The following is a 576,716-nucleotide window of genomic DNA, read 5'->3' as shown; positions in this document are numbered from 1 at the left end:
TGTATTGCCACCTATAGCACTGTATATCTGCCCAGTACCAGAAGGTTCTGATACATTACAAAAGTATATTTTACTATATTTTATCCTGGCCATGAGATATATTCCCTATCACCCCTTCGGGGCTGGACGTCTGGGGCTCTACATCCTCCAGGACATAATACTGTCTGGCAGATCACTTTTATCAGGTGGTGTGGAGAGGAGAGGATCTGTCTGAAACAGCGCTCTCACTACTGGTGTCCCCCCTGGCCTTCTCCTTTACTCTCTAAACCCCAAGTCACACCGCACTGTCATATCCTCCCATGGTCTCTACTATCATTGCAATGTAAATGACACTCAACTACTTTCTCTTCCTCTCCTTCTGACACCCAGGTGGTGACACGCATCTCTGGCAGACATCTCAGCTTGGATGTGGGCCCACCACCTCAAGCTCAACCTTGACATAACAGAGAGGCTCTTCCATGCAGGAAAGGCCGGCATGCTCCACGCCCTTTTACAACCTTTTACCCTAGACAACACCATTTTTTTTGTCATCAAAGCGGTGACTCCATAAAGCACACAGAGTACAACCTTTGCCTCACACAGGAGTCAGCGCATATCCTAATGCAGGCACTTTTCATCTCCCGTCTGGACTAGTATAACTCCTAAAGCTTCTGTTTGTCCCCTGCCCCCAATGGGTGGACACAATTCCCTATAAATTCAGGACAGCAGGTTCCACGCCAATCTTAGTATAACATTTAAAACCCTACCTCTTTGAACAGTTTCTTAAATGACTTTAATAGCGCCAATTACAGGCCACTTTTCTTAATTGTACTGACTTTACTGACAAATATATGTTGAAAGAAAATCAGAAGCTTAATTTCAACCAAACTTTTAAATATTTAAGCAGTATATCTTTTTCCCCCGGTCAAATTTACTGACCGGTCTACTAGAGTGATTCTCTCGTATGACTTAACTTTTCAGTTGCTTTTCAGTGATTGACCACCTAAGCACATGCTGTCCAGTGGGGGCTAGATCGTATCCACTGAAGGAACTGCATAACTTTGTCCTGGGGTAGTCCTGGGGTCTAAGCACCTGTGCCACCAAAAGCTCTTTTATCAGGTCATCTCCAATCTATCTTTCGTCACGTTCCTGCTTGTGCTCTTGAGCTGGTCTGTTAAAAAAACGTGGTTAGGGAGGTGTTATGTATAGCACTATTGTTAACATTCGGTGCTAGGTAGCTGGCTGGCTTTGTGTTAGGGGGTGTGCAAACAAGACCGCCTCTTCCACACCATTCAGCTCCAGGAAATGTCATAATTTAGTCTGGCAGAATAGAGAAGCACCTAGGTAGCCCTATCTTTGCAAAAGTTATGGATCATTATTACTTTTTGACCACAATGATGGATGCTAATCTCCAGAAAAGAAGAAAATGCGGAGAGAAGGGTTTAATTAGCTTGTTGTTGAGAGGACAGCAGTGACATACCACAGGCTTATAAAGCCTCTGTTCAATTCTCTAGGATGGATGCCTGTTGTTGTTAGTATTCTCAGAGAAGCACTGTGAATGTATCCTCTGTCTGTAACCTTCACTGCATCACAAATGGCATGCTATTCTTTATTAAATGCACTACTTTGATTAGAGTTTTTATTAAAAACTTTGTGCACTTTATAGGCAATATGGTGCTATTTGCAATGCAGTCCATTTGTAATAGCAGATGTAAGGCCGGACATAATGCCCTTTATAAGATGGAACATTGCTTAGTGATTGGATGGAGAACATGAGAAGGCTGAGAGCTGAAATACATAAGGCCTTTTTTTACTGTAGGAGCTGCATCCCAAATTAAATCCAACAAAGTGTGCTACATTTGACAAGGGCTCATGTATAATGCACAGGCTGTGCCATTTGTTCGGAATATCGTGCCATTTTGGCCAACATCAAGCTATAATTAGCAACTCTTAGTAACAGAAGATTCCCCTTTGTTGATTGTTTTGCCTCATTGCTAATGGGGATCCAGAGTCTTATTGGAGGCCCCTTCACATTGCCTGCCACACTAAGTTCATTTTCTGTCATCTATCATGCTTGAATGGCTGAAAATAATCCAGTGTAGCTGAGTTATTTTTCGTTGTCAGATTTCCTAGCACTGTCAGCACAGCCTTGTCTGCTGCTGGGGAAATGATACATGAGGCGGTTTATTCATATATTCATACAAATATTTGTATTGTCCAATATAAAAAAATATGTAAAATGGTAAAAAATACAAAAGTTTACTCAACATATGGATGAATATGTTTTGCTATTAGTCATGTATAAGAAAAATGTTTTACATTTAATCAGATGAACAATATTATAGTTTAACTCACTGTAATATGAATGATAGTCTTACAGCCCTCTGTACAGTCTGTGAAAGTATCAATGGGAGGTCCATGAGCAAATCTGTCATCTAGTCACAAGCTGGCAGGTACATCATTGGCGGCTTTGCACCCTATAACTCATACATGTCGGTCTCTTTACAGTAATCTAGTCTCTCCTTCTCTCTCCTTCTCTATCTCTCTCTCTCTCTGCTTTACAAGTCTGACCATAAGTAATTTTCTCTGAGAATGACCACTGGAGGACACTAGTGCACTACAAGTCGAGCTACTTTAGTTGCTTCCCACATGGACCCCTATTCCCTTCATTGTGTACTACTTTTGAAAAGTGTCCATAACCTGGACTTTGTAGGGAACATGATTCCATTTGGGAAACCATGGATAAAGTTAGATACAAGGGAAACCAGACCTGTGTGTAGTGGAAGCCTACTAGGGTATATATATATATATATATATATATATATGTAGTAAGTGATCCCATTCCTCTGGAAGGCCGTGCAAGCTGTTACTGAGGAAACACAACATGAACTGAAGAGGGACATTATAGATGTGATGAGTGTATTGACACTCATTCAATATGTAATACCTAGTGGTATTGGTGATATGACATCATTCCAAGTCCTCTTTCAGGGAAGAAAAACATGAGATGTTTGTGAGATGTTTGTCACTGGCCTGTTTTGGAGTGGCTCTGAAACAAGGACTTTGGAAGTCGTTTTTGACCATCCTGACATCTACCTACAAGTCATGTGAAGTGAACCCTTTATACAAAAGGGGCATCCTCTGAGTTTCCATCCATCTCCCTCTCTGCTCGTACTCTCCTTTTCTTTCGTATCTCTGCCTCTCTCTAACCCACTCATTCTTTTATGATTTGCCATAGCAAGTTTGTATTACTTGCACCAGCCTGTTCAGCTGGTCAGACATGTTTGTCTTTTCATTATTTTGGGGAACTGACACCTTACCATAACTCAGAAATCCATGTTCCCAATCGCCTAGTGATAAGCCTACCGTTATCCAAACCGTTACCATATTCTCAATAACCTAACCTTTTAGCTTAAACTAAAACAGGCCCAAATGCAATACCCTAACACTGAAGTAATCATAACTCTAATATCTACAACATGTTGCCCAATTGTAAGCTTTACTCTAAACTTTCTGTGAAGCTGGAAATCCCATTCTTCTTAGTGGAGACCTGCCTGCCAAAAAGATGTTGTAAGGACCAATTTTTCAGGTTTGTCTCTTTGGAGATTGATTGATCCACAAATACGTGGATCGCATACACAGACCCAGCAGACTGGCAAGTACAGGCAAGAGTGGAGACTCCTCCTCTTATTCTGCTTCAGGGCACTGTTCAGACGTTTCTCCCCACTGTGAGACAGGAGCAGGCAGTAGTGAAATAATTACAGGCTGATGGAAAAAAGATTTAACACACAAACAATTATTTTCCCCTTTTTGTTGTTACAATCTGGTTATAAAATGTAATTGGAATTTAACACTGGACACACAAAACATTTTATCCCCATAGTTTCCTAGCCACAGATTGAGACCAATCCTGGACAAAACATCAAGCTCAGTAGAGACTCTGTAAGGGAATACATTTATAGTCCTGTATTAGGCTTGATCTGTCTGAGAAACTGCCCCCTAGAGACAGAGATAGTTAAAATGATAAGAGGTCTATCTGTGGTGACGCACTGGTCTGCTTTCTAGACTATCCAGTCAACATGAAAAGTCTTACAGGTCTTTGTTTTCTCAGAGGTCAAGCACTGTCCAGCTGTGGGCTCAGGTGTGTCGGAGAAGGACATGGGCAAATTGGAGTCGGTAGAGCAGCACATATGACACCTAGATGCAAACAGAGGGTGAATGTCAATGACGCATGTCAGTCTTTCCTGGCTGAGAGTGGAGGAGAGATTGGGTGCATCACAGTTAGTCTTTGTGCGGGGTGTAGATGTGTTGAGGATTCCTGGTTGTCCATTCACACAGGCGGTCAGACACAGCGCTACACCGGGGCTAGGGGGGCTATAGCCACTTCACATATCTGTGTAGCCCCAGTTCAGCTCCCTCAAGCATTTTAGTATTTTAAAAATGAGGTCATGAAAATCAATTTTCGTAGCCCCCCAACGTATTGGTCAAAATCCCCCTTTGCACTTGGAGAGAAAAAATCCTGTTGAATGCATGTAGAACAAAAAAACTGAATTATTTTTACACATATCCAACCAGCAATAATTTTATTTTGCCACATATTTGCTGTCTACCACATCTAAACTGTTCCATATAGCCTAGTTTATTGGGCCACGTTAATAACTGACATATGGACAGTTTCTTCCATTTGTCGAAATCTGTATTGCTTTCAGAATTACCATTCTCTGAACACAAACCTCTTTATCAGGTGCAGAGGATGTTCTAAGTTTTGGATTTTTTTGTATAGTTTGGTATTATTTTACTAGAACATCCTCCAGGGCTTATTTATTCTTTGGTCTACAGGGCTGTTGGTTGGATATGCTATTTGTCATACTCTGGAGTCTTCCAGAAACACACACTGTATTTATATATTTCTGAACTGAGATCATGTGACATTTTAAATTCACAGAGGGAAACTCTATTCAATAAATTATTATGTGGCTGCACCACATCTTACTCGAGATTGTCATAGCTAAGTGGGTAAATACTTTTACAAATAATAATATAAATACATTTCAGTTTTTATTGGTACTGCAGTTCATTTAAAAACAACAACAACGCAATCCACTTTATCTGCATTATCAGATTGTGATTCCCCACTGAGACAAACCAACCTGAAATTCATTCACATAAAAGAAATAGTACCATATCAGATCTAACTAAATAAAGCTACATTTTGCCTTTGACACAGGTATGTACAGTATCTCACAAAAGTGAGTACACCCCTCACATTTCAATATCTTTTCATGTGACAACACTGAAGAAATGACACTTTGCTACAATGTAATGTATTGAGTGTACAGCTTGTATAACAGTGTAAATTTACTGTCCCCTCAAAATAACAACACACAGCCATTAATGTCTAAACCGCTGGCAAAAAAAGTGAGTACACCCCTAAGTGAAAATTTCCAAATTGGGCCCAATTAGCCATTTTCCCTCCCCAGTGTCATGTGACTCATTAGTGTTACGAGGTCTCAGGTGTGAATGGGGAGCAGGTGTTTTAAATTGGGTGTTATCGCTCTTACACTCCCTCATACTGGTCACTGGAAGTTGAACATGGCACCTCATGGCAAAGAACTCTCTGAGGATTTGAAAAAAATAATTGTTGCTCTACATAAAGATGGCCTAGGCTATAAGTAGATTGCCAAAACCCTGAAACTGAGCTGCAGCACGGTGGCCAAGACCATACAGCGGTTTAACAGGACAGGCCTCGCCATGGTCGACCAAAGAAGTTGAGTGCACGGGCTCAGCGTCATATCCAGAGGTTGTCTTTGGAAAATGGATGTATGAGTGCTGCCAGCATTGCTGCTGAGGTTGAAGGGGTGGGGGGTCAGCCTGTCAGTGGTCAGACCATACGCCGCACACTGCATCAAATGGACTGCATGGCTGTCATCCCAGAAGGAAGCCTCTTCTAAAGATGATGCACAAGAAAGCCCGCAAACAGTTTGCTGAAGACAAGCAGACTAAGGACATGGATTACTGGGACCATGGCCTGTGGTCTTATAAGACCAAGATAAACGTATTTGGCTCAGATGGTGTTGGGCATGTGTGGCAGCAACCAGGTGAGGAGTACAAAGACAAGTGTGTCTTGCCTACAGTCAAGCATGGTGGTGGGAGTGTCATGGTCTGGGGCTGCATGAGTGCTGTCGGCACTGGGGAGCTACAGTTCATACAGTGCAAAGCATGATCCCCTCCCTCTGGAGACTGGGCCGCAGGGCAGTATTCCAACATGATAACGACCCCAAACACACCTCCAAGACAATCACTGCCTTGCTAAAGAAGCTGAGAGTAAAGGTGATTGACTGGCCAAGCATGTCTCCAGACCCAAACCCTATTGAGCATCTGAGGGGCATCCTCAAACGGAAGGTGGACGAGCACAAGGTCTCTTACAGCCACCAGTTTAGTAGCTTCATGATGTCATCATGGAGGAGTGGAAGAGGACTTCAGTGGCAACCTGTGAAGCTCTGGTGAACTCCATGCACCAAGAGGGTTAAGGCAGTGCTGGAAAATGATAGTGCCCACACAACCTATTGACATTTTGGGCCCAATTTGAACATTTTCACTTAGGGGTGTACTCACTTTTGTTGCCAGCAGTTTAGACCTTAATGGCTGTGTGTTGTGTTATTTTGAGGGGACAGCAAATGTACACTTTTATTCAAGCTGTACACTCACTACTTTACATTGTAGCAAAGTGTAATTTCTTCTGTGTTGTCACATGAAAAGATATAATCAAATATTTGCAAAAATTTGAGGGGTCTACTCACTTTTGTGAGATACTGTTTTTACTACAAGGATAAAAGAATTCACTTTGCATGATTTATATTTTGTATTAGACTAGTTTGGGCCAATACATATCAGTTTAATGTGGTTCTCATTATAATATGTATTTATTGTTTATTATTTATAGTGTTTGCATTTGTTTAACATATTTGTTATATCTACTAGGGATGGCAAAAAGCTTAGACTTAATTAGCTCTTTTTTTTTTTCATAGCAGGGACGTCACTAAAAATTCATGGATAGGAGGGCTAAGCCTCAGTTTGGGTGGTCTGGGCATGCTCCCCTAAACATATTTTCATCAAGTATTCTGAGAATAGCAACAGATGTAAAATGTATCAAAATAAAGTAATTTTTGCTCAAGGTTGGCTAAAAATACAACTGTCTCATAGTTTGTGTTAGGCACTCATCTAATGAATTACATTCAATCAAAGTAAAGAAATTAAATTCCACTCCACCCAACACCAACAAAATGCAAAAAAATGCCAAAATAACAAAATACATTTGTCAACTAGGCCTATGGTTCATAGTAAATAAACCATAGGCCTAGTTGACAAAAGCCCCCCTAAAATAGGCCTAGCGATGTCCCTGCTTTATAGGAATTTCCGTTCCAAAGAGAACAGGGTACAGTTTCAATATGAAAAATCATATGCAAAATATGGTGACTTGCAATGTCAATTCCTAGCTATCAGTCTACTATTTTTTTTAAACTTAGCAGGTTATTAATCTTTCCAGGAACATTTATATTGTTTTTATTCAAATCAGTTTTTCATACTTTACAAATGTATTGTCACGTTCTACGAAGTAGATAAAAGGTTTGTTATACTATCGAAAACTGAGGTAGGAGAAGCCGACCCGGCTAAGAAAGGTTTCTATCCTTCTGCCTCACTATGAGCTGAAACCAGGGTTGCCAGACTTCATTGACTGAAAAACTTTAATCGACGGTAAAACTGCACCGGCGGACTCCAAAAGCAAACTGCCTGAAAGCTATTATTCTATACAACCCCATCTGAATCGGCACACCCAAGCCAATTTTTTGTTGCTTATTGTCATAAAAAATAGCCCAATAAAATGGGTACCCACCACATCTGGCAACACTGGTTGAAACATATCACGCTGCGTGTTCCAGAATCTACTCAGATCCGTTTAACGCTGAAAACGTGGCGCGCTCGCCATGCACTCAGTTCATTGGTCAGACAAAGCTATGCGGTGCAAATCAGTGTATCTCCGCTTGCAAAAGCTGCAATACGTACCACCGCAGACAGTGAATTACAAGTACAAATAATTTTGTCACAAGTCTAGCGGAATTTTATTGGCAAGTCAGTGCGTGCATTTTTTACACTGGCAAGTGTCATTTATGAGTTGCATGATTGCAAATGTCAACTTAGTTACCAGTATTAAATTATTTTTAACAACTACAAAATGAATGTCAAGTTTGCAAACTAAAAAATATATATATATGTTTGCAAAACATTTAAAAAATATATTGCAAGTCTTTCTTACAACTACACAACTAATTACACGTTTGCAAATATTTTTTTTACAAGTTTGCAAATATTTTTTATGCTTACAAAACGTATGCCGGTTTTTAACATCCTAATTTACCCTCATAATATGCATTATGGAATAAACGTTGTATCGAACAGATGTCACGGTGTTCACGTGTAAAGAAACGCGCAGAGAAAAACAACACGGCAGCCAATCACAGAGTCATGTTGTAGTTATATGCAATTACATGGATCGCTTTCTAGTGGATCTTCCCAGACGCGACACGCGGTTCATTCATTCACACTTTTCGACAGTGGGGCATGTGTTTTCAATAGCAAAACATTTACAACATCTGCACGGAATAATTTTGCTTGCACAGAGCAACCACGAATATATTCACAATAAGTACTGACTTAAAGTCTGAACATGACAAAAATCCTGTCAGCCTGCAACGTCGTCAAATCACTGAGGCAAGCATGGCTCTCTGCCAGAAGAAGCAGCCACCCCTCCTGTATGAAGAGGTCTTCACGGCTTTTATCTGTAAAGGTACTGTAAAAAATATAGTAGGCTACTGGTGTGCTCGCTTGTTTGGAAGTTTTTGTTCAAGAGTAAAAAACAACCCCCTTGCGCTTGTTTTAGTTTGCCAATGATTGATCAATGCCATCGTCAAAACATATGCATGAAGAGAAAGGGAGTGTTTTGTTAGTTGTAAAAGAAAATGAGTTATCAATACAGTTTACTGTAGTTGAAGTTACTGTAGCGTGGTTGGCCGGCAGTGAAGGCTAGGTAACGTTAGCTAGATTGCTACTTATCTACTGAAGCTAATTGAGCGTACTGATGGTAAGTTTGTTTGACGCAGCATGCAGTTGACAGTGACACCAGGCCAGCTTGTTATTGACTTTGCATCTGGGAAAGAAACACATGCCATTGCAGTGAAAACAGGCTCGTTTAGTTGCAACGCTGCTGAAAACATGGAAATGGTGTGGCCAATCCCGGGGAGGTGTTGCATCATGTCGATTACTGAAACTTCTGGCTGCAGTTACTGTAGGCACATTAGCAAAGAGAAAGTTCTGATCAATATTTTATATATATATATATATATATATATACCCACAAACACACTCAAAAAGTTGGACACACCTACTCAGTGTATTTTGTTTGTTTTACAATTTTTCACGTAGTATAATAATGATGAAGACATCGAAACTATGAAATAACACCAACAACCCAAAAAAATTATTTTTCGAAGTTCCCACACTATTGCCTTGTAATTAACAACAGATTTGCACACTCTGTGGAGGTCAGGTCATCTGATGCAGCACTATCACTCTCCGCCTGGAGGTTTCTTTTGGGTCATTGTCCTGTTGGGGGAAAAAAGTCCCACTAAGTGCGAACCAGATGTGATGTTGTATTGCAGCACGATGCTGTATTAGCCATGCAGGTTGAGTGTGCCTTTATATTGTAAATAAATCACAGTCTGTGTCACCAGCATTGAGTACCAAAACACCTCATGGTGGTTGGTACCAACAATCTCAAATTTTGACTCATCAGACCAAAGGACCAATCTTTCTAATGTCCAGTTCTCATTTTTTGGCCCATGCAAGTCTCTTTTATTGGTGTCCTTCAGTAGTGGTTTCTTTACAGCAAATCAACCATGAACCTTGAAACAATTGATGTCAGTATGTGTCTGTTACTAAACTCTGAAGAATTTATTTGGGCTACAATCTGAGGTGCAGTTAATTGCCAATTTCTGAGTTTGGAAACTGTATTGAAATTATCCTCTACAACAGTAAAGTTGAATCTAATCTAATCGACCTCATGAAGCTGGTTGAGAGAATGCAAAGAGTGTGCAAAGATGTCATTAAGGCAAATGTTTAACATTTTTTGGTTACTGCATGATTCCATGTGTTATTGCCCAGTTTCTTTCATCACTACTATTCCAAAATGTTGAAAATCACATAACCAATAGAAATATACTTAAATTAGTAGATGCGTCCAAACTTTTCACTGGTACCGTTTATATACACATATATACAATATATACATCAGCATAAGCATTAAATTAAAGGTAATTTTGTTACACACACACGCCCACGCGCGCACACATACACACACACACAAACACACACCGATAGACTAGCATCCTCAGTGGATAAGCCTAGGCTGTATAAAAGAGAACAAGAGAATTGTCTAGTTCAGCATTCATCCAGGATATGGCCCCTCATTGAGTGTGTCACTCACAGGATTCTGGTACTGTAGCTACCTCTTTAGTTTACAGATGTATTAATTTCAATTAGACCAAGACTTCTCTCCCGACCCATGAAAATAAGAGCACATTATTGTTTGTTTTTACAAAAGAGCCTCTTGCATTTTAATACCGCCATTAACAGGTCATAAACAGAGAATGACCTGGACTACGGTTCTGGACCAGTATTATAAAAAGTTGCCACTGCCTTATTATATGTGTATTACCTTTTCATAATAATTTTACGATTTTGGACTTCATTCAGGCCTATGTAATTACCGGCTCCACTCATGGATGTGTCCAGTACTTTGTGTGTAATGTGAGAGTCATTTAACAAACTCTTCATCTTAGTGGCAACTCTCCTCCTATCTCGTAGGCCCGAACGGCCAACGTGGTCCTTGAAGATGGTACCCGGATGAAGGGCTTCTCCTTTGGGTATGAACACTCAGCAGGTGGGGAGCTGGTCTTCAATACCGGTCTGGTGGGGTAAGCAGTTACTGTCTTCTCTATGTCTCCATTCAGAGGCCCTCATAGTCATCGCTAATGTGCATGTATGAAAACAAATTGCCTGTAACTGCTTGAGTAAGAGATGACAACCTTGTCGAATCCTAGGGACAGTCTTGTCTTGACAAACCTGAAACCGACCAAATGGGTTGGCTACAGCATAAACAGCCTACATCTGTATGTATTAACTCAACTTCTACAGTTACCCAGAGGCCCTGACTGACCCCAGCTATAGAGGTCAGATCCTGACTCTTACCTATCCCATTGTGGGGAACTATGGCGTTCCAAACACACAAGAGCTGGACGAGCTGGGCCTGAGGAGAAACATTGAGTCAGAACGCATACAGGTGGGTCTGGTGTGTGTGTCTGTGTGTGTGTGTGTGTGTGTGTGCGCGCGCGTACTATGTATGGGAGCGTTGGATTGACTGGGCTTAAGGAGGAAACGCAGGTGTGTCAGCTTTGTGTTCAAATTCACGTTTGTTTCTTTTCTATATACACATGACATACATGAAGTACATGGTGCTGTGAAATGCTTATTGTCTGGTTTGTGCCTCAACAACACAAAAACTATTGAAAAGTATTAGGTGAGGAAACATTTGAATACAAATTAAATGTTCAAATGATAAAATATGGAACAAATGTTGTTAAACACTGTTAGAGCATTAAAATGTCATTTCATTTTCATACATGTGGTATAAGTTCCCATATACTATAGATTTCAGGAGCAGCCATGGTGAAAAAAAATGCATGGCTTATTATTAAATACCATAACTGTCCACCAGGCATTTGTAAGGGTAGGTGCTAATAATCTTGACAAAATAAATGTATAATTTGAGTATGCAAAATTTGGTAATGATTCCAGAATGAACCAAGTGCAAAATGTACCACATGTTGGAACAAACCAACACCTGTAACCTGTTCATTAGCTGTGCTGTTTATTTTATACAGACCTTTTTCCCTCATCATAATCAAGGGAGACAGTAATTTTAGATGGGAAGGTAGCTTATTTCCTGTGCTGTTTATTTGATACAGCCATTTTTGTTCATCTTAGTATGGTGCCAATCATTTCTGAGGTGACTACTTTACATGCATATTAAAAGGTATGTAATGTCCAGAGGAAATAAAGTATAACATTATTATGTGATAACTAAGATGTCAGGTTTGTGATGTGTTCTGTGCAGGTGTCTGGTCTGCTTGTACAGGACTACAGTCACGAATACAGCCACTGGAACTCTGTCAAGTCTCTGGGAAAGTGGCTACAGGAGGAGAAGGTAGAAGGACTGTATTTTAGTTCACATAAGTAGGAGGTCTGCACTAAAAACATTTCCCTGTAATGGCTTTTATATTAACTGATGCATATGAATAACTTTTTTCTAATGTTACTTTTGAATGAAAACCCACTATTAATCAACAATTTTTTTATTTTAGCCATTTCACCAGTTCTGAGCGCTGTGGTTTTAAGAACCACATCGTCTTAAATGTTTGGCTGTAATTTGAAGGAATATTTTCTCCTATTGTTTCAAAGGTCCCTGCATTGTTTGGTGTGGACACCAGAATGCTGACCAAGATCATCAGAGACAAGGTAAAAGGGTTACTGTAAGCAACTTGACAAACTAAATGTATTCAATCAATATTGTATCTTTTCACTGTTATGATAAGTTCAATGGGATCTTCATTGACCACAGTGAGTCAGAACATCCCATCTAAAAGACGTCCTGTTCACAGCCCTGCATTATGGTGAATTGATCTGTGGACCAGAGGGAAAAGTAGGCCAAAATCTGTGATGTACAGCTCTGGAAAAAAACATTCTTTTTGTAGGTCACTTGATGTCATCCTACGGTTGTTGAGTGACATTCGAATGAGTTGATGGTCATCTCGGTCAGTGGACAGTCGCTTTCGCCTTCTGCCAGTCTGTAGCTTTGTTGTCCCCAATGTCTGTTGCTTGACCTTGTTCTTATGAACCACAGGCTTTGAAATGTTCAGGATGGAAACAACCTGATGCTCACTGTATCCCTCTGCCAGTAAAGCCTCACTCAAAGCCTCACTTTTCCTCACTCAAAGCTTTTCTTTTTAACTCTTTTGTCGTGCTGAAAATAATTTTTTTCATTCAAATTACCTTTGAGGTACCACTAGCACTGTTTTTGTCATCCAGCTGGTCCTGTTGCAAAAGGATTGTTATGACCACATCAGTGGTTTTTATACTTTCCCTTGTTAAATTAGATTTGGTTCAGGTAATCACCTAATCTATACCTCATTAAGTAAAATGAGGTGTGCCCGTGTTGGAATTTAACAGACACTGGAATGGAATGGCTGCCATAAATGTAGAGATGCTGATTTAAGAATAATTAGGAGTGGTCTCTTAATTTTTTCCAGAGCTGTATATATTTCACTGAACCTTTTATAGTTTTGTTGTTATTAGTTTTTTACTAGCAATAAGACATCTCAAGGCTTTGTGGTATATGTCTAATATAGCGCGGCCAAGTGCTGTCTCCAGGCAATCCGTGAGACAACGTGACTAAGAAAAGCACTGAGTGCCTTATTGCTTTTATATAATATTTTTGTAATATATTTATTATTGTTAATTATATTATATATGTACATACTGTATATGTTTTTCTACTATAGGGTACAGTGTTGGGGAAGATTGAGTTTGAGGGCCAGCCGGTGGAAATATCAGACCCCAACCGGCTAAACATTGTAGCAGAAGTATCCACAAAGGTACTATGTTCTGACTGATGTACAATAAATCCAGGTCTCCACAAAGGTACTATGTTCTGACTGATGTACAATAAATCCAGGTCTCCACAAAGGTACTTTGTTCTGACTGATGTACGATCAAATCTAATTATAGTAATGTAGATGACTCTCCTATCCAAAGTGAGTTAGTCACTAGTTACTACTAGATGTACGAATACTACCAGAACAACTACTACTACTACTGCTACTACTACCAATGTTAATACCACTGTTACTACTAGATCTGCTACTGCTACCATTACAACTACTACAGCAGACCGAATTATGTTAATGACAGTGATGCTGTCGATGTTTCTGGTGATTCTGATATCCTTTCTTTTTACTGTTTTTTTCCAGGAGACCAAAGTGTTTGGGAAAGGCAACCCTATCAAAGTCGTGGCTGTTGACTGTGGCATCAAACACAATATCATCCGACTGTTGGTTAAGGTGAGAGGAAGAGACTGAATAAGATAGTTTAGCACAGATCACTGACTTCATGTCTCCTGTGATAGATGATACAGACGTAGACTACAGTATGTTCCTGTGGGTTTGTGTGTAGAATAAAGACTAAAACATAATACCCGCTTCTGGTAGTCATATAGAAATTCAATGAAGTTACTGTAATATCCTAGAATATATCTTGCACTTGTAAATTTTTTTGAGAAATAAAAACTGTGTCTACAAAAGACAACTCTTTCTGAGCGAAGGGGAGAGGGAGCAGAATTTGGAAGCAATAAAAAACATTACTTGAAATGTCGAAGGGCTGCGAAATTGGACCTAATGATCATAGTTTGAAACCATGACCCTAAATATTGGCCATGATCTGGCTCTTTCTTGGTTTCTCTCTTTTTTCTCTCTGTGTCTATAGCGTGGAGCTGAAGTCCATCTGGTGCCTTGGAACCAGGACTTAATGAACCTGGAGTATGACGGCCTATTCATCTCCAACGGCCCTGGCGACCCATCTTTGGCTGTAGAACTCATACAAAATGTCCGCAAGGTAAGACTGTCAGCTGCCCATTGCAATATGGAGGAGACATAATTTACTACGGAGAACAGTTGACTTAGAACAATTTCATTTTTAATGGTTATTGTGCTGAAAGATTAGCAATCCCACATGAAATATCATCTGATCTACTGATGGACGGATCTGATGGATGTGTTTCACAATGGAAACTTGTACTGACCTCAATGTAAAGGGATGAAGATGTTTCATTTTCTGGGGAATCTCTTGCATTATGAAAATACATTCGCAAAGCCAGTTCAGACAGTATACCGGCGTGGTCATAGGCCAAGTGATGCGTCATCTTGAATTGGGATCCCTCCAATCAGATTTCACACTGACTGTTTAATCGTCAGGTTATTAAGTCAGTCTGATGTTCGTAGGTCCTCGTAGCATGCGGGTGCTTCCCACCCACCACACCAGCCTCCACCTGTCTGGTTCTGTGTTTCCTTTATGGGGGAAAAGCCTTGCTCGTTGCCTATGGGTATTGCTCTTAATTATGTTATGGTATTGATATCGTTATTAGTAGTATCATTTACATGTGATGGGAATGTGTAACATCAGACCTGTTTGTGTATTGTTGTGCATTGTTCTCCAACTAATGATTAAGCTAATATGTGGCTTATTGTTTTCCCTCTCAACCATTCTCTGTCATCCTACCATCTCCTTGGCCCCAGGTGCTGGAGAGTGACCGGTCACAGCCAGTCTTTGGTATCTGTATGGGCAACCAGATCACAGCGCTGGCTGCTGGGGCCAAGTCATACAAACTGCCAATGGGCAACAGGTAACAACACATGCATGGCAGGACACATCATGATGTCCTTCTAGCCAGCTGATTCTTTCATCATTTGGGCCTAGCTAACCTGGTCCCCAGGATATCCAATTGTGGGCTTACAGCCTAGTAACAGTGTGGGACTGTTGGCGCTTTAGATGGAATGGATCCTAAATCAAGTAGGGAGAGGGAGACTCGTTGCAAGCTTTCGTAGCCACCAAGTCACGCACCAATAGTTCAGATAAGTCCATTCGGTGGGTACTAAGATAGAACTTGATTAAACGTGTGTGTATATTTTTTCTGCAGAGGTCAGAACCAGCCTGTGTTGAACGTAATGACGGGACAGGCCTTCATCACAGCCCAGAACCATGGTTATGGAATCGACAGTAGTTCTCTACCACCCGGATGGAGCCCACTTTTCGTTAACGCCAATGATGGAACCAATGAGGTCTTTTTTATTAAATTTTTTTCAATGGGATATTTACAATGATCCTATCAAATTTCCGCTAGAAACCACGGTTAATAATTCCACTGGTGACAGAAAATGCAGTGATAGCATTGTCTTAAAATCATTACTGGTTTCCATGGTTACAGTCAGCTTCAGTACTTCCCTCACAGTAAAGCAGCCATACTACCTTCTCTGTTGAGTGAAATAGTTGGCTGTATGACGGTGGTACCAAACAATCAAAGGAAACTCATTATTACACTATTGGTCTTGTTGTGCAGTACAAAAGCAGTTAGCTACTATAATGTTAGCTATTATATTAATGTCACATCCAGATGGTCCAATATTACAAGCTATTTCCCCCTTGTCCATCATAGTACAAATTATTTTACTAAGCAAACATCCAGGCAGTCGGCTTGCAGTGGCTGTATTCTTGACACAACCCACTTCACTCAGTTTGAGATAAACCTTGGGAATGGTAGGATTTGTCTCAGAAAGAAATGTTAAAACGCAATCTGTCTATATGGTTTACTGAAAGCATACAAGCTGCTGGATAAAAACAGAATTGTACTTGAAATTAATTAGGCAATCACCACTCAGGGAGCACAGTTAACAAATGACACAAAACACACATTTTGTTTAATTTAGCATGTTTCAATGATCAGGTTCAGTTGTCTTTGTCTTTGCTCCATACTTTTAAGAAGAAATATTTTGTTTCCAAATGGACTACACCGGGTAAAAATCAATAGAGAATTTACTTTCAATTGACTACATTTGTTGTGTCTACTTGCCTACATTTGTTGTGTCTACTTGTCTACATTTGTTGTGTCTACTGTCTCAGGGCATCATGCATGACACCAAGCCAGTCTTCACAGCTCAGTTCCATCCTGAGGCCAAAGGAGGACCAACAGACACTGAGGTAAAACTGATCTACTAACAGTTAATGCAATTCACTGTATAATGGATGTCCCTTTGTATTTTCCTTGCATTTTTCAAATGTAATGATTGCCTTTCAAATGCGGTAGTTGTTTGCTTCAGTTGTGGGTCTTAAATCATGGAAACCAAAGTGAAGAGAGCTTAAGAATGAAAAATAAACGGTACTATCTAGAGAAGAAAGAGCAAGAAAATTGAATATGTAAATTTAAAATACTAAGCTGAAGAGAAGCTGTAAGAAATTCATATTGTAATATATATTATATATAGCAAAATCAACAGATTTCCTAAATGTAACATTATTTCTGAAGGTTTAGTAATTCAGTATACTAAGAATAGGTCTGAATATGTTATTAGGTTGCTCTATATTTAAGCACATCAAATAAAACATGAAAATGGTACATCCATGCTTCTAAAGAAAGTGTACTTTGATTAAAACTGACACCAGTAAAGTGGATTAGGGGGGTGTGCGGACTGGGACTTGGGACTCACATACTGTCGCAGTACTCGCTAAATGAGCCAGTTTTCAGCAAGTCCGGTAAACCCATTTTCCTAAAGCCCCAGGTGTTTTTCTTTCACTCCAGTGGCCCAGCATCTGTTCCTTTCACCACACTTTGATGTAATACAACATTTTCAAATCTCTTGAGATGAGGTTGCTATGTGGTACACATTAAGTATTATTTTAAGGGGTGCAACATGTATTTTCTTATTAAGAAAATGGTTGCTTGTCTCGCATAAAAATAATATACAGGGCCCTTAGGAAAGTATTTAGACTCCTCCTCTTTATCCACCTTTTGTTGTGTTGTAGACTTAATTCATAATGTATTATCTATTTTTGACATCTATGTACCCTATACTGATAACGCAATAACATGTTATTAGAAATATGGGCCGATTTATTGAAAACAACCTTAAATATTTCATGTTCGTAAGTATTCAGAACCTTTACCATTATACACCAAATTGAGCTCAGATTCAACCTGTATCCTTTGATCGTGCTTGAGGTAGAACTTTGTGTGCACCTGTGGCAAATTCAGTTGATTAGGCATTATTTACAAAGGCACACACCTGTGTATGGTCCCACACAGTGACTAGACAGATGTCAGTCCTATGTAGAAGGCATATGACATGTCATCTGAAGGAAAATATTCTGTGGTCTGATTACACATGGGACCTCAGACTGGGAGAAAATATTTATGTCTTAGCCCCCCAAAAAAAAACTAAACACAGGGACTAGAATGTGCTGGAGTGACTTGGGTACAGGTCTGTGAATGAGCCCAGTGACCTGAAGACCACAGTTCACCGATGCTCCCCATCCAATCTGACAGTTTGAAATGATTTACTGTACAAGGAAGAATGTGACAAACTGCCCAAATCCAGTTCTGCAAAGCTGGCTGTGATCACCGCCGAAGGAACTTATTCAAACCGCTGATTAAAGGGCCTGAACACTTATGCACTTACATACTTTTAATATATTGGCACACGTTTCTAGCAGTCATATTGGGGTTGTGTTTCTAGAATAAAAAACAATACATTTAATCCAATTATAAATTCAGTCTTTCATACAACAACATATTGGCAAAGTGAATGAAAAAGGCACTTTACATCCATTACACAGTTAAAATAATGTGTGCAACCTACATTGGGGCAAAAAAGTATTTATCCCACTTAAAAATATGAGAGAGGCCTGTAATTTTCATCATAGGTACACTTCAACTATGAGAGACACATTGTAGGATTTTTATTGAATTTATTGGTAAATTATTGTGGAAAATAAGTATTTGGTCAATAACAAAAGTTAATCTCAATACTTTGTTATATACCCATTGTTGGCAATGACAGAGGTCAAGCATTTTCTGTAAGCCTTCACAAGGTTTTCACACACTGTTGCTGGTATTTTGGCCCATTCCTCCATGCAGATCTCCTCTAGAGCAGTGATGTTTTGGGGCTTTCGCTGGGCAACACGGACTTTCAACTCCCTCCATAGATTTTCTATGGGGTTGAGATCTGGTGACTGGCTATGCCACTCCAGGACCTTGAAATGCTTCTTACCTTCGTTGCCCGGGCGGTGTGTTTGGGATCATTGTCATGCTGAAAGACCCAGCCACGTTTCATCTTCAATGCCCTTGCTGATGGAAGGAGGTTTTCCTTCAAAATCTCACGATACATGGCCCCATTCATTCTTTCCTTTACACGGATCAGTTGTCCTGGTCCCTTTGCAGAAAAACAGCCCCAAAGCATGATGTTTCCACCCCCATGCTTCACAGTAGGTATGGTGTTCTTTGGATGCAACTCAGCATTCTTTCTCCTCCAGACACGACGAGTTGAGTTTTTACCAAAATGTTCTATTTTGGTTTCATCTGACCATATGACATTCTTGGACGGTTTGCAGCCGAGTGTGAAGCGGTGGGGATGAAAATCAGTACCTCCAAATCCGAGGCCATGGTCCTCAGTCGGAAAAGGGTGGCTTGCCCACTTCAGGTTGGTGGAGAGTGCCTGCCTCAAGTGGAGGAGTTTAAGTATCTAGGGGTCCTGTTCACGAGTGAGGGAAGGATGGAACGGGAGATTGAAAGACGGATCGGTGCAGCTTCTGCAGTAATGCGGTCGATGTATCGGTCTGTCGTGGTGAAGAAAGAGCTGAGCCGCAAGGCGAAGCTCTCGATTTACCGGTCAATCTACGTTCCTACTCTCACCTATGGTCATGAGCTTTGGGTCATGACCGAAAGGACAAGATCCCGGATACAGGCGGCCGAAATGAGCTTTCTCCGCAGGGTGGCTGGGCGATCCCTTAGAGATAGGGTGAGAAGCTCGGTCACCCGGGAGGAGCTCAGAGTAGAGCCGCTGCTCCTCCACATCGAGAGGGGTCAGCTGAGGTGGCTTGGGCATCTGTTTCGGATGCCTCCGGAACGCCTTCCTGGGAAGGTGTTCCGGTCCCGTCCCACCGGGAAGAGACCCCGGGGAAGACCTAGGACACGCTGGAGGGACTATGTCTCCCGGCTGGCCTGGGAACGCCTCGGTGTCCCCCCGGAAGAGCTGGAGGAAGTGTCTGGGGAGAGGGAAGTCTGGGCATCCCTGCTTAGACTGCTGCCCCCGCGACCCGGCCCCGGATAAGCGGAAGATGATGCAATGCAATGCAATGCATATGACATTCTCCCAATCCTCTTCTGGACCATCCAAATGCTCTCTAGCAAACCTCAGACGGGCCTGGACATGTACTGGCTTAAGCAAGGGGACACGTCTGGCACTGCAGGATTTGAGTCCCTGGCGACGTAGTGTGTTACTGATTGTAGCCTTTGTTACTTTGGTCCCAGCTCTCTGCAGGTCATTCACTAGGTCCCCCGGTGTGGTTTTGGGATTTTTGCTCACCCTTCTTGTGATCATTTTAACCCCACGGGGTGAGATCTTGCGTGGAGCCCTGGATCGAGGGAGATTATCAGTGGTCTTGTATGTCTTCCATTTTCTTATAAATGCTCCCACAGTTGATTTCTTCACACCAAGCTGCTTACCTATTGCAGATTCAGTCTTCCCAGCCTGGTGCAGGTCTACAATTTTGTTTCTGGTGTTATTTGACAGCTCTTTTGTCTTGGCCATAGTGGAGTTTGGAGTGTGACTGTTTGAGGTTGTGGACAGGTGTCTTTTATACTGATGACAAGTTCAAACAGGTGCCATTAATACAGGTAATGAGTGGAGGACCGAAGAGCCTCTTAAAGAAGAAGTTACAGGTCTGTGAGAGGCAGAAATCTTGCTTGTTTGTAGGTTACCAAATACTTATTTTACCGAGGAATTTACCAATGAATTCATAAAAAAAAAAATAATCCCTCATTTTGTCTCTCATAGTTGAAGTGTACCTATGATGAAAATTACAGGCCTCTCTCATCTTTTTAAGTGGGAGAACTTGCACAATTGGTGGCTGACTAGATACTTTTTTGCCCCACTGTATGATCAAAACACCAGTGTATACATTATATGGCCCTATTGTGATGTAGTTAAGTACACCGTAGAGGCTTTGCTTAAAGGGATCAACCCACATCTAACAGCACAAGCCTGAACATACTGTCTGTTCTGTCAGTCATAGTTAGAATTCACTGTTTGATTTTTGCAGTTCCTGTTTGATGCGTTCATATCCTTGATAAAGAATGGGAAGGATGGCAACATTGTGTCGGTCATGCCCAAGAAACCTGTCATCCCACCCAGAACTCAGGTGAGTTTCCTGTGAAATGTAGAACAGCCCCACACTGAATAAAATCTGGATGCATTTTATGTGCATGATTGTATTTTGTTTTAGAGTTGGTTTGAGCATGCGGCTGAAAGTATTCTAGGTTCACGTTTTAATACAGTTTTGCTAATGTCTTCTGGTTTTTCTTAACACAGGTGACCAAGGTGCTGGTTTTGGGGTCCGGAGGCCTGTCCATTGGTCAGGCTGGGGAGTTTGACTACTCCGGATCTCAGGCTGTCAAAGCCATGAAGGTGAGGGGGCCTGAGAGAGGCTGAGCCAGATCAGATCCTGACATGGTCCAAAGTCACTAGAAAGAACAATGTGGATTCACCTTTTTTCAGCCTGGTCCCTGATCTGTTTCTGCTCTTCCCTAGTCAACAGCATGATTGCCGGGAATCTGAGACCATGTGTGAATGTCATCATGGCTGTTATGTGTCTGATTGCGTGCGTGTGCTCCCTGCATATGCGTGTTCCAGGAGGAGAATGTGAGGACGGTGCTGATGAATCCGAACATCGCATCGGTGCAGACCAACGAGGTGGGCACCAAACAGGCTGACTCGGTCTACTTCCTGCCAGTCACCCCTCAGTTTGTCACTGAGGTCATCAAGACGGAAAGACCTGATGGAATCCTGTTGTCCATGGGTGGACAGACGGCGCTTAACTGTGGTTAGTTGCTATCTGTCCCCCTGGAAGCTCTGTGCATGTGTGTGTGCGTGTGTGCGTGCTATTTTTCCTGGGTACTACAGCCATCAGCCAAGGTTCTACGGCCATCAAGCAAAATAACCAATTAGATATCTTCAGACCTGTGGGTGTGGGTGTGGGTGGATGGGTGTGTGGGTGTGGGTGGGTGGGTGTGAATTTGAAGAGCAGTAGCAGCACCACTGTGTAATAACTACAGCAGATATTTTTTGGTCTGACAGCGACTGTGGTAGATAAATAAAAACATCTACCAGCCACAAGAAATGTTAGTTGGCCAAAATACTTTCCCCTTAAATCACATCATAAACACAAATAACAGATTGGTCTGCTGTAGGGCTGGGTGATATAGCTAAAAACAAATTGTGTTGAGTTGCATTGCACTGCAGACATTTATCTGCCTGAAAACATTGACATGTGTTATTGAATTGCTTTACACACAACAAACAAAGGTAAACAGAGAACTTCCAGAATCAAATCGGGCACTTTGACACTGTAACAGAAAACTGATCTGGTTCATATACCAAGGGGATGAACAGGAACAGGTTGGAGGGGGCTGGCATGGACTACGCAGTTCAAATGACGTCACCCTTATACATCATTACAACATGGCTGCGGTCCACACATATCAGGCGTTTTATAAACATATGTTTATGTCTTTATGTTTAATAAACTTATGTTCATTTTCTCTAGTAACTTTCCCTTTTTCCGTGTGTTTGCATATTTTCAGAATAACATCACAACATGATATTACAGTTGTTTGGTTATTGGGTTTCTGTTCCACTTCAAGGCAACACATTCACAGAAACCCCCGTATTTTGTGTGTCCAGGCGTGGAGCTGTTCCGGAGTGGGGTGCTACAGGAGTATGGGGTCAAGGTGTTGGGGACCCCGGTAGAGTCCATCATGGCTACCGAGGACAGACAGCTGTTTGCTGACAAACTCAACGAGATCAAGGAGAAGATCGCCCCCAGCTTTGCGGTCGAGACGGTGAGGCAGCTGGACCGAGTTTTGGACATGCTGTTTTGGGGTCACTCCGCGTAATGACATAATGTGCCCCGTAGGTGGCAGATGCCCTGAAGGCAGCGGATCAGATCGGCTACCCCGTCATGCTTCGCTCTGCCTATGCCCTGGGGGGACTGGGCTCGGGGCTGTGTGCCAACCAGGACAGGCTGGAAGAGACCGCTCAGAAGGTGTGTCCGCCATCAGCAGGGTGACCGTTCAGTCGGACCGCTCAGACCTCTTGGACATTTTGTCTTTGTGACTAGTGGGTTAGGCCATGCCTTAAGGTGGTAAACTGTCTGCTCAGTCCACTTAGCAGCTAAAGGATCCATTGGTTATCATTGTCATGTCTTCATCATGACTGATTGGTCGTGTTTAGTGGGTTACACCAGAGTAAGTAGTTTCAATAACACCAAAGAGAACGAACGTAACACAGAAGTGAAATAAAGGTCTTGAAGAATGTGAAGTGGAGGTTTTAGATCTTTCGGAAGTACTTTTCTAATTCGCTTTGTTTCAAATGGTTTTCTGTCTCTTTTTTCCAAGTCTAAATTGCCCCTGGTCCTAAGCAATGTGTGTGTATGCCTGTGTGTCTGTGTGTTCTCCATAGGCTCTGGCGATGAGCAGTCAGATCCTGGTGGAAAAGTCTCTGATGGGTTGGAAGGAGGTGGAATATGAGGTGGTTAGGGACGTCGCTGACAATTGTGTCACTGTCTGTAACATGGAGAACTTTGACCCCCTCGGCATACACACAGGTACACCCCCTTTCCCGTGACACACATACAAACACACGCACACAAAACTATCCTGTCGACTCGTGTCCTCTGATTGGTCTGTCCGTTCTATCCCTCCAGGGGACTCTATCGTGGTAGCTCCCAGTCAGACGTTGTCCAATGAGGAGTACCACATGCTGCGTGAGACGGCCATCAAGGTGGTGCGTCATTTGGGCATCGTGGGAGAGTGCAACATCCAGTACGCCCTGCACCCTGCCTCTCTTGAATACTGCATTATAGAGGTCAACGCCCGGCTCTCGCGCAGCTCCGCCCTCGCATCCAAGGCCACTGGGTAAGACACTTGGCCTGCCTCAGAAATGGCCCCCTATTCCCTCGGAAGGGCATGACTTTTGACTGAGCCCCCACCCCCCATCTGTTTTCCCTCAAGGTACCCACTGGCATTTGTGGCAGCCAAGCTAGCTTTGGGCATTCCTCTCCCGGAGATCAAGAACGCTGTGTCGGAGAAAACCACGGCCTGTTTCGAGCCCAGCATGGATTACATTGTTACTAAGATCCCTCGCTGGGACCTCGATCGCTTCCAAGGAATGTCCCGAGAGATAGGCAGCTCCATGAAGAGCGTTGGAGAGGTACAGGACACGCACGCTGCATCAAAGGGTGCAAGGTTCTGCCACCACCGTTCTTTTCTGATACATATCTTATTCTGTCAGATGTGAAGGTGCCTAGTAGGTCAGGAGCTAGGGGTTGGTTTGGGAATTAGGGGTGACCTACTTGTTCTTTACATCCTTCTGGTCAGTTTACCAGATGGACTAGTTTGGCGGATGTATAGAGTGATTGAGACCAGTCTCTGTGTGTTTCACCACCCGTCCATGTTTAAACCTCTCTTTCTGCGTCCTCCCAGGTGATGGCAGTGGGTCGTACGTTTGAGGAGAGCATGCAGAAGGCCCTGAGGATGTGCCACCCGTCTGTGGACGGCTTTGTTCCTCGCCTGCCCCTGAACAGGGCCTGGTCTGAACAGCAGGACTTGCAACAGGAGCTGGCAGTGCCTTCCAGCACTCGGGTCTTCTCATTGGCCAAGGTAGACCACCTGTCCATCCCATCATGCCTTAGGATTCATGTCTTAAGCAAAATGGCTTTGAATGCAAAATGGATTTATAATGCAGCGTTTTGCTTAGTCGGGCTCTAAACTCTCGGTTGAAATAGTAGAATTACGCTTCGATATTGGGTAGCGTATCAGCGTCTTTCCTTTTAACACGAAAGTAATTGCTGACCTTTTTGAGTCCCTCAGAACGTGTGTCATGTGTTGTAGAGATACTGATTGCATGGGCATTCTGTTCATTGTGTGGTGCTGTTCATCATTCCCAGGTAAGTTTTAAACATGCAGTAGCCTTCGACATGCTGTTATTATATGTCCCTTGCGGACGTTGGTCCCAGGGCACACATCTTTTCTTCCTAATCCATGGAAGGGGCATGAGCCGCAAACATTAGAGGGAAAAAATTATAAAATAATTGTAAACAATGTTGTGTGAAAGACGACCTATCGCCTAGCCCTAATTGATCTCACCGTATTTTAGTTGCAAGCCTATGTAACCCTCTAACCACACACTAAACATCCTAGGAAGAAATCACTTTCACCAATAATATATATTTTTTACCTGGATTAGGAGATGCCTTTAAAAACAATTCAAGTAAACCTTACATTGAGAACACAACATCCTGGTGTTATTTTGATATAAATATGAGTCAATTCACTGGTTTTAAATGTCCAAATGAATATCAACGTGCTGACAAAAGTTGTGACATTGCACATCACCATGTACTAGGTGGTCAGTGCCTACTAAAATGAATGTAACCCTGTGCAACATTATCATGAGAGGCTCTGAGATGTTTGTATCCACAGGACTCAGTCATGTGTTCAGTGGAATATTTCTCGTTTCCCCCAGAATGGAAACATGAATTCATTGTAATTCAAGCTTGAAAACTGCAAAGTTCTCTTTCTGACTCTGGCAAAACGTGTGGTATTGCGGGAAATGGGCTTTTAAAATGGAACCTATCAGGACCCAAGACTTGGTTTGTTCAATCTTGAACTGCAGAAATCAAACGCAGTAAAGGATTCTCTGGCTCCAAAAGGTGTGACAGAGAGACAGTGCTCTAGCCCAGAGTGTCTCTAAGGTTTGTACAGCAGGCTGATGTTTAGCATGCTTACCAAGTCTTCCCAACCCGGTCCCACAGCCCGGACACATTCACCTCATCACGCGGTGTCACAGCGTTCTCTGCCCAGACACCGAACGGAGGGAGGGACTGGAATCCTTCATTGAACGCCGGATGAAATTATTAATGTTAATCGGATGTATTAAGAAGTAATGGGCCAAATCATATCATGCTATGAGTCATCAATAACACTCAAGGTTAGCCTGGCGGCCGAGCAGAGTCGCACTGTTTAAAGAGCTCTGGGTGTCAGCGTGTTATTGTTTTGACATTTTTTGCCTAATTTAATTCATAGCTGGATATTTCTTATATTACAGGCGGACAGCCAGACAGGCTATACCTGTGTGTCACGCATGGTTGATAGGCACCAGTGCCCCACACATACTGTAGCCTAATAGCAGCTCTGGAGGGTGCTGTGTGTGTGCGCGTGCGTGCGCGTGTGTGTGTGTGTGTGTGTGTTGGAGCTGGGCCCGTCACGGCTCATTGGGCCCTGCTTTATATTCAGACGACACAGCACCAGACACACTGCTCACAATTACACTGCACTATTCTCTGTATGAGAACAACTCCACCCAACACTGTCTGATCAGTCCATCACACAACCAATATCAACCGGTTTCCTTATCGTCTCCTTTGTGCTTATCATCGTGCTTTCTGAAAATTCACTTTCCGTTTTCAAACTTTGTCTAATCATAAATGATTGACCGGCTCTCAAGAGCAGGTGGTAGCTAATTGTTCACGTGAACGCACAGATGTTAGTACAAAGTCACATCGGTTTTTATCTTGAAAGTGCTTTGACTGATGTTGTGAGTATTTGTTGGGGTGGGTTGGTGGGTGTGTGTGCGTGCGTGTTTGTGTGCATGGGTGCATGCGTGGGTGTGTGCGAGCATTTAATTGAACCTTAATTTAAACAGGTTGAGTGCATGTTATCATATGTGAGAGGGTTGAGAGGAGTGAAGGTGTGTGGTTTGGTTTCCCTCCAGGCACTTCACAGCGGCGTTACGGTAGACCAGATCCACCATCTCACTGCCATAGACAAGTGGTTCCTACACAAGCTACGCCGAATCACAGAGCTGGAGAAGCACCTCAACCAGTTCACCAGGTAGGGACACACACACACACGCACGCTCGCGCACACACACACACGTGTGCGCGTACACACCCACACGCAGGCACCACCACATCAGTAATGAAACAAGAAACCAGGCAAGCCTAGTTCAGACGGCCGTCAATAAAATGTGTTAACCGTTGGCTGCCCCCTCGAAAATCGAACCTAGGTCGCCCACGTGAAAGGTGTTGTCATTAACCAGTACGCCACTGAACTGCACAAATGCTGAGCCTTAGTATAGCTTCTTCACATTATATTCACATTATCATTAACATCACGTCAAGTTTTACTATTTTTTCCGACACCGTTAACTAGCGTTAAACTGAGTAACGTTTCTTATTAAGTTTACCTCCACCACAAATAGTGTCTATGAACTGTATTTATTTTGCCACCGGCAATTTTAACAGCTTATTAGCCATTTGTGAATGTCATTGATACAATAATCAATGAAATGTATTTATAAAGCCCTTTTTACGTCAGCAATTGTCACAAAGTGTTTTTACAAAACACCCGGCCTTAAACTCCAAGGAGCAAACAACAGTAGTGTTGAATTTCAGTGGCTAGGAAAAACTCCTTAAGAAGACTGAAATTTAGGAAGAAACCTAGAGAGGACCCAGGCTCAGAGGGGTGACCCAGTCCTCTTCTGTCTGTGCCGGGTGAACATATTAAGAGTACAAATTGTACTAATTGATAAATGCAAGGAGAACTGGCCCTACTCCCCCAGCACAATAATATAGCAGGGGGGATCCGGTGACACTGTGGCCCTATCTGGGGGAGGCCCCGGACAGGGCCTAACAGGCAGGAAATCAATCCACCCACATTGCCAAGCATCAACCAGAAGGACACCCACCAAATGCAACCACCCTGAATGAGGGCTGAATATTGCAAGCAGAGTACAGCCCAATTGCATAAGTGTGCAACAGAGAGACAACAAGAAGCCAGTGACTCCGCCCCCGAATGGCATTGGAGGGATGGCATCCCAGTGGCGATGAGAGCCCACCTGGCATGACCGCAAGGGTGGACAGTATCAAGCCTACTGGTCACCTTCACGCCCCCGGGCCAGGCTACACCTAATCATAGACCGTGCTGTAAAGATGAGTCTTTAGTAGACACTTGAAATTTTGCACTGAGTTTGCATTTCTAACCTTAATTGGCAAATCATTCCACAGTAGTGGAGCTCTATGAGAGAAGGCCCTGCCTCCGGCTGTTTGTTTAGAAATTCTTGGTACAATTAAAAGGCCTGCATCTTGCGATCTAAGGTTATGTGTAGGTATGTATGGCTGGATCATTTCAGTGAGGTAAGTAGTAATAAAACTTTGAAATCAGCCCTAACCCTAACAGTTTTATTGTGGGCTTCCTATTACGTAGCTACGTAAAGTTGTAGCCAGCAAAGTGTTTTCTGTCCTGAACCTGACTGTTACAAGAAGCGAACGCGGGACCTGTTGTTCCCGAGCCTGCGTCTCTAACCACTACGCTATTTAACAAGAGTCAGTCAGTCAGTCAGTCAGTCAGTCAGTCAGTCAGTCAGTCAGTCAGTCAGTCAGTCAGTCAGTCAGTCAGTCAGTCAGTCAGTCAGTCAGTCAGTCAGTCAGTCAGTCAGTCAGTCAGTCAGTCAGTCACTCACTCACTCACTCACTCACTCACTCACTCACTCACTCACTCACTCACTCACTCACTCACTCACTCACTCACTCACTCACTCACTCACTCACTCACTCACTCACTCACTCACTCACTCACTCACTCACTCACTCACTCACTCACTCACTCACTCACTCACTCACTCACTCACTCACTCACTCACTCGACAGTCGCTCTTCTTAGCCGGCTCTGCTTAACGCGGTCTGGCAAAAATGTATAGATGCAGTGAACACCTTCCCCACGAGGTGGTGCTATAAGGACATCGTTGAACCAAGACCACAGTTTGCCATGGATCCTGACGGCCTCCCTGATCTAAGAATATAAAGCAGCTGGTCTTCATATCCACTCCAGGAAGAGAACAGGAGGCAGTGGAGGCCCATGGAGCAAGTTAGAACTGTACCAACATTCCGCTGATTTTCTCATTAATTACATTCATTATTACACCAGCTCACTTCTCATTTTAGGCTCTTCTTAATAGAAACAAGCTAGAACACACCAAATTTCAGCCCACCCTCTGTGCTGAGCCCTGCCCACTTGGCTTGACTAGTCTCTCAGTCAAAACAACAGCTTGTGGATGTCGTGGAAAATCCACTGATTGAGATGAATCCAGGTACCAAGGAGTAGAATTTTCCATTTTACAACCAGTTGCATGGTAGCCTACCTTCTATCTGTGCAGATCGCCACCTTAACAAAATAGAGTCACAGACTTTAGGCAAGGGAGTGGAAATGCACAAGTTAAAACTGATAATGAAATCTTAATCCACATGGACTATCATGGTTTTCCAGGGACTGTCTGTCCAATGTAGATGTCTTCCTGATGCTCTTTAGTAGCTCTATATAAGTTACTCCTTTCAGTCGAATTTCAATCAAATGTATTTTATAAAGATTTCTGTCATCATTTGTTACAAAGTGGCAGATACCCAGCCTAAAATCTCAAAGTGCCAGCAATAACAAGGAATGATGCCCAGAGGCTGGGACAAAAATCTTTTGCATCAAAATCAAGGGAAAATACTATGGAGGAGCCAGACTCCTCTGAGGAGTTCCCAGTAATCTTCTGGCTGTGCCAGGGGAAGATTATAATTTTTTTTGGGCCACAGCACTATTTTTTGCTTATTCAGATGACCAGCGGGTCAATACATTTAGGTGGGCTGTCTCTGGGGTATTCAGGCAGAATCCAGATCAGCTGTACAACCAGGTGGACAAGGACAGGGAGGACCAGCTGGGCTGTGGACAGTGTGGGCCAGGGGACATCAGGTCAGGTAGTTCTAAGGCGTGGTCCACAAACTCCTAATATACACTACGGCCGAGTCAGAAGATATTCCTGGACATTGTACATTCTTAAGCGTGACTTGCGATTTGCTCAGTCTTTTCTATTTTGACCTTTCTAAGTAAGATACACAGCAGTGGAGTTTAAAACATCGTTGATATTTTCTATTTGGTTGTATTTCCCACATGGTTATATTTTCCATTTGTTTAAATTTTACACATGGTTATATTTTACATATGGTTATATTTTAGCCATGGTTATATTTTATACATGGTTACATCTTTTGCATGGTTATATTTTCCATGTGGTTATATTTTCCATATGGTTACGCTGTGAGCTTTTCCAATAATTTAGCCGTGAGCTTAAGGAAAGGCATGCATTTTTTTGCTGTCTGATTGGGGTGACACTCACAGCCTTCTCACAGAAATGTATTGATTAAAATATGTTCTTTAACAGTTCCACTCACTGACCTGTGCAGTGAGAGGGGCTCTGGGATCGTTTATGGATGTCTTATTGAGTAGCTCTCTTGCTCACGCCTGAAAAAGCCAGCTATGTCTGACCTCTCTAGTTTGACCTCCGTTGGTTACTCAGTAAGACACACTGAAACACAAATACACACACACACACACAGACAATTTCTCTCACACACTCACACTAAATCTATGACCGTTGGTTTCCCTCTGCAGTTCCACAGTTCCCCAAGGCCTGCTGCTAAAGGCTAAACAGGATGGCTTTTCAGACCGCCAGGTGGGCCAGGCCTTGGGTTTCAGTGAGGGGGAGGCCAGGGCACTGCGGCTGGGTCAAAACATTAAACCCTGGGTCAAACAGGTGAGCATCCTCTTCTGGGGTCATTTGTCAATATCTCTGCCAAACAGTACCCTATTCCTTTTATATTTGCTGTGTGTTGTGTAGGATGCATATGGCCATTTGGTGAACCCCCAGTACCTCTTAGTGTAGCTGACGTGAACTTAGTAACGGTAATATTGTCCAACGTCTTCATGTTGCGTGATGTCCAGGAACTAACCCAGAGGCAGCTCTAACAGTCCCTTTTTGGTACCACAAATAGATTTTTTGGCAGAGCATTAATGCATTTCCACCATACCACTGTGATCAGAAAACACCCTCTGACAGACATATCACGGCGCAGCCTACTACTTTCCCTGCACTAATGTGCCAAACTTAAATGGTCATCATCTTCCAGTGAATGTTCTTCAGCTCTGTGGATTTAGGTTTTGCTTCAGTTTTTTTCCATGGCACCTCATAGCAACCTGTCTCTTTTAGACTAAGCTCTGAGATGGTAGGAGAGGTGAGTGAGTGAGTAAGTGTGTGTTCTCTCTGTTCAGATTGACACCCTGGCTGCAGAGTACCCCGCTGTCACTAACTACCTGTACTGCACCTACCACGGACATGTGAGTGCTTCTTCTGCTTTCCTGTCAAGCTTTTTCAATTTCAAGTCTAAGGGCTGGGAAGTCTCAATCCATCTTCTTCTTCAAAACAATTATTGAGCTTGATTCATTAGTCCCGTAATTGGCTTAATTTGTTTTCCGCGAAACCGTCCCTACATTGAGCTTGCCTTAGTCCAGGACTAGGCTTAATTTTTCTGGGAAACCAACCTGTCATGCTGCTTTTTTAGTTTTCCTCGTAAAGTGAACACATTCTTATTTAGATCATTAACCTAGGAAGCAATTAAAGTTAACTCTCTAGCTTTGGGGAGGAACAAAATATTTGTAACCTTGCGGTCTCCGGGATTCAATCAAGCCATCTTCTGCACTGTAAAGAATATGCTTTGTCAAGTATATTTATCTTGTTTTCAGGTTAAAAATCGAATCCTTAAAATAAGGTAAAATAAGTTTTTTCTAAACATGCTGAAGCTGTACTAGATGGTACCTCTTGGTTTTAGAAAATATGCCTTGAATATCAAGTCATTTGTCTTGTTCCATTGGCAGATTATTTCACTTATTTCAAGTAAATATCTCCTCAAATATTGTTAATTTTTTTGCAGTACAGTTACTGGTCAAATGTTCTAAACTGGATCAAGTCCCACAGATAGCAAAGGGAAAATCTATTGTTCTGTCCCTGAGCAAGGCATGTAACCCCTAATTGGATAAACCAAATGTTGACAAGGTTGTAGTGAGGACCTCAGTGTGGTTTTCCAAGCATTGTGTTGATCTGTGCGGTTATTCTACAATACACTTTTCATTATGTATATTTCCTGACCCTAAAATACCCCCATGACATTGCACCCTTTCACAAGGAGCACGACCTGGAGTTCAAGGACCAGGGTGTCATGGTGCTTGGATGCGGTCCCTATCACATCGGGAGTAGTGTGGAGTTTGACTGGTGTGCCGTATCCAGTATCCGAGCCCTGCGTCAGATGGGCCGGCGCACGGTGGTGGTCAACCACAACCCAGAGACGGTCAGCACGGATTTTGATGAGTGTGACCGCCTGTACTTCGAGGAGCTGACCCTGGAACGCATCCTGGATATCACACGACAAGAGGTGAAGGGTCAACGCACATGTACTGTTGAGAGGTCAACACTCAGACCCTGTTCCAAACATTTCAATATTTCATTGATTGAACGATGACAAACGTTGACAATGGGGTAAGAAATTGCATCCACAATTGCGCCCTATTACCTCCACACATGCAACCTGAAATGCGAAACTTTAATTAATATTAACAAGGCCTAATAAACACCGGTATCTTACTTTGTATGTGTGTTCATGTTTAATATTACAGAACCAAATGAATAAGCTTTGGCTGTGTTTTAATGAGATTATGATGCCTAACAAATGAGATTATTAACAAGTGAGTTTTCATGGAGGTATTGTACACCCTGTTATATTTTCTCCAGCCCAGGGAAGTGAATTCTGTTCTCATACTGATGCGCACCCACACACAGACAAACATACACACACACATTTGTTTTTCTTTGCTTGTGGGGACCGAAACCCTAGCCAAGAAATACAAGTTTCCTAGCCTTTAAACTGACACCGACCTTAACTTCAATATCCTAATCGGATGCTAGCCCTAGTGCCTAACTGTTATTGCCTAAACCTAAAAGTAGCCCAAATACCAACGGGAACCTGCCAAAATATTTTGGTGACCACTTTTTTGCTTTGCTATCATTCTGGGGACATTGTGTCCCCACATGTACACACAGATGTGGAATAAACACACACACACACACACACACACACACACAAGTTGATTGCAGGGCATTGAAATGAATTCACATCTCACATTGACTCCACTCTTCCACGAAGGAAACATTTTCAGACTTCCGTGCTATTCAATTAATCTGTTTACCATTTATTCCCTGAAACTGGTTACGCAAGCATTCCTGCTTCACTTCTCAAATGCCTGCTGTTATAAGACGCCAAGAGCTTCCCCCCATCCCCCTCTATCTCTTTCTGCCTTTCCGTCTCTCTCTCTCTGTCTCCCTCCCTCTCTCTCCTTCGCTCTCTGTCTCCCTCCAAGCAGTGAGATAAAAGAAGGAATTGTCAAGTTCTCTTAATGATGGCACTGTTATGTTGACGCAGTAGAAAGTTCTTCTTTTTGGTCTCTTTTTTTTCCTCCAAAGCCTCATTATAGTGAAGAAGTTTTAGATGTATTTTAAAGTGCTATCAAAACAAACAGTGGCTTCTTCTCCAAGATGACCAGAGTCCATGGGGAATAGGTGTCCATTTGGGACACAAACTGTCTGTCGGTCTTTATTGGTGGCGACGCCGGCTCAGTTCATAGCCCAACTGTACTGGAGCCCTGAGAAGAACGTGCTCTGAGCGTTAATCCAAAGCGTAGCCTGTTTCTGTGAGTGGCTGTACCCACCGGTCGCATCCAGAGTGACTCCCTATTCTCTATATAGTGCACTGATTTTGACCCGTGCCAAATGGGCCTTGTTCAAAAGTAGTGTGCATATTACTGCACTAAATAAAACTGGTGTTGTTTGGGACGCACACATTGACTTTGGCCTCCAGAGGAATATAATCCAGTTAAAGTGAAGATGGGATCAGCCTGGTTGTTGATTCAGGGAGATAACGCTGTCGTCAGCTCTCTTCTCTCTCCGGGCGAATTGCCATGTTGAAATTCGCCATGAAACCTCTCTGGACCTTTCCGGTTGTTTCTTGCAAAAGTGAACGTGTTCTCAATAATTGACCTGGTTCAATTAAGATTTAATGAAATATATAAACACTTTTTACGGGCAAATAATTTCTTAACAAGAACCCAATAGCCAATAAACGACCAATAGTTTGCATTCAAATTTTTAAGTGCGATTAAAGAATTACGTGAAATAGAAACCGTCTATGGATACAAGTGATGTTGTAAACTGAATAACCTTTATCTCCTGCGTGTCCAGGGCTGTACAGGCAGCATCGTGTCTGTGGGGGGACAGATCCCCAATAACCTGGCCATGCCTCTGCACCTGAACGGGGTCAACATCTTAGGAACCAGCCCCCTGCAGATCGACAGAGCCGAGGAGAGATCCGTGTTCTCCACCATTCTGGATGAACTGGGGGTTGACCAGGCTCCATGGAAGGCTCTTAGCTCACTGGTGAGACAAACACACTAACTGGCCCGTTAGGATACGAGGTTCTGAGTCATGTGGGCAGAGAGTGAAGTGCAAAAACTTGTCTGACTATCTGCTCCATTAGTGTTGCTCTGTTCCTGTCTCCTGGGCCTACTGGGAGATGGAGGGATTGGCTGCCTGGCCGTAGACATGGCTGTGCCCCGTAGGGTTACTAAAGACATGGCCATGTTAGAATGAACAACATTGACAGACAGGCTGACAGGGAAAGAGACATACTTTTACATAAACTGAACAAAATTATAAACGCAACATTTTTTTTTGCCCCCATTTATCATGAGCTGAACTCAAAGATCTAAGACTTTCTCTACGTACACAAAAGGCCTATTTCTCTAAAATATTGCTCACAAATTTGTCTAAATCTGTGTTAGTGAGCACTTCTCCTTTGCCGAGATAATCCTTCCACCACACAGGTGTGGCATATCTAATCAGCATGATTATTGCACAGGTGTGCCTTAGGCTGACCACAATAAAAGGCCGCTCTAAAAATTGGTTAGTTTAGGTCTGAATTGGGAACCAATTTATTGGAAAAAACGAAATCCTGCAGAACCTCGGCCCTCCGTGGAACCGGTTTGACACCCCTGGTTTAGATGATTTGGGGCATCAACATTCTGCAAGTGGGCCAGAGGGTCTGTGACTTCCTTGGATCTGAGCTGGTTTCTGTTCTCATTGTCACAGCAGGGACAGTGTTAGTTAGAGAGATGGACAGCGACATAGAGAAAGAAAAACTTACTGGATTAAGACATTAAGATCAGACAGAGTGACCGATGATAGGCTGGAAGGTATCAGCTGATGCTTAACACATACATTGCATTTTAATAGGACCCCAAGTTTGGTCCCACATCTTCTCTGATTTTGTGTGTTTTAGGAAGATGCCTATGCGTTTGCCAATAAAGTGGGCTACCCCTGCCTCCTGCGCCCCTCGTATGTTCTCAGGTAGGTGTTGGGGAGAGGACAATCATAACCACATACTGAGGTCAGTTACATTTCAAACCAGTCATTAGAAAACAACAGAGGTCATTAATTAACAGTGTTGAGGTTGGACCGCTCTCAACAGCATGTCCACAGTAACACAGTGTATTGTGTAGTATCATGACTTTTGAAAATACATTTTACGGTAATTGAGACCCTCAGAAGAATAAGTAAATATGACAGTAAGTATGAAGAAACGCTAAATAAAATCTGAAAGAGATTGTTCGTGTAAGAAGCAGCTAGAGACTGATTAGCCGAGGAAAAAAAGATGATGCTTAATTACCAGAATGAAAAGATACATCCTCGGAAAAACACAGCGTATTATGGTAGCAGTGTGTGTTAACACACAATAGTATTGAATTAGGCTTGGATTGCTCAATTGCACATAATTCAGCAACAGCAGGCGTTGGTTTTAAGAGTATTGCAAACATTGGGTAGTATATTTCTGTATTTGAGTCTACGCTTCGTAGCACGTGCATACACGCGCGGACAGTAGGTTGCATTTTCAGGAGAAGAGCAGCATCAGACAGCTGTGTTAGACCATTGGGCTGTTAGACTGCTGCTTCTTGTTTTTGTTGGCTAGCAGCCCTCTATGCACTGGGATGTTCCCTTCAGATCTAAATGTATTTACTGCCTTGGTTTGTAGACATGGGGGTGGAGCCTCTTCTCTCTCAAATGGCCTGACTGAGTAGTCTTTCCTCCAATATGTGTCCGGCTGATTGGCCATATGTGGACCTTGTTGCACCCGGGCCAGCAGGTAGGAGGTGTGGCCAGTCAGGGTGGGAATTACGTTTTTGGTAACCAGGCACAGTGACTGATGGATCCTCACATGTCACAGTGCCCGAACACACGAGAACACCAACATTAAATAAGCTAAATTAAATAAGTTTATGTTTACAACTGCTGAGACATTCTACCAGCCAATGCCCAAATCTACCAGCGTTTGGCTGATGGCCAGCGTTAATTTCCCACACTGGTTGTGACTTTGACCCTACCTTGTCCCTGTAGTGTAGAATCATGTCCCAAATTGCACCCTATTTCCTTTATACAACATTTATTTTGAGGAGAGCTCTTCTCTGGCTGTAAATAGTGTATTATGTAGGAAGTAGACTGCCATTTGGGACTTGGGCTATCCCCTATCCCCCTGGCTGTCTCCAGGAGCAGGTGCATGGCCAACTAGCTGGCCAAAAGAAGGAAAACATAAATACCCCATATATGCATTTTTTAATGACTGAGCTCTGAAAGCGAACTCATTGTGAAGAGCCTGGAGTGTTCGCTGACCTAAATCTCTCTTTCTCAACTTTCGTTGGCTGTTTTTCCACCTTACTTCCTTTCTATAATGATAACAATGCATCTGGGGGATATCACCAACCCAGCAGAGAATCTTATAACGTTTCAAATGAGTGTCCGATTATTCCTGTTCCGTTTCCCTCCCTCTGCCAGTGGCTCCGCGATGAATGTGGCGTATGGTGATGATGAGATGAGGGGGTTCTTGGAGGAGGCCACTCAGGTGTCACAGGTGAGGCCAGGAACTTTATTTTGCTGTCCCTAACTCTCTATATACTGGACAATTGTGTCCCTAACCCCCTATATACTGGACTACTGTATCCCTAACTCTCTATATACTGGACTACTGTATCCCTAACTCCCAATATAGTGGACTACTGTGTCCCTAACCCCCTATATATTGGACTACTGTATCCCTAACTCTCTATATACTGGACAATTGTGTCCCTAACCCCCTATATACTGGACTACTGTATCCCTAACTCCCTATATACTGGACTACTGTATCCCTAACTCCCTCTATACTGGACTACTGTGTTCCTAACTCCCAATATAGTGGACTACTGTGTTCCTAACTCCCTATATACTGGACTACTGTGTTCCTAACTCCCTATATACTGGACTACTGTATCCCTAACTCCCAATATAGTGGACTACTGTATCCCTAACTCCCAATATACTGGACTACTGTGTTCCTAACTCCCTATATACTGGACTACTGTATCTCTAACTCTCTATATAATGGACAATTGTGTCCCTAACCCCCTATATACTGGACTACTGTGTCCCGAACTCCCAATATACTGGACTACCGTATCCCGAACTCCCAATATAGTGGACTACTGTGTTCCTAACCCCCTATATACTGGACTACTGTGTCCCTTAACCCCTATATACTGGACTACTGTATTCCTAACTCCCTATATAGTGGACTATTGTGTCCCTAACGCCCTATATACTCGACTACTGTATCCCTAACTCCCAATATAGTGGACTACTGTATCCCTAACTCCCTATATACTGGACTACTGTGTTCCTAACTCCCTATATACTGGACTACTGTGTTCCTAACTCCCTATATACTGGACTACTGTGTTCCTAACTCCCTATATAGTGGACTACTGTGTTCCTAACTCCCAATATAGTGGACTACTGTGTTCCTAACTCCCTATATACTGGACTACTGTGTTCCTAACTCCCTATATACTGGACTACTGTATCCCTAACTCCCAATATAGTGGACTACTGTATCCCTAACTCCCAATATACTGGACTACTGTGTTCCTAACTCCCTATATACTGGACTACTGTATCCCTAACTCTCTATATAATGGACAATTGTGTCCCTAACCCCCTATATACTGGACTACTGTGTCCCGAACTCCCAATATACTGGACTACCGTATCCCGAACTCCCAATATAGTGGACTACTGTGTTCCTAACCCCCTATATACTGGTCTACTGTGTCCCTTAACCCCTATATACTGGACTACTGTATTCCTAACTCCCTATATAGTGGACTATTGTGTCCCTAACCCCCTATATACTCGACTACTGTATCCCTAACTCCCAATATAGTGGACTACTGTATCCCTAACTCCCTATATACTGGACTACTGTGTTCCTAACTCCCTATATACTGGACTACTGTGTTCCTAACTCCCTATATACTGGACTACTGTGTTCCTAACTCCCTATATACTGGACTACTGTGTTCCTAACTCCCTATATAGTGGACTACTGTGTTCCTAACTCCCTATATAGTGGACTACTGTGTTCCTAACTCCCAATATAGTGGACTACTGTGTTCCTAACCCCCTATATACTGGACTACTGTGTCCCTTAACCCCTATATATTGGACTACTGTATCCCTAACTCCCTATATACTGGACTATTGTGTCCCTAACTCCCTATATACTGGACTATTGTGTCCCTAACTCCCTATATACTGGACTACTGTATCCCTAACCCCCTATATACTGGACTACTGTATCCCTAACTCCCTATATACTGGACTACTGTATCCCTAACTCCCTACATACTGGACTATTGTGTCCCTAACTCCCTATATACTGGACTATTGTGTCCCTAACTCCCTATATACTGGACTACTGTATCCCTAACTCCCTATATACTGGACTACTGTGTTCCTAACTCCCTATATACTGGACTACTGTGTTCCTAACTCCCAATATACTGGACTACTGTGTTCCTAACCCCCTATATACTGGACTACTGTGTTCCTAACCCCCTATATACTGGACTACTGTGTTCCTAACTCCCAATATAGTGGACTACTGTGTTCCTAAACCCCTATATATTGGACTACTGTATCCCTAACTCCCTATATATTGGACTACTATGTCCCTAACTCCCTATTTCGTGGACTACTGTGTTCCGAACTCCCTATTTAGTGGACTACTGTATCCCTAACTCCCGATATACTGGACTACTGTATCCCTAATTCCCAATATAGTGGACTACTGTATCCCTAAACCCCTATATATTGGACTACTATGTCCTTAACTCCCTATTTAGTGGACTACTGTGTTCCGAACTCCCTATTTAGTGGACTACTGTGTCCCGAACTCCCAATATAGTGGACTACTGTGTTCCTAACTCCCTATATACTGGACTACTGTGTCCCGAACTCCCAATATAGTGGACTACTGTGTTCCTAACTCCCTATATACTGGACTACTGTATCCCTAACTCCCTACATACTGGACTATTGTGTCCCTAACTCCCTATATACTGGACTATTGTGTCCCTAACTCCCTATATACTGGACTACTGTATCCCTAACTCCCTATATACTGGACTACTGTGTTCCTAACTCCCTATATACTGGACTACTGTGTTCCTAACTCCCAATATACTGGACTACTGTGTTCCTAACCCCCTATATACTGGACTACTGTGTTCCTAACCCCCTATATACTGGACTACTGTGTTCCTAACTCCCAATATAGTGGACTACTGTGTTCCTAAACCCCTATATATTGGACTACTGTATCCCTAACTCCCTATATATTGGACTACTATGTCCCTAACTCCCTATTTCGTGGACTACTGTGTTCCGAACTCCCTATTTAGTGGACTACTGTATCCCTAACTCCCGATATACTGGACTACTGTATCCCTAATTCCCAATATAGTGGACTACTGTATCCCTAAACCCCTATATATTGGACTACTATGTCCTTAACTCCCTATTTAGTGGACTACTGTGTTCCGAACTCCCTATTTAGTGGACTACTGTGTCCCGAACTCCCAATATAGTGGACTACTGTGTTCCTAACTCCCTATATACTGGACTACTGTGTCCCGAACTCCCAATATAGTGGACTACTGTGTTCCTAACTCCCTATATACTGGACTACTGTGTTCCTAACTCCCAATATAGTGGACTACTGTGTTCCTAACTCCCTATATACTGGACTACTGTGTTCCTAACCCCCTATATATTGGACTACTGTGTCCCTAACTCCCTATATACTGGACTACTGTGTTCCGAACTCCCTATTTAGTGGACTACTGTGTTCGTAACTCCCTATTTAGTGGACTACTGTGTTTGTAATTCCCTATTTAGTGGACTACTGTGTTCCTAACTCCCTATATAGTGGACTACTGTGTTCGTAACTCCCTATATACTGGACTACTGTGTTCGTAACTCCCTATATAGTGGACTACTCATGACCTGGGCACCTCAGTCGCACCTAACACTGCATCTGAACATCTTGCTTGATTAGACGCTAGAAAGGTGCAGTAGCACCTCCTTTATAATGTGGCAACAATTTGTTAAAATCAAAGCCTAACTGCCTTTCTGGGACATTCATTTGGTTAATTTTGCATACCACTCCAGCCCCAGAGTCGTAGTCCATGGTATCAGATTGGGACAAGATCAGGTTTCCTTTGTAGGATATGATATGGATATAAAGGATATGAAGCTCTGTCTCAACTAACTTCACAGTGTAATGCAAAAATTAGTGAATTGTCATTGTAGCCTAACAAATCGCATCATTACATACCAGGTAGGGAGGCTGTTTGGAGATTTTCTGCAGATAAATTATTTAAAATGACATCAGGAACCAGGATAGTTGGGAAGGTTAACTGCAAAATTCCAATGAAAATCACGAATTAAAAGATCTGAATTCCAAAACAGTGCGCTTCTTTTGACCAGGGCACTGAAGCATGTGGAATAGGGGACCATTGGGGAATAGGGGACCATTTGGGAATAGGGGACGATTATTTGAATCTAAAATGGCCTGCTGCTGTGTTTTTGTTTTTACAGGAGCATCCAGTAGTCATCACCAAGTTTATCAGTGGAGCCAGAGAGGTGGAGGTTGATGCAGTGGCCAAGATGGGAAAAGTAAGCTGCTTATACTAGTGACTTGGAGTACATACAGCGCATATATGCACAGTATTGACAGTAGGTGTATATTATCACTGCACAAACCCACAGTCTAGGACCTGTGTGATCTCTCTGCCTCACATGAGGGACCAAGTGAAAACCGGGGAGATTTTGTAAGGCCTCACTGCCCCTATTTTCACCGTTGTTGTCTAAATGAGGAGTTATGTGAAGGTGACGGGTATGCTTTTTAGTGATTTTAAAAATGTATTGCAGTGAATCAACTTGTTTATTGAGATTAATTCATATGTTTAAGTATCCAATAATGTTTTCCACCAGATCTGATCACTCACTCTTACTGCCTTGGGTTCATTTGAACAGAATAACTCTGATAGTAATATAATAAGTACTACTATTGCATAAATTGATGAATTTATTAGGTCATTACAATTATTTGTGCCCCAAATCCTAATATAGCTGTCAGAGAAATCGTTGTAGTAGCCTAGTTCCTCCTGTAATGGATATCTTATCCTCTCCATTTCATATACGTCTCTTCACTGTTTCAGTCTCTCTTCGTTCCTTCCTTCCTTCTACATTACCAATCCATTCAATGACGAAGAGCCCTCATTCTTTTGTTTGTGTGTGTGTGTGTGTGTGTGTGTGTGTGTGTGTGTGTGTGTGTGTGTGTGTGTGTGTGTGTGTGTGTGTGTGTGTGTGTGTGTGTGTGTGTGTGTGTGTGTGTGTGTGTGTGTGTGTGTGTGTGTGTGTGTGTGTGTGTGTGTGTGTGTGTGTGTGTGTGTGTGTGTGTGTGTGTGTGCGCGCATGTGTGAGGCTGTGTGCAGAACTGGCAAAAAGCTTTGCATATGCCTTCCCCCATATTAATTACAATATTAATTGAATCCTTTTGACTAATTTGATTTATGGATTTAAATAAAATTAAATTTGTGTGTGTGTGTGTCTATACGTGTATATTCATCGGGAGTGTATGTTTTTCAGAAATGTGTTGGTAATGAGTGCTGCAGTTAGCAGGTGTTTAATTTGTACTAATGACAGCATAGTTCATTGAAACACTACTACTCCCTTTTGATTGGTGCAAAAGGGATGGAAGAAATAATCTGTTAGCTAATTGTGTGAGTGGATATTTGGCAAAACAGACACTTTATCTGTGTATGAATTGGCTCCCTATATTATACACTACAAAGAAAATAGTTTTTACAGCCATTTTACATTTTAGACTTCTGTATGGTCCTGCAGTCAAATATATTGTTTAATGTAATAATATGTTAATGTTGGTAATAAACAGTGATGTACTATTGTACATAAACCCTTATAGGGGCTGTTGTACTGAAACCACCTGACATTCACATTTTGTCGGGTCACGTTCCGAACATGTTTATTCTGTATGCATTGCCTCTGCTTATCATAGGGAACAGTGAATTTAATAGATCAAAGCTGAATCACTCAATGCAAGATCACAAATGATCTCAATACAGTCTAACAGAATCAAGCATTAAAGCGTAGTGACTGTAAGTCAACACCACTTCATTCAACACTGCATGAATGGTAATTCTTCACTGGATTTACCAAAACTACGACTTCGTTCCCCTGGACATTAGATCCCAAAAAAGTCTGAAAATATTTTAAGAAAAACAAATGTATAATTTTTTTTGTCAAATTAAAATAAATAATAAAACCATTTTAAAATGATTAATAATCACATGCCATATAGGCTTTTTGAGTTTAGTTTTAGTAAGATTTCCCATTGACAGGTGTTCAGACACCAGCTTTGGTCCGGAGTAACCCACACATGACCATTTGTCAGACTGTAATGGTGGCTGGGACCTTCACTTAACCTCAGCACTGTGAACAGGAACTAAGTTCATTTTCATAGAGCTGCATTCAATAGATCGACCATTTAAAGAAATTGCAGCCGCATAAAAGATTTAGGATCTTTTATGATTGCCCAGCCCTGGCAATTTCCCGGGCTGCATTAAAATAAGCAAATTATCTTGAACACCATCAGCTAACATGCAGTAATGTTACGTAATGGTGTGATTGCCAATAGCTTTCATGGTATTTTGTTTTCATTACTGTGAAAGGTTCATGTTTTAATGGTACGCTACCCAGACTGTTAATTTTGCCCACACGCCATACTGGCTTACTTTCAGATTATGTTTTCACTTTTCAGCTGTAACAATTTGCTATTACAGAGTTTTAACTGTGAATGTATTTCACTATATTGCAAAGACATATTTCAGTGTCTCATGCTGTAACATTTTATAACCTTTTCTTAGGTCCTGGCTGGGGTGTAACGTGTTATAACCTTTTCTCAGGTGCTGGGCCATGCAGTAACATGTTTTTAACTTTTTCTCAGGTGCTGGGCCATGCAGTAACATGTTTTTAACTTTTTCTCAGGTGCTGGGCCATGCAGTAACATGTTTTATAACCTTTTCTCAGGTGCTGGCCCATGCAGTAACGTTTTATAACCTTTGCTCAGGTGCTGGCCTATGCAGTAACGTTTTATAACCTTTGCTCAGGTGCTGGCCTATGCAGTAACGTTTTATAACCTTTTCTCAGGTGCTGGCCCATGCAGTAACGTTTTATAACCTTTGCTCAGGTGCTGGCCTATGCAGTAACGTTTTATAACCTTTGCTCAGGTGCTGGCCCATGCAGTAACGTTTTATAACCTTTGCTCAGGTGCTGGCCCATGCAGTAACGTTTTATAACCTTTGCTCAGGTGCTGGCCCATGCTATAACAGAACATGTGGAGGATGCTGGGGTACACTCTGGAGATGCCACGCTGATGTTGCCGACCCAAAGCATTAGCCAGGGAGCAATAGAGAAGGTAGGTGTGCGCGAGAGCATGTGTGCGCGAGAGCATGTGTGCGCGAGAGCATGTGTGCGCGAGAGCATGTGTGCGCGAGAGCATGTGTGCGCGAGAGCGTGTGTGTGTGCGGGCTTACATACATGCACATATGTGCATGTTTTTGTTATGCTGCTTCCTCACCTGCCTCACATTAATCAGAAAGTGGACATGGTGATGAAAAGTTTCAGCATTTTATTTATAAGGTGTTAGATTGCTGGCCAGCCTACAATATTTAGGAGCACATTGACATCCTGACAGGGAATCCATTATTTGGCTGTGGTTTATATTTATATACCACTAATGTAATCCATTGCCCAGGCTGTGTATATGCAGAGAATTCATACTGAGTTAAAGGTTTATCTTTAATGCAAGATTCATATTCAGGTTGTGTCCCACGTGGTTCCCTAATGCCTATGACACACTACTTTTTGGGGCTCTACAGGGCAGGAAACCGTAGTGGGAATAGGGTGTCATTTTGGACACAACCTTGGTTAGTATTTCTTCCTCATCCCTCTTAGGTGAAGACTGCCACACGGAAAATTGCCAAGGCGTTTGAGATCTCTGGGCCATTCAACACTCAGTTCCTAGTGAAAGGCAACGACGTCATGGTAAGAAATGGTTCCTTATTTGGTTTGTGTTGCATGACGGAAAGTATTGACGGAATCTATCACAGTTATGGATTGACATTCTTTTGTAACCATAGACTGCAGATTACATCAAAGTGCCAAGTTTTCATTTGTACTAATCGAGCGAAGTCACGGGATTGTAAAACAAATCAGTCTAAACATTCAGGAACAAGTTCAAATCATTCAGAAGATGTTTTGCTCTCTGTCAGAATGGAATCCTCGGGTTGTAATGTGTGTATATTCATTTTCTCCTCTCCAGGTGATAGAGTGTAACCTACGAGCATCTCGTTCCTTCCCATTCGTGTCTAAGACCATTGGAGTGGACTTCATTAGTGTGGCTACGCGGGTTATGGTGGGTGAACCCCAGGACGAGGCCGCTTTGCCCTCTCTGGAGAACCCCATCATCCCTGTGGACTATGTTGGAATCAAGGTAAGGCCGTGATTAAAGGGCCATGTCCTTACATCCAAAGTACTTCACTACTCAGATGCACTCAATATTGTAGCCGGTCAACTTTTTCCAGACTCAGCATATGTGTGTGTTGGCTTGACTCGGGGTTCCCTGATGAGGACCTGTTTTAGTATAGGGCTAAGTGCTATTTGGGAACAGGCTCATTTTTCGACATAGCAGAAACTTAGTCCTGCCATTTTGTGCTTAATCTGTCTCTGGGGAGCCCTGAAAGTTATTACTGTCTTACTTGTAGTCATCTTAAAGCAGAAGGTAGTATATTCAAGTGGTAATAGCACCAATCTCTTCAATTGCCAATTTCACCCAATAATTGTTGTAATTACCATGTTTGCTCTGAATTTGCCTGCAGTCAACTGCTTCAGTCAATTGTAATGCTTTCAGTATGGTATAAAGCATCTTCAGTCTATTGTAATGCTTTAAGTATGGTATAAAGCATCTTCAGTCTATTGTAATGCTTTAAGTATGGTATAAAGCATCCTCAGGCTATTGTAATATTTAAGTATGGTATAAAGCATCTTCAGTCTATTGTAATGCTTTAAGTATGGTATAAAGCATCCTCAGACTATTGTAATATTTAAGCATGGTATCAAGCGGTCACTGGCGCTGTCACTGATGATTATTTTGATAATTTTATTGATTATTGAGATGATTAATCACAGGTTAAAAACACTGCTTTTTATTAATGCAACATAGGCTATAGCCTTTGCAACTTAATACTGATGACTTACACTTAGAAACAAGAATGTATTTTATTTTCTCTTCAAAATAAAAGAACACTTCATAACCTTTTGAAACCTCTTATCCCTAGCATTGAAATTGTGCACAGGTCTGTGATGATAACAGGTCTGTGATGATAACAGGTCTGTGATGATAACAGGTCTGTGATGATAACAGGTCTGTGATGATAACACTATCTGCAGAATCTTTACTGGCCAAGGTAAACACTGTCTAGCTTTATGTATGACCATGACACTGTGGTTTATTTAGTTATTAGAATCTTATTGTATTTATTATATTCTTATAGAAAAAAATGTCTTATCATTACATAAATAACTGTTCAGTTCACATTGCATTTGTTTGGAATCAGTTCCCTTTCTTTAAATATATTGCTTTTTATGTAAACAAAATAATGTCGTTTTTTATTTAAAATATCAGTTTGTTGTAAAAACACGTTGTTGTAAAAACATTATCACTTATTTTATATATAGTATTTGCAGACTTTATTTTCCAATTAAACATTGACACCAACATTATTTGTGACATGTACAACCCTGTTTTCAAAAAAGTGGGACACTCGGTAAAATGTGAAGAAAAACAGAATGCAAAGATGGAAAAATAGTTCAAAGACAACATCAAATGTTGTTACTGAGAAATGTTCTTGTTTCTTGAAAAATATATGTCACCTTTAAATTTGTTGCAAGCAACATGTTTATAAAAAAAGCTGGGACAGGGGCAACAAATCAATGGAAAAGTTGTGTAATGCTAAAAAGAAACCTGGTGGAACGTCTCACAATTAATTAGGTTAATTGGCAACAGGTCAGTAACATGATTGGGTATAAAAAAAGCATCTTAGCGAGGATGAATCTTTCAGAAGTAAAGATGGGGAGGGGTTCACCACTCTGTGAAAGACTGTGCAAGCTAATAATAGAACAATTTATGAATAACGTTTCTCAATGTAGAATTGCAAATAGTTTGGGGTTCTCATCATCTACTGTACATAATGTCTTTAAAAGATTCAGATATTGAATGGCCGTGATCTTCGGGCCCTCAGACGGCACTGCATTAAAAACAGACACGATTCTGTCACTGCATGGGCTCAGGAACACAACCAGAATCTGTGAACACAATACATCGCTGAATCCACAAATGCAAGTTAAAACTCTACAACGAAGAAACCATATATAAATAAGATCCAGATCCAGATGCTGCTGTCTTCTCTGGGCCCAAGCTCATTTAAGGACTGAGGTGAGGTAGAAAACTGTCCAGTGGACTGATAACCCTAACCCTTCTTTTTGAGAAGGATTAGGGTTAGGGGTAGGGTTATGAAATGAAAAATATGACCAAGTAGACCCCGAACTGTTGAGCAACTGAAATCCTATATCAACCAAGGAAATATATTTCATTTCAATACTACAAAAACTGGTCTCCTCAGTTCCAAAAATGTACAGAGTATTGTTAAAAGGAATGTTGCCACACAGTGGTAAACATGCCTCTGTCCCAACTTTTTTGAAACGTGTTGCTGGAATCAAATAAAAAATGGGCATGTATTCTTCCAAAAACAATACAATTTCTCAGTTTTATTATTTGCAATGTTGTCTATTGTACTATTTTGAATTAAATATAGAGATAAATGATTTGCACATCACTGAAGTCTGTTTTTATTTGCATTTTATGTAGTGTCCCAACTTTTGGAAACAGGGTTGTAATAAAAAAAAGAAACATTATCTAGTACTTTAGCTGGTCACCCCTGTGAGTTATATTACATCCCTTTTTGGTTGCAGTCTGCATTATCAGGGCTGATGAACTCAAAGGATGCAAACTCACAGGTCTAACGTAAACCGAAACCTCACTAGCCCATGACGGACTCGAATGCCTCCAACAATGGATGTTCAATCAGTTGTTTTTGCATTGATGATGTGCTACTGTATAATGCAAGCATATTGCGGTAGACATCCGAGTTAGTGATTGTAGCATGAAATGCTTCCAAACTAAACAGTTTTGGCATTTTTCTCCAAGTCCACCAGGACTGTCCTCAATGTTCCTGGCTTCAGTGCAATGATGTATAGAACTAAGCCTTGAGGCAGTACATTTTAATCACAGATATTTTGTAATCAAATTGTTCCGGGTACTCAATGAATAGTTACAACCCTAATAATCACCCAAACCTTTTGAACACAGTGTTGCTTTAATGTATGTGAACCTCTAGATTTTCTGTGTTCCCCATGAATCTTTATTTAATCCAGACTGATGTCCTCTCAGTACCACTGCCTGATGTCCCCTGACCTCTCCCTTCCTCTCAGCATGATGGGATTTATATTCACTAGTAGGGTAACCTCTCCCTCTCAGCATGATGGGATTTATATTCACTAGTAGGGTAACCTCTCCCTCTCAGCATGGTGGGTTTTGTATTCACTAGTAGGGTAACCTCTCCCTCTCAGCATGATGGGTTTTATATTCACTAGTAGGGTAACCTCTCCCTCTCAGCATGGTGGGTTTTGTATTCACTAGTAGGGTAACCTCTCCCTTCCTCTCAGCATGGTGGGTTTTGTATTCACTATTAGGGTAACCTCTCCCTCTCAGCATGGTGGGTTTTGTATTCACTAGTAGGGTAACCTCTCCCTCTCAGCATGGTGGGTTTTGTATTCACTATTAGGGTAACCTCTCCCTCTCAGCATGGTGGGTTTTGTATTCACTAGTAGGGTAACCTCTCCCTTCCTCTCAGCATGGTGGGTTTTGTATTCACTAGTAGGGTAACCTCTCCCTTCCTCTCAGCATGGTGGGTTTTATATTCACTATTAGGGTAACCTCTCCCTTCCTCTCAGCATGATGGGTTTTGTATTCACTAGTAGGGTAACCTCTCCCTCTCAGCATGGTGGGTTTTGTATTCACTATTAGGGTAACCTCTCCCTTCCTCTCAGCATGATGGGTTTTGTATTCACTAGTAGGGTAACCTCTCCCTCTCAGCATGGTGGGTTTTATATTCACTAGTAGGGTAACCACTCCCTTCTTCTCAGCATTGTGGGTTTTGTATTCACTAGTAGGGTAACATCTCCCTTCCTCTCAGCGTGGTGGGTTTTGTATTCACTAGTAGGGTAACATCTCCCTTCCTCTCAGCGTGGTGGGTTTTGTATTCACTAGTAGGGTAACACATCTCACAAGGTTTCAGTCTATTGTGTTGCTTTAATAATAGTAGAAAGCTGCATCACACTGTTGTAATGTTTTAGTTTAGTAGAAAGGTCTAAGACACTATACACTATTAGCTATATGTAGCCTATTTTTTGGTCACTGTGACTTCTGGTGGGTATGTGGTTTAGTGCTGAATTGCCTGGCCCCAAATGGCACCGGCCTATTGCTTTTACTGCCCACAATAAGGTCTGGTCAAAAAGAAGTCCATTGTATGGAGTAGGATGGAGGATAGGGACTTGAAATAGGGTTTCATTTGAGACGCTAGGCGTTATGGCAGTGTTATGGCAGTGTTATGGCAGTGACATTAACTGTTTCAGTAACTAAATTGTTACTGGTAGATTGGAATGTCTGAGTATGAAGCCAGCCAGCTGGTGCTTGAACGCTGTTTTCTCCCAAAGTAATTTCCTGTTGTAATTACAAAGAAGCGGCAACACAATAGCTGTGATGAGGAGGCAGAGAGAGGGATGGAGGGAGGCAATGGGCCAGGTATAATCCCTGTCTCCTCTCTTCACGCTAACTTCTCAATATCCAAGCAGGGGTAGAGTGGAATATTAAACAGCACTACTAGTGAATGCTTTAGCCTGTAGTCTGCATGTGAGCCAGGCTGGAACTTCCTACATTTACTTCTCAGATAGACATGCAGTCAGACAGACAGACATGCAGTCAGACAGAGAGACATGCAGTCAGACAGACAGACATGCAGTCAGACAGACCGACATGCAGTCAGACAGACCGACATGCAGTCAGACAGACATACAGACAGACATGCAGTCAGGCAGGCAGACATACAGACAGACATACAGACAGACATGCAGTCAGGCAGGCAGACATACAGACAGACATACAGAGGGACATGCAGTCAGGCAGGCAGACATACAGAGAGACATGCAGTCAGGCAGGCAGACATACAGAGAGACAGACATGCAGGCAGGCAGGCAGACATGCAGACAGACATGCAGTCAGGTAGGCAGACATACAGACCGACATGCAGAGAGACATGCAGTCAGGTAGGCAGACATACAGACCGACATGCAGAGAGACATGCAGTCAGGCAGACAGACATACAGAGATACAGAGAGACATGCAGTCAGGCAGGCAGACATACAGACAGACATGCAGTCAGGCAGGCAGACATACAGACAGACATACAGAGAGACATGCAGTCAGGCAGGCAGACATACTGACAGACATGCATTCAGGCAGGCAGACATACAGACAGACATGCAGTCAGGCAGGCAGACATACAGAGAGACATGCAGTCAGGCAGGCAGACATACAGACAGACATATAGAGAGACATGCAGTCAGGCAGGCAGACTAAACGGTGTGTCTGTTAACATATGCTCCCATCTCAGCTGTAGACAGAAACAGTAAACATATTGAAATGCATGAATAAATGACACATCCTTCTCCCACTGTCTCATCTCCCATCCAAGAGAGTTTCCTTCCTCTGTCTTTCTCAGCTTCACTGCTAATACAGAGAAGCAACAGCTTCAAAACTCCCTCCGCCCTGAGAGACCAGCAAGGCTGTGTTTTATGTTTCTCCTCCCTCCCTCCTGTCTTCCTCCCCTTCTCCTCCCCTCTCTCTTCTCCCAAACTCCTGGAATATGTTAGAACTTAGAAGCTGGCTATTTTCTTCAGCCTAACAAGTCCCTGTTGTGTTATTTTCTATTTTTCGTGTTGCTGAAATTACAAACTTTTTTTGTTGTTGTTTTCTGCCCCGGTTGTTTTCTCTCTCCCCCCACGTCCAATTTGTGCTTATGGACTTTCCACTTTTCAACCACTCCCAGGAGGCTTGGGATAGTTCAGGATCCAGGCGTGTCTTCTATATGTCTCCTTCAACATGTCCTGTCACTAAGCCGTTCTGTTTCCTATCACACCGCTCAACCAGGAAGTTCTCAGCAACACCGAGGGGTTTGTAGAAGAACACATTCACTGGACTACAACCAGAGTTAAGCTAGCACACGCCTTACGTATCACAAGGGGTCACTAGAGCGTGACGATTCAAGGCAACTCTCATCCAACACTAATCCCAGATGGTGCTTGGTGATTTAGAATTTTGGCCAGAACTCCTCGCTGCAATAACAATTTGGGACCCTGGAGAACGACTTACTACTCTATTCATTGTTCCGGATGTATGTATATATATCCAAGACAACCCAGGGGCCTTATTTTTCAAAGTCTGTGTGCACAAACTAGGCTTAACTGGTTGATGTTTGTGTTTAACTTGATGGGTAGCTGTGTGTATCTCCATTCAGACTTCACATCATGCATGAGCACAAACTAGTGGTTAAATCGTCGTGTTATTTTTAGGGGAATTAAGATTAAATGAACTATCTTGTGTTCATGGATTGTAAAGACACTGCATATCAGCTTAGTGTGTTTGGAAAGTATTAATTGCCACTTGTTCCACAATCTAAAATAGCTTCAAATGAAAATTTTCTTAATATTTACACAACATACCTCATAATAAGCCCAAACCGGATTTTGTGTCTTTTTCAAAGTTATAAAAGCAGAACTATCAAATTTACGTTCAGACCCCTTTATTCAGCACTTTGTGGAAGAACCTTCTGGCAGTGATGACATCCTGGGGTCTTGGGTATGACGTTACAAAAGCACACCTGCATTTGGGGAGTTGCTCCCATCCCTCCATGCAGATCCTCTCAAGCTCTGACCGGTTGAAAAGAGGATAAAACTGCACAGCCATTTTCAAGCCTCCAGGAAAACCTGAAATTGCAGGAAATGCTGAAATCAACATGACTAGTTTATTCCTGCTACTCTAGGCCTAGGACAAATATCACCATTATACCTCTGCATAAAGATCAATGAAATGCATTTTCAAAGTGGGATTGTAACACTCGTTTGTGTGTGCAGAAATATTGTACAGTTTTGATTAATCAGTAGAAAGCATGACTATACGTTTTGTTCGCCGATTCGCTAACTCCTGTTGGCTTTGATGGGTACCAAATCCCCAAATCTCTATGTGCGCAAGAATTTGGTGATAAATATAAACCCCTTTGATAGATATTTTGGAGAACCTACTCCAGTAAAGGGGCGCGGCCACTGTAATACGATGCCATTGATGTCTGGGAATGGAAGGAATAGGACCAGACCAGTGAAACGGTCTGAGCCTCAGAGGGCTTCATGAGACCTTCCTGTCCCTGCGTCCCTCGCTCCTCTTCTGTGTCTCTCCGTCCCTCTCTCCTCCTCTGTGTGTCTCCGTCCCTCGCTCTTCCTCTGTGTTTCTCCGTCCCTCTCTCCTCCTCTGTGTGTCTCCGTCCCTCGCTCTTCCTCTGTGTTTCTCCGTCCCTCGCTCCTCCTCTGTGTGTCTCCGTCCCTCGCTCCTCCTCTGTGTGTCTCCGTCCCTCGCTCCTCCTCTGTGTTTCTCCGTCCCTCACTCCTCCTCTGTGTGTCTCCGTCCCTCGCTCCTCCTCTGTGTTTCACCGTCCCTCACTCCTCTGTGTGTCTCCGTCCCTCACTCCTCCTCTGTGTTTCTCCGTCCCTCGCTCCTCCTCTGTGTGTCTTCGTCCCTCGCTCCTCCTCTGTGTGTCTCCGTCCCTCTCCTCCTCTGTCTCTCACTCAAGGAAGCATCAATAAGCAGATGAATCAGAGTAATGCTGCTGTGCTCCCCCTGGTATTCCCCCCGGTATTCCCCCTCTTTCTACATTAGCATGCAGACGCACAGCGTAGCGTGGCATATTCAGGGCTGATTAGATAGCTGGCCTGCTTCAAGGATGAATCCTCCCCTATGGACTATCATGCACAGAAACAGACAAGTGTGTGTGTGTGTGTGTGTGTGTGCGCGCGCGTGCCTGCGTGCGTGCTTTCGTGCGCGCGCGCACGTGTGTTCAGGTCTTTCTGTCTGTTGGTCCATTCAATAGTAGAGATATTGCTAATTAAAAGTTACAATCATGTGCGATAAATGTCCAGGGGAGTGTGTGCGTGTGTGTGTGTGCGTGTGTGTGTGTGCGCTTGTGTGTGTGTGTGTGTGTGTGTGTGTGTGTTATCCAGGTCAGTTTGTACATGCGGGCACCCAAAATCCCCCTTCTGCAGGCCACTAAGGACATTTGCTCCAGCTCAGGACTTTGGTTTAGGGAAAACGTACGAAAGGGCGTAGAACTGCAGTTACATTAAGGTTTACAGTTTAAGGTTCGGTTATCAATGTTAGGGGTTCTGTTTAGAACAAGGCACCATATTGTCATAGTCCATAAATCTGTGGTCAAAATATTGCCTTAAATGAGCAGTAGGATCCGTTCAGAGTGCAGCCCTCCCCCTCCCTCCTGATAACTCACATTGGTACAAGCCTGTCAGGACCACTAGAAAGTATTAAACGGTCTTCCCTGTACTGCAGTGTGATCTCACTTTTACCTCTCACGCTTTCTGTCCGTCCTTTCAATCTATCTCTCACACTGCCTCATTGATTCCGTCACAAAGGACTGAGTAGCCCCAACTTTTCAGGGTTAAGGTTAGGTAATGGGTTCTAAAAACACAGGGTTGAAATAGAAAAAAGCCCAGCCCCCTCCCAGCCCACCCTGGACTCCAGTACTTTACCAGTCAGTGGTACCCTCTGACCTGGCCTAACCGGTGAAGACCTTGGTTTTCTCAGGCCGGAGACCCGCGTGTTCAGATCTCAGTCGTGCTAAATCCAGGGGTTTGGAATATTTCCCACCTCTAGATGGCAACCTTGTCACAAAACCTGTTTGCTTAACAGGACAAGTCCTGATGCTTCATCTCCTCTTTGTTGTTTACTGTAGCAAATTAGTGTGATTGAATTTCCAACCAAAGTAGGAAGTGTTTTACTCGCAGGTGATCCCTCCCGGAACTTTCTGTCAATATCTTTGTGTAGACACAGCGTTTCACACCATTAAAACCTGCATGGTCAGGAAAATGGATTATGATGCTGATACATGGATTTAGATCACTGCCCTGCTCTATTGCAGTAATGTCTGATTTAGGTTATTTGAAACACAATTTACGCCTTACATTCCATTACCTTACCTGTCCTTCTGTCTCCACCACCAGCCCCAATGTAGGGTTAAGTTGCCTGTAGAAGCTGATCTTGAGTCAGTTCATAATTTCCCCACAAATTGTTAAGGACATCCTCTAATAGTAGTGTTAGGTTTTTACATAACGAAGACCGGTCTGTCAGTTAATTTGAGCATTGGGAAAAAGATTTACTGCATAAGTTGTGCTTTGCGGGTTTGATTGAATTGAGCCCCTGGAGTGCAGTCATTAACAGTCCAAATAGTTTGATCCGTCTTCCTGTATGTTTTCTGTGAAAGGCTCCTATGTTCTCCTGGCCCCGCCTGCGTGATGCAGACCCTGTCCTGCGCTGTGAGATGGCTTCCACAGGAGAGGTAGTTGATGCACGCACATGCCCAAACACACACACACACACACACGCAGAGCTTGTTTGCCGTCACACATGCACATACTGTACATTACACACAGAGACACACATAGACACCCCCATTACACATGTACCCTCAGATTATGTACACACACACACACTAGAGCAGACACATAACAGTTTTTTTCATCTTTGCAGGTGGCTTGTTTTGGACCAAACATCTACTCCGCCTTCCTCAAGGCTATGCTCTCTACTGGCTTCAAGTTGCCTACCAAAGGCATCCTCATTGGAATCCAGGTGTGTATCTTGTGTGTCTGTGTGTGTCTGTGTGTGTGTGTGTGTGTGTGTTAGGGATTAAAAGGTTCAGTACAAAGACCTCTGTTCAGTCTGCGCTGTGAGCCAAATATGTTAAATAAAGAAATAAAAACATTAGGCCTATAGGTTATCGCTACCACTGTGTTGTGTGCCTATTGAGTAAATCGAATGTGTCGAAACCAACATGTCAGGCTGTTATTTTATAACCACCCGAGCCTAAGCACACGTTGTAGCCCTAATCAAAAGCGCGGGTCAATAAAGCAGATTGAGGGCATCCACAATAATCCAGTTCTGAGAAACGTTGGTTTTATTGTAGATTACTACAGCAGTGATGATGGACAGATAGTTCAAAGATAGCCCAAGCAGCTGTCGACACCTGAGATCTACATTCGTTCCACCGGAGCCAGATGTGAACGACGCCAGCGTTGTTTCTGCAGTCAAGCAGACCTTGGCGTGATTCTGTTGTGCCATCGAGATTAAAAGAGCAATAGGTTCAATCGAAAGCTGCGGATAATGTGAAAGTGCTGGAGCCATTATAAAAATGTCCTTCTCTCCCCCGTTTCAGTCATTGTACAGGTAGTACCCGTGGTTTATTAGCAAATCTGAGCCAGTGTTGTAATTTCATTTGCCTATGCAGCCTGTGTTGCCCATTCTTCTGATTGACAGACCTCCAGGGTTACACAGTATAACAGTGACAGTTACATGTACCCTGGACCAGGAAATGACAAGTTGTCTGACATGCTGTAGGCCCCTCCCCCATGAAGGGGCACACACGAGCACATCTGGGGTGTATTCATTACACACAAAAGAGGCGAGGAGAAAGATGGAGGGAAGGACCTACCTGAGTTTGTCCAATGAAACATCTGTTGGATGAAACATAAACAGCAACAAAAGAATGTTGTCAGAAAAAATGCCCCCCTGTCAGAAACACTTTTCATACTTAATTTGCATTAAAAGAAATTCTGAGTACTCTTGCTGGTACTTCTGATAGCATTTTCATGATCTATTCCAGGGTTACTTTGGCATAATTTGCCAAATCTTTTATTTCGTTTAAGAAGCAGTTGTCATATGAAAACTGGTCCGAAACCTGACCCCAGAGTTGAAGGTTATCAATGGACTGAACACGGGGCTATGGACAATACAATCAAAATAACTGTGACATGAGACACGCTTTGTCAGACACTGTCTCTGCATCTGAGAGTAAGGTAGTATGCTGCCAATATCACAGCTCTCTGCGTCCTCATCCAAATGGATGGGTAACCTATTCTTATCAGAGATCGTTCAAGTATTTTTAAAATAGCTTAAAATGTACCGAAATTACGCCGTTTCATACTTTTGACATTTTGTCAGGAAATGTATCTCTGTCTCTGGTTTGCTGTGGTTCAGCGAATGCACAGCTTTTCCTCTACAGGGAGCCAGGTTCTCTTCTGTCTCCCCGTCTCAGTGGAAAAGCTGTGCGCTCGCCCTTTCAGGCGGCGGGCACATACATGTCTACAGAAGGATTGAAAGAACGGTGCTGAAGCATGAAGTCGCAGTGTGTGGTACGCAGCCCTAGACAATTTGGCCGGTTACAATTTTATTTATTGGCTTTCAGTTAATTTCACTGGCCTAAAGCCAACTGGCTAACGGAAGCACTGATATGTCTGTGTGCGTGGGAGGCGTTCGACAATGTAGACCTCCGGGTTAACAAGCCCCATTCCAATGACACTTCCATATTCCAAATGGTCTCAGAAATGCCCTCTTGCTTTTAAAACAAAGATCAATCCATCTCACAATTGTCAGAAAATACTTTTTTCTTCACATCTCTTTCCAAAGTGCTTTGCTCCGTAAAGAGCCATTTTCAGGTACATGTCAGATACCACAACAGAGTAGACGAAAGCAGTTAAAAAGATGGGTGTCCTAAATGACACCCTATTCTCCATATCCTATGAGCCTGGTTAGAAGAAGGGCACTTCATTTAAAAGGGGATGCCATTTGGGACACAGTTTAAAACGGTAGCTATTCCTCAAGTGTGTCAGAAATAGCTATTTGTGTGAAGCTAGTAAGATTAATGTAGTGTTCACATTTGTAATATGTTGCTAGCGCTCCTCAAGGAGCCAGTCTGTGGGGTTATGGGTTAGTGCTCCACACACACACACACACACACACACACACACACACACCAAGTGCCTCAGATCTGCTTCCAGCCAGCTACACTTAAGCTGAAAAGGCAGGGTCTGTAAAAGGCTGATGCATTCATATCATAAATGATCATCGATCCAAGAACTGGCCTCCCGTGGCTGTCACAGCACTTTTGATGGAAAGTTAAAAGTGTGTGTGTATACAGATAGGGAATGTGTTGAGAGAGGAAGGACTTACAGTATGTCTGAGGTCTTCCCTTTGTGTCTATGCTTTTCAAATGCATAGAGAGATGTGGATGAAAGAGCTCTGTATCTCCTCGTCTTCCCTGTCTCATCCCGTCGTCCTCCTTCCTCTCTCTCCCACCTCTCTCTGTTCGCTGCTCCTGTTTCCTCTGTCCTCTTTTCTTCTTCCCCATCTCCCACTTCTGTGTTTTCTTTACCTTCCCCCTCACTCATTCACCCATCCTTCTTTCATTTTCCCGGTCTTCCTCTCGGCCCCCCCTCGCTCCGCTGAGACTTTGCCCCAGACTAAGCTGTCGGTATGGGAGTCCTTTGAGGGCCAGATGAGAGCTGACAAAGATTATTTCTCATCATGGCGTCCAGTTCCACATGTCAGTGCGGTCCTGATTGGAGAATATGTTTAGCATTATGAAGGTCCAGTACCACCCTGGAGGTCTTGGTGCTGCTCAAACATCTAGAAAATACCTGATCTGGGAACCTGCCTGTTCTGTCACTTCCCATCGTCCTGCTTCAACATTATGGGACTAGTGGGAGTTGAAGAGGAAAAAGGCCTGACAGAGGAGATACCGTGGATAGACGAGAGAGGGAGGAACTGTGTTTATTTAATGTATCTCAAATTTAAATTATATTATGAGCTGAACCGGGAAGTTTCTAAAATGTTAGCATGTCTTTATTACTTTGTCTGCTTGGTTGGTTCTGGCTAGCTTATAATAATAATTTTAATTCAGTTCCAAAAGCTAATATTTAATTTGTTGGAGTGGATCTGTAATAGTAATATGGTCTAAAGGTCATTGTTCCCGATATTACTGCTGTTCTCTTCTCCAGTCAGGTTGCAGGTTGGGATGATTGCTGGTGTGAATTCAGAATCGCTCTATGTATGTGTGTGGGTGTGTGTGTGTTTGTACACCTGCATGAATGTGTATGTATGTGTGTGTGTGTGTGTGTGTGTGTGTGTTTGTACACCTGCATGAATGTGCATGTGTGGGGGTGTGTGTGTGTGTGTGTGTGTGTTTGTACACCTGCATGAATGTGTATGTGTGGGGGTCTGTTTGTGTCTGCAGGTCCTAGAGACGCAGTGGAAGGTAGTGTGAAATCAGCATTAGAGACCGAGGCTGTTTCTCATTTACTTTGCCCTCCTAATGATCAGCGACATGGGTGTGAATCTGACACGCCTTTAAAAACCTGATTACTTGGTCCTGGTTAACACGGTGTGACCACACAACTCTACGGTTGATCTGGCTACGTCTCACTGGGCAGAGGAGAAATACAAAGAAATGTTCCTTCGGGGTTCCAGGCTAACTTTTTCAGCTGATTGCACCAGCACATGATTTGGTGACATCCATCTTTTTGTCAGTGCATTGATATCAACCTGGCGTGTTGATATCAATGCACCTGCATCTGTACAGAAGAGGACTAATGATGATGAGCCACCTTTTATATTAACATGTCTACCCAGAGTTCAAAGTTAACTTTCTTCGTGTTGGCGCCATCTGGCAGGCTTTCATCTCGTGATCAATGTCAAGGCCAGGAAGGGTGAGCATCACTCACTGGAGTAAGAAAGATTGAAGATGGCAGCATGTTAAAATGGATGCACAAAAGTGGTGTTGCTAAATGTTTTTAGGAAAAAGAGCAGGAAGCAGTTATGAAGCTGAGATGCTCACGTTATTATACGACATCCACTGGTAGCGTTATGTGCATTGCTTGCCCATCAAATTAGTGTGTTCATGTTGTTGTTTACTTATTGCTGATTTCCTTATCCCAGATGGCCAACATGCCTGATCTATCATTTCTACTGCCCTATTCAAGACCCATAAATTGTGCTAAATATGTGTCTCATGCTTTGTTAGCATACGGTGTTGCCCTAACATTGAGATGTGTGCATATACTATAGTCAGTCCTAAAGGGCTAGTAACAGTCTAACCTATGACGTGGGTGGTTTGGGTCATGGGCTAACCTCTGACACTGCCTGGTGAAGAAGTCTTGGATGACTGGAGGCTTGGCCCGGGGTTGAACTCTTCCATTCCCAACACCCTCTGAAGCGCCTTGCAATTGAGGCCAGTGCCTTTGCCAAACCAAGTGTTGATGCCGGCTGTCTGGATGCTCTCGGTGATGCAGCTTTAGAAATTATTGAGGACGTGAGGGCCAATGCCAGATCATTTCAGCCTCTCAAGGGATAAGAGGCTCTGACAGGCTTCCCCCCCCCCAAATGCCTGGGTGTGTGGTCCACGTTGGTTTGTCCCTGATGTAGTCACCAAGGAACTTAAAGCTCTTTACCTGCTCCACTTAAGTCCAGTCGATTTGCATTCCCGGCCATTACCTTCACTGTAGTTCAGCTCCTTTTGTCTTGATGTTGCTGAAGAGGCTGTTTTCATTAAAACCACACTCCCTTGTTTCTGACCTCTATTGGCTCATTGTAAGCAGTGATCTGGTCCACCAAAAGGTGTTGTCAGCAGTTGTGGGTGAACAGGGACTAGAGGAGGTGACCAAGCACCTGGTCTGCCCATGCCCATGTGGTGGGGTATGGGTTGGAGAACATGGATAGGGATTGGTAGCAAAAATGTGATGCCAAACCAACCCATCTGCTCATGCCAGTCATTTGTTTATTGGAGAATGTTAATCTATGATAATCAAGAAGCATTTTGTTTATTGCAGGGGCTCATTTGGGTCAGACATCTCATCTCTCACTGGTTTGGAATTGTAATTTCATTTTTTATTTTTTTCTCCCATAGCATTCGTTCCGGCCCAACTTCCTGGCTACAGCACACCAGCTAAATGAAGAAGGCTTTAAGGTAATTCTCTCTCTCTCTTTCTTTTTTTTCTTTTTTTAGTGGAAGTTCAGTCACGATTTCTTATAGTTAGAAGGCTGTTTGGCCTGATAGTCAAAGCCCCAAGCAACACGACGCAGAAGAACTGAAGAGACATCATACCCTAACATTTGCTTTTCTCTCTCTCTCTCTCTGTCTGTGTCTGTTCGGCCTCGTTTCCAGCTCTTTGCCACAGAGGCCACCTCTGCCTGGCTCTCTGCCAACGATGTCCCCGCCACCCCTGTAGCATGGCCCAGCCACGATGGAGGAGATGCCAATCTGCCCAGTATTATCAGGTGTGAGGGTTAGAGAGGGAGGGTGAAAAAGAAAAGGGTGATGAAGGAACAAATGAGAAGAATAAAGGGCAACTGTGTGTTTTAGCTCCGTAGTAAAGTTTATTACAAGAGAGGATCACAGGGTGGGGGGGTCAGCCGGCCCGCCTGTTGCGCGGGACGTGTGTGTGTGTGTGATTGTCGACGGAGCACTTTGTGTCACCTTCGTTGTTGTGTGTTTGCTGGTGCTGAGGCCCATCCTTGTTCAGTCCAGCATTTGATCCTGATGCAGAACTGGCAAACGGGCTACAGATGCATAGTTAGCTTCAGACATGCTAGCACTCCAGAAATTTTTATTATTATTATACAAATCTCTGATGTGGTTCTCCTCTTCTACACTCACGTCCTCCACTTCTCTCCCCTCACATCCTCCTCTCATTTTTGTGTTCTATTTACTCGTGTGTGTTGTGTGTGTGTGTGTAGGCTGATCAATGAGGGTCACATTGACCTGGTGGTGAACCTTCCCAACAACAACAGTAAGTTCCTCCGGGACAACTTCCTGATCCGCAGGATGGCTGTGGACCACGGTGTTCCCCTCATCACCAACTATCAGGTACACAGGACACACAAACAGCACCGTCAATAGTTCAAGGGTTTTTCTTTCATTGTAGAAATATAGTGACAGCTATATATATACATGTGTGTGTATATGTGTATATATATATGTGTGTTTTTGCAAATATTTGAGTATATCTTTTCATATGATAACACTGAAGAAATGACACTTTTCCACAATGTTAAGTAGTGAGTGTACAGCTTGTATAACAGTGTAAATTAACAAAATAACACAACAAACAGCCATTAATATCTGTACCGCTGGCAACAAAGGTGAGTACACCCCTAAGTGTAAATGTCCAAATTGGGCCCAATTAGCCATTTTCCCTCCCCGGCGTCATGTGACTCGTTAGTGTTACAAGGTCTCAGGTGTGAATGGGGATCAGGTGTATTAAATTTGGTGTCATCGCTCTCACACTCCCTCATACTGGTCACTGGAAGTTCAACATGGCAAAGAACACTCTGAGGATCTGTAAAAAATGATTGTTGCTCTACACTTGGCCTATGCTAAATGGCCTATGCTATTAGAAGATTGCCAAGTCCCTGAAACTGAGCTGCAGCACGGTTGCCAAGACCATACAGCAGTTTAACAGGACAGGTTCCACTCAGAACAGGCCTCGCCATAGTCAACCAAAGAAGTTGAGTGCACGTGCTCAGCATCATTTCCAGAGGTTGTCTTTGGGAAATAGACGTATGAGTGCTGCCAGCATTGCTGCTGAGGTTGAAGGGGTGGGGGGTCAGCCTGTCAGTGCTCAGACCATACACTGTACATTGCATCAAATTGGTCTGCATGGCTGTCGTCCCAGAAGGAAGCCTCTTGTAAAGATGACTGGCCAAGCATGTCCCCAGACCTAAACCCTATTGAGCATCTGTGGGCCATCCTCAAACAGAAGGTGGAGGAGGGCATGGTCTCTAACATCCACCAGCTCCGTGATGTTGTCATGTGAAAGAGGACTCCAGTGGCAACCTGTGAAGCTCTGGTGAACTCCATGCCCAAGAGGGTTAAGGCAGTGCTGGAAAATAATGATGGCCACACAAAATATTGACACTCTGGGCCCAATGTGGACATTTTCACTTAGGGGTGTACTCACTTTTGTTGCCAGCGGTTTACACATTAATGGCTGTGTGTTATTTTGAGGGGACAGCAAATTTACACTTTTATACAAGCTGTAAATTCGCTACTTTTCATTGTAGCAAAGTGTCATTTCTTCAGTGTTGTCACATGAAAAGATATAATCAAATATTTACAAAAATGTGAGGGGTGTACTCACTTTTGTGAGATACTGTGTATATATATATGTATGTATATTTGAGTACAAATATATTGTGTCTCTCACTTTATACACTTCTGTTCAAAGTTTGTGGTCACTTAGAAATGTCCTAGTTGTCAAAATAAATGTTCCAATAAAATATCATGAAACTGATCAGAAATACACTGTAGGCATGTTAATGTTGTAAATTACTATTATAGCTGGAAACAACAGATTTTCAATGGAATATCTACATTGGTGTACAGAGGCCCATTATCAGGAACCATCACTCCTGTGTTCCAATGGCACGTTGTTTGCTAATCCAAGTTTAAAATTTTAAAAGGCTAATTGATCATTAGAAAACCCTTTTGCGATTATGTTAGCATCGCTGAATATCTTTACTGTACATTGTGTAATACATTGAAAACAAAATGACACAACGTTCAGTGGAAACCAAAATCACCAACCAATTGAGGGCTGGACTCAAACTCACACCGAAAATCTAAATAAACAACTGAAATCACAGGCTGTTCCAACGTGCATGAATTTCATCACAGCAACTCATAATGTGACTCGGTAGTGTGTATGGCCCCCACATGCCTATATGCTCTCCCTACAATGTCTGAGCATGGTCCTGATGAGATGGTGGATGGTGTACTGGGGGATCTCCTCCCCAACCTGGATCAGGGCATCAGTGAGCTCCTGGACAGTCTGTGGTGCTACTTGGTGGCGTCGGATGCAATGATACATAATGTCCCAGAGGTTCTCAATTGGATTCATGTCTGGGGAAGGGCCAGGGCCAGTGACTGGTGAGGGCCAGTCTGTGGCATCAGTGCCTTCGTCATCTAGGAACTGCCTATACACTCTGGCCACATGAGGCCAGGCATTGTCCTGCACCAGGAGGAACCCAGGGCCCACTGCACCAGCATAAGATCTGACAATGGGCTTGAGGATTTCATCCCGGTACCTAACAGCAGTCAGGGTACCGTTGGCTAGCCCCGTGGAGGTCTGAGCGACCCTCCAAGGATATGCCTTCCCAGACCATCACTGACCCACCGCCAAACCGGTCATGCTGGATGATGTTACAGGCGGCATTACATTCACCATGGCGTCTCCAGAGTTCATGCCTGCCACGTGCTCAGTGTGAACCTGCTCTCATTTGTGAAGAGAATGGGGCACCACTGGCAGTCCTGCCAATTATGGTGTTTTCTGGTGAATGCCAATCAAGCTGCACGGTGCTGGGCTGTGAGCACAGGTCCCACTAGAGGATGTCGGGCCACGCCCAACATCCTCTAGTGGATGACATGCCACCCTCATGGAGTCTGTTTCTGACAGTTTGGTCTGAAACATGCTCACCAGTTGCCTGCTGAAGGTTATTTTGTAGGACTCTGGCAGTTCTCCTCCTGTTCCTCCTTACACAAAGGAGCAGATACTGGTCCTGCTTCTGGTTTGATGCCCTTCTACGACCCTGTCCAGCTCTCCTGGTATCTCCTCCATACTCTTGATACTGTACTGGGAGACACAGCAAACCTTCTTGCTACGGCACGTATGGATGTGCCATCCTGAAGTAGCTGGACTACCTGTGCAACCTGAATGGGCTGCAGGTACGGCCTCATGCTACCAGTAGTGCCAAAGATCCTAGCTAATCTAGAGAAGAATCAGTTAGGAAGGATAAGGAGAGAGCAATTGTCTGCCAGCACCCCCAAAACCATTTCCTTTTTGTGGGTTGTCTTGCTGTTGTCTCTCTGGTGCACCTGTTGTCACTTTCATTTTCACCAAAACAGGTCACATTGATTCACAATCGCTTATTCTTCCTAAATGGACAGATTGATATCCCTGAAGTTTAATTGACTTGGTGTTATACTGTGATGATTATGTGTTCCCTTTATTTCTTTGAGCAGTGTATTTCTCCACTTACTCAGCTGTGCATTGGCCTCCTACTTTCTATTTTGGCTAGAGCCTGTTAGCACTGTTCTGTAAAGGGAGTAGTACACAACGTTGTACGAGATCTTCAGGTTCTTGGCAGTTTTTCCCATGGAATAGCCTTTATTTTTCAGAACAAGAATAGACTGACGAGTTTCAGAAGAAAGTTTGAAAATGTTAGCTATGTCTTGACTACAAGTTACAGTTCAACACTGGCTTATCTTCATGAACCTGACGCCAAGTTTGATGGGATAAAGTAAACATTGTTTTACAATTGCTTGAGCGAGGCTGTTTTTTTCCAGTATTAGTGAGCTAGCAGTAGCCATCATCATAAGCTGTATCCCTTAGTCATGACACCACCCTCTCTACTTAGAGAAAGGGTCACCTTGGGAGTTGTAGGAAATGACAACAGGTAATGGGAGCAGTCAGAGCTAGATATCTAGACATTTTTTTCCTGAATGTGTCTGTTATGAACTTGAGAACACAACAAAGCTATTGGCTAAAATAAGTGAAATGTTTTTCATGAATTTAATGAATTGAAATTCATCCCAACCCTGCACTTTTCCTGTCAGGTGGTCAAACTGTTTGCTGAGGCCATAAAGTACGCTAGTGAGCTGGACACAACCAGCTTGTTCCATTACCGCCAGAGAGATGCTGACCGCATTAAGGCTGCTGCAGCTGGACTGCTTGTCTAGAGCTGACCCCTCACCTCTCCTCATCTCTCCCGCCCTTGCCCATCCATTCTCCTCTCTTCCTCTTTCACCTCATCCCTTCTCTACTCCTTTTACCCTCTTTCCCCTCATCGTCAGAGCCCAGAAATCTGCAAAAAGGTGTCCTGCGTTATGCCCTAAAGAGTTTTATACAAAAGAGTTATTCTTGGTTGTGTCCCAAAAAACATTCCCACGGTAAGGGTCAGGCACCTAGATTCAGATACAACTAAGCCCAAAATGAGATTATTGGAAAATTATATTTTTCTACCCTGAATACACTGACACACAGTCACTAATATTCATTATTTTATTTGTAGGAGTACATGGATTAAAGAATTCCAAAAATAAACTAGCCTAATTCTAAAAAACTAGCCTTAACTGGATTCCTGATGATTTTAGTCAAATTATCATTGTTTACCTTAAACATTCGAGGCAAACCAGATTGAGACCATACCGAGAAAGAGCCCTTCTTTGTTTCTTCTTTGATTCTTTAATGTGGCGGGTACTGTAAAAAAGAAAGTTAATGAACCAAAACATATTTATTGGGGAAAACCACTGCTGTAAATTTAGCTTATAATTACTGTATTACGGCACACTTTATAGACATGTTTTAAAGGCTCAACATTTCACCTCTAGGAAATAGTGTTGGTTTGTGATCTCACAAAATCACATCCAAGGGCACTTCAGAAATGTTTCTTTCTGTTAGCATGGTTGTCGTTTCTCTTACTGTATATTGATATAAGGTCCCTTTTTACTGAAAACACTGAAAAAACTTTGAAACTGTTTGCCAGTTCTGAAGCCTTCAAAATGATTCTGCCTAGAAAATGTGACACTGACCTGGTAAAAGCAGCAGGTGGCCTCCTTTTGTCTCCGTCTAGGCATTTTATTCCATTACAATGAATCTACATGTTGAATGACCAACGTTTGTGTGTATTTATACTCCACAGCGATCTGCTGCTTTCAGCTGTTAGTCAGCATGATGTGTTTTACAAGTGTAGTAATGAATGATACTGGAAGTGACTGGAGAACCGCTACTAGTTTGGCTAACCAATATCATACCCACACTGCAGTCCAGTTCACTTGTGCTTTTTGAATATGGACTCTAGATGGTTCTATGGACCCAAACAGGAGTTTAGCTTTAGTGTTAGATTTAGAGTAAATACAATTTTGGTTAGGTTATAGATTAGGGTTAGGATTTAGTTCAAATAATGATGTTGAAGGGGAATACATTTGGAAATCCCAATTTCTAACTTAGTAAGCCTTATGAGGCAAATATCAAGAGACTAATTCTTCAAAATGTCTTTTAAAGTTGCCAGTCAACCTTACTGAAAGGTTTAGTTATTACCAGTTCTAACAGCTGATTAGTTGTATTTTATTTGCTTTTCCATATTTTGAAATCATGTAAGCTCAAACCGCTTTCCCTTTCTGCATTCTATGTACATACCAATCAAATAAAAATTGTATTCCCCATGTTTTAGTGGATGTCTATTTCTTTCTCAGGCACGTGCACAAGTAAAGCTCAACCTTTGCATGTGTCCCCTTTGCTACATAGTGCCTTTTTTTGGTTGACATGTCCGGCCATTTGAACTCTGCCATTTTCTCCAGTTTTAGCACATGCCTCTGGAATGGTCTGTGCACGGCCCGGTTCTTTCTAACATGTATTTTTACTTTGACTCGGCTGTCTATAGAAAATCAGACATTGTAGCACTCTGGTAATTGTATACATTTTATTTATTTTTCCCCCATGTTTTTTCCATGTTGAGCCAATTAATTATCCATTGACAAGGGATGGTGTGGGAGATGCGAAGGGCAAGGCTACACAGTAGAAGGAAGAGGGAAAGGGGAACCTATTTGGAGCCACGCTGGCGACAGTCACAGGAAGTTCAGAAAGGATTCAACACCACTACCTTCTCCACATTGTTGTGTTACAGCCTGCTTTCAAAGTGAATTCTCAAGAGTTGTATACATACCAGAGGTGTTCTTGGTTGTGTCCCAAACAGCATTCTCTATGTAAGGGTCAGGTAACTAGAATCGGATACAACTAAGACCAAAATAAGATTATTTGAAAATAATAATATTGTAGGAGTACAAAAAAGTAAAAAAAAAAAAAGAACTAGCCTAATTCTTAGCTGGATTCATGATGATTTTAGTCAGCATATCATTGAAATTAAGATTTAGTGTCACTAATTAATGCTCACTATCCTATAATGTCACCATGGAAAATTACAAATGTTTTGATTCAATATGTATTCAGTCCCATTGTTATGGCATGAATACTTAATTTCAAGAGTAACACATTTGCTGAAGTTATATTCTTCACTAATCTAAAGAACTCATTTGAACTGCTTTTTTTTGCCAAGCTACAATAGTGGAAATGAGAGCCATTGCTGAAAGCTCATTTATGCTATCCATACAGCCTTTTGTGGATTGTTTTGTGAAGTCTTAGGCCTACTTACGCAGATCCATATAAAATATCCCCCTAATTCACTATCCTGGGTCCAAAACAACAGCCTATTCCCTAAACAGTGCTGTACTTTGAACAGGACTCAATTAAAAAACATTGCAATATTCTAGGGAATAGGGCGCCATTTGGAATGCTGCATGCTATGTTCACATTAGTGTAATTACCTCAGAATCACATCAAGTACTGGTCCTAGCTACCTCCTTTAGCTCGCTTGATGTGAACACTTAAACGACTTGCAGTTTAAAATTATAGTCTTTGTGTTGATGCTCCATTCTAATTAGTTGTGCTTTGTGGGAAAGAAAAGGAGAAGGACATGTGTTCAGCAATTTCTCTTTGTTAAGTTCCGTCCCTTCATGCAGGGTTTATATATATATATATATATATATAAACACACATATATAGTCATTTAACAAAATTGTTGGGGTTTGATTGACTCCCTTGTTAAGCTGGAAAATGTGCAATTAGACATAATAAAGAATGTGTGTATTAGTATTTAGGTAGCTATCGAGAGAGAAGACCTTTCTCAGACAGCTGGGTTGAAGTTTTTCTGCATTTAATCAACTACAGCAGGGGCTGTTTAAAACAGTTTTGTTTTAGTGAAGTACTAGCACTAGTGATTTTGATGAAACTCCTTTAAGATGCAGTCTTAAACTTCTTACTTTGGACTGGATGTGTACTCTTTTTTTTTTTCTTCATATGAGCACAATGTATAAGTAGAAGACATTATGCACAGTTGAAATTGCAAGTTTGACAATGAGTGCTTTTGATAGTATGGGGCAAAAAGTCTCATGACATAGCACCACGTTTACAGCCAGTGGCCAGAAATCGCAGAAAGCATAATTAAAAGCCGAAATGACATTATGCTTCATAATGTGTGGTGGCACCGTAAGTCAACTTAGGACTGGTCTGGACATCACAATGATAACCTGGTCTTTTGGAGAATGTTGGCGATAAGCTCATAAAGTATATTTTGTGTGTCAGTGCCTGTGGTGAGTTCAGAACAACAGTAGATCGTATTAAATATTTAACAGGATCCCACTTATGTAATTCGAAAAATAGTCATTTCTTTTTATTTTTACATATCAGATATGAATCCAGGCCAAGTAAATATTTCACCAGCCATACTGTAGGATGCTTGTGTCTGATCGGTCCATCCATTCCTCCATTTCTCCCACTGTTGTTCCTTCTTACAGGGTTACTCAGGTAACATTTGAGCTCTGGTCACAATTCTGTTCCGAATGTATTTTGTAATGTGGTGGTAAGCACTATCTCACAACCATTGTTGTGAGATACTGTTGGAAGAGAGAAAATGTTTGCATAAATGCACATTACCTGCAATTCTCCACATTTTGCCATTTATAATGTGTCAAAGCTGATGGAAATAACCCAACATTTTGGGATAGAGTACAGGGAAATACCAGTCCTGTCATAATACCTCCAACACAGAAAATACAAATCTTGTGTAATGGAGTCCGTCTCACAGGCTCTGCCCCTTGGGAGATTGTTCCAGTCATCCTGGCACAACAACATCACATCAGAGGTTATAAGTATATTCAAGTGTGAGTAGGACTGTTGAACTACATAGGATAAGGTCTTCCCTGTCCATCTCGTCTTAGTGACCGTGATCTACTGGGTAAAACGGATCATTAATCAGCTCTGGGACGCTCTTTTATATGAAACCTTATAAAGAATTAAAGAGGGAGACGAGGCGGCATCATCCATTTCCATCCCAAGCAGATAATCATTTGAGTGTAATACTCCCTTGCTATGAGGAACAATAACATTTAGAACACCTCCCACCACCCAGGCAGGCACTGGATGACAAGGTGGCACAGCGAGACGGTGGATGGGTAATGCTGAGCCTGAAGAGATGTAACGGTTGCTTGAAGACAGAAATGAGAAGCTTAATGGGATGAAAGGGCTCATTGATTAGTGTGGTTAAGATACATATAATAGTGTTCACACTCAGCATTACTCAGCATTACCTCTCTTCTGCCCTCATCACTCCTCATCACTCCTCATCACTCCTCATCACTCCTCATCCCTCACCTCTTCTGCCCTCTCACCTCCGCCCTGCCCTCTCGCCTCTCCTCTGACTTCGCTTCTCCTCTGCCCGCACCTCTCCTCTGTCCACACCTCTCCTCAACCTCACTTCTCTCCTCTCTCCTCCCCTCTGTTCTTCTCCCTTTCTGTCTCCTCAACCCAGTACATAGAGTGACGCCACTAAACTACAAAAGACAGATCTGCATAGATTTGGCAGTAGTGAATATCAAAAATACAAAGACAACGGGACATGACAGACCGACAATAAACAGGCAGATCAAATTAAGCAGTTACAGAAGTACAGTTAGTACATGTTTTTGTGATTCTGTATTTAAAATGTTAATGGTGACAAAAGTAGAATTTTATATTGCTTTAGTTGATTCCGGTCCCCAAGGTGTCTTCCTGCTTTTTTCTCATAAAATAAATTAATAAAATGTACTGTCCTTTAACCACCTCCTTTCTCCCCTCTTTCATTGTGTGTGGCTGCTGATATATTGTGTCAGATAATTGACCATACAGCAGGTAATCAATACCTGGGCAACAACACTATCAAGAACACTGTTGGGCCCGTCATTCCTTCACACACATCCATGGCCACGGTGGGTGTTTCTGGAGACAGCACACAATTATTCACGCTTGCACACACACACACAAACGCACAAACACATTCACGCACACTCTTGCTCTGCATTTTCTGCAAATTAACATTTCATATCTTCAGGGAGCAGCCCTGTGCCAACAACAGTAATGATGTGATTTGTTGACTCAGTGATGAGGGCCCGGCTTATGCCTCAGGTCTGATGTGCGGCTTGTTCATGTTGACATTTGCTAGGGTTAGGTAAGGATTACGGTCCGAGTTAAAGTCAGGATGAGTGTATGGGCAGCCTTAGTCCCGTTGTTAGAGACCGGATGCATCTTTTCAACCTTTCCCATGGAAAAGCTGATGTAAAATCTGCTCAGCGATGTATTTTTTGTCTACTACATTAAGTTAAAGGCAGGGACCTCCCAAGGGATCCTTGATATCACTAACCCTTGTCAGTCTTCTCAGAGAATGTAAGCACCGTCCAGTTTGTTATTTGAATCAATCACCCATTTTTTACTTTGGGTCACATCTGACTAATGCTAATCTGCACAATTTCTTCCCATCTGTTGAGGATATGTGTTCTGGGGGGTAATTTAAATATGATTCAATTATTCTAATTTGTGTTCTTGCAGAAAATAGTAGCTTATGGCATGTTTGAGAACATAGGCCAGGGTGAGTTTTCTAGGTGTAGGTGTCTTCTTATATTGCTTTGATGTTTTGGTTCAAAACATCAATATGGTTTTGTTCTTCGGTCCGCCTGGAGTGCCAGTCTGTAGGGGTTTGCTCTTTTGGGGGTCGACTGCATTTGGTAAGCTAATTCAAGCACGTCTAAGGACCACTATTCTACTTTTGCAACAGGAAGACATAGTCCAGTCCCATCACTGGCAAACAGTTGACCTGTGACCTCAGTGTTGGGTGAGAGCAGGGTTGAGTAGTGGGGACAGGGAATGTGGATAGAAGGGGAAGAGAAAGGCAGACAGAGAGAGGGGTGGGCCCTGGTAGTTGCAAGCCAGTATGGTCAAAGACCCGTTTGGTGCGTGATCCACTGACCGGGACACATGCAGGCTAGGTTTGACACACATGCACCGTGGAGAAGAAGGCTACATGCAGGCACAGTCCTGCTGGATCACCGCTACATTAGCTAGAGCATGTGTTTTATCACCATCGTTTTGGAGAGCGGGTAAAAAGTAGCATTCACGTGTCTTACTGTTTCATGTGTACTATGTTTTATTTCCTGTAAGATAAGTTCTGTGTAATTTGAAACTATATTTAGGGCACACCTATATTTAGGTGTGGGAAGGTACTGCCGTTGGCTGCGTCCAAAAAATAAATGATACCATATTTCCCACGTGTAGTGCCCTGCTTCCCATCAGAGCCCATAAAAAGCAGTGCACCACATACAGATACTGTCTTAGGGTGCCCATTTCAAAAGGTGTCCTTAAGCAGGGGTTGTTGTGCATGGTCTTGTATATCCCTCTAAAAGCTACTGAAGCACAGCTTAAGGTGGGCTCATACTGAATATTTATGAAATTGGCTCCCACTGTGTGAAATTGGTTTTTGCCTAATGGATCTATGCATGGGTGCACTCCCCTGATACTGCTACTGAGCCTTGTCAGCATGGGCTTAAAGACATTGGAGTCACAGCTAAAGAGAATATGAAAAAATATATATGATTGAAAGAAAGAGTAATTGAAAATAATTACTGAAAATTAAATAAATGAAGAGAGAATGGCCGCATAAAAGGAAGAGTTCAGAAAAGTATGGTATGTGTTTGTTATGTTACAAATTACTTATATTCTCCCAATGTCAGTGAAATTTTAAAGGTCCACTGCCAATGCTGTAGCCTGCTAGTTGACAACCTGCCTTTGATTGAACCAAGGTCCAGATCTGTAATGGAATTGATAAGATTGCCTTCTGCATGTTCTCATGTCCAACACTGGAAATAAATAGCATTATGTGTAAAGGTTTGGATTTTTCTCCTACATGATCTCCCTGAAATTAAAGGTTTATTCAAACATTATCACACTTCTTATGGGAACATTTACCGCTCCGGAAAAAAATTAAGAGACTACTGCACCCTTTTCTTTCCAAAAAAATCAAGAAGGAAGGTTCTGAGTGAGGAATAGAAGGGTTAAAATTAAGAGACTACTGCACCCTTTTCTTTCCAAAAAAATCAAGAAGGAAGGTTCTGAGTGAGGAATAGAAGGGTTAAAATTAAGAGACCACTGCAAATTGAACGTTCCTCTCCCAAAACGTTCCTTTTCAACTTTTTGGGAAAGGAAAAAGGTGCAGTGTATGTATGGAAGACAGAACTGCTTAAAATCTTTCTCAGTTTTTTATGAGAAAACCCTAGTGTCTCATTCACAACATATTAAAAATGATCACTTTTAAAATAAAACATTTAACATTAAAATTCCAACATTACAATTTGAACATCTATTTAATCAATCAACAAACATTGTCACTGGACACATCTAAACTGCCCAAGCAGCACCAGGGAATCAAGATGCAAGGAGTTTTAAGTAAAGGGGTGGTGTCTGCTGCATTCTGAGAAATGCCATCTCCATAGTCCAAAACTGTCAGGAAGGTTAATTGGTCCTAATATCACTAAAGCCCTGACCCTCATGTGGGGGTCCTCATATCCTACAGCCCTGACCCTCATGTGGGGGTCCTAATATCACTAAAGCACGGACCCTCATGTGGGGGTCCTAATATCACTAAAGCACGGACCCTCATGTGGGGGTCCTCATATCCTACAGCCCGGACCCTCATGTGGGGGTCCTAATATCAGTAAAGCACTGACCCTCATGTGGGGGTCCTAATATCAGTAAAGCACTGACCCTCATGTGGGGGTCCTCATATCACTAAAGCCCTGACCTTCATATGGGGGTCCTCATATCTCTAAAGCCCTGACCCTCATGTGGGGGTCCTCATATCACTAAAGCCCTGACCCTCATTTGGGGGTCCTCCTATCTCTAAAGCCCTGACCCTCATTTGGGGGTCCTCATATCCTAAAGCCCTGATCCTGAAATGGGGATCCTCACATAACTAAAGCCTCACACAATCCACTTTCTCCTTCTCATAGAGCATACACACAGAGGGACCTCATTGGATTAATGCCCTAACCCTCATTCTCTACTGTCTGAACTAATCAGCTGGCTAACGATGCTGAGGGTGGGGTCGGTCTTGGGCAGCCCAGCGCAGTGTGACGGGCAGGCAGGCGTTTAAAACCATCCTGGGTCTCTGTTGTTGCTGCTGCTGCTTGAGAGAATGGAGCTCCACGACGCCCTGCTACATTAAGCAATAATTGAAGCACCTTGCAATTATGAAGACGACATCCGACGCACAAAGCCAGCCATGGTATGAACAATTCAGCCCTCCTTTCACAGATGGTTAACGTACATGACGTAGTCAGGGAGTGAGGATACGTGCACCTCTCAGCCAGTCAGATTAGTTCAAGTTCAAATTGTAGCAGATGTTGCGGCTGTAACAAAATGCTTATGTACCGGCTCATAAACAATGCAGGCGAACATACAAAGTAAGCAGGAGTCGTCAGGCAGAATGTGGACTTTGGATAGGGACGGTTAGGAGTCGTCAGGCAGAATGTGGACTTTGGGTAGGGACGGTTAGGAGTCGTCAGGCAGAATGTGGACTTTGTATAGGGACGGTTAGGAGTCGTCAGGCAGAATGTGGACTTTGTATAGGGACGGTTAGGAGTCGTCAGGCAGAATGTGGACTTTGGATAGGGACGGTTAGGAGTCGTCAGGCAGAATGTGGACTTTGGGTAAGGACGGTTAGGAGTCGTCAGGCAGAATGTGGACTTTGGGTAAGGACGGTTAGGAGTCGTCAGGCAGAATGTGGACTTTGGATAGGGACGGTTAGGAGTCGTCAGGCAGAATGTGGACTTTGGATAGGGACGGTTAGGAGTCGTCAGGCAGAATGTGGACTTTGGATAGGGACGGTTAGGAGTCGTCAGGCAGAATGTGGACTTTGGATAGGGACGGTTAGGAGTCGTCAGGCAGAATGTGGACTTTGTATAGGGACGGTTAGGAGTCGTCAGGCAGAATGTGGACTTTGTATAGGGACGGTTAGGAGTCGTCAGGCAGAATGTGGACTTTGGATAGGGACGGTTAGGAGTCGTCAGGCAGAATGTGGACTTTGGGTAAGGACGGTTAGGAGTCGTCAGGCAGAATGTGGACTTTGGGTAAGGACGGTTAGGAGTCGTCAGGCAGAATGTGGACTTTGGATAGGGACGGTTAGGAGTCGTCAGGCAGAATGTGGACTTTGGATAGGGACGGTTAGGAGTCGTCAGGCAGAATGTGGACTTTGGATAGGGACGGTTAGGAGTCGTCAGGCAGAATGTGGACTTTGGATAGGGACGGTTAGGAGTCGTCAGGCAGAATGTGGACTTTGGATAGGGACGGTTAGGAGTCGTCAGGCAGAATGTGGACTTTGGATAAGGACGGTTAGGAGTCGTCAGGCAGAATGTGGACTTTGGGTAAGGACGGTTAGGAGTCGTCAGGCAGAATGTGGACTTTGGATAGGGACGGTTAGGAGTCGTCAGGCAGAATGTGGACTTTGGATAGGGACGGTTAGGAGTCGTCAGGCAGAATGTGGACTTTGGATAGGGACGGTTAGGAGTCGTCAGGCAGAATGTGGACTTTGGATAGGGACGGTTAGGAGTCGTCAGGCAGAATGTGGACTTTGGGTAAGGACGGTTAGGAGTCGTCAGGCAGAATGTGGACTTTGGATAGGGACGGTTAGGAGTCGTCAGGCAGAATGTGGACTTTGGATAGGGACGGTTAGGAGTCGTCAGGCAGAATGTGGACTTTGGATAGGGACGGTTAGGAGTCGTCAGGCAGAATGTGGACTTTGGATAGGGACGGTTAGGAGTCGTCAGGCAGAATGTGGACTTTGGATAGGGACGGTTAGGAGTCGTCAGGCAGAATGTGGACTTTGGATAGGGACGGTTAGGAGTCGTCAGGCAGAATGTGGACTTTGGATAGGGACGGTTAGGAGTCGTCAGGCAGAATGTGGACTTTGGATAGGGACGGTTAGGAGTCGTCAGGCAGAATGTGGACTTTGGATAGGGACGGTTAGGAGTCGTCAGGCAGAATGTGGACTTTGGGTAAGGACGGTTAGGAGTCGTCAGGCAGAATGTGGACTTTGGATAGGGACGGTTAGGAGTCGTCAGGCAGAATGTGGACTTTGGATAGGGACGGTTAGGAGTCGTCAGGCAGAATGTGGACTTTGGATAGGGACGGTTAGGAGTCGTCAGGCAGAATGTGGACTTTGGATAGGGACGGTTAGGAGTCGTCAGGCAGAATGTGGACTTTGGATAGGGACGGTTAGGAGTCGTCAGGCAGAATGTGGACTTTGGATAGGGACGGTTAGGAGTCGTCAGGCAGAATGTGGACTTTGGATAGGGACGGTTAGGAGTCGTCAGGCAGAATGTGGACTTTGGATAGGGACGGTTAGGAGTCGTCAGGCAGAATGTGGACTTTGGATAGGGACGGTTAAGAGTCGTCAGGCAGAATGTGGACTTTGGATAGGGACGTTTAGGAGTCGTCAGGCAGAATGTGGACTTTGGGTAAGGACGGTTAGAAGTTGTCAGGCAGAATGTGGACTTTGGGTAAGGACGGTTAGAAGTTGTCAGGCAGAATGTGGACTTTGGATAAGGACGGTTAGGAGTCGTCAGGCAGAATGTGGACTTTGGATAGGGACGGTTAGGAGTCGTCAGGCAGAATGTGGACACGGTGGATAGGAACAGCTAGCAGTTGTCAGGTCTAGGGCATTTGAGTGATTTAATCTTCTGTGTAACCTATGATCCAACAGACAATATTTAGTTTAGATAAGACTTGATAAATGACACCAGATAGGAAAAACTAAGTGTAGCATTTCAGCACATGGACTGATACTGAGAACTTTCGAGGGGGGCACCAACAGACCACCACTCACCAAAAGTGAGTACACACCTCACATTTTTGCAAATATTTGATTCTATTTTTTTATGTGACAACACTGAAGAAATGACACTTTGCTACAATGTAAAGTAGCGAGTGTACAGCTTGTATAACAGTGTAAATTTGCTGTCCCCTCAAAATAATTCAACACAGCCATTAATCTCTAAACCGCTGGGAACAAAAGTGAGTGCACCCCTAAGTAAAAATGTCCAAATTGGACCCAATTAGCCAATTGGTGTTATTGCTCTCACACTCGCTCATACTAGTCACTGGAAGTTCAACATGGCACCTCATGGCAAAGAACTGTTGTTGCTCTACATAAAGATGGCCTAGCCTATAAGAAGATTGCCAAACATACAGCGGTTGAGCAGGACAGGTTCCACTCAGAATAAGCTTCGCCATGGTGGACCAAAGAAGTTGAGGGCACGTGCTCAGCATCATATCCAGAGGTTGTCTTTGGGAAATAGACGTATGAGTGCTGCCAGCATTGCTGAAGAGGTTGAAGGGGTGGGGGGTCAGCCTGTCAGTGCTTAGACCATATGCCGCACACTGCATCAAATTGGTCTGCATGGCTGTCGTCCAAAAAGGAAGGCTCTTCTAAAGATGATGCACATGAAAGCCCGCAGACAGTTTGCTGAAGACAAGCAGGCTAAGGACATGGATTACTGGAACCATGTCCTGTGGTCTGATGAGACCAAGATAAACTGATTTGGTTCAGATGGTGTCAAGCGTGTGTGGCAGCAACCAGGTGAGGAGTACAAAGTTCATGCCCAAGAGGGTTAAGGCAGTACTGGAAAATAATGGTGGCCTCACAAAATATTGACATTTTTGTTGCCAGCGATTTACACATTAATGGCTGTGTGTTGTGTTATTTTGAGGGGACAGCAAATTTACACTGTTATACAAGCTGTACACGCACTACTTTACATTGTAGCAAAGTATAATTTCTTCAGTGTTGTCACATGAAAAGATATAATCAAATATTTACAAAAATGTGAGGGGCGTACTCACTTTTGTGAGATACTGTATAAGGCTTTGGTGTCTAGTTAATATTAGGGTGGAGTATTTAATATAAGGGTGGGGTGGTTCATGTAAGGATGGGGTAGTTAATGTATGTATGGGGTATTTAATGTATGGAAGAGGTAGTTAATATTGGGCTGGATGTACTGGTAGTACTGAACAGTATTCTCAGAACCTGTTGACATGCTTGCTTTGACATTTATTTCCAGAACCTCAATTAGGAAGGTTTGGTGGTGTCACAAAGGGCATGCTTGGTGTTGTTGAGGGATAGTATCTCATAAGGCATGTTTCCTTCTCTTCTTTAAAGTTATTTAATGTCAACGTCCAATCAGATCTAATTTTTAATGTCTTTCATTTGATCCCTTTTGAAGATATTATGGGTTGTGGTCTACTTTTCAAATTGTGCTCTATTCCTTAATGGTGTGAGGAATATTCATCCTGGTCAGCAACAGTGCACTATAGGTAATGTAAGTACTGTAGTGTGCAATTTGGGACAGGTTGCAGTGTTATCAGTGGTGCTTACACCTCCATTGCTCTGCAGTGCAGCTTCTGAGCGCAAAAGTGGACATCTCTCCTTAACATGAGGGGTGCCAAACTCAATCAATTAACACTAATCCCAAACATAATGGCCCTCATTCATGAAACATGCGTACGATAGATTGATCTAAAAATTATCGTACGATCATTTCACCGACAGAGCTGGTATTCATCAATATTATCTTTTTGTCGTATCCTTACGATCAAACTCACGTCTTGTCAAAGACCGTGTAAACCAACGTCAAAAAATAAGATAATGCTTTAAGACCATGTTATCATGAAAAACCACAATAGTAACAGCCTCAGTAACAACAACCACAATTATTATAATAATAGGTATTATAAAATAGGTTTACGATGAATATAACAAACGTATTACAATATTGTCACTACCATAAGCTATTATTAGTTTCACTTTATTCTGCATTTTCTCTATTATTTCTGTTGTTCATGTAAGGTTTGAAATGTCTTGGTGTATGTAATGCACTAGACAAACTTGCTTTCCCTTGCTTTTCTTAAGTCATCAGGACGTATCGAAATATTTGGAGATCATAAATGATTGTTAATTTCGGTGGCTGGCATCTTGATTAGCTAATATGTCTTAAATTGAGTAGTGAGAAGATAAATAAACCAGTGGCTCTGGGTCGAGCAATAACCCTAATGATGCCAGAGCTCGCTCTTTTAAAGGATCGGCTCTGGGTTGAGAAAGCGTTCCGTAACTGCACTGATTTCGTCATGGAGACTTACGAACGGTTAATTAGCTGTTTCAGGCTATAATTTATTTTATCTGTCAATTTATAGGTTGCTGATCCCCAAACCCGCATACATTACTGATGTGTCATATGTAAATAAGGACAGGTGCAGGCCGTTCTCACGTCCACGGCTTTATCCAATGTATTAATCGGCGAAGACTTCTACGCTCATTTCGACCACGTGCGACATTTTGGTGAATCACACTTAGAGATTATCGTCTCTCCCAGCGTTGGAATCTGAGATATTTTCGGAGAACTTTTCTCCGAAAATGGCCAATGTTTGTTTATATTTCAAGGTGAACTCATGGTAGGTAGACCCTTAGAGAACAGGATTCCCGAAAGCATCTATTGGCTGTCCCAGTGGGAGAACCCTATATAGCTCTTAGAGGAGTTCCAAGTTGAACCCAGTTGAGTCAACATGCAATGTCATGTTAAGAAGGCCTGTGGTGTATTATGCCTATTCATGAGATCACAGCCTTCCAAAGCAGTGTCCTTTGTTTTCTGCAGTAGGCAAAAACTGTGCTGTAATGCAAAGTTGCGAACACACTCAGACCTCATGGTCTGATCATGTTCCACCAGCATCCACAGTTCCCTGTATCTCCCCCGCCCCCCCATCCTTCAAATTAATAATGTTATATGACTCCTGCTCCATTCAAGACCTGTTGTTGAATACCTTCCTCACACATAACAGCTTTGTCATACTGTTTTAATATAGAAAGGGACACATTTTCAGGAAATGTGTGCATACTACTTTAGGGACAGCCAAAGAGGATACAGAAGGCTGAGGGTGCTGCCAGTCTCATCATTCTCTCTGTCTCTTCTCATCCATCCTTCCTCAGCTGACAGGAGTCGACTGAGCAGAACGGTGCCTGTCCGTCTGTTCTTCTGTCTGTCTGTCTGCTAGCCTGTCAGATAATTCATATTCCCAAACTGTCCTGCCACTAAGAGAGAGACACACCACACACACAGAGGGGGGGCGGAGAGCTTGGGGAGATGAGAGACAGAGGGAGAGATATTTAGGAAGAAAGAAAAAGGGAGGGGAAAAAGGATGGGACATGTAAACAGATAAGCTAGTGAGATTTAAAAAAATACTTGACGGAAATGAGGCTCTATAAAATAGTCTATGACTTGTTGGTTTAAACCTAGTTAATTGCCAAACTTGTTTCTCCTGTTTCCCTTTGTACAGATCGTAGTTGAGTCTGATTTGGTTCTTTGTATTGGTCAAGAGATGTTCTTTTCCCAAGCTTGATTCAGCACTACTGTTATCATTTGTTTTGACCATTGCAAAAAAGATGATAATGTATAATTATCCTCACTGAAAAGTTGTAAAAAGATCAAATCTGTAGTCATATTTAATCAACACGAATGAATAAAAAGTACAAAATAAGAAGGGGTATTTACCGAGAAGATTGTCACATTACTGGTTTATAAATGTATGGATTTGTTTAGACATTTGTTTGCCTTTTCAAAAGATCAACATAATAGGTGACGTCTGCATGCAATGTCAGTGACTGAAACTTGACACGGTTGGGATAAGAAAACTAGCACCATAACATCCCCCCATCCTGTCTCTCCTATGCCTTTTGATTTGGGAGGTCAATTCTTTGTCCTTTAGATTCAGGATGAGGTAATTATTTGCCCTTTAGATTCAAGAGGCAAGGCATATTCTTCGTCCTTTAGATTCAGGAGGAGTTATATTCCAATGATATCTGATCAAGATGGAGGGCCCTGTGTTCTGTACCGTAACCAATAGGTGATTGTGTTGACAATAATTCTCTTAAAGGACTGGTTCAAGGTGGTAATGACAACACCATGCTATTTGCACTGAGACAGGAAGGATACGTCTCCTACTTAGTGCACTACGTTGGACCTTATATACAGTGGGGGGAACAAGTGTTTGATACACTGCCGATTTTGCAGGTTTTACCGCTTACAAAGCATGTAGAGGTCTGTCATTTTTATCATAGGTACTCTTCAACTGTGAGTGATGGAATCAAAAACAAAAATCCAGAAAATCACATTGTATTTGATCAGTATTTGATCACCTACCAACCAGTAAGAGGTTCGTCTCTCACAGACATGTTAGTTTTTCTTTAAGAAGCCCTCCTGTTCTCCACTCATTACCTGTATTAACTGCACCTGTTTGAACTCATTACCTGTATAAAAGACACCTGTCCGCACACTCAGTCAAACAGACTCCAACCTCTCTACAATGGCCATGACCAGAGAGGTGTGTAAGGACATCAGGGATAAAATTGTAGACCTGCACAAGGCTGGGATGGGCTACAAGGACAATAGGCAACAGCTTGGTGAGAAGGCAACAACTGTAGGCGCAATTATTAGAAAATGGAGGAAGTTCAAGATGACAGTCAATCTCCCTTGGTCTGGGGCTCCATGCAAGATCTCACCACGTGGGGCATCAATGACCATGAGGAAGGTGAGGGATCAGCCCAGAACTACATGGCAGGACCTGGTTAATGACCTGAAGAATCCTGCAGCGCACGCAAGGTCCCCCTGCTCAAGCCAGCGCATGTCCAGGCCCGTCTGAAGTTTGCCAATGACCTTCTGGATGATCCAGAGGAGGAATGGGAGAAGGTCATGTGGTCTTCTGCAGAGGGGACAGGACGACTGCACCGTATTGAGGAGAGGATGGATGGGGCCATGTATCGCAAGATCTACAACCTCCTTCCCTCAGTAAGAGCATTGAAGATGGGTCGTGGCTAGGTCTTCCAGCATGACAACAACCCGAAACACACAGCCAGGGCAACTAAGGAGTGGCTCCGTAAGAGTCATCTCAAGGTCCTGGAGTGGCCTAGCCAGTCTCCAGACCTTAACCCAATAGAAAATCTTTGGAGGGAGCTGAAAGTCTGTATTACCCAGCGACAGCCCCGAAACCTGAAGGATCTGGAGAAGGTCTGTATGGAGGAGTGGGCCAAAATCCCTGCTGCAGTGTGTGCAAACCTGGCAAAGAACAACAGGAAACGTACGATCTCTGTAATTGCAAACAAAGGTTTCTGTACCAAATATTAAGTTCTGCTTTTCTGATTTATCAAATACTTATGTCATGCAATAAAATGCAAATGTATACTTAGAAATCATACAATGTGATTTTCTGGATTTTTGTTTTAGATTCCGTCACTCACAGTTGAAGAGTACCCATGATAAAATACATGCTTTGTAAGTGGGAAACACTGCCGATTTTGCAGGTTATCAAATACTTGTTCTCCCCACTGTGTATTATGTATATATAACTACATACGTAGGGAATAATGGACTCTTTGGGATGCAGCCAAAGAACAGTTAGAGGGAAACAGACTGGCATTTAAACATGCAGACAGGAAAACAGACCAGCAGGTAAACAGTGAAACATGCAGACAGGAAAACAGACTGGCATGTATACAGTTAGGCATGCAGACAGGAAAACAGACTGGCAGGTATACAGTGAAGCATGCAGACAGGAAAACAGACCAGCAGGTATACAGTGAAGCATGCAGACAGGAAAACAGACTGGCAGGAATACAGTGACACATGCAGACAGGAAAACAGACTGGCAGGTATACAGTGAAGCATGCAGACAGGAAAACGGACCAGCAGGTATACAGTGAAGCATGCAGACAGGAAAACAGACTGGCAGGAATACAGTGAAGCATGCAGACAGGAAAACAGACTGGCAGGTATACAGTGAAGCATGCAGACTGGAAAACAGACTGGCAGGTATACAGTGAAGTATGCAGACTGGAAAACAGACTGGCAGGTATACACTGAAACATGCAGACATTTCTGCTTAAACTTAACTTAGCCCAAATGCCTAACCCATAACCTTAATGCCAATGCCAAATTCTTAATGCGAAAAAAAATTACCATTAGATATTTTTTCTGATTTAAACACAGTTTGGGAATATGTTTGTCCCTGTTATATGGTTCAATCAGAAATACACATGACCACCCCCACACACACATCCTTGCCCAAAACCTACTTATAACGGTTAACATGAACTCAATAGCGTCTTAACTAATTTTCTAAAGAGCAGGGCAGACTCAATTCCATTGGTCCCCAGAAGGGGGTACTATTGCAGCTGAGTAACAATTACAAGTGTTCATTTTGCTGTTGGCAGCTGCTAAGCTTGAGGAAAATTGCCACGTTGTCATACTTTAATTGTTTGATGGAATGTACTCATGTAGCATCATTTATTTTTTACTAGCTGTGAAGTTAGTAGGCAATCGATATTATAGTAGGATAACTGATAATGGGAACAGGGAATTAGGGAGAAAAACAGACAGCGGTGCGTGTTGAACCAGACATCCTCTAAACTTTACTCTTCAAACTGCTTAAGAACCTAATAAAAGGTGCTTATCCTGTTACAGTTTATAAGGAATAGCGGGCATTTGGGTTTCCAGGTTTCACTGGGCTAAGCCAGATCATCTATATATCATGATTTCAGCTAAACAAATGTATTCTAGCATTTGTTTCATATATGCTTATTAGCCATGATGGAAGTTAGTGTTATTTTGTAGGTGTAGGTGATGCCAGCCAATTACCAAATTAAAACAAAGCAGAGAGATAAAAGACAAGAGCGGAAATGAAGAGAATGTGTGAAGCAAAGAAAATGTTAGTGCATAAACACGCATACACATACATCCACATACACCTTAACAAATGTGCAAGCACACACACACACACACACACACACACACACACACACACACACACTGAAACTAGCAAGTGACTGGCTGATGTCCAAATCCACACAGGTCCAGATAGCATCCTGTCATATGGTTAGATTTCATGGCCATGCACTTGTATCTAGCAGCCAGACAGGACTCTAACAAAATTATAATTGTGTTCTGATTTTCCTAAATAACTATCCCTAAATGTATTCATTCATTTTCAGGCAACATTTAATATACACTTATTCATCATTGTTCACAGTTGATACCAAATCTATGTGCAAAAATGGAAGCGGCGTTACACCGTTCAGCAGACTTCACCAGATGGGAGTTTGGCCCCAGTGATGAACTCAGCCATTCACACCATCGTCTGAAGTGCCTTGACATTTTTAGGCCGTTCCTTTGGCACAGCATGGTGTCACAAGGCTGTAACCAACAAAACTCTGAACAGCCCCCAAGCTATAAGATTGTCATTTATCTAATGCTCTTATCCAGAATGACTTACATTATTGATTACATACATCTAGTACCAATAGCAGGCTGGGATCCACGGGAGATAGAACCTATGCCCTGACATTTTGTTTCCTCTTAAACACTGCAAATGGTATATGAAACAGATATGCCCCCCATTGATAAAATCATTTAATCTTGACCAACAGTACTGTGACTGAGTGTACTGGACAGTTGATGCCTCAGAATCCCCATAAAACCTAGCGGCAAAATGAATTTTTTAATTCAAAAATGTTTTTCGTTAAGGCGTAGGGTTTTGAAAATCGTGTAAACGTTGTCAGGACAAGATGAGGTTTGTCAACATATTTGTTCCAATTAACTCTAAAAAAATATATTTGATTATAGACAATATTGATCCAAGTTAACTTTGTGCTATAGATATCAAAACGCAGAGCATAGGAAACAGGCCTTATTTGAAGTGGACCTATACAAGAACTGTACGCAATTATGAGACAGGTAATCGTATCCACAATATTCGCAAATAAATATTCGATTTGTCAGTTTCCTGCACCAATTTTATCCCAAGACAAGCGATGTGTGTACTTAATAGTCAAGCATCTAATGACATTGTCCTTAACATCATTGACATTGGCATATTGTTGCATCGTCCGTTTTCGTTAACGGACATTTCCATATCGCCACTGGCTATAGCATGAAAGCACTCCAATCCAATCTTCCACCAATAGCTAGCTAAGTGAAGATGGCAGAAAAATCGCTAATTAAAGCCCCATCGAAATCTGTGAATGTGTCCCGTTTGTGGTGAACCATACCAGTCTTTGAGAAACAAACATAACCTTTTCCTTGGTAAATCGTCAGTATTCCGACCGGACTACACACGCATTAGAATATGTAATAGGAATGGTAAAACGCTGAATGATGGGTTTTCTAAAGCAGTATGTGGCTCCTGTCACAATCTACTGCTATAATTTAAAGGAAGGGTGGATGAGGTAGAAATAATTAGGGCTTTTGTAAGGGGAAAATTCTAAACTCAACAAAAAGAGGTGGGTCAACCCCCAGATGTACCAAAAGATTTTTGCATAACAAATTTTCTCGTTCTGCATCTCATTTTGACCTGCGTATGCTTGCGATTCCTTTTACGTTTAGAACACAAACCTGAAATCCTCGATTATTGAAATCAGATGAGTAACGACTACTATCATTGACCTGTCCGTTTTCAATTTCAATAAATCGCAGATGGTCGGCCATGCTTCATAAACTAAACTTTTACCATGGCCTGTAAGGCATGCCAAAACATACATTTTTTTCAGGACAGCATTTAAGCAGAGAAGGTGTAGTGGCTTTATTGACTCGATCTTATGAATATATGGAAGACCAAAGCGGTCAAAATAATGTAATATATAAATAAAGATATTATTTTAAGTGGCACATTATCATGAAATATTTTGGATAATGCCCCTTTTAATAATAATGTTATGGTATATCATAATAATACATTGTATTTTCCAATGTTTTATTTCATTATTAGATGTATTTGTTTTTCATAATATTATGACTTATTTCATAATTTCCTGATGTAAATCAGCATTTAATGTCGTATTTTAGCATTTAATGGCATATTTCAACATTTAATGTCGTATTTGAACGCCCACAAAGGAGCAACTGTTGGATCAGCGGCTAAAGACCACCCACTTGCATTGATTGACATATCCCTTGTGATCATGAAATACGCGGCATTAAATGTTGAAATATGACATGAAATGATTAAATACGCAATGATATTATGAAAAAGGCCATGATTTTATGAAATACATGTAATGATGAAAATAAAAAGATTAGGAAATACAATGATTTATGAAATAGCATACCACTATTTTAAAAAGGGGCCTTATAAAACTAGTTTTTATTAATGTGCCATCCTTAATTTATTATTTTTATATCTATTTATTTAATTTTGACTCCTTTGGTCCTCCATATGAATAGAGCACAGAATTAAAAATGTCCTCCATCTTTGCTTCTTTTCTGATATGTTGCAACTATAGGTAGGAACTAAAATCTTTCAGGACATGTGTTCTGTCCAGTTCGATGAAATAGGGAAACCACGCTAAGTCCGCCTTCAACAATCCTGTGAGTGGATGTTTATTTGAAAATGAACATCCAATAGATATCTTGCCGCTGAGAGTCAGTGGCAACTTATTTTAATAGGCAAGTTCCCAAACCTCCAATGAGGCCAGATGAGATTGGAGGTGTGGCCTGGCGAGACTACAGCACAATGAACCGATCTTTTTTATTTTTACCATGCAACTGGCATTTTGAATCCATTTTAAATGCCTTAAAGAGTTTGTCTTGTTTGTATTGTGAGTTTTTAACACGTACTGTACTCGTCTTTAAAAGGGTATTTAATGGATTAGATTAGAAGTATACAGTTTTGTATTTTACTGTGTACATATCTGAAGAATGCAACACAAGATGACAGAAAGTTCTGTAAAATGTAAAACCAGTGACAATACATCTTTTTTCCCCAAACTTTTTTTAAGTTTGTGAGAGAGTTTTCTCTTTAAGGTGGTATTTTCATAATGTTTGTGAACACATTGATGGCAAATACAAAGCTAACAGAAATGTGTTTGCCATTGTTAGCTAACAGAAATGTGTTTGCCATTGTTGGCAAACAAAAGTGAATTGATTGAACGCACCTAGCCACTGAAACGCACACAACTCATTTTGGAGAGGAAACAATCACAGCTATAGTAGCTGGTAGCCTAGATGTACAGTTGGCAGCAGGGGCTTGTCCGGCCTAGACAGATACATTACAACTTTTATTTAAACTCGCACTCGCTTTTAGTGTACCTCATGGTCAAAACAAGAGACATCCCAAAGAAGCATGTGCGTTTAGGAAACCAGCCCAAAAAACGTGAGAATAACAATAACCCATCTTGGTCAGTGTTTTAATTTCTAACTGTTATTATTGCCACTTTACATTTATTGATTGTAATGAATATATTTTATTCAAATATCGCCGGTCTTTTTAAATGTTTATTGTAGTGCAAAGATTTGGGAAGTTATGCAAACACTGTCGAACGATTTTAAGTATATTGGCTTACTCGGGAAGGTGTGTGAAGTGAACGACAATCTCAAGCAGGTGCGTCATATGGGGAGGGAAAGTTAGGACTATTCTAAGGGCCAAAGACTGACATTAGGTGAAAATATCTTTCAATTATTAAAACATTAAATTATTAAACAAAACATTAAATTATTAACCCATCCACCCATCCTATTTTCTTGTTTTTGGCAAAAAGAAAACGTCCAGAGAGCCTCTGTATTGTGCACTGCGCACCCCCCTCCTTCACATGAAATAGTTCGGTCCTGTCTCCAAACCAGGCGCGAAAGGTACTTGCTAGCAGTGAATTGCAAGTGAGGAGTGCCAATGGAGCATCAAGGATGTCTCTGCTTACTAAAGAAAAATCTTGTTTCCTAAATTGAAATGAAAGATAGAAGAGAGAAAAGAAGGGACGAGAGTATGTACGAGAGTACCCAATTTTTCAAAAAGGAACGTGGGTGTAGTCTGTGTGGTGGAAATGGACTTGTTAGCTTAGTCCATAGTAAAATAGTCTACTTTTGCACCCCTAATGTTGGTTACTTAATATCTTAACAGAAAATTCTGTTTACATTTCGTTCCTCTTTTTTAATCAATGCAGGCAAACTTTTAGCAAACTATTGATACTAAATCCGTTGTTCCTGCCCATGCCTGGTGCCAGGCCCAACAGATGCAGCTTCAGGCTTATCAGCCCTGTTTGCCCATCCCTGCACCCTGAATAAAATGTATTGTGTTTATTCCATTTGCTTCTCAGTTAACGAAGTATGTTAAAGAAATCTTAGACAAAGTGAAGTAATTCCTACATACTGTGTAACTTATGCAACTACACATAGAAAACTGTTTCTCCGCCGTCCAAAACCCGGACACCCACTTCGTTACAGCAGAACACAACTGTTGTCTCTGGCCGCATCCCTGACCTCAAGCAAGTTCCAAAAAAGGAAGAAACCGAAAAATGGAATCAAAATGTTTAAATTGAAGTAGAAAAGAGGTGATTCACATTTAAATTAGACACAAATTAGTGACTAAGCTACTTTATTTCTTGCGGTCGCCATGCCATTTCAGTGAAATAGTTTGACTTGAAATATGAGCTTATAATTGTGAGTGATTAAATAAAAATGGTCCGACAGTCCAATAACAAGGAGAAAAAAGAATATGCCATAAACGCATAGGTACTGTAGTATTGTTATTGTCAGCAATAATTATTATTCTAGAAAACTTCTGAATTTTCTAATGTTTTTGAAAAACATCTGTGCCAGCTTGTGTGGAAATGTCTGTTGTGCTATACGCGATTCTCATGAGTGTCATGAGCATGCCTGCGTGTCTTTGTGGTCTTGATAAGGATTTCGTAGGCATTATTAACTGTGGGTCTACTGCACGGATTGTTGCTGAATGTATCTGTTCAGATTGTTATTGTCATGCTTGGTGCTCCTATTTTTCCCTTCTTTTTTTTCACAAACTTACCACCGAAATAGATTGAGTTTCAGTTACAGAAATGCAGTTTGGTGGGGTATGAGGTTGGCCTGTTTGGTGTGGATTATGGGTGGGGTATGAGGTTGGCCTGTTTGGTGTGGATTATGGGTGGGGTATGAGGTTGGCCTTTTGGTGTGGATTATGTGTGGGGTATTAGGTTGGCCTGTTTGGTGTGGATTATGGGTGGGGTATGAGGTTGGCCTTTTGGTGTGGATTATGTGTGGGGTATTAGGTTGGCCTGTTTGGTGTGGATTATGGGTGGGGTATGGGGAGGATAAGGGGCCCATGATAAATTATCTAATCACGATTGAATTATGCCACTTCTGCCAAATAGGTATTTGCAAGGTTGCAATTACATAGATTCTTAACAGCTGTTCAGAGCAATATTATATATTCAAGACATTTAAATGATTTTGTCTTTAAATTATATTGATAAACCTAGCCTATGAGCTGGCCTTGCTTTACTGTAGTGTAAAACTGTCCCCACTCTGCCTAGAGATATCTAGGGCCAGTGTACTGTAGGAGCGGGATGCTATTTTGGAAGCACAGATTGAAGGATTCTCAAAAGCTTGGGTGTTATTTCATCATGTCATCCTACTAGTCTGTTAGAGTCCGAAAAATGATTATTTATTAATTTGTAGTTCTGGGCAAAGCACAGCTCCAACCTCTGCATTTTGTGACCATGATGAATAGATTTATAGAACACAGCTTAATGAAAGGAATAGAGTGAGCCCTGTCTTTGCTGTGTGGGTGTGTGTGTTAAAATAAATCTTTACCTTAATTGGAGAAAACCTGCTCCACCACTAACCTGTGGCTTTGGCTCATTGGAAGCTACTACAGTAAGTGTTGTTCAATTAAAGCCAGCCTCTAAGCATGTTTTACTCATTTCAAATCACCTGAACAAAAGAACAACTTGAATGTGTGTCACCGTTTCTTATTATCTCAACAACAGTGGGGTAATCAGGACTCGTGTCATTATACCATTGTAGTTGAGAAGAAAAAAATCTAACTACTTGTTTTATTGAAGCTCTTAAGTGTCTTGGTGTTTTGTTGCACTTGAGCTACAGTGCGTTAGCTAAAGTAATTGATATATCCATGTGATGTAATATGACATTCTGTCACTTGTAATGTGGAATTTTAAATACTGATCTGTATTTTCCATATATTGGCAGATTCTCTAAATTTAGAATTAATAAGATTTATTCCTAGCAACAAATTATCTAAATTTGATTTCCAATTTGGTGACCGAGCCTGTCTTTTTTGCATTAAGTGGTAATACAATTAACTAAACTCAAGATATTCAACATGTCCTGCCTCTTGTTTTCTGCTGAGTTAGGGTGCCCGCTCCAAAGTCAATGCAAATGCAGCGGAGTGCAAGTTCATTTACACATTTTATTTTTTACTTTTCATTCCGTTTGATTTCTGTGTTTGTGGCTATTTCAATAAACATGTAGTAGGAGCAAACACAACAATCAGATCCAAAAATTAAATATTGCCACTACAGTCAAAGACATAAGGAAGTGAGGGAAAAGTTACTGTTGAAGTAACTCTGTAAGCCTCATTGTCTGAGCAGTAGGGGGTCAGAGGGTTTTAGGTGAGGGGGAGATGTGGGGGAGAGTTGAGATGCTGGTTTGGGATGGATTGCAGCGGTGAGGTTTTGGAGGGTCAGGTGGGGCTCCAGAAGATGTATTGTTATTGCTTTTTGGTATGAGTGGTGTTTTCAGTGTGTTCGTTCTGTTTGTTATTTTGTTTGTAAACATAAATATATAATAAAAGCAGCCCATAAACTGCTTTTTATAACTTTATGGTTGTTTACTTTCATTCTTAATAAATATCTTCAAAACAGAAATATCACTCAACCCTGAAGCTGTTTGTCAAAATGTGTTTTTGCTTAGGCTGTAGTTTTGGCTGGCTGGCTAAAAAAGAAAACAGCAAAAAGTGAATGTGTCACTGTAAACCGATCACTTATGGAAAGCCAACATCGAGGAATGCTCTTAAACTTAATGTATTTGTTTGAGGATGTCATTAATTTCTTCAGCGTGTCCTTCGCTTCCTGGGGCAATGGAAGTGGTTGCCAAGTGAGGAAGACCGGCACAAAAGCATACCAAATGCATCTACCAGGCACACATTATGCTCTCTTAAAGAAAATCTATATCAGTCACCTGCATTTGGCCTCTAAGGTCAGAGTTGACTGTAAAAAAAAGAAAAGAAAGTATTTCTTACTTTACACTGAGATATGTATCTGGCAGGCTGATTGATGAAGCCAGCCAGATATCACAATACCCATGTAGGTCTCTGGTGAGTCCCTTAACCATATCATATATTATAGCAATTTGGCACCCAGCCGTACAGTTGATGATGTGGCCTGTAACCACTGGCTGACGCAACGTCTGAGCAACGGCATGGGACCTTACCTGAACCTATGCTCTTCTGATTGGTTCCCAGCTTGTTCTCCCTGAACTTATGAATCAGTGGTTTTCTTCCAGTTTTGTTCTAGGGTTTATCCTAACCAATCAATCTTTTGTTGTTGCTTGCTCTTTAGGGTTTTTTAAGCTATGTATAAATTGTGACAACTGCTAATATAAACAAATATAAGAAATACATTTGATTGATTTAAAATGTTTTTATTTTTTTAGCAACATCCCCCATGGCATATGTTTGATCCACATTTTTGTTGTATGTGTTTTCTGATCAACCTTGCTTTGTTTCGTGTGTGTGTGCGCACGTGTGTGTGTGAGCTTGTTTGTGAGCATATTTCTGATCAGTATGCTTCATTGCTCCGCTATTCTGACAGGTAGCTGAGATAGGCCAACGTGTTATTACATCGCCAGGAGCGCTGCATTAAAAACACTCCAGTCCCAATAAATATTTATTTGTGGACATGCAAAAATATATTTAACGGTAGAGATTTATGTTTTTTTTTTACTCAGGCCAAGGAAAGGTGGGAAAGAGGGTGACAGAGGGAAAATGAGAGGGTGATAGAGAGAGAAAAGGAGAGGGTGATAGAGAGAGAAAAGGAGAGGGTGATAGAGAGAGAAAAGGAGAAGGGTGATAGAGAGAGAAAAGGAGAGGGTGATAGAGAGAGAAAAGGAGAAGGGTGATAGAGAGAGAAAAGGAGAGGGTGATAGAGAGAGAAAAGGAGAAGGTGATAGAGAGAGAAAAGGAGAGGGTGATAGAGAGAGAAAAGGAAAGGGTGATAGAGAGAGAAAAGGAGAAGGGTTAGCGGAGAGAGGAGGAGAATGGGGGAAGAAACAGGAGTGGATCGAGAGAGACAGATTGTCCTCAGGACCATGGAGAGGAGAACAGATACCCTAGCGATTGAGGGTCTTATACAATAACAATCCTAATAAGCCCTGAAGCCATTCTCCTGGCAAAACAGACTGACAGAACCAGACAAAACAACAACCAACTCAACCAAACAGACATAACAGACTGACGCAACCAAAACAGACAAAAGGACTGACGCAACCATAACAGACAAAACGGACTGACGCTACCAAAACAGACCGACATAACGGACTGACACAAAACAAGAAAAGCTAACATTGCTAGAGAATAATGTAGACTAATGTTGTAAACACGCTCATTTGCATTACACATGTTAATGAAAAATCATCTGGAAATGTTGTGATAAGCTGATGTTGTGGCTGATGTTGTGATAGTAAACTACAGCATGCAGTGCAATCTAGGTTTCATCTCCTTTTAAATGGTAGAGTGATTATCTGTGTGATTGCAGCAGGTGCCAGTACTGCGCTGAACACACACCTTCTCCGATGCTTCAGCTGCATTATCATTATGTCCAATGCGTGACAAGAGAGCTAATTACCACTTGTTAGTCCTTCACAGTCCAGGTGTTGGTGAGGACGTTTGCTTGTTTCCCCCATTTTTTTCCTACTCTGGTTTGTGAGTCCCAAAAGGCATCCTAATCACTATACTGTGTCCTTATAGTACAACAATCTTTCTCAGGGCCTATATCTGGTCTTGTTGAAAGATGTGCACCATATAAGGGGGTGGGGTGCCATTTAAAAAAACATTAGGTTTTTGCTTGTTGTACCAAGTGTTTGCCAGTGTCCTGCTTTTCTAACCACTAGTCGGTTGAATGCTCTCAGCACCTATAGGCTTTTCAGTCGCTTCTGAAGACATGATCTAAAGGGTTGTAATGGAAAGGTAGTGAATGAATGAAAGTCTCTGGAGTGACTATCAATACACATGGTTTGATAGAAGTAATATGCATGCATTCATCCCCCTCTATATTACTCTGCTTAACTCAATACACTCTACATCGCTCTCTATTCTTCTCTATCACTCTGTGTCACACCACACACTATTCCAGTCTTTAACCCTATATCCATAGCATATAATACACTTTATTATTCTCTATTCATCCCACAGTATCACTCTGTCAGAATTATTCTTCATCGCTCTTTATATAATTCTCTCTATCACATACTTTATATCCCTCTCTGAATCATCACGCTATTATCTATAATTACTATTATCAGAGGCAAGCGAGAGTGAGGGCAAATACCCAGGAGTCACCTCAAACATCTCTGGCATCATGGCAAGGCAGCCTATCTGTTCCTCAGTATCACACTGAAAATGATTAGCACCATCTTCAATTACCCCAGCTTCTTTTTCTCTGAAGAAGAGGTCCCTATTTGTACACAGAAGGCTGAATACATGCATCCCAAATGTCATGCTATTCCATATATAGTGCACTATGTTAGACGATATGGACCCTGGTCAGTAGTGCACTATATAGAGAATAGGGTGCCAATTGGGACAAATCAATTACCCAATCTCCATCCCTCTGAAGAGGTCCCTGTTGGAACACTGAGGGACTGAAATAGACTGGGGGGAAAGGGGAGGAAAAACAACCTCATCTCTATTTGAAATGAACCTTATTAATTTTTCACAATGTTAGACATGTAGAGGGCTTTGAAGAGATGAAGAGACCTTTGCAGCGGTTTTCTAACTGGGGGAAAAGGGACAAGGGCTGCATCCCAAATGACACCAAATACTCTGTATAGTGAATGACTTATTCTACTACACTACTTGCAAGTAGTCCACTGTTTTATGAAACAGGGTGTCATTTGGGATACAAGCTATTATTGGTTCACATTATAAGTGTCCTCTCCTAACCCCTAACCCATCAAACTTTGGCTGGGCGCTCAGGAGAACCAGTAAAATAACAGTGAATGTTGGATGCCAGTGCAGGATGTGGAGGCACGAGACCGAAGACAGGGAGGATATTCTGAAAACAGACTGGTTGTGTCCCAATTATCCCTCTTCTTTCATAAATTGGGAACTTGTTTGATTCTTTATACTGGGTTAGAAATGAAATAACTAGTAGGAAATATGGTAAGATCTCCCATTTGTACATGTGACTATCCCATGGCTCCACCAACCCAATGTTTTAGGTCTGTGGGAAGTGCAACCTTCAGAAAGGTTTTATTAGGATGCACCCAGAGTTCCTTGCAGGAGAGATTAGTCTAGCAAACACTATGGTAAAATTGCTGGTTTATTATGTTAACGATTCCTTCTGAGACCTTTTTCAAGGACTCTGTTTTATCTTTGGAGCTGTAATTCTCGACACCCAAAATGAGAAAAGCATGTTTTTTTGTGTCTCTTTCGAAAACAATTTCAGAGTGGAAAGCCTGTTCCCTTACAAAAGAAGACAATGTAAGTTTTGAAATGCCAGTTAATGGTATTTGGTAATGGTTGTGGAGTATTTTCAACATACTGCGGTTGTACAGCATTCACTGCAATATGATTTATGCAAATCTGTAGCCATGAAATGCTTTCAAATTGATCACTGATTATGGCTTACATCAATAACAACAGCCTGGACACTCTGACCGGCACTCCAATTTGCATACCGCCCCAGCAGATCCAAAGGTGATGCACAGATGACACTGATCTCTGCCACCTGGTCAGATGTTATGTGCATATAAGTTGTTGCATTAAATAGTTCACAGTGCTTTTAGAATGTTTTTAATTGGACATAAAAAATTAATTCAATTCAAACACAATGCTCTTCCCTTTTCACTGCCACACCTTCTGGAATAGTTTTTCAGTGTTTTTTCTGGTAATGTTATATTGTCAGCAGTTAAGAATGTGACAATGTTTATTCCATTAGTTATGCTGTAACTCAGGGGTGCCCAGATAAAGAATTTATCGCTTGAAATGACATGTCATCACTGGCTAGGTCTATAACCCCCCCAAAGATTATTAATCATAATTGTATTATAAAATTGATTGTTTGGATCCTGGATGCTATGATAGCAGAGCATTATTCACCAGAATTCCCACATTACACAGGTAATTCATGTTAAGTTGTATTTAACTTGATTTATCAGTGTGCATGTTTATACGTTCTACCCTAGAATTAAATGGGTACAGCTCCCTGTGCTGCTAACCAAGCATTGGCTTTGCAACATTTGGGGTTTATCTACAGACTTACTGTAAGGTCTGCCTCTTTGACCTGTTTTTTCCCTATCATCACACACCCCCCGCCATATTAATGGGAAAAAGGGACAGATTCCCTGCTGAGGAAATTTAATTTCTCAGTATTATTTTATTCAAAACCAAACTGCCAGAAATCAGGTCAGCAACCAACAAGTTACCTTGAAAGTTTACTTCAATCGGATAGTCTAATCTTGAACCAGGTTTGTCTTTGATTTGCCGACTGTGACCCATGTCTCCGTTGAACGCCCTGAGTCGAGTGCCAAGCTGCATGTCTCTGCATGCTCCATTTGACACGTTGCAATTAAGACTGCAACAACACTAATCAATAGATATCAGTAACGTCAACAATAAAAATAGTTGGCATCGGATTTCCTTATCGTTTAGTTGGATCTAGGCCTGCCTGTCAGACAGAGATGTAAAAAACAGTAAATAATGGAGGATACTACAAAGCTCAGAGTAACCTAGTCTAAAACAAGTGTCTGCTTTTCATAGAGCTCGGTATTGGCTTTCCATCATGCCGTTAATTTGCGTGACGAATAGTCGAATGCATTGTTGAGTAGTGCGTTAACGTAACGGTCGCTGTAACACTACCAAACTTGTGGGCTACTTGTGTGTGTGGAGTTGGGTTACAGTGGAGCATGCTAATAAAGCGTTCCCCAAACATATCACACACACATCATACATAACATGTACACACATGCATGGTGAGTTCACACACACACACACACACACACACTCACTCATCTCATACTGTAGGCCTATGTTGCGGCTGCTACCGCTTCTGTATGTAATTAACCTCGCCCGTGGACTTGATACTCGTAAACACTGTAATTAGTGTAGCCAGGTTATTGTTATTTGTGTCACTATGTATTTATTACTGATACAAATTGAATATATTTTCATTTTACTTTTAACTGCATTTTAAAAAAGTAAACATTTCCTTGGTAGTCGACACCCGAAGAGGCATAAATCCAATTTTATTAGATCTTTTTTTCATGTGTAGGGAATATGGTGCCTTTCGGGTCACAAACCAGTACAGTAGGCTACACTGAAAGTAAAAACCTAACAAATTACTGTTTTGAACGATTCGTTTATGAAGAAGAAATCCCGATGACAAATGAGTAAAGACTGTAAAGTGATTAGTTATCTGATAGATTTAATAGATCTGTCCGTCATACTGATTAATTATGAGGGTAGCAAACAAAGGCAATGTGTGCTTCCCAAAAGGCCCACTTCGCTATTTAATGCACTTCTTGTGACCTGACTCAATGGATAATAGAGTGCCACATGATGTGATGCTCCTAAGCAGTCTACATAGGTAATCTCTTACAGCTCCCCTCCATCACGTTCCTGAAGCTGGGTTGTTGCTTCTTGGATTTGTGAGCTCATTTGGCATCATATTTAAGAACTCCCTGTGCTTTAATTTAAAGAACCTGTCAGGATTTTCAAAATGTTTCATTGTGAAATGTATAAAACTCATTACAGGAGTTGGCAACAGGGCATAGATTTTGCAGATGCATGTATTTTGGGAGATAGAGCTGGGGGCGATGAGCGAGCTGAAGTGGGGAGATGGAATACACCCCTGGCCTGTTTACAATTACCGACACCATCATTTCAGAGAAAATGACCTGTTGGTGGGGTTGGAGGGAAAGGAGTACTGTCCTACTCAAGTGGAAGAGCTGTTTCTTGTTTAAAACATTACTCAAGTACAAGAAAAATTACTATAAAAATGCTCTTGAAATTACACACATTTTGTATCATTTCAACCAGTGCTTATAAGTGGCGCTTAAAATGGGTACTCATAGGTACAATAGATAATTTGGACAGTAATCTTGTTCCCAGACACTTCCACCTAGGGTCTGGTGTACCCAGACATGTCTTTAAGATACTTTAGACAAGTCTAAGTCAAGTCTCAAGTCACTGCATGCAAGTCCAAGTCAAGTCTCAAGTCACTGCAAGTCTAAGTCAAGTCTCAAGTCACTGCATGCAAGTCCGAGTCAAGCCTCAAGTCACTGCATGCAAGTCCAAGTCAAGTCTCTTAAGCACTATAGGCTATAGTTATAGTCTATTAGTCCAAAGCAAGTCCTTTCAACTTAAGGTGCACTTTTTAGGGATAACTTTTATTTTATGGGCTATTTTAAATCAGCAGTTGATTATCTAGTACACTAATACTGAATTGCAACATTTAATTTATTATAGCAAACATGCATTGTATGTTCAATTGAAGCATGATCATGTTGAGGGGCTGCCCTATTCTATCTACTATTCTATCTGCCATTAGCCAAATTATCTGACTATTTTACAGAGGTTAGCCATGAGCTAACAGCTCTTTGTGTTCTGTATGGTTATATGTGTTAGCTAGTTATTAGCTACTGTAACTATATGGGCTGGCAAAGATTAGAAACAGGCCCAATTCTTGACAGCAAACTAACATTAGTCTTTTCACTGAATGTAAAATATAATTGTGTTGCTATTACGAATGGAAAAAATGCACTGTTCCTAACGTTACCTAGGTGACTTTCAGTTTTAATCGAGACCAGAACCAGAGCAGAACAAGGCAGGAAGGCATTTTTTTTCATTAGTTTCTGCTATTCTATATTTACCTTCCAAGGCACAAGTCCAATGACTACAAGTCCAAGTCAAGTCTCAAGTCTTTTGAACAGATCACAAGTCAATTTATTAGTGACTTAAGTGCGACTTGAGTCTAAGTCTGCGACTTGAGTCACCAACTCTGGGTGGACCCTTGCTACAAAATATTACAATACTTCCATAGAATATAAGAATACTGCCTGAAAGCGTTGGCTGAATGCCATTGGCTTCATCTGCACATTTGAACAACCAATCTCCCACAACACCCTCCCCTGTATTTCTCATGTACATGCTGTTTATATTTCTCCGGGATAGCTGTTAGATTTACTTTTCAGAAACATAAATATTTCAGAAGATGTCTAGCTAATTCTTTTGTTTTAGCATGGTATTTTCAAGTCTCAGTAATGCACTTTACACCAAAATCATCAGCACTCATTGAGGATACTGAGTAGAATGCCTAGTTGGATGACCCCTTAAAGAGTTCAATATGCAACCCATGAGCAGATTTTTTTGCTTCCTCAGAACTGGTAATGCTGAAAGTCTATTCTACCAGGCATGGCCAATATGTGATCTGACAAAGAACTGTAGCTATGGTTTGCGATTATAGGGCCCTATAAAATCAATTAATTCTTTGTGATTTCCGTTTTTTAATATCCCACATCCATATAAACGTATAAAATCTTATTTCTAATAAACCACCCGCAACCACCATACTATGTAGATTATGTGAAATTCTGAAGCCCAAGCCTAAAGCCTTTAATGACCCTAAACCTGCTTACACCCTGGGTAACATAACAACAACTTCACCCAGTGAGTGAGAAAAAGTTGGACGTCCACTTGACACTGCCGCTCAACCACTAAACATAAAATAAGTTCTTGCCTGAGTCCTGCCTGCATTTAGAGCTACCCCCACAGTATTGTTATTCACTAAAACTAAACAATGACAAAAATGTACTTGTTAAAGTCCCTCCCAGAAGGTGTTCCAGACGCACTGTGCTCAGTTTCCTTTTGACAAGGTTATTTAGACCGCAATGTTAACCTGAGGAAATTCTGATAGTTTCATGGCATGGCATGGAATGCTGCTCTGCATCCAGAATCCAAATAACCAATTTGATTAATTCTCTTGTGAGTCTTGCTAGGTTTTGTGGCATATATCTGTAATTTGAGTGTATGTTTGTTTCTGCCAAATAGTTAAAATGCTGTCAGTTTTACTTTTAAATGTAATGTGGAAAAGTGGAAAGTTAATTTACAATCTCCTTTTAGAGGGAAGGAACTCACAACATTGAGCAACACTCTGAGCAGGAAGTCAGCACTCTTTCTGTTTGGCAGCTGTAGTAGTTGGCGTCTGGGTATTAACACTCCGTTTCCGCAGTGTGCGCTGGAAGAATGTTGTGGAGACAGTAGCTGGTGGTTTGTATTGATGTTCTTAGTGCTGGCTAGCCTGCTGACACCTGCTGTTTGAATCCTCTATGTTTTCAAATGAGACCGAAAAAGGCCTGGCATCAATTTGAAGGTGGGTTTTAGATACTGCACCCTTTAAAGGTAATGTTTCTGCATTCATAGAGATCTCATTCATGGTGACACTGATGGCTCATTCTGATATTTCCTTTAAAAACTGCATCCTACCACCTGCTCACACATTGAATACAGACCTTAGGCTGCCGTTTGAATTGCACATTATTCCCTACTGCACTTCTTTTGGCATTGTCCCATTGGTGATGTGGTACTATTTGCGAAGCAGCCTTAGAGTCAGATGCTACAGTGGGGAGAACAAGTATTTGATACACTGCTGTTTTTTCCCCCCACTTCCCACAAAGCATGTAGAAGTCTGTCATTTTTATCATAGGTACTCTTCAACTGTGAGTGACAGAATCTAAAACAAAAATCCAGAAAATCACATTGTATGATATTTAAGTAATTAATTATCATTGTATTGCATGATATAAGTATTTGATATATCAGAAAAGCAGAACTTAATATTTGGTACAGAAAGCTTTGTTTGCAATTACAGAGATCATACGTTTCCTGTAGTTCTTGACCAGGTTTGCACACACTGCAGCAGGGATTTTGGCCCACTCCTCCATACAGACCTTCTCCAGATCCTTCAGGTTTCGGGGCTGTCACTGGGCAATACAGACTTTCAGCTCCTTCCAAAGATTTTCTATTGGGTTAAGGTCTGGAGACTGGCTAGGCCACTCCAGGACCTTGAGATGCTTCTTATGGAGCCACTCCTTAGTTGCCCTGGCTGTGTGTTTCGGGTTGTTGTCATGCTGGAAGACCTAGCCACGACCCATCTTCAATGCTCTTACCAAGATCTCGTGATACATGGCCCCATCCATCCTCCCCTCAATAGGGTGCAGTTGTCCTGTCCGCTTTGCAGAAAAGCATCCCCAAAGAATGATTTCCACCTCCATGCTTCACAGTTGGGATGGTGTTCTTGGGGTTGTACTCATCTTTCTTCATCCAAACATGGCGAGTGGAGTTTAGACCAAAAAGCTCTATTTGTGTCTCATCAGACCACATGACCTTCTCCCATTCCTCCTCTGGATCATCCAGATGGTCATTGGCAAACTTCAGGCGGGCCTGGACATGCACTGCCTTGAGCAGGGGGACCTTGCGTGCGCTGCAAGAGTTTTATCCATGAGGGCGTAATGTGTTACTAATGGTTTTCTTTGAGACTGTGGTGCCAGCTCTCTTCAGGTCATTGACCAGGTCCTGCCGTGTAGTTCTGGGCTGATCCCTCACCTTCCTCATGATCATTGATGCCCCACAAGGTGAGATATTGCATGGAGCCCCAGACCGAGGGAGATTGACCATCATCTTGAACTTCTTCCATTTTCTAATAATTGCACCAACAGTTGTTGCCTTCTCACCAAGCTGCTTGCCTATTGTCCTGAAGCCCATCCCAGCCTTGTGCAGGTCTACACTTTTATCCCTGATGTCCTTACACAGCTCTCTGGTCTTGGCCATTGTGGAGAGGTTGGAGTCTGTTTGATTGAGTGTGTGGACAGGTGTCTTTTATACAGGTAAGGAGTTCAAACAGGTGCAGTTAATACAGGTAATGAGTGGAGAACAGGAGGGCTTCTTAAAGAAAAACTAACAGGTCTGTGAGAGCCGGAATTCTTACTGGTTGGTAGGTGATCAAATACTTATGTCATGCAATAAAATGCAAATTAATTATTTCTGGATTTGTATTTTAGATTCCGTCTCTCACAAGTATACCTATGATACAAATTACAGACCTCTACATGCTTTGTAAATAGGAAAACCTGCATAATCGGCAGTGTATCAAATACTTGTTTTCCCCACTGTATTTCAGTTTTTCCTAAATAATGAAAACATGTACAAATGTAACTTATGATTATTACTGTTATTATTAGTTTATTATTATTATGTGCATAATCATTAGTGTCTTCTGTTTCTTTTACTTCTTCTCCTCCTCCACCTCTTCCTCCTCCAATATACATTAATATATAAATCTGCTGAATCAACTTCTCTCTTCATTAAGTAACAGCCTCCCTCTGTTGACTGATACCACAATGTATAGATTGTGTGCGTGTGTGTTGGTGATTGCATCAGTCTTAAAGATGAGTTCTGAACTCAGAACATGCGAACCACACAAGAAGGCATAATTGCCTGTCAGAGAGCTGTCAGCCCTACTTTTTGTGCTTCTATACTCCCTGACACCAAACAGATATTTACACATGAAATGAAATTACACTCCTCTCGAAACACTGTCTGTCTGGCACTACGCTGCATGGAAAGATGTTACTTTACTGGGCTGTCAAAACCCACTCTGTTTGCTCCTTCCTGTTTGCTTAATCTGAGGAGAAGTCTTTGGTTAAGAGGAGAGAGAGAAGTTTCTCTGTCTGTTATACTAACTATTTGGATATTGTATGCAGTTTGGAAACCATTCAGCAAAATGCAGCAATTCTGCATGCAGGTCTAAATTTGTTTATTCTCGATTAAAGGTCATGTTCACTATGGTACACTATATGTCCAAAAGTATGTGGACACCCCTACTAATCATTGAATTGTTCACAGATACATAAAATCCATCACACGGCCATGAAATCTCCATAGACAAACACTGTGGCATTACAGTGGGTCATTCTGAAGAGCTCAGTGAGTTTAAACGTGGCACTGTCATGGGATGCCACCTTTGCCACAAGTCAGTTTGTGAATTTTCTCTCCTACTAGATCTGTTCTTGTCCACTGTAAGTGCTATAATTGTGGCCTAGTTGAAGCATCTAGGAGCAACAAAAGCCATGTAATGATTGACCATCCATGTAATGATCGCCAAGTGCTGGAGTGTGTAGGGCTTAAATATCGTCTATCATCAGTTGCATCACTGAGGACAGAGTTCCAAACTACATCTGGAAACGATGTCAGCACAAGAACTGTGCGTTGGGAACTTCACGAAATGGGCTTCCATGGCTGAGCGGCTGTGTATGCATGCCAAGCGTCAGCTGGTGTGGTGTAAAGCACGCCGCCACTGGACTCTGGAGCAGGGGAAACATGTACTCTGGAGTGATGATTCACTCTTCGCTATCTGACAGTCTGATGGACGAATCTGGATGTGGCGTATGCCAGGAGCACCCTGCCTACTGAAAAGTTGGGCGGAGGATGGATAATGATCTGGATCTGTGTTTCAGGGTTTGGGCTAGGCCTCTTAGGTCCAGTATAGGCTCATCTTAATGCTACAGGATACAAAAACATTTACAGACAATTGGGTGCTTCCCACTTTGTGGCAACAGATTGGGGAAGGCCCTTTCATGTTCCAGCATGACTGTGCACAAAGCGGGGTCCATAAAAACATTTTTGATGAGGCTGGTGTGGAGGAACCCAAGTGGCCTGCACAGAGCCCTGACCTCAACCCTTTTAAACACCTTTGGGATGAATTGGAATGGCGATTTCTCCCACAGAGACACTCCAAGACTGCGTGCATAAAAGGTTAATGAAATCCGGTTACTTCGAGGGCTGTCAGAAGGAGTTTGAGACATGCATGCGAATGGAAATTAGAGAGAAGTATTTGAAAGAGCAAGTTAGTCAAGAGAGTCATAAAATATAGCTTGTTATTTGATAGTAATCATAGAACAGTAATTTGAGAGTTATACAAGAGAATAATTTAGTGTTGGTTAGCTAGTTATTTGAGAGTCATACAAAAGATTAGCTCATTTGAGAAGTAGACTAGATAAAAAGTGTTGCTTAGCTAGGTTCTTGGAAAGGATATTATGTGTGAATGAATGTGTGTATTTTTGGAACTAAAGGCCACACTATGTTTGAACAATCTATGCGAGAACAGGAGTTGTGGACTCATTGGCTGGAATTATAGAAATAAAAAGTTATTTATGTAGTCATCATACACATTTCAATGGCTAAGGTCTGTGTCCAGGCCCTCTGCAATATGTCGTGCCTAAAAAGTTCTACACAGGCACAAGTTAATATTTTTATCCTTTCTTGAAGCTTCATTAATTTGGCGGCGTAAATTCAAGGTGGCTGACCATAGCACCTTTTAATAATAGCAACAATATATAGTTCTAATGGGGCACTTTTGAAGGACCTAACAATGCTATGCAACTAGTTTAACATCAAAACGAAACTAGGAAAGAGTAATAACACAACACAGCAGACACACACACTACAGAGGGAATAAATACCGCTATTAGACAGTAAACAGGACGAGGGAAGCAGGTGTGGGAGGGAATGAAGACGTTGACACTTCACAGCTTCAAAGGGACATAATCACGCGATCGATGACGTCTAAAGCTTCGTTTGACCAAGTTATTTTCAAACCAGCATGCAATACCTCACAGTGCCCAATGACCAAATACCAAATCAACGTGTCAAATACTGTGGCCCAGCCATACTTCCAGACTGCTGTTCAGTTGGTCACTGATTCAGTTCTTCCTGTTGCGGGTAATGCAATTTTATTGTCAGCCTTCCTTCGTCAACAAATTCCTGTTTTATTGAGCTTAGCCTTTTCATTGGTCTAATTTATTCATTCATCCTTGCCATTACTTTGAACGCACTGACAATGTCCAGCAGATTTTGTCCAGCAGATGTCCCTGCTGTGCACAGTGTTGGAAAGCTTCAAGCAATGAAGCATTTTTGCGCAACAAGACTCAGTGGTTCAGAAAGCCTTGGCCCCATCCCTAGCACAGAGGTGAAGTATGGAATCATTCCTTTTCTTCTGTACTGTACAAGCAGCAAAACCACAAATAGGAGCGGTAAACTGAGGACTGAATGCAGATGGCATAAACAATGATCCACACAAGGTGGAGGAACGACTGAACTTAAATAGGATCCCCAATTAGAGGCAGTTGGTCCCCAATTAAAGGCAACATGGGTAGGCTGCCTCTAACAACCAAAAATGAAGTGCAGAGATGCTTAGAGGCACCTCTGCTGTCAGGCCCTGAATATCACCCCCAGGCACAGAGATGCCTAGAGGCCCCCCATAGTCACGACCTGAATGCGTGTGTGTGCGTGCATGTGTGTAGCCATGCGCTCACGTGTGTGCGTTAAATAATGCAAATATTGCAAAAATCTATAATTTCATAGATGTAATATGATAGCAACCAACATTTTACCTTATGTGAGGAATTTTGGAGTACTTACCAATGATCTGGCTTATTAAGTAATAGTTTACCTTAGTGGCGAAAACAATGTTACAAAGTCAATATCAGTGCGTAAACAGCATTGTAAAATAATTTAAAGAAACTGCGCTATCAATTCTGAAGTTAAAAATGTACCATGTTAAACTTGGTGACGATCGTGTTTGGAATTTCAGTCTGAAATGGCGATATTCAAGAAAGTAAAGATTTGAAAAATGTTGGTCAATGATCAGAGGACGTGTAACACTTCAGAGCGTCGACCAATCTCCATCAGGTTGTCATGCTCCGTCCAAGGAGAACGCGCAGAACTACTTTGGAAGAATATCCTGACCGTGCGGTGTGTACTTGGAAGCAATGTTAACTGCATATATTTTGTCATGACTGGTGGATATGTTCTAGACACAATAACCCTTACCATTGACTTGCTTTTTCGGTGATCTGGAGTACATAACCTAAACATATAAATGTTTTTTTGTTTTTTTATCCCTACAGTGTCCACAATGGTGCAGTTTCTTACTATGCTTTGTGCTGGACATGTCAACACTAAGCCAGTGCAGCAGGTCAGTCTGGAGACATGGTCTTCTGTGTTTACTGTATCCCTTTCCACAGGACTAATGAGCCCTCTCCAGGACACTCCAGTTCCTCTGCATTAGCTCCTTCAAGACACATTAGAGATCCATTTGCTGTACTTCTCCCCTCTCAGTGATCTCTGTGCTACTTGTCCTTGTTGTTCATGTCTTATACATGCCATGTTCCCAGGCAGGCTGTGAGCTGTCAGCGCTAGCTGTAACTGTGAGACAGAGAACACCAGCCAGGACGCATTACACTGGTGTTTTGCCACTGAATAGATTGTGGCATCATCTCGGACAGAACGACTGAACGCTTTGTCAGTCATCAATAAAACATGGCAGTGTGACACTACCCTGAGTGCACTATTGTTTGGAGCACAAGCCAATAGCCAATCATGTGAAGGGCTGGGTATGTTATTCTACAGGGTGCAGTGGCCTGACATCAAGGTAGTGGTGAGTGAAGCCTGGCTGACTCAGTCATAGAGGGGTTACAGTGAATGAAGTCGCCATATGGAGACTCACCTCATTGTGTGGAAACCTACTGCACAAGGTTATCTCTTGCTCAATTCTTAATGGAATTGAGCAAGAGATATTTGGGAGGAGTACAACATAGCAACAGTTTATCTATCTTAGCTATCTGTTGGCTATCTCTGTCATTTTTGCTGGCCTAAATGTGCTTTACGGAACATCGGCAACGCAATGTCAGTTTTTCATCAATGTCCATTTTTTATTTCCTAACCAGCATGCTCCTAACTCTGGTGTACTGTAGCACCTCCCATAACAAAGATGACTGGTTCCAAATCACAATCTCAAGCAAATTTGCAGTTCCAATGCAATTTAAATTACATACTGTACATACTGTACGACATCCAATCACATTAATATTGAATCGATCCTGACACATTTCATATATTTGTACTTTTAGTACTTTTTTGATATGGACAAAATTCAGGCTGTACAATTAAGCTAGCTAGGTGACGTCTTGCCTATTTATCAACCATGTTTTATCAAGCTAGTGGCAAGTTACACTAGCTTGCAAGCCAGCACTTAAATGTGTGATGTTTAGTTCAAACTTTCTGGAAATGTATTGTCTAAGTTGTTTTCTGGAAGGCGACAGACAGAGCAATTGTAATTTTTTCCAGATTGCTACATTTGACATCAGCTTAAAGGGAATGTTGTGCCATTTGGTAATAGGATAGTGTTAAGAAAGTGATAGTTATTTGGTGTAGGGATGTTCTCATTTCAGTGATGAATAGCCTTTTTACAGGCTAGTAAACACTCATAGATAAGACTATCCAAAGATGCATCCCAAAGGGAACCCCCTTCCAATTATGAAATAAAGGTAATAGGGGGCAATTTGGAATGCAACCTCATTCCACTGGGAGGAGAGATGACGAGGGATGAGGCTAGCAGCTGAGGTAATGTATTACAGGGCTCACTTCCATACAGGATTAGCAAGGAAACGTGTGTGTGTTCCTGGTTTTACCATGGGGAAAATGTAACCTAGTATACGTAAATCAGTGACAGACACATTCGTATGATTTGTATATCAGGGGACGTTACAATGTGCTACTAACACGTATATTGTTGCAAACTTGAAAAAATGTATCATATGTTGTAAATGTTAATCATGTCTTTCAAAATCGACATAATGTAAATTAGTGTTAAAGGAATATATTTTATTAATTATAATTTAGGTTAGGTATCACGGTTCTGGGCTTAAGGTTAGAAAACAACAACAATCGGTATTCAAACTTGAAACCATTGGAGTAAAGGTATTTCCACCCATCCACAACCACAAAACCCTTCCATACAGCCACTTTATTTAACTGTAAAGGCCTTCCCCACTGCCCCTAGGGGATTGTCTGTACTCAAACATAACTTAACATATGTTACTTATTTGGCTGTCAAAGATTTTCATAAACTGTGTATTTTGTGTATTCTTCTGAGCCAGCATGAAATCTTGGGGGAAAAAACTCTACTGAATTCAAATCCTGTTATGGTTCGTTACTGTATGTTATCCTCACCATGTTAACTCAATAACTGACTACGGGTAAAGTTAAGGTTATCAATTATACAGTTATACATGGAACCAGTAGGCTGGTACATTGGGCCCTGCAGGGACACGCACACAAAACATCCTTTAATCTTGATCATGTACAATGAATAACATGACACCTAATAAGCGTTTCATTTTTCGTGTCCCTTGTAAATACATAAATCAGCTGATTTACAGCAGAGGAGACAGTAGAGTGAAAGTACAGGAGAGGAGAGAAAAGAAGAAGAGGGAGAAAAAGAATGAAGAAGAGGGTTGGGAGGAGATAAAGAGAAGGGGGAAGTATAGTGAGAGGTGAGAGAGAGGGGTGGATGAGAAGGGAAGTAGTGAGGTAAGAGGTGAGAGAGAGGGGTGGATGAGAAGGGAAGTAGTGAGGTAAGAGGTGAGAGAGAGGGGTGGATGAGAAGGGAAGTAGTGAGGTAAGAGGTGAGAGAGAGGGGTGGATGAGAAGGGAAGTAGTGAGGTAAGAGGTGAGAGAGAGGGGTGGATGAGAAGGGAAGTAGTGAGGTAAGAGGTGAGAGAGAGGGGTGGATGAGAAGGGAAGTAGTGAGGTAAGAGGTGAGGGAGAGGGGTGGATGAGAAGGGAAGTAGTGAGGTAAGAGGTGAGAGAGAGGGGTGGATGAGAAGGGAAGTAGTGAGGTAAGAGGTGAGGGAGGGGTGGATGAGAAGGGAAGTAGTGAGGTAAAAGGTGAGAGAGAGGGGTGGATGAGAAGGGAAGTAGTGAGGTAAGAGGTGAGAGAGAGGGGTGGATGAGAAGGGAAGTAGTGAGGTAAGAGGTGAGAGAGAGGGGTGGATGAGAAGGGAAGTAGTGAGGTAAGAGGTGAGGGAGAGGGGTGGATGAGAAGGGAAGTAGTGAGGTAAGAGGTGAGAGAGAGGGGTGGATGAGAAGGGAAGTAGTGAGGTAAGAGGTGAGGGAGGGGTGGGTGAGAAGGGAAGTAGTGAGGTAAAAGGTGAGAGAGAGGGGTGGATGAGAAGGGAAGTAGTGAGGTAAGAGGTGAGGGAGGGGTGGGTGAGAAGGGAAGTAGTGAGGTAAAAGGTGAGAGAGAGGGGTGGATGAGAAGGGAAGTAGTGAGGTAAGAGGTGAGAGAGAGGGGTGGATGAGAAGGGAAGTAGTGAGGTAAGAGGTGAGAGAGAGGGGTGGATGAGAAGGGAAGTAGTGAGGTAAGAGGTGAGTGGGAGGGGTGGATGAGAAGGGAAGTAGTGAGGTAAGAGGTGAGAATGAAAGAGATTGTAAGCCTAAATGTACTTTGCCTTGCCATTTATGCACAATCTAGTTGCACATTTGACATTATACTCTGTGATAATGTAGAATTTGTAAATGTATTTCTTAGAAACCTTTGGGTGTGGTGTTTACTTAAAATGTCATAATGTATTATTTAATCAACATTTTTCTTATTTTGGCAATGTAAACACAATTTCCAATGCCAATAAAGCCCCTTAGAATTGAATTAAATGGTGACAGAGAAATGACGAAGGGAAAGGGGGAGAGAGAACAGATGTTTGACTTATTTTGTGTTATTATTACAATTATTGAAATCCATTATTGGCACATTTGTTAGGTTATTTAACAGTATACACGCTTCCGTCTAACAGGTAAAACATCACCAGATTCAAACGAGTCTGCACCAGTCTAAACTATACACTGTTGGTTTTGTGTCCCTACATCCATCTCCTGCATTTTAGAGAGGAGAAAAAGAGAGCGAGAGAGAGTGCAAGAAAAGGCCAATAGGCTGAGATGTGGTGGATCATGGAAGGTGAGGTTGTTGTTGTGCGTGTGTGTATACATGTCCATGGGAACCGACCATGATGGTCAGTACTTGGAGCAGAAGAACAGAAGCATGGAAATGTGATGCTGGTGCTTATCTCTATAATTGTCTCGGGCATTAGTACAATATATTGTTGCCTTTCTTGGTGGCTCATAAAGCCAGCTGCCATTAGAGGTTGAGCCAAGGGGGTGGGGGCAGGGCAGATGGGAAAGCAGCAGGAGGGCATTCTGGGTAGTGAGGAAAAGTACACACAATGTGGTAGCAGTCTGTCCACCAACCTCTCTCTCTTTCTGTCTCTCTCTTTTTGTCTCTGTCTCTCTCCTCCCTGTTTGTCTACAGCTCTCAGCACCTCTTTACAGTCTGGGCTGTTTCTACAAAGAAGGTTTCTCTCTACTAGAGTTAAATATGGAATAAGGTTTGACCCATAGTCTTAATATATACTGTACACACACACACACACACACACACAGAGACGGGTGACAAAGGAAAAACAGGAGGAAGATAATGAATGCAGATGTTTCCATATAGGTGTTCATGATACAATTAAGCAATTAAAACGTCATCACGCTCTACGCACACATTAAAATGCTGAGCAGGCCCAGTGGACACTGCTGTTCAACTAGTTTGAGTGAGGGTAGCAAGCCTAGAGAGACAGTTAAACAATTACTTAAGGCAGTTCATGAATTTAGACACATCATATTCATCATTACTCCCCTTTAACCTGGTAACCTAGTCCATACCAGCATATACTGATTTAACAGTCCCAGTCAGAAATACCCAAGCATCAGGAGAATCTACAGGTAATTTATGTGCTGCATGCTTTGCGCCCCAGACCACCTTCGTGTTACTGATGGTTTGCCGTTCAAGGCTCCCCACTCCCGCAGGGACGTTTTTTTTGTGATGACCATACAATAATGCAGCACCCGTAATGACATCATGGGACCAGTGACCTGAGGCAGGAATAACTAGAGTTTTGTATGTATGTATGCTCTTAGGAAACATCCCGTATTGACCTGGTCGAACCCATAACGGGGAATGACGGCGATGTGTGTTATGTTAGGACGTATGTATGTGTGCTATTTTGATCGTATTAGCTGCCGGATTGGGGACATTTTTAGGCACGGAAGACTCGTTGATAACCTATAAAAGTATTGATATGCCTGAAAAATGAGGAAGTGGTGTTCGTGTTGCTCGTAGCATGTGCTTTATAAAAAAAAAAAAATTATCTGACTAACATGTCCATGTCTCATTCTGTTCAGTGGGTGTCTTACAGAGGGACAGCTCCATTTTAGGTGAGTGGGATTCGGAATCCCCACAACACTAGTGTGATCGAGCAATCGTCGAAAAAGTAAGTATAATAATTGCTGCAAAGCACTCTTGTTTTTAAATAAAAACCTATGAACCAATGACATCATTGGTAGGAACTTTCTTGGTGCAAAATTGCAAAACCTGCTGTAGAACATGTCCATTCACCCTGTTATTCCGGGTAAAATTATATCTGGAACATCTCCGTTCACCCTGTTATTCTGGGTAAAATTATATCTGGAACATCTCCGTTCACCCTGTTATTCTGGGTAAAATTATATCTGGAACATCTCCGTTCACCCTGTTATTCTGGGTAAAATTATATCTGGAACATGTCCATTCACCCTGTTATTCTGGGTAAAATTATATCTGGAACATGCCCATTCACCCTGTTATTCTGGGTAAAATTATATCTGGAACATGTCCATTCACCCTGTTATTCTGGGTAGACACCCCAAAAGAGTCTAGTGGTGGATGTTCCCTTTGCATTTCTCTTGAAACACAGTAGACACATTCAATGCAATGAGGAGCAGGGGAGTCAGTGTGATCAGGGCTGAGCTGTGGTTTCATCACACAGAAGGCAGGGCTTCCAGGTCCATTCAAGCTTTGAAAGGCGTAGTTGATAAAGTTTAGAAAACAGGAACACACATTTTTGTATCTGTCTCTTCTGACAATAAAGCCGACTCCAGTTCCACACGGGGCCCTTCCCTTGTCTTCCTTCCCTCCTAGAGAAGTGAAGATGCTGTCTGTGTCCCAGGGCCCTGGGGCGTGGATCAGAGGAGATGAAAAGGCTTAGCAGGGTAAAGCTCTCTCTTCCCCGCCCGCCCGCCCGCAACCGCAACCCGCCACATTTATGGTAGTTATTCATTCATGACAAAACCCATTCACGCTCTGACAGGCTACGTCCCCTTGATGTATGGAGCCCGCTCCTGGTGATGCACCGCCACATCACCGCCACCAGCACCAAGCCCGCCTCGGTCTGTGTCACAAATGGCAACCCACTCCCTACAAACAGCAGTGTGCTGCTTTCGACCTGAGTCCTATGGCCACTATGACACGAAGCATGGCACCATTTGGGACGCACAGAGGACTTTCCGCCTGCATCCCCCTTGCTGCCGGCCCGGCATATGAGATGAGGCTGCGCTGAGGCTGTAGGAGCCAACCAGAAAGCGTCCAGGGGGTTGTATTTACCACCCAGGTTTGATACATGACACAGAAAACACACTGATGAGAGAGTCATGCGGTGGCTGGATGAGCATCCAGGAATCTGTTTAAGATCAGTCGCCTGAGAGTGATGGCCTCACTGTGTGCATATGAATCAAGGAGCCGCAATCAGCGCTTTTTTTCATGTTTCTTTTTTGTGCTTTTTTTCCTTTCCTATGATATTTATTCACATTTCATTCACTGAGAGGCCAGCCCCCCGCTGTGTTTTTGTCAGAACCTGGCGGAGGCCGAGAGCAGCACGGCTTCAGAGGAATTTGATTTTCTCTTTTCTCCTGACACCAGTGAGCGCTAGAGGAAATGTGGTCTATTTGTTATTCTGTTTGGAACGGTAAAGGGTCAACTTGTAAATCAACGTGATGTTTCCCATTATCATTCAATGCGATGAGATATTCCCTCCTTCCAAAAGTATTGTGCCCATAAAAATGACGGCAGTTGAATGATGACATTTCAATAAAGTGCTGGTTCAGTATCCTGCTGTGATAAGGTTAGGTGGGTATCGCTTACGCCTCCTGCTAAAAATACCTTTTGGTTCATAAAATGCTTGATTCTGATTTCCATCCCTTTCTCTCACCATCTCTGTCTTGTGAGTTTCTTTCCCGTGTCTCTCTCTCTTTACTCTTTTCCTCTTCTTTTCTCTCCGTTCACACTCTGTCTAATCCCACCGAGATCATTGAACCACAGCATGTCCTTCTATTCTGGATTTACTGTGTTGACACTTACAGAGGTCTTTCAGCTTCAACCCTCCTCCCAGTGTCTTTGGGGATTTCTCTATTTTAGATGATTACCAGTACCTTAACACTGAGGCTTTGTAGGTGCTGGGACCATGTCCAACCTCATTTCCAATTTTGTTTTGAGTTACTCGAAACATACCGATGTTTAGATCTGTAGTGATCCCTCTGGTAACAAGGTCTAAGCCTGCAAGTCCCGAGCTTGTATCCATCAGCTGGGGGCCTGCATCTATGTCCATGTCCCAGAGTAGAAGTTTCTATCTAGGATCTGTTCATATTATAATACTATTATGCTATTAAAGGCTAAACTAATCTTAGATCAGCAGCACCCCCACTTTGAGATTTGTGGATGAAGGATTTTAGTAGGACCCCATTAATTACTGCCATGAGCTGTAGAGACTTGCTGGGTAGAAAATCGACAAGAACAGTTCAAAGACTGCACAACACTTTTTTGAAAGCACAGTGCTGATACAGAACTTCATGTCTTTAACCCTATAGGGCTACTAGACTACCTTCTGCCATCTTCTTTTTAGTACAAAGGAACTTAAACTTCAAACATGCTTATGAACAACGTACCTCTTACCCAGTTTGACAAATGATCATTTGAGTCAAGTTAATAACATGAATTGAATTTAAATGACTCCACAGAATTTATAAGTAAAGTATTTTTGTTAAAATATTCCAGATTCTCAAGTCCAGTAAGCCACGGACTCAACACTGAGTTCCTGGGGAACAACAGGCAGGAGAGATAATGGAGCGGAAAGAGATGGAAACCAAAACCCCACGGAAACTTGTATAATAAGACATACCACTATAATTGGAGTGCACAAACTCATACAAACAACTAACTCCAGCAAAAATACCCCTACTGACACTGACATATCTCTAACATACTGGGTAAAGCAGATACAGACCATTTGAATTCACAGGTTAACCTGACTCTGGAGAATATGATAAATGGCCATACTACCAAAATCTCCTTTACACAATTATGTGCATTTTAAAGTATATCTGGGGCCCTAATCGTAGATCGGAACCCTTTGTAAAAATGGGCCCTGGTCCTATCCCCAGCAGAAAACTATTTTCTGGATCACTTTGATTTTTTTTTTTTTCAAGCTATTTCCAGTACCTGATTTTTAGTCATATAAGTGCCAGCTAAGTAGCCCTTAACTTTGTCCCAAATTACACCTATTCCCCTAGATACAGTTCAATAGAGCATTACTTTCACTTTACACTGGCCCTGTTCACTAGTGAATAGTGTGCCATTTGGAATGCAGGTCATCTCTGAACCCTCAACAGTTTGGGTTAAGAGGATTTGGCAAATATCTCATTAGTTTAAGTCCAATGACTCGTTTTACATTTCGACAGCCCAGCTAGGGATTAGGCATACTCTAAATATCACATTTCACCAGTCCAATTTAGCAACCTTTGCTCAATTAGAGTGAATTTCAACAAATAAATAAAACACTTGCTGATTTCATTTAGTTATCACTGGGTCCTTTGCAAACATAGCAGGGTAACTGGCAGTGGCAATGAAAAACTCCCAGAAACAAATGAAGGGTTCAGTTGAGCAGAAAAAAGTTTAGTTATGGTTAGACCAGGAAGGTATTTGCAATTGCAATATTACGGGGGGGGGGGGGGGGGGGGGGGGGAGTGTTCACTTATCCAAATAGGTTATTTCACTCTTTTAATACATTATTTTTTATTTTTTATTCTCACTTGGATGTTGTGGGTTAATGTGTGTAAATAAAACTGGAAGAAAGTATCTGATTAGTGTGCTGACTACCCTGTTTTCTATGCTGTACTTAGAAAACAGGATATAAACAATCTCGCTCGCTCTCTCTCTCTTTATATATATATATATATATACAGTGGGTAGAATTTTTTTTGATTCACTGCCGATTTTGCAGGTTTTCCCACTTACAAAGCATGTAGAAGTCTGTAATTTGTATCATAGGTACTCTTCAACTGTGAGTGATGGAATCTAAAACAAAAATCCAGAAAATCACATTGCATGATTTTTAAGTAATTAATTTGCATTTTATTGCATGACATCAGAAAAGCAGAACTTAATATTTGGTACAGAAACCTTTGTTTGCAATTACAGAGATCATACTTTTTCTGTAGTTCTTGACCAGGTTTGCACATAGTGCAGCAGGGATTTTGGCCCACTCCTCCATACAGACCTTCTTCAGATCCTTCAGGTTTCGGGGCTGTCGCTGGGCAATACGGACGTTCAGCTCCTTCCAAAGATTATCTATTGGGTTCAGGTCTGGAGGCTAGGCCACTCCAAGACCTTGAGATGCTTCTTAGTTGCCCTGGCTGTGTGTTTCGGGTCGTTGTCATAGTGGAAGACCCAGCCACGACCCATCTTCAATGCTCTTACTGAGGGAAGGAAGGGATGTACTCATCCTTCTTCTTCCTCCAAACACAGCGGCCCTCATTTATCAAAAGTGCGTACACCAAATATCCAGTGTACACCTGGCGTACACCCAAAACCACAGTGACTTTGGCCCTCATTTATCAAAAGTGCGTACACCAAATTTCCAGCGTACACCTGGCGTACACCCAAAACCACGGTGACTTTGAGATTTATCAATATGGACGTTGGCGTACGGCACTCTCAAATCCTACGCCAGCTCAGGGGGTACGGTGTATGCACGTTTTGAGTTAGTGCGGAAATGCGCGTGTTGAGTTATATGTTCTCATCATTTATGTTATATTATGTTGTTTAATTATGATACTGACTGTTGTATACCCAAAATTGTGCAAGAGTTAATTGTGCGTATGTGTGAAGAGACGGGACTTTTATTTTGACCTGTCTCAAGTAAAAAATGTGTAGCCGTATACTCAGCCCCTGCTGCTGTTCCCTCGTGCACTGATGTTATGCCAGTGCATTGAGATGTAAACTGAAAATAAAACAGTATTAATAGTTATATTTGGAGTGATCTTTGGTGGATGGATGACAACAACATATTGCACGTGGACATGGCGGAGAGAAATTAAACCTTAACAGCGCAGAAAAGAAAATCCTAACGCACTGACAAACTAAAAGATGTGATATATTATGACCTACTGTAAAAAAAACAACAACATAATTACAAACTTCAGTGTTTATTTTTGTGCAACATGGACTTCAAGGTTTCATTTGTGTGACTTTACCAAAGCATTTGACTGATATGTATTCCTTCAGATGCGAGCCTGTGCGCTTTACATGACGTTTCAGGGTTAGGCCCGGCAGTTGCGCACGGACTGGGTTCCGTAATAAAAGGCTTTTAATGACCAAAATATAATTCAGACTGACAAAATAATAAAAATGACATTCTTCTTCTTTTAAATGATAATGGAAATAATAATAATAATAACGACATTCTTCTTCTAAATAACAATAAACGTCATTAATAATAAATATCATGAAATAATAAGACGAATATTACAAATTGTCATGCAATTATTAATGTGAATGAATGGTACTCCACATCACATCATCATCTTTTATTCCGCTTTTTAAACTGCAAAATGAAACAATTTTATTTATTTCTACCTCCCTGGTGATCTTCTCAATCTCCACGTCAGAGAAGTTTCTCTTTTTTGCCGTCTTCCATGTGTCCATGGCGTTAAATGAGGGCGTGGGGGAAGCGGAGACTTGAATATATAGGGGCGTGTTATTCTAATGACGATCGTTTTCAGCCGCGGCATTTATCAAGGGCAGGTATTGCGTACACCTTGATTTTAAAGGTACGCACAGATTCATAAATCAGGCGGTGAGAGTAGTGTAAGCAAAATCTTACGCCAACATATACGCCCGTTTCTACGCAAGAATGATAAATGAGGGCCAGCAAGTGGAGTTCAGACCAAAAAGCTCTATTTTTGTCTCATCAGACCACATGACCTGCTCCCATTCCTCCTCTCGATCATCCAGATGGTCATTAGCAAACTTCAGATGGGCCTGGACATACACTGTACATGGTATGATAGTCTATCCACACCAGATCACATCCTTCAGGACTGTATCCCACCACCCTCTCTTTCCTCTGCAATCAGACACACACACACATTTTTATATCCCTGTGGGGACCTAGAAATCCTTGTTCTCCATCCCCTCAACCTAGATTTTACTCAAACCTTACCTTAACCTCAAAAACCTAACTTTTACACCTAAGCTTAACCTAGCCCTAATGCCTAACCCTAATCTTGACCCATAATGCTTAAGGCAAAACTATCCTCAACTGTAAAGTTGGAAATGACATTTTCCCCAGTGGTGACCTGATCTCATGGATGGGGCTTGGTGTCTGCTAGCCTGTCTGTCTGTCTCATGGTACAGTATGTTGTCATTGTGTTTACTTAAACACAGAGTTGGGAAATGTACAAAGTAAAAGTACTTGCTGTGTTCACCAGTTTTGTGAAGTTCCTTAGTTTGAGCAAAATGACCAGAGAAACAGAGTTCATAACTAACCTGACATTTACAATCTTCCTTTTTATTTAATTTATCACTGGTTAGTTTTGAACTCCCTTTACCTGGTTACTTAGATTGTAATTAGATACTTCACTAAAGTGGTGAACACAGCTGAACTTGTACTCTGTACTTGTTCTACCTCTCCTTAAACATCTCTTGTTCAGTACTCTCAGCTCTATTGATCTCTCAATTATTGTGTTGTTCACATGGTTTAGCAAAAACATTTGTATTGTCTTGCCAATAAAGCCACTATAAAAATGAACGGATGAGAAAAAAGCAAGAATAAATTGTAAAGTTTATGTTACACAGAGGCAACTACAGAGAGAGAAAAAGTGAAAGAGAGACATTGGAAGAGAAAACAAATCATTTACTGACTGTAATGATCAGTTGAAATTGGAGAGGAAGGTTAGTTAGCATTAACACACAACAAACTGCGTTGCCAGGGAATGACTACACACCTCTGTGGTGTGAGAAGGTAGTCCTTATTATGCTGATTATTACTATGATCTTGTTAGTCTGCTTTAATAATGTCACTGTACCATACATACACACTGAAGCCAGTTAATGGGTGTTGTCCATCTAAATTCAGTGGTCAGAAGATGTTAAACTTAACGACTTGATGTTGCCAGTGTATCTTAGTCTGACGGGATGCCTCACATTCACATTAGCATTCGGTCCTGATGCTAGCAGTGTGTACTAATGTTAGCTAGCTATCAGCTTTTTGATGAATAAGCTTTATTACAAGTCCATCTTTGCAAAAATTTTATTGTTGTGAGGGAATGTTAGATTGGTCTTTTAATTTTTAACCCTAAGATTTCTGTTTACTGGTTATGGTTTGAGGTAAGATAAAATGTTTTTTGCTTTGGTCAGCGTGCTTGGAGTTGGTGTACTGATACTTTTACAAAGCTTTATTACTTCAGTGAGTTATTAGCATACATCTTCAGCGAAGTTCATTGTCAAAGGCTTGGAACCCCATTTAAGTCAAAAGATTTGCAGATATCTCAGAACTTGTTTTATCAAAGTAATTTCCCAGCCTGTTCCAATGTAACCCTAACCTTCTCCCTGGACTACCGCTTCCATCTGGTAAACTATATGTGTGTGTGTGAATGTGTGTGTTTGTGTGTGCCTGTGTGTGTGTGTGTGTAGTAGGATCCTGTTCTGTCCTGACACTCAAAGACTGACAAGGGAAAGGAGACCCGGGTTTGCGTACTGTCAGGTGAAGCGTGGAACATAACGTGCCCAATGGCACCGAATAATTACAATGCTACCCACACAGCCTCACTCCTCCTGCAGCCAAAGAGACAGATTACCTCCCCATTAGATAAAATCAAGCTCAAGATTATTTCAGTGCGTATTAACATTTCTTATTGTGCAGGTTTTTTTTTTTCCTGTTATCCCAGGGATAAAAAGAAATATTTTAAATCCAATCAGGTTCATTATTTTTGTGTGGCCCTCCAGACAGTGAACTGGTTTGTGTAGACAGAAGTGTGATAGAGGCTGGCAGACCGGTGATAGAAGTGTTTTGGGATGTGGAATAATGGACTCTGTCTAATCTCAGCATTAATCTGTCCTCCAATTGGCATACTAACGCAAAATGGGAGATGGCATGGTCCAGTAAAGACTGCCGGACTCATTTGCAGCTGTTTATGGATCCACTCTGGGTTTCCTCCGTGTGTGTGTCCATGCATGTATTACGGTGTTTAGAATTTCTGTGTCTGTTTATAGGCCTCCTAGGTGTCAATAGGGATTCCAAGAGGCTATCATTACCGGTCAGAGAGAAGAAGACCGTGCCTGTTGAGTCCCAGGACACACACCCACAGACCACACACAACACCACACACGTGACACGCACATACACGTCAAACGTCACACACATTACGCACCACACAACATAGACCACGCACCACATGACAAAGACCACGCACCACACATCAAACACCACACAACAAACGTCATGCATAACAAACACCACACATCAAACACCACACACATCAAACACCACACATCAAACACCACACACATCAAACACCACACAACAAACGTCATGCATAACAAACACCACACATCAAACACCACATACATCAAACACCTCACACATCAAACACTACACACATCAAACACCACACAACAAACGTCATGCATAACAAACACCACACCTCAAACACCACACACATCAAACACCACACACATCAAACACCACACACATCAAACACCACACACATCAAACACCACACACATCAAACACTACACACATCAAACACCACACAACAAACGTCATGCATAACAAACACCACACCTCAAACACCACACACATCAAACACCACACACATCAAACACTACACACATCAAACACCACACAACAAACGTCATGCATAACAAACACCACATCTCAAACACCACACACATCAAACACCACACACATCAAACACCACATACATCAAACACCACACACATCAAACATCACACACATCAAACACCACACATATCAAACACCACACATATCAAACACCACACATCAAACACCACACATCAAACACCACACACATCAAACACCACACACATCAAACACCACACCAGACACACACCAAACATTCCGTGAGTGTCTGTCATGAAAAACAAACAGACTATTTTGATACTGTTTATCAGTGACCAGCTAATTAAGGTGTCACAACTCATTATGCTGCGTCTTCACCTTGTCAGACGGTGAACTGGAGTAGCAATCACCCCCTCTTCTTCTCCTCCACCCCTCCTTAGGTCTATCGCTCCTGCTTCTTCAGTTTCCATAAAAAAATTTTTTTTCTCTCTAATGTCTGTCATTCCATTTCTTCCATCTCTCCCCATCTCCCAATCCATCTCTCCCCCATCAAAAAAACCCAACTTTTATGGATAACAAACATTTCTTGTTCGGGCCTTGCTGTGTCTGATTGTAAAGTATTTTCTATACATCTGTTTACAAAGAATGTGGCATATATCCTAACAGATTCTACTGTTACCACACCATCAGTCTAGCCTACTGATTTTGCTACATCCAATAAATCTAGGGGTCCAAGATAAATGGCCAGTAACTTAAGGTGAGCTATCATGTAAGAAGTCAGAATATTTTGTCTTCTGTCTGGAGAGAGCAGCCTTACCTGGCTCCAGGCTCAGCACTGTCATGACTGTCTAGCCCAAATCCTTTAAAGAATCTTTAAGTGTCGTTTGGGAGCCACAACAGAGCCAAAAGAGCAACTATTTTAGCACGTCTTGAACAGAAAGCAGAAAGTGTTGAACAAAGTGGCACTGTGGGAGTTATCTCGAGTGAAACACTTTTCAACCATTTAGGGCTGTGTGTGTTAGGGCTGTAATGGTGCCCACATTTGAAACCATACTGTACGATACGGGTGGCTCTTTACGGTTTGCATGTGAACCTGAATAAAAACAGGCTAATGGCTAATTATGCTGTGTTAAATTAATTTTCCAATTTCAGTTTTGTGAGCTGAGCTTAACAGAGAAACCCTGCATTGGCGAGTTGTGGTTATTGATAAATATACATTGTAGAATCTTCATTTATTTAAATATTTACTTATTAAGAAGCATTTTGGCATTCCACTGAATTTGAACGGTGATTGACGGAGATATGTGTGAATCGTTCAGTTGAATGACTAGAAGCGGATCTGCACAACACTTTCTACTGAACGACTCAAAGATCTGCATGTCAGATCAACATGGAAACACAAAGAAACAACACAACTTCGTCTCAACTAAGCATTCAAGGCTTTCCCTCACCTGCAGTCTAATCGGTCTGTAGGAATGACACCCTGATTTGAATGTTTCTGTTAACTGAGGAGGCAAAGTGGTAAGGACAGGATCGGGTGTGTTATTCAACAGCAGGGAGGTAGAAAGTCAACCAGGCTGCGGTGGCATGCATGTGCAGGAAACAACTGCTTACAAATAATCCGTTACGTTACCAACCAAAATATTGTAACCGAATTACAGATTACTTTTGGATTACTTCAACTGAAAAAGAATAGGTGTGCGAAATAATGATGACACCCCGTACGTTTGAGTTTATTTAATGTTATAAAAACATCGTTATTTGAACCAAAATATGAATTGCACGCCTCAGTTGTGTGCCTCAGTCGTGCGCGCAAAGGTGGACGCACATAACCAGTTAAGTGGCGGAGGAAGCGCTAGTTTAATTCCTCTGGTTTTGGTTGGATGGATGGCTGGTAAAAACAGTATATCTTCGATATAGCAAGTCATATAACATTTAGTTATCTACTCGAGGCATCATTCTCAGAACAATGTTAGGCAATATACCTACCTGGTGTTATATCTTTTACAAGTTTCAAGGTTTGAATTGTTTAATAGATTGGGTAACTATTTGTTAGATAGCTGTAACATGGCGCTGCCTTCAATATAAAACGTTATATGGATGTTGCCACGACATTTGAGGAGAAAAGGTGTGTTGGGAAGCACGTACTCTGCCAAAGGATTATTATTTGCATTTGCCACATCTACTCCGTCCATACAGGTAGGCCATGTGATTTATCTTGCTTTGCATCTCTGAAAATTGGTTCATTGGTTATCATTGGCTGCTGACATCAATTACTTTAAGCTAAGAGTGCAGGTTTATAATCACAATTTATTTATTTCATTTGAAAATCCATCAATTGTGGCCATAATAATCGTAGGTTATGTTCGCGAGGGGTAAATCTTATTTCAATGCGGGTGTCCACGATTGCAAACGTGCATTTGCGTGCGGGGGGTTTCTGCAACATTTTGCCAATGTTGGTTGTGGAGAAAATCATCTGACTACTGCAGATTAAGTTTATGCCCGAAAAGCTACGGATATCTTCATTTTTATATAGAACAATGTCAATACCCTTTTCGAGTAATTGCCATTTATTTTTCAACAATGTTTTGAAGCAATTAAAAACATTAATTAAACACAAATAACAGAACAGGTTAAGCATCATTAGATTTTGGGTTATGTTCAGATAAAGTCAGATTCTGGAAGATCGAAGTTTATTGTATTAATTGAAATTACTGAATATCTGACAATCAATCAATCAATCAAATTGATTGTCACAAAGTGCTTTACAGAGACACCCAGCCTTAAACCCCAAGGAGCAAACAACAGTAGTGTTGAATTTCAGTGGCTAGGAAAATCTCCCTAAGAAGGCCAAATTTTAGGAAGAAACCTAGGACCCAGGCTTAGAGGGGTGACCAGTCCTCTTCTGGCTGTGCCGGGTGAGATATTAAGAGTCCAATTGGAATAATTAATACATTTCTCTGGGCTAAATCCAGAGGCTATTTGATTTTAGAAGTATTACCAGGTGGACAAGGACAGGGACAGCAACGGGCCCCCCAAACCAGGTAATCCGCAGGTGTGGACCAGGACCTCATCTCCTCCTAAAATTTAAAACTGGAGAAAACTGAGAAAAGTTAGAAGTGCATTCCTCATATCCCCCAGCACAATAATATAGCAGCGTAACACCTTGGAACTGACAGACCTTTAGCCTGTAATGTAGAGATGTAGCCCAATCATATTGAAGTAAAAAGAAATGGTTTAGAATCCCATTCCGTTTTTGGCCAGCTATGTAAACTCTAACGTTGACTGATCCCGCAAAAGGTGTTCAGTTTGTGATAGGCTATTCCTATTTGTTTTCCAATGCCTCTTAATATGAAAGTAATTGAAAAGTAATCCAAAGAAATCAGATTATGTTACTGAGTTTGAGTAATCAAAAAGTTACGTTACTGATTACAAATGTGGACAGGTAACTTGTAACTGTAACGGATTACATTTAAAAAGTAACCTACCCAACCCTGACAGTATATAGTGTAATTTTGTGTTTATTCCTTTTTATGTAGTATTTATTAGTTTTTTTTCTGTTCATATGTTTTTTGCATTATTTATGCAGTTCTGTGTGTTGTCCTGACTGCTTTCAACTGAATGCCTGGGGCCAGGTCGTCATTGGGAATGAGAATTGGTCTTACCTCAAACCATAACCAGTAAAACAGCAATCTTCAAAGGTTAATGTTAAAAATGAAAAGACCAATCTAACATTCACTCACAACAATAACATTGTTGCAAAGATGGACTTGCAAACTACAGGATTAGAGTGAGCCCATTCATTATGTAATAAAGTGCTTATTCATCAAAAAGTTGATACCTAGCTAACATTAGTTCACACTGCTAGCATCAGGACCGAATGCTAATGTGAATGTGAGGCATCCCGTCAGACTAAGATACACTGGCATCATCAAGTCGTTAAGTTTAACATCTTCTGACCACTGAATTTAGATGGATAACACCCATTAACAGGCTTCAGTGTGTATGTATGGTACAGTGACATTATTAAAGCAGACTAACAAGATCATAGTAATAATCAGCACAATGTGGCTTCTGAAGCACAAATCCGTTGCCTCTCCGGTTCGCGCTGCTCAGTCAACCAGAAAGTCTGGACCTCACCGTATATAGTGTAATTTTGTGTTTATTCCTTTTTTATATAGTATATATATATATATTATTTTTTCTGTTCATATGTTTTTAGCATTATTTATGCAGTTCAGCTGTGTTGTCCTGACCACTTTCAACTGAATGCCTGGGGCCAGGTCGTCATTGGGAATGAGAATTGGTTCTCAACTGAATTTCGGGGGTTTATATAAAGAAGGTAAATAAAACTAGTCACAGACAGACAATCACCTGAGCACAGCTTCATGTTGCAGCTTGTCATTCCCACTGATAGGTACAATATTCAATCACCATGGGATGAAATAGCTGAGGAAATAGCTGGAAAGGTAATACAACTTTATTGCTTTTTAAAAATCCATGTCCTTCAAATACAGTGACAGTTTGTACCTTTTGAGTAAATGGCTCTAAGCCATTTATTCCTTCAACTAATTGCAAATGTTACATGTACATTTACAAAGGTTATTTGGGTTGTTTTGACCATATTATGATTCAAATTTGCTATTCTATTTTTGTTTTTGTTCATAATTGTCCATTCTAGCCATTTTATGTCTATGATTTTGTCAGATAATGTCTGTTCTGATTGTTGTCTGTCCATTTTTATGGCCTTCATAGTTTAGAACTATTACTCAGAGTAAAGGATAAACTCAAAATGTAATCTTTAATTAAAATGTTCATCCTCATGCACATTTTTGTGTGTGTATGTAGGCTATATATGCATGTTTCACAAAAAGCCCTCTCACCAAAAACATGGCCACCCCTTGCATGGCAAACACACTCAGCCTCTCCAATATTTCTGCCACAGATATGTACAGGAAGCCAACTTTCACTAGAGCGAGCTTTGATCGCTCCTTTGTAAGGAGAGTCAGTGAGCAAATGAATGAAAACAACTGATTTAGCTTATTATGTGAAGATTACTCTATGTTCTAACTCTGATGTAGCATGGGTAATGTAGGAATGATCTTAGTTGTTACATAGAATGACTACGTATGATGTAACTGCCACTATTCCTAGGGGTTTGGCATTCCGTGTTTAGGCATACCATATATCTATTTCTCCGTTTCCATGGAGACAGATAAGGTACTAGACACGAAAATCCTGGGACGTTGCTTTATAACACAAGCTACCCCAAGGTCAATTGTTAGATGGTGGGAATCAGCAGAGAGAGAGAGAAACTAACACTGGTGAGAGCTGTGATTGTATCTGGAGACATGTGCATGTACTATGACTGCTGAATAGACATTGAAGAAGCATCTATCCCTGATTCATTCTTTCACCTGTGCAGATCTACATGAACAACTATTAGCCTAATGGTTAACAATATGTAGATCTAACAGTCTGGCGCTGCGAGTTGGATTGAAAACACACTCCGCGTGCTGTCAGCTAATTCTGGAGCCAAGACCGAGACTATTGTTTTTAGAAACATAAATGCCCATTATTAATTTGATGCCATGTGTGACAGGGGAATGTGTGACAGGGGCATGTTTACCACTGTGTTGCATCACCTCTCCTTTTAACATCACTCTGTAAGCGTTTGTGAACTGAGGAGACCAATTGCTGTCATTTTGAAAGTGAAATGTATTCCCATTCTTGCTTGATACCGGATTCCAGCTGCTCAGGGTCTCCTTTGTTATATTTTTTTGCTGTTAACTTCCTCACATAACAATTCCAGTGATTTAATTCTGGCATTGGCAAATTTCTCTATCTTCTCAGCTACCATTCGAATATCATTAGGAGCAAAACCTACACCTACCATGGTAAAGCTAGAAAGAATAACCTGAGTAGTTTTGGTGAATTACATTCTAGACAAAGCATTGGAATCACTGGAATGTGCATAGTGCCTGAATCGGTGTTGACTATGGTTGGGGGCCTTGGTGATTTATGTATATAACAGAAACCAGAGAGGAGTGAACTACAATACCAGGAAGCCCAAACCCCAGATTACATGATCCTGTCCAATTTCCAGGCATCATAGCGTAAACTCTCATTCCACATCCAGCAGGTGTTGTTTAGAGTACTCAGATTGATAACATCTGTTGCATTGATCATAATTGTACTGTTGCACACACTTCTACCAACAAAAACACCCCCCAATCTCAAACAGAGGCTTCCCTGAACAATGTAAGGTAGAGATGTAGTGTGATTCTGGCCAAGAAGGGTCCGAGTTCATGGAACCAGTATGTGTTAAAGGGTTCAGCTATTATAGTGATCCCTGTCACGTGAGATGTAGGCATTAGCATACACACACAACATTGTCCCAGCAACTTTATGGGCGTACTGTAATGCAGTGTTTTGATGAACAGATTGAACCTGTGAAAACACCACACACATGAGAATAGCAACTTACAATCTCGATGAATATCACCCTATATTCTATGGCATAATATCCTACTTTATTGTTCTAGTAGCCAAATCATCTGTAATGTTTGAAAAAAAGGTCAGGACAGGAGCTCCAGGTAGGACTGAGCCCTACACACAGTGCAATCGCAGTCTTAGTTGCCGGCCTGGGCCTGTGATGAGGGGCTCTCGAGTCCGCTGGTCAGTTAAGTATCTTGGGACCCAGTGTTCGTAGGTTACTTTGTGTTTCTAAAGATCCGCTTTCATGCTTCTTCGCCCAAGACCTCCTAGTGTATTCAGATCTCTAGTCTTTGCGTCTCATCATGTTGAATATTTCTGCAGTGTCTGTATCCATCTAGTTTTGCCCTGTATCTTAACAGCAGATCTAGTCACAAGCAATATCTGATAAGGACCTACCCATGAACAACTATTAGCCTAACAGTTAACAATACGTAGATGTAACAGTCCTAACTCTGATGTAGCATCAGTTATGTAGCATGTAAGTTCTAACTCTGATGTACCATGTACTGTATGTTCCAACACTGATGTAGCATGAGTTATGTAGCATGTATGTTCTAACACTGATGTAGCATGTGTAATGTAGCATGTATGTTCTAACGCTGATGTAGCATGGGTAATGTAGCATGTATGTTCTAACTCTGATGTAGCATGAGGTATGTAGCATGTATGTTGTAATTTTGATGTAGCAATGGTAATGTAGCATGTATGTTCTAACTCTGATGTAGCATTTGTTATGTAACATGTACTGTATGCTCCAACTCTGATGTAGCATGGGTAATGTGGCATGTATGTTCTAATGCTGATGTAGCTTGGTAGTATAGCATGTATGTTCTAACGCTGATGTAGCATGGGTAGTGTAGCATGTATGTTCTAACTCTGATGTAGCATTGGTTATGTTACATGTACTGTATGTTCCAACTCTGATGTAGCAGGGGTAATGTAGCATGTATGCTTTTATAGTATTAGCCCTGTCCCATGATGTGTCTCAAGCTCCCTCCTTTTCCCCATCACCTTCTTCCCTGTTTGTGCATTCAGCAGAAAAACTCCTCTCATTACTTATAACCAGTACAGCCCAATCAGGAATTAACATATCTCATTATGGCTCAATCATGAACTAGATATCTCATTAGCTGCCATGTGGATGAGTGGCCAACTCATCGGAAGTGTGTGCTCTTTTTTCCCAACAACTTACTGATGAGGATACCACGGGGTTGGAGAAAAAGCTTACTGACCGTCTATGTACAGAAACTCGGATTTTCTTATTTTGTTTAAGGGTATGTTTTAAACAAGCCTATCACAGGACACTGCTGTCTCAACCAGGTCTGTAGTTTAGCAGATTGTTTTCCAACCACCTCATTGGCAGTCATGAAACAGCACAGCAGCATCTACTATTTGAGACACTTCACACTTCACTACACATGACCCCTGAACTCCCTGGAGCAGCAGTGAGAGGTTGAGGGGGAGGAGTAGAGTGAAAGAGCCAGAGGTCCCTGGCTCAACACCCCCTTTCTCTCTTTGCGTGCCTCTGCTCTCTGCCCTGGCCTTGCTCCACCACCTGTGGGTTGGGCAGCGCCTTGCTAGCAGTATAGCCTCCATCTCTTCTCTCTCAAGAGGTGCAGAGGCTGGTATTCCCTCCTCTTCTGCCTGCCCCGACTTGACCCTGCCAACTACCCGCCCACGTGAGAGCCCCCTCCCACCCCCCCGAGCTGTAATAGCTCAAGGCTGTGTGTGGTGCGTCACAAGTGAGAGAGGTCTGGTCCCTGTGTGCTGGTGTGTACTGGCTAAATGAGTGTGGGTGTTCTTCTGGGAGGGAGCTTTGTCTTAGAAACAATCCTCTGTAATATCAAACAGAAATTGATCAAAGGAGGTCAGAGGGGAATTATTGCTCAGTAGTAATACTACAAACAGAATGAATGGGGTAACTTCCTGAATTATTCAGTTTATTTTTATTTTGAAAGTGGCAATTGATGAGGGTAATCAAATCCGGAGTAGCTCACATTCAAATTGCACATAGTATATTGCACCAATGAATGGGTCCTGGTCAATACTACTACACTGTACAGTGAATGGTGTATTATTTGGGACAGGGTTCCAGTAGTGATCATCAAGGATGATTATCTCATGATTGCCAGATTGCCATTCAAACAGGATCTGAAGATGGAGATCCAACAACCTACATACCCTACTAACCAGCCAGCCTGCTAACCAGCCAACCAGTGGGTCTCACACAATGTTGAGGCTAGATTATAATTATCGTGTACTTCCATCTAATCAACCATTGAAATGTTTTTTATGCTTTAGCAAAAAAAAAAAAAACACTCCTCTCACTTTTTATATTTTACCATCTCATCAAGAGTGAGTGTCTTGGAGAAAATGAAGAGAAGCAAATATGATATGTATAAATGGAACTTGGAGAGGACAAAATACACATGAATGCACTTCTCACAGCTTGCTCCTATCAGATACATCTCTTTCCATCTCTACCTTATATAAAAAAAGAGATTTACATACAAATATTCTTTATTGCATTATCCCCGTCTGTCTCTCAGTCTCCTGTTGACCAGATACAGTCTATTTATGTGGGATGATGATGAGCAGGGACTTGGGCTGCTGAGGATGGACCCACTTCTTCTGGAGCTGTCAGATTTGAGGCTGTCCTTGTTGGGAGTGGAACATCCTTGTTTGGACTTTTAAATGAATGACACCGTCTTGAATCTTGACTATTACCACTTCTAAATGGCTCATGAGCGCAGCGGTTTCATTTCTTCAGGTCCGGAAGTGGTGGGATGACTGCTTTGTTGTTGTTTCAATCCCAGATTGCTCCAAATAATTGGAATACAGAATTTCAGGGTCACTGAAATGGGAAACTGGAGAGAAACATACAATATAATGATGCACTGCTTTTCAGGGCTATCTACCAAACAAAGGAAATTGAATACTTTGGGTTTTACTCCATTTATTTTTAACCGAACAAAACCTTAGACCTTCATTTCTGCTCTCCATTAGCCTATTTTTGACAACCAGTTCTTTAAAATTGAGGTTGACAATAATTTCCATTGTTCCTATCTACCATATAATGTTAATAACATACAATTAAAGCTACAGTTTGTCAGTTCATCCATCCTTTACCTTTGGCTAATTGTTTGCTCAAACAGCAGTGCGGAACGGGGAAGAGACTGAGTTCTTATGGGACACACTACTGTGGACTGCTTTTGACCAAATGACAATACTTTATCAAGGTTCAAGGAGGCAACACCCTGCACACAAAAAAGTACATTCAGGACAGTCAATAAATACAGGTAGGAAATGTACGACTCATGCAATATTAACTTCCATTACCCGAGAAATAAATTGCAAGAATATACACGGCATGTAAATACAGGTTATGTACTTTACTGTATTTGTAGACCCTAAAAATCCCTCGCAGGATGGTTTTGGTTTGTGGTCTGCCTGATACGCTGTACACAGCAGCATGTTCAGTCAAGAGCTGTAGGCCTGGCCACAGTAGTCAGCTGTGTGACATCAGTCTGATTGGAGGCGTGGCCACTCCAGGATGTGACAACGAACAATTAAGCTTCTATTGTCGCCCACAATGAGCTTTCGGCAAGACATTGTATGCTGGATGAATGGACTGGAGTTATATAATTACATCAATATGTGGCTGTGAGTTAACAATGACCGTGCTTCCCTTAATGGCAACTTAATTATAAAGGAATGCTTGTTCTGAGCTGTGTGTTGCAACTCTTTTAGCTCTCCCATGCACACACTCACACCACACAAATACAAACATATTTTGAATACTTTATCTTCAGATATTTTCACACAGACTCATGCGCACACAAACACTAACACACACAGTCTTGTATTTGTAGCCTTTTGGGGACCGGAAAACATCCATGTTCCTTAACACTTAACACTTCCTTAACCCCAACATAATCCTAAACTTACCCTCAATTACCCTGTGCTAAATTTAAATGTACTTTCAGAAAGGATTCAAACATTACAAACGTCATTAGGCGCATCGACACTCAGGGAGTGTCAATAACTCTCCATTGATACCAAGAGGTAGAGGCCGAGTGGTTAGCAGAATCCAGTGAGTTTCCCCACTGGCCTGAGGCAAGCCAGTTGTGCCCTAGTTGCATCCGTCTGATACCAAGGCATGTTGTCCTCCATGTGGGAACAGTTAAGACTCCTCCTGAATGCCAGGACGTTGTCCTCTGTGTCCATGGGTGTTCCCAATAGGCAAGAGAAAACAGCTAATTCCCTAACCACAGTGTTGTCACTTAACATTTTCAACAGGTAGGTCAGTCTGGTAGCAGTACATACCCACTTGATATTTAGGGTATTCAAAACCCCTCATTTTAGCTCATAAAGATAACATCACCTGTGGTGCAAAAATAAAATATAGACTCAAAGGCTTTTCAATTCATCCAGCACTAGAGTGAGGGGAAGCAGTAGACATGCAGTCACCTCTCCTTGATTTAATAAATTAATAAAAATCATGAATTCCCTTTAGACATTCTCATTTACATCAACAAACAGGGAAGCGCTATGGGTTAACTTCCTTGCTCAGGGACAGAACCATGGTTTCCAGCTAGCCGCCTCAGGGATTCAATGTTGCAACTCTGGTTCCTGCATTACTCCACTGCTGACAAAGGCAGAAACATATGTTACGTTTAATATAATTGTTTTGTTTTTATTAAACAATCCTAATCAATAGCCCTAATTAACTGTCAAGGTAAGTTAATAAACATTCTGTTAACTGTCAAGGTAAGGTGTGTTTCCACCTTAATTTCAAAACATATAACGTGGAAGAATGCAGTCAAGAATAGTTTAGATGTTTGTCTGTAACACTGACTCTCCAAGTGAAACTGTCAGGTGGCACTGTGCACACACGCAACACAGACAGTCTGCCAGGCCGCTGGTCCTCTAAACTGAACACTCTGGATCTAACCTACAAGATATCCGCCAAGCCCAAATCACACTATTTGCCTTAAACTGGGAGTCTGGCTGCGGTCAGATCTGCATGCAATGGCTGCACCAAACAGAAACCTTTCCCCAAACAGTCCAGACCCCCTCCTGATCCCTTCACTCCTCCTCAACTTTTCCTTCACAACAAAATCAGAATATTCCATTAAGAGCACTTGCTTGCCACCGTCCAACCAAAGTTCTCCCATTCACTGGAGCTCTCTCTCAAGCACACTGATTATGGGCAACTTTGTCCCCAATCCACAACCAGTTGCTATTTATTACTGTTGCGCACATTACCACGTCCCTCTGTCTGGAGCCCTATCTCCTCCAGTGAGCAACATGCTCCCTTTTACCAAAACAACTTCCCCTCACAGAAAACGTTTTCATTGGCTATGTTGACCGGGTGGTCTGTACCTAGTCAAATGCCATTTATTAGTAACATGCTATTTACAGGTTCAGTCATCCAGGCATGAGTTGTCCCACGTAGATTATGCCATGATGCCTAATAAAGTGAATGATTGTGTAAGGCTGAGCCAATAATGGAACACCATCCTATTTAGTGCACTTCTTTTGAAAAGAGTCCTAAGGCCCCTGTACACAGGGAATCGGGTGCCGTTTGGGATACATTATTTTTCTACCCGTTCCTAATTAGACAAGATAGTCTTTATGAAATGTGTGTAAATGACCAGCTAGATTGCCATATTAATGTTCATCTGTGTGCATCGTCAACAGCCACTTACTCAACCACTGGAAGGTTTTATAACATTATATCATTAACCATGGCCGAAAAGAACATCTTAAGTACAGGACCGATTTGTTGCCATCCAGTTATGTTATATTACCCTTGATTAGATTTGAATTAGAGCAGAAACTGTGTGCGCGTCCTAAAAGGTCCTCTTTTCTGTGCACTGAAGATGGTGGGTAGATACGTTTCTATTATCTTGGATTGACGTTCAGCTACAGAAATGATACATACACTATTTCTCCTAGTGAACATCAAGTTAATGCAGAAGCAGTGGCTGTTTTATGATATACCATTTTATGCCTCATTGGACGCGGAAATTGGTAAAGATAGTTTTTACTTAAAGAGCAGAGGATGGGATTCAGACGCCTGATGCAGCAGTATATGGTGCACCAGAGGCAGTGGTTTAGACCCCTGGACCACCCTGAGCCACACGAGCAGTGAATTAAAGTGAATGTCAGAGACTAACATCCACTCTGCCTGCACAAGCTCAGATGAGTGTACATACACTCACCTGTTCACACACACAAATACTGCAAGCGACTGGGCACAATCCAGGATAGAATACACAGCAGAACTGGCCCGCACAGTCAGGAATATGGCACAGCACAACACTAACTGAATAAAGGGAAATGCAGTTGGGTTTGGAGACATCAATGTGCTATCAAATCACATTCCTCTCTGATTCAGTCAGGCCGAGATGAGACTGGAGATTAGACTGGAGATGAGCCGTAGGTTATACCCTTCTCTGAAGTCCGGCATACTGATAGGGTGTGTATGTGTGCCTGGGATAGCCTGTGAGTGGGTGAGTGTTTACATTTGAGCGTGTTGACCGTGTGTGTCTCTACATATGTGTGTGTGTGTGTGTGTGCGTGCAAATGTGTGGCCCATGTTGAGGAGCAGGCGGGAGGCTTAGGCTCTGGTGGTGTGTGTGTGTGTGTAGAAGGGAAGATCTAATGTGTGTGTCTGGGTGTGTGAGAGAGAGTACAAGGACCTAATATGCGTTCCATAATGAAAGCTCTCGGGGGGGGATCGGTGGAGCTGCTTAACCGGCTTTGTGGACTCCATTCAATCATAATCGGTTGAGTCCCAAATGCCAACCCATTAACTTCGTAGTGCACTGCCTATGTGTCCGTAGGACCTCTGGTCAAATCTAATGCATTTCACAGGGAAGAGGCTGGCATTTGGGACTCGGACAGTTATGAAATGCTGGGGGAAAGATGAGAAAGGAATGACCAGCCAGGTAGAGGAAGCGAAATAAGAGAACATTTAGTACTTTTTTTTTTTTTTACTTCTAGCTTTTTCATTTCAGACACTAATATTTAGATCAGTTGAGGTTATCACACAAGCTGATGTAGGAATATATATGGCTAGCAGTGGGATATTGACGGTTGAGTCACAAATGGCACCCTACTTACAGCAATAAAATGCAAATTAATTACTTAAAAATAATACAATGTGATTTTCTGGATTTTTGTTTTAGATTCTGTCACCCACAGTTGAAGAGTACCTACGATAAAAAGATACAGACTTCTACATGCTTTGTAAGTGGGAAAACCTGCAAAATCGGCAGTGTATCAAATACTTGTTCTCCCCACTGTATGTAGTACCCTACTTTTAACCAGGGCCAGTGATTAAAAGTAGTGCACTTTAGTAGGGAAAGTGCCGTTTGGGACATAAGCTACAAAATGTTCAGTCAAGTCAGGAATGACTGGCAGCCTTAATGTAGATAAGCAAAAACTTGATAAAAACTGTGTTTTATTTATATTAACCCTGCTAAATTACACTACAATGGCATTACCTTCAAAACTCTTTGGAGGATAACATGCCTCTTTATGAAAATGGAGAACACATTGGGAGAGACAGTCCTTCATTTTTTATATTTCCAGATCCTTGAACTTCATGAACTTGATCAGTTCAATCCTAACCAGAAACACCAGAAGTTTTCAGTATGGTTAAAGTACAGCAACTGACATGAAATTGTGAGTGCTCATAGTCATTATTCTGGCTAAAGAATAATGACTATGAGTACTCTATACAAGGGTGCCAACAATTTTGATACCTGTCCTTTTGAGATTTTATTGAATAAATTCTCTAAGAAAATGTATTATAAAGAATTTACTTCACATTCTGTTTTGGGCTAACAGTACAGCAGTGTTTTGATTTCATACAGTATTTCCTTCTCATCTTTATCAAGGGTGCCAATAATGTTGGCGGAGACTGAGTGTTTTTGATCGCAAACCTGATAAGGGTTAAAAGAACCATGGTATTTTTTGCTGAGTGCTGTCTAAGAGATCAGGAGAGATTTATGTTATGTCAAATTGAGCCTTCAACCCTGCTTTCATGAGAACGGTGTGAGTCAATCACCACAGCTAAAACCATTTAAGTTCATTTACATTCCACTGTGACCATCATCCTTCATATCACCTAAAATCCATATACTTTGTCACGGCGGCGAGTGTGTGAGTGGAGAAGCCAGGCGTTGATGGATCGTTTCCATCACACTCTATTACCATCTTAAGGTAAGTGATTTGACTCTGTGCAGGGCAGGAGGCTCACAAAATGCAGATCTGGCTGGCTAGCATACAGTATTGGATTTCCAATGATAATGCCATAAAATGTCATCTTTGAGAGAAGGGCTGCATCTGTCATGCACATGCTGGTGTCAGACATAGTGACTTCATTATTGGTCTCTCCTGTGTTATCTAACAGGGCTGTGTGAGGTGGAGCTATGTGTGTGTTTGTGTGGGTCCTTCATTGTTATTGTAATTTACTGAGATTCTGTCTGACTACAGTCTAATGGGCACTTTTAGCCAGTTCTAATTAGCTCTCTACCCCACCCCCTTGGCCTTCACCTTTTTAATGTTTGCCAATAGGAACGTGCAGATACTTTTCATATAGCCAAACATTTCTAAGGCGAGTGTTAGGGAATTGATGTCTACCTGTGCCAAGACGTTTTAAGAGATGTGTTTTAAAGCCAAATTGTTCATCAAGGTTTCCAAATGTACCAACTACAAGCGGTTTAAAAATACATACTTAGTTAGTGTTTTATAACCAAGTATTCAAAAACATTCACCATGGTTTTAGTGTGCACAGCGTAAGATCCTGCAGACGAAACTTCATGTGAACACATTTGACTTCTCATAGAGATGAGGGTTAAGAGGTCAAGACCAAAGTGAGCATCACAAACCCTGGGCTGTGGGGAGGGACAGCAGGGCACCGAATGGACATACAGAACAAAAAAGTAAGACTAAGGAACACACCTTTAAATATTGTATTGATTTTATTCATATTAAATTAAAAATATATTTTTGACAGATTCATGTACCAAAACTGTGGGAAAAAAGTTTTTAAATGCCATAGCCTTGGAAATGGTAAACCTTCAGTTGGAAGAAGCGCTGAAGTTCATTCAGACAATAACATACTGCAAAGCAAATGGATGGAAAGAAAAGAGCAGTGCTGTCATCTGGGGAATCTCATCAAGCAATAACAGCTTTGATCTAACATCTCTGGCTGATGCTCGGCCTAGAACGAGTGACAGGACTGGACATTTTGAGACTGCATTCAGAGAAGTCCATAAAGGCATAACCACAAACCAAATAAATTACCCAACCAATATCCAGATAAATTAACAGACTGATGTCAATTAAAATCTACAGTAAATTCCTGCAAAAATATTTACCCAAAGCCATGTACCCTCAGAGCACAGGTGTCAGGGACCTTCACATCTGTCTGGGTATACTAGTCTACCTAGCATCATGTGAAGTGACCTGCGCTTGTTGTGGCTGCCCAAGAAGAGCAAAGGCTTGTTGGGTTTGTCAATAAACTGAATCTGTCGGTATAGTATGTATGCATTATCCAATGCCCATAGTGGTTCCTTGGACCTTTTGATAGAAAGGAAATGTTTAGGCAAACTGGTTTATCTAATATGAAAGGATAATATGAGGAAGAAAAATACAGTGAGAGTGAGGGAGACAGTAAATACAGGATAAAGAGTAACTCAGTATTGCAACAGGGCCTCAATATCTCCAATGGGTGCATGAGTTTTGTACAAAATCTAAAAATGGCTAGACGGCGAGATGGAGAGGCGACTGAAAGATAGAGGTACACCCAAATAAAGGAAAAAGCACCTCGGAACCATGAGCTAGAGCAGAGGCTTTTAAAACACAAAGTCCACCAAGTTGTGCTAAATACAGTTAAGAGGAAAACCGTGGGGGACTACAAAACCTGCAAGCTTTTTAAAATCTGAATTCACTGTTCATATTACATATATATACAGAAATAAAAACCAACAACAAAACCGATCACACACAATAATATTTAACAAAAGAAAAACAGTAATATGCCCGGGATGAAACCAAAATGGAACCATAGCCAAAAGCATTGTTCACCCTCTATTTACAAATGCACCTGGCCAACTCTTCCACTATCTATAAAAATATTATTCACATTTTCTTGGTTGAATAACAGTAGTAAAATTAGGAACAACTATTCTGCGTTATGTCATAAAAAGAAACCCCCGCCCCCCCATATTAGTTTAGTCTCACCATCAATTCACCCTGTATTGTAAACTGTGCTTACGCAACTACTGCTGCCTTCTGTGGTTATAAAGGAAGGAATATACCATAATACCCCATTAAAATGAGCTGAGTGTTACAAAAGTACAGCTGCTTGTCTTATATGATGAATTCGATGGAACAGAGATGCGTATTCACTAAAACAATAAAGCAAGTTTTAAGCTATGAGATGTACTGTGTCCTCGCTTCCATTCAGTATTCACTTCAATACGTTCAATACTAAATCCTATCTATGAGGAATGGAGTACACCAGACCATGGACAAATAGCAAGGCTTATTGGATCAAACTGTACATATCGACACCTTTACAATTGCAAAACTTGACCGTAGAAAGTAATATTTCACACTGTTAAAAATTACAGGAACAGCTTCCATCACGTACCGTAGATTTTTACTCCAAGTTGTGTATCTAGGACTGGACCCAGTTTGGAGTGACAATGAGATACAAAAGCATGAAAGGGGCCTTCTCTACAATGTCTGTGGCCCCTCTCACACCAACACAGTTAAAGAAACTAAAATATATATTGCCATAATGAAGCCCCCAATGAGAGAGTAAGAAACATTGCCATCAACACAATATACAATACTCTTACAAATGTCATGGTTACATCTGTTTGGATTATTATACCCCAAAACCATAAATACAGTAGTAGCTGAACCAAATGGGACACTTTCAACATTGGTGATTAAAACGTGTGTGCAATATCAGTGTCGAAAGGAGAGAATATTTGTGCTCGTTTTTTTTACATAAACAGTTTCACTAAAGCGACTGTCGAAGACAAAGTTCGTTAAAGTATTATGACACAACAACTTCTGAAACTCCTCATCACACACTTAAGTGTGGTATTGTTTAGTTTGCTCTTCATCTGGTTTACAGCTGTTAGTTTTAAATACACACAACTCCTCTTCAACATCAGTGTTTGCTACATACATTTCTTTAGTCTTCTCTTTTAGGTGAATTAAAACTCCAGTGTCTGCTTCTCAGAAACCCTATTGAAACATTTATATTGTGACAGTGATGGAATGCTAATATCTCTGTCCTTTAACCTGCTCAAGATTAGAAACTATTGCCTATTTGCCAGTATTTCTCTATGCCATGTTGGTTGGTGATTTTCTTTGACATGATTTCCCCACAGAACAGAAAGAGAAGCTGATACAAGGAAAGCTAGGCATCCTGCTAAGCTGAAATTCCCTTTTGATCCAATGCTGGGGATTTTAAAAGCATGGGCCAGGTAGCAAACAACACCAGTAAGGGTGTCATGTAAGAATTCATGTAAGAATCGGCCACTGTTTCCATTCAAATGAAATACCTATAATTATTAAAAATACCAATGCATTGTGGTATAGTAGTAGTAGTTTTCCTGCCTTAAAATGGTAATGAAGTTACCATGCAGCTTTTCTATGTAGATATTGTGTGGCTCCATATCAGTAGACTGGTTGTAGGCCAGTACATTATTTCCTAGACTGCTGATTGGCCAGTTCAAACCTGTTTAAAAAAGAAGTCTAGGCTTTGGACACATACTGTTAACTGGAAGTTAGAATGTCAGTGCAGTTACTTTAAGGTATATATTTTTCCCCATATATGTTTTCTACAACCAGGCTTAAGTGTTCTGTAGCTTGTCTTTCCACTGACCAATGAGATCCATCGTTATTCCACCCAACATTGCTCTCATAGGCTTTCATTGCATGAACATGTTGATGATCATAGTCTGAGGGAAAACACACCGGTAATCTCTCAAACTAACATCCACGAAGGGCTGTCACGATTATGACATTTTAGTTGACGATTAATTGTTGCACAAATAATTGCGATTAACAATTACATTTTCTATATTGTAAATGTTACGCCATTATAACAGTGTAAGCCTAACAATATTGTAAAAATACACATGGAGGATCTGGAGATGGCTCTTCAGATTTGTGATGTTTGAGCTTCTGACCGCCACCTCTTTCAATTTGGCTTAAAACCCAAATCCTCTCAGAGCGGTGCAGTTGTGTTTGGCTTTGGATCTACCACTAAATCAAAGTTGTTAACGATTGCTGTTGACAAAATGAAACCACAAAACAATGACAATAACATTTTGCTGCGTATCGTGACATTTCACCTCCCGCTCTGCTGCAAATATTATAGCTTAGTTATTTGAAACAGCTTTCCTTAAGTAAAAACCTGTTTCAGTGTTTTATATGCAATGGGACAACATATTTGTATCCACACATTTTAACACGCATTATCTAATTAGGAAATATGGTTACAAATGACAAAATGACAATTCAAACTAGGTTTACACATAGTAAAATTAAGAAGAAAACAGGTTTCAGTAAATGATCTGCGCCTTTAACTTTACGCAGAGCTGTCAAACGCTCTTCTGCTCCCATGAGCTGGATATCCTAACTGATGGAAACTGACATAATTTGCATGGTATTTGTTGAGACGTTTTTAACATTGGCCTAAAAAGACTATATTCAGTTTGGAAACATGATTTTGGAATCAAAATATTGTGCAAAAATATTAAAAGATTGTTGTCCATAAAATTGTGATCTGGCTCAAATAATCACGATCTGGCAATTATGTAATAATTGCGACAGCCCTAATTCCACTTATCCATTGCACACTTTTATAAGATGATACATAGATGCAGTAAAAACTAATCATCTTAAATGAGAAAAAGAATGCGATGTTAACATCAAAAACTAAAAAAGAACAAACAGTGTATCTTAGGATTGCACTGATAAAATGTGAGAAACACTAACATCCTTTCAGAAAGCTATGTCTACTAGACAGTTGGAGTTGGACACTTGTGGTTTTACACGCAACCTTAGCCTCAGGTAGTTGCCTGAGGCCTTATCCATCAGACCTACTATCCTCTCATAGACTTTTAAATGTAGCTTTGCCTTCAAGGACTATAAGCTCGGTAGTGATCCTACCAATGTAGCTTTTTCCAGAAGGACCAGGCCCTGTGCTGCCTGAGCTACCTGAACAGGCATTTATTCTCTTAATGGCTACTGTAGTTAGCTACCGCCACTGTCTGGTTAGCTACCGCCACTGTAGGTGTGCCTGGTAGCTAACCAGACACTGAGCTCTCCAGTGCTTCAAATGGACCTCACTTGGCATAATGGAATGTACTGTACTTGGAGATAACCACACAGTCCAGTAAACATTTGTGTTAGCTGAACTTAGAAGAGTTCTCAGAAACACAATGCTTTATCAAAGACTCCCTGGCTTTTCCTTCTGTTTCCTTCCACTTTTCACTCAATTTCAATTAGAGTTTAGATCCAATGAATGCGTTTCTAGGTCTGCTGTCAGTGGTTCTACACCGTTACTAATGCCAGTGGCAACCGAGAACAACCCAACGCTGCTCACTTTTACCGCCACAGCCATTCACTGCTGCTAGTCTTCATTAAAGTGCTCCATCTGTTGATCGTCCTTCATTATGCAAATGCTCTGAGAAAAAACTAACAGAAGCCACAATGCAGAAAAAGTGTATAATGCCATGGTGTAGTTCTCTTTCTGCCTATCTGCAATGCAATAGATAAATAAATTCACATAAACGGATGGAGAATCGGTTTGGCTATGCCAGAATGGTTAAGTGCTATCAAATCAACACAACGCAAAAAGGCCTGAATCAAACATCTTTCTACTTGACAGTATTTCCCCTTTACCAGCAGCAAAAACAATCATCTGGCAGTATTCAGTGAAACATAGATCTGGCCTTTCAGAAATATGGTGTGTTTACCTGTATGGTATTGTCAAACATTAAAAAGAAAAATGTTCAATGTACTTGCTTGCTGTAGCTCCTGTTTCCTTGATGAAAATGTCATTGTCAAGGACGGACATTTCTTCAGATATGTTGGTGCAGTTTCATTCTCAGTGTTGAGTTCAAACTGTCGGAGAGGGGTGTCACGTACAGTGTTGAACAGAGAGACATTTGGTGTTGGAGCAAAACAGTTTTTTAAGGGGCCGGTTCGGTGTTCAGACAGTCAGGTTTTAGTTGTAGTACCATTTTTTTTTTTTTTATGGCATGAACATTATACAGTAAAACTACAAGATTGTAACTGTCCTCATCTGATGCGATCCATCTGCAATTTAGGTCCAAAATGGTTTGGTCTCACAAAACATTTCCGCCATTGAGGACAGTTGCTTGCCATGTACAATTTCTTTCCAGTGTATTTCCATGCCCTTACTCCTCATTTAGTCATGCTTGACCACATCCTTTTCCTTTCTAATTTGCCTAGAAGCAACACTGTCTCACCTCAATGCCAGGATTCCGCATATTGGCCGTAGTTATCTCCCTTAATGCCAAGGACCAGACCAGGATTTCAGACAGTCTGTTGTCTATTGCCTGGTTAACAGCCTTTAAATGGCAACAATTCTTCAGTTTTTGTAACCAGCTACACATGGACGTTGCAACATACAGCAGCAGTGGTTCCATATTCTAAAACAGCACTGATCCAGTGTTTTGTCATTTTCTGCTTTAAATGTATGTGGGTTTGAAGTTAGAACACCATGATTGGGAAGCTAAGACTCTTTCCTACTTCTTATTGAACCCTTTTCTGTGGGACATTTTGTCTGATATATATATAGCACATTCCAACCAGCCAGCCAGCCAGACGGGTGACAAATGAAAGGAAAACCACCTTAGTGATCTCTGTAAGGCGTTGGGCCACCATGAGCAGCTCCAGTTCACCTTCACATAGATCCTACAAGCCTCTACAGTCTCTACAACTGGAGGGATGGGTGGCCTTAGCACATGATTCAATTGGGTTGAGATCTGGTGACTGCTGTGGCCTTATCACATGAATAAATTGGGTTGAGATCTGGTGACTGCTGTGGCCTTAGCACATGATTCAATTGGGTTGAGATCTGGTGACTGCTGTGGCCATACGATTCAAATCATTTTCATATTCATCAAACCGTTCTGTGACTCCTCGTGCCCTGTGGATGGGGACATTGTCACCCTGGAAGAGACCCAATAATGACCCTCTGTCACTCCGATCCTTTCCTCTTGCCATCTTCATCAAAAGTCGAGGTCAACCGGGCCTGCTGAGCATTTTTATACATGCCACATAGCATGATAGGATATTAATTGCTTAATTGCATCATCTGGTATGCCTCCATGGAAGCGTCTTCATTCGCCATGTTCTTCAACTCATTCAGGTTTTTAGTTTAATTTGTCACCCATCTGTACGTACACACACGTACACACACACACACAGTGTAGCATTGTGTAATTGCTAAATGACTCATTGTTCCCATGGCACTGCACCAATGCCTTGCCTGGTTATCTCCACCACTTAACAATGTCAATGGAGCTCCTGGTCCAAACTGGAATGCAAACCGTGCTAACGTTAACTCTATATCACACGTGTTCATGTATTGAATGAGAACAGGGTTATTGATGTGTCACGGTTGGGAGCCCGTCTTACTTCCCAAGATACAATTGAATATGTTATAGTTGAAATGAGCTGTGCTGTATAATAAATGTATGAATACCATTACATATTAAGAGGGCTTTAACCATGTAAACATCAAATATGGCAGACAGTGACTCCGCCAGCCAGTCGGGGCTGCTTCTTACACATTGTGATGTATTTCTTTTAATTTACTCAATACATCACAATGTGTAAGAAGCAGCCCCGACTGGCTGGCTGAGTCACTGTCTGCCAGGCGGTCATGAGACAGAACTGCATAATGTATGTGTGATGTTTGATTTTCTCACCTGTCACACGGCACAACAACAGCTGTGATGACGTTAAGGTACGTGTTGACTGATATAGTATTTAGTGTATTTACTGGGAACTACTGTATGGTTCTTATGCAGATCGTGTTAACTAAAGCGTAGACAATAGGGCACATTTTAGTGTAAGTGCTTCAACTTCCTTGTTCTTGGCTACATAGGACTGTGGTGGTGTGGTTGGGGGGGGGGGTACTCAGAGGCCAAAATGTATGATTCATGTCACTTTTAGCTAATCCTTCCATTGTTGGTGGTGAAACTGGAGCCTAAAACAATATGAAGTCTGAGTCAGGAAGAAGACAGAATCAGAGGACAGACAGGCCAGCTTTCCCAGGTGTGGGCGATCCATGTGGTCAGCACTGAAGAAGTTGGGATCAATAGCAGGTGTGGTAGAGGAGGGGTTTGGAAAGGCTGACGGTGAGAGGTGAGGACGGCATGTGGATGTTGCAGGAATACAGTACATTATTGTAATATTCTGTAACTGGAATAGTGTAGCCTGTCAGTGTAATGGTAATTGCAATCAGTGATGGGGAGAGATGTAGAGATAGACAAAGAAAGAGAGACGCACATCAGTCCTGGTTCGTGGATCGTGGGAGGCTTTCAGCGGTTTGAATATTACTGTGATATTGCTGAAATGTAATCCATTGTGGTGGAGATACAGACAGAGGCAGACAGAGAATTGTCAGTCCAGGGCTGGTGAAGGGAACCAGGGTTGATATTTATATACTGAGCGAGAGAAGGTTTGCCCACTCCTCTTTCTTGTCCTCCCTCCACCATCAGTCGCTCCTCCCCATGTCACCCGTCCCTCCTGGGTGTTACACCACGGTGTTCCTCTGTCTGTAGGGTGGGGGTGGCAGCACGGCACCGGGTTTCAGGGCAAACTCAGTCAGGTACTCCTGGTTCTCGGCCAGGGCGGGCCGGATGCGCCCGTTCTGCCGGTAGAAGAAGCGCGTGCTGCAGTCCTGCAGGTACTCCGGGTTGTGCAGGGTGGCCTTGGGAGGGAGGCTGTGCTGCCAGTACTCTGGATTGTCAAATGTCTTGTTCTTGTCCTGTCTGGTCTTCTTGTCCACCATGATGGTGCCTGTGAGCCCTGGATGGAGGGTGTAGCCGGGGTGGGTGGTGTGGCTTGGATGCAGGACGTGCCCTGAGTGGGTGCCAGCGGCGCCGAGCCCTGTGGGTGCGCCATATCCCGGTTGTGTAGAGACCCCGTGGAGGTGGGCTACCTGGGCGCTGTGCGGTGGGCCTGACTGGCCAGCCGTGAGGCCTGTGGCACCTGGTTGGCTGCCAAGCGTGGCGAGAGCAGCGTTGTGTCCTCCAGGGACTCCATTCTTCTTCAGGGTGTACTCGCTGAACTCGTCCTCTCCTGCACACGGGCCTCCAGGGTTGTGAAAGGTGTTGAGGTAGAGTGGCTCATTTACATATTCGTCCTCCACTCGGGGGCCCGAGCTGGCCTGCTGGGGCCCGCTGGGTGCCATCTGTTCAGACAGGTACATTTTTAAAGTGCATTCAACTAGCTTAAACACTCCATGGTATAGCTACGTCAAAGCACTGGAAACAACACAACAACAACAGAAAAATTGTATATCATTTGAATATAGTGATGGTTAAAAAGAAATTCCACCTGATATGGGTTACAGCTGTCCATGGTCAGGGTATCTCCATTCCTCCGGCGTGACACAAATGGATTTTCCTCCACAGGGTTGAGATAGTCTGACAGAAAAAGGGGAAAAAAGAGACAGAGGCAGAAGGGGTAGGTGAGTGAGAGGTTAGGCACATTCACATGATGAACAAAGGGCTTCGAGTATTTTCATCTGGCAGCAGCAACAAGTCTCCTATCTAGGGACCAACCAGGACTGATCATGCTGAGCTTCAAAGAGGAGCCACCAGTTAGAAGCAGGGCTGGCACGAGCATGGACACCATACTGCGCATATCAAAAGTCCACATCATTTGGAATGTAGTAAATCTGAACACATTAACAACCACCATTATAAAGGGTGACACACTTATGCAACCAAGACATTGACAGTTTACATTTTTTTCTTATGTCAACTAAGTTATCTATTTGTTTTTAAACACTGTAAATACAGTGGATTACAAGATCCTATTAAAGGCGCCATTTGTAAGATGTTTCCTGTAATACAAGCATAAACATAAAGGACCAGACGACTGTCAACTCTGTCTTATGTTTGTTAGAGAAGCTTGTGATGCTTCAAACAGCAAAACCATTCTCATATATTCCAAAGACTCTTCTGAGTCTAAAGAGTGTTTGTACTTCCAATTGCTAGATTTGAGAGTTTGCATCAAACAATTACCTATGCATTTTCCTTTCAGAAGGTGTAACTCACTCAATTATACTACAGCTCAAACAGTTTGGGAATTACAAACATTTGTGATATTTAAATTTCATAAAACACTGCCAACTGCGCAGTCTATGCAATTTAATACATGCATGGCATATTCGGTGACATCCGAAAGAATTCAGACCCATTCACTTTATTTAGTTTGTGGTGTTATAAACTTAATTTAAAATAGACAAATCTACATATAATACCCCATAATGGCAAAGTGAAAACACATATACTGTAGAAATGTGAGCCAGCACACCCCGGCATTGTCTTGGCGGAGTGCTTTGGGTCGTGGTTGTGCAGAAAGATGAATCCTCCCCAGTCTAAAGGTCTTGTGTGCTCTGAATCAGTTTTTCTTTATGGACATTTTTATATTTTGCTCTGTTTTCTCCAGATGTAGTACTTGGCATTCAGACCTAATAGTTAGATTTTGGTCTCATCTGACCAGAGAATATTTTTCCTTCAGACGGCATGAAATATGCCTTTTTCTTTGGATTGGCCCCCATCTAGCCACTCTACCATAAAGTTCTGATTGATGGTGCTGCAGTGATGGTTGTCAGTGATGGTTGTGGTTACCTCTATGACCAAGGCCCGTCTTGCCTGGTTACTTTGGCCAGACATCCAGTTCTAGGAAACTCTTTCCATTTCACAATGATGAAGCCAACTTTCAATGCTTTAGCAATTTTTTTAATAACCTTCCTCAGATCTAAGACTCAACACAATTCTCTCAGAGGTCTACTGAAATGTACTTGCACCATGGCTTGGTTTTGCTCTGACATGCACTGTGCAGTGTGGAACCTTGTATGCAGGTGTGTGCCTTTCAAAATCAAGTTCCATCAATTGAATTTGCTGAACCCCAATCAAGTTCTAAAGACACATAATGGATTACCAAAGGACTCAAGATGCATGTGAGCTGAACATGGCAAAGGGTCTCAATACAAATGTACATTTACACTGATGAGCCAAAACATTATGACCACTCACAGGTGAAGTGAATAACGTTGATCATCTCCTTAAAAGGGCACATGTCAAGGTCTGGGTAGATTTGATGGTAAGCGAAAAATCAGTTCGTAGTCAACGTGCTGGATGTAGGAGAAGTGGGCAGGAGTAAAGACCTGACCAAATTTGACAAGGGCCAAACAGTTATGGCCAGACGACTGGGCCAGAGCATCTCTGACATGACAAGGATTGTGGGGAGCTCCTGGTCAGTAGTGGTGAGTACCTACCGACAGTCGTCCGAGGAAGGACAAACCAAAAGCTGGCGACAGGATGTTGAGTGCCCCAAGCTCATCGATGTGTGAGGGCAACGAATGCTATACTGTCTGGTCCAAACCAACAGAAGGTCTGCTGTGGCACAAGTCGCAGAAAATGTTAATGATGGTTACGGGAGGAATGTGTCACCACACAGACTGCATTGGACCCATAGTGGTCATGATGACCCCCTGTCCATCAACGACAGTGCCTACAATGGGCACGCCATTGTCGGAATTGGACCTTGGAGCAGTGGAAGAAGGTCATCTGGTCTTACAATCACGTGGACGGCCATGCACATGTGCACCGTTTACCTGGGGAAGTGATGACACCAGGATTCACTGTGGGAAGACAACAAGCCGGTGGAGGGAGTGTGATGCTCAGGGCGATGTTCTGTTGGGAAACCCTGGGTCCGGGCATTCATGTGGACGTCAGTTTGACACGTGCCACCTACCTAAACATTGTTGCAGAACAGGTACAGCCCTTTATGGCAATGGTGTTCCCTGAAGGCAGTGGCCTCTTTGAGCTTGTTAATGCACCCTGCCACACTGCACACATTGTTCTGGAATGGTTTGAAGAACATGAAGAGTTAAAGGTGTTGTCCTGGCCTCCAAATTCTCCAGATCTCAATCTGATTGAGCATCTGTGGGATGTCCTGGACCAGCAAATCCGATCCATTGGCGGCTCCACTTCACAACTTACTGGACTTGAAGAATCTGCTGAAGGATTTCTGGGTGCCAAATACTACAGGACACCTTCAGGTCCATGCCTTGGAGGGTAACCGCTGTTTTGGCGGCACACGGAGGACCAACAGCATATTAGGTAGGTGGTCATAATGTTTTGATTCATCAGTGTATGTTATTTTTTCGTTTTCAATCACTTGGCACATATAAAAACGTGTTTTAACTGCGTGTAGATACAATTTTTTTTTAGGAAAGTACAGTATACATTAAGTCCGACACAAGACAATGGTGAGAAGTGAAGGGGTCTTTCCAAAGTCACAGTATAAGCTGAGTCACAAGACTGAGTAATGGAAAAAAAAATTATATCACAAACACACATGGAGCTATATACAACAGAATGTGACGTTACAGTTGACTTTCCTGTACATTTACCTACTCAAAAAAAGGGAAACAATGTTTTAGGAATTCAGTTGTATATAATTGCATTCATATTTTACCTGTGGAGGCCTTCTCTCTCAAGGCGGTCATGTATCCATCCTGGTCTGTGTCTCCTCGGGGTCCTCTGTCCCCCAGCATAACAGTGGGGTCTGCACTATAACGCTGTCCACTGCTGTCTTCCCCTGGAACTGAGGCTAAATGAGAATACATTAATTAGGATAGCCATTTTCATCACAGGAATCTCAATACAATGCTACAGTAGGCAAAACATCTTAAACAAAACAAAAATCAACAAGAAACTTTTGTGGAGGACATTTACTATGTAGTTCCTCCTTTTCCCCCCTTTAATATGATAATCAAGGGCTGTCAAGCAAACATGGATCTCAATTGTATTTGCCCTGGGTATGCTGGACATAATGGTATTTCCATTTAGCATTCCCGTGCAACATTGTAGATACTGCGTGTCACTGTTTTCAATTTCACACTGGAAATGAAAGATGAAATCATTTAGAGTAGATAATAGTTTACAAGTGTTCTGCATTACAATAAAGCATAAGTAGAATAGAATAAAGCTGGAAGCTAAGGAGTCAACTGGGAGTAACTTGCAGCTCAAAACATTTAATATCCTCTGCTTGTTACCTTGCCACAACAGTTGCTCAGCTGGAACCTGCCCTCCAAGGCCAAGCAGTGTAAGACATCTCAAATTTAGAGTCTGAACTTTGGTGCCAGATGACTAACTTCACTGGATTTCTTTCTGTACCTCAGGGAAGTGACCTTTTAAGTAATGTTCATCAGATGCATACAGATTTTGGATACTTTCATTGTTTCTTTATCATTTATCTTCTGGAATTTTTTAGAGCAAAGAAACAATCACTGTTCTGAAAAAGAGCATTATATTTATTTTGCCAGTTGTACTCAAACTTTTGACTGGTACTGTATATGTACCTTAGCATCAGCAAATGTCTTTACGCAATTTAAATTCAAATATTTGTCATAACAGAACAAATAGACTAACTGCCCCCTCTACCCCTGTCAGAACCCCACAGAGAGAGAAAAAGCTGATAGCCCTTTGAAAAGCAGTTTTGACTGCTTGTTGTCTTCATTTTGTGCAGGACAGAGTAAGGATGCTGTCAGTCGCTGGCACAACGCAGCCAATAACTTTTGCATTTCAGCTGGAAATGCAGTACTTTCCCTGTTTTAACCTATCATGGGAGACCTTGCAATGACCCTGGACAATACGTTCTTACACAAACATGAAAGTGCTGAGATGCTCCTGCAGGCTCAACAATATTCATAGGTTACGACCTGGAAGTGGCAGAGGTACTAATCCAAGACTTTGGATCATCTCGCATTTGAACTACTGCAAAACCCACCTTTGGCTGGACTCCTGTGTGCCATCAAACCTCTGCTACCTATCGAGAGCTGCAGCCCACTTGATGTCTAACCTTTGCAAATTTTACCATGTAACCCCCTCCAAAACGCTCTACTGGCTTCCAGGCGAAGATTGTATCCATTATAAGAACAAGGTGCTTGTCTGTCCCTGTCGACCTTCAAAACCTATATCCTATATCAAACCTATATCCTACCCAAGCCTTACGTTCTGCCACCTCTAGTCATATGTCTTTCCCATCCCTATGAGATGGATGCTGCAGCTCAGCCCAGTAAAATCTATTCCCTGTTCTGGCATCTCAATTGTGAAGCTAGGACAGTGGAGTCCATTTTCCCAAAACATCAGAAACCCTACACTTTGAAAGGCAAAACATTTTACATTGCCCCTAAATCACCCACTAGAAACAAAACAGTTGTGACAAAAAATAAAGAAGCACATGGTTAAATGACAGCTGTCATTAAAAGTAGTTAACGTGGCTAACATAAAATACACATATAACACAGGGTAAATGTCAAATGTACAGCACAAATGTAGAGAAAAGGTTTAGCTGAGGCAAGAACTTGTGGCAGGAAAGCCCAGCTGAACCAGGACTATGTAATGCTACAAATTAGTTCAGGGGGCTGTACAATACGGCTGTACAATACACTAGCACTGCCCGGTTTTGGGGGGTGGCTCCCAAGCCTCTTCGCGCTCTAGTGACTCCTTATGGCGGTATCGATGCCTGTAAGTTCAGTCTGGGAGAAGGCCAGACAGTATGTTCTTCTGGCAGACTCTCCCTAATCTGGCTTAGAATGACAGAAAAAATTATATTTTAAAAGGTTGTTTGTATATTTTTATTAGAGTAAAACAGGTTTGTCAACTGAAATGTATAAATCTATTAGAGGCAAGATTAAACAGGACGAATAGCAATAAAAGACACTAGATTCACTGAATGTATGAATTTGAGTGGTTGCATACAATTTATATTGACAAGAAAAAGAGTGATAGAGAGAGAATGAGTCCCATGCTTCGAGAACAACTGAAAGGCTCCTTTGTCAGGCCCCCTTGAAGATGATGTCACTATCCTGTCCAATGTCACAGCACAGCTGATGGGAAGAACAAACGGTTTATTCAGCCATGCTCGCATTCACTACACTGGTACTGACCAATTCAACCGTTTTGTTAGTGTAATTAATATGGAAATTAACAAGCTAGGGTCCTGTGGTTTAATGACTGCCATGGAAGGTATTCGGACACAGTTTCCTTCAGGGCCCATAAACAAAGTGTCTCAGAGTATAGATAGTGTACCAGGATGATCTTGTCAATGTAATTGTTCTCAGTGTGAATGCAAAACTGATAATAAAATCAGTGCCGCTATTCCTTTGTAAATATGTGCCCTGGCCTATCAGCAATGCCACTGTCAAGCAACAATAACACTGACGTGACTACGAATTAGCACAGTCAGTATAACTTACTAACTAATGAAAAACCCATTTACATTGTGCACAAGCCTAATCGGACAAATTGAAAGCTGCCCATTTTCAGTGAAATTGTAAGGGACATTGCTCTTGCCAACTTTTAGTCACCCATATATCAAACCGTAATATTAGTGTCCCATAGTCAAAATCTAGCTAGCTACAATCCATTTAGTATATGTTACCTAGCTAAACTGAACTTTGATGGTGGGAGTTGGCTAATGTTATTTCACTAACAGTTTAAAAGCTGGCTAGTAAATAGTTAGCAGCAATTAGATGAATAGCTAGAAAATACTGTATATTAGTGAAATAAATAATATACAGTATATTAACCTACCGAGGATTTCCTTTCAAGCAGGTAGCTTACCCAGATTTTCCATAAATGCCTCCACATGGCAAAGCAGATAGTCTGGAGATGCCCATTGTTTTCAGAGCCAGGCAAAAGCAATTGAGCAGAGCGCAATTAAATCGATCAACCAGTGGGGTGTTAGATACCTCAAACGGCGATCAAACAGATATTGAATTGACACCCCTTAATTACCATATTGGAGGAAGAAAAAATGTACATACATTTGCAATTACAATATAATAGATTCATAGTATACATTCTTAAATGGGTACAGACTGGTAAAGATACATTTCTTAATTTGCATGCATGTCCGTATATATTTGTGTATATATTTATACTTCTTTTTTACATTGTAATTATGGCACGTTTTGTCCAACATAAGTGCTCAGAATCAGTTTTGAAAGAGGCTTCACCTGGGGTTACACCCGGTCCTGGAGGTCCCACAGGTCGCGGAGATGCCTGCTTCCTCAGGGTGCCATTACAGCGCTGGTCCTCAGACCGTTGCTCTTCTGTTCCGCTGCTGCCATGCCCTCCCGCAGACTGGTCCCCTGGGGGTCTGCAACCCGGGGCCACAGACAGAGATAGCACCCGTGGGATGGTCCCCAACATGTCCTCCATGCCAAAACTAGGGTCCTGGTACACAAACTGGTTCTGCAGAGACAGACACGGTAAGAGAAAGGGGTTTATTACACTGATTACTGCTACAGTGTAGGAGAAGCTTGGGTCCTGGCATGCTAACTGTAGATGGGGACACATTAACATGCCATGAGACTGTTAGAGTAGTTTTCCCCCTCCAGCTTTCTTGTTTGTTCCTGTCCTCCTTCATCCTCCCTTCACCTCATCCTCTTCCCCAGTGCTGGCTACAGCCTTTTGGGAGCCCTAGGCATAAGGGCTTGATTTGGGGCCACCTCTACCCTATTGGTCGAGGACTCCCTAGCTGTCGGAAGTCCCCCTAGCTGTCGAGCGGCCTAAGCGACCGCTTATGTCGCTTATGCCTGGAGCCAGCCTGGCTCTTCCTTTTGTTCTGTCCTCAGATGAATGGTCTCTACCCTTGGTGTAGCACCTTTCTCAACCTCCCGATGTCTCAGTCTCAGTGGTGGTCCGCCATCAGCATTCACTGATGAGAGGACACTTTTACGCAGTGTACCCATTTGCTTGAGAGTCACCCCCTCTCCTCTTTTCCTTCTTATCAGCTCCTCTATTTATTTCTTCCTTTTATGACTGAGAAAGAAGACCCTACAATTTCATCCTGCCTCCACCCAATATCCAACCCCCATCCTCCGGGAATAACTACTTTAGTTCAGTCAATCTCCCTCTACTGACCATCACCACCTTTCATTACCTCTTCTACCATTCTCTGCTTGCCAAGAAGTGATTCCAGACTTCATGCTGTGTACAGTCAAATCCTGCCATTGTGTTCTCTGCTACTCCTTCTCATCCACCATATCAACACACTAAATAATTAATCTCTTGGTTTTAGTTAACCCTTAACATAAATATACTATACACTATGTGTCTAAAAGTATGTGGATACCCGATCACATATGAGTTTAATGGACCTATATGAGTTTAATGGACATCCCATTCCAAAAACGTGGGCATTAATATGAAGTTGCAGCTATAACAGCTGCCATTCTTCTGGGATGGCTTTCCACAAGATTTTGGAGTGTCTCTGTGAGAGTTTGTGCCCCATTCTGCCCACAGAGCATTTGTGAGATCACTGATGCTGGATGAGAAGGCCGGGCTCGCCGTTCCAATTCATCCCAAAGGTGTTCATTGGGGTTGAGGCCAGACCATTATCCCTCCTCCACTTAACTTTACAGTAGGCACTATGTATTCCGGTAGGTAGTATTCTCCTGGCATCCGCCACACCCAGATTCGTCCATCAGACTGCCAGGTAGTGAAGCGTTATTCATCACTCCGGAGAACGCTTCCACTGTCCAGTGGTGGTGAGCTTTACTTGCCATTGAGCATGTTGATGTGAGGCTTGCTTACAGCTGCTTGGTCATGAAAACGCATTCTGTCAAGCATCCGACACACAGTTCTTGTGCTGATGTTGCTTTCAGAGGCTGTTTAAAACTCTGTGGTGAGTGATGCAACAGATGATAGGTGATGTTTACACGCTACACACTTTTACACGCTACACACTTTTACACGCTACACACTTTTACACGCTACACACTTTTACACGCTACACACTTTTACACGCTACACACGGCAGCCCTTCTTTGCACGTTTACGTGGTCTACCACTTCGTGGCTTGGCTGTTGTTGCTCCCAGCCGCTTCCACTTCACAATTACAACACTTACAGTGGACCGGGACAGATCTAGTAGGAGAGACATTTCATGAACTGACTTCTGGCAGAAGTGGCATCCTATGACACGTTTAAACTCTCTGAGCTCTTCAGAATGACCCACTGTACTGCCAATGTTTGTCTATGGAGATTTCATGGCTGTGTGATGGATTTTATGTACCTGTGAACAATGGGTGTGGCTGGAACACCTGAACTCAGTGATTAGAAAGGGTGTCCACATTGATTGGCTATATAGTGTATGTATCTGTGCGTGTAAAACATGTTCTGTTCATTTACTGGACTTTTTGGAAAACAAGTTCATTGCAACAGATGAGTACTTCCCAAATGGGAACAAGTCAAACAATGTACTGACACAGACCGAACAAGAAAATGCTTTAAGGCAGAATTTAAGGGGACACAGGATGAATGATGGAGTTCTGTGAAAAGTGCAAATCATTAGAAACATATTTCAAACTGACTAGCTCAGTGTGACCTTCTGCCTTTTGTCTACGATTGAATAATACTACATTTAAATATCAGAGAACAATGTGTCCAGGCTTCTAGGGAAATTAGAGAGTAGGAAAGAGACTACCATGTTAAAAATAATTTAATAGAATATGATAGAATACAACCCAATGTCCTCTAAAAAGGACCTTTTTACATTGGGCAGAGAAAAAGAAAATAAGGAGAGGATGAGGAAAGAAGAGAGTGAAGAGGTGGAGAAAAGAGTCCAGGAAATCTTACCCTATTGGAGTCGATACGTGTCCTGGGTGTGTATGCTAGTGGTGGGATATTAAAGGCGTGAGGAACTAGATACTCCTCGGCATCCATCAGATCTTCTAGTTCCTCCTCATCCAGCAGGTTCTGGAAAAACTTACTGTCATTGGGGCTTGGAAGCTTCATGCGATCATCACCCTGAAGAGAAGAGATAAGGAGTGGAGGAGTAAGAAGGTACGGTATGGAAAATGAACATGAAAATAATAGGAAAGGTGTGCTGTGGTGTGATATTTTGTGTTACGGCAGGGTATGGTATTGTATAGCATGGTGTGTTATAGTTTGCTGTGGTATTGTGTAGTAGGACATTGTGTGGTGTGATATGGTGTGATAGGGTAGAGTATGGTATTGAATAGCTTAGTGTGTTATGGTGTGGTATTGTATGGGATGATATTGCATTGTGCGGTTGGGTGGGATATGGTTTAGAGTGGTGTTATGGTGTGATATGGTATTGTATAGAATGATATTGCATGATGTGGTAGAGAATGGTATTGGATAGCATGGTGTGTTATGGTGCGGTATTGTATGCTGTGTTATAGTATGGTGTCATGGCATGGTGTGGTATTATATGGTGTGTTATGGCATGGTGTGGTATTGTATGCTGTGTTATGGTATGGTGTGTTCTGGCATGGTGTGGTATTGTATGCTGTGTTATAGTATGGTGTCATGGCATGGTGTGGTATTGTATGCTGTGTAATGATATGGTGTGATATATCATGGTGTGGTGTTATATGGTGTTTTATGGCATGGTGTGGTATTGTATGCTGTGTTATAGTATGGTTTCATGGCATGGTGTGGTATTGTATGCTGTGTAATGATATGGTGTGATATATCATGGTGTGGTATTATATGGTGTTTTATGGCATGGTGTGGTATTGTATGCTGTGTTATGGTATGGTGTCATGGCAAGGTGTCATGGCATGGTGTGGTATTGTATGGTGTGTTATGGCATGGTGTGGTATTTATATGCTGTGTTATGGTATGGCATATTATGGTGTGTTATGCTGTGGAATTTTATGGTATTGTATGGCATGGTATTTTATGGTATTGTATGGTGTGGTGTGGTATTTTATGGTATTGTATGGTGTGGTATTGTATGGTGTATTATGGTGTGTTATGGTATAGTGTGTTATGGTGTGGTATTTTATGATATTGTAGGAAATGCTAACAGAAATATAATGAGCCTGAACCTTAGACCATGTCGCTACATTTTTCTGAAATTGTGTTCAAGGTAAAATCGCAAAATTATACAATTTCACATTACTGCAGGTCTCTCAGCTGCATAAAGAATGAATTGACTTGAAAACTGGCAGTATATCAGTATCAAAGTTGTGGTTTGACAAGAACACTGAAAGACTGAAGCCAAGCCTGGTGATAGGTGCCAAGTCGCCGAGTGGCAGGCTACAAGTGTGAGCCTAATGACAATTGGAAAATATCACTACGCGTTCACTTTTTTTGGAACAGATGTCTCTTTACGGGCATCAAATTGCGGAGGGACAAACCCTGTGTGGGTAGCCAACAAGAGCGCAGTTTGAGGTGATTGTTTGACGACCAGATGAAAACATAGTGACTGCTTCTGTTTTTATGCCAAACAGCAAGGTAATACAGGACAGCAAGATACAAGTTATGTGAAAACTCTTTACCAGACTTACTAGATTCATGTACTTAAATGAAGAGGGATATCAATATAAGACCCATACTATTGTTTTTGCTGCTCTTAGTTTTTTGTTTTTTTGACATCCTTGGAATCTATTTCCTGTCCCATGTTACAGTGGTACAACAGGTTTGCTATTATAACACGTGTAGGCTATTAAAGCTGTCCCACGTTCTACCCTATCCTGGCCAATCACTGGTGCCAGCTTGAGACTTATAAACATAGTCTGGCAGGGACAGCGCAATTGGCTAATGGCGAGAGGTTTCAGCCATCTCAACACGCGGGATTTCGGCAACACAATCCTTTTTCAGAAAACAACAGCAAATGAGTTACGTGTTATCGGCTTTAGCATCAAAGTCAGCACATCACACAACAGCCTCAACCTACTGGAGCTAACAGGGAGGAGGACAGAGAGACTAGGGGTTGTAGTGACATGGACCTGCGCTGAATTTGACACAAACCGATCATTTTGGATTTGGGATGAAACGGGATGTAAGGTCAGGTAAATTAACTCACCTGGATGACCAGGTATCTCTGGGGGTCCCGGGCCATCCTACAGAACTCTGCAGCCAGCTCCTTGAACTTGGGCCTGCTGTCTGCATCAATCATCCAACCTGGAGGACATAAGAAGAGATATTCAGAGGTAGAACCATGGACAAGGTGTGCTGTAGAAGGATTTACCATTACGCTGCTAAGTCATTGCTGATACATGTATTATTTCAACTGTGTTAAAAAAAACATCAAATGAGCTTTTTTCCCCCAATACTGCACCACGTGGGTTTATTCCAGACTGCCATCAAGAATCTGCACACTCACGGATTTATATTCTCTCCTTTAGACTAACAATCACCATTACAGCAAAGTAATTGTGTGTGTGTACTGCTCTAGCAAATAAGACTAAAAAGAGGGGGAGAGAGATGGAGGACATAGTGACCTCCCGAGTCCTGACTGCCTGGCTTAATGAGGCAGAGGGAAAGGCTGTGTCGGCAGGAGAATTGGGATAGGATCATGGAGCAAGGTGAGTAACTGTGTGGGACTGTTTGAATATTACGGGATGTGAATTTACTGAGTGACATTCATCAATTCACATTTCTCAGCAAATTCTCAGCAAATCATACGACAATTAGACATGGTTCGAAATTGAGTTGGGTCATGAAGCAAGTCTGCCTGTCGGAGTTGTATTAGATGGGACTTTGAAGAACGTCACTTTGACCGCCAGAGGGGAGAGCGAGGAGGGCACAGCCAGAGGGGAGAGCGAGGAGGGCACAGCCAGAGGGGAGAGCGAGGAGGCACAGCCAGAGGGGAGAGCGAGGAGGCACAGCCAGAGGGGAGAGCGAGGAGGCACAGCCAGAGGGGAGAGCGAGGAGGCACAGCCAGAGGGGAGAGCGAGGAGGCACAGCCAGAGGGGAGAGCGAGGGGGCACAGCCAGAGGGGAGAGCGAGGAGGCACAGCCAGACGGGAGAGCGAGGAGGGACAGCCAGAGGGAAGAGCGAGGAAGGACAGCCAGAGGGGAGAGCGAGGAGGCACAGCCAGAGGGGAGAGCGAGGGGGCACAGCCAGAGGGGAGAGCGAGGAGGGACAGCCAGACGGGAGAGCGAGGAGGGACAGCCAGAGGGGAGAGCGAGGAGGGACAGCCAGAGGGGAGAGCGAGGGGGCACAGCCAGAGGGGAGAGCGAGGAGGCACAGAGAGGAGGCACTGCTGTAGAGCCAGAAAAATCCAGGGTAGTGCTGGTATGTCATCACTCTGCAAGCAGGCACTAAACAGAGAGGCATAGTAGCATCTATATCCCTAACCTGTATACTACTAGGGTGAAAGCAGTGAGGCCAGGTCAAATCAACACGTATTGGTCACACTATCAGTATAACAATATAAATATCAGGCATGAGTCATGACAGAGGTGACAGATATAGAGAGACAGAGGCAGAAAATTGGGGAATGCACTCTACAGTGTAGCTTACATTTGACCATAACCATGTAGACATCTATGGTGCAGATGGGAGGCTGTGGAAGACGCTCTCCCTTCTCCAGGAGGTCTGGGATGTCCCGGGTAGAGATGCCATCATAGGGCTTCCCTCCGAATGTCATCAGCTCCCAAATGGTCACCCCTGAGGATGAGAGTCCATGCTCATTCTAATGCTTCACTCCTTAATCATGATGTACAAACTTCCTTTCACTCACGGACACCTATTCACAAATCCTCTGAAGTAGGACTGCCAAACTGAGATCATATTATAATCAGGTTGGAGGGATCTTATTCTTGATCAGTACTACTAATGAGGCATACAAACCACAGTCCAGGGTTAGCATTCGTATAGTTTTTACCGTAGCTCCAGACATCACTCTGATGAGTGAACCTCCTGTAGTGGATACACTCCAAAGCCATCCACTTGATGGGCATCTGGAGGTTAAGAAAAATTAGATTTTACCTCTGAGTGTTTAAAGATCTGTCTAATATCTGTTATACCTACCAAAAGTATGCAATCTAAGAACAACCCATTGAGTGGAAGAACAATATGTTACACAGCTGTTTTCAATCTCTACTAGTCTCAAGTTAATTAATTGGATATGTTTCCTAATCCATTTGGGGTAAGCTGAACCTCCACCAAAACGCTTCACGGCTGACCACTCTGCTTTGCAGGATCACATGATGTTAGTTTGTGTCCTGGTCACTATATACCAACAGGCAGGAATTTGTCTTCAGAAAACATTTATTCCAAGGCTATCAACATGCAGTTAAAGGGGATGTTCGTGAGATAATGCCCACTCAGTGCAAGTAAATGAAAATAAGATGCAACAGAGTACATATACTCAGTTTAGATACCCTTTAATTCTCCTCCCTTCCATTTGGTGCCACAAGAAGAGAAAAGGAGGGAAGGAGAATTAAAGTCCCTTCTCTCCCAGACCCAAAAGCTGCCTCTCACAGGCACTCAGCGGGATGGAAATCACATCACAGGTGGCTGCCTGCAGCTTAAAGGGGAAGCTGCACTGATTCACTGGGCTATGTTTTGTCCAATAGCGCCCTATTCCTGATAGAGTGCACTATAACAGACCAGACCCATAGGCCTTACTATGTAGGAAAGAGGGTGCCATTTGGGATACGTCCTGTTGATTACTACAAGACAGATAAAAGAGAAGCGTTCGTTATTGTGATTTAGAGAAAACAAGCACCTAGAAGAATTGAAGTGACATGGACCAGACGGAGCGGGAGAGAGGTGATGTTAGAAAACAGGAAAAGGTAGCAGCCGAGATTCCCGTCCCTACGTCACGTTACCTTGCCCCCGTCGGCGTTGTACTCCTTCTCGTTGACGTCCAACAGCCGAGCCAGGCCAAAGTCTGTGATCTTGATGTGGCTGGGCGACTTGACCAGCACATTGCGAGCAGCGAGGTCCCTATGGACCAGCCTCCGTTCCTCCAGGTACATCATACCCTGAAAGACACAGCGGCATTCTGTTTTCTGACCACTGAAGAAACATGGGCATCACATGGTGGTAATCGTCCTCGTCCTCAACTACGCTGCCTCGCGTATCTTCTGGACACAGACATTTGCCGCTATCAACAGCTTTCAAAAAACACCTAATGCCATCATTGATTTGACACTTCATTTTTCTAACAGTGGCTATGCAAATATTCCTATGTTTTAATTTAATAATTTAATAGAACAAGCGATAAATATGGTACATTTATTTTAGGCGTGGAGTGTGAGTTAGAGGCGAAGGGTTCCTTCGGGTTCCTTCCAACGAAGCAATACATAAGCTGCATGATAGATGTGGTGTTAAGACAAAGAAGTATTGCAGCTTGTTTTTAAAGTTTTTCGATGAATTGTTGTACAACTAGGGTTTGTTTTGTGCGTTGGCAAAGCTGCTGAATAAACATAACCCCGGTTTTCCCTTCTTCAGCATTCAACCAACACAGCAACACCACACTGTCGAGGCCTGAAGGATCACATTTCAATGAGAGTGAACTGATCTGAAGTTAACTGGTAGAACGCTGTCTTGTGGATCGTTCAGAACTGAAGAACAACCATGAGAAGAACATTCGAAAAGATCAAGTGCAGCCAGTCAGACCAAGTGAACATGGCATGTGTTGGTTTGGCCGAGTAACAGAAACCAGGCACCAGTACAGCAGCAGAAACTATTCAGTGTCTGTGCTTATACTGCTGGAGTGTCAGAACAATACATTCCCCATTGTGTATTTGAACAAGATTGCCTGGGCCTCAGAATAACAAGAAACAAATGAATCTATTTAGGTTGCTCTCAGAGTAACACAAGGCAGTATGGGGCAGTGACGAGAGAGCACAGAGATGGTATTATTTGAACCAAAAACAAATTGGATTTAAATGACAGTAGGTAAAATGGGGGATGAGGAGAGGGAAGCGGGTGATATAACAGGTGAGATTACATTGATAAGGCTTTAATCACATTGACTCCCCCACACAACTCTTACTTCCTCTTTTCTCCCTCCTCTGAGCATCACTCCCTTCACATTCCTCTTTATCTCCCTCTCCCTCTCTACACAGGCAAGGCATTGAAGAGGAGGTTAAACAAGAAGGTACAACATGAAGAAAATAGGGAGAGCAGGGTGGCTAGAGAGATGAACAGATAGATGGATTGATCCAGATGGAAGGGTAGTGTGGAGGAAGAGCAGAATTTATCTTTAAATATATACTAGTGTCGTCCATTACATGGGCTAAACCGTTCTCTGATACATGGGCTAAACCGTTCTCTGATACATGGGCTAAACCGTTCTCTGATACATGGGCTAAACCGTTCTCTGACACATGGGCTAAACCGTGGGCTAAACCGTTCTCCGACACATGGGCTAAACCGTTCTCCGACACATGGGCTAAACCGTTCTCCGACACATGGGCTAAACCGTTCTCCGACACATGGGCTAAACCGTTCTCCGACACATGGGCAAAACCGTTTTCCGATACATGGGCAAAACCATTCTCCGATACATGGGCAAAACCGTTTTCCGACACATGGGCTAAACCGTTCTCCGACACATGGGCTAAACCGTTCTCCGACATATGGGCTAAACCGTTCTCCGATACATGGGCTAAACCGTTCTCCGATACATGGGCTAAACCGTTCTTCGATACATGGGCTAAACCGTTCTCCGATACATGGGCTAAACCGTTCTCCGATACATGGGCTAAACCGTTCTCCGATACATGGGCAAAACTGAAATGAAGCCATATCAACACAATGCATCACATTCACACACACATACAAACACAAAAGAATCCCTGCAGTCACCCCATCCATCTGACAGGAAAGCAGGCTGTCAGAGCGGGAATTTCTCCTCTGCTTCTCTAGGCGGTGCATCCACAGACCCCCTCTCCCCTCTCTCTACCCCCTCCTACTCCACCCCATCCCTCCCCCTCAATTCACCTCTCCTCCACTCCTATCCCTCCCTATCCACCCCCTCTCCCCCTACACCCTTTTCCCTTGCCCTCTCTACACCCCCTCTCCTCCTCCACTCCTTTCCCTCCCCCTTTCTTCACCCCCTCTCCTCCCCATCCCTCCCTCCCCCTCTCTTCAACCCCTCTCCTCCCCATCTCTCCCTCCCCCTCTCTTCAACCCCTCTCCTCCCCATCCCTCCCTCCCCCTCTCTTCACCCCCTCTCCTCCCCATCCCTTCCTCCCCCTCTCTTCAACCCCTCTCCTCCCCATCCCTCCCTCCCCCTCTCTTCACCCCCTCTCCTCCCCATCCCTCCCTCCCCCTCTCTTCACCCCCTCTCCTCCTCCACTCCTTTCCCTCCCCCTCTCTTCACCCCCTCTCCTCCCCATCCCTCCCTCCCCCTCTCTTCACTCCCTCTCCTCCTCCACTCCTTTCCCTCCCCCTCTCTTCACCCCCTCTCCTCCCCATCCCTCCCTCCCCCTCTCTTCACTCCCTCTCCTCCTCCACTCCTTTCCCTCCCCCTCTCCTCCCCATCCCTCCATCCCCCTCTCCTCCTCCACTCCTTTCCCTCCCCCTCTCTCCACCACCTCTCCTCCTTCACCCCACCTCTTCCCCTCTCTCATCCCCTCTTTCTCTGCCCCTCTCCACCTGCTCTCCCCTCATCAACCTGTCCCCCTCTCGTCCATACCCATCTCTCTCCCCCCTATCCATTTCTTACTCTCCCCCTTCCTCCCCCTCCCTCAGTCTGAGCTCGAGTGATAAATGGCTTAGCATTAATTGTCCATTAAAAGTCACTTACCTGTGGATTTGGAAGGCTAAACACAGAGGTGGGAAAGGAAAGGAATGGAACTATAGTGAAGCAGGCAGACAACCTTCGGCCATATGACCATGGCTTGGCTCTGTTCACCAGAGGAGGACAAGAGGAGGGGAGGGAGAGGAGACCTCGGGTATGGGAGAAGGTAAATTAAGTGCATGACTGTGGTAAGTGTATGTTTATTAACTATTACTATTAATAACCACAACTACCTAGCCAACCGCCACTGTTAAGCCCCCTCACTGTGCCGGACATACTGTATGTGCTGTCAATTTCAATATATTAAACACATTTTAAATCATATCTGAACTAGTCAGAGTTAATACCCAACCTTAGAGATGGAGCCTGTGGCCACAGCTTGTAAAAGTGATGCTATTTAGCCAAAAAGTGTCCCTGAAAACTGTCTGTTCATGGACAGTATCTCACAAAACTGAGTACACCCCTCACATTTTTGTAAATATTTGATCGTATCTGTTCATGTGACAACACTGAAGAAATAACACTTTGCTACACTGTAAAGTAGTGACTACAGTTTTTATAACAGTGTAAATTTGCTTTCCCCTCAAAATTACACAACACACAACCATTAATATCTGTACCACTGGCAACCAAAGTACACCCCTAAGTGAAATTGTCCAAATTGGGCCCAATTAGCCATTTTCCCTCCCCGGTGTCATGTGACTCGTTAGTGTTACAAGGTCTCAGGTGTGAATGGGGATCAGGTGTGTTAAACTTGGTGTTATCGCTCTCCCACTCCCTCATACTGGTCACTGGAAGTTCAACATGGCACCTCATGGCAAAGAACTCTCTGAGGATCTGAAAAATAGAATTGTTGTTCTACACTTAGAAATGGCCTAGGCTATAAGAAGATTGCCAAGACCCTGAAACTGAGCTGCAGCACGGCGGCCAAGACCATACAGCAGTTTAACAGGACACATGAAAAGATACTCAAATATTTACAAAAATGTGAGAGGTGTTCCGTATGTGCCTATTACGTCACCAAGACCACTAGCTTACAAACATGGAATTTCATGGCTAACTGATAGGGATTCATCATAGATTATGCAGATGTAAACAATAGTACACATCCAGGCCAAAGCAGGAGAGGTGTAAAAAATGATTGTGTTAATTACAAACTTCCCAGGGAGCACATTTAAACCAGAAGAAATATTTGCATTGGAGTTTAATTTCACACTGTTTTTTATCTCTCAATAGAAACCACATATTTTGACCTTTGTTAACTCTGTGTGTATTACTGATAGTGTGGTTGTGTGTGTGGGTGTTTAGGTGTGTGTGTGTGTGTGTATCACAGACAATGGGATTGTCTGTGTGTTCAGGGGAAGCCAAGCAGTACAGGTTGACCATGCATTGTGAGGGCGGGTCCTGAAAGAATCTTATTTGTACATAAATCTTTCTCTCTCGCTGTAATCTTTTTTCAAAACAATTAAACAGCGGAAGGAAAATTGATGGCTTGCCAACGCTTGCATGTTAATTACCCAGCACAATGAGAGGATGTTTGTGTGTGTGAGAAATGGGAAAGAAAGATTTTGGATTGAAAGCGAGGTACCAAGCTGAGCAGCGAAGGAAGTAGAGAAACGTAGCTTGTTTTCCTTCCTGTGCTCAGTTCAAGCGATTGGATGTTCAGCGATGTGGACACAGTAGGTGGGAACAAGGCTAAGAAATACATTGTGTGTGTGATTGTGCAGTGGATCTAATTGAGTGGAGTTAGAAATGGAAGAGAAGCCGGTTGTGAGGCTTACAGGCAAACCTGTGAAACAGCAGTAAAGACACTCACCCACACAACAGACAGACAGGACAGACAGTAAGGACCACATGCTGTCTCAGGTAGCTGCTAGTGTTTCTCTGGTGCCATCAAGTCACAACCCAGCGTAATGGATCTTCTGAATTAGGCAGTCTAAGGTTTAAATACAACAGTGTACGTATTCCAATGAGACCAGGCTGGTGGCTCAGACACACCTCGGACACCTTCCCTCCGGCCAGAGACACGGACGACAGCTGAGTGGACAAGCATTCTGTCAGGAACCATTAGGCCGGGCAATGGAACAAAGGAGATGAAACTGAAGGAGGACTGGAGGAAAAGGAGGAAGTTAAGAGTAGAAGATAGAAGAGGACGAGGAAGGCACTGTACTCTAAAAATTAATTCCTCAACACGCTAACACTTCCAGGTTTATTAAAGCCACGCATGCACAGGCATTGACACACAACCACCCGCCCACCCAAAAACCCCCAAGACCAAACCACTATAAGATACATAATCAAGTGCATCACTCTCACTGTTGCACAATGTTATTCATTATGGTAAAATACAATTTCTAATGTGATTAATGACATCCTACGCAGGTTTCAAATGTATGTTTGTTCTCTTCCTCTCTGTCTTTATCTCTTTTCTCTCGCTCTCTCTGTGGAGGTCTGCCAATACCATTACAAAGGAAGAGGACAGAAGTCGGTGCGTGGTGCCGGCAGCCCTGAGTATATTTAAAATAGATTACTTGTGGAAGCCGGGCAGGAGATCAATGATCACTGATTACAGCAGGCTTGATGATGCTCCTGCTCCAAATAATATTTATCTTGTGTGTCTACTTCAAAGGGATGAGAAATCAATGCCCACGTCAGCCGTTAATACACTTGATCCAATGTGCTAAAACAGACAGAACTGTTTTCTGAGGGGGAAATGGCACCCTCTTCCCAAAAATAGTGCCCTTTTTTCACATCCTACATACCTATATGTAGAGCACCACCTGGGTCCGTGAATCCTGCCTGGGCCTGTTAAAGGAGTGTACTACTTTGGTGTCATTTCAGATGCACCAATACTTCAAATAAGACAGTTACCAGTCCTTTGTGATAGAAGAGTTCGGAATGCAAACATGACTGCAGCCTGATTCTAGAAGATGCTGTAGCTCCTCTTGGACCTGCTATTTGCTATTTATTCCTGAAATTGCAGAAATCAAATGTCTGAGATTAAGAATGAAGCGGGGATCAGTCTTATAACAAAAGGTTGAACAGTCCAAAAACAGCCTGGTAGATTCAGATGCTGCTCCACACACACCCCTAACACTTACACCTCATGGGTGCGCCCGTCCGTCCGTGTCTGTTGTTGTTTCGTGTACGCAAGTGAGCAAGAAGACGATTGCGTGACCCGCAAAAAAAACGATTGCCAGTGCGGCACAAACGGCATCAAGCATTCATCACGGAGAATGCATGTAAATAGGGCAGCATATCTCACAGCCCTGACACCATCTGGGAGCACACAACCACACCAGCCCAAACGTGCCCTATCCACTTCAGAGTCCGCTACAGAGCGTGGTGCACTCCATGGCCGTAACAACCGCACTGGGGAGGCAGTCACGTTGTTGATCTTGGCTGTGCCCTCTAACTGTTAATTAAAAGCATTCTGATATTAAATTGAAATCCCGAATGAATGTCTTCCTGTTTGATCGTTATTGAGTTATTGGTTTCCTTTTGTTTCTGTTTCCGAGTAATTTCAATTATGCAATATGATTAGCTGGTTTCCAGCTGCTATGTTTGTTCCAGAGTGGACTATACATATGCCTGGATATTGCAGTTGAAGTCTATATAATTACTAACAATTTCCGTGGAAAATAAGATGCTTATAAGACGAGCTATAAGACGAGACCATAGAACCATGGGGCTTCGGTCAAAAATAGTGACCATAAGAAGAGGATGTCATTTTGGATGCAGACTGTGGTTGGCATGGGATATTTTCCTTAGCTGGATTTTTTTTTTAAATCTGACACTGTGATGTAATCACCGTGTATTGGAAGGAATGGTTCTTAAGTCATGTCAACATCACTATTAACTCCCAGCCAATCCCACTGTCAATTCACACTCAGAATATGTGTGTATATTTGTAAAAAATATAACGTGTTGGTTCTGAGCCAACAAAATAATTCCCAGGAAGTAATCTCCCCAATTATATGCAAAAATTATGATCAGAGGTCAGTAGGGCAGATGGGAGACAGGAAAAGGAAGAGGAGTAGGATTCTTACCATGAGATGATACTGACCCTGGCTCAGGAAAGGAGCATGTCAATGGTCAGGAAGAGAGTAGGATGTGGAGTCTGACCTGCTAATCAGGAGAAACCACTCATGCCGTCCAGGCTAAACTGGGTTACAGGTATTCTGAGAATGTTTTACATTAGCCGACAAATTGCCGGCTTTTCGCCGGTATCAGGTGTAGTTGTCCGGCAGAAAAGGCCGGTGGGAAATACGCCAAATGAATAAATAAATAGATTAATCGCATATTAAATAGACGACTATTGTGTGAGCCTCTGCTCGCACTTACAGTAAGACATTACTGGGTGTTAGGTCATGTGACCAAGCGTGGCGCCACATTCAAAGCCACACAAAAACACATACACTCACACCAAAACACAATCATCATAGGTGGAACCTCAGCTGCAAGTGTTATGGTGGAATTATCATTTAAGATGATAACTTCTCAGACCAGACCATGGTACAGCCTGAAGTCTAAGATTATGCTAATTACATTACGTATTCAGTATTATACAACAAAAAATTGTCCAAAATCACAAAACCATATGGTTTCATGTGTTTGAGTTGTGCAATCTGATATGATGATAGGGAGTTCAGCTCATCTATGCTCATATGTGGCTAATGTAAACATGTCACTACCAAGACTGCTGCTGCATGAAGGGAAAAGGGGAGAGACAGAATGCGAGAGGGAGAGGTAGAAAGACAGACAGACAAATCGAAAATGACAGCAGATTATTTTTTTGGGATTAAAACAACTAAACAGTGCCAATACCAAACTATGGTATTTATGAGATTACAGCCAATAACAGTACTGTTTTTTAACTAGTGATATTGATCATTTATCAGCTGAACAGTACTCTAAATTACAGTACTTAATAAAGAGTTTAGAGATTAAAATTTAAAGAGAGATGCTTTTTCAGTATTGAGTGATGTGGATCTTTATTCTTTAAAAAGAAAGACTACTGATTCTGAACAACACAATGAAACGAAAAAGGGGAGGAACTGAAACAAAGCAGGACACTATTCTTTCTCACTACAAGTAGTTGACAGAAGGGAGGGGCAACGTTCCAAAGGGAGGTGCAAACTGAAGAGGGAATTCATCAGCCATCAAAGTTGGTAGAAGTGCTTCTTTATTGTCCTAAATCAAACCAAGCCTTCCTCAGTGAGTTGGGAGAGGCACCATAGGGGACATTTGAAGGGACGCTGATACAGCAAGCCTGTGGAGAGGGTTGGGAGGTCAACGGGTTAGGGGGTGACTGCACAGCGTCCTCCACACCTCACTGCACACTCAGCGAGGGGTAGGGGTGACAGAATGCCAATAGACACCTGGGCATGGGGTGGTGCGGAAGGCGCGCGGGGGGGGGGGGGGGTGGGGGTGGATGTTTAGAACGATGACATGAAGGAGAAGAGCATTGTTATCCATCTTCCTGATCCTATTAAGAGTCTTTCAGATAGAGAGGTCAAAGCACAGCAGCAAAACAGTGGGGACTAAAGCACTTAACACAGACATGGATATGGAGCCGGACGGTCAACCAGATATCTTTCCTCGATCATTTATGCCAACAAATATCTGGTCAGAGCCTGTTGACCTGGCAGTCTAATTGGGGGTCGTTTTGAGCAATGACTGTCACCGGTATTCAAGAAGCGAAAAGGGCACGCGTTTTGTTGGAACTTCTTGTTTGGCCAGGCTAAGACTGTTTTAGTGAAATGGGAATATACCATTAAAAGTAGGACACAGAGTCTCTATTGATCTCTACACCCATTTCTCTGTTTCTCTCTGTGATTTTCTCTGTAGTGTGAGGGCAAACAGAAGACTTGTGACGGACACAGATAGTTTATCTGTGTCCAGTTATACACATGGCCAGGCCAGGTCCCGAGGGAGGACAGGAGAGCCATAAGGAACACACTCCAACCCATGACCTTGATCCTGGCCGTGCTATGGCCAACAGATGGGCCAGGTAATGTGTTTGGCATGACGAGAGGCGTGATGTGTGTATGTATGTCATGGGCAGGGTGTGTGTCTTCGTGTGTATGATGGTGAGGTGTGTGTGTATTGGTAAAGGGTGGGGGGTTGGTTCATTAGGAACACTGCAGGGGCCAAAGGGAAAGCGGTAATGAAAGGAAAGGCCTGGGGAGGGGAGGTAGAGGATGACCAACAACACAAACCGGTGCAAATGGCTTTAGCTGGTAATGCTACCACACCATTTGTTGTGTTTGTGGACATAATGCGTTCCTAACAGCTACCAACAGCTACATCTCTCTCTCTCTCTACTTCTCTGCCACTGGCCATGTGATTTTAATGAAGCCAGCACTGTACTATGGCACTGATGATTTGAGTTTAACAATAATGTTGTGATTACACTGTAATTCTTACAAACTTCAAAAGATTTTGTGGTTATTTTGATTGCTTTCCAAAAAAATCTCATTACCACAATGTGCCTGATTCAAAAGTCTGGTTATCTATGTTATTTTAAATTAAATCAATGTTAAAATATGTTTTAACTTATAGTATATACATATTGTTGCTAATGTCCAACAGTTAATCAAAATGAAAACATTGGAAATTAGTATAATGACATAAATTATATGAGGATGTTAAATGTTAAATTTCCCATCTCCGTAATTGAGTATATATTTATTAAAAACCCAAGAATGTTTTAAATAAAGTAGTATTCTCCCATGATGCTTCAGTACAAATAGGAATTTAAAGATAACTACAAGGAAATTATAATCTCCTCACTTTCTTGCTCTAAAAACTGTATTTTTGTCTGTTCCTTGTTCCCAACACTATTGATTCTCATTCCGCTACGGTTCATAAAATGTAATACAATTGTGATAATGAAACAATATTTAATCATTATCAAAACTATGAGAACATTCCTCATGAGTTATAATAACTTCCCCTGTAGTTAGGATTTTCTCACTAGGTTTTTTCAATTCTGCAATACTTTGATTGCCCATTTCAGAAATGAGAACCGGTAATGATAATACACATATTAGTTGTTCATTTCAACATAAAAACCTCCTGACATCTTCTGGAACATCTTTCAAGTTAATCAGAAAACAGTATTCGACAATTCCTTTGTAAGTAGTAGTATTAAAGGGACAATATACTGGATAAAACTACTAGAATAAAAACAAACAAAATGACAGTTAATGTTAAGTTAATGTTTCAAATAATATTTTCTACAAAATGAAACTGAGTGACTGATATATTCCCCATTTGAACTTCCTCGCCGGTCCATCTATCAGTTTGCATTGACGTTTAATCTCCTTATACTCGCTGTAAATTCTCACAGTACTATCCTTCCCACCCTGGACTAGATAGTACCATATCAATCTCGTTCGGTAAGGGAGGACACAAGTGTTATTGTTTAGAGGCAGGATTCCACACAATACCTCTTTAACAACATAATATCCCTTTCAAATGGGAATTGTTGCAGTTCCTAAAATAATTTCATTACATGTCTATGGTCACCTTTTTTACAAATAAATGTCATTTTACAAAGATCCAATTTAAGAAAAGGAATATTTGCATTTCAGGTAAAAAAAAAAAAACACTTGCCTGATGTTTATATCCAAGGCAAATTTGCTAGCAACAGCAAGTAGAATTTCTGTGATTTCCTTTTGTAACAGTAAAATCTGGAGAAGTCCAAGGGGATGAATACTTTTAAGGGCCACCAAAGTATGTATTATTATAACAACGTATTGGCTAAGTCACTATTAAGCAATTTATTATTTCACACAGTAGTTTAACTGTGTTATGCTTGAACCATCTTGGTGAAATACAGTAATTCTCATTACCAAAATATTCATTTTAATTTTCCCAACCTTAAGTGTTTTATTATCAAAACGCTTAATGAGGTCCTAATCATTTCCAAAATTGGATATGTAAAATCGGCAAAAACAATGTCAACAACAACCTAAAACATGAAAGGCGGAGGACACAGAAAGGCAGAGATTGTCTCGTTCACAGCCCAGCTGTCTGACCAGAAGGCTACGGGCTGGACCAAGGATCCTACAGTTGAAGATTATTAGATTATTAAATGTCTTGTGGAGACAACAATCTGACATCCTAGCAACACATTCTTCAGTCCAGTCCAACAATGATAGAGTTAATCTGTTGTTATTGTTGTGCATGAACAGTATGGATTCTCCTTCCCTTTCTGTCACTCTATAAATGTTTTGACTTGAAACCTGCTGGATTGCTGAACACTTTCCCTGTTACTCTCTTTGAATCTCTATCCAGCCTGAGCTGTCAATCACATTTAACTGTTTACCCCCTGGCATGTCCCCTAACACGGCTCCTGGCTGCTAATTGGCCAACACGCTCGACAATTTGCTGCTCAATTTGTCAAGCCTTGAAGCACGCTCGGTGAGCTGCTAGCCATGCCTTGTCAGCACTTAGAAAGTGGGTGCAGTAAGAACGGCTGCAGGGAAGAAAAACAGTTTGTCCAAAAGGACACCACATTCCCTTTGTAGCACGCTACTTTTGACCGGAGCCCTGCCCAGTACAATATACAGGGAACAGAGTGCCATGCGGGAAGCCCACACAGTAACATTACACTGGTGCTGAGATGAAAGACCCCATGTACAGGAGTCCATTAAAAGCCTCTTTAGGATACAAAATAATTAGCTGTAATATATAAATCATAATAACGATCATAATCATAATGATAATCATAAGTGTTCAGCGCTGTCATAACAACATCATTTGGATGTGGTGTAACGAGAGGCATTTTCTTTGATCTATGATGAATCTAGAAGAATGAGAGAAAGAGGGGGAGGGAGGGATTGACGAGGGAGGGAGCAAGAAAGAGAGAGAGATAAAAAGAGTGAGCACTCAGCAATCATCCAGACTTCCCATGGAATATATTCCCAGACAGACAGGGAGAATGTAAACAGATGGGAATCAATAACTCTTCATGTAGAACAGTACTAACAAATTACAGTTTTTCCTCACTTGCTATGATACTTTCAATAAAACTGTGTTCCAGTTGATCTCCATTATAACCTCATGAACACAACACCAATTTTTCAAAGCAACTCTACAAAAGACATAAAGACTCAAAAATCTGGCAAAACCAAATGACACTGTCATTTGAATGTGATGCTATTTTACACATATACAAAATGCTCTACAATACCCACCTCTGTTCTACTATCCCCACCTCTGTTCTACTATCCCCACCTCTGTTCTAAAGTATACCACCTCTGTTCTAAAGTATACCACCTCTGTTCTAAAGTATACCACCTCTGTTCTAAAGTATACCACCTCTGTTCTAAAGTATACCACCTCTGTTCTAAATAATACCACCTCTGTTCTAAAGTATACCACCTCTGTTCTACTATCCCAACCTCTGTTCTAAAGTATACCACCTCTGTTCTAAAGTATACCACCTCTGTTCTAAAGTGTACCACCTCTGTTCTAAAGTATACCTCTGTTTTATGTTCTATTATACCCACCTCTGTTCTACTATCCCCACCTCTGTTCTAAAATATACCACATCTAAAAAATAGCACCTCTGTTTTAAAATATAACACCTATGTTCCACTGTACCCATTTGTTTCACCATACCAATCTATGTTTTATCATACCCATCTCTGTTTTACCATACCCATCTCTGTTTTACCATACCCATCTCTGTTTTACCATACCCATCTATGTTTTACCATACCCATCTATGTTTTGCCATACCCATCTCTGTTCTACCATACCCATCTCTGTTTTACCATACCCATCTCTGTTTTACCATACCCATCTCTGTTTTACCATACCCATCTCTGTTTTACCATACCCATTTCTGTTTTACCATAGCCATCTTTGTTTTACCATAGCCATCTTTGTTTTACCATAGCCATCTCCGTTGTACTAAACCATGTCTGAGGATATGCACAAGTGATGCCTAAATGTTAGTATGGGTCCAAAAATGTCTCAATTGTTCTACTCTGACAGCATATTTCCTCCCCCGAGAGTTGATTTCTTTATCGCTCTCTTCATGGTGTGTCCAGGGGCCCTAAGGCTCTCTCTCATTCTGTTTACTCATTCTCAGGATACCTTGACTCCCCTGGACACAGTAAATATTACACACCTGTCTGCTCCCTGAGAAGGCTGTGTGTGTGTGTGTCTGTGTGTAATATACAACGGGGAGAACAAGTATTTGATACACTGCCGATTTTGCAGGTTTTCCCACTTACAAAGAAGTCTGTAATTTTTTTCACATTGTATGTTTTTTAAGTAATTAATTTGCATTTTTTTGCATGACATAAGTATTTGATACATCAGGAAAGCAGAACTTAATATTTGGTACAGAAAACTTTGTTTTCAATTACAGAGATCATACGTTTCCTGTAGTTCTTGACCAGGTTTGCACACCCTGCAGCATAGATTTTGGCCCACTCCTCCATACAGACCTTCTGCAGATCCTTCAGGTTTCGGGGGTGTCGCTGGGCAATACAGACTTTCAGCTTCCCCCAAAGATTTTCTATTGGGTTCAGGTCTGGAGACTGGCTAGGCCACTCCAGGACCTTCAGATTGCTTCTTACGGAGCCACTCCTTAGTTGCCATGGCTGTGTGTTTCGGGTCGTTTTCATGCTGGAAGACCCAGCCACGACCCATCTTCAATGCTCTTACTGAGGGAAGGAGGTTGTTGGCCAAGATCTCACGATACATGGCCCCATCCATGCTCCCCTCAATACGGTGCAGTCGTCTTGTCCCCTTTGCAGAAAAGCATCCCCAAAGAATGATGTTTCCACCTCCATGCTTCACGGTTGGGATGGTGTTCTTGGGGTTGTACTCATCCTTCTTCTTCCTCCAAACACAGCGAGTGGAGTTTAGACCAAAAAGCTCAACTTTTGTCTCATCAGACCACATGACGTTCTCCCATTCCTCCTCTGGTTCATCCAGATGGTCATTGGCAAACTTCAGACGGGCCTGGACTTGCGCTGGCTTGAGCAGGGGGACCTTGCGTGCGCTGCAGGATTTTAATCCATGACGGCGTAGTGTGTTACTAATGGTTTTCTTTAAGACTGTGGTCCCAGCTCTCTTCTGGTCATTGACCAGGTCCTGCTGTGTAGTTCTGGGCTGATCCCTCACCTTCCTCATGATCATTGATGCCCCACGAGGTGAGATCTTGCATGGAGCCCCAGACCGAGGGAGATTGACCGTCATCTTGAACTTCTTCCATTTTCTAATAATTGCACCAACAGTAGTTGCCTTCTCACCAAGCTGCTTGCCTATTGTCCTGTAGCCCATCCCAGCCTTGTGCAGGTCTACAATTTTATCCCTGATGTCCTTACACAGCTCTCTGGTCTTGGCCATTGTGGAGAGGTTGGAGTCTGTTTGATTGAGTGTGTGGACAGGTGTATTTTTTACAGGCAACTAGTTCAAACAGGTGCAGTTAATACAGGTAATGAGTGGAGAACAGGAGGGCTTCTTAAAACGAACAGGTCTGTGAGAGCCGGAATTCTTACTGGTTGGTAGGTGATCAAATACTTATGCTAATTAATTATTTAAAAATCATACAATGTGATTTTCTGGATTTTTGTTTTAGTTTCAGTCTCTCACAGTTAAAGTGTACCTATGATAAAAATTACAGACCTCTACATGCTTTATAAGTAGGAAAACCTGCAACATCGGCAGTGTATCAAATATTTGTTCTCCCCACTGTATGTGTGTGTATATATTTGTTTGTGTGCTTCCAATCAATATTGCAGGGTACTCTCTAAGCGTAACACGGCATGTGTGTGTGTGTATGCTTGAGTGCAGCCCGGGCAGACAGAGACTGAGGTGGCAGTTGACTGAGGGGGTTAGGATCGTGTCTCCGTGCTCCAGAACAAGCTCAACAAAGGGCATATTGTAAAAGAAGGAATCTGTGTGTGCCAAGATAACGTCCGGACAAAGGTAATGTGAAGAAGGGATATGGAATGAGACTCTATGGCACACTACTGGCCGCCCGCTATCTGTCTATCATTGAGTGTACGTGTGTCCTACAGGTGTCTGGCCTGGTGGGTCATCCATTATGGTAGTAAGAGGCTGATACAACAACACCGAGTCATTCTCTGCATTGAAGGGCACCTTGGACACTCATGACGCGTCCTCACACATACATATTCAAATAGGACATACGTATTTAAATAAGAGAGAAACAGGAGGTACATATTTAAATAATAGAGATATTGGAGATACACACGGTATTTAAATGAGGCATACTTGTCTTACCACGAGATACGTTAGAATGAGGCATGTTTTTCCTCGGAAAGGAACCATGGCTGACACAACCTATTGTCCATACCTAAGGCTAAGAGCCAATCAGTGGACAAACACAGCCAATTCCCTCCGTGCTGCAGTCTCGCTTAAACATGACAGAGAAAAAGAGACGGAAGGGGGAAAAAAATCGAACCGATTACACAAACAAACCAACCCAGCAGACAGCGCACATCCACATTTGACATTCATGCCCATGAGTAGTTGTTCCCCTCCCAGCCGTGGGCCCTTACCAGATGGCTGAGTGGTGTAAATATGGCCAACTTGACCCAATGAAACAGATCAACAATCAGCCTGGCCCATTACTGTTCACGGTTAATTGCACTGCTGTCCCATACGGAGAGAGCCTTGACCGTGTTAAACTCATAACCCCTTACACACCACTCACAGTGTAAAACGCTGATTGCTTTTCCTCACAATCACCCCGCAACATGGTTTATATTTCCCATCACATTAACTCTGGGACTGGCAATTCCATGTCACTTTGTTTGTGGTTTAGGCTTTCATAAATGGGTTGAAAGTCTGGTTTAGGGCCTGCTGGTCTGTGGCTCTGCATTCCTGATCCTCTACTGTATGATAATGACCCAGCCTTAATTGAGTTTCAGAAGAGAATAACCAACCTGATCGTCTGACAATCCTTCATAACAGTGGACAGAGGCAGATAATTAGTGAATGTTTATCCTTTTTATGATATGTAATATTTCTCCTGAAAAATAATTCAGAAATGTTTTTCCCCTATTCTTGTCAGCATGAACATATTATATATATGCTGTATATGGTACTGTACTTCTAAGAGGGAGGGGTTGGCCATGGTATATCCATGTGTCTCAAGTGATGCATTATGTCAACAGGTACATTGTCTAACACAGGCTGAGATAACATCAACCAAAAACATTACTGTAAATAAGGTAAAGCAGTCTTTAACGACAAAGTCTTAGTCAAGCCATTTCATCTCTAGTTAAAGTGTTATGTGCACCAAAGTACAAAATCAGTATTAAGTTTTACATTGGTATGAATAGCCATTTACTTCATACGGGTTGCTGCCAGTTGAGAAACTTGGGGAATATAATCTAAAACATTGTATCAAACTGAATAATGAAGAAACTTCACAGCACTCATTTACTTGTTGCGTGCAACATATAATCTAGCTCTAATGCAAGAAAATCTAAGATGTATTTATGAATTTCTAAATGAATCACACAGCCCTGTGGCTACGGTTTGATCACAGTGGACGACATGCATTTGAAATTAGTGACTAGCATTCAGAATCATTTTGGCCCCACGACAGTTATGGACACACTGTGACAACTAGAGCCCCGAAGTGACAGTTACAACATCCACTCCATGCAGACTAGGCACATCTTATAAAACAGATCTACAGTACCAGGTCAATAGAAAAAAAATACTTAATAAACAGCAACACAAAAAATAAACCATTCCATTCCGGTTTTAACAAACCAGTAAGCCCCAATCATGACATAAAAAACAATTTCCAAATCGAAATGTGCTTCCCATTGCAAACAAACTATAAAGTTCAACACACAAGTTTGAACAAAACACTGTCAGCCTCACATCGTCACTATTATTTTCAAACAGCTAACAGAAAGCAAGCAGCAAAAGAAGACCTGTGACACTTACCAAATGATGATAATTTGAAACACTATCTCTTGTTTTGTAGTTCCTTTTCTAAAAGGCAGATATTAACAAATTAGCCAACACGACTGTTGAAAACTCATGCTAGAGCAACATTGAAAGTTGGTCAACTCCAAATGTGTGCGTAAATAAGGCAAATGCAAGCTATTCACCCCCGAGTTAGAGACATATTTCCCGTCCCCCACTGATTGCAAGTCAAATTTTAATTGGTTTAGTCTACTGTCATTTTTAGTGTGACCATGTGCCTTCTGTCCAAAAGTAATTAAATAATACAACATTACAACACAAAAAAAATATTTGTATCAATCCTTATGCCTTTTTTGACAGGTACCCACTGGTTGCTGCTAATCAGTGCTGGTGACACATAAAATACAATATTTTCCACCTAAGCTAGCTATTTAAGGTTAAGTTACAGTACTGTAATAGCTAGGTAGTCTACAATAGTAGCTAGCTTAGTTTAGCAGCTAGTTTTGTCATTATGTGCTAATGACAATTTACTTAAATAGCTACAGTTAATGTAACAAGCCAGTGTACTGTGAAGCGTTTTTGTTTAATTTTGGGTCTATACTCAAATCATTTGGATTTGAAATCAAGCGATTTACATGAGTTAAAGTATATATTCTCAATTTTAATTTGAGTGTATTTTTGATTATACTGGTTTCAACATTCTGATATGACAATACTTTTTACACAGTCCCCCATTTCAGGGAACAAATAAAACTGTCTAGGATAAGGAGAATAAAATGAGAAGAGGAACCGGAGGAGAAAAGGAAATGAAGGAGAAGACAGAGGAGGGGAAGTAGAGAAAGAGATTGAGGAAGAAGAGAATTGGGAGATGGTTTGGGAGGAGAAAGAAGAGGAAAAGGTATATGCAAAGACACAAAAACTGCATTCATGAGTGCACACACACTCACAAAAAAACTACACAGACACACACACACACACACACACATCCACCTACACGCGCACACACGCACACACACACAGTCACAGTCTGTTTATGTGGCTGGCTGCATAACACTCAGGAGAGTAGCGCGATAGAGATACAGGCAGAGAGTGATGCAGAGAGAGATGGGGAGAGAGAGAAACAGAAGGGCAGTAAATAGAGACAGAGAGATAAACAAGAACAGCACACTGACAGGTGTTAAGGTTCTGTCTGTAGAGGGAGGAAGGGAGTGAGAGAAACAGCAAAAAGAGAAAAAGAGTGGTGACAGATATGAACCCAGGCAGCAGAGAAAACACCATCAGGAATAGAAGAAAGGGAAAGATCCAAAGAGAAAAATAGATTTTGGAGTATCTCATTTCTACCAGTCTGTAACAGCAGACAGACAGCCCGGAAACAAACTAGCCATTGAAACCAACCCTGGTCCTTGTAAACTACCTACCAAATTCCTTTTCTATTTTTTTTTCTTTCAGTGTGGAGTCAGCGACTAATCCATGAAATACGATAACCTAAAATTATTCCTCAGCTTCTTTGGATCACAATGTTTCTTGTAATATGCACCTTTATTAAAGGGGCACTGCGCAGAATCTGGCTTTGAACATCTACAAGACAAGAATCAAACAATAAAACAACTTGTTTCCTCATCCTCTACCCTTCACAAGACTGGAATAGTATTAGCAAGTTGAGGGACGGGTTATGTAATGCAAATGTTTAAATATGAGTATGAGGAGACAATTTGTCAATGCAAACTGATAGACGGACTGGCGAGAATGTTTAAATGGAGAATATCTCAGACAATATAAAAATGTTTTAGTAAAATAAACTAAAATGAATTAACCTCAAACATTAACCGCAAATATGTTTTGGTAATTTATGCTTTTATTTATAGTAATACAGTAAAAATGATATATACAGTAACTCACAAAAGTGAGTACACCCCTCACATTTTTGCAAATATTTGATTATATCTTTTCATGTGACAACACTGAAGAAATGACACTTTGCTACAACGTAAAGTAGTGAGTTTACAGCTTGTATAACAGTGTTAATCTGTTTTCCCCTCAAAATAACTCAACACACAGCCATTAATGTCTAAACAGCTGGCAAAAAAAGTGAGTACACCCCTAAGTTTCATGTTCAAATTCACATGAAAAGATATAATCAAATACTTGTAAAAATGTGAGGGGTGTACTCACTTTTGTGAGATACTGTATGGCCCCTTTTTTTTGCAGGATTTCATCTAAACTTTTCCAATTTGGATTTTCTATGTGCTGTGATGTATGTTATTAACAGCATACATCACCGCAGCATCAACTATAAAAGTCATGCTGCACATGCAACGCCTGATTCCCTGGTACCAGCTCCAAATTAATCTCAGGCAAATCCCCACTCTACCTCAACACGCTCTTCAACACCTTTCCATCCAATAGAAATCCACGCTCTGGTATATACCTCACATTTGTCACTCCTAAAGACAACATTTCCTTTAGTGGTCATTCTAGAAAATTCTCAGTTGGCAATGACTAGAACACACAGTAAAAGACTCAAACTTGACACTTGACACTGTCATGGATTTTCATATTTTAGCATTTTTATTTACAGGCACAACCTGGAAGCATTTAACTGTCTTGCTCAGGGAGGGAACGACATGGCTTTCACTTTGTCCAGCCAGGGATTAGAACCAGCGACCATTTGGCCCAAAGCTCTAGACCACGACAGCCCTGCTGTGCCTGTCGCCACTGCCATTACTCATTAATACAAAACAGATTATTTGATTTCTACACCAGCAAAGTAGCTTTTCTACCTGTATTTAAGTATAGCTTTTTACAGTGTATTTGGTCTTCCTTCTGCCTGTGGTATAAATATAACTGATATTATAAACAAAAACAAACATCTTTCCCAACACTGTTTATAATTTAATAAATATTTTCAGCTTTTTTATAATGGAAATCTCAAAAATTGCTCCTCTATTTATATTTCTGTGTGACTAAGTGTTATCTTGCCATCTTTATGCCTTTTGCCAGGTTGTCAAAATAAATGAGAATATTTTTTCTAAATGGGACGCACTGCAGAAATATTAAGTATATTTAAAGATCTTTTACATAATTCCATAATATCACTTACCTCTGTGAGAAAAGTGATATTATGGAATTATGCAAAAGATCTTTATGGTGCATGCCAACATCTATTGTGCTGGAACTCTGTGAATTATTAGCTCTGTGAATTATTATTAGTATTTTAAGAAAATGCAGGATGCAAACATGGCTGACATGGGCCATTAAAAGTAAAAGGCAAGTTCGCACCAAGAACAAGCCAAGATCAATTGTTGTAGGTTTAATATCTAGGTCTCCAAGGTTGTGTAAACTAATTGTTCAAATAAGGTATGTAATTGGGTTTGTGAGAAACCAATTGATGGTGCCATCTGAAGATGAAAGGAATTGATGCGCTTGGCATAGCATCCATCTCACCTCATTTGTTGGAAATTACACTGTCGCTGTTTTAACGCTGTGATGTAATTATATGACAAGCTCCTTTTATCTCTTCAGAGGATTCAGGTATGTGGGTGCATGTTTGTGTGTGCGAGAGAGATAGAGAGAGAAGACACAGACAAGAAGAGTGAAGGAAAGACAGATAGAAAGAAACATGAAAGAAAGACCAAAAAGAAAGAGACCGGGAGAAAGGGAGATCAGCGTTAAGAGAGAGCAAAGTGAGAATGATGTGCAGAGAGATGTGTGTGTGTTGCGGTCTGTGTCATTTGTCAGCCCTGTCTGCAGGTAACGTTGTCTCATCCATTATGACCTGCCTCCAGTCATCCATCGCCCAACAGTTGCTCCCCTTCACCCACCCATCCCTCTCCTTGACTTAACTTCTGCACTCTGCACTATGGCTGTGTGTGTCTAATGAATGGGTGTGTGTGTGTGTGTGTGTGCGCCTACAGTACTGTTAGGTGTTTGTAAATCTGTATATCCTGCAGTCTGTTTGCACTTAGCGTTTACTACCACCTGCTGTCTCAAGGTCAGTGACAAAAGGCCTTCCTTTGTATTATACAGTATCCAAAATCTAAAAGCAATTGCCTCCGTAAGCAGAGCTCCTCTATACACACTGAGTTAGACCCGCGCTCCCATTGGAAGACAGTCAAGGAAGAGAAGGGGATAACAGAGGGGGAAAAAGTAAATGAAATGATGGAAGGACAGACAGAGGCACCCTGGGGTCTGGTTGTTGAGGCGGAGAGAGCGCTGTTTGTTCACCATGGGAAAGAGACAGAGACAAAGAGACCGCGAGAGAGAAAGAGGGAAAGAGAGAGATAACTGTTTACTCAGCTTGGGTAGAGAGGTTTGTACAGGGAAATAAACAGAATGTCATTGAACGGTAAAGTGAGCTTCCATACAACTGGTGTAGAGGGGGTTAGAGAAGAGAACGATTCCATTTCTGTAACACGGCAGCTAAACCAAATAAATGCCAGAATTGGCAGTGACACATTGGATTGGGAATGGTGGTGTGGGTGGCAGGAGGAGTGATACTGTGATATTGCTGTACATGTTAGTGTGAACAGAATCATAGCAGTTGTGGGTAATAGTGATCTTATGGAAAGTCTGTCGGAACAAGACTCATTCTCAGCTGTCCCTAGCATCCCAAGGGCATGGACTGAATATAGGAACGTGGTGTGACAGAGATCTATCCCAGCAAGCGGCAGACATCCTGAGGACTTCAGAGGACCATGGCTCAATCTCCTAATGTTCCACGGACGTCCCATGGAACATTAAAAACACCAGAAATAAGCCTCAACAACAGGAGACGGCATCAAGCGCCTTGCATTTCGTTTGCTGTCCCTCTTCGGTTGAAACGTTGAAATTCAGATATCTACTTTTTGATGCCTCGTCCACTCGACTGAGTTTCTGTTACCAGCAGAATTATGTTACATACATATATACATTATATACAAACCTATTAAATAACAGGCATAGAATTAAATATAATACTGCTCATTCTGTAGCATTACTGGACACATTCAATGTTTACTTCCACATAATATAAGCGCATTGAAGCTGACGTTCATTAGCATTAGCATATGCATAGAGAATTACTGCTGTTGTAAACAGTAGCTTTGTTGCACAACTGGTTGCACATATCCTAATATTATTAACTTAAAATATTTCAGAACTCATCCTTTTTACAAGTTTGTCTAACACAATTGGTACACAATGCATCAGCTTCTGAATGCTGACCGATAGACCACAATACTTAATCCTTGTTTTTTTTTGTTGCTATTCTTATATACTTTAATTTTCCACAACATGGGCTGATAAATTGTATTTGTATTTAACCAGGTCCTGCTTGTTTGGGAAAGGATCGGAAACAGGGAATCAGTTGCACCAGATTGGATGTGCCATTATTGCCAGGTGCCACAAGGTGAATTATCGCTAGTCATTGTAGGTCTCTGGCCTGATCTAGGTCAGCTCAGCTAACCAACTGTTTTCAATGCGAGCAGACTGCCTGACTCTGAGTGATGCTAACCTGCTGAGATTGGGAGAGAAATGAGAAATGGCCGGGATACAGATATGGTGTGTGATATGGAGATTTAAACAGATGGAAAACAGAGTAGGAAAAGTTACAGAGAAATGGAGTTAAGGCAGTACCACACACACAAACACACACACTATGAGAACAATAGTTGGAGTTGGAAACTAAAGGTCAGAGAGAGATACAAAAGGTCAAAGTCGGAGAGTTAAAGGTCAGAAAGGTATACAAAAGGTCAGAGAAGGATAAAGCTCCAGACAGAGATAGGTAGAAGAGAACAGGCAAATATAGAGAGGCACAGTGCAGCGCTGTCTCTGAGGGAATCTCCTCTGATTAATCTGCTCATTACAATGGATCCTGTGGCTGATTATTCCATTAATAATCCATTGTGTAATGATGTACAGAGAGACTGAGAGATATGGACGGGGAGTGCATGCGAGAGAGGGAGAGAGAGCGTGAGCAGGAGAGGGACAGGTCAGGTGTCCCAGCGCCGCTCCTACACACAGACAAACCTGTTTCCCACAGGAGCCGGGGGGACTGGAGTCACCAAACTGCCCTGTGTGGGAGCAGAGAGGACGCACACGTACCTGTACCCCAAACTGCCCTGTGTGGGAGCAGAGAGGAATCACACGTACCTGTACCCCAAACTGCCCTGTGTGGGAGCAGAGAGGACGCACACGTACCTGTACCCCAAACTGCCCTGTGTGGGAGCAGAGAGGACGCACACGTACCTGTACCCCAAACTGCCCTGTGTGGGAGCAGAGAGGACGCACACGTACCTGTACCCCAAACTGCCCTGTGTGGGAGCAGAGAGGACGCACACGTACCTGTACCCCAAACTGCCCTGTGTGGGAGCAGAGAGGAAGCACACGTACCTGTACCCCAAACTGCCCTGTGTGGGAGCAGAGAGGAAGCACACGTACCTGTACCCCAAACTGCCCTGTGTGGGAGCAGAGAGGAAGCACACGTACCTGTACCCCAAACTGCCCTCTTAGGGAGGAGAGAGGGAACACATGTACCTGTACCCCAAATTTCCCTTTGTGGGAGCAGTGAAGGAGCACACGTACCTGTACCCCAAACTGCCCTTTTTATTGTTTATTTAACCAATCTGCAAGGCCAGATGTCTGTTATTTCCTGAATCACTGAAGTGATCATTAGCTCAGTTGGTCAAGTGGTCGGCTTAGTCAAAACAGGGTTTCCTGTGCAATGTTATCTTTGCTAGGTAATTACAGTGTAAACAAGGTAATATACCGTGCTTGTGGCATTTCTGTAAAATATATAGCTTCCTTACAGCTATTTAAGCCATTACTGATCTTCAAATTCAACACTATTGTTGTTTGCTCCTTGGGGTTTAAGGCCGGGTGTCTCTGTAAAAGCACTTTGTGCTTTTACAAAAAAAGGGCTTTATAAATACATTTGATTGATTGATTGATTGATATATGCCTGTTAAAGGGAAAATAAATATACATGCGATATTAAACATTTTTATAATTGTTGCACCATGCAATTGAGGATGCATGTTTAGAAAGGAGATGCAGGATCATCTGATTAAAAATGTTGTGTTTTGGAAATGTCTACAGGAATAAAAATGTTTGTGTTTAATTGAAGAAGTTTTAAAAACGTTATTACAGTATAAAGGTTTTACCTCTATCTTTTCCGCAGGGCTTCATCTATGAGAGAGAGACACATTTGTCTTTATAATATTACATCTAAAAAACCTGCGTGGGCCTGTGTTTGTGTGTCTGTTTGTGGATCAGTTTGTGTGTCTGTTTGTGTGTCTGTGGGTCAGTTTGTGTGTCTGTTTGTGGGTCAGTTTGCGTGTCTGTTTGTGTGTCTGTTTGTTTGTCTGTTTGTGTGTAGGTGCGTGTCAGCAAAATGATTCTGCACAGACAACAGTCTTGTACTTGGGCCCAAAGTGATGCTAGCTGTTACATGATTTACTGGTCTTTACATTCACAGGAATCACTTTGAGTTAGCTGCCTTCAGAACTCAAAGAAATCAGAGGTCCCATGTAAATGTACAAAGACATCCTCACCCGTCCATTTCACTCATGGATGGGAGGGATGCTCTCCAGTAATTCACTTGGCTTACATTATCTTGTAAATATTTTAAAGGGGATAGGGGGAAGCGTTTACTCAAAGAGTGCGCTGTAAAGCCAGAGACACAGGCTGTGGCTTAAATTGGCACTCGTCTCCTTTAACAGTGCACTACAGTTAACAGGGCGCCATTTGGAATGCACCCAGCTAGTGTACGGGGGGGGGGGGGGGGGGGGGGTCAGCCTCCACTATGCTGCAGGATCGATGAGACTTCCGTAGATAAGGTCTGAAAATAATGTGAGAATATGGATTGTATGGAGTGTATTGGTGTGAGAAAGAAACATAGAGAACACCGAGTTAATATGGAAGAGCAAAATATAGATGTGCCATTAACAAAAGAAAGAGAGACTGTCCATAGCTTGTGTACACTAAGCAGCGAGACCAAGACAGGGAGATCACATGACCTATCTATATTTCAGCAGGCATCACCTCACATTCCGATCCACTGCAGGAGTGTCTCTGAGCTGCTACCTTTCCACACGAAAAACAATGACACACACTTACGTCTGACTAGGCACCCGGACAGGTGATGGATGCACCTTACAGTTTGTGAAACGGCCGGACTTCATTATGACAGTCAAAGGATCGTCCAAATAACATGTTCGACACTCTGATCCGTTTTTCTAACTTCACAACTGCAGTTGGCAAAGCAGGGCGTCCGGACTGAACGAGGCCGTGGACAGGTTACGGCCGAGGCCACGCTAAAATTGACAAGATTTTTCTTTCTAGGGCGAGTCTCACCTTGGCGATCTGGACACACCAGTTGAGCAGCAGCTGGGAGCCGATGTTGTCCTTGTGCTCGTGGACGTAGTCGAGCAGGCAGCCGTGGGGCATGAGCTGGGTGACCAGCTGGATGGCGGGGCTCAGACAGACCCCCAGGAGACGCACCAGGTGGGGGTGTTCCACGCTGGCCATGATCAGAGCCTCCTGGGGAAGACACACAGGGACTCAGACCCTCATGGAGACCATATAGTCACATACCCCGGGATCATAGCTCCACTCCGCTTCATCATACATTTGCAAGATAGACACACGCTAACATAAATGGCCTCTGCAACACACAGAAAACCTCCATGGTGTCAGAAAACATCAATGATGTTATAATGTGTGGAACAGTCTAGGGACGCTGTAGTACACTGATTCTACCCAATTCCCTTTATAGGGCAATTAGAGACATGATGGAATTTTTGAGCGCTGCTGAACAGGGCTTGATTAATCCAATCAGCTGAAGATCCAATCAGCTGAAGATCTATTAGGATCTGAGACCCTACTTCTCCAGGATCTCAAAGGCAGACGAAGCTAACAGCAGGATGGCATGTATTGAGATGAATGAGATGCAACACTTTGCTCTCATTCAGTCACACACTAAATATGCTACTGTTACAGCGTGTTAGACACCGGTCAGTTTTACACTGTTGCGGTGTGTTAGACACAGGTCAACTTTACACTTCTGCAGCGTGTTAAACACAGGTCAGCTTTACACTGTTATAGTGTGTTAGACACAGGTCAGCTTAACACTGTTACGGCATATTAGATATAGGTCAGCTTTACACTGTTACAGAGTGTTAGACACAGGTCAGCATTACACTGTTACAGAGTGTTAGACAAAGGTCAGCTTTACACTGTTACAGTGTGTTAGACACAGGTCTGCTTTACACTGTTACAGTGTGTTAGACGCTGGTCAGCTTTACACTGTTACAGAGTGTTAGACACAGGACCAAAGCAGTGGCAACATTGTCCATCCCAGATCAACGCTAATATACGTTTCTGTGTTTTTTCTGTGTGTGTGTGTATCTGTTGGGGAGTGTGTATGTTAGGTGGAGCTAGAAGGATTTTTCATTCTTAGGCTTTAAGAAGCAGGGTGCATGCATGAAGAACAAACCAGCACGCACCCACACACACACACAGATACAAGGCTGTGAAGAGGAAGTGAAGTCTTACTACATGGTGTTGTTTATGATGATTTAATGCCCCATGATGTCATTCATGTGCAGATCTATGACCACTGGGACTTAGCGTGACCGTACGCGTGGGTGAAGGACTGTATGTGTGTCTTCAATAGTCCATCTCTTGTTCATCTCCAGTAACTGTGCGTGAAGTTGGGATCACGACTTCAGGATGAGAACAAACAATTCAACAAAATAAAACAAAACCCAGGTACACCATTTCCATAAACGCTGCTTTTATATTGCAGTCATAAAGAAGGGCCCAGAGCTGTGCTTAAGCCTTCAAAAGGAATAACTCACTCTGGCGTCCTGCAAATAACACACACACACACACACACACACAGTGTCCCAGAATCCCATGGTGCTGACAGTTATCTTAATGAGTATTCATCCTCCTGCTATGCTGCTAGCTGCCGGACACAGGGCTGCTGTTCATTGGCCGAACACTGCCAGGGGCCATCTACATGTCTGTGTGTGTGTTTGTCCACGTACAATCTAAAGACACGTGCCACTGCGTTTTGATTGCTGTTTAAATGAAGAAGCGGTAGGTGCGAAATCCTCTACGACAGAGAGGGAGGGGGAGAAGATGGAGGCCGTTCCCACAAAGCCCTGCTCAGTCTCAAGCCAACCTCTCCACATGTCTGTTCGCTTCCACAATGGCATGCTCTTCCCTTTATAGTGCACTACCCTTGACAAGGGCCCACAGCCTAGTGACACACTGTACAGGGGAATTGGGCGGTATATGGAACTCAGTCTCTTCTCCCCCACCTCTCCACGTAGACCCCTCCTGCTTGGGGAAAGACATTTGAAGGTCTTTTCCTTTCCTCCCTCCTCCAGCCCAACGCTGTCCTCCAGTTGAACACAGATATCCCACCAGCACCACAGCGCTGACACTCAGTGCCAAACCTGGGTTCAGCTACTATTAGAGGTCATTTCAGATATTGTTCAATCAACCAAATAGTCCATTCTAGGCAGGGTACCTGAGTCCATTCTAGGGCACACTAGTATTGGGAGGAGGAGGAGAAGAGGTCATTAGTATAGCACTTGTCTGATGATGCATTCTGGAAAATGCCTAGCTTGCATCTGGCTACACTTGAAGACGATCACAGACCACCAGCAAAACACCCACCGTTACTGTGCACACACACACACACACACCACATGACATACATATGATCATGTATGTGTACACATCAAATCGTTATGAATACTATCAGTATCTGACCAACAAAATGACACAATATGGATCACTAGAAGGGGATTTCACCTTCATTGCATCACCAGACTAGCAGATATTTATTTTAAATTTTTTCCTTTTGAAATAAAGGAGTGCTGCATGTTTTATTACTGGATGGGGAATTGGCAGCCAAAGCCCATTGTGTTCAGTGCTGAGAGCTTGTTATGTGTGTACATAATAGCCAGTGTGTATGTGTTTGTGTGTATATGTATACCATAACATTATGACCACCTGCCTAATATTGTGTAGGTCCCCCCTTTGCCGCCAAAACAGCGGCAAATGGGGGACCTGTCAAAGTCGCTCAGATCCTTACGCTTGCCCATTTTTCCTGCTTCTAACACTTCTTTGAGGACTTTGAGGACAGAATGCCTACTATATCCCACCCACTGACAGGTGCCATGATAACGAGATTATCAGTGATATTCACATCACCTGTCAGTGGTCATAATGTTATGGCAAGGGTGGTGTGTGTGTGTGTGTACAGTTTGTGTGGATGTGGCTATCTCCTGGGCTGTGAGTGTGTGGTGGTGTAATGTACTAAGTATCAGAGGAATTGTTAATACACTCACATCAATGTACTGAGTATCAGAGGAACTGGTAATACACTCACATCCATGTACTGAGTATCAGAGGAACTGGTAATACAATCACATCCATGTACTGAGTATCAGAGGAACTGGTAATACACTCACATCCATGTACTGAATATCAGAGGAACTGGTAATACACTCACATCCATGTACTGAGTATCAGAGGAACTGGTAATACACTCACATCCATGTACTGAGTATCAGAGGAACTGGTAATACACTCACATCCACGTACTGAGTATCAGAGGAACTGGTAATACACTCACATCCATGTACTGAATATCAGAGGAACTGGTAATACACTCACATCCATGTACTGAATATCAGAGGAACTGGTAATACACTCACATCCATGTACTGAGTATCAGAGGAACTGGTAATACACTCACATCCATGAACTCCACATTGGCCTTGGGCCCTGTTGCCTCATTCAGGATCTTGATGGCCACTGGGATCTTCACCGTCTCACCCTCTGGTACCCAGATACCCTGACAACAGAGGAGAGGGGACAAAGACATGATTCATCTCTATTGTTGGACATGGTTTATCTCTACTGTTGGACATTGTTCACCTCTATTATTGGAAGGGGTTCACCTCTACTATTGGACATGTTTCACCTCTACTATTGGACATGTTTCATCTCTACTGTTGGACATGGTTCATCTCTACTGTTGGACATGGTTCATCTCTACTGTTGGACATGGTTCATCTCTACTGTTGGACATGGTTCATCTCTACTGTTGGACATGTTTCACCGCTATTGGTAGACATGGTTCATCCTTATAGTTAGACTTGGTTCATCTCTACTGTTAGACTTGGTTAATCTTTTCTGTTAGACATGGTTCATCTCTACTGTTAGACTTGGTTCATCCCTATAGTTAGACTTGGTTCATCTCTACTGTTACACATGGTTCATCCCTATAGTTAGACTTGGTTCATCTCTACTGTTAGACTTGGTTCATCTTTACTGTTAGACATGATGGGATGTCTGTCCGATCACAGCGGACCTGACACTTGTTCACATCTTATTGTACTGACGTGAGATCTCTCACTATGGTTCTCTTTTATTCCATTCCCTTAAATCCTCTATCCTTTCTCCTTCCCTCTTTCCTCCCATTCTGCCTTTCTCCTTCCCTTTTTCCTCCCATTCTGCCTTTCTCCTTCCCTTTTTCCTCCCATTCTGCCTTTCTCCTTCCCTCTTTCCTCCCATTCTCCCTTTCTCCTTCCCTCTTTCCTCCCATTCTCCCTTTCTCCTTCCCTCTTTCCTCCCATTCTCCCTTTCTCCTTCCCTCTTTCCTCCCATTCTCCCTTTCTCCTTCCCTCTTTCCTCCCATTCTCCCTTTCTCCTTCCCTCTTTCCTTCCATTCTGCCTTTCTCCTTCCCTCTTTCCTCCCATTCTGCCTTTCTCCTTCCCTCTTTCCTCCCATTCTGCCTTTCTCCTTCCCTCTTTCCTCCCATTCTCCCTTTCTGACGATCTCTCCTCTCCTCCCCCTCCCCTTGCAACCTATCAGTTGCTCTCTCCCACCTACCTTCCCACTCCTCATGTTTGTATGTGATAACCTCATACCTTGTAGACAGTGCCGAAGGCACCAGATCCCAGGATCTTCACCCTCTTGAGTTCAGTCTCTTTGAGGATGCGGAGCTGGGCCTGGTTGGGGGCTGTTCCACTAGGTGTCAAGGGCTCCACCAGCTGAATGGGCACATAATAAGTCAATAAGTCAGTCAATTAATCAGTCAATTAGTCAGTAAATCAGTCAGTAAATCAGTCAGTCAATCAGTCAGTCAATCAGTCAGTCAGTCAGTCAATCAGTCAGTCAATCAGTCAGTCAATCAGTCAGTCAATTAAGCAGTCAATTAATCAGTCAGTCAATTAATCAGTCAGTCAATTAATCAGTCAATTAATCAGTCAATCAGTCAGTCAACTAATCAGTCAGTGAATTAGTCAGTAAATTAGTCAGTTAATCAGTCAGTCAATTAGTCAGACAATCAGTCAGTCATTTAGTCAGTCAATTAATCAGTCAATTAGTCGGTCAATTAGTCAGTCAATCAGTCAATCAATCAGTCAATTAATCAGTCAATTAATCAGTCAATTAATCAGTCAGTCAATCAGTCAATTAATCAGTCAATCAGTCAGTCAATTAAGCAGTCATTCAGCCAATTAATCAACCACGTCATTGCTCAAACAGACAATTCAGGAATTATTAACTCATTGGCTGGTCAATCAATTGGCAATACCTAAGTCCCGCACTTCGTCAACCAGTCAATCAACTAATCTATCAAACAATTAAGCAACCAATGACCACAATACTCTTTAACTGCCACAGAGACCGTATGAGAAACAGAAAATGTGAGGGGGAAGCAGCAAAAGAAGACGAGTGCAGGTTCTCGTTGTTTCATTAAGTGAAAAATAATAGATGCATAAGGAGGCAGATCCAGCGGGAGAGAGAGAGCGAGAGATATACAAAAAAAGAAAGGAAAAAAGAGCGAAAGCACAAATAAAAACAACAAGACAAGCAAGGATAGGAAGGGAGAGTGAGAGCGAAAGAGATTGCTCAAGATTAAGTAGATGAGAGTGAGAAATGATAAGAGAATAAGAGGGAGAAAGTCAGGGGAGAGAAAGAGCGAGAGGGAAGTTGAAGAAAGAGAGAGAGAGAGAGAGAGAGAGAGAGAGAGAAAGGAGTAAATCAGCTCTCCTCTCAGCTGCGGCACTGTCCCCCGGCTCATCACTGCCGTCTGATTAAAAAACAATAGCTGTTCTTCATTTAAATGGAATTCTAAATCAGCTTCGCATGAGATGATGGAGGAGAGTGGGGGGAGAAATGAGAAAGGAGGGGGGATTTGAAGGAGGTGGAGGAAAAGGATAGAAGGAAAGGGAAGAGGGGAGGAGGGAAAGGGGCCATGGGTGGTGGGGGAGGAATGGGGGGGGGGGGTGTGGGGATAGGAGAGGGGCACGGACAGAGTGAATAGGAGGGAAGAAGAGAATGAATGCGAGAGGGACGGAGAGGGTGGGGAGAGGAAAGGAAAAAGGGTAAGAGGGAGAAAACGAGAGGTAAGGTGACTAGATATGGGAGCGAGGGGGGTGGGCGGGAGAGGGGGGTAGACATGGGGGAAGGAGAGGGTTGTGAAAACAGCAAAAGACAACAACTTGCCCACCATCGCTCTGTCCATTACATCAAGTGCTGAATGTGTATGAGCGAGGACACTGAGGGAGCTGTCTACCAACAACACTTCTTTTTGGTGCTGAAAACGGAGAAACCCAGACCCAAAAAAGGTCTGTGATTGGTTACATTGCCACCTATGGCCATGCGTTCTATAAAATGGATCATCACATCATGACTAGCAGGGATCCGACTCCGGAATTTTGAAATGCCTGCAGAGTATAATAAATTGTTGTGTCTTTTTGGACACGTTACCAGTTGCGTGTATCTGGGAAGATTCTGTTCAAAGCCTCTCCTTTTCTCTTCTCTCCCCTTCAATTGTTTTTCCTTTCCATTGCATTCCTATCTCTTCTCTTCCCAGTCAGTCTATTTCCTAACTTCCATCTCTCTTCTCTCCCTCCTACTCTCTCCTTTCCTGGGCCCTAGTGGCTCTATGCACAGAGCTAGTCTTCAACACACAGCTGTGAAAGACTTGGAGCAGGAACGGGTTCAACTCCATGTCAATTCAGGAAGAACACTAAAATTCCAATTCCATTTCAGTGTACTTCCTGAATTGACTAGAATTGAAACGGAATTGACCCCAACCCTGGACGCAATCCTCTCAGTTTCCAGCTTATTCTCTGGTGATAGCTAGTGATAGTGATGGATGAGCTCGGCCTGTTTGAAACATTGGTATCTACTACAGTCATTTACCCTCCAGAACTGAAAAGCCAATGATAAAAAGCTTGAAAACTACATTCAATTTTACCCAAAGTTTATAAGAATACAACAACTAAAACTGAATCTCATTTCTCTTTTATTAAGGTTTGAATTTAATTCCTGTCTGCAGTCCAATATAATCTTTGCAATATAGTTTTCTATTTTCAAATGTTTTTCTTAATTTGATATCCATGACCTTAATCGTTTTTCCAATATTTTTTTATTTTACATTCAGTTTTTATTTATTACCTTTGGTTCAGAGGGAGTTCAATGTGAGTACTGATGTTTAGTTTCTTTGTATAGCGTCTATTCTAAAAGTAGTCTACAGCCAAATAGTAATTCCAGTGATTATTGACTCTGGGTTGGAGCTCCAGCATAACAAAGGAGAAAACAGAGAAAAAGGACAGGGATGAGAAGGAGGAAGGAGAGGAAAGGAGAAAGAAAAACGGGAGACAGAGACAAAATGAGTATGATCCTCTCTGCTCAGTCTGGCTATTCCCTCAACTCCCTCTCTATTTTCATAGCCCCCGGCCCCAGCCTCCAGTGGGCCACATCACAGAACACACCCTAGACGACATAACATGCTGTGAAAGAGACCATCACACATGGACATGTGTTATTACAGCTTTTCATGAAGCAGTAGGTGAAGTCCATATCACTAAGGGTAGGATATAGGATGATCTAGTTCACTAACAACTCATTTGCTTTGATTTGAAATTTGGAACCAAAACTTCAAACAGATCATTTTAAGTTTAGATTCAATCTGTTCATTATCGGTTTGCTTCCCTATTGGCAACATGTACCCCATAAAAGTGACATAATTCTTCCATGACTATATCCTTAGTGTTTGGAATTCCATTCAACATTATATCTTAAAATATACGAAAATGTGATTGTTTCAAAAAATATAAACAAATGTATTCATCATTTGGTTTTTATTTCCTTTTAATAATTTCTATTAAAAGATTTGACGCTCAAGAAGTAAGAAATATGGTGAAACTTAGAAAAAGTCTAATTTAAACTGCAGATTTTGCAGCCTACTTTGCTCAAATGTGCCAGCTAAATTTCAGGACTCACAGGCTGATAATGTGAAGGCTTCATGCTTCTTGTTGGCCACCAAATACTTAGAAAATTAAAGCCAATTCTTAGCGTGCAAAATGAGATGCAGAGATAAATAGGGTACGGTCAAGGGCCCATTGGAAGATTTTTCCAGGTTACATGTATTAGGATGTGAGGTAGTTTGCTAACAAGGAAGCCTGAAGTTCCTTAGTTCCAATCGTATCACATTCACACCAGTTCAAATGTTTGTATGCTTTGGTGTGTGTATTCACACTCCTTACCTCTGTCTCAAGGAACCGTCGCAGGGCTCTCTTTTTCTTGATGCTCGTCCGGCGGATGGACACAGCTACGCTCAGAGCCACAATGACCACCACAAACAGGCCCCCTATAACTCCTGCTGCTATCAGGGGAGTCCTTTGGGATAGAAATGTTAGACAGGGCATTACTGGACACTCACTCTGGTTACTTCTAATATTGCAGCTGTGCTGGATGAGTTATTCTTGTCCATTAAATGAAACACATTAAATAGTTTGCCCATCCAGCAGTCCAAGCAGGCTCTTACTAAGGTAAGAGTTTGCCCCCCCCCCCCAGAGATTTGACAATATATATTAGCTTACAGCTAATATTAAAAAGCCGTTGAGTTTTTTAATGATCTATATATCTTTATATACTCAAGTGTCCCGTTACAATGTTCGGCTGTGCATTAAAATAATAAAGGATTCTGCTCCTTGTGTCACGTGATTAGCCCTCTCTATATCTCACTTTAACTGCCTACACACCTTTCCACCCATCCATCCGCTGGTTCGTCAACGGACCATGAGATGCGGTTCCTGACTGAAAATGCCATTTCTCTATCTTAATAAAAGAGCAAATTTGGCTATGTGCACACAGCAGAGCAGAGTGGCACTGCGTCTGCACACTCCAGTCGTGTTTTAAATCAGCAGGAAAGCTATTAACCATCCTGGTACATCACAGAGAAGATCAGGCCCATTAAATGTTATCACACTCAGCTCGCTTCATCTGGAATCGCATGAAACAACTCCAAATCTTTCACTCAGCCTCCCAAATAGCTCTATAGTCCCTATGTAGAGAGCAATTTTTGACCAAGGTACATCAGGAAATGGAGCCCTTTGTGGAGGGCGGGGGTCAAATCTTCATTCTCCCAGCTCAGCCTCTTCTACACAATATTGCAAGATATGACTGACTGTACTTAGGGCTTGTCTGGTGCTTTTGGGTGGAAGTGTCTCTAAGAGACATACTGTAGTGTAGGGATGTGCACCTACAGTACTAAGCATTGGGTAGTATTGTGCCAAAATGGAGAGCAGAAAGGAAATAAATTGTGACAGGTAATGAAGTAGTTTTTTCTTTTAAAGATATTTTGGAGTGTAACCTATAGTGAAATTCTGCTGGAAGGGCAGTGGGTCCGGATTTTAAACAATGCTGCAGCAGTATGTATGTGTGTGTACTGGAGGCAGTGGCTTAAGCCATTGAACTGACGAGGCCACCAACAGGCTTTTTCTTTCCTTCTATTACAAACCACCCTCTAAAACCAAAACTACCCTCTAAAACCAAAACCACCCTCTAAAACCAAAACCACCCTTTAAAACCAAAACCACCCTCTAAAACCAAAACCACCCTCTAAAACCAAAACCACCCTCTAAAACCAAAACCGCCCTCTAAAACCAAAACCACCCTCTAAAACCAAAACCACCCTCTAAAACCAAAACCACCCTCTAAAACCAAAACCACCCTCTAAAACCAAAACCTCCCTTTAAAACCAAAACCACCCTCTAAAACCAAAACCACCCTTTAAAACCAAAACCACCCTCTAAAACCAAAACCACCCTTTAAAACCAAAACCACCCTCTAAAACCAAAACCACCCTCTAAAACCAAAACCACCCTTTAAAACCAAAACCACCCTCTAAAACCAAAACTACCCTCTGCGAATCATAAGTATCATAGGTTCCGGATTTTTTCCCGGAAATAGCGAGTGATTGCAATGCAATTTCCACTTTTCACGTTACGCCCTGTACATTTACTAGAACCCCCCTCCTTACATTTACTGGATCGGGTGACCAGTGCACAAAATAATCCACAAATAAAACATTTATCATGTGGAACATTAGGTTATTTTCAAGCCAAAATGAAGAGGTTGGCATGCCATGCATATGACAGTCTATTCTCTCTTATGTGAGATATAGATATAGCCTCTGTAACAGAATGTTCATAAAACATTTTACCAACATGGCACACTAAACTACTGTTGCAGACAAATGCACTTTCAGTTTGTCTTCTGTTACATTTCTATGACGGTGCTTTTCAGAATTATTGGACCTCTTCAAAAATATGTACATGTAAGTTATCAGCTTAATCTTATACTGAAAAAGTGAGGTCAAATGATTTAAAATCTTAAGAAATACATATTTCTCTGAAAAATGAGTCATGATTATTGGAACCACAAGACAAGTTAACAGAAGTTTATATTATTATATTTTTCCAAGTTCATGACTCTTTCACTGGGGTAATAATTATGAGATGACATATTATATACACCCTGATGATCTTAGTCATCTATCAACATGGGGAAAGTCAGAGAGCACAAAAAGAAAGAGACAAAAGGTTTTTGAGCTTTGTAAATTAGACTTTCAAATAACTAAACACCTGAAAATGTCCATCTCCATTAAATAATTGAGAATTTGAAATCAACTGGAGCTGTGATAATCCGGCTTAGAAAAGGACACAAGAAATAAATAAAAAAATAGCTGGTTGAATCTTGGGGCCACCAAGTCTCCAAAACCCCACCTTCATGCCAATCAGCTATTTGGATGTTTTGCAGAACAGAAAGCCTATTCCCTCATCAAGACATTAACGTCTGCTCTTTGCTAAATGAGTTTGCTAAATGTCTAGGAACTTTACAATTTGAGCTTTTTGGTCACAAACACCAGAGATGGGTTTGGCATAAAAACAGAGTTGGTCACGCAGAAAAAACACTCCCCACTGTGAAGTATGGTGGTGGATATGTTATTGAAGGCTGTTTTGCTGTCAAAGGCTCTGCAAACCTGGTTAGTATACATGGCATAATGAACCCAGGTACCAAGAGATTTTAGACCAAAATATCTCTGCCTCTGTGAGAAAGCTATAACTGGGTCATGGTTGGCTCTTCCAGAAGGTAAATGAGCCAAAGGATTTTTCTAGATCTACACAAAAAGGTATCATTGACCTCTGAATCAAGCTTTAATGGCCATCCCTTTCACCTGACTAAAATCTAACTCAAAAAACCTAGGGTGAGCAGACAAGGAGAGTCCACAAGCAAGGACAAGTAACGCTGAAGGATCTCGAGTGATTCTGCATGAATGAATATTGTCACATCCTGGCAAGACAGATCCAACACCCTCTCCACCTCATTTGGAGCACAGACACCTGTTTATGGACTATGTCCTGACCTTTGTTCCTCATCACTGTCCCTATTTAAGTTCCTCCTTCCCTAGTGTTTGTTGTTGGACTTTGTTTGGATTTTTTTCCATCGTAACTTAATATAAAAAATGAATTGCTTATTAAAAAATGTCCCCCTCTAAACCTACTTCTAAACAACCACATGACTTGTCTCCTCCACGTCTTCCCCTAATGAACGAGACTGGTATAGTACAAGCCAGTCTATGTTGGGTTAGGGTGGGAAGGATAGTATTACAAGTCAAAGCAAGTATGAGGCGATTACAAGTCAGGGCAAACTGATAGACTGACAGGCGAGGACATTTTAATCAGAAATATGTCAGTCACATATTAATATTATTTCAAACATTAACTTAAAACATTAACTGTATATACAGCTCTGGAAAAAATAAAGAGACCACTGCACCTTTTTCTTTCTTTTCCAAAAAAGTTGGAAAGGAAGGTTTTGATTGAGGAACAGAAGTGTTAAAATTAAGAGACCACTGCAAATTGATTCCCTCACTGTTCCTCATTCAAAACTTTTCAACTTTTTTGGAAAGGAAAGGGTGCAGTGGTCTCTTAATTTTTTTCAGAGCTGTATCTACTGGTTATTTTTGCTTGTTCTTATGCTAGTAGTACAGTAAACAAAATACCTCAGATTTCTCTCATATTTTGATTGCAAGATCAATCTGACATTTGACATCTGACAACAACAATGACATTCTATCATAGTCTATTGCTCATCTCTTCATTCTGGAAGGCATTGTTTTATCAGTGGGTTTTCCCTGTCGGTCTAGAATCAACATGTCTACTAGCCTTCGGTTCACCTCTCCATACATCTCTCTCTCTCCCTCTGCAAAATAGGTTACCATTACTCTGAAGCAGCAAGGTAGTAGAAGAGCCAATAAGTCTTGGGTCAAAATGAGTGCACTACATAATAGAATTGGATGTCATTGGGATGTTGTTCTTCTTTCTAGCTCCAGCTTGGAGTAAATTAGCATTCATTACCAACTTTATCTCTCTCTCTGCCCTTAAATGGCTTAATTTAGCTCAGCTCATCAGGAGGCTTAGGCCAACTAGTCAGGTTTTCCACTATGCCTTGATTTAGGTCTGTGTTTTAGGCCAATAAAGCATCTCCTCTGTGCAGTGATGTTTTTTTCAGTGCATGGACCCAGAGGGGGCACTGTTCCATTAGGCCTTTATGCGTTCTGTTTTACTATCCCTCTGTTCTCTTCTGTTCTGTTCTTCCTGTTTGTTTCCTGTTGCCCCACCCCCCTTCTCTCATGTGCCCCATCACACCCCCCCCCCCACCCCCAACAACAAACTGTCTCTCATGGAATCGTAAATCCATTTGCTCGTAACGGTTAGTGGCATTTTGTTCTTTTTCCCCGCGAGAACAAAAGCAAAGCGCTATCAATTTATCAGGAGCAGACTAAGGCACAAACACAAGCCTGCACAGACACACACAAGACACACACACACACACAGATGCCAGCACTCTTGCAACACACACACACAAGCAAACCATGCACATTCACACACACAAAAACACACACAGAAACACTTTTGGCCTCAGAGCTAACCATTAATCACACTGCTCTATTCTACCCTCTCTCTGCCCCCACTCTCTATCTGTCTCAGTCTGTCTCTGTCTGTCTCTCTTTTCCTCTTTTTCAGTCTGTCTCTATCTGTCTGTCTGTCTGTCTGTCTTGTCTGTCTTCCTTTCTATCGCTCTCTCTGTTTGTCTGTCTTTCTCTCTGTCTGTATGTCTCTGTCTGTCTCTCCTATACTATTGTTCTCTAGCTAACCTCAGTTGTCTGAAGATATATTTCAGATATAAAAATAAATAGAAGCCTTGTCCAGTGGGCAAACTTGTTTGTAATGACGTTATTTCAGCCAGTGTGGTCTGCTGGGGGGAGGTGTGTGTCGTATATTTTCACAATTGACCAATCAATTCCAGTGTGAACATGGACTTTGAAAATGGCAAATCCATTCAACTGTGTGTTTGTGTCTGGGGAACAGAAGCAAGTAGTGGTGAGGATTTTAAAGGATATTTACCTGTCCATCATACCAATACAGTCCTGCAGTCTGGGACCAGTACACCTGAATGAAGGTAGAAAACAACACACAGTTAATGAAGCAACACCATGCATCCACCCATCATAAATCTACCCACCCATCACCCACCCACACATCCACTCACTCACCCATCACCCACCCATCCACTCACCCACCCATCATCCACCCACCCACCTACCATCCAAACACCCATCTGCCAACACCCACCCACTTATCATCTACTCTCCCTCCCACCCCTCCATCACTCACCCATAATCCATCAATTAACATACCACTCAATCACTTTTCCGGAAGAATCAATGAATCTACTATAATCAATTAATGAATCAATCAGACACTATACTGGAAATCCTGTGTCTGTCTGTAGAATCTGTCTGTCAATATTATGTGTCGGCAGGAAGAAACCAGTGATTCCAGACACGGTCACAAAGGACATCAGGTAGTCAAAATATTTGGTGTAAAAAAAGCTTAGGGCCTATGGAGCAACGGGGATAATCTCTGGGTGTATTGAATTCTGAACTGAAGATTTCCGGGATTTAGTGTTTTTTGACAAAGTGACAAGATGGCATTTGGTCTGGATAATGTTTTGTGACAAATATTATCCTGTTTTGTTGTTACTGGTACATGGAGTTACATGGAGGCTGCCTGCCTGCCACTCAGTTGGAGTAGAAAGCAAAATGTGACAAAGCCAATCTGGGGGACTGACTGCAATTTGAAATTATATCTGCCCCCTTCCTTTCGCTGCTGAAAATTACATTGCATTGGTTTCACAGTACTCAGCAGCACAGGGAGCGAGTAAAAGTGGAATCTTTGAGAAGGGTCTGGGTGTAGCCGAGCAGTCTCAAGCTTGGGGTACTGTGAGGCCTTTGGGTGGGGTTTGGCCACTATGAGGCCTGTGGGCAGGGCTTGGACACTGTGAGGCCTGTGGGCGGGGCTTGGCCACTGTGAGACCTGTGGGCGGGGCTTGGCCACTGTGAGACCTGTGGGCAGGGCTTGGACACAGGGAGGCCTGTGGGCGGGGCTTGGCCACTGTGAGACCTGTGGGCAGGGCTTGGCCACTGGCCACTGTGTTGAGAACGTGATTTTGGGGTGTCTCATACCCCCTCATTCTTACAAAAGCCTAATCAAGTGGTATGTCATTTCAACATTGTATACCTTGATTGTTGTCATCATGTATTGCTCAATTTCTGTATAATGATCACAGTTATTTCTTATCCTGGTATTGAATTATCATAATCAACTGTAATTATTGAATGTGTGCTAACCTAGCCTACACTGAATGAAATGATCAAGGGTGTAATCTTGAGCATACCATAATTGATATTCTGTTACCAGTAACTGTTCTCCTGTATTTATAAGAGATAGTTGAAAAGTTTAGACTTGGGTGAGACTAATTGAATAAATGTAAATGTGGGAGTGCCGGTTTCTTTGTTTCATTGTTGGGATCTATGACAGAGGAAGTATCTACATACATTAGATTTATAGTTAAATTCACTATAAATCAAATGTATGTAATCAGTATATCTATATAGTTGATCCTAGTTTGACTGTGTCTCTATTGCCCTGGCTCTATTGCCCTGGCCTCATGATGCCCCTGGTCTCACGGTGCCCCTGGTCTCATGGTGGCCCTGGTCTCATGGTGCCCCTGGCCTCATGATGCCCCTGGCCTCACGGTGCCCTGGTCTCACGGTGCCCCTGGTCTCACGGTGCCCCTGGTCTCATGGTGCCCCTGGTCTCATGGTGCCCCTGGTCTCACGGTGGCCCTGGTCTCACGGTGCCCCTGGTCTCACGGTGACCCTGGTCTCACGGTGACCATGTCAGAGAGTACCCGCCAGCAGCCAGATCCTTCTGGAGAATCTTTCACCTCTCTTCTACTTCTCTCACCTCAATTTTCACTCATTGTTTTTCAGCTCATGCAGGCATGATGGTGTATCTTCTGTTAAGACGCTAATACACCTTGGTTGGATATGGGATCGTAGTTATAAGTGGGGTCAGGTCCAAGGGGAACGTAACAGATGTGCTGGCCTGTGATAAATAGTGGTCTTGAAAGCTGTTGCATTGTGGGTGAACCAGATATTGTTTTCCTCCTGTTATGGTGGTAACCTTGGCTTTACAGTGGGGATCAGGCTGTCCTTGTGTAGCAAGTGAGACAAACGTATTGTAGGAGCGTATTAACAGCATTCTTTCCTTCTTTCTTTCATTCACACTGCAGAGTTGGTGTATTTATTCCACTAAACAAAACAGTTTAGTTGCAAAACTTTTCATCTAACAGATTTTATATTAGCTTAATTCAGGTAGGTCCCTCCACAATACAGTATGTGCGATTTGCTTTGTTTTTGTATAAACATTTTAAAACCAATTAAATGTTATTTTTGGGGCAAAGAATAGAGCCCTGATGATATACTCAGCCATGCACACAACATCACGAAGTGCAAATGATGCAGAAAGCCCAAACCAGAAATTAAAAAATAGCACCCACAACAAACGCACACAGACACACAGTCCAGTATTACTAACCTAGTGGGGACACAAAAATGCCCAACCCTAAACCTTAACCGCAATGCTTAAACATAACCTAATACCTAACCCTAAACCCAATCGGAAGTTTCACTCTAAACCTAAACCCTAAGCCAGAAAATCTGTTTTTTCCTAGTGGGGAAATCCCAACATGGTATATTTCTCATGTTTTACTCACCATCTGCAGACTTTTGCTCACTTTAAGTCCCCACAAGGTAAGTAAAACATGCACACGCGCATGCGCATGCACATTTTAAATCCATGTGGGGACACATAAAATAACGACCATTCAAATCGGATTTCCTTATATCCTATCCCTAAATCCTAATTTAACTCTTTCGCCAACAACATAACTTTAACCGTAAGCCTAAACATTAACCCCCAAGCCTAACCTTAATTTTAATTTCTACTCTAAACCATTAGCCAACATTAACCTTTTTCCTTAATCTTTGGTCCCTTTACAGACCAAACAAACGTAAATCATTTCCACACAGAAACAAACAGACCCAACCCCCTACAGAAAGACAGCGTGAACCTTACCCCTGTGTACAGTTGGAGTGACAGGGCTGACACTCTCTGTTGGCCTCAGCGTATTTGAAGATGAAGCTGTTGGTCCCTTGAAGGCCGTCTGGACACTTCTCCACACAATTAGGACCATCTTTAAAGTGGAGACACTTCACACAGTGATCAGGACCCTGAGACAGAATGGTACCGAGAGGTCCAGAGGGTGAGAGAGGAACAGAACGAGAAATGAGAGACAGGAGCGGGAGAGGGTAAGAAAGAGAGAGAATAGAAAGGATGAAGATGGAGCGCGAGAAAGAAAGAGAGGGAATGAGAAAGAGAGAGGGGAGAGAAAGACAAAAACAGAAAGTTACAGAGGGACAGAGAGAAAGGGAGAGACCGAAAGTTACAGAGGGACAGAGAGAAAGGGAGAAACATGAGTATGAGAGAAAGAGAGATAGGGAATAAGAGGGGGATAGAGAGAAAGAGGGGGAGAGAGGGTGAAATATGATATAAGAAGAGGGCAAGCAGGGTGGCGAAGGGTGGAGATGATAGTAGAGGAACAGGGGACGGAGGGGAGAAGGGAAGACAAGGCACATAAAACAGCAGAAAGCAGGGCCGAAGATAACAGCCACGGCTCCCAGCAGATGCAATGACCATAACAATCAGCCCAGACACGACTTATGGAGGTAATAAGGGCCAGAAGAGGCAGGGGAACCACGGGTAGGGACGGAGCTGCCTGTATGGGTACGGAGAAAGGGAACAACAGCCCTTACTGTGTCCTACAGAACAGACAGGAATACATATGCATCAGTACGTGGAGGCGGTGTGTGGGCCAAGCCGCACATATGCATGGGTGGGTGTGTGAGAGGATGTGTGTGTGTGTGTTTGTGTGTGCATAGGCATAAATATGCTCACTGAGGCACTTCGCAGTTATAAAAGTGAAGCCGGTGCTCCATCATTTGTTTCATGTGTCTGGTCTCCATTGCTGTGATAGGGAAATACTTTACTATAGCCACTAAGCCAACCTGACAGACAAACTAATTGATTTCAGACAGCGGACAACAACATACTGCACCTCTGTTGACAAAATGCCCCCAGTGTGTGTGTGTGTGGTGTGTGTGTGTGTGTGTGAGCCTTTGTGTGTGTTTTGTGTGTATCTGCAACCATGCCTGTGTGTGGCCACACCAGTGTGTGTTGGTGTACGCCTGTGTGTGTATTTTTGTGTCCAAGCCAGTTTGCCTGTGTGAGTCCATATCTCTGTGTGATTGTGTCTCCTTGCCTGTGTGAGTCCATATCTCTGTGTGATTGTGTCTCCTTGCCTGTGTGAGTCCACATTTGTGTGTCCACGCCCGTATGCTGTACTATACCAGCTCAGTGGTTGTTAAGGTAATTGTGTGGTCTCCCATAGACACTCATCTAATACAGTGGCTGTCAAACTTTTCTAACCTTCACATATACTGCAGTCATATCAACTGGGACATCCCTTGGTTTAGAAACGAAAGAAAAAGCAAGAACATTTTGATTTTGTATAGTTTCTTCCTTATGATAATTCACGTTAAATGTCTGAATCTGCCCCAGAAGAAAAAAGGCCTCTGTGGCAAATTGTGAGGCCTGGCCTTACAAGACTAAACAAAGCCTAATATGACTGATCTGTGCCAATGATTCTCCACTCCAAATATGTGTGCTAATCATTCTCACATGCAAAATAAAATCATACAAATTACTTTACTCCTGATGTGCGCCTCTCAAATTATACAAATGTTATAACAGTCCGAACACATGGGACATGAAACTTCAATACAAAGGTAGCCTGGTCGTGAACAGGCGTTTTCATAAAATGGGGAAGCCTGAAAACAACTCTTTTGGAGGTATAACTTGTGAGACTAACAGAGTAACTATGTGCCATTCAAATGTATCATCTGAGCGCCATCGGATCCACAGCCACGTAGGAGTGTTGATCTAACTTCAGGTCCCATGATTAAAGGCTTAACTGATCCTACTTCAGCACGAAGATGCTTAATGACTATTGGCACAAATAGTACCGAGCCCATTTTCAATTGGGATGGCCGTGTAAGGCTGTATAACCTTGGACCACTGAAAAATCACAAAATAACGATAGCATGTCAATGACATTTGCTCAGCAGTGAAAGGCACTTATCTGCTGGGTTAATTACATAGCTATCGAGCTTCTAACTCATTAACATATATAGATAATAGCCTTTTGTAAGACAATACGCACACAGGTATCCCATGAGACAATAGGCATGGATTTTCCTCTACATGCAAATTCTAACAAGGAAGAATTAGCCAAACAGCTTCTCTAGTGACATTATTGAACGTTGTTAGCCTCGAACACATCATCCTCTTGAGAGAAAGAGAGAGAGAGAGAGAGAGAGAGAGAGAAAGATGCCTGTTAATCAATTAGCAGGATGTGACAGTCCATCTGTGCCAGAGAGGCCATCTGAACAACATATGGACAGAGGATAGAGAAGGGGAGTAGAGGAAGAGAGGAGGGGAGAGGCAATGATAGGGAGGAAACGGAGGGGAGAAGAGGCTGTGGAGCAGACACTTACTGAATCCCAAATGAATCTTTAGCGAGCCCTTTCTCCCTAAGCCCGCCTGTAGATCTCAATGGACAGGATGATCAACAGGGTACCAACCCCCTTAAGCTCTCATCTTTTTGTCTCTCTCTCCTTTTCTACCTCTCTCCCTCTTTTCTTTCTCTCTCAAGTGCACATCCTGAGAGTGACGGACATTATTGCGACCTGTCCTCCTCTACTGAAGACATTGGCCGTAGTGATCAGATCATACCATGAGCACAAGATGTCATTGTTATAGTTTCTGTTGCCGTAACATGAGTGATGAAATCAATTTGTCTTCCTTCTCTGTTGTATATCAGAATCAGGTTTAGTATGAACTTGCCAGGCGGGAATAACAGGAAAACTACAACCACGCTTAATACGCTAAAAAAACATTGTTCTAAATAGGAACAGACAATAGTAAAGACATAGACCTATAACCATAGCCGAACCTTTGTGAACCATATAAAACAGAACCATGTACATACAGTTCTAAATGGAAACTACATTCTGGTATAAACTTGCCATAATGTTCTATCAAGACGGAATGAAAAGGATCCATATAGCACCTCCTCTTTATTTATTTATTATGACATCTTGTTCTTCTGTCCGTCAACAGAGAAGTGAACTATGGTGGTGGTTTATGCAGGAGAACTAACAGCAGGCACTGATCTATGAGACTTCAAAGAGCACCAGCGTAATGTCTGATATTTTCCAGTGACGTGTGCTGAATCTATTGCCTGTAGTAAAACATAATGCACTATGATAAACCGTGTCCAGTTGCTTCAATGGCAGTGGCAGCTGCATTTATATAGACATTTCTTTTTTTCTTTTTTTTACTCTGGCCTGACTCATTATATACATACAATTCAATATAATTGTAGTAATTGAAAAGTGAAGTATCTGAGGAGTTCTAGTCAACAGTTCTTTCATGGCCATATACACCGATCAGCCATAACATTATGACCACCTGCCTAATATTGTGTGGGTCCCCTCTTTTGCCGCCAAAACAGCCCTGACCCGTCGAGGCATGGACTCCACTAGATCTCTGAAGGTGTGCTGTGGTATCTGGGACAAAGACGTTAGCAGCAGATCCTTTAAGTCCTGTAAGTTGCGAGGTGGAGGCTCCATGGATCAGACTTGTTTGTCCAGCACATCCTACAGATGCTCTATTAGATTGAGATCTGGGGAATTTGGAGGCCAAGTCAGGCGTTCCTCAAACCATTCCTGAACCATTTTTGCTTTGTGGCAGGGCACATAATCCTGCTGAAAGAGGCCTATGCCATCAGGGAATTCCATTGCCATGAAAGGGTGCACATGGTCTGCAACAATGCTTGGGTAGGTGGTACGTGTCAAATTAATATTCACATGAATGGCAGGACCCAAGGTTTCCCAGCAGAACATTGCCCAGAGCATCACACTGCCTTTGCCAGCTTGCCTCCTTCCCATAGTGCATCCTGGCGCCATGTGTTCTCCAGGTAAGTGACGCACACGCAACCGGCCATCCACATGATGTAAAAGAAAACATGATTTATCAGACCAGGCCTCCTTCTTCCCATGCCCATTGAAGGCGCTTTCAGCAAAAGGGGTCAGCATTGGCACCCTGACTGGTCTGCGGCTACGCAGCACCATAAGCAACAAACTGAGATGCACTGTGTGTTTTAACACCTTTCTATCAGTACCAGCATTAACTGTTTCAGCAATTTGAGCTACAGTAGCTTGTCTGTTGCATCAGGCCACACGGGCCAGTATTCACTCCCCACTTGCATCAATGAGCCTGAGCCCCCCATGACCCCGTCGCCGGTTCACCGCTTTTCCTTCCTTGGACCACTTTTGATAGGTACTGACCACTGCTGACCGGGAACACCCCACAAGGGCTGCAGTTTTGGAGATGCTCTGACCCAGTCGTCTAGCCATCACAATTTGGCCCCCTGTCAAAGAACAGTCAGATCCTTATGCTTGCCCATTTTTCCTGCTTTTAACACATCAACTTTGAGGACAGATTGTTGACTTGCTGCCTAATATATCCCACCAACTGACAGGTATCAGTGTTATTCACTTCACCTCAGTGGTCATAATGTTATGGCTGATCAGCGTAAAGGCTATTGTAAGTCTTTAACAAGACATCGTCACTACACACAAGTCCTATGGGATGTGTGACGACATACTATAAAACAATGTATTTCATCTGTACACAGTAGACCATACAGACTCTGGCATGCAGCCCTGTCTGTTGACTAATAGACAAGACGGTATAATGGTGGAACCAAACCATTGTGCCAATATCAAGAATTTTCCTGTGTGGACTGCTATCTTGCTATTTGCCCTGGGAGGGAGAAAATACATTGGTGTTACAGTTCAGCTGCCCACTGTGGGTTCAACATGCAGGTCATTTGCCCAGGCTTTCGTGCGCTCCCTAAGGCCGTAACGTTAACCACCATAATGTCAGCTTCGACATTAATCACTGTGACATCCAGATGGTTCAACATTACAACGGAGCTTTACGCTTCAGCCCCATCAAAGTAAACATTATTTTACAATTAAGAGTGGCTGGCTGTTTTTGCCAGCGAGTTAGCAGCCGTCGTCATCATATTTTAATGTGACTGTAATAAAGGGCTAGGCTGCGAAAGTGAACCATGCCTCAGCCTGACTTCGCTGTATGAATAAAGGTCAAATCAACTTTTTGGATTAAATATCATTAACTATGACGCCATGTACGCCACTCAGTGCAGGACATGGGGGGGGGGGGGGGGGGGGGGGGGGGTGTAGGAACATCGGGATAAGACCAGTTGAAAGATATTTGACTCAGAACTCGTCTACTGAAATCAACAGCACCACTGGATTAAACAAGTCAAACTGTACTTCAAGGATCGATAAAAGAGTAAAGAACCCCTTTGTAAACTGAAAAAAGACACTGAAGCCATTTATTATCAGATGCCAAATCAATTACGAAATAACTAAATCTTTTTAGATGCTAGTTGTTATATAGCTTACACACATATTATATACACTCACCTAATGGATTATTAGGAACACCTGTTCAATTTCTCATTAATGCAATTATCTAACCCCTCCCGTTCTCCACTCATTACCTGTATTAACTGCACCTGTTTGAACTCGTTACCTGTATAAAAGACACCTGTCCACACACGCAATCAAACAGACTCCAACCTCTCCACAACGGCCAAGACCAGAGAGTTGTGTAAGAACATCAGGGATAAAATTGTAGACCTGCACAAGGCTGGGATGGGCTACAGGACAATAGGCAAGCAGCTTGGTGAGAAGGCAACAACTGTTGGAGCAATTATTAGAAAATGGAAGACGTTCAAAATGATGGTCAATCTCCCTCGGTCTGGGGCTCCATGCAAGATCTCACTTCGTGGGGCATCAATGATCATGAGGAAGGTGAGGGATCAGCCCAGAACTACACGGCAGGACCTGGCCAATGACCTGAAGAGAGCTGGGACCACAGTCTCAAAGAAAACCATTAGTAACACATTACGCTGTCATGGATTAAAGTCCTGCAGCACACACAAGGTCCCCCTGCTCAAGCCAGTGCATGTCCAGGCCTGTCTGTTTGCCAATGACCATCTGGATGTTCCAGAGGAGGAATAGGAGAAGGTCATGAGGTCTGATGAGACAAAAATAGAGCTTTTTGGTCTAAACTCCACTGGCCGTGTTTGGAGAAAGAAGAAGGATGAGTACAACCCCAAGAACACCATCCCAACCGTGAAGCATGGAGGTGGAAACATCATTCTTTGGGGATGCTAGCCTAGCCAGTCTCCAGACCTGAACCCAATAGAAAATCTTTGGAGGGAGCTGAAAGTCTGTATTGCCCAGCGACAGCCCCAAAACCTGAAGGATCTGGAGAAGGTCTGTATGGAGGAGTGGGCCAAAATCCCTGCTGTAGTGTGTGCAAACCTGGTCAAGAACTACAGGAAACGTATGATCCCTGTAATTGCAAACAAAGGTTTCTGTACCAAATATTAAGTTCTGCTTTCCTGATGTATCAAATACTTATGTCATGCAATAAAATGCTAATTAATTACTTAAAAATCACACAATGTGATTTTCTGGATTTTTGTGTTAGATTCCCTCAATTACACTTGAAGAGTACCTACACCTGCAAAATCGGCAGTGTATCAAATACTTGTTCTCCCCACTGTATTATATAACTTATTCCTTATATTGACTATTGTTCCCTGTCAAAATTAGGGCAATATATATAGAACAGGCTAGCATTTGGGAAACACATTTGTCCTGAAAACATTTTAAGATAATTATACCTAGTGAACCTGAAGACGAATGTCTCATGAGGTAAATTTGAAGTTAACATATCTATCTTTTTATTTTAGACTTGGTCAGAGCTGTCTTATAACCATGTCCCCACCACTTCATCTTTCTCTTTCTCTGTTTTATATTGGCTGAGTGGTAGACATGCGTAACATTTTAATTACCTCTCTCTTTCTAGAAATACCTCTATCGTTGTCTCTCTTTCTCTCTGTCACTGTCTCTCTCTAAGGTTGTCTCGGTGCAGGCCCATGGCATTATTAGTTATAATAGGAGAACAGCCCAAGTAATTAAACCCAGCACCTGCTTATCCCTCCTTAATAACAATGAGCATATAACCATGGTTTGGTTTTACACACCCCTCACAGTGGCTTTCATATTTCTTCCCCCCGGACTCATACTGTAAATAGAACCCAGCTTCCAAAAAAGCTGTGACGCTGTGTAAAATGCAAATAAAGACAGAATGCAAGGATGTGCAAATCATGTATCCCTATGTTTAATTGAAAATAGTACAGAGACATCATATCAAATGTTGATACTGAGAAATGTTACTGTTTTTAGTTGTGTGATATTCCAACATGTTTAGTTTTCCAGTCGTGTTACCTCTGTCCCAACTTTTTTGAAAACGTTGTTGTACTTCTAAGGCCCTTAGACAGAGGCCTGAAAGCTGGGTTCTAAACCATTACGAACAGAGTGCTCACAACATTTTGATTTGTTAAGACTGGCCACACGTGGCAGTATAATGACTTCAGATCCATAATGTATGTCCAATCAGGATCGTTGTAAAAATATGTGAGGGGACAGCTTTTGCCACAGCATGTTTCAAAAAGCTTTTGATTTAATTTATTAACACACATGGACTGAAAGCATAAAAATGTCAGACAAATGGCTGATTGTAAGACCAATTTGATTCATGATTTGTCACCTTGTGCACAATTTGACTCTCCTTCACATCATGTGTTTCTGCAGGCTCTGTTTGGGTCTTAACAAATCTGATTCATTAAAATGCAGGTGGCACAGCCCAGGCACGATGTACAAAGCTCAAGGCATGCCCTCCACTATCCTCCAGTAGCCTATTTATATAGCATGCGTGATAACAGATCACTTCCGACAGCAGCCTAAACCTAAAGAGATCTGACATGCTGTATTGTATGGAAACTAGATGACTTGAAGGCTACTAACATCAGCTTTATACAGTCTAACCTACAATGGCCGCTGATGTCCCTCTGGCCAGGGTTAGTGAAGCGCTAATGTGTATTTATAGTCCAATGTCAACCGAATCAAGGCAAGACTACACAACGCAACCTTAGTCTAGGAAATGAGCACACATGTTCATACTCTATTTTCATACTAGCCCTCTATGGGAATTGAACCCACAATCCTGGCACTGCTTAGCGACACGCTCTATCAACCCAACTACACAGGACCTGCTGTTTCCTTCTCCCAAGTAGTCTATCTTTTAAAATGTAGGTACACATTCGCTGCAGTTGGAAATTAATTTTTTTCATCCTCGTCAAGACCAAGACTTTTTTCAAGACTTAGTTTTTAATGTGTCTTGACATGAAATATCCTGGTCTCGTCACAGCACATAATAAACCTGTTATCAACAGACGAACCATTTCGTACCATGATATCCAGTTGTACCTGATGTTACCAAATGTTTTCTGCCGCAGCATTCTGGGACCGGTCATAGAAAATCTGTCATTGACATAAAGTGTCTCAGGACACACGTTTCACAACTCTGAAATGCGCCCAGAATGTCCATACACAGGGTTGTGTGCGCGCATGCTGGCGCGTCGTTCAGTCAGGGACCGGGCAGAGGGTGTTCACCCAAGAGACGCCGAAGGGCACCTCTGGACAATCAGTCTGATTTTCCACAGAGAGTAAAAGATTAGACGCTAGTCTAGAAATCACACAAATAATACTCATTCTTTTGTGGCCTTGAGTGTGTGTGTGTGTGGGTGTGTGTGCGCATTGAGTGAGATTTGAGCCTAGAGGGGTGTTTACTTAATAAACACAGATGATGGGAGAGAGCAGGGCCGGAGTTGGTGAATTATCTCCGTGTCTAGACAGGAGAAGGACATGGAGCATCATCATCACAGACTGAGTTGACAATGGTGTCAGAGGGGACACATACATCACACACACAAACTCACACACACAGAATATGGAGGCATGCAAACACACACACACACACACACACACACACACACACACACACAGTATTTGTAAACATGGCAGGATTTGACACACGAAAATCCACTTTTCCCTATAAGTTAACAGGAAACGAAATCAATTGTAAAACTCTCAGGCACACTTTAACTGAGATTACAATTAATCAGAGTTCCAAGGTAATCCAAGGCATTTGTGCATCTCAATAACACCCTGCTCCCTTTTACAGAGCCCTACTTCTGACCATGACCATTTGGGGGCACAGGCCTTGTCACCAGGACATTCAGCGGGTGGCGGAGAGTGAGACGTTTTCACGCATGTACAGTAGAGTAACATAACGATACACTTCGAAAAGGACATGCAGGATCATTTGACACTTTAAAATGTTATGTAGGATAGTTTTATGCCACAATATAGAATGTTGTGTAGGTTAATGTGATGATACACTCAGGAAGACCCAAGTCTGTATTACTTAGGAGTGAGGAGATGTTAGCAGTGCATGTCAAGAATGCTTGAGGCTGGTTTGTGTGTGCGTCTGTGTGTGTGTGTGTTAGTCTCAGCAGGATCTTACCGGGCCGTGACAGGTCAGGGAGTCATCATCTGCTCTCTCACACTGGCCATCACACTCCACACACACCGAGCCGTTGGCATACTCACGTACCTCCCTGAGAGACAGACAGGATGTCACAGAGAGAGAGAGATGGAGAGACAGCACAGAATGAGTGAGACAGAGAGAAAGATAATGGGATAGGTTGGGGAGAGAGATACACAGTGAGAAAGCAACAAGTGTGTGGGATCTTCTGTGCTCTGCTGGCTCTTTCTAAAGCTGGTCTCTGCATTCACTAGACACACACAGAAACACACACAGAAATACACACACACACACACAAACACACTGTGTATACTGTACACATCTAACTACAGCCTACTGCTAAAAAGACTGAAATGAGCCTGGACTTCCTGCAGATGGAAACTAATTGACTAGTACCACAAGGATGAACAGCAAGGTTCCATACTTCCTGAATTGCACATATAGCCCTTACGGAGTCTGGTCAAATGTAAAGACCTTCAAGGGAACAGTGATTTATTCCAGACACAGCTGATGTATTTCACTTAAAAGAAAAAAACATAGGATATGTTTTCAGTTAAATCCAAATGAAAAAACAGTGACAAAATGCAAACTTCGGGGATCAATCACATCGTACATGCTTGCCTTTCTTTAGTGTTACATCAGGGGTTTCATCTACACCCTCCAGGTTTTTCTAAACACCAAGCCAAATGTAATATCTGTTTTGCTTTTGTTGGCTGCCACTGTGTAGTTCTTTTTTATGTGCAAGGCCTTGTTTCCAGTGTAGATAATACATTTCTTAAACCTCAATCAATCTCCTTCATCAATATGAAAATGTGTTGGATAGAGAATGGGAGCAATCAACAGAGGATAGATCTGTGGGAACTTTCAGTGAATAGATCAGGGAGAAAGATTATGCAGATAGACCCAAGAAAGAACATCACTGCTCAGTGAATATGTGCGTGTGTCTCAGAGGCAGAGGTCCCTGTCTGGTTCTTTTAAAGGTCATTCGATGAAGTCATGGGCTGTGTGTCAAAAAGCTCCCAAGCCCCCATTAGTAAGCATTTTATTTATTTCATTCTGTAACACTACACCTTCCAGCCTCATAGCTAATTAATCTGGGCTGTGTTGATAGTATCACTTTGGTGTAGCATGGCTTTCCAGCTAAAGCTAATGGGTGTTCCACTCCTTTAAAAAAGTACTAAAGTGTCTCTACGTTCCATTCTTGCACTTGAAAAGTCATAAAAATAATTGTCCAGTGGAAATACACTGATATTTAAAAGTTTACATTCTGTTGAGTCAATTACTGTTGTTAACTTACATTTGATGCCAAGGCTTTGTTTGGAGTACAAAATATTTTAAAATAATGTTTGAAAAATGTAGTCTGTCCAATCAGCAGAAGGGTGAGGTCATGTAACAAATGATAGGTCGTATTTCATAGAAATCTAGAAACACTGGACAGTCTTTTTTTTTACCAGACACAAAGTATAGAAAAAGAAACTTAGCACACTGCCATTCACATGGGAGGAAGAGAACATTTATATCGTACGCAAATGTATACCCCCACTATTGTAAGCTGCTATGAAAGTCTGCAAATGAAAAGAAAATGCATATCTGTGTGTGTGTGTGTGTGTGTGTGTGTGTGTTTGTGGCAGGGAATAGAATGGCTATGTGGCAGTGCCTATACACTCAGGAGAGTGCTTCTGCCAAGAGAAACTCTGGAGCATGCTGGGAGCACACATGGGTTCAAATCCTTTATCTGGGCTTCACTGAGCTTGGCTGGAGCATTGGAACCAATTGAATATTCCTAAAAAGAGCAAAACCTGCTCAACTGGCACTCCAGGCAGGCTAAAGCAAATGATAAATGAATGAGGAAGATTTCAACTAGTATTTGAACCCAGGTCTGACTGGATCCACGCGCGAGCCTTCAGTCGGTGTGCTGTATCCTCCCTCTGTTTATTAACAAGAGTAACTCCTCCATGGGGGCCTAAAATTTAATTAGGATTAATTTTGCGTTATCTGGTCTACACAATGCCATGCAGGGTTGCACAGGAGGTGGGGCTTTGTCTGAGACAGCTATGGTTTAAATGGGTTATGGTTTAACATGTCCTTTATGTTAGCTTAGAATCCCCTGGCTCTCCATAGGGTTTGGCTGTTCTACTGCATAAGCTGCTCTCTATCCTTCTTTCTCCTTCTTGCCTTTCTCATTCTCTCTTTCATTCTTGGTTCCGTCTCTATCTCCCTCAATTCAATTGCCAAAGGGCTATATTGGCATGGGAAACATTTGTTCACATTTGCAAAGCAAGTGGAAAGTAATAACATAAATAAGAAAATAACAACAACAATGACAATCCTTTTGTCTCCCAGCAGTAGTGACTAGGTGGATGTTATTCTTGTTACAGGACTTGGGCATGGTCTGTCAGAATGCTAGCTACACACGTCATGAGGCTCGCTGAGCACTTTACACTTCTGTTCTAGCACAAGACCCGGAGGACAGTAGCTTTTACCCAAGAACGTGACAGCCTCCTGGGAGGAATTACCTAAATATCCACCCTAACAGTGTGGGGGTTGGTGGTCCTCATTCCCAACAAACACTTTGTGTTGACTCGGCCACTCAAAATAGACAATTTACCTTCAAGACAGAAAGCACTTAATGGCTGAAAATGAACAACATAAAACTCCATACTGTGGGGTAGTTTCCTAAACCCAGGTGAAGCACTGAGTCTCTAGTGATCATGTTTTTATTGCCCCAGGCAAGGCTTAGTCGATGTACCAGTCTCTTCAGCTAACGTTCCAATTCTTACCACTTCAATATTAATACAAATAAATCTAAGGACAAGTTGTTTGGTTAAATTTATAACTTGGATGGAATAATAGCAGTCAGGATTATCCCATCTTGATCCAACCTTTCGTAAAGCTCATTAATGATAATGTTTGTATTTCAAAACCCATGAAATCCCAGACTCTTTGGAACATGATATTGAGTGGAATGGTAGCTAGAGATTGATAATCAAGCAAGGCTTTAACTGTGTGGGGGAAACAGCCCCCATGTGTTCTACAGTATTTATAATGTTATGGTCTCAGTAAACTTCAGTCAGTAGCATACCAACCAGTAAGAATTCCGGCTCTCACAGACTTGTTAGTTTTTCTTTGAGAAGTCCTCCTGTTCTCCATTCATTACCTGTATTAACTGCACCTGTTTGAACTCATTACCTGTAAAAAAGACACCTGCCCACACACTCAATCAACAAGACTCCAACCTCTCCACAATGACCAAGACCAGAGAGCTGTGGACATCAGGGGAAAAATTGTAGACCTGCACAAGGCTGGGATGGGCTTCAGGACAATAGGCAAGCAGCTTGGTGAGAAGGCAACAACTGTTGGTGCAATTATTAGAAAATGGAAGAAGTTCAAGATGGCGGTCAATGTCCCTTTGTCTGGGGCTCCATGCAAGATCTCACTTCGTGGGGCATCAATGATCATGAGGAAGGTGAGGGATCAGCCCAGAACTACACAGCAGGACCTGGCCAATGACCTGTAGAGAGCTGGGACCACAGTCTCAAAGAAAACCATTAGTAACACACTACGCCGTCATGGATTAAAGTCCTGCAGTGCACGCAAGGTCCCCCTGCTCAAGCCAGCGCATGTCCAAGCCCGTCTGAAGTTTGCCAATGACCATATGGATGATCCAGAGGAGGAATGAGAGAAGGTCATGTGGTCTGATGAGACAAAAATTGAGCTTTTTGGTCTAAACTCCACTTGCCGTGTTTGTAGGAAGAAGGATGAGTACAACCCCAAGAACACCATCCCAACTGTGAAGCATGGAGGTGGAAACATCATTCATTGGGGATGCTTTTCTGCAAAGGGGACAGGACGACTGCACCGTATTGAGGGGAGGATGGATGGGGCCATGTATCACGAGATCTTGGCCAACAACCTCCTTCCCTCAGTAAGAGCAGTGAAGATGGGTCGTGGCTGGGTCTTCCAGCATGACAACGAACCGAAGCACACAGCCAGGGCAACTAAGGAGTGGCTCCGTAAGAAGCATCTCAAGGTCCTGGAGTTGCCTAGCCAGTCTCCAGACCTGAACCCAATAGAAAACCTTTGGAGGGAGCTGAAAGTCTGTATTGCCCAGCAACAGCCCCAAAACCTGAAGGATCCGGAGAAGGTCTGTATGAAGGAGTCGGCCAAAATCCCTGCAGTAGTGTGTGAAATCCTGGTCAAGAACTACAGGAAACGTATGATCTCTGTAATTGCAAACAAAGGTTTCTGTACCAAATATTAAGTTCTGCTTTTCTGATGTATCAAATACTTATGTCATGCAATAAAATGCAAATTAATTACTTAAAAATCACACAATGTGATTTTCTGGATTTTTGTTTTAGATTCCATCACTCACAGTTGAAGAGTACCTATGATAAAAATACAGACTTCTACATGCTTTATAAGTGGGAAAACCTGCAAAATCGGCAGTGTATCAAATGATTGTTCTCTCCACTGTAGCTGTGTAAAGTGGCATGCAGACAGACATACAGGTCTGCAGAGCGATGTGAAGTGGTGTGGAGACAGACAGACAGGTAGGCAGAGCGTGGCCCCGTGTGCAAGCAGTGACTGTGACACGCAGTGACACGCCTAACCCCCCTGCCCTGTAACTCTCAGTACTGGCCTCTTGCTTCTCGACCACGAAGTCCCCCGGTGGCCCGATGGCCTTGGAGCCAGGCAATACAATCAGTCTGCCTCCACTGTTGTGTACACCAGTCATGACTAACAATCTACTGTCATGTGAAAAAGTAAGTCTCTTTTTTATGTTTATATTTAACAGATCCCACCAAAATATTTTACTTTGAAATTTAAATAATTTCCTTAGAAGATTCACCCCATCTTTACCATCTGTAACATTTTTAAAATAAGAATCAGGCGCACCAAAACAGGTGCACATCATTATAAAATCATTAGACACTTACTTGGAATTTTCCAGCCATCCATAAAGATTACAAACTTGGTCTGGTTTGGACTTCAATATATTGGTGTGTGGTAACACATCAAGCCAAGTTTAAACTAACTATCTGTGGCCCTAAGAAGAAAGATTATCGACTAGCATGCATCTGGGAGGGATTACAAAGCCATTTCCAAACAATGGAAGTACACCATTCCACTTCCCGACGGATCACCTACAAATCAAGAACTTCCTAGAACACAGGAAATCTACATAGGACATGTCGTCCCAACAAATTCAGCCAAAGAGCTGACCGAAAGATATAGAAGTCTCTTTGAACCCCAGAGTTGGAGGTAGCGGCAAAGAGCTGACTTCTTATAGAAGTCTCTTTGAACCCCAGGGTTGGAGGTAGCGGCATTATGGTGTGGGGCTGCTTTGCTGCGTCAGGGACAGGACAACTGGCCATTATTGACTCACCCATGAATTCCAAATTGTACCAGAAATGAGGCCTTCCTTCAAAGAGCTAAAACGGAAAATCTTTCAAGAGGACAATGCTCCGCAACACACAAGTAAATCTACAATTGAGTGGTTTAAATAAGAGAAATTAAGTGTTATGGAATGGTCACATCAATACCCAGATCTCAACCCAAGTGGCAAGACCAGCTATAACGCAATTCTGTCATTAAGGATATGTATTTTGGTTAATTTCTGATGAATTTGTCATTTGTTAAATTAGGTTACCTTTATCTGTCATTAGTGCTGGAGAGTACATATTTTCCATATGTCAAAATACACACTTTTTCACATTACTGTATCTACTGACTCCAGTCCTACGCATACATTACCCAGTCACCACATCAAAGTTTATCTTTATCTTTATTCGGGCTTACAGTTGAGACTGTGACTTTGAATGTGTCATCTGTTATTGACATTGAGAAAAATATTTGGATATATTACAGAGGAGTAAACAGGTAAACAACAACAACATTGGCAATGTGGCAGACCAATTTGAAACCAGAACCATTTCCTCCTCACCACAGAAGTACACTATGTGTGTGTGACTGTGTGTGTGACTGTGTGGGCATGCGTGTGTGCTTGCAATCCCATGGGTGTTTCTGTCTGACATACTTGAACATCTTCACACTGTAAATCCACACTGCAACAGATGAAAACAACATTTGTCTTATTTCCCCTGTTATTTACTCACTGGAGTGCCTTGTTGTGATGGTTTATATCACTCCAGCATGAAGCCATCTTATATGTGCCCCAAATGGAACCCTAATCCTTATTTAGTGCACTACTTTTGACCAGGGTCAATAGTGGTGTGATCAAATATCGGGCACCAGGTATTACGAGTCCTTTTGGGACTCAGGCCCTCGCTCATTTGAGAAAAAGGTTAGTTGATTCTTGGTCCATTACTGCAGTGTCTATGTTTCTCCTAAGCTTGCAGAATGTATTTACACCATGTCCTTTCTCATTCAGGGATTATTGGAAAGAAAAAGGAAATATGCCTCTGGGTAGACACATGAGGTTGTAGTCCTATTATACATTCAGTAGACTGAAGTTCTATTTTATAATCGGTAGACTGGAGTTCTATTTTACATTCAGTAGACTGTAGTTCTATTATACATTCTGTAGAGAGTAGATCTATTTTACATTCAGTAGACTGCAGATCTATTTTACATTCAGTAGACTGCAGATCTATTTTACATTCAGTAGACTGCAGATCTATTTTACATTCAGTAGACTGCAGATCTATTTTACATTCAGTAGACTGAAGTTCTCTTTAACACCTAGTGGACTTTAGTCCATTGTACTGTTACTAGATTGCATAGGTTCAATTTGCACTCATTTGTCTGTGGTCCAGGGAAGACCTGTTGCGATTCATACTGAAGCAAACCTGCAAGATAATCACTACGAGAACTATTCTGTAATTCATCATGCCGATGGAGATACTGTCATAAAGTCTAGTTTTTTTCAGTATCTGTAATTGTGTGATATTGTTGTCTCACCCTTCATAGAGGTTGCAGGTGTCCACACAAGTCCGAGCCCTACTGAAGAAACGACAGAACAGGCACTGGTCTGGTCCCGGTCCCCAGCAGCCGCTGTCTGAACACAGAGGATCACACACCAACCGCTCCGTAGCTGGGAAACACAGGAATACAGGTAAGGTCAAACACTGTCCACAATAAACATGTTTGACTTCATCTAAAAGTGTGTGGAGGGTGGAGCCATCAGCTGCATGAAATGGCTCTCTTCTCTTTGTCCATATGAGGCAGGATGGACTAATGACCACAAGCATAGACTGTCTAGACTGTACTGCCCATCGTCTGTTAGCCAGCTGGGAAAGGTCTCACCAGCCAGACCTACCACTGCATGTCTATCTCATTGACCCTGTGCATGGAGAGACATTAGGCCATGTATGTAACAGTAGTGTTGTATCCCTCATGCCCTCAGTGAGGGTGTGTGATTCCAGGAATGCTAGTTTGATGTTGAGGCAGCTGCTAGTTTGATTTTGAGTTCTCCCATTAAAACAATGCAGATTTAACAGTAACAGGGAACTAAAGTAGCTTTAGTAACACCTGTATATGCAAGCTGATGAGAACTACAAGGATCATCTCATTTCAGCCTCAGCATACAGTCAGGTTAGAGCGGTAGACAAACATAATGATCAAGGAGACAGGAGAGAAGGCAGGCTTTTAATCCAACTCTCCTGTGCAGGGAATGTCTCTCTGTATGTGAGTAGAATAACACCATAGTGACGCAGCATTCGATGCTGAGGCTATCTGTGCATACTAAAACCAGGAGTGAGACTGTGCTACGGTTCGGTTATAGTCCGTTGTGACAGATGAAGTCAAAGAGCTGGTCATTGTTCAGATTCGTTTCTAGGTTACATACACAGCATGTCAGGGCTGAGGGCTCCTTCCTCACAGTGTACAATGGCCGTGTCCCCAGCTGCACCCGGTTACCAATACAGTGTGCCCCTGATGATCAGGTAGTGCACTAAAGTGGCTCTGGGACCCTGAGGCGACACAATGCGCTGTCTGGCAGGTCTGCCGCAGCTTTCTGACCTGGCCTAGTTCAGCTCTGCATCACTCCGCCACTGGCTCCTTCCTGGCTCCCCCTCCCCACCAAAACAGCTAAAAGAGACTGAAGTTGTTTTTATTTGGGGGGGCACTAGAGACAAAGCTGACAGAGCTACAGTCACAATCATCCAACACTTACTTTGAGGTTCAGGCCAGATGTAAGCCAGGGGGCATTCTGTGTTTTGGTGTCATGTCCAGAATGCTTAAAACATTTTAAAACAAGGGAGAAACTGGGGAATGGGGAAGGAGGGAGAGATAAAGGGGGCAAAAGAAAAAGACTGCGCTCACTCAGAAGGGACAGAGGGGAAATAATAGCAAAAGCGGGTGGAGCTGAGCATGAAAGCGTTGCGATCCAAAATAAAAAATATCTGGTGGGGTGGGGTGGGGGCTAGGAAAGGACGAGAATGGAGGAGGGAAAAGTGGTTGAAATGAAATGATAAAGTACACAACTGGATCAAAATGATCCCAAAGTCAATGCATCTGACCCCTGTTAAAAAACGTAGTTTGGGCTACTGATGTCAAAAGCTGAGCCGGGTCCGTCTCCAAGGAAACAGAGATGCCGGAGGGGACTGTCAAACGAGCCAAGCAACCATAGCCGACAGAACGCTTCTAAGGACCTGGACATTACTGGGAGACAAAACCCATCACTGCTGCAAACACGCAAGATCCTACTTCTTAAGAACACAGGAGTGAGGAGGAAGAAATTATCTACATTTAAACAGCCAGGGCCTCTCTGATTTTTTCACATTTCTTTTTCTGGGATGAATAGAACCAACCTAAATGTGGATGTTCTGTAACTAGTGCACTTTATAAGGAATACTATGCCATTTGGCAGGCACCCTAATGACAGTGCGTGGGCAGTATGAATGCTCCCGGAAGCTCCTGTCTCCTCTGTCTCTGTTCTGTCCTTCATGTCAAAGAGAGCCGTTAACAAAGATCACATTGAAATGTTCATGAGCGAGGAACATTTGGGACACTCGCCCTTTACTGTTTATTTCATATTTCCTCTTATATTTGGACATTTGTTAACTGTCTGTTGTGTTGTATTAGACTTTATTCTACCAATTTGGTGCCAGCACAAAAGCGCTCCCACAACATCTGCTATAATGTATGAACAACCGATGCAATGTTGAAACATTAAAAAGCAGCTCAGGGGTTGCACACCTTGAGATATGGCTGTGTGTACGCGCATGCACATGCGCGCACACACAATCTACAATTAACACCGCTGTAACACATTTTTTAATGTGGGCCAATTTATTGAAAATAAAAAAACACAAATATCTCACGTACATAAGTAGCCAGACTCTTAAGTCAGTCCTTTGTAGAAGTTACATTGGTAACTATGATGTGTCTTTACTCACGCAAGCTATGCACACCTGAATATGGGGAGTTTTTCCCATTCTTCAGCGTAGACCCTCTCTAGCTGTCAAAACGAGGAGAGTCTATGAACTGCCATTGTAAGATCCCCCCAGAGATGTTCAGTGGGGTTCCAGTCTGGGCGTTAGCTGTGCCATACAAGGACATTCACAGATATGTCCCCGAAGTCACTCCAGCGTTGTCTTGGCTGTTTGCTTCAGGTAGCTTTTGTGCTAAAAGATTAATATTCAACCCAGTCAGAGATCCAGTGTTCTCTGGATCAGGTTTCCTTGAAGGACTTCTGTATTTTCACCACCATGCTTCACCGTAGGGATGGTATTAGTCAGATGAGTGTTACCTTGTTGACTCCAGACGTACCGCTAGGCCTGATAGTTTTATTTTGGTCTCATCAGACCATATCATTGCTTTCCTCATACTCTCAGAGTCCTTCAAGCAGACTCTCTAATGCCTTTCACTCAGGAGTGTCTCACGTCAAGCCACTCTCTCATTAAGGGCGGATTGTTGGAATGCTGCAGAGGTGGTTGTCCCTCTGGCAGGGCTCTGTTAGGTTGTTGGTCAACTTCCTGACCAAAGCCTTCTTGCCTGGTTGCTTATTTTGTACAGACAGCCAGCTCTAAGAACAGTCTTGGTGGTTCCAAACCTCTTCCATTTCACAATGACAGAGCTCACTATGCCCCTGGGAACTTTCAATGCTTTAACAATGTTTTTATAACCCCGCCCCCAGATCTATGCCTCGACACAAAAGTTTTTAGAGGCATATTTGTCTTCGTGTTTTTGCCACAAATATGCATACATTTTAAAAAATATGTTTTTGCTTTGTCATTACTTTTTGTGTGTGGATTGATGGCAGAAAATATATATTTAATCAATTATAAATTACATCTATATCATCTGGCAGCTCCACTGTGAAGCAGGACCCAAGACCCAGTGGTAGCCTCGCCCAGCCCTGCGTCAGGAACAGGTAATTAGACGCAACCCAAATCACCTGGGGGGATAATTACCTGTCTCCCTGTCCCCTTTAAAACAGGTGCTGCTTCTCAGTCGGTGGAGGGACAGCCTGCAGAGTGTACAGACCTCCACCTTTCTAAGGGGAATCATTTGCCTGAGGAGGAGAGCTAAGTGGATGAGGTCGGTCCCCTCCACAGTGAGCTTCTTTAGATAGTTTCATTCTCAGTGAAGATTGACCCTACAAAGGCCTCTTGGACTTTGAACAGTAAGTTCTGTTAATTCCTGTCTCAGTCAAAATTGCTCGGGCCCTTCTAAAGCTGTTGCTGTTTGTTTAAGATACAAAACGACTACTGTTCTGTCAGTTTTCTTGGACGTCTGTTTTCTTGAATGACTAGAGACTGTTCATTTTTGTAGCTCCAAGAACAATGCACATGAAAACAAGATGTATGTTTGAAACCGTTCACGAACACAACACAATGTGGAAAAAGTAAAGGAGTTGAAAAAGTTCCCAAAGGGGTCTGTGCGCAGCCAAGTAATCTAGTCAACTTAGACACAGTCTCACTGTTTAATGGGAGCTAACTGAGGTTTGATACCTGAATACGGTTGTGGAGGGAGGATCGGAGAGTTGAGGAGTGAAACCGTTAATAATGCACAATACCATCTAACTTATTAATGACCATAATACATGAATGACTAATGTAGTGCAATGAGAAATTTATTTTGAGGAAGAGTGGAAGTGTGTTCGACGAAGAGGAGCGTCTGACCACACCACGTCTCCAGCAGAGCCTTGGTTATAGATCAAACTTTACAAGATCATTAGAGAATGTTTGTCCGTGTTGCACAACTGACCAAAACTGATGCCAATGTCCAATCCTTTTGGTAATTTTGCATTGGTTAAGTGCATGGTAAAGATTATTTGGGGGAGTGTTTAAGATGTCTGCTGTTAGGATAAGTAGCCATGTCTGAGTTTGTTCTCATTAAAGAATCCTCCCAACACTTTGTTGTAGTCCTATTAAGGAGTTTGGTTTTCGTTAAACGAGTTAGGGATCTATCGTTAATATGCTCCAAGCACACGTTCATATGACGATGTCTTTTAGACACTTGTGATATAATTAGTAGACTTGTATACGATTTGTGCGAACGTTGAATTTGTGTCAACGTTGAATTTTGTTTCCAAACCCAGGCACACTTGCCACTGAACTGTCATCCCAGAGTCCACACGCCATTTCTACCTTTATTAAATACTACATACATTTCATATTGGGGAATCAGTAGTAACAAAATTCTCTCATTAGTCAAACTACTGTATACGGTTTAGTCAAAATGCTGTAAAATGCAATGTTGGCACATCATTGTCTAGATATAAGACAACTCACAAATGAAGTCGAGTCGTGTGTTTATGTGTGTGTGTTTGACTCACTGCACTCTTTGGGGTCTCGGTTGTTTCGTATGAGAACCTTCTGGTTGTTGGCCCTGAGAAGGCTGGTCCAGTTGACGGTGTTGTAGTAACACAGCTGGCTGTTGTTAGTGATGTACACGTTGCCAGCACTGATCTCTTTCAGAGACTGGAACTGGAGGGACGAGATCCACTGGTGTCTCAACACTAGGAGAGATATACCACTGGGGGAAGGGGGTGGGGGGGCGAAAGAGGGAAGTACAGGAAGAGGAGTTAGAGAAAGGGAGTGAGGGTGTGAGGGGTAAGAGGGAGGTGGAGAGAACAAGGTGTGAGAGACAGTGAAAAGGAGAACCCCGGGAGAGGCAGACAAACCGTGGGGAGAATGAAGGAGAGACACAGGACAGGGGAGTGGTGAAAAATCAAAGAGTCAGAGAGGGAATTTAAAGAAGAGAAGAGGTGAAAAGGGAAATTAATTTCAAGTTAAAGACAGTCCATGTTGTTCCTGAGAGGAGTGTTAGAATGCCAACGCACACGGCACTCCAAACGTTCGCAGAGCTAGCCACACCAAGATGTGTCCACATCCCTTAATGCAAAACAGTGATCCCTGACAGCGTTGTAATCCATGTGATGCGCACAGCCGACTCCTAAAGACAATATACCAAAGGCTCTCTCTGTCTGTCTGTCTCTGTGCCTCTGCTCTCTGAAAGGGTCTTCACATCCCAGACAGAACATTGGAGAGGGGGAACAAACAAAGGCACTCTGACTGCCGACAACACAGCTCTCCACTTAGTGATAGGCCACCGAGGAACACAAGTCAACTCAGGCTCCTCTCCCAGCTCCCTCCCTGTCTCTCTCTCTCCCAGTTCTTTTCTCTCTCTGTGCCTGTCAGGTCTGTCAGACAGTCTGTTCCAGCTACGCGTTGTCTGATGAGCTCACTGGTGGGCAGTCATTTGTACCATAGCCTTGGTGTTCTCAGTGGATGACCCTATACAAGGGACTATGAGCTGAGTAACTGACAGCCACATAGCGCCCTGCTGCTTCAACATTACGGCACAAGGGAGCCTGGACACCGGCACAAGAATACAGCTTTCTAATAGCTCAGTGCCGGGGTGTGTGTGTTTACTAGTTGACAACTTAGTTGTCAGCATTTCGTGCATTACACCCTCTGCTATCTGCTTGCTAACATGTGCTGATACGTCTAATCCAAGTGCTAATGGTGGATAATGACAGTAATTGGTGTAATATTTTGAAAAACATCTATCCTAATGGTTAATGGCTGCCGGGATGGATTTCCACTTGACAGCTGCTCTCGTGTGTGTGAGTGTGTGTGAGTGTGTGTGCATTTACTGTACTTGTATAAGTTGTATAAATAGTACCCCGTGGCATATCTGGCCAACTGAAGACGTTCTTCCGATCCTCGCACCACACGTGGTGTTGGGTTAAGGTTAAGTTTTGGGTTGCAATTAGGTTTGGGGGTCGATTCAGGATTAGGTTTAGTGATTAGGATTTAGGGTTAAGCTTTGTTTTAGGGCTGGGGTTTAGGTAAAAAATATAATTCCCATATTTTGATATAGTTTTTTATAAAGTATGTATTTGTGTGGGTGTTTACATTAATGTGTATGTTTGTTTATGCGTGTGTGTTATTGACGTGTGTGTGTTACTGCATGTTTATGTGTGTGAGAATTTTGACATTTTAATGTCAGGGTCGGCATACATGTACAGTAATAGTTAACGGATAGTCATAGTGCAAGAAAATAAGGGTAACAAGTGTACAGCTGTGGGAGGTGCGTGTTTTTGTGCGTGTTTTTGTGCGTGTTTATGGGTAGGTGGGTGTATGCCTGTGTATGTGACGACATTCCGTCGATCAACTGATCTGACTATATCTGCCCAGATGGACATTACAGGATGGCATTTTTCTGGAGAATGACATCACAGCCCTTCATACACGCAAGAGGACTGAACACAAGCTGACAGGCAATAGCTAGCCCTTGAAGACAATTGCTATTGTTAGCATTCCTCAAAGTATTCATTGTGGCTCCCTGTTTGGCCTTTCGCTCTTTGCCCATCATGCCGTCTTGTCAAAGAAGCTCCAGGAATAGATGTAGAATCATAGAAAAACAGGGCTCTATTTCATTATGTTGTTCCTGTAGAGAAGTTTACATCCTATGGTTGCCAGATTGGAGAATACACTCAGGTCTGAACTGTAAGAATATATGATATTAATGAAATGTACTAATGTTCTATATTAATGTAATAGTAATACGTGCTGTAATAATGTACCGTATTAGAGCTGTAGTAACTTACTGTAGTATTGTAATTCAGGAGTAATGTACTTAAATAATGTGCTGCAATACTGAATTGTTGTAATACAATGTCAAAATAACTTTTCTTACCTGTAGAGAGCTCTACCTCCAATAGTTGCCAGATTGGAGAAAACACTAAGGTCTGTCATGTTCTCTGGCCACGACTGGATGTTTAGGTAACCTACAGGGATACAGTCAATCATATCACATCACATACATAGAGGGACACATCCAATAAAGATGACTTCATCTCAAATCTCTGATGTATTACCAGTTTTACATGAAGACAAACTGTAACTAATGATAACACAGATATTATTACATTTAATGCCATGATTGTAATACAATTAACCACACATCTAGCTAGTGACCAAAGCTGGACTATGTATTGCTTTACTTTACTAACCCTAACCAGATGAGTTCTCTAAAACACAGTCTTTAATATAAATTACAACCTGAACAAAACCTCCCATTCATTAGGTACACATGACCATGAACATATCTGCTATATACAGGTATTTTGCATTTCCCTTTATCCACCTCTGGGCGTTAAATCATTTAGAAGGTTGAATGAATAGCTGAGTGGATGACCATGGATCATTTAGAAACGTTAATAATAGATTAAATAAATGAAATATTTAATGTTGAGGGGGATGCAATCTCATTTCAGCCAGTAGAGGACAAACAGAATGTACAAATGAGCAAATGACAGGGTAAAGGTCTTCTGAGAATGGACGGACAAGAAAATACAGGAGGGGTAAAGGTCTTCTGAGAATGGACGGACAAGAAAAGACTAGAGAGGTAAAGGTCTTCTGAGAATGGACGGCAAGAAAAGACTAGAGGGGTAAAGGTCTTCTGAGAATGGACGGACAAGAAAATACAGGAGGGGTAAAGGTCTTCTGAGAATGGACGGACAAGAAAAGACTAGAGGGGTAAAGGTCTTCTGAGAATGGACGGACAAGAAAAGACTAGAGAGGTAAAGGTCTTCTGAGAATGGACGGACAAGAAAAGACTAGAGGGGTAAAGGACTTCTGAGAATGGACGGACAAGAAAAGACTAGAGAGGTAAAGGTCTTCTGAGAACGGACGGACAAGAAAAGACTAGAGAGGTAAAGGTCTTCTGAGAATGGACGGACAAGAAAAGACTAGAGGGGTAAAGGTCTCTTAGCAATTGGTAGACAAGAGAGAGTGGAGAGAGGAGAGGAGTATAAAGGAGAGAGTGGTGTGAGAGGAGTGTAGAGGAGAGAGGAGAGGAGTGATAGGAGTGTAGAGGAGAGTAGAGAGGAGTGAGAGGAGTGTAGAGGAGAGAGGAGAGGAGTGAGAGGAGTGTAGAGGAGAGGGGAGAGGAGTGAGAGGAGTGTAGAGGAGAGGGGAGAGGAGTGAGAGGAGTGTAGAGGAGAGAGGAGAGGAGTGATAGGAGTGTAGAGGAGAGAGTGGTATGAGAGGAGTGTAGAGGAGAGTGGAGAGGAGTGAGAGGAGAGAGGAGAGGAGTGAGAGGAGTGTAAAGGAGAGAGGAGAGTTACACAAGTGCCAGTGATAACAGAAAACACCAAAATGATTTTACCATTCAAACCTCCAGAGAGCTGCATTTCCAAGAGTACATGTCCTAATGGTTCCATAAGTTAGATTTGGATTGGCTTTCAACATATTCAGGAAATAAACCCAAGGAAGAGCGGTCTGATGATGGGAGAGGAGTTTCTAACAGAACCTTGGTCAGAGCTCATTGAAAAGAGAGACATAACATTCAGCGGGGCTTATATGAGTTTCCAGACATCACTGCTCTCCTGTTCATTTTCTGGCCAAGCCAGTACAGTAGCTGCATCTCAAATGGAGCCCTAACCCTTCACTGTTCTCTACATTTGACCAGGGCCCATGGGGTTGACAGTGTGTCATAAAGGGGATAGGGTGACATTTTGGATACAAAGGATCAATCTAGCTCAATGTTTTATCAGCGGGGGAAGTTACAATGAAATAATCTCTAATCAAATTACACCAATCTAACCAATTATCATACAACCCCCAATCAGATGCATATGATTGACATCCTGGACAGCGTTCTGTATCATTGACTGACGCAACCGCCAATATAACAAAACAGTAAATATATTTAATGAGACTAATGAAACCGTAAGATACATTTTATATTGTATAAGTGTTATTTAGTATTGACAAAGGCTACCCAATTACTGAGTGCAATACTTTTTACTAGGGGCTTTGCTGTTTGCCTCTTTGTGTGTCAGTGAAAGTACATGTGAAATAACATTATGTGATGGATAAAATGACAATATTTCATGTGTCAAATAAGAATACTGACCATCAACACTCTTTTCTCATATGTTAAAAAGTGTTATTTAATGGTTCTAAATATGTTTAGGAGAGGAGTGGGAGAAGAGAGGTAGGGGAGTAGGAGAGGAGAGGTAGGGGAGTAGGAGAGGAGTGGAGTAGGAGAGGAGAGGTAGGGGAGGGGTTTCATTGTTCATCTTGCTAATGGTACTAACGAGGGCCTGTTGAGTACGTGCTGGGCCTCTCTAACAGCAGCACTCTAACAGCAGCAATAGCCATTAATTAATAATATACGTTAAGACACAAAGGGGCCTAATGGTCTCTTGCATTCTGCTGCAGGTATTTTGGACCCCAGTACATGTATTTCCATGGGATTGGCTGTACTATACAGGTTCTGTTCTCACAGTATGTGTTCTAACTCTGTCCTCTCTCCCTCCCCAGGCTGTGGGCAGCAAATGGCTACTGGAGGGATGAAGTGAGGACCAGAGAGGCTGAAGCTGTAAACTCGGGGGTTAGGCTCACTGAGTGCCACATTACAGGTACATCCATGTAAAAGGCAAATTATCCAGTATTGCCTGACAGAGTGGAGGGCCACAGGCAACAGACCAAGGGTTAAGAGTTTTAAAGCACAGATGATTAAAGTAAAAGCTGTACGCTGAGAAACTCACTTATGATAAATGGATTCAGTGGATGGGCCACCAACGTGTTGCATGGACAGGCCTGCCCTGACCTGGCCTTATGGAAACAGGGACAACGTGTCCAGGGAAGAACATTTGGCAGGGTACAATGTATGTGTGAGATGGTCCTCCTACCTTGTGTGTGTGTGTGTGTGTGTGTGTGTGTGTGTGTGTGTGAGAAAGAGGGGTTGACGTGTCGGTAGAGGAATCACAGCACTGGCAGCACTATGAGACGAGGTATCACTGTGTCATGCAGGCTACAGGTCAGAGTCAGGCTCAGTTGCTACAGGTTCATCCCAAATGGCAGCCTACTTGTGGTAACTACTTTAGATGGGGAGGGGGCACAGGGAAGTCAAACACTGGCTTTAACAGCTCTCCCCGTCACAGCAATGGATGTGGTCTGGAGACAGGGGAGGCAGGGAAGATCGGTTATCCACACAATTTCACTACAGACACACACACACACACACACACACACACACACACACACACAGACCCCTTCATACTCCATGTGAAACTGGAGAACTGTAAACCTCTCGAGTTCTAGGTCCCCATGGGAGGGGAAGAAGAAAAACTCTCATCTCACTTTCATCATTCAGCCTGCCCATCTTTGGTCTAGGTCTCTAGTGGCCTCACACAAGCCCCCCCACCCGCTCCACTGAGTCCAAATGCCAGAGGGGACATCATGCAAATGAATGTGTGGACAGGGGGATTGACCGTGGGGATTTCTACAGTAGGTCTACATGTCTTCCTTTCAAACATTACCCAATACATTTTCATGTGTAGTAATAATAATACATACTTCATCTCCAGCCCGTCACAAGTTTGGGTTGGAGTACCTGAGATTTACAGTATGCTCTTAATATACACTACAAAGCTAGTGTTTCTTTATTGATGGATCTATAGTCATCTCAGTATTTCGTTATTAGACTTACCACTGGAAACAAAGGTCGAAAACAGTTTAAGGAAATTACACTTTTGATTTGGATGAATTGATTTTACCTGTGATCTCCTTAACAGTCCGGAAGACATTCAGCTTTTCCGGATCCAAAGCTTTAATGTTGTGGTACACATCTCTGCATAAGTGAGTGAGGAGAAAGAGAGAAAGGTAGAAAGACGGGCAAAAGAGTGATAGAGGGCAGAAAAACAAAGAGAGAGGGGGTTAGAGAGATGACAGTGGGGGGGCGGGAAATACAGACAGGGGAAAGGAAGACAGAACAGTAGTAGTGAGAAACAAAACTGGAGCAATAAAAATAGAAAGCTGTCACGGCACACACAACTGCTGTTCCTCCCACTTTTCAGGGAGGCTGGCTTTGCTCCTTTGTCTGGAGGAATAACTGGGGAGGTTTCATGGCCACACACACACATTGTGTATAATGTAGACAACTAGCAATAGATTTATGCAAAAATGGCTAACACAGGTCTGGATCCCAGATGGAATAACAATAAACATTATTCACTAACATTCTGTGTGTACTCCAGGGAACCGAAGCCATGTACACTATGTCCTGTTATTAATAAGTACTTCAGGGAGTCTTTCCCTTCACCTGGTTAAGGTCAGTTCCATTTCAATACAGTCAATTTGGCAGGGTATATTTTCAGTTTATTTGCTGAATTGAAGGAATTAAATGGAGCTGATCCAAAACAACCTGTTTTTTATTTTGCTGTTGTGTCTACTAGATACGTGATGACTAGATGATCACAGAAGATAGCTATCTAATTGAAGGTATTGTCGTAGGCTATTAGCTAGTTAGCTTCTTATTCGATGTAATCAACAAGCGTTCATTTACATGATCATACGTTTTATTTTTGCAGTACACTCAAGGCATGTGAAAATATGATTAAAAGATGAATATCAGGCAAAAGATGATGAGATAAGACGAAGGTTAACTTTAACAACGTGCTGGGGGAGGCAAAATTGTGGAGATTTGTAATTTTATTTGAGTGTTGGACATAAAAATGTCAGCAAGTCTGCGGAAACTGATGTCAATCACGCATGTTCACCTCAGTTGCTAACCCTAGTGTGCATGAATGTGTGTAGGTGTGAGTTCCTCTCTCACCCCTTGATGCCAGTGATGAGGAAGACCAGGTTGCCATTTATCTTGGTACAGTTGATGAATTTGTCTATGTTGCTGGAGTCCACGGTCTGAGCTGACTGCAGGCTGGCCGTACCAATACCGTCACAGGCTGAAAGAGCAGAGAGCGGGCCGAGAAGGGAGCGCAGGCCAAAAATGATGAACGGAAATGTGAGCTGTTTTATCCCCGCCCCTTAAAGAAATCTGTACATTGACATCGTCACATGGAGCAAAGATTTAAAGCACACAGAGAGGTTGGAGGGGTTAGAGCACCGTGTAACCACCGACCACACACAACCGTTAGCACAACCTTGACCTAAACACAACTACATCTGACAAACCCAATTACAGATCTTTGGTACTGTTCACAAGTATGTGGCAATGTTACACCACTATTAGGACAAAAAACACAACGTATCAAACAAAACCTTTTCACAACATTTTCACAAGTATTTCTGACATTGACGGAGCACATAGACATTGAAACACATTATGTTCATACAAAGTACATGCATAACTTTAATCTTGTGTATTGTTAAAATACCCTTTACTGTCACTATGTTAATTGTTCCTAATTGATAATCACTCAACCATTTGGTGAATATACTGCATGAATTTGACATTGTTTTGTCTACTATCTTCAGATTAAAAAGTACAGAATCCCCACCCTAAGGTCATAGATTTGTATGTAACCTCTGTGGGATTCAAACCCACAACCTTGGTGTTGGTAATGTGAGCCACAAAATACCACTTCATTGCCTATGTACAATACTATACTGTCACAAACAAGACATAAAACTATATAAACAATACACACCATGTGAACTATATAGACTATACACACCATGTGAACTATATAAACTATACACACCATGTGAAAACTGCCAGTGTGTTTCAACATGGAGCAGAACAGAAAGGGTAAAAACTAACTGTAGTGCTGTGGACCATCACAACTACATCCTTGTTGATAAAGCAGGCTTCTACAAGGCCAAAACTCAACAGCGTCAGTGCAATATCATTGGCCAATGAGCAATTGTCCATGTGCCTGGACAACGTGGGGAAAACATAGTGTGTAGCAATATCCAAAGATGTGCTGGTAGGACATACGCCAATTCTTGGGACTTACAATTCTGTGGCTGCACACCTGATTGAGTTAATCAATGAATTGTGTGTGATAATGTTGTGTCCCACCTTTCAGAGATGATTCAGGAATGTCATTGTTTTTCCAAACAGGTGTCTTACATTGTTTTGTCTTGGACTAACTGATTGTTACAATGAAATAACTGAAAGAATCGCTCTATGTTTTGTTTTGATGAATTAGCAAATCATTCTCGTTGTACTCGTTGTATTTCACCAAAAACTTCCTGATTGAATCACTGATCTTGTGGTGAAAGATGTTTCCAAACCAAATAAAAGCAGAATCCGTTGTTTTGAATGCAATATTTAATGATTTACGATTAGGCTCTGTTTGGAGTTTTGTACTAAGAGTTTTGAAACACTGCATCATACTATTGATAATAGTACCAAAGTGACAGAAAAAAAACACAATATAGTGGTTGTCAATGACAGCGGGATAAGATGTAGGGGAGTGCAGTGTTAGGATACCTTTAGGACAGATATCCGTGCAGGCGATACAAATCTTGATCCGGTTCTGTTCCACCTCCATCTTATTACTGGGACAGGCCCTCACACAAGAGCTGTGGTCCACCACAAAGTTATCTGGAACAGCATACACAGAGTGGAACACAGTATGTGTCGGAGCAGCACCAGAGCCCAAGGGGAAGTAATTATGGAGTGTAATCTGGGGTAGGAACAGGTTGCATGATAATGGACTGACTCTGACACCGCTGAATGACCATTTGCCATGGAGATGTACTGTAAACGAATGTCTACGTGAGGAAACTTGGTAGGCGGTGAATAGCAGCGAAACGTGTCCACTGTAATATCCACCCTGAAGAAAGGGGTAGATTAGGGACACACATCAAACGATTGCTTCCCTCACAGCTTCAGGCTTACAGAGACACCTAAATTGCAGGGACATGTTCAGGGGTGCTTGTGGAGGTCCGTTTCCAGAAAAACCTTGTGTAACCCCATGGGCCCTGATGAAGGTAATGTACTGTGGTGGGAAAAAGGTGGGGAGGCTAGTAGACAGTGGATGAACAGAGCTCCAGCTCAGACAGCCTTACACACTGCCGAGCACACAGCACACTTCAAAGGACCAGAAAAGGACTCTTTTGCTAATTATCTCCCTTTCTTTCCCCTTGCTCTGTGCCCGTCGTCCTCCCCTCTCCCATCCTCCCCTCTCTGCTGCCCTGTCCTCCTGGCATCCCAGACTCTTTGTCTTCTGGCAAGTGGGCTAAAATAACTCCCAACAGTGTCTTGAAATCTTTACAAAACACCCACTCATACAGGCTATTTAAATCAGCACAGAGAGGAGAGGAGTGAGATGGGCCTTTCAAATCAATGGAGGAAATGGCTGATTTAAGGGATAGGGGAGGATGAAGGAGAGATGTGAAGAGGGTGCTAAGTGGAGATGATCAAGGACGTTTCTGTCTGCTCCTCTGCAAAATAAAACTGGACTTAAACAAAGGAGGGTTGAGAAACGAGTCAATGTCCTAAGGCCCTTCCAGTTGATGTGTATGAGCAGACGGCGCTACTCTCCTACGGATAACCATCCGAGCCTGTTGAAACGCCGTGCTTGTAAACTGCCGTGGTTCTGTGTCCATAACATGAGTGGGTTTGAAGTGCGTGAGTGTCATGCCATGTGCAATATGCTCCCATGTAAGAATATGATGGCGCTGTTTTATCTTCGGGGCCACTGGTGTGTGACGCTGTGTTTCGTCACCGTGAAGACTTTACGGGCAGGATCCTTCAGGGTTTCTTCAATATGAAGAACCCCTAAAGGATCCAATAGGAGCCTTTGCTTTATAGAATGGATTTTGCTTATTTCCGTCTGTATGTACTGTATGTGGTATGTGCATTCATTGTTGGTGTTTTTTGTTGGTGTAACATTTCTTACGTGGGCATTTCTTGACGCAGAAGGCTCCATAGGTGTACTTGGCTTTGGGGTTGCTTTCCAGTTGGAAGGAGGTTGGGTTGTAGACAAAGGGCTGGGGGCACTGGGTCACACATGCCCCGCTGTCGTTGAAATTGGTGCAGGCCTGTGGGAGAAACGCACAGACGGACCTGTTAGCTGGGCTAGCAATTTACTGGTGTAGAAACACAACCACCTCCACTACACAGACTCTGTGAGTAGCAGTTGACACGTTGTTTTGTGTACGTAACACATTACGTGGCTGTGGAGGGGGTTAAGTGGCAAGTGGAGGGGATTTAATGACTGAGCAAGCTAGCTATGTGTACTTTGCAGTCCAGAAACCATTTAGTAGGACATTTTCATTAGGGAACTGAGGGAACACAAATGATCCGAGGACAAGCTCAACACCATTCCATGTTTTACCTCAGCCATAGTTGTATTTAGGTTAGCTACAATGAAGTTGGGTGAATGACTTTTAAGCTTCCAAAAACACTGGATCACTGGACCAATCATTGCAGGCAAATTGGACGATATTTACACCCGTTTAAATCGACACTTCAGAACCAAATTATATTGCACTGCAAGTGACACTGAAATCTGTTAGACTTGCAGGTTAAGAACTGGAAAGACTCCTACTATAGACAGTGGTACCTGGTTACATGCATATCTTGAAGATGTCGGAGTCTTGCTGATGTGTTAACAACCTTACAGTGATTGATCTAAATCCAGTTGTGGATTTACAGTTATAATTAAATAAGATAGATTGAGAGATGTGATCACAATAGTTGGAAGTAAAAGAGAAAAAAAGATCTCAATACATCATGACACAACAACGTTGTTTCATCCAACTAGGATAAATAGATTGTAATAATGAAGAGAGACAGATGGAGAGAGAAGGAAATAACAAAGGAACAAGAGGATGTGAAGGTGGGCACAGCACAGGTTTTATATTTAACACAAGACATTGTGGGAGAAAATGCGATTTCAGTGCTAAATCTTTCAACAAAGAACAATGGCTCGGTCTTAAATGGAGCCCTATTCCCTTGGTAGTGAACTAGTCATGACCCGAGGTCTATGAGACCTGATCAAAAGGAGAGCACTCTAAAGGTAATAGGGAGCCATGGAAGGTAATGGATTTAAACAGGGAGGTTCTGGGTCTGGAGCGCCTATTCTCTAGAAGTATGAAAAGCCCCAGATGGAAGCAACCTTGCATTCGAACAAAAGGTCACAGAAAAAAAAAAAAAAAGCTCTGATATACTGAAAAACAGAGAAAAAATAAGCGAAAGAAAGAAATAGACTTGGTGGTCCATCATCAAAAACATTCTATTATGGTGGTTTGAGAATGTTCACCATGGCAACAGACGACTGGAAGGAGGGTTCTCTCCTCTGTGATGATAGGCTTTATAAAGTAAGTGTGTGTACTTACGAAGCAGTCTGTATCCTTGGGCCCGGAGCATCCCCCTGCACACTCGCGATGGCAGCAATCACTAACGTAGGGCCCGAAACAGCGACCGTCGCACTGTTCAGCACACACTGTCTTAGTCACTGGAGGAAGGCAACAGGAACGAAACATCAGGGCACAAAAGGACAGACACCCAATACAGAAACACTACTGAATCGATCTTGAACAAGGAAACAAATCCACTGAGTGACCGTCCACAACAGGGGAAAGCTATCATTGTGGTTTTCTGCGGGACTGAACTCCATCAAGGACCTCTTCTGAACCTTAAACAACTTTTTCAGGCCATAAAACTTGGTCTGATCCGTACTTTGGAAACAGACCCAAAGCTGAGGCTAAAGAGAATGTGAGAACGTTTTGGAGAGAGACCTTGCTGTCTGTTCATATGACGGCTGTGTGGTGCTGCAATTCTATGTTCCCTATGTCAGTCACTGACAGTTGCTGTCTCTCCACAATGTGCTGCTTCCAACACCAGCCTGGCTGTCATTCTATTCCAGTGCATGACCACCAAGAGATGAAGGGCCGATGACTGGCTCACGGATATGCCTGTGCATGTCTTTGTGTGTATCTGTGTGTGTGTGAGTGGGTGTGTCTGTGTATCTGTGTGTGTCTGTGTGTGTGTGAGTGGGTGTGTCTTTTTATGTGTCTGTGTATCTGTGTGTGTCTGTGAATCTGTGTGTGTGTGTGAGCGGCTGTGTCTGTGTATCTGTATGTGTCTGTGTATCTGTGTGTGTCTGTGTATCTATGTGTCTCTGTGTGTGTGTGTGTGTGTGTGTCTGCGTGCATACCAAATGGCTCTCTGCCAGAGTCACAGGTTGATAACTGCAGCTGAATACTGGGTGACGGTTTACAAATAAGTTTTCCTTCCAGAGAGGCCATGATGACACTCAAGCTGAGGCTTTACCTGCTAGTGGCTGTGTGTGCATGTGTGTGCATGTGTGTGCATGTGTGTGCATGTGTGTGCTCATTTGAGTGCTGGCCTTTTCTGTAATGTTGCATGCCCTGGGATGTATGTTTGGGTGGGACAGGGGAGTCATGATGCCACCAAAATATTACAGACTGGTTCATTTGACCTTCCCCCACATTATTACATGCCAGTTATTTTTTTTTTTAACGTATACCCTTGGGCATGACAGTACATGACCTTCAGAATGTTCAGTTAAGAGAGGACTATTACACTCTGGTTCAGAAGGGCCTAAACACATCTGGTTTCCATCCTCTCTTTCTAATAAGTCTGGGTCAGACCCAGGACAACAGGGGCGTTCGAATAAAGTACTAAGTAAAAACTTAAATCTGAAGTGTTATGGACCTCAGGGACCAACTGTAAACAGCCCTGACCTTACAGTGAAGCAGCTAGCACGGTAATTATTCGTGTTAGCAGATATTCACAGCTTTGCTAGGTGGAGGACAACATTCTTTCATATTTGAATCTACATTTTATTAGTTTGTGTGTGTGAGCTCACGTTGCATTATTCAACACTTGCATTTTATTAGTGGCAATATGACATTGTCAGTTCATGCATTTGTGTCAGTGTAAATGCCTGAGGGATATGTTTTTCGGAGTAGAGAACATGACTTCTCAGCACTTTGTTGTGCTGGCTCTTTGGATTTATGGTGTTGATCATGAGAATCCTTCACACAGTGAGACTGGCCTGATGGATTCAGGATGCCTCCTCCCAATGAGACGGGCCTCCTGGTCTGCCCACATCTGCCCCCCCCCCCCCCCCCACACTTCTCACCTCACCTCACCTCACTAACATACCGTCAGTACAGTCCATTACAACCGCCATTCGACTATCGCCGCTGTTAGCGAAATGAAATAGCCAACTTACCAAAAAGACATTTTGTCAAACAAATGACAATGTCAGGAGGCGCCGCACGCACTCAGACGCAACATGGCCATTGATCTACCTGCCTTAGAATATTCACTTAACACCACCAGGCAGCCACTACAAATAAAAGTAATCAATCTCATATAGTGCGCTGAATATCTTCAATTTAAACAGGCAACTGACAGGGGCATCAGTCACCGCGCCTCATCTTACATCAACGCCGCTTGGCTGTCTGTTTTTTGGGGAGCAGCCACCGCCCGTATATCTGGAGAGGCACCGTCTTGGGCTAGGTGCAGTAAACGGACGGGAGCGTGCATGTGTGTGTGTGTGTGTGTGTGTGTGTGTGAGCGCCTGCATGCATGCACACAAATATCTGGCTGTTCTGTGTCATAGCCCAAAGAGCCTATTTAGGCACCTGCATGTCAGGAGATAATACAGCCAGCCCAGCTATCGGGTGATATTGATGAGGGCAGTCTGTATTCAGGGCTTCATGTGAGTGTTATGCCGATAGGCCTTTCTCTATCAGGTTTTTCACACACACTCAAAATATGCTCTGGCACTTTCGACAGGAAAGAGGGAGCGAGGTAGAAGGAGAGAAGAGGGATTGAGGGGGAAGGAGAGTAATAGAGTGAGATTAAGAGGGAAGTATAGGTGAAGGACAAGGGATGGATGGAGTGGGAGGGAGGGAGGGAGGGAGGGAGGGAGGGAATGGGAGGAATGGAGGGACACAGATAGAAGAGAAGAGGGAGGGGACGGAGCGCCACGCATAATAATTGTGAGAAAGTATGATGGAAGGATAGAGGGCAAAACAGAGAGCCAACCACCAAAGCATTATCTTGAGAGAGGAAATAAAGTGTGTTAAAGAACTAGTCACTAGGAGAAGTAGTTAATTCTGATTATCTTAATGAGATCAGGCTGCACAGCAAACAGACAATAAAACATGGACCACAACAGTAACTGTATCAGACAGAGAAAGAGAGATGGAGAGAAGGATTTTAATAAAGATAAAAAAATAAGAGAAATGAGGAGAGATAAAGAATGAATGAGTGACGTTCAGAGAAATGGAGAGATGTCACAGAAAATAAAAAGAGAGAAAATCACAGATGGAGAGAAATGTGAAACGTGTAGAGTAAAGTGAGCATATGGAGTCCTGGGACACATAGTGACAGAGACAGATACAACAGGCAGAGGCAGCAGAAATCAGAAATTACATGAGAGTCATTAATTAGTGTCAGACGTAACTTAAAGTTAATTTTACCTCCTCCTCAAAACAAACCTGAAGATGTTTCCCCAAAGGGAAGTTTGACCACTTGGCCTCCTGTTAGAAAGGGAGTGTCTATAACACATCAAGCCCCATCTTTTATATTCTGTGGTACTCCCTAAGGCGACACAAGACATTCCCTAAGGCGACTTATGACATTCCCTAAGGCCGAACGAAGACATTCCCTAAGGCACACCAAAAACATTCCCTAAGGCAACCAAAGACATTCCCTAAGACGACCAAAGAAATTCCCTAAGGCGACCCAAGACATTCACTAAGACGACCAAAGAAATTCCCTAAGGCGACCCAAGACATTCACTAAGACGACCAAAGACATCCCCAAAAGCGACCCAAGACATTCACTAAGACGACCAAAGACATCCCCAAAGGCGACCAAAAACATTTTGCCACCCTGGGTTTTTTAATAAATAATTTCAGCATTAACATGAGCCTCAACGTCTCGGCCTGCTATGGGACATACTCGATATCCATGGCTCCGATCTCTCAGAGAAAAAAATACTATATGACTTTCGTTCAATAAATTACTAGTGGCTTGCCCCATAGGCTGCTACATTCAGGAATGACTACTAAGGGACTTAGACGCTAGATGATTTAAGTTTTCAGACCCCTACTAAGGCTTTTTTCTTTAAAAGGGCCTAGTGACAGATTTTAGCAACGGCAGGATATTCGGGGTAAACTTGGGATACTTTTGCCACCTGGAAATGGACAACGCCCATCTGCTCCCCAATGGAATCCAACTAACTTAGCTTGACTAAATTAAAGGTATTGCCTGCTGCTGTCACTACAGTTAGAGACTTACTGAAATACAGAAATGTACCTTCTTCAGAACAAACTATCAAAATAAAGCCTAAAACATCTGGTTTTAAATGGAAAAAAACCCACAATCTTAGTGATGGTTCGTCTTTAACAGTTTGACTTAATGCAGTGGATCCGCTGGGCAGGCAGTGGAGTGGGCGGCAGGGGAAATCACAGTCGTTTAAGCCTGACGAGGCAAAGATTTATAATCTGGTATCGTGGAAGAGGGCAGGATGGGGCAGGAGCCAGAGGAGGAGACGATGGGGAGGGAGGCAGAGATGAGATAAAGTGAGAAGGATAGGTGTCTGTGGGAGGACCAGGCCGTAGGTAATTATGCTCCCAGTGTTAAAGAGCACTCCTGTTCAGCCTGTCTGCCTGTTGGGGGTGATGGGTAGGTGGAGACGGCGGAGAGGTACTCACGGCTCTGACACTGGTCCTCCTTTGGGCCCCAGCAGCGACCGTTGCAGGAAACGTGACATTTCTGACCTGTGGGCGACATGGGGGTACATGATTACTTCCCAAAGAAGAGATATGATCAAACCATACATCTCACTAGCTGCTCGTTCAATCACGCGCACGTCTGATTTGGCTACGATGATTACAACAGACTGGCACGCACACAACTCCACTGTTTTGTTTCCTTAATGCATTACTATAATTACTAACCGAGTGTTCTCATTAATGACTGCTGTAGGGGAGAGTAACAGCGGCAGTAGCTTCTAGCTAGACACTCTACCGCATATTAGCGCTTGCTGTGTTTTGGAGGGCTTAATTGACTGCTTGGTAATTGCAGTGTGAGGCAGGATGAGTGCTGGAGTGGCGTCCTCTGTCCCTGTTCCACTTCAGTTAAGAGCAATTATATTTAAGGCTGACACTTTCTGTCTGACATCATTAAGCAACATCCCCTCTGTTCCTCTCCCTCCCTCCATACATCCCTCCATCCCAAACCACTAGTTGCTTTTCTTTAACAACTTCTTAGTTCACACAGAGTAAAGATTATAAAATACCGGGTATCTAAAATTCATGTTAACCAATTGACTATTGCATGACCTGGGGTGTAGATTCATTGGAGGAGTCAGAGGAGGAGACATATGAGGAGTCATGAGAAGAGACAGAGTAGGAGACATAAGAGGAGTCATGGTGGGAAATAGAGGAGGAAGGAGTAATTGGGTAAGCTGGGGAGCAGGGGACAACAGTATGTCCATCAGTAACAGTGGGGGTGAGAAGTTACTGACACAGATGATGAATAATTCAAACCTAAAATAAATAATTCAAATTCTGAACTATATATTTGAAACCCGAAGAAAAACTCAGTTTTAATTGTGACACACATTTGTGAGAAAAATATTTACTTATTCATTAAGACTCATTATTTTTCTTACAAACAATTTTACCTCAGATAAGAGTTAGATTTCTCTCATATTCTAATTGCAAGCACAACCTTATAAAAAAAAAAATAACAAGGAAAAGAACCAGGCAAGCCTAGTTCTGCCAACCTGCCATTAGAAGGGATGAATGTTGTTGCCTAAGCTGGATTCGATCCACGGTTTACTGTGACAGACTGCGTCTTTAACCACTACGCTATTTGAAGATGTGGTGTAGAGGTGTGGTGTTTTTGTAAAAAACTAATAGACAGTTAAATAGCTAACCAATAAGCCATGTGATCTATTCTATGTGTATCGAAAACGAGCGCAATATGAACAAATCCTAATGTCTAATTTGTTTGGTCCGTGGCGAGGACCGACCCCCATTCGCCAACATGACAGCCCGTGAGTCTAACCACTAGGCCATGCTGGGGATGGCTAACTAATAGCTATACTGAATAGTGAACCACTACGCAATTTGAACAATGCCATGTAAATCTAAAAAGAACGCAATATGTTCATCGCTGGCGCAGTTCGTCCATCGCAACAAAACACGTGCTAGTCAATACTGAACAAAAACCCTAATGCCTAATTTCTTCATGGCGAGGATCAAACCCCGGTCACCAGCGTGACAGTCCACATTTTAAACCACTACGCTACAGGTAGGCTCTCAGACAGTCACTCAGTAAGAGACATTCGCTCTTCTTGGCGGGCTCCGCTGACACGGTCCAGCATATCTTTCTTAAGGGGTCCAATAATTCTGGAGGGCACTGAAGCTCTGTAATATTTTAATTATATTTTTTATAGTTATTTTTTCTCATCTTTATCAACCGTGTCAATTTATCACCTCATTGTATTTGTATCTGGTCTCTGGTCTAACCATGAATGGCAGGCCACAGAGCCACAACCCTGCAGGTTTTATTCTAACTCCCACTGACCTTCAGTAAAACGATGACACTATTCCCCACATCATAATGTTTTACTACTTCGTTAAAACACAGAGATTTCAAGGTTAAAGTCTTGAAAGGCTTACACTGAAACCTGGATTTATGTGAGGAGTGGATTTCAAATTCCTTTCCTGTGTTGAAGTGCAAATAAAAACAGACACAAAGCTGGGAGTTGCCCCAATAATATAAGATGTTATAGTATGCTGTTATCACATCCGCACCTAAAAACACTTTTCAATCATTGCCAACCAATCCCTTTGAAGGACAACACACCATAAGCCAACACAAGCCAAACCACCATAAGCCAAGGTATATGTCACACTTCACTAACCTTCGGGAAATGTAATTTAATGTAAAAAATTAAATGGCTGCTTTTTCTACTTATTAACAGTCACCTGTAGTTCGCAAATAACAAGTGCATTCCTAAGTTGAGCCTAAAATGAACAGAAAACTTCTCAATAGCAATGAGTGACAGAGATAACAGTTGTGTTGGAGATGCCCAAGAGCTGAGTTCTGATTGGTCTGACAGTATGAGGCTACTAGTTACAGTACCAAACGTCATATTGGAAGGTTACAGCTAACTAGCAATAGAGAATTGCACGTCTTGCTATACACTCATCAACATTACTGCCCGTACCTTAACTGGTCTGTTGGCAAAGAGCTGTGGTAAGAAAGTTCTGAAGGATTAAACGGAAACAACAGAGAATGTCTTACAAGACATTCTCTGTCTCTGTCTGCCAGGAACCATTTATACAGGTTAGAGTCCAGCTAAATTTATGGCCCCAGAGCAGAGGCCAAATTTTTTCAAAATGAAAACAAAAATTGTGTTCTAAAGACCCCGGTCCAGGTTAAGACCCAGGAATTGCATGCAGTGAGATCAAGTCAGACTGCTTTCCTCGTGGTTCCCCCAAAAACTAGTGTCTGAACATGAGAAATGAGAGATGAGTTAGGCAGCGCCACCTACTGTCCTGACTATGCCACTTAAGCCAGTCCAGGGTAGCCAAACAGCTCATATAGACATGGGTTTGTCTAGGAATCTCGGCCGATCCTGCTCTGGCACCTCCCACATGATCAACCAAAGGCGGAGCTGTGCCACCCTTGTCACCATAATGTTATTTCCAGTTGTCAAAGCGGGCTGGAACTTCCAACAATTCTGCTAAAGGACCATCGATATTCATGACCCTATTGAGCCACTAGACAGGCGGCATGAGGATATTGTTGGGCAGTGGACTTCCCTCTAGTGGTTAGTTATAATGAAGCTAATGTGCTTGGCAATACATTCCAATGTTTGCTAGAGAACTGTAAGACCTGTAAGTCGTGATTGTAGAGTGTGTTCAGGTGTGGACGTGATATAAGCGGGTAGTCCATAGTGTCTTACCCGATGACTAGAGGAATAAAGCCTGAGGGTAATATAGAGCAAGGGTTCTCATGAGACAGGGACATGAGACATTCCCGATGACTAGAGGAATAAAGCCTGAGGGTAATACAGAGCAAGGGTCTTATGAGACAGGGACATGAGACATTCCCAATGACTAGAGGAATAAAGCCTGAGGGTAATATAGAGCAAGGGTTCTCATGAGACAGGGACATGAGACATACCCGATGACTAGAGGAATAAAGCCTGAGGGTAATATAGAGCAAGGGTTCTTATGAGACAGGGACATGAGACATTCCCGATGACTAGAAGAATAAAGCCTGAGGGTAATATAGAGCAAGGGTTCTTATGAGACAGGGACATGAGACATTCCCGATGACTAGAGGAATAAAGCCTGAGGGTAATATAGAGCAAGGGTTCTCATGAGACAGGGACATGAGACATTCCCGATGACTAGAGGAATAAAGCCTGAGGGTAATATAGAGCAAGGATTCTTATGAGACAGGGACATGAGACATTCCCGATGACTAGAGGAATAAAGCCTGAGGGTAATATAGAGCAAGGGTTCTTATGAGACAGGGACATGAGACATTCCCGATGACTAGAGGAATAAAGCCTGAGGGTAATACAGAGCAAGGGTTCTCATGAGACAGGGACATGAGACATTCCCGATGACCAGAGGAATAAAGCCTGAGGGTAATATAGAGCAAGAGGTCTTATGAGACAGGGATAATCTGAAACATTAACCAACCCCAACACACACACCCATCATGCCTGTTTCTGCCATCATAAATAATCCCTGATAATAATAATAATAATAATTATGTTTGCTTGTCTTCTCTTTGATTAGAGAAAAGCATTAGTGACGGATTATGCATTTCTGGAAACTGTTGTTTGATGGATTCAGGTTAGTAAACCAATCCCAATCTGTGCCCTATGCCCTTTGTAGTAGTTCTTCCCATTAAGCTCTGCTCATAAGTAGTGCACACTATAAGGGAACGTTTACCATATAGGATGTAGACCCTAAGGAATTGCTGTTCAGGTTGTTAACACATCTTCTGTAACCTACTTCTTGGTTAGAAAGACGTGTGTTTGTTTTTGGGTTACGGGTGACAGATGTGACAGATTTCATTTTAATCCTGTTTATGACAGACCTGACCTATATACATCGCTGGACCTGTGTCAATAACATTGTTAGAGCCCCTCGCTGGCTCGGATACAGTGAGGTCATACAGTAAACATGTGACATCACCGGTGAAGAGCGTACCATTAGTTGGGTGTTTAGTCAGGTGGTCGAAGGACTTACATGTAACACTGCTGTTGGTAGGCACCACCAAGGGGCTCAGCCGGGGGGGGACTTACATGTAACACTGCTGTTGGTAGGCACCACCAAGGGGCTCAGCCGGGGGGGGACTTACATGTAACACGGCTGTTGGTAGGCACCACCAAGGGGCTCAGCCGGGGGGGGGACTTACATGTAACACTGCTGTTGGTAGGCACCACCAAGGGGCTCAGCCGGGGGGGGACTTACATGTAACACGGCTGTTGGTAGGCACCACCAAGGGGCTCAGCCGGGGGGGGACTTACATGTAACACTGCTGTTGGTAGGCACCACCAAGGGGATCAGCCGGGGGGGGACTTACATGTAACACTGCTGTTGGTAGGCACCACCAAGGGGCTCAGCCGGGGGGGGGACTTACATGTAACACTGCTGTTGGTAGGCACCACCAAGGGGCTCAGCCGGGGGGGGGACTTACATGTAACACTGCTGTTGGTAGGCACCACCAAGGGGCTCAGCCGGGGGGTCTTTACAATGTCTTGCCAGTGGATGGTGTCTGCATGGCACAGGAACTTGTTCTTGTCAACATAAACCCCTCCATGTAGGATCTCTGTGGAAAGGCAGAAAACACAGAAACACATCAGGATAAAGTCATGAAACACACACACACACACATATATCAAGGGAAAAATACTGACACACACACACACAAGCATTAGGAAAAAGTCATGAGACACAAACACACATACACATACACAAACACATCAGGACAAAGTAATGAAACACACACACACACATATATCAAGAAGAAAATACTGACACACACACACACACACACACACACAAGCATTAGGAAAAAGTAATGAAACACACACACACTGCCCTGAACCCTAACCCAGATCCCTCTATCTGAGCCAGACAGGCATGATGGATGTGGGTTTCAGAAGGCCAGACAAAGCCTGGTCTTATTGCTCATATTATTAACCATAATCTAGTTTACTTTTCCTCTCCACCTTGTCAGATCGGAGGAATCGGACCAGCATGCACAAACATGCGCGCACACGCACACACACATACACACACACCCCCTCAGAAACAAAAGAAATGATTACCTTAGCCCCCCACGATACCAAATCCATCCAGCCAGGATGTACCCCCCCCCCCCCCCACCTAGCCAGACCTCACTAACAAGTTTGCCATGTCATATTTCCACTGGGGAGGGTGAAGAGGATTACACGACATATCCCGTGTGACATCCAAGTACCCCATCATTATTATCTGGTAAAAATGAATGCATTGTGAATAATGTGCAATTTGGGATTCAGCTGCTGTCTTCTAATCTGGATCATAGTATCCAACTGGGATCAGAGAGTTGACTCTGCGGGGGGGCAAGGGGGGGGCACCTGCCTCCCGCAGTGCAGAGTTCTATTTTCTGATTGGTTCACAGAGTGCAGTCCTGTTTATTTTCATCCTGGGATAATCAAAGGAAAGTCCTTGTCACCCAATCACCTAAAAAACAGTAATACTTGCCTTGTTGCTATAGAAGATCTGCATTATTTACAGATCTGGCTTTATCTACACAAGCGCTTACGCGCGTGTGTGTGTGTGTCTGTGTGTTTGTGTGTGTCTGTGTGTGTGTGTGTGTGTGTGTGTGTGTGTGTGTGTGTAAGCCAGCAGTACGTGTAGTGGCCTGATTGAAACCCACTCCACAGATGATTGGAGGTGCTGTTAATATTGTTGTTTTCTGCTTTTCTCCGTGGGAGGCATGGTACTTGTTACTCATTGCGGTAATGAATCTCAACTACGCTACATTACGTGAGGGAGGGTGGAGGGACCGTGGGCTAGGGAGCGTGTGTCTGTGTCTGGGACAGTTCTGCACGGGTGCGTGTGGTGTTCAGAGCAGAGGGAGGCGGGAGCTATGACTGCTGCTGGTCGGCCTGTGAGAGGAACGAACAAACAACAGCAAACACCGCAGCACAAAACCTCAGCATGACCTTCCTGAACCCCAGTGTGTTTTTCTGGACCAGAGGAAAGGCGGTAGGGGGTGGGTGTGTGTGTGTGTGTGTGTGTGCACACATGGTAGCTCTCGGTTGACTTGTTTCTTTGAGCATGAATGACCCTCTCTGCATGCCCAGGCTTGGCCCAGTGATGCAGACTTGGTCATTTTGAACATGGAGGCAGAATGTGGCTCAGTCAAACAGACGGTTTGGTAAGAACACAACTAACTAGATTGTTACCAGATACAGTATTATTGCTAGATTATTAACAATGGAACCTTATTAACAAGAAGTACGATCAATGTGCAATGTATAACAACATTCAGGTATAAATGCTCACAGCAACAAAGCTGCAGAACACACAATAACCTGAAATAAATCTTTCTTAAGTAGCTTTCATGCCCAAACCGGTTGGAGAGTAGTTTTTTAATGGCATATCCAAGCAACGGTTAATGTAGAGAATTCATAATTCATTGTAACTTGGTTACATAAGCCAAACATGTACACCAGGCATAGCAACTCACACAAGAAAGACATGACATTCTACTCTAAAAAGAAAAGGTTCTTGGAGGATCTTTTAGGGGTTCTTCTAAACAACAATTACAAAAGGATCTTCAACTAATTAATGTTGAGTGGTTCCTTATGGTGAATTGGGGTAGATATATTGGAGGTAGGTTCGTCAAATTATTCTTTGAACGGTTCTTAGAGGAACCAATAAAAGCAGTTCTTTTTAGTGAAACAGAGACAGTTTCAAGACATCCTGCTAGCTAACTGTCCCACTTACTGTATTATTTAAATGATTGATTAGCTACTGTGTCTTCTACTCACAGGGCTGGCAGATGGAAATGGACATAGGTGTCTGATTTAGGTTTTACTTCATATCCGTAAAAGACGACTAAAAGACGTAACGTTTAGGCATGAATGTTATTGTGGTTGGGTTAGATTGAAACTTAGGTTGGGGTAAGGATACGTTTTAGGTTTACTTTTTAAGGGCAATCAACTTTGGTGTCCCCATTTAGATAGCTTAAATGTTAGTTCATTTGCAGTGTTATGACTTCAAACTACAGTGCTATGACAAAACACACATAATTTAAACTACTGTGCTGATGCAGAACACGAATCATTAAACTACAGTGCTAATGCAGAACACGAATCATTAAACTACAGTGCTAATGCAGAACACGAATCATTAAACTACAGTGCTAATGCAGAACACGAATCATTAAACTACAGTGCTAATGCAGAACACGTATCATTAAACTACAGTGCTAATGCAGAACACGTATCATTAAACTACAGTGCTATGTCAGAACACACATCTTTCAACTACAGTGCTATGTCAGAACACACATCTTTAAACTACAGTGCTATGTCAGAACACACATCTTTAAACTACAGTGCTATGTCAGAACACACATCTTTAAACTACAGTGCTACGTCAGAACACACATGTTTAAACTACAGTGCTATGTCAGAACACACATCTTTAAACTACAGTGCTATGCCAGAACACACATCTTTAAACTACAGTGCTATGTCAGAACACACATCTTTAAACTACAGTGCTACGTCAGAACACACATGTTTAAACTACAGTGCTATGTCAGAACACACATCTTTAAACTACAGTGCTATGTCAGAACACACATCTTTCAACTACAGTGCTACGTCAGAACACACATGTTTAAACTACAGTGCTATGTCAGAACACACATCTTTAAACTACAGTGCTATGTCAGAACACACATCTTTAAACTACAGTGCTATGTCAGAACACACATCTTTAAACTACAGTGCTATGTCAGAACACACATCTTTAAACTACAGTGCTATGTCAGAACACACATCTTTAAACTACAGTGCTATGTCAGAACACACATCTTTAAACTACAGTGCTATGCCAGAACACACATCTTTAAACTACAGTGCTATGTCAGAACACACATCTTTAAACTACAGTGCTATGTCAGAACACACATCTTTAAACTACAGTGCAGATGCAGTTTCCTTCCCGCCAAAATCCTTCCTTCCCCTCCTCCCTCCATCCTCCATCCTCCCTCCCTCCCTCACCTCTCTCTCCCACATTCCCTCTCATCCGTCAGCTTCCTCATGACTGTCAACTTCCGCGACACGTATTAAGCAGACAGACGATGCATGTCTGCATGCTCGAGTGATGCGCGTCGCACAGACAGACAATGCATGCCCATCTGAGAGAATGATGCGTGTCACACAGATAGAATGTGGGCAATAAGGGCACTTGTTGAGTTTGAGGGGAGAAGGGCAGGGGCTTAAGCCCCCCCCTGGGGTCTGTGTGCACGTGCCTGGCTGGCAATTTCGCAAGGGTAAACGCTCCTTCTGTTATAATTGTGGAGACAGGATGGCTTTTATTAAATCTGGAAGACAGATGTCTAACTTGTAAAGCCCAAGAGGTTTGACTAGGAAAAACATAAATTATTTCTATATGGAGGCAAATCAGTCTTGCTTTTACTGTGCTACCTATTGACATGTATAAGATAATTCAAGGCAGATTTTCTGCACATTTTTGTTGGGTCCTTCTTTGTAGTGTGTGTGTGCATGTTGGTATGTTTGTGATGGACATGGCTATTTAAGAATTTATTAAATATTAGCGTTTAAATACTTGAGTATTCATTTTGTTTGTTGCCTATTTTAAAGCTGAAAAGGGTTTTCGAAAATGTCAATATCCATGTGATATTAATACATACAAGGATATACAATGATATTTTAAATTAGCAATTTTAAAAAAACATTTATTTTATGACTGTGCTAAAATAACAAGACAGGTAGCATAAGGCATAGCTTGTCGTTCATGGTTGCCAATCAGAGCAGCACCACAGTCAAAGGCTCTGTGACAGTTCACTAATGAAATGCAACATTTAAATGATTAAAATTATATTAGCCCCAATGAGAAGGGGGGGACTACAACAAGCAACCAACAGGTAGGCCAATCTGAATGGGTATGAGGATAAAGAGCAGCCATTAAGCCTAAACCTAGCTAAAGCTTCTGTAGCTAAATACTGCTGCTAGTTATTTAGTCTTAGCTATAGCTGTGTCAGCTTGGCTACTGCATTGCTCTACCTCTCTCCACTCATATAAAACACAAAGGCCCTCACCAATGGCAGAAATATAGTGCCAGCATCAACCACTATCTAACGCAGCAACACCCAAGCCAGGTTCAAAATGTACCGGTGAGTATAAACATTACATACATACTACATATCATAATATCCAGAGAGAAAAAAGCCTGATAATACTGGCAGGCGTGTGTATTCCAGACCTGCCTCATACACCACCATTCCTCATAACCTTGTCCTGTGAAAGTCTCCACATGATAAATGGCTTAATGTTCTCAATTACAAGATGAGGGCACCTCCACTGGAGCTACAGTAGGAATTGCAATTTAGCACTTTTTCATGCACACACACACATACACCCACACACACTAACAAGTGCCAGCACCAATGCACACCCACCCACACAAAGACATATGGCGTGACATCAACTCTACCAGATAAAACAGTGAATGGGGCTGGACAACGAAAAGGGCAAATGCTGATGCTTGTGTAATTAGAAAAACTTGTTCTCCTTATGCACAACAACCCCCCCCCACACACACACACACACACACACACAGACACACAGCTGTGGTTATGATAGGCATAGAGTGGTAAATTAAATCTGACCATTAACTTCCTGCCCTGGCCTTAAGGGAATATTACCAATCAACACGACATGGAGCCAAAGCCTACGCCACGCTGCTACGCGGCTACACTTTGAAAGATGTGAAACAACAACACTAAAGAATCTTGCTGTTCAACCTAGTTTTCTAAAAGTTGAAAAATTCCTATTTTTGCTGATCCCAACCCACAAGAACTTAGCCATAACCCCCAACTTACCTATAATTCTAACCAATTGTAGTTATTTCCGTAACACTTACCATTTAAAGACAAATATCTACAATTTGTAGAAGTTGGAAATAATTGTCGGACTGCCTCTTTATGCACACAACTCTCTCACTCAGGAACAGCAGGGTTGAGCTAGCTCGAGTTCTTCTTGTCATGCTCCCCCACCAATGCGATTACATGTGATTTGTGAAATTATGATTATCTTCTGTACTTGAAAAACATATATTCTCAGAGTCAGTAGAAGTTTTAACATTTTACCTTTTTTAATATCTGCTCCAAAGACGGCTTCAAAGATGCTGCAAACACGCTAGCTTGACCCTGGTCTCCCTGAGTGAGAGAGTTGCATGCGTACAGAGAAAGTCCAACAAACACAAAGTGTTTATAAACTTACACTGTAGACAAAGATTTGCCCTTTTAAAAAAAACAAGCTCATGAAAAATTACCCCATTTGTAGACTTTTCTAGATCGAACCAACGTTTGGGGAAATGTTCTCCCTTGTTCATATGATAAAACTTGTTCACACGACTGAAAAACATAGAAAAACAACACAGTCCGTCTCATCCCATCCTGCCTTTCTGGGCCCATTTTGTTACCAAGGATACCATATGTCTGCGACAAATCCAGGCTGTGTAAACTTGAACAAACAATAAGAGTAGCAGAACCAATGAGCACTCTCCCTTTCAGAACCACACAGCTGTGCCAACCACATTAATACAGCCACCGATATGACCACAGCATGTGACCTCATTCTACTACAGAACCACTGAAGTACAAATTACCTCATTCAAATAGATTCTATGTTCCACTTGATGTGGCTGGAGAATTCAAGAATAAATGCCTCATCTGTATTTACTGTTTCCCAGTATTTCAGTACGGGATTCACCGTAGTATTTATAAGAGACCTTTTCTAATGCAACTTGTTCTGAACTTTCTTGGTGTATAACATTGTGTTTTTATTATTCTATTGAGTGCTATAGAAGGATTTTTACTGTCTTCATTACATATTTCAAATAAGCTTGAAAATTCCCAGTGTAACTACTTTTTCTGTGTCTGGGTCCCTACCCCCACTTCAACTCACTTAACCCCGCCCCTACCCCTACTCACCCCACCTTCACTCACCCAACCTTCACCTGCCCAACCCCAACTCAGGACACCCCAAAACTACATCCACTCACACAATCCCTAGTCACCCCACACCCCCTCATCCCACCTCCACTCACACCATCCAAGTCATCCCAAAGCCACCTCCACTCACCCCACCTCCACTTAATGCCTAGGCCTGAGTAAGTCTCAGTAGAACACAGTGCCCCTGCCCACAGAGGACGCCATTAAACGCCTGTCTGGACACGGTGAGTAAGATATGAAGGACGTAAAAAAGTCAATATTCTGTGATTCTATTTTTGACTGACTCAGCATGTCCAGACAGGCTCAGGCCCTCAATGGCATCCTCTCCTCCTCTGAGGTAATGAGCTATACTGGCACCAGCGGGATGTTACCTGTCAGTACACATCTATAATAAGTTTCTCCTCCACCAGTCCTGGCTTAACCATTACTGGGAACATGATAAACAAACCCAATATTATCATGAATTTCATATAATACCTCTAGAACACTCAGCAGATCAATGTCTGACTGATCACTTTGACCTTTAACCATAATTAATGAATATAAACAACGACAAATACTCAACAGAACCCAGGTGAACCCAGATATTGTATCATAAAACTATGATTATAACCCTGTGGGACACAATCTGAGATCTAATGTACAGTAATCACCAAAGATGTTGACTGGTAAGACTGAGGTTTGGTAGCCTGGCCATTAATGTAGCCCTATATGACTACATTTATACTACATATCAAAACAAGGACAAGGCCAGGAGACCAACACAGGATTCGAGCTGCGATTTAAATGTGATTAAGGATGAGCCACAGTGAAATACAGCCAAGGAACCATTCAAAAGGAATTGTCCTTTTATGTATTTAACACGTGACCAGAACACATCCAAATTAACTTCACTACAGAAAAGGCTTCACGAGAGGCTCACAGACAGAAAAGGAGGGGTGGAAAAGAAAGAGAAATGGAGAAAGAGGAAAGAATTGAGAGACAGAAAGCAAGAGAGAGGTTTTTGTTCTGCTTGTGCAGCAGTGGTCAGGCAGTGGGATTATAAATGCATATAGGGTCTGTCGTGAGTAGAGGGGAAATGGCACCACTGATGACATTCACGCCTGAACAAGCACAGCGGGATGAGAGTCATGTGACCATCAGGTGATCATCATAATGATCAGGGGGGATGGAGAGCCAGAATGTAGAGCATTTAATAACCTAACACCATCTTATTAACTACAGTCATTACTTTGACTAGGACCCATCCGGAGCCTTCTTTTGCTCTGGTCTAAAGAAATGCATTATATACGGTCATTGATTTATTTTTTCCTTCTTATTATTCAAATGGACCAAGGTCAATTACCTAGTTCACAATGAGTCATTTGTGTCCAGAAGAGGAGTTTGGGTGGAAAACAAGACCTCTACCCCATACCAACCATTGAAAACCAATGACACTGTCAATAAATAAAAGACTGCAGTTGCATAGAAAAAAATCATTACCCTCACAAGGTTGCCATCAATAACAAACCAATTCATAAAGGAAAATAATGAAATATGAGGAAATCAGAGGGAAACATGATTGTTGTCTGTTGTCTCTCATCCTAAGAGCAGAGTACATGGGTCCTTTATACTGGCATATGAATATGTAAAAAGTTCAGATGGGTTTGTTCAGATGGAGCTTTCAGCAACACTTTATTCTGAGAGCCCCAAAAGTGTGCCTGTAGTCTACAGATTGTCTACTGACTATCGGTAACATTTTATCTAATTATCTACTTCTGTAATCCTAACCCTTATCTACATCCTAACCCAAACATGTATTCTATCCTTAAACTCAACCCATACCCTAAACCTAATTCTAAACCTAACCCTAATATTAACCTTAGCAAGAAGTTGTTTATCAACCAATAGTTTGTTTGAACTTTGTTGATTGTATTACTCTCTATAGAACATCTACAGATGGAAATTGTGACTCTCAAAATAAAATATAACCGAACATTCTTTTATTTTTTCATAGTCCAACAAAAAATTTACTATTTGTTAACATTGCATTTTTAACAAAAATTATATTTTAGTCCCAAGGACTCGATCTATACATTCAATGCTATAAATCCATATACACTCACCTAAAGGATTATTAGGAACACCATACTAATACTGTGTTTGACCCCCTTTCGCCTTCAGAACTGCCTTAATTCTACGTGGCATTGATTCAACAAGGTGCTGAAAGCATTCTTTAGAAATGTTGGCCCACATTGATAGGATAGCATCTTGCAGTTGATGGAGATTTGTGGGATGCACATCCAGGGCACGAAGCTCCCATTCCACCACATCCCAAAGATGCTCTATTGAGATCTGGTGACTGTGGGGGCCATTTCAGTACAGTGAACTCATTGTCATGTTCAAGAAACCAATTTGAAATTATTCAAACTTTGTGACATGGTGCATTATCCTGCTGGAAGTAGCCATCAGACTATGGGAACATGGTGGTCATAAAGGGATGGACATGGTCAGAAACAATGCTCTGATAGGCCGTGGCATATAAACAATGCCCAATTGGCACTAAGGGGCCTAAAGTGTGCCAAGAAAACATCCCCCACACCATTACACCACCACCACCAGACTGCACAGTGGTAACAAGGCATGATGGATCCATGTTCTCATTCTGTTTACGCCAAATTCTGACTCAACAGAAATTGAGACTCATCAGACCAGGCAACATTCTTCCAGTCTTCAACTGTCCAATTTTGGTGAGCTCGTGTAGCAAATTGTAGCCTCTTTTTCCTATTTGTAGTGGAGATGAGTGGTACCCGGTGGGGTCTTCTGCTGTTGTAGCCCATCCGTCTCAATGTTGTGCGTGTTGTGGCTTCACAAATGCTTTGCTGCATACCTCGGTTGTAACAAGTGGTTATTTCAGTCAAAGTTGCTCTTCTATCAGCTTGAATCAGTCGGCCCATTCTCCTCTGACCTCTAGCGTCAACATGGCATTTTCGCCCACAGGACTGCCACATACTGGATGTTTTTCCATTTTCACACCATTCTTTGTAAACCCTAGAAATGGTTGTGCGTGAAAATCCCAGTAACTGAGCAGATTGTGAAATACTCAGACCGGCACCATCTGGCACCAACAACCATGCCACGCTCATTTCCCATTCTGACGTTCAGTTTGGAGTTCAGGAGATTGTCTTCACCAGGACCACACCCCTAAATGCATTGAAGCAACTGCCATGTGATTGGTTGATTAGATAATTGCATTAATGGGAAATTGAACAGGTGTTCCTAATAATCCTTTAGGTGAGTGTACATCACGAGGGCTCATAATACTGTTAAACAGGGACTATGTGTGGTTGTGGAAAAGCACTTCTGGTAGAATAAGGGTGGCAGGAAGGAAGTGTGGTTTGAAGAAAAAATATTTGTGTGTGTTTGTTTCGATTGTTTGCTGGTGTGTCAGTTCCTCATGACCTTATTGCTCTTGGCATTTTCACCAGCCAGCCAGTAGTACTGCTTTGTGTGAGAGACAGTCAAACACACACACCCACACCCACACCCACACACACAAACAAACAAACACTCTCACACACAGACACACACAGCGTAGGCCATTGTCATTGGGGGCCACAATCCTACCTCTGCCACCGTATCCATCACAGTCTCCTCTCTCCTCTACAAGGGGTAGTAATTGCATTTGAAACCATCTGGTTACAGTTTGCCTATTGTTCATGACATTTTCCCCATTGAATCTTCATGAAAAATGGCAGAGATTAAAGGATTATGGAATTATCCTAAGCACAGAGCATCTGCTTAAGTAAAAAGCAGTGAGAAAGGGAGGGAGGCTTAAACAAAACTGTCTGAGTGCAATAGGAGTGAACTCTGTGGGCTAAACTCTGCACGCTTTCAGGGTGGTTGTGCTTGGTTGGTGTACCTTTGGGTCTGATCTCAAAGTAGGCAAAGTTACTTCCTGCCTGGTGGGCCCAGTCTTGGGTTACCTTCTGATGGGGTTCCAGCGTCTCTGGACCCCCCCCCCCCCCCCCCTGTCTCAGCCACTACTTCTACACCTCTATAATAATGTGGGATTCGGGTCAGTCGGTCCTGTCCTGACTCAGTCGTTTACGTTACATCAGATAATGTGATGGGGGACAAGGGTCAGTCGGAACAGTTTGCTCAGGTGTCCTTTTGGATCCCAAGAATACTGTCTCTAATGTCCACGGTGTCCTGTTCAACCTCAGGGGGACATGAGCCCCTGGACAACACCTCAGGACCACCTGGCTGGGATGTCTCCTAGCTGTCCCTGTCCAAGGTCCTCCTGGTCATGTTGCAGGTCAAATTGTCCACCTGGTTCTGCAGCTGACTCGGACTCTCTTTAAGGTCACAGCCCCCATGCATTTATTGACCCGCTGGTCATCTTAACATGCCCAAAACGTGGTCTTCTAATCGTCACCCGGCCCAGCCAGAAGTGCTTTCATAGGACTGTGAGTGTGTAAAAGCACTTTGTCACAAAGTTGATGTAAAAAACGGCTTTGGAAATTACATTTGATCGATTGATTGATTGAGGAGGATTTCAGCCATGACCAAGACCTAGTAATTGTTATCTAGCAAAAAACAGAGGAGAACGAAGAGGTTCAGAGGAGTGAAATCACACTTTAGCTCTGTTGGCTCCATCTAAAGGCTGTACAAACAATGTGAGATGACGTAGTACCAACAGCTATTTTGTTTTCATTTTTCATTACGGCGTTGTACACTCAACTGATGCAGTTATGTATTTCCTCACTTTGGTCTGTACACCTGCATTCTAGCCAACAGATTGCTATTCTAAATTATGAGATTATTATGGATGAGAGTAATACTGTGTTTATTTTTCAAATGGCAGCCACGTATACATTTAATATTTATTCTGCATCCTAATAAACTGCATGGGTTCCTGAAGCGTGCTGGGAGGACCTCAGAACATAATCACGTGACATGATTTATGATGGCCATTCTATCAATATATGCTCACGAAGGCAGTTCCATTGGCATTTCACTCATAATACATTTTACAGACACAAAAAGATCCCATCATGTTAAACGAACTAATTGCCCGCCCACTTTAACAAAGACACTCCATCACATCTGTCATTGTTTTTTTATACTGTATGCTCTTCCTCACATGAAAACTGTCGAGAGAAATGTGGTTACTGAGCAATATGTTGTATGAGGCGATATTTTAAAGGGCAGTGTGTAGAATATATTTTCCAGGTGGACATTAGGTAGTTGCAGACACACCAGTTGGCATTAAAACCCACTCTCCCGAATCACTGCTTCCTGTTCACACCAGGATGTTTAAGATCTGTCGTCGCCATTTAGATTGCACACTGATACATCACAAATTGACAGAAATTGAGCACACTGTAAAAGATTTTGTAAACAGGAAATGATAGAGGGATTTTGCTTGCCCCACTCTGCCATTGTCTAACAATGTGCTTGAGGAGAATATAACCATGTCTCTTGGTGAAATGAATAGAAGAAAGGGAGGGTGCCTGCCTTCTGTTTTCCATAGAAAGTCTGCATTTGAAGATGTGCTTTTGTCTGCACCCAAAATAATTAGTAGGTAAATAAATACTGTAAAACTCTATCGTTCCATATATGAAGGGATAAACATCTTATATTACAATGCATAATGCTCCTTAAATCATTTTACATACAGAAACATACTCATACAAAACGATATATTTATAGAAGATGCAAATCTAAAAATATAGGGAGGGAATTTAAGTGAAGAGAGAGAGAGTAAAAGAGAAAGTAGAGAGATAGTGTCAAAATAATATAGTAAAGAGAAAATACTGACAGAAAAGCGAGAGAAGAGAGTACAGGTAGAGTAGATAGTCGGGAGGGAGTAGAGTAAGATTTTATTTTAGACTAAGAGTTATTAGAGAGAAAAGACAGTAGAAAGAGAATTCAGGAAGAAATACAGTAGGTCAGACTGAAAACAATACATACCTCTGTTTAAACATTAATTAGAAACAAAATAGATTTTTCTTACATTTTGGCGTTTAGGCGCTGCTCTTTCAGGCTTATCTCATTGCTAGAGCAAGCATCTAATATTACAACCAAAGAACTCAACAGTGAGATGGTGGATGTGCTTCATAAATTACCACTGACTGTAAGAAAAGCAGAAAGTAACAGGTGGAGACTGGGGTGGTGGGCGATTAGCAAAATCAGGCCATGTTAAAGGAAAAACACTAAACCAACAAGACAACCCAATGTGGGTGGGAAAATAGTCTTTGCCCATTTGAACTTGATAAAAAACAGCAAAACTGGACATTTTGTGCAAGCCAATACGTGAATGCCTTATATAGACAGAATCCTAAGAGTCAGAACAAAACAGTAAAAACAAATTATGTTGCTGCCACAAATACACAGGGAACTATGGATAAAAGAAGATTTTGATATCACGCCATTTTCCCTGTTGACGTGCTGAAATAGGCTGTCATGTGATAGATGTAATTGTTCCATTTCAGGCGATGTTATCATCAGCTAGCAGACACAAACTGGTTTTCTGTCTGAACAAATAGAGAGACTAAGAATAGAGAGAAAGAGAGCAAGCAAAAATAAGAACGAGTTTGTGCGTCTGTGAGAGTGTGTCTGTGTGTGTGTGTCAGTGTGAGAGAGTGTGTGTGTTTGTCTGTGTGAGAGTGTGTCTGCGCGTGTGTGTATCTGTGTGAGAGTGTGCCTGCGTGTGAGAGTGTCTGTGTATGTCTGTGTGAGAGTGTGTCTGTGTGAGAGTCTCTGTGTGTGTCTGTGTAAGAATAGAGAGAAAGAGAGCAAGCAAAAATAAGAATGAGTTTGTGCATCTGTGAGAGTGTGTCTGTGTGTGTGTGTGTGTGTGTGTGTGTGTGTGTGTGTGTCTGTGTGAGAGTGTGTCTGTGTGAGAGTGTGTGTGTCTGTGTAAGAATAGAGAGAAAGAGAGCAAGCAAAAATAAGAATGAGTTTGTGCATCTGTGAGAGTGTGTCTGTGTGTGTGTGTGTGTGTCTGTGTGAGAGTGTGTCTGTGTATGTGTGTGTCTGTGTGTGTGTATGTGTGTGTGTGTGTCTGAGTGAGAGTGTGCCTGTGTGAGAGTGTCTGTGTGAGAGTGGGTCTGTGTGTCTGTGTGAGAGTGTGTCTGTGTGTGTCGGTGTGAGAGTGTGTCTGTGTGAGAGTGTGTCTGTGTATGTCTGTGTGAGAGTGTGTCTGTGTGAGAGTGTGTCTGTGTATGTCTGTGTGAGAGTGTGTCTGTGTATGTCTGTGTGAGAGTGTGTCTGTGTATGTCTGTATGTGTGTTTGTCTGTGTGAGAGTGGCAGGGTAAGGTTTGGGGACACTTAGCTCATTAACATGTGTGTCTGATTGGCTCAAATAAATAAAAGTGTCCAAAAGGGGTGTTTTGCTGTCATTTTGGGGATACCTTCATATAACCGTTTTCACGGTAGACAGAGGGTTCTACATGGATCCAAGATCGGCTTTAATTGGACTATAAAAGTGTTCTACCTGTAGAAAGGGCTCTCCTAGAGGGCACAGCGGAAGAACCCATTTGGAGTGTTGCATTGGAATGAACATCTCTCAAAAAGACAGCTGGCATTCATAATAAATGCCAACTAAATGAAAGCATAAAGATCCCTACCACAGAGAGAACTGGGGATCGACCACAGAGAGCACTGGGGATCCACTATAGAGAGGACTAGGGATTTACTACAGAGAGGACTAGGGATCCACTACAGAGAGGACTGGGGATCCACTACAGAGAGGACTGGGGATCCACTACAGAAAGGACTGGGGATCCACTACAGAGAAAACTGGGGATCCAACAAAGAGAGAACTGGGGATCCACCACAGAGAGGACTGGGGATCCAACACAGAGATGACTGGGGATCCACTACAGAAAGGACTGGGGATCCACTACAGAGAAAACTGGGGATCCAACAAAGAGAGAACTGGGGATCCACCACAGAGATGACTGGGAATCCACCACAGAGAGAACTGAGGATCCACCATAGAGATGACTGGGGATCCACTGCAGAAAGGATTGGGAATCTACCACAGAGGACTGGAGCTCCACCACAGAAAGGACTGGAGATCCACCACAGAGAAGGCTGGGGATCCACTACAGAGGACTGGGGATCCACCACAGGACTGGGTTTCCATCACAGAGGACTGGGGATCCACAACAGAGAACTGGGGATCCACATTATAGGACTGGGGAACCCGTCCGGGGCATTTTTTTTGTTTGCCTATTTGATTTGTGTGTGTCTGTGCATGTGTGAGAGCCTGTGTGTTGGAAAATGTTCTATATATTTAGCTTTGTGTATGTGCCAACAGCAGGTAATACAAACATTTTGTTTTGGTTTCTGCAGCTGCTTTTTCCCATAAGATCTGACCATGGTGTGGCACCTGATTGACAGTCCTAATTGCCATTCAGGGGAGCTTCTGACAGACCTTGGACGGTCTAAACCTACTGCTTTCAGGGATGGTTCACACCAACCTGTGTGACCTAATAGGCGGGGATGAAGGAGAGGGGATAAGGAATAAAAGAGATCTTTACCCAAACTAAATGGCCAGTTTCTGTATGAGTGTGTGCATGTGCGTTTGAGCGTGTTTGACATGCGTGTGTGCATATGGTTCACGTGAAGCAGCGGTGAGGCTACCCTGTGCATATTTAGTAGATTAATTCATGTGTGCCATAACATCCAGGTGGATGAGCTGTAGATGGGGCTCCACAGGGGCCCGACGGAACAGCGAGGGCTCTTCATGTCCCATTACACATGGATGGCCAGGCCTAATGCCGCCTCCGTGTGTCACGGTAGCTCTTCCTCTGCTCCGTGTTACATGGCTATCTGCTCTGCGCCTGCTCCACTTCTCTGAGGCCCAGCTAGCCTAGCCCAGCAAGTGCAAAGAAAATGCATTAATAATGAATGGAGCCACGATGCTGTGAGGAGGAGGAGGGTAGGAGGAGTGAAGGGGATGAGAGGCGAGCTGGCTTATACGGCCCCGCTCTGCTAGTCTCTCACAAAGAGAGCAGTGTGCTGGGCTGAGTCTCAGCTGACAGTTGAAGGGTAGTGGTAGTAGTGTAGTGCATGGGTCAGGACCAATACGCGTGATACTCTGGCCTGTTGTGTTTTGCAAGTACAGCTTCATAAATTATACACAGTCTCGCACACAAACATTCACTTTGGGGACACATTCATAAACACGCGCACGCACGCGCACACACCATACAAGCACACATTCAGTCTCTGACAGATACACTGATACACAAAAGGCCTTTGACATTGGGGTCATGTGTAAGCTCCTCCTCCCTCAGGATGCCATTTCTCGTGGAACCACGAACACTGTCCCCTCCGCCTCCCATCTATATGTCTCCTAACCCTCCTCCTCATCTCCCCATATCACCCCTCCTCCCTCTATCCTCTCTCTGTCCTTTCTCAATCTCTTACCTCTGACCAAGAAAACCCAAATTATTCCCTCATCCCCTCCCCCACCCTCTCTTCCCCCTGCTCGCATGCACCCCTGACATTTCAGAAATGAGACGCATGCAATTGACAGGAAGAGAAATAATTGGCCTAACCCTTTTAAAGTGTTTCATTAACATTTCCCTGTGCTCTGAGGATGAAATGCGTTCCCATTAAAGCAACATCTCTGTGGGTCTGAGGGAGAGAAAGGTGTGTTCACATCAGTTGGCAAACGGTTTGGGATTGGAAGAAAGGTGCCCACTGTGGTGGCGTGAAAGACGGTGGCTGATAAGGAGAAGGCCTAATCTACAGCCTATTCTAGATATCAGGGGATATATTAAAGGGAGGCATTTGGGGCAATGGCATGGGGCAGACAGTCCTCCCATTGCAAATGAAGGACAGCACCGTGGTTACACTGGTCCCGTTTTAAACAGGTTCTCAGTAGAATTTAAATAATGTGTTGGCGTGGACACTGCAACCGAATATAGGCCTCTTGTTGTCAGGTCAGTGTGTTGTGGATGTCCGTTTTGCCTATAATCCTCCAGGCTGAGAACGAGGCCGACTGCACTGTTTCAGAGCTAACTAAAACATAGCCGGAGGGAGGAGGCTGACTAGGCTATGTTTTGATTATTAATTGACATTAAAATTCCATGCAATCTCACTTTAACTTTTAATGAGGCAAAAGTCTGGTTTTGGCTGGTTCATCCCAACCACTGCAAAAAAATATTCCCTCAAAACTGGAGACATTAGATGACGGTACCAAGAGGCGCACAAAGTTCCTCAGCCCCCTGCCCACATTCCAGTGACCCTTCAGACAGAGGGAAATGGGGTGCAGCAGGGTCCAGGTACTAGGGCTCATCAGTTAGTCCATTTCAGGCTGGGCTCCTCAGTCCATCGGATCAGGTCCATTATTCAGTAGCCAGGCCCTGGTGGGCACAGCCCAGCACCCCACTCCTGCACTCTTTCATTTAATTATCCCTTTCCATACACACGGACCCACACACAGTCTGGTTGCACATAAGGCTTCTTTATTGGGTGTACTAGTCATCTCTCCTCCACAGGTGCTAACAGGTCTTAATGGGTCTTAAGAGGTCCTATCTGGTCATAACAGTTCCCAACAGCAGGTCCTAAGAAGTCCTGACTGGTCCTAACAGGTCCTAAGATGTTTTAGCAGGCCCAATAGCAGGTCCTAAATAGTCCTAACTGGTCCTAACTAAAGCTAACTAGTCCTAACAGGTCCCATCTGGTCTAAGTCTAACAGGTCTAAGTGCAGGCAGAGGCAAGGATGACGACTCCCTGAAGACATCTTTCATGACTTTATTTTCAGCAGATCGTCACTAACGCTGACAGATGGAATGATATGGGGATATCATATCTGGAAACGACTTACTCAAACTGTCCACTGAGTACTAACAACCCTTTTGCTAATTAGTGAGACATATGCAGTGTGCAACATCAGAAACATATTACTTTTAGTGCGATCAAGTGAAGTGGGAAATACGATACAAAATCTCGTCCTATTTGGAATTACCGTGACACTGGTGATCTTCAGGCTAGAGAATATTTTACCTATTAGTTCCCAGATGGATTGGGATTGCTGTCTGTATATGAATGTGTTAACTTTCACAGCCCTAATTTTAGCATATGTTCAGTGCAAGCCAGTAAAGCTTGCTTAGCAACCACACCCACAAAAGAAGCAGTCATGGGCAGGTTGAAAAAAAAAACTGAAGAAAAGCTTCACTGCACAGTTTAGTGAATTGTTTATGTCTTTATCAGCAATAAGTGATAGCTACTCTCAGATAGTTTTAGAATTGACTGTCCAAGAGGTCACTGTTACAGTATGCCTGAATTTGACCCAAAGCCAATGACGAAGCATGATAGCGTCCAGTGTGTTTTAACTAATCTCTAAGTGAGCTTGAATTTTTCAGTCATTGACAAGGTTTACTCTATATCCGCAAAACCAACCAATTGACTGTAACCTAAAAAAACTCAAAATTATGCTTGGTTATTACTGGAGATTTTAAGTCATTACCAGTGCCAATATTGTATACTACTAAGAGGTAAATTAATGTATTTCATTTCAGAGCACTGATGACACATGTTTAGTGTTTTTTTATAGCTTCAAATCAACAGGAGGGACTGAGGCTAGCCTATATAATACAGGGGTTCATTTTACCCGAAAAACACAACAAATGCATGACAATGTTGTGGCAGTTTATTATACAACCCTAGTTGTGAATACCACAAGTAAATATGTAGCTTAGTAACAATAGGGACTGTACTAGCCTACATCATAAGGCTTTTTTAAGGTTGGAGCAAAGTGCCGTTTGAAGCTGGGAGATATGTTTTAATCATTCAGTTTCTTAATGATGACACCCAATCCATTATTAATAACTCTGGTTCCACCATGGGGCCCAGGCAGCACTGGGCTGAGGTTAGCCAGCTAACTAACGTTATACAGTATTAGCATTAGCCCCAGCGTTTTCCATTTGATGTCAGTGTAATCACCACAGTGATTTACCCTCCAAATGCAATAAAAAGTTTGATGTTAAATGGAAGAAGGGATCTTTTTTCTTATTTTCTTTTTCTTTTACGCTTTTCAACTTTGTTTCCCTAGGCTTTAGTTATATTTTCTTTGTGTCTTGTTCATTCTTACTATTTATAAGAGACAATAGGAAAATACTACATGATTTTCATTATTATGTTTCCTTTTGTCCTTATTGTTATTCTCAGGGTAGTTGAGGCAGTTTCAGACAATGTTTTCCCAAAAATAATTCTGACAGTGTTTTCAGACAGACTCCTCCAGTACTGAAGAGAACTTGAAGAGAAATGTTAGGGAAGAGAGATGGGTGTTTCTATGTTTTGTACTTTTCCAATGCCAGCTTTATTTTATTAGAAATTGTTGCAGTTGTAGAAGCAAGACTGCTTCCACACCTGGGAGTATCAAGAAGACAATTCACCTAAAAACTCAGAATGCTCACAATGTACACACCTGTTTACTTCATGGAAACACATTGTTTTTTGTTAAGGCCACATATTTGTGATGGTTTTTCTGTACTTTATTTGGTGGAGGGCAGTAGGGGAAGATGAAGGTGATGATTTAATTTGTGTGTTCCAAATGGCAACCTTTCCACTATATAGTGCACAACCTTTAACTACACGGCCCCGTGCAAATGATGGCTACTCCCTCAAAAATAGAAAGCAACAGATGATCTTTCCTTCCTCATGAAGTGTCCACTATTGAAAAGCAATGTGGAGGTGGGATGGCTACAAGGAAGGTTTGGAAACTGGACATGTAATTTATTTAAGTTATGTGACAACCAATGTATCATTTCTCATTCCTTTGACTTAAAGAACCTTTTTATACTATTTGGGCCAATGGATATTCATGTAAACCAATGACATAAACAAACAATGTTGTTGACTAATGCCGCCTCCTACATAATGGCTGTGCACCTAATACGTAATGGTGAGGACATTCCACGCTGGTGTTCGTGGTACTAACATGCTGTTCCTAAACCGCATTAGTGAGCTTGCAAATGTGACAATATGAATGTTGTCCTTCAAAAAAAAAAAAAAAATCCCTTTTGCCCTCCCCCCAAGCGAAGAAATATTGAGTATGACACAAGAGTAATTGCATGAGAACTAATCAATTAGACACACAATTGGAAGCAACCTGAGGTCTGGATGCTGCCAGGCAAGAGGGGATGAGAAAGGTGGAGAATGGAGAGAGAGGTGGAGATTGAGTTAGAGAAAGGTAGAGAGAGGTAGAAAATGGAGAGAGAAATGGAGAAAGGAATAGAATGAAAGAGAGGATTTGTTCCAAATTACCTCCTATTCCTTGAATTCTATGTGGTGTGGTCAACAGTAGTAACCTGTGAAGGGAATATGGTACTATTCGGTATATAACCATGGGGGTTTCTCATAGACAGACAGTGACCAGGCTGGGGAGAGGCTGTCCAAAGACCTGTCAGGACAACACTGATTCCACGTGTCCTTTATTTTCACCTTGTCATGTCTATCCTTCTATCCATCCCTCTGTTCATCCCTCTATTTCTCCTGTGGTGGTTTGTCAGTAAGAGACAGGCCAAGCACGGATCTGCTGTCCAAAGGCACTGATTCTGCTTAGTCCTTTAGGAGAGAATGTAACTGATTCCACTTGTCCTTCATTTTCACCTTGTCCATCCATCCATCCACCTGACTATTCATACATCCATCCCTCATGAGCACCATTTCATGATCCAAAATACTTTCACGAAACACTGAGCAGCGCTCGTTGAACTTAATGTATGATCATCCAGATTTTCCCCTTGAGCAAATGCAGGGTGATGAAGTGCATATTGAACACAATATTCAGTGTGTGCGTGATTGTGTGTGTACAGTATGTTAAATAATACACATGTACATACTGTAAGTTTCAGTGTGAGATTCAAGAGTGAAAGAGAAAGTGTAAAAATAAGAAAATAACAGATGGACTGTGAGCAGTGAAGTGTGCGTGTGTGTGTGTGTGAGAGAGAGAGTGTTTGTGTCAGCTCACTGTGTACAGAGAAATTGAGAGAAGCACGTCTGGCTGATGGAAGTGAAGACTGTTTTTCTTGGGGGGAGGGGCAGATTTATTGCAGAGAACTAGTGGGGGTTAAAAAATGGACGAGCAACAATGAATGAACAAAACTATGGGAAATCAGGCAACTAGCTGGTAGAAAACAATGAAAAATGAAAATGTGTGTACTGACAGGCTCATCTATGTTATGTATCTTTATTGAGGCGGTTATTCTTGTGACAGCTCAGTGGGCCGCAATTACCATGCGGAAGGACTGAGCCCAGCTTGACTAGCCTTGGCTGCTAGCTAATGTAACGTTTGTGTTCATGGTGGCTCAAAATAAAATAAGAAGAGAAGCGGGGTAAAAATGTTTGCCTAAGCATGAAAATAACTGCAATTAATCTGAAATGGAAAGCATAGCTGCACTTTGGAAATGTCAAACGAAGTGGCAGCGTTTAACCTCTTGTCACTGTTCTGGGGAAGACATATAATTAACTCCAATCATCTGCTTCTGGAAGGACAGGTGGAGACAGGGGGACCAGAGGAATAGCCGGGGGGATTTTAGGAAAACAGATACTAATAGAGAGAGAGAGGTAGAGAGAGAGAGAGAAAGAGAGACAAAGAGGTAGAGGGAGACAGAAAGAGACACAAAGGTAAAGAGACAGAGAGGTAAAGAGCGATAAGGTTGAGAGAGACAGACAGAAACATGAATACAGTCTGTAGAAACACAGGACTATCCAATAACTCCCAGTTTCACCTCAGTATGTTGTAGTCGGTATTTTACTGTGTTTCCTATTTTATATTCAAAAGTCTGATTGAAAGGGGCAACAGAGGCACATTTGACATCCACACAACCCAGTCCCTGGAAACCCATGAGTTTCCTTATTTTTACAGTCTCCTACACAGACCCTAGTGGGAAAATCTATAGAGCCACATTGCAATATACCAGCTACAAATTGATTTTATCCAGGGCAATTTCTACCTCCTAGGAATTCAGGTCTGTTTCAATACAGAGGGGTCCATTTAATCCGCCTCCAGATTAGCCCTGTGTGTACTTAATAACCTTTATCCTCTTATATGTCGCTTATAGATCGTATCGATCCTTTTACACATCTCCAGAGAGCAGGGTTGGAAAGAAAGGACATGATAATATGACAGGGACATCCAAGGGGGCCATTACAAATGACTTCTGCTCGGAGCCTGCTGACGTATTCTGGAGAAGACAGATGTAAAGAGACAGGCAACGAGGAAGGGAGAGACCAGTTGCTGTGAAGACCCTTGTCCTCCTCTTCTCTCCACAACACCCCTCTCCTCACTCCCCTTTCCACACCACTCCTCTCCTCCCTCCTCCTCACCTATCCACTTGCCCCAGGGCATGGATGGGATGATTCCATTTCAAAAACCACTCTGCCTTTTCACTGTTTCCTCTTGACTTGTACTACTCTCTGTGCTCAACCTACACTTTAAAACAATCTGGAGCATTCGGAACGACTCAACTGCTAGATTGGTAGCATTTGGTCACTTACTTGGTAGTTGTTTTTAAAAACTGTTGGTTATTGATGTGCTAAGGGCTGGGTTATTGAGGCAAGGTTAATGAGGTAGGACCAAGAGGGTTATATCAGGAGACTGAAGGTGTGATAAAGCAAGTACTTGCTGAGTGTACATCATATAACAACTATTTTCAACAAATTAGGGAGAATTCCTTATAGGCATTTGCCACTGTGCATTTTACAGAGTGCTGTTTCAAACAGTATGTCTTGTGGGATAACATGTGTAAGAGCAATAAAGAGACACTTTTGTCACTACAAAAAGCTACTCTGCAACATTCCTTCACAAAGACAAAGGTCCTACACAATAAAATACATGCTGATATGTACAGTAGATGAGTGCGTTATCTACATGTATGTTGATAGAGGGCATGTGTGAGTTTGTGTTTTTCAGACTATCGAGGAGGGAATGATGAAGTGGGACAATGAGTGTAGTTTAAATTATTCACTCTCTCATAGCTAGCAGGGAGAAAGACAGAAACTCGTGCCTGTGAATGAAATGTATTCTGACACTTGGGGTATTCTTACGTAACAGAAAAAATAAAGAAAATTCTGAACACTTCTGGTTTGGTCTCTGGCCACCGTTTTCTCTTGTCTTTCGCCTCTCTCTATCCCTCCCTCAATCTCTGAATGTATTTCCCTTTCTCCATCTCTAATGTTTTCCTGTTCCACTCCTCATCTCCAACACACACTCACTCCCCCATTCTCCTATACTGCCGCTCTTCCTCTGCATCTCACCAGTGACCACTATCTTTTGTCTTAAGGGCTTTCGTCACACTTAGTGGAGATTCACAGAGTAGCCCAGCGAGCACACCTCCTATTCTGTCCAGTCATTCGTGGTGTGTTCATTAACAGTGTGACAGCCACCAGTGACTATAGAAAAGAAACAAACAAATATAATCGATTGGACACACGTGCCGACGTATCAGAACACTGTGTTTTCCCTTGCAATTGGTCGACACAGGTGGCACTGATTCAGAAAACTAACAAAAAGTCTATTCTGCCTCGCTTCCGACTGGCTGAGCGGCCTTCCCATCACTGACTGTGCCACACGGATATGACTCCATCCCCTGCCTGGGCAAAATTGACAACAAATGGACCACTCCGCCTTGGGCTGTGAGCGCCTTTACTCGCCCTCCTCTCGTTCCATCTATTTCCATATCTTTTCCATATTCATTGTGTCTTTCTCTCCATTTTCCTCGTCTCTGTTTTTCTCTCGGACTAAGCAGACAGACACCAACTACAGTGCAGTGTGTGACCTCCATCCTGCTGCTCTGGAGACAGTGAGTGATGAGAGGCTATGGGTTAACCGTCTATTAGAGACCCTGTCACGCATGGCTGTATCAGAGCACCTAAAGGGTTCCTGACAGACCTGGTCTGTATCTAATGGCAAAACTAGTGTGATTTATATGGAAACAGGTTTTAATAGCAACATAAATATCTCAAGCCGAGTATAATCAACACAAAGTCAGCACTTCGAAAAGGTCAAGGGCCGTCCACTGTTTTGCACGCAGCTCCACGTGATGTACATGAGTGGTAATTCAGTTGTTTACCACTCATTCTTCAAGGTGCGCTTGTGTAAATGCTAATGGAAGGACGCCAACGTCTGAAGAAAATGAGAGCGAGAGAAAGAGCGAGAGAAAGACAGGGGGAGTTAGTCAGAAACATTTTCACAGGTGCTTTTAACTGTTGTGAATGTGATGGTTGAACTACAGTAATAACCATCTACTTGTGTGAATGGGGCGAGAGGAGAGAAAACACATTTCCAGATCAGGGTGGGAACCAGTCTTGCCTCAGGTTTCGGCAGTAGGACACCGCTGTGGGGGATCAGCTATAGATCTTTATTTGATTTTATCAATGTTGCCTCTCAAATAGCACACTTTGGTCAATTTAGATCGCCACCAATGCTCACGGATGGAAGTAATGAACCAAATAGTTAATAGGTTGCAATCTGTGATGCAGCCCCAGTCTTCAGTAATGGAGGCTTGGCCTTTATGGAGCTAGCTGCTATTAGAACAGAAGCAAAAAAACTGTGAGTATATTAAAAAGCACACAAAAATAACTCAAGAATAGAGACGTACATAGAAAAAACACAGTCAGACTTCACAAAAACTACAAGAAAAGCAACTGGATAATGCAGGGGGTGGCTGCAGAGTGGTGAAAGGGAATTGCAGGTAATGGACCAATGTTTTGACAGTGTGCGCACGTATAGATGTTGATGAAGTTAAAGACTAGCAGCTAATGATAAATGTAATGGAGCGTCTATTTGCACCCAGGTAAGAATAGCCACACAGCAGCTAATCGGCTAATCACACCCACCAAAATAAATGACGCAAAATTTGACGAATACCTACGTGCATCAACGGCAGCAGACGCCAAAGGATACTGGTCACTCAGCACTGGCAGTTGATTCCTTAGCGCAGTAGGTAGGGCGTCAGTGTCATTCTCTGGGTTGTGAGTTCGGCCCTCATACGGCTATGGTTTATATTGCATTTCGCTGTACTGTACTTGTACTTGTTCGATGACAATAAAGTTAAAAAAAGAAGTCGATAGCTACGTGACTCAACGGTTGCATGTGCCAAAGGAGGATTCAATGAAAAAATGTAGGCTACATTAAATACAAAATATAACCTTTTCAACATCATCATGTGTTTTCTCGCTGTTTGTATAATTAAACTTAAACAGACCAAAGTGCAAACTTCTATATTTAGCTATGCCTAGCTAATTTAGCAAATGTTAGACGTTAGCCAAGTAATTTAGCAAACGTTAGCCAGCAATGATGAAGGCATACAGTAATTTTGCTAACTAGTACCATTGGTGCTAGCTAGCTAGCTCTAACTGGCTACAGCTGAACATGCTTGGGCAAAATGTGAAATTTTCACATTTCCTGCAGTTAATCGAAATACTCTGCTGTGTTGCCAAATAGCAAAATTATGTTTTACGTAAAACTATTATATTATACTAGGTAGCTAATGTTAGATGGGGACATTGGGGAATGGGGAATTTCCATATTATCAAAGTTTCAAAGGTGCATTTGATGACCTGAGTTTTACATTATACATTAATTCTTGTGACTTATATGATGCATAATTCCAAGTCTCAACACTGATATGCATGTTTTGAGACAGCCAAAGTGTGAATATAGTGACATTATATACACCTTATAGATACAGCTCCGGAAAAATTTAAGAGACCACTGCACCTTTTTCTTTCCTTTTCAAAAAGAGACCACTGCAAATTGAAAGCATCTGTTCCTCACTCAAAAGAAAAAGGTGCAGTGGTCTCTTAATTTTTTCCAGAGCTGTATATGGGCTATTGCCACCCCGGGTGCAAATATCATTGCTGGCTAAGGACACCTGGGTGCAAATAGCATTGTTGGCTATGGACACTGGGGTGCAAATGACATTGTTGGCTACGGACACCTGGGTGCAAATATCATTGTTGGCTATGGACACCGGGGTGCAAATTACATTGTTGGCTACGGACACCTGGGTGCAAATAACATCTGCCTAAATGTAATGCTTGCTTTTACATTGCGTATTTCGCTGCACATACTCGCATCTGATTCTCTTCCAGGCAAAACAAGCCCCCCTTCCTATGCGACCCACACTGCCATTGCTTGGTTCTGCTGGGGACTTGGCATGCTTGGTGTGCTTTGCAAGGCCAGGTCAGGCGGCCAATTGCCATTCAGAAAAATCTACTGAAGTGATTACTCCATTTCAGAAAAATATAAATAGCCTGGAAGAAGTTAAGTCAAACCATCCTTTTCTCTCTAGGAGTGAGTTTTGTACAACAGAGAAACCACAACAGCCTTACACCTACACACACACAAGCTGCTCTAATTTAATTTACCAGAGAATTTGCAGAGATTCTGAGATTCTTACACTTGGTCAGAAAATGTACGCATTTCACTGAAGTTAGGCTGAGTAGACCTAGAGAATGTCAAATAACAGAGGGAATTAAGGGACCATCAAGTTTTATAGGCATGTGCCTATTTGTATTGTAAACTTTGTCCTTGGATGGCTTCAAACATCTGGAGTCAAAACAAACATTTGCAGTCAACCTCAACAAACCCCTTTAAGTAGAGCATCAGACTATTATTTAGAAACAAAGCGATGATGAGAATGTTGAAGATACAGTACATGGACAGCTGTACTGGTATGCACTGGTTTTATTTCATTCCAAATTTCTATTATGAGCAGTCTTTGTTTAACTGGCAATTTAAGAGAACACAGGAGTAGCGGAGGAATCGAGTGGCCCCAGAGTTTCGTACAGAGGTGGCATGTATGGGGACATCAATCTCAGACCAAGAACACATACCTGTCAGGTTGTTCAGTCCCAGCTGGCGCAGGCCAAAGTTCCCATCTTTGCGGTAGTTGAGGAAGACGGCCAGAGCATAGCGGTCTTCATACATCTTGGTTCCTCTGACGATCCTCAGGTTCTCCAGGGGCAGGTAGTCGAACTGGTTCAGAGCCACCAATACATAACCTGTCACCTCCCGTATAGACTGGCAGGAGAGAGACGAGACAGGATGTCAGCCAAAGCATATGCCTGTTTTAATCACTGGATGAATTTTATTTTTGTGTTGCTTGTAAAGACTTCGGGTAATTCAAGTTCCTGTGCTATCAGGGGAATAACCACTGTGCAAATGTAACAATCTGCTGCTGTATTTCTTTGTGATATCTGTGATCGTTTTGCTTTATGTGTTTTGTGTAATTTCTTAATGGTTGTACCTAAACTGTATGTGTAGACATGTGTACCCATGGTGATTTGAAAAAGTGACCTTGGTCTCAGTCGGTGCCCTTAGTAGAATTAAAGGTATAATAGCAGCAACAAACTGGAGAGACAATCTGTTATAGCAGGGTCCTAGAGCTCATATGTTCTTATCTGTTTGGGTCGTCCTATGGTTTCCATGAATTGCCAAGTAGCAGACAAGTCTGAATGATCATATTGATACAGACAAGTTTTGAAAAGGAATCCATTAGGAAAAAAATGCCCACCTATCCAATCAGCAATGCCACTCCCAATGAGGTGACCCTCTGGGGGTCAAGGAAAACTCTATTAAAACTTCCAGCTTCGCGTTGTGTCTCCACTTTCCTCAGTAGGGTGAATCAGAAGGACAGCCATCAGCATCACAATCACTTCACACTTAAATGTCATTTAGAAAGGATAATGACTGCAGAGACTTTGCAAACCCACCCAGCCAGAGCTGGTATGAATCAATGTGACGTTACTGTCCTCCCCTCATCCCTGTCATGGTCACTGTCATTAGCGGGGAAAGACAAAGAGGCTGTCTCTAAAATGGTGCTCTTTTCCAGGCATGGTGCACTTCATCTGACTAGTACATAAGCAGACTGACAAACAAACACCCTCCCACCCCATCTAACACAAACACGCTCACACCCAACTTACACACACACACACACACACACACACACACATGTAAGCAAGGTCACTGGATGTGTATATTAAAACCCTCCTGAGACTAAAACCCTCCTAGACTGACGCAACGTCACATCTAATAGACAACGCCCTCTGCGCTGATTTCCTGATATGGAGCATTCTTGCATAGCATTGAAAAGAGGCTGGACATTGCAGCGTCTTATCAGAGTGAGAAGGTCTGGTATGACAATCGTGCTGAATAGTTTGTAAAAAGTGTGAAAAAACTAATTGAAGCCAGACAAGATGGTGGTGTTTGTTTTGGCCTGTGACTTCCACTTGCTTTGCAAGGTCTGATTATGTCACAGGAAAGTCGTCTCGACTTACACTCACTGCATTTGTAGGAACACAGATGTGCTGGACCTTTCCCACCGCAATGCACAGAGGAGCACTTTAACGGTAGGCATAAGAATTCATTACCGCACTTAAACTAATATAATTATATTTTTACATGTCATTTCTGTTGATACCAGCAGAGGTTTTGGAATGCCAATTTAATATGCACAAAACAACATAAATGACGAGTACATATTAACACATGCTACTACTGACAATCGTTGACGTTGAGCTTTTTGTGGACAAACGTTGAATACTGACGTTGAGCTTTTTGTGGACAAACGTTGAATACTGACGTTGAGCACAGCGCTAAACTACTAAGGAGTCAGTCACCGGCACTGCTGCTGCCACCAGCGCTCAAGCTCAGAGGCCCGTCACCGACTGCTGTCAGGCCCCATTGTCATCACTCCAGGCCGGCCCAAAAGTGGCAGGAGCAGTCATGGTGCTGTCATGATCGACCACATTCACTTAATAGACATGGAAGGCAGCTATTTTAGTCTTTTTCAACCAGTGCTTGAAGAGTCATGTCACCTGTGTCCCATATTGCACCCTTAGCGTCCATAGTGCACTCCCCTATGCATTGGTCATAACTAGTGCACTACATGATGTTAGTTTGGGACACAAAGTCCTGAGTCGTCATCTGTTTAGTAGCTTACAAACTACTACAGCCAGCTAGGAGCATCAGGTCTAGGTCTGCGGAATCCAGCTATTTGACGTTTAATACAAAGAGCATCATAAAGGTGCTTGATGCCATCTGAGAGACAAAGTCAGCAACGAAAATATATAATATATATGCATAATGTTCGAGGTAGAGAGGCAGTAAAGGCTGACACAGTATCTAAAGGGTTTAGACAGAATACAACGAGTGATGACGTAGATTTACAGATCTAGTTACAGTCGTATAACATCCTGCTATGTTTGTGTATGTCTGTCTGTATGTTACCAACGAGACAGGAGTGTAAGTGGCAAAGGACAGAGGGCTAGGGGCTGAGTCTTTCACACCCACAAAGGCGCTCAGGCACAGATGCAGCATCCATCCATGCTTTTGGAGGTCACTCTTCTAATGACCCTGGAGCTGCAGCTGAGAGGGCTTGGGGACCAGCATGAGTCTGAGAATGGTGACCCTGCTATGGGCACAGCACTTCCATTAGACTCCTTCCCCTCCTGTCAGAGTGTGTCTTTACAGTCTGTCCTCACTGCCAGACCACGCACCAACCACAAACCAATAGTACTTCCTGTACCAGTTACCTGGCAACCTCAGAAACCTTCTGCCAGCATCCCCAAAAATACAGAAAAAGCATACATTTTACTTTGAGTCATTTAATTAAAGGATTAAACTTTGCAATGCAGATTTTTTTTTTAGGGCTCTTTTCTCTCTTTTCTTCTTTGTTCACACTCAAGGACTATTTACCTCCCCTTCTCTGCTTTCATTCGTGTTCTTTTCCAGCCACCGAGTCAATACTCCTCAGACTGGGCCAGAGGGAGAGGAAAAGATGGCACGTACATGTGCAGCATGACTCTTCAGATTTGTGTTACCTAATAGCGCATAAAACACAGGTGTGGTGGATGAAGAGCTGGGGAGCTAATGCAGTCCCCTGGTTTCCATCTCACTTCCTAAAATATATTTTCCCCATCGGACCAGGGAGTCGACCTGGCAACCCTCCTGTTGCTGACAGGCCTTTGTTAGCACCAAGCTGCCTGCTAGAGTGGAAAGGGCAAAAACAAACTGCCATTTTGAGATTACAGTCATTTACATCCTGCTGTCACAGGTCAACTACTTATATTTCTCTCCTTAGCAGCCCTGTAATTAGAAAGGTAAATTACCTGCTAAATATAAAGCCTTACCAGGCGTTGTCCTGGATTGCTTTTAATGCTAAACCATCAAGGGGACAGTGCTCCACATCGCCGGGCTCTCAAAACCACACAGAGGTGGAAGAAGACCTGACAGTCTGGACCAAAATGCCAAAAACTCAGGCTGCGAAGTGAAAGCCTAAACCAGAAAAAGGCACACAAAGAAAGTGTGTTTATGTATCTGCCCTGGGTTTGGCCATACTACGGTTTAGGGTGTGATGTGCCAAACACATGGTAATGCTGAAAACCTTTTATTGTAATGCAGATGAATCTTGCTACAGCCGGTGGATAATGAAACTGATGGGGCCATTATGCCGTGAGAGCAACAGGTAGTGTAGCAGACAATCCCACTACAGAGGAGAGGAGAAAAGAGGAGTGGAGAGAAGAGGAGTACATGACCTACTATTCCATGCCAAAGAGTTGGTGTACTTATTAGCGTGATAAAAAGGTACTTGGTGTGTGCAACAACATTGTAGTGTCATCAATTAGATAAAAACGAGGAGATACTGACACACTGCAGCCACTCATCTGTTTACTAGAAAGTAACACAGAAGAAACGTGACATATGTTATAAGGGTGGTGTCGAGAAAAACAGAGGAGAGGCTGATAGAGAAGGAGAAAGGAAGTAGAGGAGCATGTTGATAAAAGTGGCTTAGATGCTTAGATAGCAGCAGTTGAATATCCTAAATATTCATGGACTACCAGCTACGTCACAGTCCTGGAAGAGAGAACAGAACAGAAGAGAAACAGGACAGGGCAGATTCAGTAGATTAAGTGGGATTTCATCTTCACTCCTCCACCCTCCCTCCAAATGCTCACTCTGGCATCTGTGAGCGGAAGTGTGCCAGGCAGCGGAACAAAACCCTCACTTCAGTCTCTGAGACGTGCCCAGGCTTGAAATGGTGTCCTTCAATCCTCAACTTCTAAAGAAGGGGGAGGAAGATGGGGACTGGGGGTGGGGTGGGGGGGTGGGGGTTAGAAGAGAAAGAGCGGAGGAGTGAGGGAGAACAAGATAGAGGAGAGAGAGAGAGGAGCAATGGCGGGGTACATAGCAGGAGGAGGAGTGCAGTCAGGTGGATCGGAGAGGGTCCCTGTATATTTTAATGCATAATTAAAACTCCACCTGTTCCAGTTCAGAGACAGACATAGAGAAAGAGCGAGACAGGGAGAGCAGGAGTGACAGATAGAGTGACAGAGAGAAAAAGAGTGAGAGGGACAGAGAGAGAGGGATAGGTGTGTAACGACAAGATGTTGGGTCGACTGAACACACTTTAGCACGATTACCTCTCATTTCCTCAAGTATTGAGCTGGTTGTGTGTGTGTCTGTGTGTGTGTGTGTGTGTGCATGCGTGCGTGTCTGTGTTGGTTTGTGTGTGTATGAATGCACCAGTGTTTTGCAATGGTGCGTGTCAGCTGTTTTGTGGGTGTGTGAGTACTAGCATGTGTATGTGCACATCTGCCTAAGTCTGTGTGTATGTTTTGGTGTGTGTGGGTGTAGGTGTTAAAGTGTGGAATGGATGGATGAAGACACTGGATCTCACTGGGGCTTTACAACCCTGTCACACTAAGCCCTTATCCCGACATTAACATACTATAAACCAGGGTATTGTTGAATACTCATTTTTGGTTGGCTTGAAAGACGCTACTTACTGTTTCTTTGAATTAATTATTTGAGTTGCTTTTCATAACAAAACAATTTTAATTGTTGAATCTTGAATACATTTTTATAATAGCGAGCTGGAACGGTAGGCTAGGCTAACATATCTGTTTATTTTGGTTGCCAAGGCAACTACACTGACAAGTTGGTAAAAATGCTTTATCATTTTAGAAACAAATATGTTCAATCATACTGATTGGGTAAAAGGGTTAATCATTTTGGAATTATATACAGTGGGGAGAACAAGTATTTGATACACTGCTGATTTTGCCGGTTTTCCTACTTACAAAGCATGTAGAGGTCTGTCATTTTTATCATAGGTACACTTCAACTGTGAGAGACTGAATGTAAAACAAAAATCCAGAAAATCACATTGTATGATTTTTAAGTAATTAATTTGCATTTTCTTGCATAAGTATTTGATACATCAGAAAAGCAGAACTTAATATTTGATACAGAAACCTTTGTTCGCATTTACAGAGATGATACGTTTCCTGTAGTTCTTAACCAGGTTTGTACACACTGCAGCAGGGATTTTGGCCCACTCCTCCATACAGACCTTCTCCAGATCCTACAGGTTTCGGGGCTGTCGCTGGGCAAAACAGACTTTCAGCTCCCTCCACAGATTTTCTATTGGGTTGAGATCTGGAGAATGGCTAGGACACTCCAAGACCTTGAGATGCTTCTTACGGAGCCACTCCTTAGTTGCCCTGGCTGTGTGTTTCGGGTCGTGCTGGAAAATCCAGCCATGACCCATCTTCAATGCTCTTACTGAGGGAAGGACCTTGTTGGCCAAGATCTCGCGATACATGGCCCGATCCATCCTCTCCTTAATACGGTGCAGTCGTCCTGTCCCCTTTGCAGAAAAGCATCCCCAAAGAATGATGTTTCCACCTCCATGCTTCATGGTTGGGATGGTGTTCTTGGGGATGTGCTCATCCTTCTTCCTCCAAACACGGTGAGTGGAGTTTAGACCAAAAAGCTCTATTTTTGTCTCATCAGACCACATGACCTTCTCCTATTCCTCCTCTGGATCATCCAGATGGTCAATGGCAAACTTCAGACAGGCCTGGACATGCGCTGGCTTGAGCAGGGGGACCTTGCGTGCGCTGCAGGATTTTTATCCATGACGGCGTAGTGTGTTACTAATGGTTCTTTGAGACTGTGATCCCAGCTTTCTTCAGGTCATTGACCAGGTCCTGCCGTGTAGTTCTGGGCAGATCCCTAACCTTCCTCATGATCATTGATGCCCCACGAAGTGAGATCTTGCATGGAGCCGCAGAGTGAGGGAAATTGATCGTCATCTTGAACTTCTTCCATTTTCTAATAATTGCGCCAACAGTTGTTGCCTTCTCACCAAGCTGCTTGCCTACTGTCCTGTAGCCCATCCCAGCCTTGTGCAGGTCTACAATTGTATCCCTGATGTCCTTACACAGCTCTCTGGTCTTGGCCATTGTGGAGAGGTTGGAGTCTGTTTGATTGAGTGTGTGGACAGGTGTCTTTTATACAGGTAACAAGTTCAAACAGGTGCAGTTAATGCAGGTAATTAGTGGAGAACAGGAGGGCTTCTTAAAGATAAACTAACAGGTCTTTGAGAGCCGGAATTCTTACTGGTAGGTAGGTGATCAAATACTTATGTCATGCAATAAAATGCGAATTAATTATAAAAAAATCATACATTGTGATTTTCTGGATTTTTGTTTTAGATTCAGTCTCTCACAGTTGAAGTGTACCTATGATAAACCTCTACATGCTTTGTAAATAGGAAAACCCGCAAAATCGGCAGTGTATCATATACTTGTTCTCCACACTGTACATTATATTTGTGAAGCAGTTGAAATTTGAACATATGATGCATGTCCTCAATCTGAATGTACATATCTGTCTGTGACCTATATTGGTCACAGAGATATATGCACATTCAGATTGAGGACAGGGAGCAGTCAGGATTATAGCTCAACATCAGGATGCCCACTCAGAAAGGGGTGACCATAGTGGCCGGTTTCTGATAAAATCATTATTAGAGGTCTATCTGCCTTGGGTTGAGCCTGGGATTTACTTAAACCCCTAGTAGAGGTCTATCTCCCTGGGGCTGATACTGGGGTTTAGTTAAATCCTTATTAGAGGTCTATTTCCCTGGGGTTGATACTGGGATTTAGTTAAATCCCTAATAGTGGTCTATCTCCCTGGGGTTGATACTGGAGTTTAGTTAAATCCATAGTAAAGGTCTATGTGGTTGATATTAGGGTTCAGCTACAGTAGTTTTGGGTTGCCAGACATTGGGTAACAACACAAGGTCTGGTAACCAGCTAGCTTTTCCTGCACATTCAGAAATGGAGAAAAAAAAAGGTTTTGGGGAATGTTCTCATCAAATGAACAACTCTCACAACAAATCCCTAGTATGGGTATGTGCGTCAGAAAGTTTGGTTGGGAATTGTGCTCATGCAAAATCAATTATTTTCTCATGTGCTAAGGGAAAGGCAGCAACAGCACTTTCCTCTGTGTGTTTAATTCCAAATACCTCCCCACGTTGTACGAACATCTGAACTGTAGTCATCCAGAGACTGAGGAACTAGCTCTCTGGTTTTAGAGACTAGTGGTTAGCTGAGCCTGTCATAACCTTCTAATAAAGGACATGTCTGCACTGTCACCTCAATCACTGTTAGCCTTCTCATTTCAGAGTCTTGAACTGAGGGTTGTGTTAGACACAGTATATCTCATACGAGTTTTGCCTATATAAGATATTTAGCTATTTTGCAGCCCAGAATAAGTCTTTCCCAACCAATGGTTCATTCTTTAAAGACACTAAAATGGTTCATTCTTTAAAGACACTAAAAACACAAAATACAGTTATACAAAACACAAGACGTAGACAACATAATCCCCAGGATATTACCTAGAGCACATATTCCATAAGACTGGCACAATAACCACTTTGAAGGTGGCTTTAGTGGTAGTAACTACAAGCTAATCAAAATAAAGGGAAACTTGAGCTGCAGTACGCTTAGCTGCCCCGCAACAGCGCTAAAATTTAGCAACTGGGGCCTGGTGCACAAGATTAGTGGGGAATTTTGTTTTGGGAGGCGATGGCTTGAGCCAATCAAACCAGTGCCTTTCACACCAGGAATCCGCTAAGATCTGCTAACATCTGAACAGGTGCATTTGAATTTACACCTGCACATAAAGTTACATGCAGACAGATAATATTACTGTAATTGAGAGAGTAGTGGAGATTATCAGGTGAGTATAAATATGTTGATAGGGTCACTATCATCACAGACCAATCGAGCTTCTACAGTACAGTGCACCCTGCCTGGTGACTTTGAAAAGTCCCAGTGAAGTCACGGTTCTCAGCTTGGATGTCTTGTCTTGTGTTTGATTGTGATGGTTTATGACAGTGCGGCACTCTGTTGTCAGCCGTGGTGATGAGTTAGCCCCGCAAGGTAAGTACTGAACATCACATCACCGTCAGCACAAACACAAAACGCCATGACACTCCACACACAGTGGAGAAGCTAAAGAGAGGACAGAGATTGGAATGGGAAAGAAGTCTCCTTGGAACGTCAAATTCCATCTGGAAAGGACAGTGATTATGTGTGGTAATATCTCGGTTTCTTTCTTAGTTTTTGCAGGCAATTCTTTAATCCATTCAAAGGCAGGTTTGTGTCATAATCAGTGCATACCATCAAACAGAAGGCAGTATTTTGCTATTAAACAAACATTAAAAACCAGCAGAGTAAGTCTGTAAGGCAACTAACAGGTTGTTCTCTGGACTTGGATAAAAGATAAATACTTTATCAGCCATACCTGTGTTTATTGATGGCGCTCAAGACTTTGCTTGAGTACTGCTGAGGTATTCACTCTAAATATGTTTTCCCCTTAAATGTCTTGCTCAGAATGGCTGCTTCAGAAAGTAGACCGACTGCGGTGTCAGACTGTGATTGTGTGTGTCAGCATTCCTTAATAATGTCTTTGGATTTGTTAAGGATGGAACGACCATCTGGCTCCTCTGAGAGATGACAGACAAACACAGTATCTTAACGTCTGCTGAATGTTGTGAACACTCTATCGGCTCAATCTCTTCATTGTAGCACACGTGACTGTGTATGCACACACGTTAACTATTTTCTGCATGGTGGCATATGAGGTAGGATCTACAGCAAACACAATTTGAGGGAGAATATGAGACCTTGTTTTACATTGCTCTGCTGTGGCTGTAAAGGGATGATCCCAAATGGGAGCCCTGTTTATTGCACTGGCAGAGGGAATTGGGTGCCATTTTGGTCCACAGTTCTTAGGGCTAAAAGAGAATTAAAAAGTGTTGCAAAACTGAGCGCAACTGACTAGCACTACACAGGTGTGGGTGCGTGTGTGTGAATTTGTGGGTATTTGTGCGTGTGTGTGTAGTGATTATTAGGGCAGAGAGAGAAAGTACTGGAAGGATGAAATAAGGGAGGATGTCCCGGTGGATACTGGCTCCTTTCATCCTCTTCACTCCCTCTCACCACAGGGCCAGAGAAGAGGATGAGGAAGCAAGAGAGAGAGAGAGAAGGGGGGCTGTAGGAGATCTGTGCCTCAAATGAATGTGCCCACCAAACACACTGATACACCTTAAATCCTGAGAAAAGCGACAGGGGAAATGAGAAAATCATTTTTGCTCTGCATGACGTCTGGTTTCCCCGTAACCCTGCCTGTTCCACTGTGGCTGGACCAAATGGCACCCTCATCCCTTACGTAGTGGACTCATTTGACCAGGGTTGTGTGTGCGTGTGTGTGTGGGGTGGGATTTGCCTTACAATGTCTTCATCCTTCTAGCTCTTCACACGACTAATTCCTTTCCTCTTCATCGCATTCCAGATAATGAACCGTGCCACGGTGCTATCGATCTGGCACCACAGTGATTAAGAACAACCATGCTTCCTTTATCTCCATGCCTCTCCCTCTCTCTCTCTCTCCCTCTCTCTCTCTCTCTCTCTCAGAATGGTACAGATCGTTTCTTTCCTTTTTTACCGCTTCATTTCCCCCTCCTCTCTTCCTGCCATTGTCCCTCTATCACAATCATTCTCTTCCTCACTTTAATAATTAGCTCATGCTCATTCAATTACAAAAAACAATTCAAATGTGGAGTTTGCTTATTTCAGCCTCAGACAGACAATCATATATAGACAAGTGAAACACAAGCCCTCAGACTCTTCCGACTGAGACATTAATAACCACGTTTCATCAGGTTATTACTCTTTCACCACCTTGATGGTGGGAATATTGGCATCCAATTTCAAACATGCACAAGTAGTTCTGGGGTGGTAAGTGGACCCTCTATAATACATTTAATCTCTTCCTTGTGGATTTATATTTAGAGTTGGAGGAGGAGTGCTTACTTTGCCTGGAACGGCAGTACAGGACTTGACATCAACAGCAATGGAAAGTGATGCATGAGCCTTGTCTTGGCAGGTGGCACAAACAGATGTATGCACTCACGCACGCGCCGCACACGCACACACACACACACACACACACACACACGTTTTGAGAGTCTCTGTCCACCAGATAATCATGTAAAACACGTCTACCTCTATCACAGCCCACCATCATCTCAGTCAAAACCCATAACCTTTAACACATTGAAGGCTAATAAAAAGACAAAAGGCCACTGTTTAAAGCCAACCTTACTTATTGTTTAAAACTGACTGCTTCTAGTCATGTCTGTTACTGAGAACAGATGTCAGCCTGCTCCCTCGCCCCTTCCTCTCTTTCCTTCTAGCTCCCTCTTTTCCTCTCCGTTAATCTCTTTCTCTACTCCTCTGGCCTCTCTCTTTTTCTCTCTCCCCTAGCAACTCCAGTCAGAAGGTATATCCTCCTGTATCTCCTGTATATTTATTTACCTCCACGACAGCTCCCAAACTGAGCTGAAAACCCTCTGTCATCAAAGCCAACTCGCACCAGCGACACAGGAAATGAATGGCTCTGGTCTCAGTGTATGACATCAAAAGCATTTGTACAGGAACTAAAGGCATTTTTTCCCCCTATGCTACACTCCCAGAGTTTTATGTTAGCGCTGGCCTAGTGGTTTCAGGTTGTAATCAACAGCAGGAAGGCAAAGTGGTCTCTGAAAAGGCTTAGGGAAACCTAGAGGAGGTAAAGCCAAGTTTCCAGAACAGAACACATCTCGTGGGTTACCTAAGGTACAGTGAGATCAACAGGGAGAGGTGCCATTCTATCTGAATAGGTGGTGAATGACGGACCAGATTAAGGGGTAAATGTGAGGTCGAGACCGAGACTGGGAGGTGACAGAGATGGAGGCGGACGGGAAAGAAAAAGAGAACGGGTGCGGTGAAAACGTAGATTGGCACTCTTGCAGTATCGTGACTCCATCGGTACGGTGGTAATGAGCAGACTCCTGTAGGAATTCTCCAAATTGACTAATTTGTAATTGATTCAGTGCATTAATTAATGTGGTGGTTGGGCCTGTGTCATGGTTAATATAACGCTGATCTGATGAGAATGAGACCATCCGGCCGCTGAGGGAGGGATTGTATGGGTGAACAGCAATTATTCAATTACGCCACTGTCTCACTTCTGCTACACATCCAGCTAGTCAGTTTAATCTCACTTTCTCAATGCACGCACAGGAGTGTGGGAACGGATCGAATCTAGATGAAGCTCAGTAGATTCGCAGCAGGGCCCTTGGCGGTGTTCCCGTTAATCGGGCCTGACTACATTCTCTGGGGAAAACAGGCCAGTTGACTCCCTATCTAGCTTAATTTCATGACTCCCGTTTCTGAACCCAGCACGTGCAAGTAACTGTGCTTATTGAAACTACAGACACTGCAACCTTGAGCTGATATAGCCAGGGATCGGCAGCCTATATGGATATTGTAGCCTATATTTGCTGTGAATGGACTGGAGACACTAGAGAGAGGCCATGGCTCAGATGAAAACATCAGGATTTATGTACATGCTCATTGAAGTATTTGCCCTTGTTTTTCCCTAAAGTTGTGATTTGTACTCCGTTAACATATGTCATTGTTTGAAGTGGAATACCATGGAGATTTAGGACATATTTAGAAATCGCCCTGAAATAATGAAGAATTATTTGATATTGCAGAGAGATTGTCATTTACTGATTGTGTGTATAAAAACATGTAAAACACAAACCTAACTAGCCTTTGTTTTCTTTGAGAGGTTTGTTATGCATAACTCGTATGTATAACTACAAGATACAAGAAAACTAAACATTTGTCTAATTAATTTTATTTTGGAGAGTATTGGGCTTATCCATTTTTTCAGACGTTTATAGCAAGGCCATTCAGCTTGCGTTTAGATCAATAGAGAAGCTTGTGGGCATCGTAGATTGAAACCAATTTCAGCTACTTAAGACATTGTCTTGACTCTTGGTTGTATGCCTTAAGCATTTACTGAGGATGCATTTTCCATTTCTCCCATTGACGGTCTGGTCTGTAGAGTTTGCTTTGCAAGCATTCCTAGAAGTATTGCAAGGTTGCACCTCTGGATTTAAAACCTCTTTAAGACCTTTTTACAGTTAAATCAGGCTACTGTACATTAACCTGCATTAAAAGAATGTGCACGCACAACCATGTACACACACAGAATGACCCATAAATGAGCATGCACCCAAATAGTAATCAAATGCCCACTGTTTATATTATCCACTGATGGAACCTGGGCTTTCCGACGTTTGTGTATTGTGTTTCTAGAGGTGGACTACCTCTTCAACTTAGAAAGGTGGTAGTCAGGCACAGGGCTGGGCGATGTCAACAAAAATCTCTTCATAAGTGGAACCAATTACTTTGTTAACAATAAATATTCTTATCGAGGTACTTCTTAATGTATATTCCACACATTTAGTTAGCAGAATGTCAAAACTGCATTGGAATACGCAACAATTGTACTCAGCCTTTTTTAACACAAAGTTATTGTGATATACACCAATCAGCCATAACATTATGACCACCTGCCTAATATTGTGTAGGTCCCCCCTTTTGCCGCCATAACAGCCCTGACCCCTTCGAGGCATGGACTCCACTAGAACTCTGAAGGTGTGCTGTGGTATCTGGCACCAAGATGTTAGCAGCAGATCCTTTAAGTCCGGTTAAGTTGCGAGGTGGGGTGTCACGCCCTCCGCATCCACCTCCTGTAAGTCCGAGCCAGGCTTTCCCTCTCTCCTGTCTGGTGTATGTGGGGCTTTCCCCCACTGCTACTCAAGTCTCCACACCTGCTATTCCTTCCCTCATCAGCCTGCTTTTAAATACCCTGGTTTCCGTCCAGCCGGCGCTAGATCGTTGTTATTCACTACTAGTTAGTAACGTTCACAGCACCCAGTTTAGTTGTACCTTCCTACTAACCCTGTTTATTCCCTGTTACCAAGATCCACCTTACCAAGCCTCCAAACAGCTCCACCTGCCCGCCTGTCAGGCACCCGCTCTGCCTAGCCGCTGTCCTGTCTGCCACTTACCCACCTACCTGCCCAGCCCCAACCCCTCCAGCCTGGCCTCAGTCCTTCCATCCCAGCCACCATTAAAACACCCTTTTCGTTTCCCTGATTGTGTCTGTAACATGGGGTCTCCACGGATCAGACTTGTTTGGACAGCACATCCCACAGATACTCGATTGGATTGAGATCTGGGGAATTTGGAGGCCAAGTCAACACCTTGAACTCGTTGTTGTGTTCCTCAAACCATTCCTGAACTATTTTTGCTTTGTGGCAGGGCGCATTATCCTGCTGAAAGAGGCCAATGCCATCAGGGAATACCGTTGCCATGAAAGGGTGCACATGGTCTGCAACAATGCTTGGGTAGGTGGTACATGTAAACGTAACATCCACATGAATGGAAGGATTTCCCAGCAGAACATTGCCCAAAGCATCACACTGTCATCTGCGGCTTGACTTCTTCCCACAGTGCATCCTGGTGCCACGTGTTCTCCAGGTACGCACACGCTCCCGGCCATCTACGTGATGTAAAAGAAAATGGGATTCATCAGGCCACCTTCTTCCATTGCTCCATGGTCCAGTTCTGTTGCTCACGTGCCCATTGCAGGCACTTTCAGAAATGGACATGGCCACCCTGACTGGTCTGCAGCTACGCAGCCCCATAAGCAACAAACTGCGATGCACTGTGTTCTGACACATTTCAGTGCCAGCAATTTGAGCTACAGTAGCTCGTTTGTTGGATCAGACCACACAGGCCAGCCTTCGATCTCCACGTGCATCAATAAGCCTTGGCTGCCCATGACCCTGTCGCCGGTTCACCGCTTTTTCTTTCTTGGACCACTTTTAGTAGGTACTGACCACTGCAGACCGGGAACACCCCACAAGGGCTTCAGTTTTGGAGATGCTCTGACCCAGTCGTCTAGCAATCATAATTTGATTCTTACGCTTGCCCATCTTTCCTGCTTCTAACACATCAACTTTGAGGACAGAATGTTCACTTGCTTCCTACTATATCCCACCTAGTGCCATGATAACGAGATTATCAGTGTTATTCACTTCACCTGTCAGTGGTCATAATGTTATGGCTAATCGGTGTATATTGTTTCGGTCTATAGGTTCAGCGCCACCGTGCCGTGCATCCCCTGTTCCCGTCACTCACAAACACATCCCGGACTTGTTTCGTGTCACATGTCTTCAATCATTCACACCAGGTCCCAATCATTTCATTAGTATGTGTTTAAATGTTTCCCCTCTGCTCCCCATACTTCTCAATCATTGTTGTTGACTCGTCCCATGTCTCCGTTTGCATGTTCACAAGTACGTGGTGAGTGTTTCGTTCTGCTGTTTGAAGTTCAGCCCCTTTACTCTCATTACGTTTGTTTTTGTACACTCGGTGTTTGTTTTCCTTAAAAAAGCCTACATCGCCTACGATCCGCCTGCGCCTAGTTCGTCTCCACCATCAATCGTGACAGTTAGAGGTAATTGGGTCCACTTATCGCAATACTGATTTCTGTTGATACCGCCAAGGCTTAGTCTGACACCATAAAACATAAATTGATAATCTGATTAATACAGAAATCAGACATTTAGTCACATGTCACCGTATGTATAAAAGTTAACATGCGTATACTGTATATGTGCCATTACTATAAGATAATTCTATTTCCACTATCATCTAATAGAACTGGACCAGTTGTCAAAAACAGAATTATTGTTGACTTTCAATGACTGCAAGGTTGTGTAGTATACAAGACGGGAAGACTAGGAACGTGCCCGTGGGTGAATCTCTTCATGACTGCAAAACATAAAGGCATAATTTGAGTGTCACTTACCACTGATTGTGTCTGAATGGATTTCCCCTGTAGATATCAACAATAATATCACCTCTAATAAATCCACTTATGAAACAGTTGAGGATGGTGGTGTGATTTCAAGAAGAGGGCTAGGCTATGAAACAAATCTCTGAGAAGAGAGAATAGCATTGTCCTGAAACCCCCCTGAGGTACTCTTCAGCACAATAATTATTGTAGACCGTAAGTTAAGTTAAAAGGGAGAATGAGAGAAGGGACTGGAACCTAGTTTTTCATACATAAGTAGTTCTGGCATGGTAAGTGGACCCTCTATAATGTGTTACATGTTCACATCAGATCCAGATATGGAATGTGATACGCTACATGCTAATTACAAGTTATTATTAAACATACAATTGTTATGCGCACACCGAGAACTGCAACCATGTCATTTTCATTCTGTTTACTCTAGTTTCTAAAGGAAAAATACATAATTGAGGCACTTAAAGGAATCCAGTGTTTTCCAATGCTCACTTAGTTTAGTCACCCTCAATTATAAGTGGGACCTTCCTGGATGGCTTGTTTGCAATCCGGTGATACTTGGTTCAAGCCCTTCACGTAACGTAGCTGAACATATTATGTTTCTCGTAACCTAACTCTTCAACTGAATTGCACAGCAACAACACAACGCTTTTGTTTTCCATTCCTTGATTCTTTGCTGAGTAGAATTGGCTGGCGCATTGTACCAAGTAAACCATGTTCCTCTAATTTTCCCATCTATCACAATTACTGTTGGTCCTCTATTAGCGCTGCAAGCAGCCCATATGTGCACAGCGCCTTCCACTGCAGAGATATTACGGGAGATCCGAAAACACCTGGACCTTCCTTCTACCAGTAGAACAAAACCCAACAAGTATGTTTTCCTTTCTCGATTGCTTTTAGATTAGACAACATGCCAATGTCATCTACACAGTCAGCTGTGATCAAACTGAAGAAACAAAAAAATTGTGTGTCCTTAATGACACCCTTTTCCTCACAGGGTGCACTACTGTCAACCAGCGCCCTATGGTGCTGTACTTAGGAAATAGGGTGCGGGGGCCATTTGGGCGCGTCACAAACAGACAGAATAATAACAACAACAACACACCACTACGGCTGGAGGCCGGTAGCTAGAGACAACCCCCTGCCCCTTGATGCATATTTCACAGTGGCAATTTAAAAACACCTTCAGGCCTTCCCCATGTCAAGGGAAGTCGTCGATTTTATTGGCTACATTTGCTTTAGCCTGGACAGTGAAATGAGTGACCGTGGTTTTCGAAACATCTTTGACTGACTCTGAGAAAACATCAGAGGCATCTTTTCTAGACTTTTATTAGAGACATTTGTTTCAGACTTGGACAGGGGAGTGAAATGTCCGTGCTTTGTAGATATATTGTGATGTTGCACAGATTGCCTTTGAGTGCGGGATGCACGGCCTTAAGAAACAACTCGTTTTTATTGGTGTCATTTGCTTTAGATTTGGATAGGGGCAGAAGGAGACAATGGTTTGTGAATACCTTTTTGGTTTCGAGTGGTTTATGAATATATCTGAGGCTCAGACAGCCTCTGAGTTGCAAGCTACACTGCCTATATACTATCGTGGCAGTAGATAATTAGATAGCTAATCCAGTCTGTTTCCCTCCAGTTACACTTTCATGTGTGGTGTCAAATCATGCTGAGTTACAGGCCTGACCACAGCGCTACATCTTTAGCATCACAGTGAGCTTGTTAGGCTGTTGGTTTTATGGGTCTGGGTTAAAAGTAGTGCAGTGTAGAGAATATGATGCCATTTGGGACAGCTTTAATGGCTAGAAACCTCAAGGGGCAAGCCAAGCCATGTAAGGTCAAGCCAGGCCACACATACAGTAAGCCATCAAATCCAGTGGTTGTGATGTTCAATCCATAGAGAGTAACATTTCCTGAAACAAGTTTCATATATGCTCAGGCACTGTAACATTGTTTAGTATTAAGCCTTTCCAAAAACATAAGCCTAAGCAAAACCCCCAACCTGACAAAGAACCACTCAGAATTTATACCTTGTCTTAAACTATAATTAGTTTTTGGCATGTTAAGGACACAGCAAAATATTGCTTCAAGAATTCGCACAATGAACTACAGAAATCATCTCATGTCTTTCAGATCTATAAAGGAATGTCGATGAAGAAACTATTCACTGTGTCCTACACTTCCATGGGGCCTGGTTCTCCAGACTAATACAATGAGGAAGCCACGCTCTCTAGCGCTAGACCATTTAATCTGGATTTCAGTATGTGAATCCACACAGCCTGCAAAGAAAAGTAAGAAATGAATGTAACACTTATGAAGAAGCTAGTCTTCCAACAAATGCAAAAACAACAAACGAATCCACACAGCCTCCATAGAAAAGTAAGAAATGAATATAACACTTATGAAGAAGCTAGTCTTCCAACAAATGCAAAACTAACAAACGAAAGGCCTGAGACAGGACACTGTGGATGTGGTTAGGGTTGGAGCACATAATAAAGTGACCATTCTCTGGAGAACAACTGACCCCACATGTTTTTCTGTATTTTCCCATTTTAAATAAGTTAATTTATGCATGTGAATTTTACTTGGTAAAATAAGCATGTAGAATACAGAATACAGCCTGTTGCAACACAAGTCTGCAGTAACAGGAGAGATATGCATGTGTAGAGTCATAAAGAGAGGGAGAGGATAGATTTCAATGTGCTCTCACAGCTCAAATCAGCATTCTACTTTTGCACATCAATGACAGAAGGGAAAGTGAACATCTTAAGGAGGTTATGGTTAAGGTTGTCGAAAAAATGAAGAGACCACTGCACCTTTTTCTTTCCTTTCCCAAAAAAATGTAAAGGAAAGTTTTGAGTGAGGAACAGAAGCGTTCAGTTTGCAGTGGTCTCTTAATTTTAACCCTACTGTTTATCCCTCACTCAAAACCTTCCTTTCGACTTTTTTGGAAAGGAAAGAAAAAGGTGCAGTGGTCTCTTAATTGTTTCCGGAGATGTATATAACTGTTGTATCATAAAGGGTTAACTGACTCCAGGTAGCAATGTTTTAAAATGAAACCAATTATTTCAGAAAGCGGGCACAAGCAAAACCACACTTGTCTAAATGGGTAAATGTATGGAATGTGTGAAAGCCAATACAGAAATAGTATGCACTAAATGCCTTCACCCACATAACCTACAAACAGTAAAATGAACTGACGAAATGTTCAGAGTTCTCAGACATTACCAGAACTATACATTGTAACACAAATAATTGAAAATCCATCAATGCAACTCACTTTGTAATGAATCATTCTTAAAACATGATTTTTTTTGGCCGTATTAAAGTGACTGATGTCTGGAGTGAACCGGTACGCTGTGGGTAGTTTACATGGCCTCAGGAGGTGTGTCTGTGTACTCTGAACTAATGCTATTTAGCTGTGTAGCGTTTTACCGCGTGTTGCCCCAGGAGGTGTGTGTAATGTGCGTGTCTGACTGCCTGGTTGTGTGTGTGTGTGTGTGTGTGTGTGTGTGTGTGTGTGTGTCTTTGATAGGCATGTGTAATCATCAAGCATTGCAGGGATCTTTGATGAGCCCCAGGAGGCTGGGCTGCTACAAGGCCCCTGTGATGTGATGTTAGGCGGTGTAGATCATTAGCATTTAACACAGACTGAGCTGCACCCTGTTCCATGCACTGTGCACTACTGTTCACCAAGTGGACAAATGCAGTGCACTACAAAGGGAATAGGCTGCCATTTGGAAAGGAATGAGAGAATGTCCCGAGTGCAGGATTTAACAATGCAACGCAGGCCTGGCCGCCTTGCTCTGAGAGAAGCACCCTGGCCTACAGACAGACAGACAGACAGATCTAAACACACCCCTGCGCACAAACACGCGCACACACACACACACACTGATCTGTTTTTTCCTCTTAACCTAACTCCCAACCTAAAGCTAATTCCTAAGCATAAAATATCCCTCTTGAAGAACTGGCAACATGTATTCTTATTGGTTATTTTTACTGGTTTTACACTGCTTATACTAAATGAGTCATGATACATGTATTGCAGGCAAACACACAAGAACACAGACTCACACATACGTACGGGTTCTTCCTGTTACTCTTAGTTGGACTTACACTGGGTGATATGTATTTAATAATCCATACAGGTAAATAGTACTTACTGGCTTATTTAATTCATCATTCATTATGCAAACTTAGGACAACATCGTTACACCTACTTACTACTTTTAGACATTATGTAAATAGAATTAATCATCTAGTAAATACCTTGTGCATAAAGAGCAGTAAAAAGGGTTACCAAATAAATAGTCATGGGCAGCAATAATGATCGGTCATTGGTCGATAGGAGGATGTGGACAGTGGAGTGGGGTGAATCTGGGACCAGCACCCACAGTGCAATACCCTCTTTTCAAAGTAAAATCTCTCCCTTTCTCACTCTTTTTCTTTGTCTCTGTCTTGCATGCGGTCTCCCCAGTGCTTTTTCCTCTTTCCCCCTCCCTGCCTCCCCTCCCTTCACTACATTGACTTCAGCCCTCTCCTCTTATCTATTACTTTGTCAGGGTGATATTAACTCGATTAAACAGCATAATTAGCTCAAAAGACATTCAATTCCCCTGTCTCGTCTATTTGTAGAGAATAAAGGCGGCACGCCTTTAAAAACCTCTCTGTCTTTCACTCTTTTCTCCAGCCCTCTAGGTAGCTTTTGTTTCAAGTAATCGTCACCCTTTCTTTAAGGTATTATAATAAGGCCTTTTAGCGTTTCAACTTTTCACTGACAGAAAAGTGGAGAGCACGAGTCGTGGTTATAGAAAGAAACACACAGACCGTGGCATCGACAGAGGAGAGAGGGCCTTCTGTTATGTCCCCATTCTCATTACAATCCAATGCACTCTGTAGTGCAATTAACCAGTCAAGACTTTTCCGGTATTAACCAATCGAATAGACTCTCCCCCTTTGGCCCCACCAATCAAATAGACTATTTCTTTCTTTTTTCTTTCTTTTTTCCAATTAAAGAGCCTCATCAGCCCCACTGAGTTCCAGGCCACAGACAAAAGGCAGATGTTTTAACTATTGTAATTACGAGATCTTCTTAAGTATTTATTAGAGCCTTGCTTTGATCTAGGCCCAGGGCAGGTGGTGCTGAAGACGTACTTACATACAGAGGAAGTAGGAAGAGAAGAGGGAAAATCAATGACTGATTTAAATGGATTACAGACGGAGAGAGAGATAGGGAAAGTGTGAATGAGAGTTAGAGAGGGTGATAGTGAGAGCAAGGGACAGGACTGGCTCTGTCAGCACCAGACCTGCTGGGCTTCTCGGGCTGGCTCCACTACTCAACAGATCAGTACAGCTGTGGATGTCATAATAAGGCCTGGCTAGAGTACCTTCTGTTCTGTACTGTACAAACATCCGTTCTGTTACACACATGGATAGTCAGTTAAAGAGATTCCAGAATGTTAGCTGCATTAATTTATTGTACTTCATAAAGACGTATCCTGATTCGTGGCCTGGTGTCTGTACCCCAAATGCCACACGATTCCTTATATAGTGCCCTTCGGTTGACCAGTGCCCTATTGGGTTCAGTGGGAATTTAGTACAATTATCATACGTTACCTATATGACTACCTGTATCTATTATTAATTTCACTGCTAGCTGGAGGGTTTTATGCTGATGTTAAGCTGGATTTTATTGCCTCAATACAATCCTGATATTAGGCTGTATTTTCTTACTTCAATACAATGATGATGTTAGGCTGGATTTTACTTCCATACAATCCTGATGGTAGGCTGGATTTTATTACCTCAATAAAATCCTGATGCTAGGCTGGATTGTATTACTTCAATACAATCCTGATGGTAGGCTGGATTGTATTACTTCAATACAATCCTGATGGTAGGCTGGATTTTATTACCTCAATACAATCCTGATGGTAGGCTGGATTTTGTTACCTCAATACAATTCTGATGGTAGGCTGGATTTTATTACCTCAATACAATCCTGATGGTAGGCTGGATTTTATTACCTCAATACAATCCTGATGCTAGGCTAGATTTTATTACCTCAATACAATCCTGATGGTAGGCTGGATTTTATTACCTCAATACAATCCTGATCCTAGGCTGGATTCTATTACCTCAATACAATACTGATGCTAGGCTGGATTTTATTACCTCAATACAATCCTGATGCTAGGCTGGATTTTGTTACCTCAATACAATCCTGATGCTAGGCTGGAATTTATTACCTCAATACAATCCTGATGGTAGGCTGGATTTTATTACCTCAATACAATCCTGATGATAGGCTAGATTTTATTACCTCAATACAATCCTGATGCTAGGCTGGATTTTATTACCTCAATACAATCCTGATGCTAGGCTGGATTTGAACACCTTTATACAACGTTGGTGATGGGCTTAGGCTACTGAACAGAAAAAACATAATTATTTAACCCTGTGTGGTGAAAACTCAGTTTACATGGATGAAAGGAATCTCCCCAACGTGGACACGGTTACATTACCATTAGCCTCCACCAGTGAACGATCTTCAGGACAAAACAAATTTGCTGTTATAAGATCACTGGTCACGCTGTAAATCTTGAGAAAAATGCAGACCAAAAAGCATTCTACAGAATACAGAGATAAAAGAATGCACTGATTCCATCCCATATATTTAGAAAAGGGTTAAACTAGTCTGTATTGGAGGAAAGTGGCCATTACTAAAAAAGTACAATCTGAAAACATTAGAGTGACCCACCCAGCTGTAATGTAGGAAAAGGTTTTGTGGTCAAACGAGACATAGATAACCTTTTAGTCAAAACTCAGACCTGCATATGGAAAAAACTAAAAACAGCCCATGCCTCAACACACACCATCTCTACAGAGAAATACGGCATCATGTTGTGGGGATGTTTCTTATCAGCAGGGCATCTTATTAAAATATAAAGAAAAATTGATGGTGCAAAATACACGGAAATACTACAAGAGAACATGCAGTCTGTTAAAAAACAGATGCTTGGGAGGACATTTACTTTTCGGCAGGACAATGACCCAAGCACTAGGATGTAAGTCGAAAGTCAAATGTCCTATAGTGACCTAGCCAATCAAATACACCTGAGAAATTGTGGCACTATTTAAAATTGCTCCTGCAAGTGTTGTTCAACCTACCTAAACAACCTGGGGCAAATTTCACAAGAAGAAAGGGGGAAAAAAATTAGTTCCACACTTTATTCAAACCCAATACAGAAGACTTTAAGCTTTTATTGCCACAAAATATGTCTCTGCAAAATACTATTATGTGGAGGTTGAATATTTATGAAAGCAACAAATGTAAAAAAAAATCTTACAAATATTTCCCAACATAATACCACATAATGCTGGAGATACCGCAGGACTATTCAGAACTGGGTTAAACTGCTTTTGAACATTTTGCCCCATTCTCATGGAATGCCATTCAGATTGGTCGTATGTTAAATGTTTTTGACTCTATAATACAATAAATTAAATTTAAAATGATATTTCATTTATTTCAAAAAAAGTATGGATGTTTTTCTTAATATATTTGTTTTATTTCAATTTTGTATGGTATTTGTTTTTATTGTTGTATTACAGGGATCATATGTAAAAGAGATCTTAGACTCAGTTGATTTCTCTGTATAAAGGCAAATAAATGAATACAATGCACTAACTGATTTTGAGTTTAAGATCAAATATTAAACAGAACAATGTTTCAATGTACCATCTGTAATTCAGTAAAATTACAGAATTGGTCTGGGGTTTAAATCCTTCTGCAAGGAACTGTACTTTTAAAATGACTAAAACCAAAATGGAAACTGTGTAGAAAAGATAATATTCACTGTAATGTTCCTCCAATCACACTGTTTCTTGTCTGTCCAGTTCACTAATAGTCACTGAAATGAAAACCAGACAGTTGTGGAGCATAGAAAACTCTATAATCAATGACCAGAGAATTATAAAAATCTTGACAGCCAGGAAAAATAATCTAAAAAGTCCAGGGCAGTCCTCAAGACCTCGCAGAAGACCAAACATGTTCCTTGGGCAAAATGAGTTTGACACACTGCTTCTGCAGTAATTCCAAAATGGCCACCTATTTTCCAGTCAACTGTGTTCCCCCAAGGCCCCATGAGGATCTAGTCCAAACTAATACAGTGTTCTATATTCGGAAAATAGTGCCATTTGGGATGCCTCCCTTGTCTTGATTAATGACAACTTCCATGCCTGCTTTTACTGGTAATAACAAGATGGCAACTGGATTAACAGTGAGGAGAACAAGTATTTGATACATTGCCGATTTTGCAGGATTTCCCACTTACAAAGCATGTGGTTTTTCTGTAATTTTAATCATAGGTAGGTGAAGCAAAGATCAACGACGATATTAGGAATATTACACAATGTGTTTGTCTTGATTAAGATGTAACACAACACAGTGACTGATCTCAAATGGAAAGAAAAGCAAGAGGAGCCCCAGCCCCTGCTCCAGCCCCTGCTCCAGCCCCTGCTCCAGCCCCAGCCCCAGCCCCAGCTAGGAGTGTAGCTGGTGACAACAATTGTATTAGTTTGTTGTTTTCTGGAAGTTAATTTAGCCTTGCCCTGCCCCAGCCCCAGCCCCAGTCCATGCCTCAACCCCTCGATCAGCTCCAGCCCCAACCCCTGGGTCATCCCCAGCCCCTGGGTCAGCCCCAGCTCCAGCCCCAGCCCCAGCTCCAGCCCCAGCTCCAGCCCCTGCCCCAGCTCCAGCCCCTGCTCCAGCCCCTGGGTCAGCCCCAGCCCCAGCTCCAGCCCCAGCTAGGAGTGTAGCTTGCGACAACAATCGTATTAGTTTGTTGTTTTCTGGAAGTTAATTTAGCCTTGGGTCAACGCCTCTGCAGCGCCATCTCCTTCTCTCCCTCCCCAGTCATTATTTCCCTCCACAAGTGAAATTGGCCGAGGGCTAATCAACATTTAGCTCCTCCGAGTGTGTTATTACCCAGGATGTGATGGATGGTACAATTACACCCAATGTCACTTAGCTAAATAGCTATGTAATCCTAATGACTTTTTATTCAAATAGTGACTAGTTAGCGTGCACACAGGGAAAACAGAGATGTGTGTTTGTGGGTATGCGTTTGTGCGCGGGCATACTTGTATTTGTGTGTCTCTCCATGTATGTGCACATGAAACACTGATGAAGAAAATAACTAAAATAATTTGGCTGTAGTCTAAAGAAAGAGCGGTGCTTTCTGGGAACGAGGATAAGCTAATAAGACGAATGCACATCCCTGTTGTCATGACGAATGGAGTGCCACCACCGAACCCCTAAAAGTGTGCAATATGGAACGGCAAGCTGTTGTTTTCACCTTGTGATGCAACAACATCTGTGTCGAAATGAGGGAATTCAACGGTGTGGGTAGTCATGGGCTCTGTGTGACTCCAATGGTACCCCGACACACAGCGAGTGCACCACGTCAGGAACAGGATGCCATCTGAGACATTACGTACACAGACCAACATAGTGCTGAACTACAGCACTGTAAGGCCATCCGTAACGTGTTTAAGCTGGCAGACGGCCTCATAGATTCCCTCGCTTCGTCACTCTAGGCTGGCGTCCGGACGATACAGCATTTCGATTCACTTCACATCTTTACATTCAAAATGTGAACTGAAGTCATTAAGCAGAGGCTCTCATCTTGCAGTGGCGACTGCATCCAAGTATGCAGTTTCTTTCATTGGATATCCCCCCATTGGATTTGAACTCACAATCCTGCCGTTTGCTCTACCAACTGAGCCCCACCAGGGCCCCTAGCCTAGCTCTGCCTTCTGTTCTCGGTTGTTCAAAAAACAAGGTCCTAATGAGGAAATGGATGGCACGATCGGTAATCCCAAGCAGGCAGCCTGTAGGAAGACAGTCAGAAAAACAGAGTGGCTGCAGCAAACCCTCCTTCTCCAGTGGTAAGAGCCAGTCTGGCATCGTGAGCAGCCCTGGCCATTGTGGAATGATGCCCCAAGTCACAGCTGATAAACGAGAACAATGTCAGTTTCTATCGTCCGTTTCTCCCCAATTCTTTTAGAGGAGAGTGACATATTAGAGTATGTGCACCAAGGCCCAGCGAGTTAGGAATGGCCGTAGAAATTACAGGTCACAGGTCTGTAAATACACTTCATTTTGTGATTTAAAAAAAAAAAGAGAATAAACTGCATCAGGATGTTGCCATCAATATAGCGGATGTTTTTTTAGATTTTGACCCATCACCCTGTCTGTCTCTCTTTGTCCATCTCCCTGTCTGTCTCTCTTTGTCTTTCTCCCTATCACATACACACACTAAAACAAAGTCCAAAGATCACAATGAATATAATAATGTGCACAGGCCTAATCTCAGACACGTTTTGAGCAGTCCCAGGACTGACCAGTCAAAGACAAGCCGCATCATCCAGTCACATAGAACTCTCAAGGTCTTTACTCCTTATCACATCTCTACCCTCCTGCATATTGAACACATAAAAGAAGAGACAGAATGAAGGGGAGAGCTCCGTTATGATAGAACCGCTACTGTCAGGACATGGCTGGGGCACTCAGCCTATTGTAGCCACACTACCTCTGACATAGATCAGTTGTGAATGGTTATCATGGCTCCTCCGCCCGAGGCAGACACGCAGGCTTTTGTAGGAATTGATTTCAATTTGCCTTGTAAAACTTCTTCCCCTGTCGTTCAACTTTTGTCGGTTACCACCAAGCAGAGGAGAATAGGACAAGAGGGTTACGACTCGAAGATGTAAGGCGGCGGGGTTCAGTGTAGAGCGACGTGTCCATTTGTGTGTCTCTCACTTTCTCTATCACTCCAGATATCTTTTATTCACTGGTCGGTGTTCTGCAGTGATAAGTGTGACAGTGTGTATGTCGATGTATGTGTGTGACTGTGTGTATGTCACGGCATGTATGCGTCACTGTGTGTGTATCATTGTGAATGTGTCACTTTGTGTGTGTGTGTATGTGTCAGTGTGTGTATGTCACTATGCATATGTCACTGTGTACAGTATGTTACTGTGTGTATTGAATCACTGTGTGTATGTATCACTGTGTGTTTACTATTGTATATGTGTCACTGTGTGTGTATCATTGTGAATGTGTCCCTGTGTGTGTATGTCACTATGCATATGTCACTGTGTACAATATGTAAATGTGTGTATTGAATCACTGTGTATGTATCACTGTGTGTTTACTATTGTAAATGTGTTACTGTGTGTGTATCATTGTGAATGTGATACTGTGTTTATGTCAATGTGTGTATATCATTGTGTATGTGTCTCTGTGTGTATCTCAATGTGTGTACTGCATGTGTACTTTGTGTGTATCACTGTGTATGTCACTGTGTGAATGTCACTGTGTGTGTATGTCAATGCGTGTACTGCATGTGTCACTGTGTGTGTATCATTGTGTGTATGTCAATGCGTGTACTGCATGTGTCACTGTGTGTATCATTGTGTGTATGTCACTGTGTGTATGTCACTGTGTGTGTATCATTGTGTGTATGTCAATGCGTGTACTGCATGTGTCACTGTGTGTATCATTGTGTGTATGTCAATGCGTGTACTGCATGTGTCACTGTGTGTGTGTATCATTGTGTGTCACTGTGTGTATGTCACTGTGTGTACTGCATGTGTCACTTTGTGTATCATTGTGTATGTCACTGTGTGTATCATTGAGTACGTGTCACTGTGTGTATCTTTGTTTATTGGTCACTGTGTGTACTGCATGTGTCACTTTGTGTATCATTGTGTATGTCACTGTGTGTGTATCACTGAGTACGTGTCACTGTGTGTATCATTGTTTATTGGTCACTGTGTGTATGTCAATATGTGTACTGCATGTGTCACTGTGTGTATATTGCTGTGTGTATGTGTCACTGGCCCTCATTTATCATTCTTGCGTAGGAACAGGCGTATATGTTGGCGTAAGATTTTGCTTACACTACTCTCACCGTCTGATTTATGAATCTGTGCGTACCTTTAAAATCCAGGTGTACGCAATACCTGCCCTTGATAAATGCCGCGGCTGAAAACGATCGTCATTAGAATAACACGCCCCTATATATTCAAGTCTCCGCTTCCCCCATGCCCTCATTTTACGCCATGGACACACGGAAGACAGCAAAAAAGAGAAACTTCTCTGACGTGGAGATTGAGACGATCATTTTGCAGTTTAAAAAGCGGAATAAAAGATGATGATGTGATGTGGAGTACCATTCATTCACATTAATAATTGCATGACAATTTGTAATATTCGTCTTATTATTTCATGATATTTATTATTAATGACGTTTATTGTTATTTAGAAGAAGAATGTCGTTATTATTATTATTTCTATTATTATTTAAAAGAAGAAGAATGTCATTTTTATTATTTTGTCAGTCTGAATTATATTTTGGTCATTAAAAGCCTTTTATTACGGAACCCAGTCCATGCGCAACTGCCGGGCCTAACCCTGAAACGTCATGTAAAGCGCACAGGCTCGCATCTGAAGGAATACATATAAATCAAATGCTTTGGAAAGTCACACAAATGAAACCTTGAAGTCCATGTTGCACAAAAATAAACACTGAAGTTTGTAATTATGTTGTTGTTTTTTTTTACAGTGGGTCATAATATATCATATATTTTAGTTTGTCAGTACGTTAGAATTTTTTTTCATGCGCATTTCCGCACTAACTCAAAACGTGCGTACACCACCTCCTGAGCTGGCGTAGGATTTGAGAGTGCCGTACGCCAACGTCCATATTGATAAATCTCAAAGTCACCGTGGTTTTGGGTGTACGCCAGGTGTACGCTGGAAATTTGGTGTACGCACTTTTGATAAATGAGGGCCACTGTGTGTATATTACTGTGTGTATGTGTCACTGTGTGTATGTCAATGTGTGTACTGCATGTGTCACTGTGTGTGTATCATTGTGTGTCACTGTGTGTTTGTCACTGTGTGTACTGCATGTGTCACTGTGTGTGTATCATTGTGTGTCACTGTGTGTTTGTCACTGTGTGTACTGCATGTGTCACTTTGTGTATCATTGAGTATGTGTCACTGTGTGTATCATTGTTTATGGGTCACTGTGTGTATGTCAATATGTGTACTGCATGTGTCACTTTGTGTATCATTGTGTATGTTACTGTGTGTGTATCATTGTGTATGTGTCACTATGTGTATGTCACTGTGTGTACTGCATGTGTCACTTTGTGTATCATTGTGTATGTTACTGTGTGTGTATCATTGTGTATGTGTCACTATGTGTATGTCACTGTGTGTACTGCATGTGTCACTTTGTGTATCATTGTGTATGTTACTGTGTGTGTATCATTGTGTATGTGTCACTATGTGTATGTCACTGTGTGTACTGCATGTGTCACTTTGTGTGTCATTGTGTATGTTACTGTGTGTGTATCATTGTGTATGTGTCACTATGTGTATGTCACTGTGTGTACTGCATGTGTCACTTTGTGTATCATTGTGTATGTTACTGTGTGTGTATCATTGTGTATGTGTCACTATGTGTATGTCACTGTGTGTACTGCATGTGTCACTTTGTGTATCATTGTGTATGTTACTGTGTGTGTATCATTGTGTATGTGTCACTATGTGTATGTCACTGTGTGTACTGCATGTGTCACTTTGTGTGTATCATTGTGTATGTTACTGTGTGTGTATCATTGTGTATGTGTCACTTTGTGTATGTCACTGTGTACTGCATGTGTCACTTTGTGTATCATTGTGTATGTTACTGTGTGTGTATCATTGTGTATGTGTCACTATGTGTATGTCACTGTGTGTACTGCATGTGTCACTTTGTGTGTATCATTGTGTATGTTACTGTGTGTGTATCATTGTGTATGTGTCACTGTGTATGTCACTGTGTACTGCATGTGTCACTTTGTGTATCATTGTGTATGTCACTGTGTGTGTATCATTGAGTACGTGTCACTGTGTGTATCATTGTTTATGGGTCACTGTGTGTATGTCAATATGTGTACTGCATGTGTCACTGTGTGTATATTGCTGTGTGTATGTGTCACTGTGTGTATATTACTGTGTGTATGTGTCACTGTGTGTATGTCAATGTGTGTACTGCATGTGTCACTGTGTGTGTATCATTGTGTGTTTGTCACTGTGTGTACTGCATGTGTCACTTTGTGTATCATTGAGTATGTGTCACTGTGTGTATCATTGTTTATGGGTCACTGTGTGTATGTCAATATGTGTACTGCATGTGTTACTTTGTGTGTATCATTGTGTATGTTACTGTGTGTGTATGTGTCACTATGTGTATGTCACTGTGTGTACTGCATGTGTCACTTTGTGTGTATCATCGTGTATGTCACTGTGCATATCACTGTGTGTGAATCATTGTTTATGTGTCACTGTGTATGTCACTATGTGAGTAACATTGTGTGTGTGTATGTCACTGTGTGTATGTCACTGTGTGTGTCCTTTGTTGCACCCGTTCCATCAGCTTATTGCAACCGCCCACTGAGAGCACCCAGCCAGTGGAGCTTCAGGACCTGGGAGAGCCCGCCCAGAGAACCTGCCAGCAGCCCCAAGAACATTCTGGAGGCAGCTGGAAGGCCCTCATCAAGACCAATTGGGGCTGCTATAAAGAGAGGGAAAAGAGTTCCCTGGAGGTAATGTGGAATGAAAAGACTAATGGCCTGTCTGGGTCTTTTTCTCTCGATAGACAACAACATAGAGTCCCAACCAAGCTTGACTGCGTTCACTACATGGTTTACATTTTGCTTTTCAGTTGTTATATTAATAAAACACCACTGCCTCATCACCACTGCCTGCCTCTGTGTCCTTGATTCGTCCCGCTACATTACATATCATATGTAGTGCACATTTCACTGTGTATGAATGTCACTGTGTGTATGTCACTGTGTGTATGTCACTGTGTATATGTCACTGTGTATATGTCACTGTGTATATGTCACTGTGTATATGTCACTGTGTATATGTCACTGTGTATATGTCACTGTGTATATGTCACTGTGTATATGTCACTGTGTATATGTCACTGTGTATATGTCACTGTGGGTACTTCACTGTGGGTACTTCACTGTGGGTACTTCACTGTGGGTACTTCACTGTGGGTACTTCACTGTGGGTACTTCACAGTAAATGAAAGGGTATGTCTTATGCACTCTCTCTCCATTATTTGGGTCCATAGCAAAGAACTGTCAACTTTGTTTGGAGTAAAAACACACACACACACACACTACTGTTCTGTTGACTTTTCTATCTGCATGTGTCTATGCCCCTGTTTTGATCTAGAGAACTCAGTGTCCTACCATCCAACTAGTGGAATGAAAGTTAGCTGGGATAGTTGAAGACACGGTTAGATATGTAGGACTAACGAAACAGCAAGATAGTAGTGGGTAGCATCATTAACCTGGCTAAAGTTTCCTCCTACCTGTTCCACCTCTAAATTCAACAATCACGTTCTCTTCTACCCTCTGGGGTCAGAGTAGAAGACATAAAGGTTGAGTGACAGGGAGAGAAAGAAAGACGGAGAGACAGTGTCCCCATCTTTACAGTATGTCTAGACATCCTGCCCTGGCAGAGCTGTTGGTATGCTCAGACACTCCAGAATCCTGTCTTTGTAAACAAGCTGGTGGGTAGGTAACTGGCCTAGCCTTCCACAATGATGGATGGCCCGTTAATTAATATGTCAATCAAAGGTGTGTAACATCATTAGCTGTTGCTGGGAGAAGAGGAGGAGACACCGTGTGCCAGCTAGGCTTGGACTACAGGGCCATGCATCTTCCTGACACTTGGACAGGGGCCCAAATGGCCTCCTATTACCATTGTAGAGTTTTACTTAATGAATTCAGATGGACCTTTGTGAAAAGAAGTACACTTCAGCCAAAATGGAGTGCATTTTGGACACTGCCCTACAGAAATTTATGTCAACAGACAGCAGGAGTTAGCTATCGACAACACCTATGTTCACAAGAATGGATATTGTCAATGGCTGACCCATGGCTATAAGGTAAGGGGTTAGACAACCACTGCCTGATCTGGTCACTGCCCCTAGTGGCGGGAGTCTAGAACTGCCCAGTGGTGACAGAGACAGGATGGAGGGAAGTATGGAGGGACAGAGGGGAAAGACAGAGTGAGAGTGATTAAAAGATAGTGAACCAGGACAAGAAGCAGAACGACAAGGTAAGAGAAAGGATCTGTAGGTTAGCTCAATAACAGCCAACATAGTCTCCCCAGGTTATCACAAACAGGAAGAACTAGAGGTAATTGGGTGGTATTATTCAATTTAAACACTTAATATCCCTCCCTACCTTCCAGTGAAGAAGACTTGATAGATAAGGGAGAGATGGTCTCCCAAAGACCAGGAGGACCACAGAGAGAAAATGTAACCGTCAGTCAAACTGGGAAACACCTTGATACCACACAAATAAATACACCCACAGACATACATTGCATGCACACAACAGACCCATGGACAGACACAAGAAAGATGCTCAGATGCGGCGTGCACATACATACATACACACACACTTCAATCTGCTTTCTATTACACCCACTGCCTGCTGTTATGTTTTCCTGAATGAAAAAGGGAGAATTATTCTACAGCGTGTGTATAGTGGTGTCAGACGTGCCTTTCCTTAGCTCCTCTGACTGTGTCTGTTCTTACCACCATCATTCTCACACAACAGATGGAGAGCCAAGAGAAAGACAGTCTACACAGGATTCCTCAGTTACCTCAGCTACTCTCTCTTTCTCCCCGCCTTTCTTCCACTCTCCCTCTCTCTCCATTCTTCCCTTCTTCCCTCCCACGCTCTCTCTCTTGTTCCCTCTTTCTTTGTCCAGGGTTGCCTCTCTCGCTCTCTGTCCTTATTCACGTCAAATTAAATTGATGGAAATGATCTTGAAAGGACGCTAATTGCAACTGTCAATCCAATCTAGGCAGTCTTCAAAGACAGGAGTTCCCAACACTTCATCAGTCTTCATTAATAATGAAGGGTGCTGAGGAACAGGGGGATGTAGTCTGACCTGGGGCTCGAATGCCACCCTGTTGACTACATAGTGCACTAATTCTGACCAGAGCTCTATGAGCACTGCCTGTTCAACAGTAGTGTATACAGGGCAAGGGGTATGGACGTTTGGTCCGGAGGGGGAAAAAAACCTTTTGGGTTTCATCCAGTTCTTCTAATCCAACACTAATGGAGACCTGGGATACCATGTGACTGCAATTAGCTAGCAGGTAAAAACAAAAACAAACAGGAATGTTTTGGATCTCGTGAGGCAGGGAATGCATGTCATTTGGTATTGTGTCTGTTCTCATTTGGCCCAAGGTCTAGCATCTCATCCTGGCACACATGGCAGACAGCACAGATACAGTACCAACCAACCAACCTGATGGACCGTCACCATTAGAAGTGGAGAAACAGAGGGAGAGAATGAGTGATAGAGAGGGAAAGAGGGGGAGACAGAGTGAATGAGAGAGAAAGGAATGGGGAGAGGGAGGTAAACACAGGGGGAGAGAGGGAAACAAACAGAGACAGTGTCCTTTACCACTCTGACAGCCGCAGGACAACTGGACCTTAGGAAGAAAATGGACAGTCAGAGACAGAGGATGGCCCATGAAATGAACGGTGAAGGGTGTGGAAACAAGTTACGGTCAAATCCTCAGACCATGACTCTCACTCTGAACACTTCTCCCATTTGAATGCACAGAGGCAGGTATCTGCTGTCATTAATGCAGACAGCTCCTCATATCCTGAGTATAGGCAACTGGCTGGGGGCGGACTACTTTAAATGTCTCCTCTGCTCCTCAGTGTTCCCCATGCTCATTAACCCCTAGCTGATCTCTGTCCTCTGGAACACGCCGGGTCAGGATAACTCTAGGGGGCTAACTGCTACTGTAAAAGGCACTTAAGACATTGTCTAAATGTGCACAATGCAATCAACCCATGTCTCGTCCTATATATAAAATACCATCAAATAATCCTTACTTAACTACTTTTCAAATTGAGTTTTAATGTCCAAGTGCTTATGTTTTAATTTGTTTTGCTTACTGTTTATGACTTGTGGCCATACTGCGAGTGATAAAACATAGCATTTATGTAGCCCTCTTCTAAAAGGCAAAGAGGCTTTTAGTGAGTGACAACTGGGTTCACTCCATTTGCAAGATGTAAATGAGTAACACCAGCCTTCTCTGTAGTGATGACTAAATGTGCAACATTTTCCTATTAGATCTTCAACCCTCTCCTCAGGGACTCCCAGCCATACAAAGCATTTGATCAGAACTAGCACACTGGATAAGACCTGTCATCAAGCCCTTGATTAGTTCATCACGTGTCCCTGTTCAGGGCAACAACAAAGTGGTGAAATGTCTGTGGGGCCCTAAGAAGAGGGGCGAAGACCTAGGTCCTATAATGACGCCGCTGGTATGTTTCCATCTGGTACACATGATATCATAATGATAGCTTAGAGTTACATAGATTCGGCAGGTTAAAGGATCACATCAGATCACTGCCAACAAAGGGCTATAACTAGATGCTGGCACACATTCTTAGAAAAACATGCAGCAGACTCCCTCAGTCTGGAGACTAACACAGTCTGGAGAGAGAGGAAGGAAGAGACAGAAGATACAGGGAGTAAAAAGAAAACGGTCCTTAAACCGGGATCTTCCACAGTGCTTCACAACACATGGGCACCATGGCAACACAACGTGGACAGTATAATATTTCTTATCGGACCCCCTACCCCTCCCCTGCCCCCACTCTAATCATCAAGCTAATGATGTGAAGCCTAATGGAAATATTTACAGTTTCCGTTTCTAAACGATAGTGGTATAATTAACACCATTGGCTGTCCCAAATACCATCCTATTTCCTACAGGGCGCACGGGCCTCTGGTGAAAAGTAGGGAACTAGGAATTAGGGCTCCATCTGGCATAGATCATATCACTTCATATAACAGTAGAGCCTAATAGACTGGGTGAGTAAGATAGCTTTGAGCTGGAAGCATTGTCTCCATATACAGTACAATTGTGCAAAAACGTATTAAACACTTTTCTCCAAGCCTTTATTTTCAATGTTTTATTAGTTCTAAGCATGTACGCCTTCACAATGTATTATGCTGGTGACCTAACAAAGCTACACTCATAGATGCAAAAGAAAAGTGATGATAGTTTCAGGGATACAGTAACTTCTACTTGGCAAAATAGAAGGAAAGTGGGTTTGAGTATTAAGTGTCTGATACACACATAAAACATATACTGCAGGATGTTAGGGCAGAATTCCTGTTGTTAAAATTTAAGTTTTAGTAGTACAGAGACAGTTTAGAAGATGGACTTTAATCTTTTTACAGCTTTAGCTCTTTTGGGAAATCGGGATGCCCATCTTAAGCCATCTTAACAAGGGAAGCAATGCAATGGCATCGCTTTCACTCACAAAAGGGACGACCAGACACTGCCCATCCCACCAGACCACCACACACTGCCCAGACCACCACACACGGTCCATCCCACCAGACCACCTCACACTGCCCAGCCCACCAGACCACCACACACTGCCCACATCACCACACACTGCCCAGACCATCACACACTACCCAGACCACCAGACCACCTCACACTGCCCATCCCACCAGACCACCACACACTGCCCATCCCACCAGACCACCACACACTGCCCAGCCCACCAGACCACCACACACTGCCCACATCACCACACACTGCCCAGACCATCACACACTACCCAGACCACCAGACCACCACACACTGCCCATCCCACCAGACCACCACACACTGCCCATCCCACCAGACCACCATACACCGCCCAGCCCACCAGACCACCACACACTGCCCACATCACCACAGACTGCCCAGACCATCACACACTACCCAGACCACCTCACACTGCCCATCCCACCAGACCACCACACACTGCCCATCCCACCAGACCACCATACACTGCCCAGCCCACCAGACCACCACACACTGCCCACATCACCACACACTGCCCAGACCATCACACACTACCCAGACCACCTCACACTGCCCATCCCACCAGACCACCACACACTGCCCATCCCACCAGACCACCACACACTGCCCAGACCACCACACACTGCCCAGACCACCACACACTGCCCAGACCACCAGACCACCACACACTGCCCATACCACCACACACTGCCCAGACCACCACACACAGCTCAGACCACCACACACAGCTCAGACCACCACACACAGCTCAGACCATCAGACCACCGCACACTGCCCAGACCACAACAAACAGCTCAGACCACCAGACCACCACACACAGCTCAGACCACCTCACACTGCCCAGACCACCACACACAGCCAAGACCACCAGATGGCCACACACTGGATAGAAAAGAAAGTACCACCATTCTAGGTTGCTTGTCCTCTGCCCCACTCCTCCACATCAAGGTGAAGTTTCCTCATCCTCCTGTGCCCCGAGGGACACCATATTATTAACGTCTTTTAAAATAATAATAATTTTAACAACCCAAAAATACACCCAGTACCTTGCCCTCCCTGCTCCCTTGTCGCTTGGCACCCTGTGTTCCTAATTAGCATGTTCAATTAACCCTCGTTAATTGTGAAGCCTTAACATTCTGGAAGACCCAGCACACGCACAGCTCCACGGGGGCCCATTTTGTAAACGAGCTGCAACCAGTCTATGTACTGTGATCAGGTTAAGGCAATAACAGCTTATGCTAGCTTAAACCATTTTCTTAGGTCCCTCTGTGAGTTCTGCAACAGCAAGCTGCAACCAACTACAATAAATAATCCCCTTCAAACTGATTGTTCTGAGTAGAATTGTAGTAATCATACTCTCTTCGCCAGCACTCACTGCTTCCCTCCCTTACCCACAATTTCAAGGAGTGTACCATGATCCCATTACCTCTCCAGGGGGCCAGTGGTAACACTGCACTCTGCACTGCTCTGCTCCTCAACACAGACCTGTATTCTGGTATTATTTGTGGGGGGAAAGGGAGAAGCAGTTCCATTTAAGGGATTAAATAGAACTGATTTGCTTAGTTATGTTGAACAGCGTGGTTTTGAGCCTATTTAGACTACATCAATTGTTGTGAACCCAATATAATTGAAATAACATTAACATAAAATGTAAATACAATTTTGAATTCGACCTAGCGACGGAAAACTCTTACAGTGCCGTAAGGCGAAACATATGCACTCGTGCAGCGCTTTGGCTAGACCACTGACCTGGAAAGTCCATAAACCCACAGACAATGGTGTTCCCTTAGTAACTAACACAGTGCTCTCCGTCCAACAGGTGCTGTTTCTGGTGATGGAGGAAGAGTTTTTGAGTCAGTGTAAGGTGTTTGTAGTTGGTTCTCAACAACCTTATTTCCTGAATCCATTTATGGAGATGAAAAGACTAACTGATCCAGATGGAAGTGTCCCTGTTAGCTTGGAAGGTGATGTGTGAAAATTGCCATTCACCCAAATATAAATAGCTCACTTACACAGTCCAATGCTTACAATTTTGGTTTAAAACTAACTAACAGCTAAAAAAAAGTAATGAATGGAATTAGGTTTAATACAAAAAATAAGTTTGCCCACTGACAAAGCAATGATCAGTCTATAATTAGGTTTATTTGAACAGTGAGAGACAGAATTATTATATATTTTTTTTAAACATAAAAACACATCATTGCATTTTAATGAGTGAAATCAGTATTTGATCCTCTCTCAATCAGAAATATTTTATACAGGTAACGAGCTGAGATTAGGAGCACACTCTTAAAGGGAGTGTATAAAAGACACCTGTCCACAGAAGCAATCAATCAGATTCCAAACTCTCCACCATGGCCAAGACCAAAGAGCTGTCCAAGGATGTCAGGAACAAGATTGTAGACTGACACAAGGCTGGAATGGGCTACAAGACCATCGCCAAGCAGCTTGGTGAGAAGGTGACAACAGTTGGTGCGATTATTCGCAAATGGAAGAAACACAAAAGAACTGTCAATCTCCCTCGGTCTGGGGCTCCATGCAAGATCTCACCTCGTGGCGTTGCAATGATCATGAGAACGGTAAGGAATCAGCCCAGAACTACACGGGAGGATCTTGTCAATGATCTCAAGGCAGCTGGGACCATAGTCACCAAGAAAACAATTGGTAACACACTACGCCGTGAAGGACTGAAATCCTGCAGCGCCCACAAGGTCCCCCTGCTCAATAAAGCACATGTACAGGCCCGTCTGATGTTTGCTAAAGAACATCTGAATGATTCAGAGGACATATGGGTGAAAATTGAGCTCTTTGGCATCAACTCAACGCTGCGAGTTTGGAGGAGGAATGCTGCCTATGACCCTAAGAACATCATCCCCACCGTCAAACATGGAGGTGGAAACATTATGCTTTGGGGTTGTTTTTCTGCTAAGGGGACAGGACAACTTCCCCGTATCAAAGGGACGATGGTTGGGGCCATGTACTGTCAAATCTTGGATAAGAACCTCCTTCCCTCAGCCAGGACATTGAAAATGGGTCGTGGATGGGTATTCCAGCATGACAATGACCCAAAATACACGGCCAAGGCAACAAAGGAGTGGCTCACAAAGAAGTACATTAAGGTCCTGGAGTGGCCTAGCCAGTCTCCAGACCTTAATCCCATAGAAAATCTGTGGAGGGAGCTGAAGGTTCGAGTTGCCAAACATCAGCCTCGAAACCTTAATGACTTGGAGAAGATCTGCAAAGACGAGTGGTACAAAATCCCACCTGAGATTTGTGCAAAACTGGTGGCCGTCTACAAGAAACGTCTGACCTCTGTGATTGCCAACAAGTGTTTTGCCACCAAGTCCTAAGTCATGTTTTGCAGAGGGTTCAAATACTTATTTCACTCATTAAAATGCAAATCAATTTCTAACATTTTAGACGTGTTATTATAGACTGATAATTTCTTTGTCAGTGGGCACATGTACAAAATCAGCAGGGGATCAAAAAAAATCCCTCTCTGTAGTATGTAAAACATTTTTATTTTTATTTATTTGGTGGGGGCTTTGTTTGTCTGTTGGACAGGAAAGTAGGAAAAAAAGAGAAAAATAGAGGAGAGTTTTGCTGACTGAACAGTGGGAGACATTTGAATCCAGGCTGAAGCAGGACATGTTAGAGTACAAGGAGCAGGCCAACTCAACGTGATAATCAGGAGAAGTTATCCACAGCCAGATGAACAGAACACACCTTCTGTCTGGGCGCGCGTGTGTGTGTACGTACATGTGCCTGCTTTTATGTGCACACTATGTGCTTATGTGTTTGTGTTGGGTCGTGTGAGCAAAAATACACCACAGGTGCCCTTACCTAAACACACATTTCCTTCTCCATCTCTTTGTCTTTTATCAGTCCCAACTGTTATGATTTATTATGACATACTTCAAATTGTGTGAAACATCTTGTAATTAAAGAAGAAAATCGGAGAGAATCAATCAGACAATCAGCGTTTGGTACTTAGAGATCAGAGCTGAACAGAATAAGCCTGTGATTATCATAGACAGCCTAGCTGATTGGTATGGAAAAACCTAAGAGTAAAACTACGTCGGACCAACAAGGTCGAAAAGACAATGGCTGGTTGCAAAGCCCCATGAAGTGATTTGAATACTGATGTGAGTCAGGTATTACTCTGAACTAGAAGTTTAAGGGAGAATATAGTGCAACGCTATGTAGACATGGTACTGTCAGATCTTACCCTCAGGAAGGAGAGGTCTCTGGAGCGGCCAATGCTGGTGATCTCCAGATTACCCATGACCACCTCACAGTTCTCATAGTACTTCCTAAAGACACGGTATTGCTGCTCCAGGTCGGACAGAGTACTCAGCATGTTCTCTGTGCCCGCACATACTGTAAGAGAGAGGAGAAGGAGATGATGTCAGCTGTGCATGTTTTACAATGTACATGACAACCTTGGTCCTCACATCACTTTGAAACAACCTGCTCTGACTTGAAAGAAAGTAGAAGGAAGTGTCTGTTAGTTTCCCTGTACTGGTGATGGTTTTTGGTGGCAGTAAAAACATAGCAAAATCAAGACTGGATATCCCAAATCTATTTTTATGTTTGATTTATTTGTGCTTTTTATTTTACAGTCTCTACACATCAAGCTAGACAGGTCAATGGAGATACAGTATATGTACAGTGGGGAGAACAAGTATTTGATACACTGCCGATTTTGCAGGTTTTCCCACTTACAAAGCATGTATAGGTCTGTAATTTTTATCATAGGTTCTCTTTAACTGTGAGTGACGGAATCTAAAACAAAAATCCAGAAAATCACATTGTATGATTTCTAAGTAATTAATTTGCATTTTATGGCATGAAAAAAGTATTTGATACATCAGAAAAGCAGAACAAATATTTGGTACAGAAGCCTTTGTTTGCAAGTACAGAGATCATACGTTTCCTGTAGTTCTTGACCAGGTTTCCACACACTGCAGCAGGGATTTTGGCCCACTCCTACATACAGACCTTCTCCAGATCCTTCAGGTTTAGGGGCTGTCGCTGGGCAATACGGACTTTCAGCTCCCTCCAAAGATTTTCTATTGGGTTCAGGTCTGTAGACTGGCTAGGCCACTCTAGGACCTTGAGATGCTTCTTACGGAGCCACTCCTTAGTTGCCCTGGCTGTGTGTTTCGGGTCGTTGTCATGCTGGAAGACCCAGGCATGACCCATCTTCAATGCTCTTACTGAGGGCAGGAGATTGTTGGCCAAGATCGTGCGATACATGGCCCCATCCATCCTCCCCTCAATACGGTGCAGTCGTCCTGTCCCCTTTGCAGAAAAGCATCCCCAAAGAATGATGTTTCCACCTCCATGCTTCACGGTTGGGATAGTGTTCTTGGGGTTGTACTCATCCTTCTTCTTCCTCCAAACATGGTGAGGGGAGTTTAGACCAAAAAGCTCTATTTTTGTCTCATCAGACCACATGACCTTCTCCCATTCCTCCTCTGGATCATCCAGATGGTCATTGGCAAACTTCAGGCGGGCCTGGACATACGCTGGCTGATTTTAATCCATGATGGCGTAGTGCGTTACTAATGGTTTTCTTTGAGACTGTGGTCCCAGCTCTCTTCAGGTCATTGACCAGGTCCTGCCATGTAGTTCTAGGCTGATCCCTCACCTTCCTCGTGATCAGTGATTCCCCACGAGGTGAGATCTTGCATGGAGCCCCAGACCGAGGGAGATTGAACATGATCTTGAACTTCTTAAATTTTTTAATAATTGCGACAACAGTTGTTACCTTCTCACCAAGCTGCTTGCCTATTGTCCTGTAGCCCATCCCAGCCTTGTGCAGGTCTACAATTTTATCCCTGATGTCCTTACACAGCTCTCTGGTCTTGGCCATTGTGGAGAGGTTGGAGTCTGTTTGATTGAGTGTGTGGACAGGTGTCTTTTATACAGGTAACGAGTTCAAACAGGTGCAGTTAATTCAGGTAATGAGTGGAGAACAGGAGGGCTTCTTAAAGAAAAACTAAAAGGTGTGTGAGTCTGTGGAATTCTTACTGGTTGGTAGGTGATCAAATACTTATGTCATGCAATAAAATGCAAATTTATTATTTAAAAATCATACAATGTGATTTTCTGGATTTTTGTTTTAGATTCCGTCTCTCACAGTTGAAGTGTACCTATGATAAAAATGACAGACATTTACATGCTTTGTAAGTAGGAAAACCTGCAAAATCGGCAGTTTATCAAATACTTGTTCTCCCCACTGTATGTGTTTTTATATAACTATATATAACTATATAACTATATATAACTATATAATCGGGGCAGGATGTATGTGTGTGTTTTTTAGAGAAAGAGAGAGAGTATGTTTGCACTTGCTGCAGAGTAATGGAAATATTTGGTATGCATCCCACAGAAATGGTCAAACGTGTGCTACTGCTTGTGCTATAGAACCTCTGCATCTCATACCAAAACAACCTTCTAAAGTTCTCCCATGTCATCTTATGTCCTCCACACACTCCACTGGCAATTAGTGGAATCGACAACACTTTACATCTAAATTGAATTAATTTGGCAGGTGCCCTTATCCAGAATCAAACAGACAACCCTGGCGTTGTTAACTCCATGCTCTAATAACTGAGGTATACTGGATCCCTACATGGTCATTGTGCTTGTCTATGGAGCAGGAAGAACTGCCCCTCCCAGCCTCCAGGTTAGGATCAAAGCCTACATCCCTACCGGAGTACTTCACTCTGCCACCTCTGGCCTCCCCAACTCTTACAGGAGGGTAGCTCTTTGTCAGCCCAATGTTTCATGTTGTAGCACCTTAATGTTTGATCCAGCTTCCTCTCCATACTAGGACTGAAGAGTTCTTACCTATATTTAAAAAAACAGAAACCTCGCCAATTTAAAGAAACTTCACTTTTTGAAAGACAGAAAAAAATATATCTATAACAAATACGCTCCATGAAATGAAATATAAAATGTCAGATTCAGCCTTTCTTTATGGACATTGACCTGGTTGGTTTATTGAGGACAAATGCACTGCATTACTTTAACTGTTATCCCCTGGCTTTAAGATGAATGCACTAACTGCAAGTCGCTGTGGATATGAGCCTCTGCTAAATGACTAAAATCTAAATGTAATGGAAATGCATGCATGTACAGAAAGCCCTGAGGCCTGGTGGGCAGATGATCCCCAGTTGGCATGTGGCCAGACTACTGAGGAGACTTCTGCTATGTAATTAAAACCTGTCTTTTCCACCCATCAAACACCTTTTACCCCACTAAGACAGGAGACATCTGCCCTGTCTACTGCCACTGCCCACGGGATACCCCAGAACATCATAAATTAAAACAATTAAAAACACAAACACACACACACAAATACTTCGGAAAACAGTGTTTTCTGTCTGCGAAGAGGTAAGAAGCTGCAAATCCAAGAAACGTGCGGAAACTTCCACTGTCATGCAATCACAGCAAGAGTACTTGGACTGAAACGGGCTGATTGTTTTTCCATTCAGACATGAGTAGAAGATTGGTCACGTTAAAACCACTGTCCCATTTAACATCAATGATGAATCCACATCCACACCCTCTTTGTCTTCACGTATGTACAGAGACATCCGGACAAAACGGCTCAAATGAAACCTATTTCCCTGTATACTGCACTACCTTTGACCCAGGTCCATGAGACCGGTAAAACAGATGAGACCGCTTTATAAAAGAAATATGAAGCGTATTGGAATGAAGCCAGTGTCTTCCACATTACCATTTAATCCCAGGCCTGTTGTCAGTGTGGGCTGTTTCCAGCCACTTCACAGTTGACAGGGGAGCCATTGGCTTGACAGGGGTGACAGAATCCTCCTAGAGTGTTGTCACACAGTCACCCATGAACTGCCGCCTACCGCTCGGGGAACACACACACACACACACACACACTCACTCACTCACTGCACACACCCATATACTTAAAATACACACACTCCGAAACCTCCCCTTAAATATCATACCTCAGTATTTACAGTTCTGAAAACCCCGTCCCCCCTTTTCCACACCTTTCTCCGCTCCCCCTCCAACCCCTCCTTCCCTCGTGTTCGTCTTCATTTCTACATGTTTACCAATTAACTCAACCTTCCAATCAAGAGCGGCAAATAAAAAGAGAACTCCTACTCCTTTTTTAAAGTAAACTCGTACCCCACTGTTTGTATTAGCAGCACTTTGAAGTCCCAACTTTCAATCATTTCCCCATTTATTTCCCTCCATTACCTCTCCAGAAAATGGATAGATGAAAAAGAGAACAATCAGCTTCAAGGCACCGAGGGGCTATAAAGAGAAATGGAACCTTGTTCAAACAATTCCTCCTAACATGATGTTATATTAGAAGGGGCAGAGGGAGCATACCGTTCGAACTGAACAGTAAAATGAGTCTTCCCAAATGGCGCCCTATTTTACTTACCCTGCTCCTGCTCCAAAGCAGTGCACTGTATAGATAAGAGGCTGTCTCTTGGGATGTAGACAACACAAGGACGAGGCAGGTGTCAAACAGAGATAGCATGTGGGTCAGGTGTGATATGATGATATATGTGGAGGCCTGGGTGTTTTCAATAACGGTCAGCATGAATATAGAACGGAGCGGGGGGGGGTATCATAAATAGGGTCTTCCTGGTAATAAACAGTTATTATGGCCTCAAGTTATGATGAGGAGACAACAGGGGCATCATCAGCCATAGAACCTCCATACGCTTCAGATAAACATACATTTCTCATGTCACTGAGGTTGCGTTGTAGTTAATCCATTGTGAAACCTTCAAGGTAGATTTATGACAAACAGACTTAAAGATGAACTCACAGATAAAAATGTTATGCTTTTACGGTGTAAAGGATTCTTAAAGTAGATTCAGAAGCCACAACGAATGCTGTCTTCAGAAACATTGATTTAACACCGGTTTCCAAAATGTTGCTGTATCCCTTCCCAGAACATGATTGTTTTGTCTGCATGTCAGCATGATTTAATCATGTTCCGTCATAAACGCTTTGTATGTTGTTGTTGTAAAGACTTTTTATTTCTGGAGACTATGTCCATCTAAGACAACTATGTATTGCATAGCATAGGGCTTGTAAAGTGGTGTTTGATCAAAGCAAAATATTTCAGAAAAGGCCGGAGAAATGTCTTTGGTACCAAAGACATTTGAACTACAAACGGTTCTGCCCGTGAAAGTTATATAATGAAAGACATATAAATGAACTCAGAGTCGCCAGCGTCTCTTCTCCAAACATTATGCATGTTTCACAATGCGTTTCGCTATACAATTAACTGTACAGTAAATACAAATTCATTTAAATGTTAACTTTTTTAAATTGTTCCAAAAACTCCAAATATAGTTGTTAAATGATCCATGGTACAGCATGTCCTTCATATCACGTGTTAGCTTAGAAGAAAAGTAAAATTAAAGGCAATGAAGGGCAAGGACTTCAGAGGGTGTGACAAACCAAACGAATCATCTGAGCACAGTCAAGTCTTGATGTCACTGTACATTATGATCAATACAATCAGTTCTGCTGAGTGGTAATTACTCAGTTATCAGTCATCTGTAATAGAAGCTGACAATCCGACAATGCCTGTAATGAAAGTCTATAGCTCCATGTGAAACCTGCATGGTGCTGAAGGCCCACGCAGGGGACGACAGGAAAGCCACCTGTACCAGCCGGGCTAGATGTTCAAGTGGACCAAGATTTGATGTCTGTCATACTGTGTACACTTATAGCTGAGCTGAACCAAGCCATGCCAAGCTGTACTCATCTGTCCCGGTTGCTGTTCCAGTACAGTGTCTGGGAGAATACTAGGTGGGACAATGTGAAAAGAAGGACAGAAGTTGAACAAACGTTTGGTTAAATATACACACGGTCTCGTGTAGCTCACTCAGTAAAATATTAGCTGATGCAATACCAGCGTCATCGATTCGATTCAATGGAGGGCCCTGTTCTAACATTTATGTAAAATGTATGCACTCAGTACATTACATTACTAGGGATAAGCATCGGCTAAACCACTTAAATTTTTTTAAATGTACACTGAACAAAATTATAAACGCAACACTTTTGTTTTTGCCCCCATTTATCATGAGCTCAACTCAAAGATCTAAGACTTTCTCTATGTACACAAAAGGCCTACAGTGGGGAGAACAGGTATTTGATACACTGCCAATTTTGCAGGTTTTCCCACTTACAAAGCATGTAGAAGTCTGTAATGTTTATCATAGTTACTCTTCAACTGTGAGTGACGGAATCTAAAACAAAAATACAGAAAATCACATTGTATGATTTTTTTTATGTCATTAATTTGCATTAATTCCATCACACGGCACAATGCCAAAGATGTCGCAATTTTTGAGGGAGCGTGCAGTTGGCATGCTGACTCAGCTCATGATAAATGGGGGCAAAAGTGTTACATTTATGATTTTGTTTTGTTTGTAAATACATTATTTTGGCATGGCTGGTACAAACATGTAGTGAAAATATTCTCCCCCTAAAGAGTTTAAGGAATACAGTGGCCTGTTACTGAGGCACAATGTTTTCAAATCCTCCTGCGAATCCTCATGATTGTCAGAGGTTAGATATAATTTCTTCGCTGGGATTTCCATTTTAAAAATGATGGACTGAGGCGATGAATGTCAATATTGGATTTCTTCATATTTATATAATTAAAAGTAATATTAGAGGCCTGAGGTAAAGCAAAGAATTGCAAGCCAGGGTTTCATTGTGTTTGCTTGTGGTCATCTATATGTTTAGGACAGCAGTCTGTTTTAGGTGTCCTGGTTTGTTTACACCTCAGGACGGTATAGCGTACCTAAAAGATGCTGTCTGGGACTATTGTTAAAAACAGATAATTTTTTCAAACCTCCCATTTTGGGATGAATGTCTAATATATTGTTTGTATAATTCAAAAGTTATAAGAAGAATCACTATCACACCTCAGCCATGACATTCCAAGTTTGAAGGCGAGTGGTTTTGATTACAAAGGGGACATGGAATTTCAGCTCATACATGACATACACTGACCTTAAGGATTATTAGGAACACCATACTAATACTGTGTTTGACCCCCTTTTGCCTTCAGAACTGCCTTAATTCTACATGGCATTGATTCAACAAGGTGTTGAAAGCATTCTTTAGAAATGTTGGCCCATATTGATAGGATAGCATCTTGCAGTTGATGGAGATTTGTGGGATGCACATCCAGGGCACGAAGCTCCCGTTCCACCACATCCCAAAGATGCTCTATTGGGTTGAGATCTGGTAACTGTGAGGGCCATTTCAGTACAGTGAACTCATCTTCATGTTCAAGAAACCAATTTGAAATGATTCGAGCTTTGTGACATGGTGCATTATCCTGTTGGAAGTAGCCATCAGAGGATGGGTACATGGTGGTCATAAAGGAATGGACATGGTCAGAAACAATGCTCAGGTAGGCCGTGGCATTTAAACAATGCCCAATTGGCACTAAGGGGCCTAAAGTGTGCCAAGAAAACATCCCCCACACCATTACACCACCACCACCAGCCTGCACAGTGGTAACAAGGCATGATAGATCCATGTTCTCATTCTGTTTACGCCAAATTCTGACTCTACCATCTGAATGTCTCAACAGAAATCAAGACTCATCAGACTAGGCAACATTCTTCCAGTCTTCAACTGTCCAATTTTGGTGAGCTTGTGCAAATTGTAGCCTCTTTTTCCTATTTGTAGTGGAGATGAGTGGTACCCGGTGGGGTCTTCTGCTGTTGTAGCCCATCCGCCTCAAGGTTGTGTGTGTTGTGGCTTCACAAATGCTTTGCTGCATACCTCGGTTGTAATGAGTGGTTATTTCAGTCAAAGTTGCTCTTCTATCAGCTTGAATCAGTCGGCCCATTTTCCTCTGACCTCTAGCATCAACAAGGCATTTTCGCCCACAGGACTGCCGCATACTGGATGTTTTTCCCTTTTCACACCATTCTTTGTAAACCCTAGAAATGGTTGTGCGTGAAAATCCCAGTAACTGAGCAGATTGTGAAATACTCAGACCGGCCCGTCTGGCACCAACAACCATGCCACGCTCAAAATTGCTTAAATCACCTTTCTTTCCCATTCTGACATTCAGTTTGGAGTTCAGGAGATTGTCTTGACCAGGACCACACCCCTAAATGCACTGAAGCAACTGCTATGTGATTGGTTGATTAGATAATTGCATTAATGAGAAATTGAACAGGTGTTCCTAATAATCCTTTAGGTGAGTGTAGTACTACATCTTCTGGAAACCGATTAAGCTCGACAGACCCACTTTTACCACCAGTGGCCAAAATCCTGAAATAAATCTTTAACGATTCAAACACGTTGCCATTGATTTTAAAAGCATCTTAAACTTAATATAAAATAATCTGTTCAATTGGATTCCCTCACAGTTCAGGTTTTTCACCCTCCTACTGTACTCCCTGTTAGTAATATCACATTTAATGTCACTACAAAACCCAAGAGCTTCCTTGCCCATTCCAACAATTTGTGGGTCAGAGCGTGTTCCCTCTAAATCCAGGACGAGCAAACAAATAATGCATTTCCTTGATTTACAGAAAATGTCAAACAAATAGAAAACAATATATATTAAAATGCAATCTACCTCAGACTCATATTTATTGGCAATCCCACTGTCTTACCATACTAGGATGCTAGGATGCTTCTGATGATTGGTCACCTTTGAGATCAATCATGCCTGGTATATTTTCAACATAAGGCGTGATTGATTTCAATGGAGATCCCAAAATGACAACATGATTTATTAATTAAAGCCCGATGTGACATACTTCACAAAGGTGAATATTAGAGCCTTGACTGTTCCTCTAGCTGTTGAGTGTTTCAGGAGCCTGATGGGTGATACATATTGCCCAGCGTTGCCTGGGGCATTGGAAGGCATCGACACCAGGGATTTCCTGATCTTTTTGTGCTATTACCACGTCCAAGACATTCATATGAAGGACAGTAGAGAAGTAACATTTTGTAACAGAATGTATTGAATTTTATTTGTGACCAGATATTTCTAATCTCAGTTAAATATCGACTCTACTTGAGATGAAAAAGATGTACGCAGAAAAAAACATATTAACAAAGGAATAACAGAAATCAGTGATTGTACGACACCTTTTTAAAACACAGATCGTTTTTACTGAACAACAGAAACTGAAGCGGATCAGCACCCAGTAACTTAATTATGTAACAGAATAACATCATGGGTCACTGGTCTTTATTAAAAAGAAATGCATAATTACGGATTAGTGTATTTTTTTGTAAACCGAATAGATGAAGAAACATACAAAATCCTTCTGTGCATATTTCAGTATTAGTCCATACATAATGGACCACATTTTAGGATGGAAAATAATCATTAGAAAGTAAAAACAATACTGTTAGCATTCACTTGATTTCAAAATGTGATGTTGTCCTTACATGTTGGTGCTAATGGGTCATTCTGGAAAGCATAAGCCATGTCTAGATCCTGGCATGCTAAAAACATTGTTCATGCAGTCCCAAAAACTCTGTCACTTGGACATAACCAAACAAACTTCTTGAATCTCCCATAATTCCTACAAATTCCTGTAATGCATTTGGAAATTTGGAAACCTTTCCATTGGGTTCACTGCCCTATTACATGTGGCTTGGTCTCACACAGAGAAGCGTACTACTTTGACTTCTGTTCCATCAAAAACAAGCTACTGCGAATACATTTAATGTACACTTCTAAACCATAATATAATTTTGCCAGCCAAAGCATATACCGTGTTTTATGTTGTGCTTAGAAGAAAACTGGTGGAAAATCAAAATGAGTAAAAAAAAGGGGTGGACTAAGATGAGTTGCTTTCTCTCCTATTATCTCCAGATTTAAAGTGTTTCTGATCTGCTCTCCCACTGCGTCATAGTAAATAATCCTTCTACCTCTCTCTCCCCTTTTTCTTTATCACGCCATCTTGCTATCTTTATTCTCCTCTCCATATTCTAACTCACATTTTTCCAACATTCCTCTCTCTCCTATCTTTCAATCAAGCATCTTTTTCTCTTCTCAATTATCTCCTTCTGTCCACCACATTACCTGCTCCCTCTCACACTCATACACTCTCTTCTCCTTTTCTATCACTCTAAAGCACTTTCTCTTCTCTCCTCTATCAGTTCCACATCTCTCCAAAAGAACAGGGTGATAGACTATGTCCTTTGTTATGCGTCTCATGAAGGCAGGCTACAGAATGATCACCACAGACATGGATTTATGGGCCCTCAGGTTCCCTTCAGCAGGCTACAGAATGATCACCACAGACATGGATTTATGGGCCCTCAGGTTCCCTTCAGCAGGCTACAGAATGATCACCACAGACATGGATTTATGGGCCCTCAGGTTCCCTTCAGCAGGCTACAGAATGATCACCACAGACAGGGTCCCTTCAGCAGGCTACAGAATGATCACCACAGACATGGATTTATGGGCCCTCAGGTTCCCTTCAGCGGGATACAGAATGATCACCACAGACAGGGTCCCTTCAGCAGGCTACAGAATGATCACCACATACATGGATTTATGGGCCCTCAGGGTCCCTTCAGTGGGCTACAGAATGATCACCACAGACATGGATGTATGGGCCCTCAGAGTCCCTTCAGCAGGCTACAGAAAGATCACCACAGACATGGATGTATGGACCCTAAGGGTCACACAGAGAGCAACAGACAGCATCTATAACTGTTTCAGTAATAACACTAGTCAATAGATTTCCTGGTTTCCTCTGCCAGACACAGTACATGCATCCCAACTGGATTTTTTAAAACAAGCTACAAACAACCACACATTTTTGTAACATTTTAAATAATATAATTTGTGAAATTAATCTAAATGATACTCCTCAGATAAGTTCTACCTTTTAATCAATTAATTTATGTAACCATTGCAAAAAATAACTTTTTCAATAGTGCCGGTGAGTTTATTGAACACCAATAAAGCAGAGAGTGAGTCAGACTCTCAAAGGCACATTGGGCCTCACAGCCACGCTGGGAAAGGTCATACCGATACAGAAAACTAAATGAATTAAATAAAGTTAAAAATGTCATTTCCTCGAGTAAACATCGTCAACAGCTCAATTTGGAGAGAAGAGGTAGGACGTGCCTGGGGTTTTGTTTGTCTGTTTGCGTGTGTGATAGCTCAGTTTGGCGAGAGAGAGGACGTGCCTGGGGTTGGAGATGGAAACAGACAGGCAACACATCCAATGTATCCTCTAACATCTAGCTTTGCAACTATTTGTAGCCTACAGAATATTCTCCAATGCACAAGGTTTTAAGTCCGGGACTATGTTATGTACAGTCCAGGAAACCAGCTGTGTAGTCTAGTATGGTTGGTTCCAAGCTTGAGCCTGTGCTTATGTATCACACTGCCTCCTCTGACTCCCCAGTCCAATGGGTTTCACAGGCCCAGAAATAGCCAGCCCTAGTACTACAGGACATTGTGTTTAATGGGTCCAGAACTAAGCGGCCATAGCATTAGAATACATCATGTCTCACGGGTCCAAAACTAACCAGCCTTAGTAATATAAAAAAAATTTATGGGTCCAGAACTAACTAGTACTACAGGATATATTGTTTAATCTCGCGGCGCTGACAGACCAAGAAAAATATTCCCCTCCTCTAACCTCTGATGAGCCGCGGGGACTGGTGTCGATGAGTTACAAGCTGCAGCGGCTGGTACAATCATGCCTCCAGATTACTGCCCATCTGCTAGGCAGCTTAATAACAATGATGAACTTGATTACAATAACCATAATAGTGTTAGGCGTACCGAGTGAGATGTCAGGACGGTCTGTTGAGGTCAGGCCCACTTCTCTGTAACCACGGCAGTCGGCAAAACACTTTGAGAGGGAACCGTAACGCTGTGACGGAGGTCCACCATCTAAGGTCAGAGGTCGATGACCTTCAAATTGAGCTGGTCGACCGCTTCGTATGATCAGGCTGACGCAGATTAGCTTTCAGGCCAGGCCTTGTTCAAACAGAAATGCATTTGCACACATACAGTACAAGCAGGCGAATACATACACACACACGCGCACACACACACACACACACACACACACACACACACAGTGTGTGTTTAGTAATGACTAACACCTCCGCTGAGATTAGCTGGCGTCTGGCAACAATGGTGGTAATACTTGGCCCAGCAGAGAGAATGGGGTCTCGGAGTCCATGTGGACCCTGTCACCAAAACACCTGGAAATTGGCTGCCCAGTTCCATTACATAAATCTGTTATGGACTGAAACCGCTACAACCTAGCAGGGACCCACCACAGAGAAAGACCGCCTCCTAAATGGCAACCTATTCCCTTAACTGAGCACTACCCCTGACCAGAAACATTCGTTGTCACAGGTTTCAAATAGGGTGCCACTTGAAAGGTTTTCTAAATGCTTTCTCTAAGCACGCTCACTACAGTAGGCCTTGGAGAAAAGCACCAAGCGTTTTAAACAGATTCCACAGAACCACACACTGCTTTGGGAGATTGCAGATGGACTTCATTTTCTCTCAAATATACAGGGAGACCCCACTGAGATGATTTCCATAGAGGAGGACTTCACAACCATATTGTAAGGACATTGTTCAAAGCTTGCAGTGCTACCCATAGAGATAGATAGAATATGTGTTCTGTCATTGTCATTGCAGTTAAAGGCACCAGCGAATGCAGTTTACAACTTCATTGGAGGATCTCTGTCGATGACCTGACTGGAGGCATATCAAACCAGGTCTCCAAGAGGGATCACTCAGTTAACTCTATCCGTCTCGGACGAAGCCACCACAGTGGCAGAAGATATAAAGGTTGTTTTACAGAGGTGGAAGAGAATGAGATGGGCCGATTTACAGTGCGTATTTCAGTCCAGGTTCCCTCTCAAAGTAGTACCTAAAGGGCCACTGATGAACGCAAGTGTGTGTGTGTGTTGGTGTATGTGTTTGTGTGGGGGTGCGCTTGTATGACTGTCTTCCATAGATAGCTACCATCTAAGGACTCAGGGCAGGACGCAGTTTAATGATTAGAGGGTGTAGAGGGGGATGTCAAAGTGATCAGTTATCTAGTGGGCTGTCAGGTCTCAGGATAAAGGAAGAGCTAGAGCTCTATTTTAGGCAGTACAGGAGTAAGTGTTTTGATAGTAGACTGGCCCACACACACACACACACACGCACTCATGCATGCATGCACACCCGGACACACACAACTGTGCAAAAACATCCACACACATAAACAATGACACAACACACACATACACACACACACACACCCATACACACACACGCAGAAACACAACACAACCTCTGCAACAACACTGCCAGGGCTCTGGTCACCATAGAAACAGGTCAGACTCCCAGACTTAGCCTGACAGCACACTGATGAGGTGCACAGACCCTGAGCTGTGGCGAGGTATCCTACAGGCCTCTGGGTCCTTTAGCCACAGGCTGGGGTTCATTTAATCTGAGTCTAGACCAAATCCATCCAGGTTACAGAAGAGCAGAGGGGATCATGACACACACACACACACATATAAAAATCACCCACACTCACACAGGGGATCAGAGGAGATCACAACATAAACATTAATTACCAATAATCCTCTTCACTTCCCCAACTCTCCTTGACTGACCACGTCAGCTGGCTGCCGACACCAGGTTAAAGGAAATGTGTGTGTGTGTGTGTGTGTGTGTACTCAAATTGCTATCTAAGTGAGTACCAGAGTGAGCAAAAAAAGGGAGCATTACTTTATTAAACTGAGGACACTTTGACCAGTCCTCATATAGAGATTGTTTTATTATTTTTTATTTAGAGTTTGTATTAGAATTAGGTTTAGTGTAAGAAATAAGTTTATAACTAAGGTTATGGGCTAGGATGTAGTAAGAATTTTTTTTTGTCCTATCATACCAGCCACTTGTTTTATACCTGTACAGCTATGGGCATTGGAGGAGACTTGTAGCTGTGGTATTTGGGAGTCCCTGCAATGCTTTAGACTATTAGTGTGTCCTACATATTGACCTGTCCAGATTTCCAGAACAGATATATCTAATATCAAGGCAAAGCAAGTAGCGATGCACTACTTTAGGTCAGAGGTCATTGGCAATTTGGCCATATGAGGGAGAAGGTGTAACTTGTACACTAATGGTCTAGATACTACATCAAGGTCCCTGAAATGTTTTGAAGCCTTTTGACTGTAGTGATTTGTGGATATAACAAGTATTTCAAACGTGTGTGTGCGTGCATTTGTTTGCCAATTGTGTCCATGTTCGCTTTCTGCTAGTGTGTGTGTGTGTGTGTGTGTGTGTGCTGCAGATGCCGGTAAAGCCTAAAGACTGTATAGATTGTTTACAGATCAAAAGTGAGACTTCATAGTTTTCAGCTCACTAGTTTATTAACACTTAAGGGGAGTGCTACTGGAGATGTGATTCTGTTTTCTGTCAAATATTCAGCCAGATTTGAAACATAATATTGAGACCTTAAATTCTATGGATGGCATTGAGACAGAGCTTGTTGCATCAACTTTTGTGAAGGTTAAATGTGTGTTATCATGTGAAACAAAGTATGTTGCGCTAGGTGATAGAGGACAAAACTGGTGGGATGTATGGGTGAGAACAGGTGTGGTGCCAGGTGAAGGAGGAAATATTCGTTCTGACTGTCCAGCTTTGCTTGACCGCTCCCTGGCCCTGACCCACTAGTCTGGAGGCTGACAGTGGTCATTGTGATTCTGACCGTACGGTAAAACACACTCAAACATAAACACACAGAAACCAACAGACTGCCAATCAATCGCTGAATTACACATACACACACTTCACAGATACACTCACCAACTGTCATCCCTAAATTTGTATTGGCCATACTACTTAATATGTGATTTCTATGATGCTTTTGTAAGAAGTCTGCAAATATATTATTTGTATGTTGTGTTTGTACATAATGTTACAAGTTCTTATGTTCTCCAAATGATAACTATTTACATTTGTTTTAAGGAAAGCGGTTAAACAAATTAAATGTTTTAAGATAACAATACACCATCTAAAAAATAGATGTAATACTGTGGTGATTTTAGAAATAATTAAGGCATTTGTACTTTATACTGTGAATCCAGATGTGAGTCCAAAACTGCTTCAGGTGTGGCCAGTTTAAATTCAGTTCTAGAAAGGCACTGGAATTAAAGAGCAATACATGCTCAATTCCATTCAGAATCAACTTCAGATGCACACCACTGAGCACCAGGAAAGCAGAACTTTCCCAGATCCGCCAACAGGATCTCTCAGCTAACTTACAGCCAGGGTTGGGAAGGTTACTTTTTTAAATGTAATCCGTTACAAGTTACCTGTCCATATTTGTAATCAGTAATGTAACATACTGAACAAAAATAGCCTATAACCAACTGAAAACCTTTTGAGGGATCAATCAATGTTAGAGTTTACATAGCTGGCAAAAACGGAATTCTCATTTTAACTTATAAGTTGTGTAGGCTACAGTGTCTTTGGAAATGGGTTTCTAAACAATTGCTTTTACCTCAATATGATTGGGCTACATCCCTATATTACAAGCTAAATGACAATTACAAGAAAAGGGTATTGACTTTGTTGTACATCGAAATTAAGATATCCGTAGCTTTTCGCGCATAAACTAAATCTGCAGTAGTCTGATGACTTGCTCCACAACCAACATTGTCAAAATGTAGAAACCCTCCGCATGCGAATGCACGTTTGCAATCGTGAACACCTGCATCGTTACCCGCGCGAAAGTTACCTGCGATTGTTATGGCCACCAGTGATGGATTTTCAAAACGCAAAGGAAAGAAATAAACTGTGATTATATGCACTCTTATCTCAAAGTAAATGATAGCTTAAAGTGAATGAAGACAGCAGCCAATGAAAAACAATGAACACAATTTTCTGAGATGCCAAGCAAGCAGCATCACATGGCTTACCTATGGACGGAGTTGATGTGGCGGCGTCAAATGGAAATTATCATTCTTTGGAAGAGTGCTTCCCAACTCATCTTTTCTCCTCAAATGTGGTAAATTCCATATAATGTTTTTTCTTGAAGGCAGTGCCATGTTACAGCTATCTAACAAATTTGCCTATTAAACAATTCCTGTAAAAGTTATTCGGTGCAACTCCTCCTGGCTGTGTTGTTCGGTGCATTTGACAAATAAACCTTGAAACTTGAAAAAGATATAACACCAGTTAGGTCTATTGCCTGTCATTGTTCTGAGAATGATGCGTTGAGTAGATAACTAAATAACATTTTGTTTGACAAATTTTATCGAAGATATACTGTTTTTACCAGCCATCCAACCAACCAAAACTAGCACTTCCTCCGCCACTAAACTGGTTTTATAAATAATAAACTCAAACATACAACGTCATAATTATTTTGCGCACCTATTCTTTTTCAACTGAAGTAATCCAAATGTAATCATATATTTTTTCAAAGGTATCTGTTATCCGATTACATTATTATAGTTGGGAATGTAACTGATTTTTGTAATCCGTTACAACAGATTGTCCGTTACCCCTCAACTCTGCTTACAACCCATCACACCACCAGAGTTTCATACTTTTATTACAATAATATTTATTTACAAGACGGCATAACATTTGAGCGTGTTTCATGTTTATCTGCGTTTCGACATTCAGTAAACTACCAATGGTTATTCAAATATTTTTTGAGGACCTACTGAGCAAAGCACTTGCTTTTATGTTACCTTATAATACAATCCATCTACAATCAACCAGCGACCTAGGAATCCTATTCACCACAGGGGTAATTTACTTATTACCTGCACCATTACAGCCTACCGTACTTGGAAGCCCAGCTGGGGGTGACACTCTGGTTTTCATGATGGCCTCACAGGAGTTTCTGCTGGTAACCACAAAGTTCCCTGCTTGCCCCCACAATCTTCACTTGTGTTGCAGCAAGCCATGCACATACATGGCAACATAGAGTTATTCTTGTTCAAACCCCAGGGGCTCTGCTACAAATTTTCTGCCTTGCTGTCCGGCGTCACATCCCCACGAGCATCCATCCCACCTTTTCTATACCTGATTTTAGTAGCAGCTTGGATTATCAGAGGAGCCGAGGAATGGATGCTCCTGGAACCCACAACACACTACTGTGGATCGGTGATCCCCTGTGACTACGCCTCCAGGCTTTCTATTGCCCTCAACAGCCTCACTCAGGTTCTATGCCGACACTCTACTTGACTTCACAGTTAAAAAAACTTTTTGCGGCATGTACTGCACCCATTTTTTCATCATATTTTTTCATTGCCTCCCATTTTGTCTTGGGATGTTTGTTCATGGTGATGAACGAATTTCTCAAACTTTTTGTTCACCATGTTGTTTTCCTGTGCACTGCTCAATAAACTGGACTTGTTTTGCAACCTGCCTAATGCTCCTATCCCTTCCCTCTCCCTAAAGTGCCTCAGCAAGTCCCAAGAAGACATGGATGTAATCTCTTTTGTCGCTACCGAATTTCTAGGTATGCCAATGTGGAACTGTCATCATATCACCTCTTCGTCTGGCTGTATACTTGTGAAACAATTGTATCATGCTCCTTCAAGTAAACCCATCATTAACACATTCTAACATGCTAGACAGCCTGTACTCAGAGTTCTCAGTTGTAGTATCTTACTTGTCCTTAGACATTGAATTGCAGGCTCTATAGACTCAATTTGTTGGTCCTACGAAATGATAATGAGGTGTCAGCTGATTATTTCTGCAAATGCAGCAGCATAACAACATTATCACTCACACCTAGTACGGATGTTTTGGCCATATCAGAATCCTGGCATAGGAGATCTACTACTAATTCAGACGTTTTCTTTCCTGACTAAAATCCATTATGATATAATATATTCCTTAAATATAGGTCTGCCAAGGTTGGTGGGGCTGCAAGCCCTTGTAAGGGGAATCTGCAATGCTCCCTCATTCTATCAAGATCCTTGCCAGTTTTGTTCACCAGAACAAACAATTTATGTGGCTTCTTGCTATATGCCCTGATTAGCACTAAGTTACTCTGACAAACCTCAGTGAATTTATTGCTCTGCACCTGTCCTCAGATAATGTTATTAGGTGATTTAAACTAAAGCATTCTTAATAACCCTTCTCCGGTACAGCCAGCAGCTGGATGCGATAAAATCTCTCTCTCAAATTATAAAAAACCTACAAGATACAACCTTAAATCTATGAATTATGGCAATCTCATTTGGATTATCCTCACAAACATGCCTGTAAAGTGCAATTCCACAGTTTTATGCAAAGACCTCAGTTGATCATTGAATCACCTCCTCTGTCCGCAACATTAGCTTGGTCAAACGTCATAGTCAAGTGCTTGCTAAAACACTTTAATGAGTTGGCCCTTGTATGTGACATGGCTTCTGTACACTGTCATAGCCTTATAGCCTCAGTAAAGATGCCTGTTCCTATTTAAAAGAATGCTTTCATCTCTGTCCTTGATATAAAAAAACACCCCACTTCAGGATAAATAGAACGAAAATCTGTACAGCCCTAGTTTACCATTGAACTGGCAGAGCTGATTGAACTCAAACACCGGTTCTGGCGAATACTGTAGCAATAGCCTCCAAAACCTGCTGACTGGAAGTTCTCTGCACTCATGAGCTGATATACAGTAACTCACAAAGTGAGTACACCCCTCAAATTTTTGTAAATATTTGTTTAGATCTTTTCATATGACAACACTGAAGAAATGACACTTCGCTACAATGTAAAATAGAGTGTACAGCTTGTTTAACATTGTAAATTTGCTGTCCTCTCAAAATAACTCAACACATAGCCATTAATGTCTAAACCGCTGGCAAGAAAAGTGAGTACACCCCTAAGTGAAAATATCCAAATTGGGCCCAATTAGCCATTTTCCTTCCCCGGTGTCATGTGACTCGTTAGTGTTTCAAAGTCTCAGGTGTGAATGGGGAGCAGGTGTGTTACATTTGGTGTCATCGCTCTCACACTCCCTCATATTGGTCACTGGAAGTTCAACATGGAACCTCATGGCTAAGAACTCTCTGAGGATCTGAAAAAATATAAGAAGATTATAAGAAGATTGCCAAGACCCTGAACCTGAGCTGCAGCACGGTGGCCAAGACCATACAGCAGTTTAACAGGACAGGTTCCACTAAGAACAGGCCTCGCCATGGTCGACCAAAGAAGTTGAGTGCACGTTCTCAGCGTCATATCCAGAGGTTGTCTTTGGTAAATAGACGTATGAGTGCTGCCAGCATTGCTGAAGAGGTTGAAGGGGTAGAGGGTCAGCCTGTCAGTGCTCAGACCATACGCCGCACACTTCATCAAATTGGTCTGCATGGCTGTCGTCCAAGAAAGAAGCCTCTTCTAAAGATGATGCACAAGAAAGCCCACAAACAGTTTCCTGAAGACAAGCAGACTAATGACATGGATTACTGGAACCATGTCCGGTGGTCTGATGAGACCAAGATAAACGTATTTGGTTCAGATGGTGTCAAGTGTGTGTGGCGGCAACCAGGTGAGGAGTACAAAGACAAGTGTGTCTTGCCTACAGTCAAGCATGGTGGTGGGACTGTCATGGTCTGGGGCTGGTGCTGCCGTCACTGGGGAGCTACAGTTCATTGAGGGAACCATGAATGCCAACATGTACTGTTACATACTAAAGCAGAGCATTATCCCCTCCCTTCTGAGACTGGGACACAGGGCAGTATTCCAACATGATAACGACCCCAAACACACCTCCAAGACAACCACTGCCTTGCTAAAGAAGCTGAGGGTAAAGGTGATGGACTGGCCAAGCATGTCCCCAGACCTAAACCCTATTGAGTATCTGTGGGGCATACTCAACGGAAGGTGGAGGAGGGAAAGGTCTCTAACATCCACCAGCTCCCTGATGTCATCATGGAGGAGTGGAAGAGGACTCCAGTGGGAACCTGTGAAGCTCTGGTGAACTCCATGCCCAAGAGGGTTAAGGCAGTGCTGGAAAATGATGGTGGCCACACAAAATATTGACACTGTGGGCCCAATTTGGTCACTTAGGGGTGTACTCACTTTTGTTGCCAGCGATTTATACATTAATGGCTGTGTGTTGTGTTATTTTGAGGGGACAGCAAATGTACACTGTTATACAAGCTGTACACTCACTACTTTACATTGTATCAAAGTATAATTTCTTCAGTGTTGTCACATGAAAAGATATAATCAAATATTTACAAAACTGTGAGAGGTGCACTCACTTTTGCGAGATACTATAAAAGACTCCAGACATTTTCCATAAGAATGAAAAGCTTATTTCTTAGACTTTTTTTTTGTGAATAAATTTGTTAACAGCACAGTTAGTTGACAGATAGGGCAGAAATTATTGCATATTGCATTTATATTTTGGTCATTGTAACATGATGACCAGAAGCTACAGAAAAGTTTACCTGCAGTTACAAGGCCTCACTGGTAGCTGCTGTATTTTTTTAACCTAGGCAGCTGTTGGACCTGGATAATCACTGTCTTCCCTCCTTTCCCCTCCCTTTCTCACTTGATGCTAACAAGTTGCTGATGCTGTCATTGTCACTGTCACTGATTGTAGACCTATTTATGTCAGGCTTATCAGCTCATACTGCCACTCAGCAACAGACTAAAACACAGACATGATCATTTTTAGATTTTGTTTCATTTTATTTTTAGCAACAGACATACTGTACATCTACATACTGTACATCTATATTTATTTGTTACCACTGTTTGGCTAGCTATCGCAAATAAAAAATAAAACTGAATTTGAATTGTAATTCTGCTTGTGGTATTTATTTCAATAAAAAGACAAAGATTACTGCGGACAACTCTTTTTCGATGCCATGTGTCTTGAGCACCCATCGCATCCACTGAAGCTCTGGCTGTTTAGCACCTTCCCTGAAATATCGTCCTGAATCTTGTTATTATGAACTTCAATCATCATAAAGCTTCAGTCAAAATACAGATTGTTTGCCAACAGGGCTTAACATGGTTAGACTCAGCTGTCACTCAACACAGGCTGGTTGAAGAAGAATCCCCTCTCCTCTGTTACCTTTAGCTTTGTCTCTGTGGTAAGAAACACTGGTCCTTGATTTAATCAACCTGAAAATCTTAGTATGTAGAACTTTGTCACTGAACAGATTCATTAGCTGACAGGTGCAGTGTCAAGTTAAAACAACATTCTGCTGAACTGTGTTTTTCTGTTTGTGAAGTGTACCATTACATGTTAAACAGAGGAGACAGAGCTAAAGAGAATGTTAATGGCTGTGGAGCCAACAAGGCAGGGCCGGGATCACCAGTGGACATCACAGGGTACCCCAGACACACTCGTCTTAACAGGCACAGGTGGAACTGATGGCGAACATGACTGAGAAGAATGAACAAGCCAGAAAGAGCAGAGGGGAGGGTTCTTCTGAATGAAAGAATAATAAATTGCAAGAGAGAAAGTGCACCATATTGAATACAAAATGTCTATACATTTTTATAATTTGGGAAATCAAGAAACATATTTAACTGTTTTCACCACACAGTGATCCTGTACTGTTTTTTCTGCAGTGATAATTGATTTGTCATCAGAAATTTCTTTGCACTGCTTTTCCCCCTTGTTCAAGAGAATGCAAACAATTTTGACGGTAGGCACTTAGGTAGTACATTCATATATTGTTTCAAATGGGTATGGAAAAGCACAAGGCCTGACAAGGCATCTGTGCTTTTAAGGCACAGATGCCTTGTCCTACTAATCAAAATGTTTTAGCCACTGGCTCTCCAGTCCCGCAAGAACATTTAGCAATGCTAACTGGCATAGCCTAGCTGTGGACGTGCCAAATTCATTGTCACATTTAAAACTATTTGAAGAAAAAAAGTCTGTCAGATGGTAAAACAATACATGATCTCATGGATTTACACCAGCATAAGGGGCAGAAAATTACCGGAAGTTTCCAAAATGAATAGAATTTTAGAAATGAGTGGCTGTGTGGTTGCGCTGAAGTTAGCTGGTTGTTCTGCTTTCCCAGCCTGCTGTTCTTAACTGCTGACACCATGTGGTCAAGGGATGGCTACGCTGTCTCAAATTATCTGTCAACAGCAATCCAAATTCGTTCACAATGATAGTTGAAGGTTGGTTTATCTACTCCCTGATTTTGTAGGCTATATTTGTTTACTGGATTCAGACTTGACGTTTTCGGGTTGTCAATCAGACTCGCTACTATTTTGCTTAATCGGTTGTTTTGTAAAGGGCCACATGAGGCAGAGCATATACGTGTGAAATTGGCAGCGCTGGTGAGATTTTGTAATTTTCTTTTGCTTTTTGTCCACTACTCACAGACTCAATTGCTTACTTTGAGAGTCATGCAGATAAAACTGGTGATATGTGTTACGGAAACGTGCTGAGATCGATGCAGTAAAATACTTCATTGTCCAGGGCAGTCTCAATAGATACGATTCTGGGACAACGACGATGCTGTTCCATTTAAAACGTGTATTCTTCTAATCTAATATAAGGTAACAGAAGTAGATTTGTTAGGGTGTTCAACCTGACTATTGATCAGACTTTAGAGCATTTCTCGTTGCCTACACTGACTTAGACCTCACTGCACATCATTGGACACAATCACACTGACGAAGGCTTTGATTCAGACCTATAATCCCATTATTTTAAGAGGGAACCCAAGAGAGCACACTATCGTCTAGTACATGAGAATGCAAAGCTCTTAAAATCGGTGAAATTTTAAACATACTGCTGCTTGTGTGGACAGAAAACCCCACAGTCAACACAGTTGGGTTCAACCAGTGTCAGTGCTGACAGACAGCTAGCTTCATTAGTGTGACAATCACAATGAATACTGGCAATGCTTCTGAAGTAAGCTCCTGGCCAACTTAGGATTTCTTGCCATTACTTATGTTCACAATTGTTTTTGGAAAAATTAAGTCACGCATATCCACACAAACATCTACACAACAAACATGATTGTGCAATGTACAGAAACAACACACATGCTGTATAGCTGGTGTATACTCTTGCCTACTAATGTAATGTATTGGAGCACTTCTCGACTTCAAACTGTGGTACAACTTGGTAGGCGCAACTAAAATATCCTTATTCATTTATGTTGTGTTAATGACCTCCATCTCTTATGATCCACACTGCAAATCATCTATTCTCAACATGATATACAACTAATTTGCACTAGGTTTCATACAGTAGTTTGTATAGTTTTTTAAGCCCCCCCCCACCCCCCCACCCCCGCATGCAACCTTGGTGTGCGTTTACCATGGAAAGCCCACTACAGGCGATGGGTTGATTATATCCTAGTGTGTGATGTTTAAAAGCTGCCATCATCCAAGCCCCAGGTCAGGCTTTGACTCACACAGGGCAGGCTTTGACTCACACAGGGCAGGCTTTGACTCACGCAGGGCAGGCTTTGACTCACGCAGGGCAGGCTTTGACTCACACAGGGCAGGCTTTGACTCACACATGGCAGGCTTTGACTCACGCAGGGTAAGGTTTAAGGCGTCCTACAACATGAGCCACATGGACAGCAGAGATATCGCAGCTAGTATTTAGCCAGCCAGCCAGAGGTACATCTGAGAGGTGTGTGCCTATTTGTACGTAAAGCTATTTGTTTGTGTGTGTGTGTGTGTGTGTGTGTGTTCTAAGCTATCCTGAAAATCCTGCTCCAAAAATCCTATATACTGCTAAGCTACCAAAGCTGAACATGTACCATTACCACAGCCTGGTCACAGAAATCCCCAATGCTTAGCATGCACAATTCACAGAGTTTAGTCACAGGAAGAAAATAATGTGCAATGAAACTGATGTCACGGAGTTCTGTCATTTACTATATCACGTTCTGCCATTTTGTCTTAAGGATCTTCTTTGTCTCCAAAGCCCCTCCTTTCTCCAAGCTATTGTTCTCCCTGTGCTTTTCCTCTCTGTCGCTCTGTACCTAATCCTCTCGCTCTCCTCCCTGCCCCCAGCATGGATGTGACTGAAAGCATTTCAGATGTTTGTTTTTTCTACACCACGTTTCCCAAGCGCCCCGGCCCCTTCCATCAATAACAGCGTCAGGCTGGTCAGAGTGTCGCGCCGTGTCTTTCATGCTTGGGGGGGCTGCCGCGCCGTGTCGCGCCGCGTCGTGCTCCCTGTGTGGGCCCCACCATGAATCTTAATCCGCCACCAGGAGCCGTGTCGTCAATTACAGCCCCACTCCCCCACACGTCAATGTTCCCCCGTCTGAAAAGACCTTCTATTCCCTGACTGCTTATCATCCCTGCCGTGCCTTACGACCAGTCTGGTCACGGGGACAGGGTCCACAGGGCACCTGACCGTGGCCGCAGGATGCATGGCTCATCCCAGTCACTTTCCAGCTGCCCCCTTCTCATTGCAGACAGCTTGTCACCTAGCTTTTACCGAACACAAGACAGAAGACCACCCCACAACGTGGCACGTTGCTGAAAGGGGAGCGACCGCACTTCGAAAGGCTAAACGCACGACGACTTGTAAATGACTGTCAGTACCGCTACGAATTCAGTTTTATTCATCGTTATTTTGAGATCCGCCTTGTAGCGTCCCGAGAGCACCATACGCCAGTCAGCGTCACGAACGCAACCAGCCTTACACCAATCCACCCCATCAGCCTGTCATACAGCATCCTGATCACACTCAGCCAGGTCCCCTTCGACAGCACCATGATAATGTATTCCATTAAATCCTCAGAGGCAGGGGCACTTGAACAAGACTCAAGTTTATTACATGTAAAACACAGAGACAATCTCTGTTATATTAGAACCAGCACTGCTGCTGCTCCTGCTGACAAGCGCACACGCACGCACGCACGCACACACACACACACACACACACACATGCATACAGACGCACACACACACACTTACACACACACACAGACACAGACACACGCGTGCACGCACACACCCACACACGCACACACAGACACACGCAGACACACGCAGACTGAACAACGACCAACCGACAGACCTCTTGTTAATGAAAAACCTGATTGCATCCTTGCGCCTTTCATCTAATATCTTTCATGGAAAGTGTTAGAGAGAGAGGGACAGAGAGAGACACAGAGAGTGTGAGAGAGAGAGAGAGAGAGAGAGAGAGAGAGATGGAGAAGGATGGCTGGGGTCTTGGTGACAGAACACCCGCTTCGCCAGATCTATTTCATCCCAGTAAACATACCAGGACTTGTCGAGTTGATTCCCCTCGTCCTAGTATCCTCCAGTGTTCATGCCCTTCTCTATTACTTTTTATGTGCAGCGACCCAGGAGACTACATCATGGCTCCTATCGATTAACATGTCTTGTAATGCTGAGTAGAATCATGGCTATAGCAAAGCTTTAATGTTTAAAAAGATACAGCTAGGCTATATCATAGGCGATGCAACCAAGTGAGGGGGGAATGCAACATGAAAATTCAATGTAGCCTATAATCTATGCTCCTATTAGAAGAGCACTAACTTGTAAAACAATGAACAACAGTAAAAGTGACGATGAGGCTGTTGTAAAGATTGACGAAGAGCTGGGGTTTGTCTGTTTGTATGTGTGTGTGTGTTGGTCTACAGGGGTTATATTACCACTAAAGCAACTGGGACCATTGTATTGCACTACCTGGGGAACTAGGGGCCCACATAGAACCAAACTGAGCACAGAAGCCACCCATGACCAGCTAGGGGCCCTGAAACTTCATAGATATCCTGTATCTCTTTGCCATTGATCTTCTGCTTCAGATGGAATCCTGTAACTCTAAATTCACGGTCGATGGGACAAAATGAATGTGACTTGTAACACATGAACACCCACGCACGTACACACGCACACCCACACGCATACACACGCACACCCACGCACACGCACACCCACGCACATACACACCCACACACATACACACTCACACGCATACACACGCACACACATACACACGCACACCCACACGCATACACACGCACACCCACACGCATACACACCCACACGCATACACACGCACACCCACACACATACACATACACTCAGGCAGACAGGATTTGTTAGCTACAGTACATGAACACACACAAATCCAAAACAACGGGCAAAAGACAACCAGGATCAGCCGGACAACAACTGGGACTGGAGTTAATGGAATATAAGACCCAGTAATGTTAGCCTGGACGGCGAACAGGCTCCACGGAGAATGAAGAATATCTCAGCTCCACACTGTGATTATAATGGCCCTGAGCATCAACACCACCGTCCAATGAACTCTACAAAACTAACAGCCCACTTCCATTCCCATAGGCTGTGTCACAAGTGGCGCCCTATTTCCAACACGGCACACTATTTCCGGGGTCCCTTTGTCAAATGTGCAGTAGTGCACTGTTTAGGGAATGGCGCAGCATTTGAGCCACAGGCTTGTTTTAATTGTTGCGTTGTAGCGCTGTGTTAATAAAACATGGCCTGACGATACATCTCTGTTAAAGGTACGTCTGGGTGGCTCTGGCTGAATTATGAATTAATGTGTTGTTCCGTTTTCCTCCCTCTCTCCTTCTGTGGGTACGTGTGTGTGCACGTGCGCACCTGTTTGTGTGTACACGTGTGTTTGTGTGCGTGTAAATTAGAGTGTGTGCGTGCGCATTTGGTTTAATTGTTTACCACAGTCGGTCCACAGACGGGTGATTGTTCTTTTATTTTCCCTATGCGGAAATAAGGCATATCGTTTTCAGTTTCTTTGTTCTCGCCATTTGTCAGCTGCATTTCTTCACTGGGACTTACAGGGCTTATTAAATATTAGCATGTAGTAATTATCTTAGATGGTATAACTTTTACTGCCATTTGATAATCCTCAATTACTGCTAAGATTAGGACACCGTATTGGAGGGTGGTTCAGGGAGAGTGTGTGTGTGTGTGTGTGTGTGTGTCTGGGTGTGTGTGTGTGTGTAAGAGTGTTTGTGTGTGAGGAAATGGTGTTAAGATGAGTTTTTCCGCTACTAAGATGTGTAAACACATTCTAAATGCATCCAGATCGCTACTACATGAAATACAAGCTAAATCATGTCTTCATGTGTTGCCCTCTCCAGGGTATTGTGAAGAGTGTTCATAAAGGGATTGTTCCCAATCCTGCGGAGGGGAACGTGCTCTGTATCTTGCGGAGGGTGGTGGTTCCACTGCTGGGGATGTGTGACTACCCTATTTCTATACAGTCCAAACAGTAAAATATATGGCCTACATCTATGGGCCCTGGTCTGAAATGCACTTAATGGAAATAGGATGCCATTTGGCATGAAGCCAGGGTAATGAATGTTTAGCTTTGTTCCTCTGTACCCAGGGGACAGTCCAGGACATTGTACTACGGTGTTACTCTGTGTAATACCGTGTCGAGCTGCTAATTGCTTTTGATCCAAGCTGAGGTTGGTCTGCCCCATAACTTCGTCTGATTATTCCTGAGCTGGACTGAGGCACCTGACCGGATGATTTTGTCCCTTTTTATCTCTCTGCGGATACCTCAATTCCAGAGAGAGAGAGAGAGAGAGAGAGATCCAGAGAGAGAGAGAGAGAGATCCAGAGAGAGAGAGAGAGAGAGAGAGATCCAGAGAGAGAGAGAGAGATCCAGATAGAGAGAGATCCAGAGAGAGAGAGATCCAGAGAGAGAAAGAGAGAGAGATCCAGAGAGAGAAAGAGAGAGAGATCCAGAGAGAGAGAGATCCAGAGAGAGAGAGAGAGAGAGAGATCCAGAGAGAGAAATCATTTAATCCACTTTGTTAGGTCGAGACCCCACACTACAGTACATCACATCCCCTTTCAGTCCTCAGACAACATGATCAAATGAACCAGCCAGACAGGGGACAGATCTCCCTATTTCTTATCTTGGTTCACATTTCAGAAATCAATAGCCAGCTCAGAGAGAGTTAGGACTACTGGGGTATCGGTCACTGACAGGATGGTGTCACACCTGCTGTCTTGTCACATCGTGTTCATCTGCAGCGAGAGAGAAGAAAACACTGCTATTGATTCTAAAAGGGTCAGTGGAGGCTAATTTAATAGACTTAAGTGTTGTGTAGGATTGCTGTGTAAGATTGTTGGGTGGCAACAATTACCTGCATCTATCAATCTTAAACCCAAGCTGCACATTGCAGTGCTTCTCTACTGATGGAGCGCATGGGAGAGAAGTCTGGATAGTCAGCCTGAAAGGGAAGCATGCTGGCTAGTGGACAAAGGGCACTACATAGGGGGTAGGGTATCATATGGGCCACAGGTTAGAGTAGAGGCTATAGTCAGTGACAGTTGGAGGGAGGCAGGGTTGAGTGCTCACTGACCCTGTCGTTTAGCAGTATGATGGCTCATTGGGCCTGAGTGCAAGGGGGCACATGCACACGCACGCGCACACAGACACACAGACACAACATACCATTCAATCCCACACCCTGTTCACGCCGAGATGAACCAGTCTGTTGTTAGGGAAAACAGATAGTGGTGTTGGAGTAAAGACACTGTCCAGAGGGGGTCCGTAGTTCCTGTGAACACAGCCCCTCAGGGTTGAAGGAGACTTCGGCTCATTCCTGGCGTCCATAGCTGGTGGGTGGATGCTACAGAAACTTTAACACCAGCCATTTGCCAATTTGTGCCACATGTCAACAAAAAACAACCCTGGCTTTCAAACATGGAGTTTCATGGCTAACTTAGTTATTATAGTCAATTGACTTATATATATATATATATAATGTAAATATAAACTGGGAGAAAAAAAAAGTTTGTTCATCGCAAATGTTCCAGAACTCCAATGGGGCTGGTGCCAAGATGCATCTGCAGGGGACATGTCCTTATTGGAGGCCTCCTGCCTCTTAACTGGAGGGTGATACAATTATGAACATCTAAATAGCAGCAAGTTTCTACATTCCAACACGATGTGACGTCCATTCCGTCAAACTGCTAACACGGCCAATGACATGTCATGTTCTACAAAGGGCAATCAACCAACTTCTTCTTAATGAGGACAGACCATGACAATGGTCAATTACTACATGAAAGTGGTATCAGCTGGAAAAAGCACAGAAACACACAACCCGTTCCATCCATAATAAGGAAGGATGATAGGAGGCCAAACCTGCCCATCGCATGCAATAATTGTTTTCCTCTTTGGCTGCTGCTGGTTATGTTTCCTGACACAGAATTAGGTGTTAATGAAAAACAAGTCACATTAAATAAAGCTCAAAAGCCTTCTCTCCCTCTCTCTTTCAATCTCACCGTCTCCCTGAACACTCTCCGTCTTTCTCTCTTTTGACTCATCGTTCTGTCTCCCTCTCCCTCTCTGACGAGACTGGCAGTGGTAGGGAGGGCGGATTTGCTGGGCAGGGACCATGATACTGGACATGGAGTGGGGAGAAGATAAGCCAACTCTCTCTCTCTCTGTTCTTCATTGTAGACAAGAGGCAGATGAAGGAGGAACTGATATCCCAGAGTATCTCATAACTCTGGACCTCTGAGACTCAAACCAGAGATAAAGCATGATTACTACCAGACAGTCTACAATACTGTCCAATTACATTCATCAGTAGAACCCACTCAGGAGTCTATACAATGTTCTCCATTTTGCCATTTCGTTCTCATGTCCCCATTTCTAACATTTACAAGTACTTTGTGTGTGTGTGGGTTTGTATGTACAGTAAGTGTTTGAGAGATGTAGCCTTTTCACATGTACATTGAGCCCGCCATCATCCTGCTGTTTGTCATTTACATCATGTCTCCACTGTGTAATTTAACCTGTACAGTATATATAAAACAAATGTGTACATACATTGTGTTCAACCATGTGATTTAAAGTGCATGTCACTGAACATCTTCATTGTCAGGCATTCAAAGAAAATTCTGTTCTATTTGATACGTTTAAAATCTCACAAGTCCCGCCTCTCCCTTCTCATTGGTTGACAAAAGCATTCTAACCCACAATGGTCAGTAAAAGAACATGGTGGGATTTTTGATCCATAGACTTAAAAATATATTTATTTCCCCTTATAATCTATGTATAAATCTAAAGTGTAAAGAATCATTTTAAAAAGTTCCAGACTACCAAGAATTGTATGTAAAAAAAAACGACAACCCAAGCTATTTGTGCTACCAACAGCAATCTCAATGTCCTTGAATTTTCCTGGCATGTTTTGTCCCACCAGCCAATTAATATAGTTGGTTGACAGGATTTTAGTGTTTGGCCAGCGTGTTGTGGTCAGGTCTAGTGGGAAAAGCCTAAATCAGCTAGTTTGAAATGGTGCATATCAATACATGTGCTAACGTTTTAGCCATAGTTTCAGTCTATTGCTGTTGTTTACAAAGTATTTGACTTATAACATTACATTTTATCGTTCCCCGTGATGAAATGATCAAAGGACAGAGGATTGGCGTTCGTACACATTCCACGCAATCTCTGACATCACTGTCCGGATATTCACTATATTCAGGTGAATGATGTGTCTTGCCATATAGATCTTGGCATTTACAAGAATACACTTATTGCCTGATGGTTGGGCTGTACGGGGTCACATCCCTAAACCCATTGGACCTAAAATCATGACATGTGTATGTAGGTCCCTCTGCTTATAACAAATAACACATTGCCACAGGAATTCATGAGATCCTCCATTTGGATTTTTGTGAAAAATCCCTTAGGACTGAATGATACATCTCGCAAAACCTCCTATACTGCATTTAAACTCAATGCAATTTTTTGTATCTCAAGTGTATTGGCCTTCATTGAACAATAAGCATTCACAGGGCCATGGCCTGCCACATGGAAATCCATGAAAGAAATTCACATAATAACCCAATTTGTTAAACATGTTGCACATTCAGATGTACTAGACTTGAAGGTTAATCTGTAAATGTAATGTTAATCTAACGATAGAATGTACCCTAAAATAGGAGGATAAGTACAAAACATTCTTTAATTCCTAAATTGTTTATCCAAAGTTTCTTCAAAGAGCTGGAATAAAGAACAAACAATAAATACCTGTGTCTTTGTCCAAATACTTTCAGAGTTCACTGAATATAGAAAAGATGGTGAGGATTAAAATAATATTACTGATGGGTTCATATTTCACATGGATTTAGAGTTGATGTACACATTTACATTATCAGAATAGTATATCTAGATGCAGGGAGATGAGCAGGACTTTGAGTGCAGTATAGTACAGCTATAAAAAGTGGTTATGAGTGTGTCATTTTGTCAAATTGATCTATAAAATAGGTTGTAGTAGCATGAAATAAAGCCAGCTGTTTAGTCTAAAAGACTCTCAAAATAAGAAAAACCTAAAGTGTAAAGACTAAAAGGATAACATCAAGAAGAACATCCAGTTACTTACCAAGGTAATACAACTGTATAATTTAAATGCTTTTAAATACATTCTGATATAGATGAATGTATTCCTATACTTACGATCATACGACTGCTTTTCAAATGGAAATCTTTCTTTAGGCACGAATAAATAGCGATTAAAGAAATTCATGCAATTAATTGGGATACATTTTTTCGCAGTTTGACAGCCCAAGACTCATTAAGTGTACATTGAGGCTGACATGATCCTACCGTTTCTCATTTACATCACATCTCCACAGGAAAACAGCTTATTTAGAATTCAACCTATAGGGATTCATATTAATCTGCCTCATCACTTAACTTGTGTGTGTGTGTGTGTCTATATTTTATTGTGATATAAAGCATATTTCCTTGGAGATAGCCTAGATTTACTGACCGTTTTTTAATAGAGCTATTTTTCTCCTCATTGAGTAACTAGACCCGTTCTTCATTTGGAAGCGACATTAGAAAGTTCCCGTAAACACAGAAAAAACATCGACCTTTTTCGCCTGGACGCTAGCGGAATTGATAATCAAGGAATTAAGTGAATTAGGATCTGGCAGGGGCCTATGGTGACTGAGGGATGAATATCTGAGTAGGCCAATAATGAACTCAATGGCTGGGAAGTAATGCCACATCTCTCTCACACACACACACACACACACACCCATATATATACAAACGCCTCACTGTCTCCATTTCCTTTGTCTTCTCTCCCTCTGGGCATTAAGGGAGAAGATATTAAAAACTGTGGCACATCATTTTCATGGAGATCTATGCCTTTTCCCAGGTTTCCTAGGTTACAGTTTATATGTCCTAGCCATAAACTAAAAAGAGTAATTCAAAATATTGCATCTGAATGTGGTAACCTTCAGACATTCACTAAGCCTTTGGTTATTGGTCATGTTAAAATGTGCAGCAGCTACTGTGTAAAAAGGGTGTTTGTTTCTTAGACAGTACCACATACAGTATACTGATCGAAATTAGTTTGAACTTGAAATGATAGCTAAAAGATAGGAGAGAATAGATCCACATCTCTACATGGTATTTGGATGGCCATTACATTTAGATTAGTATGTTATAGTGTAAATACTAGTAAATCATTTCACTTGTATACCATAATTCACATTGGCACATTATAACATGTATAATACTGCATTATTGAGCCCCACCTCCCATTTGTGACATTTAGAGGTTAACTAAAAGAGACACACCTATTAAAAACCATGGAGTGTATGCATGTAGTCTCAGTTTTCAGTGGGGCCAGTTGTTTGTTTGTTCAGGTATTAAAAAACATTCCAAAAGGCCTGTCTCAGAGCTATATGACATTTCAAAAGGCCAGTTACGAAACATTCTAAAAGCCCTTCATCTACAATTCCCTAGAGTTGGCAAAACCCCATTTGATTTACCCAATATTTACTTACTTAATATTATTTAGTTAAAAGGGAAAGTTATTCAGATAAATTCTTCATCTTTTCACCAAATGACTAATGCATTAATGTATTGTGCCATTTTACTGCAGCTTAGGCAGCAATTAAGCTCCTCTTTGAATCCTGGTGACAAGTTGTTTTTCTTTCAAGACCAAACAGAGGAGAGGAATAGAAAAGGGAGAAAAGCACAGAAGAATCTGAAGACGTTGCCGGGGGCGTATGAATAAAACGACCAGGGTCTCTAGTGTCTGCTGCCTCTTCTCTGTCATTATCCCGACATAGCAATGTAGTTTCCTCCACTTTGTTTCTCTCTCTCAATGTTAAGGACTGCCGGTACCCTCTCTCTCCCCTTCCTGTCTTCGTCTCTCCATCAATCTCTTTGTCAGATGAATGGTAAGGCCACTGTGAGAAAAGTGAGGCTCCGTTTTCTCTTCACCTCTGTCTTTTTCCGTCTTTCTATTTGTGTATTGTAAATAGAGCTGTATAAAGGTATGAAGTACCTTAATGCTGAGAAACATACAGGACAGAGAGAAAATACAGGGCGGAGAGAGTGGGGAAAAAAGCAGTTTACAACCCGGGTTTTCAAGAAAGCTGTGATGCTGCGTAAAATGTAAATAAAAACAGGAGGCAATGATGTGCAAATCAACCGTTTTCAATTAAATATAGCGATAAATGATTTGCACATCATTGTATTCTGTTTTCATTTTCGTTTTATGCAGCTGCCCAACTTTCTTGGAAACGGGTTTGTACACCTGATAATGGAAGCTGGTGCTGAGTAATCCAAACGTCAGAAAATACTCAAACAGGCCAGAGAAAAAGTATATATCACATCATGGCTTTCAGGACTAAGATTCTTTCTTCATTCAAAAACCAATTTTCCTGAACCTTAAAACCCTAAACCATGAACTAACTCTAACCTTAAAAGGTATCTTCACTCTTGGGGCCCATAGGTGGTGTGTAACATGTCTATAACATTTATAGACAGATGTCTGTGAGATTTTATAGACAGATTAATATAGGAAGGAAGGAGGAAATAGATTTTATGGTTTTCCCACTTACAAAGCATCTAGAAGTCTGTGGTCCCAGCTCTCTTCAGGTCATTGAACAGGTCCTGCCGTGTAGTTCTGATCATTGATGCCCCATGAGGTGAGATCTTGCATGGAGCCTCGGACCAAGGGAGATTGACCGCCATCTTGAACTCCTTCCATTTTCTAATAATTGCGCCAACAGTTGTTGCCTTCTCACCAAGCTGCTTGCCTATTGTCCTGTAGCCCATCCCAGCATTGTGCAGGTCTACAATTTTATCCCTGATGTCCTTACACAGCTCTCTGGTCTTGGCCATTGCAGAGAGGTTGGAGTCTGTTTGATTGAGTGTGTGGACAGGTGTCTTTTATACAGTTAACGAGTTCAAACAGGTGCAGTTAATACAGGTAATGAGTGAAGAACAGGAGGGCTTCTTAAAGAAAAACTAACAGGTCTGTGAAAGCCGGAATCCTTACTGGTTGGTAGGTGATCAAATACTTATGTCATGCAATAAAATGCAAATTAATCATTTTAAAATGTGATTCTCTGGATTTATGTTTTAGATTCCGTCTCTCACAGTTGAAGTGTACCTATGATAAAAATTACCTCTACATGCGTTGTAAGTAGGAAAATCAGCAAAATCGGCAATGTATTTGTTCTCCCCACTGTATCACTGGCAAAAGTAGTACTTGGTACACTAAGTAGTAGAGCTATGGTGAAACGCCCCTTTAAGTTCTAACACTAAACCTAAAACGAACCCATATCTTACCCATTCTAAACACTGAATACTAAACTAAATCCATTAGCCTTACAAAAGCTTTTAGAAAAGTCAGGGTTTCTAAAATGTCAGGCCTTTTCACCATTTTTCTAATTTTTATGTCATGTCAGGAAGTTATGTTTAATGTTTGTCCTGAAAATGTAGGAAAACAAGTGCACAAACCGATGCAGAGACACACACCGAAACGAGCAGCGCAAAGATGAAGAGACTACAGAAACCATTATGCCCTGCAGCAACAGTGGAGCTCTCTCTCCTCTTGGCCCAGCTTGCCAACTCCTAAGTAGTGTCAAGAAGCTCCCAGGCACCACTAGGCAGCATGGGAATGAATGGAGCACTGGCAGGAGCCATAGTCCGCATCCTAAGTGGCACCATATCCCCTATTTGATGCACTACTTTCATCTAGGGCCCAAAAAGCTCTGGTCAAACAAAGTGAACAACACAGGAAATAGGTTGCAATTCGGGTCACAACCAAAACAAGGTCTGAAAAAGCGGGGGTCAGCTGCCATGTTCACTACGTTATCTGGCTGGAGATATTGCTATACTCTTCTGACGTGAAAAACAATACTGGCAGTTGTAATCTTCCATTATCAAAACATTGTCAGGAGTCTGTATATCTCTCTACTAGAGAAGTTGATGCCTTGTGTCTAAGACATTATTTAGCTCAAAGAGCACAGCTAAAATTACACATTAGGTATTAGTTGACTAGACATGGACATAATGTACAATTAACAATGATTACAAAAGCCAAAACACAGCAAAAGGTTGGGATAGTTTATGTTGCTAGGGACTGGATAAAATGGTTATCCAGGAACATCAAAAAAACCAACTAGAGAACACTGCGTTTAAATGTGAAGTAATGGAAAGTTGAAAGGCAGCAGATAATTGTCAGAAGTGAAAGGGAACTGAGTCACCTCCTATACTTAAATAAATAAGATTTATAGTTGTTAATGTTGTTTGTGCTCCACTGGTTGCCCTTTTGTTTTGGTATCAAGTCACAAATCTTGCTGCAGTGATTACATATTGTTGAAGTACACCTATCAAATTTATTAATTGGATTTGTTTAATAAATTATTGGTGGGTCTGTATTATGTGTGGGAAATATGTGTCTTTAATGGTCATACATTTGTCAATAGGTTAGGAAGTGCAACTCCATTTCCACCTATTTGACTTATTTGTTGTTTAGTTAACTGAAGCCCTCACAAAGAAATGGGCAAAGAGTGCTATAGCTGGCAGTATTTTCAGACAGATCCTGAGTGGAAAGTTTTATATTCATATTGATGACATAGAAAGCCATCTCTCTATCGGTTTCTCACCCTACTCTGTCTCTGTATCTTACTCTGTATATACTGTAGCTTTCTTCATCTTTCTCTCACTCTCTCACTCAACTCTCTCATTATGCTGTTGGATCAGACTCTCTATTCCCTATAAGTCTAATTAGCTAGACTTGTCTGTAACCTCTGTCCCCCACTTGGCTTTCATATCTATTTGTCCAGCAGCATCACTTGATCTGTGGTTCGATAGGCTCCAGTTAGAGTGGAATTAAATGTACCGCACTGTAAGGAGAGAACATCGGCTTGCCAAAAGGAAATAAAGATAGAAAACGAACCGAGAGCAGAAAGGCAAAGTAAAGCAGATGCTCTGAATGGCAGCAGAGTGCAGAACGCTTGGCATGGCATTACTGGAATCAGATGGTCTGTATCCAAGAGAGAAGCTCGGCTCTAGCCTGTGAACTCTATCCCAATTATCTACTGCAGAGTTATAGCACATAGTCAAGGACAAAGCAGATCCTTATCTGCCAATGACAAGATTATATGATTTATGACAGATTATGAAAATGTGTCTTGGGGAACCTAGAACTGCCAACCTAGCTTCAAAATAGGAATATGTTTAGGTATTGATCCTACTAAGGTTTAAAAAAATTTGTTTCCATGTTTCTGAAGGAATAGCTCTGCAAAGAGAGTTCCCAGTCATAGGCCTCTGCTTACCCCCTCTAGCTTTCATTTATCAGGGGGCTATAGAGCTTGAAAAGGGCTGGCTTGTGATTCTATTACTAAAGCTGTTTCCCTATGTCACAAGTCAAGTGGACAGGACGGTAAAAACAACAACCAGAGGGAGTGGAAGAGAAGGGGGCCAAAAGGAGGTACAGTTCCTGACAAATAAAGTGCTTCTGTCTTCATAAGTTTCTCTCCGAGTGCCAAAAAAGAGGAGCAATAAGTCCCAAAGTTGGAGAAGGGATGCCATATCTGTTAGATTTTGGTGGATGGCCTGTGTGTGTGCATTGAGATGCAGCCTTTCATTTGTCTCTTAAATGGCAAAGCGACAAATGTGTTGCTTGTTAAATATGAATCAGTCCATCACACAGTTGATAGTAATGCCACCCAGAAGAGGGGAACAAATCCTACCGATTCACAGAAAGGACTGTTTAAGGGAAAAAAATCCCAGAGTTTTTTTTCCAGACTTCATGCATCCCTGCTAACCACAACCCTGCTGTTATTGACAGAGTGGTCGCAGCTACATTCACAAAACAAGGTCAGTGTGAAACTCTGTCAGTGTGAAAACATATTCTGGGGTTTATGGAACTGCTTCCACTGTTCCACTGTTCTTTACTCAATAGTTTCTTTGTAAGACAGTCCCAGTAATAAGTATGTTTGTTTCGTGCTGAGCCAGTATGTGTCTAGAATCCAAGTTATCGGTCAAACAGACTGTCTAGTGTAGCTAAACAGGGGGTACATTTTTAGATGGCTAAGAGTTGTTGAAGAGTTGGAAAGGAAACCAACCTTGAGCCCTTCACACCAACCGGCTGAACATTCATATTTTCCCATGATGCTATCATCAAGGTAAAACATATCTTCTCCTATGAGTCACATCTAAACCCGCTCAATCATGTAAGGAATTATTGAGAAGCGTGAGTGAAGAATACATAGCCAAAAAAAGTAGTCAAACAATGATTTACTTTAGTTTGCTCAGGGATATAACATGTTGTAAAGAGCTGTGTCCTCTTTTACTTTTGCCAGTCTTCCCCTCCCTTCTTCTCTCCTTTCTGTTATTAAAAGTACTTCAGTAGCTGATAAATGTAATGCACTACTTTAATAACTGAGTGCACTGACAGTAGTGCATCATTTTAGAAATTTCGGATTCAATAGACACAACTGCCGGGTAATTGTCGTTTTGAAGAAGAAGGTGTTCTCCCAAAGGCATGCTATCAAAGACTAGCCTCCCAGCCATTGATCAGAATGGACTCACACATTCTAAGTCATATCAGTTCTAAAAGTCTAGTACTACAAGTTGTACTGAAGAAAAAAGGTTAGGAACTAAAAACTTGAGTAGGTAGGATGTCCGGGGGAATGTCAGAAGCTTGTGTCATGAAGGTTATGTCTTAGGAGAACCTGAGGGAAAATAGCTTTGAAGAATAACCAAAACCTAGTGCAGTTCTAGAAGAAATGTATGAGGATATCATGTAACTAAAGATAATCATTTGACACCAACATTCTCAAGACAAAAAATACAAACATATCAAATAAAAAGGTTAGACACCACTAATAATGTGATGCAGTGCCGATGCATTTCATACCTTGGAACATGCTGTTTAGAGGATGACTTGTTGGTCTATACCAGAGGTATTCAAATGTGGCCCTTGAAGGCAGTTCCACTCCAGTTTTTCATTGCAACCCTTTAATCAGGGACTTATACAGACCTAAGACACCAGGTGGGTTCAATATATGATGAGGTAGAACCGAAAACCAGCTTGCTCCGGCCCTCGCAGGGTAAGATTTGAATACTCCTGTTCTATACCATGCTAAGCATGTGAGATTCTGAATATATAGGCTATGTGAAAACTATCATTCTTCGTGGTTAGAGTACCACATTCTCACGTCCACGTCACACCACAGCTGATAAATATCTTGGAAATAAATAAATAAATAAATAAATTATAATATTCAGAATGATACTGTCATTTGCATTTTGCCTTAGGCAGAGCGCTTGTCTACCGTCAGTCTCCTACAGTGTAAAAGGATTATATACATATACAGGGCAATGAATGAAGAGTCTTGAAGAGGCCACAGTTACTAAAGTTTTGTTTTAGTGAGGGACTCTTTGGCTGACTGAACTTTGATAAGGGAAAAGACATTGTTCCAGGTTAGGTCCTCCTCAGACACCTGCACGTTTACAGTCAGAATCCTGGAATCCAGACCCTAGTTGCTATTTCCTGGGTCCGGTTATAACACCACTGAGTGAACAGGACTTTTTGTTCTGGCCCAAAATGTCTGTAAGTATTGGTCTTTCTGCGTGTGTTTTGAGGAATTGTTAGTTTGTGTGTGCACGTCCACTTCACAGAATTGTTTACACTGGGGAACCAACAATGTGGGTTACATAAGCCCAGTTATTGGGTTGGCCTTCTCCATGGGGTTTCCTCTTCACCATAAAGCCTGTATTGTATGAGGATAATAACTCCTAACTCAATAACCTCTTCCCTGAACCCCTTCAGTATCTTCAAGGATACGTGGCAATGGACCATCTTTTTTGCTATTTAATAAACACTTCAAGTCCTCTATAAACTTCTCCCTTATATTATCTTCCATCAATCAAGTAGACAAATTGCTTTATTAACAATAAATAAATTGTCAAACGATCTATGAACCAAAGTCCAAACTAGACATACTTTTAAAAGACAAATACAACTACAGCAGCTCTTTTCCCAGCCAAATAATATACCTCCATGACCAAACCCAAATGTTGGTATGCTGGGCTGAGATAGATAAACTGATTTTTTTCACTTTTATTATTCATTATATCTTGCTTTTTTTTCCAATTGCTTTGTAATACAAACATCTTTCCCACCCCCGCAAAAAGTTGTTCAAATTTCAATTGAATAGAGAGAATATAGTCTGGCACATCTCCTGTGATTCTCCCAGGATTCATCTGACCCCGGCTCACCCCAGGAACCTCTGATACTCCCAGGTCAGCCTCATCCCAGGCCAAGCCTACAGATCACATGACTTTTACTGAGACAGCGGAAAGAAGACATGTCTCCAACACAATAAATCTATTAGACGGTGCGAGCATCTGTCAGTGCTTTGTGCTTTTCGTTAAGCTGTTGGTGTATGGCGTTTAGCCTGCTGTAAATGAAGGACATTCAATAATGGCATCTGTGGCTCTTTGTAAATACCACTGTATACAAGAAAGATAATGTGCTCATTTAGCTAACACACTAAAGAAAGATAGAGATGTTGTCAACATCATTTCTCCCCTAGCTCTCCTTTACTAATTCTCTATAGCATCTAAGCATTTCCTGTCGCTTTAACTCGTCTATTTCTCCCTTTCTCCCTCTCTCTCGCCCTCTCTTCCTCTCTCCCTTTCTCCCACTCTCTTCCTCTCTCTTCTCCCTCTCTTGATCCGTCTCTCCTATTAACTCTGTCTTCTCCCTCTCACATCCTGTTTCCCCTTCAACCTCTAAGAGTCCTGTAAATAAGCCCATGTACAGGGGATATAAAAAGTCTACACACCCCTGTTAAAATGCCAGGTTTTTGTGATGAAAAAGAATGAGAAAGATAAATCATGAACTTTTTTCACTTTTAATGTGACCTATAATGTAAACAATTCAATTGAAAAACACACTGAAATCTTCAAGGGGGTAAAATGACAAATAAAAGCCTTACAATAACCTGGTTGCATACGTGTGCACACCCTTGAACTAATACTTTGTTGAAGCACCTTTTGATTTTATTACAGAACTCAGTCTTTTGGGGTATGTTTGTCTCCCTGTCGTCCTCTCCCATCTCCTGTGTGCAAAGTCTCTTTAACCTCTTCCTTGGTTCACTCTCTCTCTTTCTACTGGCCTCTCTCTGACCTTGCTATTATAGTCTGTGTGTCTGCATGTCTGTAAGCATGTGCTTTTATGAGTGTTTGTGATCTTCACTTAGAGCAGAGGTTGACAAATCCCTTGAGCTGATGATTTCATTTGTTCTACCGCCATTTTTTATGAATGATAAATTATGGGTCAGGGTATGTATTTACAGGCTTATGTTTGTTTAACTTTAGCTATCACCATCTTGACTATCACCACTACCTCTCCTAGGTGAAATTAAATTGTTGGGACAATTCATGAGCAATTTCTTTATTATTGGAGAATTGAAAGACTTCTAGGTGATTATGGAAGGAATGTGCCAACAAATTATTGCCGATGATACAGCTGATGGATCCACATGAATGATACCGTAACATTAATAACTGGGCTACGCTATGAAATTACGCTGCAGCTTTTCTTTTCTGGATGTTGAATACATTTTACTGTGTGTACATTTTATTTACAATGACAAAGTACCGTCTTCTCCAGTGTCAACTGCTAACTCTTCAGTTTGTTTGCATGAACCACATGGGGCAGCCCTGGCTCCTGTAAGCTATTGGTTAAGATCTGGTACGCATCAGATCGTTTAGACATATGGATTTGTACAGCTGTTAGCATTATATCAATGTCTGTCACAGTATACTTAAAATATCTAGGAGACACACATTTTCTGGATCTGGCCTATCGAAAAGGATTAAAAGAGAATTGACCCAAGATTGACTTGAATGGGGTCAGTCCTATATATTCTACACTATGGAGGCTATGTAATCCCATTCGAAAGGCAATAACCGAAGGAGAAAGGTCAAAGTTATAGGCCTATTCACCTGATAATAAGAAGAAATTAATTGCGTTGTTGTCGCCTGAAGGTAGATATATATTTTTTTAAATGCCTGTAGGCCTATGTCAAATCAAAGCTTAGCTCTAGGTGTCTGGGGACTGCAGAGTGCAGCTGAGGAAAACACAGCTCTACCATTTCATAATATTTTTTCTTTCTTTGACAGGTAAATATTTATAGCCCTAATAATTTAGCAATTGAATGGCCTAATAACGTTACATAATAATTACCGTAGGTTCTTACTTCTACACATTTTTAGCCTCTCTGTTCGAGATGTTTCTGTGAACAAGATATAAAGACACTTTTGCTTAACAGAGGAAATCCCAGGGAAAACTGTAGGCTACAAATCTATGAAACATTTCTTTGTAGAATGTCTTATATTTGGCCTAATAGCCTTTTAAAGGAGAGAAGCAGGCTCACTCTTGTTAATTGCTGAATGTAAAAATAAGCCCACAGCACAGGCCAAATTAACTGTCGGGTAAAGTTGAGGACAAAGTGTGCGTTGTTGTAATGATCATTTTGGCCAATGATGATAGCATTGTTGTGCTATTGCATTGCAAATGATTGCATAGGACAGACAGGGAACAACAATTTTCACAGTCAAAAAGAATACCCAGGCGAATTGAAACCATAAAAAAAATTGTTGCAAGCAATTTTGAAATGAGGCAACTACATGAAGTGCTCTCAAAAATTATTCAACACCTTGGTAAATGTCACAATTATTCTTATCAAGACGTAAATGTCAGTTCTTAGAATTTGCTTAGTCTGATGAGTCTGAGGACAGATCATGGAGGAGAGATCAATAAGGAATCGAAGCGTTCCCTATCAACTCGATCTAAGTTTACATACTGGGTGTGATTGATGAACTGTCACTCCAACTGTACTAATTTGTAGAAATTTTGTAAACAGTGTTTGGTGACAGTGCCAAATTACAGATTTTTTTCAATCGTGCAAAAACAAATCTACAGCCATCGAAGTTCTCCCACCTCTTTCTTGTTGTAGTTTCGTGTTGAGGCGGTCTGTATTCTATTAAGTCCATATTCAGCCCTTACCAGGGAGAGCTGAACAAACATATCCATGGATGTTACATTAACGAGAAAACAAAAAAAAACTAATGGTAGCAAGTGTAGAGAAAGAGTCAACATTAAAATGAAAGCAATCAATCCAACCAGATTCTCTCTTTCTCTCCATATCTCTCTCTTTAGAAGAATTGTAGGGCCTCTAGGTTACCATCTCTCTTTTCTTGAATAAATATTTCAATTTTATATTTTTTTCATAAATTAACACATGGCTATCACTGTCCTCTTCCATTTTCAATGCTACAAACAGTAATTTTTGTTATAATCTGTAAAATGTTACGAAAACACTGGAGACAGGTAGTCTAGAGGCCTTATCTTATAGCAATACCTAAAAAAAGAGAGAATTATAGTTTTTTTTTTCATCTTTGAGGGATCATAACTAGGTAGCTAGTAATAAGATTGTTCTCTCACATTCTCTCCAAGGTAATGTGTTTTTGTCTCAAACGGGGGGAAAAGATCTTGGTAGATTGCATGATTGTACATCCATCTGATGTTCAAAGACAATTTGCAAAGGTGGATAAGAAATGTTCATGACCTGATGCTGTCAGACACTTCTAACTTTGCCAGCATGCTCCTTAGAACTATCCTGTTAGTTGCATGCAGTTTTATAATGTTATTTCATTTATTTTGGGATTTCAAACTATCTTTTCAAACTATAAGTTGTAGGTAGCGCAGAGGCCCTATCAGATTGACCAAAAATACAGATAATTTATTATAACACTTCTGTTGTGGGAATTAACTTATTAGAGGAAATGAAAAGATACAATCCATATTCATTACAAACAACTGTAGAAATGCATTATATTATGAAAAATATAGTGAAAATAACAAAATCTAGGAAAAAAGGGCATCTTGGAGACCATAACCCTAACGCTGTTTTACAAAATTAACTAAAAATGTCTAAACTGTGTTTTCTCTAAATTAGGTTTAATGTTTGGTGTAGAATTTGTTATTATACACAATGTAAAGTGTGAATGAAAGTTACCTTTTTTTGTCCGATAATCATCCGTTTACATCCCGATAGGACCTCTTTGAGACCTCTCTAAATTCTAACCCTAACTCTATCTAAAACAATATCTTAATTCTATTTTTCCAGCCGTATGTTGACAGATGATTTAGAACATGCTATGACAAAGCATGAAAAGTGTAAATGTAAACAACATCCTTTTAATGTTCTCAGATAATCATACCTTCACCACCCTCTAGGTGACCTCTCTTAAACCACACCATAAATGTCCCTAAATGCAAAAACAACAATAGGTAACATTTCCAACATGGTAACCTATTTACTAGACACTTGTATCTACAAGATTTTATAGTATGAGTCAATATTACTGTGGAATTTTGATGTTATTGATCCTGCAAATTACCCTTGAAATTGTTCAATTCATTCATATTGAACAAACCCTGACCTCTGTGAAAATTATGAAAGTTTAATAGTTGAGACTGGTGCTTTGGATATGTCAACAGTGGGCTATGTCTGAAGAAATGGGTGAAGTGGCTAAGCTAAAATGTCATTAAATAGTTATCAAGATGTATATACATTGTTGACTAGCTGAGACCGCACTAAACATGCAACCATACCAAAATAACAATAGATAACAGTTTGGAACTTTTAAATTGTCAACTATACCCTTGTATCTATAGGTTGCAACAAGATGAGCCAATTTTACAGTGGAATTGTTCAGTTATTGATCCTGCAATTTACCCTTTTACATGCACAATTTATCCTTACAGAACGACCCCTGACCTCTTTGAAAAATATACAAGCTTAACAGTTGAGACTGGTGTTTGAATATGTCAACTGGGGGCTAAGTTTGAAGAAGTAGCTGAAATAGCTTGGCTGTATCTTTATCTAAGGCCAAGATATGGCCAAAAATATACAGAATTATTGTTTGTGACTGCACTAAACATGCAACCATACCAAAATAAAAATAGGTCACATTTTGGGAGGGGTCAGGTAGTGGAGGTCAGAGAGAGGTCGGGTAGTGGAAGTCAGAGAGGGGTCGGGTAGTGGAGGTCAGAGAGGGGTCGGGTAGTGAAGGTCAGAGAGGGGTCGGGTAGTGGAGGTCCACTGTCCACTTCCCTCAAAATGAAGCGAAACATATGAGTCTGCACAAGAACGTTTTGGGGAACGTTATCGTTAAGAACAAATCTTTCTGAAACGCAGCAAACGTGCAAGTAAACAGAGCACACATCAGAATTGAGCTGGCTGTGTAAACGCACCCTCAGTAATTGAATCACAATACTGGACCATGGGCTGAGGGATCATAAAGCAGTGACTGACAGGGAAGCTGCCGTTTGTCCTTTCATTACTGCTGACTCACTCACACTCTGTCTCTTTCTCTCTCTCTTTCCCTCTCTCTCTACATATCTCTCTCCCTCTCTCCCTCTCTCTCTATATACATCACTTTCTCTCTCTCTCTCTCTCTCTCTCTCTGCAGACTCATAATGTCTTGACTCACACTGACTCTGAAACCCATTTAATTTTGTGCTCCCAATCCACTTCCCTCTTTTTATTGCATCTTATCTCAGTAAAAAATGTCCCAACTGCCGTGTTGATGGCTCTTGCAGAGAATATGCATTGGCAGTTTTCAATTCACTTTGGAAATGTAATGGATGAATATTAGAAAATATTGTGACACAAACATCATCTCCTTATTTTGTTTTATTATGTCGTTTCCGGAGAGCTCTCTCATATGCCATCCAACCCCCACTTCTAGAAGTGTATTCTACAATCATATTCTCTTCATCTTAATATCTCATTCGCTAACCCCAGATCTCCACATCTCCAAGTCTATATCTATGACTCATACAAATACATACAAGCATAATCTCTCATTTAAATATAGTATGTAAGGTAGATCTATCAAGTGCCCAAGCTGTCCCCTGAAGCATACAGACAGTAATTTACAGACCAAGAGGAGAAAGACAGACAGTGCTGGTGTCCACTTTACTGGACAGAGAGGGTGGTTATGAGCCGGTCATGCATTTCCAGTCAGACAGGCAGACAGTCAGTCAGGCAGGCAGTTAGTCAACCTGCTTCTCAGCTGGGCAGTCCAAATGTGACAGCACTGATGACTACTGAAGTCCACAAGACTTCCGGTTTGGGATGCATGGCGCAACCACAGAATAATAGAGACAATGTTAGCATATGTCGGTTCCTGTGACCTCAGTAGTCCCTGGCCAACCCTCTGTAACCCTACCAAAGACAGGGCCACCGGCCAGAAATCGTGGTGTCTCAGTCTGTGGCCAGACCTCTAACCCTGTAACCCAAATACCCTTCCAAATACAAGGTCATGGGCCAGAAGTCGTGGGGCTGTAGCCTGTGGCCAAACATCCAACCCTGAAAACTGCTCCCTCCGTCATGCCCTGCTCCTGTGGTGTGATTGAGGCATAGCCAGCATGGCTGACTTTCTCTGTCTATGGTGGCCTCTCTCCATGCCAAGATGATGCTCAATGAATTTGTGTGTAAAAGGCCTTCCTTCATTTTGGGTCAGTCACAGAAGTCAGGTAGTCAGGTGTACTAAGTGATTAGGGCAAGGCTGATTTCCAGTTGTTTCTATATTTTTTTTGTCTAGCTTGGCAAATTGTTCTCTTTTTGTTTCTCTTATGATTTGGTTGGGTCTAATTGAATTGTACTCTGAGGATGCTGTTGCATACACTGCATAGAGTCTTAATTAGATGTTTGTCCCATGTTGTGAACATTCTTGGTTGGTATATGGAGCCAAGACATCACAACCATGAAGGGCAATAGGTTTTGTAACTGACTGGACTCTTTCTTGCCAGGTCCTGATTTGGAGTGTGGAGGTATGTACTTTTTGATGAAAGCAGGCCTTTCTTGCAGTGTCTCACAGTTACAATGTACAAGTCCTTGTTAAGGTTACTTGTGCTGTTCGTGTTTAGGTCAAGGTAGGTATAAACATCTCTGTCTTTCTCTCGCTCTTTCTCTCACAGTCCTTCTCTCTCCCCCAGCTTTAAAGGTCAGCCCCCAAAGAACAGTTTATTTTCTCCTCCTCTCCACCTCCTCTCCACCTCCTCTCCACCTCCTCTCCAGCTCCTCTCCAGCTCCTCTCCACCTCCTCTCCATGGTCTCTTGTTCACACTCCAACTGTATGTTGATCTGGAGCCTACTGATTTCAAACCCTAAAGCCTTTGACTTTCCCCTTTCCATTCTTGGTTCCAATCCAGCCAGGGGCTAGCCAACAGGTCAGCCCCGCACACCCAGTACATTAGCTAAATCGGTTGACACGGAGGTCATTCCCATTCAACTGATCTGCTAACATCATTAGAAGAGAAACTGACACTGACTCACCAAAATACTTTGCCTGAGTTCTGAATGCCACACTGTTCTGTTTAAGGATCTGTTTAAAAGTAGGGCCCTATTAAAGTTGGAAAAGGGTGCCATTTGGGAGCTCTTTTCAATCAGCCAGTAGACCGTGTTGATTGATCTTTCAGATCTCTGTTAACCTATGAAATCAGCCCAGTATCATCAGATACACGTGTGTCTTCTCACCACTGCATTTCTACTGGTGTCCATTCAAATCACCATGAGATGAGCTCCATCCACAGAATATGCACGAGTGGCATATTCACGAACAAACACACACCCACGCGCGTGCGCGCGCACACACACTACATAAAGTGCACAAACCTTGGGAGCATTTCGTCCAACTCAGCAACTCAGTGGCTTTTAGAGGCGAGGGTTTTGATTAAAGTGCACTGAGGGCCGACGGATGGTATGGCTAGGTCTTTAATTAAGGGATTGATTGTCTTAACTAGGTCCTCAAGGACATTCATGTGGAACAATGATGATAATAGGCTTGGAAGAAAAGAAACTTGTTCAGTGGTCAGCATCTGGGGTCTAAAGCGTACAGTTCAGGACATAATCTGGTTCAGCATATTGTGTGTGTTCATGGTCAGTTAGACAGGAGGAAACTGTCCATGGTCAAACAGTCTGCATATTACACAGCAAAGTATTGATGTGTGGTATTGGAACAGATGGGGTGCATGTGTGCCTGTTCGTTTATGCATGCGTTTGTGTCTGCTTGGGTGAATGTTGCGTGTGTAGTGTGAGCGCGGGGGTTACTTCTAAGTTTTGGCATTGCCGGTTAGGTTTATGGTTAGGTGTTGGGGCAAACTTCCTTTTAGGAATAAAGGTTGGGTAATGGACATTAGGACAAGAGTTGAGTTAGTTTAAGATGAGGTTGATGGTAAGGGTTTGGATTAGGGAATAGGGAACATGAGGGTTAGGGTTAGAAAAACCAACATGTGTGTATATTGTTGGTGGGGCCACAGATGTGTGGTCTAGACAATCCATTGATGTTGATAACTATTTTCCAAAGACCCTCTCAGGCTGGCCTTTAAGAAGTGACTGAAGCAAGATCCTCTATTCCTGTTTCTTCAGCTGAGGGATACACAATATTACTATTAAAGAGACAATGTAAGCATATGTCAGTTCCTGTTCCCTCAGTAGTATCTGGCCAACTGCTGCACAGTTACTGTGACTGACCCAGGATCAGAGGCTGTCAACAGATAATCCTGGGCCCAGCCTGGGATCCTCAACATTGTTACATTGCAGGAAAACCAGTGTTCAGATGTACACTCACCTAAAGAATTATTAGGAACACCTGTTCAATTTCTCAGTAATGCAATTATCTAATCAACCAATCACATGGCAGTTGCTTCAATGCATTTAGGGGTGTGGTCCTGGTCAAGACAATCTCCTGAACTCCAAACTGAATGTCAGAATGGGAAAGAAAGGTGATTTAAGCAATTTTGAGCGTGGCATGAATGTTGGTGCCAGACGAGCCGGTCTGAGTATTTCACAATCTGCTCAGTTACTGGGATTTTCACGCACAACCATTTCTAGGGTTTACAAAGTATGGTGTGAAAAGGGAAAAACATCCAGTATGCGGCAGTCCTGTGGGCGAAAATGCCTTGTTGATGCTAGAGGTCAGAGGAGAATGGGCCGACTGATTCAAGCTGATAGAAGAGCAACTTTGATTGAAATAACCAATTGTTACAACCGAGGTATGCAGCAAGGCATTTGTGAAGCCACAACACACACAACCTTGAGGTGGATGGGCTACAACAGCAGAAGACCCCACCGGGTACCACTCATCTCCACTACAAATAGGAAAAAGAGGCTAGAATTTGCACAAGCTCACCAAAATTGGACAGTTGAAGACTGGAAGAATGTTGCCTGGTCTGATGAGTCTCGATTTCTGTTGAGACATTTAGATTGTAGAGTCAGAATTTGGCGTAAACAGAATGAGAACATGGATCCATCATGCCTTGTTACCACTGTGCAAGCTGGTGGTGGTGGTGTAATGGTGTGGGGGATGTTTTCTTGGCACACTTTATGCCCCTTAGTGCCAATTGGGCATTGTTTAAATGCCACGGCCTACCTGAGCATTGTTTCTGACCATGTCCATCCCTTTATGACCACCATGTACCCATCCTCTGATGGCTACTTCCAGCAGGATAATGCACCATGTCACAAAGCTCGAATCATTTCAAATTGGTTTCTTGAACATGACAATGAGTTCACTGTATTGAAATGGCCCCCCACAGTCACCAGATCTCAACCCAATAGAGCATCTTTGGGATGTGGTGGAACGGGAGCTTCGTGCCCTGGATGTGCATTCCACAAATCTCCATCAACTGCAAGATGCTATCCTATCAATATGGGCCAACATTTCTAAAGAATGCTTTCAGCACCTTGTTGAATCAATGCCACGTAGAATTAAGGCAGTTCTGAAGGCGAAAGGGGGTCAAACACAGTATTAGTATGGTGTTCCTAATAATCCTTTAGGTGAGTGTATGTCTTCAATCAGAACTAACAGCACCAGGCAGACTCCCTACAACCTGAAAAAGGTGCTTGCCACTCAGATGCTTGAGAAACTCCTGCATGGATATCATGGATGACTGGAACTTAATCATTAAGTTTGTTGGGCACCATAATGAGATATTAAAGATATTTTACCTATAGAAGTCTGCCCACACAAGGTCAGCAACAGGGAATACGCCAGGAAAGAGGAGCGGAGAAAAATATCAGTGCCAATAATAATAATAATCCATTGAGCATATTTTAAGCAGAGGATTCAATTCTTAGAAGGAGTTCATGAGAGTTTTAGAAGGAATCAGGCTCAAGATCAAATAGATTTTCATACTGTAACTGGTTTTATACTGTATATCCTTATTGGTTTTACAGAACAACTGTAGGAGCAATTACATACACACACACACACACACACACACATTTACTTTTATATCCTTTATTGACCTGAAACAAAACACAAATCTATGTTCCATATCCCCTAGTCCTAAACTTACCCTAAACCTAATCGTAATGCCTAAAACTAAAAGTAAACCCAATTCTATCGTGACAAAAAACCTTGTGGAGGCCTAAATATTCTGTTACTGTTGTGGGAACTTTGGGTCCCCCGCATGTACACAAACCTGTCTGGATCACACACAAACCAGTTGCATGTTATGGCCAGAGTTAAACTGTAATTACCTTTTAATGCCAGATATCACACCAATATCCTGTAATAAATTCTATATAGCCACAACACAATCGCAATGACATCTGTCAGGAAAACACACACCAATGCACACATTGGTATTTCTATCCTTGTGGGGATAGAAATTGAAATCCAAACTTTTCTTCTGGTTGAGTACAGACAAAGTAACTTGTAGGGATGTCTTTTTCAGGTTTTTGTGAGGACAATGGGTGCAGAGTTGATCACACATGTAGACATAGAAAGGTGCACACATACACATAACCCCCCCCCCCCCCACCCCCCCCGCCAACCCTCCACACACACACAGGAACCGAATAGCATGTCGCAGACCGTGCCACCCAACCGAAGACGTGCACAGCAGACTGGATGCCTGGTCTGTGTGGGAGATGAGATGTCTGGTTCGGTACTCCGACTTTCGACAAGGCATGGATGCTGGAGGCAGGAGGGGGTAACACAGGGTAAAAGTGTCAGTGGCAGCCAGCCATCTTCAACTGCGCTAGACTCCTGACTGAATCCCTCACAGTGTGTCCGGCTAGCCCTGCCTACTTCTCCCGTGTCCTTGTCAGGTGGCTGTACAGCACTGCAGTCTCCAGTGGCCATGCGCCGTGCCGGTCTTGATCCAGGAAAAACACACACACAGAGACAGATCTCTGGTCAGGCCCCTGCCAGCCTCAAACCACACGACTACATCACCAGCCGGCCAGGAAAAAGCCACAAACATCTGGAGCAGAAGTCACAGTAAAGTCACACAACAACTCCTGAACTCCTGATGCGGTGCATTACTTCGGCGAGGGCCCGTAGGGTGTACAGGGCCACGGTCAAAGGGTCCCATTCAGGACACAGTCCATGACAACTTCACCAGAGTAGAGCCAAAGACACGGATGACTTTGAGGGAGTGGTGCCCGCGTCCTGGGGTGGGCCCAGCGGGTAATACTGTCGGAACGCTGCCGCTGAATGTGACCCCGCTGCTCTTCCAAAATGAACTCTCCGGACCGTCTTGGTCGCTTTCAGTCTGATATCGGGTCAAATACGGGAAACCCAGAGAGAGGTGGAGGAACCCGTTGACTGGTTTGACCCCACGCTGGTCTCACCCCACAATGATCTCAAAGCCATCCCGTGAGCACTGGGTAGAATGCAAGGCACCTGTTAACTGAAACCTACATTTCCGCTTAATAATGAATCCACACGAGGAAGCTGTGAGGAGAAGTTGAACTGTGAGCCTCACTTAAAGACACTTTAAACTCACACCCGAGAGAGACCTGAAAATATCTTTGCACAGTAAGCATTTCCTCTGTGACATTTAATAGAGGTCTTTGCTGAGGACCAGTGTGCTCTCCCTCTATCCCACCGGGCTGTGCTTCAATCGACACCTACCCTGGAAGAAAATGCATCATCGGTGGAGGATACACACATACACTCTCTCTCTCTCTCTCTCTCTCTCTCTCTCTTGCACACACACACACACACACACACACACACAGGGGTTCCTTTGTGAACACAATCCAGTGTGCCGACTTTGGTTTGATGAACAGTCAAAACCACACACGGAGCAGACACACAATCCGTCCTGAAACACGCACACGGGCCAGGCCTGTCGGTTAGCAGAAGAGTGTATTTATGTGCGTGTCCTCATCACACAAACAGTGGTTGATGAATATGTATTTTTACTGCAGCTATGTGCCTTGGGAGTTGTGTATTTGTGTGTGTGTGTCGGTGTGGTGGGAGGGAGGGAACCTCTGGTCTGTCCACTGCCGATGAGGAGGAAGGACAGAAAGAAAAAAAACATTCTGAATGATAGGGTATTCCCCAAACTCAGTGATGAACTTGACAATACGTGGTGCAGATTGCAATGCAGACGGGACTACTAAAACAGCACTAGAACAGAGAAGACAATAAGAAATAAGAGTGAAAGACGGATGTAAAAATGCCTACATTTAACCTACAGCTAACAATAAACCTCATCAGCAGCGCTTAAAAGTAATCCCAATACTAACAATGCACCCAATATAGGTTTTCCCTCAAACCTAATCCCTATGCCAAAAAATCTAATGTTCCCCACTGGGAACCTTCCAAAAACACCCTGTATATCTGGGGACATCAGGTCCCTATTATCATTATCATTCACAGACATCCAGTAGATATAAAATGCCTACACACCCCTGTTAAAATGCCAGGTTCTTGTGATGTAAAAGAATGAGACAAAGAGAAATCATGTCAGAACTCAGTCCACTTTTAATGTGACCTATAATGTGAATAATTCAATTGAAAAACAAACTGAAATACTCAAGGGGGAAAAATGAAAAATAAAAACCTTACAATAACCTGGTTGCATAAGTGTGAACACCCATAAACTTGAAGCACTCAGTCATTTTGGGTAGGAGTCTTGACGTGGCAATATTTGCCCACTTTTCTTTGCAAAAGCACTCCAAATCTGTCAGATTGCGAGGACATCTCCTGTGCACAGCCCGCTTCAGATCATCCCACAGATGTTCAATTGGATTCAGGTCTGGGCTCTGGCTGGGCCATTCCAAAACGTTAATCTTCTTCTGGTGAACCCATGCTTTTGTGGATTTGGATGTGTGCTTTGAGTCGTTGTCGTGCTGAAAGGTGAACTTCATCTTCGGCTTTCTAACGGACGCCTGAAGGTTTTGAGCCAAAATTACCTGGTATTTGGAACTGTTCATAGTTCCCTCCACCCTGACAAAGGCCCCGGTTCCAGCTGAAGAAAAACAGCCACAAAGCACGATGCTGCCACAACCATGCTTCACTGTGGGTATGGTGTTCTTTCGGTGATATGCAGTGTTGTTTTTGCGCCAAACATACCTTTTGGAATTATGGCCAAAAGGTTCAACCTTGGTTTCATCAGACCATAACAGATTGTCCCAAGTGCTTTTGGGAGACTTGATGTTTGTTCTTGCAAACTTCAGCTGGGTTTGGATGTTTTTCTTTGTAAGAAAAGGCTTCCGTCTTGCAAACCTACCCCATAGCCCATTCATATGAAGAATACAGGAGATTGTTGTCACATGTAGCACACAGCCAGTACTAGCCAGACATTCCTGCAGTTCCTTTAATGTTGCTGTAGGCCTCTTGGAAGCCTCACCTACCGGTTTGCTTCTTGTCTTTTCATAAATTTTGGAGGGACGTCCAGTTCTTGGTAATGTCTCTCTTGTGCCATATTTTCTCCACTTGTTGATGACTGTTGTTAGAAATCGGCGGTTTCGTATAGTGGTCAAATAATGTAGAACCCGTATCAAATCGAGGGAGAAGTTTGTTCACGTTTATTGGAAAATTGCAGCACAGATGTCATTCGGTGAACGTTCCATTACCTTCTCACTGTAATGTTGGTTACCAGCTAGCCTATACATTAAGGGCGTTTCTAACTAAGACCATGTCTTTAGAAGTCAACCCCCCATGCCATATGACCATCGTAAACATTCCTACAGAGAGATGAACAGAGAGGTGTCTGTTACAGAGAGATAATCTAAACAGAGAGGTTTCTGTTGTTCTCATCATCTAGACACATGCACCTTCAATGAAACGTACATTCAAATGGGAATTATCAATACTCAGATTCCACACTGTCTTCACTGTGTTTGATGCTGAATCTAATGCTTTGGAAATTATTTTGTACCCTTCTCCTGACTGATATCTTTCAACAATGATATCCCTCTTATGCTTTGGAAACTTTCTGCAGACCATGGCTTTTGCTCTGAGATGCAACTAAGAAAATGTCAGGAAAATCCTACTAGAACAGCTGAACTTAAAATGTTGGCAGGTGTGTAATGACTTCTATTTAACATGAGTTTCAATGTGATTGGAAACCAAAAAAATCCTTGTTCCCTAAACTTAACCTAACCATAAAACATTTATGCCTAAAGTAAACTTTGCTCTAAAGCCTGACCCTAACCCATAATGCACTAGGCCCACTAGTTAGTGTGACCCTAACACTAAGCTGGATATTGACTTTTTCATGTTTTACTATCCTTGTGACTCTGGCCCTTATTTGATCTGTGAAACCATGCACACACACATTATATACACTAACATATACACATGCACTCACACACATACTGTATATTCTTCGAGTGACCAGTTTGAGAGCACACAACCCATTTGATTTCAGGAGGAAATGTGGCAAACCTTCTGTAGAAACCCAACAGAGGAAGGACACACCTATAGGTCCCACAATGGGAAAGTCAACTGACATTTATCACCACGTCATCACGTCATACCAAACATGTTAGTGTCCAAAGGAAAGCGCAACACTGTTTCATTCTACAGTGTCAGAGGTAAAGGTGTGTAGATCTGCTGCTGATAGCCAACATATTTCGGTTGAAGATTCTCCATCTCCCTACTAGAACTGCTTCACCCCCTTGGTCCTTCTACATACCAAACGCAGGCAGGCCCACACACAGTCTCTGTTCTTCTCCCAACTAAAGAGGGGAGAGGTGAACAGAGGAGTGCTGAGACACACCATCAAGAGGAGTGAGAAATGCTCTCTTCAAGGAGAAAGCTTCTCTAAGGTTCTCCATCTCTTCATATCTCATCCCTCCATCAGGTCACAACACACAGAAGCAGGTGAAAATCAATTCCATGGAGCAAGCAGATGAAAGAAGTAAAAAAAGGCCTGGCTTGGAGATTTAGATTCCACCAGGCGGTACACAGAAATAACCAGTCAGCAGTAAGAAGTCCCAGCCAAATTACCAGACAGGCAGGCATAGGCTCCATCTCACCCCATCCTACACTCCTTTCCCTGGGATGTGCTCCCTGAGTCGAGTGGGAGGAATTCAGAAGACTCAGAAACACTTCTGATGCACCTACCTAAAGGGAGTTCTCTGTCTCTTGATCTTTTTCCACTCCCTGTCTCCTATCTGTGTGTGTGTGTGTGTCTAAAACACCTCATCTTTCACCTTAAATAAACTTTTGCAACTATGAAACATTTCTAATAAAAGTGCTAACTGCGCCCCCATGAAAATCAACAGCAGACCCAAACTCTACTACAGCGCACTATTAGGTAGGTTGACTGGAGAGACACTGAAACTGTCTCTAACTGTTATGTGAACTTTATCTACCAATTGGTACTCCGGAAATCATAGGATTTATTTCACAGCAGACATCATTCTAGGATGGCAACAGTCGCTTTGTTTCTGTAGTGACTACAGAAAACACTGTCTATTTTCTATCCTGGGGTGACAATGATTGATAACACTGGACCTGTTAAGTCTCTTCTGATCTTGTCATATAAAGGCACTTGATGGTAGTAGGCTATGACAGAGTTGTGCTATAGTTTTCACACTGCCAGACAGATTACACATCCCACATTCATAACATTGTGACACAAACCCTTAAATCAACTGTCCAAAGAGGCAACACAGAAAGTATGTATATACGCAAACACAAAAACACACACAAACACACAAATACATACAGACACATATATTCATATACCCACACAGACAAACACAGACACCCACACACTAACACAGACAAACACAGAATAACTGAGAAAAACAGAGACAAACACACACACACACACCAGATTCACTGACAAACACAGACATTGGGACAAGGTTATCCTGGGCACTGGTAAGAGCCACAGCAGAGAGCATCAGCCATGGATCTCTTCCACTGAAACAGCCCGGCGAGACGCACACACATTCAGACTAGCTGGGCTGGCAGAGAGAGGTCCGGCATGACGGCGTGGTGCCAGTTGGAGCTCAGAGATAGAAGAGAAAAAACAGTTAACTCGGTAGGCTCTGCGGTAATCTGCTATCAGTTAGAGACAACGACATGAAACCAAAACAGGACCAGTGAGGAGAAGTGCTCCCTCCAGGTGACCAGCAGCCAGCCAGTCAGGCAGCAGGGCGTATCGATGGGAGAGACGGAGCATTTCTCAACAGCGCGTGGCTGGGCATCAGTACCCATGCCTTCAGACAGGGGGGTCTTGGCTCCTTGGCTCCACCTGCATCACTGCTTTATGAGGAGGAGAATCAGGGAGCCGCAGTACTGAAAGCCCAGTCAGGGCGCATTCAGCCCCAGCCAGGAAGATGCGCACCCAGCCAAGCCCGAGCTAGAGTAAGACCCAGCCAAGGAGCTCCCCACCAGGGACAGAATCACTCTCAGCCAGGAAGCACAACCTGTCCCGGAGAACCTCTCATCCAGCATTAGGATTAAGCTGCTGATCGATACTGGCTCTACAGACCAACAGACTGACGGGGAGGGGAGGTGTGAGCGCGTGACAGGGGAGGTAGGGATGAAGCGGTGACAGTAGACCAAACTACAGAAACAATGGGAGGGAACTGATGCTGTAGAAAACAAAATACACGCATGGACGGACACACACACACACACACACTGTTCTGTTTGCCATGGGGGGCCTTGTCTCAGCAGCTGATCTAGAGCTGGTTTTGGATTGTTAGTGGGCGGGCCATCTGCTCCTATGGGTTTGTTACCCTCCTAGAGAGTGGGCTGTGTGTGTGTTTAGCTCACGCACATTTTTTAGCTATGCAGAATTCTTACATAACTGATGTTTCTACAGTGAGAATAATTGGAAAAACTTTCTTTAAAAATACACATCCAACATTGTGATCATCTGGCTGTAAAACAATCCAATGACCCTCTGTGTTAGACTTGACTGATCTACAACACGCTGCTTTAGCTCACAGACATTTTATTGTATTCTACTGGCATTTGCAAAGGGCATTCCGTCAAGACTGAGACCCAAATGGCACCTGATCCACTATGGTGATCTAGTGTTGTAGTACGTAAGTACAATAGGACATTGGTATCAGGGAGCTATTTGGCCCACAGGCCAGGAAGGCAGCGCTGCGTCCATCTGCATGTGATTTGCTCTTTGGATTGAACGTAACGTGTTCCAGATCAGTGGCCCGCTAGGAGCCTTTTCATAAAATGTAATGGAAACAGTGGCAAAACAGTTAGCTGTTTGCTTTATCCAGACCCCCACAGCCACAGCTCATCCATTGTTAAGAACACTATGGTGTTCTTACTTTACAAAACCCTACGGTGTCCCGAAAGCTACCCTATCCACTTTAAAGTGCACTAACACAGGGCCAGTGGTGCACTGTACAGAGAACAGGCCATTTGGGGAGCACCTCTGTCCTTTGTGTAAGCGCCGAGCATCCGCCTGGTCGTTCCCCTCTTGTTCACGTATAAAAGGACACAGTCAACCATGTGAACTGACAAGGACGTCACCAGTGGGCTAATTGGATAAGTTCATGCAGGCGGTCACGCAAACGCACTCTAAAAGAGATGCATACATGGCGCACATCACAGCTCTTCATGAGACAGGTCATGCATAACAGAACAGGCCACGTTTTCAAGATGTTCCCGGATTGCATAATGCATTTGTACAAGAGTTCCATGTTAGCTACCGTTGTAGTACATCTACAAACACAACTGTACTCTTTTCCTCAGTACGTCTTTTGACCTTAATATGACAGAAGTAGATCCTGATGCAGTCGATGCATATTGTACGAACGTTACACGTAATGACAATGCATGTGAACCTGATGTTTTTGGAATAGATTAGATCCAACTTCATTGCCGCGGAACAATACGAGCACAGTACAACAAAATGCAATTAGCATTTAACCAGAAGAGGACAAATAGAAGAGGACAGGAAATGTACAAGTTTTGAGTGTGTTACAGATGTGCAATGAAGGCAAATACAGTGCAAATGGCAATTCTAAATGAGCAATGAAGGCAAATAGAGGAGGGCAAGGAATATACAAGTATTAAGTATATGTATGTACAAGTGGGAATTAATAATTGTTAGATGAGGCCTGAAAAAAATAAAATAAACAGTTAGACCTGGAAATCCCTGTTCTGTTTCCATCCCAACATAATCAATAATCCCTACCCACAGAGACAGGAAACGGGGTGGATGGAAACAGGAAGCTGAGCGACAGAGAATGAGAGACAGTGGGAGAACTATGCAGGCAATATTAACAGGTGGGTATATACAATTTGGAGGCATATTAACTGATTCTGGGTACATTCCATGACACAGTGGTTCAAACCACTTTCCGGGACCCCCCGGAAACTTCCCAGTGTCGCTGTAACTCCACGCTAGCACGCCCGATTCAACCTAGCTTGTTAGTTAGTCGACAGGTGGAATTGGTAGGAGAGGTTCACGAACCTCCGCCCTAAAGGACAGAGAAAAGAGAGAAAGGAGGAGAAAAAGAATAAAAGGAAAAGAGCGGGGAAGCTGAGGTGATGACGGCGTAGCAGTTCCGTGCTGGGTAGCGAGCGCCGTGCTGTTAGAGTGTTTTAGGAAGCAGGTATGGGGCAGCTGTCCGCTGTTAATGTACCATCTGTGCAGAGGACCCCTGGCGGGGCACTAATCAGGCAATCCATCACCCTGCTACCTGCCACTGTCAATACAAACCTGATTCCCTATTTACTGTCCACCTCAGCCCCTGACACCGTCAACTCCACAGAAGCCGATTAACGCGCCATCCCAGGCGCGATACGCCGCTGACCAAACCATGATGTCGTCCTGTCATACAGAACTACCTCAACAAATACCATCTCCACCAAACACTACACGCCCTCCCGCACTCACACACATACACACACACACACACGAGCCAGTCACAACACACTATATCAGTGATGAATAGTTCTCCTGGCATTATCTGACTAACCCAGTCAGAGGGGACACTGCACAATGTGTTGTGAATCAATCCGAAGTTTCAGGTTGTTACAAAGTCCCTAGTAGCTTAAACAGCTTCTGACACAGTACTGGATGGCACATTAGGTCAAGACAGGCCACCGTAAGGACTGTGAGTGTTTGTTTCTCCACACAGACTACCCAAGGTTGACTCTGAGTAAAAATCAATGGGCTACTTACACCAATGTACCGCATCCAAACAGTATGAAAGCAATCAAAGCCAGCTTGTGTGTGTGTGTGTGTGTGTATTGTTTGTAACCTTCTAATTCATTAATAATGCAGGTGAAATGTTCTGGAAACATCTGGGAAGGAGACAGTTGTTGTGATTTGGCTGGTTCTTGCTTGATATAAGTGAAAACAACCATGTTCTGGAGCTGAGTTTCCTTGGACTGAAATAAAGTGAATACACTGCATGTTTTAACAGTCTCCCTCAAACTCCCTCATCCATCTTTATGGCTCCATCCTCTCCCCATCTCTCTCCACCCTTTCTACTGCAGTCTTAACCAGTTCTAATTGTGAGGCTGACAGCTTGCTAAATGCACTCCACACTGTCTGGCAGCGAGGTCGTTGGGGCCCAGGATCCCAACTATAAACAAATTAATTGGCTTGAAAACACAATTTACGAGCCTAGCCAAATGCATCGCAACCTTGCCTCTCCTCCCCCTCTTCCCTGTTGATCGCCCCACTCTGGGTCCCGGGGGCTCACCTCATTTGGCAGGTCCAGCCTGGCACAACAGAGAACACATTTCACAGTGTGGGGGTTAGAGAAAAACATCTTCTCTGTCAGAGCAATGACAGTCCTGTAACAGTGACCTCATCTCTCATAGTTGGTTTAGAGGTCAGGGGTTATAGAAAACACCTACAAACTCATAGGGCTACATCTACTTGTTACTTCAGTAATCTGTTATTATCAAGAGGGACACTAGGCTAGATTTCACACTCACAGGAGAAAAATGCATGCAAAACTAAATGGGTGTCAACCTCAAAATCATTCTGTTTGGATTCATTTATGATACCTCTAAATGCATTTTCTGGTACTTTTCCATCTGTTTGAATCCAAGGCTTTGCTTTTATTTCTACATTTAGGGACGTATGCACTGTATAATGATCTTCATTCCCTCAAGATAAAGGCTTTTGGATTTCAATGGCACCCAAAGCATGTGTAATGTAATGAACCTCCCATTTTTATTGTCAGGGGTCATTTTATAAGGAAAGGGCCCGAACCCATTATGAGTGTTTCCCAAACGAAGGGTTCAACCCCACGTGGTATTTTTGGACTTAGAATAGGAAAACAGAATGTATCACCCAGATCATATCTGGAATATCTTGAACATAAACCACTCAAAACTTTTTTGGTGCATTCAAACCTCACATGATAGCTCCATTTAGGCAAGTAATCTTTATTAGCTGAACGTATAACATTTTGCACATGTTTGGGTTGCAAAAACTCTGTGATATCAAGATGGGGTCATGAGCCCCCTGCATTAGACATAATATTTCATGTGAATGTAGATATTTATCTCGCTCTCTTTTTCCTCCTTCCTCTCTTCACGCAAACCTATACAGAGCTGACATATGCAACAGCGTTTGAGATGTCTGGGGTACAAGCCATTATCGGAGGGATGGCAGGGAAACAATCTAGGGCAGTCAGCCAAACCGCGCTATTACAGTAACAATATTTTGTTATCTTTCTGTCAATATTCACTCTCAGGCTCTTTTTCACTGTTTCCCCCATATTTCAGTATGCTGTCATGGAAACCTTCAGGTGAAATTGTATGCAAAACCCAGCCTTGGCACTTAGCCTTGGGTCTGTGACTGTGCATGAAGGGGAATGCTTAAAGAGAAGTGGACAAGTTACACACACAAGCATGCACGCACACACGCCTACAAGCACAAACAGATACGGCCTTACACGCTCACTGTTTTTATGTTTTTTTAGGCTAGATTTATTGAGATGAACAGGACTTAATGCCAGATTTGCACCGGAGATACATTTTTTACAGTGTAACTAGATGAAAATGCTAATTGTCGCACTCCACCTTCCAGGGTAATGTGGGATACTTTTCTGACAGATACCCGCGGCTAGTGAGGTCTAAAGACGACATCTCTCTCAGTGTGTATTGGAGTGGAATGAGTGGGGACACAGGAATTCTGGTTCTTCCAGCTCCATAAAGTATTTTGTTGTTGTAAAACAACGGAAAACGTCACATTGGCGCCCGAAACAATCCTACCATTACCAGCAACGGTACTTGTCAGATGTAAGTTACCAGGGAAACAACATTGTCAGTGAGTTTATACACCTTCCAGGTCAGCGGTCTGGCACAAGCTCTGTCTAGCAGGGGGAGGAGCACAGCTGATGGAGGTCTGGAGGGGAGTGTGGAGGTGGGAATGTGAGGAGGGGCTGGTGGCAGTGGATGGTTGTGGAGGGTAATGTGGAATGATCAGAGGGACCGGGGCAGAGAGGGTGAGGATGCCATAGACGGGATGGAGGGGAGAGAGGGTGAGGATGCCGTGGACAGGGATGGAGGGCAGAGAGGGTGAGGATGCCGTAGACAGGGATGGAGGGCAGAGAGGGTGAGGATGCCGTGGACAGGGATGGAGGGCAGAGAGGGTGAGGATGCCGTGGACAGGGATGGAGGGCAGAGAGGGTGAGGATGCCGTGGACAGGGATGGAGGGCAGAGAGGGTGAGGATGCCGTAGACAGGGATGGAGGGCAGAGAGGGTGAGGATGCCGTGGACAGGGATGGAGGGCAGAGAGAAGCAGGTGTACGACGCGGACGACTGAGCAGGAAGGAAGCCACCTCGGCCTCCTCCAGGCAGTCATGCAGCAGGCGGTGGCCCTGCTCGTCCTCTAGCAGACCTTCACAGAGCATCTCCACCACCAGCAAAATACAGAGCCCTGTTACAGGGAGCACGACATGCACTCGGTGAGCACAGGAGAGGGTTTAAAGAACGCCACCGAAGGGAGGAATATGGGGTCACTCCCCCCAGCTGTGCTAACATCAATTCAACCCTTTCGAAGGCTTGAGTGGATGTCTGGAGAACAAGTGTGGAAGGGAGTCTCTGGATACGTAGAAGGCCCTATGAATGCATACTAGGCCCGCATTTCTAAAGGAATGTGGACTGAGGTCTCATGCCTCTGCAGGACTGACGGACAATAAAGATAAGGGGGTGACCCTCTGGGCTTCTGAACACCGCGATGAAAGCAGCAGCCATCAGCACTGCAGCAACAGCATCACTTGACATTGACATAGTCACTTGCATTGTTGAGTTGGCTTTTGTTGTACAATGGAGGGTGACGGCCTGGGAGGTAATTGAGTGATTCACTCATCCCACCAGTAAATCAATGCTCTTGAAAATGCTCTTTTAATTTAAAGTGTAGCGAAGTGTGCCTCGTTGCCTGGGTGTAAATTGGTGGAGTCTGCTGAAGATGGATGAACGGTTTCCGTGTGTTTGATGCCCTTCCAGCCGTTGCGGTGAGCCTGTCCTCCACCGGTTTCGTTTGCGCCGCTGTGGGGAGAGACGTGTGCAGGTGGCCTAGCAGTCAGTGGGGTTTGTCCTGTGGTGATGCCTCCCACCACAGTCCCATTACTCCAGTCTGTCTCTCAGCAGGACATCCCCTCACATCGCTGCTGGCTCCTCTCTACATCTCTACAACGCACGGAGCCACTCGTACACGCAGACACACATTGAACGAGGTCTTCCCCTCTCAGAAACACCATCCAAGTCAAATGCTGCTAATCAATAAGCCACCCTCATAAAACAGGGGAAACACAAAGCAGTCATCAATCATTAATTAATCAATTACAAAATGAAATGGAAAGGAAAACTTGGCAGAAAGACACAACAAAGAATCAATCAGTGTGCTCCTAGAGATATCCATTAACAGCAGAGTGATACACTATGTGGGAATTTCAGCCAATAGCAGAGAGATCTGTGGGCAGCAGGATTTCCTGACAGATTATTATAATAGCGGAAGTGGTGGCTTCCGGTTCATGTTTAATACTTCAGCCAGGTTTTTCTGTCTGTGTTTGGGATTGGCTTGATGCCTGTGGCCTTATGTACAACGGCTTAAAAGTAAAGGTGCTTCCCCCAGGATTAGTTCTTACTTTTAGATCATAATGAATATAATCCTACTGTATGGACAGAGGGGAACTGGGCCTAGATCAGCACTCCCACCGAGATGCCTTGTGAATACGGCAGCAGATGTCCGACAACATGAATTTGGAGGACAGTGGGGGCAGCCATGGCACTGTAATGTTGAGAACCTGGCACAAACACACCGGGTTCTCCCCTATCTGACCCACTGTCCCTGTCCTCCCCTATCTGTCCCACTGTCCCTGTCCTCCCCTATCTGACCCACTGTCCCTGTCCTCCCCTATCTGACCCACTGTCCCTGTCCTCCCCTATCTGACCCACTGTCCCTGTCCTCCCCTATCTGTCCCACTGTCCCTGTCCTCCCCTATCTGACCCACTGTCCCTGTCCTCCCCTATCTGACCCACTGTCCCTGTCCTCCCCTATCTGTCCCACTGTCCCTGTCTTTCCCTATCTGTCCCACTGTCCCTGTCCTCCCCTATCTGTCCCACTGTCCCTGTCTTTCCCTATCTGTCCCACTGTCCCTGTCCTCCCCTATCTGTCCCACTGTCCCTGTCTTTACTTACCTCTCCCACTGTCCCTGTCCTCCCCTATCTGTCCCACTGTCCCTGTCCTCCCCTATCTGTCCCACTGTCCCTGTCCTTCCCTATCTGTCCCACTGCCCCTGTCCTCCCCTATCTGTCCCACTGCCTCACTGTCCCTGTCCTCCCCTATCTGCTCCTCTGTTCCAAAATGCTGTACATAACCAGTCCAACCAGGGCTTGTGTTTCTCAGATAGGGAAGCATTGATGCAGTGGAAATAAACCTATATACCTAAACAAACCAAAATCTAAAAAATACATACAGTGAATTTTGAGGATATTTTCATCTATTTATGGCCTCTGGAACTCACTCACTTATCCCCATTGATAATGTAACTGCTGACAGCAGAAGTGTGACTTGTGAAGTGTACAAAAGCATACTATTCAGATACAAGCAAATAGTTCTAAAGTAGTTTAACTGCATTTCATATGCTAACATCCATGTTTCTGTAGGGAGCCTGTTCAACATTTTCCAGAAATGTGCAAACGCTGCTACAAACCTTATCATTCTAATCTGGTACACCTTTTTATTTTGTGAATTATGTACACAAAAAATATGTTTTCAAGAAAATAACACCACAGAGAGGTTAATAAACATCCAATAATCCTGTATATGTAAATAACTCAATTTCCACAAAAATGTCAGATGGAACCTTATAATTCTACGCTCACAATCTGTAAATAAACAAGATGTTTATTACAAGCATTGCAGTCATAATTTAGCAAGTGTCTTTCCACCCAGAGCTATCTGCCAAACTCTTGGATGGACAGTGTGGGACTTCCCCATTCACATAATACATGACTTTCAGCCAATCGGCATACAGGGTTTAACCCACCCAGTTCATCAACTGTATCACTTCTTCCCTGAAGTTATCTTTACTTTCAGTCCCTCAGTGAAAACTGTTCGCTCTGGTTCACAGCTCTGGTTCACAGCTCTGGTTCACAGCTCTGGTTCACAGCTCTGGTTCACAGCTCTGGTTCACAGCTCTGGTTCACAGCTCTGGTTAACAGCTCTGGTTAACAGTTCTGGTTAACAGTTCTGGTTAACAGTTCTGGTTAACAGTTCTGGTCCCAGTATCTTGCCCCGAAAAACGAACCAGCCCTGAGGAAACCTCATCTGGAGCCAATAGGAAACTGGGAGAAATCACACTGGAAAAATTCCATGATGAAGTCTATATTACACAGCAGTGATGAGAAAAATAATCTTACAACTACATATTATTATTTTGAATGATATAACATAAATTATTTCTGTCTGTGCTTTATTTGCATCCAAACTCAGGTATTTCGTTCATCTATAGCATGTTCTCCATCATGGTCTCTTGTCTCTTTGAAGCACACAAAGTGAGCAATATGTTTAGATCATCAAATAGCAATAAACCCGCAGTTACGAACTGCAATAAAGGTAGAACGGTGCAAATCCCAATAAATACTCCATTGTCAACCATGTATCATGATAACACTTTATTGTAAAGTCCCTGGCCATTTCCAGCATTAATATGCAATCTGCAATCTGCTGTGTGTGCGTGCGAGTGTGTGCCTCGGTATGTTGGGGTAGTGAAACAATGCCACGACCATATGTGGTGAGCTGTAAAGCCTGTCAGTATCGGTCGTCATTCTGACAGAGGTCTTTTTAATTTAATACCATCCAATGTCTAATGCAGCCTCAGACATAATGACCATTGCCTGGGTAAACACACGTTCTGAAAGATATTTAAATGCTGCTGCAGTTGCCATTTACGATGTATTTCCACCCCTTCAAACATCAAACCCTGACGGCGAGATGACGAGGACCCTGTCACAGGGACTACGGAGAGGTAGATATGGTGTTAAATAGGTGTTGAACAAGCTTTTTAGCTTCTCTTTCCGTCTTCACTAAGCCCGAAGAGAATCTTATTAAGATTCCTCTGTAAAACCTTTTAAATCGCAGATATCAAAAAGCACCTCACTTAGAGGGTTTATGTCAGCACGGATTGTAATATCTTACTGCCAATACAGCTATGTAGCAAAATGCCAAGCTACAAGCAGTGGGGCTGGATCTGGCTGTTTGTTTAGATTAACTGTTATTATTCTATTGCTTTTATCATGGCATTTTATTTCCAGCCCCCCCCTCATTTTCTGTCTCTCCCTTCTTCCTTCCTCACTCACTCACTCCCCCTCCTTTATCTCTCAGCGTCTCTTTTTCTAGCCATAGCATGCATGCACACACAGGCTTTGTATTAGGGTCGTAGGTCAACGAGGCTGGTGAAAACAGTGCCAGTTGAATATAAAATGTTAAATTGCTGGTAACTAGAATCGTTGGAGCTCAGCTTCCCATAGGTCTCATTTTGACCATATGTGCTGTAGCTCGTCTCCGATTGGCTCCTGCCCAATTTAACCCCTGCACAGATGAGTGCACACACACATATACACACACACGCACACACACAAACGCACACAAACGCACACACACACACACAATAGTAATCCAAGACATCATGTGTCAAAGAGCATTGTTGTACAAGTGTCTCAAACCAGTAGATTAATTAGTTTCAGTTTCCTTCTCCCCTTCCACTGTATGCTGGCCTTCTCCCCTACCTCTTTCTGTCATCAGACATCATGTTTGCTGGCTGCAAGGCAGCACTGTGAATCCTAAATCACACTATTTCCCTCAATAGAATCTGTCACATACAGACTGACTGACATTAAAGCAAACAGACTGGCAGCCAGCCAGCCATCCAGACTCTGTTGTGTGCTGTCATATCTCAACAGTCAATAAAAAGCTTAATGTCAAGGCAGCAACAAATTAAAATGATGGAGGGAAGCAAGAGTGTGAAGGTGTTTGTGTATGTGTTTGTGTGAATGAGTGTGTGTGTGTGCCTTTATATGTGTTTATGTGAGTAAGAGTGTGTGTGTGTGATTGTATAAGTGTAAGTGTGTGTGTGTGTGTGTGTGTGTGTATCTCTCTGGAGTGGGAACTATTCAGATGAGGAAACAGTAACATATGGGCTCATTGAATAGTTTTATTTTCCTCTGAAATGGCCCCTGTGGCTCGTAGGGCTTCTAAAAGATGGATGTCAAGACTCTTACCATCTAATTAAAACAACAAAAGATTATATGGCAAAATGTCTCCTTAAATACAGCATACTCACTGTAAAACGGTGGATTGATCCAAAGCCAGATCTGTGTGCTGTAAACACTATATCTCGTAGTATAATCACAAAAAGCCACTGACTCATTACCATAGAGTTCACACTAACATGTTTATTCTCTAAACCGTATATTATCTGACACTTGGTACTGTAGCTAAATCAGAATTAATTAGAGGGAATGCTGGAACAAAACCCTTCAGTAAACAAAAGGTCAGCTGTAGTAAAATTGTGTATATATAAATATACACAAATATATGTGCTCAAAATATGCAAACCCTTAGAGAATTGGTAATATACTATGAGTACCATTTGTAAAGAAAACATGAGTAAGCAGGCAAAACACGTATTTTATTTCTTATGGGATTCATATTCAACTGTAGGTTATAACTGAATGACACAATCATAAAACAAAACATGTCAACAAAGAAAAAACTGACCCCTGTTCAAGTCTGCATATCCTTAGTTCTTAATACTGTGTATTGCCCCCTTTAGCATCAATGACAGCGTGCAGTCTTTTCTAATAGTTGTCTATGAGGCCCCGCATTCTTGCATGTGGTATAGCTGCCCATTCGTCTTGGCAAAATGCCTCCAGGTCATGCAAAGTCTTTGGTCGTCTTGCATGAACCGCACATTTGAGATCTCCCCAGAGTGGCTCGATGATATTAAGGTCAGGAGACTGTGATGGTCACTCCAGAATCTTCACTTTTTCTGTTGTAACCACTGGAGGGTCAACTTGGCCTTGGGCTTAGGGTCATAGTCGTGCTGGAAAATCCAAGAGCGTCCCGTGTGCAGTTTTCATGCAGAAGAATGCAAATTGTCTGTCAGTATTTTCTGATAACATAATGCATTAATCTTGCCATCAATTTTCACAACATTCCCCATGCCTTCAGAGCTCACACACCCCCAAAACATCAGTGAGTCACCACAATGCTTCACAGTGGGGATGGTATTCTTTTTACTGTAGGCCTTGTTGACCCCTCTCCAAACATAGCACTTATAGTTGTGACCATAAAGCTCTATTTTGGTCTCGCCACTCCAAATTACAGTGTGCCAGAAGCTGTGAGGCATGTCAAGGTGTTGTCGGGCATATTGTATCCAGGCTTTTTTGTGGCATTGGAGCAGTAAAGGCTTTTTCCTGGCAACTCGACCATGCAGCTCATTTTTGTTCAAGTATCGTCATATTGTGCTCCTTGAACCAACCACATCGTCTCATTCCAGAGCAGCCTGAGGTTACCTGTGGGTTTTTATTTGTATCCCAAAAAATTATTCTGGCAGTTTTGGCTGAAATCATTCTTGGTCTACCTGACCTTGGCTTGGTATCAAGAGATCCCAAAATGTTCCCTGATTTAACAATACTGACTGGCATTTGCAAGGCTTTGGATATCTTATTATATCCTTTTCCATATTTATAAACGTTCCATTACCTTATTACACAGGTCTTTTGACAGTTCTTTTCTGCTCCCCATGGCTCAGTATCTAGCCTGCTCAGTGCATCCATGTGAGAGCTTACAAACTCAATGACTATTTATACAGACACTAATTGCAATTTAAAAAGCCACGTGTGGGAAATTAACCTTTAATTGCCATTTTCACCTGTGTGTGTGTCACCTTGTGTGTCTGTAACAAGGCCAAACATTCAAGGGTATGTAAACTTTTGATCAGGGCCATTTAGGGTGATTTCTGTTATCATTGTGAATTTAAAAGGAGCCAAACAACTGCGATAATAAATGGCTTTAAAAGATCACTATCCTTAAATGTCTTCTTTTTTTTTTTTGCATGATCATTAATATTTTCCAAATCAACGCCAATAGTTTACAATTTCTGCCAGGGTAAGCAAACTAATGAGCACAATTGTACATATAGTAGCAGTCAGAAGTTTAGACACACCCAGAAATGTATATGGTACAGTGTAAACTGTAAGGATTTTGAAATTCAATCAAAAAGCCATTGATTTGGGTTATAAGTGCTTATTTGTAAAACATATTCAACCCTGTTTCCAAAAACTTTGGGACGTTGCATATAAAGTAAATAAAAACCCTAAATAATTTAAACCCTATATACAGTAGAAAATAGTATAAAGACAACATATCAAATGTTGAAACTGAGAAATGTTATTGTTTTAAAAAAATATATGAATTTGATGCCAGCAACATGTTTAGAAAAAGTTGGGACAGGAGTTCATGTCTCAGTGGGTCAGCGCTGTTTTGGCAGCACATGGAAGTCAAACTGGATATTAGGCAAGTAGTCATAATGTTTTGGCTGAGTATATTACAAACATACCGTATATATTGCCTGCAGTATATAGAAATTACCATTCAAAAGTTTGGGGACACTTGAAAACATACATTAAATGAGTTTGAATATGAAATACAACAACATGAACATGAATAGGAAAGATAGTAATTGACAAGGTTAGAAATCATTTTTAATAAAAATTATAATTGTGTCCATCAAATTTCGCATTCATCAGAGAACCATCTATTTGCAGCAATTGCAGCCTTGCAGACCTTTGATTCTAGTTGTCAATTTGTTGAGGTAATCTGAAGAGATTTGACCCCATGTTTCCTGCAGGACCTCTCACAATCTGAATAGGCTTGATGGGCACTTCCTACATACCATACAGTCAAGCTGCTCCCACAAAAGCTCAATAGGGTTGAGATACAGTGATTCTACTGGCCACTCCATTATAGACAGAATACCTGCTGACTGCCCTGAATAGTTCTTGCATTGTTTGGAGCTGTGCTTTGGGTAATTGTCCTGACACTTTTTTCCAATCCTCCTCTGACCATATCCTGTGTTTGTCTTGTCCATCTTAAACTTTCCTTTTTTTGGCCAGTCTGATATATGTCTTTTTATTTGCAACTCTGCCTAGAAGGCCAGCATCCTGGAGTCACCTCTTCACTGCAGACATTGAGACTGGTATTTTGCCAGTACTATTTAATGACACTGCCAGTTGAGGAACTGTGAGGCGAAGGGAATGGTACACAGCGTTTTAGGAGATCTTCAGTTTCTCTGCAATTTCTCATATGGAGTAGGCTTCATTTGTCAGAGCAAGAACAGACTGAGAAGTTTCAGTAGAAATGTCTTTGTGTCCAGCCATTTTGAGCACAATAGTTTTCTGCTGTGCTAACATAATCAGTTAGCCTTTTAAAATGATAAACTTGTGTTAGCAAACACAACATGCCATTGGAACACAGGACTGATGGTTGCTGATAATGGGCCTCTGGGTGCCTATGTAGATGTTCCATTAAAAAACGTTTCCAGCTGCAATAGTCTTTTACAGCATTCGCAATGTCTACACTAGATACACGACCAATTTGATGTTATGTTACTGAGGAAAATGTTCTAATCTTTTGAATTCAAGGACATTTCTAAGTGACCCCAAACTTTTGAACGGTAGTGTATATACTACACCAAAATCTAGTTTAGGTTTTTTCTCTGGCAATTGTGTGGTACATCCATGCCTTTATCTGCCCCGTGGACAGATATCACCATGGTGATGAGTGAGCCATTAGTAAGACTTAGAGGAAGGGTATGAGGAACTGCTAGGACTGAGAAGACGGTGGGTGGGGGGGCTATTTTAATGAGGGGAATGACACAGACCATCCCACACCAAGAGACCCGTCTAGATCAGCTGACCACTCACCTGTCAATCACTCAGACACCAAGATGTGTGTTTGTGTCTGTCATTAAAAAGAGACTGAGATCATTCAGAGCCCTCTAGCTAATCTCCAGAGTGGAGTAGGATGGGCTGACAGACAGGATGGGGGCTTAGTCTCACCCCCGAGTCTACCCTGTGACTAGAACTGGACTGGAACAGAACCTGCCCTGCAGTCTTTATCGGACCAGGGGCTCCAGGTCTGGGTTCCCAAAGGCCCACTGCTCCCAACACCAGGGCACTATAGAGAGAATAGGGTGTAAATATAACGGAGCGCACAGGGGACAGGGTGGCATTTGGCCAGCGGCCAGGGGCTTCATAGGGGTGTTAATTGCTTGGGGGATTAGTAGCGGCTCATCGGGGCTCAGACCACAGAGAGCCGAATGGACAGGCCCTCTTGATCACCTCTATATCCAGTGTCATGTCCAGCGGGCGTCAGGATTCACACGCTGACACTCAACGCAAATCAAATATGCAGCGATAGTGTGTTGCCGTGTGGCTTTTGAATAGAGCTCCCAAAAAACCTGGACAGTTTAATACAAAAGCGGACATCAGAACTCGTGCTTCTGTGCGTGCGTGTGTGTGAACGCGGTGTATGCTTGTGTGTGTGTGTGTGTGTGTGTGTGTGTTTGGCGGGTAGCAATAAGCCTTATAGTGGCACTCTCACTGATGTGACTGAGCAGCGGGTGGTGCAAGCGGAATAATCTGCCTTTATTTCCCTGCACGCTGAACATAAACAGACGGACACGTCCACATTACCGGGGAGAGGAGTGGGAGAGCATCGCAGCGCCAAATCGATGGATTGCCTCCACTACCCTCCTCATAATGAGGAGGCGCGCGTAGTCGAATGGCCTAGGCAGATCAGATCATTACATTAATATGTCCCGTTCCCTTATCGACTTGCCTGGGATTCAAAAGGCACGGTCTGAGCAGCAGCACAGAGCTGAAACCCCCTCCTGACAATGAGACAAAGGAGCCAGGGCATTCAAAAGCACATCACCGAATGGATATTGTAAGTTATAGAGCACAGGGAAACGTGAATGTAGACATGGTGATATTGAGCCTATAGGCTCATTCTTACTTTGACAATGTAAATACGTGTTTCCCAGGCCACAACAATGTCAGGGTCACACAACTGAAATTCTAATCGGTTTGTTGAATTGAGAGAGATAGAGTGAAACAGGGTGCGAGAAAGAGAGAGAGAGAGATAAAGACTAATAAGGGGAGAGATACAGTGATTGAGGGACAACGAATCTTTATCGTTCAATCTTTATCAACGGCATTAAACAAGTTAGTGGGTGTGGCAATGTGGGAATGATGTCACAGGGAGATAAACATATCGGAGTGGGGCACATCGCTCGTTAAGTAAAAACTCAGTAACCTGTCTGTCTGTCTGCCTGTCTGTCCTCCTCTGTGTGGCCCTACATGCTTGAATGTGTCTGCGTATGAGCTCAGTGCTTCCTCTCCATCAGCCAGGCCTTAGTGTCCAGGGTCAGTGTCTTTGTCTACGGACTCCATTCAACTCAACATGGGCACACAGGGGTTTTTATCGAGCTCTGAGACCACACGTCGCATCCTCGACCTTGATGGTGTGTATTGTGATCAACTGAAATGATGTTTAAATGTATCTTGTGAGAGTCCTTGTGAGTTTAGATGGCTGCTGTTAATTGTAAAAAAAAAAAAAAAGCAGTTGAGATACTATGTGGGCGTACCTTTGCGTACCATTGTGTTTGTGTTCAAGCATGCTATACGGATCTTTGTCTATATGAACAGTATCTCACAAAAGTGAGTACACCCCTCACAGTTTTGTAAATATTTGATTACATCTTTTCATGTGACGACCCTACCTGCATAGGTAGCAGGACACGGGCACAGAGGCACATATAAAATAAGGCAAGTTCTTACTATGGAATACCATCTCAATTGTAGCATAAGAACTCCCTATTATCAACACTACCATTTGCTGAGTTAGGCTCAGATGTCATGGTGCAGAGAGAAATTACCGGAACTTAACATATTTTTTCCAGTACCTTCCCAAGCTAGATCCAGTTCTCACAGCAGTGTGAAAATGAAATGTGAGCTTATTCAATAATGAAGAGCATAACTGAATTTCATAATGATATTTTGAAAGCATTCATTTTGGGGCATTCACCAGAAGTCCTTTGGGAGAGGTGTAATGCAGAAATGAGAAGCAATTGATTGGCTGATTGAACGTGGCTCCTTAGGGGGTGTTCTGAGTATATCTGTTCCAACACTGACACACACACACACACACATACAAAAACATACAAACACATAAGCATTCACAAGTGTACGAACGTACACACACACAAACACACACATGCACTTGCACATACACACACACATTCATGCACGCACACCGTCACAATGCCATCTCATTAATCATGCCCTGCAGTGTTGTATCAGTGGGAGGGACAGCCCTCCTCCTCTCCCTCTCCTCTCTCTCCCAGCCAGATACTTTAGCTCAGTCCCTCTCCTTCGCTTTCTCCCTCCTCAGTTCCTCCATCTCCCTCTTTCCCTCCCTCCTCAGTCCCTCTCTCTATCTCTCTCCCCTCCTCGGTTCCTCTCTCCCCTCAGTTCATTTTCCACCCTTTTTCCTAGCTCCCCCTCTTCTCTCCCATGTCTGGCTAGAGATCAGTGGCGGTCGCTACCATCATGCAAGTTAAACAGCCGCCTAGGGCCCCTGTGAAGATTCAAACTGAAATAAAATGTTATAAATATAATAGCATAATGATTTGTATATTTATTTTTTGTCTTAAGATCTGAGCGTTTTACTCAAAATGATAATGCCTTCTAATACATTATTTATGTTTGAGACCAGACCCCCCCTCTTTAACTCAAATGGTCTGTCCCATATTGTTCCTCACAGCAGCAGCCCTAAAGACGTTAGGTAGCTTATTCAGTCAGCCTGAGCCTGCTTCACAACACAAGAGATGGACTGAAAAGTTGTTGTTTTTTTATATGAAACGCTACTATGTGAGTGGGGCAGAAAAGAATGAGGGCGGAATATAGTGCGAGTGTCCATAACAGTAGAAGCTTAACGGGTGCACCTACTTGTGTCATAAACGTGAATAACTTAGCGGCTGTGACAATTACTGAATATGACGGTCTGACTGTCACATAAGACAGCGCTATCCCTGACCTGGGCCATAACGAACAGCCACCAGACAGAGGTTAAGTAGAAACTGATTCAATTCCGTCAAGTCGTTCTTCTAACATCACACATTTTCATAAAAAATGACCCCAATGTTGATTACAATGGGGATAGTGACAGTGCTCCTGATCCCAAATTAGCGATGTTACCCTGCCCATGGATCCCCAAGAAAGCTCTGACAGTGTAGTAACACAGAATATAATGTCTGATCCCAGGTATACGTGGACTTCTCAGCTGACAGATAAGGCGCAGCATAGTGAGAAAGGGAAGGAATGCACTTGATTGATCACGATTAAGAAACTGTACACTAGTGAACAAAGTTGCTAAATGCTTCAATGTAGTCGTAGCTTTTAAGGAAGTATGTACCCTTCAGATTATTTATTTTTTAACTAATCGATTTACTCTACTGAAAGGAGCAGCAATGCATGTGTCTTTGCAAGTGCAGGTTCCATTCAACCACAATGAAAGAAGGTACGTTCAAAATGCTGCCAACATGGCCTTGATAAGGACAGTAGAGCAAAAAGTAGATGATGTTGGGGCCTCAGCCAGTCTCTGCCTAAGGCCCCCAAATCAGTACAACCGCCACTGCTAGAGACACTACATAAATGAATAGCAGGGGAGAGAATGAGAGAGACAGAGGGAGGAAGGGAGGGGAAGAAAGAGAGAGAAGAGAGAGAGAGGTGCAGAAAAAGAGCGAGAGGGGGAAAAAAGAACTGGAGGATGATATTGGAGTTTAAGACCTTAATCCTCCACTCCACACATCTGTGTCACTTCCTGCACCAGGGGGACTCCTCCTTTCATTACCCAGAAAATAACAGCCCTACAAGATCTCCTCACTATTACCTTGCTTTCTTTCCATTCATCTCCTTCTTCTCCTCCTCCCTCCATCTCCTCAGGCCTTGGGAAATGTTATGCCAGGGCTTCATTTTCTTTTCGGATTGTTAGGTTCTGCCTCTCTTCTCTCTGTAAATGAACGCCTTGATGTTTTGTGGGAGGATAAGTAGATGAGTGGTGTCCCCATTGGCACCCTTATTCCCTTCACAATGCACTAGCATGGTCCATGTAGTGACCCATAGGGAATAGGGGGCTGGTTTGGGACACGCACGAGAGGAGACTTAGGGAAAGACTTTTCCGCCTTAGAGGAAGAGAGCAGCGTAAAGCAGAGCTCATCTCAGACACACTGCTTGCCTGGAGCAGACAGACGTTAATAGAGACAGGGGGGCGGATTAGGATTAGGGAGATCAGAGGCGGCTAGTGCAGAGCTAACATCGACAGTACAGTCTGGTAGGTCTGTGTGTAGCTGCAGGTCTACCTGGAAGCAGCTCCCCAGCCTAGCTGGCAGTCGAGTAATGGGGGTTCAAAGGGCCTCTGGAAGCCAAGGTCACTGTCAGGGCTGTAGAGGTTAATTGAACGGGGATAAGGGGAAGCACCCTTCAATGGAGGAAGGCCTTGTCCGGTATGAAAGACAGGGACTGGGAAAAGAACTGGAGGTGAAACTGAAATTAAACCTGGTAGGAAGGGTACCACCAGTCCTGACAGTACCTCCAGGCCCACCTCCAGGCCCACCTCCAGGCCCACCTCCAGGTCTATCCGCAGCTTCAGTGTGATCAAAGAACATTCATTGGCAAACCTTCCAGATCGTGAACCTGGTACATGGGGAAACCTGGTGAAAAAACCCACCGTCATTACGGTATATTTATTTACCTTCTTAGGTCATTAGGTCATGACCTTCTTAGGTCATGACCGTCTGGTCACATGGAAACCTGTAGGTCAGCGTTAATGAGGATGACATCATCAGTGTTCATGGGGGGAGAGGACTTAAGAGGTTGATGTGGCCCGTGCTAACTACTCCCTTCGAACAAGTCTGGTTTGGGTGTCAGGGTGACGGCTGGGATGAAGAGGAGATGGCAGAACTCATGGTAGTACACACAGGTGAGATGGAGGAAGTTACTACTATTACTACTGTTACCACTGTTTTCACTATAACCATAGTTACTACTGTAACCACTATTACTACTGTTCACACTGTTACTACTGTTACCATAGTAACCACTAGTACCACTGTTACTACTGTTACCACTGTGATCATGACAAACACTACTACTATGTACCTTTACCACTATTACTACAGTTACCACAGTTACCACTAGTACCAATGTTACCACTATTACTACTGTTACCACTGTAATCACTATAACTGCTACTAATGTTACCACTATTACCACTTTTATCCAATATCACCACATTTAACATTATTACTACTGTTACCACTATAACCACAATAATTAGTGTTACTGTTGTTACCACTGTTCCAACTATTACCACTGTTACACTATTATTACCATTGACACTATTAATACTGAGATGAGAGACTATTAATACTATTGCCACAGTTACCACTACTACACACTACTTCAATGGTTAATACTGTTACCAGTATTACCACCACTATTACCACTGTTGATCAATATTACCACTGTTACCACTACTACTACTGTTACCACTATTACTACTGTTACCATTATTACCACAGTTGACGAATATTACCACAGTTACCACCATGACCAGGATTACCATTGTTCCTACTGTTACCAATGACCTAATAATCAACCCCATCCTGCATCAACTATGCCAGGAATATTTGTATGTCATAGAGCGCCACAGCACAGTAGGTGGTGCTGTGTATGAGTGAGTCTTTTTACCAACAGTAAGAAGAAAAGTCCCTTAGCTAACTGGGTTCAAATACTATTTTACATCAAATGAAGAAATCAGCTGCCCTTGATTTAGTTTGCCAGACTTAATGAACCATTATAATAGTCCCAAAACTACAATCCTTGCCTGTCTGGAAACAATTCATTAGTCCACTGTCAAAACATGTTCAGCATGTCAGAAATCAACTTTTCATTTCATAATATTTGTGAAAAATAATGCTCTATCTTGGGTCATATGGTACCTTTGCATCATATCAGCTGTATTTCTGTATGTTGAAATTACTATATCTTGAATGTTAAACATGTACAAATTAATTAAACAAATACCAACACATTTCCTTTTAAAGGAAACACAAATATAATTTGAACCCTGCTATGTTATATGAGGTTCCTTTCACAATTTTTGTCCACCAAACTGGTTTGTCTGTGTACCTGCCTTTCAGTCACTGGACTGGTTCTCCCTCTGAATTAGGCAAGTACTGTGGGTCTATAACATCAGCCATGCTTTCTGAATGTGATAGTTATCAGACACACACACACATACACACTTGAAATACATTATTTGAATCCAGAAATCCCAGTGGAAAGGATTAAAATAATCCAAAAGTCATGATATAAAACCGTTATGTAGAGCAAGTATCATAAGCAGAGCAACACCGCACTAGTTTCTGTGCCTTGGGTAAGACGTGGCCTACAATCTGAAGGCCACAAACTGCCAGCCTGCCAGCATAGCCAAGACTTCCAAATACCAGACCTAGTTTGTCTGAGACACACACACACACACGCACGCACAAATGCACCAACCCACACACACAAAACACACATCCAGTCATTTAAAAAAAAACTAAGTGCATCCCCTGGAAAGTCTTTCTTGTTCCATATTTGGACACAGACACTTGAGCAAAATTCTAAACACATTCATTGATAAATGTAACTCGATTTAACAAGCTACACAATATAAAAATCCCTTTATTTATTTATAAAAATAAACAGAAATGCTATTTTCTTATGCGGAAGAAGTCAGTACACGCCAATATTTTTCACCACATAAAATGTTTAAAATTTAAACAAAGATATTTTGAGAGTAAGTTGGGTCCAGCCTTTCATAAAGATTTGAAACTTGGTCTGGTTAGGTCTTAACCAGATGGGCGTGTGGTAACCCATCATATCAACATCTAAAGACCTGTCAGAGAAACACATCCTTAGGGGAAGAGAAACTCATCCAGTACCAACTGTAATGCATGAAGGCAGTGGCATTATGGTTTGGGTCTGCTTTGCTATCCCAGGGCCTAGCTAACTTCCTATCAATGATTCCACCATGAATTACGAATTGTACCAGAGAATTCTTGAGGAGAACGTGAGGACATCTGTCAACAGAGCTACATTTAAAGCAAATATATATCTTGCAACAGGAAAATTATCCAAAACACATAAACAAGGCAACCACAGAATGGTTCATAAAGAATTGTTTCCCCTTAAAAACAAACAGACATACATACACAATGACCAACACACACACAGAGAAACACAACACACAGTACCAGGTAGTTGGTATCTTGATATATTTTCATTTATTTATTTAAAAATAAAGAAATTATTCAACATACAATTGTAACCCAGCAGCTGTAATATGATAGTCAGTTTAGTCAATAATTCTGCATATACCTGAACCAACACATACTGTTAGGTACCTTTTAAGTCCAATAAATTGTAATTTATATTGGAATGCAGCCAGTGTAAAGAGATTCCTGAACCAGCATTTTTAAAACCTGTAACCTGCATTTAGAATGAATATGAGAGGAGGGAAGTCTGAGTATTGAAAATTTTTTTGCAGATATTTATATAATACCTAACAGATTAGATACATTTAAATACAATTTATGATTTATATACTTTCCCATAACATTTATCAATCAATCAATGTACAGCAGTACATCAGGTGCGATCTGTTGCTAAACCAAGAGAAAGTCCTTGTCCTAAATAGTAACCAGAAGAAACTGCTGCATAAGTGTCAGACAGTATAGCTGTCAGACAGTATAGATGTCAGACAGTATAGCTGTCAGACAGTATTGATCTCAGACAGTATAGCTGTCAGACAGTATAGATATCAGACAGTATAGCTGTCAGACAGTATAGATGTCAGACTGTATAGATATTAGACAGTATAGATGTCAGACTGTATAGATGTCAGACTGTATAGATGTCAGACTGTATAGATGTCAGACTGTATAGCTGCCAAAGTTGTTACAATCATGTGGTTATATTAAATGTCTCAATAGCATGATGACACTATGTGTAAAATGACTGGAAAGTGATGTTCCATGACTCAGCCAGTGTGTACATTAATAGAGTACTTGATGTCTTTGTGAGCACAGAGCTGTGTAAGGACTGACTGCTGCACTGATTTCTGTCTGTCGTACCTTCCTTCATTGCATCACTAAACCCTGAGGCAGGCTGCACTGACTGTTGACTCTACTGTGCTGTCTTCCTCAAACACACACACCTAGACACACAGATATACCGATATACACACACCTAGACACAGTGTGGTGATATACACACACAGACAACCAGACACACAGACACACACACACACACACAACCATTCACACAGACGCTGTAGTGAGTTGAAATGCTGTTTTGCTGATTGCAAAGATGCCTTAACCTACTGGTGTAACAGGTTGTAGGAGTGTGTGTGTGTGTGTGTGTGTGTGTGTGTGTGTGTGTGTGTGTGTGGGAGAGAGAGGGAGAGAAAGAGTCTGTGAGTGTGTTTGATGAGTCTGGGTGCAAGGGTCTGATTAGTGTTTTATGGTCACTGCTGTGAAGTAATGTCTAGTGTTTGTGCTAGAAAAGCTCTCTGATCAGTGACTGATGACTTCAGGGGTAATGATAAACATAGAGGGTTGTGTCCACAGGTCTGAAATCAGAGACTGATGACTTAAGACGTAATTTTTTACATGGGCGTTCATGTCCACACTGGTCTCAGATCATTTGATGGTCGTTGCCTGATGACAAAAGTTGACAAAAGCCAGTGTGCAGTCTTGCTGTAGTGAACACATGTAATCACCCTCTCTTAAAGCATCTTTAAACCAAGTAAAATTCTAGGTGTGTGATATACTTTAACATTGACAAATACATATATCAATGAATATGATTCTAAGGGGGCAAACCACCCCTTAATGTAGGTCGTTTGGGCATTTTGCCAATATTGTCATCAGAAAGTATATATATTCTATTAGAATTGAACTGCCTCAAAGTACACAGTGGGATGCAGATTAATATCCTTTCATCCATTAACTTCCATGAGGCAAATCAGTTCTCATCTCTCCCGGATTCACATCTCAGGACACCTTACGGGTCGCCATAGCAAATCGATAATGTCGCTGTTTAAGCAATTTTACAAGTATGTAACTTTTTGACGTGCTAACATTGACTTTGGCATTAATGTGTGCAGCTAGATATGTTTTCTAGCTGGCTCACAACTGAGGTATGAATGAACCCAACCAGCTGGTCTAGAGAAAGCATTGCATTGGGGGTTTGGCAGTTTGGAGTTTACAGTTCAAGATGCCATTCACCAACAGTGATTTACAGTTCAAGGTGCCATTCACCCACAGTGATTTACAGTTCAAGATGCCATTCACCAACAGTGATTTACAGTTCAAGGTGCCATTCACCCACAGTGATTTACAGTCCAAGGTGCCATTCACCAACAGTGATTTACAGTCCAAGGTGCCATTCACCAACAGTGATTTACAGTTCAAGGTGCCATTCACCCACAGTGATTTACAGTTCAAGGTGCCATTCACCAACAGTGATTTACAGTTCAAGGTGCCATTCACCCACAGTGATTTACAGTTCAAGGTGCCATTCACCAACAGTGATTTACAGTCCAAGGTGCCATTCACCAACAGTGATTTACAGTCCACGGTGCCATTCACCCACAGTGATTTACAGTTCAAGGTGCCATTCACCCACAGTGATTTACAGTTCAAGGTGCCATTCACCCACAGTGATTTACAGTCCAAGGTGCCATTCACCAACAGTGATTTACAGTTCAAGGTGCCATTCACCCACGGTGATTTACAGTCCAAGGTGCCATTCACCCACAGTGATTTACAGTCCAAAGTGCCATTCACCCACAGTGATTTACAGTTCAAGGTGCCATTCACCAACAGTGATTTACAGTTCAAGGTGCCATTCACCAACAGTGATTTACAGTTCAAGGTGCCATTCACCCACAGTGATTTACAGTCCAAGGTGCCATTCACCAACAGTGATTTACAGTTCAAGGTGCCATTCAACCACAGTGATTTACAGTTCAAGGTGCCATTCACCAACAGTGATTTACAGTTCAAGGCACTTTTATTTGCTGGTCTCAGAACAGTGTGACCTAATGAATAGATAATATTCTCACTGGAATTACGCTGACGTCGCCCACAAACAATGAACGATGCGTGATCAGTCACACCCACGGTGTGCTGGCAGACTTGGGGACAAAGGCATTAGACAATGAATACTGATGTGGGAGGCATAACAAGCAGTAAGCTCTCAGATTTATATGGACCACAAACATTAGCTATGCGCGAGGAATTCTTCACTGGGGGAGCTACGGTGAAGTTTGGTTGGCTGAAACAGGGAGATACTTTGATCAGGGGGTACGGGGGGGGGGGTGTTCTAAACAGATATTTCAATACTTATGGTTAGGGTTTGTTGCAGCACACCGGTTCCGGCATGTTGACTCAGAAAGGGATCAAATTAATGCACAAATCGCGGTGAATTAAAAAAAATGATCATAATCTCATCGGCGGGCTATATGAACACACGCAATTATTTTTGGGGGTGCTGGGCCTTTTCTTGGAAGTCCTTTGTCCCCATCTTGCCTCGGCCAAGAGCAGCCAATGACAACAAAATCTAACAGGGCATTGAGCTGATTCCACAACCTCAGCACGTTCAATGCCACCATCTTTAGCTGTGGAGTCTACAGTAGCACTAGCCTTTGTGAACAGCTTCAACAGAGATAAGCCAGGCCAGGGAGTTCCCTGAAGTCAGACCTCTTTATAGGAGCATAATGTGGGAACAGATTTTTTCTGTGACCAAGATGACCCAGCTATGAGTGTTTTAAAGTTCTGGTCACTGTTACAGCCCTAAAAACTATTTCAGCCCTGATGACTGTTTATAGCCCCCATAAATGTTACAGCCTTGGTCACTGTTACTGTTGATAAATATATAATATTTATGGTTCAGTAGAAATAAACTATAACAAATTGCTGAGACATTTAGAAATGTATATCAGCTCCAGAACATGCATGTCCCAATGTTTTACTCGTCCAATGATACGTAAATAAAGTTACAAAAAAATTGGTCTATCAGAATAATTTCTGGACATAGTATATCACTTTTGTGTGGGCAGAGAAACAGCCAACCATTTTACTCTGTTGATTTGACTGAACATTTCTATTCAACAATAAAAAAATACATATTTGCTATGTTTGTCAATGTTGGCTTAGAAGAGATAAAGTCAAAAGTGCTTTAGTTGCGACAATGTGTGACGGCCCATTTTAACGTGATTGTGTGTGTATCTGTGTGTGCAGGGTTACAGAGGAAGTACTCAGGGTCCTGTGCTTTATGGCAAACAATGTACAATAGAAGGAACATTTCTTTAAAACAGCAAACATTTCTTTCAGTATCATGGCAAAATGTAAATAACATCATTATATGTCCTATAGTACAACAAAACTGCAAACTATATCTTTGTACCAATTTATAAAAACGTTGTGTAATAATGAAAGTCTGTTTGTACAGTATGTACAGAAGGAATGCAATGGTACAATGGGCCCACGATTCAGCACGTATCGTGGTTTAAGGTTTACAGCAACTGTTCGGTTTCGGTATGAATGACGTCATCGTGTTAGACGTCATTCCACTCGAATAGCCCACAGCAGCAAAGCATTGCTTGCAGACTGTTCTTTGTTTACTTTCTTCTTACCCTCGTATTGATGCTGAATCCAAAATGTGATGGCGGTGCCTCTTCAAATTAACGTCTCTCGGAACGCATTTTATCTCTGGTCGCGCGCATCAGGAGGCCACAATTTCAGTAAGGTTAAATGCCAGCAAAGACACTCGTGACGGTTAGCTGCTTTTCTCCTAGCACGATTGTTCATGAGGTAGATACTTAGGTAGTACCAAGCTAGGTGATTTAACTAGCTACATATTAGTGGACATCGGCTACTGAAGTATCATGGAAAAGAGCAAATTCCCTCAGAAGTTGTTGGACAACAGCAACTTTGCTTTGTGGTTGAAATCTCTTGAAGGGAAAGGGGAAAAAACACTGTTTTTTGCAAGGAATCTTGCAAACTTGGCACACTTAAGGGAATTAAATCTGTGGAATCCCATTTGAAGTGTGAGAAACACAAAAACAAAAATGGTACGAAAAGCCTCCATCAAACGCCCGGCAGTTCTCAGTTTTGTTTGGTCGAATCACAGACAACCGTCTAGCAAAATACAGGCAGTAATGTTATTGTTAGCAGCAGGCGTATTTTTGTGTGTGGGTTGTTGTGAAATTGATCTTATTTGAATTCGTAATGGCATTAAAGTTTTAAAATTTAACTTCCTGAAACCTGCAAAGACCATGTGGGGTGCCTGTAGGGAGGTTTCCTACTGAGATGTCATTGAAAATTGTCCTTTGGTGATTTAAGGGGGATAGGGTTACGGTCCTTGCGATAGACTCTGTGCACCAACGTAATGAGGAACTCTGCTTTTGTCTAGAAGTCGGTATTGCAGTGTCCGGTTTACTTACTAATACTCATTTGCATTAGTAAACACCTAAACTCACAACAAGATGAGTGATGCAATATGAGTGATGCAATGAGTGATGCAATATATATATAATGTACATGACTCATTTAAGTTTCAAGGTACAGGTGGGGCATCATTTTAATCAGGAGAATGTCCTCTTTTTAATAAAATATGGCTTGCTCCATTCAAAGACTTCAAACGCTAGACTAGAAATAGTCAGAAAAGGCGATTTTTATATATACTTCCACGTAACGGAGGTTTAAGCGCAATTAATACCATATAGGACCAGATGTTTACTTCCTATGCCAGTTGTTATTTTTCAGTTTCGTTGTGAAATGAGGTTACAGTAGTAAAATGAAAGAGGAGACCTGTTTTGGTGCTTTTTTGAGGCTATGGAATTTTAAGCTTCAGTCAGGTTGAAGAGGGTGAACGAAGGTTCGTTTCAATTCACTTGCTATGGGGACGCGCTAGCGTTCCAGCTCAGCCAGCGTTCTTTTGCCGTTTTTGAGGCTAGGGTGAATTTTTATGCATTCTATTGTCCAGCCTAATACTACACTAAAAAGGAACACGTCACTAACTAGCTTAGCCGATAGACGGCCGGCACACCACAGTAAACTACTTACCCTCGTAGTTGTGCAGATAACTCGATACGTAGAGTTTGAATCCCTTGTTCCGCTTGCTTGTTGGAGCAGGGGACCAGGCATCAACAATTCGATGGACATCACTAATGCTTATTTTAGGCAGGTCTTGGAGACATCTACTAAAAACTGAAATTTTGGGCGACGCGGTTGATCGCCTTAAGTAAACAGGAAAATGATATGCCGACATCTGGCAAAAGCGGAAGTTCGTCCATACGCTTGTGCACAGAGCCTATTGCCACAATTTGAGATTGCTGTGGAGTAAGGTTTGTCAGCCCTCCGGAGCCCCCTAACGGCCTGTGGCCCCAAGCCATTGCCTACCCGTTCACAAGCTACGCATCTGGTTCTGTGGATCTGAATCTACAATGTGCATGTACTCTGCAGCAATAAGTATGTTATGGAAATTGTAGGAAAATTACCGGCATATGGCAACTCCGCGGTTCATATGTGCGTATTGAACTGTAGGGGCTTACCGAACAGTTCGATAACATACTGTGTACCTTTGCATCCCTAATGTACAGGTATGCAGACCTGGTATTTACAAGTCAATCAGATGCTCTTATCCAGTACAACTGGTAGAGCAAGTGTACAGATTACATGTTGTTGAATGTGAATCTGTTCTGAATATGTATCCTATATTGACTGTATATCCTATACTGACTGTATATTGCTAGAGAATTGCACATACTGTACTTTAAAGTGAATTCTTACGCCTGGCCAGTGGCGATCAGTAAAGTTTGTTGGCTGGCTGATCATTGTTACCGGTGACGGTAACAGTGAGGTGTGTTGGTTGGCTTGTGGTTGTTACCAGTGACAGTAACAGTGAAGTGTGTTGGTTGGCTTGTGGTTGTTACCAGTGACAGTAACAGTGAAGTGTGTTGGTTGGCTTGTGGTTGTTACCAGTGACAGTAACAGTGAAGTGTGTTGGTTGGCTTGTGGTTGTTACCAGTGACAGTAACAGTGATGTGTGTTGGCTGGCTTGTGGTTGTTACCAGTGACAGTAACAGTGATGTGTGTTGGCTGGCTTGTGGTTGTTACCAGTGACAGTAACAGTGATGTGTGTTGGCTGGCTGGTGGTTGTTATCAGTGACAGTAACAGTGCTTTTGTTACCACTGTTTCAGCCAACCAAACCCCCAGAACCTGCCACACACATTAACAAATTCACTCAATCACACACACACTTGTCTTACTATACCTGTGAGGACATTTTGGGATCACAACTAATTTCCATTAGAAAAATCTAACCTTAACCCCCCCCAAAAACAACTATAACCCAAAGCTTAACGCCCAAACAACTATTATAACCCTAACCCCGTCCCAAAAAAAGCTATTCATGTACGAAAACTGAGGACTGAAAAATGTCTTCACTAGTCATGATTTGCTGTGGCGTACTATAGTGAGAACATATAGTGAGAACATCTGTATCTCACCAGTATAGTACTTTACATGCACAGACACAATGCCATTTCCATATTATTTCTGTATAATATGTCCATACATGCTGGGGTCTTCCTATATGGATGTGTGTGTACTGCATACTGTACTGTATGTCTGTAGAAGTGTGTTTATTTCCATACTGGTGTACCACAACGTCAGTCGTGGCGTGGCAGTCGGATGTAGCCCTGAGTCTGAGTTGCCAGGGAGAACCATGAATAAAGATGCACAACATTACCTGCAACACAAACACAAGGAGAGAAAGCATGAGAATCACATGACAGACCCTTTAACAAGGAGACATAAAGCATCGTATCCACCCTGTGGAGGAAAACAACGTCCTTATTTAATGGGATGACAAATGGCCTGGACGGCTTTTCCCTTCACCGTGTACCCCTGGCCTTTGGGGATATACTTAATGTCTCCTCGGTCACGTCCACGATCACTAGAATGGCCATTCAAGTGATGAGTTTACTGGTCATATATTGTAGATAATGTGTCAGTTATACAATACTACTGTTAATATCCTTGCATTGTTTTTCTGTAAACATGTGGATTTAATACGGAATAAATATTAATGATATTTAATGATGATATTTAAACGTGGCCGAAATACAGCACTAATTGGGTTAGGGAACCAGGGAAGCCAATGTGTATCGTTATGTTCCAGTCTGGCATATGGAGTACACAGTGATACAATGTGTTGTTGTGTGAAATCAATCTGGCTGTTTAAACCAATGCAACATAGGAAGGAACGTTCCTGAAGTGTACAGGAAGAAGTAAAGCTCCAACTAAACTAAAGCTGGGACTGGTTCCAACCTGGCAGAGGCTGTTCTCTCTCTCTCTCTCGCACTCTTTTTCTCGCACACACATTTTTGTTTGCCACCATGCTTCCAAAAAAGTTTTAAAAGTGTAAAATGTAAAGAAAAACAGAATGCAATGATGTGCATATCATTTAAACCCTATATTCAATAGAACATAGCACAAAGACAGCATATCAAATGTTGAAATGTTGAAAAATTCTTTGAATTTGATGCAAGTAATGCGCTTCAAAAAAGTTAGGACATGGGCAACAAAAGAGTGGGAAAGTAAAGTAATACTATAAAAAACTGGTGGAACATCTCATAACTGATTAGGTTAACTGGCAACAGGTCAGTAACATGATTGGTTATAAAAGCATTCCAGAGAGGACAAGTAAGTCTTTCAGAAGTTAAGATGAGGAGGGGTTCACCACTCTGTGAAAGACTGCCCAGGCAAATAGTGCAACAGTGCAAGAATAATGTTTCTCAACATCAAATTGCAAACAGTTTGAGGATCTCATCATCTTGGGTATATAATATCATTAAAAGATCCAGAGACTCCGGCCACAAACAAGGCCACAAACAAATATTGGATGGCCGTGATCTTCAGGCCCTCTGGCGGCACATCATTAAAAACTAAACTGGCAAGCCTGCAGTCCAGACCTGTCACCCATTGAAAACATTTGGCGCATTATGAAACAAAAAATGAGACAGAGGGACCCTGAACTGTTTAGCTGCTGAAATCCTATATCAAGCAAAATTTCACTTTCAAAACTACAGCAGTTGCTCTCTTCAGTTCCAAATCACTTACAGAGTAGGTGTATTGTTAAAAGAAGAGGTGATGCAACACAGTGGTAAACATGCCCCTGTACCGACTTTTTTGAAATGTGTTGCTGGCATCAAATTCAAAATCGGCATGTATTTTTACAAAAACAATAACATTTCTCAGTTTAAACATTTGATATGGTGTCTTTGTCTTATTCTCAATTAAATATAAGGATAAATGATTTGCACATGATTGCATTGTCTTTTTAATTGCATTTTACGCAGCGTCCCAACTTCTTTGGAAACAGGGTTGTAAAACAGTCCCTCCTCTGTTTTTCTTCCCTTTGCCTCCCTCTGCATGGGTCTCAACCAAACGGACAGGTTGCATATTTGACTTGGCAGTGACGACCAGATGCAATCTTACTATGCAGGGGCGGCAGTATAACAGGGCAGGAGTGTTTAACCCTTTCAGGTCAGCCAGACGAAAAATCAATCACTGTGGAAACGGCATTTCCTGCCCTTCCCGAGAACAGCCGGTTTTCTACCTGACATGTTGAAGACAACGCGAGCAGGGTCAAAACATTCAACGCTATACTGAACCATGGGAAAATGTCAGCAAAACTATCCAACCAATTTGGCAGTCAATCCCAGATGTATGTGTAACAGGCTGACAACCATTTTACCAAACACCTATTTTAAAACCTTGGTTTCCTTTGAAAATTTCATTTTATACATTTAAGGGCATATGTGTCGTCTATTTATCTTTATTTCTCCCCTCCCCCACCCCCCCTCCATTCCTTTACCCGCCATCTCTACCTCCTCCCTCTCCATCCCTTTACCCCCCACCTCCACCCTCTCCATCCCACCTCCACCCTCTCTATCCCTTTACCCCCCACCTCCTCCCTCTCCATCCCTTTACCCCCCACCTCCTCCCTCTCCCATCCCTTTACCCCCCATCTCCTCCCTCTCCATCCCTTTACCTCCCACCTCCACCTCCCTCTCCATCCCTTTACTCCCCTCCTCCACCTCCTCCCTCTCCATCCCTTTACCACCCACCTCCTCCCTCTCCATCCCTTTACCCCCCACCTACACCTCCTCCCTCTCCATCCCTTTACCTCCCACCTCCTCCCTCTCCATCCCTTTACCTCCCACCTCCACCTCCTCCCTCTCCATCCCTTTACCCCCCACCTCCACCTCCTCCCTCTCCATCCCTTTACCCCCCACCTCCTCCCTCTCCATCCCTTTACCCCCCACCTCCTCCCTCTCCATCCCTTTACCCCCCACCTACACCTCCTCCCTCTCCATCCCTATACCCCCCACCTCCACCTCCCTCCCTCTCCATCCCTTTACCTCCCACCTCCACTTCCTCCCTCTCCAACCTTAATTTTAAATTTAGCAGCATCAACAGTTCTTTAGGTGTGTGTGTGTTTATGTGTGGGTGTATGTGCCTGAATTGGCATTGTTAGCCAGGGGTATTTCTGCTTCAGTCAGTGGGCATACTCCAGGCCTCTCCACTCCAATAGAGCTGCCAGCTATTGATTCACATTAACTTAATATTCCCTCCATCTGAGTATTGGCTACGCTGCCATGTGTGATGTGCCAGTGGGAAGAAAGAAGATGAAAAGCAGGAGAGAAAAACCCAGACCGTCGACTGACTGTAGTCTCTCCATTAACTCTACCCAAATGACTGTTCTGTTGAAAATGTTTTTAGAGTCTGTAGCCTTTTACCTAATCACCGCCTCGCCTCAAACACACAAACACAATTCACATCAAACAGCTTAAGGGGAAGAACACACTCACAGGAAGGACAGACAGGCAGATAGACACAGACATACAGACACAAACACACAATGCATTTGAGGAAAGATATCAAAGTGGACCGAAACAACCCAATCATCTGTCACCAGAAGACTGTCATGATGTCAATCAATCACTCAAATCGACTTCAATTGGAGAGACATTTTTCAAGACAGGCACTCATATCGGAAAAATTAGAAAATAGGTTTCCTGTCCTTGGTGTGCCGCTAAAAAGTTGACTCAGTGCCATCATAGTGAGATATAGGAAATCAACAAGCATACTGTAAACTCCTCACTTGAAACAGAATGGCATATATTTCAGCCCAGTTTGTGATATACTTTTTGAAATGGAACACATTATTGGGAATCACTAAGGGACAGTTCTAGAGCTAACAGAGCCACCCTGTCCCTGACCCTGAGCAATCTAGCATGATAACAACCATTGATTCTCCATTAACACGCTCAAAGAATGTACACATCATCCTCAGTGTGTCGCTGTCTGGTAAGGCCAATCTTAATTAACTCTCATCCAAGGCCAGGAGGATTACTGAGTGTGTGTGTGTGTGTGTGTGTGTGTGTGTGTGTGTGTAAATGTGTGTGTGTGTGTAAGCGAGCATGTGCATGTGCATGCCCGACATTATATTACTTTTACCCTGAACTCTATTTGTTGATCATTTGTTGTTTCATGACTAATTTGAATGTCTCTTTCAGCCATTCCCTTATTGCCCATAGAATCATTGGTAGTCTGTCATTGGTAGAATTTCTAAGAAAGGAACACAAACGCAGAGTAAAATGAATTGAATTAACAATGTGAGAAAGAAGAAAAAAGTAAAATCCCAGCCATCCCTTTTGTCAAATGAAACAAGGAAATTATTTAGCCTGAAGTTAAGTCGCACATCCCAGCCATTGATATGTAATTATTATATATTTTTTAAATGACAAAGCAAGCAATCCTTAATGTAATTCATGTTTAAATTATGTAAATGTGGGAGTAGGGCCATCACCCAGGCAGCACTTACAGTGGGTAGACTACAGAACCATCCATTACAGTACAATGTAGGCAGTTATAGTGACTGGGTGCTACTGTAACTAGCTACACCACATGTCACACACAAGCAGGCATGTCACTACAAATGCAAGTAGTACAGGTTATGGACTTACAGTAAATACCCTAACGTGTAAAACTGACTATAGTACTTTTATGTACACAGTTCTAAAGACCATAAACTGAAATGTATAGAGTATAAATCTGGTTGTGGACACACAGTAAATGCATAATACATTTAAACTGACCAGTCTATATTGCTGGTTATCTACAGAATGTGTCTCATCCAGTCAGGTCACCCAAAGGTCCACTTAATGTCAGCAGTGATGGCAAAAAAAAATGGTCAGCATGGCAACCTAGAGAACAGTAACCACAGTACCTCCAAACACCAAACGCTTTATGAACACCCAACGCTATCCTCCAAATAAATATAATCACAATTGGCTTCCACACAACTCTAGTACATGATATTTCTAAGATTCAACCATCAATGAGCAAGAGTTTCAAATGCACATGTACTGCCAGTAATGGCATAAAGGGCATGAATTCTGAATTAAATATCAAAGATAATTTGCTTGACATCAACTGAAGTGCTCTGATTAGCCATAAATAAAAGAAAAATCTATTCCTGTAGGATTTCCTTGAAAGTTTGCTGGTTACGTAGTGCTTTGACAGCTATGATCCATGCGGAGCTAACATTATATTTGAAGGACCGACCAGGAGAGGAATATAAAATCAATTGGAAGGCATTACATACAGAACATCACGGAACTGAGTGAAAACCATGAAGAACAAGTGGAGGCAGGATGGCACAGGGCAAGGAGAGGGCAAAGAGAAACCTCATCAGAGAGGCTAACAAGAAGCCAACAGCATCCTTAAAGAAGCTGCAGGAAGGTCTGTCAGGAACTGGGCACTCCCTGCATAGCACAACCATTCTCCACAAGTCTGTGGAAAGTGTAGTAAGATGGAAGCCATCCATTACTCTCAAAAGAAGGACACCATAGTCCAGAACACAATTTGTATGTATTTAAAAAAAAAAAGTCCTACTTTTATGCAGCTTCCTTGGCCTAGTGAACACAACGGACATTGCGATGTGCAAAATGTGTATGAGCATTTGTTTAGCTGGTGTGTGCGTATGAGAAAAGTTAAATATTCAGAGTGGCTATACCGCATTAATCTTGCTGCCAACTCAGAAGCTACCGCATCCAAACCTCAACCTCATCAATGATTAGATCTCACAAACATACCAAAGGGCATTCCCTATTACATTTAGACGCGAGCTCTTCTTCCGTTAAGCTCCGTCTAGGCCTTTCTCCACCATATCTAAGATGGCCGCCCAGTGACAGGGGGCAGAGGAGAGTCTGAGGCCATAGTGATAAACTGGGGTAATAACTCCCCCACTGTCTTGGACCACTAAGGGCAGGTCATTGGCCCCTCATGAGGAAAGGGAGCCAATATCCCAGAGCCAGCTAGCGCTGCACATCCTTCTTTCCCCCGTCCCCAGATAATGGAATTGGCTGGCTGTAATAATAATTTGAATTTCACACCCCAGTGCACCGGTGCGGACGGATTGGCTGAGCATGGGCATAAATTAGCCTCAGCGCTGCCGCTGATCGATGGCTAGTCACCTACGTCCAGGATCATATTGATCTGTGGAGGTGGTGGGGTGCAGTGTGTGCACGGGTGTGTATTCGGGTGTGTGAGTGTGTGTGTGTGTGTGTACATGTTTGTGAATGCGGGCATGCTTGTACGCCCCCCCCCCCCCCCCCCCCCCACACACAGCTTCCTCTTCTGCCCAGGACCTGAGACTCCATGGTAGGTGGGCAAGGGGTTATCGGAGTTGGAGATGGAGGTGGATGTGCGCTCGTTAAACTCAACCCCATGCTGGCCTTTTGAAACAGGCAGGTAAACGGGGATACGAGAAGATTCTCGTCCTCAGGGAGTGGAGCACTTAAGTCGTTATGCCAGTCATGGGAAGCTGTTGGTGAAGCTCCCCTCCCTCCCAAAGCACAACAGGGCAGGGAGAAGCCTGCTGGTAAGAAAGCCACAGGTCTGTGTCTGTCATTCTGAGCTAAGGTTAGAAAGCAGAGACATCCCCAGGTCTGTGTCTGTTGTTTTAAACTGGGGTTAGACAAGCTGTAGGCTAGTCATCCCCCCTTCTCACCAGATGCCAAAGATAGCTCTTAGTGCTAACAAGCTGTGGATTGAGTCCAATGGCAACACACATTATTGCTGGCCCCGAATAACATTTACACTCGCTCTCTTGACACTCACTGGACGACAGCGGGGAAAAAGTATAGTGAGGGCAGCTCTGAGTTTTCAGAGAAATGACAGTCACAGCTGGCACAGGCCCCGAAGTAATTCAACAAGAACAGCCGTCACTTTGTCAAAGAGCATCACCTGAGTTGTACTGACTGCTGGTGAACATACATTACTGGTACAGGGTCCAGTTGAAGTGACCGTGCTGTGTCTGTCTGGGAACAACAAGCTGTGTGCTACAGTGCACTGTGTGCAGTAAAACATAAAAAAGCACTGTCTTGACTGTATAAGCACTAAAGAGTGCCAGCACAGCCCAGAACACCACAAAACCCTATGTCTGTGTAATACAGAATTGGACATGAAGAAAGCCACAGACTTTCCATTACATCTGTCACTGCTTATATATAATATAGCGCGAGGGGCAATAGGAGGGATGTGGATGTGAACCTTTGAACTTTAAGTAAAAGCGTCAAGAGGAATCCCAGTTTGTTTCTCAATAATGAACGTGCATGTCCTTTGATAAGCAGATGAACACGTGGAACAACTATAAAAGCATCTGCTGTGTGTCTTCCTCTGTCACACTATTCCGAAAGCACAGAGAAGTTCTCCTCCCCTCTCTTTCATTTTTTTCTCTCCTCTCTCCTCCCCACTCCTCCCCACTCCTCCCATCTCCTCCTATCATCACTTCCCCTTTTCTATCCTCATCTTTCCTTGAGTCCTTTCCCCTCCCTTCTTCTTGTATCCTTTCCTCCTGCCTGGAGACACTATTAGCCATATTGCACACACACAAACAGACACATACATATTCACACGCGCGCGCACACACGAACACACACATTCACACATGTGCGAGCGCGCACACAGACACACACACACACACACTAATTAACAAAGTTTCCCAAACGAACCACTGCGCAGGAATAAGTGCATCTGGGAGCCTGTTCAAAGCTGGGATGGCACAGCAGCAGTAGGCGTGCCAACCAACCAGCCAAACAGGAATGCCCGATGCTCGTTTGCCAAACTCCATCACGCAGAAGAGAGTGGAAGGAGTGTGTGTACCTGTGTGTGTGTGTGTGTGCATGTGCATCAGGAGTGAAGTCAAATTGCCAAATACACAAATTGCCATCACAAGGTGTTGGTCTATATCCAATCCCCTGCCAGACCAGGGGAGGGGACGGTCTGTCACTGTAATCATATCGGTGACCTTTAAAGTGTGCTTCGTGACTCTGTGTTCAGCAGGGGGATTGGGCCAATAATGAGCAAAATCAATGCAGCACTGAAGTCTCCTCTCTGGTCTGGGAGAGAGAGGATCGATGGGAGTCATATAGGCCCCTGCATTACGGCACATACATAATCCCTGGTAACACGTTCAGATCACACGGTTGCCGTGGCCAGTAGGACAGAGACTAGGTGTTCGTTTTGACAGCCTTTTTTATTAAGTATAGGTTTAGTTGTTTTGACTAAAGTATCTAGCAGTTTTAGTCACATTTTGTGTAATTTTAATAATGTTTTTTGCAGTTGATCTCAAAATGACAGAAACAGCTATTTCAGCTATTTCAGTCAACATAATGCCCTTCCATATTAATTCCATTTTAGTCAAATCAAATGCATTGCCTCATTAACCTACAGTAAACATTTACAGTATCACTGACTTCAGGGACTAAAATGAACACCTGCCACCTGCCAAATATGGGCAAAGTTAGCTATTGGCAGATAAATCTGTCTTAACCACTTACCAGCCACTTTGACGGATAGCAAACAAGCGTATGGGAAAACCACACATTTGTTTCACTGCAAAAAAAATAAAATAAAAGATTGTGCCAAATCTAATTAGATAAACCAACAATACAACATTAATTTTTGACCTGTGTTTTAATAGTCGTTCTCTAATGACATCCCCACACCAGGCTCAATTCACTCATATAACATTTGTCAGAAAAGGGACACTCGCTGAATGAGAGTACATATATATATACCTGATAGAACCATGAGCACGGGCCAGCGAAGGAGACTTGACTGTTGCAAAGCTTCTAATTACCACAGAGGACAAATAGCACAGCTTCACTCAAAACCGTGTCTGAAGTCAAGTCATGCACCAAAAGCCACAGATTTGCGTGCATTTTATGTAACTAGACAACAACAAAGGAGCTGAATGAAAAGTTCAGTCGCCCTTTTCATAAACTTCCTGTCCACTAACGTCAGTGAAGACATGATACATTTTTGGTTTAGTTATTGCTTTTTTTCTAGATCTATTTAGCATTTTAACAAATATCTTTGTCAATATATATTTTAAAGAAATTACCCAACAATGCAGTGGTTAGCAAAGCCTTACAGGCAGACTATCTGAAAAGATGTCAGCATCAGCAGCAATGCAGATATTAAGGTGAAATGCCAGAAACTGTTTCTATGCTTCTCCTCCCTCATCCCCTAGACAACCAAATAGTGTGTTAATATTCAGGAAGAGATGGGGGCTTCACTCCATGGTCTCCTGTTTTCCCAGTAATCAATGTCGTTTCTCTTTTCTTTCTCCCTGAAGAAATGTCAACAAATGCCAAGAAAGTGCTTAATGAAAGACAGATGCCAAGTGGACAGATTGGCATTGGTGCCAGTTTGACTCCCAAGACAGGTGACAGACTAGGACTGGCAGTGCAGTTCTGTCTCTCTGGGAGAGTGTGGGAGGTCTAGATCGCTACGATCTTATCGCTGGGAACATTCTTGCAATGGACAGCACGGTGAAAAGCCAAGTTGGTGCCATGAAGATGGCACAGGAAGTCCAACTATCATGTCAGTCTATATTTTGACTGTTATTCGGTTTGTTGTTTGGTTTATCAGAACAGAGGGTGAAATTGTTCGGACACAAACCAGGTTGGTTTGATTACTGTGTTTCTTCAGATGCCCAGACGATGTGTGGACCTCAGACCAGTAAAAACATTGAGCTACAACATTCCAGTTGGATGACCTGAGAGTGCTGCAAAGGATGGTAGCATTCTAGAGGACACAGCTATCAGTATCTATTGTCAGCTTTGTGCACTACCTACTTTCCTCCCCCTGGGGCGGAGGCAGCCATATTGAGGGTTTAGCAGAACAAGGATGATAAGCTGCCTCAGTGTAATTCAACAGGATATCAGCAGCTGTGTGTATTACCACTGAATTAGATTCATTTTCAAAGCTGCGACCATCAGCACAATCTAAAAGACAAAAACCGAGCTATAGTTGTCTTTGAATGCAGAGGACCTTCAATTTCAAAAGTAAAAGGTACTTCAAGGATTTTAGATAATATTCACCAGGGATTGCTTTCCTGGGCTGCTAAGAAGGAGTGTTCAGGCAAGTTTGTTCAGGGAGTGTTGGTGAGTCAGATTTTTTCAGGCAAGTTTGTTCAAACAGATTTGTTCAGGCAGGTTTGTTCAGCAAGAATTGTTTAGGAAGGTTTGTTCAGGCAGGGATGTTCAGGCAGGGTTGTTGAGGCGGTGTTGCTCAGGCAGTGTTGTGCAGGTAGGTTTGTTCAGGCAGGGTTGTTGAGCAACTGTTGAGGCAGAGTTCTTGAGACAGTGTTGTTCAGGCAGGGTTGTTCAGGTTGTGTTGTTCTAGGCAGTGTTGTTTAGGCAGTGTAATTGAGGCAAGGTTATTGAGGCTGGGTTGTTCAGGTAGTGTTGTTCAGGCAGTGTTGTTCAGGTACTGTTGTTCAGAAAGTGTTGTTCAGGCAGTGTTGTTCAGGCAGTGCTCTTCACACAGTGTTGTTGAAGCTGGTTTGTTCAGGCAGTGTTGTTCAGGTAGTGTTTTTGAGGCTGAGTTGTTCAGGCAAGGTTGTTGAGGCAGGGTTGTTTCTTGAGGAGCTGAAGTATTAGGGATGCATCCGAAATCCCATTCCAATGCCCTTATTGCAAACTAGGTAAGGCCGTTAGATGAGCTTAGACCCTCTTCTTCCATCTCTCCTTCAAACTTCTAAATGACACCCTGTTCGCCGTGTGGTGCACTACTTATTAAGTGGTTGCTATTATGGTTTGGTCAAGAGAAGTGCACTATATAGGGAATGGAACACCATTTGGGATGCAGCCAGGGAGCAAAAGAGAATAAGAGAGCACCAATAACCATCTCCTGCCTGTGTGATGTAGTGCACCCGGGAAGAGTATGTGGGCAACACTAGGCAGCACACATTCATTCTGTACGCTCATATCATTCACACCATGGAGGACAGGGGAAATCGTACACTTGCTTTTGAACAATAAAGCTTTATCAAACTGAACAAAACAGAACAGAAGGTGCTCATAAAACTGACAGTGTGGGCTATATTGCTGTGGTCTCCCTTCAGAGGAGGCAGGGGTGGGGAAATAAAACCATCAACAATGTCAAGCGGTATCATCTTATGTTATTCTGAAGGGCTCGTAAAACACACCAATAATCCAACCAGGGTCCAGGTTGGACCTGGTGGGCTTATACCCAGCAGGAGGGCCCTTTTGTGGCTACAAGGATGGGTAGACACCGATCAAACCGGGAATTAGAATCAATGCGTTGTAGTGGCCACAGGACCAGGCGGACTCGTGCATCACCACTGAAATGAAAGTGATGTGTGTAGACAGACAGACTGCAGAGTGGTAATGGTAAAGTAATCATCACCTCTCTCCAACCAGCCATGGGCAGGCAGAGGCCCATTCAAACCACACAGAGGATTTATATCCCCACTCACTGAGAAAAGACAGACAGGAGAAGTGTGTGTGTGTGGGGGGGGGGGGGGGGGGGGGGGGGGTCAAGCATGCAACGTCTACCTGCGGAGAAGGAGCCTGGGAAGAAATCTGGAGGAAGATAAGACGGAGGGAGGAGAGATGGAGGGAGAGACAGAAGGGGCTTAGAGGGAACAGGGAGGGAGAGGGGGAGGATGGATGGAGGATGGAGGGGAGGGTGAGAAAGGGAAGGAGGGTTGAGGGAGTTGAGGCACAGAACGAGGTTGGAGGTGTAACAAAGAAGGAGGGGTGAGTGTAAAGAAGTCCTGTTGGTGGATTCAGTGGTTCTACGGTTTAGTAGACAGGACCAGGAGCCTGCATTGGCCACCTAGTCCCGGTCTGTTTCCACCTCCACAAGGCCACTCGGAATTCTTCAGGCAGTATGGTGTTGACTAACAAGGACAAGCCCAGCGACTGAGGATGTCATCAGTATTCCCCACCTCACTTCCTCTCCCGGCAGGAAGACCCTTCTCTCCACATTTAGAATTCACAACCAAGCGTGGGTCTTCTTTGTTTAGAACGTCTTTGGGGAAGTTTTTGGGGAGTAGTAGTTGCTGTTGTTGTGTTTGTGTGTGTGTGTGTTTGTGTGCGCGACTGTGTATGCATGCTGCATGTGTGTCCAGACTGGGGAGTTACTAGGTATATCATCAAGTCCCTCTCCAGTCTAAACCTCATTATCAGACAGGAAAAATTGAAGGCATTAGAATCAGGAGGCTGGATATGGAATCTCTCCTCTATTATCTATTATCTCTCCTCTTTTCTGCTCATCTCTTCTTCCCTTCTGTCTTTTCCTCTTGTATCTCTTCTCTTTTCTCGTCTCCTGTCTTCTATTCTCTTTTCTCTCCTATCATCTTCTCTCTCTCTCTCCCCTCTCCTCTTATATTCTCCTCTCTTCTTCCTCCTCATCTCTTCTCATTTTCTCTCTTCTTTCCTTTCTTTTCTTCTCCTTTCTATTTCTCTTCTCTCATCTCCTCTCTTCTCCTCCCCTCTCGTTTCGTTCCCTTTACTCTTCTCTACTAGGCATACTTCCAGTAGGTGAGTTAACATCCAGGAACAGAGAGGGACTGACCTTCTCCTCATCTCTAATCAAGGCCTTTTCTCTCTGTCGCTCTGTATCCCTTTCATCTTGAAGTACACCCGGGCAACATCAGCCTCATGCTTGTTAGTGCTGATAAAAACTAATGTATATGCACAGTTGTTCAGTACTGAAGATTTTACCTCTTATTGCTGAATAACAGAGAAAACCAGAGCAATACAGCAGTAGATTGGACACAATCCAACAACCACAGCTATAGTAGACCAGAACAACATGGGACACAATCCAACAACCACAGCTATAGTAGACCAGCACAACATGGGACACAATCCAATAACCACAGCTATAGCAGACCAGCACAACATGGGACACAATCCAATAACCACAGCTATAGCAGACAAGCACAACATGGGACACACTCCAGCAACACAATGTATGCCAGTATATGAGATTCTCAAACAATATCCTAATTTAAACACTTGGGAACATGATGTTAAAGAGGGCTGCAATTAAACACACCCATCAAACTCAAAGAAGGACAAACTCTTGCTTCTCTCTTGACCCTGGCAATGGTCTTCAAATGGACCTTAAACCAGATTAAGAACAAATATGTTTCTCTCACAGCTTAAAGAGAAGCCCGTCATGACTGTCACTTATCTCGTGACTAAGATACAACCGAAGATACAATGCAACCTTTTCAAAGCAACAACCGTGGTTAATGCACAGATAGTAGCTGTTCAAATTAAAATCAAGCTACAATCCGAAGTACAGATATGACTGGTATCCCATATTTGACCAACTAAACCACAAACTCAGAAGTAGTTTCCCTTTCCATCTTATCAAGGTTAACGTTAAACAGGACCGCCCCCACACCACACCACCCAGGGCAGCCGAGCCCTAGTCCCCCAAAGGCCAGGTAGAAAACATTTACATTTTCTCCATGAATAACTTGATGAATAAATGCATGAATTAGCTTGTTCATTAGACATTTAACCAGTTAATTACGTGGCAGGAAGGCAGAGCGCTTGGCTCTGTATATGGCTGTGTGTGTATATGTGTGTGTGTTTGTGTCCGTGCGTGCATGCGTGTGTTCGGCAGCAGGCGGGTAACAGCAACCCACGACACTGGCATCTCCTCCTTAATCTTAATGAGAAAGGAATCACCAGCGGACTCAGCAATGAGAGACACCAAGGCCAGGATTCACAGAGCCTCTCAAAACAGAAGTACTGATTTAGAATCAGATCCGCCTGACAAAGATGCAGGCATACACATATGGCACACACACACACTCACACTCTCACACACACACAATCAATGTAAGGACTGGTCATTTTAGTAGCATAAAAAAACCAAACCCCTAAACCTAAATGTAACCTTAATCCTAAGCCTTACTCTAATGCTAACCTTAACCTAACCCTAACCTTAACTTCAATAAACTAACCTTTAAGCCTCAGTGTAACTAAACCCTAATTTCTAAATCTTAATACCTAAATGTTATCCCAATGCTAAGCTTAACTCTAAACCTAACCTGAATTCTAACCATAACCCTAAATGGAACCCCAAAAAAGCCTGATTTTCTTTGCTTTTTAATCTTAGTGAAGGTCCTCACTAGGATGGTTAAACAGGGAATACCTGATACACACAGACAAACAAAAAGACACACCCCCTGAAGGCTTGTGTGTGGTGCATGTAAAACACTGTGTAACACACACGTCCTTGGGAGTTAATCGCTTTCAACTGAAGCAGGTTGACATTGTTCAGCGCCAAATGTGAACAAATTAAATGAGGCAATTAAAGACTGAATAAGCCAGCATAGAGCTTTGATAATTGTGGCCTGATACGCCAGTAGCAATTATAATGGAGCACAGGGTTCTGCCTGGCTGAGTCACTGATGGTCCACAACTCAGCCACATAGGTGGGATAGTATGGTGTTTGCTGTGTGTTTGTGTGTGTGTGTGTGTGTGGGGGGGGGTGTGGTTGGAGGTTGTGCGCGTATGTATGCGTCCCTGCCTGTGTAGGTGATCGCTTGTGGTTTCAATATGCCCATCACACTGTGAGCCATAAGCGTATGTGTGAGAGGCAGCATTGAGGGGCAGCCTGGCAGAAAATTGAGACGGTCGGCCATTCTCCCCCTCTCTGATGCTCTCATCCTTTAGCTTTATGGGCCATAAAGCCTATTTCATTGGCTCAGAGTGGAGCACTGCTAACAGGTCTTGTCCTACACCAGCAGGCCCCAAGGGCGGGGTGGGTGGCATTAAGGAGACGCTGAGGTGACAAGCATGTTACACAGAGGGGATTTACACTGTTAGATTATTATTATAGCACCTTGAGTCTCAGTTGTTCTATTGTTTGTTGAAAACCTCACTAAGTTAACACAGTAAAAACACACAACAACACAAACAGTTGTTACCACAGTCCTGAACACGAGACACAACACACTCCATACACACAGCATGTGAGAAAACACAGCACACAAGGGACAACGCAGAATAAGACAGCAGAGAGCACACCTGCCTTGTCTATACGGGACACACCTGTTTATTGACATCATCAGATAGGGCCCAGCAGGGGCCACAGTTACTTACGCTGAGCGGAAAATAGAAGGAAAAATAGAGAGGGGAAGAGAAAGAGAGAGGGAGGGAGGGACAGAGTGAGAGAAAGAGACAGACAGACAGTGGTTATTCAATTATTGATTCAACACCACCCTATGGCATCGCATAACCATCCTATGACATTGCATAACCATCCTATGACATCGCATAACCATCCTATGACGTCCCATAAACATCCTATGATATTGGCATAACCATCCTATGACATCGCATAACCATCCTATGACATCGCATAACCATCCAATGATATTGGCATAACCATCCTATGATATTGGCATAACCATCCTATGACATCGCATAACCATCCTATGATATTGGCATAACCATCCTATGACATCGCATAACCATCCTATGACATCGCATAACCATCCAATGATATTGGCATAACCATCCTATGACATCGCATAACCATCCTATGACATCGCATAACCATCCAATGATATTGGCATAACCATCCTATGATATTGGCATAACCATCCTATGACATCGCATAACCATCCTATGATATTGGCATAACCATCCTATGACATCACATAACCATCCTATGACATCGCATAACCATCCTATGACATCGCATAACCATCCTATGACGTCGCATAAACATCCTATGATATTGGCATAACCACCTATGACATCGCATAACCATCCTATGACATCGCATAAACATCCTATGATATTGGCATAACCATCTATGACATCGCATTACCATCCTATGATATTGGCATAACCATCCTATGACATCGCATTACCATCCTATGACATCGCATAACCATCCAATGATATTGGCATAACCATCCTATGATATTGGCATAACCATCCTATGACATCGCATAACCATCCTATGATATTGGCATAACCATCCTATGACATCGCATTACCATCCTATGATATTGGCATAACCATCCTATGACATTGCATAACCATCCAATGATATTGGCATAACCATCCTATGATATTGGCATTAACCATCCTATGATATTGCATAACCATCCTATGACATCACATAACCATCCTATGGCATCGCATAACCATCCTATGATATCACTTTCAACATTGCATTGTCATTCATGCACTACAAGTTTACTTTTCCTTCCTCTGAATAAACAACCTGCCCTTTATTTCAATTTCATTTAATTTATTCAAGAGAAACCAAATTAGACCCAGGTGCCCCGAGATGCTCCCTCCCTCTCCTAATTCTTCAATTTTCTGACCTCGTTTCCATCTCTCTTTCTCTTTATACCTCCATCTTGTCCCGCCCCTCTCTTCTTCCCTTCATCTTTTCTACCTCCATCCTGTCTTTTCTTCTCGACTGATGTTCTGTTGACTGATTATATTCGTCCGTTTTACTTTCTGAAAACAAAAGAAATGACAATTTGTCCCTAGACTCGACAGACAGTAAGCATCTCTGCTTGATGGCAGTGTGTGTGTGTGTGAGTTTCTAGTAAAACAAATACACAGAAGGCCTTTTCTTGAGTGTAGTAACGAAACATTTGAAATTGAAAAACAAGCCCTGCTCTTTAAAGCTTTGATATGAAATGACTTGTGGAATATTCCTCTTGCTTTACTCCCAGGCTGAGACAGCCCAGCCCAACTGGAACAGCCCAGCCCAACTGGAACACCTTAGACAAGATAGATTGGCTAGTCCATACTATAACACTACTACCGACCCAGCTAAAAGGAGGGGAAGACTGGAACAGAGGCAGGCCACATAGGAGCCATGACTCACTGAGAGACTAGAGAAAACGAGAGAGAGAGACAAGGACAAACGCAAAAAGACAAAGAGACAAAAACAGAAAGAGTGAGACACTGAAAGAGAGATGAAGACCGTGACAGAACGAGAGTAAGAAAGAGACAGTGTATTTTTTACTCTTCATTATGATAATACTTATAATACAATGAATTGTATTATAAGTATTATAATTGAATTGACAGTCAGAGAGTGAGACAAAGACAGAAAGAGAGAGGGAGACAGAACCCACTAGCTTGCTTCAATGTGACCCCCATTAGTGGTTCCTCAGGCAGCGGAGTGTGAAATGATCAGTCTGACTAGCTGGCTGCATGGGGCCTAGCCTGGACCTCCACAGCCTGTCTCCCTGCCCACCGGGCCTGCTGCTAGCCTCTGGGGAGCACTCACCCACCTACTGACACTCTGTGTCATACCCTGTGTTGTGTCTGTTTCATCCCTGCACAGCTTGAAGCACTGGCCTAATGGAGAGTAATGAGCAGTGACTTCCAGCATGCCGATGTACTCCTCAATAACCCCCCCCCCCCCCACACTCAATCCCTCTTTATGCGCTCCTTTCCTCAATCCAACTCACCCCTTTTCCTCAACCCCCAACCGATGTGCTCCCATCCTCTACTCCTACCTCTCAGCCTGTCCTCTCATTCTCTCTCCCTCCTCTCACTCCCGTCCCACTGATACCGCACCACTGGTTTGTGTAAGAATTGGGGTTTATGGCCTGGGTAGCTGAAAGGGGGGTATGGGGACTCCAGTAACTATTGAAGGAGAATACCATTATAAGCTGTTAGCATCAGTAATTAGCCCTGTTCTGTATATCAGCAATCAATATGCTGCCCCATTGATTTACTAGAGCATGATGACTCATAAACAAATGCCTGCTGTTGAATCTACCTGACACCGTCTCACAGGGTAAATAAATTACCTAACAGACATTCACACACAAGCACACACACCCACCCACACACACACACACACACACACACATACACCCACACACACAGTCCTTCGACTAAGGTTATTGCATTTCGCTCTTCAACTACATCAAACTTATTGAAACACAGCTATAGAGCATTGTTCTTCAATATTTGGTTTTCCAGTGGCTCATACAAGAAAATGCAAATAACCTTTGTAAATAATCATTCCATCTTCTGTGGTACACATAATGAAGGAAATGTTGTCTTGTCAGCTTAAAAATATCTATATCATGTGCAGGTGTTTGTTGTATAGTATAAAGTTGTGGTTTTATATCACACCAAGAAGAAAAACACCAAGATAAAATAACTAAACACACAAGGCCAGGCTCATATCAGAAGAATTCCGCAGCACCGATCTTTCCATGCATGACACAGAAGTCAAATTCCTGCTCTGTGCAGCAATCTAGTTCTGCTGTCTCCCACAAAAGAGGGTCTACAACATATTCGAAATATCTTAAATTTGTCCAGTAAGACATGGTGCCTGACAGTTAACGTCAAGAAGACAAAGGCAATGAATTTCCAAAAAAAGAACCCAGTCTCATGATTTGAAACATATCTTCATAATAGGAACAAAAGGGACATAACAAACCAAAGCCTACTCTTATCTAGGCTGAAAAATAAGCTCTACAGGTAATTTAAATTTGGCTGTCAAACTGAAAAAGAAAGCAAAAATCTATTTTAACGCTATCAAAAGGCAAATCCAAACTGACATACCAATTAAAATGTGGCTCAAAATATTAAAATCTACAATTGAAACAAGTGCCCCGCATGGCAGTGTGGGGTCATTTAACTCAAATACTGAAAGGCAAAAATTAGGCCAATATCCATTAATAATAGATACATAAAAACAACTCATTTTATAACCACTAAAAACAAGTGACTATAAAACAATAATACAGAGAAAAGTCCCCTCATCTAAGTAGTACTCAGGCAAAACAGACTATTTGGCTGTAAACAAACAATACACTGTGGCTGACAATTTGATGACTGTGACTGATACAAAACTGCGGAAGAAATTCCCAATGTACAGATTTAGTATGCACCAACCTGATTATGCAGAGAGGGCAGGCTATGCTCACCCTGCTCCCAGGGAGATGTGGAGACAGAGGCGTTTCCTCCTTCAGTTACAATATATTCAAATAAATCCTGAGGCACAAGTTGAAAATACATAGTCATTGTCTTACAGTTGGAGACTAATCCAACTCTAGTCAATAGGATGTCTCGCCATTATCCAACCTCCTCTTATCTCTTTTTTCTCACCTTTGTACTGTCTTTCCCCTGTCTCACTTCTGTCTCTCTCCTCTCTTCTATATCTCCTGAGACTCTTCTCTGTCTCTCTTCTATCTCTCCTGAGACTCTTCTCTGTCTCTCTTCTATCTCTCCTGAGACTCTTCTCTGTCTCTCTTCTATCTCTCCTGAGACTCTTCTCTGTCTCTCTTCTATCTCTCCTGAGACTCTTCTCTGTCTCTCTTCTATCTCTCCTGTGACTGTTCTCTGTCTCTCTTCTATCTCTCCTGAGACTCTTCTCTGTCTCTCTTCTATCTCTCCTGTGACTGTTCTCTGTCTCTCTTCTATCTCTCCTGAGACTCTTCTCTGTCTCTCTTCTATCTCTCCTGTGACTCTCCTATGTCTCTCCCCTGTCTCTGTAGCTCACTCAATAGGTGCTTTATTGGCATGAGCTGAGGACCTCAGAAAATGCAAAGGTTCTCCTTAGCAGATAGTTCACGAAACCTAGCAACTCTGACTTTAATTTTCAGTAAATAAATATTGCATTTATCATACATAGAGCAATGAAGTAGGAAGTATTACTTCTTTATAACTTCTCCTAATCCACTCTCGACCCAGTGTTTACAAAGTCTTTCTCTTTTGACCACCCATTTCTTTTCGTAGTGTCCTGTCACCATAGTCGGGCTATGGTAACTGAGTCCATACATTGTTAATATCCACCCTTCTTTAAATGATTTGATCCTTACACAGTGTCATGCTATCTCAATATAATTAATTTGTTAACAATAATGTTTGTGATTCAAATGGAATCTTTCCAATAATTAGTGTTGGTATTTTGGATAGAGATTTTGGTTTGCCAGAATTTTGTTACTGAGGATCTAGTGCCCATTAAACACACATCTTGACCTTAAACTTAGTTCTACTCCATTTTTTTTTATTGCAACCCTCTATTCTATTCTATTTAGACCTGGAAAATTAGTTGAGTGCATTAAATGATAAGGTTGAACAGAAAAGCAGCAGGCTCCGGACCTCCTACGATAGGAGTTGAGTACCCCTGGTGTAGTGGTGTGTAGCTTGTGTTTCTGGGCCAGCTGCTCTAAAGGGTTACTGTCTGAATTGCTGTGTTTGAATAAGAATGCCTCGCGATGATATTATTCTGGATCACAATGCCCTATGTGCTTCATCCGTTAGAGATTTTATTGGCATGTTGAAACATTCTCTCTCTGCTGCCCACCTTTACTGTCTCTTCTGTACATATACAAGTCAGCTCAAGGGAAAAGAAAGTGGCCATAGCAAAATGAAAAAGAGATCTGAACTTTCAGAGGGATCTGGAAGAACGATGCAAATCAACAACAAGATGGAGGCAATTCAACGTAGCAACAGGAATTAAAAAGAGCAGAACAATCTCTCCTTACAAAAAGTATACATCACACAGCAGCACCAACCAAACCAAGGTTATTAACAGCCTTAGAAACCAACTGGAAATAATATTAGATTGGCTCCAAATTCTTTGATCCAATAGACTTGTATTTCATAGCTGCAATACCGCCAGAATACAAAATGAGAGTCTTTGATCAAAATGTAAGAAAAAGATATCAATACAGGGGTAAATGTAATGAAGGAGGAGACTAAATACTCTTAACATCAAAGGGAACACATATAGTTTAAAAGAGTTTTCCTGTTCTCACACACGTGCGCGCGCACACACACACACACACACACACACACACACACAGTACTCTAAGCACACTCAATTCAATCTGGTGTCCCCAAGATGAAAATGCGTAGGGGACTGTAGATCGGTCACCGTACATACTTCACGGGCAACAGCTCCAAAACCAAAGGCCCAATTTTGACAAAACTTGGAAGAAAGCATTTCCACAATTCACCAAGTAGATTCCTTTCCTCACATGGAACACATTTGTCTGAGAAACTCTCAAGGTCTGCCCTGATGGATTAACATGGGTTATGTTTTGTGATGTAAATGTTGTTTTTATTCCTTTGGCATCGAAGATGACCATAAAAGGGTTAACTATAGCAGGGTTAACTATAACAGGGTTGACTATAGCAGGGTTAACTATAGCAGGGTTTACTATAACAGGGTTGACTATAACAGGGTTTACTATAGCAGGGTTGACTATAACAGGGTTGACTATAACAGGGCTGACTATAGCAGGGTTAACTATAGCAGGGTTGACTATAGCAGGGTTAACTATAGCAGGGTTAACTATACTATAGCAGGGCTGACTATAGCAGGGTTAACTATACTATAGCAGGGCTGACTATAGCAGGGTTAACTATACTATAGCAGGGCTGACTATAGCAGGGTTAACTATAGCAGGGTTGACTATAGCAGGGTTAACTATAGCAGGGTTAACTATACTATAGCAGGGCTGACTATAGCAGGGTTAACTATAGCAGGGTTAACTATAGCAGGGTTAACTATACTATAGCAGGGCTGACTATAGCAGGGTTAACTATAGCAGGGTTAACTATAGCAGGGTTAACTATACTATAGCAGGGCTGACTATAGCAGGGTTTACTATAGCAGGGTTGACTATAGCAGGGTTGACTATAACAGGGTTAACTATAGCAGGGTTAACTATAGCAGGGTTAACTATAGCAGGGTTAACTATAACAGGGTTAACTATAGCAGGGTTAACTATAACAGGGTTAACTATAGCAGGGTTGACTATAGCAGGGTTGACTATAACAGGGTTAACTATAGCAGGGTTAACTATAACAGGGTTAACTATAACAGGGTTGACTATAGCAGGGTTAACTATAGCAGGGTTGACTATAGCAGGGTTAACTATAGCAGGGTTAACTATAACAGGGTTAACTATAACAGGGTTTACTATAACAGGGTTAACTATAGCAGGGTTAACTATAGCAGGGTTAACTGTAGCAGGGTTAACTATAGCAGGGTTGACTATAACAGGGTTAACTATAGCAGGGTTAACTATAACAGGGTTAACTATAACAGGGTTAACTGTAGCAGGGTTAACTATAACAGGGTTGATAAATAATCTCATATTGTCTAAAAATAGACTTAATGGTTAAGAATTAAATTGCTGTTAAGACACAGCCCTTTTCTCTGTCTCCTCTTTCTAGTCAAAATCCAGAAATAAATATTGGACATACTGTATGATTTCACCATCAATCATTATAAGGTTATAAACCTTTAGAAACCATTAGCATGAACTCTTTGATTATATGAGAAACACATTTTGATTTACTATATGCAACAACAAAAAAACTGACAATGAAAATCAATGCTGTCCACCTTATTTCCTCTGAACCCTGGTAAAAAGAAAAACACTAGAGAATAGGTTACCATTTGGGATAGAAAAGAAAAGAGTAACTTAAACTCTATAGACAGTGGAACAGAGCCTCTCGAGGAGCTGATGCAACAGAGTAGAAGAATATGTTCTGTTTTTTAGTTCTGAAAAATACAGTGAGTGAGTTAGGCTTCAAAGTCGCCAAACATCACATTGCATGCTGTTCTTTTTCTGGAGGGTGGAACAGTCATCTCTTAAAATCTATTGTTTTGTTCAAATCTGGTTATTGATATAAAGTCAGTAGTAACACATGATTTAGGATATAACTGATCTTATTATACCATAAAACATTCCAATACAGGGTTGAGAAATGTATTTATATATTATATTTTCATAAATAACATTCAGTAGAGAGCTCGACATCTCAGGAGCTCAAAATGGCGCCAACTCACTCGGAAACCTCGCAAACATTTGTCGAAACATCTAATTAGGTGAAGACTGTGGTAGGGACAATATAAGATACAATATAAAGATACAACCAGCTGTTTCAGACACATATGCACTTACTATCAGACAGACAAATGAACATTTTAATTTCCAGAAACCCTTAAGAATGCTGTTTGGCAACTACAGCTTGGCTTTCTAAACAGATCAGAAAGTTGGGAGACCTGACAATGAACTCCACAGCTTTGATCCTCAACATGTCTTCTCTCTCCTTTCATGACTGCCTGGCCACGTACAACTCCAACACAATCATCAAGTATGCTGAGGACACAACAGTGGTAGGCCATCAGTGATAGTAATACAGTGGTAGGCCATCAGTGATGGGAAAACAGTGATAGGCCATCAGTAATAGTAATACAGTGGTAGGCCATCAGTGATGGGAAAACAGTGATAGGCCATCAGTAATAGTAATACAGTGGTAGGCCATCAGTGATGGTAAAACAGTGGTAGGCCATCAGTGATGGGACCATGGTGGTAGGCCATACACCACACCTACGCCATGGTGAAGAAGACATGCAGCACTTCCAAAAATAATCTTACAAACATCTACGGAGGCTCCATGGATCTTTAGTCATTTATGGATCTAAAACACCAGCCTAGTTTTCTGAGTGTGCTCAGGAAAAGTCCAAAGTGGCAGACAGTGTAAAAGTGGCTCAGATATCAATCAAGGTGAACGTTTTTAATGACTTTGTCTTTCATCTCTCGCTGCATGGTGAATGATAGGGGGCCTCCCAAATGACACCCTATTTGCTATGTAGTGAATAGCTACAGAGAATGAACCCTGGTCAAAAGCTGTGCACTATATAGGGAATAAGTTGCCATTTGGTACAGGTGGGCGGTTCAGTCAGCTATGAAGGTTAACAAAGACTGAGAACCAGATAGAAAATGGACAGTGGGGATAATTAAGAACTATGATTAGCCGAAAGGTTGGCCATCCTTCGTCTCTCCAGGACATGCTATGCCAATTAGGCTGAATGCTAAATGTATCAGTCTAGAGACAACAACTTGTGTTCAGTTTCCCTTTAAGGTCTCTTTTTTTAAGTCTAGGATTAGGCTTAATCTGTGTCTGTGAAACATGCCCTAAAGGTCTAGAGAGAAAAGGGTACAGGTTAGGGCTAACTCACTAATTAGATATTTTGACAGAAAAAAAATAACTGATTTGTTGTGGTGAATAATGAGTATTTCATTGTTTTTCTATATCTATATTTTTTCATTTACATTTCAGGTGACACTCTTATTCAGGAAGACTTGTAGTACATACACTACTGATTGCATACATTTTGGAAAGGGGATGAATGAGCCAATTGGAAGATGGGGATGATTATGAAGACAGAGGGCCAGATTGGACAGGTAGCCAGGACACCAGGATAAACACCCCTAATCTTACAGTAAGTGTCATGGGATGGACAGGTAACCAGGACACCAGCGTAAACACCCCTAGTCTTACAGTAAGTGTCATGGGATGGACAGGCAGGCCAGCAGTGGTGGATACTAAGAAATAAAGTAACCTTTTTTTTTGCCATGAGCCTTGTCTGTTTGATTGGTCTTTGATTGATCAGTATACAATAATTTCAAGAAAACCTGATAAAAAATACATTTACACACACACTACCTTTAAAATGGTAAATGTTCCTTTATGCTACCTGTCAAAAAAGTGAAATAGGTTGTCGATTGAAAACATTGGCAACACCCCCCCCCCCTTCCCCACAGAACGCATGTTTCTAAGAGACAGAAACATAATTACAAACAAACAACTTAAGTTGCAGCATACTTTTTATGATACAAACTACGGTCATTAAACAGGTTTATATAATGCACACTCAGGTTTGTTGATTTTTACAAGAGGACGACCACAAAAACAGTCTGATAAAAACAGGAATAAAAGAGCCTCCTTGAAAAGGAAAAATTGTTGAAGAAGTATGAAACAGAATAAAAGAGAAAGAGAGAAAAATTGATTGTCTGGACGGAAACCTAGACTACAAGTGACCTCAATCGACTAGCACTCGTCATTGATTAAATCATACCAATATAGTGCTCTGTTGAGCTGTAAGCATGCACATGATAATGTAGTTAACCTCTGTTGTAGTGTGTTACTAAAACAGATGAGTATTGATTTCTGCAGCTGTGTGTACATGCATCTGTCAGCTACCCTCTCCATTAGCCCGCTGGTGTTACCATTCAGAACAGAGCAGGTCCGTGTGTGTGTCATCTTGTGACTGTGATGAAAAATTTAATGGATGTTACAAATAAGATAAGAGACAAATTCCTAACTGATAGTGGCAGAGACATAATTATCATTAACCAGATTTCGGAGGTGTGATCATGTGTCTAGGTGTCCTCACTAGAATAGTAAACCAAATGTGGAAACCATGACTAGTGAGGACATTTTCCGGTCCGCAATTACATAAATTGTTTTTCAAGGTTTGCGATTAAGGTTATGATGGAATTTTAGGGGTTAAGTTTAGGGTTAAGCATATGGGTTAGAAAAGATAGAAATGTAACGGAAATCAATTGGGATCCCAAAAATGTTCTATAAAAAAGTATAGTAAATCAAGCATGCTTGTGTGTGTGTGCACTCAGACATGTTGGGGAACGCTGGATTTTTTAGTGGATTAGACTTAATTTTGTGGCATAGACACTGATAAGCCTTTAATTAGTAAACAGTTAGGCAAATTAATGAAAATTCTAGACACAGACACACACACACACACACACACACACACAAACACACAATTGCTATTGTGTTAGTCAGGTTTGATTGTTTCACTACTATTTTTAGACCTGGATCTCACATAGTTCTAAGCCTAATTTTAAAACCTAAATATAAACTGTCAAATATACTCAGTTCGTATAATTTCCCTTGCCCTAGCACCATTCTGACAAAACCAGAAACAGACACAAACCCCTTACAAACACACAACAATCTGAAATGCAGTGTAAGCTGACTAGTAAAAAGATAAATCCTCCAAAAGGTATACATTTGGCATATTCCGCAGCTTTCATGGTGGCAATAACAAACATTGCCATGCTGAATGAATCCTGTTAAATATAAAATAGTTATAAAATATAAATGGCTGAAACGGCACAATGTTCACACCTTGCTGCCACCACCCGCCGCGTGGCTGCGTTGATAACACTGAATGGTATAGTCTTATCAAAACGTTGTTGTGTGTTAGCCTGCGGAGCAGACCGAAATGTTCTGATCCAGTTCCCTACGTGCTGGGACACTGGCGGGTGGAGGACGCTACTGGTTGGGTGTACGTGGACCAGTTGGGCCTGACCTCCTCTGCTCTGTCTTGCACACTCCCCGGACCTCCCCCCTCGCCTCCTCCAGCTCCCAAGTAGACCCCAGCTGGCAGCGCCAGGTTCATCATGGGGTCATGGAAAGGGTTGGTTAGTCACAGAGGGCTATTCAAGGTGATGTTTGCAGTGCGACATGCGCCAAACAAAGGATGCGAGGGAAACGCATTCATGTGCTGTGTGTGTGTGTGTGTGTTTGGTGTGTGTCTGTGTGTTTGTGTGAGTGTGTAAGTAAAGAGGGTGGGGGTTTATAGAGCCCAGCTGTTGTAGGACATATGAGTCTCATTTGAGTCACCCAGACCCTCATAAAACCGACTATACACGGTCTTTAACCCACCAAGAGTTATATTCATAAGACCTCTACCTCTGTCTATATCATTTACAAAGACAAGAAGAGAATGTTCGCTCACTGGCTGTCTATACCAGAAATTATTAAAAAGATTATACATGATATCAGCACTATGTTTCAACCATCACCGTCGGTTTATTGATGTAAATCTGTATAATAGGCATCAACAGTAAGTCCTTGCGAGCAGCTGTAATGGTGCCTCCATATCTCCCCATACTGAAGCAATGCACTATCATTATTCACCTGCTTGGAGCAGAACACATTGTCTAGACAACATGCACAAAGGAAGGGGGTTTTGGTCCAAAGAAATCATGAAAAATGACTTTGCCCTAGACGCCAGAGGAAAAGTGATAGGCTTTTGATAGCTACGAAGGCTGAAGGTAGAAAAACAAAATCACAAAAACACATTAATGGCCACATAGCATGTCCGTTTGTGTGTGTGTGTGTGCTTGCTTGTATGCTTGTGAATGTGTGTGTGTTATCTATATGTGTTGTCTGAGTTTCAGGGGCTAACAGGTTTAAAGGACTATTAATATCATAACTCTGACACCAGACACAGCAATGACTGACTGGGAGAGGACACGCACACGCACGTGAGCATTCACACACACACCAAACCCTAAAGTCAAAATGTTGCCCTAAACTTGACTCTCATTCTGACCCTAACTACACCTGGAATGTGTACTTTAAACATCTAATCCTAAGCCTGTACATGCACTCCCGCATGCACGCACACATGCAGTCATGTAACGGCACATGCCAACCAAGTGGCATGACAGGACACACAAACAGTAATGAGAAAAGATCCAAGCCGGTGTGGAATTCCCCCATTACTCCAGACAGCTTGTACTGGGTCCCCTGGGGCCCTGATTCACTGTCTGGCTGTAGACATGGTTCTATAGGGAACCAGTACCACCGTGTAATGACCTCCAGGGCTGGGACCGGGACGGGATTGGGGGGTCGGGACAGGGAGGTAAGGATGGGGAGTCTGGGACAGGGGGGAGGTGTCTGGCATGGGGAGGCTGGGTGGCCGTGAGCTATTAGTTGGGATTGAGGTGATGACTGACAGGAAGTAGCGGAGGTAGACATTAACAGGTAGAGGAGATCCTTTACCCATTTGGCTCTGTAAACACAAAGTCCCCTACCAACAACCACAACTCAACACACCCCTATCCATCACCACAACCCCACACACTCCTACCCATCACTACAACCCCACACAGACCCCTACCCATCACCACAACCCCACACACACCCCTACCCATCACCACAACCCCACACAGACCCCTACCCATCACCACAACCCCACACATCCCTACCCATCACCACAACCCCACACACCCCTACCCATCACCATAACGTAACATAGACCACTACCCATCACCACAACCCCACACACCCCTACCCATCACCACAACCCCACACATCCCTACCCATCACCACAACCCCACACAGCCCTACCCATCACCACAACCCCACACACCCCTACCCATCACCACAACCCCACACATCCCTACCCATCACCACAACCCCACACACCCCTACCCATCACCATAACGTAACATAGACCACTACCCATCACCACAACCCCACACACCCCTACCCATCACCACAACCCCACACACCCTTACACATCACCACAACCCCACACAGACCCCCTCCCCATCACCGTCTCTCGAGCTCCCAGCAATGATCCATCTTTCCAGGCATTCATGTCAGTTCCCAGACAGTGGTAATAAACCCATTCCCCTTACAGGGCCCAGCGCCAAGCAGGACAAGGCCTTTTAGACTAGTGGTAAGTTGTGGTGTGGGGTGTTGTAGGGTGAGGTGATGTTTTGTGGTGCCAGGAAAAGGGTTGTAGCATTCAGGAAAAGGGTTGTAGCATTCAGAAGAAAAAGACCAATACTCATGTACACACACACACCCACACACACACACACAGTGCTCAGAGAGATAGGTTTAGCAGGAATCTGGTTGAAGGGAGAGAACAGGACTGATATATATCCCTGGAGTTGGAGGTCTCCTGGACCTCTCCCCTCTTTCTGCACCTGAGCCTTTCTGGTGCATCACTGAGCCTTTCTGTGCATGTGGCATGTCTGCCATGTAGCTGTCCTAATATTAAAAGTATCCCTCTAGCCCAGTGTCTCTCAGCCCTGCTCCTGGACGCCCCCCCTGCCCTGCATGTTTTAGATCTCTCCCTGCTTGAACATACCTGATGTACCTCATGAAGGACTTGATAATGAGCTGATCATTTGAATCAGGTGTGACAGAGCAGGGAGAGATCTAAAACATGCAGGGCGGGGTACCTCCAGGAGCAGGGTTAAACACTGCTCTAGCCTATAGGTCTCAAACACATCTCTGTCCCTTTTAGCCATCCTGCCACCCAGCTCTCATACCAGCCAGTCCCCCTGCCCTCACACCAGCCAGTCATCCAGCTCTCATACCAGCTATTCATCAAGGCTCTCATTTTCTCAGAACAGACAACATGTCAGTTCTATCACCATCACACAGGTGGAAAACACACAAACACAGAGATACACACACAATTTCACAGCGCATTAGGAAAGTACTCAGAACCCTTCACCTTTTCTATATTTTCTTACATTACCGCCATATTCGAAAATTAATTAAAAAGATGTTTTCCCTCATCAACATACACTCGCCTAAAGCATTATTAGGAACACCATACTAATACTGTGTTTGACCCCCTTTCGCCTTCAGAACTGCCTTAATTCTACGTGGCATTGATTCAACAAGGTGCTGAAAGCAATCTTTAAAAATGTTGGCCCATATTGATAGGGGATTTGTGGGATGCACATCCAGGGCACGAAGCTCCTGTTCCACCACATCCCAAAGATGCTCTATTGGGTTGAGATCTGGTGACTGTGGGGGCCATTTCAGTACAGTGAACTCATTGTCATGTTCAAGAAACCAATTTGAAATGATTTGAGCTTTGTGACATGGTGCATTATCCTGCTGGAAGTAGCCATCAGAGGATGGGTACATGGTGTCATAAAGGGATGAACATGGTCAGAAACAATGCTCAGGTAGGCCGTGGCATTTAAACAATGCCCAATTGGCACTAAGGGGCCTAAAGTGTGCCAAGAAAACATCCCCCACACCATTACACCACCAACACCAGCCTGCACAGTGGTAACAAGGCATGATGGATCCAGTCAAAGTTGCTCTTCTATCAGCTTAAATCAGTCGGCCCATTCTCCTCTGACCTCTAGCATCAACAAGGCATTTTCGCCCTCAGGACTGCCGCATACTGGATGTTTTTCCTTTTTTTACACCATTCTTTGTAAACCCTAGAAATGGTTGTGCGTGAAAATCCCAGTAACTGAGCAGATTGTGAAATACTCATCTGACACCAACAACCATGCCACGCTCAAAATTGCTTGAATCACCTTTCTTTCCCATTCTGACATTCAGTTTGGAGTTCAGGAGATTGTCTTGACCAGGACCACACCCCTAAATGCATTGAAGCAACTGCCTTGTGATTGGTTGATTAGATAATTGCATTAATGAGAAATTGAACAGGTGTTCCTAATAATCCTTTAGGTGAGTGTACACATAATGCCCTATAATGAAAAAGCAATTAGAAATATTATTTGAAATTAATAATTAGAAATATTTGCATTTTCCCATTCAAATTCCCTTTCTGACCCTTTTTTCTGACACTCAGGATTGAGCTCAAGTGCATCCTGGTTCAATTGATCGTCCTTAAAATGGGAGGGACTGGGAGACTAACCAAGATTGAGGGAAAGATGGACTGAGCAAATTACAAACATGTCCTTGACAGAAACCTGATCCAGAACGGTCAAGAACTCAGACTGGGGTGAAGGTTCACCTTCCAACAGGACAACAACCCGAAGCACACATCCAAGACAACACTAGAGTGGCTTTGGTCTGTGAATGTCCCTGAGTGGCCCAGACAGAGACTTAATTCGAACATCTCTGGAGAGACCTGGCAGAGCTTGATCTGCAGGGTGGCATGGGAGGAGCTCCCCAAATACAGGTGTGCCAAGCTTGTAGGAACACACCCAAGAAGACTCAAAGCCGTAATCACTGCCAAAGGTACTTCAACAAAGTACCTCATAAAGGGGTGTGAATACTTTGTAAACGTGACGATCTTTTTTATACATTTGTGAGAAATATAAAAAAAAAAAACTGTTTTTGCTTGTTCAACATGGGGTATTGTGTGTGGATTGATGAGGAAATGCGTCTCACCTTGTCCTGTTTCTTGTGAGGATGTTTTGCTGTGGTATCTTGTTAACTGCTGTTTGTTTGTACTTGGGGGAAAGGGCAATCTTAGACAAGGCGCCCTAGGGTGTGCAGTACCTGGAGAACATTGTCTAAATACACTAGTTTCAACTGGGAGGGCCACCCCACTGTATGTTGTAGGGTTAGTGGAAAGCTAAGCGGTTCTCGAGGCAGGCAAGATCAGTTTAGGGGTTTTGGGATATTTATTATTTCTTTCCTTGGGTCCAGCTTAGCCCCTTGTCCCCAATCTGTTTACTGTGCGTTTATAATAAAAGTTTGGCATTTGATGGTAGTTTTGGTTGTGAATTCTGTTCTTACTGTTCCTATTCACTGTTATAATTTGCATGATTTATGTTCCGGGTCTCACTACTAATCACCCTGGACTTTTAGGCCAAGGGTTTCGTAACAGAAATCCTGTTAGTGGTTCCTCCAAGCATCCTGCTCCCAGTCACATGTGCAGGCAGAGTGACATCCTGTACGCAAGAGGATTCTTGGATGCTCGCTAGCAGCATCTGTCTGTCTGAGGCCGACACCAGCTACAAGCAATATTAGCCATCTACTAACCACACACAACCACACCACACACAACCTCACAAACACACACCCACACAAACACATCACAGCCAGCCATACGCTCTGCACCAGGCTCCTCTCTGCCTGGGCCCGCTGGAGAATTTCATTCATCAAGGCTGGCTGCTAACAGATGGAGTTTGAGCAACTCCTGGGGTTCCCTCCCGGGACACATTACAAAACACATCCACTAACAATGTGCTTAATTTAAATAGGAGGGAGGGGGAGAGAGAGAGGGAGAGAGAGAGAGGGAGGCAGGGTACATGGGAAGCAGAGATGGAGGAGAGAAGAAGGGTGAATTATGTTAGAAATGAAGAAAGGTAGACTGATACACACACGACTATCATGTAAACACACAAGCAATTTGTATTTGTTTATCTTAACCCATATGACTGGTACTAATCAATAATCCCCCTTGACCTCCGTTTCTCTCCCTCCATCTCCGTACAGTATTGTGCTATGCAATACTGAATCCTGTTTGTCTGCCCCATGTGTGGCTTTATTGTTTTGTATCCTGCACGCACCAGTGTATTCAGAGTTAAGTGTGAGGACAGAGGCCAGTTTCAGGCCAATCGCAGCATCTGCACTGTGGCGTGGAGACCACTGAGCGTGCTCTGTCTTGGCTAAATATAGGAGTGAATTATGCACAGATAGAGAAGAGTGAAGAGTGAGGAGGGATGAGGTGTCAGTGGAGAGTCAGAGTTCTCTTACAGTCATAGCAACCTAAAACCTGCCCTTTGAACAAAAGATGCACAGTACGTCTTCACCACAGATAAACTATTGCTGCTTAGTTGCTGTTTGCAAGGTCTGGTGTTTGATGAGGAATTGCCCTAGGAGTCGGCCACATGGGAATGGACACAATTATTGATATCTCATTTGTTGTTATGCTGGCGAATAAGTTGATGCCATACAATGTGAACATTATTGTCTGTGACAATACTTTCTGCATTTCATTTTTACCAGGGCTCACTCAACTAAACTGATGAGGCACAAAAGCACAGTTTGCTAAACGCCCCTCTTCCAAGTTGGCTTCGGCTTGAGCCACTGTGATTCAGCTGTGGATTTAAACAACAAAGAGAGAAAGTTTCCATTCCCCTGAAAGTGTCACAAAGGCATGTGGGCGGGCTCCAGGGTGTGTGTGTGTGTGTAATTGAGTATGTGTGCGTTTGCATGTTGTGTGGTGTGTATGTGCATATGAATCCACTAAGCCAGGCGCGCAGGCAGGGAGATAAGCAGGAACTGGTGCCAATACACAGCCTCTCTCCAAAGGCTCTCTCGTCTGTTCTGCTATCAGTCATCTCAACTATCATTCTATCAGAGCACCAGCGGTCTGCGGACAAGCCTCTCAATGGCCTAATGCTCCCCTCGAGAGAACGTTTGAGGAGAGCCTTGCCTCGATGGTTACACTGCGTGTGTCTCTGTTTCTGCCTTGACTATATAATAAGGACAATAAGGTCCACCGGGTTATACCGGGAGTAAGGTTTCTGCTTAGAAGAAATAGTAGGATTTTGGATCAGTTCTGATGTCCCCACTTAGAGTGTGTTTAGACCACAACAACGTTCCCACAATATGTGAATCCTTTCTTCTTATTCACACTATACTGGTCTGGGCACAACACATTTGTCCTGGAAGGAGTACAAGCTCGCTACGTGGTTTACCATGTGCTGTTGCCTTAGATGGTAGGTGGTCACCGTTGCACCTCAGCGTTTGTCCAGTGGAGACAGAAGAGACGGCCCACAGCCTGTCCACAACTCTTCCACAGCACACGGAGACATTGAAAGAGTCCCTCTCCAAACGACTCTGCCATATTTCAGGCAATGACCTTTCAGAGGAAGCCCTTCTTGATGGCCTTTATGAGCAATAAAAATGTACTGCTTCAATTTAAATAACCTCCAACAGCCGTTATCACATACTTAAAGAGCTCTATTATTTCACTTTAAATGACGGCTACAGTACCTACTTTCTCTCCCTCAAAGCACGTAGTGCTGTGAATCCATAATATATGTCTACCTTGTAATGTACCTCAGTTCATCTAATAACATCACATGTTGAACTCTCATGTGTAAACTGTCTCCAACACCCTGAGGGCAACAATAGGGCCTTCCTGTATCCCAAATGACAACCTATATAGTATACATTGCACTAAAAAAAGAGGTCATTTGGGGCGCTGCCCAGTGTCTGCAAGCCAGCTCAGAGTTGTTTCTGTCAGAAAGGGGATCAGTTAATGCAGGTGAGCAGAAACCAGACACCATATAGTAAACGAGCCACTAAAAGGATGAGATATATTGGACCAATTTAGCCTCCTTGATGAAGCAATCGAGCATCAGAACACCTGGAGGAGTGATCCAGCCTGCTCTTGTCACACACATGGGACCGCGCACGTGCACACGCACGCTCACTACAACGTGCACACACGTGGGTGCAGGCAAAACCTACGCATGCATTTACACACACACACCTACTCACTTTCTAGTTTACTGGCCTGTGTGTAACGATATGAGCCGGCCACTGCTAGCTTCGTCTCCAAATGAGTTATCTTCCACTCGATGGAGGATGAAAGAGATTGTTTTTAAGGGTGAGACAGAGGGAGGGAGTGATGAGGGGGGGGGTGAAAAGGAGGGAAGGGAGTGCGTGCCTGCTTCACTTCTCATCTCCTCTCCCAGGCTTTGTGACTAACTAACTGGGTATCCATCAGAGACGACCCCGGTGAAGTGGAGAAGAAGCAGATAATATGTCCTCTGTCCTGCCTGGGTGAAGGGAGCTGTGAGGTTGTAGAATGGGTTTTGATATACATCACACAGTGATGCTGTGGCTTTTTTCATGTAACCCCATGCTGAGTTGTGCATTAACATTTCAGTCATAGTCTTTGGAGGGAAGATGAGTAAGACAAAAGCAATGGATAGCTACCCACCTTAAACCCATTCATCCCAAATATGTACCAAGTCACAAGATGTATTAGGTAGCCTAAGCCCTCTTTGTAGGTACCTGTTAGTACAAAACAAATAAGGCAACTCCACACAAATGATGCACCTCCACCCCTGGGCCAATCAGAATAATACTGTAAATGGCTAATCTCTAACTGCCATGTGATTGGTTGATTAGATAATTGCATTAATGAGAAATTGAACAGGTGTTCCTAATAATCCTTTAGGTGAGTGTGTATATATATATATATATATATATATATATATACACCTTGACGCCATATTGTTAATTTCCCTCTCTCTACCTCCTTCTCTCAACCTCTGCTGCTGTCGCTGATCCAAAGTCTTCTTCACGTTCATATATTTATATTCTTAGTGACTTAAACGTGATAATTGTTTCTTTTTTTCACTGTATATTGCATATATAGTCCAATGTTTTTGGTGACAGTACACACCCTAATCTGATCATCTTTTCACCAATCATCTTTATTTGTCTCGCAATCTCTCTTTAAATAAATCTGTAATTGTAGGCTGTACTAGAAGTCACCTGAAAAGTTTAAAAAATCTGTATGCGGCTTGGATGTAGTTTGAGGTAATTACATTTTATAGAAATATTCTGATATGCTTGGGTGTAAAAGAATACTAAGATCCACTTGTGTTTCTGACGTTACTCAGCTCCACAATGTCAGGACCCGTGTGGTCCTGTAGGCAAGGTTGCCAGATTTCATTGACAGTGCAGCTATTCTCCCGCGCAAAATCATGTTTCACCATGCCAACACCCAGAGGCAGTGCGACATTTTGGTTTGAGTTTTGAAAGCTGTAAAAACCCTGTGTATAGATATAGAATGCCACCCGCCAAAGTGGCCAGTATGAGTGACTGCGTTACCCGCCACAGCCAAATTCCACCCGCATTTGGCGGGTGGGCGGTGCCAATGTCAAGCCCTGCGTGTGACGCATGGCCACATCCACTTTCCTCCCTCTATTTCTCTGCTGGACAATTATAAAGGGAAAAGCTCCCCAAGGTATGACCTGTCAAGTGGAGAGTGGAGGACCGAGTCAACAGACTGGACAGGGTTGAGGAGTCTGTCCCTGGCCACACTTCCTAGTCTTGACGAGTCAAACGGAGGGCGAGATAAGAGGTCAATAAGTCAACACCATTCACCTCCCTTCAGACCGCGGAGGCTTTACGAGCGTTAAATAACAGCTTGGTCAATAAAACAACAGCGCAATGGATTACTGGGTAAACCTTCAGACTTGTTTTATAGATATGGCACACAACAAATGCTTATACCTTAAAGTGGAATGTTACACATTTATTGGATCATTTTTACGTCTGACATTTTAAAATGACTAAATAACATTCCACCTGGCAACAGATATGCACGAACTTGGAGGAGTCAGTAGAAAGGGGCGGGGCTCTTCGTAGAGCTGTTGACGACATCCTTCCCACACGGTGTCTCTGTAACGTGTGGTCGGGGTACAGCTCCCAAGGACTATTTCAATCAGTAGGATAGCAGCTTACATGGGAATTGACTTAAGAAAGGACGCCTTTGGTAATGTGATTGTTACCACTGTGATAAAAGTACTATGTTACTGAATGGAGAGAGCAGGAAGCCAAGCAGCTCAATACCCGGGTTGTGTCCTTTCCCCCACTAGGAAAGTGCGGTCGCTAATCTTCGCAATGGCAACTGGGGATGATTCTGATGAGGAAACTGGAGGACAACACAGTGTTTGAATTCAATGAGGACACGGGTGTGTCCGCTGTCATTAGTGGAATCATCGACAGTGGCTTCTAGATGGAATACCTGAAGTGGCAGTGGTGCTGCCTGCCTGTCAGTGCCGTGTCAGTGCCTTCTTCCATGGAAATGTATCACAGATATTCACCGTTATTCCCCTAATAAGCTCAGCTTTTGACAACAGCAGATCAGTAGTAGAATCGTGGTGTTTAGTAATGGTGTCACCCTAATATTGCCTCCACTCACTGGACAGCATGCAACATTGGGCAGCTTGATAGGTTGATTTAGCTAAGATGTATTGGTTCATCAGAATCACCGGCAAAAAGGAGCAGGGATGATGTGCAGAGTCTTGAATTGTGACGTATTCTGATGCAACTTTCGATTGTTTTTGACAGACTGGCCCTTTGATAGCCAAATTATGATATTCACTATTATGCATATTTGCAGATCTGCATAATAATGCCAGAAAAGGATGAACAAGTTAAAATATGGAATTTTGTACGGGATTTTACTAGTCTACATTTCATGAACAACAGGTAGTTAAATTGTAGATGAATAAAACAAACATTTGGGTCAGTGGAGTGTGAGGTAAAACCTGATCTGTGGTAGACCATATTTACACATCTACAGCTCCTACTACAATAGTGACCTAGTGGATGACCCTGGGCCCGACACGACAGGAACACCTCTCTCCCTCTGATCTAAATGTGCTCTCTCTCCCTTTCTCTCCCTTTCTCTCTCTCTCTCTCTCTTTTCCTTTCTTTGTCAAGCTCAACCCTTTCATTCTCTCCCTCTCTTTCTGCCTCTCCTCACCACTCGTTCTGTCCCTCCCACACTCCCTCCCACCGGTTATCGGTCTTGCCGACCTGCCTCTGCCTGTAAATCACCTCCTACACAATCCAATACAGATTTCACAAATAAATAAAAAGGGCCTCCCTTTAATTATATATTTCCCTGTATTGACTTCCATTCCATTGCACTGGTTCTCAGTTCATTAAAACTCAGTAGAGTTTGAAATTGGTCAATATATTTAACAAACGACCTATGCTCAACACAACCGTTACTCGCCATCTCAGCGACTTCCTCATACAGTTTATTTCAGTAGGATAGTGTGTGTGTGTGTGTGTGTGTGCAGGCATTGAGGAAGGTGGGGTAAGATGATGGTAACACTATACAAAATCTATCCCCTACCCTTGTCCCCTCTCCTCCCCTTGTCTCCTCTCCTTGACTTGTCTCCTCTCCTCCCCTTGTCCCCTCTCCTCCCCTTGTCCCCTCTCCTCCCCTTGTCTCCTCTCCTCCCCTTGTCTCCTCTCCTCCACTTGTCCCCTCTCCTCCCCTTGTCTCCTCTCCTCCCCTTGTCTCCTCTCCTCCACTTGTCTCGTCTCCTCTCCTCCCCTTGTCTCATCTCCTCGACTTGTCTCCTCTCCTCCCCTTGTCACCTCTCCTCCACTTGTCTCCTCTCCTCCCCTTGTCTCCTCTCCTCCCCTTGTCCCCTCTCCTCCACTTGTCACCTCTCCTCCCCTTGTCACCTCTCCTCCACTTGTCACCTCTCCTCCTGAATCCTTAAACAGTTCCATTAGCTACTGAGAGGCCTAAAAATGACCAAAGAGACTTAATAACGTAGAGCTGGAGAATCGTAAAGACAGTCAGGTGGTTGGGTGTGTGGAAGGGTAGGTCGGTAGAGAGAAATGTGAATGCATAACCGCCTGGCATTTTCAATGTGCGCGTGTCACGACGAGACATGGAGCCAAGCGCCAGGCAGCAATCCTGAGAGGCTCTCAAAACATTGAATCACTCCTCATGAATAACCCAGAGCCCCACAGTGAAGCAGCTGCCCATGTCTATGGAAGCTGACAGTGGGGGCACGTAAATACACCCAACGGACAGCCAACGTTCAGACAAGATATAGGTGAGAGAATCACTGTAAGGGCATTGGCATGGCCTTAAGCCCACTATAGGATGAGGAAGCAGGCTGCCTCCTCCACCCCATCCTCTCATCCACCCCATCCTCTCCTCCACCCCATCCTCTCATCCACCCCATCCTCTCATCCACCCAATCCTCTCATCCACCCCATCCTCTCATCCACCCAATCCTCTCCTCCGCTCAATCCTCTAATCCCTTTCTTTCTTGGCTGTCTGCCCTTCTCATGTGGGACAGGTGGCTCGCAAACAGACATGTCCGATGGGAAAACACACACAGAAACACACACACACACACACACACAAAAACAGACCGCAATTAGAGATTGTGATTTCAGAAAAATCCCCACAGAAACAGCGTATCGACACAGAGCATTCTGTACTGATACCTGTACTGTTTCAGACACATTCCCCTTTAGCAGACGCTCTCTTCATCACAGCACAGTGTGTAGTAACTGCATACATGTTACTACTTGATCGCATCAGTCGCCTGGCGGAATTGAACCCATGACGCCAATCGAGCCACACGATGGAACTATTCTACATCTAGACACCTAACGCTAACAAGAGTGACAGACAGGCGTGGCCCTGCCCAGGTGGGTGGAGTTTGAGCCATGCTCTGCTGGACCAAGGAGCGTGGGAGTGTAAACACAATCACATAGAGAAAATGATTACCACAGTACCATCGTACCACCACACCATCAGAGGGTGACCACTCAACCCCACAATGCCCTTGGGCCTCCCTCAGATACTCCCACATTAAACCACCCCCTCCCCCCCAAACATACACACTCACAAAGCTCCTAAAGGCTCCAGCTGTCTGTGGGCCCACTGTGCAGTAGAACAGACTGGGCATTGTGACCTCTAGGTGAGTAATACTGACTTACTCACACGTACCAGTCTGGCCTTAGTCCAACCAGTCATAGTAAAACATTATCCTGTGGGAAAGAGGAGCACATGACCATATTTGTAGCCTCCTTTTGAATCGACTCCAGACAGGAGAATATGGTTATATGTTAAAGTTTAACCAGAATGAGGGGTGCAATATCTGCTTTTGTATTTGGGGGAATGACATTTTTGGGAAAATAACAGATCAGATCAGGTCCTACTCCACACAGGCCTCTACTCTGCTCAGGCCCCTACTCTATACTCAGACCCCTACTCTATATTCAGGCCCCTACTCTATACTCAGGCCCCTACTCTACACTCAGGCCCCTACTCTATATTCAGGCTCCTACTCTATACTCAGGCATATGCTCTGTTCAGGCCTCTAAACCTTTACTCTGCTCTTCTCTACTCTGGACCACACTCTGCACAGGAACATACACTACACAGGACCATACTCTACACAGGACCATACCTTACACAGGACCTTACTCTGCACAGGACCATACCCTACAAAGGACCCTATCTTACACAGGACCATACTCTGCACAGGACCATACCCTGCACGGGACCATACTCTACCAGGACCATACTCTACCCAAGCCATATTTGCTTCTGCCAAATTCAATACATCATAAGTAACTTCCTCTGCTAGGGAACCTTCTTGTCTCCATCTGTCCGTGGCTCCCTGGTGTGTTTGCGCCACATGACTACATGCGTATCCATACAGTGACAATGCTTCTACTTGCTGTTTTGCGCCACAATGACACCGACAGCTTCTAAGTCACGGGAAACTCTGACACTCAGGAACATTCATCTCTTTTGTAAGACAGTCCCTCCGGTCAACTCTGACAATGTCCTGCTCTTATATTTAACAGGGTTAACGCACTTCTGATTCCCTGATAGGACTGTATTTCCACGCTGCAGCAGAGCAAGAGCAAAGTGATCTTTCCAATGTTAGCGATCCATTCAGCCATATCAGAGGCCTGGCGACGCCCTGATTGATTCATGAAAACAACCTGTATAATGTCAGCGCCCATCAGGATTTCATTGGGTAGTGATACCCTTTTAAAGTGCAGAGACCATCTCATATACTGGGGAAAAAACCATGCTTTAAACTGTTTGGTTTCAATTCTCATCATGTGTGTGACTTGGGGGTTGTTCCTATGTCCTCTGCTCCCAGTATGTTCTGTGTTAATCTCTTCTTGGTTATCCTAACACGGTTGTTCATCTGCGCATTCTGGCACAGCCTTGTAATAATTCCAAATGGAACCCTATTTTTTATTGTACGTTTCGCGTTAGTGAAAAGCAGGACTCAATGACGGGTATAGATGTTGTTTTGGGACTCAGTTCATTGTCTTATTGGTTTCTTGTTGTTGTTTCCGGTCTCCCGCACGGACAGTGAGCCAATCACAAACAGGTGTGGAGTGAAGATTTGTGTGAGCTGTCAGAGTCTATTGTTCTGTCCACCTGAACGTAGGATAAATCATCTATTATCACTACCACCCACCCTGAAAACAACACACACACACACACACACACACATGCACACGCCCACAGACACAACCACACACGAGCCAGGCCTCTAGATTAGCATCTCTGTCCCTGTGAAGACACTTAACGGAACTGAGGAGGACGAACAGAGAAAACACCATAAAACACTGGGCCATCTGTGTTCACCGGCGTGTCACTGAGCATGGACCGCTGATTCATCTACACTCCCCCACCCACATTTCCGCCAATCGCTGTCCTCCATGGCGTGGCTGTCGTGTTCAACTCCACCCCTCATTCGCACTGTGTGGCGCGGCCACCCACTGGGACACCGTCCCTCAGCCTCGGTCCGAGCCATGTTCGGTATGACGGTCGGTCCAGAATCCAGTCCGGCAGTATGGACAGAGGGTAGCGGTGGCCACTCCAACACGATTCACTGACCACACTCAATTACCTGTCACATTTATCTCATGAGGGACCCGCTGGCCCTGTGGCCTGGACATAAATCCACGGACCAAGTCAATAATCTACTCCCTACACTCCTCCTTTCCCACCCTCCTCCAAGGACTTTCCCTCTCTCCCCCTCGCAGCCCTCAGACGCTTTCGAAAAGAGAGAGAGGAGGAAAAGGGGAGAGGGAGATGCAAAAGAGACAAAAAGACAAAGGGAAGGAGGTGTGAAGGTTAAGGACGGAGGGGGGCTGGAGGGAGAGTCATCCATCCATTCATCGGTCTCTCCAACGACCTGCTGGTCAGTCAGAGTATCATTTTGAGTCATAATGCAGAAGAAAGGACGGAAGACATGCCAAACCAATGCTTAGAAATATGGCATACGGTGGACAGGCACACTGCATAATGGGTCCCCTCAACCAGCTGTGCTATCTCTGTGGAGAAATGTTGGCAGCTACTGAGTAGATGGAACAACACAAAACAAACATCTAAAACAAGACCAAAAAGATAGTATGCAGATAACTGCACTGGGTAACATGGTGGGCCACTATTGTTTCTGGAAAAATGCTTTGAGTGGTAATATTCACCCTGTGTTTTCTGCAGCAGGTGGAGGTGTGGGTGATGGTGGGATAATGAGTTTCCTGAAGTGTGGCATGCTGGGATAATGAGTTTTAGAGGAGGATGTCCTAAATGCTTGAGTACAGCCAAGTCCCAAAAGGTGACAAAACAATTCCAAACAAACATAAATCGCAAAAATGCACCTGGAACTGAGGATAACATGATGCGGAACTGGGACTAACAGAGAACAGTAAGTCATAGAGACAGAACGCCTGACATACCCACAATGCCATTACAGCAGCAGTCAGAGTCTAGCCTTGGGTCCAGGTTTATTCAGCAGAAGCTTGGTGTTATGACACAGCAACAGTTGGCACATCATAGGTGCGCACGCAATTATAACAGATATATCAGCATGCTCCTGGTCTCCACGTGTTGGCAACATATTTGAACTTATAATAATATTGAATAATCATGAGACACAGTTTGACATTTAGCAGATGTTTTCATCCGAAACCAACACATTCATAAATGCTTACGCTTGTGTGGGTGCTAACAAAAAAGAAAACCCACTATCCAGGGCCTGATCTACAGAAGACCTTCATGATGACGACACATCTAGTCTCCTTGTGCGGACAGATAGTGGAACGTATGGAAAGCCGCCTTAGCCAGTTAACCCAAATCTGTTTGTGCAGAGCAGCACCTGTGGTCATCAGGTTTGGCAGGAGAATAAACATAAGAGAACAGCACAAACACTGGGCGAAACAACACAAACACTGGGCTCCCTCTGAAGCATGTGTAAGACTCTGCCTAGACTCCACAGCTTAGAAGCAAATCTTTAAAGTGACTAGAAAAGGAACAATGATACGACGTGACACTGGATATTATGTGTGTTGGGCAGGCAGCTGCTAGTGATGGTGCCAATGAGAGCAAGTATCGGACTTAAGCACAATAAACAAGGGAGTGAAAATGGAGTGTGTGTGTGTGTGTGTGTGTGTGTGTGTGTGTGTGTGTGTGTGTGTGTGTGAATGTGTGTGTACAATCATTCATGCCATTCAACAAATCTGAAATGCAGAACTGTGCCATAAAAAAACGCTAAATGTATCTCATTCCATGGCTGCCTGAGGTGAATTCAATTGGAAAGAAAAAATGTCCAGGAGACGCACAAGAAAGGAAGACTGTACAATAATAGGAAAAGTTAATAAATGTTGTGTTATTTTTCACACTGCATCACACAGTGGTTTCTGGCACCGTCAATCAGAAAGTATAGGGGTTCAATTTCATTAAAAGGTGTAGTTTCCATACGTGCACTGTGTAATGATTTCACAGGGAATCGGTGCACTCATCCAGTCAGGCAGAACTAACCCTCTTTCACACACACACACACACACACACAACACGCACACATCCTATCCCATCAGTGGTGTTCGGACCCAGACTTAGTGATTAAGAAAATCAGCCCAGTGTGAACAGAACAGGCTCTGGACAGGCTCTGGTTCTCCACACTGTGTCAGGTAATGTGCCACAGTCTAATGCCCATTGGTTCAGCTGGCTGGAGCAGCCTGACGCTCCCTCACTGCACATGTTTGCATGGGGTTCTGCTCTGGCCGGGCAGAGGTTACTTGAAAGAATATCCGGGACATCAGTCAAACACGCTTTACACAAACAATTACACACAGTTTCACTGACACACTATAAATGCCTACCTAACACACCCACATACATAACAACACACACTGCACGGAGAGAACCACATCAAACACAGTCAAAAAACAATCAGTTTATTCTGTAAAACTAGGACAATATTGGCAACGCTCAGTGATCACTGGTACAGAGTGGTAGGTTGGTAAGTGTAATCATGTGTTTTGGTGCTGTAAAGACGTACAAACACTACTCTCACACAAACACACACTAATAACTAGTTGCTAGAGGCTAAAAGCAGTCTATTCGTCTTTGCAGAAGAGCAGATGAACTGGTCAACTTTGTCCTCCAGGCTAAAGACCTGTGTGGTTATCAAAACTGGAGCAATCAATGCCGAGAGTAAACACTGATGTTCTCTCTGACTAGGCTGGCTAACGGAACTTTAACCTGGCGTTCTGTCTGGGGAGAGGAAGAACAAAACAGCAAAAGAAGTGTAAGAAAGAGAGAGGGATTTAAAGAGAGAGGGATTTAAAGAAAGAAAGCAGAAAAAGGACAAAAAGTGATCGATAAGTCACACCCTAAATTCAGTAAGCAGTGGAAAAGTTGTGTGTGTGTGTGTATGTGTGAAAGAGAGAGAGAGAAAGGTCGACTGCTAGCCATTATACACAGTATAGTTGGCCACTAATATAAAACCCATGAGTTTGATTGCTGTAACTGTATGTATTGTATCTTGACCCAGTGTTCTGCACAGTTTGCCAACTGGTCAAAGCAATCTTAGTCTCTAAGCAACATCTTGAGCACTGACCTACACTTAACATCTCCTGACATTGAAATACTGTTAAAATATGGTCAATGCTCCTTGGCTTTAATATTAACACCAACGGGCAAACCAGACTGGACACAGTCTGAACCAATCATAAAAGGATTTTTCACAACTTTGGATAGCAGAATGACTTGTGCAAATACAAAGAATACAGAACATACAAAATTTGAATATAGTTCAGTACAATACCATAGAGTAGAGCAGATCTTACTGTAGTTCAAGAACCTAACTAGATATTCTAATGGCATGAAGTGAAAGCGTTATTCGGTTACCATGGACTACTCCCTGAGTCACTGTGTCTGCAGCTTCAACAACCCCACAGCAACACGTCACACTAGCGTACAGAAGATTTTTAATACTTTCATTTAGACCAGAGACATAACAGTCAAAGAATACTTGGTGAAGCTGCTGTTTCTGTGAGTGGCATATTCATGTAGAGGTCTATAGACGGCAGTGCAAACTGTGTTTTACAAAACATAATGCACATCTCTCTCAGCCTACATCCGTTCTAGCACTGCTGCTGTATTGAATAGACCAGGTGTAGCAAATCTATAGGCCTGCATTTTTTTTTTAGATTAACGGCTCATCGTTTCTATTTTCCTTTCCCTGGTCATAGGAACAACAACATCAGTTTGTTCATGAAGTAGAAATAATGCTATAAGATTGGATTTAAATGTATGCATATAATACAATATGACCTATAATGTTGTATCGGTTGAGATTTGAAACATCAAAAGTTCTGAGAATAAAAATATTGGTGAGCCTACCACAGACCTCATGCATGTACAGTATTTGAAAAATGTAGTAGACCAACTGTACAAACGTTATTCAGAAATTTTATATTAGCTTAATGTAAAACTATGCATGCACATTTTAATCACGTTTATAACAAATTTGAGATGTAGCTCTGGCCTTGAATTTTGACTCTGAAAGTATTTCCGACTGACCCAAGACAACTGGTATCGCGGACATCATGTGTCCTCTAATACTCACTGTGGAACACTGTCCATTTTAAACTGGGTGAATAGTAAGTGTGCAGGCAGAGAGCGGCAGAGAGAAAGTCCTCTTAATGATCTCCATTGCCATTAGTCAATATCTGTATGCTGTGTCTTTATTGCCCTGCAGTATCTCCCGTGATAAGAGTTGACTTTGCTGCAATTATGTTATTGATTAGGCCAATGTATACAATTGCAGGAATGACCCCACAGTTAGAAAGCTACGCAAACATCAACTGACTGACCTAATAAAGCATCTCGACACTTTAATAAACACACACAATACTGCATAAACCCACACACGGAGAATGTGTACACAAATGTGCTGTACTTATTCCAACAGACACAGGCCTACATTAGGTCATGCTGCTAATTGCTTTATGGTAGCCTCATAAAGTTTTACTGCGCAGCAGATCCTCAGACTCTGGCTAAAACAGATCTTCTCAACAGCTGATCCCCTGTCTACAGCCGATCCCCTGGCTACAGCAGATCCCCTGGCTACGGCAGATCCCCTGGCTACAGCAGATCCCTTGGCTACAGCAGATCCCTTGGCTACAGACGATTGTCTGGTTCTGTCCCAAATGGCACTTTATTACCAATCTGGTACACTCTATTTGACTAGGCCCCAAAGAGACTGGTTCAAAGTACTGTACTATAGGGAATATGAAACCATCTGGGAAATAGATACAGGCCCTGATTTCCTCGTGATATTCATCTAAGCAGTAATGTAATGTAACTGTATACAACAGAACACTTGCTACTTATCTAGACAGTGGGAATCACTTATGAGTGGATGTAATTGCAGGGTTGATATTTATAGTGCAGATTCACTTGACTAACATGGGTACTGTGTTAATTGAACTATATATATATATATATATATATATATATATATATATATATATATATATATATATATATATATATATATATATACTAGATCCATGAATGGTATGCATGAACATGCATGTACACACATGCAACAAGGTTAGTTGTTTCCACTTGCCACTATATGAATTTTAATCTTTGTCTGCCATGAATGGTTTGTCCAAGTCAGATGCCAAATTGGTAACTGTATTGGCCACACATGCAGATAGGCAGAGATTGCCCATGCTAATTTTCTTCCAACAATTCGTTCCAGTTCAAAGGGTAAGTCACATACTCTAAAATAGTGCATTATTTTTACATTTACAATGTGTAAAACTTCACTCAATCAGCATTTTAATTTACATGATATGTATGATCCATGATGGATAGTAGGTGCTTGCCATGAGTAGTATGATTGGTTTGAGAAAAAGTTAAGCAAGTACGATGTAACTGTAATGGTCACAATAGCACACTGAAAATTCATAGGTATTTCCATGCTATGGCCTATTCACGGAAATACAGCCAACAACTTATTATTATTAAACCTGGGTCCTGTCCGACAGATGGTTCAAGAGAAATGTAATCGTTATCAGCATGAAATAATTCTATGAAAACGAGTTTGTTATTTATCATCAATGATAACAATAATACAAAAGATTGGTTTGTGGTGATAATATTTGTAGATTTGAGGAAAAAAGAAATCTGTCAATACTGTTACTACTAATGCCAATAATATTAGGAATCCACTACATTTTGAAAATGCCCTTTTAACGTAGTGCAATTTCAAAAACCAGAAAGAAATGATATTGTTGTCCTGCACATCTAATGTGCTTCCTGGTGTCTAATGTCAGAATAAACCATACATCCACTGCCCTAACCAGTCTGAACAGCGCGTGTTTTCACAGGAAAAGGGGGAAAAGGGGAGGAATAAACTGCGGTGGCCTGAAAATGACAACATTAACAGACAATGGAAAGGGTAGGTAAAGGACTCTCCTTGCTGATTTGATGCACAGTCTGTTATTCAGGCTGAACGTGAAATGACAGTTTAGTAGCTAGCTGTTTAGCAATGGTTTCAAAGAGGCGAATAGAAATGATATAACAACATAGGAACACGTGTTGTTCTAACTGTTGCAATCCTTTAGACAAACTTACACTATTTTGCATTGGTTCTGGCAAAGAGTTGCATATTTTACCAATGTTCATGTTGTGAAAAGTCATATTTAAGAATATCTCAGAATTTTGTTCTATTAAGCTCTGGCTAGTGATGGTCATGCATGACTGATGTGCACAAGGTGAGAGAGTTGATCATGTTCCCAAATTAAAGATTCCCATGGCATTTATCTTGAAATAATTGGACAAATAGACAGCAAGCTGGTGAAGGTTTATATCTTCTCTGGATATTATCCAATCTAATTCCACATGTTCAGGTTAACAGACAACCCGTTAGGCCGCTGCCTCAGTGATGTCATTCCACTTGATCTACCAAACTCACAGCTGACCTCTCGGTGTCGTCAATGGACTACGATCCATTCAATCTTTCATAAGCACATCCGACCACCTCATGACGTCCTAAATGCAAATACGATGTCTCGATCCAAGGCCGACATGGGCATGGCGTACGCGTGTTTTCTGGGGATGACCTCGAATGAACGCCCCTGATAATAGTAAACACGAACGGGTTCAATTATGTGACTCATTGAAATATTTACACACATTTGTCGTTCTTCTCATAGCAGCAGTACAATTTCCTATTTCCCGTTCACCCTGAATAAAAATGTGCATCTGATCAGGGACGAGTTTCGTACCTGCCCTTTCCGTTTTTACTTAATATTTTCGTTTTCTTATTAGGGGGGAGTGCGTTCATATTTGGCGAAGGGGTATTGCACTTCCGGGCCATCGTAATAAACACCTAGTATTATTTATGTAAAGAAAAATTGCACTATTCTGTCTGCCTGTGTGGGGGAAAAAAAACATATTTGGCATGAAATGTGCTAATATTTAGCTAGGACAGACATGTAGGCTGGAGCATTCGTACGTTGTGGGAGGCAACTCGTCTGTCTACAAAGACTGTGAATTACCACTTAGAAATGACCATTTAGAAATAATGTGACTGTGGGTATACTATCGAACTACTCCTTGAATACAGTACAGTGCAGTTGACTAGAACAAGACAACGGCTCTACCAGGTGGCTGAGGATGACGGGCCTCAGATGAAAAAACAGAGAGCAGATCACGGTCCACGGTAAGCTGAGAGTCACTGATTGAAAAGCCCTTCTGCCCGGACTGTAGTGATGAGTCAGTCACTGATGCTCCAGTCAACAGACACAGCTCACTAAAGCCAAGCATCATTCATGCCAGAGTCAGAACCTGTTCACACACTGTCGTGTTAACAGCCATCCACAGAACAAGGGTCAACTGCTGTTCACATTGTGGTGAGAAGGAATCCCACACTGGAGACATGACACACACGCCATTTGCGGCACGGCTCAGGAGAGGAGGGGAAGAGAAGAGCAGGATATAGTACACCACGACTCTGTATCCCGGCGAACATGGAAATCTGAGACACAGACAGATTGTTACTGACACAATGAAAAAGGACAGACAGGCACACGCACAGGCCAGATATATTGAGACTGTGGGCCAGACAGGCCGGGGGAAAAAAAATTCAAACAAGGGAAAATGCTTTTCCCGTGCTTCAGTTGTTGAAGAATGATCTTGGCTCATGACTTTGCCCCAGTTTAAGGGCTGTGATATGAGTGACGGTCATGAGAGGGCATACATCCTAATCACTGTCTGTCCACATTATGACAGAATGAGGCTGCCACCCATCCCCTGACATCCTGACACAGGCCTCCAACCAACCGATCAATGGGATAAAAAGACTCTGGCCACAGAATAGTGGGGAGGGGAATACTGGGCCCTTCCGTTTCCACATATCCCACAAATGTAGGAGATTTTAGTATTATTTGGAAATAATAAATGATGTATTGTAAATGCAAAACTGAAATGATGATTTGATGTCTCCCCCCCGAGGTGATACTGGGTGGAATCAACTTTGACTTAATGAAAGCTTTGAGTCTGTTGGGATATGTCCCTAACAAACTTTGCACACCTAGATTTGGCAGTATTTTACCATTATTCTTTACAAAATCTGTGAAGCTCAACTGAAAACGCCTCACATTAATTTGTAATGCATTATAATTTTCTACCCAAAATACCCGATAATGAAAAACTGAAAACATGTTTTTAGAAAGTTTTATTTATTCAGACTCAGTACTATGTAGAAGTGCCTTTGACAGCAAACAAAGTTTGAAGTCGTCTTGGTTATGCCTCTACCTGTTTTGCACACCTGGATTTGTGCAGTTTCGCCCATTCTTCTTTCCTCTAAAACTCTACCAGATTGGATGGTGAATGTCAGTGAACTGGGATCTTCTGGTCACCTCATATAAAGTTTGTTTGTTCAGTCAGGGTCATATCTGGAATTTGGCTTGGTCTATTGAGGACATTCACAGATTTGTCCAGAAGCCACTCCAACGTTATCTTGGCTGTGTGTTTTGGGTCATTCATATGCAGAACGATGAATCATTCATACCAGTCTGATGTCTGGTGTGGCCTGGATTAGGCATTCTTTAGGTATGTCTATGTATTTCGATCTGTTCATCCTTCTTTGAATCCTGACCAGTCTACCAGCCAGTGCTGAAAAGCATACTGTACCCATAGCATGCTGCTCCCACCACAATGCTTCCCTGTAGGGATGTAGACACATGTTGAGTGATTCCTTGTCTTCCCCAGATGTAGCACTGGGCATTCTGGACAAATATGGTCTTATCAGACCAAAGGTTGTTTTCATACCCTCAGGTCCCAATGATTTGCAACTGGTCAAGGGGCAGGGCTGGCACATTCCAGTCTTCTTTGGGGGTGTTGGTAACACTTTTGTAGCAGGCAGGGGCACGTTCATGCCATAGTACATATATATAAAATATATACAGTGCCTTGCATTAGTATTCAGATCCCTGACTGAATCATGTTGTCATTTTCATTCATTTATTAATTTCATCTTCTTTAATGTCTCACCTACTTCTCAAAATCCATTTGAGGGGAGACTTGTCTGGCGTTCTCATCCAGTGGGTTTTGATGAGGGGGCCACATTGAGGACACAATTTGTATGCCATTGTGGCAATTGTTTGCCCTTGTATGTACTGTATATACATTACATATGCTCACAAATTGCTGCCCAAAAAGAGTAATGCCATAGTGGAAAGATGTATGTACCGCTACAGCCTAGTCAATTCGTTTGCGCTCCACTGGCCAACAAAACATACAGAGCATAATTTAGCAAAAGAGAATCAATAGCTTATTTTAATTTTTCATGCTGTCGGTTTTTATCCAATCATGTGCCGTAGAACTATTCCTTTCTGTTGGTAAGCTCGCAATATGGCAGCATACGCAGTAAAATCAAACAGATTAGCGTTATTAAAATTGCAGGAAAGACTGTTTGGAATGAGTTTTTTTTTTATATTTGATATCTATTCATATTGTATATTCTGGCTCCAATCTTCTCATTGGCCTATGCTATAAATGATTACATTCAAGACAACAATTTATTTTATATATCAATACAGTTTTATGTCTCAGTATGTCAGTCGTAAAGTATCATTTTGGTCATTTAAAAAAAACATAATGTCTTCATTTGTGTAAATAAACTGTCCTAAATACCAATATGATGGAAAATATATTTTGCTGTATTGTTTTTAATGGGATTGTTCAGACATTTCCCAGACTCTCTTAAAAGGTGGAATATGCAGATAACCTTGGCAATTTGATCAGGTTTAAAAAATATATCTATTATCAGAAGTGTGAAAAATGAAAATAATTATGCATAGCAGTATAATATGTTAGTATTTATATAGTGATGTTTTGTCTGTACAGTCAACATTTGGTCAATATTGCATCTCTAACCAAATATCACTATCAAAGAATTACAAAATCTATAATATTCCTAAACTGATCTTTCACTGGTTTATTGCGAGTCATGATTTGCAATAGCATATTTAAAATATATTTACCATCACATTGCAACATAACTTATAACATAACATATATTGTAACCACACCATTTAGATTTAAATCTGTATTGGTTAACTAATAGCTATTAATTATGGTAAAATGCTTGATATCTTATCACCAACTGCAGGATATTAATTACATTTCTCAAACAGCCACTGATGTAATGCTGGCTACAAACATAGTGAATTAAATGTTTAGATTTACTGAAAATACTTTAAGATGCTGCAGAGGAAACAAATGACTTTCTAGGATGGAAAATGACAGATCATACCTGCATTATTTCCCACTGTAACATTTCCTTTAAACATTTAGTTCTGCTGTTTGTAACATTGTTATTTCTATTAAGAGACTGGGTAGTGAGTAAATGTAGAACATTTTTAAGAAAATCAGTATTTGCACAGTTTTGACATTGAATTTGGTCAGATCTTGTCTGTGTGTTTTATTATTATACAGAGGGAGTACCACTGAAAAAATGCCATCACAATTCGGTGCTTCTTTCATTTGTTTGGTGGTCAAGGTACAGAGGCAAATATTTTGGAGGTAAGCAACATGTCATTAAGATATGGAAAAAAAGTTACTGGTATTCAATATAATACCTATGGTAGTTAACATCAGAAATATCATTTATACTGTAGGTAAAGCCTGCACAGCATGTCCCAACCTTTCCTCTCCTCAGAGATGTTAATGGGATCTAAGTGGAGGCCTGATTAAAAGGACACTTCCTCCCTGGAGACCAGGAGAACATATTCACCCTATTTTTTCCTTTTTCTTTCTTATTCTTCTCCCTCCGAGCGTGAGAAACCTTTAGTCAGGAACAGAGGGTGTGTGTACGTTTGTCTGTGTGTTTAAGAGGCAAGTTCACGAATGAGCGAACGAGCTGGCTAGCGCACGGCTCATGCCGTGGCAGTTAATTAAATTAAAGCCCCTTTAATGAAACAGGAAGTAAACGTAAAGCTTTAATCCTGACTCTGTACGGCATCATCAAAGGAAAGGAATGGGTAGGAGCATGAGAGTCGCGGAAGTGAGAAAACACACAACCCCGCGGATATGAATTTCTGCGCGTTACGTTTTCTCTTCATCACTCGCTCACCCCCACTTAACTACATGCAACCTGTGTTAAAAAAAGATAATATAGGATTGTTTAGTCTTAAGGAGTAGTTGAAGAGTATGAACTCGTAATCTTCAACATAATATGTTTCAAATTCAATCATTTCAGGAACATAGTTCTTTTAACCTCTACTTTTCTTGTCCTATTAGTCCTGTTACCCGATTTTGGTTTTACCAAGGTCGCTGCTGTATTCAGCACTTGCTCAAAGACATGGGTTATATACGTAAACCTTTCTTATATCTTACCATAGCCACCTGCTAATGTTTTGGCCTTGGAAGCTGAACAGAGAGAACCATGGTTTTCATTAAGAAAACGAAATTCCTTATCCATTTGTTTCCAGAGAAGCAGGAGAGTAAAGAAACCCAAGCTGTTGATTGGGACATATGTATAATTTATTTAGATAACCAATGTAGATCCACATAACAAACCTTGACATAAGATAAGGTCATGACAGTCCTTAGTTCAAAGAAGAGAAAAGTCAATGTGTAGATACACACACTCGAAATCCTGAGTTTCAACCGTATGGTTTAAGTTATAAGACGGCAAGAGATTGTGGGATACATGTATCTCTTTTGGTCAAGGAGAAGTGGAGCGAGCATGTGAAAGAGCGACAGATTGAGAAAGAGTGAAGGAGAGTGAAAGAGTGGGATATACGTCTTTCTCTTAGTCCACAGGGCCAAGCCGAGATCAAGAATGTAAAAGGGGAAGAAAGAGGAAGAAGGAATGCTCCTCTCATCCTCATTATGTAAACGAGTACATGACTATTCCTCTGGGTCCCCGGAGAGTTAATTACCAGTGGCTTCCCACACTAATTGACTGAAACTAAGAATTTGCCATTTCTTATTCTTCTTATATCCCTCTTTCTCTCTTGCAATTTTTTTCTCTCCCCGTTCTCTCCATCCCTAAATTTTCATGTGAACCTGAATGTTCCCATTTTATAACATATCTCTTTATTTCTTCCTATTTCTCTCTCTTTTCTTTTCTGTCCTGTCCTCTTTCTTCAATGTTTTTCTTCATGTACACAGAATTGCTGGCATCGCTGGTTAATTCAAGCATTTGCTCCAGCTGGCAAAGATTAGACTTTTTTTAAATTTATTTTACAAATTTTACAAATGGCTAATTTGAGATATTTGGCCAGATGATTCACTACTTGGCCAGATGAATCACTATTGGCCAGATGAATCACTCTTGGCCAGATGAATCACTATTTGGCCAGATGAATCTCTATTTGGCCAGATGAATCTCTATTTGGCCAGATTAATCACTATTGGCCAGATTAATCACAATTTAGACAGATTAATCACTATTTGGCCAGATTACTCAGATTCAGTGCCTGCCATGTATTCCGATACAGGCCAGTATGGAAATCTGTTGCCATGTTACTTAAACTTTAAGTCAGAAGATAAGGAATGTGACAAAGATTGATCTGTGCCCAACACCTTGTCCCTTTGCCCTACTAGTTGCCTAGAGAAACTTGGGTTGTGGTATATTTTTTTGACAGTTATTGTTGTGTTTATCCAGGGTAGAAAAGGCTCAAAGCGCTTATAGTTACGTGCTTAAAATGTGCCTTTGGAAAAATAACTCCCATATTTAGGGCAAAGATATGAGCAAATCTTTAATAGCCATTTGTAGAGACCTCTGTTATTTCTCAGTCTGCCCTGTAAGATGAGTGCACTCGCCGGTCTCCAAAAATGAATGGCTTGAGAGACCACATGACTGTTCAAATGAAACGGTGCTCTGACATTGGACAAAACACGCTCTGACTTTCCATTTTTCAGATTGTCATTGTAAATAAGAAGTTGATCGTAGACTGAAACTTTTACTAAATATTAACAGCAAGCCAAGAAAGTCTGTTAGATTCTACTTGTCATTCCTGTCATACATTTATTCACTCAATAATTACAGAATACAAACCATCAGTCATCCAAACAGATAAGAGACATTTATTAGACAAAACCATCCTCCCTCTTTTAAGACGTTGTTTGATCAAGTTGAATGATGTTACAAAACCAAAGAGATTAGGCCAGCCTGTCTGCCTAACTTAGCGCTTGTTTTAAAGCTCTTTCCAGGTGTCATGTTAATGGTGGCTCCATGCCACTAGCTAGCTCTATCTGCACCCACTGCAGCTGGCCCTTTAAAGATAACAGAAATATTTAACACTTTTGCCCAGAAATACTATTTATTCACAGTAATGAGCTGATACTAAAGCAGAATGAAACACCACAGGACTGGAAAGACTGGCAGAATTGAGGAATTGACTGAGGAATGTAAAGATAAAGGTAGAATAAAGAAAAGAAAAAGAGGCTAAAAGAGAATAAAAGGAGGTGAGCAACATCAAGGAGAAAAGCTTTTGTGAGCTTATATCAAAAAGCAATTATATTAGCGTCATCACCTTCCGTCATGCTGAAACAAATGTCCCCCGAAACCCTCCTACCAGTCCCTTTCATTGTCCTGATGTGTCCTGTGGTAGGTCCAGATAGGGGACATCACATTTACATTAAACTCAACAGTCTTGAATAGCCACATGGCCTGTTCAATAGCCAGGCTATGGCCCACATTTCACCAAACACATTTCCAATTAACGCCTAATCTCTGGGAATTCTTTATAAGTAAACCAAGATTTCTCAAAGGAAGTTGCAATAGACTGGACAAGCAGTGTTGCATGACACAGTCAGCTTAGATACAAGGACCGCAAGTGTATATATCCAAGTGAGAAAATGGCGCCCAAAATAGTTTTGCTGCAATGGATTTCTTCTTTTAATGCTTATACTGGACTTGTGTTATGGACCAAAGGGTCCTAAAGATGGCACCACAATGCAGTTGCTTGACTTGCAATCCATAAATACAGTGGATAAATAAATGACATGTATTTGTCCACAAATAAAAGAGCATTCTATCACAGTGAATCATGCATGTTCACACATGATTTCAGTTTGGTAGTGTGTGATATGGGCTTTAGAAACACAACATTTTAAAGAAAATCTTGACTAAACAATGGCAACAATGTCATGTCATGCCTCTTGCTGTAATGTAATGACAGTGTCCACCTTCTGGCTGTCGCAGAAAGCCCCCCCACACTTCACACACGTAATAGCTATGTTCACCTTTGGACCCATCAAAGAGGATCTGTGAGCATCAACATCTCATAAAAAATGTTGCCTTGTTAATAATTAGAGAAATAACCAAACATGCCAAGGAGGATCCCTTTAATATAGTTTTACATAGCCTCCGAAAACATTCATCCTATTTGAAAATGAAGCTGTTTAACTACATATGATTTGTAAAATGTGCTGTAACCAGAAAAGGAACCAGGCAAGCCTAGTTCAACCGGCCTGCAATTAAAAGTGATATTCTAGCCCTCACTGGACTCAAACCGGGTCCCCCTGTGACAGGCTGTGTCCTTAACCACGACACCACAGTGCTATATGTTTGCCCTGTGGCGGTAAAGCATCTGGACAATAGATAGTTTTTTCAAGCACCAACATCTCGCCATGTTTGAATATTTCACTAGACACAATTAACCATTGTGTTAAACTGACTCATGTTTCTTATGAAGTTTACCTCCACCACAAATAGCATTTATATCTATAGCTTTTGTCACTGGCTGTTCTAACAGCTTATTAGCCAGTAAAAGGCTTACTAGTACCTACTAACTTACTAATTGGAATAGTCCAAATAATTGAGCAATTACTAGCGAGACTGATGAACTATACACTGCTAAAGCTATTTCATTTCATGGCACAAAAATGTTTTTCTTTCATTTGTGAATGATATTGATACAATAATTATCAATACAGGTAACGGTAACTGTGAAAAGCCAAGAGAATTGTGGAAACCCCTACTCTTTTAAGGGGTTTCAATCAAGCCTATATTACCCCAAAAATCATGCATGGATGGATGGCACAATGCATGTACTGCAGCAGAAATAGGCCATAATTGCAATATAAACAGTTTTATTTTAGCCAGCAAAGTTTTTATCTATCCGTAAAATCCTAATGCATAATTTGCTTTGACTGTGACGAGATTAGTATTAGTATTAGAATTATTAGGGTTAGTACTAATATGGTTAGTATTAATGTGGTTAGTACTAATATGGTTAGTATTAATGGGGTTAGTACTAATGGGGTTAGTATTAATGGGGTTAATACTAATGGGGTTAGTACAAATGGGGTTAGTACTAATAGGGTTAGTATTAATAGGGTTAGTACTAATATGGTTAGTATTAATGGGGTTAGTACTAATAGGGTTAGTATTAATGGGGTTAGTACTAATGGAGTTAGTACTAATGGGGTTAGTACTAATATGGTTAGTATTAATATGGTTAGTACTAATAGGGTTAGTATTAATGGGGTTAATAATAATATGGTTAGTATTAATGGGGTTAGTACTAATATGGTAGTACTAATAGGGTTAGTATTAATGGGGTTAGTACTAATGGGGTTAGTTATTAGGTTTATTAGGTTTAGTACTTATAGGGTTAGTACTAATGGGGTTAGTACTAATGGGGTTAGTATTAATAGGGTAGTACTAATAGGGTTAGTACTAATAGGGTTGTATGGTGTTGAAATATGCAATCAATGTTTGCTTGTTTTTGCATAGCAAACATTAGAAAGACCTGTAGGCTGTCCAGGTGGAGAGAGAGCGCAGCTTGCTCTCCCTGCTCTCCCCTCTGAGTAGAGGTCTGAATATGTCCATTAGCTCAGCCCATCCCAGCCCGTGGAGGACAAACCTCTGACTGACACCACAGATAATCACCCTAATAGGTGTTGGAAATGGTGGGGGGGGGGGCTGTAACCAGCTGTCTCCTCCGGGACCCCCCCAAATGCCTGACGTGCTGTGACGGCCCAATCTAAGTCACCGTTTAGGGAGCAGTAATGAGTGAAAGGACGGGGGGGGGGGAATTGCAGCTCTTTGGGTGCAGGTAAGGATACAGTGAGGGAGGAATGTCAGAAACAGGCCCCAAAAACAGACAGGAGCTATTCAGACAGATCAAGGTCTATAGAACACAGGCCATATCAAACAACACATCCTGGCATTTATTTCTTTATTTTATGGACTAAGAGACCAATTTGTAGCACAATGCTGAACCAAGCTGCCTGTTCACGTTGAGGGTTTGTAGGGATAGAGCCGGCCTCTCCAGTCCTCTGATCTTCTGTTCAGCCCGGGGTCATTGTTATTGAAACCACAGCCATTTAATGAGTCTGGGCACTGGTTTGTCAGGTAGCAAGATTCCACAACACATAACAATGTGTGCTACCCAAATGACGCCCTATCCCCTGTATTGTGCACTACTTTTAACTTAAGACATGGTTAAAAGAATGCACTACATAGGGAATATGGAGCACTTCAGGATGGAGACTGAGTAGTCAAGGCAGTCTCCTCAGCATCTGATGGTCTCATCCACCTCATCAGAGAGCAGCAAAATTAAAGAACAAATATGGCTTCCTCTCTCTAGGTGAGTCATCGTTCACATAGGCTCATGATCAGACTGTAGCCCAACACACACACACACACTCACACACTCACTTGTACCCACATACGATCACACACAGACACACACACCCATCCAATGATATACTGCACATATATACACTAGATGACTGACAGGGTGGGCTGTTCTGGAGTCACTGTCCACCAAAGTACCTCCTTATTTATCGGCAGCAAAAGAAATATTGCAATAGACGAGATTTAGACCTGACTTTTAGTGCTGTATTCCTCTGAAGTGTATCACTGCTCGTGGCCTTTTGAAAGCGTTGCCTCATGCTGCAGCTACTAGCCCAGCTTCTAGCGTTAAGTACATTTATTTGAAATGTCACAATATTTGTTCAACAGGACTATTAGGAAAATCCATAAGAACAGCAGCTTCTGTCAACATATCACCAGTTCAACGATGCTTAGTAACGGGGAAAGAGATTTCTTATTTCCCTCATTTGCTCCCATTACTCAAAATGGGAAAGGACAAGTGTGATCCTGGCAGCCTGGTGGGTTACAGGCTGTATTGTATTGTAACTCTGTATTGTTAGCCATCCAGAGTATTATATGGGTCATAAGGTCATAGGGTACAACCGAAGAGAGCTGTCCAGTTAACGCTGAAGTAGAAACACATAGTGGACTTTTTAAATCGTTTTTTACATTTTGAGAGGTTGTATGAGAGCGAGGGATAGAGTGCATGTGTATGAGAGCCAGGGATGGAGTGCATGTGTATGAGAGCCAGAGATGGAGTGCATGTGTATGAGAGCCAGAGATGGAGTGCATGTGTATGAGAGCCAGGGATGGAGTGCACGTGTATGAGAGGCAGGGATGGAGTGCACGTGTATGAGAGGCAGGGATGGAGTGCATGTGTATGAGAGGCAGGGATGGAGTGCATGTGTATGAGAGGCAGGGATGGAGTGCATGTGTATGAGAGCCAGGGATGGAGTGCATGTGTATGAGAGCGAGGGATGGAGTGCATGTGTATGAGAGGCAGGGATGGAGTGCATGTGTATGAGAGGCAGGGATGGAGTGCATGTGTATGAGAGCCAGGGATGGAGTGCATGTGTATGAGAGTGAGGGATGGAGTGCATGTGTATGAGAGCCAGGGTTGGAGTGCATGTGTATGAGAGCGAGGGATGGAGTGCATGTGTATGAGAGCCAGGGATGGAGTGCATGTGTATGAGAGCCAGGGATGGAGTGCACGTGTATGAGAGCCAGGGATAGAGTGCATGTGTATGAGAGCCAGGGATGGAGTGCATGTGTATGAGAGCCAGGGTTGGAGTGCATGTGTATGAGAGCGAGGGATGGAGTGCATGTGTATGAGAGCCAGGGATGGAGTGCATGTGTATGAGAGGCAGGGATGGAGTGCATGTGTATGAGAGCCAGGGATGGAGTGCATGTGTATGAGAGCCAGGGATGGAGTGCACGTGTATGAGAGCCAGGGATAGAGTGCATGTGTATGAGAGCCAGGGTTGGAGTGCATGTGTATGAGAGCGAGGGATGGAGTGCATGTGTATGAGAGCCAGGGTTGGAGTGCATGTGTATGAGAGCGAGGGATGGAGTGCATGTGTATGAGAGCCAGGGATGGAGTGCATGTGTATGAGAGCCAGGGTTGGAGTGCATGTGTACGAGAGCGAGGGATGGAGTGCATGTGTATGAGAGGCAGGGATGGAGTGCATGTGTATGAGAGCCAGGGATGGAGTGCATGTGTATGAGAGCCAGGGTTGGAGTGCATGTGTATGAGAGCCAGGGTTGGAGTGCATGTGTATGAGAGCCAGGGATGGAGTGCATGTGTATGAGAGCCAGGGATGGAGTGCATGTGTATGAGAGCCAGGGATGGAGTGCATGTGTATGAGAGCCAGGGATGGAGTGCATGTGTCAGCACGTCTATGACTGCCTACGTTAAGAGCACATGTGTTTGTGTGTTTGAAATGTAGAGAAATCAGGGGGCTGGTGAAAAACAATGGGACTCATCTCAGGGCCTCTGTATGCACAAGTTATACATAATGAGGTGCCCTACTCCGCTTCACTGCTCAGTCCACGCACACGCATGTACAGCCGTGTAGATCCTGCTGTGTTAATGAGGGCGAGCTTTACAACACACCACTCTTAATTGTCCTTGGGCTAATTCCACTAATTAGGAGCCCATCGCAGAAAGTTGAATGTTTTGTTTTTCCCCTGTCTTATTGTATAATATGTTTATGCGAGCGTGTGTGTGGGCGAGGACGCGCTCGCATGTGAACGCATTTCAGCCACCCCCTATCCTTCTCCTCTCCTCACATTGCTACTGGGGTCAATGTAACCTGAATATGTTTCAGGATGGAAGAATTTGGGGATAACTAACACATTCACAAACAGGCACCCACCACGCTCTCTCCAATCCCAATGCAAATACAGTATGTTATGGAAAGATGTAATTGTATAAATACATATATATGCATACAGTATCTCACAAAATCGTGTACACCCCTCACATTTTTACAAATAATTGTTTATATCTTTTCATGTGACAACACTGAAGAAATGACACTTTTCTACAATGTAAAGTAGTGAGTGTACAGCTTGTATAACAGTGTAAATTTTGACATTTTCACTTAGGGGTGTACTCACTTTTGTTGCCAGCGCTTTAGACATTAATGGCTGTGTGTTGTGTTATTTTGAGGGGACAGCCAATTTACACTGTTATACAAGCTGTACACTAACCACTTTCCATTGTAGCAAAGTCATTTCTTAAGTGTTAATCAGACATAATCAAATATTTACAAAAGAAATATATATACACACACATACATACACACACACACACACAAACATATATATACAGTGGGGAGAACAAGTATTTGATACACTGCCGACTTTTCAGGTTTTCCTACTTACAAAGCATGTAGAAGTCTGTAATTTCTAAGTCATTAATTAGCATTTTATTGCATGACATGAGTATTTGATACATCAGAAAAGCAGAACATAACATTTGGTACAGAAACCTTTGTTTGCAATTACAGAGATCATACGTTTCCTGTAGTTCTTGACCAGGTTTGCACACACTGCAGCAGGGATAATGGCCCACTTCAGGTTCCTTCAGGTTTCGGGGCTGTCACTGGGCAACACAGACTTTCAGCTCCCTCTAAAGATTTTCTATTGGATTCAGGTCTGGAGACTGGCTGGACCACTCCAGGACCTTGAGATGCTTCTTACGGAGCCACTCCTTAGTTGCCCTGGCTGTGTGTTTCGGGTCATTGTCATGCTGGAAGACCCAGCCACGACCCATCTTCAATGCTCTTACTGAGGGAAGGAGGTTGTTGGCCAAGATCCTGCGATACATGGCCCCATCCATCCTCTCCTCAATACGATGCAGTCATCCTGTCCCCTTTGCAGAAAAGCATCCCCAAAGAATGATGTTTCCACCTCCATGCTTCACGGTTGGGATGGTGTTCTTGGGGTTGTACTCATCCTTCTTCTTCCTCCAAACATGGCGAGTGGAGTTTAGACCAAAAAGCTCAATTTTTGTCTCATCAGACCACATGACCTTCTCCCATTCCTCCCCTGGATCATCCAGATGGTCATTGGCAAACTTCAGAAGGGCCTGGACATGCGCTGGCTTGAGCAGGGGGACATTGCGTTCGCTGCAGGATTTTAATCCATGACGGCGTAGTGCGTTACTAATGGTTTTCTTTGAGACTGTGGTCCCAGCTCTCTGTTCTTGGCCATTGTGGAGAGGTTGGAGTCTGTTTGATTGAGTGTGTGGACAGGTGTCTTTTATACAGGTAACGATTTCAAACAGGTGTATATAATTAATTTAAAAAACAGATGGCTTACAGTATAATGCCCCAAAGAAACACACAAGCACAGACAAACACACATATACAAGCACACACAGTTGCATGCACACGCACGGCGCACGTATTCATGCATATGATGCAGACGGGCAAACAAAACAATAATGTAGATGCACCACGCAGGCACATGTTGACGTACAGTTGGGTCTGTCCCACTCACTTAGGCCTTTACAAATCAACACACACCCACACTCAATACAATCTGAGCATGGACACGCATAAACAAACATGACGACACAGATGGACAGAGAGACACGGGCACGCACGCGCGCGCGCACACACGCGCACACACGCGCACTTACCGGCAAGCAGCCCTAAAATGAGTGCAGTGTTGTGGCCTATGTGTTGCATTGCCCCATGGGTTCTCAGTCCCCAGGACATACTCATAACAACAGGCGTCAAGTTGGCATCTTCATCCTGTTTTTCTCTCGGTTTCATCATTCACACACACACACACACGCACACGCACTCACACACACACACACACACACACACACACACTCACTTAAACAGAAATGCATGCACACAAATGTAAAGGCTCACACCCCATACAGAGCCATCCTACACAGTTTGGGCCAGTTACTGCTGCATATCTTTGGCCAAACACTCAGACATGTTTTCTTCCACCATATGTAGGAAAGCAAACTGTAAACAGATCTAGAACTTGAGTGTATCTCAAACGGCTCCCTATATTGTACCCTTGGCCTAGTCAAGAGTAGGGCACTGTATAGGAAGTGTCATTGTGGACCCTGAACAATGACCATATCATTGGAACAGAAAGGCCTGGTAAAAACAGCTTGTTATTACTGCATATCTCTACACAGCCATGAACCAACACTCTGAAACAGGTCAACTCAAAGCTAGACTCATATAAAGCTCTTTCATACATTACATCAACAGGCAAAAAGCAGCTTTACATAGACGCCAAAGACTAAGCAGAAACTTAAATGGTTCTTACTGAGAAGCTTTCTTAGATAACTCTGTAGATGCATCCCTTTCATTTCAGTTTTAACAAGTGTTATTTCTTCAGTGTATCATTTTTGTGTGTTCAGGGCTTAAATGAACACTGTAACGTTTATTTTTTTTTATTACATTAAATGATGGGAAAGAATCCCAAGGTTCATTATTAGGGGTTCTCTGAAGGAGAAACCCTATTGTTATTGTTAGCATTATTATCATTTTGTTTTTCCTTGAAGCCGCTGAATAACTCAAAAAGTCCTTGGTAAAAGATGATATAAATTAGACCACTGAAAATATAGACCATGTATACCTACCACAAAGAGACCCGACCGCTCCACAGGGGGCACCACACGCCTCACCCAAATTAAAATGTTGTTCACAATGATGCCATTTCCACCCCGACTGACCTAGAATGGTGATTCTTTGTGTACCTGCTTTATTTCTCATGATGAACAAAAAAGCCACAAGAACCCATGAAGTCCACGATCTTGGATTTTTCTGTGTAGTAAAAATTTGGCAAAACCTATAGAAATGTACTTATTAAACTCAACAATAAGCTAGAAAATATATTTAGGCACATGTATCCCTATATTTTATTGAAAACAGTACAAAAACAACATATCAAATGTTAAAATCATTTTGAAATTGATGCCTTTCATACATATGGTGGAGGATAACATGTTTCAAAAGAAGTTTGGGACAGAGGCGTGTTTACCATTGTGTTGCATCACCTATACTTTTAACAATACTCTGTCTGCATTTGGGAGGAGACCTATTGCTGTAGTTTTGAAAGTGAAATGTACTCCCATTCTTGCTTGATATAGGATTTCAGCTGCTCAACAGTTCAGGGTCTTCTTTGTCGTATTTTTCATTTCATAATGCACCAAATGTTTTCAATGGGTGACAGGTCTGGACTGCAGGCAGGCCAGTTTAGCACACAGACTCTTTTACTACGGAGCAATGCTGTTGTAATACGTGCAATAGGTGGTTTGTCATTGTCTTGCTGAAATAAGCAAGGCCTTCCCTGAAATAAGACATTGTCTGGATGGCAGCATATGTTGCTCCAAAACCTGAATATATTGTTAATTTTTGGTGCCTTCACAGATGTGAAGTCACACATGCCATGTGCACTAATGCACCCCCATACAATCATGGATGTTGACCTTTGAACTGTGTGCTAATTAGAAGCCGGATGGTCCTTCTCCTCTTTAGTCTAGAGGAGGCGGCGTCCATGATTCCCAAAAATAATTTCAAATTTTGATTAGTCAGACCACAGGACAGTCTTCCACTTCGCCTCAGTCCATCGTAAATGAGCCCTTGCTCAGAGAAGAGGGGACACATTCTGGATCTTTTTCATATATGGTTTCTTATTTGCATGGTAGAGTTTTAACTTGCATTTGTGCATGCAGCAACATACTCTGTTCACAAACAATGGTTTTCAGAAGGGTTCATGAGCTTGTTTTCGGCTAATTTTCCGTTGAGAATCATTATTTTTATATTGTTGCACTATTTACCTGCGCAGTCTTTCACAGAGTGGTGAACCCCTCCCCATCCTCACTTCTGACAGACCCATCCTCTCTGAAAAGATCTCTTTATACCCAATCAGGTTACTGACCTGTTGCCAATTTATCTAAATAGTTGTGTGATATTCCACCAGGTTTAGTTTTTAACATTACACAGCTTTTCCAGTCTTTTGTTGCCTCTGTCACAACATTTTTGAAATGTGTTGCTGGCATCAGATTCAAAGTGGGCATGTATTTTTCAAGTTTCAACATTTGATATGTTATGTTGTACTATTTCCTATTGAATATGTGGTTTAAATTATTTGCACATCATTGCATTCTGTTTTTATATACATTTTACGCAGCATCCCAATTTTTTGGGAAACGGTTTGTACATTAATTCATTTTATTTGGGATGAATAATTAAATAATAAATGTATGCATTCAAATTAAATGATTTCTTAAACTATTCCCATAATTGACCTGAACATATTTCACCCACTAGTGAAATGGTTATTCTAGTTTAGAATTTTCATGGTAGATTTGAATCTCTCCAGGTGTACCAGTCATTCTGAATGCATGTTGTAGGTTAAAGATGTTAAATATCACTGGCTGGTTTCCAATAGGAATTATACATCACTATGTAATCAAGCACAATTTGACTAGCAGGCATGATGTGGCCTTCACAGTTTCTCTATTACAGCATATATTGTATTGTCTTCTATAAAAAAATAATAAAGCATTAACACGGTGACATATGATGAACAATGGATGCAAAAAACATGCCTTTGACACTAAGAAACACAGTTATGTGATTCGGTAACTCACAAATTCTCTCCTAATGCCCCCTGCGATATAAGCAAATAAGGCAGAAAACTCTACAGCAGTGTTGTTGTTTTTAGAAGGGCTACTCTATTCAATCCATTTATTATTGTTAAGGGGCCTAAATTGGTTCCGTTATGGTATCGTTCTCAAGAACCATATTTGGTCATTTGTGTTCAGAGCATGGTGGAAAAAACATAGCTCTTCAAGGCTCTTCAAAACCAGGGAAGAATTATGACTTAGAGAAAATTTGTCTTAGAGAGGTGGCAAGATAACATAATGGTAAGACCATCTAACCAGTGACTGACTGATTAAATACCAACAAATCACAGACACTAACGCTGTGAATAGGGACCAGTGAGGGGATGGTCAGGAGTGGACTGACCCAAGTTATGTCTCATCATTACAGCTTCAGTGTAATTGACCTTTCTGAATTTCCAGGGTTCCGTGTTGATGAATGAAACAGTCCCATCTTGTCTAGCATTACATTTGACTACAGGGTGAGAACTAGATGATCATATGCTTCTCTCTAGAACAAATACTGCAATGCAGTTTTGATTGACTGCAATGTATGCCATATTAAGTTGTTTGTACATTTCTGTGTGGAAAGAATCCAAATTAAATCAAGTTCTCTTGCCAACACATTGAAAGACACAGGGATGTCTCTTAAAGTCTCTGTTAAATCAATCAAGACTTTATGCCATTCTCTGGTCCATCGTGGTCCATTGCCTAGCCATTCCAGTCAAACTGAATTGTGATCAGCTGAAGGCTATACATAGGTAATAATTTTGTCTGACAACTGTTGACAAGAACCCCTCATCTCTGGTTTTGTCAGTGTATTGACTGTGTGGTTACTTTGTAGTACTATTTATCGCCTTCTCCCAGACAAGTGGGAATTAATTAGTCATACAAATATAGATCACACTAACGTTCTGCTGTTTCTCTGTTGTGTTATAATGTCTACCCTGTAAAAAAATGTGAGGGAATGGCCTCTCGGCTGGTGCACCCAGCTAAGGTACTTCATTGCTATACAGGGGTACGCCATTACAACTGTCATAGCTGACCATAATCAGTCCTAAGAGTGCTGTACAGTTGGCATTAAACCAACCATGTTAGAGAGGGGAGGGCCAGCAGTGCATTCATTGTCTCACACTCTAGTTTCCTCCAATGCATTGGTTTGGCTGCCTTCCTCGCATTCACTGGTAGTTGGTGTGATGAGACAAGGTCGTAACTAAAAATGGAATACCTCGGAATTATGAGAACATTTTGTGAAAATGTAATAATAACAATAATAATAATAATAAATAATACAATCACAACAATTATACAAATTTAATTTGTCAAGAATTGACATAAACCCACCATGATACCAGAAACACACATTTGAAAAACCTCAGGGTCACAAGACGAAGGACAGGGAACAAAGGAAACACCACAGTTGAGTCTATATTTTCCGGATAGAGTTTTGGATTATAATAGCCACAGAGAGGCATAAGGAGAGTGAGTGTGTGTATGTATGTGTGTGTGTGGGTCTTGGCAAGTGTGTGGGTGTCTGTGTCTGGACGAGTGAGTGTGTGTGTGTGTGTGTGTGTGTGTGTGTGTGTGTTTGCGTGTTTTTGTGCCTGTGTGTGCAAGCTTGTATTCAAGTGTGTGTGTGTGTGTGTGTGTGTGTGGCCATGAGTGCAGCCTGACACAACCCAGTCATAACATCCCATGCCAATCGGAGCATGGCCTTTTAGCTGCACACTCTGTCAGAGATGCCAGTTTGACGGACGATACAGAACCCCAGTGACATTTCTCCAGGGTGAGAGGAGGAGGGGAGGGTGGGGGAGGGAGGGAGGGGGGGGGGGGGTGGGAGGGAGGGATGGAGGGATGATGCAAGGGAAAATGGAGAGAGGGAGCGGGTAGGAGAGCACGTGCTATACAGGAATGGAAAGAGAGTGAGAGAAAGAAAGAAGGACTACAGTGGTTTGAGATGGCGAGAGGGGAGTCTAGTGTAGATGATAAAGCACAACTGCCAATTTGCAGCTGTCCATCGCTTATATAGTAAGGACATTAGGCTCAATAGTTAGCTACACCACCCTCCCTCACCTGCAACACAGCCGACCTAAACAATAACAGACCCCTCGCATATACAGCTGGAGTCCTCCAACATTAGCATCTCAACCCTTAGAGTCTCGCTAGCTAACATTTTCCCTGGCTTCCCTCCTCCATCAATCTCCAGATAGACAGGTTGTCAGGGAGTAAAGACTGTTCACACACCCTCAAACACCAGCACTTGCTGCTTTGCATACAGTCAACTGTTTAGAAATATTTAATTGCTCATTTTGAGACAGTTTCCATAGAGATAAAGGCAGTCCAACCATTCACTGTTACATGACGTGATGACTTGACGAATCACAAAAAAAGGCCCTATTGACCTTTACCAACTCTTTTGTTCTGGATTGGAAAGCTCTTGTCACAGCATCCCAAATGTCACCATGGCTAAAAGTAGTGCACTGTGAAGGGAACAGGGTGTAATTTGGGATTTAACCCCTATACTGGACTGGCTGGCAGGGTTCACGCCGTGACTGTAGAGCCAGTGTTCTGTGACGTTCTGTCCTGAGGGACCCTGTTCCACATAAAGGCACACAGAAACTCTGCTGCCCTCTCCTCTCTAACTCTGTTCCATTGTGCTTTGCTTGCCTTTCCCCCTCTCTTATATCCCCTTGACTCTACGTTTTCGCCTTATTCTCTCTACTCTACTCTCCCTCACCCCAAATGCATCACCAGCCTAGAATAAAGGCTTTGACGTACACAACAAATACAGAAACCTTTACGTCGGTGGCAACACTGCAAACCTGCATATTGGTCACGACAGAAGCACAAATTGAGGCTACACTCAGAATGCTTTAGAATAACCTCATGGATCATTCTCATGCAACACCATCACAAGTACTTCCAAAATACATCAAGGTTAGAAGGACACCAAGGTAGCCCTGAGGAGGAAGACAGTTCTATACCAAATGGCACTACATTCCATACTTTTCCTTTAGCCTATGGTCCCTGGTCAGAAAGTGCCTACGGCCCCTGGTAAGAAAGAGCCTATGGTCTCTGGTCAAAAAGAGCCTATGTTCCCTGGTCAGAAAGCGCATATGGTCCCTGGTCAAAAAGAGCCTATGTTCCCTGGTCAGAAAAAGCCTATGGTCCCTGGTCAGAAAGAGCCTATGGTCCCTGGTCATAAAGAGCCTATGGTCCCTGGTCAAAAAGAGTCTATGGTCCCTGGTCAGAAAGAGCCTATGATCCCTGGTTAGAAAGTGCCTACGGCCTCTGGTCAGAAAGTGCCTAAGGTCCCTGGTCAAAAAGGAGCTATGGTCTCTGTTAAAAACAAGAAACCAGGCAAGCCTAGTTCAGCCAGCCTGCAATAAAATATGTTAATCATGGTTGTCCTCTAAAGAATCAAATCCAGGTCACCCACATGAAAGGCATTGTCGTTAACCACAACACCACACTTCCTGGGTATTAGTATAGCCTCTTCACAATAGATTATTTTCACTCATTAACATCACGCCAAGTTTGAATATTTTGTTAGACACCATTAACTAGTGTTAAACTGAGTAACATTTCTTATTACGTTCACTTCCACAACAAATAGTATCTACGACCTGTATGAGTTTTGCCACTGGCCGTTTTAAAAGCTTATTAGCAAGTAATATGTCGCTAGACACCATTATATTGTGTTAAACTGAGTAACGTTTCTTATTACATTTACCACAAATAGCATCTATGAAATTTATGTCATTTGCCACTGGCCGTTTTAATTGCTTATTAGCCATTTCGTAAATGACATTGATACAATAACTACTGTATAAATATAGGTGACGATAACAGACTTTTCTTTCAAGTGAAAAGATTAGAGAATCAAGTAGCCAGCGAAGTGTTTGTCTATCCTGAACAAATCCTGAGACATAACTCGAAAATCCACCAGAAATAGTCACAATATAGAGAACAGCTTCATTTTAGGCTTCCCATAACATATCTACTCAAGGTTGTAGCCAGCCAGTTTTAACAGCTAATTAGCCATTTGTGAATGACATAGATACAGTATCTATCAATATAGGTGACGATAACTAGTGATGGTCATTCAAGGCTTCATTAGCGTTATTTTAGCAGCAGGATTTTATGCAGCAGCTCTCAGATTTTCTTTGTCACAATAAAAGCCATAATTGAAATGTATAAGGCAATATAGTTAACAATCTAGTCTGTGAAAAAGAACAGACTAGAATAATATTGGAATGGACGTTAAACATAAAATGTACAGACAAGATTGTTAACTATATTAACTTATATAGTTAAATTATGGCTTTTATTCTGAAAAAGAAAATCTGAGTTAACACTGCTAGCATAATATCCTGCTGCTAGAAGAATGGTTATGAAGCCTCGAATGGCATTCACTAATGATAACTGACTTTTTTGTCAAGCGAAAAGGCGCGAGAATCATGTAGCCAGCAAAGTGTCTATCAAAGTGTCTATCCTGAACAAATCTTAATATCCACCAGAACCGTTTTATTTTAGGCTCCGATTACGTAGCTACGTAAAAGGTTTTTCTGTCCTGAACCTCAGGCATAATGCGTTTTGACTGTTACAAGAGGCGAACGCGAGACCTGTTGTTCCGGAGCCCGCCTCTCTAACAACTATGCTATTTAACAATTTGTAGTCAGTCACTCATTCAGTAAGAGACATTCGGTCTTCTTAGCCGGCTCCGCTTACACGGTCCGGCAAAAAGCGCATGGACCCTAGTCAAAAAAGCCTATGGACCCTAGTCAAAAAAGCCTATTGACCCTAGTCAAAAAAGCCCATGGACCCTAGTCAAAAAGCCTATGGGCTCTGGTCAAAGAATCCTATGGGCTCTGGTCAAAAAAGCATATGGGCTCTGGTTAAAAGTAATGCTTTTAAAAGGGAATAGGGTGACAATTCGTACACAACCTCTGATAGAGCCTGAAGAAGTCATCATTGATGTAGGAGCTTCACAACATCTTGATGCAGGGGGGCTCATTGAGCTCACATCCTGCTTAGGGGTGAAGTGGGGTTAGATGTTCCCATGTACAACACCCTCTCCCCTTGGTTCCCTGTTCTCAGCTGATGACAAGCTGGAGCTGTGTCCTAACGAGCACTTTGTCAGGTTTGTTTATCTAATTAAGTCAATTAGTGGAATGTAGGGGACAGATGGCATGAATGGAAAAGTTCGACATCATGCTTCCAATCTACAGTCTTCCCTCAGTCTCCACACATCAGGGGTTGTTGACCAAAATGGCACCCTATTTCGTATGGTCAGAAATAGTCCACAATATAGGGACCAGATTGACACTTGGGATGCGTCCCTGCAGTACACCAAAGCCTACCTGTAGTACTTCCATGATGGACTGGGAGCAAAGGCGTGCAGATTATCCAAGGTTATACCTCTGACTTATCATCGTTGCCTCCTGGACCATAATTAGCCTCACATGTAATGTATGGATTCAATATATACTCTGTACTGACCGGCTTCTTTTGCCCATCAGAAGGCCTACCCCACCCACTGAGTTTTAAACTCGTCAGGCCTGGATTGTATCCCACATGGCAGGTTGCTCCAACCAGGCAGCGTGGAGAGGATCTGTGTCTGAGCCATATGGTGTCACTACTGGTGACCCCCAGGGCTCGGTACTCCTTTGCTCGAACATACACTCACCTAAAGGATTATTAGGAACACCATACTAATACTGTGTTTGACCCCCTTTCGCCTTCAGAACTGCCTTAATTCTATGTGGCATTGATTCAACAAGGTGCTGAAAGCATTCTTTAGAAATGTTGGCCCATATTGATAGGATAGCATCTTGCAGTTGATGGAGATTTGTGGGATGCACATCCAGGGCACGAAGCTCCCGTTCCACCACATCCCAAAGATGCTCTATTGGGTTGAGATCTGGTGACTGTGGGGGCCATTTCAGTACAGTGGACTCATTGTCATGTTCAAGAAACCAATTTGAAATGATTTGAGCTTTGTGACATGGTGCATTATCCTGCTGGAAGTAGCCATCAGAGGATGGGTACATGGTGGTCATAAAGGGATGGACATGGTCAGAAACAATGCTCAGGTAGGCCGTGACATTTAAACAATGCCCAATTGGCACTAAGGGGCCTAAAGTGTGCCAAGAAAACATCCCCCACACCATTACACCAACACCACCAGCCTGCACAGTGGTAACAAGGCATGATGGATCCATGTTCTCATTCTGTTTATGCTTTGCTGCATACCTCGGTTGTAACGAGGGGTTATTTCAGTCAAAGTTGCTCTTCTATCAGCTTGAATCAGTCGGCACATTCTCCTCTGACCTCTAGCATCAACAAGGCATTTTCACCCACAGGACTGCCGCATACTGGATGTTTTTCCCTTTTCACACCATTCTTTGTAAACCCTAGAAATGGTTGTGTGTGAAAATCCCAGTAACTGAGGAGATTGTGAAATACTCAGACCGGCCCATCTGGCACCAACAACCATGCAATGCTCAAAATTGCTTAAATCACCTTTCTTTCCCATTCTGACATTCAGTTTGGAGTTCAGGAGATTGTCTTGACCAGGACCACACCCCTAAATGCATTGAAGCAACTGCCATGTGATTGGTTGGTTAGATAATTGCATTAATGAGAAATTGAACAGGTGTTCCTAATAATCCTTTAGGTGAGTGTATACTCACGTTCTTTGTGCGCGTGTATGATGGCGACACCCATTTCTGCATGTCTGGCAGAAGTCTCTGGTTGGTCCATCACCTCAATCTCAACCTTGAAAATAAGAGCTGCTCTTCCTCCCGGGAAAGGGCTGTCCACTCCGAGATCTCTCCACGGTGTCTCCCTCTCAGACTATAAAGAACCTTGGCATGACCCAGGACAACACCCTGTCGCTCTCCATAAACATCAAAACAGTGACTCGCTTCTGCAGGTTTGTGCTCTACAACAGCCCCGTATGACCTTTCTTCACATAGAAAGCGACGCAGAGACCAAATTCAAACACTTTTCATCTCTTGCACTTGTCCTCAGGCACTTGGACAGTGGTGCCTGTGTCTGTGAAGGCCAGGCTCAAGCGAGTCTGACAAAATACAAATCTGTTCTATTCGTAATGTGGTGTCATCTGCGTTGACCAATAGCTGTGGAAAACAGAACCTGACAATTCAGATTTACTGCATTGTCAGAACCTGACAATGCAGTAAATCTAGCTAATGTTCCCACTCTAGCTAGCTAGGCCCATGTATAATATCACTTCATTGTGTTATATAGCAGGTAAATACATTTTTGTTCATATGTATGTTGTTAAATAGCTACTGACTTTTGTATTGTTTGCTTATATTGTAGCTATAGTCTCTGACAGCTGCTGCCCAGTGTCTGAAGGCATTCCGCTTGACTGGAGGGAAAAGATTATCTTTGGGTAAGTCTGTAAGTCTTGGCTGGCTGAAATGGTCTTAAAACAAGAAAAGGCAGAGAAGATCAGTGAACACTAGTGAGGCTGAAGTAGGTTTCCATCACACACAGTCCTGGGTCCAAAAACACACACGCATGGACACACACGCACGAATGACCACACACGCGCACACATTCACACACACACACACACACAACACCTAATGACAGATGGCACGCAGACACACACACACATGACACCTTATGACAGATGGCTACAGAGAACCACCAGGGCAATCGATATTACAAAGCAGGAAATATGCTGAAGTAGGGGAATCTCTCTCAAGCCAAGCTTAAAGAAAACCTACCAAGAAACATTTTCTTCCCATTTATGTTCCATTCTTGGACTTTGGACAAGAAGCAAGAGGCAGGAGGGAAAGTGATCAGAGAGTATGCAGGGAATCGGGCTTTTCAAGGTGCTTTGGGGGAAAGTTTACTTTGCATTTACCTTTCCACACATTAAAACAACTAATAGGCCACAAAAAGTGCTGGAAAACTTTACTAATTAGAATTGCGTTGTACACAGGGACAACACTTAGCTACCCATATACACACAGCTTTCAGCCAGTTTGCACTCAAGACCAATATTAGCCAGTTAATATACTGTACAAACCATGCATCTATTAATTTCTTATTGCTACCACGCTGTTCACTCTCTCACACACACAGTATTCTTTTTTTAATTACCCCAATTCCACAGCGTTTTTACCCCAATTCCACAGCATTTAGGGAAGAATTGAGCCGTATTTACTTTAAATCCCATCTTGCCAACCCATACCAACTGTTAACACACTGCTAGCTGGCATACACTGTATGCATGGATGAGGACGCATTCCCCACCCAACAATAAGGATTGAGCTTGCAGCCACCTGAACTACAAACAGTGGTTACTAGACCAAAATCCATCCACCACCGTACTGAGCAAGGGACTTAGACCACTGTATTGAGCCAGGAACTTAGACCACTGTATTGAGCCAGGGACTTAGACCACTGTATTGAGCCAGGAACTTAGACCATTGTATTGAGCAAGGGACTTAGACCACTGTATTGAGCCAGGGACTTAGACCACTGTACTGAGCCAGGGACTTAGACCACTGTACTGAGCCAGGGACTTAGACCACTGTATTGAGCCAGGAACTTAGACCACTGTACTGAGCCAGGGACTTAGACCACTGTATTGAGCCAGGAACTTAGACCACTGTACTGAGCCAGGGACTTAGACCACTGTATTGAGCCAGGGACTTAGACCACTGTATTGAGCCAGGGACTTAGACCACTGTATTGAGCCAGGGACTTAGACCACTGTATTGAGCCAGGAACTTAGACCACTGTATTGAGCCAGGGACTTAGACCACTGTATTGAGCCAGGGACTTAGACCACTGTATTGAGCCAGGGACTTAGACCACTGTATTGAGCCAGGGACTTAGACCACTGTATTGAGCCAGGGACTTAGACCACTGTATTGAGCCAGGGACTTAGACCACTGTATTGAGCCAGGGACTTAGACCACTGTATTGAGCCAGGGACTTAGACCATTGTATTGAGCCAGGGATTTAGACCACTGTATTGAGCCAGGAACTTAGACCATTATAACTTTGACTCTAAACCTTAGTCTAAAATAACACATTTTCCTCATGGGATCTGGTAAAATGTCCCCACTAGATCGAACGGTCCTTGTTTTACACTTTCTGTGGCATCTGGCTGTATAGTACCTGTCCCTTATTGGGCTGCTGTGAGAAATAGGTGAAGACAGAGAAACCGGCAGCGAATAAGGCAAGTTAGGCTGGCGAGGGCATCCCCGGGGCCATGGTGTCTGAGACCCCATTAGGCTGATGGGAGTTGGCAGTATGGCAGCTGGTACTGGACGTGGAGTTAGCTAACAGCTAGCCTAGCACACACAACCATACACACACACACCCACACACATACACGCACACAAAAAGATAGACACAGGGACAAACAGAGAGAGACACACACCTCTGCTTCTGCTTTACCCTTGACGTTCAAAAAGACCTGACCAGAATGTAATTGAAAGGTCATTATCCTGCAAGCGTGTGGGGATATGGGGTGATAGCACAGGGGCCCCCTAGGTTTGTCCCTTCAGAAACATGTTGTGCAATGTGACACCATCACCGTAGGAAAACCTTTATCTGGGAAAAATCAGAAGGTATTCAAAAATAAACAGTTATGATATTTACCCACTGGAATTAAATCCCAGTTGTTCACAGATGCCTACAATAGATAGAAACTTTAGGTCCAAATAATATTGTGAAGCCTTTCGTCAGAAACAGGCAGTCTTTCTTCACAACATGGATGGGAGACTTAGAACAAATTAAGAACAATTAAGAAATCCAAGACTAAATGGAACTGTGAAATGCATTATAATATTCTCCACTAAAGCCTAGGATTCAAACCATAACATGCAGACTACCTGAGCCCATCGGCTCACAGACATCAGATTGTGCTTTCCCAGTAAACGGTACAGACAGTTTGACATCTCCCTGGGAAGACAATCTGATTCACGTTCCATGTATTATTTATCCTATTGACTTCACCGCTGAATGAAACAAACCCCCAAAACGAGCCAGCCAAGCAGCCAGCCAGACGGTGAGCGGAGCCGGAGACACGGAGACAGCTCGGTGACACACACAAGGTGCTCATCCCGGCACGGTAACAGAGGAAGAGATAACGCCGTGGTGAGAGGTTGAAAGTGTCGGGGCAGACAAGGCTGCATTCTCTCAAAGCCCAACCAATTACCAAGCAGATAAGACCGACTCACTGGATCAGGAGATAATGGTAAAGGGGCACTAGAAAGGCCTAATATGACGTCTCAGTATCCAAAGAAGACTTAGGATCTGTCCGAAATGGCAGGCTTTCCCTATGCAGTGCATCGCTTTTAGCCATAGGAGTAGCGCATTTTAAAGGGGATCAAGTGCCATTTGGGACACAGGAGTCATGTGACGTCTCGTGTATGCAAAGACAGCCAATTGGTGAAAGGAGTTTACAAGACCCCGGCTGCCTCATTCTCTGTCACGTGGGAGCTCCAAGTGTGAGAGCCAGAGAACAACCAGACAGAAAGCCTGTGTACCAAATAGCACCTTACCTAACCTGATCTGATAAAGGTACGCTTTAAAGGGAATAGGTTGCCATTTGGGGAGAAAGCAAGGGAAACCATTCCTCCCTAACTGAGTCTGGTTCCTGGTCCAACTCTTGTATCCGGGCACTGGCTCCTAGTCAACATGGTGTTCTCTTACTAGCAAAGCTCGGCTTAGGCCTCTGGAGAGAACACACAATTTTTAGCTCCCAGCAAATAGTAGCTATTGAGAGGACAGTCTATATTGCAGACTCAATGTTTCTCACTATCCCACTGTCTATACCTGTCGCAATGTCTCTCTAACCCACTGTCTATACCTGTCCTAATGTCTCTCTAACCCACTGTCTATACCTGTCCTAATGTCTCTCTATCCCACTGTCTATACCTGTCCTAATGTCTCTCTATCCCACTGTCTATACCTGTCCTAATGTGTCACTATCCCACTGTCTATACCTTTCCTAATGTCTCTCTATCCCACTGTCTATACCTGTCGCAATGTCTCTCTAACCCACTGTCTATACCTGTCCTAATGTCTCTCTAACCCACTGTCTATACCTGTCCTAATGTCTCTCTATCCCACTGTCTATACCTGTCCTAATGTCTCACTACCCCACTGTCTATACCTGCCCTAATGTCTCTCTATCCCACTGTCTATACCTGTCCTAATGTCTCACTATCCCACTGTCTATACCTGTCCTAATGTCTCTCTATCCCACTGTCTATACCTGTCCTAATGTCTCTCTATCCCACTGTCTATACCTGTCCTAATGTCTCTCTATCCCACTGTCTATACCTGTCCTAATGTGTCACTATCCCACTGTCTATACCTTTCCTAATGTCTCTCTATCCCACTGTCTATAACTGTCCTAATCTCTCACTATCCCACTGTCTATACCTGTCCTAATGTCTCTCTATCCCACTGTCTATACCTGTCCTAATTTCTCTCTATCCCACTGTCTATACCTGTCCTAATGTCTCTCTATCCCACTGTCTATACCTGTCCTAATGTCTCTCTATCCCACTGTCTATACCTGTCCTAACCCCCTGAGACACTGTATTAGGCTTCCTGCACCAGGTACTTAATTCTGCTTAATTTAAACCTATTGTCCTTATTAGAGGACAGCCGTCAGCACCATGCTTAGATATTATACGTACCAGGTCCTACTAATCTCAAATAGCTAAGAGAAATTTAAAGTGCATATGTCTCACTATCCCGCTGTCTATACCTGTCCAAATGTATCACTGTCTATACCTGTCCTAATGTATCACTGTCTATACATGTCCTTATGTATCACTGTCTATACCTGTCCTAATGTATCACTGTCTATACCTGTCTTAATGTATCACTGTCTATACCTGTCCTAATGTGTCACTATCTCACTGTTTATACCTGTCCTAATGTATCACTGTTTATACCTGTCCTAATGTGTCACTATCTCACTGTTTATACCTGTCCTATTGTGTCACTGTCAATACCTGTCCTAATGTATCACTGTCTATACCTGTCCTAATGTATCACTGTCTATACCTGTCCTAATGTATCACTGTCTATACCTGTCCTAATGTCTCCATCTGCTCTCACTCAAGGACCTAGTACAATCTGTAACACAGGGACCTAGAACGGTCTGTAACATAGGGACCTAGTACTATCTGTAACACATGGACCTAATACGGTCAGTAACACAGAAACTTAGTACAGTCTGTAACACAGGGACATAGAATGGTCCGTAACACATGGACCTAGAACGTTCAGCAACACAGGAACCTAGTACAGTCTGTAACACAGGGGATTCATGGTACTTCCCTGTCTTCAATCCCCCTCCTTGCCTGGCCTGCCTCAGTGTGTTCATTTAACAGCGTCCTTGCTCTGTCCCCAAATTAACCCAGGCATGTCGAACCTGAATCAATCAATCACCTCATGCCGGCAATGAGAATGAGGGAGAGAGGGAGGAAGGATAGGGATAGGAGTTGATAAGGAGAGAGGAGAGGAAAGAAAAGAAGATAACAGAAGAGGAGACAGGCGTCTGTCCCTGTCACCTGGTTCCTCCAAGACTCCCCAGGCCTGATTAATGTGCCTTCCAGAACCTGAGATATTGGCCACTTTAAACCAAATGCACCTGGGAACCAACCAGCCACACCTCTCCCTCATGTCCCTGCTATAACACCTCCCATATTCCTACTGGTTCTGGTCTAAAGTAATGTACTATATGGAGATTAGGGCTCTGGTCTAAAGTAGTGTACTATATGGAGATTAGGGCCTTGGTCTAAAGTAGTGTACTATATAAGGATTAGGACTCTGGTCTAAAGTAGTGTACTATTTAGAGATTAGGGTTCTGGTCTAAAGTAGTGTGCTATATTGAGATTATGGGTCTGTTCTAAAGTAGTGTACTATATAGAGATTAGGGCCTTGGTCTAAAGTAGTGTACTATATAGAGATTAGGGCTCTGGTCTAAAGTAGTGTACTATATAGGGAATAAGGCTCTGGTTAGTAGTGTACTATATATGGAATTTGGGATGCAAGGGAATACTTCTCTCCATGCAAAGCCATCCTATTCCTCTGCTGCCATCCTTCACTCTCTCTACTTCCCTCTCTGTTTTCCCCCTCCAATGCTACCTCTCATCTTTCCTCTTCCACCTCCCACTCTGTCCTCTTCCTTTCCCCTTGTTTCAATGCCCCACCTCCCACCTCTCTCCTCATCCTCTCCATTTTTCTCTCTCTACCCCCCTCTCATCTTTCTCTCCCCTTCTCCTCTCTCCCAGTTGTCTCTCCTCTCTCCCTCCTCCCACTCTTCTGTCTTTGTCCCCCTCACCATTCCAAATGATCTCACATCAGCGTGGTATTCACCTTGCCAGGGGGGAATGATGTCTCTTAGCAGGAGAGGAGGGATACAACAAAGGAACAGGCCACTTAAACAGCTTGAACCTCAGTGTGATACCAATGTCTGTTTGCATGGTGTGTGAGTGTGCCTGTGTCTTTGTGTACTGGGGGGGGGGGGCACCAGCAGCAGTGTGTGAGAGATGAAGGACCAGTGTCTCAGGTAAATGTCCAGGCCAAGCAGAGGGACTAGGCAGTCTCCACACACACACCTACTCTCTCCACTTCCCTTACCTACATCAGTCCCAATTTAGCACCACAATTATGACAGATTTCCTATCAATCAACGTAATGAAGGTGAGTTCCATGGTAAAGGAGTTGCACTTGTTCTGAAATTGTTCCAGGAGTATAATTACCTTCCAATTGCACACTATTACCGGCTGCCATCGTGTTATCCACAAGTTTTACAAACGTTCTGCTTATACACAGAAACATGTAATAAAGGGCTTTATAAATACATTTGATTGATTGATTGATGTCCACAAATGATCAAGTTTCCATGTTGCCTTTTCTGAACAAAGGAGAATAATCTGCACCCTGCATGATGGTCCACACACAGAGGAACATACCTAACCAGCCAGCCATCTAAACACCCACCCACCCACCCAGCCAGCCAGCCGTCCCCACACTCAGCCACCCAACCAGCCATCTCCCCACCCAGCCAGCCATCTAATCACCCACCCATCCACCCAGCCAGCCGTCCCCACACTCAGCCACCCAACCAGCCATCTCCCCACCCAGCCAGCCATACACCCGCCCAACCACCCAGCCATCTAATCACCCACCCAACCACCCAGCCAGCCGTCCCCACACTCAGCCACCCAACCAGCCATCTCCCCAGCCAGCCATCCACCCGCCCAACCACCCAGCCATACTCCCACCCACCCAGCCTGCCATCCCCCCACCCAGCCACCCAACCAGCCATCTCCCCAGCCAGCCATCCACCCGCTCAACCACCCAACCATCCACCCAACCAGCCATCCCCCACCCAGCCACCCAAAAAACCAGCCAACCCCCACCTAGCCAGCCACCCAAACAACCAGCCATCCCCCCACCCAGCCACCCAGCCAGCCACCCAACTACCCAATCACTCACCGAGACAGCCACCCAGCCACCAACCCACCCATCCACCCACCCAGTCAGCTACCCAGCCACCAACCCACCCAACCACCAACCCTCCCAGCCAGCCATCCTCCCACCCACCCAACCAGCCATCCACCCACCCAGCCACCAAACCAACCAGCCATCCCCCACCCAGCCACCCAACTTGCCATCCACCCAGCCAGCCACCAACCCGCCCAGCCACCAACCCAGCCACCCACCCAGCCACCCACCCAGCCAGCCACCCAGCCAAACAGCCAAGGTCAACTGCCTCTCCGCCTTTATTCTGTGCTTTATGTACATCTACAACCACTCAGGGAAAGAGGGCTGCGCAATTCCAGCACTGCTGCAAGGTGACTTCTTGGTCTTTACACACACACACACACACGTATGTACTCACACATACACTCTATGCCAGGCTCTGAAGCCAGAGGTGCCAGTGGTGACTGTGGAAAGCCCAGCTGCAGGGTGTGTGCCCGCCCATGTGCGTGCATGTTCAGCAGAGGTTGGTCGTCCTCGTAGACAATGCCACATGGTGCCACAGGTTGACATCCGTCTACTCTCCGGGCCATGGGAGATGCTGAACAATGGGAGCTGTTGACCACACGTGCTATTTCAGTCACTGCCAGCCTCCGGACTCTCTCTAAGCAATCGCTCAGTTTCTCCTTCACCCCATCTCCCTCTCTCTTTGGGTCACTATCCCTCACACGCACACACACACACACACACTCTTTCTCTTGCTTTGCCTTCTCCTTCACCCCTTCCCTCTCCCAGCCTCTGCTCTTCTGTCTTTCGTCATTTAACTTCCCCTCTTTCTCTCCTGCAATTACTTTGACCTTTGGTTCCAGAATCTCAGAAGTAACTATAAATCCCTCCCTCTGTCTCTCCCTCTCTGTCTCTGCCTCTCATTCTCTCCCTCTCTTTTCCTCTCTATTTTTCCCCCCTCTCTCTAAATTCCCAAACTCCCCGATGCCTCCTTACAGCTGCCACGACTGACTGCAAACTCATTTATTTATTACAGGTCACAAACAGCAGCAGATCATTTAAAGAGAGACACATCGCCCCAGCACCCCTGAAGGACAATGAATAATCTACCTGCAGAAATAGACATTCATAGAGGGTGGGGCTAGAGAGAGAATGAATGAGAGAGACTCATAGAGAGAGAGAGAGAGAGAGAGAGAGAGAGAGAAGAGACTGAGAAAGAAAAAGACATAGAAAGAACAGACTAACAACCCGTTTCCTGTATTAGGCTCTCTCTCCATGAGGCTGTGACTGTCGATACATTAAGCAGCTTTATCTTAACTAGCATGCAGCATTACACACGGCATTCCTTGTTGTTCAACTTATTCATACACATACAAATCACCCAAATCAAGATTAAGCTTTAAGTGAGCGTTCCAGCTGTCCTGAAGCAGTCAGTATCAGTCAAAGCCCTGCTGTAATTACAACGTAAATGCAGATTATAAATATTTTAAAAGGGGATTACTAAAATAGGAAAAGAAAGGGAAAAGGGAAAAACAAGAGAGAAATTACCCCTTTAGCGCCTCCGCAAAGTGAAACACATGAAACAGTCTTCAGAAGGTGGAGCGGAGCACAAGCTGCTTTCATGGCTAAGTTTGCCAACCTATTATTATTCTTTTATTTGTTCCCCACAGTTATTCAGGAGCCAAGGAGGAGGAGAGTGAGGGAGAGCAGGAGCTAGAGAAGTGGAGAATAAAACAAATCATCCTGACTTGTCAGACACTTCAGAGGGAATAACAAAGCTGAGAGAGGCCAGAAATTATAAAGGCAACAATTATCAGAACATTTCATTCTAAACATTGTGGTAATGAGTGTGTCTTAGAGGAGATTAGCCATATTTTCATTGTCATTTTAATTCTCTCCTCTTTTGTGGAACGCACAAAGAAAATAAAGGAAGAAAGCGCTGGGGAATTACTGCACTGATGAATGCAGCAGACGGAGAAACAGAAAGAGGGAGCAATGCTGGATTGCACGACTTGATGCTGTCAATCACCAGTGAGCCTTCCCCCCTCCTCCCCCCCTTCCCCCGCCACGCCTCCCTCCCCTGCCTACGATCCACGTCCACCCCTCTCCCTCGTCTACCCTCTTTCCAAGCGCCGGTCAGTTAAAACCTTCAGAACACACACTTGTCAAAAAGGCCCTCCACACAGCCAACACAGACAGATACACTTGGAGGGACATAGACATCTGTATTGTTCGTGCTCGTTTGAATAAAGCTCTGTTGAAGGATGGGTCATAACACTGCATGTGCTGAACACACAGAGACACAGGGAGAATACAGGGAGGTTTACTAGTGCAGAGCAGTGTGGTAAAATGCAGGCCAGCTAGCTGCCAGTAAGGTGTCATTGCTAATTGACAGTTGTTGTACTGTACATGACATTTGGTTCATTCAGCTGCCTCTCACATTATCCATCGTGGGTGATAATTCCCAAATTGTACATGCTTTTCAGAATTTACACAGTAGAACATCCTCGGATTCCAAATGAAGTAATTTCTGGAAAGAACGTAACCCTTTGCAAGCCGGTGTGATGTATCATAAACTGTACACGAAGGAAGGCCTGTAGGAAATAGGATGTCTCATAAACTGTACATGGAGGAAGGCCTGTAGGATATAGGATGTGTCAGCAAAGGGTCCCAAATGGAAACGTATTTCCTATCAAGTCTCCTTAGGGCTCTTGAAGCAAGGAGCACACTATTTAGGTAAGGGTGCCAGTTGGGATGCATCCTCAATGAGAGAGCTTCCCCTGTAATACATTAGACATCCTAATTAAAACAAGGAGAATTGATTCAACCACAGAGACCCAATTCTCAATCAATCTCTGCAAATAACAGCTGATGTAATTTACATTTAAGGGGAAATAATTGTTTCCTGTGAAGAGAAAAACGCACGCACAACCATGCACGCAAACACACCCGCATGCACATACGCATGCATGCACACACACCTACATACACACACATACATACTAGGCTACACTTGGCTTTCAGCCTACACTCAGCAAAATAAAAAAATTGGTGTAAGTTGAAAAGTTTGCAGGATGTTCCGATGTTAATGACCGAATGGAAGAAACTGAAACCACTATGGTGTGAACGATCTAAGAGGCGGGGCAAGACAGACCTTCTATGCCATCAAAAAGGGAGAAAATGACATGGTAAATATGATTTGGCAACAGTATACTCCAATCAGTTGTAGAACCTATTGTTTTCCAAGTTTTAAAAGCCTTATTCACCAACCAATAATCGAATAATTCAATAAACCAGACAAACACCGAAGACATGGCATGCCGAATTACAGTGCCATGAAAAAGTATTTGCCCCATCCTGATTTTCTCAATCATTGCATATTTGACACATTGAATGGTGTCAAAGCATCATACAAAATGTAATATAAGACAAAGAGAATCCGAATGAACAAAACATTTACATTTTTGAAGAAAAAACGTTATCCAACACCAACTAGCCCTGTGTGAAAAAGTGATTGCCTTGTTGTTACTCAATCAACCCATAAACCAAATTCAACTGATCTTTGGATTCTGTTTGAACTGACACACACAGGCTTAATTACTACAAGACACGTTCAGTCTAAACATTTCTTATTTGGAGTCTGCAAAGTAGTGCAAAGTAGGCTACAAGGTCTCAGTAAGCAGCACACCAAGCCGCAATCAAAATAAATTACAGAAGAGATGAGAGAAAAAGTTGTGGAGATATCAGTCTGGGAACTGTTACAAAGCAATTTCTAAGGCTGACGTGACTCCAGCGAACCACAATGAGAGCCATAATTTCCATATGGAGAAAACTTGGAACAGCGGCAAATCTTCCCAAAGGGGCCAGCCTACCAAACTTCATCCAAGGGCGCAGTGGCAACTCATCCAGGCAGTTACCAAACAACCCGTGCAACATCTAAGTAACTGCAGGCCTCTCTTGCCTCAAAGGTCAGAGTTCATGATTGGACAAAAAGAAAAAGACTGGCCAAAAATGTATTTAATTATGGGAGAATTGCAACCTGCAAACCACTGCTAGGAGAATCATTGCTCAATTCATATTTAGCAAAAAGGACCATTGATGACTCCGAAGCCACTGGGATAATGTTCTGTGGACAGACTAGTCAAAGGTGGAACTTTCTGGAAGACGTGCATTCTGTTACGTCTGGTGTAAAGCAAATACAGCATTTCACAATAGAACCATGGTGGTGGTAGTGTGATGGTGTGAAGACAGTTTGCTCCCTTAGGTCCTGGAAGACATTCCATCATTGAAGGAACCATGAATTCTGCTCTAAGGTTTCTCCACAGTAGTATGAAAGACTGATCTCCAATTATACTGTAGGCATTTTGATTGATGTTATTGCTAAAGATGGCGCAAGCTGTTATTAAGTTCAGGGGGGAAATCACTTTTTCACACAGGGACAGTACAAGGACATTACAATTATCATTTCAACAGTGAATTTTGTGTTTACTCTTTGTCTTTTAATATATTCTGTATGAAGATGTGATGCCATTCAGTGTGACAAATATGAAATAATAGAGGAAATCCAAAAGGGGGCAAAACACTTTTTCACAACATAGTATGCAAAAAACATAGTAAGTACAATGCAAAATCCCAGATAATTAATGCAGAGCAGAATTCGGATTTGCACTAAGTAATGATTAAACCCAAAAAACAGCCATTAAATTACCTACCTGAATGTAAAGCAATTCTCAAACTTCTATAAGCATATAATTACAAAGAAAATGTACATAAGAAACAAATACAGCAGCAAGCTACGGTACATCCAAATAAAGAGCTGTGGACCAGTGGGCTGAGAGGGTCACCAAAATCAATGTGAGACGATGATCCTGGCAAAAGACGTGTCCTACTTCCATGCGTGAACGGTGAATGACTGTCTAGGTGATGTACATGTGTCATACACTCACCTAAAGGATCATTAGGAACACCATACTAATACTGTGCTTGACCCCCTTTTGCCTTCAGAACTGCCTTAATTCTACGTGGCATTGATTCAACAAGGTGCTGAAAGCATTCTTTAGAAATGTTGGCCCGTATTGATAGGATAGCATCTTGCAGTTGATGGAGATTTGTGAGATGCACATCCAGGGCACGAAGCTCCTGTTCCACTACATCCCAAAGATGCTCTATTGGGTTGAGATCTGGTGACTGTGGGGGCCATTTAAGTACAGTGAACTCATTTTGAAACCAATTTGAAATGATTCGAGCTTTGTGACATGGTGCATTATCCTGCTGGAAGTAGCCATCAGAGGATGGGTACATGGTGGTCATAAAGGGATGGACATGGTCAGAAACAATGCTCAGGTAGGCCGTGGCATTTAAACGATGCCCAATTGGCACTAAGGGGCCTAAAGTGTGCCAAGAAAACATCCCCCACACCATTACACCACCAGCAGCTTGCACAGTGGTAACAAGGCATGATGGATCCATGTTCTCATTCTGTTTACGCCAAATTCTGACTCTACCATCTGAATGTCTCAACAGAAATCGAGACTCATCAGACCAGGCAACATTCTTCCTGTCTTCAACTGTCCAATTTTGGTGAGCTCGTGCAAATTCTAGCCTCTTTTTCCTATTTGTAGTGGAGATGAGCGGTACCCGGTGGGGTCTTCTGCTGTTGTAGCCCATCCGCCTCAAGGTTGTGCGTGTTGTGGCTTCACAAATGCTTTGCTGCATACCTCGGTTGTAACGAGTGGTTATTTCAGTCAAAGTTGCTCTTCTATCAGCTTGAATCAGTTGGCCCATTCTCCTCTGACCTCTAGCATCAACAAGGCATTTACGCCCACAGGACTGCCGCATACTGGATGTTTTACACAATTCTTTGTAAACCCTAGAAATGGTTGTGTGTGAAAATTCCAGTAACTGAGCAGATTGTGAAATTTCTCAGACTGGCCCGTCTGGCACCAACAACCATGCCACGCTCAAAATTGCTTAAATCACCTTTCTTTCCCATTCTGACATTCAGTTTGGAGTTCAGGAGATTGTCTTGAGCAGGACCACACCCCTAAATGCATTGAAGCAACTGCCATGTGATTGGTTGATTAGATAATTGCATTAATGAGAAATTGAACAGGTGTTCCTAATAATCCTTTAGGTGAGTGTATACTCACACGTTCTTTGTGCGCGTGTATGATGGCGACACCCATTTCTGCATGTCTGGCAGAAGTCTCTGGTTGGTCCATCACCTCAATCTCAACCTTGAAAATAAGAGCTGCTCTTCCTCCCGGGAAAGGGCTGTCCACTCCGAGATCTCTCCACGGTGTCTCCCTCTCAGACTATAAAGAACCTTGGCATGACCCAGGACAACACCCATTCTGACATTCAGTTTGGAGTTCAGGAGATTGTCTTGACCAGGACCACACATGTGAATGGTTGATTAGATAATTGCATTAATGAGAATTTGAACAGGTGTTCCTAATGATCCTTTAGGTGAGTGTACACTACCATTCAAACGATTAGTGTCACTTAAAAATGTATATGTTTTCCGAAAGAAAAGCTTTTTTTTTGGTCCATTTAAACAATAAAGAAATGTAGTGTAGACATTGTTAATTGTTGCTAATTGTTGTTAATTGTTGTGTTTGCTAATCCAGGGTTATCATTTTAAAAGGCTTATTTGAAGGCCCTTTTGCAATTATGTTAGCATGGCTGAAAATTGTTGTGTTTATTAAAGAAACAATAAAACTGGCCTTTTTAGATTAGTTGAGTATCTGAAGCATCAGCAATTGCGAGTTTGATTATAGGCTCAAAATGGACAAAAACAAATAACTTTCTTCTGAAACAATCTATTCTTGTTCTGACAAATGAAGCCTACTCCATGCGAGAAAATGCAGAGAAACTGAAGATCTCACACAGATTGAGAAATAGACACATCACAGGTCCTCAATTGGCATCTTCATTCAATAGTACCCACAAAACACAAGTCTCAACATCAAAAGTAAAGTGGCAACTCCAGGATGCTGGCCTTCTAGGCAGAGTTGCAAAAAAAAAAGCCATATATCAGACTGGCCAATGAAAAGAAAATATTAAGATGGGCAAAAGAACACAGACACCGGATAGAGGAAGATTGGAAAAAAAAGTGTTGGACAGACTAATTTCTTTTTGAGGTGTTTGGATCGTAAATAAGAACATTTGTGAGATGCAATCTAAATTAAAGGATGCTGGAGAAGTGCTAGACACCATCTGTCAAGAATGGTGGAGGCAATGTGATGTCTGGGGGTGCTTTGGTGGTGGTGAAGTGGAAGATTTGCACAGGGTTAAAGGGATCTTGAAGAAGGAAGTCTACCACTCCAATGTGCAATGCAATGCCATACCCTGTGGATGGTGCTTGATTGGAGCCAATTTCCTCCTACAGCAGGACAAAGACCCAAAACACAGCTCCAAACTATTGAAGAACTACTAAGGGAAAAAGCAGTCAGCTGGTATTCTGTCTATAATAGAGTGGCCAGCACAATCACCAGATCTCTATTGATCTGTTGTGGGAGCAGCTTGACTGAACGGTATATAAAATGCCCCCATCAAGCCAGTCCAACTGGTGGGAGGGGCTTCAGGAGCCATGGGGTATAATCTTTTCAGATTAACTCAACAAATTGACTAGAATGCCAAAGGTCTGCAAGGCTAGTTGCTGCAAATGGAGGACTCTTTATAGAAGGCAAAATCTGAAAGAAACAATCATTATTTCGATAAAAAAGTATTATTTCCTACCTTGACTTTTTGTCCTATTGATTTTATTATATTTCCCATTCAAACAGATTTCATGCACAACCCCATTTCCAAAACAGTTGTGACGCCATTGAAAGTGAAAAACTGATCATTTAAACCCAATATTCAATATAAAATACACTACTCAAAAGAATTAGGGGAACACATAATCATCAAAGTATAACATCAAGTCAATTAAACTTCAGGGATATCAATTCTGTCCAGTTAGGAAGCATAAGCGATTGTGAATCAATGTCACCTGTTTTGGTGCAAATGAACATGAAAAGAGGTGCACTGGAGAAGCTACAGCAAGACAACCCCAAAAGGGAATGGTTTTGCAAGTAGTGGCCACAGACAATTGCTCTCTCCTTATCCATCCTAAATGATTATTCTCTAGATTAGCATTTTGCTACTGTCCTTGTCACTACTGGTAGCATGAGGCGGGTACCTGCAGCCCATTCAGGTTGCACAGGCAGTCCAGCTCCTTTAGGATGGCACATCCAAACATGCCACCGCAAGAAGGTTTGCTGTGTCTCCCAGTACAGTCTCAAGAGCATGGAGGAGATACCAGGAGACAAGCCATTGCAGGAGGAGAGCTGGACAAGGCCATAGAAGGGAATCAACCCAGCAGCATAAACAGTATCTGCTTTGTGCAAGGAGGAACAGGAGGAGCACTACCGGAGCCCTACAAAATGACCTCCAGCGGGCTACTGGTGTGCATGTTTCTGACCAAACTGTTAGAAACAGACTCTATGAGGGCCTGACATCCTTTAGTGGGACCTGTGCTCACAGTCCAGCACCGTGAAGCTCGATTAGCATTCGCCAGAAAACACTAGAATTGGCAGGTCTGCCATTGGCGCCCGGTTCTCTTCACAGATGAGAGCAGGTTCACACTGAGCATGTGACAGACGTGAAAGAGTCTGTAGATGCCATAGTGAACGTTATGATTCCCGCAACATCATCCAGCATGACCGGTTTGGTGGTGGGTCAGTGATGGTCTGGGGATGCATATCTTTGGAGGGGTCGCACGGACCTCCACGTGCTAGCCAACAGTACCCTGACTGCTTTTAGGTGCTGGAATGGTAGCATGAAATCCTTAGACCCATCATCAGACCTTACGCTGATGCAATGGGCCCTAGGTTCCTCCTGGTGCAGGACAATGCCTGGCCTCATGTGGCCAGAGTGTGTAGGCAGTTCCTGGATGACGACAGCATTGATGCCTTTGACTGGCCCTCACGTTCCCCAGACCTGAATCCAATTGAGAACCTCTGGGACATAATGTATTGTGCATTCAACACTGACATGTAGCGCCACAGACTGTCCAGGAGCTCACTGACACCCTGATCCAGGTTGGGGAGGAGATCCCCCAGGACAACATCCATCGTCTCATCAGGAGCATGCCCAGACATTGCCGGGAGAGCATACAGGAACGTGTGGGCCATACACACTACTGAGTCACATCATGAGTTGCCGTGATGAAATTCACACAAGTTGAAACAGCCTGTGATTTCAGTGTTTACTTAGATTTTCAGTGTGAATTTGAATCCAGCCCTCAGTTGGTTGGTGATTTTGGTTTCCATTGACCGTTGATACAACATTTTGTTCTCAACAAATTACACAATGTACAGTAATGAATTTTATGTTTTATATATTTCCTTCATTGAGACCGGGTGTGATTTAAGTGTTCCTTTAACCTTTATGAGCAATGTAGTACAAAGAAAACATAACAAATGTTGATCCTGAGAAACGTTATTGTTTCTTAAAAATATATGCCCACTGAATTTGATGCCAGCAACACCTTTCAAAAGGCTGGGACAGAAGTAACATAAGACTTGAAAAGTTGCGTAATGCTAAAAAGAAACCTGGTGGAACATCTCACAACTAACTAGGTTAATTGGCAACAGGTCAGCAACATGATTGGGTATTAAAAGAGCATCCCAGAGAGGATGAGTCTTTCAGAAGTAAAGATGGGGATGCCCTGGGGCAGCGTGGTGACGCCGGGCCGGGATGCAAGCTGACATGACTCTGTAGTGGAAATCACTCCATTGGCTCAGAAACACTTCCATAAACCACTGTGTGAACATCCACAAATGCATGTTAAAACTCTTCCTTGCAAAGAAGAAACCATATATAAACAGGATCCAGAACCACTGCCACCATTAATGGGGAACAATATATTCAGATTTTGGAGCAACATATGCTGCCATCCAGACAATGTCTTTTTCAGGGAAGGCCTTGCTTATATCAACAAGACAATGCCAAACCACATTCTGCATGTATTACAACAGCATGGCTCCTTAGTAAAAGAGTCTGGGTGCCAAACTGGCATGCCGGCAGTCCAGACCTGTCACCCATTGAAAACATTTGGCGCATTATGAAACAACAAGAATGGGAAAACATTTCACTTTCAAAACTACAGCAATTGGTTTCCTCAGTTCCCAAACGCTTACAGAGTGATGTTAAAAGAAGAGCTGATGCAACACCGTGATAAACATGTCCCCCTGTCCCAACCTTTTTGAAATGTTTTTCTGGAATCAAATTCAAAATTTGCATGCATTTTTCCAAAAACAGGAACATTTCTCTTAGCAGTATTTTCAGTAAAATATAGGGATAAATGATTTGCACATCGTTGCATTTTGTTTTTATTAGCATTTTACGCAGCATCCAATCTTTGTTGGAAACAGGGTTGTACATTTCTATGTGACCCCAAACTTTTGAATGATAGTGTACAACTTTAATGGATTAGGCAGAGGTCAAGTAGGCTCCAGCTATTCTCTCTTTCTCTATTCACTAGCTCCCAACTCAAAACACAATAACCATGCCTTTAAACTGACAGTATTCTGTGCATGTTCTGCATGGTAACGAGACTCTTAATAGTGGGCAAGTGGTGTAGAGCATGTTCACCTGGCTAAGGATGCGATCGCCTGGGAACCCACGCTTGTTATTCTTCCAGCAGAGTGCCAGAGACACATACTGTAGTTCACATTGCCTTTCACTGGCAAAAAGTGAGATAGAAATTAATAAAGAGGGTCTTTGTGTCACAGTGGTCCACTGCTGTATGGGTAGAACATGACACCATCCTTTCTGGCTTTGACTGAAACAACAGAGTGATATTGTCCAGAAAGTGTGAAAGCTACAACCCACTGATTTTCTTTGGGGTCTGGTCTCACATCCAAAGTCAGTAAGGAAAACGTAAACATTTAGTTGTCCAGTAATATGAAGATGGGCAAACACTGTGTATACAATGTTTTCTAAACAAAATAAATACTATTCTCCAAGTTAGCGGATTTAACCTCCTGCGGTGTCACATATTTGAAGAACTGGGTTGCAACAGAAACTACAGAAGAGAAGAAAACAGCTAGGTACATAAAGCCATGATTATGATAGTTGAAATGCGGTTGTAATAGAGCAGTTACTATTTTCTTCACACAAGTCTGGCTTACATTTTTCTTTCACACGTAACTTTACTTTAGTGCTCATGAGTATCTTTAGAAGGATTTGACCAGTGGCGTTTGGGTGGAAGACTCGCCCCTCTATCAAGGTCCGACATGGTAGTGTGTTCTGTCAGAGGTGCAGCTATGGGACATTGGGACACACAGAGGCACACACGGCAAATGTAAAATGCAGAGGTAAGCCTCTCTCTCTCTCACCTCATGCTTGACATCCAGTGCAGTGGATGTTTGGCATCATATGCACAATAATGTACGCCTTCAATTACACACTCTTAGAAGTAAAGGTGCATTAAAGAGCATTTCGGGATTAAAAAAAAAATCCATTCTGGTTCCACTGTTATTCTGGGTACATTCAAGGCGGCTCTTAAGGAAACTATGATGTAACGGTTCAAACCAAAACCTTTTTGTGATAGAAGGGGTTCCATTTTAAATATTTTAAATATTGTAGAGGCGTTTGGAGACATGGCTAATTGGGGGAGTGGCATTATGAAAGTTGGTTACATGTTAGTTGGTGAACTCCTGTTCATCATTTGAAGTTGCCCCCCCTCCCCCCCCCCCGCCTCCCTGCCTCCCAGCACAGCTGCATCACGATGGCCAGGAGTTTGAATCCTGGTCCAGGCATGCCGGCAGTGCCCAGGGGTCCCACAGGAGATGTTGCCTATAGGCCCAATCGTGTTGGACGGTTCTGCTTTCTCTTGTCGCACTCTAGGTAGACACACCTGGTTGTTAGCCTGGGAATGCACTCTACTCTGGTGCCAGTGAATACTTCCTGGTTGAGTCAGCAGTGTAATAAGGATCAGAGAAGCGACTTGTGAGAGGTCTTAATCATCAAATCACCAAAACCTACAATAGGAATGTTTGGATAAGGTAACTCCAACTGTGGGTTTTGCTAATTCTCTTGAGGCTCTCCTACACTTCTGTAAGCTTCATTGAAGCATCAAACCCGTGTTCAACCTTGCAAGTGATGACAATGCTACATAATATAAGCAGGAAGGACATTTAGGGTGAACAGGAATATATACATCTTTTGAGCCATGAATCTAATCTATGTATTGCTACATTAAACCATTCAAGTATCCTCCAAGAACCGTTCATTTATTAGAAGAGACAAATATGAACCATTGACAAACAATGGTTCTTTCAGAGATGACAGAGTAAAACTGTGATCCTTCATTTTTTTGATGGGGCATAAGCTCATCACACAATTTAAGTTTATATTCTTCAAAACTAAATGTTATATTATTGATATAGTAAATGTATTAAAGCAAAAAATTATTCCCAGCTTTAAGTCAACATTAATTTCCATACGCACATGTACGCATATGCACGCATATGCACATGGACGCACATGCAAACACGCATGCATGCAAACTGCCATTGTGGACGCACACTGAATAATGAAGCCTACACACACACACACACACACACACACACACACACACACACACGCTCTTACACAGAGAGAGAGAGAGAGAGAGAGAGAGAGAGAGAGTGGTGGGATACTGAGTATGTATAGTTTTTTGTTTGTTCTTTAATCCACTGTTTCCAGCTGTGTTTTTGTCTGCTCTTTGACGGGATTGAATCAAAGTAAGCCGATTTAACACTGATATTTGTATAATCTGGTCTTCCACCACCATGCACCCGTTTTATGTAAACTTCTAAATGTCACTACATTCCTTGCTTTAAATTCATAGCCCTCGCAACTTGACAGGATAGATGATAGGATGTGTCTTCTATAGGCTATGTAAGAAGAAAACAGTTTTTGTTTATTCATTTGACGGAGACATAGCTGCTTTATATTACGACATAACAGATAACAATTCTCTCAAAAAATTCTAGCAGGTGAAGAAGCATTGAAAGCAGGATATATTGCCTAAGAAGCAATTACCTTAACCTACGACCTCGAATAGTATTTAGGCTAAAGAAAAAAATCCTTTCATCATTGCCATAGACAGAAATGTTATAACTAAAAAACACTAAACAAAAAAGTGAATTATTGTTTTTATACACATGTTCTATTTATTACTAATAGCTATGGACACCATTTAAAAAGGTCTAACCAACTAAACGGTTATAATCGAAATACAGCGAGTTTATTTAACCCCTACCCCGTAGCCTTTTTCAACCTTTAATGTGATAGCCCCCAGGGCTGTGTGTGTGCATTTAATTCCACGTTTTGAACAAACAGCAATACCGCATTAGGTTGAACGGAGTGTGTGGCGCGCGAAACCGGTTGGTGCTATGGCAGATAGGTTCTCGTGCAGGAGCCTTAAAACACCATCTATATGACTAATCGAGGCATTCATTTTGATAGCGGGCTACTTGTGATTGATTTAAACATTGATACTCAAGGGGCAATTAACCAACTGTTTTGTTTACGGTACGAAACTGGACATGGACCCTGTACGAAGCGCGCTTACAAACGGGAAAAGACACCTGGCAATTGTTATATTAGGCTATAAGACATGATTTCATTGTTTCTTTCCTGAACGCTGAGTCGGATTATAGGGTTTACAGACTAAACACGTAAACACATATCGCGAACCTGCGTGTGCGTGGGTATGGATGTGTTTTTTCTGGCTCGGAAAGGAGAAGAAAAAGATTTCCTAAGAGTGTTCCTCTCCGGTTCATGGGCTACTATAGTACCACCGTGTGGAGAGCTGCACTTCTCCAAGCACCCGCACCGCGAGCCAGTGAGCGCTGTATTATGAATCAGATCATAGCAAATGTAGCCTATAGATTAACCTCGTTAATTGCCCATAGCCAGTTCTATACTACTCGTATTATTAGTATAACATATGCTTTCACTAATAACCTGTAGGCTAGAGCTACTATGGCTTCCACAATTAGCCTACTACAAGTTATACTAGGCTACTAATAATTATTATTATAATTATTATTACAATATAATAATTAAAACTACAGTTAATAAGATTTATGATAATACAAACGAGTAGAACGCCAATAGACAAAATAATTAAAACGGAAACACTGTAGCTATTTTAAGTGGCCAAGTTAACCAAATTCAACAAAACACGTTTTTTCTTTTATTTATCAGAATTAAATGTTCTCAGAAAACAAACACAAACACCAGGCCGGTCGAATGTCCACCATACTGCAAATACACTACCCACCACCAAAATCTCCCACGCTTGCAGCGCAAGAGACGAGGCGAGATAAGAATAATAAAAGCAGTAGCAGGATCCAGGAGACCAGGGTGAACTTGGTCTCAGTTTAAGTGATGTGATGTCCACAGTTCGTCCAAGCCTCAGGGACACGTGTGACGAACATTCAATGCTCCCTATTCTCTACAAATGCAACAGTGCTGCTCTGTCTGTGCCTGTGTGAAGCTGAGTAGAAACATTTTGGTTGAAATCCCTCCAATTTGATCAGAGAAATACATTGAAATTCAGAAATCCTACACTAACCAAAACATGTACACTCCTTCAAAAATTAAGTTTCCATATCAGATAGTTTGTCATTGTGGCAATAGCCTATAATAACCAAGCAGCTGATTTTGAGCAATCTCCTCTGAGTTGTGGTCTGGTACAGGCTAATTAGGCTCCTGTTCTTTGATCGAGGGTGGTGGTATTTTATTGCGCACATGGACAAAAATCAAGATAAAGGTTAGGCCTTAAGATATTCGGAAGGACAACCAGGAGAGAGAAAATAAAACAGCCATATCTAACTGTTGGCATAGACTCACAACACTTGTGCTGTGCGCTGCGCCCAGTCAGTTGTGACAAGTGTAGCCAGAAAACACCTTATGCAGCGCACCAGCCAGCCAGACTACGAACTGTCATTGACTCACCTGCTTGCGAAGAGCTTGTCCGAAACAGCGCAGAAGTGAGGAGAAAGACGAAGCAACACAGAACCGATGCCAGTAGCTTCATTTTCAGGGGTTCGCAGTAACTCCTTTGATTCACATGTCCAGAAGCAAAATCCCTTTCGGTTTGATATACATAAAAAGTAAAATCTTATGTCACTTTGCAGTTTGGCTAAGGACTCAGGTAGACCAGCTAATTAGTCCAACTCCGTCTTCTCTCCTTCGCCTGATTTATGCCTGGTGAATGAATGTGTATAAAAGTTCAAACAAATCGACGTAGAGTAGGTTCCAGGGTAGCGCTGTGGCAGACTATCAACAAGATCTATCTGCCGACAGTCAGTGAGACTATAGCTTGTCAAAATAGTAAAAAGCAATGCTCATGCCATTAGTCTCTCGGAGTTGGATATGGTAGCCTACGAAGCGATGGCTTGCGGTCTACAGACACACCCCCTCACAAGTTTGTCTCCTCCCACAGTCAACCGGATTGGTAAAAGGTAGAGCTGATTGATTTAAGCCCTCCTTCTAGAACTCCAGGTATGCATCTATTGGTTTTGAGAAGTTTCCAACCTCCGCCTTGAATATGTTCCATCGGGTCCCTTGCACCTGTCTCAAAGTCAAGGAAAAAAATTATTGTCAAAAGATGCGTATTCCCTAGAAGAAAAATGTATGCGAAAGGGTTTAAACAGGCATCTATGCTTACCAATCAAATATCTTCAAAATGTAGTGTAAGGTTAACATTGATAACAGTTTGAGTGGCATAGTCAGTGTTATCTTGACAAAATGTGTAACAATCAAACAAGTTATTAGATTTGATACGGATTGAACTATGGCTTTTGAAAGACATCAACTTAATTTGGAGTGAGATCTTTAAATCTGTGCCCGTATGAGAACATAAGAACGCCATAACTCTCAATAACGCTCTTCACTCTCACACAGTCACACCTCAAAAGACGAGAGAACAGCCCCTGAGCTGCAATATGCCTAAACATCTGCTCTGAGATTGATATTGTCATATGTTTTACGCACATAGGGCGTGCACAGAGACACACGCCCACCGGTTTACAGACGCACGCCCGATCACTATTAAGAAGTTTTGTGCGCCTACTGTGAAAACGTTCCAAACCTTCTGCAAAATAACTGTAGAGTCAAATGACCGAAATGGTCGACTTAATGTAAACATATCAGTGTGTAATTTTGTTAAAAAATAACGCACAAGATTGACAGCGGTGGTACTCTCTCGTCAAATCATTATTATTCAAAAAGGAACCAACTATTGCATAAAGTAATGTTTTTACATGATTAAACAAATGGTTTCTCTAACTAACACTATGTTATCATATAGAAGAGTATTACATTTTGTGGCTTGCATATTATTTGAGTCTTGCCCTATAATGATGAATGGCAGGTGTAATATTGGGTATTAAAACAACTACAGCTGCACTGCAGGCACATAATCCAAACAAATATTCACAGATTCAGAGAAAACATAATTACCCAATAATTATAGAAAGATAATGGTATGAGAATATGAGACATTTTGATTGCTGGACCATGTGGCATGTGTTAGACTTTGATCCCCAGGTCATTGCCCCCCTCCTCCAAATACACACACACAGACACACACACAAACACAGACTCACACACACACTCACAAACACAGACACACACACACACACACACACACACGCACAAACACATGCTTTTAATCTTAAAATGATCTGGATTATAGATCCTGCATTTTACTTTGTGCAATAGAACTGCTAGTGGTAGATAACATATGGACAAAATACCCCAAATCTAGCCTACATAAAGTTCAACGTACAATAAAATAGATTAATATACAATGGGACAGGGATTATGAGATAATGGAATATGTGGGGTGATTACATCTGATACATTAATTTACTGTTGTTTTAAATCCATACATATTTACAGTTCCAGTTTTAGAATATGCATCTTAACAAAGAGATAGAGATGAACCAGTAGCCAGATTTTACTCTTTGCCCTTCATTTATCTTTTCTACCATTCCTGAAAGACTTTGAAAATTGGAAGTTTGCAATTTTCACTTTGCAGAAAGTCACAAGGGACTGTTTTCTGCTTGAGTGCAGAATGAATAATAATTTGTTGAACTATTTGACACTAAATTCAGCACTGCAACTGTAGTACTGACCTTCCACCACATGGGGGAGGTAAACTACCATCTCAGAGGTTAGAGTGTCATGACACGTTTAGCATAAAGCTAGCAGGAGGGATGACTCAATGGTTGTATCCTTAATGCACCATATTCCTTTTGTAGTTCATTACTTTTGATCACTTATAATGCTTGCTGAATAATAGTTTACTAGAAAGGGAATATGGTTAAATGTACATTTAGAAAACAACCAATGACTCAAGATAGAACCAACAAGTTTACTGTGTCAGTGTCTCTTAATTTGACACTTTAGAGCTTCTTATCATTTAGACATATTCTTATTAAAATATGACAGTGATGAACATTTAATATCACTGACAACACCCTAAGTGATTAAGAAATATTAAAATGAGATTTCAATTTTAATAAGGGCTTGCGGCTTATTCTCACCATAAGACATCTCCAATGGCTGCCGTTTATCATTTTAATAATAACTAAATGCAATTTAACCTACTCTATGATATAGTTTCCTTTCAATTTCATTATTTATATATATATATATATATATATATATATATATATATATATATATATATATATATTAAAATATCACATCTATGATATTATCTTCTTAATGCTGTCAATTACATATTTTCCCACATTATAATAGAGACAGAATCAGAATCATCTTTTCTGGATGTGTTTTTGCTTGTGTCTTACGTCTCAATGTTATAATTGTCTTTTTTGTGAAAAAATGCAATTAAAAATATATTAAAATATATAAATATATATATGTGGGTTTACTGTAGGACTATGTGAATGAATTAACAAATACGGGGTTTTGGGATGATGCATCCATTTAAATGGGGATCCCATTGGACAAGTTTAAGTTCAAGACCAAATGTGAAATGTAGTTCACTTATCAGTTATCTGGATAATGTAATAGAGGAACTGGGAGGTATTGTTTCCTGTCAGTTGGGGTTGGGCTAGGTCATTCCTAGTTTTGGGATGTGGCTCAGTGGTATCAGGAATCCCATGTCGGGCTTTGGGCCTACAGTACATACATACGTGTGTGTGAGTTTGCTCACCTGTCTTGTCTACCCAATTGCCAGTGGTGTGTTGCCTGCCTGGGCTCCAGTGGTGTAGCTAATGTAATACATAAGTCCCTGATTTGTTTAATGGATGAGACTTTGCTGCATGAGGCGAGCCAATAAAACCAGAGCAGCCTTCAGAGGGCTAATGCCTCATAATGATTCCATACACACTATGTGCTGCAACTTATGAAGCAACTTTATCATCCTCCTCATCACAGCGACACAGTGCTTATTCGTTCCACTGCTACCCTGCAACCAAAGCAATCTCTCTCCCTGCAGCTAGTGTATTCACACACAGGTTGCTTCCAAATGGCACCCTATACCCTACACAATGTATTAGGTTTTGCCACTATATAGGGAATAGGCTGCCATTTGGGATGCAACCAAAGGCATTCGTTCAACAGCCTGTCTGGCTGTCACAATAGAACCATGTGTAGCAGCAGAGAGAAAGGAGACCAGGCAAAGTGTATTTTATGTATAGTAGCATATTGTTATTTAGTGTACCACACTAGCTAACAGCCTGTCATGTCAGCAGAAATGTATCGATCTATTCTGCAGATTGAATACCAATGATCATATTAGTAATATCCTTGAATGGATTCAGTTTTCTTTAAGTATGTCCCAGCTAGCACATACCATTCTGCGAACAATATATTTCTTAGAGCTCAGTGGTTGTTCTATATATTTTCATACAACAAGAAATTCTGAAAATGGGGTAGAACCATAACTTTCTGCTTTCAATATATCTGAGCACATTTAAAGTCAGAGCTTTTCGGCCCCACTAGTGCCTCTCTGGTCCAAGTTCCTGCCTTGCAGTACAAATGTGTAATTCTGGCCAGATGTTTGAATCCTGGGACGGCCCAATTTGGCTCAGTGCTGCCAGGGTTAGTTGGGTGGTTGTCGTATTGGGTTGGTTGGGATGTTGCACAAAAGGAGCTTCTTGTGGTAGGTTGGGTCCCTGTGAAATCCATCATGGTTGTATCCTGGGATGTGTGTTCTCCTCATTTTGTGATTACCAGCGAAAAACGTCCCAGTTGACAGAGAAGTCTAAATAGGATCAGAACAACATGGCCTGATGTGCAGCTCTACCCTAAAAACTAAAGACTCCACTCTCATCAGGGAAGCTTGGTAAATCCTGCTTGGGAGATGTTGTTACATGGCAAGGCCATCATTTAAAATGTTATGTCATAAAGTTGGGTGGAATGTAAATTGGAATAAAACATGGGTAATATTTATTTTTTGATTCTGTCATACAGTCAAAGTTGAGGTGGTGCTATGAATTGAACTTTGAGAAAAATAATCTTTTTGTTTTTTAATATCTAGAAACTCTTTTTTTAAAGTTCTTAATGATGAGATACCTATGCATGTGATGTGATAAATATTGACGTGTTTTCATCATGAAAAAAAGCCCCTGTTATTTATGAAAATGTATTTTTATACGGCAATGTCGTTTCAATGGTTTTTACAGTTCAGTGAAATATGTCTACGAAATCTTAACAATGCTCCCCTCCCATTTGACATACTTTATGTACGTGGGTGGAGCTATGTCTACATGAGGTTGCAATTTACAAAACCTTCCCAAAGCTCTGACGAAGGCCTTGGACCTTGTGCGTAAATAACCAAAAGTGATACAAGCAAGAATAGTTTGCTGGGTTCCATTTTCTTCAGATCAACGTTTCTTTGTAAAATAAAATAAAAATCTGGCATCTGATATTCTTTAACTATTAGGTAGTATTTTAGTCTAAATGTGGTCTTGAAGTGATAAAAGTGATTGTCCCAATAAAGATGTTTCTTTGAAGATACTGTCTGATTGATGACATTATAATTCCTCTCAGCCTACTTTGCAGTTTACTGCAAGTTTTAATTTATTATGTTATATCCACCCACCAGTATGGCAATATTTATCAATATAAAACGCCTCTTCCAAGTTGCATCTGACTTTTGCATTAGGCTACATATGGATGTCATGCTTTTTGCATGCCTTGTGTTGTCCCAGGTAAGCGTGATTGACTCATTTTCTAGCATTGTATTTATACTGAAAACCAAACTCGGGCAAAGCAGCATACAAAATATCAGAATGTGCAGCATGTACTTTATTTCTATTATGTTTTTACAGATACAATTTCAGTAATGCTTTATTAAAGCTAGCCAACTTGCTGAATATTTGACATTCTAACAATGTAATTTACCCAGGACATAATTGCGAAACCGGGGTTAGAATCCTGCTCAAGGATAATAAAGTGGTTTCCTTAACTCTAGCGACTCCTTGTGGTGGCTTTGGCGCCCGTTAGCTCAATAAATAGATGTACATTGCGGAAAGCCTTACGGTACAGGGGTGGGCGAGCAGCTTGATGAGAATCCAAACCAGTAGGATATTCTTTGGTGAACACATCTCAAAATCAACTGTCCCAAGTCAGCTAGGATTTTCGGCACTAAGGCAGGGCCTTGATTACAAATTGAACGTCACAGAATTGGGGAGGAAAGAGTGCGTTTAAAATCAAACATTCTACAAACTGAAGCATTGTAACTGTTCAGGGGCTCCGTCATCAGCCCCATTAATCAGCTTACATTGTATACATCTGTGCTGCTGGAATTTAACACTGCAAAATAATAATAATTATAATAGTTAGTCTGGGACCTACAAGCACAACTGTGGCTGTTAGCCAGAGAGTGTGCACTTTTTTTGGGCATGTACCAGCAAATACTCCCTAACTGAGCGAACAGAGTTATAAGAAAACAAAACGGTTTGGATTTGGCAGACACGTCTCAAAATTTGACTTACAAACATGACGTGTGGTTGTTGTCATAAGGCAAGCTCCAAATCATTATTTGGACATTCATTGGGAGGGAGGAGAAATGGGGATAGAAATAAAAAGAAACATTCAAGGACCCGAAAAATAAATATTAGCTCAGAACAGGCAAAGGTATTTACGTTTCTGAGAAAATAGTGTTTTACCGGTCAAGAAATGTATAGCTTTGTTCCCTAAAACTATTTGAAAACAAACACATATTACATTCCAGTACACGGTATACCAAGGAATCAAGCCAGCTAGCACATTTTTCTCATTTAAGTTCTGGCAAACTTGTAGTTTCATGTGGTTGCAAGAATGAATTTAGAATGTATTTCTTGGAAGTTTTACAAATGTTTTAAAAATAGAAATTATAAGTTATTTTTAGTTAATTTTTTTAACTATCTTAAAAATTGTTACTGAATGTTTGAATAATACTTAGTAATTACACTGTTAGCATATTTTTGGTTAATGTATTATAAATCACAGACAGGACATGTGGAAATTAATTTCCTTTGCCATTAATCACAAAAACAAATTTCTTCATTTATTATTTCATGGCATCTGTGATATTTAAACAAATTATATTCCATTCTCTATCCATGGAATAAGTCCACTGCCCCACCAAGATTGATGATGAAGTTCTCAGAATGTTATGGTCTAACTGCATTGAGTTTTATTTGTGTTGAAAAAGAGAACCAAATGTTAAATAAAAGTATTGTAGCTCCGTTAGAATAGGATGCCTACATACATTGCCTTTTGAAAGAATTCAGACCCCTTCACTTTCTGTCCATTTAAATGTGATGTAGACTTATTTTGATAAAATACATGTTTTGGCATCAATCTACCCACAATATTCCATAATGAAAAAGCAAATAGATAAATATTCAGACACTTAATTCAGTACTTTTTTAAAGCATCTTTTGCAGTGATTGGGGGTTGTTGGAGAATGCAATTCACTCCCGAAACCATTCCAGTATTGTCTTTTCTGTGTGCTTTAAATAGTTGTCATGCAGAAAGATTAATAAATGTCCAAAGTCTGAGGTCCTGCATGCTCTGGATCAAGTTTTTGTCAATGACCTCTCTATATTTTGGTCTGTTCATCCTTCTTGCAATTCCAACCAGTCTCCCAGACCCTGCCACTGGGAAGCATTCCCATAACATGATGCTCCCACCACCATGTTTCATCATAGGGATTGTATTAGCCAGGTGATGAGTGGTACCTTGTGGTGGACAGACTTAGCACTTCGCATTCAGGCTTAATACTCTAACCTTTTTGCTCTCAGAGTTCTTCAGAATGCATGTCATATGGCTTTTACTCAGAAGTTGCTTCAACCTAGCCACTGTAACAAAAATACTTGATTGGTGGAGTGCTGTCCTTCCGGAGGGGTTCCTCTGATCTCCATACAGGATGTCTAGAGTTCTGTCAGTGTGGCCATCAGGTTCTTGGACAGCTCCCTGACCATGGCCCTTTCCCCCATTGCTCAGTCTAACTCTACAGAATGCCTTGGTGATTCTAAACGTGTTCTATTTTACAATGATGGGGCCCATTGTTCTCCTTGGATCTTTCAATGCTATATCATTTCATAACCTTTCCCAGATCTATGCCATGACAGAATAATTTGAGGCCTACGGACGTTTCCTCGGACCTCATGTCATGGTTTTTATTCAGACGAACATTGTGATGTGTAGGATCATTTATAGACAGGTGTGTGCCTTTCTAAATGTCCAATCATTTGAATTTGCCAGAGGTAGAGAGACATCAGAGGTAGAGAGACATCAGAGGTAGAGAGACATCTGAATTCGAATTTGTCACATGTTCTAGAGACACCTCAAGGATGATCAAAGGACACAGGGTGCATCTGAGCTCATGAAAAACCATTTTCACTTTGTCATTATGCTTATTGTGAGTAGATTAATGGCAATACATAGGTTTCTGGCCAATTAATGACGTACGCTATCCTTTCATGTTTTCTATCCATTATTGCTATTTGTAAATTGACAACAGACTGACATCATACCTGGCCATGATTATAAGATTACACACACCTGCATGTTGTATTAAATTCTATATCAAAAGCTGACTGCCAGTATTTGATTATACCCTGATGCCCATTGACAGGTCTGAAGACCCTAATGGGGGAAATGAGGAAGTGCCACTGTCTGGAGCATCAGCCACACCCACAACCAAGAGATTAGGCTGCGGCCAGCTAGAATGAAGTGCCCTGCGTTTGAAAACACTCATCCTTGTTAGGCTGCTACGCACCTGGGACATTTAAGGTGGTGTTTCATTTCCGAAGAAGGAAGCCCTGGCTGAAGGCCAGTTCAGGAAGATACTGAGCTAAGTTAAGCTTTTCCAGCATGTACGATATTTTTTTATTTGACTTTTAGTAAAAAAAATTATACTCTTATATACTCTGAACCTTTTCTTTTTGAATAAACATACCAGCCTAGCCAGGTTTAAAAGGTACCTCTGTGTCAAAACACAGCTAATGCCCCTCATCATTGTCATCCTACATGCCACATAACAGCCACGCCTAGTTTTTACAGTTGGTGTGAATACTATGTTCTCCTAGAGGGTGCAGCTTTCTATCTTTACAAACTGCTATGAACTGACAACAGGACGTGGTGACATGCATCAACATACAGGGGGGACTGTAACCTTAACTCTGAGGAGTGTCTACTGTTGGCAACATCATTGGTGTCCACTGAAGTTTCCTGGAGTGTTGTACAAGCCGACATTGGAATGGAAACATGTAACTGGCCCCTGGAGGAGGTTCATTGGCTCAATGAAGAGTGGGACTGGCGTTGGAGAAAGGGAGATCCAGTATAGTACATTACATGCTCAGCGTTTGGTTCATCAGCTGTGATTTTTAGTTCTTCAGTAGAGATCCTGAGAGTGCAACTTCTTTACAAATCCTCGAACAAATTGATTTTTTAGTTCCCAGAAAAGAGAACACTTTCCGTGAAAAACTTTCAAGTAGTCTACAGTAGTCTATGTGGACTATATTACACGTGGGTGTGTTGCCACTCACATTCTAATCTAATCTAATAAACTTAGTGTGGAGGCACAATGATGCGAAGACGTTTGTGTTTTACCCTATAAATCAGCTTAAATACAGTGTGTGTCTTTTTTTATCCCACACCATAAAGTGCAGAGACACCAGTAGGTGAGTGTTTTGGGGCATACCCAGAAAGCTGTAGGGTCTGAGAGTTTAAATGTTCAGGTTAGGAGGGGTTATGGACATGGGATTATTCCTGTCTCACAGGGGTTAACAGTTCCCCCGGAGCCTGCCTCTGTCTCTATCTGCCTTGGCTGTACGGCTCAGCACACAGCTACAGCCAGTCACTGAGCAATAAGCTGCATTACCACATTACACACACATGATTACGTGGCCACTTTCTCAGCCAACAACTCTCATCAGAAGTCACTGAAGAACTCACTGACTATGTAATTGTTTCCCATTAGGGGAAATGTTTGCTCCCCATACCATCTCACACTGTGTTTGTGTGTGTGTGTGTGTGTGTGTGTGTGTGTGTCTGCCTGCTGATGGATGCAGGATGCTCAGTGGCTAGTCAATGACTCCAGATCCTGTATAAGGGAAAATTAGTTGTAGGTTTGTGGACAAAGTGTATGATCAGTGGGTTGTAGGACCCATTTGGTTCTGATATGCTCAGTAAACAGTCATTGAGCCAGTATATAGATGTATAGGGCCAGAGGGGTTGTGGAATCAGTCTGTATACAGGTCACCACGTTCTGGACCCTATGTTCTGGCAGTTGGTTGCGACTCATTGAGGTGGACTCAGGCTGATTTTTCTTCCACACCAAAAACCTAAAGAGATTACTGCTCTGCTGGATGTTCATATAGTGGATGTCGCATAATTAACAGCAAAAGGTGATCTGTAAGTCATTGTGTTGAGATGAGTCACATAGTAGACACAACAGCCCATCCACATTAATTACATGGTTATCTCCATCATCGTTGTCACATTCGTAGACTGTGTGGGCATATACTACATGTGGCACATCCCTTCAATTCCCTTTCCCCTGTAGCTCTTGGAGGGCTGCTTGCAATACAGTCAGAGATGAATAATTGTTAGCAGGCACCCTTGTGTAGCCACATTGCAAAATATGGGCCAGTCATAAGGGTCAGATGTGTGAAGTGATGCTCGTGGATGAGTCTGAGAGGACATTGCTGAAGTTATTAATGGAGTATTTTGTCTCTCTCACCCTATCACTATTTCTCCCTCCCTCTGTTGTTTTAGGGAGTTATGTAAATGATAGATGTGAAGTTAGAGAACGTTTGTAGACTGTGCACTGCTGCCATCTACTGGATGAAATAAATCACAACGTTTACTGAGTCAGTGTTACTTTTGAAAATACTGCCATCTATTGGAATCTAAATTCACAGTAACAACAACGACAAAACATTGCATTACTGTCTCCAAATGTTGGCAAAGGAGCCTATGGATTCTGATAATTATACAGATTTTGGGCTATTGGGCTGAATTCTGTCCAATTGGTCAACACCTTAAATTAACCATTTTATCCGTCTATCGTATTTGAAGCCTTTCATCTTAACAGTCAGTGCAGTTTATAGTATTCAAGTATTTGGATGATGTCCCAAGAATTGTTGTTCTACCTCTGTACTCCAGGTCTTTGAAATTATACAATGATTAGGGGGTACAGACTGTCAGATTTCTTTCATCAATATTCATAGAACCACTGAGAAATGACAGTACATTTCTTAAGCATCCCTGCTTTTAAGGTTTCCAAAACTAGTTTCAATAGGTCTCACAGCTTCTTCTATTTGGCAGATATGTTGTTTTTTTATCATAAGTCCATTAACAATAGAACTGTCAATGTCCAATATTGATTCTAGACTGTGCATTTGTAATTTGGAGTTGGTTGCTAGTGTTTGATGACAACAAAGGTGAAAAAACATTAGTTCACTTCAAGAAAACAATGGCCTAAAAAATTGCCCACACAGTTATGCAAAAGGCATTTTGAACAGATGAGACAAATATTAATATTTACCGGTGAGTAGAAAGTGTGGAGAGAAAAAAACTGTAATTTCATGCCAACTAATCTGTGAAAAGGGTGGAGGCATGCTATATTTTTGATAGATTAGATACTTTTTTTCAACCTACATACTCATTAATAACTGTTTTCTAAACATTTTAGCAAATGTACTGTATAAAAAACTACCAGAAAATCCCTTTTACAGAAGTGTTCATAACCTTTATCTCATGGCCTGGTTGAAGCATCTTTGGCATCAGTTACAGCCTGGAGCCTTCTTGGGTAAGTTGCAACAAGCTTGGCACACCTGTATTTGGGTCGTTTCCCCCAAAACATTTTGCAGATCCTCTCAAGCACTTTTCAGGTCTCTCCAGAGATGTTAGATCAGGTTCAAGTCCTTGCTCTGGCTGGACTCTGGCTTATCTGGATCTGAGACCTGCCATTCAGGATAAATATTTAAATCATAGTTTCATAAGACCAGAGAATCGTGTGTCTCATGGTCGGAAGGTCCTTTAAGTGAGTTTAAGCAAACTTTAAGCTGGCTATCATGTCTCTTTTACTGTCCTTCTGGAAGTTTCTTCCTTCTCTAAACTGGAACTCTGAAGCTCATAGTTGCCATTAGGTTCTTGGTCAACTTCCTGACCAAGGCTTTTCTCCCCCCAATTGCTCAGTTCTTCCATTTCAGCATGATGAGACCACTGTTTTTTTAGTAACCTTTTTTTGGTTCCCTTCCCCATATCTGTGGCTGGACAGGTGTGTGCCTTTGGAAATCATCAATTGAATTTACCACAGGTGGACTTCAATCAATTTGGAAAAACATCTCAAGGATGATCAATGGAAACAGGATGCACCTGAGCTTGATTTCAAGTGTCACATCAAAGGGAATTTATACTTATGTAAATGTGTATTTTGTATTTTGTTTTAATTTGTAAAATGACTTAAGAACTGTTTTTGCTTGGTTATTATGGGGTACTGTGTATACAATGGAATACATTTTCGAAGAAGTGTCACAGTTTGGTGGGTGGCGGAAGTAAACGCAGGCAGAGTCATGCATCGAAAGGCAGATATATAGCACCAACAAAACAAAAAATGAACAGCACACAAACAGTGAGTGTCCTAAGGACATACAATAACCGACAACATAAGGAAAGAGCAACTTAAATAGGGTCAACGCAGGCCATCTGCATCTGATTAGGGACACATGACATGAAACAAGGAGATGTTTAGAGGCATCTATTTCCTGCCAGGTCCTGACTATGTCCCCCCCACCCAGTGCAGAGATGGCTAGTGGCATCCTCATAGCCAGGACATGACAATAAGTTTGTAACATAACAGGGTGAAAAGGGTGAAGGGGTCTGAATACTTTCTGAATGCACTGTAATGTTGAAAGCTATAAGAAGAATTCTGAAGTGTACAGAAACATCTTGTGATGTCTGTTGGTCACTGGCTTCACACGGTGATTGAACACATTTGCAACCAAGTATTAAATACGACTAGATATGGACTGCAACGTATGTATTGATTAGAGGCCCATAAGGAAAACATACTTCAATATTTTATGCTGTAAATACTGCCATATTCTCATCATCTCATCTCATCTTCATCCGCTTATCCAGCATCGGGTATATTATGCCATATTATCATATTATATAGTAATGTTTTTGCATGTACTTGGTTTGCCAATGTTTATTAGTATTCACTGAAGTATACTATAATATTTGCTATAGTGTTCTTCAATCCTGTTTCCAAAAAAAGTTGGGACACTGCGTAAAATGCATATGAAAACAGAATGCCATGATGTGCACATTTGTAATCCCTATATTTAACTGAAAATAGTACAAAGACAACATATCAAATATTGAAACTGAGAAATGTTATTGTTTTTAGAAAAATACATGCAAATGCATTTTGAATTTGATACCAGTAAGACGTTTCAAAGAAGTTGGGACAGGGGCATGTTTACCATTGTGTTCCATCCTCTACTTTTTAACAATACTCTGTAAGCATTTGGGAACTGAGGAGACCAATTGCTGTAGTTTTGAAAGGGAAATAGTTTCCCCTTCTTGCTTGATATAGGATTGCAGCTGTCAAACAGTTCAGGTGTGCTTTGTTGTACCTTGGACAAGGTATGAAAACATTAGATATTTCACCAAAACCTAAGCGTGATCATCGTACTGTAAAGAGATTTGTGGCTCATTCAGGGCACAGATGGGTTCATGCAGGTAAAGGCACAATGAGGAAGGTTACTGCCAGACAAATTCATCAGATTAAGAGAGCAGCTGTTAAACTGCCATTACAAAGCAGCAAACAGGTATTTGAAGCTGCTGGTGCCTCTGGAGTCCCACGAACCTCAAGGTGTAGGATCCTCCAGAGGCTTGCAGTTGTGCATAAACCTAGTATTCGGCCACCCCTAACCAATGGTCACAAGCAGGAACAGTTGCAGTGAGCCCAGAAATACATGAAGACTAATTTTCAAACAGTGTTGTTTACTGATGAGTGCCGTGCAACCCTGGATGGTCCAGATGGATGGAGTGGATGGTTGGTGGATGGTCCAGATGGATGGGGTAGTGGATGGTTGGTGGATGGTCCAGATGGATGGGGTAGTGGATGGTTGGTGGATGGTCCAGATGGATGGGGTAGTGGATGGTTGGTGGATGGTCCAGATGGATGGGGTAGTGGATGGTTGGTGGATGGTCCAGATGGATGGGGTAGTGGATGGTTGGTAGATGGTCCAGATGGATGGGGTAGTGGATGGTGGGTGGATGGGCCAGATGGATGGGGTAGTGGATGGTGGGTGGATGGGCCAGATGGATGGGGTAGTGGATGGTTGGTGGATGGTCCAGATGGATGGGTTAGTGGATGGTGGGTGGATGGGCCAGATGGATGGGGTAGTGGATGGTGGGTGGATGGGCCAGATGGATGGGGTAGTGGATGGTTGGTGGATGGTCCAGATGGATGGTTGGTAGATGGTCCAGATGGATGGGGTAGTGGATGGTGGGTGGATGTTCTAGATGGAATGAGTAGTGGATGGTTGGTGGATGGCCATCATATTCCAATAAGGCTGCGACGTCAGCAAGGAAGTGGCTGAGTCATGTTTTGGGCTGGAATCATGGGGAGAGAGCTGGTAGGCCCCTTTAGGGTCCCTGAAGGTGTGTAAATGACCTCTGCAAAGTATATAGAGTTTTTGACTGACCACTTTCTTCCATGGTACAAAAAGAGGAACCGCGCCTTCTGTAGCAAAATCATCTTCATGCATGACGATGCATCATCTCATGCTGCAAAGAATACCTCTGTGTCATTGGCTGCTATGGGCACAAAAGGAGAGAAACTCATGGTGTGGCCCCCATCCTCCCCTGACCTCAACCCTATTGAGAACGTTTGGAGCATCCTCAAGCAAAAGATCTATGAGGGTGGGAGGCAGTTTGCATCAAAACAGCAGCTCAGAGAGGCTATTCTGACATCCTGCAAAGACATTCAAGCAGAAACTCTCCATAAACTCACAAGTTCCATGGATGCAAGAATTGTGAAGGTGATATCAAAGAAGGGGTCCTATATAACATGTAACTTGATTGAAATAGCTTTTGATTTCAGTAAATATGACCTCGTAATGCTGCAAGTTCAACAAATGACCATTTTCAGTTCTTTACAACCTATAAAATGTTTTGCAACTATGTTGTGCATGATCATTTGGAGCAGTGCGTTTTGAGGGGGGGTGGGTTTGTGGAAAAAATACTGTTTTCATTGGGTGGTTTGTTCAATGAAATGTGACTTATACCCTGACAGTTGATGAAAATGATACGGACTGTCTTTTGCATCGACTATTTTGGAAAATCTGTGTAAAATATCATTTGCATAATAATTTGGAACACGGGGTATAATTTACAGTAAATACTAAAGCATTATTTAGTTAACGGTATTATTTGATTTCCTTGGAGGCAGCACAATTGTAAGGTAAAAATGCTCATTATAGCAGTACTGTAATTATTCTTCAGACCATTGAAAATATGCGTGTGTCTCTTTAGCACGACTTTCCTGCGCAGGTTGTATAAATATCTGCCCTCAAAATTAACTAAGCATCCGTGTGGAAACAAGACTGAATGACTGGTTTTATGTGAGCAAAACTGAGAGTACAGAATCCTACCACGCTGCCCTTGATATTAGCATGCGGGGGTATGGGCATGGGAGGACTTCAGCAGCGTGGGGTTAAATAATATCACATTGGTCACATTGACTCATCAATATTGTCACATCATGTAACTAAAGGACATTTAAATGATGAAAGATCGTTTCAGGCAAACCACAGGCTTCCAATACTATGAGCAATTACATCAAGGAAATGTACTTGCTAATTGTGCAGGGTTTTATTTTCCTTTGAATATGGTCATAGAAGACAAGATCAAAACCAGAAGCTTCATGAGCCTGACGATTTTCTTTCAGTTTGTAGCTCACCGGTCCCGGCAGATTTTTCTGGGGCTACAAGCACATTGAACCTCCAGGTATGAGCAGCTGCAGTGCACCGGAGGACACACTTCACGAAAGAGGAGCAGAAGCGTGGCTCCCGACTTAAGTGTCAGTTTCTTTAGTTTTTCACCAGGTAACTCACTTTAAAGTCTATCCCTTTTCATGCACCTCTGCCTTGGACTTAGCAGAAAATCTGCTCCGTGTGCATGCAGTGAATTTGTGTACCATAGAAACTTCAGAAGGCACAAAGTCACCAAGTTTTTTTTCATCTTCTGAGTGTTGCGCTGTATCCAAGCCAGTCGCTCCTCTCCTGACCCCCTGCCCAGCAACTGCAAAATGAACAAAAGCGCTGACATTTAGAAAGGGAGATAACCTTGGCAAGCACTTACTTGGAGAAACCGTGAAGTTGTTTATTCTTTTTTTAGAGGGGGTCTCAATCTAGCATCCTCCAAGACATGTGGCTCTATTCTGACAACATAACATAATGATCAACCAGTGGACTGTCTGTGGAACAATAGATTTGATGGGGTGTCAAACATATTTTAGCAATTTCTTTCACTGTATACTATAGGAGCAGAAAGAGTGGATACTGAATGTATTAGCATAACCAGTTCAGACATAAAACCTGAGTGGTCATTGGTCAGTGACTAATCAGCTGACACCTTGGATCCCTCCAATCACAATATCAGATTTCATGTTGACTATTTCATCATCTGGTTTCTCACTCAGTTTGATGTGTGCTGGTCTCACTAGTATGCAGATGTTCACCCACCCACCACCCCTGCCTCCACCTGTATGGTTCTATGTTTCTTTTTTATGGGGAAATTGGTACTGCGTGCCTTGCTCCTTGCCTATGGGGATTGCTATTAATGGAATTATGGTTTTGATGTTGTTACTAGTAGTATCATATAAACGATCATGTGATGAGTTAGTGAGTAGTAATTAAGTTGTGCATGTTCCTATGAATGGTAACATTTTCTATTTTGTTTGGCTGTATTTTTGACATCTGCGCCTCCTTAGTGCCAGCTGAACGTTAGAGCACAGAGATGAGCTGCTAGGTACAGTGAAGTGATAATAACACATCTGACTAAAGGCATAAACTATCTACTGTGGTATTTACATATATTTCCTGTTTTCACTTCAGTTCTTGGCAGCTGTGCACACATCTATGTCAGACCACGGCGGTCTGTATTCCTGCATCCCCACAAGCAAAGTCCCAGCCTAAACTCAAAACCCCCCAACATCACAACCTCTCTGTCCCTCTTCCCAGTGCTACAGTCACACCCCTAGTCTCTCTGCAGCTGTACTCTGCTCCCCAAAACATCTTCTTTCACTTTCTCTTCTGTCAGGCCCAATCCAAAACCGACTCCTAGACCCTAAGGCCTACGGACTTGAGAGGCTTTGAAAGGACTCCTCTCAGATCTTTGCGAAGCTTTGTTAGACTGGTTGAAATTTCACCATATTGCTAAAACCAGTCCAATTGTCTTAGAACTCCACAAGCACATAGTTATCGTAGAGTCTAGAGCAGTGTTTCTCAACCCTGCTCCTAGTTGCCCCCCCCCCCCCCCCCCCCCCCGTTTTAGATCTCTGCCTGCTCTGTCGCACCTGATTCAAATGATCAGCTCATGATCAAATCCTTCATGAGCTACATCAGGTATGTTAGGGCAGGCAAAGATCTAAAACAAGCAGAGCAGGGGGCCGTCCAGGGGCTGGTTTGAGAAACCCTGGTCTAGAGGCTTCATTTGGGATTGGGCATCTTTCTCTCTTTTTTTCTCTCTCTTTCCTTTTCTCTATCACTCCCACTTTTATCTGTCTCCCTTTGTCACTCCCTCCCTCGCTCTCAAAATGTTATTTGCCCCACAGTTTCCCCTTGTGAGAAGGCTTTATTACATGGGTGAGCAGAGGAAGGAAGGTGGAAGTTCCCATACTGTCCAACATCCTCCCCACACATAGAACTCAACCTTGCTTTTTGAGCTGCCTGACCACAAACCAGCCATACACTTCCCAGAGGCCTTTGCACTGACACTATGTCTGCCTCCTTAACTCTGGTTTCTTTGCACAGGATGTTTGGTTTCAGAAGTCATCCTAAATATAATTCTCCACAGAAGATTCTAATTTTGTGTCTATTTTCATAGGATGTGGAGAATCATACATATTTTTCAATGCATCCTAACGATTCCATAACAGGGGTCCCATAATAACATTCACCCAATACCTACTTGAGGGAATATTGAGGGGTAAAGAACACGTCTGAATATCTTGCACCTCATAATTAGCAGAGGTGTTAAAACCACAAAGTAAATGTACTCAGCAGTGTTCTGAATTTTAATGAAGACCCAAATTGCTAGCTAAAAGGAGATCATAAATAACCAGTGAACATACAGTAACTGATCAAAGAAATAACTGGATAGTTATGAACTACCTTCACCTGGTCAATTAGGTCTTAATTACGAACTTACCTAAAGTAAACACGTTGTACTTTTTACAGGTCTGATTATTATTCATTACAGACACCCTTTTAAGCTTTATGTAGGTTTGGAAAGAGGTGGCTCCAAGCCACAAAACAGTGCCTAACTTGTGTAATTGAGGTAATCACACCAAAGATGATGATCACCAACAATGATCAGCTGTTCAGAGTAAATGACCCTGAAGTTAATTGTTTGTTCTCAGTGCTGCGCTGTATGCATTCTGCTCGTTACAAAGCAAGTGCTACTAGAAGACAGCCAGTGAGCAAGACTTTGGTTAGGCTTTAGTTACGGATTTATGTTTAAAAATACAATGCTGAATTATCCACATGAAAAGGTAAAAACGAACATCATGCTTGGTGTTATTCTAATGAGCCCCCAAACATACACCTTTGCCTGGCTATGTCGAGGCTACATCTGAATGAATGAAACAATGTCCAAGCTGTTTCATAAGATAACACAGTAGATTTCAGTACAGTAGTACATAGCAATTTATATATGTAATATATATGATACGACAGTTTTATTCAGAACAGTAGAATCCAGCATATTATCACTGGACATACTACTATACTGTAAGATGCAATACAGTAAAGGTTTCTGTGTTATTATAATCTTTGCTTAATAACAATAATTTGCAATGGATTAGAGCATGTGCCAAAAATGTAAAATGGTTTGGAGTACTCCTTGTTACTTCGTGGATTACTTTTAAATTCAGAAAGTATGAGTGGGCATCATGATGATTACATGTTGCATGTTCAGTATCGGTTCGCATATTCTGTAAGGTTTTGTCTAAAAAAACATACAGTATCTTACAAAAGTGAATACACCCCTCACGGTGTCATGTGACCCGTTAGTGTTACAAGGTCTCAGGTGTGAATGGGAAGCAGGTATGTTAAATTTGGTGTTATTGCTCTCACATTCTCACACACCCTCATACTGGTCACTGGAAGTTCAACATGCCACCTCATGGCAAAACACTCTCTGAGGATCTGAAAAAAAGAATTTCTCTGCATAAAGATGCCCTAGGCTATAAGAAGATTGCCAAGACCCCGAAACTGAGCTGCAGCACGGTGGCCAAGACCATACAGTGGTTTAACAGGACAGGTTCCACTCAGAACAGTCCTCGCCATGGTCGACCAAAGAAGTGAACCATGAATGCCAACATGTACTGTGACATACTGAAGCAGAGCATGATCCCCTCCCTTCGGAGACTGGGCCGCAGGGCAGTATTCCAACATGATAACGACCCCAAACACACCTCCAAGATGACCACTGCCTTGCTAAAGTAGCTGAGGGTCAAGGTGATGGACTGGCCAAGCATGTCTCCAGACCCAAACCATATTGATCTGTGGGGCATCCTCAAACGAAAGGTGGATGTGCGCAAGGCCTCTAACACCCACCAGCTCTGTGATGTCGTCATGGGGACTCCAGTGGCAACCTGTGAAGCTCTGGTGAACTTTTCACCCAAGAGGGTTAAGGCAGTGCTGGAAAATAATGGCGGCCACACAAATTATTGACACTTTGGGCCCAATTTGGACATTTTCACTTAGGGGTGTATTCACTTTTGTTGCCAGCGGTCTGGACATTAATGGTTGTGTGTTGTGTTATTTTGAGGGGACAGCAAATTTATAATGCTATACAAGCTGTACACTCACTACATTACATTTTATGAAAGTGTCATTTCTTCAGTGTTGTCACATGAAAAGATATCATCAAATATTTACAAAAATGTGAGGGGTGTACTCATTTTTGTGAGATACTGTACGTGCTTCATTATCAAAAGTCAGCATTGGTGCGCAATCATATTCAGATTAGAGACTGCAAAGCAATGTTTTCATTTTCCAGTTTTAGGTATCTACAGATGCATCTTTGTTAAAACAATTAGCTTATCTATACCTTTAAAATTTATTTTTGGTGACTTAAGATAACTCCAAAATGGCACTGCCTTCAATCTTGTGGGATGTAGAAGAAAGGTAGTGTGTAATATGGAATTTATCGCAATATTTGAAGAGGAAATGGGTGTTGACACCAAGTACTGTGTAGGAATAGGGAGCAAAGGCAAGTCATATGTTCTATTCCATCCCATAACCACTGCTACACCGCATAAAGTTAGGCCCTATGATTCTTCTTGCTCTGGATAAGGGACATCCTACTTGAGCAGACAATAAAATTAACTTTCTCTGCCCTCCAAGAACAGGTGCGCTGCCCTCACAAAAAAAGTGTTGATATCAGTATACCACAAACTTGTTAAAATCATAATAGATGTGAATGAAAGCTAAAGAAGTTGCTGCAATAAATAAATTGCAGGCGTTTTGCAAGGTCACTCAGGAGCCCGTAAAGAGCCCTGTAGCAGTTTACGTTTCAGGCTAAGTCCTTTGCTTAAGGGCTCAATGGCAGTAGATGGTGACTTGGACAATGAGTGCATTACCCAGCTTAAATGCATTCCAATGTCACTATGTGCTTCTTTGTTATTAAGCAGTGACAATCCTGCAAGAATCCAACGTAAGGACCGATGACTGCTCACATCAGTGGGGCTAGATCCCCCAAACAACACTATGTCCCCATCACACACCCGTACACACACGTACGCACACAAATAGCCTGTTCACCTCGATGTCTGGTCCTAAGAAGGTACAGCCTACGTTAGCCATGGCAACGTTCATCCATTTCTCTATTAGTGTACAGCATACAGCCCCTCCCTGCACTGCCTGTTGTGTGATGGCAGGGTGCATGCTTAAGTGAAAGAGAGAGGAGAGAGAAAGAGTGAGGACAAAAAGAGAGTGAGAGTGACAGTGCGATTTAGAGAGCGAGAGAATGAGAGATCGAGAGACTGAGAAAGAGAGAGAGACCAGCCCTAACATCCCCATTGCCAGGCAGGAAAAACAGGAATAGGAGTCACCAGGCAGTGATTGCACAACTACAGAGTAGATATATATCTAGACTTAAGATGTTAGAAACCTCCCCCTACCGTAACATTAAACTCACAAGACAATTCTCTGCAATCCAAACAAATGACTGTTTTTTACTGTACTGTTGTACGCTTTTGTTATGCAAACTAAATGTACAAACTCTGTTAATAATGGCTGAAATTCTATAATACACATGGTAATGTCATAGAACAGGCTCACTTGATTGTAGTAATTCATTTTTACATTCTAGGATCATTCAGGTTTGTAGAGTATGGCTTTATTGGTGTTACTACAACGTTACTGACTTCGTGAAATGCTATTGGGTTGACTCAGATCTTGGCCGAGCCTGACCACAGCACTACTGCGTGTGAATAAATACTGTGGCCCCAACACCTCTGAGCTACAGCTATCTTCACACGGAATCTGTAGCACAAGAAATAGGCACATGCTGCCCAGATACCAGAGAAACCTCACAGAGGAAGTCTGTCTCGCAAAAATGGCTCAACTTAGCGCAGAGAGGGTAGGGGCCGCTAACTTTTTTTTCCTCCTGAACAAAAAACCCCACAGCACTCCAGCTGCATGGTCCCCTACACACTTCAGTTGTACCAGTGATGTGCAATGCACTCAGCGCAATTGCTGTAATAAAACTAAGGCTATTTTTTTTTTCTGCACAAACACCAATAAACAATTGCGGCCGGGCAGACAGAAAATATTAATTTCAGTTGTATCACAACTCTCGTGTCAAAGTTTACACCCTCAGTGTGAGCAGAGTGTATATGTGACTGTCCCAGGGCATGTCAGGGCCAAGATAAGTCTGCTTTTTCAGCACCCCGTATCTTCATTTGCAAAAGAAAAGTTGCACGAGGATGTAGTGTCTTTCAAAACATTTCATCATTCATTACAATAGAAATCTCATGCTTGACACTCATTTTAGTAAAACCAATACTTTAATAGTGGAAAGCCAATGCCATATTAACAGATATTTTGCTATTTACAGCACAGTATCTTCATTTCATGTCAAGGCTATTAGAAACAGACTTCAGTAGAAAGATTGATTTTGGTAATACCTCAATATTCTCTTCAGGTATTTTAATTTGTAACATCACCTAAAGTTGTTGATAAAAACATGATGCATTTGAAGAAAATACAAAGAAGACTTATCCCTGAGACCCCACATGATAAATCATTACAAAATCAGTGTGTATCTACACACATTAATAACCCATTTCAATATAGTGCCACAATAAACACCATTGATCCATATATATTACATATACAGATACACACAGCAACCCTTCCATTTGACCAGTTTAGTTTTTTTAGAATTATAAAAAAAACAGGTTATTTTCACAAAACATTTTTTTTTTACATATACAAAGAAAAATAGAAATCCAGCACAGTTTTGGTAAGTATAAAAATGCACCACAAACATAAGCGTTGCTTATTCCGCTTCAAGTATGCTCTTCATCTAGGAGTGTGGAGTCTGTAAATAAGATCTTCTTCTTTGTTTTTATATAGGCTCATATAAGTTCAAAAATATTTACACATGATGCTTCAAATTTACACAACTGTTCAGAAATTTGAGGTCACTTAGAAATGTCCTTGTTTTCCATGAAAACATAAATGAAATGAGTTTGAATAGGAAATACAGCAAAAATAATAGGAAATATAGTGACAAAGTTATAGTGACTGAAATAACAATAGTGTCCTTCAAGCATTCATCAAATAATTCTTCATTTGTAGCTATTACAGCCTTGCAGACCATTGGCATTCTAGTTTTCAATTTGTTGAGGTAATCTGACGAGATTTCAACCCATGCTTCCTGAAACACCACCCACAAGTTGGTCACTTTTGTTGTGCACTTCTTACGTACCATACGGTCAAGCTGCTGCAACAACAGCTTGGTCAAGCACCGTCCACAGGGTACGGCATGGCGTTGGAAAATGGAATGATAGCCTTCATTCTTCAAGATCTCTTTTAGCCTGTACAAATCTCCCACTTTAGCACCACCAAAGCACCCCCAGACCATCACATTGCCTCCACCATGAATGACAGATGGTGTCACGCTTTTGATCCGAACACCTCAAACTAAGATGTGTCTGTCCATAACACTTTTGTCCTATCTTCCTCTGTCCAGTGTCTGTGTTATTTTTCCCATCTTAATCTTTTCTTTTTATTTGTCAGCCTGAGATACGGCTTTTTCTTTGCAGCTATTCCTAGAAGGCCAGCATCCTAGAGTTGGTTCTTCACTGTTAACATTGAGACAGGTGTTTTGCGGGTACCTAGCTATTTAATGAAGTTGAGGACAGTTGAGGACCTGTAAGGCGTCTGTTTCTCAAACTAGACACTCTAATGCATTTGTCCTCTTGCTCAGCTGCACACTGAGGCCAGTCATTCTGCTTTCTATTCTGGTTAGAGACCGTTTGCGCAACACAACGTTGTACAAGATGTTGAGTTTTTTTTCAGAACAAGAACAGAGTGACGCAGATGCCTTGCTAGGATCACAATATATTCGGGGCTTAGTCTCATTTTGAGCCTGTAATCAAACCCACAATTGCTGATGCTCCAGATACTAAACTACTTGCAAATAGTTTTCTAATGACCAATTAGCATTTTAAAATGATAAACTTGGATTAGCAAACACATTGTGCCACTGGAAAACAGGACTGATGGTTGATGATAATGGGCCTCTGCACACCTATTTAGATATTCCATTGAAAATAAGCCATTACAAGCTAGAATATTCATTTACAACTTTAGCAATGTCTACACTGTATTTCTGTTCAATTTGTTATTTTAAATCGACAAAAAATGCTTTTCTTTTGAAAACAAGGATATTTTGAAGTGACCCCAAATTTTGAACGGTAGTGTATATTTATCATTCTTTAACAAGATTGTACTGACAGAGGTAAGACGGCTCATACAACATAAAATTGATGTAACAAAAAAAGCACTTTGAGCTAAGGCCTCTACGTATTGTAGACATTTTGTAAGAGCTGCCGCAAAAAAAAAAAAAAAACTTGGACTACACAAAATACCGGTCTTACTTTCACTGACAATCTCTTTCTTTTTTTCTTCTTCCCAGTGATTTTTTGTTGTGGCAAAATTCTTCAAAAGTAAAGCCTTGGTGCTTATGCACGCTCCCTCATGGGTAGAGTTGTCAGAGCATTTTTCTTCTTTTACAAATAAGTGATTTTGGAAGAAAATAAAAACTAGATGGAATGAAACAGAACACAGTAAGAGTATCTAAAATGACAAATAGAACATTAATTGCCTTTCCAAAATATATTTTGTAACTTATATTAAAGCAATTTTGTGGACTTTGCTACAGGTGGGATGACATTTTTCATATTCTACATCCTTTGCATCATGTTGGCTTCATATATAGTAGTTTGTGGATTTCTTCAGAAAATATAGGCAGACATACAGTAGATTCAAGACCATTATAACAAAGAATATATGTCTATATCGGTGTGTTAGAACGTCTATAGGCAGATATGTTATAAAAGACATTGGTAGGTAAATACAAAAATTGGAGCACTCATTTAAAAAAAATAATGCATTGAGGCAATGTAGAATGAACAATAGTACATAACAGATAGTACAATAGCTGAAAGATGTAAACAGTTGCCATTGCCAATACTTTAAGTTTACAGAACAGTAAGCTGTTGCAGTAGAAGTACAGTAGTTTGTTGCAATGTAAGTAGATATTTGTTCATGCCACTGTCATGTAAACAGAAATAAGCTGCCTAAAAAAATAGGGCCATTCTTATTGCCAAAGACCATCAGGACAACAGAGAGTGACAATTCAAAATATGGTATTTGCTGCATTAACATTACATATTTTGCCAGCAAAATATAAGCTATATTATATATATATATATATATATATATCTATTTATATAAAGAGCAGCATGTACAATGTCTTCTGCATTTGTCCAAGTGCACCTGTATCATCATATTTGATCCACATCAGTACAATTTCCACACATTGGCATCCTCCTTCTTAAGGCTCTTAGTAAACACTAAATCACAGTGCTGTCTACCTAACAGTACAGTACCAGTGCATCCGCTTAAAGTGCATTGCCTCTTGTACTGGGCACAGTCCTTATATCAACACATTCACATGCACTGTACAGCTGGGTCGGGAACAATGCCATTCCAGTTCTATGACTTTATCAGGTAATCGGCTATTCCATACTGTATTCCGATTTTCTTTTTAACAGACTGAAATAAAATGGCACCGATTCCAACCCTGGGGTACAGTAGAATGCATGCACTGACATGGCACTTGCAGAAAGCAGCATGTTCCTTATTAGACACATGAGTAAGGTAAAGGCAAGCTGGAGATGTAAAGGTACTACTGAATCGAGACAGGGAGTGCCTCATTTCTTCCCGTCCTCTCCTTTCCTCAAGGCATCAGGCTGCTAGTTCAAGAACAGGTTTAGGGAGGAAGGCAGGTCGCAGTGCTATCTCTTTCATCTGTGAAGTGGCGTGAAACTGAAAAAGTTACAGGAACTGTTCTAAGGAAAGCAGATAGTTTCTTGTGAAGGGTCTCTATTTGACCTGTTTCATAGGTTTTCCAGAAATACTGGATTGGATGATTCCAGATTCATTTTTATGGAAAAACTCTGGATTTCAGTAAGATTACAGTAGCAACAATGATTATGTTTCAACAGAAAAGGTGAATTATGGTAAGGATTGTAATTAATATATTTTAAGTGGAGTCAAATTGACATTTTAAAGTGATAAACTACACATTTGCATTTACTGCTGGGCAAGACGTTTCCGGCAACATCAGGCTGATCATATTAAGTCCTAACATCTGTAGCTTTGATGTGACCGAAACAATATCAAATCTACAGACGTGTGAAAAAGTTAATTATGAGTAAGCCCTGCTTTCCTACTCTGCACCTCTCCCTTTCTCCACCCTTACTCTTTTCACCTTTTCTTATTTTCGCTCTCTTGTTTCTCTCATCTCTCTCTCTCTCTCTGTCTCTCTCTTTTTACTTCCTCCTAATTGAGTTTTTTAATGTGGCTAGTGTGACAACATGTATGTGCATTTTCACAGTAAGCAAGGCTTTTGACGTAAGTAAGGGAAGATCTATATTTTAGGATGTCATGTAAGAAAGCAGATCATTTTCTAAAGTATGGTTTGAGTGGTGGATTCAGGGAAAGCCCCATTGATATGTTGAGCCCTTACATGGGTGTGTGGCAACAAACAAGTTCAACAGCACAGTAATGAGCAATAAACAGACACTAAAAACTAGAACTACTCACTGTATATTGGTTTGTAAATTTTGTTTGTTTTCTCTGTCCTGGCTGTCCACACTGTTGGATTTATGGTCCTGAGGTGCGACGTGGAGGCACCCTCTACTTTAAGGTGTGTTCCCCTCGGACGATGTGAGATGAGAACTCATAGCGGTCCTTGCTGCGGTGGCCGCAGATGTTGCACTCCAGTGGTTCCCTGTAACCATGGCAACCCATGTGGATGGTGTACATGACGTGGTCCAGGAAGAGAACCCGGCAGTGCTCACACTGGAACACCCTAACCTCCCGGCCCTCGCGCCCGAACACGCGCACCCCGTCCCGACTGAGAGGCCTTTCAGCGGCCCCTCCCAGGGCCACCTCTGCCGTCACCCCAACTCCGCCTCCTTCGGCACCGCCTCGCCCCTCCTCTCTGCTGCCGTAGGCCAAGCTGGATCTGGGACGGGGGTGGTGGTTGTTTCCGTGGAAACCCAGCCTTTCCTGTGGACTGCTCCGCGCGGAGTCCACCGAGTCCGGACCACTGTTGGTGGGGGACTCCCTCTCATCTCTGGCCCCCTGGGGGTGAGGCTGTTTGGGTCTGGTGAACGAGATGGGCCCATTGGAGGAGGGTGGTACCTCAGGAGGAGGTGGTGGGAGAGCCGAGGGATGGGATTGGGCGTCTCGGCTACCCGGCCGGTCCATGCGGGCCCCTGGTCCCAGGGGGTAGATGTGATGAGGGTAGAGGGGGTTGACCATGGGTACCACCTCAGCCATTGAGAGGCCCGGGTGTGAACCATGCGGGCCATGGGGGTGAGGGTGGTGGACCAGGGGTCTCAGCGAGTCAGAGCCCAGGTAGGAGATAGCATTGTTGATAGCCTGGTCCATCATGTGAGCCTGCATCAGTTCAGCCTCCTTCTCATACTTCAGACCCATCTCATAGGTCAGCTCTGGGTAGCTGTAGCGCATTATTTTCTCACCTGTACAGAACAAAGCATGAAACAAACATATCTAGAGCTGACCGATGAACAAAACCACAGTATGTTACGATAATTCACAACCCAGACAACTGTAACTGTAGAGAACAAAACTATGCATTAATTATGTATGCATGTGGCTAACCTTTCCGCTTTAGCTAAGCATTTTCAAAGAACACATCCTTTTCTGCATTTTTTTTTTTCATGTTATGGTATTTTTTCTGAGATCTTGTGTTGTTTAATCGTGGAAAGCCCCATCCTGAATGCAGTGTTTAACCCCTCCTGAACAGGGATGCGGTGAGCTGTTTTGCTCCCTTTTCGATAAGAGCTATGGCAGCAATACAGGTGTAACAAACCACAGAGAGTGAAAAACAGATCCTCGTCACTCTCATCCGTTCTCTGTGACTCGCTCTTCTACTTCTAATCCTGAGGTAAATTATATCTTACAAACAAAATAACTGTCTTGGTTTGCGTTCAACACGGATCAACTGGACCTGAAAACCTAAATGAACAATAACATGACAAAAGGCTATAGTCTGTGAATGGTGACTTCAGTTCTACCGTTAAATGTAGATCATCTGTCAGTTGCTGAACAACAGTATCATGTTTCATTTTTCCTCTGCCCAGGCACGTAATTAAATTCCTTTTTGCATCCATGCACTCTGTTGCACATTTGTTAAACTCAACATTAAAAAATCAATATATTTTGACTGTTATATATATTTTCTATGTGCACCATGTTTTCATATTCTAGTGCTAACACTGCATTCTAAAACTACTCTGGATTGCCTATTGGATTTGTTCTTTATTGTTTAAAATGTTTGATATCTGTGTACTGTATTACATTTCTATTGTCATTAACCTGCTCTTTTGAAGAAAAGTTCAGAATGGACTTGCCACAATGTTAGACAATCTGTTTAGTTGACCAATACACTTTTATTTGAAGATGTTTTGAGATATAATGTGATTACCAAAAACCCATTGGATCCTATACAATGATAGCAATATATTGTCCTTTATCATTACAATCATTGTTTCTATTAACATTTGAAAAGTATGTATTTTGTATGAATTACTTCATCTTGGGGTCAACCTATCATGGTGCCCTGGCCACAGGAAGTGATGACACTTACCCACAAACTTCTGTGGCGTGGAGCTCTTCCTCTTCCCCACATTACTCTGCAGTCTTTCGATGACAGGTGGCCGATCGAAGGTTGCCATTGCCGAGGCTTCTGTCAGGGGTCTCTGCTCTTTAGCAACTTCCCCTGTTGGGTCAAAGGTCAAAGGTCAGAGGATAACGGTGTGTGTTCTGGCGTGTGTGTGTAACCTTGCTAATTTGTGTATGAGTGTCTGCATGTGTAGAAAACATGCATTTCCACATTTATGACCTCATCAGTGCTATACAGGGCCATCCCATTTATCAGGTCTCTTTACCAGAGTTGAACATTCTCACACACCTGGATAAGGCCCAGTGTTGGAGGTAGGATCCATGAGGACACCCTGAAGGTAGTTATGGCAGCGCTCTTTATGCTCCTCTAATGACGTCCTCTGTTTGTAGCTCCGCCCACAGTAGTTGCACTTGTGTGGTTTACCCACTAAACAAGAGAAATGCCATCAAAGAACAAATATGCATATAGAGATCACAGACAGACAGACAGATCGATTGGACATTGAACTTCTGAAAAACTCAGAAACTGGAATAGGGCTATGATCTCATGGAGTAATGATGTTCCACAACTAGTGGGATCCCACACACAAATACTGCCAAGCAGACAAGAAGGCGTGGGCAGACGAGATACACAAAGAGACTCGAATACAGACGTTTCATACGCCCTGGAACAACTGTTACAACTCTTCCAGGCGCCCACCACTGGTTTACTACTATGATGAACAATTCAATGGGCCTGTAGGCCAAAAAAACACAGGCAAAGTCAGAATGTTGTTCATCCATTAGTGGGAGGTAACCATCTCCAACGGTAGGCCTGAATAATGTATTTACAGCTGGAGGTGGAGTGATTCATGCTGCCAGTTCCATTCATACTGAGTCTATGCTGGAAAGACTGGCCTCATCAATAGCTAGCTTTCCCCCACATATGATTTAGTGATTCTTCATTCCAGCCATGACCCAGACCCAGGGCCAAAATAAGACCCGTTCATAGGAGGAAACCCACCACACCTGATACACCTGTTACTTGAAACCGACACATTTATTTCAGTGGGAATAACGTGTTTTGCTTGTTTAAAAGGGCACCTTTACAGATACACAAAGTCAACTGAGATAGATTAGTCTTCCAAATATTGGTGTGCCTCCGTGTGAGGGAAAGCTGGCGTACATTTTTTCTCATGCTTGTAGGAACAATTTCTACATAGGTTAACTGACTTTTGTGGCGTGTGAATCTACGGTTCATTGGTGAGCTTTATGAGTATCAAAAGATGACGTGACAATGACAGTTTCAATATTAAAATGGAGTACTATGATATCATCATGTTATTATTACAGTATACTTATGATAAAATAAAGTGGAAACTTTGAATCGGTTTCTGTGGATTAGTGTGATATATTAGACACTACTTAGATAAATGATGCCAGTTACAGAGATCAGACTAAAAATTACAATTATTGGCCTAAAGCAGAAGCTATAGCCTAGTAATCAACTGAGCCACATACAATTTCAATTGATCCAATGGGGTGCGTTTCATCATTAGCAGGCGTCAACATTTACTGTTGTCTTGTTTACTTGAGTCTCTCCATATGTACAGTAATATAATGATACTGTAATGGAAAAATACCCTGAAATATGTGTCTGCTCTAATGATCTCAACCACAGCACCTGCTAACTGTAGCCAGCCACAATGGGCAGTCACAGTTTCGTACTGGAATATAAAACACACACGCACATACACGCATGCACACGCGCGCACACACGCACACGCGCACACACACGTGCATGCGCACTCACACGGGCCCATGAACACAGATATGAATTCACCAAATAATATACAGAGATAAAACGATTAGGATACAGACACACACACACACACACACACACCTTTATTCTATTACTCATTTACTAAACCTCCCCCACATGGCCTTTTGCAGATGTTGGATGTATCACCAAAATCCTGCTTGAACATGCAAATAATCTCAACCCTCTCTGCCTTCAGACTCAGTTGGCTGCATCCATTTGGGTGATAAACAGGAACCTATAGTCTTGTCCAAAAACATATTTCAGATGTAATATCTGAAGGAGACGTTGTTTATCGTAGAGGGGGAAAAATCCTGCAGCAACTGTGCATTTTTGAAGGGTTCGATCCCTTTTTCATTAGTCTGAAATTTGTCTGGAAATTACAAACTTCAGAACGGTTGTACAAACTTGAACAACCCACAATGCAGCGTTTAATACTCCCAAGGACAACTAATCATATGTTCGCTAAACATTTGCACAGAAATGAGGAATGATTTAATATTGACATTTAGCAGTGTGTTTGTGATGGGTTCGTATCCCATTTTATTCATGTAGAGCCATTCCATGACTTCAGTGTAACAGTGGGGAGGTCTGAACAACACGCCAAGCATTCACCTGTCAGTCTCTCAGTATCTCTGTCCCTCTCAATCTCAAATAATTCACATTTAACATCTAACAGCTTCATGTTCCTTCACCTGTTTTTAGCACTGTGCAATGTGTGTTCCAGGTGCTAGGCAAAAGAGGATAGGAGAGACTGAATAAAGGATGATAGCCATTTCATCCAGTATTTAGTATGAGAGTAAACATCCTGACAGCCCAACTTCCAATTCCACAGATGAGTGCCTGTACAACATTTCCTTCAACCATCAGGTGTGGTAGATTTCGGGGACAGAGGCGATGCATACTTCACAGCTACTGTACATACTATAGCAATGCATAGGGAACTACTATTTAATTTGCCACCCACACAGACTGGAGGAGGGTAAATAATTGAGCCTAACAAAACAGGAAGTGAAAATGAGAAAAAGGTCAGAAGAGAATATAAGAGACAGTGAGGGAGACAGTGTCTGAGAAAGAGCGAGTGAAATAAAAACCGAGAAACAAAAAGACAAGAGAACGGCAAACAGCAGACAGAGAGAAAGACCCCCCCCTCGATGCCGTGGAGCTGCGTGTCAGTATTGGTAAGAGGACAACATCAGAGATAAGGGGATACGGCTGTCTGTCCCGGATCTCAAAGACAAGCCAGGGGAGAACATAGAGGCCTATGATGCGGAGATAGAAAAGTGGGTTACAGCAAGAACAACACAGTGCGGCGTTTCTCTGGTCTCCCCATATAAAAAAAACATAGTCCCTGTCTGAGGAGATGCATGCTGAGCAGGTAATAGGGACAGCATGTCTACAGAAAAAGCCCCAGAGAGATGCATCCAACTGACAATATGAAACCCTGTATGTCGGGGTTAGGTTGCTAAACAGACTCGCAAACATACACACAGGTCAGACCAAATGGTACTTTTAGAGACGGCCAGCTCCGTAAACCCATCTTTTTCTTTTTTTAAAGAGTGCACGTGAAAAAAAAACATCAGAATTTTTTTTTTTGAGATGGAAATATATTTGATCACATGCAACTAGAAATGCAGCTTGTGCACGTTAAGGAACACATGCTCATTATGGTTAATGCCTACAATACTGCAAGATGTCATTAGAGAATTCATTAAACTACCAAGTCAGCATGGTTGAAGTGCCATCACAAATGGACAAAATCTAGAAGAACGTTATCATTATTGAACATACACCATCCATAGCTACAGGCTTTCCCCTTCAGATTTTCTCTATATTTGCATATTGTTTTCAGAACATCTAAATAAAAGGAACATGAGTGGATAATTAACACTAGAGATGCATACTTTTTCATTTATTTAATCAACCAGTGTAGGCAACTACAATTGTCCGCCTATAAGAACAGTATCACCTGTACACACTTAATAATTTGTTGTGCACAATGAAAAAAATTGCTTCCTGTAGTTGTTTATCAATCTTTCACATAGCTGTGGAAAACCTTTGGCCCATGAAGAATTGTTGTAACCCAGCAACATTTATAGGTTTGATAAAGAACTGCGTATCTCAGGTTTTGCCACAACATCTGACTAGGCCAAAACTTTAAATGTATTGCTTTTCAGCCATTTGGATGTACACTTGCTTGTTTGTTTTGGACTACAGTCTTAATGCATGATTCAGATTCAGATTTAGCTTATGTGCAGGTCTCCTTGCATACTTCTTTTAGAATTATCTGACACAGAGCAAGAACACCATTGTGCATAATTTGTTACTGAGTGCAAAAGTGTAGTCCAGTTTACTTATGGGGGCTTTGGGTGTTTAATATCTTTTCCATTTAAATAAATGAAATACTATGTATACCCTTGGTTTGTTATTGGTTCACTCTGTTTATTTATCATTATGTTAAAATAGCGTCTAAAAACCATCAGTGACAAAAATATGCAAAGATCTGGAGAATCTGAAAGAGTAAAAATACTTTTTCACAGGACTTTATTATAGCCACCATTCTTGCATGTCATCATAGCCATAGTCTTCTTTAACACAGACGTAATTGAAATCAGGATAAATCCTCACTAGTAAACACAGAAATAAAACAGTCCAGGCAAGCATACAGTGTACAGTGGAATAAAGGAGTCAAAAAGAGGAGGAGGAAGACAAGAAGAGCAAAGAGGACCAGAGCAAATAGAAGGAAGAAATGAAAGAATAAAGAAGGTCGACAGGCTGACCTGAGTGTGTGCGTAGGTGGCCAGTTAGCGCATCGCGGCGGCGGCAGGCGTAGCTGCAGAAGGGGCATTTGAAGGGCTTCTCCCCTGTGTGCAGCTTGATGTGTCTCAACAAGTTTCCCTTCTGAGTGAACGACACGCCACACTGGTTACACTGGAACGGCCTATCACCTGAGAAGGCACAGGAAGTGTTACACTGGAACGGCCTATCACCTGAGAGGGCACAGGAAGTGTTACACTGGAACGGCCTATCACCTGAGAGGGCATGGGAAGTGTTACTCTGGAACGGCCTATCACCTGAGAGGGCACAGGAAGTGTTACAATGGAATGGCCTATCACCTGAGAGGGCATGGGAAGTGTTACACTGGAACGGCCTAATACCAAAGAGGGGAACAGGAAGTCTTATACTGGAACAGCCTATCACTTGATGGAGCACAGGAAGCACAGGCTCTCATCACTCACAGTCCCCTTTTTGCATACAGCCAGATCAGCAAAACACAGCAACCACAGATCGTAGGCTACTTAGTGTTGAGCTGTTATACTCCGAGTCACATTCTCCCTAGGCTTTTGGACCGAACAAATTAGGTTTTTCAGATACTTTCTAACAATCCACACCACACGGTGGCATAACATATCTGCACTGTTAAGGACAGCAAAACTGTTAAGAGCGAGAACATTATAAAATCTCAATCTAAGGCGTATCATATATTTATAGGAGGATTTGCTAGTGGGGCGAAAAAACACTGCTCTGTGGTTTCTAGTGTGGGCTGTGTACATATAATAAAACTGTTGTCACCAATGAGTCAGTAAAAGACATATATAGACATCCAGCAGTAGTGGATGGAGTGTGGGGTGAGATAAAGTGTTAGATCTCCACACTAATAGCTCCACTCCAACTGTATCTCTTCCTCACCAGACAGAATGTGCATGAACCAAGCTGGTGATATAGCCACGCAGCAGGTCGAAAATGAGCGGAGGTAGACCCAGACACACGCACACATTTCTAAACACATAACCAAAGGTACATGTGAAAGTGTTAGGTTCAAGCACTGCTGTCACACTGTTCTCAGGTGTCAGTTTAGAAGATTAGATTTAGATATTTTGGAACGTTTTAGGAAGTCTTATAGTTTCCTGTTGCTGAACATGCTGTACACTTTACGTGCCCAACTTTACCATTGGCAGAAGTATGTTTTTTTCAAATCAAATGTATTTTTTAAAGCCCTTTACCTCAGCAGCTGTCACAAATTGGTTTATTCGCTAGACTACGTTGAAACTTATTTCATCTTTATGATCATCTGTTGATTTGCAGCCCAATGTATGGAAAAGAAAAATCTCCTGAATCTGTGATGTCAGAGGCACAGTAATAGTATCAGTTAAGCTCTAGAGAACAGGTTGAGGAGGATTTCTGGCATGTTTTCCTTGTGAATGATTCCAAGGCTAAACTATTGTCTTCTTCAACACAGCAAAGCTCTCCACCTCCACACCCAATGACACACAAAGACATTTCTGGACTCACACGCATTATCATTTTTAGCAATCGTCAGATGCCAGACTGTGTATTTTTCCTCTGTAAAATACATATACCCATATTCAATACTAAGGAGATACAATGTGAATAGTGTTTTATTCCTCATTTATCAACAGGTTTTTAATGTGTTAGATGTAAATGCATTTAGTTAAAATGTGGGCCATACACTGTAGAAGAGTACATCATTAGAGAAACACTTACCATTGGGAAGCCGAGTCCCTGGGTCACATGACCCATCAGAACCAGGAATCACATCCTGTTGGTTGGTAGGGCTGTCAGTCATGGGATCCTCCAACCCTGACCCCTCTTCCCCGCTTTGGCCCATATCTTCTGCTGTGGTTCTCCTGTCCCCCTCATCTCCTGTGTCATCTTCCTGTTTGATTGTTTGTTCTGAAAGGTACAGGTATGATCAATGACAGAGTTTTGGGCCAATTATTAATTCTAATAGAAAATAGGATTAGAGTCAAATAGAATGTGGGTAATAATAGTAAAATATTAAAGTTCATGGTAACCCTGTTGTGAAAAGTACTTAAGTTCACACAAGATGTAGTAAAATACTTTGTTACATCCAGTAATAGACTGTTTTTAATGGCCTAAAATGCTCTGAACATGAAAGATATGCGAAGGGAATGTTCAGATATGAGAAACAGGCTGGTCTCGTTCCAGTCCGTCCTTGAGGAGAAGAAGAGGAGGGAGAAAGAAAGAGATGAAACAAGAGTGAGGGGAGGCGAGAGTTCTGGCCCGAGTAGGTGTCCTTGTGGTTTTCCACTTGACTGGTGTTCGGTGGGAGGCTGGCTGGCTGCATGGATAGGGAGACAGGCTGGGGTTGGGTGGGAGCCAGGCTGGCTGTATGGATGGGGAGACAGGCTGGGGTTGGGTGGGAGGCTGGCTGACTGTATGGATGGGGAGACAGGCTGGTGTTGGGTGGGAGGCAGGCTGGCTGTATGGATGGGGAGACAGGCTGGTGTTGGGTGGGAGCCAGGCTGGCTGTATGGATGGGGAGACAGGCTGGTGTTGGGTGGGAGGCAGGCTAGTTGTATGGATGGGGAGACAGGCTGGTGTTGGGTGGGAGACAGGCTGGGGTTGGGTGGGAAGCTGGTTGACTGTATGGATGGGGAGACAGGCTGGTGTTGGGTGGGAGGCAGGCTGACTGTATGGATGGGGAGACAGGCTGGTGTTGGGTGGGAGCCAGGCTGACTGTATGGATGGGGAGACAGGCTGGTGTTGAGTGGGAGGCAGGCTGACTGTATGGATGGGGAGACAGGCTGGGGTTGGGTGGGAGGCTGGCTGACTGTATGGATGGGGAGACAGGCTGGGGTTGGGTGGGAGGCTGGCTGACTGTATGGATGGGGAGACAGGCTGGGGTTGGGTGGGAGGCTGGCTGACTGTATGGATGGGGAGACAGGCTGGGGTTGGGTGGGAGGCTGGCTGACTGTATGGATGGGGAGACAGGCTGGGGTTGGGTGGGAGGCTGGCTGACTGTATGGATGGGGAGACAGGCTGGTGTTGGGTGGGAAGCAGGCTGACTGTATGGATGGGGAGACTTGGACTGACAAAAAGCAGAAAAGCCACTGCCTCACATCTCTCAGTCTCTCTGATTGACAATACACACATATATATACTCACACACACAAACAAAAAAAGGACAATTTAGTACCCTTAAAAAGCTATTTTCCATTTCTAACACTTACCTTAATCCCAAGCATAAAAATGTGAGGATCAAATTTTACTAACTAAACGAGTATAAACACACACACACACACACACACACACACACAAAGGTGCTCTCCCACGCATCTGTTTGCATAAGCTACAGGGATCTTTAAGCTTGAACATGAGCAGGAGACTCCTTGCATTCCTCTGCAGTCTGGAAAACCTGATCTGGACAATAGTGTCAAGCATCCAGACAAGCCTGTTTGTGATTTGTGACTGAGACAGTAATCACAGGGTGGGTATGGAAAGAACAGAGCAACAACCCCAAACCTCTCACATCTACATCTATCCCCTGGTCCTGGTGTCCTTTAATCTGAGGCTTTATTAACACAAGTGCAGCTAGTAAATTGCTGCCGTGTTGACACTGTGATGTGACTGTTATAGTTAATGCTTGTGGTGGTTGACACAGGTCTGATAGGATTATTAATCTCCCAACGTGTACCAGATACGAGTCCTGCTATTACATGCAATAACACATCAGTCTCTGCTATTTCTTTATCTACCTCTTAGCCCTGTTTGAGGTGAAGTTGCACCTCTGTTACTAACAACGTGACGTTTAAGTCATCATCGCCAACTGTACATGGATCCAGCAAATCGAGACAAGCTCTATTGTTTTTTTCCTCTCAGACGACGGCTATGGGGAGTCGGTGTGCTCACCAAGAGCTCTTCGCTCTCTGTCAAAGCTGGCTGAACTTGAGATGGTTGCTGTGACAACTGCATATTATAGAACCCAGATAAATAAAATATAAAGAAAGAAACTTCAAAGCATGATGGGTCATGTTACCAAGGAGGAGCTAGGTATCTAGGCAAGCTGAAAAGTCTATCATCAGCAAATCTGATCATGAATACCTGTCCCAATACCTTACTGTGCATAAACCACCTGTTAGATAACATTACTCAAGGGTCAGAGGTCAGGAGGGTCAGAAGGCACCACCCATAAGGTATAGAAAGAGGTATTTTGTGAGCGAAATAAGCATTGTAAATCATATACCTTATTAAAAGTTTAAAATGTGTAGCCTCCCAGAACATTTTTGTTTTATTCATCCATTTGTACACTAACAAAACTGGTCAATTTCAAGCAGAATTCAATGTCAATCAGCTTTGTGTTAAAACTGCAATGTCACAGGGAACTGATGTTAGGCAACCTCCGGGTCGGGATGACACAGGCTGTGTCTGTGAGAACTACCTTTCTCTGAGTCTCCCTCCATCTGAGAGCATGAAGAGATATGGGACCAGGCTACTAACACTGGAGGATGTTGTGGGAAACAGCTTCCTCTTTTCTGGTTCAGCCACCTCATGGTGACATGTCTAAAGACCATCAGAAAAAAGGCACACTGTCTCAGCTCGTCCTATTTCTTGTCATTTAGGGGAAGGGAACTACACAAGACCCTTAAGATAAGACATGAGTTGATAATGACCTTTTGATAAAAAAAAAGGAATGTCAACCAATTCCTCTTGAGTGTGTGTGTGTGTGTGTGTGTGTTTGTCTGTGTGGTACATGCCTTTCTGTGTGTGTAGTTGTCTTTGTCTGTGCATATATAAGTCCCTGTATGTGTGTTTGTGTGGATGCATTTGTTTAGTAACCACTTACCAGTATGTGTGTTAGGACCCTGGGGCCGCTGTTCATTGGGTGAGTTAAGAACATGCGGCTGCTGTCCATTGGGTGAGTTAGGACCCTGGGGCCGCTGTCCATTGGGTGAGTTAGGACCCTGGGGCCGCTGTCCATTGGGCGAGATTGCTGACAAGTCCACCAGCATTCTAGAGTTCTCTGTCTTCCTGGGAGAGCAGTCTCCGTTACCTGGGAGACAGACAGAACATGAGAGCTAAGAACATTGTACTGAACAGCACACATACAGTATGTAGGTATTCAAGTTTACCTGCGCAAACAGTCACACACACAGGAGCGCACATGCACATACACACGCATAATGCTTCTGAGAGGTGTCATTTGCAGCAATCACGCTTTCTAAAAAATAGCGAAAAAAGTGATCGTTTAGGAATAATTTTTAGCTTCATTTTATTGGCAAGAGGATATGGGCATACAAAACAAACACTAAGAAGCCAGAGTCATCAAGTCTCTTTTTCTTAAAACCTTTCATATCCAACACCTGTAATCTAACGCAGTGACACACTGCTTCATGCCTTCCATTAGGGTTTCCTCAACATGACTTTCAGTAGCATTTATATTCTCCCTGGGCCTCCTGCCATCACAGTTCCAAGCAGGTGCATCACATAGCTTCAGAACCCAGGCCAGTGGAGTGCAGGCTGGAACATTCACTGCAAGTGGCTACTGGGCCTATCAGCCTAATTTCCACTCCATACAGATCGGATCAGATTTCCTCTCTGCATCCTCCCTGTGACAGAGGCATGGCTACGGGATAGCTGTCCTGTTCACTCAGAGGGAGAGCAGTCCAATCCCTTATCCCATTACAGCTTGGCCCCAGCAGAGCCACTCAGACAAAACAGCAGCAGCATCACAGCTCCCCCACTGACCCAGCTGTCAAATCCCGCAGGAGCCAGACCACCACGTGGTAGCACCTGGGAATGTCACCAGGAAAGTACCTGAGATGTCATAGACAGGATCATCACCCCGGTATAACAGTTAGCCTTTGTCAAATTGTCCCACAAGATGCTAGTCTTTTATTTGAGGATTTCAATAGGCTGCTGCAGAGTGAAGCACACTGGGAGTCGCAGTCCATGACCATGATGACACAATCCCTGGGTCTGGTCTCAGGTTGCAAGCCACGCTGGGGTCGGAGGAAATCTCAGGTGACCGACAGGCGGCTCTCCCCTGGCAGCTCTGTGTGTCGTTGAGACAGAGGTGGGCCAGATTTTCCATTACCATGGAAAGCACTGATGTCTTGACTGCTGCCTAGCAGCTCTGTGGGGCCGATCAACTTATATAAAGGCAGGGGAGTTTGGTTTTACGTTTGTGTGCACTAGTAGCACCTTTTGTTGATACTATGTTTGCTCTTAGTAGCATTTATCATCAGTTTTTTCCCCTTTTACAATAGTTAAAATTCCTGTTTACTGTCCCCAAAGTTATACATGCTGGAACCCGTGGGCAAGGTAAAGCAGACAGTGTGTGCCCACATCAGTAATCTCAGGAACAGCACTGCTGATTTTTTCTAGTCATTACTCAAACCGATAGAGGCACTATGACCTTGCAGGGGTCCAGATTTGATTTGGATCAGCTTAACATTTCAAGTAACACCCCCACTAATATAATTTCCCAGTGTCTCTGGCCTTTTTAAGTGAAGTTTAGAGTTACCACCAATGACTGTATTAGTCACAGAGACATGGTTGTTCATTTTTTTAGTACCTTGTCCTATGGCTTTCACCAAGGGAGGTCTAAATAATAAATGAATCTACATGCAAAAACTCAAATATGAAAAATAAAAATAAAGCCAAAGAAAAAGTTCATTTGCTATAATAACCTCACTGATTTGACTTCTCGTTCAGTTTTGAGTCAGAACTACAACCATTTCAAGTAGTAATGAGTAATAATTACTAGGAGTAATTTAGTTAAAAATTCCTGAGCCTTACAACACACAACACAATACACCTGTGCACAAACACCCCCTCGTACACACACACACACACGTGCACACACACACACGCGCGCGCACACACACACACACTTACACACACACACACACACACAGTCTGCTGAGTCAGATTCAGAGCTTTGATTCACACCATTTGTTAGCTGACTCAATACTATACGAATCATCACACAATGTATTTGCATCAGACCAAGGCCCAGATGACTTGAGTAAACAGGCAAGGGTTAACTGGAGGAAGACAATGCTTGGAACTCATCAGATATGGACAGTTCCATGTGTTGGCGGTGTTGCCGAAAGGAAAATGTATGAACACGACAGAGACAACAAGCCATGATAAAGGCTGCTATGTGTATGATTTATCTGAACATAAATCATAAACCATCAGATATGGCATGTTCTGTAGGTTGCCTCGCTTCACAAGTGAGATTGAGAAAGGGTCACTTTATCAAGAAAATGTGGTTGATTGGTTAAATATGTGTTGTCTTTTACTAGGAGAAGGAATTTAATTCACGACAGAAACACTCGTCTTCAACTTAACGCAAAAGGTTAAGAACTGTTCAGGATTATATCCACGGATCACAAAGAAATTCAGTTGTGGCTTGTTGGAAACACATGCAGGCCACACTAGCAGGAGCAAGTATCTGGTTTTTCCAGTCAAACCCTTAACCTCTGGACCATCCCACTACAGAGTGACAGATCCAGTAAATCAAATTAATGTACTCAGTTTGAAAACGTTAAGAGCAGTCCTGGTTTTCTGTTTCTAACAAATCTTTGGTGGATAGACAACACAAACATAACCAAATGAAGCAAGGTTTAGTTCTGGGTTAGCTAAGATACGTTTCTAAAATGAACAAAGACACATTTTCACATACAGTAAGCCTGTACTCCACCAGTGATGTGCAAAAAAATAGAAAGCCATAAAGCTTAGACTCTTTTCAAAATACACAAAGAGCCTACAACTGTGTTCTTATCTAGAAAGTTCTTATTGTCACAAACAACTACAACAAGGAGTTGCCAATCTGTGTATAATCTGTGTGTTCTATCAAAGTGGAATCTGCGGAAGGGAGTGTAAAAAGGAGGGAAGTACCACTGTGCCCCTGGTACCGAACAACCCTACCGATAATAACCTCTGCAGGAGCCAAGAAGTAGTAAGCTTTGTTAGAGGATCCGAACACTGCCTGGGTCTTGCTCCTCTTTTCGGGTTAGTTAAGCGGACTTCTTCAGCTGGGCAGGGCATGTTTCCCCTGGCCACATCTTTGAAGCCTTTGTATGAGAGTCAACTATGTGAGTAGTATGTCCTCAGCCCTGCCACAAAAACTGGACCATTAACACTGCTCTGCAAAACATCACAGTGATACGGTGTCCTCAAATGTTTGACTGCGTAAGTATAGAAGCTGCTTACAGGGATCAATAAGACTTAAAAACGACTGAAAATGATAGACGAGACTGGACTAAATACAGTTCTAGTTGTCTCAAGACTGAAAATGGCGACCTCCTTGATTTGAGGATAGGGTATGCCTCTGTCTCTTAGAAGGATGGTATGACTGATCCTTTACCTCCTCCACCTACATACCATCCATGGGCCTGGGCTTTCAGTGCGACAGAACCCATAAAAACCTACAGTATTTCATGATGTGCACAGATATGGACAGATCCCTTTTACTGTCTTGATTAAAAAAAACACAAAATGGCTATGAAGAGAGACATTCCGCATCCAAAACATAAAACCGGATATCACAGACCCTTTCAAAAAAAGGTAACAGTCATATGTCGATATTACTTTAGTTGCAGAAAGAGAAAGAGTTGACTTACTTGCAGAGTATCTATCAGTTGCCTCTGTTTCCATAGTCTGGGGAGAGCTGTTGGCATCAAAAAGAAACATGTAGTTAAAAGAGCACTAAACCTTTACCACAATGCGTACTCCTCCAAACCTCTTTTACATTTTAATGAAATAAGACGGAATAACCTGTTACGTTGGTGTGATTATTGTTATGTGATCATTGCAATTTTAACTTTTTATTATGTATTTAATGAATAAACTTTAATGCATGCTTACACATGTTTAAAAAGGTTTATTTGGATGAGCATTTATAGGTAAAAGAATTTCAACAAGAAAAAACGTAATTCTGGCTGATATAATTAGAAATTGTACATAAATGGTACGGCTTCAAAATCCATCTTTTTGTGTAGCGTCACTGCAAAAAAATATATGGTTAAAGTTCTGTGCTGGTGGATTGGAAAGTATATCCTTTGAATAGAACTCAGTTATTGAACGTTAAAGTATTAGAGAAGTAGCAAATATACCAAGGCCAAACTATACTAAGGGCTATAAATAAATCATTATAAAGAGCAAGAACACGGATCCTTTGTTTCAGGTCCTCTGAAAAAAGGATTACAGCTCAAATTAAATATGCCTGAGAGAATAGTAATGAAGTTCAATCCACCACTGACCTTTCAAACCTATTATCTGCTAAGGGACATTTAGCAGTCATGTAGTATCTGTTTGTGGTTCAGATGAGATTGTGAAATATTGATGTTTGATACACAAGATAATGATGTTCATTGTGTTTGTGTGTGGGTGCATGCATGGATTAAGTAGTCTCCCATTTCTGTTATACTTAAAATTGCATTTTCTTCAGTGAAATGTCAGAGGTAAACTGAAAAGTCAGTAAACATTAGGTTGTAAACCTTACGCTATTAGGTCAATGTGCCAGGTTGATCGTGCCAGCGTTCTTTGATATTGTGCTACGCCTGGTCAAGTCATCTGACGTACAATCAGAGGAGTGGCAAAGTAGGACCCACAAGAGGCGTATGTCCTTATAGTGTGACCTACAACGGGGTTAGCACTTAGCAAGAAAAATACATGCATATAGGCCCAGGGTTAAGGAAATGGAGCTAAATGTGTTCAAATGTGAAGTGACAGACAGATGTCAACTTTATTAAGTCTTGAGTTGTATTATTATCACTTCAATTTTTATACAAAACTATAATAATCAAGACATTTAATCATTTAATAACAAATGGCATGTGCTTGCATTTCCCCTCATAATTGATACAAGCATTTATTTAGAATTCAAATAGGCCTAATCCATGCAAATAGTTAATATTATAGACTAAGTGTGTGATATGTATATATTTTCCCAATGAAAGGATTAAACTATACACTTATTTACAGCCCTAGATCATTTACAAATTCAAGTTATTAGGTTAAATCAATATAATTAAAGATAGACAGACCATAATATTATAAAACAACTATATGGGCTTTTGCGGGTGGACAACTAACCACACGTGTGTAATAGTTTACTATCTACGACTGTCTATGCAGGATATCCTTTAAACTAAAATAAAAATAGTAGATTTTGTTCATTCAGACCTAAACTTAAATGCATATATTCCATTGACAGAATAAACCATATTGTTTTACTTGAAAGAAGGGTAGCACTGTCAATGGCTTGGAAACAGTAAGTTAGCATTGATCTATGTGGTTATGAACTGCGTCTATAGGTAAAACCACGTTCCTGTTTGGAGTTTTACATATTCTGACTGTTTGATAATGTGTACGATGCCTTTAATGTCAATAAAAAAAAATAATAATAACATTACCTTTTAGTGTCTCCCCTATGCAAGTGATAATCAGTAATCGTCGTTAATGAAAGCTTCACCGCCCTTCAAAATGAAAATTGAAATCCTCAGTAGGCTCTTATGTATTTGATAGACAATAACCCAAATAATTTAGGGGCTTCTCTCCTTCGAAAAAGTGCGGTAGGCCTACCAAAAAAAATAAACATCTATTGGGTATCACACGTTCCTATCCGGTATTAAAACGGAATAAAGTTTAGGAGCAGAACAGCACACCCCTCATAAGTAGCTTTGGTAGTCACTTCCTCCGTGCTGAGCCCGTCAACTTTTCCACCCCAAATGCGACCCCCGCATATATCTTCCTTGTATCAATGAAGTAACCTGATCAGTACAACACAGACTGCGTAAATCTGGATTTTATTTTCTACAGCAAGAACTACGTCAAGGAAGATTCAACTTTTAGACCAAATGCAAGTAAGAAAGAAAGAGAGGGAAAGAACTGGATACACCGGTTGGTAAGGAATTAGCCAAAGAAAAGCAGTAGGGAGCAGCCTATTTTCAGATATGGGAGGCTAAGGAATCGGAAAAGCATCGGTATTCAAAAGGTATTGGATGAGGTCGGATTGAGTGAGTCAGTAGGCAGTCCTTTAGATGTATGACAGATAACATTCTGTCATTCAAACTTGTCACGGGTATTCACAGGTGCAGCCAATGTCACTCCATTAGAGACCGAATGTCTACTGTAGTGCCCATTCCTGTCTATATTTGAGTTACACAAGCTAACAAAGCCTCTCTATTAACAATGCAATTTGGATTAAAAGCATTTTCAACAATGACAGAAAGCCCCGACTGCTGCATCAACAGGTACCGAATCACTCAGGCAGCAGTCGCGAGCCATCTGGCTTTCGAGACGCACCTGTCTCGCTGGATGCGGTGTAGTCAGCAGCACGCTGTGTATTGTCTGGATCAATGTTCGAATGTTGAAGGTATATCCACGAGCAGTTTTTATTTAATTACAGCAGAGTAACTGTCACACGTGTTGACAAAATATATAACCATCGCTGTGTTGTATTTGTTTGTTAAATGTATTTACCTTAGGCTATAAACGCAGGACATTGAAAAATCCCATCAGTATACTCGGAAATAAGAACTACACATTTCACCAGTTTGAATGTTTTTCTTAGATTACAATGTAATGTATTAGAGTAGTTCCGCAGGCAGAAACAATTAATCCGCTGATACTTCCTCCATCTTCGAAAGCAAAGCAGACGAGACGCCGAGTGTCTATTCTGGGAACTTGGTCTAACACGGAGAAACTGATCTCTCTCTCTCTCTCTCTCTCTCTCTCTCTCTCTCTCTCTCTCTCGGTTTTTGTCTGCGTTTTCGGCAATCGATTACAGGACTTCCCAGCCAGTTGCTTTTGCATACCATTTTAAAAACAATATACTAAGTAAATGTTGAAAACAAGGACTGAGCAGGATACAATATTGTAAGAATGACACATAACAAGAATAAAACTAAAAGGATACTGATGCTTTATAATTACAGTACATGTAGATACAAAACAGAAAATAATGTTTAGTGTATTATTAAACTGTTAATAAAGTGCATATAGACCATTAATGATATGCAATAAAGTAGGCTATGAAATGAATCAATATATTCATAGTTACATTTATTATTATAGTGGGGAATTATTTTCACACTTTTTACACCACATATGCCTTCATTCAGATCATTACCTTAAGTGGTTGAATAAATTAAAACACAAACAATATGCAGTATTTTATTGATAAAATATTATAATAGCTTTTTGAATTATGTGAAATTAGCAAAAACCCATGTACTGTAGTGTAAATTTATGACTCCTCTTTTACACCCTCCTGTGGCAAAGAATAGACTATACTCAATATACCTACTGTAGGAAGAACAACTTAGTTTTAAAAAGGGAGAGTAATACATATACTAAAATATGTGTACAATCAGTCTATAAAAATAAATAAAGTCACATGCTCCCAAAAAGAAAGTAATGAAATGTACTCACAAAGAGGGAGTACATCAGCTACATATAATGCTTTTCATTGTACATTCAGAATGAAATAAAGTAAAAATAAAAACCTGAAAGTATGACAGTTATAATGTGTGTTCTTGTTCCCTTTGGTTGTAATGTTACACATAATTACATCAGATGATGTTAGTCATTTCCAACAAAGGGTTAGATGTTTGACCATTTGGGATTTTAAGACCAAAAAACAGTGTCCTGGAACGCATCTGTCTTATAAGTCAAATATCATTACACTTATTGTGCTCAGTCTTGTCATATTTCAAAATTCAATGTATGCTATATAAAATGTGTAATGTAAAACAAAAATAATTAATTCCCATATAAATGGGAATATTTAGATATGTTTCAATGTTTATCAATTATATTGTTTTTAATAATGCATTAAATCAATTTAAAGTTATTATGTATGTATGATTATTACATCATTTGTAAAGCAAACTGAGTGTGCTTCATGAGTCGATTAAGAAAACAGAGCATAATTCAAAACATATAAAATATATAGTGTTACTTAGTGCTCTTCTTAGTGAAGAAATAAGAAAAGGACAACAGTCTGAAGGAAGAAATAGCCTAAACCCAATGTGAAGACCAAATTATTGAACCATGGGTTGTTTACAAATACACTTTCATGGTCCAAGTGTGTCCATGTACTTTCTTGCAAAAAACAACAAGCACACACCATCCCCTAAATGCATTACCTCACAAAGGACATTACAACTTCTTCCCATCATGACAATGGTAGCATAGAGACGATATTCATAAAGCAATGATGTCAAAACATTACAATATATAATCACAATTAATCACATTATTTGCTGTAGTTAACCATGAATAATCACAATATCATGTTTAACCATGTATTATTTCAAAGACATATATGTGCTTTCTTTTAAAGAAAATAAAATAAAAAACCAAGCTGAAAAAATATTTACAACAAAGGTTTGCTGTAACATAAAGCTTTTCAGGCTTGCACTATCTCTTTCTAACTATAAATATTTAACTCTTTTTTTCTGGTCATCATTTGCAGGCTAGTTTTATTGGTTCCCGCCATGTACAAAGATAATATTGACCAGAAACTAAGAGATTTTCAATATTGTTAGTAATGATTACTAGTCCATTAGACTAGTAGACACGTGTTGTTCTATAAAGATTTTTGTTATTTGACATGTAAAACGTTAAGCTTTTTTGAAAATTATTCTGGTAAAGTTCTGTGTTGGTTTTCCTCCGGCAACAAAGGCAGCCCCTTATACTTTGCTTGTGGCTAGAAGAATAGATATATCTCTACCATACTTCCTCAATCTAAGTGGGCTTGCTGCAAACAAAAAAAGCCAACTATTTGAAGGATGCAAACAATGTTACCCTCTTACAAAGCTTAAACCTTTGAGGCATACGATCACACCAGTGTGATCAGGCTAGAGTGGTCCCTGAAACTTACGATCACACCAGTGTGATCAGGCTAGAGTGGTCCCTGAAACTTACGATCACACCAGTGTGATCAGGCTAGAGTGGTCCCTGAAACTTACGATCACACCAGTGTGATCAGTCTAGAGTGGTCCCTGAAACTTACGATCACACCAGTGTGATCAGTCTAGAGTGGTCCCTGAAACTTACGATCACACCAGTGTGATCAGGCTAGAGTGGTCCCTGAAACTTACGATCACACCAGTGTGATCAGGCTAGAGTGGTCCCTGAAACTTACGATCACACCAGTGTGATCAGGCTAGAGTGGTCCCTGAAACTTACGATCACACCAGTGTGATCAGGCTAGAGTGGTCCCTGAAACTTACGATCACACCAGTGTGATCAGGCTAGAGTGGTCCCTGAAACTTACGATCACACCAGTGTGATTAGAACGTATTGATTAGAACGCACCATTAGAACATCTAGGTACGAGTGACGTAACAATGGCTGGTCAGACCGCGCTGTTATTTACTCACATTTAGCTCAAAAAGTGTTTATAACTTTATTTCCTCATTGTAATTGTTTCAAGACCACACTATGATATTAACCAGGTACCAGCATTCAAATCGGGACAAGAAGGGTTACTTACTACCAACAGACATCTAGCACTTGCAGTTATATTTTTCTAGAATAAACATAATACACAAAAACGAATGTAATTAGCGACTACAAAAGAGCATCTTACCATTTAGAGCATCTTAACATTTCCAGGAAAAGCTGACAACTGGTCAAAATCATTGTGTATCCCTATTTGGAGCAGTGGGTAGTGTGCCTGCCTGGGGAGCCGAAGGTCAGGTTTGGGGACCACACGATTTCGTCTCTGCTCTTTGCGGATGATGTTGTCGTGTTGGCCCCTTCAAACCAGGAACTTCAGCATGCACTGGGACGGTTTGCAGCCGAGTGTGAAGTGGTGGGGATGAAAATCAGTACCTCCAAATCCGAGGCCATGGTCCTCCGTCGGAATTGGGTGGCTTGCCCACTTCAGGTTGGTGGAGAGTGCCTGCCTCAAGTGGAGGAGTTTAAGTATATAGGGGTCTAGTTCACGAGTGAGGGAAGGATGGAACGGGAGATTGACAGATGGATCGGTGCAGCTTCTGCAGTAATGCGGTCGATGTATTGGTCTGTCGTGGTGAAGAAAGAGCTGAGCCGCAAGGCGAAGCTCTCGATTTACCGGTCAATCTACGTTCCTACTCTCACCTATGGTCATGAGCTTTGGGTCATGACCGAAAGGACAAGATCCCGGATACAGGCGGCCGAAATGAGCTTTCTCCGCAGGGTGGCTGGGTGATCCCTTAGAGATAAAGCTTGGTCACCCGGGAGGAGCTCAGAGTAGAGCCGCTGCTCCTCCACATCGAGAGGGGTCAGCTGAGGTGGCTTGGGCATCTGTTTCGGATGCCTCCGGAACGCCTTCCTGGGAAGGTGTTCCGGGCCCTTCCCACCGGGAGGAGACCCCGGGGAAGACCTAGGACACGCTGGAGGGACTATGTCTCCCGGCTGGCCTGGGAACGCCTCGGTGTCCCCCCGGAAGAGCTGGAGGAAGTGTCTAGGGAGAGGGAAGTCTGGGCATCTCTGCTTAGACTGCTGCCCCCGCGACCCAGCCCCAGATAAGCGTAAGAAAAAACGAATAAAATAAATGATGATGATGGTAGTGTGCCCGCCTGAGGAGCCGAAGGTCGCGGGTTCGAGACACTGCCCTGCCAGACGCTACATTGATGTGAGAAGTGGGACTGGCCTAGATGGCCATCGGAGAGGCGTGTCTCCGTGAGGGACTTGGTAGAGTGAAGCGTGAGGACACGCTCTCCCATTTGGTGGGGGTAGTGTAGCGACCTTGGTAGGGCTGCTACTCGCCCCTCCAAATGGGATATCGCTATTTGGAGCAGTGGGTAGTGTGCCCACCAGGGGAGCCAAAGGTTGCATGTTCAAGACACTGCCATGCCAGATGCTACAATATTAATAACACGCAATGAAAGCACTTGGGTTGGATATAGACACTTAATTGCGCATTTTTAAGTTTAAAATGATTGCGACCCACCGCCCTTTGCCTCACAATAGTTTGATCCAGTGCTCAGCAGTGACACAACATGCAGATATAACTACAGTTCGTGTGTGGAAATCTGAGGGAGTCTGTTGTTGGTGGCTGACTTTCAGTAACTAGCTCAAACAAAGGATATGTTAGATTTTTTTTTTACTTTTACAGCTCAATACAATAAGACACATTTAGAACCGTAACCAATCTTAATTTTCGATGCACTGAATTACAGGTCACACTGTTAGCTAGCGGTTAGCTGATGTTTGCTATAGCTAGCTACAGTTACACATCAACCAGCTTTTGCAGCTCTTTGAATTCGAGTCAATGAGAGAAGCTTGCAATGCAAAGTATGTAGTGTTCCTTACCTGGCAAGGTGACTGTTAATGTCAGCCGTCTAACGTGGGGTTAATCCAGTCAGTTTGTTTTTATGTTGGTAAGGTTCACACACAAAAGCTCAATTGGCAGATCTAGTAGCGAACCGATGGCGCAAAATAAAACAGTATTACAGCACTCCTTCTGTTGAGAAAAAAGCTCAACATAATCTTCAAAATTAATTTTTTAACTGATCCCATTTGTCCATTACTAAATGCAATAATGCATAATTTGTCAAACTTTTGAGAACTTCTGAATTATTACGTAAATGAATGATTTACACACCACCTATTGCCTGATAGCGTGTTTTATTGATACAACAAGTGAAGAGAGTCAGTATCTTTTGTGCCGTAATCTTTAGAAAAAGGACAGCATTTTTAAGATGCATGGTGTTTTTGGGATTCCATGTATTGTGGTGTCATAATCAAATTCTGGAACTCTACTGAAATCACACACAAAAACTCACGCTGGGGGGCCGTTAAAGCATATTTGAAACTCACTTGTGAAAAGGTTAACCTTAACCATTAACCGTAAATGTTATGACTGAGCCCTTAAACTTAACAACACTGATAGCTTTGCAGCTTTTATAGCTTCCTCATGGAATCTACTATGGAACATACAAGTTAAATTAAGTATTTTGTTTTCATTCTGTTACTCTTTTCCTTTTCTGTGTTTTACCTTAAATAATTTTTCTGTAATGTAAGTTCTGGTGCTTTCAGAGGAATAACCTCTGTGTAAATGTAACAATCTACACAATTCTTGTGCTGTTGCTGTAATTTAGACATTGATGCAGTGTATTGTCTCACAAAAGGACTGACGGGTTTATCTAAGTGCTGAAGAGCAAGGATTGAGATACCCGGGTGGTGCAGTAAATTGTTTTGGGAACTGTAATTCAATGAGGATTAATATAAAATGCATGGATATATGACATGGCATAAATGTCTCCCTGGATACAGCCGGGTAAGACATCGATATAGAGATTATCTCACGAAGGGACTGACGGGTTCATCCAAGCACTTGGAGTGCAAGGATTGAGATATTGGGGTGGAGAATTCCTCTGGAGGGTTGTTAGATTATTGTAACATTCTGACAAAACTGTCTCATTTTGTCTGTCGTCTGCGTTTTCCTGTTTTTATTCTATTGCATTTGAATATATTTATTTTTCTTTGTATAACACACTGATTAGCGTCTCTATGTTTGAATTGTGCTATATAAATAAACTTGCTTACTTGCAATGAGGCTTTTCCCATTTTCACTTTTCAACGTAAGAGCGAGTCATTAGCACCAGTAGCGCTGGGGATATGTTCAATGTAATTGCACCAATTTATGTTTATACTGAATGTAATTGCAGTTAGTTGCATATAATAATTCTTAAGAAGTATGGTTGTTTTTTCCAAAATGTGGACCAGCCTCTGTAGTCCAGCTGGTGAAGTCTTCTAATGATGTTAGTGGCTGACACATCTATGCCAACCAGTAGGAGAATGTTCCTGATCCGCTGTTGTCTTTTCTTTTTCATTATGGTGAGCTTTCTTTAGTCATTCACTGTATTGTATATTTCCTTCATGTGCTAGTGCTGTTCGTCATTGCCAAGCTCGATGGCCAGATTTGACTTATCTATGGTACTCATGTTGTCAGACAGCACGTAGAGACTCCAAAGGCAAATGCAAAGTTAGTATTTGACATTGACATTTGACTATTGTGCATACAAAAAGGATGCAAACAAATATCCAAAAATACCTGCTGAATTAGAAACCGCTGTGAAGCTATTTGTCTACAAAATTTGGTGCCCTGAAATTGGGGGAAGAAAATGGGCTGTTCTTTTAAAAATTGTTAATTTAATATGAGTTAAAATACCCAGACGTTGCAACAGCACTTTAAAACACTATCTGCTAGATTGTATAATAATAACAATGAAATAATGATAAATATTGTAAGCATGGGTGAATAAAGGCACTGGTGGTGGGAGGTGTGAATTGGGGCATGAACACTGGTGTCTAAGCTTTAAGGGGGATCAACCAGCGGGGTAAAAGGACAGAGAAGCACTTTGACCAGCAGCAGCTGCCCTCCCATTGGAATAGGACAGGTTAGAGAAAATGTCCACATTTTAGAATAATAATGAAGACATTAAAACGATGAAATAACACAAGGAATCACGTACCACACCATAACAGTATTAAACAGATCAAAATACATTTTGTGTTGTAGATTTGTCAAAGTAGCCATCCATTGCCTTGGTGACAAATTTGCACACTCTTGGCATAATCTCAACCATCATGAAGTGATTACATTTCATATTTATTATTTAATATTTGTCATGTCTTCACTATTATTCTACAATATGGGAAATAGTAAAAATAAGGAAATACCATTGAATGAATGTGTCTCCAACGTTTCACTAGTAATATATATACCAGTCTATATACGTGCTGGTCATAAATATCATCAAAAAGTTGATTTATTTCAGTAATTCCATTCAAAAAGTGAAACTTGTATATTATATTCATTCATTACACACAGACTGATATATTTCAAATGTTTATTTCTTTTAATTGTGATGATTATAACTGACAACTAGTGAAAATCCCAAAATCAGTATCTCTGAAAATTAGAATATTACTTCAGACCAATACAAAAAAAATGATTTTTAGAAATGTTGGCCAACTGAAAAGTATGAACATGAAAAGTATGAGCATGTACAGCACTCAATACTTAGTTGGGGCTCCTTTTGCCTGAATTACTGCAGCAATGCGAAGTGGCATGGAGTCCATCAGTCTGTGGCACTGTTCAGGTGTTATGAGAGCCCAGGTTGCTCTGATAATGCCCTTCAGCTCTTCTGCATTGTTGGGTCTGGCGTATCGCATCTTCCTCTTTCTATAGGGTTAAGGTCAGGCGAGTTTGCTGGCCAATTAAGAACAGGGATGGTCCTTAAACCAGGTACTGGTAGCTTTGGCACTGTGTGCAGGTGCCAAGTCCTGTTGGACAATTAAATCTCAGCAGCAGGAGGCATGAAGTGCTCTAAAACTTCCTGGTAGACGGCTGCGTTGACCTTGGACCTCCGAAAACACAGTGGACCAACACCAGCAGATGACATGGCACCCCAAACCATCACTGACTGTGGAAACTTTACACTGGACTACAAGCAACGTGGATTCTGTGCCTCTCCTCTCTTCCTCCAGACTCTGGGACCTTGATTTCTAAAGGATATGCTAAATGTACTTTCATCAGAGCACATAACTCAGCAGCAGTCCAGTCCTTTTTGTCTTTAGCCCAGGCGAGACGCTTCTGACGCTTTGTCTTGTCCAAGAGTGGCTTGACACAAGGAATGCGACAGCTGAAACTCATGTCTTGCATACGTCTGCGCGAGGTGGTTCTTGAAGCACTGACTCCAGCTGCAGTCCACTCCTTGTGAATCTCCCCCACATTTTTGAATGGGTTTTGTTTCACAATCCTCTCCAGGGTGCGGTTATCCCTATTGCTTGTACACTTTTTTCTACCACATCTTTTCCTTCCCTTTGCCTCTCTGTTAATGTGCTTGGACACAGAGCTCTGTGAATAGCCAGCCTCTTTAGCTATGACTTTTGTGTCTTGTCCTCCTTGTGCAAGGTGTCAATGGTCGTCTTTTGGACAGCTGTCAAGTCAGCAGTCTTCCCCATGATTGTGTTGCCTACAGAACTACATTGAGAGACTATTTAAAGGCCTTTGCAGGTGTTTTGGGTTAATTAGCTGATTAGAGTGTGGCACCAGGTGTCTTCAATATTGAACCTTTTCACAATATTCAAATTTTCTGAGATACTGAATTTGGGTTTTTCATTAGTTGTCAGTTATAATTATCAAAATTAAAACAAATAAACACTTGAAATATATCAGTCTGTGTGGAATGAATGTATACATTATACAAGGTTCACTTTTTGAATGGAATTACTGAAATAAATGAACTTTTTTATGATTTTCAAATTTTATGACCAGCACCTGTATATATATAACACTTTTGGCCTTCTCTCAACCAACTTCATGAAATAATCCCAAAGAGCTCCCACATATGCTGAGAGCTATTAGTGTACTGTATTTATAAATATATTTGTACAATTCTGGAAAAAAAATTGACCACTGCACCTTTTTCTTTCCTTTCCAAAAAAGTCGAAAAGGAAGCTTTTGAGTGAGGAACAGAAGGGTTAAAATTAAGAGACCACTGCAAATTGAACACTTCTGTTTCTCCCTCAAAACTTTCCTTTTCAACTTTTTTAGGAATGAAAGAAAAGGGTGCAGTGGTCTCTTAATTTTTTTCCAGAGCTATATATACAGTTAGGTCCGGAGATATTTGGACACTGACACCATTTTCATAATTTTGGCACTGTACGCCACTACAATGGATTTGAAATGATACAACCGAGATGCAATTGAAGTGCAGACTTTCAGCTTTAATTCAAAGGATTCAACAAAATTATTGTATGAAACATTTAGGAATTGCAACCATTTTCATACACAGTCCCCTTATTCCAGAGACTTCCCATGTAATTGGACAAATTAACATAATCATAAATAACATTTTCATTTTTAATACTTTGTTGAGAATCTTTTGCAGGCAATGACTGTTTGAAGTGTGGATCGCATGAACATTACCAAACACTGGGTTTCCTCCTTTGTGATGCTATGTCAGGCCTTTACTGCAGCTGTCTTTGGTTGTTGTTTGTGGGTCTTTCTGCCTTAAGTTTTGTCTTCAGCAAGTGAAATGCATGCTCAATCGTGTTGAGATCAGTTGATTGACTCAGCCATTGCATTCCTGGGTCACTTTCGCAGTATGTTTTGGGTTATTGTCCATCTGTAAAGGGAAGCGCCGTCCAATCAACTTCATTGAATTGGGCTGAATCTGAGCAGACAATATATCCCTATACAATTCAGAATTCATCCGGCTGCTTATGTCTTCTGTCACATAATCAATAAACACTAGTGATCCAGTGCCACTGGAAGCCATGCATGGCCATGCCATCAGACTGCCTCCATGTTTTACAGATGAGGTGGTGTGCTTTGGATCATGAACCGTTCCAAGCCTTCTCCATCCGTTTTTCTTCCCATTATTCTGGTACAGGTTGATCTTAGTTTCATCTGTCAAAGAATGCTGTTCCAGAACTGGGCTGGCTTTTTTAGATTTTTTTTTTTGGCAAAGTCTAACCTGGCCTTTCTATTCTTGAGGCTTATGAATGGTTTACACCTTGCGGTGAACCCTCTGTATTTGCACTCGTGAAGTCTTCACTTTATGGTAGACTTGGATAATGATATGCCTACCTCCTGGAGAGTGTTCTTCACTTGGCTGGACGTTGTGAAGGGGTTTTTCTTTACCATGGAAAGGATCCTACGATCATCTACCACTGTTGTCTTCCGTGGACGTTCAGGCCTTTTTGTGTTGCAGAGCTCACCAGTGCGTTCTTTTTTTCTCAGAATGTAACAAACTGTTGATTTGGTCACTCCTAATGTTCCTGCTATCTCTCTGATGGATGTTTTTTTGCAGCCTAAGGATGGCCTGTTTCACTTGCATTGAGAGTTCCTTTCACCTCATGTTGTGGGTTCAGAGCAACAGCTTCCAATTGCGAATTCCATACGTGGAATCAACTCCAGACCTCTTAGCGTCTTAAGTGATGAAGAAATAATGAAGGAATAGCCCACACCTGTCCATGAAACAGCTTTTGAGTCAATTGTCTAATTACTCTTGGTCCCTTGAAAAAGAGGGGACTACATATTAAATAGCTGTAATTCCTAAACACATCCTCCAATTTTGATGTAAATATCGTCAAATAAAAACTGCACTTTAAGCCCATATGCATTATTTAAGTGTAACCTGAATATATTTAGGTAAACAGCCAAAATAACAAAACTTGTGTCAGTCTCTAATTATTTCCAGACCTAACTGTATACATAATATGATTAATCCTTTGCATTCTCCTTTTTGTGAAACATAAATAACAAAATAAAATAGCCATTTTTATTCATCAGAGTCAAAAAAAGGTTTGAGGCATCCAGAAAATTCTTCTAATATGTTTGATATAGTTTCTGTGTAAAAATGCGGTATATCACTTGTAATTACTCAAGTAATTACTATAATCTCTCCAGTAAAACTGAGTGTATGTATTTTACATGGATTGCTCCTGTAACTCACTCGAGATTGGAACATCTGCTTATTACTAATATATCTAGTGTAGCTCACATCAAAGGTCTGTTTAGCATCAGGACTAAACACTTGAGCTGGAGTCCATGCTTTTCTTTTCTGCCTAGCAATGGAATTGTGCATGCAAACTTTGAATCTGGACGTCATGGTACATTCTGTCTGGTTAAGGTCGACTCTAATGTATGGGAAAGGCTCACAAAAAATACACATCTAGTGAGTCAACAAGACTGGTGATCTGTACAACCACAAACCAAGGTTTGTCTAGTACCAGTATTACTCATGTAGGACTTAATCAGTCCAAAATCAATTATTTTCTGTTAATCATTTGTAATCAATTATGAACAATTTGCAGATTTTGTATTTCACTTTAACACTGTGGACTTTTTTGTGTTGATCAGTGGTTAAAACTCGCAATAAAATGCAATAGAATTTGGAAAAGTCCAAGGGGGGTAAATACCTTTGAGAACCATTATATGTTTTGCTCTGGATAGTATGTTTTTTATTCAGCAGACAATAAAAGGTTTTGGATAATTATTTTAGAAATATTGAGTTGGAGGGTGGGTAATTACACTGTCAGTAATCGTAATATGTATACAGTCAAACAAATATTCACAATTTTAATTGTATTTTTTTTTTTACTGCCAGATAACATTTTCCCTCTTGGAAAGTCTTTATGTTTTACTGTAGCTCCTGGATTTTGATTTGAAGGAGACTGGTAGTACACCCACACTGAAAGTGAGCGTCGGGGAAATTTCCACAGTTTAGGTTCATGTTTGAACTGAAGGGGAAACCGTTACAAGCCCCCAACCACCCCCAACCTACCCCCCTTACTCACAGACACCACACCCACACAGAAATACACACGCACTGCATGCTGCTTGCCTTTAACATGGTTGAAGTGATAACCTACCTACATTATCTACAACACACAACATCTATTCTATACAATATTCTAAAAGAAAATAGTTTTACTCACATTGAATCAACCATAAATTAACACTGGCATATTGGAAATTCTGTCCCTGAAAACCATACAAAAACAAAAACATTGAGAATTGTGTCACAAACCACTAATTAGAAAAACAGCCGGGCCCCAAACCACAAGGCCATCTCTCTTCCTCAGATTCAGTTTAGTCCTCACTCTATCTCTAATCTCTATTTCAAACTCATTTTTTTCACTTTCTCCCACATCATCAAACTCAAATAATTTGCCACACGGTAGGTTGTCATTAACCCTAAATGCTCCCTCATAGAAGAGAGAAAAGCGAGAAGGCATAACCTCAGGGTAGAGCTCGTGCATCTTCACACCCACGTTAAGGTCACAGATGATGTTGTGGTTGGATATTCTGCATGCTCCTGCAATGGATAGAAGGACAGCAAAGATGTGAAAGTACTTGTGCACACTCTCAATACAGCCCCTAACAGCACTGCACTTTTTAAACAGGAAATGTTTATCTATGCTAAGCAATTAGCGAGATGTAGAGAGTTCAGTGAATGTATATAATAGCAGCAATGTACTTCAATGTTGCCACACACTGTTTAAAGGCCAAGTGCAGTCTGTAATCAGATTCTCCTATATTTTGAAAGATATTTCTAAGCTACATAGTCGAAATAACACCCTGAAGAGGTTCAAATTACAGTAATTCTGGGGACCCATAGGTCAGTGTACACACCTAGGTCTGCAGTTCACACATAATCCCAGTCCCACAAAGGGAATTGACAGGTCACCGGGGACAGTTCCCCATGTATACCGCTTTGGGTCGCCAGTTACAGCATTCAGAAACACTGTGTCTGAATACATACACTACCGTTAAAACATTTCAGGTCACCTAGAAATGTCCTTGTTTTCCATGAAAACACACATCAAATCAGTTTGAATAGGAAATATTGCAAAATGAATAGGAAATATAGTAATTGACAAGGTTAGAAATAATGATTTTAATTGAAATAATAATAGGATCCTACAAACTTTGCTTTTGTCAAATAATCCTTCATTTGTAGCAAATACAGCCTAACAGACATTTGGCATTCTAGTGGGCAATTTATTGAGGAAATCTGAAGAGATTTGACCCCATGCTTCCTGAATAGTTCTTGCATGGTTTGGAGCTGTGCTTTGGGTCATTGTCCTTTTGTAGGAGGAAATTGGCTCCAGTGAAGTGCTGTACACAGGATATGGCATGGTGTTGCAGAATGGAGTGACAGCCTTCCTTCTTCAAGATCCCTTTTACCCTGTACAAATCTCCCACTTCACCACCACCAAAGCACCCCCAAGACCATCACATTGCCTCCAAAATTCTTTATAGATGGCATCAAGCACTTCTCCAGCATCTTTTGATTTGGTCTATGTCTCACAAATGATCTTCTTCTTCCTCAAACTTAGATTTGTCTGTCCATAACACTTTCGCCAAATTTCTTGGCAATTTCTTGCCTGGAATAGCCTACATTTCTCAGAATAAGAATGGACTGATGAGTTTCAGAAGAACGTTATTTGTTTCTGGCCATTTTGAGCCTGTAATCAAACCCATAATTGCTGATGCTCCACATACTGAACTAGTCTAAAGAAGGACAGTTTTGTTGCTTCTTTAATCAGCACAACAGTTTTCTGCTGTTCAAACATAACTGCAAAAGGGTTTTCAAAAGATCGGTTAGCCTTTTAAAATGATAAACTTAGATAACACAATGTCTTTTCACACTGGATTGTTCTAAGCCCAGGGCTGTCATAGCTCCAGGCTAAGACGGGTGTTAGCTTAGCCTGTGTTCACACAAGAGTTTGCTAAGGCTAATTCACACTTGTATTTCTAAGTCCTGGGCTAATGGACAAATACAACACAATAGCATTTTACATTCTATCTATGATAAGCTACAAATGTTACGTTCTCTCTGGCATGCGAATAATGTTACAGTACATCACTAACATGCGATCAATGCTACACAAAGAAAGAGAAAACATTAGTCAACCTTCATTCTTTTTACATATTTGCTAGATTTCCTTCCAAAGCAAGCTGCAATAACTACTTCGCTAAGATTTAATAGGTATAATGAAACGACAAAAGTTTGCAGATTGAAGGGCAGTGGCGTCGTTAGCCCTAGGCGTCTGGGGCTATAGCCACTGACCTTTTATGAATAGCCCTGGATCTCAAATTGACCAAAAATAAGAATAATAAAACAAAACAGCCCCCTGATCTATTCATTTATAATTCTGATCGCGCATTACGAAAATTTAGGCGTGTAGGCCGCTAACGTTTACATCTAAATTGTCCGTGTGTACATTCAAAACCCTGTACTTTCTGTGCCGGGCAGGGTGGGGGGTGGGCTAAGCCCCGAATGTATTGTGATCCTAGCGACGCATCTGCTGAAGGGACCGAAACAGAACTACATTGTAGCTGTTGGTAACGGCACACGTCAAAAGCAAAAAGGGCAGATTTTGTGATTGGACAATGAACATTCTGTGGTTTTGTTCTTGACCCCGTTTCACACTAGTTATTTTGTCTCTGTATTTCTGGGGCTAGCCCTAAAAAAAGGCACTGCTAACCCTGCTAAGGTTGCAGTGTGAACACATCTATTGTACACTTCTGATCAATCTGATGTTATCTTAATGGACAAAAACAAGAAACCAGGCAAGCCTAGTTCAGCCGGCCACAATAGACAATGTTGCCCTCTCGAGACTCAAACCCAGGTCGCCCACAGGAAAGGCTGTGTCATTAACCACTACACCCCGGAGCAGCATATTTGCCAGGTGTCAGTATAGCCTCTTGTCTCAATCCTGAACAAATCCTCTTTTGCCACTGGTTGTTTTAACAGTTCTATGGCCAGTTATATTCATGAATGACATTGATATAGTTAAACTGACTAATGTTTCTTACTAAGTTTACCTCTACCACAAATAGCGTCTATGTATGCCGTTTGCCACTGGCGTATTAGCCAGTAATAAGCTTTACCTGTATCTACTAACTTGCTGTAATAGTCATAAGAATTAAGCAATTGCTAGTGAGTCTGACAAAGTTATTTCATTTCATGGCGTAATAACTTTATTTCTTTCTTTCATGGCAAAACAATGTTCTTTTGTCTTTCATTCGTGAATGACATTGATACAATAACTATCAATAAAGGTGACAATAACTAACTTTTTCATAAATTAATAAATGTTGTTGCTCTCAATAGATTCAAACTCAGGACTTCCACATGAGAGGCACTGTCTTTAACCATTACGCCATGACATTACATATTTCAGCGGTCGCTAGAATCCCTTGAGGATTGTGTTAAACTGACTAACGTTTCTTATTAAGTTTACCTCCACCATAGCATCTATGAACTGTGGCTTTTGCCACTGGCCGTTTTACCAGCTTATTAGCCAGTGATAGGGTTACTAGTATCTACTAACTATCTACTAATTTAGCAATTGCTAGCGAAACTGAAGATGAACTTTTCCATCCCGGAAACAGTCACAATATAACTGTGTACAGTTTCAGTTGTTGTAGCCAGCAAATTTGTAGCCAGCAAAAATTTATTTTCTTTTAAAAACAGGGACATTTCTAAGTGACCCCAAACTTTTGAATGGTGGTATAAAAACCTAAATTATGTACCTTAATTAACTGTACAATTGTATTTGAGATTTTTTTATGAATAAACACAACATTTCTTAGATAATGCATGGTGTCCGAGGTGTCTTAGGCATTATGCTGCAGTGTTAGGTATTTTGACCACCAAAGTCTAGGTTCAAGCCATGACTTTCCCACTAGCTACTCTTTACCTGTAGTAGCCTGATCAAGGACAGTGAATTTGACCTCGCTTTATGGAATCTAGATAGTAAATCAGCTGGCTATATACAGCTCTGGAAGAAATTAAGAGACCACTGCACCTTTTTCTTACCTTTCCAAAAAAGTTGGAAAGGAAGGTTTTGAGTGAGGATCAGAAAGGTTAAAATCAAGAGACCACTGCAAATTGAACGCTTTTGTTCCTCACTCAAAACTTTCCTTTTCAACTTTTTTCGAAAGGTGCAGTGGTCTCTGGATTTTTTCCAGTGCTGTAGCTACGTTACCTGTATGATTGATTAGTAGGTAATTTGCTCTTGGATCTTGATATGCAATGGCTAGATCGATTGAAATACTTTTGTGTCTTGCTACACTAAAATTACACAGCACACAGTGCAACAAATAGTTATCAGACAGGCATCCGTATCTACGGTCTGTGGTGACAGGTGAAGTCCTATGCGGCACCGGGACAGGTTGAGGCTACACCCCCGGAGCAGGAAGGGATGCTGGAGCAGAGGTAGGCTCCGCCCCTGAGGCAGGAATGGACGCTGGAGCAGAGGTAGGCTCCGCCCCTGAGGCAGGAAGGGATGCTGGAGCAGAGGTAGTCTCCGACCCCGGAGCAGGAAGGGATGCTGGAGCAGAGGTAGGCTCCGCCCCTGAGGCAGGAAGGGATGCTGGAGCAGAGGTAGGCTCCGCCCCTGAGGCAGGAAGGGACGCTGGAGTTGAGGGAGGCTCCACCTCGTGGCAGGATTGGACGACGGAGCAAAGAGAGGCTGATTTTTATTAAATATGTAATAAACAATGGTGGAGGCCAATTACTTTTGTCAGTTTCAAGTTATTTCAGGGAAAATTGTGCATTCTTAATTTTTTGTGGAGGGGTACCAACAAATTTGAGCACGTCCGTAACACAAAAACGTCTGCCGCACACAACGATCCACAAACTAAGGAAAAACAACTGAACTTAAATAGGATATGTTACCAGCCTCAGGCATAGGTGTTACCTGGGCCTGTAGAAAGAGCCACACAGGCAATTAAGTCTGTGGAAGCAGAAGAGAAGCAGCACAAACTTTTAGTGGATTCGGTCTGAGCACATTTATTTCCTGCCAAAATCATCTCAACAATTAACAATTGTTCATTAAAACATTTCATTATACATTTAATTTTAAACCTTCAGACATATTCCAACAACCATCCATAAACATACAATAACATTCATGCACTATATTCACCCTAAGTTAACTAATCTATTCAGATGAAAGCAGAATAGTCAGGTGTAATTATCCCTTTCAATATAACTATGTGTATGTCATGTAATATGATAACATGTCCTGAGTAATTGTATACATTTTACATGTCCATCCTACATTAACAGCATTTTGATTACTATTACTTACCAGAAATTATTTAATACAGTAACAACAATAATCTTTCCCTCCAGGCATAGCTGCATCTACTCAAATTAGCTATTAAAAGTTATACTGAAACGCGCACGCAAATACTAACTTCGCGCCAAAACCGTACTGAGGGAAATAACTTGTAAAGTGTAGCTTCTTACCACCTTTCTGGTACAACATATAAAATATTATACAAATTATGGTACATATTATCTGAATACAATATATTAACTCATAATACAAACCAAATACCAACTGGATGACTCCCTACTATAGCAACATGAATAGCTAGCTTTTGCTTGTTGGAAAAATTCACCTTTCCTTCACATTCAATAAAACTGTTACAGCTACATCATTCACACATTTGTTTGCAGATTAACCTAACTAGTTCACACACAACTTTGACCCAAAACGAACGTCTTTTAAAGAGTATTTTACGTACATGTGGAAGCAGAAGAGAAGCAGCACAAACTTTGATCGTTCATCAATCCACATTTTTGTCCGTACTTGTGCACTTGTGAACTCGTGTGACGTCATCTTTCATGGCCCAAGTACAATTCCAATCCAAAGAACGCAAGTTACCAAGAACGCATAAAATGCCCAGATGTGTACTTGATCCGCCTCTTTTATAAAGGATGCGTGGGTTGGTGACTTGTTCAGTAAAAACGCATCTGATATCCCAGAAGTAATTTCAAGATGTCAGGAGAGCAGGAAAAACTCCACAACTGTAATAGGTTAAAACTTTTCTTATTTCAGGTAAATGGTACCTGTAATTCAGCACCTGAAAAAAAAATTGACGAGAAATGGGCATTGAACTCGCCGAATATTTGCTTATTTTATTTAAGAAACGGCTACTTTAAATTTGCTCCGACTTCTCGGTCAGCTAGCTAAAGTTATTCAGTGCAGTGGAGAGGCTAGTTAACGTTAGCTAAGTTAAGTAATTACAGTACCGGTAGAGAGGGGCAGCTTTTTTAGAATTGCAGTTGATTTTCACTTTAAAAACAAATCATATACAAATGTCATATATCATATAATTATGGCTATAGTCTCCATACAACCTTCTGCCGTTCATATTCACATTCATATTTTATTCAGGGACTACGAGGAGGTTATGCCCTCATAGAGTGGAGGGGTATTGCGCAATTGCCAAGAACACATCTCAATCCAGATAGGCGCGTTCCCTGTCCTCGCGAACCTGCAAAACCGTTCTCGCAAGGACACTTGGCAAGAACATTCTTCTCAAGGACACAAGTACGTTCTTAGCGTACTTGGAATTGATAAACAGCCTTTTAGTGCATTCGGTCTGAGCACATTTATTTCTGCGCAAACTCAGGACCGTGTCCTCACTAATGCAACTCCACAGCAGCACCTATTGGTCAGGTGGAGTAACTACAGTTTTGTAACTGGTAAGACAATTGTTAAAATAGTACACAATGCTCAAAAAATAAGGGGGGGGGGGGTGTCTGATAATAGGATTACCTTTTAATAGAGGCCATTTTCTAATCCTCTACACCTAGACTAGGCTTAATCTGTGTGTGTGAAACTGTCCCCAAGTGTTAAGCCGATTCTTATACCCAGAGTGACTTGCAGATAGTGCATGCTTTGATAGATGAAAGATGACTAAAGGAGATTGGCATGTTTGTCATCTCATATTTATACCCCAGAGGGAACTCATTAATTAGTGCTTAAGAGTGCCTACATTATAATGATGTATTGAAATATTTACTCACTCCCCACTTAAAACATCAGCCACAAAATGGTGATACTATTGTAACAGATTGTTGTCAAGCCCTGGTCTTTATCATGGTAACGCAACATATGAGAAACACCTGGCTGTTGGCTAAGTAGTCCTAGATAGGACAGCTCAAAATAATATTGTCACACACATTCAAGTTTGAAGGTCCCTTAAACCAATCAAAATATGTTAACACCCTGCGGTATCCATGAAAGATCAATCAAAATAACGTTGTAACTACATGTATTGACACTTTCACTAGTGTCCTGTATTATTTGAACTGAGAAACCTGTAATATTTTACACATTCATTTGCTATATCACATTGCAATGCACTTTAAAGTCAGGCCCTTGGGTTCAATTTCGCTGACACATTTGTCTAATATCATAGCCTACGTTTCTGAAATTATTCTGAGGACTGACCGTGTGATTTATCTCTAAAAGTTTCAACCACACTTATGTTTATATTGTTACGTAAAAAAAAAAAAATCTGAAAGTGCAGGGGTGTGGATGGTGTAGCTTGTCCCTTATGTTGTGGACAATTGTTCTTGCCCATTGGAGATACTGCACAGTCGTTCCAACCTTAAAAGTAACAGCTAACCAAGTTAGAAGATGTTTTAGGAAAGGCCTTGGCTTTTTCATGAAAAATGTGGCTTTCTATCAATGCTGGCCACAACATATGGATAAGTTGTCTTTTCTGCACTGCACCAGAAATACTTTAAATGGGGAAATGGGAAAATCATTATGAATTGTGTTATTCCATTCCTCTATTTTATTCACAAACCTCATAATGTGACGATGATATGATCACAATACATTTGGGGCTTATACATCACAGTTCATCACAGTTTATACATCAAATGGATTCAAAATATTGCACTCTGTCCAGAAAAATGAGTAGAACAGCCATATTACAATCTTTGAATGAAATCCTTTCTTACAACACCCCATTATCAAACTATGTGAGAGATCTTTGGAGACAGGTTATGTCCTAATGTCACAGTGGTGTGGTGTAGAGAAGGAACCAGGCGCAGGCAGAATTGCAGTCAATATACTTTAAATTTAAACAAACACACAGTACAAAACAAACTGAATGAAAGCAAAGTGCTGGCTTAGCAGCAAAACGAACACTCGTGTGACATAGCAACAATAATCGACAAGTGAAGGGAGCAGGGGAGAAACCTTTAAACACACAGTGATGACATCATTGGGACCTGGTGTGCGTATTGATGGGAGACAAGACAAGGAATGAGTCCGGGATGAGTTCGTAGAGTGACGAGAACTGGGAGTGCACGGCACAATGGTGCTGATCCTCATCGTACCGTGACACCTAAATTGTACCTTTACCCTAAATAGTGCCCCAGTTCAAGAGGACTATCAAGGGATGTGTTCTAATTTTCAGCGGCTCCTTAATAAATAGTGATAGGAAAACCCTGGCCTTACTGCAAGCTCATCAATGCAGAGATGGTGTTGTGGAGTTGAGAAAGGATGTCTTGAGAGGTAGACGAACAGGCCTCGGTGTATGTCTTCAAGCTGCGGCACCGCATCTTAAACACTCAGCAGAGGGGATTGCATCGTATTTCACAACCAGGTGCCAAGGACAAGCAGCAGCATGCCCTGTAGACTCAGCATGAGGTTGTCAAATGAAACAGGACTTGGCTTCTTGTCAGAACTATCATTGTGTTATCTTTTCAAAGCTGGCTGTAAATTAATTAATGAACGTTCATTTCTGAACAACATGACATCCTGATACCAGATTTTTCTGTTGTTGTTCTCTTGGCCTAGTCAGTCTCTGACGCATAATATGCAGCGCACAGCCCCTATGAGACTACACCTCAGATCAAAACATCAGTCTCTCTCAGCAGTCTATATATGATTGTTTTTACTCACTGGACAGAAGATACTGGTGAACATTTCTGGTAAACATACATATGGCTAATTAATGAAAAATTAGAGTTTTTGGCCACCCCCAGCTCTGACAATACTTTCCATGACTTCAAAGTATGTATTCTCTTTGATAAACAAATAATGAAACCATAGATACTTGGGAAGATAAGTCAAAGTAAATTCTGTGGGGTCCAGTATTATAGACACCCATTTTGGAATTTCTATTTATTTTAGACCTGTCAAAGTATTTAAACGATGAATCGTGATTAGTCACATTAGTTTCTTTGCCATAGGCCTCCAAAACATGAAGCCAGCCCCTGCATCCATCATTAGAAATCCAATTTGATAGGGTTCATCAATCATTATCCGTGCACATTGCTTTCCAGCTGAAATGTTGAGCAAAGAGATATGAGGTAAATATTGAAAGGGGTATAATATTAGCTAGCTATGTTGGTTGAAGAAAAAAAGATACATAGCTTACTAATATGCTTAATCAACGTTATTTTCAAAGTTTCTAGCTAGAAACAGACATAGCTACATAACCTTAATAAAAATACACATGGGCAAAAGGCCACCTATGCTAGTGGATGAAAATTAACCTTAATTTTACGTACTTGTTAGATTAAATACAGATTTGTTTTGAATCAAGTATCAAGCCATCTACAAGCCCATTAAATGATGGCTGAAATTCACAAATGAGCAATGCCTCTACAATAAACTTGCACAGGTATCTTAATTTATTTGGTTTTACCATACAGAGCCGAAGTTACGGACATTTACGCTGTTAAAATTAGTATGGGGTGATTCAGTCACTCAAAAGAACAACATACACTACCATTCAAAAGTTTGGGGTCACTTATTAATATCCTTAGTTTTTTAATTACATTTCTGGCCATTAAAATAACATCAAATTGATCAGAAATACATTGTAGACATTGTTAATGTTGTAAATGACTAGTGAAGCTGGAAACTGCAGATTTTCAATGGAATATCTACATAGGCGTACACAGGCCAATTTTTTGCAACCATCACTCTTGTTGTGTTTGCTAATGCAAGTTTATCATTTTAAAACAGTCCTTCTTTAGGCTAGTTCAGTACCTTCACCATCAATGTTTGTGGGTTTGATTACAGGCTCAAAATGTCCAGAAACAAAGTACTTTCTTCTGAAACACGTCAGTCAATTCTTGTTCTGAGAAATGAAGGCTGTTCCATGTAAGAAGTTGCCAAGAAACTGAAGATCTTGTGCAACGATGTGGACTACTCCCTTCAGAGAACAGCTCAAACTGGCTCTAACCAGAATAGGAAGAGGAGTGGGAGGCCCCGGTGCACAACTGAGCAAGAGGACTAATGCATTAGATTGTCTATTGTAGTTAGAGAAACAAATGCCTCACATGTCCTCAACTGGCAACTACACTAAATAATACTGGCAAAACAGCAGTCTCAACATCAACAGTGAAGAGGCAACTCCTGGATGCTGGCCTTCTAGACAGAGTTATTCCTCTGTTCAGTGTCAGTGTGCTTTTTCCCATCTTAATGTTTTCTTTCTATTGGCCAGTCTGGGATATAGCTTTTCTTTGTAACTCTGCCTAGAGGGGCAGCATGCCGGAGTCACCTCGACATTTACAATGTCTACAATGTACACTGTCTTTCTTATTAAGTTGGTATTATTTTAATTGGACCAAAATTGCTTTATTTTAATAACAGGGACATTTCAAGTGACCCCAAACATTTGAATGTTATAGTATGTTTAATATAACTCTGATTCAGTTTCATCAAAAAAGTTCTGAACAAACATTTTATGAGAAATAACAAATTAAATGTATGTTTTAAATATAGAACAAGTAGGTTCTACTTCCCTCATTCTACAAAATGTTGTATTCATATTTGATTAAATGAAAGTAAATCGATACATTTGTATTAAGCTTGAGGTGTGATGAATCATGATAAATAAATATCAAACACATACAATGCCCTGCGCAAGTGGCATGAAGACTAGGGAGGTGTCTATGAAAGGAAAGCAAGTGATTTGGATGCAGTTAAAATTTTCGTTTGTGCTGCTATAATTTTTTAGACATTAAAGAATATTTTAGAGGTCATTCTGAGGTCACACATATTGTTTTCTGTGTTTTATAAGGTAGACCATAGATCTTCAACCCTCTCCTTGGGACCCCCAGCCATTCCATCAATTAGATATTTGGTATCCCAGAGCTAGCACACCTGAATCAACTTATTAACTAATTAAAAAGCTTTTACCTGATGAATCAGGTGAGCTAGTTCAGGGGTCAAACTAAACTGTGAAATGGAGCACAAACGGAGCACAAATGATTGAAGGTTTTTACCTGCGTGAAGTTGACCCCCCACTCAACGCAAAACTACGGCATATTAGGCTTAATCGTTTGTACTGGTTTGTGCTGTTAACATTTTCATTTGTGCTGCTATAATTGTTTTAGATAATAAAGAATATTTTATAGGTCAAATTCATTCAAATTTGTGCTGGTAAATTTGTGCTGTTTTTTTGCTACTGCCTGTCTTACCCATACAGTGGAAGATGTAATGAGAGCTATAATGGAAAGAGAGTAAAGCCAATGCACTATCCAGTAGAAATGTAGGTTAGGTACCAAAAACTGTTGCAGCACAAACAAAACTTTCACCAGCACAAACAAAACTTTTACCAGCACAAAAGGAGCACAAAGGCAATTTTGAGTCAATCTGGAGCAGGTTGGTGGGCTGGTGATGTCATCACCTATAATATAATGTCTTATATATAAAACACAGAAGCACCACAAACAAAATTTTTAATTGCACAAATATAGGACAAACAATAATATTTTGGTTGAATTGGGGGCTAAGTGACCTCAGAAAGACCTATAAAATATTTTTTAATATCAACAGAATTACTGCAGCACAAGCAAAAAATGTAACGGCACAAACCAGCACAAACAGAGCACGAACAATTAAGCCGATTTTGGCAGAGTTATGCATTGGGTGGGGGGCCAACTTCACACAGGTCTGTTACCTTCAATCAGTGTGGGAAAGGAACACATTTCCAAATTATGTCAGAGAAAAACTCAAGCCATGATGTTGAAGGAATTTTCTGTAGAGCTCCTAGAGAGGATTGTGTGGAGACACAGATCTGGAGAACAGTACCAACAACTTTCTGAGTTCTCCATCAATCTTAAATGAAGGAATGATATAAACCAGTGGCGTTGTTAGGCCTGGGCGTCCGGGGCTATAGCCTTGGATCTTTTATGAATAGCCCCGGATCTTAAATTATATAAAAATATATAAAAAAGAATTACCCTGATCTATTCATCTATAATTACAATTGCACCTCATGATAATTTTTGCGTATAGGCCTTTCCAGAAGTACAACCTCTCTACAACCCTCCACCAATCAGGTCTTTAAAGTAAAGTGGCCAGACGAAAAACACTACTCAGTAAAAGGCACATGATAGCCCACTTAGAGTTTGCCAAAAGGCACCTAAAGTTTTCCCAGAACATAAGGAAAAATATTATTAGTTCTGATGAAACCAAGATGGAACCTTTGGCCTGAATTCCAAGCATCTTGAGGAAACCAGGCACTGTTCATCCCCTGGCCAATACCATCCCTACCTGAAGCATGATGGTGGCAGCATCATGCTGTGGGGAGGTTTTTAACCGGCAGGGACTGGGAGACTAATCAGGACTAAGGGAAAGATCAATGGAGAAAAGTACAGAAAAATCATTCATGAAAACTTGCTCCATTGTTCTCAGGACCTCAGAATGGGGCAATGGTTCAATTTATAACAGAACGACAACCCTAAGCACACAGCAAAGAGCATGCAGGAGGGACTCTGGGGCATGTTTTTGAATATCCTTGAGTACAAACTTTCAAAATACAGATTTGACAAGTGTGCTTTGTTGATACTCCAACTAAGCCCTAGTAAGAAACAAATGATAATATACAGGTGTACAGTGGGGAGAACAAGTATTTGATACACTGCAGATTTTGCAGGTTTTCCTACTTACAAAGCATTTAGAGGTCTGTAATTCTTATCATAGGTACACTTCAACTGTGAGAGACGGAATCTAAAACAAATTCCAGAAAATCACATTGTATGATTTTTTTTATAATTAATTTGCATTTTATTGCATGACAAGTATTTGATCACCTACAAACCAGTAATTAAACCGGCTCTCACAGACCTGTTAGTTTTTCTTTAAGAAGCCCTCCTGTTCTCCACTCATTACCTGTATTAACTGCACCTGTTTGAACTTGTTACCTGTATAAAAGACACCTGTCCACATACTCAATCAACCAGACTCCAACCTCTACACAATGGCCAAGACCAGAGAGCTGTGTAAGGACATCAGGGATACAATTGTAGACCTGCACAAGGCTGGGATGGGCTACAGGACAGTAGGCAAGCAGCTTGGTGAGAAGGCAACAACTGTTGGCACAATTATTAGAAAATGGAAGAAGTTCAAAATGATGGTCAATCTCCCTCGGTCTGGGGCTCCATGCAAGATTTCACCTCGTGGGGCATCAATGATCATGAGGAAGGTGAGGGATCAGCCCAGAACTACACGGCAGAACCTGGTCAAGGACCTGAAGAGAGCTGGGACCACATTCTCAAAGAAAACATTAGTAACACACTACGCTGTCATGGATTAAAATCCTGCAGTGCACACAAGTTCCCCCTGCTCAAGCCAGCGCATGTCCTGGCCCGTCTGAAGTTTGCCAATGACCATCTGGATCATCCAGAGGAGGAATGGGAGAAGGTCATGTTGTCTGATGAGACAAAAATAGAGCTTTTTGGTCTAAACTCCACTTGCCGTGTTTGGAGGAAGAAGAAGGATGGGTACAACCCCAAGAACACCATCCCAACCGTGAAACATGGAGGTGGAAACATCATTCTTTGGGGATGCTTTTCTGGAAAGGGGACGGGACGACTGCACCGTATTGAGGGGAGGATTGATGGGGCCATGTATCGCGAGTTCTTGGCCAACAACCTCCTTCCCTCAGTAAGAGCAGTGAAGATGGGTCGTGGCTGGGTCTTCCAGCATGACAATGACCCGAAACATACAGCCAGGGCAACTAAGGGGTGGCTCCGTAAGAAGCATCTCAAGGTCCTGGAGTGGCCTAGCCAGTCTCCAGACCTGAACCCAATAGAAAATCTTTGGAGGAAGCTGAAAGTCCGTATTGCCCCGCGACAGCCTCGAAACCTGAAAGATCTGGAGAAGGTCTGTATGGAGGAGTGGGCCAAAATCCCTGCTGCAGTGTGTGCAAACCTGGTCAAGAACTACAGGAAACGTATGATCTCTATAATTGCAAGCAAAGGTTTCTGTACCAAACATTAAGTTCTGCTTTTCTGATATATCAAATACTTATGTCATGCAATAAAATGCAAATTAATTACTTAAAAATCATACAATGTGATTTTCTGGAATTTGTTTTAGATTCTGTCTCTCACAGTTGAAGTTTATCTATGATAAAAATTACAGACCTCTACATGCTTTGTAAGTAGGAAAACCTGCAAAATCGGCAGTGTATCAAATACTTGTTCTCCCCACTGTACACCTGTATATTATCATTTGTTTCTTACTAGGGCTTAGTTGGAGTATCAACTAAGCACACTTGTCAAATCTGTATTTTGCAAGTTCGTACTCTGGCTGGGCTACTCAAGGATATTCAAAAACATGCAACCGAGTCCCTCCTGCATGTCCCTCCTCTTTGCTGTGTGCTTAGGGTTTTCGTTCTGTTATAAATTGAACCATTGACCCATTCTGAGGTCCTGAGAACAATTGAGCAAGTTTTCATGAACAATTTGTCTGTACTTTTCTCCATCACTCACAGTTGAATAGTACCTATGATAAAAATTACATGATTTGTAAGTGGGAAAACCTGCAAAATCGCCAGTATATCAAATACTTGTTCTCACCACTGTATGTGTGTTAAAGCCATCTGTAGCCATCCGTGTACATGTCCCTATCTGCATTGTAATAAACCACAACCCACCATCCCTGACCTCATTCAAATACCCTGGATAGGTTACAGAAAAATAAATGTTGTAAAAGCAACAGCTCTGCTCCTATCATTGCCTTTATTCTTAATGGGTCTTTGAAATCACACGTTTTATAATCACAGTTTAACTAATATGTTGTTTGTGGGTTGTGGAAATATAGTGGTCAGAAAACAAACCAACCAAGGATCGTTCACAAACAGCGTTGTATTTCTCATGCTGATATTCATCAGTGTCTGTGTGTCTGATAACAGCAGTGAAGCTCCAAAAGAGTTGCTCTTTATCTTGTCTTGTAAATGTCTGTGTAAGCAACTCAGAGGTCATTTGTTGATTACATGATGTTACTTTGCAGGGGAATTGGAGAACCAATTTCTGTCTGTTTACAGAAAGCTGGAACTTTTGTATGTTAGAATGTCACAATACCAGGATAGAAATACAGTAAGTAAAAAAATGTAATGGACCAAACCAAAGGATTTTTCATATAAATATATATTTTTTATTTTCCAGAAAAATAATAGCTATAACTGGATTATTTTTATATTTCGGATAGGATAAGGGATGTATGTTGAATTTACTCGTTATTGTATTTACATTTCCATACACTGTGCTCACAATGTTTGAACAACCAAGTTTTGGGGGTCACAGGGCAAAACTGTTGAGAGCCATGGTGTAGTGACCAAGATAGAGATATCAGCTTTTATATACAAAATGTGACCATTATAAATATTTGTGAATGTGTGAATATTTTTCCCACATGTCAAACATATATATTAGAATTAGATTCATACACTTTTAATAAGACTTTACCATCTAAAAGGAATGTAAGTTCAAGTAAGTATTATTATAATAATATTATTATTATTTTATTATCTTTAAAATCAATATTTCCAAGTTAATAAAAAATAAGGGGGTATTTAATCAAATGGAATTCAAGTACATCTGAAAGACATTAGCTTTGAATGTACAGATATAGCCCAATTTTATAAATGTTATTAATATTCTGAATAATAATTATTATTGCAGTCCAGGAAAGAACATTTAAAAAACTTGCTTCTCATAATCGGAGGGATGATTAGACATTTTAAAGCTAATACCCTGCAATTCAACTAACCTATTACATATTAAATAATTTACATATTAAATTTCAATGCATTTAGAGTAGTTCAAAGTTGAGGGAATACCAGTAATGGGTAGAAAATGCATGATTGGTGGGTATACCAACATTACTTGGTGCCTCCATGGGTGTAGCCCATGGTTACAAACATACTTTGTAGATTCATAACATTACATAAAACTATGTAAAATCTAATGGCTAAATATTTGCATGAATTCTGTGATTGTAACATCTTTAGTTATCACATTATTTTTTAATGCTGACCTGACATTCAGGTGTTTCAAGCAATACTGCCCTCATTATTATATTATCATGCTGACTCCTTCCTTACCGAGCTTGTTTTTAGCCAGCTTACTGGAAACACTCAACTAAAACAGACAAAGGTTAGTGATACAAAGTCTTTTCAGAGAAGTGAGTGAAATGATGATAGCTTTGGTTGTTAGTATACCTACAATAACATGGAGACTACAAGCGTTCGTGGGCTGGGTTTAGACTGCGTGGTGGTTTGGAATTGAGTCATATTTATCTTTTACATCATCAATAAGTTAGTCTGTCTTAAATTCATTGCAGTCCACATTCTGTTTCACTGCTCCATATTCCTTGGACTGACCTAAACATGGAATATGGTAATACTGACAAACAACTAAAAAGTTGAATAAATAATGTTTCAAAGAATATATATTGTGTGGGAAAAACACGGTCTCAATAAACAATCCTAATCTATATGTGATAGTTACAACAATTCTGATTGTATTGTTTATCTGATGGAGTTCAATTATTTTAAACACTGTTTGGAGAAAAAAATGAAAGAATTGTTTGGGGTTTACAGGTACAGTGTACACTTGTCATCTCCTGGCTTTGACTCATCATTGTATTTCTTGACACTGTCGCCTCTTGCACGGTTGTGTAAGTAGTGAAAGCATGATAATCCCTCGTAGTAGTACAACACAACCACACTGTCTCCTGTCAGTGTGATAACCACAGATACCGTTTAGTGAATGTTAGCACATGGGGGCGTTTACTGTCTGAAGACCCTATTTTCACATGATTTATGTGTCTATTGTTAGATTAAACCACAGGCCTATATATCCTGTATCCTGTAAGTCTACATTAGATCACTAATAGAGCAATACATTGGAAACATATTTATGTACATATTTATGTTTCCAATGTAATGAAGTAATTGCTTCACTCAGTGTTATATTAGTGACCCTTTTTCTTTTACCGATTATCAAATGCATCTTAAATGTGCATGTTAATTGTTTAGAGGCCAGTCAGGTACAAATGTTATCAGGCAAAGCCTCTAGATCACAATGTTTCTTTGTCTTAGGAATGGGACAGTTCAACTCCCTTATTAATTTCTATTCTTCATGTGCTTCATTGGCAGCGGCAGTCTGATATACATTTTTAATTTAGCATACGCTGTTCTCCAGAGTGGCGTACAATAATGAGTGCATACATTTTCATACTTTACCCCTCCCCCTCCAGCCCCACAATAAAACCCAGAATCCTGACATTCCTACTGCTATGATCTACAAACTAAGCAACACAAGACCACCGGCATAAGACCCCAATCTACTCACCATGGGTTTTAACTGCTCCTCAGCAACCCTCGCTGTTCACAGTATTTCACATTATTCCAGAGCCAACACATCTGATTTAGCTAGTCAACACGGCCTAATCATGAACTTCTTTAATAGGTGAATGAGGTGGGCTAGTTACAAGTTCCAAAACTTTGAGGTCCTTGGGGAAAGGTTTGAGAACCACTGCAGAGGTAAAGGTCAGTGGTTTCTGCCCACATTTCCCTCTTTGACAACGTCTTACTTTGTCTTACTGTATAACAGATTAAAATCAGGTGTGTGGGGGAGGATTTCTCCATCTCTCCCCTGGAAACCGTTGCGGTGAAGGAGGGCAGAGATCACACTAGAGAGGAAGGTATAGTGCTCTTATAAAGACACTGAGTACAATAGTACATATGAAAGGAAGACGCATCAGTCAACTCAGATCTCACCTTTATTTTAGTCTAAGCAATTGGTATGTGAGATGGAGGATTCTTCCAGTCAGTTACCCACCACAGTGACATACAAGTAGCACAGGCAGAGATGAAACAGATATGGCAACAACTAATGTGTGCTGTCAGGGCGACACATCTGTGCATTGTGATGTGGTCTGCAGCAAAGCCTTCACCCAGAACCCTTCAGACAGGCCGGGTGTCATAGTGTGCGACTCACACGTCTGACTGTAAATACCAATCCTTCTTACTGTATGTGTCCCCCTCCGCATATCAAAAGCTCTGAATAAACGTAAAACAGTTATGTTTTCCTCTTAACCTAAATCTGTCTTAATTGAAAGCTTTAATCTAAATTCTGCCCATAAACTTTTCTCATGGGGACTCGCAAAATAATGAAAGGTGCAATAATCCTTGTTTTACTATACTTGCGGGGATCTTTTGCTACCCAAAATAAAGTTAATAAGCCTATACACACAAACTACAAACACTGTGACAACCAACCTAATCCCCAATGACAACAAGCACCACTATGGGTCTGGTTGTCACAAATGAGCATCTGCATGACAGATCATTACAATGAAAACTGTAATGAGATATGAGGTTAAAATGGATCCCCATTTAAAGGACATTTTTCATTCTGCTTGGTTGAATGTGGGGCCCCTTACTGAGAGTAACTATTTTACTGCTGTTTACAAAGCATGTGACAAATAAGATTTTATTTAATTAAATCAATAATGGTGCTTAGTGATACGCCACAGTAAAATGAAAATCATATTAAAAAGTTTGACAATCATCCCTGCTCTCCTATATGCAAAACCGAGGCATTTCAAAGGAAGCAACTGGCTTCGTCAGTTAGTTTGAGGAAATTATGATAAATAATCTCTAATTTGTTGCAGAACTATTTTGTCCTGTAGTTGAAATACAAGGATATATTTATTTTTAAACTTGAATCATATTCACATAGAGCATGTGGATGGTGCACTCAGAATATACAACATCATGACATGTACTGGCTTGTTTTACAGGCAATGGAAGTTGTTTTGTGACAGATTACTTAGAGCTAGAGCCAATGTAAACTAAGCCGCCTGGGATACAGGCAAACACACAGCTGTTCCAGTTAATAGTATACCACACCGACGATCAGACTTCTGATGCCGGCGATTGTGGGCGATAAAGCTGCTTTTTGATTTTCCACTCCAGCTGTTCTTGGATGGATGCCTTCTCTCTTCTGATAATCACATTATTATCTGTGCTGTAGTAGAAAGGAGGAAGGTGAATAATCACACTGAGCCTTGTCTGGCAGGCGTGTAGGTGATTATGTCTAGAAACAAAGGCCAGCATTCACGTGGTTGATGCTAATGAATGCATTTGTAAGCCCAGCGATGTCCCTGAAATATTGTTTCACTGAAGTCGAAAATGTTTTGTGCTGGTTCACCTCTCTGATTTGAATAAATACCATCAATGAGTTGAATCTGTCCAAGGTCCATCTGAATATCAGATCTGTATCTGAATTAACAACTAGTCCTGGGCATTCGGGGCTATAGCCCCAGCTATTTTATCAATAGCCCCGGATCTCAAATTGACCAAAACAATTATAATAAAGAAATAGCCCCTGGTCTATTCATCAAAAATTCCGATTGTGCATTATGGCATTGTAGACGTGTAGGCCACTACCATGTACATCGAAATGTTCCGCGTGTACATTCAAAACCCTGTACTTTCTGTCCCGGGCGGGGCGGGGGGTGGGCTAAGCCCTGAATGTATTGTGATCCTAGCGACGTCTCTCTTGACAACCCACTCTTTATAGCTGTCAGTTGCCAACAGGGTGACACTTTGATTGCAGCTCGGGTCCAAAGGACTCTCTGAAGTAGAGGTGGATTTAGTATCTCTAAGTCAATGGCGGGTGACTGCTACGGTCTCTTTCAGTCACCTTATAGCACCTCAGTGATTTTTCAGCAAACAGGATAGGTAATAGTGTAAGTTCATGTCTGAGTCATTCTGTAGTCTCTGTCTTGCTTGAGACACATGGCAATCTCCATGCTCCCCTAGTGGAGACAGTGGATATAAGAGGATTTACTGAACTGACAAATGTATCATGTTCTAGTGCAATAACAATATAACCACCCCCTCCCTTCTTGTGTCCCGTGAAGATGTCAGGGCATTGAGAGTGTAGCTTTTAACCCAGCAGCATTGTCAGGTGCGGTCTTACTGTCTCCATCAATGTGTTCAGTTCCACTATGTCTCTCTCCCCAACACCTTCTTACATAAATTCATGGTGGCGCCAATGCGCCCGGGCCCCACAAACCAGTGTTGCACCAACGCCCCCAACAGAAAATGCTGGTAGGCTCCAGAAGCCGCCCCAAAGACAAAGCCGCCTCCGCATGAAAGGTGTTTGTTCGTTGATTTCTCATTAACCTCCTCCCCTTTGTACTTCTTTTTTAGTTAATAAAAAGCCCACCAGGGCCCTGAACCCCCCATTTCTGTGTCCATTGGCCTTGTTTCTCCTTGTTACATACACACATACATAAATACATTCACACACACGCACACACACACACACATCTCCCACCTGGTTGCGGCCATTCATTTAGATGCTACAGGTACCACAACACTGACAACAACTGTAGGTAGTCAATAGAGCAAGGAAGAAGAAACGGTTGGTGTTTGTAGGCTTAATGCATTTGTGGAAAGAAATGTACAGAAGCATATAACTGATGACTTCTGATATGTTTTGGATTTCTTTGATGTACCTGAAAGGAGACCAACACCTTTTCCTGTTCATTCTCTCACTTCTAGCCTCTCTTCAGTAACTCTTGATACCCCTCTGTACATGTTTTGATTTGAAGAATGAGCATTACATTCTTTCTGATTTAATGTAGACAATACATAAATTGCCCCACTGTTTACAGAGCAGCAACCCTTCACCAAACTCACAAAGAAATATATAAATTAATCTTCAACTGGAAAACACCTACATATGACAGAATATTACAAATTGCACTAAACATTATGAATTGTGGCAGCTACCAGGATTCTACATACACCAGCTATTGCTTTCCGTTAGCCACAAAAAGACAAATATCTTCAATGTAACCATGGCGACAACTAACAATCTGTCACAGACATGCACAAACTGATTAGCCTCTCTGACCTCGGAGATGGTTTGTGTGTTTGTCATTCAGTCTGGGATGACCAGGTGGCCTCCCTCACATGTATCTTCACTAGTTTTGTCTAAGGTCACCTACAGTGTCTTTCCGACATGATCGATGGTAGTGTAAACATATAAATATTGTAAAAATATAATTATTGTCAAATAAAATATCGGAAATGTTGATTGACTCCATCGTTGTAAAAAGAAATATTGTCGAGACACTTAGCCAAGTAGCTAGCTAGCACAAGGCCAAAACATTCGTTAAGAATGTATTAATATTGGGAAAGTTGTCATACTTTGTTTATTCATCAGTTGATGGCAATGGTTCGTCTCATCTTTTGGAGGTGACAAATATTGGTATTCCTTTTCCGCTTGCCATTATATTTTGTCGTTACATCTTATAATATAGCAGGGAAAGTATTTGCAATGGCTATTTCTGTCAACTGTATCAACTTTTTTATTGTAGTTGCTTATAGTACAATTACAAAACCATTATATGTCTGCACAGCCAATGTCACTAAACTTTAATTTTGGAGACCTTTCAGTGCCATAAGAGTTAATGTAAGGTAAGGTTAGGCATAATGGTAGAGAATCTGCCTTCTGTATTATGCCCTGTCAAACAAAACATAGTCCGCTACCGCACCATATTAAAACTGAGATGCTTGCCTAGAAAATGGAGAGACAGGGAGGGAAATGAGAGACTGGTAGTGACATCTAAGAGAGCATTATTAATTCCCTTGTGATATAAAATACATTCAGTTAGTTAAAAAAAAAATCTTTTTCCTGAAGAAAGCCCAGAAGTAGTGATACTGTAGGATGGCCTGTACAGTATGTTAAATCAGCTTCGGTTCTGTAGAAACAGGACTGGATTTACAGTGCCAAAGTGTGGAAGATGTGAATCATAGACATTCCTATGATTCACATCTTCCACACCTTGGCAATTTGCTTGCTATGCCCTAGGTCACCGAAACTAAGAAGGTTGTGAAAAGACTGGTTGTAGCGTCATGACATTGTTTTTCGAACTTCATATAGACCAAATGTATCAATTAGCCTAACAGAATATTTCGACAATGTTGTGATAAATCCTGGTGTATGTACTGTGACCAAGGTGCCTAGTCCCTCGGTCATTCATCCTGTCACAAATTGCCACGTCTTCTTGAATCCACTCCCTGTGAGGTTGTTCCTTGATCATGCAAATTCTCTAAGGATGAGGGCGAGTGTGAGGGCATGGGGGTTAGTGAATTACTTTTGTTATTATCTCACTGTTCCAACCTGCAGCAATAAAAACCAATAACAGAGAGCACTGAACAAACATCCCCAATCTACAGCATTGTCATGAACACTACTGCAGTAACCTGCAAAGGATAAATAACTAAAGACAAAGAGGGGGTGGTAGATTAAACAATATGCATTGTAGGGAGCAACTGACTTGGGATAAAATAAGTGCAGGAACTGTCAAATCGCACATTAGACAAAATGTATGCGTTTATGTTCATCAAAATGTATGTGTTAATGAGGCTGGGAAAGCTGTTTGCCTAAAATTAGAAGTACTAGAAAACCATTCCGGCCCAAGTCAAGCACTGATTGTAGGACATGCAATTGTTAGGCTTGGGTTAAGAATATACAGTAACTTCCTATGGTAATGGCAATTAGAATAGAAGTGGTAGTATGGATATTATTTGATAAATATTAATGGATATTTTATATTTACTAAAGATGTATTTTTTAAAAAGCACACGTTTCCATGGAGAACACACAGTCTATGGGAGAACAGGTCACACCACCTGACAACTATTAGGCCTTTTAAGGATGGTTCTTCCCAACAGAAATAACTTTATGTAAGACAGTGATGAGCATAGTGGGAAACGCAAAGAGGCAGAAGATAAATTGGTTGTGATTAGAATGGATTTCAAGGCAGTTAACAGCACAACACATGGTTCGCAGGCACACAAATGCAAACCCACACACACACATTCACAAACAGCCTCATAAACAGATAAATACATTTTGCTTAAACATGGATGAGACAAGACTAATGAAGTGTCTGTAAGTGGTTACCAGTATCACAAGGGTTATGATTACAAGTGAGAAAGTGTGTGTTCTTGGAGTCACCAGGGGGCAGAGTAACTTCAGCACTTCACTATATATTCCTTTGACATCGTCATAAATGTGGGCAAATTTTTTGTTTGTCTTTATAGTACTGTTGTTGCTGGGCATTCCGCATGGTGTCAGGCTGCTGATATTTACACAGACCTCAAGAAAAATGCTATTGTGTTGAGTTAGTGAGTCCTTGATGGCTGTATCTCAGGATCTGACCATTAATTGTTTGTTTGTTGCTACTGTAGGTATGATGCAACAGGATCTGGACAGAATTTCTCTTTGTTAAGAAAATACAAACGTAATTTGCTGTCATCACAGTCTACACAACAACAACACGGAACAGAACCAAAAGAAAAAAAACGACCCCTTCTAGAATCAGAAAAGGTGGTGAGTGGTCAATAACGCAACACAAACAACATAACACAAAGAGCCTGAATAGAAATTATGGAAGAGAGAAGATTCAAATGGAAAGGATAAGGAGCCATAGCAGAACACTCTACCCCTTTGAAAGAGAAGGACATGCATGAACAGGGATTTGGGAGAGAGAAGACGGATGAAGAGGATAGAATGGGAGGCATAGCGACACAGAGCAGTAGTAGAACTCTACTCCACCCTTGAAAGACAAGGACATACCCATATTATATGTACAAAATACTTTCCAACCCCACACTGGTAGCATCTGTGAGATCATATGTTATTATCATTAAGGATGGGACAGACTCTACAGGACATAGAGCATGGATACACATGTCTCATTACTGACTGGACACTGATTTCCTACAGCTGACACAACAGTAAACTCTGTGATAGCTGTCAAACCCTTTTCATGCCAGTTCTTTGGGAATTGAAGTAAACTAAGTCAGGGAACATGCACAGATTTGTGTCAGCTAACTGGCCGGCTGGGCGACGTTCAGAGCGAGATCCTTTGTTGTATGCTAGTACACGTCGAATAGGAGAAGTGCCAAGGCATGGTTAGGATGCTACAGGTCAGCATTATGATGCCACTGTTGAGTGAAGTGGGTCAGTACATACACTGATAATGTGCTGGTCAATAACCATATAGGAGTACACACTACTATGTGGTCTAAACACAGGAGTACACACTACCATGTGGTCTAAACACAGGAGTACACACTACCATGTGGTCTAAACACAGGAGTACACACTACTATGTGGTCTAAACACAGGAGTACACACTACTATGTGGTCTAAACACAGGAGTACACACTACTATGAGGTTTAAACCCTGGAGTACACACTATTATGAGGTCTAAACAAAGAGGTACACACTACTATGAGGTCTAAACACAGAAGTACACACTACTATGAGGTCTAAGCACAGGAGTACACACTACTATGAGGTTTAAACACAGGAGTACACACTACTATGAGGTCTAAACACAGGAGTACACACTACTCCAAAACATCTCATAGCAGTGAGGGGCTCAGTTATACTGTAGGACTGGGGTTACTGGAGTACGTTAGTGGTGATATGAAGGCAGAGGGAGGGAAAGTATGTGGCTGCAGATATACAGCTCCGTAAAAAAATTAAGAGACCACTGCACCTTTTTTCTTTCCTTTCCAAAAAAGTTGAAAAGGAAAGTTTTGAGTGAGGAACAGTAGGGTTCAATTTGCAGTGGCCTCTTTATTTTACCTCACTCAATACCTTCCTTTTAAACTTTTTGGAAAGGAAAAGGTGCAGTTGTCTCTGAATTCTTTTCCGGAGCTGTATGCAGATATATGGGACAGGTATATGTCGGTAAGGAAAAAGGTTATTAGAAGAAGGGCTTAAATCAGGCAACAGCCATCCATCCTTCAACCGGTTTAGCAATGTCTAATCTTGAGTTTGTGGTATACTGCCAGTGCTGTGGACACTGTTCAATATGCAACAAAACAGCCACTCCAAAAGCTGGCTAATAACACTTCAATACAACTCTAATATTCCAACCAAAATGAACGTGTTAATAAATATAAAGGTGAGTTTAAATGTGTGGCGGTCTGTTCGATGATGAACCTCTGGAACAGAACATTACTGTACTGTAGGTGCTGTCAGCTCACTGACACGTGTAGAATGAGGTGATCAGAAAACACACTGGCAGCTGCTTCTGTTGTACTGGTTTGGCTGCAGAATGATAGAAATATGGCAGTCAATCAATTAACATTACAAGACACAACATTTTATTTTGCTTTTGTTATCTGTTAGTTGTATTTTAACATACTCTATATCACCTTTTATTTCAAAGGGTCATATATGCTTGGACCATGTCTAAAACACTCCATTCATGATTCAGTTTATCACCATAGTCCCAGGAGATGATGGAGCAGGTGTGTTACCGTTCTCTGCAGCATGAGGGCGCCTCAGAGCTTTCTTGGTCCACATGGCATCTTCGATGCGGTCCACTTCCTGCTGGTAACAACCTCTTTGTCACCAGGGTCTTAAGTCACTCAGCGGTGGACCAAAGATTCTTCTCCAGATTTGGAAGCTCACAACGCATATCTGAATTGTCACAAACCAGCTACAAAGAAATACAGAGAGAGGGAAAGAGAGAGAGAATAAATAAAATAGTGACACATGGGAACATTTCTGGCCAGAATACAAATAGATCAGGGTTGGATAATGTAAGAGAGTGGGGTGACAGAGGTATAGGGAACAATTAATTGCATTAAAGATTAGAGAATGTAAACTGAACTTCACATAAAACGAAGCAATTGTGACTCATAGCAATGAGGCGGCGTTCTTTCAAAATGATGCGTCCCCTGTGTCAGGTTGTTCAAAAGCTCTGGATTATCAGACTAAATAGAACGAGCGTGTCATTATCTTAATTGGGACCTTCCATTTAATTATTTATATTTCCCATCATGTAATCCTACCCAGTGTAAATTGAAAATTGTACTGTATCTTGTTGCCTTTCAAACATCTCAACGTTTTGCTCCAAAAACTGCAAGGAAAGAAAGAGGGAAGGGGAAGCATTGAGCCAAGTGTGCCCATTTAGAATCGCGATGGATACTGCCCAATGTACAGAGAAACGTAAGAAGAACATACCGATGAAAGATGTATGCAAAGAATGCTGAGTGCAGATGATCATTGTAGTATCCTGTGTTTGTGACAATGGCTGCGCTAAAAGCACTTCTCTTATTACTTTCAAATGTCTGTGAGCATACTTTTATAAAGTACCTGACATCTGCACACTGGCCTAAAATCAACATTATTTTTTAAAACCGGTTTTAAACAGAATCTCCCTTTGAACATTAAGGGGAAAACAATATCACATTTATGTCACCTTTTCAAATTGGGGGTCGGAGGGACTTTTCTGATGAGGTTTATAATGTTTGTTCAAAGTCACACTACACAACGATCTGGTAAGGCTCCGGTCTGTGAAACTTTGTGAGCTGATCTAGGTTATTTTCTCGGTGCAAGATCTTTGCTATCATCAAGCGCCATTTGGAAACTATGAATAAAATAATGGCGATGGAACAGAGGGAAAGAGAAAAAGAAAGGGGCTCTACAACGCATCATACTAATGGTATATTAGGGTGCATTGGGGTATATTGCATATTTTGCATAATTGTATGTTTATATTTCACTCACTTTTTTAACCTGCAGCATGAGATGTTGATCGTCATTTCTTGTCAGGAGATGTAATGGCTGTGTAGGTTTCACGTTCTTAGTCAGTATCATCAGTGGTCCAGTAAGTGGTAGTGTTACATCAGTTATATTTTGCAGTGTGTTAGGCCGTGTTACTGCACACAAAAACCACACAGCTCAAAGGAGATGCAATTCACATCCCATTAGTTTGGATCTTTCTAGTAGGGAAATGGTGGGTAGAGGGAATAGTCTGGGGCACTCTTGTTCCTGCCAAGTAACATTTACCCAATTGTTTTGATAAGTGGGGAATTATTGAAACTCCCCTTGCTCATGTAATGTAGTATTTGTTGAAACTGACCATTTCTGTTAGCATTTTTGACTGGTCAGTATGATGTGGTGAATCCTTTAATGCTTTTAAATGATGTAAAACCATTAAGGCTGTAACACAGATCAATTGTTGGCCTACACAATAAAAACCTGCCTCTATTATTTTAAGTGTGACACCTGCATCAACTAGGAATATGGGAATAGCTTGGTTTGTGGTTTTAATCAAATGCTCAGTGGGAGAAAATGCCTCCTATATGCCACACAGATAGAGTGATGGTGATTGCAAACTGCCACACGCCAGCATCACTCCCTAGTCGGCACTTGTCTTTGAAGCTAACTGCTTCACAAAACCTCAAAGAACCCGTTTTTTCTTATTGCATGTAGGCTGCAAGGTGGTACAGCATGAATAATAGAACCTGTACATACTGTAGCTTATGATCTCTCTAGGACTAGCATGCAGAGAGAGAGAAGGGCTGTGTGAGTGTTTCTTCTTGCTCCCTGTGCCGAGCTGGATGTCTCACACACTCCCTTTCCAGGAAAGAGGCCGAGGTCTTCCCACTTGAAATGCTAGAGCAGGAAAACATTATTGTAAAGGAATGGTGTGGGGTGGGACACGGAATGAGAGCCTCAAACCAAGCGGGAATATTTTCACTTCATTAATGGCAACGTGATACTGAAAGAATGTTTCCAGCTGGGTCAGGGCGATCAAAAAACAGAGCATATAGGCCATGTAGAACGGCACCAAAACGTGAATCTACAATAGAATGTCAATCTGGCATGCAGGACATCCATTTTAGAGGAGCACTGACAGAATTATTTGCGGAATCCTTTGTTTTTTCTTCAAACGTTAACAAGAGGAAATCACTCTCTGATGCCATGAGAGAATGTTTTGATCAGGTGTGAATATCCAACTGAAGTCTTCACAGGATACAGTTTTACTTGGTGTTATCGAAAATAAATAGGTTTGTTATTTTAATGGACAGTTTAAAAAAAACTGTAATTTCCTAAGCTATACCACCCCAATTTAGGGAGATGTATTCTTCTAAACATCTGGGAGGTATTAAGCTTTGAAATGTTAGTCAGGACATTGTTGTGTCTGGTATCCATAGCAATGTTGGTTGGGGGAATCCAGGTTGGGTAGCGTGGTACAGTGTGTGAAGTTTTACAAGACTCATTAGGGGCAAGGATTGGGAAGTGAGGGGCAGGGAAGAACCCTCAAATACAGCACGAGTAAAGATAACAGTGAGCCAAGTTGTTTTGGATATGGCTAATACGCACCCCTGACCGGAAAGGTCTACAGAAATATTATTGTTTTTAATGCCTTATCTGAATCCCTGTTCATACCAATTATTAAATTGTGAGTGGTTTATGGCCATTGGCCACATTAGCCAAAACTGTAGCAAACCTTTAAAGTTTAGGAAAAAAATGCTTGAATTGGAACAGTATACTGCTTTTTTCAAACACTATTTAAAAAAAAATATACCACCATTAGAAGCACACAATTTAAAGCCTTCATCCATGTACAAGCTTGTTTACTCCGAGCTGAATTTCATTTTTACTTTGAGCATAAATCTATTTTCAGACAGGCGTGTGTCATTCAATTTGTTCTGATGACTAAAGCCTTGGCTCTCTTGTTACTTCCTTGCTAGACTAATGAACAGCCGTCTATCCTCGCCTGTGCTTCTTTCTACCCTCATCTTCCATTCGCTTTCATCTTCACTTGTCGGGAAGATAGAGAAATCCATTGCTAGCAATTAGCATTAGTTCTACACGACTGGGTCGTGTACACAAACATTGGAAGCCTCTGCCACTGGCATTACACTGTGAAATGTGGTCGACAAACAAGGTAATTGTTGAAAAGGTTAGATGGATAGACCCTAGGCTTTAGAGCCTGGCTTGGACTGACATCTTGTCCAAGAAGATTTAGTCCAAAGGATCCCAGTGTAGGAGCCAGGTGGAGGTTGGGAGATGCGGGGGGGGGGGGGGGGGGGGGGGGATCTACTTACTTTCTTACGGTAACATGGTAGCAGCATTGCAGTTGGCCTGTTATGTTTGACTGATGACACAAGATGTCTAATGAACAAGACCATCACTCACTTTCAAGGGAGGTGCTTTGCAAACACCAAGAAGAAACAGTGTAGCTCTTGCAAAAGCAAACAGAGCCCTAAAAGACGTCAGAGTCTGGACTAATGATTTACTAAGCTGATTAACGTTGGTTTGTTCCCCAGTCCAAGCACCTTGAAGAAGATTTCTAGATTATAAAAACATACAATATGTTCTGAATTGGTCCAAGACAGATTTGTTATGTCTGATTGGTCCCATGAACCAAAGGGTTGGGCCTGAACCAAAATATACTTCTAGAAAATTGTCTTAAATTCTCTGGTTGGAGATGATCCACTTGCTGATGACGTTCTTTTGAACACCTAATTTTAACGTAACTGAAATGGAAGAACTGAAATATGTAGAGAACAATATTGCAATGGAAGATGTCAGTTGGAGGTGGGGTGCCTCTTCTGGAAACTACTATGGCCCTCTAACACAACAGGAGCCCCAAGGTTTTACGCCCCAGGTGTTACACCCCAAGGTCTCAGCTCCAAGGTTTTATGCTGCTATATTATTATGCCGGGGGAGTAAGGTCAGTTCTCCTTCTCCATTGTAAATCCTTGTAAATCTAAGGAATGCACTCTCTAAATGTTTCTTGTCTCCTGCTCCGTTTAAACTTAGGAGGACATGAGGTCTTGGCCCATACCTCCGGAGTACCAGGCTCAAAAGACTTGTTACTATCCCTGTCAAAAGTGTTGCAGATAAAGGCGATACCCGATGATTCCAACTGCCATTCTGCTGACCCCCCCCTTGTCCCTGTCCTTGGCCATCTGGTCATGCTTCTGACCTGGATTAAGTTTTATCGACTCCGGAAACAGCCCACATGCATTTATTAATTATTACAACTTGTACTCTTAAAATGTTCCCCCTTCCCGAGCCTGGTTCTAGGTTTCTTCCTAAATTTCAGCCCCTTTTTAGGGAGTTTTTCCTAGCCACTGTGCTTCCACACTGTTGTTGCTTGCTCCATGGGGTTCCTGGCTGAGTGTTTTGTAAAAGCACTTGTTACAACTGCTGATGTAAAAAGGGCTTTATAAATACATTCGATTGAATAGGAGGTGTCACATCCTTCTACCTGCTAGGAATTTCCCCCACTAAATCATGCCAGCGTGTCTCCTTCCGTTAATCAAGGACTCAATTACACTTGAGACACCAGCTGAGAGCATTTAGCAGCTAGAAGGAAAAAACCTTTAAGTTGCCTATTCCTGCTCTATGGTCACCTTTGAGCTCATACATTTGGACACACCTATTCATTTATATGTACTACAAATTGATAAACACAAGTTTTTGTGTGGAAAAGATTAAGTGATTACATTCAAAGACAAGTGATCACACAAAGATGGAGTTGCTGGAGTATCAAATCATTCAAGCTAAACTACTGCCCAATGTCTTTCTTTGGTTTCACTTAGCAACGGACGTGAGATCGAAAGGGCTATTTATACCCAATTCGTCTTACGTTACAGCTTGAGCATATCTATTAACCCAGTGAAAGTCTACTTATTGCACTCAAATGATTTGCCATAATTAGGAGGAAGACAGCACTAAATGGAACATTGAATGGTATGCACTTAGGGGAAGACAACACCAGCCTTTCAGAGTCTACATTTCACAGTGCACAGTGTCACTCTCACTCTGTTTTTCATGAAGAGCCATCCACATTTAATTCATTTTTGTTTGTTTAATTAATAAATACACATTTGGAATTTCATTCAAATGTGTGTGAGGAAGGACAGCAGGACAGTGAGGAAGGAGGCCTTCTTGACTGTCGCCTGATGATTTGGAGGAGTGATGGGGGGGACAAGCCATGGTGCAAGCTGGTCTGAAGTAGTGAGATGATACCTTAGATATCTGGACTTCTCCTTTAAGCAAGGGAAGTTAAAAACATATTTATTCTAGCATGAAGAGGCAACTGCTAACAGAGGTCTAGGTATTTGACCCTTTAAAAAAAATACAGTGCACTTGATTACACAGGAAGTTGCTGTGATTTAATCACATGCCAGATTTGAAGACAGGATGAGTTTGTTCTCCACAGCAGAATATGTAAATGAGATTATTCTGTGTTAATTAACATGTTTGCAAGTGAGAGACTTAGAGATTAACTCTTGCTCCTGAATTAGTGTTGATGGAGAGCACTGAGGTCTTCCTCAACTCTAGATTGTTTAATATTTTAAGACTTCTAGTTGTAATATGCACATTTAAATCCAAAAGTGGAGATTTGAAAAGAGGTTTTTAGTTAGGCAGTGGTTGGGAACTCAATTTTATAAAATTTTTACCACTGTGTAAATGTTTACACTTTCTAGCGTCAGGTGTCACTCATAGTTCAACAGTTTACAGTTCGCACATTCTGAGTGTTGTATTTTGACAGAACAAAAATGCATAAGGTTTCAAATGGACTATATTACAGGCAGCTGTTATTTTCAAACAAAGCTTTTAAAATAATTTTGGGGGGGAATTATTTAATGCATGTTAGTATCTGGATAGCATAGTGGTCTTCCAAAGTGTTCATATCATGATTCATAGTGTGATTACAACCAATCAATCTCTTTTAGAAAAATACTGTTGTCTGACACTCAACAGGATTAGAATCAGAGACTGGTAACTCAATCTCGGACTAGGGTAACATCGCCATGTATGTGCATCGATGAAAAAGGTAATTACGCAAAAACCTGAGTGCTGACATGTCTGTGCTATTGACTTAAACAGCCGATACCTTAAACACACACATCTGACTGCTGAGGTTTATCCAGGTGGCTTGAACAGTGTACTAAATGCTCTGGTTAATCTAGGGGTTTGACAAGTTTACTGACTGCTGTTGTTTATCCAGAGGTTTGACAAGTTTACTGACTGCTGTTGTTGTTTATCCAGAGGTTTGACAAGTGTACCGACTGCTGTTGTTTATCCAGAGGTTTGACAAGTGTACCGACTGCTGTTGTTTATCCAGAGGTTTGATAAGTGTACCGACTGCTGTTGTTTATCCAGAGGCTTGACAAGTGTACTGACTGCTCTGGTTTATCCAGGGGTTTCACCGCTGTACTGACTGCTGTTGTTTATCCAGGGGGTTTGACCAGTGTACTGAATGCGATGGTTTATCCTGGGGGTTTGGATGCCCAGCCGTCCTTACGTAAGAGATAATAATCCTCTGTTACCATGGAGATGGCGCTCCCAACTGACTTTGAGTTTGTGCTGCAAGGATGGTACAAATCAAAGCTCTCACTCGCTCCACAAAACCCTCGTCCTGGTCCTGCCAGGAAGCGTTGGTGTCGTCAACGGTGGATTAGAAGGGTATTGTGGGTATTGTGTGCGTGGTTGGTGTAGCAACGCTCTCGTGGGATGCTTGCATGTTATTGTCAGTCTCTTTCAATGTTCTCAGAAGACACGCTCAGAGCTTCTGAGGAAAGTGTTCTTGTCAATGCATAAGGAAACATTTTATTTCCCCACATAACATGGATAGAATGGACTGTATTGCTCCATTGAGCTTTCCTGTAGGTGTCTGAAACCAGAAAGTGTTACATTTACATTGATGTGAAAAAGGTTTATATACCTTTGTCAGAAGTAGAGCTCACATGGTTTGAGAAGCGCACTCCTTTTCATTACTCTCTGAGCCGTTAAGCCAGACATAATGAAAACCACAGCATACTTGACAAACATGTGAAACTCCACTACTTGATTCGTCCACAGCTGTAAATCCCAGGAATAAAGAGGCAGCGCAGTTCAGTAAAAGTGACAATATCAGATATATAGTGTTTCATCATCACCCAGCAATAGTGACTGTGTTTGAGTTCATGTGTGTGTAAATAATGTCCTAAGCCCTCACAAGTATGGTAACCCATGGGAAATCAGGTGAAGTGTGGACATATTGCCAAAAAAAGGCTATTTTAGGCTGAAGGTTATATTGTGATGTTTCTGTTTAGCACTTTTGTTTCATTTCAGTCATATAGGATTATCCAGAGCTTACATTAGGAAGTGCGTATGTTTTCTTTTATTGGTACTGGTCCCCCATGGTTATTCAAACACACAGCCTTGGCATTGCAAACACTATGCTTTACACAGGAGTTACACAGGAGACCGGGTTGAATTGGAAAAACTGCAGTTACAGGGATCAGGAGCCCTGCTACTGACCATAGGGGTAAATATACTGACCAGAGTGGTACACCCCACCTTCTTCAATTCTATTCATACATTTATCGGTTCCCCAACCCCGTAACTGCATTGCCTGTCTCCTTTGAATGATGTTTCAGTGACTTGTAAGCCAACATGTCCTTACCATTTTGTGTGTTGTCTACTTGTACCACTCTGCTCCGAATTCGGCGGCTAATTACAAGGCTTGGCTCATGCTAACTGACAAAATCTAAAGACAACGCCGGCAATAAATCTGATTGATATCATTGATTAAAAACCGAGGATACAGCAGGGAGGCAGGCTGAGCGACATAGACGGACAGAGTGCCAGAAAGCCTGTGGCGATGGGATTCTTCAAAAGAGTGGCATATTGGGCGCCTGCTGAACCCGTCGCACTGTGCCTGCTTGGCACTTTTTAACAGGCTTGGCTGCATAGTTTTGGTAAACACGCGGTGAATCCCTCTTATCCACTTACAGCACCTTACATTGTGGAGGAGGGATAGCCGGTCGCTGTTCCTGCCACCACTACTGCTTGGCTTTTCGCATGCTACCAAATCTAAAAGCAGCCCCCCTAACATAGCCTCGCTTTTACTTCAAAGAAACCTTGGCAGCCTAAAACAATGCTCTTTTCTCTTCAGTCTTATTCACATTTGTCTGTCCTACAAATGAATACATGCCAGTGGGGTCCCACATACCTCAGTTGGTGGGGCACGGCACAGTCAACGGCGTGGCAATGGGTTTGAATCCGGTATCAACATATATGCATTCACTACTTAAATACCTCTAAAACCACATCCCTGCTAAATGACATACATTTGAATATTCTAGTTGATATTTGAAGAGTTTCTTTTTTGTAGTGCCAACTCCGTCAGAAACCAGAGCATTTAATCAAAAAGATATATACTGACATGTAACATTAAATTGTATGATAACAAGTACTTTAATAGCGATTTGTGAAACATGGTCCACTTCCTTTTTTAACCAGGTCATTTTTACATAAAATACAGCATTATGAATAGATACAGGTCATAACTGTTCCCTTTTTTGGATCCCTGTTGTGCAGGGAGAAAAACAACAGAATAAATGCCTAAAATATTATAATTTGTTCACAATACCATATAACAGACATCTTTTAAATTATTTCCTGTCACATTTGTTTTTCCCCTAAGGATTAATTACATACTGTATACTGCATAACAGTTAAAACTAGCAGTACTCCAGGTCCAGTAGGGTATGGGGTTGAGAACCACAGATATAGTGGCCAATATTAAGTTAATCAAGTATAAGGATGATCACACTACCTTGAGAAAATGCTAACCTCAAATCATAGTAGAAGGATTAAGAGGTTAGTATGTTTTTTCTTTGTTGTTTCTGAATGCCAAATGTCTAGTGATTTAACATAAAGTACTTTCAATTTGAAATGTTAAAACATAAAGGTGACATTCATGACACTAATGTTAAATAGAAGTAATTACACACCTGCCATCATTTAAAGTGGCTCTGATTAATCACAAATAAAGTTCAGCTGTTTTAGCAGGATTTTCCAGAGATTTTTTTAGTTACATCTCAGAGCAAAAGCCATGGTCCGCAAAGAGCTTCCAAAGCATCAGACGGATCTCATTGTTGAAAGATATCAGTCAGGAGAAAGGCAAAAAATAATTTCCAAAACATTAGATATACAGTGGGGAGAACTTGATAATGGGTGCTGTTGATAATCCAACTAAGCCCTAGCAAGAAACTAATGATAATATACAGTGGGGAGAACAAGTATTTGATACACTGCTGATTTTGCAGGTTTTCCTACTTACAAAGCATGTAGAGGTCTGTAATTATTATAGGTACACTTCAACTGTGAGAGACGGAATCTAAAACAAAAATCCAGAAAATCACATTGTATGATTTTTAAATAATTAATTTGCATTTTATTGCATGACAAGTATTTGATCACCTACAAACCAGTAATTAAACCGGCTCTCACAGACCTGTTAGTTTTTCTTTAAGAAGCCCTCCTGTTCTCCACTCATTACCTGTATTAACTGCACCTGTTTGAACTCGTTACCTGTACAAAAGACACCTGTCCACACACTCAATCAAACAGACTCTAACCTCTCCACAATGGCCAAGACCAGAGAGCTGTGTAAGGACATCAGGGATACAATTATAGACCTGCACAAGGCTGGGATGGGCTACAGGACAGTAGTCAAGCAGCTTGGTGAGAAGGCAACAACTGTTGGTGCAATTATTAGAAAATGGAAGCAGTTCAAGATGACGGTCAATCTCCCTCGGTCCAGGGCTCCATGCAAGATCTCACCTCTTGGGGCATCAATGATCATGATGAAGGTGAGGGATCAGCCCAGAACTACACGGCAGGACCTGGTCAATGACCTGAAGATAGCTGGGATCACAGTCTCAAAGAAAACCATTAGTAACACACTACGCCATCATGGATTAAAATCCTACAGCGCACGCAAGGTCCCCCTGCTCAAGCCAGCGCATGTCCAGGCCCGTCTGAAGTTTGACCATCTGGATGATCCAGAGGAGGAATGGGAGAAGGTCATGTGATCTGATGAGGCAAAAATAGAGCTTTGCCAAAAGCTACGTTTGACGCAAAAACAACACTGCACATCACCCAAAGAACACCATACCCACATTGAAGCATGGTGGTGGCAGCATCATGTTTTGGGGCTGTTTTTCTTCTGCTGGAACCGGGGCCTTTGTCAGGGTGGAGGGAATTATGAACAGTTCCAAATACCAGGCAATATTGGCACAAAACCTTTAGGCGTCCGTTAGAAAGCTGAGGATTAAAAGGAAGTTCACGTTTCAGCACAACCCAAAGCACACGTCAAAATCCACAAAAGCATGGCTTCACCAGAAGATTAATGTTTTGGAATGGCTCAGCCAGAGCCTAGACCTGAATCCAATTGAACATATGTGGGATGATCTGAAGAGGGCTGTGCACAGGAGATGTCATCGCAATCTGACAGATTTGGAGCGCTTTTGCAAAGAAGAGTGGGCAAATATTGCCACTTCAAGATGTGCCATGCTAATAGACTCCAAGCCAAAAAGAGTGCTGTAATAAAATCAAAAGGTTCT

The 576,716-nt window shown here is 42.3% G+C and overlaps 3 protein-coding genes and 2 long non-coding RNA genes across 9 annotated transcripts; 2 read left to right on the top strand and 3 right to left on the bottom strand.

Moving 5' to 3' along the window:
- The first annotated feature begins 8,539 nt into the window (after positions 1-8,539).
- cps1 (carbamoyl-phosphate synthase 1, mitochondrial) lies at positions 8,540-65,902 on the top strand. The gene is made up of 37 exons (XM_013138000.3): positions 8,540-8,824; positions 10,900-11,009; positions 11,230-11,374; positions 12,209-12,298; positions 12,553-12,609; positions 13,653-13,745; positions 14,121-14,210; positions 14,632-14,760; positions 15,441-15,547; positions 15,842-15,983; positions 16,822-16,899; positions 21,016-21,114; positions 21,285-21,380; positions 21,606-21,795; positions 22,656-22,813; positions 22,888-23,016; positions 23,433-23,577; positions 23,677-23,887; positions 23,984-24,182; positions 24,455-24,631; positions 26,745-26,863; positions 30,464-30,605; positions 31,121-31,186; positions 32,032-32,277; positions 34,137-34,331; positions 35,233-35,300; positions 36,780-36,855; positions 40,920-40,997; positions 43,714-43,821; positions 44,361-44,450; positions 44,728-44,898; positions 54,122-54,196; positions 54,388-54,486; positions 59,594-59,653; positions 59,852-59,964; positions 60,424-60,553; positions 64,301-65,902. The coding sequence occupies exons 1-37, from the start codon at positions 8,705-8,707 to the stop codon at positions 64,421-64,423; spliced, it is 4,524 nt and encodes a 1,507-aa protein (XP_012993454.2). The 5' UTR covers positions 8,540-8,704; the 3' UTR covers positions 64,424-65,902.
- A 60,024-nt stretch (positions 65,903-125,926) lies between these two features.
- On the bottom strand, positions 125,927-127,594 carry LOC105016196. Of its 2 annotated transcripts, none has more exons than XR_828452.3 (3): positions 127,479-127,594; positions 127,217-127,344; positions 125,927-126,954 (listed from the first exon to the last, which is right to left on the bottom strand). It is a non-coding gene; the product is annotated as an uncharacterized LOC105016196 (long non-coding RNA). The 2 variants fall into 2 exon arrangements; XR_828451.3 differs by having other exon boundaries at positions 125,928-126,954; positions 127,484-127,594.
- A 12,412-nt stretch (positions 127,595-140,006) lies between these two features.
- On the bottom strand, positions 140,007-484,460 carry LOC105016195 (receptor tyrosine-protein kinase erbB-4). The gene is made up of 29 exons (XM_013137977.3): positions 484,024-484,460; positions 305,622-305,773; positions 266,639-266,825; positions 240,226-240,357; positions 235,203-235,268; positions 230,841-230,959; positions 229,400-229,541; positions 227,986-228,099; positions 226,366-226,492; positions 225,308-225,381; positions 221,437-221,527; positions 219,068-219,267; positions 214,246-214,378; positions 207,301-207,394; positions 197,725-197,879; positions 194,647-194,691; positions 189,439-189,571; positions 185,809-185,931; positions 184,631-184,729; positions 181,210-181,395; positions 156,014-156,169; positions 155,065-155,140; positions 154,701-154,847; positions 153,259-153,356; positions 151,059-151,229; positions 148,434-148,671; positions 144,887-145,021; positions 141,731-141,819; positions 140,007-141,584 (listed from the first exon to the last, which is right to left on the bottom strand). Exons 1-29 carry the CDS (start codon positions 484,103-484,105, stop codon positions 140,925-140,927), a joined length of 4,224 nt encoding a protein of 1,407 aa, XP_012993431.1. The 5' UTR covers positions 484,106-484,460; the 3' UTR covers positions 140,007-140,924.
- Positions 281,334-284,428, top strand: LOC105016194. Its single transcript, XR_828449.3, has 3 exons — positions 281,334-281,374; positions 282,648-282,753; positions 284,019-284,428. It is a non-coding gene; the product is annotated as an uncharacterized LOC105016194 (long non-coding RNA).
- A 22,610-nt stretch (positions 484,461-507,070) lies between the features above and the next one.
- On the bottom strand, positions 507,071-528,581 carry ikzf2 (IKAROS family zinc finger 2). Of its 4 annotated transcripts, none has more exons than XM_010879856.4 (8): positions 528,358-528,578; positions 525,495-525,541; positions 521,708-521,914; positions 518,605-518,793; positions 516,879-517,046; positions 512,590-512,727; positions 512,266-512,397; positions 507,071-511,135 (listed from the first exon to the last, which is right to left on the bottom strand). In XM_010879856.4, exons 1-8 carry the CDS (start codon positions 528,378-528,380, stop codon positions 510,285-510,287), a joined length of 1,755 nt encoding a protein of 584 aa, XP_010878158.1. In that variant the 5' UTR covers positions 528,381-528,578; the 3' UTR covers positions 507,071-510,284. The 4 variants fall into 4 exon arrangements, with proteins under 4 accessions (XP_010878158.1, XP_010878160.1, XP_010878159.1 ...); XM_010879858.4 differs by lacking the exon at positions 528,358-528,578 and adding an exon at positions 528,181-528,344; XM_010879857.4 differs by lacking the exon at positions 528,358-528,578 and adding an exon at positions 527,289-528,138.
- Between the last annotated feature and the right edge of the window lie 48,135 nt (positions 528,582-576,716).

This window comes from Esox lucius, chromosome 16 (genome assembly GCF_011004845.1).
Source record: "Esox lucius isolate fEsoLuc1 chromosome 16, fEsoLuc1.pri, whole genome shotgun sequence".
NCBI lineage: Eukaryota > Metazoa > Chordata > Actinopteri > Esociformes > Esocidae > Esox > Esox lucius.
This window is presented reverse-complemented; position numbering and strand designations above follow the sequence as displayed.

Bases quoted from the DNA above. Each gene is read 5' to 3' on its own strand.
- ikzf2 (XM_010879856.4), bottom strand. From the start codon at position 528,380: ATGTCCTGCGTTTATAGCCTAAG. The intron at 517,047-518,604 runs GTAAGTGTTTCT...GTGCCTTCTCAG, and splicing joins AGGGACTCGGCTTCCCAATG to GTGATAGGCCGTTCCAGTGT. The intron at 512,728-516,878 runs GTCAGCCTGTCG...TCTCTTGTTTAG, and splicing joins CCACCTACGCACACACTCAG to TGGGTAAACCACACAAGTGC.
- LOC105016195 (XM_013137977.3), bottom strand. From the start codon at position 484,105: ATGAAGCTACTGGCATCGGTTCTGTGTTGCTTCGTCTTTCTCCTCACT. The intron at 235,269-240,225 runs GTAAGTCCCCCC...TGTCGCCCACAG, and splicing joins TACCAACAGCAGTGTTACAT to GTCAGAAATGTCACGTTTCC. The intron at 221,528-225,307 runs GTAAAATCAATT...GTATCCCTGTAG, and splicing joins GACTGTTAAGGAGATCACAG to GTTACCTAAACATCCAGTCG.
- cps1 (XM_013138000.3), top strand. From the start codon at position 8,705: ATGACAAAAATCCTGTCAGCCTGCAACGTCGTCAAATCACTGAGGCAA. The intron at 15,984-16,821 runs GTCTTTTTTATT...CTACTGTCTCAG, and splicing joins CCAATGATGGAACCAATGAG to GGCATCATGCATGACACCAA. The intron at 21,381-21,605 runs GTGAGGGGGCCT...TGCGTGTTCCAG, and splicing joins AGGCTGTCAAAGCCATGAAG to GAGGAGAATGTGAGGACGGT.